Source organism: Pinus tabuliformis, chromosome 8 (genome assembly GCF_031772625.1).
Source record: "Pinus tabuliformis cultivar Carrire ecotype Pingquan chromosome 8, CPIR1, whole genome shotgun sequence".
Classification (NCBI taxonomy): Eukaryota; Viridiplantae; Streptophyta; class Pinopsida; order Pinales; family Pinaceae; genus Pinus; species Pinus tabuliformis.
The window spans coordinates 1,200,839,520-1,201,416,235 of NC_142294.1; the positions used below are offsets into that span (position 1 = coordinate 1,200,839,520).

At 38.6% G+C, this 576,716-nt stretch overlaps 1 protein-coding gene and 1 pseudogene across 2 annotated transcripts; one reads left to right on the forward strand and one right to left on the reverse strand.

Moving 5' to 3' along the window:
• Positions 1-128,656: 128,656 nt before the first annotated feature.
• Positions 128,657-448,332, forward strand: LOC149239681 (zinc finger (CCCH type) helicase family protein). 2 transcript variants are annotated; one of them, XM_089373483.1, is made up of 14 exons: positions 128,657-129,038; positions 145,325-145,502; positions 199,874-200,050; positions 202,871-203,021; positions 222,125-222,433; positions 223,739-223,885; positions 224,001-224,181; positions 243,738-244,021; positions 244,126-244,245; positions 310,111-310,267; positions 310,423-310,688; positions 310,855-311,043; positions 311,203-311,757; positions 447,651-448,332. In XM_089373483.1, the coding sequence occupies exons 1-14, from the start codon at positions 128,879-128,881 to the stop codon at positions 447,852-447,854; spliced, it is 3,078 nt and encodes a 1,025-aa protein (XP_089229609.1). In that variant the 5' UTR covers positions 128,657-128,878; the 3' UTR covers positions 447,855-448,332. The 2 variants fall into 2 exon arrangements, with proteins under 2 accessions (XP_089229609.1, XP_089229610.1); XM_089373484.1 differs by lacking the exon at positions 244,126-244,245.
• Positions 328,379-381,550, reverse strand: LOC149239682 (alanine--tRNA ligase, chloroplastic/mitochondrial pseudogene; annotated as a pseudogene).
• Positions 448,333-576,716: the final 128,384 nt, after the last annotated feature.

The following is a 576,716-nucleotide window of genomic DNA, read 5'->3' on the forward strand; positions in this document are numbered from 1 at the left end:
ATTTGACTTGTGCCTTAGTCAAATAGAGAAATTTGAATTTCCACATCAGTAGGATGACTTGAGTTGAAGTTAGCAAGAGTGACATGGCCAAATCACTCAATTAAATCAGTCAATTCAAGTTTGTAGGCTAGAAATAGAGTTGTGCATGAGTTGATTGCTAAAATCTAGCAATCTAGTGGAGTTATTGTTAGTTAAACTTAGTTATCTTAGCTCTAGTCTAGAATAGAGTCAATAGGAGTTCAGTTGAGTAGTAGTAACTGTTGTTAACTCACTAATCTCTCAGTTAACTAATAAATTTACTAAAAATAGCCCTAGTCATGCATGGAATTCAAATTTCCTAGTTGAGGTGGAGGAAAAGGTACATTGTAATTGTCAATTGTATACTAGTTGAGTGTACAGGTTTTGCATTGGAGTAGGTGATCAATTCCTTTAGGATTTGCACAAGGAAATAGGGAATTCTCCTATCTTTTAGGAGCTAATTTCCTCAAGGATTGTACAAGGAAATAGGAGGAAGGTTGAGGCCTATTTTGGCTAAGTGTTGGTCAAAGAAGGTCAAAGAGCAGGAGATCAGTATTTCATTACAAGTTGAGCTTCAAGGATTGAAGTTGTCATTGTAATATATCCATATTCTCATCTTATTTAATACAAAACATATAAGGGATCTTTCCCAATTGTGTTTCCTAGTAAAAATATTGTTTTCATTGTGATTCAATGGTTGCATGTGATTGCATGTGTTTCTATTTTATGTTTTCATTTCCACAGATTGAGTAGAAGAAATTTGTGTCTATTGTTTTCAGTCTGAATTCATCAGTAGCTACAAATTTTGAGTTATTTCTACATTGTATAAGAACTATTAAAGACTACATAGAAACCAAGTTACAAATCTTCTCTCAGAAAAATTTCAATTTGTAGATTTTTTTGGTGCAAGTCTTCTTCAATGTAGGAACAATGTCTTTGAATGGATTAAGGCTTAAGTATGAATTAGAGGGCACCTCAAATTTTTGTGCTTGGAAATACACGATGGAATTTTTTCTAGATACAATGGAGTATAGGAATACACACAAACTAATATTCCAAAACCAGCAGCATCATATGCACAAGCACTTGCTCAATGGAAGAAAGATACAGCAAAAGATGGGAGGATTATTCTATAGGGTGTCATAGATCATGTGGTTTTCAACTTTCATGGAAAGGAGACTTCTTTTTCTATGTGTAAAACTCTAACAGATCTATTCCAAAGCAACAGTGATGCTAGGAAATTGGTATTGAGAGATAAACTCAGGACCATTCGAATGCAAAAAATGAAACCAATCTTTAATACCTATCCAGATTCACTCAAGTTCGAGATGAACTTGGAGGAGTATGATAAAATGTGCCATCATATGAACTTGTGAGCTTAGTACTCCTTCACCTTCTAAAGTCCTAGCATAGCTATCAGGATTCAATTGATGCAAGAGATAAGCTACCAGATTGGGAGAGACGTTGGTCTGATTTGGTGAAGGAGGAGATGAAAAGAAACATTAGAGATGGTGTCACATCCAAATCTGAGGAGGAAGAAAAAATTTCTCCAGCAAGTAAAGGAAAGAAGGCCCAAGGTAAGGTAGAATGTAGCCAAAACCATGGAAAGAAGAAATATCTCAGTAAAATCAAATGTTTTCACTGCCATGAATATGGACACTATGCAACCAAGTGTTTGCACAAGAAATATGGGAAGATGCTTGCAGGTGCAACAAGAGGTGATGCTCTCACATCACAATTTGAGTTGGATTTTACCCTCATTGTATGCATGGAAAGTATTGTATGAAGTCGTGTATGGTACTCAGATTCTGGTGCTTCATTTTATATGACAAGAAATAAGGAGTTCTTCGGTAGGCTAGAGGAGAAGGACCTACAATTACACATAGAACTTGGAGATGATGGGAGGTATAGTACCAAATGGATCGAAACTATCACCTTTAAGAGGGATTATGGCTTTCATATTCACCTAAAGAATGTAATGTATGTGCCTGGTCTGAAGAAAATTTTAGTTTATGTAGTTGTACTTGAAGACCATAGATATGATGTGGTGTTTAGTAAGGGGAAATCTTATTTGAAGCATGTTGCTACTGGACAAAGTAAAACAAATTGGTGTTCGGCTTAAAAATATATATAAGATAGAGGTGGGTGTGTGCATTGTTTTGAGCAACAAGGCAGAACATGTTGAGCGCCAAGATGTTGGATAGCTCTGGCATATGCGCATGGGTCACCTTCACCAAGGAGATTTTAAAATAATGAAACAAATCACCACTGGACTTCCAAAATCCACCTTGGATCAACATGATGTTTGCAAGGGATACACTCTTAGAAATGCCAAATCCTCCTTCCAACGCCGATTTAGGAGAGATGGAGCCATCTTGGAGTGAGTTCACTCAAATGTGTGTGGACCATTTTCTATAGCCTTAGTTACAAAGCACAAGTATTATGTGATTTTTGTAGATGATTTTTCCCGAAAATGCTGAATCTATTTCATGAAGAAGAAAGATGAGGTTTATTCAAAGTTTGTTAAACTCAAAGCCTTAGTTGAAAATGAGACTAGTCAAAAAATTAAATGCTTGAGAAGTGATAATGGAGGAGAGTATGTGTCTAATGCCTTCAAAGAGTTATGTTCCAAGGAGGGTATTAGAAGGGAATTGACTGCACCTCACAACCCATAGCAAAATTGGGTGGTAGAGAGGAAAAATAGAAGTATTATAGGGGTTGCAAGCCATGTTGCATGATCAAGTATTTTCAATATATATGTGGGAAAAAACATTCAATATTGTTGTTTATTTGTAGAAAAGGAACCCTCACAAGATTCTTGGAATGATCACACCTGAATAGGATTTCTCTCGGAGGAAGCCATATGTATCCCACTTTCATATATTTGGATCCATGGTCTATTGTGATGTCTCCAAAGATAGTAAGAAAAAGTTGGAGCCTACTACAGAGAGGGGGATCTTTGTAGGATACACAGAGACACCTCAGATTTATCGAGTGTACATGCCTTCACTTAGGATGACTGTGATGAGGAGAGATGTCAGATTTGATGAGGAGAAGGCCATGAGAAGCTCTCTAGAGTGAGAGTTGAGAATTCCACCAGAGGAGGAGCTTCTAGCTCCAAAGGAGGAGCCCCAGTCAAATCCACAAGATGTTGTGGAGCAACCACATGTGGAGGAGCAAAGATCAAATCGAGTGGTGGCACCCACTCACATAGAGCCTTCCAAAGAAGGGAGGAAGAGGACCAAGGAGGCAGACAGATTGGTGTAGGATGCTCAAGAGCATGTTGGAGCTCCTATCTCCTTGCACAGACAAAGGAGATCACTAGACATATATACCGGATATATGGCACTCATGATAGAATTGATTGATTATGAGCCTTCTTCATTTGATGAGGCAGTTTCCCAGCAGGTGTGGGTAGATGCCATGGTGGAGGAGTATGAATCCATCATGAAGAATGATTCTTGGGAGGTTGTGCCTAGACTTAAGGGAAAATATGTTATTGACTCCAAGTGAGTGTATAAAACTCGCAGCTGATGGCAGTGTTGATAAGTACAAGGCCAAATTTGTGTCCAAAATCTTCTCACAGGTAGAGGGAATTGATTATGAGGAGACATTTTCCCTTGTGGCAAGATATTCTTCTATCAGGACCATACTAGCATTAACAACACAGTTTGGGTGGAATATCCACCAAATGGATGTTAAGACTTCCTTCCTCAATGGAGTGGTTGAGGAAGAGATCTACATTGAGCAGCTTAAGGGATTTGAGACATTTGACAGGGAGACACATGTGTGTAGACTCAGGAGAGCCCTTTATGGTCTCAAGCAGGCACCTCATGCTTGGTACACTTGCATAGATTCCTATCTCAGTGGATTGGGATTCACTAAGAGTGAAGCATATGCCAATCTCTACTACATTTTGGTAGATGGAAGTCTGCTCATCTTAGTCCTATATGTAGATGATTTTATACTGACAGGAGATGAGAGGTTGATCCAATCTTGCAAGGAGGACCTTGCAAGAGAGTTTGAGATGAAGGATATGGGCTTGATGCACTACTTCCTTGGTTTGGAGGTGTGGCAGGGAGATGGAGAGTTATTTTTTGGTCAGGGGAAGTACACCATTGAAATCCTTCGTAGATTCCATCTGCAGGATTGCAAGTCCATGTTCTAGCTACTAACTGGAGGAAAGAGGATGCTTCTATAGGAGGGGCAATAGATGGCACTATCTACAGACATTTGGTGGAGTTCTTGATGTACTTGGTGAACACAAGGCCTGATATTTGTTTTGCAATTAATAATCGTAGTCAGATTATGGTGGAGCCTACCAAGCTTCACTGGAAAGCAACAAAACATGTTCTCAAATACCTCAGAGGAATAATAGATTTTGGTTTATGGTACAAGAGAACTGATGGAGTGAAGCTCCAACACTTCACAGATGAAGATTGGGTAGGAAGTCCATCAAATAGGAAGAGCACATCGGGAGTAATCTTCAATGTTGGGTCAACAATAGTTTCTTAGTATAGCATGAAATAGAGATCTGTAGCACTTACCTCAATAAAGGCTGAGTATATGGCTACTAGTCAAGCAACATGTGAGGCTATTTGGATGAGGAAGGTCATGGTTTGTCTCTCTAGTTATAGGATGGACCCTACATTGATCCACTATTATAATCATAGTTATATCAAACTCTCTAAAAATCTAGTGTTTCATGATCGATCCAAGTAAATAAACATCAGGTACCATCACTTGAGATATTGTATGCAAAGGAGGATCATCATGTTGCAGTACATTCCCATAGAGGAGCAGGATGCAGACATTTTGACAAATGATTTGTCAAGAGGAAAGTTCGAGTTCCACAGGAGCAGGATTGGCGTGGTAAAGAACCATTTTCTTGCTAAGAGGGAGTGTTAAATTGTAGCAAGAAAAGGCTTCATTTGACTTGTGCCTTTGTCAAATGGAGAAATTTGAATTTCCACATCAGCAAGATTACTTGAGTTTCAGTTAGCATGAGTGACATGGCCAAATAAATGGGTTAAATCAGTCAATTCGAGTTTGTAGTCTAGAAAGTAGAGTTGTGCATGATTTGATTGCTAAAATCTAGCAATCTAGTGGAGTTATTGTTAGTTAAACTCAATTAGCTGAGCTCTAGTCTAGAATAGAGTCAATATGAGTTCAGTTGAGTAGTAATAATTGTTGTTAACTCATTGATCTCTCAATTACCTAATCAAATTACTAAAAATAGCCCCTAGTCATGCATGGAATTCGAATTGCCTAGTTGAGGTGGAGGAAAAGGCACAGTGTAATTATCAAATGTATATTAGTTGAGTGTACAAATTTTACATTGGAGCAGGTGATCAATTCCTCTAGCATTTGTGTAGGGAAATAGAGAATTCTCCTATCTTTTAGGAGTTAATTTCCTTGAGGATTACGCAAGGAAATAGGAGGAAGATTGAGGCCTATTTTGGCTAAGTGTTGGTCAGAGAAGGTCAGAGAGCAGGAGATCAGTATCATAGTGTAGGTTGAGCTTCAAGGATTGAAGATGTCATTGTAATAGATCCATATTCTCATCTTATTTAATACAAAACAGAGGAGGGGTTTTTCCCAGTTGAGTTCCCCCAGTAAAAATATAGTGTTCATTGTGATTGAATGATTTCATGTGTTTTTATTGTATGTTTTCCTTTCCATGGATTGAGTAGAAGAAATATGTGTCTATTGTTTTCAGTCTGAATTCATTAGAAGCTACAAATTTTGTGTTGAGAAATAAATACTTAGAGGAACTAGGTTTTGATTCCTCTTTCTTAATAATTACTTGTGAATTATGTTGGCTTATTTTACTTCTTAGTTAGTTTATCTTTCATCGAGAAATTACCAAATTATATGTATATGAAGACCACAAGAACAAGAGACACAAGATGTAGGTGCTCAACCTGGGAAAAACCCTATAAGGAGAAAACCCAGTTAAAAACTCTTCTTTCAGTAGATACAAATCAAGATGAGACACTTCCAGACTTCTTAGACCTAGACAAAAACCTTCTCTAATCATCAAGTTAACCCTTCCCTTCAATATATTATCCTTGACAAAATATCCAAGCGACAGCTTCCCTAGCAGCAACTTCAGTCCAGAACTTCGCCCCCCAGCAACAGAACTTCGACCCCCAGTGACAGAATTTTGGACCTACAATAGACACAGATTTTCGGCTCTAGAAACTTCGCATGTGTGAGAAATAGATAGCCCAAAAACTCGAATTAGGTATTTGTAGAAAATTTCATCCTTCTCCAGCTACTTCGCTCTATTTCTACTTCTCTTCCTTGAAGATCCAACTTGTTGAGTGAATGTGACAAATTGATCAAATTTCCTCTCCATATATTACCTTTCTGTTGGGTCGAATTTCCATATGGTCAGCCAACTTCATGGGGACAGAGCTGACTTGGTGTGGAGGTGACAAATAACCTTTTTGACTCAAAAATAAATCTTTTTACATGATATAAAAGCCCAATAAGGGTCTAATAAAAATGACATTGACCCTAATGAATCAAGACAAAACCTAAAAGCCTTCAATGGAGGCTTTGACCTAGAAAATTATGACCCAATCATGAAAATCATGCTTTAATAAGTCATTTTCTTTAATAATAAATTTTCTTTTGATAAGTACAATTATGAAGACCTATACTAGTTACATTCTTCAACATTTCGAGTTATTTCTACAAAGTCCAAGTCACTTGAACTATAAGGAGGAAGGGGATTTATGATTAAATTTGCATAATACAAGCTCTTGAATCACATCATTTTCTAAAATTTTATGACATATTTTTACTATGTTATATCGAAAATGATGATCTGGGTAATTTTTTTCAAGATATCCATGATGGGACAACTAGAGGTCACTTTTCTAGTGAAGTTGTAGCTCACAAAATCTTAAGAGACGATTATTACTAGCCCACTATCTTCAAATATGCACATGCTTACATTCAAATATGCAAGATATGTCAATTAAGCATGGGAAGAGAGAAAAAAACATTTCTACCATTGCAAAATATTTCCATTAGAATTCCTTTTGAGCAATGGGGAATCAACATAATAAGGGAAATCAACCCACATTCTTCCAAGAAACACAAGTACATCTTGATTGCTACTAACTACTTCACTAGGTGGGATGAAGTTATGCTTTTAATGCATGTGAATGAAAAGGTAATCATTTAGTTCCTTGAACATCTTATTACTATATTTATAATTCCTTTGGTTATCATGTTAGATAAACATTCATATTTTTCTTCCTCTCTATTGTCTAACTTTACTTTAGATAAAGGTATAATTATTTGTTATTCAACCAAATACTATCTGCAAGGAAATCGATTATCTAAATCAACCAATAAGAAATTGATTTGTATCATTATCAAGATTGTAACTTAGAAACACAATAATTGGCATAATGCTTCATCTGATGCTTTATAAGTAGAGAGAGTGACACCTAAAAAAGAATTGGTTACTTGTATTATTTAGTATATGGGAAAGAAGCAATTATTTTCCAAATGTTTTATTGCCTTCATTTCAACTCCTCCAAGATTCATGAGGTGAACCTTCTCTCACTTTGAAAATAGAATTGATACACTCCTAATGTTAGAGGAAGAGAGGGAGAAATCTAACCAAAAATTTTCTTTAACAAGCCTTATGTTGGTGAAAATAATTTTGAGATGGGTGATTTGGTCTTGTAGTGGGACGAAATCATGAGCCTAAAGATAAACATACTAAGTTCCAAAACTTATGGTTTGATCCTTAATTGGCATAATTCCTCATCTGATGCTCTATAAGTAGAGAGAGTGACACCTAAAAAAGCATCGGTTACTTGTATTTTTTAGTATATGGAAAAGAAGAAATTATTTTCCAAATGTTTTAATTCCTTCATTTCAAACCTCCAAGCTTCGCGAGGTGAAACTTCTCTCACTTTAAAAATAGAATTAATACACTCCTAATGTTAGAGGAAGAGAGGGAGAAATATAACCAGAAATTTGCTTTTACAAGCCTTATGTTGGTGACAAGAAATTTGAGATGGGTGATTTGGTCTTATAGTGGGACGAAGTCATGAACCTAAAGATAAACATACTAAGTTCCAAAACTTATGGCTTTGTCCTTACCAAATAGTAGGAAAAATAGGAATTGTAGTTTTCTTTACTGCATTTTTCTTAAAAGTATAAATTGGGTCATTCCCTGGACATAGTAAACCCCCAGTTGCATAGTCAAAAGGAGCAAGAAAAGAAAAGAATAAATAAGTATAGAGGAGAATATAACACGCATAAAATCCTTAAACACAACATTGTAAATCATTAATAATAGAAAAATGATGTTTCTAATAATTGTCATATTCTATTTTGGATATAGATTACTTCTACCTAAGATTTATGCCAAAATCAACTTTTGCTTTGATTGAGCCTCTTATCATCCCACTATAACTTTTAGCTCGACATTTTGGTTATGTTTCCCATAAAACCATAATGTTGTCTATTTGAGTGAGTGTTGTTAAAACCAAAAAGGATTTACAATGATTTGCTTTATTAAGATATTTCAAGGAACCCATGTCACTACTCGACACAATGATGAAGCTCTAAAATTATTTCAAGACATGTAGTTGGTTGGATGTTATTTGTAACATTTTTCTTAACCATGTATGCAATATGTACGTGTATGGAGGATGTACAAAATATGTTTGATGAAATACCTCAAAACAATTTGATACCATGAAATGCTCAGATTGTTGGGTATATTCATAATGGTTGTATTTTTTCAAACTATTATTTTAATAATCCCAAGATTACATTCTCTTTGGGTACATCGTCTAATGCAGGGTCACCTGTAATCTTTTAGTGCAAGCTCACAACCTGATCATATTTGCAAAAGAATTGGAAAATTCCCTAAATGAATAGAGAATCAAAGATGTGCTAAAGGGACACCTACATCTTCTATTTTACATAGGATCTACTCCAACTTAAAAATAAAATAAAGTAAAAGGAAATGAAAAATAGGCTCCTTGGAATGAATACCACACTAACAGTTTATCTATCCTTGAAAAGACGAATTTATTAAAACTTTGATAAATAATCAGATCAGTGTATAGATTTATGTTTAAATCGATGAGGCCGGCACTACATTTTAACAACATATGGGCAAGAAATTGTTGTTTTGGGAGCTCGATCCCTTGTTCTCAAGAGTCAAAGATGTCTAGTACTCTGTAGACAAAATGGACTTAGTCTATAAAGTGTGGATCCATGGCCATGGTAACCAAATTGGGGAACTTATTATAGTGTTTGAGACCACAAAATGACAATAAGGATTTTGAGAGGGAATTTACAAAGGAATGCCTTAAATATTATAGATCAATAGAAGATCTTTCAAGATACCATCCCTTTAATGGAGAATAAATTAAGAATTTTAGGAATTGAACAAGATTCTCAATGCTCCTTTATCAAATTTTCACATACCCTGTTCCGCAGAATGTAACTAAAACCCTGAGCAATATTAATGGAACTCTGAGAAACTTGTAGTACTTACCTCCATCTCTTGTCCTGGTCCTCTCCTGGTGCCCACGGAATCTGAATCTTCTTCCCCTCGAGAGCTAGCTTCCTACACTCATGTTTTTATGGCACGCGGAGGAGGTATTTGGTCAGGTTTGGCTTGGTGGGGAGAGATATTACATACGTAATGAGATAATATAGGAGCAGGTGCGGGACCTTTCAACTAATTCACTGGTAGGGTTGACTGGCCCTATATATCTATCTAGAATACGATATTAAAATGGGAGGCCTGGTAGATTGCCAACAAGAACATCTATGGCATGAGGAGAACACCTGTGACAAATGCGTGGTAGAATCAAATGAAGGTGAAAGAGGTAATATCCGTGAATTTATTGATCAGGGTTTTATGGCGCACGACTGGAGAACAACTATGGTTATTGGAGAACATCTGTGACAAATAGGTGGAATGAAATGAGATATTATGGAGAGGTGTTACATTGATTTATATATATAATATAATGTAATATAAATTTGTTTCATATATTAAACATTCAAATCATTATATATTATATAGTTTATTTATTTATTCATATATTATATATTATATAGTTTTTTCATTTTATTTATATAATGTATGACCTATGGGCAAAGGGTAGACACTAGTTAGTGAGTGGATGCGGCCCATAGAGGAGATATGTCCTCTAGGAGCATGAAACACTCACTCAACAATTCAATATAGACTATGGGAATGAGAGAAACCCCACAACATCTATGAAAAAAATTAGCAACTCCTAGTTTATTTTAATAGTATTAGCTTTGGAATGGGAACTATTGATTTCCCATCTTTCACATCACCTAATGATGGAGAATAAAGAAATATTGAGATATATGACAACTATTAAACATTGTAAATGAAACAAAGCCTCCACACTATAAAGATCATTGAGTTACCAACTCATTAACTACTCAACACTAATAACTATCTATATATAAACCATTAAATACCCACAATAGCTAAATAAACTACAAATGCATGTTAACATGGTAAAATACTCAACACAAAAGAAAACAATATACATTAAGACATGAAATATCCTAGAAACCCGAAGAGAACCAATATCCAATTAGCTTTGCCAGCAAGGATTTTATTATGAAACAACAGGCAAGTTTCTCTCCAAATCAACTCTATGCTTCTTAGTGAAATCTAGGCATCATTTGTCTTCCATCCTCATCCAAATAACACCTTCTCCCTATCAAAGTTTCAATATATAGCATGGAGTCTTGGTTGGGTGGATAGCTTGAAGGTCAATCATTTCCCAAAAAAGCTTTGTCTTAACATAACATATTGTGCTTGCCTTATGTTTTTTTTAATTGAATGTAGGAGTACTGATCATCAATCATGATTACCTCGGGCTCTTCATTCCAAACCTATGTTTTCCATAGCCTCAAATAGTGTTGGTCATCGTATAACATATTCCATAGCCAATTGTATAAATTACAAATTGAAATTTTTTGTTGAATATTAAAGGTTATATATTCCTTTTAATTTTTTGAAAAATACTTCTTCCAAATATAAAAAATATATATATTTATATCAAAAACTCAAAAAAGGGAAAGGAAGGGTACATATAAAGGATATTAAATATAGAGGTACATATAAATGATAGATAGTTTTGTTAATAGGGTTGAGATGTGTTTAACTTGATTTGAATTTTTAATGTAAACCAATTGTTATTAGAGGGATTCCATGAAGGAAGATTAGGATAAGAGGGCTAACTAAATTCTTGTTGTTAAATCTCGTCATAGACATTAATCTTTAATTCCACTTCAATATTGTGTTGGTGTTTTGTTATTATGAGAATGGAGAAATTTAGGATTTGAGGCAGCCATGTGATGATGATTGGTATGTTGTTTCTTCGAGTAGTTGCTAGGATTTTTGCTTCTAAGATCACATCTTGCTACCCACATAATTTCATCTCCTCAACATTTATGTTATAATTTTTCGAATTATTTGTGTGAGTCGTATCTAGGTCTCATAACCCTCCCATATTGTCAACACATGCATACATTATAACCATGTCAAATTTCAATGCATACAAGAACAAACAAACAAAAAAATCAATGTTTTCCCCATTCATAACCGTCGACTCTATGTGGGGTCAATTAATTAAAGTATAATTTCAATTGATTGTTAAATGTTAAGTGAATTGAACATTTACCTGGTCCCGAGAGCATCGAAAGAATTGAACCAATAACCTACGAATAGAAAATTAAGGTGCTTTAACGACGGGTACTTGGCCAATTGAGTGCCTAGCCCTCGATGGGGCTAGTAAATACATAGCATGATAAGGATAGTAAAAAATAATAAATAATTTCATCTCCTCGAAATTTATGTTATAATTTTGTCAAATTCTTTGTGTGAATCATATTTGAGTCTGGGAGCCCTCCCATACTGTCAACACATGCATCTACTATAACCATGTCAAATTCCAGTGCATACAATCACAAAAAACAAAAAAAAAAAAAAAACAAAACAAAAACAAAAAAACAAAAAACAAAAACAAACAAGCAAAAGCAAAAACAAAAACAAAAACAAAAAATAAATAATAATAATAATAATAAATTGGACTCATTCACAATAGCCTCTATGCAAGGTCAATTAATTAAAGCATAATTTCAAAGTATTGTTGAATTTTAAGTGAATTGAACATTTACCTGACCACAAGAGCCTTGAGAGAATTGAACCCGTGACCTCTCAATAACATATTAAGTTTCTTAATGATGGGTACTCGACTAATTGAGCACCTAACCCTCAATGAAGCTATTAAATACATACAATGATAAGGACACTAAAAAAAAAACATCTCCTTGACATTTATGTCTTAATTTTGTCGAATTATATGTGTGAGTCATATTTGAGTCTCAAAGCCTTCCCATACCATCAATGCATGCATCTACTATAACCATGTCAAATTTCAATGCATACAATCACAAACTGGAAAAAAAATTGCATCGTTGGCCCCATTCACAACCCCCTCTATGTGGGGTCAATTAATTAAAACATAATTTCCATTGATTTCTAAATGTTGAGTAAATTGAACATTTATCTGACCTTGAGAGCATCAAGAGAATTGAACCTGTGACCTCTCAATAACAAATTAAGGTGCTTTGACGATGGGTACTCGACCAATTGAGCGCCTAACCCTCGACGGGGCTAGTAAATGCATACCATGATAAGGACAGTGAAAAATAATAAATAATTTCATCTCCTCGACTTCTATGTTATAAGTTTTTTGAATTCTTTTTGTGAGTCATATTTGAGTATCAAAACCCTCCCATACCATTAATGCGTGCATCTACTATAACCATGTCAATTTTCAGTTCACACAAGAACAAACTAAAAAAATTCAACGTTGGCCCCATTCACAACCCCCTCAACGTGAGGTCCATTAATTAAAGCATAATTTCAAATGAGTGCTAAATGTCAAGTGAATCAAACATTTACGTGACCCCGAGAGCATCGATAAAATTGATCTTGTGACCTCTTTATAGTATCCATTTTCAGAGACTTGTGGATGTGTGTCACTTCTAGAGGAAACATTAGCGACTTGGAAGACTGCAATTATCCCACAATCATAAGTTTTCTTCTTTTCATCCAACTTTTTGATGTGTAATTTATGGCCATTGTACCACATAACGCTACGGTGTTTCAGCTGCAATATGACAAACACATAACAAAAGGCATTTTCAATATATAAATTGAAAAGTATCTTAACGAAAAAACAAAACAAAAACAAAACAAAAAACAAAAAACAACCTTCATTCACATTAAAAACTTAATAAAATATTACATGGTGAAAATGCATGCTTTGCTGTTTATCTTTCAAACCATTTACGAAATCAATTTTCCTCTGCGTAAGAATGGTATCTCCTTTATGAGTATCTGAACAAAAAAAACAAACAAACAAAACAAAACAAAAACAAAAACAAACAAACAAAAAACGAAAAAGCAAAACAAAACAAAGAACAACCTTCATTCACATTAATAACTTAATAAAATATTACATGGTGAAAATGCATGTTCTTATGTTTATCTTTCAAACCATTTACGAAATCAATTTCCCTTTGTGTAAGATTGGTATCTCCTTTATGATAAGCTTATATAACTAATGTCTACAGACACCCCTTCCATTATAACCTACCATCACATTGTATACATCTTTTAGTCCACATTAATAACTTAATAAAATATTACATGGTGAAAATGCATGCTCTTTTGTTTATCTTTCAAACCATTTACGAAATCAATTTCCCTTTGTGTAAGATTGGTATCTCCTTTATGATAAGCTTATATAACTAATGTAGACACCCCTTCCATGATAACCTACCATCACATTGTATACATCTTTTAATCCATACCTTCATCAAGTCAAAATTGTTTGCAATGTATATGCAGTGCATCCCACTGTCAACTAATTTTATCCTAAAATCACAATTCACTAATTAATACTTCTTACCATGGTGAATATTAATAATTGATGAAAGAATAAAAATTAAATAAGTATGATATAAACAAAATGGAAAGTTATATGTATTATAAATAATCTCCACATTAAATATTTAATTACCTCTCACTTTGTTTATTCTACCTTTCCCCAATAGGTGCCCCCATTCAAATTTTTTTGATGGATTTCACGTCCCAAGTGTGATCCACATGCATATTTGTTGTTGATTTGGGAATATATTGGTTAATATACACCATGGATTGATATACCATATATTCCTCCACCATAGAACCCTCTAGACATGCTCTTTTTCTAACTAAAGCCTTCAATGATTTCAAGTGTCTCTTCACCATCCACATTGACCTTATGTGTACAGCTCCACACAATTCAATCTCATCAACTTGGTGCATGAGATAGTGTTCATGTGCATTGAAAAATGCCAGAGGTAGATATTTTTGCATTTCACACAGTAGCCAAAGAATTTCTCTCTTCCAATACTTTATATATTCTTTATGTATTTCTTTCAATGACAACCATCTATATATGATACAAGCAAAATAGCATGTTTCAATAAAACATTATATATTACATTACAAGTAAAATACATGTCATTAAGTTGAACAATTACAAATTTAAAACACACTTTGCATATAAATCGCTACTTACCTCATGTATTTTCCAAGATCATATATAATTTGTTTGACGTTGTCATCGAAGTAGTCTAGGAGAGATAGAGGTAGAACATACTGTAACAATAAAAAAGAATCATTATTTACTTAATCCAAAGTAGACAAAAAAACCTATGAAGATGTATACCAATATAGAAATCTATATAATTAAATAATTACCTTAATGAAGGTATGTCGATCATATATTTTTACCCCCACCAAATTGACCTTTCTTTGTTAAGAAATTTTTTATGTTTGAAGAAAAACTTCTGGTAAATTTAATTCTTTGAATGACCTCTTTTGCATCATTAATTTGCTTCTTTGTTAATAACCATGGACGGCTTTTGATATCCATTGTTATTTGATTGGATCGCACTTTGCATTGCATGATTTGCTTCCTGAAGTCACTACAAATTTTAACAATTCTTTCTTTATCCCTCTTACCATCTATGATTCGCCATAATTTTTGTCACATTCTTCCTAATATGCATTGTATCAAACAAATGAACTATTCTTAGGTCCTCATAGTAGGGAAACCTCATGAATTGAGTGGGATAACTTTTCATTCCTCATGGAAGCCCATTATTAATACCTTCATGACCTTCATGATGAATAATAGAAGAAATCACAACAATAATTATCAAATACATTAAAATAAATTATATAAAAATAAAAATTCAAAACATTACATATATGATACATAAACAAATTACATACCTTGATGATTTATGTTATATTCAAACTTCCATAGGTGAGGTGTCATTCTTTGTGGTTTTAATCCAGTCTCTTCTTTCCCATTGAAAAGATGTTTTTCAGTAGTGTGATATATATGGTTCTTAGAGAGGAAGTTCTTATACTCATCAAACACCTCATTTCCTAAACTTTTTGAACGATGAGATTTCATATTAGGACCACAAATTGGACATGCAAATTTACCCTTTGTTTGAAGACTTGCATTAAGATATGGATTAATTCCAATTATATGAAGGGATTATTTAAAAAACATGCATGATATCTTCAAATAATTATACACTATTAAAGTGAAATATTGGAACATTACATACCACAAAAATGTGTTAGTCCTAGGGCATCATGAAATGTCCATACAAGTATTCCATGGAATTGAAATTGCCTCTGCCTTATTGGTTTATAGATGTCATACATAGTGATGTCGGCCCATATCTTTAGTAACCCGTCAATAAGAGGCTCAATATATACATTCATATCTTTAACTTGGTGCTTAGCTAGTAATTGTTTGAAATTACACATAATCTTTAGTAACTTGTCGATAAGAGGCTCAATATATACATTCATATCTTTAACTTGGTTCTTACCTAGTAATTGTTTGAAATTACACATAATTACTGCCATGATATGTATGACATAAGTAAATAAACAAATATAAGATACTATGCAACAAACAATACAAATGAAAAATATTACATTCGAAATATTAATGTAAAAAAATACCTAGAACAATCATTGTCAACATTATGTGCTCCCTCTTTATTGACATCCAAGTAGGAAGGTTATCTTTTATAACAAAAATTGGCCACACTGAGTAAATAGACTTGAGCTCTCCAAATGGATTAGCATCGTCAATTGCCAATGAAATCCTAACATTACGAGGTTCATCTTTAAAATGCAGCTATTTTTACTAAATTTCCCTAAATGCATAACCTTCTGCAAACATTCAAATAACACCATCTCCACTTCTCTTATGTGCATGTTAATCCATAAATTGTGCTATGCTTTTGCACTTGAACAATCATTGCAAACATGCAATTATGGGAATATGACGAAGAACCTTTTGAGGCACCTTTTTTGTTATTTGATCGGTTTGATATCTACTGCTCTAACATTGCAGGCAATTTGTTTTCGATGCATGTTGTCCATAAATATATAATATGATCATTAGGACATGCATCTATAGCTTGATACTCCATTCCAATTTATTTCATAATGGCATATAAATCTTGGTATGTGTGAGGTAAAATATTTGACAATGGTAACAAAATTTCACCTAACAATCTACAACATAAAAAATCACTAGTTAGTGTAAAGAATATTAATCGTAAATATTCCATTCTTATTTTACACATTAATTAACACAAAAAAGGAAAAAAATCAACCTTTATGTATAATATGTGATGAAACATATTACATACCTTAATATTTGTGCCATACAAGTGTTTGAAAAACAATTCAAAACCTTTAAGTTCACCAACAATAATGTAGTGGAGAGAATATTTGCTTTTGAGCCTTCATAAAGTGGTTTTGTTGCCTTTTCTAGAAAAGGTTCATCAAAAATATTATCATCATTGTCCTCATCCTCATCATTGACTAGTCGAGCGAACAAGTCTTGGATCAATTCATTTGTCCCATCATCTTGAACTATGTTATTATTGTCATATTCTTCCATAGGATCATTAACTTGATCTTCAATATTTTCTCCATGTTCCTCAACTTGTAAAACATTTCTACTACTACGTGGGACATTTGAACACTAGCTAGGGGGGCAGCTTGACATTATAATTATAAAAAATCAAGCAAATTAAAATTAGTCTGCATAACAAATATTATGACAATATAAAATTTTACAAATACAATTAATATAAACATAATAGATAGTGAATATATATCTTATCAATGGAGAATATCCCTGCAGTCCCCCTTCAATATGCTCATGTTACCTACAATGTCTTTTAGTTGTTTTTCTTAAAACTATTATGAGATGTAAGCCCACGCATTTAGTGCAAGGGAAATATCATCTCCTGTCATCCCCTTGATTTTTTCACCTACTAATGTTTGTTGATATTCTTCCCCACAAAAAAATCATGCAATGATTATGTTATCAAATTGAGTAGTGTACTAGATCTATTGTATTTGTAATGCAATTGATATATATATATATATATATATATATATATATATATATATATATATATATATATATTTATTTATTTATTTATTTTTCACTCGATAAGAAAACCTTATAACCTTCTATAGCTATTGCAGTTATAGCAAAAATTTTGCAACGTCTCTAAAAGAAACATATTTATCAATTTATTTATCGTCAAAATTCCAATAGTAATTGACCAAGTCAAAGTTGACTAGTCAAAAAGTGACCCATTATTCCATTAATGGCGCAATGAATAGATAAAAAGTCTTTTCATCGGTATTGTGATGGCCATCAACTATCACCGCCATTATGACAATATGGAAAATATCGTCAGAATTATGATGTGTTCAATACATGACGTCGGAAGTATGAAAAATTCTAGTTGATTAAAAAAATTGACATTAACTCTTACCATCATACTTTTCATCGAAATTTATTACTATGTATAGTAGTGTGGACTCTTCTAGAGCCTTATTCATCATAATCACGTGGCTAGCCCATTTTCAATGAATAATGGAGGGCGATGTGACATCTTCTCGAATTATGGTTGTGAAAATAGGAAGTTCAACTTCTAAGTGGCATAACTTTTGCATACAGACTCTGACTGAGGCGATTCTAGCGTTGTTGGAAATTTATTTGTGTAGAATATGGAAGAAAGGCACAACACTAGAGAAACAATTTTTTACAACCAAAAAACAATATTTTATGCCTCAAAATGCTTTGGGAAGGTTTCAGACCCTGATTTGCCAAACTGGGTGCTTCAAGTAAAAATGGTCCTGTGAGTTTATTCCTCCACTTTTGCCACTCTAAAAGAATCGAGATGGATGAAAAACAATATAATGATCCAATATAGATCAGTTTCATGTATAGAAAAAGAGTATGTGGAGAACTTTTGAATTTCACCCAAACACATTTCACCGCAATGAATTCACCTTAGAACATTTCATCAAGTTTCAGGCATGAACTCTATTACTATTATAGTGTTAAGATTGAAGTGAATGATAAATTCATTTGCTCAAATATAATTTAAAAACTTCATAGTCAATTGGTTGTACCTCAAGTGGTTGTGAAGAAAATTTGTTACCTTATGGACTTGATGCCACAAACTCTAGAAGGCCTAGTGCAAAGCCTCATTGGGTGGGGCTAAACTTTATGGAAAAAGGAAAAAGGGTTGCCACTGTCACCTCAAAAACCCTTCTCTTTCTCTTTAGTGGACTTCACCACAAGAGAGGCTTCCCTAAACCACATAGAAATATCCTCTAATACTAGGGTTCAAGGTGATGAGTGAAAGGTCTATTGTTGAATATAGTGCCAACAAGTCATGAAATGACCAAAGTTTTCTATGTTATGTTTCAAATACTCTACACTTAAACCAAGAAGTAGGCTACTACTTAGGGCTTGTAATATATGCAATTATAGTGTTCAATGTCATATAGCAGCCAAAGGAAACTATCCTAAAATGATATTCGTCAACCAAGAAGCAAGATATTCCAATAGAGGCTAGGTTTAAACTCGAGAATTATTTCTACAGTTGTTAGGTATCCATAAATAGAAATAGAGTGATGTTGGACATATTTAGGTGGTATAGACCATACAATATGCTATATTTTTCCTTTAGATAATTTATAGATGCATTCATAAATTTGGAGCCACAAACATCCACTTAAACCTCATTTATATGCATAAGTCTACCCTAGAAACTCTAGTGAATGCCCTAACTACCTAAGTGAGAGAAAAAGAGATATATTTTAGTTGATTTTATTGATGATCATGATCTTAATTTATGAAGGGAAAAAAAATGAAATACATATTTATAACAAAAACTCAAAGATACAAGAAAACTTGACTTTTATTAACAAATGAAATGTGTTGAAACTATAAAAATATGAAATGAAACAAACTCTCTTGAATGGTGGTAGCTTATCTCTAAGAATAGTTTTGATAACTACTTGCATTGTCCTAGAGCACCTTACAATGAGGTTGAAAGGCCCTTTTTATCATAAAGCAACAATGAGGAAACCTCTAGGAGATGAAACGCAAAAATGTGTGTGGGCACCAAAGGGGTTTTTTGGTGCATTATCTTCCCTCGATAATAACTATTGCATATGATCTTTGTTTTTCATGCTCTATATCCCATTAGAAAGGTCTAGATGAGAAGTACACATTATAAATGGGCCCAAGCTTAGGCCCCACCATATCAAAAATACATTATTTAGGGCCTAAAAATGGCCCCAAACGTTCAGGACTCGAAAAACTGTAGAAAAGTTGCCAAGATAGATAATTATGCTTTGATTTAGTGGAATAGGTGGGTGGCCATCGATATCCACCTAGATTAGATCAACACACTTGCCTTATCCTACTAGGGTTTAATGGAGTCATTGGGGAAAAATTCAAGGGAAGGAAATTGATGGAGTAAGGGGGGTGCCTCGGGAATCTACTTTTAAAACATTAGTTATTACACTTGTGGGGGAATAAATTAAATATAGGGTATGCACATTAAAACTTTCCCTATAACCCTTAGAGAGAACAATTTTGCATGCAATAATGAAGCAAAATTTAAGCAATAATGAAGCATTTAGTCATGGCATAATAGAAACCCTACTTTGACATTTAGCGTGTGAAATATCAATGATAAGACAATAAACTCACAAAATTATCCACAAAAGGTACTTTTTTCAATCCTAGAACAATGTATCCTTTCAAAATTCATATCCACAAGAAAGTTGTATCCATAAAGATGGCATTTTGCCTATCGTAGCATAAAAGACTAGCTTGCACTCTCTTTGAGAGGAAAAGAATGTAATGTGTGATGAACCAATGAAATGAGTGGAGGATTCTCTATTTATATGAGACTTAAAGCCCTCATTTTTCTAATGATTCAAGTAAGAAGCCTTATTGACAAGTTTAATTTATGTGTTCCACAAGAAAGAGGTTACAATCCAACCTCATAGCTCAAAAACATAACTAAAATGCCATGAATGCCCAAACATGTGGGAGAAAATCCTCCTCAAGCTTGATATCATCCTCCAAATGAGCTCTAAATACCACAAATAGGTGTATTCAGGCTAATGAGAGCTCCACTCTCTAATATGTTATGAAACCATCTCACAAAAAGATAGAAAATATAGATCAATGACTTCAAAGTCAGCCCCTTCGAGGGGGAAACCTCCTTTACATTACACAAATGAACAATTCTTGGATGATACAAATGAAAATACCTCCTTTATATATATAGAAGTCTAATTGGTCCCAATATAATCAGAGTCTATATAACGATAATATTGTAGGGGCGCAATAATAACAATAGTGGGCTTCTATGGGGCACAATAATAATAACATGGGGACTACATGGGCAGAGCAATACCATAAGGGGGTTGCACTGATAACAATAAGGGGCTACACTAGCAGTATAGGGACCTAACATGCCCCTCTCCTTCAAAAAGTGTTGTCCTCAACGCTGGAGTAGTTCTAGATGCTTCTGTATAAAATTCTTGTCCTCCCATGTGGAATATTCAGCAGGTAAGTTCGTCCACTTGATGAGATACTCTGAAATTGATCAATTTTGTAGTTGTCGATTTCTTGTTTCCATGGTTGCTTCAAGTTCAAATATGATTTTTCCTTCCTTATCAAGTTCTGGAAATATTGTTTGAACTGGGATCTTCTCACCTATAACCTTCTTTAAGCATGAAACATGGAAAACTTGGTGCACTCGGGAAAATGCAAGAAGCTCCAATTTGTATGCCATAGCACCAATGATTTGTAAAACCTTGTATGGACCATAATACTTTGGTGATAATTTATTATCCTTCTTAGCTTGCTTGAGGGACATTTGCTTGTATGGTTGTAGTCGTAGAAATACCCAGTCACCTACATCAAAACTTCGTTCACTGCAACGTTGATATGCCTGTTGTTTCCTTCTATTTTGCGCCAAAGTGAGGTTATCCTTTAAGATTTTGATAACTTGTTGATGATTCTCGATGTGATCTTCCATTGCTTGAACCTTAGAATTTTATTTTAAAGATGATGTGATGGACGGTGGATGATATCCATAAACTGCCGTAACTGGGGTCATTTTTGCTACAGTATGGAAGCAAGTGTTATACCACCATTCAGCCAGAGGCAACCACTTGACCCATCGTGTCTGTTTATCATATACAAAGGAACAAAGATATCCTTCCAAACATTTTTTCACTATCTCAGTTTGCCCATCCGATTGAGGATGATAATATGAGCTACGAGCTAACTAAGTACCCAAATATTCCACCTCTTATACTCCAAAGAAACATTTGGAGCTTTTTGCATATAATTGTTTCTCCTCCAATAGTTTGAGCACCCTGTCAACATGTTGAACATGATCCTTCCAAGACTTTTTGTAGATTATTATATCATCAAAAAATACTAACACAAATTTTCTAGGGAAGGGTTTGAAAATGGAATTCATCAAACCTTGAAATGTAGAAGGTGAATTATTAAGGCAAAAAGGCATGACCAAAAATTCATAATGACCCTCATGAGTTCTAAATGTTGTTTTTGGAATGTCTTCAGTCTTCATTCTTATTTGATGATATCTTGAATGAAGATCCGATTTGGTAAAGTAAATTTCTCCATGTAATTCATCCAATAATTCATCAGTGACAGGAATGGGAAATTTATCTTTAATAGTGAGCTTGTTGAGCTCCCTATAATCTGGACACATGCGCCATGATCCATCCTTCTTGTGTACCAATACCACTGGAGCAGAGAAATAACTTTGACTAGGTTGAATTATACCAACCTCTAGCATTTCTGCTACCATACGTTCAATTTCACTCTTTTGGACATATGGATATCTGTAAGGCCTGATGTTTGGGGCAACACTTCCTGGAATCAAATGAGTAGCATGATCATGATCATGAATAGGTGGGAGGCTTTTGGGAGTCTCAAATACCTTGGAATGATTGTCCAAAATGTTTTGGAGATCTGGAGAAATAGATGATTTCGATGTGGGAACCTCTAGTGAACATAATTGTGCAATTACGCCTTGTTGTTCTTTCTTTAGAAGATTTTTCATGTTGTTAGAGCTGATTATATTTCCCGGTTTCCTTGCGATACCCCTTAATTCAACTTCCTTTCCTTCCCAAAAAAAATTCAAGAAAAGTTCTTGAAAATTAAAAGCTACCATACCCAAAGATTGTAGCCATTAGACTCTCAGTACAACATCTGCACCACCCATTGGAATGGAAATCATTGGACTATTCAAGACATATTCTCCCATGGATAGCTTGATATTATGGCACTTTCCAAAGCAATTTATGGTTCCTCCATTTGCAACCATTACTTGACACTCTAGTGTTGGATATAGGAAGCAATTCAATTCCTTGGCTATCTTACAATGAATAAAATTATGGGTACTACCCGAATCAATCAACACTATTACCATTTTCTTCTTGATATGCCCTTCTATCTTGAGAGTTTGAGGAGTGGTAATTCTTGTCAATGCATTACAAGATATGGTCATATTCATTCCTTATTTCTCTGGGATTGGTTCCTGGTGTATATCCTCTTATTTTGACATTTCTTGTTCCTTTTCTTGCTCCTCTTCCCCATTTATGTAAATTAATTTCTTCTCAGCACACTTATGACCTTTAGTGTATTTTCTATCATAATTGTAACAAATCCATTTTGCTCTTTTTTCTTCCAATTTTTTTGCTGTCAACCTTGTAGGTGGTGAAAGGCTAGGAGCAACAATAGTTCCATCTTTATAGTTATGAGTGGTAGGCTTCCTTATTGCCATAATTTTTCTATCAATTTTTCTTGCCACCCTGTATGCCTTCTCCAATCAATCAGGTTCCCAAAGGTGAACCTCATGTTGGATGTTATCATTTAAAGTCCCTATGAAGACTTCAATTCTATGCTTCTCTAGAATATTATTTACCCTTATATTCAATTTTTGGAAGTCCTCAATGTTCTCTGCCATTGAACCCTTTTGTTTGAGATTTATCAATTGGCTAAAGAAGGTGTTTCTCTTTGTATCCTCATAACGTGCTATCATTTCCTCTCTGAAAATTGACCAGGTGACAAGTTGTTTACGAGAACAAATCCCTCTCTACCATACAAACTGATTCGTATAAAGATGCAATACGTACCTTTTGTGTGTTTTGCACATTATGTAGATCAAAATATTTCTCCATCTGTAGTATCCATGTTACATGATCCTTGCCATCAAACTTCCTCATATCTATCTTTGGAATATGTTGGGTCTTCAATCCAATGTTAGATTCTGTGAAATCATGATTAACATTACTTTTGTTCTCACCATCAGTTTCCTCTACTACTTTTTCGCCATTAGGAGGCCTTTCTTATAGCAACTTTGTCCCACCTTCCTTTAAACTTTCCATGTCTTTCTTCAAATTTTCCATGCCTTTCTTCCAATATGCTTCCATACCATCGATATCAGTTTCCATGGCATAGATAAAACTATTTATCTTAGCTTCAATCGCATTCTTGAAATCATCCATCCAATTTTGATTATTAGGTGTTTCTATTTTCTTGATTTGAGTCATTATTTTTCTTTCTTTTAGGCTCTCGATCTTGAATCTGTTGTATCTTTGAAATTTCGGATCTCCAAGGTCTGGAATTGTGAGCTGCAGTATCCCTCTACGTCCTCATTCCAATGCCACAAGTCTGATCGAAATTGGATTCTCCAAGAAAGAGTTATGTCCAATCTCTCAAGATGACCTGATTATATACTTTTTCTGTAGAGCCAACTTGTACGAAGTGCCATGTGTCATTATTTCAACATTCAGACCTAAAAATGATACACATAGAACTACATTCCATCCTATTTTTGTATATTCTTAGGAAATTTCAATTTGATTCTCAGAGAGAAAGTTATGGTGATTTTCACAAGGTCACCTGTTTGGGATGTAATTCGGGAGCATGAAAAACCCTAAATTTATTGGACCATATCTCCGAAAATATAGCAAAACAAGATCTACAATTCGGGCCCAAACTTCACCAACCTTTCTTCTCAAATGGGTTTTAATATCATAGTTTGAGCCTTCTTATAAAAAAAATTATAGCGAAAATTCCACGATGACCTGTTTGAGATGGAATTCTGGAGCTTGCAAAAACCCTAACTTCCTCAAATCATATCTCCGAAAATATAGCGATATAAGATCAGAAATTCAGACCAGAGGTTTATAACGATTTCGATTCAAATGGGTTTTTTGTTTATCTTCTGAAACTTTGTATAGAAAAAGTTATAGCGAAAATTCCACGATGACCTGTTTGGAGCAACGAAACCCTAGAATCCAAAGCTCTCATAACAAATGTTATGAAACCAGCTCACAAAAAGATAGAAAAGATAAATCAATGAATTCAAGTTCAACCTCTTCGAGGGGGAAAAATCCTTTACATTACACAAATGAACAATTCTTGTATGATACAAACGACAATACCTCATTTCTATATATAAAAGTCTAAGTGGCCCTAATATAATCAGACCCTACATAACAATAATATTGTAGGGGCACAATAATAACATTAGTGGGTTTCTATGGGGCACATTAATAACAACATGGGAACTACATGGGCAGAATAATACCATAAGAGGGTTGCACTAATAACAATAAGGGGCTACACTAGTAGTATAGGTACCTAACACAATATTAATCTCTTAGATTATGGGAAAGCCTCCAAATTGCCTATATGCCAACACATCATCTTCATGATGCCCAACGTCACCCATCAAAGGGAAAGAGGGGTGATGTGGCACTCTCTAACTCAAGCATTGGGGATCCAAAATGATATGTAAGCCTTTCCTTGTCATCACAAGGATGACCATCATCATCGAAGCTCTGGAACAAGTGATGTGAATTAAATAGTGTCATTTCTAGCTTGGGGGCATTTTGGGTCCATTGGGTACATCATGAATATCTCCAACACCAAGCTCCATAAGCTTAGAGTTTCAACATTTGAGGGTCCCTCAAAATGTCAAGCATCATATGAGGTCATCAAGTATCCCAATTATTTACTCTAGATAGCTACAACTACATCAATAAGTTCATACTCTCTCTCTATAATGGACACGACGACCTCTATTGTGTTGTTAATAAAGTGGGAAAATCATCTTAAGAGGCCTATGCTATTGTAATGAAAATCACTTGACAAAACCCTATCAATAAAAAAAAAATCAACAATCATTAGCTACAATAACCATGGATGCACCATAGTGGACCATATCGAATGTTGGGGGCACAATACTACTTTAAACAAAGATCACCTTCAAATAGCTAACTAGATTGAGTCTCATAAAAGTGTCACCTCCTTATGTTAGCTTTGATTAGATGGATGACCCTAATAAGTGTTTCCAAACCCCAAGGGGAAGTGACAAGTCCTAAGTTAGTCCATCAATCCATAGGTGTGTGTGAAAATGGTGGAAATGGGGTGGGAATGACTTCAAGGTATCGGATATCATAGCCAAGTGACCAACTAATGGTGGTCCAAAATCATGAGTGTACAAAAATAAGGAGAGAGAAATTGTGGAGGCATGAGTTATTCCTTTTATTGGCCTACTTTTTCCACCCCTCTCATGCACCTTTTACTTCTTTATGATATACTTTGATTTGGGTGCATAACTCAACACCCCAAGCTCGCTTTTTAAGATTTAGCATTTAAAACCCCTTAATGGTGAGTCATTTTATCACTCAATAAGATTGGTAAAATACAAGGGTTATTTTTTATAGATGGAGCATCATGTGTTGGAGGGACCAGATAATAGCTAATAAGGGGGTGAGAGCTCATGTTAGGCTTTTTCCCATGCGCTAATCAAATGTCCCAACCATCTTTTGCATTTTTAACTTTTCCTTTAATTATTGCTTTATTATGCTTTTAACTTTCTTTTAGTCGCATTAACATATAAGGAAAAATATTTCCAAGCCATACTCAAACATATGAGAGGGTGCAATACCCATGACCAATGGCCACTAGCCTAAATAATGGAGATGGGATAGTGGGCAATATGGAAAGCAGTATGTATGGAATATCATGGACATGTTAATTCAGTTAGAGCCCCTACAATAATGTTCTTCCTAAGACCTTGAGGCCTCAAACCAGAGTCAAAGACCAACCTCCCAGGTGAAGTGAGGGAGAAAGAATACAGTCAAGATTGGTTAATCATCTAGATCACACCTTGATTCATATTAGAATGCCCAAAACATTAAGTGAAATCACGTGATTGCAAAATTTTTAAATTAATTGTCAATGCATAACCCACCTTTCTTCAAGAAGGAATGTTGGATGGGAGAGAGAAATCTAACCAAAGTGAGAGTGTAGGATTCTAGCATCATGGCATGTATTGATCATATAGGATTGTTTTCTAGCTAGTTTTCTAAGGGGAAGAAAAAAAAATCTCCTAGGTGTTACCCACTTTTTAGTGGGTAACATATGGGTCCAACTTGAGGACATGTGCTCACTAAAGAGCACATAATCCATGTGCTTGAATGAGGAGAGGAATGGAATTCTAGAAATCCTTGGGGTTGTTGGAAATATTGAGAGGTGGGGTGAATCAATATTTCGTGACTTTTGACAAATTTTAACTTAGTTCATCTTGAAATTGAATTCACATTGCATAATCAATCATCCACAATGTATGAACATGAAGATTAAAGTGAAAACCAAATTTTGAAAAAGAAATACTTGAAAACAATCTTTAATTTATTACAATCTCTTATGAGGACACCAATCCAATGTAATCACCAACTTACAAAAATTATAGGCTCCAACCTATCAAGAATATAAGGACACCAATCCTTAATAAGCACTGACTTACAATAATTGTAGTTTCCAACCTGAACTTAGACTTTAATACACTAAAATATGGACTTCAAATCAGGCCTAAACTTGGCCTTCAAACCAAGTCTGAACTAGATCTTCAAATAGAACAACTCGACCCTAAAACATCTCCTTCAAACAACAGAGCTTGTCTCTTGAAACTCGGCCTTCGAACAATAGAAATCGTCCCATGAAACTCAACCATCAAATAGCAGAAATCAACCCTGAAAAATAGACCTCAAACAAAACATAAATAATGTAACAACCCTGGTAAAAATTCCATGTAAAAATATATAAATACCATGGATGATGGGACATGTATTCCAAGCTAAATAGTGGGCAGGACATCATAGTGGGTGTTCAATTGGTTTTGTATGGCTAAGGAAATTGGCAAAGGCAATGGCTAAGGCATTAAAAGGCATTTTGGCACATTTATTTATGAAAATAATGGAAATTAGGAGAAAAGGAAGGTGAAAGGTCATTGGTTGCATGTGAGGAGGAAATTGAAGGAAAATAATGGAAAATGAAGAAAATAGAGACCTCATTAATAAAAAGGATTATGAGGATCAGTTGGCAGGCCCTTGGATAAGACTTGATCAATTCAATTTTGGAGCTCTCTCATTATTCTATCTCTCTCATATTCTTGGATACTTAGAGTTTCTTGGAGAACTCTTGGAGGGTGTGGCATGCTTGGAATTTTGGAGCAAGAATGGAAAGGAAGAGTAGGAAATCGCAAGAGGGCATCGGGATCAACAGTTACAAAAGTTTTTCTTACGAGTACAAAGTTGCATGTATGATTTCTTCACTAGCTTTGGCATGCATGGCACGTGCATGTGGATTCTTGGTCATGATCTTTCACTAGCATAGAGGATTGTCTGGATCGACAGTGGGTTGCCTAGCCTTTCCATTTCCTGGATAGCGATGGTGATTTTGGGTATACTTTCATGATTTTTTTTGGTTAGTTCTCACGATTCCATAACTTGGGTTTAGTTATTAGTTCCTGGAAGCCCTGGTTGGGAAAACGCTCTGAAATGGCTGTAACAGCTTGGGTTGAGTTACTATTCCTTGAAGCCTTGGTTGGACAAATGCTCTGGAAGCCCTTGGTGGATTGAGTTACTAGTCCTAGAAGCCTTGGTTGGAAAAAACAATCTAGAAGGCTTGGATGGAGACCAATCTAGTGATGGTTTTGCGATGTCCGACCGTGACGTGGAATCATTGTTTGATAGGTTGAGTTGGATGGCCTCTGGAGACCCTAGATGATTTTCGATTGATGTTTTCTATGAGATCCCATATTCATGCTTGGAATATGGCACGGGGGTGAATGGCTGAAGAGATATTTGGCTCAGCCATTCTACGATCGGGTGGAACGTGGTAGTCCCATCTATGGTTGGTTCATTGCATTCATTAATGAGAAATCCAATCCCTTAATGATGTTCATGTGTAAAGGTACTGATGTATTTATGGATTTGATGGTTGATATGTTTATTGTATTTTTGTCCCTATTATGTCAGTTATATGCACATATTATGACAACAGTTATGTATGGCTCTCAGCATATTTTTACTTGTATGTGAATGGATAATGTGTTTATGACCTAATAAATGATAATGCAACAAATGGCATAAGGTAACCATGGTTCATAGTGATTCTCAGATAAGTATGAGATCCCTACACTTAACTCTGTTATTGACACCTGTAGATTACATGTCGATGGTATGTTTGACGAAATGCATGTCATGGCTAATAGGGATCCAGTCAAGGTCTTGAACAAGGATTTGCTTTAGTAATATCATTTCCATGTTACTTTATTGATTTGAAGAGATTGAACAGTTATGGGCAGTGACCTGGGCTCTGGGCCTGAAAAAGTGGCTCAAATCTGGGAATCATTGGCACAAAATTGACAATTTTGGTCCACAGTCACTCCCAGGCAAGCCTATGAGAGCGACTTTAGGTTGTTGGTCGCTCCCTTTCCCATAGCATGAAAGCAACTATGGCCCATGAGACCTGAAACAGTAGTGGGACCTAGGGATAGATTGTCTGAGTGGCTGACTTGTCTTCTAAGAGTTATGTTGATGATGTTGGATGTTTGTATGGTGTCTTTCCATTCGTTCCACTTCCTTAATGTGACTTAGGAGGTTGAATCATATCATAGTGGCCTCTCATCGCATGTTTACCCCAGCTGGCCGGTTTCATGGGTAGATGTGGGAGGAGGGTGTTACAGATTGGTATCAGAGTGTGGTTGCGCTCTACTTGGACTATGTGCTGATCATGCTTTCATGTTGGTTGCATATGTGTTCCTTATGCATGTACTCCATGTGCTTGTTGAATTCGCATGTTGTTGATCATGGTTGTAGTGATGTCACCATGTGAAGGTTGAAGGTTTTGTTGTGGAGTATGTCTTCATGTGTGTATGGTTGATATGCATTGATTGCATGTTAGTGTTCACATATTATCAACTACATGTGATGTAGTTGTTGTTTTCATGCATGAGGTCATGGTTTGTGTGGTTGATATGTACATGCATTGATGACTAGACTCTAGCTAGAATGATGTGTATATGGTTTTGTACTCATTTTTTATATGTCTATATACAGTTGCTATGCATGTATGGTCTTGGTTATAGTTATGCATGAATAGTAGGTCAAACATGCCTTGTGAAGTCATAATATGAAATTTATGTCATCATGGTTCTATTGGCTTGTTATGATGCTAATGTGTTGAATGAAGTAAAGCAGGAGATGCAGATCATCAAAGTGAAGTTGCAACAATGGACCTTGAGGCGAGAGCAAGTCTTCATACAGGTTTGTATGTTGGGCATGTAGGTATGTAGGGTAAGAATTGTTATATGCATTATGGTTATATACATTAGGTTTATGTACATGCCTTTTGATGATATGGTTACATACATGAGAGATGATAGTTGATTAGTATAGTCATATGCACATGAGTCAAATAGTCAAGAATAATAGTAACATGTGGTTGTAAGGATTGCTATTGTTGGTTAGGTTAGATAACTTGATGATTATGTTATATGATATGTTGTTGATGAGTATTTCATAGGTTAACTTCTTGTTGCTATATGACAATTAGCTTGACGATTAGGTTGTCTGTTGTTGATGAGCATGATATATAACTTATTGTTGTTATCTGCTATAACTTGATGATTAGGGTTATTTCATTGAGATCTTGGTGTTGTAATTTGGATTGGTTATATGCGTGATAGTTGTGCTCATTACATTGAAGATCTTCATGTTATATGTATTGTGTTAACCTGGTTTGACCTATTCAGATGGTTATGGTTGTGATATTCAGGTATAAGCTGACATATTTGTGATATGGTGTCATACTAATCTAAATTTATCGTACATATATGATTGTTATGCATGAATGACAAATTCTTATGAGCTTATGACATGAACAAGTTAGTTAGTTACTGTTATGGATATCATGATTTATGTTTGAGTTGATATGTTTTGAAGTTGTATCGTGCTAACCTAGATTTATCGTGATATGTTTTGAAGTTTTGGTGCTTGGTTGTTTGATTATGACATCTATTTGGTGTTTGAGTGTTTGGTGCCTAGTTGATTTATTTAACATGGTATGTTTGCAAGTTGGTTGAATGTTTTATGAATTTGATAATATGAGTATGTGTTCCAATGATCTTGCTTTAAAATAGTTTTACTAACACATATATGTTGAGACAGTTGATATGTACATGAGTATAATAGGTGAAAGTTGTAGAATTATGTCTAATGAATATGAGTTGACTATGAATTATGACATGATTGTTAGTCTTGGTATAGATTTATTTTAAATTCATGGATTTGTGCAACTTTATCAACATTAAATGAGGTTGCATAAGTGTGAATGAAAGAGGGAAACTGAATATTAATATTCCATAAACATATACTTGAGAGCAGCAAATAACATAACAGCAGAAAAAGAAGAATAAAACACAGTAAATTGTTGACAGAGTTCATCCCTCCTAGACTACGTCTCCGGGTCCGCTTCCAAGTGGGCATCCGTTTTATTAGGAAATGCTCCAAAGAGTTTATTTACGTGATATTTCACCAATTGATATGTGCATGCAGGAACAACTGGTTACTGTAGAAAGAAAGCCTTATGTCTCAGCTTTCCAATGCATGTCTCCGTTCTCGATTTGGCTCAAGGATGTCCAAGATACACTCAAAAGAGAATCTACAGGCATAGAATAAATCTTTGATCCTGAAGCTTGATTGCATCTCCTCATGCATTGGTGCAGTGGCTAACCCTTTTATAAGCCTTGGGCAGGTTCCAATGTCAAACCTCACGGGCTAAAGTTGGCATTCTTTTGATATTAGGTGAACAAACTATAAAGGTGAAATGTAAGTTTTCCACCTAGCACAAATATTGTTATATCAAGGTTTCAACATAGTGTATTTTAAACATGATCAACACTTGGCGCACTTGACTTTATTACAATTTTTTAACATATCCCCAAAATTCTGGCGGTGTAACAACTATATACGAACTTTGGAATTTTGTTTAACGAAAGTCTTAGACCATTAATTAACCTAGCAGACTATACCATATGCAATCACCGTGGATGAATGGGTGGCTTCCCCGTGGCATGTGATCAGTCCTGGATACCTACTCCCTGCCGATTAAGTGTTGGCATTCCGTTATCATATCCCATACTCTGGGCCGTTTGGATGTCATAACTCTGGGGTTTCCACTTGTATCAATTTTTTTTCGTAGGTTGACCCCATAGGTTAACATCACATAACCATTATACAATGAACCTGCATTAACCCAAATTCCATAGTCTACATATCATATGTTAAAATTTCCACCATTGGACTTTAGCATAGTTTAAACATAGTCATTGCGACTTGATAATAATTCTGCTTCAACTTTACACCATAGAACTTAGGGATATATAAATCATGAACTTTGACATATTTCATTTGCGCTAGGTTTTCAACCATAGTTTATAACCATATATGCACCCAGCATGGAAAGCACCATAGGTGTAATACATACTTTGCCACCAACCCTTAGGTTTATATTTTAATATATAGTTTTCAAAGCCAATGTCAATGTACTTGAAAACTACACCCAGTACATCTGCACCTGCAAATGAAATATGAGACAAATATCAAAAATATCACCATCACCTGGAGCTATGCACCGGAGATGAGATTTGACTTGATGCCACATGTCGAACTGCAGAAATGCCACATGGCCAGCAAGGCCCCTTCGACACCTAAACTTTGACGGACGATTTCTCCTTCATCCGAAGACCAAATGAGAAATTGAAAGTACTATCGGATTCAAAAAGATGAGCTCTATTGCTTGGAATTCTTTTCGAGAACAATGGAAACCTTTGGATGGAGAAACTGGAGAATCCTCCTAGATCATTCCTCTCCACTGGAAGCTTTTGGACCACCAAAAGTTTGGTTTTAAGCAGACATGAGGTGAGGGTATAGCTCCCTCACCCTTTCAATCTCCATCCACCTTACTTTGCCTGGATTCATGCCTTTGAGTCTCACTCAACGATACTTGACATCTCCATGCCTGAAAGTGTAGACCTTCCTTTGACCTTCACCTTTCATCCTTAATGTACTCATGTAAAGCCATAATTGATTAACAACCTGAAAGTGATGACCCTTCTGATGCTTATCAGGGCACATTTTGAACCTGTGAATTGTTTCATTCATCTGCGGCAAATAGAAAAACCTTTGTAGTTGTGCCATTGTCTTACCAAGATGGTAAAATAACCTGTTATAAACATGGTAATTTACCTCTTCCACTTGAACAGCATGAGTTAGCGATTCTCAAATATCTTTGAAAATAGTATCTGCAGTATATTGTTCTATATAATGTTCATGTGCTAAAGAACTATTTCTCAAAATCACTGAAACATTAAAAGAAAATCTTGACAACATATCAGCTACTTTGTTTGTTGTACCTTCCTTAAACCTGACTACTAAGTGGACCTGCTGCAAAAAACCCATCCATCTATAATGTTAAGACTGCTGCAACTTAGTTTGAGTTTGAAGGTATTGAAGTGGTTGATGATTTGTTTGAATCACTGTTTCTTTTCCCATTAAATAATGTTTCCATTGTTTAACACTTTCCATTAATGCACATAATTTCTTCTCATCAGTTGGATAGTTTGAAAATGCTTCGAAATGAAAACAAATAGGGTTCTCTTTCTGAAATAAAACTGCACTCATTGAATACCTAATAGCATCAGTTTCTATTTCAAATGGTTGTTGAAGGTCTGATGGAGTTGTTACAATTTTCTACTTTAAAGTTTCACATGTTTTTTGTTGTTTTCCTCCCCACTGAGATGAGACTTTAAAAATTATTAAAGCATGAAGTGGCGATGCAATAAAAGAGAAATGAAAAACCAACTTCTTCCAATACTAAACCGAACCCATGGAACTTCTAACTTCCCAACTTGAACTGAAAGTAATAATATCACCCAGATAGACTATGACAAACTTATCAAGAAAATAACGAAACACATCATTCATCATTCTCATTAAAGCTGCTGGAGCATCGCATAATTCAAACAACATCACCAACCATTCATCAAGCGCCTGTCTAGTCTCACATGCAGTTTTCCAAACATCATTCTCTGCAATACACATCTGATGATAACCATTTCTTAAATCTAGTTTAATGACTAATATATTATTCATGCCAATATTTAAGAGGTGGAACAGATAGTAATTCATTCCCATGTTGTATTTCTCGTTTTTGAAGGAGACTTTTTGGTTCTTTAAACAATTCTTTATATGAATCTATCATTTCAACCAATTTGTCCTTAAAGTGAGAATCACACCCTTGAAAAGCACCATACTTGTCTTTAGGTTTTTTTTTAACAATCATGAGAAGAAAAAAATTTACTTGAATTATTAACCTTTTCAAATGACTGGCATTGATTAAATCCAAGTTTGCCTTACTTTTGTATGCCTTGACAATGTATTCAATTCCTTCTTTAAAAAGATGATACTTGTTCTCCCTTCTATGAAAAATAGCATGTCTATCATAAAGATACGGACTACCCAACACAACTCCACATATATCCAGAGGAATCACATCTAGCTCAACTTCATCAACAAAATTAGCTGTAATTGTAAACCTTAAATGACATTGTTTTATGACATGCATCTGAGTGTTTTCTTTCAACCATCCTAAAGGGTATGGTTTTGGATGATTTTTAGTTTCCAATTCCAATTTCCTTACTAATTCCTTAGATATTAAGTTTTCTTGTGACCCGTTGTCAAATAATGTGTCTATCTTAGTGTGCTTGGAAATAATCCTTATGTGAAAAAGTTCAACCCTCTTCTTTTCATCAATCACATTATTAGTCTTTGAAGATGATGTAGAGTAAGTATAACTAGAACTAGATTCATAAAGTATACCTGTTAGAAACATTGCGGTAATCTTATGTTCATCATAGCAGTCGAATCCCAAATCTTGTTGGACTGCATCATTCACTTTCATTTCACCCTCCTCCTTAAGGAACTTATTTGGCTTAAGTTCTAGATGAATCTTCCAACACTTGGACTCATCATGTTCGACCCTCCGACAATGACTACATGTAGGTCTTTCCCATTTTTTCTTTGTTGTCACTGATTTATTTCCTTTCAAATTACCCTTTCCTTTGCCTTCTTTGGAGTCTTGGTGTTTTAACTGCTTGAATGGTTTCCACTGAAAAGGTTTTCCACCTAATTCAATGTCAATGGTTTGCACACATACTTCATCAAAGTCAGTTGGATTAAACATAAGCAATGTATGTTGAAAATAAGAATGCAAACTTCCAATATACTTTAACAAAGTTTCATGTGTGTTTAATGGAATGTTAAGTGTTAAAGCATTTTTCCTAAATTCCTATGTAAACTCTTGCATGCTCTGTCCTTTACCCTGCCTCAAATGCTACCAATCTATTACAGCCTGTTGCATATATCCTAAAGGATAGAACTGCTTTCTAAGAGCTTTAATAAACTTAGACCATGAAGAGATAATTTTACCTTTATGCTTTAAATCTAACTGAGTTTTACTTTCCCACCAAATCAAATTTGTTCCCCCCATTCTAAGTGTAGCTAACTGAATTTTCGCAAAATCATCAACAATATTTTGAATTCTACAATAAACTTCAAGTTGTTTAATCCAGTTATCTAACTTTTCAGGATTCAATTCACCATCATATTTTGGCAATTCAAACTTAACATCAAGCTTCAAAAAAGGAGATTTCTTATGTTTCTTCTTTGACTTGGATTTGAATTGGAATCATCAGAAGATTATGAAGAAGAAGATGAAGCTGGAGGAGAAGGAGGTTTGTTACCATTAGTTTTCTTCTTGTCCTTTTTTGTGTCTTTAGAAGACGAAGATGGAGAACGAGAAGATTCGTCACTATCAGCTTTATCCTTACCCTTTTTCTCCTTCTTATTTTTTGAAGACAACGTTGCATCTCTGGTCTTCTTGTCTTCATAAAGTTATGCAATCATTCGTTGCATATTAAGGAACACCTTTTGAAACTGCTCATCTTTCCAATGTCTAGATTGGCCTCTTGAAGTTTCCCTTCTCCACATCATGACCTGGATCTAGTCAACATTCACATCGGTAAATATCCTACTTAAACATGATCAACCTCGCTCTGATACCAAAATATGATCTGAAATCTTACAAGATTGATTATTTGTGCAACTTTATCAACATTAACTAAGGTTGCATAAGTGTGAATGAAAGAGGGAAATTTGATTATTAATATGTCATAAACATAAACTTGAGAGCAGCAAATAACATAATAGCAGAAAGAGAAGAAGCAAACACAATAAATTGTTAACGGAGTTCGTCCCTCCTGGACTATGTCTACGGGTCCACTTCCAAGTGGGCGTCTGTTTTATTAGGAAATTCTCCAAAGATTTCCTTTACATGAGATTTCACCAACTGATCTATGCATGCAGGCACTACTGGTTATTGTAGAAAGAAAGCATTTTGTCTCAGATTTCCAACACCTGTCTTCGTTCTCAATTTTGCTCAAGGATGGCCAAGATACACACAAAAGAGCATCTATAGGCATAGAATAAATCTTTGATCCTGAAGCTTCATTTCATCTCCTTTGGCATTGGTGGAGTGGCTAAACCTTTTATAATCCTTGGGTAGGTTCCAATGTCGAACCTCACAAGCTAAAGTTGGGATTTTGTTGGTATTAGGTGAACAAACTTTAAAGGGGTGCAATGTAAGTTTTCCACCTAGAGCAAATATTGTTATATCAAGGTTTCGGCATAGTGTATTTTAAACATGATCAACAGTTGGTGCATTTGACTTTATTACAATTTTTTAACATATCGCAAAATTTTGGCAGTGTAACAACTATATACGAACTTTGGAATTTTTTTTAACCAAAGCCTTCGACCATTAATTAACCTGGGAGACTATATCATATGCAATTACTATGGATGAACAGGTGGCTTCCTCGTGGCATGTGATCAGTCCCGGAAACCTGCTCCCCAAAAATTAAGTGTTGATGTGTTGTTGTCATATCCCACACTCCAGGCTGTTTGGATGTCGTAACTTCGGGGTTGCCGCTTGTATCAATTTTCCACCATAGGTTGACCCCATAGGTAAACATCACATAATCCCTATACGATGAACCTGCATTAACCCACATTCCATAGTCTACATTTCATATTTTAAAATTTCCGCCATAGTACTTTAGCATAGTTTAAACGTAGTCGTTGCGACTTGATAATAATTATGATCCAACTTTACACCATAGAAATTAGGGGTATATATATCATGAAACTTGACATATTTCATTTGCGCTAGGTTTTCCACCATAGTTTATAACCATATTTGCGCCCACCATGGAAAGCACCATAGGTCTAATACATATTTTGCCACCAACCCTTAGGTTTAGATTTTAATATATAGTTTTCAAAACCAATGTCAATGCACTTGAAGACCACACCCCGGACATCTACACTTGCAAATGAAATATGAACCAAATCTCAGAAATATCACCATCACCTTGAGATATGCACTGGAGATGAGATTTGACTTAATGCCATGTGTCGAACTGCAGAAACGCCACATGGCTAGCAAGGCCCCTTCGAAACCTAAACTTTAATGGACGATTTCTCCTTCATCTGAAGGCCAAATAAGAAACCGAAAGTATTGCCGGATTCAGAATGACGGGCTCTACTACTTAATATTCTTGATAAGAACAACTGAAACGTCTTGGATTTGGAGCAACTGGAGAATCCTCAATGATCAATGGATATGATTGTCTTGATATTTGGAACATGTGGGTAACATGTGCGAACAGTTGCAGGAAACATGCTTGGTATTAGCGTGGCAAGGTAATAAGTGATTTGCCTATATAACTAACAATTGAGTGATGTGATGTTACACAGTAAGACCCAATTGCAGCAAGATAAATTGTAAAAGAAAGGATTGGGGTAATAATTCCTTTGGTTGTGTTTGGAAACCCTAATTCCAAACGAATGAGCACTTTGCATACAGGAAGTGTTCTTAACCTTAATCTTGTCTAACATTATGTGGATACATGTTATATTCATGAACATGTACTTGACAGGTATATTAGCTAGTCTTTAGTTACAGGTGGATCTATCAAAAGATTGGAGTCCCTTGAGAGATGGTGTGGATGTGTTCAATTGAAAGCAACGTGCTTGGCACAACAAGCTAAGGTAATTGGTGTATTGTTATGTTTATTTCTGCACTGACAATTATGTGTTAATGACAACATGATGCAAGGAGTTGCATGGCAAGAGAGGTTGTCATGAAATCTCGAACAAGGCTCAGGTCAAGCTTTCTGTGGGAACCATGGGGATTGAGTCATGGTGTCTATTGTTATTCTTGTGCTTTTGGGCTTTTTCGATGGTTGTGCTTGATTTTTGATTTTGCGTGTGTTTGGTGCATAGATATGCCACTTTGTTCGCAGTGTCATATTGTTGTTGGTTTTCCATCGTTTTCTTCTTGTTGGTTTCTTGGGTTTCCTTTTATGTTTTGAGTCTTGGGAATTGGTTCGGAAAGAGGAAAGTTAATGGTGCTCATGGGAGAGTTGTGTGGTACCCAACAGGTAATGTAACACTCAAATGAATCTATGTGCATGAGTAAACGCAACGGAAGGTAAGGCTATGACAGTCAGTTGGACTGGTTGGGTCCATTATGATAAATGGACGATGGCAACACAGACATGAGGAAGGTAACTAGAAAAGGTAAAGTAAATGGATCTGAGGTGTCAGATGCCTTGGTTATGTTGGGAATCATTGTTCTCAATGTCATGCATGTTGTGCATGAATAAAGGAAGTTATCTTAACCTTGACCATATGATATCTACTAATTGTGTTGTGATCATGGTTATGTTGATGTTTATATATGTACACATGTAGATGTGTATGTATGTCATGTATCTAACAGGGTTATCATGGATCATAATTGTTTATGCTAATGTTTATGTATATGTATGTATGCGTCTATGTATCTATGTCATTGTCTGACAGGTCATTAGGAATCATTCTTGTGGAGGAATGACTGCTTATGCAGGAGAATGGTGTGAAGAGGTTCCTGGTCTATGAGGAATCAATTGGGAAGAGAAGTCATGAAAAATATATGAGGTCAGTATCATGTGGTTATGAGTTGATATTATGTGATTATATTATGTATATGTTATGGGTAGGCTATACCGAGTGATACATCATCAAAATGAAAGCGGTGTGTCTGCAGCATGCTAGGATAAGCATGAATAAGACACTAGAAGCAACTTTTCTTGGTAAGGACAGTGTGGTTTCAGATTTGTCGCATTCCTCTTGTGCATATGTTGTACATGTTGCATCTGTAATGATTGTGTGCATGCGGTATTGTGCATATGTAGTGTGTGCACATGTTATTTATGCAATGTTATGTACAATATGGTACATATAGTGTTGTATGAATGTTTCATGTTTAGTTTTGGGTATAGATAGTGTTATGTACATGTTGGATATACGGTGTTGTGTACATATTGTATTGTGTGCATGATGGATATGCAGTGTTGTGTGCATATGGTATTGTGCACATGTTGGATATGCAACGTTGTGTATAAATGATGCTATGTACATGTTGGAAATGCAGTGCTATGTACAAGTGGTGTTGCGTGCATGTTGTACATCTGGTGCTATGTACATATGGTGTGGTGTGCATGATTGTACAAGTGGTGTTGTGTGCATGTGGTGTTGTGTACATGTTTTACAAGTGGTGATGTGTGCAGGTGTTGCTATGTACATGTCTTGCATGTGGCACTGTGTACATGTGGTGTCACATACATGTCGTGTGTGTGGTACTGCGTACATGTGGCATTGTGTACATGTTGTACAGTGGTGCAGTGTACATATGGTGTTGTGTACACGTTTTGTAGGTGGTTTCGTGTACATGTGATGTGGTGCACACATTGTGTAGGTGGTGCTTGGTACATGTGGCACTGGTGTACGTGTGGGATTGAGTGCATGTCGTACATGCTATGTTACAGGCATGCGTTACTATATATGTGCATTGTCTAGTCATGGTATCATGACATATGCATTCATTGTGTTGCACTCTAGACACGTATTTGAGTTATGTTGTACATCAGGTGTAGGTGTATGTGTTATGTTATGCACTGGATGTAGGCGCATGTATTGTATTGTATACACTAGGTGTAGGTGTATGTGTCATATGTCAGGTGTAGGTGCATGTATTGCATGGAGTTGTATGTCATGTGCGATCATATGTGTGTGATGCGCACTATGTATATGTGCACCTGGTTAAGGAGAAGGCACTGGTTGTTTGCCTGGTGTGGAAACCGATCCAGTGTGCGTATGAAATAAGAACAAAGGCAAAAGTAAGGATTGATGAAGGATAAGTATTGGTATTTTATTTCAGCTTTATTATATATGTGGTTCATGATTCTGGTCTATGATGATTACATGTGATATATGATTCTGGTTTATGATGGTTACATGTGATTTTTTATTTTGATATATCATGGTTATGTTTTGAGCTAACCTGATGTGATATTTTTATACATGTTGATTTGGTAAAATATGCTACTTTGACTTGTTGTGATAGGAAGTGAACATGATTGCAAATGTACGTTATTGACGAGTTACCAATGAGGTATGATTTGAAGTTACTTCAGTTTATTTTGAATCTAATGGAAGTTATGTGCTTGGAACAGGAATGCATGAACATCCCTGGTTGAGTGGTTGAAATCGATTGCCATGAGCATGCTATGACCGGTATGATGGTTTTGAGGCAGGTATATGCCTTGCTTTTTGTATCTTCCAATGAGAGGAATCCTTGCCAAGGGATGGACTACCCGGGATGGGGGTGTTAGCAGAACTTGGAAGGTGAGTGACTGCACAGAATGGTTGACCAGATTGCCCAAGGGACTATGTAGCAGAGAAGGGAAGGTTGGGAATGGATTTGTTTTGGTCATGAGCATTTCCAAATGGAATCAGATGCACATTGGGAGTGCGCCCTGGAACAATGAGCCGGTAACTGTTCACTGAGAAGACAAGTGGCGCAGGATTATAGTGCTATACATTGGCTGCAGTTTGACTATGGAAGTGGATTTTGGACTTCCTGGGAAAGAGGTGAATCCTGGTATCACTCGATGGTGGAGGTGTGAGCCTCATGATTCCCTTGTTGCGGATGCAGGCATTGTATCTTTAATTTGTTGGTTGAGAAAATGTGTATATGTGTATATTATTGTAAATACAGTATCGAGCTGGATTTATAAAGCTCCATAGACAGTATGGTTGTTTTATGGTTGAAGCAAATGTGTATGTGTATATGTGATTATTGTAAATATCGTAATGAGTTGTGTTATAAAGCTCCACTATGCGATATGTTTTCATGTTGTCATGATGTTTTGTTTTAATAGATGGTCATTGTAAATACTGCAATGAGCTGTGTTATAAAGCTCCATAGGCAGTATGTTTTTTTTTTCAACAGTCTTATTGGTTATAGGTGTTGTTGAACACTGAGGACGGTGTTCCCCCAAGGTGAAGCGTTTTGTAAGAACCCTAGTAAAAATTCCATGTAAAAATATATAAATACCACAGATGATGGGACACATATTCCAAGCTGAATAGTGCGCGGGACATCCTAGTGGGTGTTCATTTGGTTGTTTATGGCTAAGGAAATTGGCAAAGGCAATGGCTAAGGCATTAAAAGGCATTTTGGCACATTTATTTATGAAAATAATGAAAATTAGGAGAAAAGGAAGGTGAAAGTTCACAGCTTGCATGTGAGGAGGAAATTGAAGGAAAATAATGGAAAATGAAGAAAATAGAGGCCGCATTAATAAAAAGCTTCTAAGAATCAGTTCGTGGGCTCTTGGCTAAGACTTGATCAGTTCAGTTTTAGAGCTCTCTCATTATTCTCTCTCTCATACTCTTGGATACTTAGAGTTTCTTGGAGCACTCTTGGAGGGTGTGGCATACTTGGAGTTTTGGAGCAAGAAGGCAAAGGAAGAGTAGGAAATCACAAGACGGCATTGGGATCAACAGTTACAACATTTTTGTTTGCAAGTACCTAGTTCCATGTATGATTTCTTCACTAGTTTTGGTGGCATGCATGTGGATTCTTCATGATCTATCACTGGCATAGAGGATTGCATGGATCGACAATGGGTTGCCTAGCCTTTCCATTTCCTGGATAGCCATGGTAATTGTGGGTTTACTTTCATGATTTTTTTTTGGTTGGTTCTCATGATTCCTTAGCTTGGGTTGAGTTATTAGTTCTTGGAAGCCCTGGTTGTGAAAATGATCTGGAATCCCTGTAACAGCTTGGGTTGAGTTACTAGTCGTGGAAGCCTTAGTTGGACAAATGCTCTGGAATCCCTTGGTGGGTTGAGTTACTAGTCCTAGAAGCCCTGGTTGGACAAATGATCTGGAAGCTCAATGACAGCTGTGGGTTGTGTTAGCGCTTGAGATTTCACCCTAGGCTGAGGAAGGTAAACCTTCAAGGCAACATCAAACCATTTCACCTCGTAGCTAGCCCTACGGGGTATGAGAAGGCTCTGTCCGGTCGAACTCGGTAGATCTTTCAATAGGATGAGCTGACCTAATTAGGAACACTGATATTAGGCTAGTAAACTGATAAGGGGGGTTGATTTAAAGCTTTTGTGTTTTTGGTGGCAATTGGAGGGAGTGCAATTCAGGGTGCGGGGATTGAGCTCAGTTTTTGCAGGTGGGTCTTTGGGGCAAGGTAGGAGTTTGTGCTGATGCCTTTAGCTGAGATGGATGATCAAAGAAGAAAAAGAGAAGCTAAAGAGGGCAAACAATGACTTTGAATCCTCTCTAGATAGTGGAAAACATAAACATTAAACAAATTTGAAAGCTGAGCATGGCAAGCATGAATTCAAACTTTATCACTTCATTTGTTTAATAAGATGCAGTAAAGAAAGAGATGGAACACGTAAACACACTTACAATTACAATAAGAGAACACACCATCAACACAAAAGTCCACAAGAATCCCAATGATGTCTGCAAAACCCTGGTCTTCCCTTTCCTCAAATTGCAGAGATACAAGTAAAATATACAATAGGAGCTTCTCCCTCAAGAGTCCAACCTCTCCAACCATGAAAATGATTGAGAAAATACATAATATAGGCAAGCCAACCTCTTCCCTTGCCTCTAGGGGTCGAGCTCATCCTTCTAGGAGCTGTTTCAACCAATTCTAAACTGAGCCCTAAAACCTAGGCAGTCAAAACAACTTGCCTCTAAAACTTAGGAAACCTATCCATGCATTAAATTTTTACCATTTACATTCAAGAAACTTCTAGAAGTGATCAAGGAGAGTAAAAGTATATTAGAGCCATGAAAGTTACATAAAAATCCATGATTTACATGCCCAAAACATTAAACCAAGTGAAAACAGTGTTTTTCTGGCCGAACTGGTCAAAATAGGCAAAATTCCTTGACATGCAGCGCACATGTGCCTGACACGTAGCGCACATTGAGAGGCCTGTTTGAGGGCCTTTCCGGTGTCCAAATCAGGTGCAAGCTAGCTCATTGGAAAGGTCTGCGAGTCCTCTTTCCAACCCCACCGGAATTTTTGAATTTGGAGTTCATTTGACCCCTCAAAACTCAATTCTCCCAAGACAGCTTTCTGCAACTCAAAATAAGGGCAGAAAGTCAAAATTTGCATGTGTTTTGAGCTTTTGGAAGCCCAAATCTCCATAAAAACTGAAGTCCATCCATAGGTAGGTGTAACTTTGCATGACAATTCCAAAAATGCTGAGTTTTTCCCGTTCTGAGTTGCCCCCATGTAGCGTAGCGCACGGGGCGCTGCATGTCAAAATGCCAAACCCTGTCAATTTCCCAAAAATGCCAAAAATGCCTCAAAACTTTCAAAATTTCTTGTGCTAGCTGCTAGGAAGAGGCTAATGAGTATCATGGTGAGTGAGAGAGGACTCAGCCAAGATACGGAGTGGGTTGGTCTTCTTTTTCCTCTTGAAGGCCTCGGACAACCTTCTTTGGACTTGGGGGAGGGATAGGGTTTACGTATTAGGCCATGAGGGAAATTTACATTTCTTTGCAAATAATAAGGGCAGAGACATAAGCATGACTTTGTGAAGAAAAGGGGGAACAAGGGAGGGAATCAAATGGGACCAAAAAAACCTTGAAACAAACATAAAACCTTAACATTCTGCCCACATTGACAAACAGTTACAAATATCTTTTTTCCTTGTATTCTTGGAGGCATAATCGCAAGCATGTAGACCCATAACCATCATCAACCCATCAAACAACATGTATAGAGCCTACCTCAACCCAATTTGCAAATTTGAAGAAGATTTGAGTGAGTTTGAGGTGATTCTGGCTTTTACAGCTCAATGGGTAGCGCACCTCCCAACATGTAGCGCCAGTTCAAAATTAACACTGCGGGCAGCCTCTCAACGGGTAGCGCACCTCTCAACATGTAGCGTACATTCACAGCCTTGTTTGAGGGCCTTCCCGGTGTCGGAATTGGGCGCAGGATAGCTCGTTGGAAAGGTATTTGGGTCTACTTTCCAGCTCAAGTAACATTTTTCAATTTGGAGTTGATTTGACCTGTTAAAAATCAAATCTCCCAAGACTGGTCAAAAAGTGCCAAATGAGGCTGCCTGAAAGAAGAGTGTTGTTGCAGTCAACTTTTGAATGCCTTGCTCAACCCCAAATTGAGCTCATGATAGCTCATTGGAAATCTCTTTATGTATAGTTATCATTTTACCCATCAAGAAAATCATTTGGACAACCCAGCTAGGAGAAAACTTGATTTTCCCAAGGTCACTACAGAGGTGTCTTTGATTCTCCTGAGGCAACGGAATTCTTGACATCTCTCTCAAACCATGACACCTGTGTAAAAAGTAAAGAAGGTTTTTCTTCTTTGGCATGTTTTGGACAATAACCTCTCTCATTTTCCCAAAATTCATCTTTGATTGCTCAGAAACATCATTTGAGTGTCACTTGTCCCGATGTGTGAAACAAGGAATTTTGTCGAAATGAAGCGGAATGAAGGGGATAGAGGGCTTCTAAATTCTTGGGGAAATTTTTGGGAGTGGGGAGGGATGTTAGGAAGCAGGGGAAAGTGGAATCTTAGAGATTGAGTGAGGGGAAGGGGTCCGAAAGGGCAAAACACAGGCCCAACCTAGAAAATTGCCAGGTTGTAGCTAGAAACTAGGGTTTGTGCAAAAATGAGAAATTTGGCGGATCTAAGGGATGGGAAGTGCTTTATAAGGTATTTTAAGGATAGGGGAAGGTGTATGAACATCAGGAAACAATTTTTGCCAGTGATTTGACCATCCAAGAGAAATTGCCTTCAAAACCCTAGGAGAGGGAAATGACCTTGCCAAGGCACAACTGAAGCATGAACAAGGCGTGAAATGACTCATTCGACACTGACATGATAATGAAAACCCTCTGAAAGATGATACACTCAGCTGAATGATGACATGGACTGACATTTGGGCAAACCCTAGGCCTAATGCCTAGTGACCAAATTTTGCTTGAAGACTCACTGAAATGACAAAATTTGACCTTGACACTCTGAGACCACTTTGTAAGAGCACATTTGATCACTGGAGGAAGGCTGGAAAGACTGACACTAACAGGTTGAGTTACTAGTCCTAGAAGCCTTGGTTGGAACAAACGCTCTAGAAGCCCTGGAAGGCTTGGATGGAGATCAATGTGATGATGGTTTTGTGATGTCTGGCAGTGAGGTGGAATCACTATTTGATGGGTTGAGGTGGATGGCCTCTCGAAGCCCCGGATGAGTTTTGATTGATGTGTACTATGAGATCCCACATTCATGTTTGGAATATGGCACAGGGGTGAATGGCTGAAGAGAGATTTGGCTCAGACATACTATGGTCGGGTGGAACGTGGCAGTCCCATCTCTAGTTGGTTCATTGCATTCATTAATGAGAAATCCTTTCCCTTGATGTTCATGTGTAAAGGTACTGATGTATTTATGGATTTGATGGGTGATATGTTTATTGTATTGTTGTCCCTATTATGTTGGTTATATGCATGTTTTATGATAGCAGTTATGTATGGCTCTCAGTATGTTTTTACTTGTATGTGAATTGATAATGTGTCCATGACCTAATAGATGATAATGTAGCAAATGGCATAATGGAACAATGGTTCATAGTGATTCGCAGGTAAGTTTATTGACACATGTAGATTACATGTCGATGATATGTTTGACGAAATGCCTATCATGGCTAGTAGGGATCCAGTCAAGGTCTTGAACAAGTTTCTTTAGTACTGTCATTTCCATGTTACTTTACTAATTTAAAGATATGGATCAGTTATGGGCAGTGACCTGGGCTCTTGGCCTGAAAAAAGGTCTCAAATCTCGGAGTCATTGACACAACATTAACAATTTTGGTCCACAATCGCTCAGAGGTAGACCTGTAAGAGAGACTTTAAGTTGTTGGTCGCTCTCTTTCCCATAGCATGAGAGTGACTATGGCCCAAGAGACCTAAAACAACTGTGGGACAAAGGGACAGGTTGTCTAAGTGGATGACTTGTCTTCTGAGGGTTCTATTGATGATGTTGGATGTTTGTATGGTGTGTTTCCGTCGATTCCACTTCCTTAATGTGACTTAGGAGGTCGAATCATCATAGTGGCCTCTTGGCGCATGTTTACCCCAACTGGTCAGTTGCTTTGGTAGATGTGGGAGGAGCGTGTTACAAATAGTTCCCAAAAACAATGCCAATAACCCTTCAAAAGATGTGCCAAAACCCTTCTAGAGAAAGATGCTTCAACTCAGCTTTACTCCACTTCTTCTTAATTCATGAGGTATGAACTTCAAACATACTCCTTCACTCTCCTAAACACATAACTAAATTCTTAATTCGAGTGGTTAAAAATGTTCCTTCTCACATCTATTTATAATGCGTTTAGACATTGGGCTAGGGCCAACTTGTCCATTGGCTGGGCCCTATTGCAACTAGGAGAATGTATAGTGAATATTTGAAAATTGGTTGCTCCTAAATCATGAGTTATATGGAATTACATATAATTTTGGAAAGGTCTTGGAATAAGTTTTCCAACCATATATCCAATGCTCCCATTTAAGCTAGGTAATTGGAGTAAAAAGCTTTCAAATATATGGTATCACAATGGGGATTACTTGTATTTTAGTTGGGTCATCTTGACAGAATATTTCATATCTCCTTATTCTAATGGAACTAGAGGGAGTTCCATATGCCATTGGATAGCCTTTGACATCAATAACAACCATTTTCAACAATCTTTCCCTTTGTTATTGATAGCAATACTTTGATATCTACTTCTCCGATGACTACTCCCCTTGTACGCATTCTCTTCATACTTCTTGTCAAATACTCCCCTTATCTGTATTCTCTCCCCCTTTGATGTCAATAGCAAAGGGTGATCCCCTTGAGTTTGTGCTTCCTTTACAAAGATAAAGGAGAGATGACTCCCAATATTTGCTTGAAATATTCAAAAGTTTATTTCGGTAGATATTTGGTAAAGATGTCAGCAATATGTCCCTTGGTGCTAATATATTCCATATTGACATTATACTCGGTGACTTGTTCTTTGAGAAATTATACTTGATTGGAATATGCTTTTTTTTGGTGCATGATAGGATTTTTCGAGATATTGACTACACTAGTGTTGTCAAACACAATAACAACGGGTTGATCATATTCCACTTTGTTGTCCTATAATGTTTGTTTCATCCAAAGAACTTGGGTACAATAGTACGTTGTTTCTATGTATTTGGATTCATATAGAGAAAGAGAAAATTTATGATTGTTTTCTAATTAACCAAGATATAAGGAAATATCCCAAGAAATATGTACTCCCACTCGTGTTTTTGTATCATCAATGTTACCTACCCAATCTATAGTGGTGTATGTTGTTAATGTGAAATCTGTAATTTTGGGATACCAAAGCCCAAAATCTAGCGTGCCCTTTATGTATCGAAATATCCATTGTAATGCCTACATATGTGATTCCTTTAGAGTTGATTGAAATTTTGTAATTCCAACTGCCTGCATAATCTATGGTCGCAAAGCTATCAAGTATAATAGACTCCCAATCATAGATATGTAAAGTGTTGAATTAAACTTAGGAGATTCATCATCCTTCCTTAACTTGCATTTGGTAATCATAGGGGTACTTATTGGTGCACATTCTTCCATTCTGAATCGCTTGAGCATCTCCTTGAGGTATTTGGTTTAGCCAATGAAGATTCCTTTGTCAGTTTGAGAAATTGGTAGTCCAAGGAAGAAGGACAATTATCCAACCATTGACATTTCAAATTTCTTTGACATTTCTTGAGAAAATCCATGACTCTTATCATCGTTATATCTTCAAAAAATGAAATCATCCACATATACAAGTGTAATTAGTAAGTTTTCATTTTCCAACTTAATGTAGATATTGTTGTCAGTTACCCCCCTTTTGAAGCCTTTTTGTTGAAGATAGTGGTTTATCCTAGCATACTGAGCTCTTGGAGTTTGTTTTAATCCATAAAGAGCTTTCTTCAATTTCCACACATAGTCTTTATTTTTTGACATGTCAAATCCTTCTAGTTGTCTAATGTATATTTCTTCTTTTAAATATCCATTTAGAAAGGTTAATTTAGCATTCATCTGATAAAATTTTAATCCTATGGAACGCACAAATACCAATATCATTATTATTGCTTCTAATATAGAAACTAGAGAAAAAGTTTCTTCAAAGTCAATTCCTTCAATTTGTGCATAGCCCATACAAAGAATTATTTCATTATTTCCAATCATTTTTCCTTCTTCATTCATCTTTTTCTTGAATACCCACTTACTCCGAATCATGTTTTTATTTTTTTGTCATGGCACAAGTTCACAGGTTCCATTTTTATAAATATGATTCAATAATTCTTCCATAGCATTCACCCAATGTTGGTGCTTACTAGCTTGTGCAAAATCCCTTAGCTCCATTTTGGATAGGAAAGCAAGATTTCCTTCTTCTAGTGTATTGGTCATTCTTCTTTGGGTTTGTATCCCTACATCAACATCTCCAATGATTTGGTTCTCTAGGTGATGTTTTTGCACAAATTTGAATGTTATTTTGGATGGAGATTATGCTTCTTCTTTGTGTTCTTCCTTTGTAGTAACCTCTTCCTAGTCCACGTAGATGGTATCTTCTGAATTCTCACTTCTTTGTTCAGATTCTTTCTTTGGACATACTTCATCTATTCTTGCATCAATGCTTTTCACAAATTTGTTTAGTCTTTTACTGTAGCATTTGTAACCTTTACTTCTTGTTGAGTATCCAAGAAAGATTCCCTTGTATACTCTAGAATCAAATTTGCCAAGTATATCATCATTTATCTTCAAGTAACATTTGCTTCCAAAAATTCTAATATTTAACTATAATTGGTTTGCATGTTTATAGCTTATATGGTGTCTTGTGTTGTCGTTGTTAACTCAGAGTTGCACTATATTTATGTTGTACACTATTGCAACAACTACTTCTCTCCAAAATTTATATGGAAATTTCGCCTCTAACAACATGGTTCTTGATGTTTCTTGCATGTATTTTTTCTTTCTTTCCACATTCCATTGTATTGTGGAGTTCTTGCAACTGGAATTTGTTTCTTGATTCCAAAATTCTCACATAATTCATTATAATTGTTCGACGTAAATTCACCTTGTCTATCTAATCTTATACATTTGATTCTTATATCAATGTAACACCCTTATCCCACATCTACCCAAGTAACCGGCCAACTGAGGTAAACATCTAATGAGAAGTTACTATGATATGATTTGACCTCCTAAGTCATGTTAAGGAAGTGGAACTGACAGAAACATACCATACAAACCTTCAACATTAGCTACAGGACCCCTAAGAACCATCACAACATTTCTGGTAACCAGTCCCTGCGTCCCATTAAGGTTTTAGACCACTTGATCCCTGGACGATCCCATGTTATGGGCCTGACAGCATCCAGGAGGCTCTGGACACTCTCATGAGAAGGCATGCTAGTGTCTGGGGACTATTTTTCTCAGTGTTGTGCTAGCTTCCTTAGTATTTAAGCCACTTTTTCAAGCCCAGAGCCTAGGTCACTGCCCAGAATTGAATATCACCTTCAGAACATAAAGATAACAAAAAATCAATGAATAAAATGCAAATACTTGAACAAGCCCTTGACTAGACCACAACTAGCCATGACAGGCATTTCGTCAAACATATCACAAATATCTAATCTACAAGTGTAAATAACATATCTAAGCATAGGGGTCTCATACTTATCTGAGAATCGCTAAGAAGCATTGATGCTTCAACATGTTGTCTTCCATTTCATTCATTAGGTCATAGATACATCGGTCATTCGTTTATGAGTAAAAACATGCTGAGAGCCACACATAGTTATTGTCATAAAACATAGACATAATGAGCATAATAGAAACAGAAATCACAGCCATATGATCCACACATAAACCAGTATAATACTCATAGAAATACAAGGAGAAATAACCTCATATTTATGATGCAAAATCCAAACCCGAGATGGGACTTCCATGTTCCACCCGACTATAGAATGGCTGAGCCAAATCTCTGATCAGCCATTCACCCTCATGCCATATTCCAAGCATGAATGTGGGATCTCATAGAACACATCAATCCAAAACCATCTAGGGCTTCCAAAGTTCATCCACTTCAACCCATCAAACAATGATTCCACCTCACAGTCGGACATCACAAAACCATCATTAGATTGGTCTCTATCCAAGCCTTCCAGGGCTCGAGAGCATTTGTTCCAACCAAGGCTTCTAGGACAAGTAAGTCAACCCAAAACTACCTCCAGACTTCCAGAGTGTTTATCCAACCAGGGCTTCTAAGACTAGTAACTCAACCCACCAAGGGCTTCCAGAGTGTTTGTCCAACCAAGGCTTCAAGGAATAGTAGCTCAGCCTAAGTTGTTATAGGGCTTCCAAAGCGTTTGTCCAACCAGGGCTTCCAGGAACTAATAACTCAATCCAAGCTAAAGGAAACATGAGAACCAACCAAAACAAAACAAGGAAATGAACCCATAATCTCCATAGCTATCCAGGAAATGAAGGCTAGGCAATCCACTGTCAATCTAGGAAATCCTCCATGCCAGTGACAGATCATGACCAATAATCCACATGCATATGGCATGCATGCCAAAACTAGTGAGGAAAACATACATGCAACTTGGTACCTACAAGCCAAATCCATTGTAGTTGCTAATCCCGATGTCGTCTTGCGCTTTCCTACTCTTCCTTTGCTTTCTTGCTTCAAAACTCCAAATATACCACACTATCCAAGAGTGCTCCAAGAAAACTCTAAGTATGCAAGAGTCTGAGATAGAGAATAATTAGAGAGCTCCAAAACTGAACTAACCAAAGTCTGTGTATTGATACTCGGAAGCATTTTTATTAATGAGGCTTCTATTTTCTTCATTTTCCATTATTTTCCTTCATTTTTCTCCTCACATGAAACCTACGACCTTTCACCTTCATTTTATCCTAATTTCCATTATTTTTATAAATAAATGTGCTGAAATGCCATTTTTCCTTTCCAAAGCCTTAGGGATTGCCTTTGTCGATTTCCTTAGCCATGTTTACCGAAATTAACACCCAGACTAGGATTTCCTTCCCAACATTCATCTTGGAATAAGTGTCCCATCAACTGTGGTTATTATTTTTCCTTTATTAACTTTTATTACATGGAATTTTTACCAGGGTTGTTACATAAATCTCCCCCTTAGGGGAACACTGTCCTCGGTGTTCAACAAAACATATAACCATAAGACTTCTATAATGATCCAGATCTTGGGAGGAGGCCCCCAAGATCTAAAAGATTGAAATGGATCTTGGGAGGAGAGACCCCCAAGATCTGAAAACTTGAATTTCCAGAAGAAAAATAGGAGAATGCCCAATAAACAAATTCACAAAGAAACTTTTTATTAAAACCCAGTGATTTGGATTTAAACAGGAACACAACAAATTACTGAGATAACCATAAAGACAGATATGCAGCGGAAATAATACTTCATTTTATTACTGTAAAATACTGAAATATGCTTACAAACAGAAGTGGAAATAAACCAGCTAGGGCGATGGTAGCTTATCTCTGAGAAGAGATGTGGCAGCGACATGCCTCTAAACTGTAAAGGCTACATTGTGGCGGACCACCTCTCCCTTTACAAAATGTGACTTGTTACTTATAGTATTTTTCAGTTACAATACCACGGGTCAATTCCATGGGTGAAAGAATACCATGGGTGGATTTTACAATACCACGGGGGGATGCCATTTACAATACCATGGGTAAATTCCATGGGTCGATGAATAATATGGGTGGATGAGTACCATGGGTTGATGCCATTTTCCATTCGAATCATTCCTCCCTCCTTAAGAAGCAATATTCCCCATTGCGTAAAGTTCCCTCCTACAAAGCCTTTGTTGAATATGAAGAGCCACTGAACATAAGGGTTTTATGTGGTTAACCCAAAACCCTGATAAATGAAGATCCGAGGATGGAGATACCCTGTAATGCTTGTGACCAACTGTGATTCTGACAGTGTGCGGCCTAGCAAATGGACTTCGATGACAAGGATTTTATGTGGTTGACCCATAATCATGATGTTGGTTGCTGATGAAGTAGCAGGTGCCTACATAGCCTGGGGTGGGAGGGCACATCTCCAAATAACCCAAGCTATATGCTGTTATGTTGAAACTGATGAATGTGAAGCAGGTTCCTACTAAAGTGGGGTGGGAGGGCACGTCTCCAATGGAAACCCACTCCGAATGCTGCTCCAGAATTAAAATGGACATAACTCGGCCAATATAACTTAGAATATTTATTATAGCCTATTTTTGGAAGTAGAAGAATCATTTTTCATCTTCCCATGAGTTGGAAATCCTTATCTGGACACTCTGAGATCTCAGATTCGCGCTGCAACAGTTCCGCCATCACAAAAATTTTGATACAATAGCTGATTTTAAATCAGCGATATCTCCCACATCCGGACTCCGATTTGACCCATTTTTTTTTTAAATTGGGTGACTTTTCGAGAGGAATCCAGATCTGTTATTTGTTTATGTAAATTTTGTACCAAATGTTTCAGATCTGATCTACAAAGTCGCCGCCCAAAAAAATTCCTGCAAAAAAATTGAGACTGAAATATGCATGAAACCCTCATTCCCATGGAATCGTAACCTGCTCTGATACCACTGATCCAGATCTTGGGAGGAGCCCCCAAGATCTAAAAGATTGAAATGGATCTTGGGAGGAGAGACCCCCAAGATCTGAAAATTTGAATTGCCAGAAGAAAAATAGGAGAATGCCGAATAAACAAAATCACAAAGAAAATTTTTATTAAAACCCAGTGATCTGGGTTTAAACAGGAACGCAACAAATTACTAAGATAACCATAAAGACAGATATGCAGCGGAAATAATACTTCATTTTATTACTGTAAAATACTGAAATATGCTTACAAACAGAAGTGGAAATAAACTAGCTAGGGCGATGGTAGCTTATCTCTGAGAAGAGATGTGGCAGCTACATGCCTCTGAACTGTAAAGGATACATTGTGGTGGACCACCTCTCCCTTTACAAAATGTGACTTGTTACTTATAGTATTTTTCAGTTACAATACCACGGGTCAATTCCATGGGTGAATGAATACCATGGGTGGATTTTACAATACCACGGGCAGATGCCATATACCATACCATGGGTAAATTCCATGGGTCGATGAATAATATGGGTGGATGAGTACCATGGGTTGATGCCATTTTCCATTCGGATCATATAAGAAAAACATACTGTCGATGGAGCTTTATAACTTAGCTCGTTGCAGTATTTACAATGATCAACCTGCTGAGAAGCAAACCAACAAGAAAAAAAAGCGTAGCATCATCATGACATGACACCCATACTGCTTATTAGAGATTTATAACATAGATCACGGTGGAATTTACATCCATATACATATGTGCATATACCAAACATCACCAAAACAGGTACCAAAACATATACCAAGACATATAACAAAACACCATATCAAAATTGTTTTGCCTCAACCAATAAAAAATGACGGATACATAACACGCATTTGATCTGCCATCTCCCATGTAGCTTCATTGGGCCCAAAGTGCTTCCATTTCACTTTAACCTGCTCAATTTCTTAGTTCCAGAGCATGAGCACCTTTTTCTATAATATACACTAAGTCTTCAACTAGAATTCTTCATCTGGTTCCACCAGCAATACAGACCAGTCAATCACATGGTTAGCATCTTTAACATACTTCTTAAGCAATGACACATGGAAAACATCATGGACTTTCACTATCGGAGGTAGGGAAAGTCGATAGGCTACTGGCCCAATCCTTTCAATAATGTTGAAGGGTCCAGAAAACCAGTGTGCCAGCTTGGCACATGATCCAATCCATAAGGAGCTCTTCTTTGGTTTGATGGACAAGTACACCTATTCCCCAACCTGGAACTCCTTGAACAACCTATTCCGGTCTGCATAGATATTATGCCTATCCGGTGCTGCCTTTAGATTCTTCTTTCTAACCTTCATTTCCTATTCCATGCCCGCCAACATGTCCAGTCCAATCAACACCCTATTGACAAGATCACTCCAACTGACAGGAGTATTGTAACTTCGCCCATATAATGCCTCAAATGGAATCATCTTCAAATGTTCTTGATACCCATTGTTGTAAGAAAAATTTACCAATGGAAGATACTCTTCCCACTTTGCTACTAATGCATCACATACATCCTCAACACGTCCTCCAATATCCTATTGACCCTCTCTATCTGTCCATCATTCTGTAGATGATAAGCTATATTGAAGGCCAACTCTGTGCCCAAACTTGCAAACAAATCCTTCCAAAACTTGGAAGTGAACTTTGCATCCTTGTCTGACACAATATTCTTCAAAACACCATGCAATCTGACCACATCTCTGATGAATACCTATGCTACATCGCTAGGTGAGAATGTAGACTTCACTAGAATGAAGTGTGCAACCTTTGTTAACCTATCCACAACAACCATGATGGAATCATAATGTCTCACTGTCCTCGGAAAACCTGTGATGAAGTCCATGCGAATGACCTCCCATTTCCATTATGGAATCGCAATCGCTTGTAGCAGTCCATCTAGATGCTTACACTCTGCCTTCACACACTAACAATCAAAACACCTAGCCACAAACTCTGCTACATCCTTCTTCAAATTCGGTCAATAGTAAAAAAAAAATTACTATAGTCAATGTCTTCTGATAACGTGAGTGACCTGAATATGGTTTCGCATGAAACTCCCTCAATATCACCTTCTTGAGATCACTATTATCTTGCACATATATCATGTCTTTGAATCTAACCAATCCATCTGTTCTAAGGAAATAATCCACATCTTATGCACATATATTTGTACATGTACTAGTACCTATACATGTACTACCACATGTACCTATACCTGTACTTATACATGTACTACTACATGTACCTGTACCTGTATCACCAAGTGTACATGTACCTATACTATGCTACAACCTGTGCATAATCTCCATATACCTAACATCCTGTTGACCTTCCTACAAGATCATATCCTGTAATTCTGTCTCGTAGGAGCTCATAGTTGCTAAGTGATTTACCTGTATCCACCTACTAAGAGCATATGTCACCCTGTTCTCTTTACCCTTGATATACCTAATCTCAAAATTGAACTCACTGATCGTGGCCAACTATCGAGCCTGCCTGGAATTCAGATTCGGTTGGTCAAATAGATACCACAAACCACTGTGATCACTCATCAATATAAACCTCCTACCAAGAAGATAGTGTCTCCACATATTCAATGCATCTATGATTGCCACCAACTCAAGATCATATGTTGGGTAGTTCTGCTCGTGCTCATTTATTTTTCATGGCTCATAGCATACCAACTGTCTATCTTGCATAAGGACTCCACCAAGTCCTCTCTTGCAAGAAATTGTGCATACTACAAACTCTTTTTCTGGATTTGCAATCTTTAGCACTAGTGCATGTGTCAACAACTACTTAAGCTGCTCAAAATTGGCCTCACACTCCTATGTCCATTCGAACTTCTTACCCTTTCTTTGCAATGATGTAACATGATAAGTGATCTGTGAGAAGTTCTTGATGAACCTACTACATAACTTGCCAACCCAATGAAATATCTCACTTCATCTACGTTCCTAGGATCTATCCACTCCATGATGGGCCTTATCTTTTTTGGATCTACCGCAATGCCCTCCTTGGAGACAACATGTCCCAAGTAATGTACCTTAGTCTGAAAGAAACTGCACTTGCTGAGCTTAGCATACAATTGATGCTCTCTCAATAATCTCAACATTGCTACTAAATGCTCGGCATGTTCTTCCTCATTTTTAGAATATACCAGTATGTCATCAATGAACACAATAAAAAACTTGTCCAAGTACGGATGCAACACACTATTCATCAAGCACATAAATGTAGTTGGATTAGTAGTTAAACTAAAAGGAACTACAACAAACTCATAATGTTCATACCTGGTCCGGAAGGTTGTCTTGTAAATGTCTTCCTCTTTGATGTGTACTTGGTGATATCCTGATGTCAAGTCGATCTTTGAGAACACTACTTCTCCCTTCAACTGATCAAACAATTAATCAATCCTCTTTAATGGATACCTGCTCTTAATGGTCACTTTGTTCAACTGCCTATAGTCAATGCATAATCTGCGAGTACCATCTTTCTTCTTCACAAACAATACCAGTGCACCCCATGGTGATACACTTGGCCTAATGTATCCCTTATCCAACATTTCCTTCAACTGCAACTTCAACTCTACGAACTCATGTGTACTCATCCTATAAGGTGCTTTTGACGTCGGAGTTGCCCTTGGCACCAACTCAATAGAAAATTCTACCTCCCTGTGAGGTGGAAACTCTAAAATATCCTCCGGAAATACATGCTGGAACTACTGTAGAACTCAGTACCTGCACAGAACATCTACACCCTCAACTTCCTTACCTTTGTCACTATAAATGTGTACTACAAATAACACACACCCTTTCATGCGGCTATGCTTTGCTTGCATAGTTGTTACCAACCTAACTGATGTGGCTTTCTTCTTACCCTGTAATACTCTTGGTTCTCCATTGTCATCCCAACACTCAATAGCCTTGTCATAACAATCCACCTTAGTTCTATGAAGGTATAACTAATCCATGCCCAACAACATATTTTATGATCCCCAACAATAATACATTCAAATGTAATGCGTAGGCATACCATTCAAATCAAATGCACAAGATCTTACCCAATGATGAAATCGCTTCTTTGTACCTGTAGCCAGCTACACTAACCAATATTCTGCATGTAATTCCTTACCCAAACCAAACTTATCCACCAATTTATGAATAACATAGCTATAATTAGATCTAGGGTCAATCAAAATAGAAATAACTTGATCACAAAGCTTACTTTCCATCTCAATGATAGATGCTTGATGGTATGCCTGCTTGTTATCCAATGTTGCATAAATATGAGGAACGCTCTTACTAACATCCCCAACAGTCTGTGTGTCCTATGCACTATATATCTCAGGCCTACCAACCTAATTCTGCAGACAATCTCTCCTATGATGATCCTTGTCACAAATCCAACACTCTATAGGCTTCCAGCCTGCATCCTTATTCTGTTCTTTCAATCGAAATCCCTATCCTTTGTCTAATGCATTGAAATTCTTAGATGACACTACATTCTATTTATTACATGTACCCTGAGGTATTGCTCACTTCCTGTCCCATTTTCCTTTGTTCTTTGCATTACCTTTTCAGTCTGGCTTAGTCTCATATTTGTACTTCGATTGTTCATAACAATGCCTTATCTTTTGAATTATCTCCTCCAAGGATCTAGGCTCATCGAAATCAATCCTGTCTTTGAATGCAACCGTAATCCATTAATGAACCTTTGAATCTTTGCCTTCTCCTCCATGAGGTAAGGCACATACTTGAGTAGCTCCAAGAATCTACTAGTGTACTATTCATCTGTCATCGATCCCATATTTAGCTCATAAAATTCCTTTTCCCTGTCATCAAAGTATCTCTCTACTAGGTATTTCTTCTTGAATAGTCACTCAAACCCAGTCCAAGTCAAGTCCTCCCCATGAATACATCTTACATTCTTCACATCTTCCCACCAACTGTCTTCTTTACCTTTGAGACTGAATGTAGCTATTATGGCTTTCATGTTCTTTGACTAGTCATGCAACATGAAGAACTTCCTCATACCAAGCAACAATTCCTCTGCATCTTGTGATTTATTCATCTCTCCATCAAAAGTAGGTGCCTTTGCTTCCTTAAACTCTCTCGCAAGTATCCCCTATCACTCCTCCTATAAGGATGATAACAATGATGGTCATAGTGCCTATCTGAACCAAAACTAGAATAGTACCTGTGTCCATCACCTCTCCTATCGGAGTATCCAACAATTTGCCATCTCTAACCATGTCATCTTTATCTGACCTATGACCACCATACGACCTACTACCATATGCCCCATTAGTTTTTTCCTCCTTCTCACGGTTGATCCGACGTGGTCCCTATCGCTACAAATCTGACAAACTATGAAGTATTATTCCATCTACCTATGCTTGCTTCTCCTGTGCCTGTATGTCATTATCTGCCTTACAACTCCTCATTTCTACCTTTAAGCTTCTTAGTGTGTCTACTAGATCATAAGAATGCCCAACACCATGTTGCTCATCTGATCCATAAGGAGAGTCTCGGGAATTGTAGTCTACCATCTTGCTAGTCATCTTTGATATTTCTTCCTGCAAGGTATATCATGTTAGCTAAACCAAACCACAATAAATCAACTTACCTTAGCATGGTTTGGGAAGGGTACATCATATGAAAGATAAAAAAATCAACATATTGCATGTATAACATAGTCACAACAACATAGAGAAATATAACTCATAAGCATCTAACCCTATAGCCATCATTCTAGATAGAGTACAGTCACCGATGCATGACCATGTCAACCACACTTACCATGACCTCATGCATGACAACATCAACCGTACCAATGTATGTGGACAATGCACAACCATAAATGTAGATGATACACCAAGATACATGTGGACAACACACAAGCATAAACATGGACCACACACACATAAACACATATAATCAAGCATAAATGAACAATACTTGTAACAATAGGTAGCAACATGTAACCAAGCATACAAGAATGATACATGTAAGCGACATATAACAACATGTAACCAGTCATACACTCATGACGATGCACTCCACAACAACAACATCAACTTCCACATGGCGACATCACTACAACCATGATCAACACCATGCAAATGCAACAAGCACATGGTCTCACAACACAAGAAACACATATGCAACTGACATAATGCATGACCGACACACAACCTATCCAATCTAAGGGGTGAACCATGCTTTGATACCACTCTGAAGCACCCTCCTCCTACATCCACCCAGTAACTGGCCAATTGGGGTAAACATGTGATGACAAGTTACTATGATATGATTTGACCTCCTAAGTCATGTTAAGGAAGTGGAACTGACAAAAACACACCATACAAACCTTCAACATTAGCTACAAGACCCCTAAGAACCATCCCAACTTTTCTAGTAACCAAGCCATGGGTCCCATTAAGGTTTTAGACCACTTAACCCCTGGACGCTCCCATGTTATGGGCCTGACAGCGTCCAAGAGGCTCTAAACGCTCTCATGACAAGGCATGCCAGTGTCCAGGGACTATTTTGCTTAGTGTTGTGCTAGTGTCCCTGGGATTTGAGCCACTTTTTCAGGCCCAAAGCTCAGGTCATTGCCCAAAATTGAATGGCACCCTCATAATAGAAAGATAACAAGGAAACAATGAGGCAAATGAAAATACTTGAACAATCCCTTGACTGGACCCCTACTAATCATGACAAACATTTTGTCAAACATATCACGAATATGTAATCTACAAGTGTAAATAACATATCTAAGCATAGGGGTCTCATACTTAGTTGAGAATCGCTAAGAAGCATTGATGCCTCAACACATTGGCTTCCATTTCATCCATTATGTCATAGATACATTGTTCATTCATTTACGAGTAAAAACATGATGAGAACCATACATAGCTATTGTCATAAAACATATACATAACTAGCATAATAGTAACAAAAATACCAAGGAAATCACAACCATATGGTCCACACATAAACCAGCATAATTCTCATAGAAATACAAGGAGAAATAACCTCATATTGATTATGCAAAATCCAAACCGGGATGGGACTCCCACATTCCACTCAACCGTAGAATGGCTGAGCCAAATCTCTCTTCAACCATTCACCCTTGTGCCATATTCCAAGCATGAATATGGGATCTCATACAACACATCAATCCAAAACCATCCAGGGCTTCCAGAGGCCATCTATCTCAACCCATCAAACAGTGATTCCACCTCACGGTCAAACATCACAAAACCATCATCATATTGGTCTCTACCCAAGCCTTCCAAGGCTCCAGAGCATTTGTTCCAACCAAGGCTTCCAGGACTAGTAACTCAACCCACAACTGTCGTTAGGATTCCAAAGTGTTTGTCCAACTAGGACTAGTAACTCAACCCACCAAGGGCTTCTAGAGCGTTTGTCCAACCAAGGCTTCCAGGACTAGTAACTCAGCCCAATTTATTCCAAAGTGTATGTCCAACCAGGGCTTCCAAGAACTGATAACTCAGCCCAAGCTAAAGGAAACATGAGAACCAACCAAAACAAAACAAAGAAATGAACCCACAATCTCCATGGCAATCCAGGAAATGGGAAGGCTAGGCAATCCACTGTCAATCCAAACAATCCTCCATACTAGTGACAGATCATGACCAATCATCCACATGCATATGTCATGCATGCCAAAACTAGTAAGGAAAACATACATGCAACTCAGTACTTGCAAGAAAAATCCATTGTAGTCATTGATCTCTATGTCCTCTTGCACTTTCCTTCTCTTCCTTTGCCTTCTTGCTCCAAAACTCCAAGTATTCCACACTCTCCAAGAGTTCTCCAAGAAAAATCTAAGTATCCAAGAGTATGAGAGAGAGAATAATGAGAGAGCTCCAAAAATGAACTGACCAAAGTCCGTGTATTGATCCTCATAAGCCTTTTTATTAATGAGGCCTCTATTTTCTTCACTTTCCATTATTTTCCTTCATTTTCCTCCTCACATGCAACCTGTGACCTTTCACCTCCCTTTTCTCCTAATTTCCATTATTTTCATAAATAAATGTGTCAAAATGCCATTTTACCTTTCCAAAGCCTTAGCCATTACCTTTGCTAATTTCCTTAGACATATTAACCGAAATGAACACCGATACTAGGATTTCTTGCCCAACATTTATCTTGGAATAAGTGTCCCATCAACTATGGTTATTATTTTGCCTTTATTAACTTTTATTACATGGAATTTTCACGAGGGTTGTTACAATCAATTTCATTTTCAACTAAGGTTTAAGTGATTTTGAAAGTATCCAGTGCTTCTCATTTTGCATTAAGAAATGAAACCCAAACCATTTTAGTATAATTATCAATAAAACAACATAAAGTACCTTTCACATTGCAGGGTTGGTGTTCTTGTTGGTCCGCATAGATCCGTATGAACAAGTTCTAGTGGTCTTGATGTCAAGCACTCCTTTAACTTGAAGCTCACTCTTGTATGTTTCCAATGTTGGCAAGATTCGCAAATGGCACTTGTTGATTTCGAGATTTTGGGGATATCTCTCATTGCCTATGTTATGCTTATTTATACCAAACATCAAAGCTCAAGTGTCCTTGCCTCTTATGCCATAACCAACCCTCATTTGTTTGTCCAACGTAGCATTTATATCCTTGTATTTCATCAAGAATATATACATTTTTTGCAGTCTTTATTGCTCTTCCCACTAATCTTCTCAAATTATTCTTCCTTATTTCACAATTTTTAGCATGAAAAGTGAGATCATAACCATGATTGCACATTTTCATGACTCTTCAAAGATTATGTTTGAGTCCTTCAATGTAAAAAACATTTTGTGTTTTATTCTTACCATTACCAAGACTTAAGGTACCTCTTCTAGTAATTCTTGCAAATCCCTTATCTCTAAAAGGCATATTTCCTCCAATTTATTTTCTAGAGTAATAAATTTCTTTTGATCTCTGATCATGTATTTAGAACACCCGCTCTCAACGTACCACTGACTTTGACTATTTCGAGCTTACATAACCAATGTGCATTTTTCTATTGGTGATGCTCCTTATTTTTTCTTCCAAAACCCTTCTCTTTACCTCGTAGGATAGTCTCGTGCCATATGTACAAAGTTGTTGTATCTATAACACTATATGTTATGCTTGGATAATCGAGCAACTGAATTATGATTTCTATTATTGAAGCCATAATTATATCTAACTATGTTTTTTACAATATTATTCTTAGAGGTTTGGTGAGAACTCTACCAAAATCATTATGTTTTACACTTTCTTTCTTGATGCCTTAAAATTTTTCATAAAAAGCATTAACCAATAAAATTAGTTTGATACATGGTTGTGTATAATTGTCATAATGGAGAAATTATTCCACATTTGAAATTATTTGGAGAAGTTTGTTGGTCCTTGTCCCTTATTGGATTGCTATCTACATTGTGAATGGACTTCTTAAGAGCATCAACATAGATTTTTGGTGTAACAGTGTTTCCAAACTCCTCTCGTCCCTTATCCTTGCTTTTGGTAAGATTGGAGCTTTCATTTTTTTCTTCAACTTTCTTACTTGGTGACTTGGTTTTTACATCTTCTTTTCATGTAAGTATCACCCATATAACCAAGAACAATATTTTCATAAGGTTATCTTTGACTATTGAGAATAACATCCAAGGTTCGAGAGCTTTTCATTTTTGTGTTGAGCTTATCTAGCTCTTTCCTTAATAAGACAATTTCTACTTCAAGTTTTTCACTATTTTATTCCTTTTCTTTTAGATGATTTTTCAACTCTTCTTCCACTCTTTTTTTTCCTCTCTTTTATTCTTGATGAAGATGATTTCCTTTGATAGTATTGTGTTCTTCTTCCTGAGGTTATCAATTTCTTCTAATGCATTGATAAGTTTTGCTTCAAGATCCACTATGCCTTCAACACTTTCTCCTTCTACTTTTTCTTTTTGATCCTTTGATTTATCTATGTTGGATTCCTCATTTGTGGCTAAAAATAGGATCTCTCTTCTATCATCATTGTAATCATATTTTTCTTCTTTAGAAAAATCATTATCCTCTTGGGAATAGAGATTTTTTTCGAAGATTTTCCTTTGAAAATAGTTTTTTGGGGTTCTTCTTCATCATCACTATCTTCCCTGTAAGGAAACTTAGCAGAAAAATGTCCTATCTTACCATAGTTAAAATATATAAGAGGTAACTTACCTTTGAATTTGGATTTTCTCTTTAGTTTTTTAACTAGTTGAGCCATTTATGTATTAGATTCATCACTAGAACAATCACCAGACTTGCATTTTCTTGACTTCTTAGATGTTTTAAATGTTTCTTCCTTATGTGATAGGTTTCTCGTCCTCATTTCGTATGTAGTGAGATTTCCATGAAGCCCATCCATTTTAAGATTCTAAAAATCCCTTAATTATTCTATGGCAGAGACTTTGGCATCAAAACACAAAGGAAGAGACCTCAAAAAAATTTGAACAATTGTTGTTTCTTTAACTTCTTCACCAAATTCTTTGAGAGAATTAACTACTTCATATATTCAAAGAAAATAAGTAGCAACATCTTCTTCATCATTCATTTTTAGGCTTTCAAATTTCCTTTGAAAATTCTAAAGCTTTGTCTTATTTACTTTGTCATCTCCTTCGTAGTTGCTTACAAGCTTGTCCCGCATCTCTTTAGTTATTTCACACTGCATAAATTTAATAAATTTTGAATCTAATAAGCCACTTAAAAGGGAGTTCATAGATTTTGCATTAGATACACAAGCCTTTATCCCATCTTGATTAGTTGGAGGAGAGGATGGGACCTTATATCCATCTGTAACAGACTGCCAAACTTTAGCACCAAAAGACATCAAGTGTGTTCTCATTCTTATCTTCCAAAAGATAAATTTGTTCCATCAAAGAAAGAAATTTTGATCGATGCTTCTCTATTAGCAATGCGCCATCGTAATATCTTATTGCGGTTGTTAGAATGTTCTTAGTGAAGCCTACTCTGAAACTAATTGTTGGAAATACAAAGGGGGGGGATGAATCAATATTTCATTACTTTTGACAAATTTTCACTTAGTTAATATTGAAACTAAAATCACATCACATAAGCAATCATCCACAATGTATGCACACAAAGAATAAAGTGAAAATAGAAATTTGAAGAATAAATAATTGAAAACAGCCTTTAATTTATTACAATCTCTTTTGAGGACACTAATCCTCTTTAAGCACCAACTTACAAAAATTCAAGGCTCTAACCTAGTAAGCACAAAATTATAATAATTACACACTCCAACCTGAACTCATCCTTCAGTACATCAAGACATGGACTTCAAATCAGGCATGAACTTGGCCTTCAAACCAGGCCTAAACTAGTTTTTTAAATAACAAAACTCAACCTTGAAACTCAACCTTCAAATAGCATAAAGCATCCCCTAAAAATCAGCCTTAAAAGAGTAAAACTCGTCCCCTGAAACCCATCCTTCAAACAAAAATACTCAACCCTGAAAAACATACCTCAAATAAGTTGTTTTTCCAAAACAAATCCACAGAAAGTTGCTTCAACTCAACTTCACTTCACTTCTTCTTTATTCATGAGGTATGAAATTCAAACATGTTTTGTCAATCTCCTAAACACATAATTGAATTCTTGAATTGAGTGGTTAGAAATGCTCCTTCTCATGCCTATTTATAGTTCATTTGGATGTTGGGTTAGGGCCCTCTTGTCCACTAGCTAGATCGACTGCTACAACTGTAAGAATGTATAGTGAGTATTCAAAAATTCATTTCTCCTCAATCATGAGGAGTCAAAAGGTGTTCCATATACCATTGTAAAGGTCCCAAAATAAAATTTTCAACCATATAATCTATGCTCCCATTTGAGCTAGGTAATTGAAGTAAAAATTCCTTCAAAGATATGGTATCCAAATGGGGCCTACTTGTACTTGGTTGGGTCATCTTGAAAAATATTTCATATCTCCTTATTCCTATGGAATTAGAGGGAGTTTCATATACCATTGGAAAGGTATCATAATATGTTATTTGACTATGTAATTTCCTATTTCATTTGGATAGCATTTGACATCAATAACAACCATTTTCAACAAGGGCTTCATAGACTTATTACCTATACACTCAAAACAACTTGTTGATAGCAACTGAGCAAAGTGTTGATTGTCAACCTTGCGATATGAGATAAAATAATAATTAAAATAAAATGTTAGATAAAATAATGCATCTAACTACTATTCATACACATCAATATGAACAATATCAAAACTAAGATACACACACAATAAAGTGAGACACACAAATGCAATGCAACTATCTAATCACAAATGCATCGGGTTCGACTAAAAGAGGTAAGGCATTTATCTTCTATAAGGGATGACAAGTTCTCACTATCATGTTGGCTATGTAAAATTAATCTACCTCTACTTTACCATGGACCTTACAAGGAAGAGGGTTATCATCAACAAGTACTAGATCTCTAATTTGGAAATCATTTCCTTTCCTTTGAACCCATTACTTCTTTTTATTGCTTTGGTGTGCATGTATTTTACTTTTGGATGAAGTATTTAACTTGACTTGATATATGTTTCCTCCTACTTCCCCAACCAGCTTATCTCTTTCAAGGATCTTTGGTTCAATTTTTTTCCAATCCACATGCAATTTTAAAGGAGTTGTGTTATGTTGGCTTGGCAAGATGCTTAGGGAAAGGATGAATGTCCTCCACATGCTCAACCATGTGTGGTTCTCTATATAGAATAAATATTTTCCCGTCAGTGGTGGGTATTGTAGCATGTAATGGATCCATTCATAATTTTCCACCAATAGATGTTAACCATTTTCTTGACAAGAGCATGCCCCATGCATTTGGAACATCAATCACCATTGTGTTCATTAATATAGAGATATATTTGTTAACAGCCAAATAGACCTTAACACCCTTGATTAATCCATGCACAGGTATAGACTTTGAATCAAAACTGCACATATTCATGTAAGGCCTAGAAATTTTCATTTCCAATAGATTTGGGACTCTTAAAGGCATAACATTTATAGAGGAATTTGAGTCAAGCATGAAACAACAACGGTACATTCCCTCCATTTACTTGATCATTATACATGTTTTGTAATATAATGGGAGGGTCCTTATACTTTCTGTCTAGGTTGAGGATCTTCTTAACTTGAACTCTCTGGGGTTCAAGCTTAGAAATTTCCAAGAATGGGATGGGCAAATTTACATTTGATAAGACAATCCCCAAGACCACATATAATGATAATCTATGGTTTACAATGAAGGAGTTGGGCTTAGGAATAATCTTAGGGGGTAAAGGTGGTTTAACACTCTTTTAAGGAATAAGGCTCTTAGTGCGTACTTTAGGTTGGTTTGGCTCACTATTCTTTCTAGTATAATGCAACCCTTTGAACTCACCCCTAGCTTCAAGAACATTAATAGGTTCATTGGATCCTTTATTAGGATCTCCAATGGACTCCACATGTTCTTGTTGGGAAAAGGATAAGGATTCACCAAGCAATGTAGTGAAAGGAGCAAGGTCATTAATCAAATTAAAATGCTCCAAACTATCCTCTTCTTCCAGTTTATTATAGGGACACTCCTCCTCATTATGGAACTCATTCCAAACTTGAAACCAAGGAAATCCTTCTTGATTAACCATGTTTATAGGGGCAAGGATGTTAGGCACATTCTGTTATGAATGGTTCTTTCCATTATTTGGATTTCTCTTAGGAGGCCTATCATTCCTTAATTGGGGTTTGGGAGAATAGTTTTGACTGAACCCTCTTCCCCTATCTAATATTGTCAATTTGTTTATCATAACCATTTGTCCTTACATCAACTCATTGGTAATGTTATCAAACTTTTGAGCAGAAGTTTGCAAGGTAGGATAGACTTAAGCACTTTCCTTAGACTTAACATCTATTTTGGGCCCAATATATGAGAGTATATGGATATTAGATGTACTAAGTTACGTTCAATGGTAACAAAAAAAACCTTGGCTTTGGAAATAGATTGAGGTTTATTATATCATAAGACATATGTATAGGGAAAGCTTCTATATATAGGTCAAAGATAGTTTGATCTGTAGGTCTATGTAGATCAACCATCTTGATTGGATCATTATATTGTTTTTCATTCATCTTGAAGTTTTCAAAGTGGAAAAAGTGGAGGAATGAGTTTACAGGACCATTTTTACCAACGATTAGCAAATAGGGGTTTGAAACCTTACTGGATCAATTTGAGGCATCAAATGGTGTTTTTTGTGGTAAAAAATTGTCGCATTAAAACCACACTTTTTTTATATTCTGCACACAAAACCTTTCCAACGACGAAGGAATTGCCTCGATCAGAGTCCATATGCAAAAGTTATCTCGCTCGGAAGTTGACCTTCATAGTTTCATCACCATAATTCGAGAGGATGCCATGTAATCCCCCATTACTCAAGGAAAAGGGGCTAGCCATGTGATCATGATGAATGAGACTCTAGAAGAGTCCATGTTGTAGCTTTGGTTAATAGTTGAGGGAGTCAAACATAACCACTAGTAGCATATCAAGTTGTGTTATAACTGGGCCACTAGGAGGAAAAGGGGTTCCATTCTTTTCGAATGCATTTGTTCCATATACCATAAGAGTATCCAAGAGGGATAGGGACAAAGCACACATAATTTTTTTTTACGCTATAGTAGCCCACGAACCACAAGCCTTGCTTCTTTGTACCCATAGCCATTTTCTATTCAGAGAAAGAGAATAGAGTGGCCTCACCTTCTAGTTGGGGTTTTTCCTGAAAGGGTTTCACAGGTTATATCTTATGTCTATCTTATTTTGTGAGTTTAATTTTTCTATTCTCTATTTATTTCATAGTTATAATTTGCACGCATACGTAATAAACAATCTTTTATAGATCCATAAATCTAACGAGAAATAAACCTCATAGTGTATATTTCTTATTTTTAAGTGTAATTTATCTGATTTTTTGTGATGAATTGTCCAGTGGAATATCCATAACATTTTATGGATCAATCAAGAACTTATTTCAGTAATTTTTCAAACTTTTTTGTGAAATTGCTAACACTTTCATTGTCATTTTTCTTATCTCCCTAGGATTTGGCTAGGAGTTGCATGCCTTCCTTTACGATGGCCCATCTCTTGTTTAATGCTTCATGGAGTTGGTCCTAACTCTTAAGGCTCCCTGCATGCAAATATAGATACTAGTCCCTAACACTTCCTTCCAACGATAAGGTAAGCAACATCATTATTTTATCCTCTTCTTCTATTAGTCTTCCACCAACAACCCAATAGAATTCATGCATATGTTTTTCAATCGTGATTGCATCACTCCCATTGAATTTGGGAAACCAATATTAATACTTTTTGGGCAACTTATGAGGAGCATCAAGGAACCCATTCACATCCAATGGCTTGAATGCAACATTAAACCATGGCCTTTCCATTGTATTTGAGGTGGAAGAACTACCGAAGAGGTTCCTAACCATGGGGGAAGGGGAAATTATGGGAGAAGATGAAGGAGCAACACTCTTACAATGATTTCTTCTCTTTCTATGAGAAATGGCTTTGTTCGAGCAATTACCAAGGGATAAGGAAGGGGATTCAACTATAGGAGTTTCTAGTTGAGATTTTCTATCATAGAATTTGGGATATTCTCATCAAAATTTATTGAAGCACAAACTTCAGATTTTGAGGAGGTAGACTCAAATCCTCCCTAACAATGATGCAAAAATTGTTGCCACAAAATCTAGAAAGCTCGATGTATGGCCTCAATGGGCAAGGCCAAACCTTATGGAAATTGAAGAAATGGTTTCCATTGTCACCTCAACAACTTTTCTCCTACTCTTTAGTGGACTTCATCACAAGGGAGGTTTCCCTGAATCACCTAGAAATATTATCTAATATTAGGGCTCAAGATGACGAGTTAAAGGTCTATTCTTGTATATAGTACTGGAAAGGACTTAGATGGCATAGGTTTTCCATGCTAAAATTCAAATACTAGACACTTAGACCAAGAAGTAGGTTGTTATAAGCTAGAGCTTGTAAGATATGCAATTATGGGGCATTCAATGCCATATAACAGCCCAAGGAAAAGATCTTAAAATGATACTCAAAAAACCAAGGAGCAAGATCTTCCAATAGAGGCTAGGTTTAAACTAGGGAATTATTTCTATGGTTGTTAGGTATACACAAAAAATAATAAAGAGAGTGAAATAAACCCTATAGACCATGAAATATGCTATATTTTTCCTTTATATAATTTATAGATGCAATTCCTGAATTTTGAGCCACAAATATCCACTCAAACCTCACTTATATGCATAAATTTGCCCTAGAAACCCTAGTGGTTTCCCTAGCCCTATAGGAGAGAGAAAAGAAGATGAATTTTAGTTGATTTTATGGATAACTAACACACTCTAAATAAATTCCTTACCATGTTATGGTTTAATGGAGTTTTTAGGGAAAAAATCCAAGGGATGGAAATCAATGGAGTAAGGTGGGATGGCTAGGGCATCTCATTTTAAAACCTTAGTGATTGCTCTTATAAGGAGAGGAATTAAATATAGGGTGTGCACATTAATATTTTCCTTACAAACCTTAGAGAGAACAATATTACATGCAATAATGGAGCAAACTTTCAGCAGTAATGAAGCATTTAGTCATGACACAATATAAACCATACTTTAACATTTAGCATGCAAAACTTCAATGATAAGACAATAAAATTACAAAATTCTAGACAAAACGCACTTATTTCAAACCTAGAACCATGTATCCATGCAAAATTCACATACAAAAGGAAGTCACATTCATAACGATGACATATTCCCACAGCAGCGAAAAAGACTAGCTCACACTCTCTTTGAAAGAAAAAGAGTGTAATTTGTGATGATCCAATGAAATAAGTGGAGTATCTATTTATATGAGACTTAATTCCCTCATTTTTATAGTACTGTAAGAAAAAATCCCTATTTACAAGTTTACTTTAAGTTTTCCACAAAAAAGAGATTACAAGCCAACCACGTAGCTCAGAAACATAACTATAATGCCATAAATAACTACACGTGTCGAAGAAAATCCTCCTAAAGCATGGAATAATCTTCCAAATGAGCTCTAAATGCCACAAATAGGTGTCATGTGGGTTAATGAGTGTTCCATACTCTAATATGAATCTCCTAGATCATGGAAAGTCTCCAAACTTCCTATAGGTCAACATGTCATCTCCATGATAATCAATATCACCCATTAAAGGGAAAGAGGAGTGATGTGGCACTCTCTAACTCAAGATTTGGGGATCCAAAGTGATATGAAATCCCTCCCCTATTAGCACAAGGATGACCATCATCATCCAAGCTTCAAAGCAAGTGATGCCCGTCAAACAGTGTTAATGTCAGCCTGGGGGCATCATGGGTCCACTAGGCACATCATTAATATCTACAACACCAAGCTTCATGGGCTTAGTATTTCAACATCTGAGTGTCCCTTGGAGTGCCAAGCATCATGTGGGCTCATCAAGTATCCCAACGCTTTGCTCTTGGTATGCAATGATGAATAGAAATAGCCATACTTTCTCTCTATAATGGGTAATCCGTCCTTTTTTGTGTTGTTGATAAAGTGAGGCAATCATCTCAAAAGGCCTCTATTGTTGGGATGAAAACCACTTGAAAAAACCCTCTAAAGATCAATAAGAAATCTACAATTAGTAGGTACAATAACCATGGATGCATCATAGTGGACCATACTCAATGTTGGGGGCACAATAATACTTTACACAAAGATCGCATTCAAATATCTAACCAAATCGAGTCTCGTATAAGTGTTACCTCCTTATGGGATGGTTAGACTAATATGTGTTTCCGTCCACCAAGGGGAAATAATAGGTCCCAAATTAGACCATCAATTCATAGGTGTGCAAGAAAATGGTAGCAATGGAGTGGGCATGACTTAAAGAGAGGGTGTCATAGCCAAGTGACCAGTTAATGGTGGTCAAACATCTTGAGTGTATAGAAGTAAGGAGGGAGTAATCATGGAGGCATGAGTTACCCATTTCCTCAATGTACTTTTTCCACCCCTTTGGTGCATAGCTCAGGACCCCAATCTTGCTTATGAGACTTAACATTTAAAACCCCTTAATGATGAGTCAATTTATCGCTCATAAGAGTTGGGGAAATACAAGGGTTACTTATATAAATGCAGAATCATGTGCTCAAGGAACTGAGTGATGGCTATGTAGAAATTTGATAGAGTTGTAATTGCTCAATAAATTTAATCTAAAATCAAGAGACACAATTCTATTATACTGATCTGCATAATGAAATTTACAACAACATGCATAGACATACAATAAGAAAAACCACAAATACACAACGATTTCATGGGGAACCCAACTGGGAAAACCCCTCAAGCCTATTTGCATTAATCAATGAATTGAGAAACTATTACAATTTCTAGCTCCAACTCTGAGCTCAACCTACAAAACAATAATTATTCTCTTGTTCAATGAACAAGCCATGGCCAACATTTAGCCATATATTTGCTCACCAAGGCCCTTATTGTTAGGGTCCCACCCTAACCCCTTATTTATGTAGCAGGATCGACTCATAGTTATAGTTAAGTAAAGAGTCAATAAAGCCCATATTAATAATTGTAAGTGGTTAACCCGCATTTAATGACGGGACCACAATTTGTTGCAAATGGGCCATGGTATTAAATAGATGGTATTAATAAGAACCATGGTATTGCTCCATGGTATTACATGTATGAGTCATATATAAAGTATAGAGACTCCCTGCGAGGAGCATCGTGTCTTATTTTGTAATCGAGCTCTTCTTTATTGGAGGTTGCCCCCTTGGAGAGGCAAGTGAACATTACTTTCTGAATAATAAAATGCCTGCTGTTATTTCTCATTGTTCTATGTTCTGGGTATATTTCTGCGCATATTTGGTATTCTTTTATCATCTTGCAGGTTAAGAGCATAACAAGTGGTATCAGAGCGCTTTCCAGGGTCGTGGGATCTCCATTTTTTGGCTAGAGACGTGTTCCGGCGTCTTTAAATCACGGGATCTGTCATTGAGCGCATAAACCTGCAGATTTGGGGAGGCATGCACGCAGGAAACACAAGAGGCAGTCACGCGTGTTGGAATCCCTTGTAACCCCTGTGGTTACCCCTTCGAGTAGTAGCGCATTAGACAGAACCGCGCACTGACTGTCTTCCAAGTACCCTCTGGTATATCGGAAGCCCCCTAGCTCCCTTAAAACCTCGCCATAGATAAAACGTCGGCGGTCTGGCTGCTACAGTACACCGAGAACAACACTCAGAGAGATTACTCGCCCGTATGATAGGGTAGTCGAGTTGTACGACTAAGGGTACAGTTGATCCTCCTTGGTTAGTGCCCTCAAAAATTGGGCCGAGTACTACTGTCAGACCCTTATGTATATTGCGATCTGTAGCACCTGACACTCCTCAAGACCATAGTTCCCTTTTCTAAAGTGGGGTTTGCAGCAGCAGCAAAAATCAGTCCCGCAGCTCAGATTTAACAGAACAGCCATTCAGATCTATTAGATCCATCAGATCCGTAGCAGCAATCTGTTCCGCCACTCAGATTTATCCGATCAGCCATTCAGATCTCTTAGATCCACCAGAGCCACCATCCAGATCTGAGTAGTTGTGTGGGTTCCTATAATGGGGCGTGATTTTCGCAGGACTTTTGGCCGCATTGACATTTTGGAGATTCGGCTACTGCAGTATTCCTAAGAAAGGAGTTTGTCTGAGACCCCCCGGGGTGCTTATTAGTGATCTAGCCCATAAGAATCAGGACGACGAGCTGAGAAAGGTGGTACGATTCAATTGTTAGTGCAAAAAAAAAATTTGGGCAGTCCCAAATTTCAAGTACATCGGATCGGTGCATGGTAGAAACTAGAGCTCAAGCTATGGCCAATGAGAAGATCGACAAACTTGAACAATCCTTGAAAGACCTCCAAGATCAGCTGACGACACTAACTAACGCACTCACAAAGGGCAAGGCAGAAGCCTGCGAGGAGGCGTATATTGGCAATGAACATAGTGAGGGTGAGTCTAGCCACTCTCTTCACCTCTGAAGCACCCACCAACAATCCCGTTTGCGACCACCCAAGTTGGATATGCATAAATTTGATGGTTCTCAACTGGAAGCATGGGTAGCACAAATGGAGCAGTATTTCAATCTGAATTACATCTTAGATAATGAGACTCAGCTTATGGTGGGGAGAATGTACTTGGACAATGAAAGATGGCAATGGTGGCAATGGCATCAACGTTGCAATGGAAGGTTCTTGACTTGGGACACCTTCAAAAAAGCTCTTATAGAGCGCTTTGATCATGACTATGTTTTTTTTGGTCGTCTCACTAAGCTCCGACAGACTGGCACAGTGGATGAATATATTACAGCCTTTGAAGCCTTAGCTTTCCGCACTAGGGGTCTCCAAGATGCATTCTACACGGAATGTTTTATCAGTGGTCTTAAAGAGGCCATACAAGCTCACGTTCGACTGCACCACCCTCCCACATGGTCGGAGGCTTGCAGGGTAGCTCGTAAAGTTGAACGTGCGTTAGCGGCCCAGTCCAATTGCCCAAATTTCACCGCCAAGGGTCGCCCCCCACAGGCTCACAGCACTACTCAAACACTTAAGGTTCAAAAGGTGTCACCTGCAAAAATGGCAGAAAGAAGAAAGCAGGGATTATGTTACTACTATGATGAAAAATACTCCCCAGGTCATAAATGCAAGGAGCCCAAATTTTTTCAAATTAATGCTACTAATTACAGCTCATCGGAGGAAGCCCCACCACTTGAGGAACCTGAGGAGGACGAAGAGGACAACCAAAAGGACAATGTCCCTGACAAAACAGTTATTTCGTTGCATGCTTTGGCAGGGATTTCTTCACCTCAAACTCTCAAAATCAGAGGTTTTATTAAGCACCGCCCAGTAGTAGTCTTGATTGATAGTGGAAGCACACATAATTTTATCCATCAAAGAGTCGCGGAAGCAGTGCATTGTTTTGTACGAGCCGTTTCTAACTTCCAAGTCCAAATTGCGGATGGGGGAACAATGAAATGTGAAGGTCACTGTGAAAATGTCAAACTTCAAATGGGGGATTATCAATTGAAGACCCACATGTTTGCCATACACATGGGAGGGTGCGACATTGTCCTCGGTGCCGAATGGCTTCGCACACTTGGGCCAATCACAATTGATTTCCAGGAGTTATGTATGAGCTTTAAGCAGAACAACTCCACACATACCCTCCGCGGACTCCAGGCGGGAGCTCCCTCTATCATCAGCTCACATAGGATGGAAAAATTGTCAAAAAAGGACCATCATAGAGTTATAGCTCAATTTAATGCCAGGCCGTCGAACCCAATTCGCTTCCGATTCATCTTGAGATGCAACATATTTTAAATAACCATCCCCGGGGTGCTTATTGGTGATCTAGCCCATAAGAATCAAGAGGACAAGCTAAGCAAGGTGGTACCATTCAATTGTTAGTGCAAAAAAAAATTTGGGCGGTCCCAAATTTCAAGTACATCGGATCGGCGCATCGTAGAAACTAGAGCTCAAGCTATGGCCAATGAGAAGATCAACAAACTTGAACAATCCTTGAAAGACCTCCAAGATCAGCTAGCGACACTAACTAACACACTCTCAAAGGGCAAGGTGGAAGCCCACGAGGAGGCATATATTGGCAATGAACACAGTGAGGGTGAGTCTAGCCACTCTATTCACCTCTGGGGCACCCACCAACAATACCGTCTGCGACCACCCAAGTTGGATATGCATAAATTTGATGGTTCTCACCCGGCAGCATGGGTAGCACAAATGGAGCATTATTTCAATTTGAATTACATCTTGGATAATGAGACTCAGCTTATGGCAGGGAGCATGTACTTGCACAATGAAAGATGGCAATGGTGGCAATGGCATCAACGTTGCAATGGAAGGTTCTTGACTTGGGACACCTTCAAAAAAGCTCTTATAGAGCGCTTTGATCATGACTCTGTTTTTTTGGGTCGTCTCACTAAGCTCTGACAGACTGGCACAGTGGATGAATATATTATAGCCTTTGAAGCCTTGGCTTTCTGCACTACGGGTCTCCAAGATGCGTTCTACACAGAATGTTTTATCAGTGGTCTTAAAGAGGCCACACAAGCTCATGTCCGACTGCACCACCCTCCCACATGATTGGAGGCTTGCAAGGTAGCTCGTAAAGTTGAACGTGCGTTAGCGGCCCAGTCCAATCACCCAAATTTCACCGCCAAGGGTCGCCCCCACAGGCTCATAGCACTACTCAAACTCTTAAGGTTCAAAAGGTGTCACCTGCAAAAATGGCAGAAAGAAGAAAGCATGGATTATGTTACTACTATGATGAAAAATACTCCCCAGGTCATAAATGCAAGGAGCCCAAATTTTTTCAAATTGATGCTACTGATTACAGCTCATCGAAGGAATCCACACCACTTGAGGAACCTGAGGAGGACGAAGAGGACAACCAGAAGGACAATGTCCTTGACGAACCAGTTATTTCACTGCATGCTTTGGCAGGGATTTCTTCACCTCAAACTCTCAAAATCAGAGGTTTTATTAAACACTGCCCAGTAGTAGTCTTGATTGATAGTGGAAGCACACATAATTTTATCCATCAAAGAGTCGCGGAAGCAGTGCATTGTTTTGTACGAGCCGTTTCTAACTTCCAAGTCTAAATTGCGGATGGGGGAACAATGAAATGTGAAGGTCGTTGTGAAAATGTCAAACTTCAAATGGGGGATTATCAGTTGAAGACCCACATGTTTGCCATACACATGCGAGGGTGCGACATTGTCCTTGGTGCTGAATGGCTTCGCACACTTGGGCCAATCACAATGGATTTCCAGGAGTTATATATGAGCTTTAAGCAGAACAACTCCACACATACCCTCCGCGGACTCCAGGCGGGAGCTCCCTCTATCATCAGCTCACATAGGATGGAAAAATTGTTAAAAAAGGGCCATCATGGAGTTATAGCTCAATTTAATTCCATCCAGGCCGTCGAACCCAATTCGCTTCCGATTCATCCTGAGATGCAACAGATTTTAAATAACCATCTGCGAGTCTTTAACAAGCCTCATGAGCTTCCACCCTCGAGAGGGGAACATGATCATAGCATCACTTTGGTCCCAGGGGCCCAACCACCAAATGTGCGCCCATATCGATATCCATTCACCCAAAAGAATGAAATAGAAAAAATAATCAAGGAACTTTTGGAAGGAGGAGTCATCCGTCCCAGCATTAGTCCTTATTCATCACCAGTGGTCATGGTGCTCAAGAAAGATGGGGAATTGTGTATGTGTCCAGACTTCAGGGCCCTCAATAAGTTGACCGTGAAAGATAAATTTCCCATCCTGGTTGTTGATGATTTGCTGGATGAACTAAATGGGGCTCAATTCTTCACTAAGCTGGATCTTCACTCAAGCTACCACCAAATTCGCATGAAAGAAGTTGACATTCCAAAGACTGCATTCAGAACTCATGAAGGCCATTATGAGTTCCTGGTCATGCCATTCGGTCTTTGTAACGCCCCATCTACTTTTCAGAGCCTTATGAACCACCTCCTCAGACCATATCTTAGAAAATTTCTCCTTGTTTTCTTCGATGACATCCTCATCTACAGTTGCACTTGGGCTGCACATCTTTGGCATGTAGATCTGCTCTTGCAACTGCTCCACAAGCATAAATTATTTGTTAAGATGTCCAAGTGTTCTTTTGGCATGGAAGAAGTTAAGTATTTGGGCCACATTGTGGGGCATGAAGGTGTCAGGGTGGACCCCAAAAAGATCCAGGCAATGCAGGATTGGCCTCAACCTAAGACCTTGAAGAGCCTGAGAGGATTTTTGGGTCTCACGGGCTACTATCGCAAATTTGTCTGCAATTATGGTCGCATTACAAAACCCCTCACTCAACTCCTCAATAAAAAATCATTCCTTTGGAATGATGAAGCACAACAGGCCTTTACAGCTCTCAAAAATGCCATGTGTTCCACTACAGTTTTAGCACTACCCGACTTCACCAAATCTTTTGTTATTGAATGTAATGCTTCGGATATGGGTATTGCGGTGGTCTTAATGCAGGAAGGTCGACCCTTGGCCTTCACAAGCCAAAAAATAAGTGGGAAGAATCTGGGACAATATACCTATGAGAAGGAAATGATGGCCATCTTACATGCAGTAGATACCTGGCAACCTTACTTATTGGGGTGACATTTCCAAATCCGCACAGATCATCATAGTCTTAAATATTTTCTAGAGCAACGCATATCCTCACCACAACAAAATAAATGGCTCGCCAAAATGTTGGGATATGATTATGAGATCATTTACAAGAAAGGGCGCGAAAATATTGTAGCAAATGCATTATCTCGCCAATTTGAGGAGGAAAGTACCCTGCTCGCAATTTCCCTTCCCATTCCAGACTAGATTGAAGAGGCTCGCAGGGTTTAGTTTTCACATCCCTGGCTCTCCCAACTCATTACTCAATTGCAGGCGGATCCAAATTCCACCAAGGGCTACTCGTGGTGTTTGGTCAATTTAGTGTCCTAAATTGCTATATTAATTGTCAATCCGGGAGTCGTAAATTGTTGAAGTGTGGCGCACTATATGTGCAAGATAATCTATACCTTACGTTTTGTCGTTTTTTATTTTTATTTTGTTTTATCTTCGTTGATTTCCTAATGTGAAATGGGAATTCTAAAAGTTAAGTATGGATATAAATGTTCAAGGCAATTATGTCCTTTGAAATGATTTCCAAAACTTCAGAAGATCTTAGAGCATGCAATGATGAAATTAACTTCTAAAAGAGAATGAAAATGTGCCACTGTTCTAATCAAATAAATAGTGAACTATTGATCATGAAACCATTATCCCTGCTACTGTCTAAATACAAAAGAAACTGTACTCAAAGAAATCCAAAAATTACAAGTAGAGTAGAGCTAAAATCAAATTACGTCAATTCATATTCTGACCCCTCACCATTAGTCTCGCTATGGCTTTCGGAGGTAATCTTAAACAACTTGAGCAATCCGATATCTAATTTGCAGAAAATAAAACTAATATCAAATTACACACTCATACTTCAATTCCTCACCATTAGTCTCGCTATGGCTTTCGGAGGTAACTGATAATGACATGAGCAATTTAATATCTAATTTACAGAAAAATAAACTAATATCAAATTACACACTCATACTTCAATCCCTCACCATTAGTCTCGCTATGGCTTTCGGAGGTAACTGATAATGACATGAGCAATTCAATAACTAACTTGTAGAAAATAAACTAATATCAAATTACACACTCATACTTCAATCCCTCACCATTAGTCTCGCTATGGCTTTCTGAGGTAACTGATAATGACATGAGCAATTCAATAACTAACATGCAGAAAAATAAACTAATATCAAATTACACACTCATACTTCAATCCCTCACCATTAGTCTCGCTATGGCTTTCGGAGGTAACTGATAATGATATTAGCAATTCAATATCTAATCTAACTAATAAAGCCAATGAACAGAACTGAAATAAACAAAACAGTGCTGGAATTAAAAACTATAAAAATAAATCCGCAGAAAGACAAGACTGATTCCATCTCATTAGTCATTGTGAAAAACTATATGCAAATGCCCGGGCTGCCTACTATAATCTGGAACAAATACACTGATCAGCGTTAGCAATGTAAAGCATGTAAAGTCATGGACAAAAATAAAACGTTAGCACCATAAGAAATGCAATATATACAAGTGAATAATTATGGCATAATGAACGTAAGAAACACAATGGGAAACTATACAGCAAATAAACAAAACCTTGGCGTGTGCAGGGGCCCTCTGCACAACCTCGGGCAACAGCTATCAACCACGAATTGTGCTTATAAACAGAGTCTTCTCATGTATTCAAAACACAGTCATAACAACGAAACAGTGTCACAGCACAGTGGGCTCTCTTAACAGCAAAATTACATTACCAAGACTAACTACTATGCATATGGAAACGCGTTATTTATAGCAAACGTTTACATAACTGATTTCCTAAAAACTGTGCTGACAGAGGACACGTGAACAACAACGTCCAGGGATCTAGCATCATGGCTGCCGTGATGATTAAATCTATTGAGGGTGGTTGTTGGATTAGCCTTATGGAGAAGTCCACAGGTGTTGATATGTCCCCAGAGATCTAGGAACGGCCACCCAAGTCTTCACGTGTTGAAAAATGGAGTCCTGTTGCTGTAGGACTCTTATATTTGACCACCGCTTGACCACCTTTGACCACGGCCTTCTTTGATGAATTCCACTGAGCCAATAGGACTCGGTCCATGTCCATGTCATTTCCAACTTGCCCATGTGGCTCGATTTGCCTAAAGACACCTGCAATATAGACTTTAACAAAAAGGCTGGAGAAAGTTGAATTGGCTGCGGAAAGTGACAAGATTCCGCAGCTCAATGAGCAAAAATCTAATTCAAACAGCAGACACAAAACATAGTTAGGAAACCACTTTATGTGCTCTTTTAAACTCAATATGCAATGATGTTGACAGCTTAGGAGGTCCAGGTAAATGGAAAAAGTCTAGAAAGGTGTATAGGAAAGATGCAAGTTTGGGGCTTACCCCCACTGTGAAGGTGTTGCATGTCCCCATGCAACCAAAATTTTGATCATCCTCCCTTTAGTCCATGTGCTCTGAAACTTCTGCCAGTACATCCAACCCTCTTCTCCTCTTCCTTGGTACTACTACCATCCTGGGCTTCCTCATTAAGCATCTGAATTTGAGGTTGACAATTGTTGTATTCAACCTCTTGCATTTCTTCTTCAATTTCCTGTTCTTTTTCTGCCACAGTCCTAGATGTAACATAGTGTTGTCATGAATGATCTTATCCAATCTGCTTTGCTCCTTTAATGCTTCATTTTCATTTTTAATATGTCTGTTTAAAACCTCCAATTCAAAGACTTGTTGTTTCAACGATTGGACTAGAGCTTCTTATGCTGTGTGAGGCTGAGTGGATGACGTGCTTGGACCTGCAACTGCCTTCTCTAAGGATTCTATATAATCATACATCTCCTGCTGATTTTGGTCTACCTCGGGTGTAGCCTTCCTTGGGCTGACCCCAAAATCCTAATGAGAAGGACTGATTTTAAACTCTGGCCGAGAAGGACTCATGTCAACATCTGGCTGTGAAATGGAAGTATGGTGTGGGCTACGGTCAGGAGAGGTTGCTGGAGGCTTTTCTGGGGTTTCCCCCCCCAAATCAATAAAGTGTGGCCCTTTGGTTTTCACTGTCTTTAATTTCCCTTTAAGCCTAGAGCTTCTTCTTACATGTTGTGGACTAGTATGTTCCTCCATAATCTGCTTTCCTTTTCGTTTATTCTTGGCTGCAGCCGCTTGTTCTCAAAGATAAACTAATCTTTCGGACAGTGTTTGGTGGTCTTCTTTTTTAGAAGGCTCTAAAGTTTGATATACAACTTATATGTTTCGTTTCCCTTTTGATTTTCCTTGGTTTCTATTCTTGGTTCTTTCCAGCCTCTCTTCTTGATCAACTTCTTTGGTTTTTCTAATAGGAGGGTCTTGAATTCTTGCACTTGTCTCCTTCCTCCTACTCCTTCTTGTTGTACTGCTCTCAGGTACCTCGGGTGGCTCTTGAAAGCAGTTTCTCACCAAAAATCGTTCCCAGGTGTCCCTATTTTTCTTCAATTGGTCTTCAATTAGAATTTTCACAAGCCCATGATGATACAAATGGGGCTCTATGTCTTCTATATTCTTTTGGACTGTTGTGCACATCTTTTTCAAGCTCAGCAATAAAAAGTAGGGCAGATTGAGGGTTTGGTTTTCTAAAAAGTTCATCAAAAACCGGGTATGATACATATACATTGCCCCAAAACAACCTTCACAAGTAATGAACTTTTGAATAATTAACAATAAGTTGGCCCACTCCTCTTTTAAAACATGGACAGGAATTCCTCGTTTGAATATAGTTACATCCATACCTGGATTGCGTAGTATGACTCTCCAAGCCTTCTCGTCAAAGCTCTTATTCTTGAACCAACGTTCACCTTCTTGGGGAAGTTCTGTAGCAGCTGCTATGGATGCCTCGGTGATTGTAAACTTAAGGTCCCCAATTTCCACCTCCTGGCCGTTAAAAGACCTCGCAAAAGCCTTTGTAATCTCCTTATTGTAGCCCTTAAATTTTTGAATGAAACATAGCCACCGGGCCTTCTTCAGTAGGTTTTTCAATTGCGGGTATCCTTCCATAAACTTGGGCCCTTCTGGTTCTGCCCTCAACAACAAACCCATCCCTCTTTATGTTCTTAAAATTTGTCTGCGTGAGGAGGGTTTAGCGGAAGTGAGACGGCTGGGTTATAGGAGTGAACAGGGTTTATGGAGATAACCAGTGACTGTGAGCAGAAAACAGAGGACAGGCAACGGAAGTGAATTCGTGAAATGGGGCAAATGCTTACGTGAGCAAGGTGGAAATACAGTCGTGATCCAATAGAACAGTAGGGAGAGTAAAGTACATCCGGCAGAATTTTAAATTGGGTGGCTGCAGAGTAGACGGAAACACGTTGATGAAACGGCTGCGGATTTTGTGCGGCTGAGAAGATTCGTAGTCAAATCGACCACGTCCTCGTGATTACAGGTGGAGTGTTAAAATGCAGCCAACACAAATTAAATCCGAAGGCTAATCATAAGACCATTTGGAAAATAAATGCATGGTTCGTGGAGGAATGTTGTGAAATGGTTATGGAGACTATCACGGCAATCATTGCATATAGTGGAGCTCATGGTTTAATAACTATGCAAAAATGTGTTTTGATTGCTATTTGAAATAAATTTCTACTCATACCTTGGAATTTTTTCCATTTTTTTGTCCATTAACCCTTGATCAACTGCTCCTTATTGATGCCTTTAGGTGCTCCATGTCTTCATAATATGTCCTCAGTCATACCTTCATTTGCTTTCATGATTATTGAACTAACATCTTGACTGTCAATTTGAAAAACAGAGTGGTGGCTGCGGAAACTGCTTCTGGCTGCAGAAACTGGTTTCAGCGGCGGAAACTGACACATCAACCACTTGACTGAATGGAGATGGAGAGATGATAACTAACTGAATGAAAATGGTCATGAAAGAAACTTTTATTGGTGAAATGAAATGAAATGGATGAAATAGAGTGGAGTGAAATGAAGTGGAATGAAATGGAGTGGAGTGTCACAAAACTTGTGAAATGAGAGAGAGAATTTTTTTTTTTGGGAAATATAGGGTGTCAGGTGTTCCTGATTTTCGCTCTATATTTTCTGTATAAGACTGCCAATCAGTGATTGGTTTTCAGGCTTATACAATTTTTTTTTTTTTTTTTTTTTAGAAACAGAAAGGAACAAAGGCTAGACTGGTGGAGAAGAAGGATTCTTCTTCACCAGCCTTATTGCAGAACTATCTAGAAACATTTTGACAAATTATTCTTTTGAGAGTGGCTTATGATAGACCTTTAATCTGTGGCCATTCACAATAAGAGGAGTTTGAAATTCATCAATTGTTTTGATTCTTACCGCTCCATTGCTAAAGACTTTGTCAATCTCATATGGCCCAAGCCAATGAGTCTGGAATTTACCTTTGAAGTCTTTAAACTTGGAATCAAATAACAATGCCCAATCTCCCTCTTGAAACTTTTTCTCTTTGATGTATTTATCATGCCACTTAGCTCTTTAATACTGAACTAGATCAGGTCTTAGGATTTCTTCTTGTCTGATCTCATCTAGCTCATTCAACTGCTCCATTCTATGCTTTTGGGCTTCTGATAGATCCATCCCCAACTGAACTGCCATCTTGAAAGTTTTGACTTGAAACTCAATGGGGAGCAGGACTTCTTTCCCATAAACAAGTTCATTGGGAGAATGTCTTGTTGTATTCCTCCATGTAGTTTTGTAGGCCCATAAGGCTTTAGGAAGCCTTTCTGCCCAATCTCTTCTGTGTAGATGAACAATTTTGGTGATGATGCCTTCAATAACTTTGTTTGTCGACTCCACTTGGCCATTTGCTTGCGGATGGTAAGGAGTAGATTTTCTGTGCTTGATTTTGTATTCATCCATCAGCTTCTCCACCAGGTTAGATGTGAATTGACTTCCTTGATATGTTACAATTTCTCTTGGAACACCAAAGCGAGTAAAAATATCCTCATAAAGAAAATTAACAACTGAATTTTCAGTAGCAGAAACTAATGCTTTGGCTTCTACCCATTTAGTGACATAATCAGTACATACCAATATATACTTCTTTTGTTTAGATGGTGGATTAATAAGTCCAGTGAAATCTAAAGCCCATTTTTCAAAGGGTTCGATGAGTACCTGTGGTTGCAATGGCATTTCATTTGAAAGGGTCGGTTTCCCTACTCTTTGGCAGCTGTCACACCTTTTGACATATTCTTTTGCATCTTTGAAGAGGGAAGGCCAATGATATCCTAAAGAAAGGATTTTATAGGCTGTCCTTTTGTCAGCAAAGTGTCCGCCGCATGGTTCATCATGACATGCCTTGAGGATGTCAGGCATTTCATCTTCCCTAACACATCTTCTGATCACAAGATCTGGCCCTGTTTTAAACAATTCGTTAGAAATCCATGAATATTTTGAACTTTCTTGAATAATCTTTCTTCTTTCACTAGGAAATAGATGTGGAGGTAGTTTCCCTGTAACCAAATAGTTAGCAATATATGCATACCAAGGGGTCTTAGTAGTTACTGCAAATAAATATTCATCAGGAAACTTATCCTCTACAGGAGAATCTTCTTTAGTATTCTGGATCCTAGACAAGAAATCAGCTACTGTATTTTGTTTCCCTGGTCTATCCAACACAGTAATATTGAATTCTTGTAAAAGTAAGAGACATCTTGTAACTCTTCCATTAGTAACAGGTTTGTTCATTAGATATCTAATCGTAGAATGATCAGTATGGATAAAAGTTTCATAGCCTGTTATATAATGTCTAAACTTATTGATTGCATGAACAACAGCTAAGAACTCTTTTTCAGTCACAGTATAGTTCAACTCAGTGGGAGTTAAGTTTTTACTGGTATAGTAAATGGCATAAGGAACTTAATCCTTTTGACCCAACACAGCCCCTAGAGCTGTATCTGAAGCATCTGTAGAAATATGGAAAGGAAGTTTCCAATTTGGCCCTCTCAAGATGGGTGCTTCAGATATTCTTGTTTTCAAAGTTTCAAATGCTGATTGGAAATCAAGATTCCATCTGAATTCACAATCTTTTGTAAGTAATTTGAAGAGTGGAGAAGCTATTTTAGTGAAGTTCTCTATAAATCTTCTATAGTACCCAGTAAATCCCAGAAAACTTCTAACATATTTTTGACAATTTTGAATAGGTAACTTGGAGATGACTTCAACTTTTGATCTATCAACTTTAATCCCATCCCCTGAAATGTGATGTCCCAAAACAATACCTTCAGTAAACATCATAAAGCATTTTTTCATGACTTAATGAAAGGTTTGTTTCTTTACATCTTATAAGGACTTTTTCCAAATTCTCTAATGCCTCTTCAAATGAATTACCATAAACTGTAAAATCATCCATATAAACCTCTACACAATCATGGATTAAATCATAAAAGATTCCTACTACTGCTCTTTGGAATGTTGCGGGTACATTACATAATCCAAAGGGAAGCACTCGGTAAGCAAAAGTTCCCCATGGACAGGTAAATGTGGTCTTATCTTGATCTTCAGGTGCTACCTGAATTTGATTATAGCCACTAAAACCATCCAAGAATGAAAAGTAGTTTTTTCCTGCTAGTGTATCTAATACCTGATCGATAAAAGGCAAAGGAAAGTGATCCTTCAAAGTTGCTTTATTCAATTCCCTGTAATCAATGCATACCTTCCATTTACCATTCTTTTTAGGTACTATAACCAAAGGAGAGACCCATTGGCTATCTGAAATTGGATAAATGAAGTTTACATTGAGTAGTTTTTGGAGCTCTTCTTTCACTATCTCCCTAAGGTTTGGATTCATCCTTCTCTGAGGTTCTCTGATTGGTCTACTATTTTCCTCAATGTAGATGTGATGAATGCAAGTCTTAGGGTCAATACCTTTCATATCAGTATACTCCCATGCAAATGCAGTAGAATGTTTTTGCAAGATTTTGGTTAGCTCTCCCTGTTGTGATTTTTCCAAGTTTTTGTTGATATTCAATGTTTTACCTAGAAAAATCTCAATGGTGGAACTACCAAACTCTTCCATAGAGTAAAGAGACATTTGTCTAGATGATAGATATTCAATGTCATAATTTAACTGAAATTGTGTGTGGTCATATTCTGAAGATGTTTCAAAGTTTTCTAATGTGTTCAGAATTTGACTATCTTCACTTATTTCAGAAATGGTAAAGACAGGTTGTATAGTATCCTCATCATCGACCCATTCATTATCTCCTACTTCTGTAATTGCTTTTGCTGGAGGATACAAATTGAACTTCTTTGTCGAATTACCATTAGAAATGTACATATCTTTAGATCTATAACTAATGAAAGCATCAGTTGTGGCTAGCCAAGGTCTTCCTAAGATGAGTGGGTGCCCTCCTAAATTAATCTTGGGAGTCAAAATCATGAAATCTACTGGATATTCCCAAGAATCTAAGGAGACTGAAATATCTTCTAATACACCATCTGGTTTGATTATTGATCTATCTGCAAGCTGCAGTAGGGTAGGGGTAAAAACAAGATTAGGAAGTTTTAGCTGTTCCATAGTCTGTCTACTCATAATGTTGATAGTAGCCCCTAAGTCAATCAAGGTATTTGGAATTTCTACCCCCATTTATATGTGTCTTGACAATTGGACTACCAGGATCTACATATTTCTGCATGGTAATTTTTCCCATCATGATATCTACAATTTTTCCTACCAGGTGGATTCTTCTTGTATCTCTTGGTTTCCTTCCTAGTCTTTTGAAACTCAACTCCTTTATTGTTTTTGTTAGAATAGGAATCTCTATAATGGCTTGTAGCAAGGGAATCTTGATACAGACATTCTTTAATTCATCTAGGAAATCATAGTCATGAAACAAGATTTGTTTTTCCACCCCTTTGTCAATTTGTAATCTTTCAGGGAAAGGTGGTGTGGATGAAGATGCAGGTTGCTCAACTATAGGAGTTGTGGAGGTTGACTCTTTTTCTTTTTCTTTTTGAGTGTTTGGGTTTTGAAGGGATGCTTCAGAACCTTTATTGGCTTTAAGAGAATCTTCCTCAGAAATACTTTGCTTTTGAGCATCTATAGAAGGTTTTTCTAAAACTCTACCAGACCTGAGTTGTACATCATTAAGAGGAACAATCATATAGGTAGGAAATTGTTGTCCTTCTACCATGTAAGCATTCTGAGGATTTTTATTATTGGGATTTGGCAATGGTTGGGATGGTAGTTGATTTGTCTTTTGTTGGAATGGAAGCAAGAGTTAAGAATTTGGATTTTGTTGAGAAGGTTGTTGTTGTTGTGGAAATAGCAATGAAAGTTGTGGATTTTGATTTGGTAGTTGTGGAGCTTGTTGATTTTGAAAAGATGGAGGATATTGATAAAATTGAGCAAATCTCCCATAAGGATTTTGCATACCTTGTACCCATGATTGATATGGATTTTGAGGTTGGGACTAGGGTTGTTGCCAAGGATTCCAATTTGGTGGGGGTTGAAAGTTCATAGGGTTATTAAACCCTTGATTTTGTTGCCCCTCCCAAGGTTTTCTTGAAACAAAACAGAGAGATTCTACTGAATTTGGATCTTCTTGAAAGATAGCTTTGAGCCCAGGAATTGAAGGACAATCCTTGGTCTCATGGCTTTCTGAGCAAATCATACATGTTTCTACAACTTTTGCATCCAAGGGGCATTCCCTTAGAGCATGTTTCTTCCTACATTTTGGACAAAAGATGGCCAAAGCTTCAGCTTCTGCTTTCTGCTTGTTTTGTATTTTAAGGGTGTCTAGTTGCTCACTAAGGCTCCCTAAAATATCAGTTTTGAACTCATCAAGCATATTGCCAATCTCTGCCCTACTTACTGATCCAGTTGCAGATTTGTTTGCTCTAATAAGAGAAGGATCTCTAGGCCCTTTTCCAGTTTTAGATTTTCCCCTTGAGAGATGGACACATAGTTCTGCTATGTCATGAAGTGGAAGTTGAGAAATATCTCCCTTTCCCATCATGTTTAAAATATCTATCCATTCATCTCTAATGGCTTTTAATAGAAGGGCTTTCAAGGTCTCCTCATCTAAGTTACTCATTTTTTCTCTTTTCAGGTTGTATTGAAATCTTTCAAGTAAATCCTCCAAGTTTTCATCTTCTTTTTGCACCATTTTGAATACCTCATCCTTATGGTTGGTGGGCATGCAATAGTCCAAGTATCTATCCAAAAATGTTTGTTTCATATCATTCCAAGTCCTAATAGATTGAGTGACTAATCCCATGAACCATTTCAAAACAGCTCCCTTCAATGTTGAAGGAAACAATTTGAGTTTTTGAGAGTCTTCCATATAGTCATAAGTTCGGCACACGACTTCAAACTCAAATAGAAATGTTTCAGGATCCTCACTTCGCAACCCATAAAAGTTTGGGAGGACAGATGGTGAGATGTTTTTCATTGTTGTACGAGATTCATCATCAACTATAGGAAATCCAAACGAGTTATCTCCATCCCTATTTCCTCCATTGTTACCTCTACCTCCTCCTCAACCTCCACCTCTACCTCCTCCTCCTAATCTGTTTACTATTTCCTCTGTCATGATAGTTTCCTCAGAGATTTCAAAGTCCTCTGGTTCTTCTATTAATGGCGAACGAGGAGGAATTTATCCCTCTTCTTCTTCAGGTGATTCTACTTCCTTGATTACAATATGTTCCCCTGTAAAAGTGAAGAAAGGCTCTTTTCCTAAGTCAGATTTGGTGGATAGTGTGAGAGAGTCTCCTAATTCAGCTGCTGCCCCTTGAATTCCAGGAATCCTAAGGCTGGGAGTGTGATTTGGAGATGATGAAGGTGTATCTTGTCTATGCCTTGAAGTAGATGGAGTTGTAAAAATCGAACTATTGGCCCTAGCTATAAACCTTCCCCTAGAATCTCTTGCTCTATGCATGTCATTTTTTATTTTTTATCTTCAAGTCGGGCTAATAATTCTCTTTCTGATCTTCCAGATCACTCTAGGTGCAAGAAGAGAGCATACTCAAGAGATTATTGAACCAATAACTCTCTTTTCTGATCCTCCAGATCGCACTAGGTGCAAGAGGAGAGCATACTTTGAGAAGTTATCAATTTTTACCTTCCTTGAAATTTATTTATTTTTTTTAAGAAATTGGCTACCTAGTTACACTTCCTCGGCAACGACGCCAAAATGTTTGGTCAATTTAGAGTGTCCTAAATTGCTATATTAATTGTCAATCCGGGAGTCGTAAACTGTTGAAGTGTGGCGCACTATATGTGCAAGATAACCTATTCCTTACGTTTTGTCGTTTTTTATTTTTATTTTGTTTTATCTTCGTTGATTTCCTAATGTGAAATGAGAATTCTAAAAGTTAAGTATGGATATAAATGTTCAAGGCAATTATTTCCTTTGAAATGATTTCCAAAACTTCAAACTTCAGAAGATCTTAGAGCATGCAATGATGAAATTAACTTCTAAAAGAGAATGAAAATGTGCCACTATTCTAATCAAACAAACAGTGAACTATTGATCATGAAACCATTATCCCTGCTCCTGTCTAAATACAAAAGAAACTGTACTCAAAGAAATCCAAAAATTACAAGTAAAGTAGAGCTAAAATCAAATTACATCAATTCATATTCTTACCCCTCACCATTAGTCTCGCTATGGCTTTCGGAGGTAATAATAAACAACTTGAGCAATCTGATATCTAATTTGCAGAAAATAAAACTAATATCAAATTACACACTCATACTTCAATTCCTCACCATTAGTCTCGCTATGGCTTTCGGAGGTAACTGATAATGACATGAGCAATTTAATATCTAATTTACAGAAAAATAAACTAATATCAAATTACACACTCATACTTCAATCCCTCACCACTAGTTTTGCTATGGATTTCGGAGGTAACTGATAATGACATGAGCAATTCAATAACTAACTTGTAGAAAAATAAACTAATATCAAATTACACACTCATACTTCAATCTCTCACCATTAGTCTCGCTATGGCTTTCTGAGGTAACTGATAATGACATGAGCAATTCAATAACTAACTTGCAGAAAAATAAACTAATATCAAATTACACACTCATAATTCAATCCCTCACCATTAGTCTCGCTATGGCTTTCGGAGGTAACTGATAATGACATGAGCAATTCAATATCTAATCTAACTAATAAAGCCAATGAACAGAACTAAAATAAACAAAACAGTGCTGGAATTAAAAACTAAGAAAAATAAATCAGCAGAAAGACAAGACTAATTCCATGTCATTAGTCATTGTGAAAAACTATATGCAAATGCCCAGGCTGCCTACTGTAATCTGGAACAAATACACTGATCAGCGTTAGCAATGTAAAGCATGTAAAATCATGGACAAAAATAAAATGTTAGCACCATAAGAAATGCAATATATACAAGTGAATAATTATGGCATAATGAACGTAAGAAACACAATGGGAAACTATACAGCAAATAAACAAAACCTCAGTGTGTATAGGGGCCCTTTGCACAACCTCAGGCAACAGCTATCAACCACGAATTGTGCTTATAAACAGAGTCTTCTCATGTATTCAAAACGCAGTCATAACAACGAAACAGTCTCACGGCACAGTGGGCTTTCTTAACAGCAAGATTACATTACCAAGACTAACTACTATGCATATGGAAACGCATTATTTATGACAAATGTTTACATAACTGATTTCCTAAAAACTGTGCTGACAGAGGACACATGAACAACAACGTCCAGGGATCTAGAATCATGGCTACCGTGATGATTAAATCTATTGAGGGTGGTTGTTGGATTCGCCTTATGGAGCAGTCCACAGGTGTTGATATGTCCCCAGAGATCTAGGAACGGCCACGCAAGTCTTCACGTGTTGAAAAACGGAGTCCTGTTGCTGTAGGACTCTTATATTTGACCACCGCTTGACCACCTTTGACCACGACCTTCTTTGATGAATTCGACTGAGCCAATAGGACTCGGTCCATGTCCACGTCATTTGCAACTTGCCCATGTGGCTCGATTTGCCTGAAGACACCTACAATATAGAATTTCACAAAAAGGATGAGGAAAGTTGAACTGGCTGCGGAAAGTGACAAGATTCCGCAGCTCAATGAGAAAAAATCTAATTCAAACAGCAGACACAAAACATAGTTAGGAAACCACTTTATGTGCTCTTTTAAACTCAATATGCAATGATGTTGACAGCTTAGGAGGTCCAGGTAAATGGAAAAATTCTAGAAAGGTGTATAGGAAAGATGCAAGTTTGGGGCTGAACACGTGGCAGGATGAGATTCTTCGCTACAAGGACTGAGTCGTAATATCACCAACATCGACCCTCAAAAGCCGCATTTTGGCGGAGTTGCACTCATCCCCCACTGCAGGACATTTAGGCTTTCAGAAGACGTATGCTCGCACTAGAAGATCATTTTTTTGGACAGGCATGAAAAAGGACACTCTTACTTTTGTACCAGAATGCGATGTCTGTCAGTGCCACAAAGGGGAGACAGTCAAAGCACTAGGCACATTACAACCATTGCCCATCCCCGCATCAATATGGACGGAGGTTTCTATGGATTTCATTACGGGTCTTCCAAAGTCAGGAAACAAGTCAGTCATCATGGTGGTTGTGGACCGACTTTATAAGTATGCTCATTTTTGCGCCCTACTGTTACAGGGAAAAGTGTCTATGCAGAGCTGCTAATCCCACTAAGGTGTGGTAGCTACCTTAGAAACAAACAAAGTAAAACTACTTTCGTTTTCCTTTATGAAAGATAGATGAGAGAAGAATAAAGGAGACCAACCTTTGTCTTGCGCTTGGTTCCTTGCTCGATTCCTCTTTCTTCCGATAGTCCTTTGCTACTTGCTTCTTTGTATACCCAGCTTTATAGAGTACCTGTAGAATCAAAGCAGCATAACACTATACGAGAACATAGATCTATTATCATAAACAATCTAGGATCAGATGTAAATTGACCATACAAATGCACAAAACATAGATTACACAAGAGTATGGAGGAAAACTTGAATAGCTTTATTGATAATCAAGAAAGAGCCAAGAGAGTTACAACCAGTTGTTCTGACCCAGCATCATCCTCTCAGCAAGTAAGCCCTTCTTCACCTCATGCAAAGCTTAGATCACCCAACACTATGATGTTGCCTCAAGAAACCAACAGCAATTCCTTACAAGATGCAAAATTCCAGCCTCTGGATCTCTGGGATGAGGGATCCATATATAGATATCTGTAAGGGAGATGAGTCAGCTTGTGATTTGATTAGTGTCTTCCCTCTGATAGTTCTTGCTTCCACTTGGAGATTGATGATCTCTTACTCATCCTTGGTCGAATTCAGAAAGGCAAGTGTCACAAGAGAAGTTTCTGGAAGATTCCATGCTTCTCCACCTCGCGAATTGACACTGCCATTTGTCTCTTCTCACCCATCGCACCCCATAGAAGGGCTTTTTGAAATGCAACGCACCCACTGAGTGTACTTAGGTGAGATGCAACGCACTTTGCCTGTGGAGCAGGTGAAATGATCCTGTTTTGACCAGTTCTGAGTAGTTTTTCATGGAGAACTTCTGGGAGAAGCTGTAATCAGTTGACCTTGTTCCTTTAGGGGTTGGAACAACACTTTTAGGGACTTAGGAGCCCTTGGTTTATGGACATTTTATGCTTGGGGGTTGCAGTGCCCAAAAATGTCTATAACAGTTGCCCCCTAAAGCATGAGGTCGTTAATCCTTTTTGATGGTGGGTGAAATGCTTTATCATGAGGATCCGAAGTTCTTTCAAGCTGGGAGGAGACCTGTAATAAGATACAATACAATACATTATCTTCATAATATTTTCATGATCTAGCTGAGGCGGGCATTCCCATGCTCAACTTTATAAATTCATTTTCATGTACATAGGACAGACAATCGTCTGAGTGTAGACTGATGATTCTGGTAGAGCCATCATCCCATAGATTGGATGATTATCTGTGCAGCAATGATGTACATTTGATGTCTTTATTTTCCTGAATATATATCGCAGCCCAGATGGATGAAACTAGATCCGAGGTCTTCAATCTCGTTCGATCTTCACTCAAAGTACAAGTCGATCCATGTGAGAGATGTTCTGGAGTCGAACATGGAAAGACATCGCCTGATTACCAGCCAATGATGTAAGTTGTTAACAGGCGCGAGAGGAATCACCGATAATGATAATGACCCTCAAGGTACTGCAGTACAATTCACGTGGTGTGAATAAAGGACTTGGCGTTGAACACCACGCAAAATCTTTCGGTCGAAGGCCATTGATGTAAACCTGTCGCCGGAAGTGAGAAACTTGCCATTGAGGCATGCAAGCTTCAAAGTACTGAAAGGGGTGTCCCTAGATCGACTTCTTGGATAATGAGCTGATGTCGACAAGAAGCGATCTGTCATAGGAGGGCCTTAATGAATCCCACATCAATGACACAGAACGGAGCAAATGATTTTAATGGAGGTGAAAACGGTCTGGTGATATAAGGTTCAGGGTGGCGGTCATGAAAGAATGGAGCGTAAATGTATTGCAGCGGGTGAGACATAGGTGAATTCTCTGAGTGACTTCTCTTGAACATATCGGCGACACTGACATGATGGATTGGTAGCATTAACCCCAAATGTGGATGGTGTGATGTGACCATGGTGATGTGACCGGTGGATGAAACAACCCAACCCGACTTGGATGCGGAGTGAAAGTGTCATGTTCAAGAGCGACTTGCTACCAACAAAGTTTCCTCAAGTTTTCTTCCCAATTTTTCCCCAGTCATTGCTGACCAATACCTCTTTATTTTTGTCAAGCTTGAAGAGGATAACATATGCTTGTTCTATAATTTGCCCTTCGGGCAAACCCATCGCTATGTTTTAACGAGCCTAGCGATAGTGAAACTCGTTCTTGTCTGATATGCAGAAGTTTGTCGCTATTAGGTTTTAACGAGTTTAACGACGAAGATAACTCGGTCCTTTTCAATTTTAGAGAGTCTGAAAAGGGATGTAAAGGAAACTCCAAAATCCTTTTTCGTCATCTAATCCCTTAAGTCCGAAAAAGTATAAAACAATACAGAAGGGATGAATTTTCGATACTTGTAACAAGCCGAACAAAACAAGCGCTCGATATTTTTGTGTAATAATCCCTTAGGTTCAAAAAGATTAAAATCTAAAGGAGGGATAGCACTTCCGGTCCCTTTAACGAGCTGAAGAGGCTAATGGCTCAGCAATCTTTTCATATTTTACGAGTCAGTTGAAAAGAGCTTAAAGGAGACTCGTCTTTGAGGAACGAGTGATAAAATTGGGTAGTAGCTGATTCCAGGTAAGGTTTGGAATTTTCCAATCACGGCAGTGTTACAAGGATGGCTAATAGGATCACTCTTCGCGGCTGTTCCTCAAAAGGGGTAAACAATCAAATGGAGGTGAATGATCGGCCAATATAGAGTGGAGGTGATAATGGGAACATGACCAAGGCTTTAAAGGCTGAAGTACTACATTCACGATGATTATTTACCGGGAATTGGTTCATTTTTTATTGAGCTTAAACGCTAGGGGAAACATTTGCTCATTGCTTATGTTTATTTTTTAACGAGCATGAAGTTCGCGTTAAAACTGCTCGATTAATCCAGTCGTATAATAAGAATGTCTCATATATGAAAACGGTAATTTTTAAAGTTTTGCCCCACATCCTTTCTTTATGCAAGTTAGGAAACGACCAATCCTACGAGTTTAAAGGGTTAGAGGACCTACAAATTTAAAAAATAAATGGTCGCTCTTCGCTTGCACGCCAAAAGGTTTGCATGCCCCCAGGTATAGAATAGAGTTTCAAGGTCACCTCTTATTCTACCGACAAAACATTTGTTTTATCGGGAAAGGTTTACCTCTTTCAGGTTACCAAAGATTGTTTTATCTGCAGCGCAAACAAAACACTTCTTCGGCGATGCCTACCAAAATAGACAAAGGCAGGTGGCGCAGACGCCTCCACCCACATAACTTTGACAAGGGAATCTTATTCCAGTCCAACCCCCTTTTCCAATCACCGACGGGAGTGTCAGACTAGTCATATATCTCTCACAGAAACCTATCCTATATCTGAAGTTTTCTTGCCGAAGCAGACCAGGGTGCATGCCCCCTGGGTTTCAGTCATGTCCCCTGAATCACTCGCGCTCATCAGGTGGATGGACTGGGGATTGATGAGACATTCCTTGTGCGAAAAGACCATTCAGGGATGGTATATGACTATTTGCTATGCATGAACCGGGGAATGAAAGCTGGTCTACGAGCTTGACCACTCTTCCTTCGTGCGGAAAACACATTACTCTAAAGAGTGATGAGACAATGGCTCCCATGCAATAAATATAGTCTCGTCCAAGGAGTAGATTATAATCCAGGGGTCCTTGGACTACCATTACGTTCATGTGAACAATTTTCCCTCTCAATGTTATGGGCACATTGGGAAGGATCCCTAACAGTCGACTGGTTCCTTTGTCAAAGCATGTTAGATTTCTCATCTCAGACAAAAGCGATGGCGAACCAAGTGCTTTCCAAGCAGTCGAGGAAAGGATACTCACAGAAGCCCCTTCATCTATGATGGTACCGGCCATAACCATTCTATATACTTGAGCAATGATTCTGAATGGTATACTAGCCGGTAAACGGGGTCTGCCTAGCTGATTCCAGTTGAAGGAAACAACTAGGTTGCTTGGACGTGGGACCGAATAGACGGTCGGGTACGACTTTGACGAACTTCCTTCCTGCGGTAAAGGAATGGGTAAATTGCCCCCATGTTCATCGGAAACTGTGCTTACGAAAAGAATTTGGACGGTGTCATCCTTGTTCTCTTTGGTGACTGTATCATCTGAATATGGAACCTCTGAAAGGCAAGACCGGGTCAACTGCCACCTCGACCTTTTGACTTTTGTCTGGTATGGGTTCAGATGGTTTATCTTCAATGATAGATGCTTCGGCCGACCACCTGGGCGGGTCAGTCGGATTTTCAACTAGCGACGGACTCGGCAAGAGTTTCTTATATCCAGGAGGAAGTCGTAACGGTGAAACCGGACGATCGTCCAAAACTCTTTTAGCCTTGTCTAAGAAGGGAAAACGGTGGACGGCGTGATCGCCTTCACATAGTTTATAAGGAAATTTGCACTTTCCTTTTTGTCCAGGGACTTCACTTTCACTAGTCGATGGTGTGTTTTCAACATGATCATCAGAGGTTGACGACACCGGGTTGTGCAAACGAGGAGACCAATCCCTTAAGATCCGAGGGATGCAGGGACAATCTCTATGATAGTGGTCTCCTTTGCAAATGACACATGGCGATTTAGGCCTGGTCGGTGTAGTGTGTGGATTTTCGCTAGACGACGCTTGGTTGCCCCCTTTCGCCTTTGGCTCCTTCTTCTTCTTCTCTTTCTTCTTCTTTTCCTTCTTCTTCTCAGATACTTGATTTTTGGCTTTACCAGCCCCATCAAGCGAAGAGGAAGGAGGAGAGGAAGAATTGGACGAAGTAGAGGGTTGGGGGGTAACTCTGGAATTGTCTAGTTGCTGACTCGATTGTTCAGGAATCGCGGTGTTCTGAACGACGGAGGTTGAGAAAAGCCATATGGGCAAGCCAATCGTCAATCCTGGAAGTGACAATGTGGCCATGTGGGGTGCACCAACATCTCCCCAAGAGGAGAAGGGACTAGGATTTCCTCCAAGGGGAACTCCTTGGTTGGTAGACTCCATTTTCTCAACCTAAGACCAACGTAGGAAAGGTGACGATTATTCCGTTTAAAATAAATTTTAGATGCTTTGACACAACTTGTTTTTTCAATTTTAAAGAGTCGAGAAAAAACAAAAGATGACTCTAGTCGCCTTCGATTTTAATGAGCCTGAAGTGACAAGTGCTCATATGGACCTTTTCCGTTAAGGAGTCTGAAAAGGAACGAAAGGGACTGCTCTGGAAATCTAGGCAGAGGGATTACTAAACCAATCGCAAAACTGCAGAATACTTTTTACGGTACGACAATCAATCTTTCCGAATGCCGTGTTCAGTGCATTGCGATCGATAGGGCGGCAGACACGGCTTCCTATGGATAAAGGATTAAGCCTATTGTGGTCTCCCAAAATATACTCGACGGTACGTGGGAGCACAAGTCCGTGCTGGCACTTATCACCTCAAAGTGGAGGAATCACCCAACCAACAGTGAGAACAACAGTTACCAGGCTTTACGACGCCGGAATACGTCTCTAGCCTAGCCTTCTAGATGTTGTGTGTTAGGTTCCAAAGCGTTGTTAGATTCATTAAATTTATTTTATAGTTGATCTTGCTTAAGAAATTTGCCTTTCAGGTTCACCGCATGATGTAGATGTAGAATTCCTAAAATGCAATCTAAGATGATAAACAGTCTTTTATCTTCTTTGTGCAATGAAAATCCTAGCTACTAAGGAAAGAAAGACATAATTCTTTCAACAAAGAGCAAAGAGCACACACTATATGCATTGTCCTAAATCAAACCAATCAAACAGTCTAAATGCAAATGCACATGCATGTATTTGTTTTCAGCCTTCTTAATATGTGAATGATAATAAGAAAGCTAATGCGCAAATCTGAATTACTTTTCAAGCGACAATTACTAACAAGTTTCTTTTTCAAAATCAAAAATGAAGACAATGACAACACTTTGCGATTTGGAAATGAAGACTTGCTTTTGACACTAGAAAAACTACTAATTCAGATCAAATACAATAGTAACAGGGTAATCGACTATCAAGAGCAATCAGACTCTCTTCTATGACTGAAAACGAAACTTGCGACACTTTCAAATCAAGAAATGACAGTACAATTACGTTACTTTTTTGCAAAGGAGAACTGAAAATGACTCAACAAATACACAAAAACATTTACAGTTCTTTGCACAATGGAGGCGGAATATCAGCAAGGAAAGGGGTTTCAAACAGAGGTGTACTAACTACAGGTAGCAAAATTCTTGAATAGATCTGAAAATAGTGAACAGAAACCAAAATTCAGGAACAATGCCTAGTCTGATCAGCGCACCTGTAACACAGTGAATTTGAAATGCAACGCACCTACTACACTCGGGAAGTGCGCTGAATTTCAGATTCACAGAACCGAGAGTACGCTCGGCCAGGGACGAGACTTTGCTTGGGTTTCGGGTCACAGTTTGCAGTTCAGTTCAGGGATTTTGGCCGAGCAAGTGGTAATCAGTAAATCAACAACAGAGGTAGATCTAAAGAGGTTACTAGAGCCACCACAAGGGCAATTAGAGAGTTTGTAAATCAGTTGTTTAATTCATAAACAAAACCCGGAGAGTGACTGAAGCGACATTTATCTACTTGGCATTTGCATAGAAAATGCAGTTCGAAAGCTACCTGGCTCAACTTCAGGCTCCGTCTGTAAGTTTATAAAGTAGACAAATGTAGATAAACAAACAACCTAGTCACTCCCCAGCGGAGTCGCCATTTTGTTATAGGGAAAAGTGTCTATGCAGAACTGCTAATCCCACAAAGGTGTGGTAGCTACCTTAGAAACAAACAAAGTAAAACTACTTTCGTTTTCCTTTATGAAAGATAGATGAGAGAAGAATAAAGGAGACCAACCTCTGTCTTGTGCTTGGTTCCTTGCTCGATTCCTCTTTCTTCCGATAGTCCTTTGCTACTTGCTTCTTTGTATACCCAGCTTTATAGAGTACCTGTAGAATCAAAGCAGCATAACACTATACGAGAACATAGATCTATTATCATAAACAATCTAGGATCAGATGTAAATTGACCATACAAATGCACAAAACATAGATTACACAAGAGTATGGAAGAAAACTTGAATAGCTTTATTGATAATCAAGAAAGAGCCAAGAGAGTTACAACCAGTTGTTCTGACCCAGCATCATCCTCTCAGCAAGTAAGCCCTTCTTCACCTCATGCAAAGCTTAGATCACCCAACACTATGACGTTGCCTCAAGAAACCAACAACAATTCCTTACAAGATGCAAAATTCCAGCCTCTGGATCTCTGGGATGAGGGATCCATATATAGATATCTGTAAGGGAGATGAGTCATCTTGTGATTTGATTAGTGTCTTCCCTCTGATAGTTATTGCTTCCACTTGGAGATTGATGATCTCTTACTCATCCTTGGTCGAATTCAGAAAGGCAAGTGTCATAGGAGAAGTTTCTGGAAGATTCCATGCTTCTCCACCTCGTGGATTGACACTGCCATTTGTCTCTTCTCGCCCATCGCACCCCATAGAAGGGCTTTTTGAAATGCAATGCACCCACTGACTGTACTTAGGTGAGATGCAACGCACTTTGCCTATGGAGCAGGTGAAATGATCCTGTTTTGACTAGTTCTGAGTAGTTTTTCATGGAGAACTTCTGGGAGAAGCCGTAATCAGTTGACCTTGTTGCTTTAGGGGTTGGAACAACACTTTTAGGGATTTAGGAGCCCTTGGTTTATGGACATTTTATGCTTGGGGTTGCAGTGCCCAAAAATATCTATAACACCTACCCCACCCTTTTACACCGACTTTGGTCGCTCAATCTTTCATGGATCAGATATTCAAATTGCATGGCATGCCAACTTCTATTGTGTCTGATCGTGACCCAATCTTCACCAGTAATTTCTGGTAGGAACTCTTCAGGCTACAAGGTACCCAACTAAAACTCAGTACTTCCTATCATCCACAAACGGATGATCAAACTGAAGCAGTTAACAAATGTCTGGAAACCTACCTTAGGTGTTTCACTTCAGAAAAGCAACATCTTTGGGTACAGTGGTTACCTCTATTTGAATGGAGGTATAACAATAACTATCATGCCACCACCAAAGTGACTCCCTATGAAGCAGTTTATGGTCAACTCCCTCCTTCCCCTACTTCTTATATCAAGGGGTGCTCAAAGGTATAAGCAGTGGATCAACTCCTACAGAACCGCACAACCATGCTCGCCCATCTTAGAGAAAATCTTCATCAAGCTCAAAACTGCATGAAGCAACAGGTAGATCATCATCGCTCAGAACGCCAATTTCAAGAAGGGGATCGGGTATTTTTTAGGCTGAAACCATATAAGCAAACATCACTCAAAGACAAGGGTTGTCAGAAACTATCTCCAAAATTCTACGAACCATATTGAGTACTTCAACGCATTGGAGAAGTGGCCTACAAGTTAGCTTTGCCACCCACTGCAAAAATCCATCCAATTTTCCATGTCTCATGCCTCAAGAAAGTGATTGGGAACAATTGCAGAATTCAAACCAGTCTACCTGAATTGGATGACAAAGGGTCAATTTGGCTCCAACCTGAACAGGTCCTAGACACACGAGAATGACACCTGCGTGGCCGCATGATCAAGAAAGTTCTCGTCAAGTGGAAAGATGCCTCTCCGGAAGATGCAACCTGGGAACCAACCACTATTCTTTAGCAGTTTGCACAGCTTCAGCCTTAAGGACAAGGCTATTATTAAGGGGGAGGGCATGTTAGGGTCCCACCCTAACCCCCTTATTTATGTAGTAGGATCGAGTCATAGTTATATTTAAGTAAAGAGTCAATAAAGCCAATATTAATAATTGTAAGTGGTTAACCTGCATTTAATGACGGGACCACAGTTAGTTGCAAATGGGCCATGGTATTAGATAGATGGTATTAATAAGAACCATGGTATTACATGTATGAGTCATATATAAAGGATAGAGACTCCCTGCGAGGAGCACCGTCTCTTATTTTGTAATCGAGCTCTGCTCTATTGGAGGTTGCCCCCTCGAAGAGGCAAGCGAACATTATTTTCTGAATAATAAAATACTTGCTGTTATTTCTCACTGTTCTATGTTTTGGGTATATTTCTGCGCATATTTGGTATTCTTGTATCATCTTGCATGTTAAGAGCATAACACTTATTTCCTTGCAAAAATCCTAAGGAAATTAGCTCCTATTCTTTAGGAATTTCCTCCAAAATGATTGTGTAATTCCCAAGGATTGATCATCGATTGCATGCAACACCTGTACACTCAACACTAATTTACAATTAATGTTACACTGCCTTGGTATCTCCACCACAACTGAGAAATTCAAATTCCTTGCATTCATGATTTATTTTTGGTTAATTAATCAGTTAATTGGATCATCTCTGAGTTAGATTGTTGCCCCACTGCAAAACTGACCTCCAACTAGTTCTATTAATTGTTAGAACTAGTTTAACTGAGTACAACTAGAAATAACTGAATTGGATTACTAAAAAATAGAAATCAACACATGCAAACTAAACTCTATGCCCACTAACTCACATTTACTGAGATAACTGAGTGACAAGAGCCATGTCACCTCAGTGAACTACCTCCAAGTTTTCTGTTGATGTTGAAATTTCGAATTTACTCAATTTGACCAAGGCTAAGACAAATTGAGCCTTTCTTGCTACACTTCTAAACACTCCCTCTTAGCAAGAAAGGGATTATCAACCACCCCTATCCTGCACCTGTGGAAATTGAAATTCCCTCTTAACAAAGCCTTTATCAAGATGTCAACATCTTGCTTCTCAGTTAGAATGTATTGTAGCAACATTATCCTCCTTTGCACACAATCCTATAAAAGATGATACTGAATATCTATATGCTTGGATCGATCGTGAAATACTGGATTCTGAGAGAGCTTAATGCAACTTTGATTATCACAATAGATTACAGTTGGATCCATCTCTTGACCAAACAATCCCACAAGTATATTTCTCATCCAAATCACCTCACATGTTGCTTGACTTGCAACCATGTATTCGGCTTCTGCTAATCTGAGCACCACAGACCTCTACTTCCTGCTATACCAAGACATTGTTGTAGACCCAACACTAAAAATTGCATCTGATGTACTATTTTGGACAGATGGAATCCATGCCCAATCTGCATCTATGAAGCCATGCATCTTCACTCCCTTTGTTCTTTTGTACCATAATCCATACTGGGTAGTGCCTCTGAGGTACCGTAAAACATGCTTTGTTGCCTTCCAATACAATTTGGTCGACCTAACCATAGCTTGGCTTAGTTGGTTGACTACATAGTACATATTTGGTTGTGTGTTCACAAGATACATCAGTGAACCCACTAACTGTCGATAAATGGTAGCATCAACCTCTTCAGTTGAAGTGGCATTCTCCTTCCTCTAGTTGGCTGCTAGAGGTGTCTCCATGGGATTACAACTCTCCATGTGAAATCTCTGCAATATCTCAATGACATACTTTCTTTGAGACACAAACAATTCCCCACCACCTTGCCATACTTCCAGCCCGATGAGAAACATGTCTTTCATCTCAAATTGCCTTGCAAGGTCCTCCTTGCAATAGTTGATTCGTTACTTAGCACCTGTCAATATTAAATCAACAACATATAAAACAATGATAAACAATTTACCTTCCACCAAAATATGATAGAGGTTCACATCTGCTTCACTTTTGGTGAAGCCCAATCCAGTGAGATAAATATCAATCCAAGTGTACCAAGCTCGGGGTGCTTGTTTGAGACCATATAATTCTCTCTTGAGTATGAACACATGAGACTCATGATCAAGTGTCTCAAAACCTTTTGGTTTCTCTATGTACACTTCCTCCTCAATAACACCATTGAGAAATGTTGTTTTTACATCCATCTAGTGGATCTTCCACCCCATCTGCATAGCTAGTGCAAGAATTGATCTAATGGATGAATACCTTGCTATGGGACCAAAAGTTTCCTCATAGTCAATTCCATCAACTTGAGAGAATCGTTTGGCCACAAATCTGGCCTTATACTTCTCAATGCTTTCGTCTGTTGCGTGCTTAACTTTGAAGATCCATTTCGAACCCACAATTGATTTATCTGCCAGTCTTGGGACCACTTCCCAAACACTGTTCTTCATGATGGATTTGTATTCTTCCACCATTGCATCAACCCAAATTGGTTTCTCAACTGCTACCTCAAAGGAGGATGGCTCAATCTATACAAGCTCATTCATTAGATCCATGTAGCCAGTGTACCTCTCAAGTGACCTCCTTTGCTTGCGTGAATTTGAAGGAGCTCCCACATTCTCCCTCTCATCTTGCACCAATCAATCAACTTCTTCCCTGGTTCTCTTTCTACCTTCTTCGAATGGTTCTACTTGAGTGGATGTATCTGACTGGACTCCAGTTATGCAAGTAGACAGTTGTGTTACATGCCTCTACCCACAAATGCAGTGGCATGCCTTGGTCACGTAGCATATCTCTTGTTGCTCCCACAATGCTATGGTTCTTTTTCTCAGCTACCTTATTCTGTTGTGGGTTGTGGGGAACTACCATTTCTCTTTGAATTCCTTCTTTGGCACAAAAGTCCTTGAAGTCATTTGAAACATACTCACCTCCATTGTCGCTCCTAAGAGCCTTCACCTTCTTGTTAGTCTCTTTCTCAACTAATGCCTTCAATTCTACAAATTTTGAGAATGTCTCATCCTTCTTCCACATGAATAATATCCAACACTTTCTTGAGAAACCATCAATAAAAATAACATAATATTTATGTCTGGAAGTGGAGGTTATCGAGAAGGCTCCACAAGCATCAGAGTGGACCCTCTCCAAGACTACATTTTCTATGTTGTCTCGATCATGGAATGTGGATTTTACATACTTCCCCAAGTTAAAACCCTTCTAGAATCCTGTTGCTCAAGTGATCCTTTAGCAAGGCTAGTGGTTATTTGTTGCATAAATTTAAGGGCGCCATGGTGCAAATGACCAAGTCTTTTGTGCCAGAGTCCACCAAAATCTCGACTTTGCAATTTCTCTGCCTTACTACTCAATGCAGTGCAATATTCCACATCAATTTTGTACAAGTTCTTCACACAAACCCCAATCTGCTTCACCTGCCCAGTAGTTATGTGTCTCAGAAAGTTTTTCCCTTTATTTAAAATAATATGATAGCCACAATCTTCCAAAACTGCTATAGAGATGAGATTCTTCCTTAGGCTAGGTACAAACATGACATATTTGAGGCGAAGAGGGGATCTCGACTCCCTCTTGAAGGTTATTGTAACAATATCAATAGCATTGTACCTTCCATCGTCCCCAAGCTTAATATACATCTGGAGATCTTTCTCCTCCAGGTCACTGAAAAAATCTCTACACCCTGTCATGTGGAACGAGGCAACTGAGTCTAAGTACCACACAATCCTCATCATAGTGTTGGTCATGCTTGTAATTAGGGTGAACTCTAACTCAGACTATGAAGCCAATGCTTCACCTACTACTCCTCCTGAGTTCTTCTTACTAGACTTTTTGTGTGGACACTTTGTAGCATAGTGCCTGAATTCATGACAATTGAAGCATTTTATTTTTTACAAGTCTTTCTTCTTGCCTCCATGGTTGGAATCTGGTTTGGTTTGAGATTTATTCCCCTTTCCCTTCTTTCCCTTCCCAACCAATGCAAAATTCTCTTGATCCTCTTCCTTGGATGAACCTCCATCTCTGGTATTTCACCTGATTTCTTCTTGTACCAAATTGGACCATAAGCGTTCCCAATTTAATAATTTTTCCCTTCCATTCACAGAGTCTTGGTAGTCATGCCAGGATTTTGGAAGGCTTAGAAGAGCCAGGCTCACTAGATCATCTTCTACAACATTCACACCAACCCCTCCAAGCTCATCCTAAACTTGTGTAAATCTGGTGAGATACTGCAGAATGGTATCATTTTTTTACATCTTAATGTTTCAAAGTTAATCTTTCAGAGCCAATTTTCTATGGTCATTGCTATTTTTGAATAACTCAGTCAGTGTCATCCACATGGAAAATTGTGTCTCTTTTCCATGGATATTTGAGACAATGTGGTCTCTCACTCCCTCCAGGATTATTCTCCTCGCCTTGGCTACATCTTTCTTCCATTGGGCCAAGTTCTAGGCATTATTTTATCTTGGTTTTGGAATGTTTGTCTTGACATAATCCAACAATCCATTGTCATCAAGCAATGCCTCCATGTGATCCTTCCAGACAATGAAATTTGAGTTGCCTTCCAAGACATACTCTAATCTCAATCCATTGAAGGCCATTCTCCCAACTTAGAGGAAATCCTACTACACTGAAGCTGTAAATTTGAACCTCCTAAGGAACAACTTCGAAATTCTTATTCTATTGTGAATCCTACTCCGCTATCATGTAGAAATATGGTGATGTTTTAACTTCTCAAGAAATTTAATCTAAAATCAAGAGACACAATTCTACTCAATTAATCTGCATAGTGTATGCGGAATGAAATTCACAATTTATAACAACATGCATATACATGCACTAAGCAAAGCCATAAATAAACAGTGATTTCTAGGGAACCCAACTAAGAAAAACCCCTCAAGTCTATTTGCATTAATCAATGAATTAAGACACTCTTACAATTGCTAGCTCCAGCACTAAATTCAACCTATAAAAGAATAACTATTATCTTGCTCAATGAACAAGCTCTGGCAAAAAATTAGCCAAAAATTTGCTCACCAAGGTCCCTATTTCCTTGCACAAATCTTGAGGAAATTAGCCCCTATTCTTTAGGAATTTTCTCCAAAATGATTTTGCAATTCCCAAGGATTCACCACTGATTGCATGTAACACTTGTAGACTCAACACTAGTTTACAACTAATGTTACTGCCTTGGAATCTCCACCACAACTGAAGAATGTGAATTCCTTGCATGCATGAGCTCTTTTTGGTTGGTTGATCAATTAACTAGATGATCTCTAAGTTAGACTATTGTCCCACTACATAACTAAACTCCAACTAGTTCTATTAATTGTTAGAACTAGTTTAACTGGGTATAACTAGAAATAACTAAACTAGATTACTAAAAATTAGCAATCAACACATGCAAACTAAACTCCAAGACCACTAACTCGAATTTACTGAGCTAACTGAGTGATAAGAGCCATGTCACCTCAGTTAATTGCCTCCAAGTTGTCTGTTGATGTGGAAATTTCAAATTTTCTCAATTTGACCAAGGCTAAGACAAATTGAGCCTTTCTTGCTACACTTCTCAATAGGCTAATGGGGGTGTAGAGCTCATGCTAGGATTTTTCCCATGCACTATTCAAATGTTCTAGCCATATTTTGCATTTTATATTTTTCTTTCATTATGGATTTCTTGTACTTCTTACTTTATTTTAGCTACATCAACCTTTAGGGCAAAGTTTTTCCTTCCCATACTCAAATATGAGGATGAGAGGGTGTTAATCCTCATGACCAATGACCACCAACCCAAAAGATAGAGCTAGGATTATGGGAGGGGTGCAAAGTGGTAAGTATGGAATATCATGGACACACTACTTCAATCAGATCCTCTCCATTAATGTTCTTCCTAAAACCCTTGGGCCTCAAAGGAGGTCCCACTAGGATAGATTCAAAGGCTAACCTCCATCGTGAAGTGAGGGAAAAAGAATACAGTCAAGATCATTCAATCATCTAGATCACCCTTTGATTCATATTAGTATTATTGAAACATTAAGTGAAAGCACATGATTACAAAATGGTTAAAGTACTTGTTGATATATCACCTACCTTTCTTCAAGAAGGGATGTTAGATGGGAGAAATAAATCTAATCAGAGCAAGAAGTGGAGGATCCTAGAATCATGTCATGTAATGATCATATAGGTCTACTAGTTGGTTGCTTGTCCAAGGAAGAGAAAAAAATTCTCCTAGTGGTTACTCACTTTTTGGTGGGTAATGGGACTTAGGTTCAAATCCCACTTTGTGACATGTTTTCTCTTAGTGAACCAACTATTAATGAGTTATATATGATGTATTCATGAGTTGGTTATTTGGCCTTGTTCCCCAAAGAATCTAGGATTTACCCTAGGTACCATCCTTGGAGTAAGTCAAAGTGTTGAGGTGGTTTCCCTTAATATATTTTACCTAGTTAAAAATAAATAAATAAACATTAAAAACTTCATCAACATAAATGCTTTTAATGAGTAATATGCTTTATTTTCATTGATTGTTAATTGTTCCTTGTGCAATTTGTGGGGGACATAAATGTTTGTATGAAATATCACATTGGCAAAGATCATGCTCTTTCTTCATTGTTTTCATTTTCCTTTTAAGATTTGTCACATGCTTTGTAAGGTTTTAATGTGTTTAATGGTTGAAATTTTAAAGATTTCATGGGTAGGAAATAGGAAAGAAGAAGACATGTATTTTGTGACAAACACGTGTTCATAAGCTAGCAGATTGTGAAAGCCACAATTCATGATATATATAATTTACCGACATCCAAAAGGCTAAGGTGCATAATGTTTCTAATTTCTCAATGATTGGATAGTGTGTGACCTTCATTATGGCCACAACAACACACTTACATCAAAGAAGTTAACCTTTATTTCAACACGAACTATCTTTCCTACGAGTATGCAAATGAGAAATGATGTTATTAGTAATAATGATTGGAGTTAGATGGGTGTACCTTGAGTGGTTGGGAAAATGGTTCATTTTTTCGTCCACCTGGGATTAATTCATGTACAGGGACATGTTGGCCCATTTTGATGAAGCTAAGCGAGTAGGCACCCCCTCCTTCATGTATGTTTCGACCCTTGCTAATTCATAAGTTGTTGGTATATTTGGGTTTTAGGTGGTTGGATATACTCTTGGAGTTATAGTGGTAATAGGAAGATTTGATCATGGGCCTTGAATAGATTACTCCAACATGTTACAAATTCACCGTGATTAAAAAAATAAAATGAATTTAAGGTGTCAATAGTCAAAGAGGAAGCTTTGACTCTTAGCTTCCCAAAAGTTCTTGTATAAAAAAGTAAGGAAAACACATTGTAAAGTGATCCTTTTAAAAAAAATAAGCCATCTTGTAACAAGCAGTGGGATCATTGTTAATAATTGAAATTCTTAAATCCTTGGTTGTCTTATATGAACATAAGCCTTATCCTCATTTCATGCATCAAAATTGTGGTTCTAGCATTATTTTAATGAATTATTTCTTTGTTCATATTCTTATAATCTTATGCTTTGCTATCCTAGTTTTAAAACAAGGTACGACTAGAAAATTTACAACAAACTTGCGGATCTATTCAATGCTTCAGATATTGTATGAATTAATAGTTACTAGTTATCCATGCTCTTAGTTTATGCAACATTTTTTTTTTCCAATTCTCATTTATTCTTCACTATTAGCATTAAGACTTAAGTTATTGTACTTTCCTTTCTACAACCTTAAAAAAAAAAAAAAAACAAAACAAAACAAAAACAAAAACAAAAAAAAAAAAACAAAACACACACACACACACACCGTAAAACTTTTAAAAAAGAATTTGACAGATAGTGCCATGACTTAAAGGGTTTTCCAATAAAGGGTGAAATCATAACTTGAGATTTTATATTAGCGAACTTGTTTGTGTTGACAAGATTCAAAATCTAAACATTACAAATATAACTCATCAATAATATGACAAATTGAATATGTTTTTCAAAGACATCTTAAAACTAATCAATAATAAGCATTCCAAATTCATCATTTTCAACAAGTACATCATATTCTTGGGAACTTGATTTTCTTCCTAGACATTATTATTCTCTTTCATTGGGTATTGTATGTTTGCAAGTTATCCAAAGTTATCATTTCTAAACAACCATTAAAAAGGTGGTTGAAGCTCTTTTCATGTTCATAAAAGTATAATTACATCACTTGTACACTTGGTTAGTTATTTAAGCCCACGTGACTCAACTTTTATCAATATTACAGAATTTTATTCAATACATTCCAAGGGTGAAGGTTGGAGTATTGTTTCATGTAGGGAATAGGTGCATGTGGAGAAATAGTGAATTTCACCCAACAAATTTCACAACAATGATATCACCATAGAACATTTCATCAAGTTTTATGCATGAATTTCATTAAGATAATAATGTTAATATTGAAGTGAATGATTAAGTCATTTATTACATGAATTTAAAATTTTCAAGTCAATTGGGTGTATCTCAAGTGGATGGGAGGAAAAGTTGTTACCCTTAGGATCAAATCCCATTTTGTGACATGTTTGTTCATATTGAGCTTTTTCTTGATGAGCTATATATGATCTATTCATGAGTTATTGACTTAGCCTTGTTCCTCAAAGAATCTAGAGTTTACACCAAGTACCATCCTTTGAATGAGTAGAAGCACCTGATTGGTTTCCCTTAAGATATAGTTAGAAAAAATAAGTTTAAAACTTCATGACAATAAATTTTATTCTCTTGCATATTGATTGATCATTAGGAAAATTGTGGGGAACATATATCTTTATATGAAAGCTTGCATTAGTGAGATCGTGCTCTTTATTCATTGTTTTCATTTTCCTTTAAAATTTATCACATGTTTTTTAAGGGTTTGTTGTGTTTAACAATTGATTCTTCTAATATTTCATGCGTGGGATATGGGGAAGAGTAAGACATGTATTATGAACAAACATAAGTTTTCATGAGGCAGAAGATTGTAAAGGCAATAATTCGGGATATGTGTAATTTTTTAGCATTCAAAACGTTAAGGTGCAAGCTTTCTAATTTATCAAGGATTGGATAGATTATGTCCTTCATTATGGTCACACATAACATCCTCACTTCAAAGAAGTTAACCTCTATTTGAATATGACCCAACATTTCCCCGACTCTACAATTTAGATAATATGTTAAGTATATTAGGAAATAATGTCATTAGTAAATAGGGATTGAATAGCTAAAGAGGAAGCTAGTGAGATTTATATGGTTCTCTGTTTTCCAAAATTCTTGTTTAAATAAGGAAGGAAAACATATTCCAAAGGATTCCCATTTTCTATAAATAGGTTATCTTGCAACAAGTGTTATAAGCTTTGTTAATAATTGAAATTAATAAATCCTTGGTTGTCATTGATGAATGCAAGCCTTCTCTTCATTTTCTTGCATGACAATCTATTATGGGATTATTTTAACAACCTATTTCTTTTTTCATATTCCCACTATCTTGTGCTTTGCTACCTTGGTAATGAAACAAAGCATGGTTAAAACAAAACAAACATGTGGATATAATCAATTCTTTGGATGTTGTCTGGATTAATAGTTATTACTTATACATTATCTTAGTTTATGCAACATTTTGTCTCAATTATCATTGATTTGACTCACTCTTAACATTAAGACAAAATTTCATGTGTTTTTCTTTCTACAATCTTAAATTTAATAAAGAAAAAAAAAAAAAAAAAAAACCATAATACTTGAAAAAAAAAATTGATAGATATTGTCACAAATTAGAGGGTCATAAAATAAAGGGTGGGAATCACAACTTGAAATTGTATACCAACAATCCTATGTTTGTTGACAATAGTCAAATGCCTATGTCAACAAGCCCACTATTTTTGTCTCTCTACTCATCTCTATTCCTAACAAGAATGGCCCATCACTCTCCTCCTATGCAGTAGGAACCTTTAAAATATAGGTTTAAGGAACAACCTACCTACTCTAATCAATAGGAATGAGTTAATCAATGGAAAAAATTGACCTATTTTCCAATAAAACTCTTCCATAAATTTGGCTAAATGTTATAGTTGACTTGATCAATGGGAAAGTTGACCAAACAACTTTTCCCTTTGGGGTTTTGACCCATTTTAAGACAACCTATATTGTCAAAATTTTGAAAAAATGGGCAGATCAAGGTGGATCTTTTCCTCATAGGAAAAAAATAAACTCAATAGAAAGGTTGAGTTAATCCCCTTATTAACTTATGTTGAGACATCTTATTTTTTCGTGCATGGTGCCCAAATCAAAATTTATCTTTTAACCCCTTGGATCAACTTCGATCTTGTGTGGGAGAATCCCACATCTCTATATTAAATCAAGATGTTGGATGGTGGTTAAATTTTTTTAAACAATGAGATCAACCCCTTTCTTACCCCAATGATATTTGCGCTCAATCATCAATTTATCAATCCAGGTGCTTACCTTGTTTCCCTGTGCTTATGATAAAGGTTGAAGATCGAGAATACAAATGAAAGGTACTAGTTGCATCAGGCACCTAATATTCAACATTTTCCTTTGTATTACAATATCCCATAAACAAACCTATTATGATACCTTTTACCCCAATGAACTTTACAACACTTAATGCCTTCCTTTCCTATATATGGCAATTGAAAAATCCTGACAACGGGAATTTCAATTATAATGGATTTATTAGGACTCCACTACATCGGAACCCATTGTAGGATTTTAGAACCTGATATACTTTGATATCAATTTTTTTTAGATTTATGATCACACCATTGCACAACCTAGAGGTTTGTATGCTAATAGATGGATGCTAATGGACAAGAAAACTTGTCTTGGTTCTTCGTTAGTTGACATGACTGCCCCAATGCTTGCTAATGCTCACAAATTTCAACACTTCTACACTAGTTTGGTGGGAGTAAACCAACTATAATTACTATGAACAATTATGTTTGTTGATTCCATTAATTGATGGGACCATCTTAGTGCTTGTTGGATTGGACTAGCAAAAGTTTCATCAATTCCAAGTGAAATTACATGCCATCTCTAGTAGTCGATGGCCAATATATTGAAAGATTGACATGAAGGAATTTGTATATTGGGCCCATTAATTGATGGGGCCACTTCAATAGTTGTTGGATCAATTGACCAAGATCTCATCTACAACAAGCCTTCACTAACTCTCGTGGCCAATAAAAAAAAATGTTTTGACTAAGAATTATTTCCTCGTTAATTTATCAAACTTAGACTTTGTATCATTGTCCACATTGCATATTTTTTGGATCTGTTAACAACCAAACTCCAATTTCCTATTGACCAAGACTTACACGATGAGCCCTAACCTCAAGGATTGATAATAAAGCTTATATTTCAAATTGATACTGAACCCTAACTATTCTTACAACAATTGATCTTGCAACCAATCTGACTCATTCCACTAATTACAATAATAGGTTTTAACTCAATTGTCCACATAACATAAACATATCAATTTCAAAACACAAAGATACAGACGCACACAATGGAGGATATTCAAACTATCCACATTAGCACAAAATCTATACAATTCTAGCTTGATTACACAAATAATTGGCCCTCTTCTCTCTATGCGACCTCTCTAGCTATCTCACTCTATTCCTCCTCTTCTATTTTATTTATGAAAAAAATTACATACAACAATGATGGTTTGCTAAGATCCACTAAAGATGGATCTAATCATCCATAAAGAGAAAAATACCAATTTTGAGCCTAAAAATTCTAACTTCTCAACAACTCTCCTTAAATGGTGTATAACATGTCGATGAGGAAATAATCCCTCATTTCTTGATAAATCTCTATTTCAACTAGAAAATCAAATCCCTATCTTTATTTACATGAAATTAACTTAATTTAAATTAAGGGAACCCACTCCCTTCAGTAAATGTTGTAAGACCTGAAATTAACTTAGTTTAAATTAAGGGAACCCACTCCCTTCAGTAAATGTTGTAAGACCTCTTAGATCTTATTGACTTCAAGAAATGCTCCTACATCACACTCTCGAGTTAAAATAATTCATGGACTCTTGTTCATGAGTCTTCCAACTACTTATGTTGTCCCCAATCCTACAGGTTTCCATACTTTATTTTGTAATGCTCGGTTGGCTTCACTGATGTGCTCCTTTACAGTCAACTGATTTTTATTACTGACTACTTTTTTTACTTCAATATGCCCCTTCCTAGGCAATGTCTCCATCAACATACATAACTCATCAATTTTGATGTTCAACTTACTCCTTTGTTTATCCATACTGCTAACTCTACTCAATTGTAGTTGTACTTCAAAATTTAATTTTTTTATGGCTTCAACTTCCATTTCATCATTTCCACAGCTCCTCAACTTCCATTCTTCATCATCAAACATCTCTTCAAAGATGTTTAAGGCACCTTGTTTCCTCCATCATGGCTGCTTTGGGAAAAAATGACTTTCATCTTAAAAAAATTCATTTTTACCTGCGTCTGCACCTAAAATAAATTTACTATAGCAAACATTAGATCTCTAAAAATCACCATCAATCATAAGAATCGCTGATGTCTTTCCTTCATTGTTGCCTATAAATATGTAGTCTACTATCCCTCTATGTGCATTAATTTCTCTTTGATCCTTTGATTCATCTTTCATAGCCTTCTAACTGTCTTTACACCTCTTTTGCGCATATTCCCCATTCTAGTTTTCCCCAAAATTTCTCTCATTTCCCAATGAGACATATGACCACCCCATCATCTAATTAATTGATTTCAAATGAATGTTTTGCTCTTGTTGTCCTGTATATTCAAAGTTTGTTTCAAAAAAATTATTTCATTAGATGCCTCATGCATCTCTTCCTCTTCATGCTTCATTTTTGCAATCCCTATGTCATCCACCTCAATCCTTGGATTGACTAGTTCTTCTGACATCCTTAAATCTTCATTAAAGTTTTTATTTCCTTATTCTGGTATATGGTTGTCATCTGTGATTTCACAAGTTAGAATTTTTTTGTACATGACATCATCCTTTATACTTGCGAAAGCATAATTAGTTCAAAAATTAAAAGACTCATGTATTTGTTTAGATGCTTTAGACACCTTTTCTCTATTGGGTACTTCTAAGTATTGCTCCATCTCAAGTTTCTTCAACAGCTTTCCCAATAACTTGATTTCCTTTTCAAAATTTGTTAGCATCACATCTAATGTTGTCCTTCATCCCCTTTGTCCTCCTTTTGGATGTCTTCATAAGCAAACATTTCCCTATTCACTGTAACAATAGGTTCTTGCAATTGTTCTCCCATAGTTGCATTTGTCCATTATATATGATTTTCATTTTGATTGCCTTTATAAAACAATTCTATCTCTCCTTTTTTTGTAACGAAATTCTAATTTTGCTTTCCTCTATTTCTTTGAAAAATAATTCCTTAATCTTCCTCCATCCTTATGATAGCTTCTAATGATTGTCCGTTATCTTCAGTATCTGCATAACCCATATTCATATAAAAATTATTAGTTTCGAAAATATGAGACTCTCATGATGTTTCTACTCATTATCATCCTCCCCGAGGAATGATATGTTATGCAAGCAACTCACAAATAGATAGATCAACGACTTAAAAATTATCATCTTCAAGGGGAAAACCTCCTTTACATTACATAAATGAACAATTCCTAGATGATTCAAATGACAAAACCTCCTTTCTATATATAGGAGTCTAAGGGGTCACAATATAATCAGAGCTGACATAACAATAATAATGTAAGGGCACACAATAACAATAAGGGGGCTACACTAACAATAACAATGAGGGGATACACTAGTATTATAGGTACCTAACATGCCCCTCTCCTTCAAAAAAGTGTTTTTCGCAACACTTGAGTAGTTCTGGATGCTTCTGTATAAAATTATCGTCCTCCCATGTGGAATCTTTAGCAGGTAAGTTCTTCCACTTTATGAGATAATCTGAAATTGATCGATTTTGTAGATATCGAGTTCTTGTTTCTGTGACTAATTCAGGTTCCAATATGATTTTCCCTTCTTCATCAAGTTTTAACAATATTGTTTGAACTGATAGCTTGTCACCTATAACCTTGTTTAAGCATGAAACATGGAAAACTGGGTGCAGTCGGGAAGGTGCAGGAAGCTCCAATTTGTATGCCATAGTACCAATATTTTGCAACACCTTGCAAGGACTATAATACTTTGGTGATAAATTATTATCCTTCTTATCTTGCTTGAGGGACATTTGTTTGTATGGTTGTAGCCGTAAAAATACCCAGTCGCTGCAATGTTGATCTGCTTGTTGTTTCATTCTATTTTGCACCAAAGTGAGGTTATCCTTTAGAAGTTGGAGAACTTGTTGTTGATGCTCGATGTGATCTTCCACTGCTTGAACTTTAGAATTTTCTATTAAAGATGACGTGATGGACGGTGGATGATATCCATTAAGTGCCATAATGGGGTGAATTTTGTTGTGGTATGGAAGGAAGTGTTATACCAACATTTAGCCAGAGGTAAGCACTTGACCCATTGTGTTTTTTTATTATATACAAAGCAACAAAGATATCCTTCCAAATAGTTGTTCACTATCTCAGTTTGCCCATCGGATTGAGAATGATAACATGAGCTATGTGCTAATTGAGTATTGAGACAAGAAAATAATTTCGTCCAAAACATTCTAGTGAAAATGGGACCTTTGTTTCTTACACAATCTTTGGGTTTCCATGTAGCTTTTGGATTGTTTCCATAAATGCAGTAGCAACTGTACTAGCTTTAAATGGATGAGATAATGCACAAAGGTATGCATACTTGGTAAGTCTATCAATTACCACCATGATGACACTCTTTCCTTCTGATTTGGGTAAACTTGTGATAAAATCGATAGAAACTTCCTCACAACGTTGACTTGGAATGGATAAAGGTTGTAACAAACCCAAGGTCTTAATTGTCTCAACTTATTTTGTTGGCAAATCAAACATTCCGCCACAAAATTTTGAATATCAGATTTAAGGCCATCCCAAAAAAATTCCTTCTTAACCCTGTGGTAACTTTTTAAAAATCCTGAGTGCCCTCCTAAGGGAGAGGTGCGCAATTCTAAAAGAATCTTTTGTTTGAGTTGGGAATTCTTACAAAGGTATAAGCAATATTTGTACCATAATGAATCATTTTTCCAGCTAAATGTATCAGATGTACTGGGATCGTGCTACATTTTTGAATGAGTGCCCACACTTCTTCGTCATTCTTCCATTTGTCCTTTCTTTGGTTATCCAATCTAGTTGGATAATAGAAATGGCCAAAAGAAATTATTTCACATCCTCATCCTTTCTTGAGAGTGCATTTGCAACAACATTTTGCTTCCCCTTTTTGTAGATTATTTTAAAGTCGCAACCCAACATCTTTGTGACCCATTTTTGTTGCTCTTCTGAAGATAATATTTGTTCTAAAAAGTATTTAAGACTATCATGATCTGTTTTTACCTTGAAGTGTCTTCCCATTAGGTAAGGTTGTCATTTCTTAAGTGCATGTAGTATTGCCAACTTTTCCTTTTCACAAATAGTATTTTGTAAATACTTTCCTTTGATTGGACAACTTTCAAAAGAAATGAGTCTTCCTTCGTGCATTAAAGCAACACCAATTCCATTTCCTGAGGCATCACATTCCACAATAAAGGTTTTTGTGAAGTTTGGCATAGCTAAGACTGGTGCTTGACACATTGCCTCTTTAAGGTGTTCAAAGGCCGTAATTGCTTCTGGAGTCCAAGAAAACGCATCTTTCTTCAGTAATGTTGTTAGAGGTGCTGCTATTCTCCCATAATCCTTAACAAACTTGCGTTAATACCCTATCAACCCGAGAAATCCTCGCAGATGCTTTATGGATGTGGGGATTTTCCATTTCTTAATGGCTTTAATTTTGTTAGGGTCTACCTTAACACCCTCATGAGATATAATATGACCCAAATATTCCACCTCCTGTACTCCAAAGAACATTTGGAGGTTTTTGCATATAATGGTTTCTCCTCCAATAGTTTGAGCACCTTGTCAACATGTTGAACATGATCCTTCCAAGGCTTGTTGTAGATTAGTATATCATCAAAATACTAACACAGATTTTCTAAGGAAGGGTTTGAAAATGGAATTCATCAAACCTTGAAATGTAGAAGGTGTATTGGTAAGGCCAAAAGGCATGACCAAAAATTCATAATGAACCTCATGAGTTCTAAATGTTGTTTTTGGAATGTCTTCAGTCTTCATTCTTATTCGATGATATCCTGAACGAAGATCCAACTTGGTGAAGTAAATTTCTCTATGTAATTCATCCAAGAATTCATCAATGACGGAAATGGGAAATTTATCTTTAATAGTGAGCTTGTTGAGCTCCCTATAATTTGGACACATGCACCATGATCCATCCTTCTTGTGCACTAATACTACTGGAGCAGAGAAAGAACTTTGACTAGGTTGAATTATACCAGCCTCTAGCATTTCTGCAACCATGCGCTCAATTTCACTCTTTTGGGCATAAGGATATCTGTAAGGCTTGATGTTTGCAAGAACACTTCCTGGAATCAAATGAATAGCATGATCATGATCATGAATAGGTGGGAGGTCTTTGGGAGTCTCAAATACCTTGGAATGATTCTCCAAGACTTTTTGGAGATCTAGAGAAATAAATGATTTTGATGTTTGAACCTTTAGTGAACATAATTGTGAAATTATGCCCAGTTGTTCTTTCTTTAGAAGCTTTTTCATGCCATTAGAGTCGATTATCTTTCCTGGTGTCCCTGTTATACCCCTTAATTCAACTTCCTTTCCTTCCCCAAAAAAATTCAAGAAAAGTTCTTGAAAATTAAAAGCTATCATACCCAAATATTGTAACCATTGGACTCCTAGTACAACATCAACACCACCCATTAGAATGGAAAGCATTGGAATATTCAACACATATTCTCCCATGGATAGCTTGATATTATGATACTTTCTAGAGAAATTTATGGTTCCTCCATTTGCAACCATCACTTGACACTCTGGTGCTGGATATAGGAAGCAATTCAATTCCTTGGCTATCTTATAATGAATAAAATTATGGGTACTACCTGGATCAATCAACACTATTACATTTTTCTTCTTGATATGCCCTTCTATATGGAGAGTTTGAGGAGTCGTAATTCCTACCAATGCATTATAAGACATGGTTGGATTCATTTCTTTTTTCTCTGGGGTTGGTTCCTGGTGTATATCCTCTTCTTTTGATGTTTCTTGGTCTTTTTCTTCCTTCTCTTCACAATCTATGTAAAATATTTTATTCTCGGCACACTTATGACCTTTAGTGCATTTTCTATCACAACTGTAACAAATCCCTTTTGCTCTTCTTTCTTCCAATTGTTTTGGTGTCAACCTTGTAGGTTGTGTAAGGTTAGGAGCAACAACACTTCCATCTTTATAGTTGTGAGTGGTAAGCTTCCTTGTTGCCATAATTTTGCCTTCAATTTTTATGGCCAATCTGAATGCCTTCTCCAATGAATTAGGTTCCCAAAGGCGAACCTCATGTTGGATGTTATCCTTTAAAGTCCCTATGAATACATCAATCCTATGCTCCTCTAGAATATCTTTTACCCTTATATTCAATTTTTGGAGTCCTCAATGTGCTCCACCATTGAACCCTTTTGTTTGAGATTTATCAATTGGCTAAAGAAGGTATTTATCTTTGTATCCTCATAATGTGCTACCATTTCCTCCGTGAAAATTGACCAAGTGACAATTTGTTTACAAGAGCAAGGCCATCGATACCATACAAACTGATTAGGTTCCAAATATAAAGTTGTAATGCATACCTTTTGTGTGTTTTGCACATTATGGAGATCGAAATATTGCTCCATTTGTAGTATCCATGTTACGGGATCCTTTCCATCAAACTTGCTCATATCTATCTTTGGAACGTGGTGGGTCTTCAATCCAACGTTAGAGTCTATGAAATCATGATTAACATTTTTTTTGTTCTCATCATGAGTTTCCTCTACTACCTTTTCGCCATTAGGAAGCATTTCTTGTAGCAAGTTTGTCAAATCTTTCTTCAAATCTTCCATGTTGCCTTTAAGTTTTGTTTTTATACCATTGATCTTAGATTCCATTACATCCATCTTAGCTTCCATTCCATTCTTTAAACCATCCATCTTAGCTTATGTTACTTTTTGTGAGAGCGAAATTTGTTGCACTTGGTCTCATAATTTTGATATGTCTTGTTGCATTTCTTCCTCTTCTTCATGTGTCATGGTAGAGATTTCAGGTTGCTTACTAGGTGTTTCCATTTTATTTTTTTTGGGTCATAAATTAATGATAATTATTCTTCATTATGCCCTTTGGATCACTTCAAACCAATTTCTCAAACAAAACTTATGAAAATTTTAAAAAACTACACACCTTTTTTTTCGCTTTATAGGAGCTCGATATTGAATATGTTGTATTTCTGTAATTTCGGATCTCCAAGGTCTAAAATGTCATCCAGTGGTAACCCTCTGAGTCCTCTTTCCAACCTCACAAGTCAGACCAATATTGGATTCTTCAGGAAAGATTTATGCCCGATCTCCCACAAAGACTTAATTATAGATTGTTTCAGTAGAGTGAACTTGTATGGAGTGACACGTGTCACTGTTTTGACCTTTGGACCTGAAATTGATACCTAAACAACTATTGTCCATCCTGTTTCTTTCAATTTTTACAAAATTCAATCTGATGCTCAGAGAGAAATTTATTATTATTTTCCCTAGGTCATTTGTTTGAGATGGAATTCTGGAGCCTGCAAAAACCCTAACTTCCTCAGCTAATATCTCTGAAAATATAACGAGACAATATCTAAAAATTGGACACAAAGTTCATCAAGGTTTTGCTCCATGTGGTTTTAATTTCAGCGTCTGAAACTTCATAGAAAAAATTATAGTGAAAATTCCACGATGGCCTGTTTGAAGCAACAAAACCCTAGAATCCAAAGCTCTGATACCAAATTTTATGCAACCAGCTCACAAATAGATAGATCAACGAATTAAAAATTATCCTCTTCGAGGGGGGAAGCTCCTTTACATTACATAAATGAACAATTTTTGGATGATTCAAATGACAAAACCTCCTTTCTATATATAGGAGTCTAAGGGGTCACAATATAATCAGAGCCGACATAACAATAATGATGTAAGGGCATAACAATAACAATAGTGGGCTTCTATGGGGCACAATAATAACAATATGGGGACTAAATGGGCACAAGAATAACAGTAAGGGGGATACACTAACAATAATAATGAGGGAATACACTAGTATTATAGGGACCTAAGATGATCCTTACTTTCGTTCACAATAGTGAACTTCTTCCTCATCATATTCAACTGCTCTAAGTTCCTTTTCCTTCACCAAACACTCATCATGTGCCTTAGCTTCTTTCTCAGCTTTCTTGCAAATAATTTCTTAATAGGCCATGTAACATGCTTCTTCGTTCTCCATCCACATCTCTGATCTTCATCCTCACTTTCTTGTAGGAACATCATCATTATATAGAGCCTTTCCCTTAACTCAATAATTTCTCTGTCAAATTCCCGTCGACTCATTTGCTTCTTTATTCTTCCAATTACTCTAGCATCTTCCTTCATCTTGTTGCGGATTACACTTAAACCCTTGTCATGACCATCAATAGTCATTTCTACTCTTCCTATGTGAACTTCTACTTGTCTATTGGTGAGCTACACTAAGCCTTTGCAATAGCAAGTTTGTTTCACCCTACTACAATATCTCACGAAGTTTCTCTCCCCAAAATTGGTCTTTTGGTATTCCTTATGGTTCTCTCCTCTAGAACCTTTTGAACTTTCTCTGCTCTTACAGGCTTCAACACTCTACTCACTTCTCCTAAGACCTTCACTTGTTCCTTTCTTTAGACAACTTTACCCACATTTGCAACTATGGAGTTGTCTCAAAAATTTCTACCCAACCTTACCTGGAAATTGTTACTATCTCTCTTTGTTACACAATCTCTACCACATTGTTCTTTTACTTGCTACTATATGTAATTGACAATTTCTTTGCTCAAATTAAATTGAAAATATAAAGATCATATTACCTATCAAATATAATAGACCTAGAATTCCAAGAACTTCCTGAGTCCCTTTGCTTCACACCCATGCAAAATTTGTTCTGCTAACAGTCTTCAAAACTATCATCAATAATTTTCCCCAACTCTGCTCCTTGGATGGAATTGTCTTCTCCCTTATACCCGATCGTTTTTTCTCTATCTCTTTCACAAATCCTTCATTCTTACAAAGGTAATTCATTGCTTATCATTTGTCAACATATACTCAAATTTATTATAAAACAAAATAAATCCATTACATCATGCTTGAAGTCTCTATGCTAGTATATTTCCCTTACTAGTACCTTTTGTTGAACTCTAATGACTTTTCCAACGATGATCTCCTACCTTGCATTTTTCTTCAAAAATTCACCACTAGCTTTGCATACTGTCATGATTTCAAATCTCTAAAATATTCAAATGAGCAATTTTAATCTATTTTGATAACAATTTGATGCCGAGGCATCTTACATTTTTCATGCATGGTGGCACAAATCAAAATTTCCCTTTTAACTCCTTAGATCAACTTCAATCTCATGTGGGAGAGTCCCACATCTCTATATTAAATCAAGACAATGGATCAATGGTTGAGATTTTTAAACAATGTAATCAACACTTTTCTTACCCCAATAAGATTCACACACAATCCTCAATTTATCAATCCAAGTGCTTACCTAGTTTCTTTGTGCGAGCATAGTTGAAATTCATTATTCGCATCAAGCACCTGATTTTTGGACTTTTTCTTTGTATTACAATTGCCCATAAACAAGCCTAGTCTGATACTTTTTACTCCGATGAAATTCACAAAACTTAATGCCTTCCTTTCTATCTCTAGCAACTAATAGATCTTGACAATAGGAATGTTGGATTAGGACTCCACTACATCAAAACTTGCTATAGGATATTGGAACCTAATATACTTCGGTATCGGGATTTCAGAGATTTGTGATCACATCATTGTGCAACCTAAAGGCTTATAGGTTGATGGACATATGGTGATATATGGGAAAACTTTTGTCTTGGTTTTCCGTTAGTTGGAAAGATTGCCCCAACACCTATTGGTGCTCACAACTTTCAACACTTCCACATTAGATTGGCGGTGGTAGATTAACTGTGATTAATATGAAGGGTTTTGTTTGCTAGGTCTCTTTATTGACATGTTAGCCTTAGTGCTTGTCACATGAGGCTGATAAAGGTTTCATCGGTACCAAATGAAGTCTATGCTATCTTTGGTAACTGATGGCCGATAGACTGAAACATTGATGGGAAAGAATTCGTCCGTCGCGCCAATTAATTAATAAGACCACTTCAATACTTGTTAGATCATCTAAGCAAGGTTTCATCTGTGCCAAGCCTTCGCTAACTCTGGTAGTTGCTAGACAAAAATGTTTTGACGAAGAATTATTTCCTCATTAATTGATGGATCCTCAATCAAACTTATATTTTGTATTGTTGTCCACGTTATATAGTTTTTTGCTTTGGTAAAAGTCTACCTCCAATATCGTGTTGACTAAGACTTACGACATGATCCCACTATAACCTTAACGACTATAAAAAATCCTATATTTCAAGTTGACATTGAACCCAAACTACTCCTACAACAATTGATCCTGCGACCAGTCTAACTCATTTTTTTAAATACAAGAATAGGTTTCATAACTCAATCATCCACAAAAAATAAACATATAAATTCCAAAACATATAGATTAGACACACACAATGGATGATATTCACACTATCTACGTTAACACAAATTTGTACAAGTCTAGCCTAATTATACAAATACATAGCCCTCTCCTCTCTCTCAAGCCTCTCTCGATCCTTTAGCCTCTCTTGGCTAGCTCACTCTATTCCTCCTCTTTTATTTTATTTACAAAAATAAAAATTTTACAACAAACATGGTTTGTTGAGATCCACTAAAGATGGATATAAACATCCATGCATAGAAAATATCAAATTTGAGCCTAAAACCTCTAACTTCTCAACAACTCTCCTTGAATGGTGTATTACATGTCGATGATTAAATAATCCTTCATTTCTTAAATAAATCTCTATTTCATCTAGAAAATCAAATTTCTATCTTTAATTACATATAATTAACTTAATTTAAATTAAGGGAACTCACTCCCTTGAGTAAATGTGGTAAGACCTCCTCGGTTTTATTGACTTGATGAGATGTTCTTGCATCATTAACTCACTATACCAATATGATCTATCAAATTTTGAAGCTATTCTTTCAAGCAATTCATCCAAATATATCTTAGAGGAGAGATTACATTATTGTCATTACCAACATTAGTGCCTAATCCAATATTTATTCATTCCATTTGCTATTGGATACTAAGGGAAAAGATAAATGGGGCATAAAAGGATAATTATTTAACATTAAACAAATAATATTCTAGGTTTACTTTAGAGAGAACCTAAATTGAGGAAAAGAAACAATGAAATACATTCATTCCTTATATAAAAAAATTACAAATCCTTAAACACATGAGCTGGACACTTAAATTAAAATGGTTTAATTTTTGTAGTTTCACTCTCGTGCCTCGATTGTTGAGCACATGGTGGTGGTGTTCTCTTTGATTACATTCTAGGATTTGCTTCCAAAAAAGCTCATTCTTTTATTTTGTTTCTTTGTTTTTTTTTTCCTATAGGGAAAACCGTGTGGGAAAACCTTTGGCACTTCCCCACATTTCATGGATGGTACCTAGTGTAAACATGTTGATATTGATTACAATGCTTGCATAGTAATACCATTGAGTGAGGCACACAATAAGAGTAGCTAGCTTAGGGGTTGTGTTTGTTCACCAATTAAATCTCTCCCACACATATAGGGCTCTACACCCTTTAGGGATCATAATAGGTTATTTACATAGTGAAACATATCCCTACCACTATGTGACATAATCGTTGCTTGTATAAAGGCTTTTCCAATTTAGATTTAATATAAATACATGATTAAGAGAAAAAAATTAGAACGAGCACTTCTAACAAAATTTTTATATTTCAAGTGTTTCCTTTAATTACGAGCACAACCTTATGCTATTAACACACGAGTTAGGAACTTTCTCCATCATTGCATTTGGTTCACTATATAGTCATGATGTTCCATGAAAACATTGATATATACTAAATGGGAGGGGGGGGAGAATTTATAGTCATACAAACTATTCCAAGGCATAAAATATGGGCCTATCTAGTTGTTTTTGGGATTAACTTTTATTATTCACATGCACGTGCACATCCCACATATAAATTAAGGGATTTCTTAGCAAACAAGTATATCTAGCTTGCTAGTCATCAAACCTACCAATCATCGAGCTTCCCCAATCTACTATGGTGTTAGTAGGAAGTCCTATTGGCACAAAAGTTATGTCATACAAATGAAATCCTCTTTTTCAAGTCATTTTCTTGGATTGCCTTCATATAGGAAAGATAAGGATTCTTTGCTAGAGGTGGCTTGGGGTTCTTAGGCCTTTATTTGGTTTTCTCTATCTTTTATTTGACTTTCTCATTACTCCTCCCTTAAGGAAGTTTTAATGTCCCTTTTCCATGAGTTTGGGGTGTTATTGGTGTGGCTATTGATGGAGCTTGTTCTCAAGATTCCTTCCTAGCTCCTAGACATTGATTCCCTCAATGGGTTTAAACTTTACCTTCTCTAATGGAGGGTCATTGAGCCCCTCTACTATTTGATTGCCTTCTTCATTTCTGGGAATCATATAGGGGGGCTTTGATCTCCTCTTTGATTTAGGGATTTTCCCTTACTTTACCCAAATATTCAATGTCATTGGGTACAGAATGATTATATCACATGATGCTCCACAAATTTGGCATTGAAAAGTAATGTTTTCATATAATAGTACTTGAATCCATTGGAATTCATCTCATTATTTGTTCATGAATGGTAGGCATATGGCCTATCCATCTCATCAACATAGATAATTTGTGTAATTTAATTGTAATGTCTCTAAAATTCACATACCTATTGACAGTATGTTTCTTGCATTCAATTATATTTGGTTCCATGATTTGTTTGTTTGAGGTGCCAAGGTAAATGCCCAATAGTGGCACAATTCACTCCATAACTCTATTGTGCCAAATAAATTACCTACCCTCTACATCCTTAGTACAACTAAGCCCAAACATAAACCATTTTAATTGTGCATAACTTCATGAGCACATCTGTGTGTTTGTGTGTGCATGCACATGCGTGTGAGTGTGGGGTAGTAAATTTAATTACTTCATAGGTTTCGGATTTATGGTAGTGCTATGACCTTGCTATATAATTAAGGGTTGTGGAGGGGGGGGGGGTGCTTAAATAGGAGACGTTGTCCCCATACTAAGTTTTCTCCAATTTCTTACCCCATCTCCATCCTCATTTCGATAGACACCAAATATGCTTAATCTCTATATTCTAGTTGAATAACATCTATGTATATCATAAATGGTTAACTTGAACACTTAATCCTCAATGCATACAACCCTCAAATCGAGCTTATGGTTGTAGGTGATTATTAAAGCACATTGTCTTGAGGGATTGTGATGGATGTGTTGCATGTGGAGCTAGATGGTAGTACATGTTCAAATGTTTGTATGGAGCATACAGGAAAATCTTAAGAAAGCTAACAATCCAGAAAATTAAAGCCAACTATGGTTGTAACCCATCGACTAAGTTAAATGAAAAATAAATGAGTTGTAGAGTGTGGATCCCATAATGGAATATGATATGTTGAACTTGCTATTCATTTGGAAGAGGAATTGAGTTGTAGGTAATTGATCAAAGGGAACAATTAGGAAACACTTTGATTATGAGCATTCTACTAAAAGTTAGTTGGAAAAATCAAAGTGGTGATTGTGGCTACCACCATGCCTTGAATAGTAAGAGTGTAAGATATGGATGAGCTATTACAATAAATGTTTATAGCTCCCCAATAATTACTTTAACTCGGTGATCAAGGTGTACTATAAACATGGTTGTTTATATTTTCACCACAAATCAAACAAATAAGAAATTAAATCATAGCATGGTCAAATTGGCAATTACTTAGATAAATTCTATTGAGATTTATTATATTGATGAAATGCAAGCACTGTAGCATGTGGTGAATACAAGAATTGTAGCATGTGGTGTATACAATAGACCACATAGGTTGAAAAACTATAAAGTAATACTCATTCACACAACAATTAAATGACCATAAAACAAATAAACACCTAATAGACAACATAATTTTGCCTTGGAAACCCAAATGGAGAAACCAACATCGAATGAGTTTGCTTAACGTTGTTTTCTCAACAATTGCAAAATTCTAATTAGATTTTGGCTTTATGGAGCTTCTAGATATTAAAATTTCATAATTTCTTACACAACCCTTCTCTTCTTCACTAAAGAAGCACTTCCCCAATGATATGTGAAGATTGATACATTTAATTAACTCACTCGAAGTAGCTAGAAGGCAAAGCATCCCAACTCTTTATCTTTCCAACTCTAGTGCTCTTCTTCCTTTGCCTTTTGTTGTCAATATTCCAATTCATAGTTCATTTGATCATTTATTCGTCTTTTTCTCTTATTTTTTTAATGATTTAATTAATGTTTTCCTTAGCTTTGCAACTCAATGGAGGTGAGTGATAATGGACCGGACATCTGTGGGGCCTTTCATACTGTCAATAAACCATACACAAAAGACACAGAAGATTAACGTGGTTCACCCAACCATTCTGGGCTACGTCCACCAAACATAGGCATCGGCAATCTTTATTATCAAACAGGAGATTACAAGATATTCAATTTCCTCACAAACTCTCACACAACACCAATCCGTATGGACACCTGTTTTATAGCTAAGAGAATCTAACTGCCTCATAAATCCTCTTACAACAAATATATGATGCATTAACTCTCTCCCAACAAAATAGAGCTAATATAGCAACACAATCTGATTGTTGTCACCTACTGAGATTTTTGCCTATTTTATTAAAATCGAACATCTCAACACATTCCTCCCAGTTCATCATCAACCTTGTATCCTTGAGCTTTGCTTCCATAGAAAACCTTATGATCTCATTGAGTTTTCTTTGTTGATTTGGGGTAGCATCAGACGTGCTCTAAGCCTCAAATTTTGCAGGGAGGCTTCGGCACATGTATTCCAAAGAACCGAGAAAGCGTTTTGGGAAATTCCACCCAGAAGTGATTTTATTAAAATAATTAATATTTTTAATGGGGTTCCTAAGTCTAAACTTAGGAAAATTAAAATATTAATGGGTATTAATCTAATCAGGGTTGAAACTTCTAGAAAAAGCCATGGATCAAGTCAAATCGATCTGAGCCTTTGATTATGTTTTAATCTAGGCCGTTGGTTGCCCAACAGGAAGATATAAGAAGGGACTTGAGGGAAATGACACAAAGAGATTGAGAAAATCGATTTTCTGAGGTGAGAAGTTCTTAGGAGGAAAATCGATTGAGGAGATCTCATAGCAGAGGGGTAGTGAGAATCCGGGAGGAGGAATTTCCGGAGAGTACAAGGTAGAGAGAGGACAGAAAGATGTCCAGAAGAAGGCTGATGCTGGCATATGCAGTGTTGACGCAGAGGCAACATAGTCAGAGAGGGGAAGTCGAGTTTTTGCTAAGGGAATTCGAAGTTCAGTTGTCGGAAGCTAGGGTGTGAGTCTGGGAGGCAAGAAAGATGATTTCTCAGCCAACAGAGGATCTAGAGCAAAGAAGCAGCGTAATACCTAGGAGGGGTGACGCAAAATATGCCCAGGGTGACGCAGTTCTGTGCAGAAGCCACGCAGAGGGTGACATAGAGCCTCCAAAGCTGAAGGATTAGTCATTGATTCTCCAGTGATAGGGTGAGATCATTTCACCAGTCTTTTGTCTAGTGTTTTCTCTGTAAATGATTGCTAGTTGAGCATCCTAGACTTGTACTCAGAATTTTCTCCTGCATAATAATAAACCCTCAAAGCTGCTACACTGATTTTCCCGCATTGGGTTTTTCCGGGGACTATTTGTCCAAAAATAACTGTGTCTTATGTGTTGCATTGTTCTTTCTTGCTTAGTATTTTATTTTCGAAAACATATTAATTAAGTGAAGGCTGTAGATGTATTTACTTTGAAATTTACCGTAGAAGACAATAAATAACTTGTATGATTTAATCAAGTAGGAGAAGTAACATCAGTTTGCTACAGTAGGGATTCCAGTGTAGGAATTTTCACACTATTCAATGTTGAGCCATTAAAACCATTTGATTTTTTTATATCTAGTTTTAGATCAATTCTAGAGAAATCCAATCAAGAAGCCCTTTATCTAGGTTTATCTTTATGTAGATTCTAGTGAAAGAAAACAATCCTTCGATGTCTTTGCTACTATCATAACAAATGAACTTGCTAGGGAGTTTCCCAACTTAGGCAAGTGCTTTATCCTCTCAAAAGTTCTTATGGAAGTTAGGAAGTCTTACTTGTACCAAGGTTGAAGATATTGAGGTTGCTCTCGGAAATCAAGCATCTTAAAGGTAAAGAAAAGGCCCACTCTTTCCTAGAGCTAGAGCCCTCTTTTAAAATCTTCTTCTTCTTATCTTTGTTGGAGAAAATAACCAAAAATCCCATTTTCAAGGAATGTGACCTTGGGTTCCTTGTCCGAACACTTTTTCATCCACTCCATGAGTGCATTTGTTGAGGGGCAAAGTTCATTAATCTTCATTTCGACCTGAATTGATCTTGATTATAGGTGTTACTGTGGCCTTCTTGACTTTAAATCCATGAGAATGCCCACACTTGAAGCCAACACTTGTTCCAGAGCTTGCATAGTGTCGTAGTATTTCTCTCTTTTAGAAAGCTTGGGAGATGGGAGGGTTAATGACATCCTTTAAGGTTGGTATCATGGAGGACAACAAAGGTGAGGGGTTCACTTAGAGGTGCCTACCTTGGGATCTCCTTTCAATTATGAACCTACAAAAGTGAAAGGGAAACCTCTACATACACTATTTTCCAAAATCCTTTGATGAGGTAGAAAATCAAGCTTCTCAACACTGGTAAATTCTACATAAGCAATTATTCTTGCATCCTCGCTAAATCTCTTCGGGGCATATATGGTAGTTGGTAATATTGAAAACCTTAACCACACTTGGTGTAAATTGGTACCATAACTCAACTCTCGCAAATCCACTATTATGTTTTTTTTTTTTAAATCCAAAAAACTTCGTAACTTGTTGAGATTACTTGAGCAAGACCTAGTTTCAAAATCAACTAACTACTACTATAACCCTTAAGTGAATGCCAATAACTCACAAACCAATGCCTACCATAACACTTGAGTGAGTGCCATCAACTCACAAACCAATGCCTACCAAAAACATTATAACACGACCAAATCTCAACTCACAAACCAATGCCTACCGAAAACATTATAACAGGACCAAATCTCATATGTCCTACTATTATGTTAGCGGGAAGGAGCTCACATATGAAGAAATCATATTTTTAAAGCAAGGGTAAAAAGGGAAGTATGTCCTTTTCTAATTTACGAAGCAATCGAAAAAGGTGGAAGGATATGTAATTGCGTAAACAATTAGGCAATGATGATGTGCCAAACATTAGTTAGGTCCCGCAGAGGTTTGCTTTCATCATACGAAATGCTATAGTAAAGTGGAGGGGAACCAATGAGGTGATATAAATTAGCTAGGTTTATAAAAGGGGCTCGGGAACTACTCGGGCCCGTCACCCTGGGTACATAATTATTCATTTTGCATTCGCTGAGCAAACAGCTGTAGCAGAGAAGCAGCAGACGCCGCTGCCGCAGCCACCATGTTCGACTCTAGTAGCGGTGGCGAGGGCAGCAGCAGGAGGAGAGGATCTTCAATGGATTCTTGCTTCAATTGTTTGCCGGTGAGAATACGGAAGGATACCATCGTAAGCAAAGTGAATATGAACAGAGTCACTCTCATTGTGGCTGATACTGGTTCAGGTAACCTTAACTTCATCTCTTTTCTTACTACCATTTCTAATACTTGTTGCTAAATTATATATGTAGTGCACCAACTGCATTCATCATATGCTTATTAAATAGAACAAAGTGTCTACTCGACTAGAGTAACTTCATTAGTCCAATTGCAACCTAGGCACCTGTTCAGTCGATAAAACATCTTAAATTTGCTATGGATTTGGAAGTTCCAGAGCTTATCTTAAATGGCGAATTTGATACTCTTTTATATTTTTTTGTCCACGAGTATGAGGTTATCATGTCTAGGGTTGTATTATTAAATAGAACGAAGTGTCTACTCGACTATAGTTAATTTCATTAGTCCAATTGCAACCTAGGCACCTGTTCAGTGGATAAACTATCTTAAATTTGTATAGAGTTGTAAGTTCCAGAGCTCATCTTAAATGGCGAATTTGATACTCTTGTATTTTTTTGTCTATGGGTATGAGGGTTTCATGTCTAGGGTTGTATAGTGGAACTTAATCATTTACCATATTATTGCAAGTCACCTCGGTTTTCAATGAATAAAGAGACACATTTAATTCCTAGTATACTTTATATACAGAAAAATGGAGCATGTTGATTGACATATAATAATGTTTTGGCCTCTCTCCAATCCTCCAAATTCTTGAAGCAGTCTGTGACGCATTTTTGGTATAAACCAATCTCAATGCGTTAAACGTAATTAAAGTCAATAAGATGTCGATGTTTGTTGGATATCCCCAGAATATTTCCCTAAAATATAATCCATTTTAAACTGCTACCTGCTCAAGCGAAGAACAGGCTAAAGAATTCTGTGTTCCACTGGTTCAACCAGTCAATCGGCATTGAGTAGACAAAAAATGTATCTAGTCAGGACCAAGGTCATGAGTAGCACTTCAAAGGAGCTAGTGCTCCTCGATCATGACACATTCTATTCCTGTGATGTCAACTTTGAGATTTGTTTGATGTTATTGGCCAGTCAGTGCTATTAGAATTGTCATGTGGTCGAATTGTATTTTAACTAACAGAGATGGAGGAAATAGGAAAAACGAGACATCATTTTTTTGCTAATGAAAAAACTAGTAGATTGTCACGAGTAAGATGGAGGGGCTAATGCAACTTGCATAAACATATATGTCATCCTAAGGAAGCAATGAGCTCTCTGCCACTGTTGGATTCAAATTATATCAGTTTGTGACCTTCACCGGTATTGTGTAGATTTAATACCACTGTTGATCAGGCCAGCAAAATATGCAAGATGTAACAAGGTGCACACTACATGGGTCTACTGCAGCAGATATGTAACAGCGTTGAAGTTGAAGTAACTTGCTAGAATTTTCTAGCTATCAAAGCTGTGAAAGTCTAAAGGGAACAAAGAGCCATGATGCAATTCCATAAGAAATAAAGACCTGCAACACAATTTTGCAAGAACAAAGTGCGACAAGGCTGCAATCCAACATTTCAGGTATTGAAAAAGTTGCAACACGACATTGTGAAAATGAAGATCCACATAGCTAGTGATAGAAAGAGCATAAAAGTTGACGAGAAAGAAAAGTCATATCATGTGAATGGATACCATTGTGTAACTAACACACCGACATATGAATATAAATTCTTGTTGTCATTTGCATCAGATAAAGTTGTAAGGGTGAGTTTTATAGAGTCAAATGCATTTCTTGTTAGTTCTAAATTATGTTTTAAAACTCCGACTTGGCCGAGGGTTGACTCCAACTTCGACTTTGACTCGGTATCGACTCGGCCGGTTCGATTTCAATGACTCGGTTGTTGTAAAAAATACATTAAATATCTATTTTTTGATTTAAAAAAACATAATTTTAAAGATTTTTCATTCATGTTTCCAAACACAAAGCTTTAGAACGTAGATAGAAGACAACATATGATCAAAGTAGGCTCATGAATATATCCATTGTATCGAAATGGCACCCAATGCACTGTCCAATACATACATGATGATGATATAGAGATCAAAACAAAAACACATAACCAAGGAGGCTAGAAATGGCCTCTACAACAAAAGTAAATTGTGACCAGGGTCCAGTACTACTGGCTACTGCTAGAGGAGCCAACATCATCTGGCTCAACCTCTGAATCAGAGTCAAACAGGGAAGCCCATGGCTCCTCCTCATCATCATCTCCAACTGCAACTGTAGAAGTGGTAGCACTAGCAGGTTGTGCAGCTGCTGGCTGCTGAGATAGACGAGATATGCGCTTCCGTCATGGTTGAGCAGAGGAAGCCCCTGCAATTGGAGGACTTGGCGCTGGCCCTGAGGTTGGTATGAGTGGATCTGCATTCAACTGAACATTATGTTCAAGTGATGCCACCGTCTGTAAATCATAATCAAGATCCTCATCAGAATCAAACTCTGTTAGATGACTCTCCACTACCCAATCTGATGTTGGATCAATATCTTCCAACAAAATGGGATCTGAATCAGGTCTTTTGTTTAGCAATTTGTTGTGTCTGAGCCGAAGGTTGTATTGGACATAGACTAGATCATTTAATTGTTTTTGATCCAAACGGTTTCTCTTCTTCGTGTGAATCCTCTCAAAGACAGACCAATTGCGCTCATACCCAGTAGCACTGCAAGTTTGACTCAAAATACGAATTGCAAACTTCTGCAATTCAGGACATTGGCTACCAAAAGCCTCCCAGCACTGTGCTGCAAAAAACATAGGGGTGTAATGAGTTAGCTCAACAAAATTACAAATTATATCCAACTTTCAAATTATAAACGATTTAACAAAATAAGTATTAAGAATTTGAAAATTGAAATTTTTGTTTACCTGACTCATTTGCCTCCCTTGCAATCTTTGCTAGGTTCTTCCCAACGGTACCTGTGGCTTTGTTGAAGGTTGTGACCTGTCGGTGTATCTCCAGCTGATTACACTCTAATGGGATCATGCGATCAATGTAGTCAATCAATCCATCTCTAACCTCCCCCCTCAAAGCTCTTGCCGCCAAAGCTTTGTAATGATACTGTGGGTTCAAAAAATACTGAGCTGCATGTATAGGGTGATGGAGTTGATTATTCCATCTTTCATCAATGATTGCCCAAATGGGCCCATAATTAGCCTCTTTATCCTTGTATGCCCTCTTTATTTGCTCCTTTGCTTGATCCATAGCCTCATAAATGAAGCCCATAGCCAATATTTCTCCATCCACCAACCGCAACACCTTAACCAGTGGCTCAACAACCTTCACAATCCCTGCTGCCTTTCTCCAAAATATTTCTTCATTAACTTTCTTTTTCAATTCTCTGCCATCCTGTTTGTGAGACCACTGGCTTTGATTCCATTCATCATTGGAAAATATCTTTTGCAAGTTTCTATGTTGTGAAAGCATAGATTGCAATGTCGAAAAATGAGTAGCAAATCTAGTGATGGCAGGCCTCATAATAGCCCTGCCCCCTGTGTGTCTTCTCATAAGGCTGAAAATCCACGAATGATTGTAGATAAATTTTGTTATGCTTTGGCATGATCTACAGTGTTTTTGACCCAATCTAATTTGCCAATATCCTCAAGCATGAGGTCTATGCAATGTGCAACACATGGGGTCCAAAATATGGTTTTGTGTTTTTCCTCTAATAGTTTACCAGCAAGAACATAGTTAGAGGCATTATCTGTGATGACTTGAACAACATTAGCCACCCCCACATCCTCAACAACCTTATCCAATAGCTGAAACAACAATTGTCCATCTTTTACCTTATCAGATGCATCAACTGATTTTAGAAACATGGTTCCCTGTGGGCAGAAGATAAGAAAGTTTATGATGGTACGGTTCCTTTGATCAATCCATCCATCTGACATGATGGTACATCTTGTTCTTGCCCATGAGTCCTTGAAATCTTTCAAATACTCATTAATGGAGGCAATTTCTTTCTGCAAACGATACCTCCTTATCTCATGCATAGTAGGGCCTTTGAAGCCTTTTCCAGCAGCATGTATGGCATCAAACATAGGCTCATAATATGGTGAACGGGAAGCATTGAAGGGGATATCAGCATCATACCACCATCTACATATGTAATTGCAAGCAGTCTCCCTCAATTCTTTCTTCCAGTGGTCATCTAAAGTGGGCTGCAAAGTTCTACTAGCTTGAGGACCATGTGCATGTGATGGAGAGGAGGGTGTGACAGTGAAATAACTTTTGATATTCATATCACCCTTCTTTTTCATTTGACCCTTACCCTTTTCTTGAATAGACTCCAAAGAGAGAGGAACGTATCGGAAGGGGTTGGATGCATCAGTACAAGGGATAGAAGAAGAACCCTCAAAATCAAAATGGGGGTTGGTAGCCATCATTTGTTGTATACTCCTCTTCCTCCCAATTTTAGCCTCTAATTTTCTGCCTAGCCTTTTGTTCTTTAAACTTCTCAAAGTTGGCGAACAAATCCTTCCTAATCTCCCCAATTTCTGGTGATTCACGTGGAGTAATTTGGCCTCTAATCCTTGCCAAGTGTAGTTTTAGCCTATTAATGTCCCCAACACCCTCCTTAATTTTTCTATGGCAAAATTTGCAATGCATTTGACTATCAACCATTTCAACATATGCCCAAGCAACATATTTCACTCTAGGTGCCATTTTTTCACTTGGAAATCGAAGGAAAAATTCTGAAAATGAAAACAAAAAAAATAGCATTGCTTCAATGTTCATTTCTTTCACAAAAAACACTCTTTTCAATTTCCAGATCTGCACAAAAAAATAAATAAGCAAAAACAATTTTTTACAAGTGAAAAAAAATACCTCTAGGTACAAACTGCCTCCTTAAGGTTGCTCCAGTAAACCAACTCAATGTTGCTCCAATGGCTGCCCAAAAAGCTCCTCACTCCTGCTACAATACTTGCCTAAGACTCCTCATTGTTGCTCCAAAAACAAACTCCACAACTCCTCACAAACTCTCACTCAAATTTTCACTCAAATGCAATGAGATGGCTATGAGGAAATGAGAGGGGTTGGGTGGGTTTTATAGGGTTTAGGAGAGGGGAATGGACCCCAAAGAACCCAAAGGCAGATTACATTGGGCTTTGGGGTCCCTAAAAAACAAATTTAAAAAAAAAGTTGCGCTGAAGTGACTTGACCGGCCGTTGTTATCGAGCCGACCGGGTTGTTACTCAGCCGGCTGGGTTGTTACTGAACTGGCCGAGTCATTAGCCAACTCGGTCGGCTCGGTAACAACCCGGCTGGCCGGTCCAGTTCAAAGGCCGAGTCGACCCGGTAGCCCAATAACTCGGACCAACTCGGCCGAGTCAGTTTCAAAACGACTGTTTTTAAAAATAGAGGTTCTAATGCTCTGTGTCTCATCAAATTTCACCTAGCAGATGGTAGGGGTTGTTTGGTAAGGTTCTTTCCTGACAAAGTATCATTGCTTCTTATTGATTGTAATTCCAGATAACAATACTAGTGTAGTTTCTTGTCACTTGGTTTTGGATGATTCTCACACCAAATCTATGTACATGGAAATGAAATGGTGCAAAAACCCACCTTGATTTTGCTGGCCTGTAGCTTCCATAAAATGAAACTCTGAAATAAATATACGATATGATATTATACTAGCATAACAACATAATTAAATGAGGTTATACCAGTAAACTCCATTAGTTTAGAAAGGTGGAAAATGAGGCTAATCGTTGTATATCAACCACCTTTAATTATGTGGTTGTGTTAATTCAGAATATTCAAAACCTTAATGAAATGCCCCTTGTTGAGGATAATTAGGATGCTCCACTTTATTGCACCGAGAGGTGCTCTACAACCTAATACATGAGGGAAATTTTGTCACCTAACGTTACATTGAAAAAATTTAAAAATATATATATGTGTTGGCTAATGTATGTATATGTGAGAGATGTTGTGCTTAACGTTACTTTAAAAACAAATTAATAATGTTACTTTAAAAATCAATGTTGGCCATAAATAAAATACTTCAATTTTCACCTTTATTTTACATCAAACTTTATTTAGCAGCCCTAAATGCTGTCCTAAAGGCATCCCTAAACGTTTTTCTAAGGCAGCCCTAACTCTGTCCTAAAGGCAACCCTAAATGTTGTTCTAAGGCAGCCCTAACGCTGTCCTAAAGGAAGCCCTAAACATTGTTTTAAGGCAACCCTAAACGTTGTTTCTAGATGGTGCTACAAAGATGCATGGACAGCAAGGCTAGATAGTGCTGCAAAGATGCATGGACAAGGCTACATAGTGCTGCAAAGATGCATGGACAATAATGACAATGTGACATGGCAGCAAAGGTACATGATGCTACGAACTCATTGGACAACACAATGATGGGACAGCAGCTTGTTGGGACAGCACAAAGATCAATGACATTGTGACATTATGCAGCAGAGATACATGGGACAACTAGTATTTAGTGCAGCAAGTTCATGGTGCTGCAATAGTATGGTACATGGGACAACAATAACAACAAGGTGCAGCAAGCATAGTGCTTCAAGCACATTGGGATAGCAGTATGGTACTTGGTGCAACAAGTACGGTAAGCAGCAATGGTGCAGCAAGCACATGGGTGACAACATGGTGCTGCAGTGGCACAAGGTACAACAGTGCTAAACACTGGGACAACAATGCAACATAAGGTGCAGCTGTATGATGTGTACAACATGGTCATAAGGTCCAGCGTTGTGATGATGGGTGCAGCATGGTACGGTGAGGTGCAGCATGACGACGAGATGCAGCGCAATGATAGGTGAAGGAGTCACCTTGGAGAATCAGTTGAAGCAACACGTCTTCAACTGATCTCATGTATCATCTTCTTAGAGATGATCTATTCTCTTACCTAGATAAGTCAAAGTGTTGACTTCTATTGTCAATGTACTATCTCTCTTTCTCTCTCTTTGCTGAACTATTGAAGAACATTTAAGAAGAATTGATCAAGGGTTTCCCCACATTGGGGTTTGTCCCTGGCTAGCGCCACATCCTGTGTCCTCTTGTCTTGGCTTGTCTTCTGCGATTTATGTTTATAAATTTTGTTCTATCTGCAGTTTACTTTAACGCTGACGTGATTGCTAATCTGGAAAAGATATTGAGCTAACTGTGAAAATTGAAATAAATTGCTCTTAGCATAGAACATACCTAAAATTAACAGAATGGCTTTAATTCAAAAACACATTTTTCCTTAACCAAATTTGGTGATCTTTAGGTTGATTTTGATCCTCTAGAGAAGAGGAATTTAATGCAATGATTATCCTCATTAGATGAGCTGTCCAAATTGGAATTTGGCCCTAGTTGCCAATTTTAGCACCAAGGGAACCAAGTCCCAAGCTCCCTAGAGAAAAATTGATCTTTTATTAATGAGGCTTACAAATATGGAAGAAGCCTTTTTGACAATAGAGAAAGGCTTTTCTTTCAAGGAGCTTCCAAGAAAAGTGAACTTTTACAATACAATGAATCTTCAAATGGAGCCAACCGATATGACTAAATTTTCCTTCAAAGATTTGATTTCAAGCGCCTTCAGCCTTCCAATAAATGATGACCAGTGATAGCAGTGAGAAAAACTTTCTGCCTAAGTGTATCTCCTTAGTCAAATAGTTGACAAGTGTGATGATTTTCTGCTACAAAGGAGAATCAGAACTTCAGTAGTGAATACCCCTTCAGAATACAAGATCAAGACCTCAAATAATATCTTTACAACAGTGAATAAGATGCTCTCGGTCAGAAAAAAAGGACTCCTATTCTTGCAATTAGCTTCAACAGAGTTTGATTCAAAGTTTAATTGAATTGTTAAATTTTATTCAAGGGTAATTTGATTAGGTCTCAAGGCTAGGAGCCTTTGCAATCTGATGTCAAAGTTTAAGTAGTTCAGGCCCTAGAAGCCCTCACACTAGATGAAAACAATAAGCTTCAGACTTGATGTTATAGGGTAATGTATCCTTTTTAAATAACCTCTCTCAGCCCTGCTAAATAAACAATGTTCAAAACAAATAAATAATGAATCGCTGGCAAAGAAGGAGACATGGGTTAAATATAAATGATGCAATACAAAAAATGCCTTAATCCCTGCAATTATAACCCAAAAAATCCACTGAAGTACCAAGGCGAAATATAACAGTGTTTTCACTGAGATCTTATGCTTAAATCTTCCTGGAAGATGCTCAGGTTTGCTTGTCAAACAGATGATTGTTAGCAAAAGATGGGTCCTTGGTTAATGAAACAGGTCCTCTTCAAAGCTACAGAAAATGAGTAAGGAGCAGCAGATGAGTGACACTAAAAGCTTGCTTTGCTCTTGGCCAGGGCAGCAAAAACCTCTGAAAAAACGACTTCAAACAAGAAATAACATGAGGAATTATTGCAAAGGTAAGCATGAAATTTTTATGGAAGAGTCCTACAAAACCACCACAATTAGCCTTAAAACAACTTACACCAGCTGAAAAAAAGGGTCTAGGCTTAGAAAGGATAAAAAATATGCCTTAATTTTTATTAAGATTTTGTGGTGCTTTATCAAAGTTTAAGGTTCAGAATTTCTTCAAAAAATTTAACAGAATTTCTTCAAAAAATTTAATTTTTTGAATCCTCTCCAAGAAGACTTTCGCAATAGGAGAAGGAAACTCCCCTGGAGCCCTCAGCCAAGAGAAAGAAATGCCTCAGACCAGAAAGTATGCGGTCCTCCTAAAAGCTCACAGCTAGCCCAGAATTTGGTGACAAGTCACTTACAAAACTTATCAATTTTTTTCACAAGTCAGAGATAAGGCTGTCTCTCAGGGTTCTTAGCTTCTGCAAAGAAAATTCAGTTAGATCAATGAGACCTATGCCAAACAAACTGATGAAAAACCTTTAAAAATCAATGTGAAATTTCTGCCAAACGTCAATGTTTAAATGCTATAAAATTTAACTTTCCAAATCTGCGGCCCTAACATGAAAAAGCTCAAAGTTTTTTTTTAGATAGGTCAAGGTAATTGATGGCGGCTTTTTGGCAAAGAAAATTGAAGTAAAAGATCTTCTCAAAAAGACAGAGTATTAAAATAGATGGAGAACCCTTGAGGCTGAAATGGATGTGACCTCTAGGGTTTATGGGACAGAAAACTTAAAACGTCACCTCCACACTCCAATGGTATGGCAAAAATCTCTTCAAACACAAAGGTTTGAAACTTGAAGAAACTCCTGCAAAACCCAAGAGATACAATTTGAAATCAATAACAGAAGAGACTTGCGGCCTTAGCAAAAATTACAATCTTTAAACACTAGAACTTTTGGCAAAATTTTTAAGAGAATCCCTGCGGCCAAGAGCCGAAGGTTAGAAAAATCAACAATGGCAAAAATAGAATTAATGGATCTTCCCTATTTTTTATTTTTTTAAATTTGATGCCAGTACTCATATTTAAAAAGTGTCAGATGTATGGGTCAAAGAGGAGCTTTATAAGGCTCTTAGCTTCAGGGAGAAAATGCCTTAATAGGCCTGCGGCTCACAAGATCCTTTCAGTGAATTAAATAACCTAGACCGAAAATGAAGAGAGAGGGTTTGACCTTCAAGAAATTTGTATCCCCTTCTGCAAAAAAGAAACGAGTTAGATCTCCCATAAAAAATCAAGATTAAAATCCCTGGAGCTATGCCAGAATATACAATTTTTTATTTTTATTTTTTGAAACCCTCCAAACTAAAAGTATGTCAATGAATTTTAATCTTGGAGGCTAGAAGGGCCTATGACCTTCCTAAGAATAATTTCCTAGTACAACACTGACCCTTGGCAAAAAGATGAGTTCTGGAAATTTAACAACCCACAAAAAGTATGGCATGAGGCCTCCAACTCTAGCCGTTTAGGCTGGGTGAGTGCTGAGCCCTCTTTTCTACTCGGCTCCCTCTAAACTTTTCAATAAATGACCTGCGAACAAAAGAAATTAAAAACCCTACGCTCTCTTGCTCTCTAAACCTGCAAGAAACAAAGAAAAGGGAACTACACAAATATATACAATAAAGCCATAGATGCAAAAGGTTAGAGAGAGATTTATTTACAAATATTTACCATATAAACTAGCTCTTCAAATAGCGAATTTATCTTATTAAGCTCACTAATTTAAAGAATTTGAGATTAATAAAAAATTCCTCTAGCTAAGGTCCAGAAACCTTACAAAAAATTTGTTAGATAAATCCTTCAAATGAAATAGAGTGGATTATCCTACTTCTTTACTCAAGAGTTGGTTAACTTAAGCAAAAACATTCCCTCACGCTTGAGATCTGATTCAATTAAGTGTTCTCTACATAACTCAGAAATATTTCGTTAGCTTTAGATAAGAAAACTATGTTGGAAAGAAATTTTAGCAACTTAAACAAAAGCACACTAGGCACATCCAATCCTAAAATATTTTCCAAATCTAATTAATAGTGTAAGATAGCTATACACTAATAATTCTATATAAGCAAATGAAGTAGCAAATATAATCACCAGTAGAAAATTAAACTCAAGAATTCATTACCATATCCAAAAGAGAAGAGCCACAATATTTCACCCCAAAGACTTTGCTTTTATTATTTCCAAAATAGAGAGCTTCAAGACCAAAAAGCCAGAGCACAATGAGCATATGCTTACTTTCATAGAAAAAATGAGAGTTCTCGAGACTTTTCCAAGTGAAAAATGGCTAGGTCCATGAAGGTGCACAAATTTGACTTGACCATGGCTTTGTTAGAGATTTCCGGAATAACACTCTGTAATATGTGTGATCCGTCCAACGTTTTGGATGGTGACTCCATCCATCCATCCATCATCTTGGCTGATTAAATGCTAGATCCATGTCAAAATAATCTCCACCCTTGATTTCTTGAGAAAAAATTCGAATTCCTTGATGAAGGCATTTTTCTTGGTCCCATTTTTTTTTCCGACTTTTTCTCCCCTAAAACTCCCATTCACTTAACCAACTAGGACCATAAATTCATTTTTTCTTAAAAAATTGATTTTTCTGGACCAAAAATATTTTCTTGAATTTTTGCTTGCTTGATTTGTGGATATTCCCTTCTTGGAAAGTGTACATTCCCTTTTTTAATATTTTTCACTTGGAGAGAATTTTATTTTCTCTCATTTTTATTTTTTGATCAATTTCTGGCTAATTATCTAGCCATTTTTTGTCGAAAAAAGAAAATAAAAATAATTTGAGGGGATTAGACATAATTTCAACCCTCAAAATTTGTCTAAATAGAAATTTGAGGTGTAGAGGTTCTAATTATGAGTACTCTACCCCCATCAACTTCTATAGACATTGTATTTTACAATTTACATCAAAATAATTATTAAAATCCCGACTAGTGGGAAATTTTAATAATTAAAATTAAATACTTAGACTTAATCAAATTTTGCAAGACTTTAGATATGATCTAGTATGACATTATACATTGATTCTATACACTAGGACTCACTTAAGACATCACTATCGAGCCCCACTCTAGCTTTGGAGTATACTTGGGAGAAAAACTATGCTAATTATTTGATGTTTAGAAAAAACATAAATAATTAGTTGAGGCTAAAAAAATCCCTAAAGTGAAATTCTTTGCTAAAAATTCTTAAGTTTACCTAGGTATGTTACATGGCTTTATAAACATACTAGAATCATTTTTGCAATGATGGCCCACAAGGCTATAGAATTTGGATTGACAACTTTGATAAAACTGCTGAAAGATGATAATGATCTCTAGATGACTGACTGCTCGAACATGATGGAATGCTTTGAAAAAATGTGTATTGCAATAAGATATTTGACACAGAATGGTCAACAGTCCGCATGGTTGGCACTTATCTTGGTATCGCTCTATGCTCAATTATGATTACATGCATGCTTCGTACTTATCTTCGTAGCACTGTGGATTGTCTCTTATGGTTAACATTACAAGATGACTCTTTCATGTACAATAGTCTGAATATGAAAATTCAACAGTTACATTACTGTGTCCATATATATATATATATATAAAAGACTGCGCTCTTGCTCTTAAGCTTCATGTGGCTGCATGTTGACTTCGTCTCTTAACAACAATGAATCATGACCATACTTAACCCTTGATGGTGTTGGAATTTCTAAGTCTGACACGTTAGAAACCCTTCATGCAATTTTCTGATTTATTCCTACCTACTTGTTTTGTTATTTAACAAGTTATTTACCATGTAAATACTCCAAATAAATACAAGTACATGCTCAACACATTACAGATCATCAACTGAAGGAAATAGAAACAAGCACACAAGTGACACCATTGTTTTTGGACTAATGTCCCTAGAAAAACCCAATGTGGGAAAACTGGTGCAACTATTTGAGGGTTTGATTTATTAAGCAGTTTCAGAATACAATCTGGGTGCCAAATACGGTTCACCCAATAGAGAAAAATCTCGGCAATAGTACCTCTCTACTCGGAAGCAGATATTCCGACTGAAACCCTGGATAAACACTCTGGCAGCTCCATAGCTCCAATTTGCCCCACAAAACCCCAGCGTCAGCCTCTAGGGACTGAGTTAGCCTCTTTTTGGCCCAACGTTAGCCCAACGTCACTTTGGCTTGGCCTACGTCAGCCTCTGGAGGCACTGCGTTAGTCCTTTGGCCCTTTGTGTCACTCACGCTGGCCCTCTGAGGCACTGCGCAGCTCCTGACTGCCTATGCGTGAGCCTTGGATGGCTCTGCGTGAACCCTTGGCTGCTTCTGCGTCCCTCTCTTTCGGCTACTGCGCAGATCCTCCCGGTGCTATCTCTGCCTCTCTGCTTCTGTATTCACTGCCTCTCAGCTACAACTTTGATCACTCTCTCAACTTTCTCAGCAAACCCAGCCCCAGAAAGTTGAAATCTTGATCAACTCTATGTGTTCTCCAAGTGACCGTCAAGCCTCCTCTTATACTTTTCTTGTTGACAAATCAACAACCGAGATTAAGCCTCTAATCAACGGTTAAGATTAGATCTGGCTTGATCCATGACTTTTGGACCATTCTAACACAATTTTATATTAATTCACTTTAATATTTTATTTTCCCTAAGTTTAGACTTAGGGACTCCATTAAAAATATTAATTATTTTAATACCTCCCAAATTGTTTAGAATCTGCCCAAACCCTTTCTGGGTATTGGAGATCTCATGTGCTTAAGCCTCTCCACCAATTTTCGTGGCTAGAGCACATCCGATGTTACCCCAAATCAACAGATGGTTGATGGTATCAATACATACTCTGACTCCGTTTATGTTATAAGAGACAAGATATCTTGATTCACATAGGACAAAGATATTTTATGATACAATGGACAATAATCTTCTACAATACATATTGCAATGATCTTCTATGAAACATGGGACATTAAATATGATATAATTCATATGGTAGTGACCTCATATGATGACAATGAATTTGGACAACAATCTTAATCTTATGATGATGTTGATGCATGCATATAGTTTCTTGTAGTGATATGGCATACCCCTTCTTGGACTCATTTTGTTATCGGAAGTCAGTTCACAATCGAAGTTGTGAAGTGACTTGGATTGGCCCTAGGAGGCTAGATATGTCTGACGTATCTTATTATGAATGTACTTTGTATCTCAACTGAACAATTGATGAATATCTTATAGAAGAAGAATTGAATTCTGAGCTTCCCCCCTGGGGTTTTTCCCCGGTCTCTGACGGAATCCCGATGTCTCTCTTTGTGCATGCTTTTCTTCTTTTGTTCCTTTATGCTCCGCTGCAATGTTGATGTTATTGTTCTTTCTACATAATTTCTAATGATGTTATGATGTAATGGGGTGAATGCATATGTAAATGATGAAAAGTTTAAAATTGCAACTATCAACAACAAAGAACAATATAGCCCTAAGAAAAATTAACATGGTATCAGCGCTGGGCTAAAGAAAAGTCATTGAGATCACCCCTGTAGACATTGATGATGAAGCAAGCTGGGTAAAAGGGATGAAGATGGCTGAGACCTAAAAGAATGCTAGGGTTTGAAGGAAACCCTAGGGAGACCCTTTGCAAGTACAAGCTCGGGTTTTGGAGAAACCCTAGGCTTGGCCTTCATATGCAAAAAACCTAGTGCAGTACCCATATAGTCGGGAAGAGATGGCATTGTGTATGAAGGGAGAATTCAAACAGGAAGGCGCTCTAGGAAGATAATAATTGTTTGAAGAAGCCAAGACACCTATGAGAACAAACCTCACGCCCGACCTAGGGAAGGATTTGAAGCGAGAGCTTGTGAGGAGCAAAGTGCAAGGTAGGGGTACCTTTCTTGCCCAATGGTAGAGTTGTTGAGAGTTTAGACTCTGAGGGAAAGAAACCAAGCAAAAAATGACGTCGAGGCAGAAAGGGTGATATAGAACTGTTTGCTCACATTGGATGATGCACCTGAGAAGGAAGGTCTGTACTATGATACATTCGTACATGCCACTTGTCACCTGCCAATATTCTCACCAAATGCTCTTGTGTTGGTCCTCCAATAGTCTTGGGCCTTGCTTGTAAAGCCATATATTGATGTGACAAACATCTTACTCATTGTGCCACCTCTCTAAGTCACCATCACCATTAGTATTTGCTTGGGCCTTTGTTTCACTTTTCACTTTCTCTTTCTATTCAGGTATTGAATCTTCACATAGCAAGGATCCTATGATTCCAATGCCCATAGCTCATAATGTCCTTTATGCTATTTGTCAATCCCACCAGCTTAACACTGGACTAATTCTGCAAGTACAACAATAACCCTTGAGTTGTTCATTTTTAAACTTTTACCTCCTCTTCTCTTGTGATAGTCTGCAGATTAACTTGCTGAGAAACAAAGTGTTGCCCATATTCTCCAACAATAGAACAACAATTTCCCATGTCCCGAGCAAATTATTCTATAAGATATTGATCTGCTTCTTCTTTCAGTTCCACACTAACTGAAACTGACTGCTTGACCCACTTATGCTGGTGTTCTAAATGCACAGTTATTGACACTCCTACCATCTTGGCATTATTATTCTGGTGACACAGACAATTCCTATTTGCAACTGTCTTTCTCTCACACACCTCTATAAGAGCCTCCCGTCCTTTCTTGATTTGAACTCATGTGCTGGACAGATCATTGGCCTATTTTTCTCACTTTTTCTCTTCCAATTATCCACATTTGTGTTGGGGTCTTTATTCTCAGCAATCACCACACAATTCTTTCAACCAGATACATAACTCTATTTTTTAATCTGATTGTTAAAATCCTCTCTGCAGAACCATTCCACAACTTTGATCTTTACGTTGCCATGACTATGACATTGAATCAGCCGTTTCCCACACAATGTCTAGTCTTTGATCTGACCTATCGAGTTCATCTAGAGACATACCCACTAGGCACTTAAGCTCTGATGTTACTTGTTGGTTTGGAATGTGGCTCTAGTACTAATCGTTGAATGAAGTACACATACATATGTAGCAGAAATTCAACAATTCAACATGATTGGCTAGCCTATGCTGTTAAGGATAGACAACAACAATCAATGGGACACAGGTGTCTCAGTATATCAGTAATACCCTTTTAACTTTCTTTATATTTTGCAGCACAAGAAATTACAATACATCAGACGATCAAATAATTTCTCTGATCAACCCAATACACTCTCTTATGAGCAATGAACATCATCAGGTACTCAACTGCATGCGCAACTACTGGGATTCTTCAACCATGGAAATATTTACACCCTTAGGTTGCTTGAGCAACAACTTGATTGAGCCAAACATTTCCTAGTTTTCACTGAAAAACCAACTAATGGCAGCGTATCACTAACTGCATGAGGGAATGGCAATGACATCCCATTCGGATCTTTGCTTGTCAACCATCTTGTCATTTTGTATTCATGTTGACTTTTTTGATCCATCTCTTGAGTCTTGACATGTTGGGACAAGAGCTTGGTAATTTGCTGCTGGTGCAAGCTTTCAGCTTCAGTATCTATGACCATCAAAACAAAAGTCAGTGATTTAAATTATTTTCTAAAAGATGCGGTGTAAATAAAATATATGCTAACACTAAAAGCCTAAAATGCATGAGAAAACCTTAAAGAGACATACACAAAGCAGTATATTACCTCTTTGAATTATCTTAATTTTCAATAATGAATATCAGGTCCATAATCTTGTCACAGTCTTAAACAGAAATGGTCGCCATTGTTAGGGTTTGTAAGGTGATTTAGTGTGTTTTTTGAGCACCTTTGCAATTGAAATTAATATGTTACTGTGGGTTCATTTCTGTTTTACTCATTGCAAGATTCCTTGTAGCATTATGTATAATAAATTTTGGGATGAAAATGCAATTGATCAGTGAGTTTTGTTGTGACCACAGGAAAAAGCTCTCAAGTTCCCCAGATCCTTTTAGAAGAAGGTTTGGAGCCAATATTATGTACACAGCCACGGCGATTTGCAGTAGTTTCCATTTCCAAGATGGTCGCTGAGTCACGTGGGTGTGAAGTTGGGGAGGAAGTTGGTTATCAAATTGGTCAGCTAAAGGTCACATCACCTCGGTATTTAGGTTATTTCCTTCCTGTATGCAGTGTAATTGCTATTTAGTGACCAACATGCTTTTATTACTATAAAGTTTTAGAAAATTATTCATTTCTGATGAGTTTTGTTGCCATCTATTACTATGTTCAGTAAAGAAGCAACTTGCAGCATACTGCAATACTGAACATATCTTGGTTTGAGGCTGCGAATAATACTATTTTGAGTTGGCTCGATAAGTCTTGTTTTTTGTTTAAGACATTTTGACATGAAGCAGTTCTGTATCATTCACATAACATAAAGACCAAAATTTTTGTACAAAACATGGTAAAGTGCCAAAAGATAGTCGGGGTTGCCCTACTGACTTGAAGGTTGATGTTATGGTTGATTTGTAGTAGTCCTGGCATGCAGTTTAGGAATATGAAACCTTTACTAGTGAACAATTGGTATATATTTTCGTTGCAATTTTCTTTATTATCTGCTACAAAGATGCCAACTGTGGTTCTAGGTGATGAACCCTTGGCAAGGGTATGTTTGATCCAGCCATTTTTGGAGGGATTCTAGTGGTATATCTTATTGTTTGGGCTTCTAATATTGTTAGAACTACGGAGTTGAGTAAATGTTTGTCAAGTCTACATGGTTGTGCGGAAGGGATATTGTTCTCGTCTGTTTATTGTCGACTTCTATTATTACTTTGTAAGTGTTTACTCCATGACTAGGGGTGTTTTATGTGATAGTGTGGATGGTGTGTTGGTAACCCTTGGTTGTATTGTGGTTGACATACACATTAGAGATAGCTTACTCATGGATTACTAGACCTTGACTTGATGCTCAGGTGGTGCACTTCCTTCAAAGGTTGGAGAACTATGTAGCTTAGTGACTTTATTGATGTAATGCACACATGGAGAACGTTGTTGTTTGCTTGGGAGGATGACCCACGTGGAGGAGGAGCATTGGGCATCTAGGAGGGCGGCATTGAGCCCAAGGTAGGATTGGTATCCTTGGTAGCTTGAGCGGAGGCTTTTGCTTGACTTGAGGATGCTTGGGTTAAGTAGTCTACAGGGGAGGCTTTTGCTTGACTTTAGGATGCTTGGGTTGAGTAGTCTACAGGGAGGTAGACGTGGCTTATGAGGGAGCATTAGAGCATTGGAGGTCTTTGGTGGTTGAGCGTTGGACACCTCTTGTGGAGCACTCACCTTGGAACCCTAGCTTGATTGACATGGATACCTTGGAGCTTGACATGCCTCACTTAGAGCTAGAGTGCTTCACATGTGGATCTCTCTACTATTTAGTAAGTTGCTTGGTGTGGACATGGTCCACTTTGTTATTGTTGGCCTCCCTCATATTTCACATAAATAAAAGATCTTTTCATTCATTCATATCAATTACACACTTGTAGTAGAGATGTGAGAGGTAGAGCAAACTTGTTTTTTCCATTATTCTTCTTTTTCATCTGATTTTCTCTTTTTGTCTTGAGTGCTATGGTTCTTGAGGTGATTTAACAATAAGACTTGGGTTAGGGTTTTTCCTAAGAAGACAAGGGAATCCAGGGTTTGGGAGGGACCCTAGAAGAGCAAAGGGATCACTAGTTCTTGTAGTTATTGTGAGAGAAGACGATTAGGGTTTTGTGGCATTTCAAAACCCTTGTACTTCTTGGAGTGCTTGATGTGAAGAAAATAGAGGGAGAATATCTTGTACACTAGCGTGATTCAAGTGAAGTTGTCGAGAACTTGTCAGTGTGTATGCTAGCTTGTTGTGGATCTGTGGTGGACTGACCAGCTTTAATCGGTAGTGGTTCCTAGTTAGGAACTGGTGGCCGATGTTTTCTTATGGTTTCCCTAGCTAGTGTTTGGAGAGCATGACTTGTACTCACTTGTATTAGCCATTGTTATTTACTTCATCTTTACCATATATATGAAGTGTTCCCGCTGTTCAAACTTTGTGTACTTTCAGATCTGATTTTCAGCTTAAGTTATCTTGATGGTTGAGCAGTTTCTTGTGCCTGATTGTCCATGTTGATTTGATAAAACATTAAACATATTTTGTTAAGTGATTTAACAAACATATAGAAGCTAAAGGGATAGATTTACGGTTGTACTAAATATGTTGTTACAAGTTATTTTCAGATTTGTATATGCTTGGAAATGTGCCCTAAGGGCTGTAAACATTGTTCCATTGAAGTATGCTTATTTGGTATTTATTTTCTTTGCCTGCCTTGTGTACTTGATTGAAAAAAAGTGAGGTATATGCTGCTGCAAATTATATTTCAGATTCATCCCCAAGAGTGAAAGTTCACAGGAAGTAGATCCAGGAAACCTCAAGGTTGAGGTGGAACTTTTGAATTTGCATCAATTATAGCAAAATGAAAATTCCATCATTTATTGTACTGCAGTTGGGTCAATTTGAAATCAATTGCTAGAAATCTTGAATTCTATGCAATAGTATGAGACATGGGAGACAAACTCTCACTTTGCAAGTATTAGAAATGATGAGTTGGATCATGAGGCACTACCCATTTGAGTTACATGATGGACAACTTTGTTTGGAAGTAGTTATGATGACATTCATTAGCTACACTGTTAGGAATGGGAGAATAAAGCACCGATTTTCAAAATTTCTTTAGAGCATTGTAGAATGTAGAATTAGTTGCAAAAAATATGAAAACATAGATTTTCTACTATATTAACAATGATCATTAAAGCATCAACTGTTTAGTACACATAACGCCAGTCATCTAGCAATGCTAACTTATGGCATTTTCAACAAATGATAAATCATAACATGAACATTCAAGTTTCAACATATAACATTTATCATCAATGAAACTGTAACAGCTAAAATCAAACACATAATGAAATAGAGCATCATATTCACGACCAAAGAGTTGTAATATGCAATCGCTAGTTCAAAGTTCACACTTGAATTGTCTTATAATGTTTACAAAATAGGCCACAATAAAGAATATTGACTTTAAATTCTAGAAACTAGGTTCTAAACAAAAAAAGACAAATAATTCTACTATTTATTAAGGTTTCCTGTAGCCATGAGAAATTTCCATTTTTTTTTTCTTGTGATCTAGGAAAAATAGGATTAGTAGGTGGAAGTGGTTGTGGAATATGACCATGAGCTACAAGGGCCCCATTCAACGTTGGTGGCTGTGAAGTTTAAGTTTCTACATATGGAAACCTGCTAGTGTTGACAATGATGGTGGATAGGGGTGGCAACTTTGCTGCATGATCACCATCATGAGTCCCATTGGAAAAAGGTTTAGCCTCCAAGTGCTCTAAATCTATGGCTCTGTCCTCTAGATTAACCTCCACTGGATTGTTGTCCCATGTCATATATGTTTTGTCATTCCTTATCACCTATCAGTAATGTGACAATAGCCTCAAATTGTACTGCACATTGTCATGGAAAAATCTAGTAGCTTAGTGCAAAACGTCACTAGGCACTCCAGGTCTAGGGCAACAATGAGATCAGCCATCACTGTCACCTTGGTGACTGTTCTCTTGCTGTTTTGTGGTTGGATATTATCCCCACAAGGGAGGCTTCCCCAACAGGTCTCAAAGATTAAGTAACTTAAGAAATCCTAGGCTAAATATGCTCCTTGGAACTTGTTAATTAGACACCTTAGAAATGTATTCAATAAGGTAGCGAGTGAAAATGAGGTAAGGAGTTCAAAGATCCCATGGCTAAGTCTAGAAGATGCTCAAATAGATTCCAAACACATGCTGCCATTAAATAAACACTTACTGTTATAAACTATGGTTTGAGATAAAGACACCTTACAACATTCAAAATTTATGACAGAAACAATAAAAATAGCCTACAAATGATGATAGACAATAAAATATCAAAGTGTATTTAAAAGGGTAAAGAGGAGGAATGACTAAAATGAATTTTTCAATGGCTGAAATGCACAAAATAGCTAGGAAACCCTAGTCATCAGCCCTAGAATATGGCTGAAAAATGCATAAAAGTGATTATTTTTCATTTTCAACTTAATGGATGCAAACCTTAACCCTAGATGTATGACAGTTAAGGTTTTCTATGCTATTCAATGCAGATTTTGCAAAAACTTAACCCTAGTTTACCATAAAAGAGTACAACAGATTAAATTTTAAAGAAGAATGACACACAATAACTAGTGCCTTCAATCAATTGGGTATATGGAGTCAAAATGATCAGGTCAAAGGTAGAAGACTTTGGATGGAAAGAGAGAGAGGATAACCTCTTAATCTAACCCTAGCGACTTTCACAAATAAGAGGTTTAAGATCAAGGCTATTCTAAGTTTCCTTGATGGATACTTGGTGACAAATCTTGCATATGGAGATTTTAGAGCCAATAAAGATACAACATATCATGAAGACTTCATAAAACCCTAATTCTACAACATTAGCAAAATGGAAGAAAATACTCACAAAAAATTTGCACCATTCACCAAAGCATCACTTCATCAATCCAAAGAAAGTCTATGCATACAATTTTATCTTCCCCAAGACAATTCGCTTCCTAGTGATCTATTGCATCCAAGTGAAATAGAAAGAACTAGTGCACACTCCTCAATAGGGAAAAAAGAGTGTGTGTGACAATGATCCAAGGCTAGAGCGAGTTCATTCTGTTTATATGAGGCCAGCCAGGTCGAATTAGCCTTAATTTGCACTAAAATACCAAAAAATATAACTTTCAAGTGTTTACAAGTACAATAGGTCACAAGCTGACCTAAAACATATGTATATCAATGTAACAACATAACAAAGAGTTTCCTTTTAACCCATGTGTGTGAGTAAAAGCTCCTCTAAGAATGACATCATACTCCATAGGTGAAGATCTCCCTCAAGCAATGTGCTAGAAATGGGTCAAAGAGTGCTTCTCACTCTAAGTCATCTCCTCAACATCAAAGGTGCTTCCTCAAGCTATATCTCTATTTGACCATGTGCATAGTAACCACATACGTTGAACATTAAGGATAGAATTCGAAATTTGACACATCTAATCACTAGTCACACAAATTTGATGAGGTTTGACCAATTTAGTTCGTCTTTCAAATAAGTTTCCATTTGTAAATTAAATTTTAATTTATTTTTAAAAATAATTTTTATATGAAACAATTACTTCGGAAATATTCTTACAACGTCTAGGTGCTTTGTGTTGCCAATGGTGTAGTACATTGTGGGAGTGATTTCCTTTGCGAAGATGCCCCTATACAATAATCCTTTCACACATATGGGTCACAAATAGGGTTGTTGAGTGAGCTTGGAGAGTTTGCGAGGGGGATGGGGGCAAGGGAAATTTAGTTCATTTTTCAACTAAGTTGCCATTTGGTAATTAAATTTTAGTTTGTTTTTAAAAATCATTTTTATATGAAAGAATTACTTTGGAAATATGCTTACAATGTCTAGGTTCTTTGAATTGCCAATGGTGCAGTACATTGTTCGAATGCCTCTACACACTAGCCCTTACACACATATGGGTCATAGATAGGGTTGTCTAGTGAGTTGGGGGAGTTTGCGAGGGGGCAGGGGCTAGGGAAATTTAGTTAATCTTTCAACTAAGTGTTGAAATTTGGGGGCAGCTATGGGATGAATTTCCCATGCAAAACCCAACTACCCCAAGGAAAACCCATCTTGCCCCAAAGAGAATTAATATTGGTTAAAGGAAAATATTATTATTAAGTTTCTTGGCTCTCCTCCTTGATATGACAACTTTATTTGGGCAAAGCATCATCAAAATATTTGGTAAATATATCTAAATATAATTTGAAAGGGTTTTTATTAAGTCGTCTTTTAAAATTATCAAAGGGTCATGATGGGTGAAATTTAGGTCGGCTCCTCAAAAGGAGACACCCATTCGGTTCACATAAATGATTATAAGTATAAGATAATTGCTCCCCAATGTGCAATTCGGATCTCTCACATATGATTCTGATTTTGGTGCATAGAAGATTGAGTTTACATACCTTGAAGGAGTGCCAAAGTCTGAGGTCATAATTTCTTTGTGGCCCAAATATTTTTTGTGGCTCACTTATATGATATATCTCTGAGGCTCACATAATCTCTTCTATGGCTCGCATATGCATTTCAATGGCTCACTATATTCTTTTTGTGCTTCGCATTACCATGGCTCACATATGCATTTCAGTGGCTTGCTATACTCTCTGTGTGCCTCTCATTACTTCTGTGGCTCGCATATGGCTCATATACCTCTCTATGGTTCAAGTGTTCTTCTTTGTAGCTCATATTCTTATCTATGGCTTGTATTTGAACCTTTGAGGCTTGTATACATTTCTCTATTGCTCGCTCTACATATCTCTGTGGTTCGCATCTCTGAGGCTTGCATATACCTATCTATATATCTCTGTGTGATTATGAACAATGACATAACGTACTAATAATTGCTATCCTGATATTGGTGAATGGACTTGATACTTGACAATGTTATTTATTTTCCTGTTAGTGTTATATGGCTATGATGATTGCAACCATAACAATGATAATGACAAAGGATAAGATCTATGGCAAAGTTTTCCATGATAGTGATTACCTATGCCTTTGGTTATGGCAGTTATATATGTTGACAATGATACTTGTGTTTATGGAAATCCTCATGACAGTAGAGCTGTGATAATGATATATGGTAGAGTGACCTTGAGTATTCTTGATGATAGTGATAACAGTAATCTTGATGACAGTGGTAAGAATATATCTACAGTACTCTTGATGACAACAATAATTGTTCTAATGGCAATGATGACTAAGATGTGTGGTTGTACTTTATGATAGTGATGTATGGCAGTATGCTCTATGGTAGGACTGTGTGACAGTGACCTTGATGTATATGATAGTGATCTTTGGTGTATAGCAGTGACCTTTGGTGTATGGCAGTGACACTCAGATGTATGGCTTGTATCTATGGGGATTATATGACAATGATGGTAGAACCTACATGACAGTGACAGGGATGTATACTGTGCTCTTATGACAGTGTGATCTAGAAGCTTGTGCTTGCATCTCTATTATACATGTCTGCTGCTGGATTGGCCCTCTGAGGCCTAATGTGATTAAGTTTTAATTTATAGACAAATCCTCCAAGTGGAAAATAACATCTAGTTGGCTTGATCTCCGTCAAAATAATCTCGACCGTTGATAGATGTTTGATCATCTTTTAATCTCCATTGTCGAAAATCTTTTATTTTGAGGAATTTTCGAATTTCTCATTTAACCCATTTTTTATTAGCTCAAAAATAATTATTTTGAGCTAATTTCTCCAAAAAATTGACTTTAACTTAACCACCAAGACCCAAGGGTGCAATTTTTATTGAAATTTTCAATATTCCCTTGGTGGGGGACCTCCAAAAATTAATTTATTTAAGACTCACGAATTTTTCCACTTGGAAAATTTAATTTCTCTAGGACTCTTAATTTTGACTTTAATTAATTAAATTTCTGGCTTAGAATTTTAATTTATTTTTGCTAGAAAATTTAATTAATCAACACTTAAGGGGATTAATAATTTTTTCCACCTTCTAATATTTTAGCCATGGTGTTTAAATATGAGGGACCATGCATTAAAATATTTTTACATAAGATAAATTCATTTCAACCCTCAAAGGGGGAACACTCGTTCATTATAGACCCTCAATTTATTACTTAATTATGCGATTCAATATGATCTAGTACACCAAGTGATTTGTAATAAAATAATTTAGTCAATTAGCTTAAATTATTCCCAAATCGCTTTTACAAAAGACTCGACTAAGACACTAGGACTCGCCTAAGACCTTGACGATAAATTCCACCCTAGCTTTGGGGTGAGGCTGGAGGGAGAAACTCTACCGATTATCCATGTTTAGAAACAATAATGAATCAGTGAGACGAAAAACCTCCTAGGATAAAATTCGTCGCCAAAATAATAGATTTACCTAGGTTGTTACATACATATATGGTCTTACTAGCATCATTTACATTAAAATTTTGTAGAATGGGTTTACAACTCTAATAAACTGATGACTGACGACTGATGATGATGAATCTAGGATATCTGACTACTCGAACATGATGGAATCCTTTGCAAAAAACTGTACTGCTATAGGGTAGTTGACATGGAGTGGTCAACATTTGGCTTTACTTGGGGATATGTTGCTTCATTGAAGAAATGAGAGAATCTAGAATCTGCACCCAAGCAACACACAAGTTCATATAAGTAGCGTCCATACGAATATAATCCAAAAATCATCATATAACATTAAGTACATGAAATAGGAGCTCTGTAACCAGTAACAAATAATCTATGAAACAAAATGTTGAAATGAAAACTACTTTAGCAACATAAATAAATAACAAGGAGTAGGGTTAGAAATACGATATAAAGATGCCCCATGGCATCAAATGTCTTCAACACAGTGCATATTGAGCATTTGTCGACTCTCCGGCAAGTTTGTGGGTTGTTTCTCGGATGTGCCATGCTGAATTCTAAAAGTGCTAGGACTTTGACTCATCCGAATATCGAGCTGCTCTCGGCCATAAGACGCATCAAATTTCTTCCTTCTTCTTTTATTCTTTTTGCTTTTTTTCTCGGTGGGCTGTGATGTCAATAATGAGACCACTGTAGTTTTCCTGTCTTGATCTTTAAGATGCTCGGACAAAAGATCTGAAGAACCTAAAGTATGCCCAACCTTATTCTGAATATTCTTAGTCAAAGGTGATACATAAGCTTGGTCTTTCTTAACTTCTTTTTTAATCATGATACTTCTAGTCAACCTGTCTTCAATGGGAAAAGTGACCTCCTTTCGGTGAGATGGGAATTGCTTTGGCGGACTGGGAGAGCTATGAGTCGTGAAAAAGCCTCTGTGCTTGCCCCCTAGATCCTTCGGTCTGAGCTGAAGTCCCAGAACATGTGTCTTTTCCATCATTTGCAGCTTATCTGAAGAGTGGTCTTTTCAATTCTAATGGCATTCATCTGGTTAGAGTGTTCAACCTTCATAGCACTGATTTCTTTGGCATGGCTTTCTTCCATGGTCAACAACTTATTTTGAAGAAATATTTGATCAACTTCTATATCTTTTATTACTTTGTCATTATCTGCGTTTATGGCAATCTAATGATTCTACATATTGGACATCATAGCTTCCATCTCTTGAGCACACTTATCCTCGATGGTGGCTATCTGATTAGAGATTAATTTTCATGATTTTTAGCTCCTCATCATGTTTTTTTTCTATAGCTGGCAACCTTCTTTGAAAACTGATTTCCATGGTTTTCAGATCCTCAACATGCTACTCTTCTATGGCTAATAATCTGTTCTAAAGACTGACCTCCTTGTCTTGAATAGAGCTTACTTCTTTCTTATGATTTTCCATTATGGAGCTTAGCTCTTCAACATGCTTTTTCTCAATAGCCATCCACTTGATGTGCGGGATTTCATTTCCTTGGAGTGATCTGCTACCAATTTCTCTTGATTAAGTTCCATAATTTTCATCAATTGAGCTTGATTGAATTGCATGTCTCTAATCCTTTGAGTTAATTTCCTGATAAGATCCTCTAGATCACTCATTCTTTCCTTTCCACTATCTCAGATTTTGATTGCAAAGGCACATGTATACTCATTATGAAAGTGGTCACAAGGTCTACAATATGGCACATTATGATGTGATGCATTTTCTTGAAATCTTTCTTTGATAATTGGCTCCACTACAGGTTCACTTTCATGTTTCTTTATTGTACTAGGGGCACAAGGCGGACCACTTTGATCTCCATATCTATCTTTAAAAGCATCGATGATGTCTTTCAAAGAATAAAAAGAATCATCAGGGAAATCGCAAAACCAATCTCTAGCATCACCTTCCAAAGAAAGGACAAAAAGTCGCATCTTGACATCTTCATGATTATAATGTGAAGATCCACAACACATTAGCATACAACGAGTAAACTTTAAGATATGCTTTGCAACAATGATTGCATTATTACCCGTGAACAAAGGCAATTTATTAATGGAATTTTTTGGAATATCATGAAGAATGTTAGTAAAACGACATGGGGTGAACAAGTTATCCATGATGACCTATTTTAGGGGAAAAGGGGCTAATGGATGTTAGAGGGAAATCCTTGTTCAAGAAAAACAAGAAATCAACAAAAGGCGAGCTTCTATTAGAATTTTTTGTAAGAAATGAAAGAAATGGAGTCGCCACTTGAACATGAATGTAACTCTAAAATCCAAAAGGCAAGAACCGAAAAGCCAGTGAGGGGGAAACACATGGATATCAGGGAGGGCTTCCTGTCTGAGAAAAATGAATGCTTTTTCACAAATGAATAAGTGGAGTCGCCACCCAAACAGGAAACCAATTGGGATGTCTAGGTGCGAAAGGTGCAGATCGGAAAGGTGAACAAGGTGATGAGAAGATTAGTGATATATCAAAGTGCTAGAAAATGTGGTGCTTGATAGATTAAGGAGATGAAAAAGATTAGAAGATTTAAGAAAAATGATGTTAATTGTTGTAGCGCCGAAGTTCAATAAATTGGTCCCCGACAATGGTGCTAGAAAAATGAATGCTTTTTCGCAAATGAATAAGTGGAGTCGCCACCCAAACAGGAAACCAATTGGGATGTCCAGGTGCGAAAGGTGCAGATAGAATTGGTGAACAAGGTGATGAGAAGATTAGTGATATATCAAAGCGCTAGAAAATGTGGTGCTTGATAGATTAAGGGGATGAAAAAGATTAGAAGATTTAAGAAAAATGATGTTAATTGTCGTAGCGCCGAAGTTCAATAAATTGGTCCCCGACATTGGTGCCAGAAAATGTTGTCGCTCAAATTGTACAAGCACCACGACAACGACTCAAATCAAGGGCTGTCACCCTGATCCCCAACCTCTCCATTCTTGCTGTCTCCCAACAACAGACTATGGGGGGTAGACCTTATGGAAATGAGATGATGAAGGACAAGTTGGGAACCAACGAGTCTGAAAGACATAGTTGGGTGGCCTGGCTACTTGGTTAAATTTAGCAAGATTTTAAGGATTAGATTGAATTTATATTTGAGACCAGTGCCTTATGGAGTCAACACTCTTGCTTCTTATAAAATTGAGACCAAGTACCGGATGGACAACTGCTGTTTCGATGCTTTACTAACCTATGTGAAATGCAAATCCTAAGATCTAGGTGTGATGCAAAGATCTTTGTTATTTTTAATCAAATGCTTAATCTAAGTATGACCTTCCCTTAACTGTTTTGAAGCTAGGCTCCAAGGTGGGTTGTGGGAAGGAGGTCAACAAGAAGCAAGCAAGAGATTGATTAACGATACCTTCTGTTAAGATCCTATCACATGATGCATCCAACGCTGCAGCCACTGTAGTTCTTACCACTGCAAGTTCACCGTGTTGACCACCGAAGAATTGCTAAGGCTCTCAAGCTAGATGGGAAGGGTGGCCCTAGAGGTCTATCAACCAAGCTGATGCTTGGAGGTAAGTTATTAATGCAACTAAACTTAGGATGCAATGCAAGGATGTTGAGAGAGTCTTAGGTTAAGATTTGCTTAATAATTAAGTTCTTAAGCTACGATTAAATCTTGAGTTAAGGAAACAAGTACTTTCCAGTGATATCAAAAGACAATCTTAACCATAGGTGAATGTGTCAAAGTTAACAAGATGTGCCCTAAGCTACCAGGATACAGATACAGATACGGATACGGATCCGTTGGATTTTTGAAAAGCCAGAATCCGGATACAATGAGGATACGACAAGTACAAAAATATATAATATTTTTTTTTAAATTTTTTAGAAAATACATTTGATGTTCAAAATCAAAACCATTCATGAATCACAACATTAGAACTAAAATTATTAGATAATTTATGAACTTGAGCACCAAAATGATGCATCTTGCCTCATACAAAAATGATAGTAGTAAATACAAAATGAGTGTTTCATCAATGATCACTTTATTAATATGGTAATATAGAGTAGGTCCGTGTACAAATCATGAAATGGGTCTACATCATCATCATCTGTATGTTGCAACTCTACATCATGAATAGATGATCATGTGCCAGGAATGTCAAAAGTTGTTGCAAAAGTAGTATGTGGTTGTGTAGCATCCTCAAGTAGATTAAGGTGATTCATGGCATTCAATGTCATGTTCAAATCACATATCTCAGTTTCCACATCCTACATCCTACTTGGACCTTTTTTATACTCTGAAGTAGAATGTGATAGAAGGCGCAGGTTGGAATTGACATATACAAGATCCTCAGCCTTTGCTGCTCACAGTCTGTTTCTCTTACTGAATGGATCAAGTCGTATGTACTCCAGTTCCTCTCAGTGGATGAGGAACTGACAACCTGCGATAACAACCTCGTGGCTAGAGTTGAGAGATAAGTGCTATCTCCACCATGGAAGCCCTACCAAGTAATAGGATCCATATTCCCTTGATCATCCATGGCTAGTGGATCTGAAAAGATCCCAGTGGATTGTACAAATGCTCCAAATTCCTATCGTACTTCCTTTGCAATTCCAACTTCCCTATAGATTTTCCTCAAAGCTGTATTATATCCCTGTACCACTCCAGAATCTCTGTTTGGCATTGCTCTACCAGGTAAAGGCAATATTTTGGAATGATAATATTTGGGGTGTAGTGCATACGCCAAAAGGTGTAATGGCATGGTCATTTTGTTCCAGCTTTTTGTAACTTTGTCTTTCACTTCATTGTAAAATACTTCAAAGGGGTCATGCTCATTTGCCTTGATAATTTCCCGTATCCTCTTCAACATACTATCTATGTTTTCATAGACTTCCCCCAAGCAAGGCATATCTGTGTCAAATGCCTTGATCATGGTTAGAATTGGTTTTGTGAACTGCAAAAGGTATTGGACCTTGTCCCAGCATGCATCATCAAGAATGATAGACTTTATTCTTTATCCTCTATCAGAAGTCGAAGTCCTCCACAATTTCCAAAGAGGGTCAATGACCATTGCCTGTAATGCTTGTCTGACTTCCAAAAGCCTCTTTATGACTAAAGTGTGGGAAGCAAAATGAGTTTTGTTAACTTACATAAACATATTGAGAAGTCAAATCTTAAATCAGACATAAAATAAATTGAACATTAAAACTGAGAACTCATAATGCATAACATTGATTAAAATGGAGTACCTTTAGTAGCTTCAACTTTGCAAAACTCCGATATATGGCTTGGGACATTGAGTGATTGGTGATAAACATTTGGATCTTCTTTGATGCTACATATATTTCATTGATCCACTCAATCTCACCAATTTTGGCTAGCATAAGGTTCAACGAATGCACTGCACATGGAGTCCAAAAGATGTGATTGTATTGATCCTCCACAATTAGGCCCGCTACTCTACAAACCTTTGCATTGTTTGTGATAACTTGGACAACGTTTTGTGGCCCCACACTTTCTATTGCATCAATAAGAATTGTGGAGATGAACGTTGCATTTTTTTTCCACTCCACTGCAATCAATGGCCTTCAAAAACATTGCTCCTTGGGGACAAATTGCGATCACATTAATTAAAGGGCGATTTCTTTGGTCTCTCCATCCATTAGAAACGATGGACACCCTTGTTTTTGCCCATGTATCACAGATTGATTGTAATTGTCTATCCACAAATTGTCTTTCTGATGTTAACAAAGTGGTGCGTACCCTTTCATACTCGGGGCTCTTTGGTGCGTACCCTTTCATACTCGGGGCTCTTGTATCCTTTTGGTGCTTCATTATCTGCTTTAATCATTTGTTGCCAATAAGGAGAGTGCACCGAACTGAATGCTAGCCCATTTGCATAGATGCAACGAGCAACATGCTCATTTGCAACTTCTCTAAACTGGATATTAAACACTGCTTCAATAGGTCCTAGAGTAGGTCTTTTATTAGTTGGTGTAGATGGCAATGGAGACTTGGTTATAGAGGCTTGCATAGGGAGTTTTCCCTTGCTGAATTTCCTATAAGCAACATCTTGCAAAGATACATAGAACTTAAGTTTTGCACGACTCAAACCTATCCCAGGGTGGCCATTTGGACCATTGCATACTAACACACCTATTTTAGTTTGCCCAGTGAGATGGGCCTTCACCCTAGTGTATGAGCCATTTCGAATGCTATTGCATTCACTACATCTCCATTTGTACGTACCACCACCAGAGTTTTTGCCAAAAATTTCCACATACTTCCATAAAGGAGACCTTGGATCTTTATTTGCATTTATTCCTTCACTGGGTTCATGCTATGATGGTTCCATGTTTATCACACCTACATTTATAATCAAATATAAATTAACATAATTATCATTCTCAAAGCAAAATTCTAAATTGTATATATATATATATATATATATATATATGGAAAAATAAAATTACAAAAAAATATAAAATTTGAAATTATTATTTTATAATAAATAATTTAAATAAATAAATAATTTTATATACATAATTTAAAAACTAACAAACAAATAAACATACAAATATTAATACAAAAAACAAACATATTGATATAATTATTAAAATAAACATATATAATATATATGTTTATTATAAATAAATAAATATTTTAATTTCTAACAAACAAATAAACACAGATATAAAGCTATAAACATATAAAAATTAAAATAAAACACAAACATATAATTGTTAAAATCAACATAAATATATTTATTATATATATTTTTATTAATGACAAAAGTAAAGTTAAATTTTTAATATGGAAAACTTGAAGTTTTAATAAATTAAAAAATTACCTACACAACTCTACTCCCACGACCCTGCCCGACCACGACTCCTCTCGACCATCGTGACTAAGCTTGCTGCACTATGACCACATTCGAATTGGGCGCTATACCACTTTGACTGTGCGCACAATCAACTGATCGTACGACACTAATCAATTTCACTCTGTTTTACCGGTAGCGCCCATGCTAAAACAATGCCACTGTCGCCCGCTAAGACCTACAAGTCACACGTCTATTTCTTGAATCTTTGCCCTTTTGTAGAATACCTTGAAGTTATAACGATTTCCAAACTGAAGGCACACTAAGAGTTCGAATAACGGTTAACTAAGAGTTCAATTAACACTACCTAGGAGTAGAACAGTTAACTAAGTTAGATCGACTGTTAATAGAGGATCTATGTGCGTGTTATGGTGTTTGTTGGCTAGATCCGCCTCGAAAACCCACCAGAACTGCAGTTAAACAGAATCAAATGCCTACGACTGTTTTGTTAACTAATCGTACACAAATCCTAGCATATCTGTATCAGTTTCGGATCTGGGGATCCGTGGTTCCACCTCTTGCCCCCTATGGATCCGGTAATGTAGGATGTGCCCAACAAGATAAATGATTTATCAATATGCTCAAAATAGCAACAACTAATAAACTCAAAGTAATGATTAGAGTACTTTTCTATATAGAACACTTAGCCATTGATTACTAGACAACTTTATTTGAATTAGGAAAGACCATTCAACTTAACATATTTTCAAATTTGAAGCAAGAAGTCTTGAAGAGCTTAAGATCTTAGAATGCCAACGTAAAGCTATCATTCAACAAAAGATGTTAGCCATGAAAATAAAAAATGACAATATGATAGCACTTTTAGATCGTTCAAATACAATATCAATATCCAATGAGCAACTCAGATTATTCTCTTAAGAAATCAAGCTTATTAGATTATGAGATGAATGTACCTTTAAAGAGTGAACTTGTTAGTGCAAAACTTGAAACCTTTAGAGATCACACAAGGCAAGAATGAGTTAATATCCTTGAGACCATAGAAGCAATGTGGCAATAACCCAACAATAAGCTCACTTTAATGCTAGTTGTCCCTTCCACAATATGCAATTATTATGAACCAACAATAGCCTTTAAGTCACTTGTTCTCTAATGTTATAACAACAGTGGATAAGTTTTTTATGACAACAAAGAGTTAGATTTAGTTAGAGCATCTTTAATATTTAAAGAGAATGCACAATGAAGTGGTCTACTATCAAACTAGTTTGTCAAAACCAAAATCTCCAATAAGTTAGGCTTTCCTATTATGCCAATACCACTGTCATATATTAGATTTAAGCATGCATTCCCAAACAGAGATGATAGTTATGAAAATATAGGAAATTTCACCCAACAAAGAATGTTTATTTTATCCAAGAGATTTATCAACGCATTTAACAAGTTATGAGTTGAATTTAGGCTACTTAGCTGTGTTTAATATCATTGCTATCAAAAGATTAAAAAAATGCAAGTAAACAGTGAGGGTTGGAGAGTTTAGGAGACAAACCAATGGCCCTAGGCCAAGTAGAGATCTTGCTCAAAATTCCTTTAGTGGTTAAGCAATCTAAAAACCTAAAATTTTACCCAAATACTCTGTAAGGACACCAATTGTTAGCTTTAGAAGATTCACTGATACCCACAAGAGATGAATGAGGCAAGGTGAGGATAAAGATGAAGGGGCAGCAAAGAAATCAAGGCCAACAAGTCTGTTGTTTTGGGAATGAGGTAGCGATAGAGGGTTAGAGGGCTTGTAAGCCCACGATAATGGAATGGGGAGGCCCTTAGTTCTACGATAGATCTGGAGGATATGGCTAAGAGGAAGGAAAGGAGGAGGGAGGCCAGCGGAGGTGGGAGAGAAGCTGCGACAGAGGAAAAAGGGCTGAGCGGGGAAGAAGAAAGGGTCTAAGGCCAATGCTCAAGAAGGCTCATGAAGGGCTGTAGAAAGGAGAAGAAGGCTTGGAGGAGGGAGATTGAGGCAGAGGAGCCCATGACAGGTAAGGAGGAAGGGCAGTGTGGAGGAAGGAGGGGAGCTGAGGGAAGAAGGGGCTGGACGGAGAGAAGAAGGCTCATGGCAGAGCTGGAAAAGGCTGCTGCAGGGAAGAAAAGGGCCATCGACAGGCTTGGAGGAGCCTACGTGGGTTGACGATAGGGTTTGAAGGGCCAATGAAGCCCAAAAAAAAGTAGACCTGCAAAATATTTTCAATTTTGCCTCAGATTTCCACAATTTGCCCAAAAAATACCACTAGAAATCCTCTTGAAGGCTGATGACTTCTCCTTGGGCTTGAGCGTTGAGCTTGGAGGAGCAATAGATGGTGGATCTTGCATTCCTAGGCCTAGATCCACCTCTAAAAACCCTTTAAAAATTTTCTGAGGCCTGAAACCCTTGAAACCCTCGGAAAATCTTCAGATCTAGCTTGAAGTTCACCTGCACAAATAAAATTACAAGAGCCCAAAACCCGAATACATACAAAAAAGTAAAATCAATTCCAAAACCCTAAAACCCTAGTTGCCCACAAGGATTAGAAAATAAAATTATTTACAAAATTTGATTTTACAATATTCACGACGATTTTGGTTCTTATAAGCAGATCTATTTGTTAAATGTACAATAGATAAAAATAGATGAGTGAAATAATTTAAATGGTTGAGCAATGGTCGAGATCTCTGTAAACCAGTCGTTAGATAAGCCTTGAAAATTAACAAATTGGGCTCTTAAGCTTTCTTGTCTTGGGAGTTGGTTGGTCCAACTGAAGACTTCCCCTCACGCCAAAGATCTAAATCCCTGATGTCTCTACACACTTAAGATCAAGTTATTAGACCAATAGGGGCTAGATAGACACCATAACCCTCAATATTTAGAGATCCCTGCTAGATTGATCAAGTTTAAATGCTTCTCTAGACCCAGTAACTAAAGCAAGATACTTGTGCAAATAATTAATCCAATCATTGGCTAATGAAATAATAACTTGTAAAATATTATTCAATAGAGCATTAAGAACATGATCCAAAAGTTTAGCAGAAGAAGTAGAAGAGGAACACCACCATGAATAAACCCCAAAGTCTTTTGCTTTATTGATAAAAATAGAAGGTATTACAATTGACAGAGTTTGACTCAAAGTTTTTTTACAAATTTTTTTGTATCTTGAGAAGCAAATGGCTTCTAGTTTATAGACAAATCCTCCAAGTGGAAAATAACGGCTAGTTGGCTTGATCCCTGTCAAAATAATCTCGACCATTGATTGATGTTTGATCATCTTTTAATCTCCATCGTCAAAAATCTTTATTTCTGAGGAATTTTCGAATTTCTCATTTAACCCATTTTTTATTAGATCAAAAATAATTATTTTGAGCTAATTCCATAAAAAAATTGACTTTGACTTAACAACTAAGGCCCAAGGGTCCATTTTTCTTGAAATTTCCAATATTCGCTTGGTGGGGGACCTCCAAAAATCCATTTCTTTAAGACCCATGAATTTTTCCACTTGGAGAATTTAATTTCTCTAGGACTCTTAATTTTGACTCTAATTAATTAAATTTCTGGCTTAGGATTTTAATTTATTTTTACTAGAAAATTTATTTAATCGACCCTTGAGGGGATTAATAATTTATTCCACCCTCTAATATTTTAGCCATGGTGTCCAAGTATGAGGGACTATGCACTAAAATATTTTTTTACATAAGATAATTTCGTTTCAGCCCTCAAAGGGGGAACACCCGTTTATTATAAACCCTCAATTTATTACCCAATTATGCGACTCAATATGATCTAGTAGACCAAGTGATTTGTAATAAAATAATTTAACCAATTAGCTTAATTTGTTCCCAATTCACTTTTAGAAAAGGCTCGACTAAAACAGTAGGACTCACCTTAGACCTTGGCGATAAATTCCACCCTAGCTTTGGGGTGAGGATGGAGGGAAAAACTCTGCTGATCATCCGTGTTTAGAAACACAAATGAATCAGTGAGACGAAAAACCTTCTAGGATGAAATTCGTCGCCAAAATAATAGACTTACCTAGGTTGTTACATACATATATGGTCTTACTCGCGTCATTTACATTAAAATTTTGCAGAATGGGTTTACAACTCTAATAAATTGATGACTGATGATGATGAATCCAGGATATTTGACTGCTCGAAGATGGTGGAATCCTTTGCAAAAATGTGTACTGCTATAGGGTAGTTGACATGGAGTGGTCAACAACGGGCTGAAGGAGGCTCTGCGTGCATGGTATGCCATAATCGATGGATATCTTCTTGGTTTGGGCTTCACCAAGAGTGAGGCGAATCCTAACTTGTACTTTGTACTCATTGAGGGTGAACCACTCATCTTGGTAATGTATGTGGACGATCTCTTCTTGATAGGATCGAAGAAGCTCATAGGGATGTGCAAGGAGGATCTTGCTTTGAAATTTGACATGAAGGACATCGGATTGATGCATTACTTTTTGCGATTAGAGTTATGGCAGCGACCAAGAGATACTTTCCTTGGACAGGGCAAGTATGCATTGGAGATCTTGAGGAGATATAGTATGGAGGATTGCAGGCCTATGTCTACATGATCACTAACTTGAAGAAGCTAAGTGCTTCTGAAGGTGAATTAGTGGATCCCACACTGTAAAGGCATCTGATAGGTTCCTTGATGTATCTAGTCAACACTATGCAAGATATATATTTTGCTATGAATACACTCACCCAGTTCATGGTGGAGCCAAGACAGGTTCATTGGGTGGCAATGAAGCATGTGTTGACATACTTGCGTAGGACAGTGGATTTTAGACTAAGATATGTCAAAGCTAGAGGAGTGGAATTGCAGGGGTAAATAGATTCTGATTGGGTAGGGAGTGTAGTGGACAAAAAGTCCACATTTGGATGTTGTTTCAGCTTGGGATTAGCCATGATCTCATGGTTCAACAGGAATCAATAGCTAGTGGCACTCAGTTCAACAGAGGCAGAGTACATGGCAATGAGTATGGCGAGTTTTGAGGGAGTGTGCCTTCGCAAGATGTTTGCAGGATTATTTGATTTGTTGATGGGTCCAACGATTATACACTGTGATAATAAGAGTTGCATTAAGCTCTTTGAGAATCTTGTGTTTCATGATCGGTCCAAGCACATCTAGGTAAGATATCGCTTCATCAAAGATAGGGGCCAGAGGGGTGTTGTGAGATTGCAGTTCTTTTCTATAGAGGAGCAAGTTGCAAATGTTCTCATGAAGCCTCTAGTGAAGGGAAGTTTGTGAAGTACTGGGATAAGTTGGGGGTGGTGGAGAATCCCTTCCTTGCTACGAGGGAGTGGTGATGTGAGTAACATCAGAAGGTCTTTTACAATTGCTTGGTGTCTTAGCATGCGAAAGACATTATTTGCCTCTTCTAGAGATTATGTCTTCTTTCCTAAGTTTATCTTAGGAAAAGTATGATAATTAAAGTCAATTAATCATTGTGGACTATTGGGTTATTTTCTAAGGATAAATAATTTAATTATTTAAGTGACTTAGAAATAATTTCAAACGTTGATCTTTAAGATGTTTCTAGAAGGAATCTTCAAGATGTTTCCAAAAAGAAGATTCAAGATGTTTCTAGAGAGGAGATTGGGGTTAGAGATTTGGACTCAATGAAAGTTATAAATGAAGGCCAGTGATGGAGGTGAATACACAATGAAGAGCTCAAGTGTGTGAGCGAGTCATCATGAGAGAAAGTGATTTTCTCTGTAGTGCGAGTGGCTCAGTGACCAGTGCGCAGAGAAAGATGAAGTGTGAGTGGGTTTGAGTGAATCCAAGAGGACTGAGTAGAAGGAGATTGTAGGGCCGAGTTTCCAGAAGTCGGTTGTGTTTGCCTAGAGGAGGCTGAAGTGCTGGAGTGCTGAGGTTTTTCTAGTGCACTTTAGTGGTAGGGTGCATATCGAGTTGTTGGAGGGTGCATATTTGATTGTTAGAGGCTGATTTCTTTAGAGTGATTTCATCTGGAGGCAAATTTCCTTGACGCTGATTTACTTGGGCCGAATTCATTCTGAGGGAGCTGAGTTGCAAGTTCTCGATTGTATTTTTCTTTGGATCTTCGTGGGTCGAAAAGACAAGATTTTCCAGATAATGAAATGACGAAGAATTGTTTATGGGTTAATTTTGCAATGTGTGATTGATCTCCTTGGTTTATTTCTGCTACACATTTTTAATTCTAGAAGTTAAAGATACCAATGATTTTATTTTTTGGTGATTCAGTTATTATTTGGGTAAATAATAATAAACTGAGGAATTAAATTGCTATGAGAAAAGAAATCTTGTTGGTATTAGAAATTTAACAAAATCTAGATTCTATCAATTATAAACAAACATACAAATTTTTAAGTCATATAATAGAAAGTAGAACATTACCTTATGGAATGAAATAGGCTATCTAACAATTATCAACAATAACATGACCAAATAGTTATGTTTACAAAATAGGCCATCTACACACTGAAATATGAATACCCAAAAGTCTAGAACAATACACTGAGCTAGTTGCTAAACACCTCTCTACAGAAGAAGTGTTCACCAATTGTGAAAGCACCCATGTTACCAAATGTTGTCTTTGTGGGGTAGCATCGCCATGCATTTTCCACCTCTCCTTTGTAAACAATTTCTACCATCACTTATATTGAGATCTTCATCACTATTATCATTCTTCATTCTTCTCTTCTTGTCTAGCCTTTGCGTCTACGCCAATTCCCTAAGGACATTAGTCAACATTGCCCAATTTTGATCAAACTACCAAATACAAGCCTTAAAATATGGTAGAAAAGGCTTAATATGCTTGATCGATGATTCTGGTTTGAGAAAAGGGTACAATTTTGCAAAGGCCATGAAAAAGGAGTTCAACAGTCAACGCCACCAACATTGTAGTACATATAGGGCTTGGTATTCTTGATTAAATTCCAATCACATACCATCACATGTGATAGAATCTAATGAACTGCTGCAATCCCATTGATCCTAAAATCTTGAAAAATGTTTAGTTTGAATTTTGAGTGGGATATGAAATTTTATTTTCTCCATATGAAGTTTGATGAGGTTGGAATCACTCTCAAACGTCTTTAGTCAATTAATGGTAATGTTAAAAATTTAAGACATTCTTCTTTATCTTTAATTTTCATCCTTTTCCTTTAAGAATTGAACATTAACATTAGGGAGCATCTTGGAAGCATCTAGGGAGCATCAAGGGAGCACCTAGGGAGCATCTAGGAAGCATAATTTGTCACATAGTGGTTCCAAAATTTTAGGAATCGTTCAAATCCAACCCGAAGCATGGTCTTGTTTTTTGGAAGCGTGTTTCCAAGGACACTTCTGTACGGTATCGCGTGGTGCGCGGTTTAGGGGTTTGGTGCATGGAGGGGGGGGGACGGTTCCTACAACACTGGCCTTGATGCAGGGTGGAAGACTTGTATACCACCATTATGAAGTGTTTTGTGGGGCAATTTTCAACTACCCTACCTATGACTAGGAGATCTATGCCTTGGTACAAGTTGTCAAAAGGTGGAAACACTATCTAATGGGAAATGAGACAATTATCCACACATATTACTAGCTACCACCATACCTCCCGGCCCAAAGTAAGTTACAACAGACCATATTTTACAAGTGGATAGGGTTTTTACAACAATTTCATTTAGTGATCATTTCCAAGAACGACAACACAAACAAGTTGGTCAACATGTTTTCGAAGCCAACGACAAAAAATTATAGCTTTGGAAACTCTGATGCACATGGAGCCTTTCACCCATGATGCATATAGAGAGGCATATACAGAGGATGAGGACTTCAAGGAGGTTTTTCAGCACTTGCAGAGCAAGGACAATTGGCTATCATCTCTAGAATGGGCTACTCAACAGGTTGGACAAGCTATGTGTTCCTAATGTTGAGCGATTATAGCTAATTAGAGGGGTGCACATCTCCAAGGTTGCAATTTCTTTTGTGTGTAGGGAAGACATTTGCCAATTTGTAGAGATATGTGTACTAGCATAGAATTCAAGCAAATGTTACTAGGTTCACAATAAGATGTATGTTTTGTAGTACTAGCAAGCCTAGTAATAAGAAACAAGGTCTATACCATCCCTTAGCTATGCCCATTCGTCCTTGGGAAAGCATTTCCACATTGTGGGAGCTTTACAAACAACCGGGAAGAAACATGAATACATGTTCGTGGTAGTTGATAGGTTCAACAAGATGTGCATTCTTGTGCCTTGTAAAAGGACCATCGATGAGCAAGAAGCAACAAGCTTGTTCTTTAGATAGGTTTGAGTGCACTTTGGAATACCAAAGAGTGTCGTTTCAAACAGGGACACTAGATTTCTTGGTGCATTTTCATCTCCGTTGTGGGAGAAGATGGATACAAATTTGAAGAGGTCTACAACATTCCATGTATAGACAGATGGACAAACATAAGTAGTCAACAAGACTTTGGAGTAGCTTTTGTGGGGCTACAATTAAAAGCATCCAAAGACTTAGGATGAAAATCTGGTATATATACAACACTCTTATATCGAGTAGTCTAAACTTCTATTGGTAAGTACCCATTTGAAACTTGTTTTGGATATTTGAACCTTTCCCCTTTGGATATTGCATATGGACAAGGAGGAGTGAGGGAGGATCTCAGAGGGTATGCTTTAAGGAAAGAGAAATTTGTTGAGAAGATCAGAGAAATCCAACTGCAAGTATAGGAGACACTGAATAAGTCAGAAAAGTATACGGCTAGGCATGATGTCCTTTTGAGATATTTGAAAGAGTGGGAGATAATGCCTACCAACTCAATCTACCCCCATGCATGCGCATTTACTTAGTGGTGAATGTGAAAATGCTAAAACTGTTGAATTATGGTATGTTCTATGCTTAGAGCAGTTTACTTCTTTTCTTCTTATTAGCCACATATTAGCAATCACATATACATTAAGTAAAGTGCAGATAGAACATTAAATGATCAACAAAAAACGAGCGAAGACAAGAGACACAAGATGTGGCGGCTAGCCAGGGACAAACCCCGATGTGGGGAAACCCTTTGATCAAATCTTCTTTTATCTTCAATAGTTTAGCAGAGAGAAATAGTACAAAATAAGAATTCTGTATTTTTATATCAGCAGCAGTAAACCCTAGATCAGCAAAGTCAAACTTGGTCAAATGAGTTGAAATTGACCTCCAATGTGCTTGGTCAATTTCTGGTCAACTAGCCCTCGAACAGTCTGAAGAAAGAACCCTTGAACAACCCCAAAAACATAGTCAAATGGCTGCCCAAAACTAGGGCAGTCAACGCTGGTCAAACCTGTGGACGGATTGCCTCGATTTTTGTGCCAAAATCTATGGCCTACCTAGGAGAGGCAGCGACACCAAAACCACACCCTTGATGAGTCAACGCTTGGTCAATGCAAGTTAAAGAGATCTTTAGTAGCTTCTGCTTCCTCCTTTCAGCGTCCTCCATGCCCTAATGCGTCCTCCTTCCCACGTGTGAGCTGCTCCTTGTATAACCCAAAGCTAAGGAGAGAGAGAAGAATAAGTGAGATGAGATGATGAGAAAATGAATCAACCTCTCTTGTATTTATTTGATAAACTGGGCATGTGTGCCACACATTTAACTGCTGGCTGACCTTGACAATTTGTCAAGTAAATACAAATAAATTCATATCTCCATAAATACTTGTTGGAATCAAATGATCTTTAGATCAATCCTACACCTCTCGATAAGAGGAATCTAGGAAAAATATCAGCTACCATAAATGAGGTGACCCACATGGAGTTTGGCCCTAGTTGCCAATTTTAACACTCCCTCTCAACTAGGGAGAACTCTATCTGCAATCCGCCTAACCGTCGCTACTATACCAGCCATCAAATGCACAACCCTGCACTACTTGGCCCTGCTTTGCTTTGCTTTGCTCTGCTCGAACTATGAAGAAGAAGAAATGATCAAGGATGTATCATACCGTTCTCCACTGACCCGAAGTCAGTCTCAGAGTGTGTCATACCACTCTCATTGATCCCAGATCAATGGAGGTCATCCTAGCATAGGGAGTATGGTAGATACAACGATGCGTCCATCAATAGTACTACTAATGGTCCCTAACCCCATTTCCCTACTCATTGATTAGATGAGAGGTACTTCCCATGAGTCCCAGATTGCATGGGTAGGATGCCTTGACAAGAGATCTAATCATCTTGTCCACAGGAGAATGAATCATCCTGTCCAACAGTCACCACAGGAGAACTAATCATTTTGGCCCACAAGAGAACTAATCATCCTGTTTCACAGTCGCCACGGAGAACTAATCATCCTAGCTCACAAGAGAACAAATCATCCTGTCCTACAGTCGCCACGGGGTGTGACAGGGGACGGTTGAACCTTTCACCCTGTACATAGTGCACCACCAGGGGATGGTGAGTCGCCCCATGGTCACATGTCGCTCCAAGAAGTACGCCGCGCCCCCTTGGAGTTCCCAGAGCTCAATACATCATACTCAACCCTCATAAGAGGGTCTCTGAACGACACCAAGTCGTTCTCGGAAAGTCAAGAATTTGACCTTTCCCAGGGGCTTCGTTAAAATGTCAGTGACCTATTCATCTGTACTGATATGTTGGAGCCTTATTGCTCCCCGCTGCATCATATCCCGAATATAGTGATACCGGATATAGATATGCTTGGAGCGATCATGAAATACGGGATTCTCTGATAAACGAATTCTGCTCTGGTTGTCACTCAGGATTAGGGTGGTATCCAATGTAAATCCAAACAACTTATTGAAGAGCTTTCAAAACCAGACCGCCTCACAAGAGGCCATACTAGCAGCAATGTACTCTGCTTCGGCGGTGCTCAAAGCCACCGACTTCTACTTCTTGCTCATCCAGGATATTGAGGTAGATCCCAAAGAGAAATAGCACCCGGAAGTACTCTTTCGGTCCACCACATTGCCTGCCCAATCAACATCGGTATATCCAAGTAGTCTCACATCTCCGACAGTGTATCTCAACCCATGAGTGATTGTGCCACAAAGATATCTCAACAGAGTCTTGGCACCAATCCAATGTGTGTGGTAAGGCTGAACCATATGTTGACTCAACGTGTTGACTGCAAAGCATATATTCGGACGAGAGTTCACTAAGAACATCAATGCTCCAACGAGTTGACGATACTCGGTAGCATTTCGTAAAACAGGTTCGGCAGCACTACCGCTTAGCTTCTTAAAGTCAAGCTCCATCGAGGTAGTTATGGGCTTGCAGTCCACCATATCGAATCTCTCCAATATATTCACCACGTATTTTGCTTGAGATAGGAAAATCTCCCTTGGTTTTTGCAGACTTCCAGTCCGAGGAAATAGTGCATTAGGCCTAGGTCTTTCATCTTGAACTCGGAAGCCAACTCCCTCTTACATTTGAGAATGGAGGGTCTGCACCTCTTAGAAAGAGGTTGTCAACGTACAACACCAGTATGAGAGGTTTGTCATCTTCAACCTTAAAGTAAAGGTTAGGGTCGACTTCACTCTTAGTGAATCCCATCTTCATCAGGTAGTTATCGATCCTCTCATACCACGCTCAGGGTACCTGATTTAGCCCATAGAGGGCTTTCTTCAACTTGCACATGTGAGATTCTCAATCATGAATCTCAAATCCTTCGGGTTGCTCCACATAGACCTCCTCTTTGATCGAACCATGCAAGAACGCGGCCTTGACATTCATCTGATGTAGGTTCCATCCTTGCAAAGCAACAAGGGCTATGATTGAGCGGATGGTGGTATATCGAGCAACAGGTGCAAATATCTCGTCATAGTCTATACCTTCCTTCTGAGAGAAGCCACAAGCGACAAAACGAGCCTTATACTTTTCCGCACTTGCATCAACTACATGCTTTATCTTGTAAATCCATTTCGAAGTGACAACTGCTTTGTCCTTGGCTCTGGGGATCACATCCCACACATCGTTTTTCATCATGGACTCATATTCCTCAGATATAGCATCCTTCCATACTTGATGCTTAACAACTTCTGCGAATGACGAAGGTCAATTTTGGATGATTGTGCTCATGATGGTCAAGTATCCCTGATACCTGGTCGGCGTCTTACTTTCCCTGAAGGTTCCCCTGGGTGCAACGTGCCCTTCAGCGTCATCAAGTGTCCCCCTTAGCCATGAAGGTCTCTTCCTAGAACAGGAAGGCTCTTGCGGAGGGGGATCAATAAGATCCATAGGTTCTTCCACATCGGGCATCGCTTCATCTTCCTTTTCCTTTGGTTCCCTGGTGTCAGCTTCTTTAGATCCCCTTTGAGTAGGAAGATTGTCAACTTTGCTAAGAGCCTTATCTTCGTCAAAGGTGACATCATGGCTAATCTCGATTTCCCTTTGACCAACCACAGATTCTATAGCCCTTAGTGTTTTTGCTATATCCCACGAAGATTCCTTTCTTTCCAGATGCACCCAATTTATTCCTCTTCTCCTTCGGCACATGAAAATATACCGGACTTCCAAAAATTCTAAAATGAGATACGTCAGGTTTCTTACTAGTGAACATCTCTTCAGAAGTCTTGGAACCCAATGCTTGATGAGGGCATCGGTTTTGCACATATACGGCAATATTCGCATCTTCGGCCCATAGAAACTTCAGAAGTCTTTGATCGTGAAGCATAACGCGGACAACTTTCACAATCGTACGATTCTTCCTTTTCGCCACACCATTCTTCTCAGGAGTATATGGTGTTGTAGTCTCCCTCTTAATGCCAACTTCTTTGCAAAAGTCATGGAACTCATTGGATTCATACTCAGTCCCATTATCAGTCCTTAAGATCTTGATTTTCTTTTCGGTTTGATTCTCGATCAAGGATTTAAAGTGACGAAACCAAGTGAACAATTCATCATTCTTGTAAAATTGACGAGAATAGTCATTTGAAAAGTGAGGTAATATAAATATCCTCTCAAAGTGTTCACAAGCATCATACCAGGTATGTCTGAGTGAACCAACTGCAATATATCGGAGGTCTTGCTTTGGCTTGAGGGGAATGGTCCCCTCTTGAGCTTCCCTTCGGCACATCCCAGACATACACCTTCTTGCTCTACTCGGAACTCGGGCATCCCTGTCACCGTTTGTCTTGCATTGGGTAGAGCTTTATCATGAAGGTGAGCAAACCTCCGATGCCATAGTTCGGACTGAAGTGATGTGTCACAAGACATGACACCTAGCGGACTTCCTCCGACCTGATATAATGAATCGACTCGAAACCCAAGAGTGAAAGCTTCTTTAAAATTCTTTTTCCATACACATACCTTGCCATCGATGAAGGTTACCTTGTAGCCTTTGTCTTCCATTGCCGAAACGGACACCAAGTTCTTTTTGAGATCAGGTACATATAGGACTTCTTGCAAATGAATTGTATTACCCTGATTCAATTGAAGAGTGACATTCCCTACGCCTTTCACGAGATATTTTGCGTTGTCCCCAAGAACAATTTCCAGGTTGGTCTCCTTCTCTATCAGATTAGAGAGAGCTTCTTTGAAACCGGTGAAGTGCCTTGAGGCACCACTATAGATAAGCCAATTTCCTAGCGTGTTCGGGGGAGCAGTAGTAGAGAGGACCGCTGGTAGACAATAGTCATCTTGCTTATTGTTAACAACGTTAGATTCATACGTGGAGTTTCTTGCCTTCTTGAAGGGTTGTCCTCTTCCTTGATTTCCAGCATTTCTTTTACCTCTGCCATTGGACCTGCCATTCCTTTGATTTCCTTGAGAGTGATTTTGGTCATCGTCATGGTGTGAGTCCCTTTTATCAGGGCACTCCCTCGCATAGTGGCCCATTTTATTGCAATTGTAACATCGTCCTTTTCTTCCACCCTTCGGTCCAGCCTTTCCTTTGGATTTCGCCCCATCATTGTTTCTTCTTTTAGCATGAGAAGAAAAGGCAGAGGGATGGCCTTTAAGTGTGGGCATTTCTTGCTCTTCCATCCTTGTCTCTTCTTGAATACATCTAGCCATCAATTCCTCAAATCCTGGGATGACATTATTGTTGAGAAGAGTAGTCCTGAATATATACCATTCAGGTGGTAGTCCTCCAAGAGTTGTGATAGTCATTTCCCTGTCAGGAACTACTTCCCCAAAAGATAGGAGATCATTCTTGATCTCGGTGATCTTAAGAAATATGCTTGCATACTCTCATATTTTCCCTTCTTAATCTCCTTCATCTTATTTCTAAGGAACAAAACTTGATTTGCATCATTAACTTTAAATAAAATCACCAGTCTATCGTAGATTTCCTTGGAGGTTGTTAGCTCGGAAACATAAGCCACTAGGCGCTTGTCGATAGAGTCCAGGATGATCTTCCTTGCTTTGACTTCTCCCTTGGACCACTTGCTTTTGGTAGTAGCGGATGCATTTGATGGAGGCGCAACAATATTGCCTCTCACATGGTCCAACACTTCCTGATCTTCTAAAGTGAGATTGAGAAACATCTTACATCCGTGATAGTCAGACTTCTCACAAAGTGTCATGGGCGGGGAAGAGTGTTGAGGACCCCATGAAGTTTTTAGGATAGCCTTGCCAACCTTCTCTTTAGTGATTGCTCTTGCTCTTGCTCTTGCTTGGGCTTTGTCTTCACCTCGGCTATGATACCATGCTGAATTATGGTATGTTCTATGCTTAGAGCAGTTTACTTCTTTTCTTCTTATTAGCCATAGATTAGCAATCACATATACATTAAGTAAAGTGCAGATAGAACATTAAACGATCAATAGAAAACAAGCCAAGACAAGAGACAAGTTGTGGCGGCCAGCCAGGGACAAACTCCAATGTGGGGAAACCCTTTGATCAAATCTTCTTTTATCTTCAATAGTTTAGTAGAGAGAAATAGTACAAAATCAGAATTCTGTAATTTTATATCAGCAGCAGCGAACCCTAGATCAACAAAGTCAAACTTGGTCAAATGAATTGAAATTGACCTCCAATGTGCTTGGTCAATTTCCGGTCAACTAGCCCCTGAACAACGTGAAGAAACAACCCTTGAACAACCCCAAAAACACAGTCAAACTGCTGTTGACTGAAGTCAACTTGTTGCCCAAAACTAGGGCAGTCAACGCTGGTCAAACCTGTGGACGGATTGCCTCGATTTTTGTGCCAAAATCTACGGCTTATCTAGGAGAGGTAGCCACACCAAAACCACACCCTTGATGAGTCAACGCTTGGTCAACACAGGTTAACGAGACCTTCAGCAGCTTCTGCGTCCTCCTTGCCCTAATGCGTCCTCCTTCCCACGTGTGAGCTGCGCCTTGTATAACCCAAAGCTAAGGAGAGAGAGAGAAGAATGAGTGAGATGAGATGATGAGAAAATGAATCAACCTCTCCTGTATTTATATGATAAACTGGGCATGTGTGCCACACATTTAATCGCTGGCCAAACTTGACAATTTGTCAAGTAAACACAATTAAATTCATATCTCCATAAATACTTGTTGGAATCGGATGGTCTTTAGATCAATCCCACACCTCTTGACAAGACGAATATAGGAAAAATATTAGCTGCCATAATTGAGGTGACCCACATGGAGTTTGGCCCTAGTTGCCAATTTTAGCAAAAACTCTATGAGCCATGCATGTTGGATTAGGAAGATTAGCAAGTCCTAACTTGCATAGAGGACTTAGCTCCAAATGCTCAAGCATAGTTCACCAAGGATACATTTTTGTAGAAGAGGTCCAAAACTACGAGACAAGGGCGGCAATAACTTTGGAAGACTGGCTTGAAAGGACAATTTCTTGCAAGGCTAAGTGGTACTCTAGGGAGAAGGTTGAAGAAAAATTTCCTCACCTTATTCAGTAAAATATTTTGGGGACAAAAAGCCTCCCAAAATGGTAAGATATGATTCGGATTGGATCACCAGATAATTTGTCATCTATCTTGATACTTTCATAGTGGAAAAATTGAAGGAATCAACTTATAGGAGTAGTTTTAGTAGCGGGACCTAGATTGGAGAATTGGGGTTTGAAACCTTTTAGTGTCAGTTTGAGGCCTTAGATGACTCTTTTTGGGGGTAAAATTTTGCCGCTTAAGCATTGCACCCAGTGCCACTATTCTACACACAAAGTGTTGAAGAATGTAACTAGTGTTAGTCTTCATAATTGTACTTGTCAAAATCAAATTTATTATTAATGAAAGTGACTTATTAAAGCATGGGTTTCATGCTTGGGTCAATGTTTTCTAGGTCAAAGCCTCTGTTGAAGGCTTCTAGGTTTTGTCTTGAGTCATTAGAGTTATTGTCATTTTTATTAGACCCTTGTTGGGCTTTTATATGATGTAAAAATAATTATTTTCGAGTCAAAAAGGTTATTTATCACCTCCACACCAAGTCAGCCTATATTAGGGCAATTCGACCCAACATAAAGGCTATATAAGAAGAGGCAATTCGACCTATTTGTCACATTCACCCAAGAAGTTCGATCTTTAAGGAAGAGAAGTAAAAAAAGAACAAAGTAGCTGAAGAAGGACGAAATTTGCTAGGAGGACCTAAGTCGAGTTTTTGGGCTATCTATCTCTCATGCGTGCGAAGTTTTCTGGGGCCGAAATTCTGTGTCTATTGCATGTCCGTAATTTTGTTGCTGGGGGTTGAAGTTTTGCTTCTACGGGGCGGAAACTCTGGACTAAAGCTGTTGCTGGGGAGCTGTCACTTGGAGATTTTGTCAAGGATCATCTATTGAAGGGAAGGGTTGACTTGGTGGTTGGAGGAGGTCTCTGTCTAGGTCTAAGAAGTTTGGAAGCGTCTCATATTGATTTGAATCTAGAGAAGGATGAGTTTTTGACTAGGTTTTCCCCTTGTAGGGGTTTTGCCCTTGTTGAGTGCCTACATCTTGTGTCTCTTGTTCTTGTGGTCTTTGTATATATATATATAATTTGGGAATTGCTTGATGAAAGATAAACTAATTTAGAAGTAAGAGAAGCCAACATAATTCACAAGTAAGTATCAAGAAAGAGGAATCAAACCCTAATTCCTATAAACATTGATTTCTTTATATGGTATCAAAGCTAAGGTCGAAGAAGGTTGAAGATCACTTTATTGGCTTGGAAGAAAAGGTTACTCCCTGTAATGTTCCTTTTTTGTGTTCTTTATGACATGGTTAGGATGGACTTTCAGAGTTGGGGGCAGACAGGTCATAGCTACAAGATGGTGTCATCGGCGGGCCCGAGGACTTTTGGAGGGGTTTTGAGTAGTTTCTGTGAGGTCCGATGGCATTCGTTTGGTATATTCCATCATCCACACAGTTTGCCTTTCATTTCGGTGCATTCCAACAACTTTCAAAAAACATAGTTATTATTGGGCCTGACTCAATTAATTACGCTTAAGATGGCATTCATACTTGACAGAACACCTTAGTGTAATAGCTCGTTGGAACCGAGATGAGAAAATCTACATTTTGGGATGGTTGGATATGAGTTTCAGTGACCTGAGGAAACATGGTGGCCGATTTACCTTTTTCTTGCATTAAAAAGAATATTTTAATTAAAATAAAAGAGGGAAAACTGCTCCATGATTAAAATAATAATAAAATAGGAGGTTCTAGAGGGGTCCATTAGATATATAAAAGAGGAGGCGGCCATTGGAGGACATCTTGGATTTATATTTTTTTCTTGTGGATTGGTTTGAGAACTCGGTTCTCTACTTCTACAATAGCCCCAGGACGGAAACCCTCGGGTGATTTAGAGAGATTGAGCGAGTATCCATCTCCCCTTGGTGAATTCATCCAGAATTCAAGAGAGCTTAGCAATGGCAGTTCAGTTCAGTTTTGGTGGAGGTCCAGGACAACATTGGAGCAGATTCGTGAGGCCAGTTCTATCTTTAGCTATATTAGTTGTTTTGACATGCAAAACCCCAGTTTATATATTATAAATAAAGCAGAGATTTCCTTTTTCTTATTATTGTTATTTGCATGTTCTATGTTGTTAAATTTTACATGGCAATCTTCTGTTTATGAATGGAAATTTTATCTAAAGTATTTATGTGTTAGAATTTCAAGAAAACCCCAAATTGTTCCATTTGGCACATTACAGTGGTATCAGAGCTGGTGTTCTTGCCATCCTGAGGGTTTTACTAAAATACAACTTCAACAGAAGATCAAGGGTTTATTGCAGAAACCATATCTTTATCAGATATCAAGTTTGTTGTTGTTTGCAAATCTCTCACACACATAACAAATTAGGCCATAGTCGTAATTGTCTTAGGAGGGGCCGAAAGGCATAAAATTCGCTAAAGGTGTGGCAAGTTGTGGGTCGAGCGAATTATTCAAGCAGGAAATTAATTTTCAGGGCCACAAATTCAAGTAGAAGCCATATGCATTATTGAAGTATTCTCAAAGACGTGTAGTCAGTAAAGGGCGAACTCCAAGCCAAGTGATTGAACATCATGTGCCTGACCAAGATGTCGATGTACTAATCAAGTGAGGTTAAACTCGATTGTGTATGCAAACGAGTGAAGGGCCAAGTTAGAGCAAGTTGCGGGCAGCGCTATAATTCACCAAGTTGCCGTTTCAAGCGAAAGATCGTGACGGTGCCAAAGAAATCCATTGGCACGACAATTGATGGTTTTTCTTTGTCCCCTTTTCTTCACGTTGATCCAATTGAGATTTTCGGACGGGACCACATTCTGAAAACAACATCCAGGGAAAGCATTTGTTGCTCGATGGAGGTTGTTTTGGTCAAAAATTGAACCGCTGGTGCATCGTTAGAAGCTTGGTGGAGGAACGCCGCAACTAGGGCACGTATGATTCGCATACTAAAGAGCCACCATTCTAGGTGATCGACGCGGGACCTCTATTGTCACTGTACATTGAAGATTGACAGAGCAAGTAGCATAATAAATAGGTGACGTGTATTCTTGGCTGCAGGGTCGGATTAATAAAATCTGGTCTTATTTATTTGTTGGAGGCTGACTCTGACATTTGTAAGTTTGTGGACAAAGTTATAGATCATCCCATGTGTAGACGGTAGAACGACGTACTCCCATGCATCATCAACGAGTTCGAAGGCACCCTCGGTACTCTGCGTGGAAGCGATGAATAAGGGAATCAATTTGCGTGCCGTGTTGAGTGCGCACCTGTAACCGACTAAGGAAAATCGGCAAGGTTGAATCGTTGTATTACACGATGCTCAGATCGATTGCAGTATCAAAGTTTGTGCAAAGATCGTGGGCCTAAGATCACATTGTCATCACTCGGTGCTAGGGTGCCAAGTTGCCAAATTAAACTCGAGTCATGCGGAGCCAAGTCTCTTGTTTATGAACTACCAGACATGATTTATTGCTAGAATCAAAGTTAATCGAATTGCTTTCTTGGAAGTGTGGCCGTTTTTGGAAGTAAAACACAAAACCATCATTGATCGTAGCAAAGGTGGGGGATAGTCTGGCGGGAACTTCGAGCCAACAACCAATCGTGGCACCTCACACGATTGAGGAAGCCGCAAACAAATTCGATGATTTTCATTGCTCATTCATCACTGGGCTGCTCTGTGTGGGGATTGATTCCACTGAGGCAGAGTCACTTCAAATCGTGGGTGCAATGTATACCTGTGCGTGTAACTCAGATTTCTATGGGTCGTGACTGGAGCGTAATTCTATGTTACCTGAATATGCGTAGTCTCTGCTGGTGGGTATTTTGATTGCAGGTGCTCCATTTTGAAGACCTGTTCAAACTACTGGTGGAAATTAGGTTCATCTAATCCATTTAAAATTTATCATATGTTGTGAATAAAAGGGATTGTTTTGGCTGCTATATTTGTGAACCAATTATCAGGGCCATCTAAATTTTTGGGTCAGTAAATATGTTAGCTAGACTCTTTGAAAGCTTGTTTTTGAATATGTATTAACACCTCCCAGTCACAAAATCTGCAAGATTGAAGCCTTGGTCCTGAAGTTGTTATGCTGTAGCAAATTCTGAGCATTGTCATAAATGTCTGGGTGTCAGAGTGCCATTCTATAGAGTCAAATGATGGTTGAGCTAAGTAAAATCTGTAGCACTGTTGATGATGTATCATGATTAAGACCAATGTGGAAAAAGTCGAAGTCGGGATTAATTCGGCAAGGGTCCAAAAGTTGAAAAACTCGTCAAAGTCGGGAGTTTTTTGAAAAAGTCGGCAAAAAGTCATCAAAATTAAAAAACACAAAATTATTCATTTTCTTTAATTTTTTTTAACATCTAGAGTATCCACAACATCAAATAAATGCATTTCCACATAAACATGTAAAGAAAGCTAATATATAATATGTATATGAAGTCTAATGCTACATCACATATCAAAATAGTGAATCAACTCCTGAATTTTGAGTCCTGTCTGAGTCTCAACTCTCAAGTGTCAAAATATCAACAAAAAATATAATAAATGAATACCATGAGTCATCTAAAAGTCATCAAGTAATCAGTCACTCAGATCCTCTTCCCCTTTTAATTTTTGTTTCCGCTAATTGTATTAAGAAATAAGTCATGCATTTATTCAGTAGATTGTGATCTGCTTGGGTAATAAGGTGTCAGGTGGTAGGTCCAATGAAAATTAACAGTGAGTATCATAGTAGATGTGAAAATTAACGCTTGGTGAATCCAAGCTGCTTATTTTCTGAGAAAACAATAGATGTCAGATTATTAACCTAGCCTTGGCATCTATTATTCAAAAACTCTTGGAGGTAAAATCCACTTCTGATACATAAACTTTCCCCACATTTACAGGGAATTCACCACTAAAGAAGATTCCCTTTCAAAACGTGCTCTCATTGCAGGAAGGATCTTTGCTGTCACAAGATTTCACAGGTACTTTGTTCCTGTCTGAAAAATGGGTTCTTTTTTGAGGCACTGGTTTTGTTTTTTTTGGACAGGTTGTTGCTATTTGATCTTCATGACCTCCTCTTTGTTGTTTCTCCTGGAAGCATTCAACAACTGTAACAATGTTTTTGATGGTGTGGGGTTCTTTCTACGGAAGACTATTGTATGCCTGTCCTTTTGGTACTTTTGTAATCTTTTGAAGGGGCAGTGGCTGTTAGAGTGTGGATGATTGAAAGCCTGGAGGCTTAGCCAGTGTATACTTTACTTTCTAACTAGAAATATGAAGTATAAAGATTTGTTTTTCCTTGGAAAACAAAAACATATCTTAACCTCAAAACTAACATATTACAAATGAGACTGCTATGCTCGCAAGAAGTATGACAAACAATACAATGCAATAACTTGAAAATGCATGGATGGAAGCTTCAATTTATAGTTTTTTCACCTTTGCGGCCTCTTTATCCGCGGCCTGGGAAGGGAGGAAGACTTTTTGGGTCGACTCCCGATTAAATCGAGAGTCGACCCAAAAAGTCTTTTCCAAAAAAGTCGGGGGATTAAATCGTTTAGTTCAAAAAATCGCGTTTTTAGGATTAAATCGAGATTTTTTGCAGACTTTTTCCACACTGATAAAGACTTACCTAAGCTTGGTAATATACTAATAACCATGTATTGGATATAGACCTTCCTGTCAAGGGATGTCGAGGGAGTAATTATTGCCAAGGTGCTTGAAAGCTGTCATTCTGCTAACATTATTATTACTTCCATAGATTGTTGGACAATGTATTGCTGATTTATGTAGGGTTATTGGTTGTGCCTTGCATTGCTTATCATAGCCTTGTATTATTACAATAAAAATGGAGTATCTAGAATATCTCATAAACCAACACAACAACACCTCAATGGACGATGATATATACTAGAAAACCAAGCATAACAATAAGCCTTTCTCAAAAGGCATTTATGCCATTCTTCAAAAGAAAGAGCCAAGGGATGTACAAAAAGAACTAGAGATTGGACACAAAATCCTTGCACTCGGGGCTGATTTAAAACGCATGAATGTCACACGGAAAGTCCTTTTCAAATTAGATGAACTGGATGCACTCCTTTCCGAAGTGAACCAGTTAGAGGGGAAGAAACTAATTTGGGCCCTAAAACCAACTATGCTTGCTCTCATACAACTCAAGTTTTTGGAGGAACCTTGTGAAGGGGTCAGACATCCAGTTGCATCTTGTCTTAGTAACATCATGAGACTAACCACCCCTGTAGCTCCTTACAATGATGATGTTATGAGGAAAGTTTTCAGACTGATAGTAGAGACTTTCCAAGACTTGGACAACAATGCAGGCTCTACCTTTGGGAATAAGCTTGAGATTTTAGAAGTCACTGCCATGGTCAGAACATATGAAGTCATGTTTGATATTGAGTGTGATGATCTTATTCTGTAGACGTTCCGATGCTTCCTCAACATCATGAAACATCATCCTGACATAGTCATAGCACACATGCAGTCCATCTTGTCATCATGTATGAGAGGCCGTGATGCCATTTGTCGAGAGTTGCAGTGCCAATTGCCGCCCGTTTGGAGGAGAGAACAATTGGTCTCAACAGCTGCTTATGAACTAGTTGAGAGGTTGGTTGAGCAGAACATTGGGCTGTTTAGGAGACAGTTGACCAGGGAGGAGCTATTCAGGTTTGGGGGATCATGCAGCAAGAATGAGCTGAGGAAGGGACTTTGCTTCATCTGTAGGGGACCTGACTACTCTTGCTTGAGTGACATTGAGGAGATGATAGAGGTAGAGTAGGGGGAGATTCCTTCTGACCTTCATGGCAAGGATTCTTCCTTGGACGAGTCCATGGGTTCATACGAGGATGCCTCCCGAGTAGCATGAGTCATGTAGAGTCGTTGACAGTAGGCCAGATTCATATGATGGGCAGTCAGTGAACCTTATGGGAGACATTCAAGATGATGAGTCACCAACGGTGATTCAACATGAGCAGCATATGTTGGAGCATGAGTCAGCTGAGGAGGATGATGTGCACAATATGCATGATGAGCCTTCTAGGGAGAGCCAGTTGGAAATTCATATTGCGCCTGTGATGGTGGAGGATGAGCAACAACCCTTGGGGTCAACCATTAATGAGGATCAAATAGTTATACAAACATCTTGTAGGGTGGTAGTATTTGCAGACATTTATCCTCAAGCGGTGTTGAAGGTTGACAGGGTAGTTTTGTGGGAGGCTAGTAGATGACAGGAGCGCAAAGTTCTCAATCAGAGGAGGGACAAGCTGTTGGAGATGTTGGTGCATCCATCTTTGGGCCTACCCATTGCTGTGGTGCAGATAGGTGTAGTGGCAATCGGAAGCGCTATAGTATTTCCAGGACACAACCCTTTCTAGGAGTACATAGATAGGGCTTGTAGCACATCTTGCCCGCTTTTTCCTATTATAGTGAGAGGGGCAGGTTTCCTTAGACAGATTTGGTTGATTGACTAGATAGAGCATCATCAGTTGAGCAGTGACCCATATCAACCTAGTAGACTTGTTCCTTACATCCATGCATTGGATTGGCAAGAGATCATGAGCTGGTACCATATTGATGGAGTATCATTTTTAGTCAGAAGCATTATATTGAAGGAGCCCTTAGAGGTGAGGGATATTGCATGCTTCAGTTGGCAACAAGATGTAGGCTGGCCACTCATCAGTATTTCTGCACAACATCAACATAATGAGATTGACCTTGGCCTATGCCATGGGTTGGATTGGAGAGAGGTGATGAGTTGGTACGCGGTGGATGGTCCAACATTCATGGTTGGAGTTATAGCACAACAAGAGCCATGGAGCCTTGATACTTGTTCTTGGTGGTAGGATTTGTTGATGACAGGTTCAGTCAGAGATCGGTTTGGGATTCGGGTATTAAGGGGTCCGTTCATGGTGGGTTGATACAGAGGCAATGCATCACCCAGTGGTTCGTATGGGATCTAGGCATTGGGTTTCCGTTGCGTTGGGCCACCAGATTGGTCCACAGATTTGGTTTGCTTGAGGGCAAGCAGTCTTGGGGCAGAGGGATTTGTAATGTTCTTTTTTTTGGTGTTCCTTATGACATGGTTAGGATGGACTTTCAGAGTTGGGGGCGGACAGGTCATAGGTACAGGATGGTGTCATCATCAGGCCCAGGGGCTTTTGGAGGGGTTTTGAGGAGTTTCTGTGAGGTCCGATGGCATTCACTTGGTATATTCCATCATCGGCACAATTTGCCTTTCATTCGGTGCATTTCGACAACTTACAAAAAACAGTGTTGTTATTGGGCTTGACTCAATGAATTACGCTTAAGGTGGCATTCTGGGAGGAATACTTTGATAGAACACCTTAGTGTAATAGCTCGTTGGAATTAGAACGAGAAGATCAATAGGATGAGATGGTTAGATATGAGTTTTAGTGACTTGAGGAGACATGGTGGTCTATTTATCCTTTTCCCACATTAAAAAGAATATTTTAATTAAAATAAAAGAGGGAAAAGTGCTCCATGATTAAAATAATAATAAAATAGGAGGTTCTAGAGGGGTTCATCAAATCTATAAAAGAGGAGGAGGAGGCCATTGGAGGAGATCTTGGATTTGTACTTTCTTCTTGTGGAAAGGTTTGAGAACTTGGTTCTCTACTTTAGCAGTAGCCCCAGGACGGAAACTCTCGGGTGATTTAGAGAGACTGGGCGAGCACCCATCTCCCCTTGGTGAATTCATCCGGAATTCGCAGGAGATCTTAGCAGTGGTAGTTCAGTTCAGTTTTGGTGGAGGGCCAGGGCAGCATTGGAGCAAATTCTTGAGGCCAGTTCTATCTTCAGCTATATCAGTTGTTTTCACAAGCAGTTATCAAGTAAAGAGAAATCACTATAATCATTGCCACATATATTTCTCAAGATGGTATCAGAGCTAAGGTTGGCTAAGGGAATTATGAAGATCTCTATTGCATTGAGGAAGCTCTTCAAGAAGTGTTCAAAGGTAGCAAGCCATCTCAAGAAAGGTATCAAGGAAGCATGGAATCTTCTATTCACTGCGAAGAAGGAAGTAACCAAGATAAAGGATTAAGGACTCTTCTCAGCACTCATTGGCACATTCCAAGACCAAAACATTTGGTCAATTGATAGTAGTGCATCTAGACACATGGTTGGCCATTACAATCAGCTGAAAACTTTATCAAAGGGAAAATCTTCTTACTCAGTGGAACTTGGAGATACTAAGAGCTATCCTGTAAGAGGAATTGGATCAACCTCTATAGAGCTGGAAAACGGAAACATTCATCTCAACAATGTCCTATTTGCTTTAGGTTTGCATAAGAACTTACTTTCTATATCAAGTTTAGAAGATATGGTTGATAGAGTAGCTTTCATTGATGGAAGAGTTGTAGTATGTAGTAAGAACTCAAGCATAGAAAATGCTAGAGTAATTGGTATTTGTGAGGGAAGACTTACAGGTTGATATCTCCTCTTGCACAAGCTTTGGTTCACATCGAAATCATCCCATGTGAACTCTGGCATAGAAGATTTGGCTATCTTCATTTTGAAATCCTTCCAACTCTAAGTTCTATAGTAGAAGGAGTTGCCGAGTTGAAAGAAGATCACGAAGGAGTATGCAAAGGATGTGCATTGGGTAAGAATACCAAGAGACCATTTGGAAGCAGTGCTTCACGGTCAAAAGAAATCTTGGATCTTATTCATTTCGATGTCTGTGGTCCTATGACTCCTAAATCACTTGGAGGTCATCTATATTATGTCACATTTATAGATGATCATTCAAGGAAAACTTGGGTTTACTTGATGAAATCCAAGGATGAAGTATTTACAAAATTTCAAGAATTCAAAGTTGAAGTTGAGAACCTTACAGAAAGGAAAATCAAGATACTAAGATCTGATAATGGAGGAGAGTATACATCCAAGGAAATTATAGCTTTTTATAAGGATTTTGGGATTAAGAGGGAGCTGATAGTCCCATATGAATCGGAACAAAATGGATTTGCAGAGCGAAAGAACTGATCCATTGAAGAAACTGTAAAAGCAATGTTACATGATCAAGATCTATTGAAATTTTTGTGGGGAGAAGCCACGAAGACAACTATATATATTCAAAATTGAAGTCCCCACAGGTCACAGGATAACAAAACTCCCGAAGAAGTATTCACTAGGAAGAAACCAACTGTGGATCATCTCCGAATCTTTGGTTATCCTGTATATATTCATATATCGAAGGACACAAGAAAGAAGTTGGATCCATCAGGTATGAGAGGAACATTTGTTGGCTACAACAACTCCTCTAAGTCCTATAGAATCTACATAAAAGAACGACATCGTATAGAAGTCAGTCGAGATGTCATATTTTATGAGAATATTGCAAGAAACCAAAGGAACTTTCCATGGACTCTAATGGTGAAGAACTTCTAGTATTTGAATAAGAAGTTGATAGGGAAGAAGAAGAATCTCACCATGAAGATGAAGGTCCCAGTGAACCTATTCAACTTGTGGTCATCCTCGCATCAAGAAAGAGACCTAATTGGTTGAAGTCAACACTGCTTGATGCAGAAGGTCATGGAGCAACTTAGGGCACATTCAAGGAAAGCAAGAAGCCCAAATGTTGTTCTGGGTATGTAGCCTACATGACAAAACTAATAGAAGCAAAGCCATCCAGTTTTGAAGAAGCCGTCAATCTTCAAGAATGGAAGGATGCCATGAATGAAGAATATCAATCTATAATGAAGAATGGAGTTTGGGAGATCGTGCCTAGGCCCGATGACAAATCTGTGGTAACTTCCAAATGGATCTATAAGATCAAACATGCAACAAATGGAAGTATTGACAAATATAAGGCAAGATTTGTGGCTAGGGGTTTCTCTCAACTTGAAGGCATCGACTATGAAGAGACATTTGTTTCGACAACAAGGTATACAACTATACGTTTGTTGGTCTCTTTGGCAGCATCGATGGGATGGAACATCCACCAAATGGATGTCAAGACTGCATTTCTGAATGGCACAATTGATGAGGAAGTCTATATAGAACAACCCTTGGGATTTGAAGTTAAAGACAAAAAGGCATATGTTTGTAGATTGAAGAAGGCATTATATGCCTCAAACAAGCACCAAGGGCATGATATGCTAGGATGGATGCATACCTTCAAATATTAGGCTTCACAAAGAGTTTTGTTGATCTGAAACTTTATATTAAGGTTGTGAAGGGTGTATTGGTAATCATTCTTCTTTATGTAGATGATCCACTCTTGACAGGTGTAGAAGGTCGAATTGAAGAATGTAAGAAGCAATTAGCCGCAGAATTTGACATGAAGGACCTAGGGCTGATGCATTACTATTTGGGACTAGAAGTCTGGAAAGGACCCGATGAGATTTATCTGGGGCAAGGGAACTATGTGATCAAGATGTTGAAGAGGTTTGACATGAGGATATGCAAACGAATGACAACTGCGATGATCACAAATTTGAAAATGCTGAGGAGTTTTGAATCGACCCAGGTCTATCCTTCCAAGTACAGACAACTGATTGGCTCACTGATGTACTTGGTGAATACTCGGCCAGACATATGCTTTGCAATAAATGTTCTTAGTCAATTCCAAGTGGAGTCCAAGCATGATCATTGGATAGTAGCAAAACATATTCAGAGATATCTGCGACGGACCATTCGCTACTGCCTAAAGTACGATAGAAGGAATGATGTCCACCTGATTGGATATACAGGTTCCGATTGGGGAGGCAGTGAGCAAGATGGAAGGAGCACTACATGAGGATGTTTCAGTTTGGGATCCTCCATGGTCTCAAGGATGAATAGAAATCAAGATACAATTGCTTTGAGTAGTGCTGAGGGGCTGAGTATATTGCAGCTTGTGAAGTAAGGAGAGAAGCGGTTTGGTTAAGGACGCTGCTATCTGACCTATTTGCAGAACTTATGGACCCTACAGTGATACATTGTGATGACACCAATTGTATACGATTGTTTGAAGACCCAGTATTTCATGGAAAGACAAAGCATATCAACAAGTATCACTATGTTTGGAAGCTAGTACAAGATGGTGTATTGCACCTACAATATATCTCCACTGATGAGCAGTTCACTGACATATTGGCAAAATCTCTTCCTAATAAGATGCTTGTGTATTTGAGAGACAAGCTTGGTTTGGTTGATGTATACTCCCTAGTTGAGAGGGAGAGATAGGCACATCATTCTTGTCTTCACTTGGGAAGACAAAATGGAGGATTAGGTAAGCATCTGGCATCTGATACTCTCTGAAGAGGTGGTAGGGAATCCAAGATGAGAGTAGTCGTGGATTGATATTCTTTGAGACTGACTATCCAAGATAAGAATAGTCCAAAGAAGGTCATACTCTATGAACACCCGAGTGGAATATGCACCTTGAGAGACAATGATGATGGTGTCTATAAATCATTGGTCTCGCTAGCATTGTGCTCTGATCTTATGGAGAGATAGATTTGTTAGTCAAGGCCTTGCTATATGACAATGCTGGTTGGTATGATGCTAAAACAAATTGGTTACCAATCTGACTTTTCTGATGAGATCTCTGCAGATTGAGAATGTCCATGTACGATATATGAATACCTCCCTAGTTAAGAGGGAGTGTTGAAAAATGTGTAACTAGGTTCGGTCTTCATAAAGATGAAATGTACTTTTGATTCTTGTAAAGTATAAAATGAAAGAAAATTATTATTATTATTTTTGGAGCATGGGTTTCATGCTCAAGTTCTTTTATTTTATAGGTCAAGCACCCATTGAGTGCTTCTAGGGTTTGTCCTAGGTCAAGAAGTCAAAAGAGTCATTTTCATAAGTTGAAGACTCCATCGGGCACATTGTAACTTGTAAAGAAAATTATTTTTGTCCTAAAAGGTGTCCATATACCCTCGAAGACCAAGTCTGCCTGGTAGCTAGCAAGTCGGCCTAAAAGGAAGAGCCACGTCCACCTTGAAGAACCTATATATAGGAGGGAACTTGTCCTCCCTGAGAAACATTCACTCATCACTCATTCTAGCGAAGAAGAAGGAAGAAGAAGGCAACGAAGAAGGAAGAGGCGAAGAAGATCTTTGTTTGGGCTATTTCTCTCTGACACATGCCAAGGAGAACTAGGGTTTCTGCATCAGATCTAGGGTTTCTATCTACAAGTTCGATCTTGGAGAAAAGAAGGCAAGTAGGTCAAGCGAAGGTCGCTAAGGGTCATCCTCAAGCTCCAGAAGTGAGGGAAAGGCAACCAAAGATCAAAGGAAGGCTCAAAAGACAGATCGAAGCTTACACGTGTGGCAACAACCACTGCCGGGGGTGCCAAAATTTCAGATTTGCAGTGGATGCCAAAATTCTACAGTTGGAGGTCGAAGGAGTGTTATAGGAAGAGATTTGACTGGGTTTTACTGGATCAAGGTTACAACATCATCCAGAGAGGTTGGTCTCGGTCTTGGAGGGTTCTGAAGTCAGTCCTAAGGTCTTGGAATTCATCAATTGAAAAATCTATAAGGAAGAGAAGAGATTTGTGGGGTTTCGTCTCAAGTGTAGAGGTTTTGGCCTTGGTTTGAAACCTATATTCTGTGTTCTTGTTCTTCTTGTTTTTGGTAGCTGTTTGATGATACACACATATAATAAGTAACAAAGCTAATAAGTAAAAAGACTTCACAAGCAATTATCAAGTAAAGAGAAATCACTATAATCATTGCCCTATAGATTTTTGAACACATGGATCATTGATAGTGGAGCATCAAGACATTTGATGGGAGAAAGTGGACAACTTCATACTCTATCAAAGGAACCATTATCTCATGCAGTGGAGTTAGGAGACAACAACAATTATGCAGTCAAGTGCCTTGGATCTACTTGATTGAAGCTGGAAAGTGGAGCAAAGCTACACCTCAACAATATACTCTATGTCCCAGGCTCGAAAAAGAATTTACTTTCAATTTCTTGTTTAGAAGATAAAGGAGATAAGTTTCCTTTGTAGATGGTAAAGTATTGGTTTAGGGAAAGTGTTCAAGTATTGAAAAGGCAAAATTTATTGGAGTCCATCATTTAGTCAAATGGTAAAGGGCATCCCCAACATCAAGGAAGATCGTGAAGGAGTATGTAAGGGATGTGCTTTGGGAAAGAATACAAGGAAACCTTTTACAAGTAGTGATACAAGGTCTAAGGAAATATTAGACCTCATTCATTCCGATGTGTGTGGGCCAATGTCTAACAAATCTCTTGGAGGCCATCTTTATTATGTGACCTTCATTGATGATCATTCTAGAAAGACATGGCTCTATCTTCTCAAGACAAAGGACAAAGTATTTGAAAAGTTCAAGGAATTTAGATTTGAAGTGGAGACCTTAACCGAAAGAAAGATAAAGACTTTGAGATCCGACAATGGTGGGGAATACACTTCAAAAGAACTAATTGCATATTGTAAAGAAGCAGGTATTAAGAGGGAGCTCATTGTTCCCTACAACCCTGATTAAAAAAGAGTTGCAAAAAGGAAAAATAGAACAATTGAAGAATGTATATGAACCATGATATTTGATCAATATCTACCAAAGTTTCTATAAGGGAGAAGCAACAATGACAACAATATATATACAAAATAGATGTCCTCGTAGAATCCTTGATAATGTGACACCAGAAGAAGCATTCACAAGAAAGATGCATTGTGTGGATCATCTCTGAATCTATGGGTGTCCCACATACATCCATGTTTCAAAAGACAAGTGAAAGAAATTGGACTCTACAAGCATAAAAGGGATCTTCGTTGGTTACAATCTCTCTTAAAAAACATACAGAATCTACATTAAGTAAGGAAGACAAATCGAAGTTAGCAGGGATATTATATTTGATGAAAATCATGCCTACAAAAGATCCAAGGATATTCTAATCGAATCTGATGACGAAGATATGCCACTATTTGAAGAAGAAGAGCATCATGACAAGATAACTACAAACCAAGAAGAAGAAGAAGGACCAAGTGAGCCTATTAAATCTGTAATAATTCCCGAAACAAAGAAAAGACCAAATTAGTTATAAGCTACACTTGAAGATGCCGAAGGACATGGAGCTACTAAAGGAACTTTTAGAGAAAGTAAAAGACCAAAGAGATATTGAGGTTATGCAGCATACATAACACAATTGATAGAAGCTGAACCATCTACATTTGAAGAAGCTACTCATCAAGAGGAATGGAAGAAGGCGATGTAAGAAGAATATAAATCCATCATGAAGAATGGAGTTTGGGAAATCGTTCCTAGACCAAGTGACAAATCGGTTGTCACCTCAAAATTGATCTACAAAAGAAAACATGTTGTCGATGGAAGCATAGACAAATACAAAGCTAGATTCATTGCAAGGGGTTTCTCACAAAAGGAAGGCATAGACTATGAAGAAACCTTTGCTCCTACTGCTAGGTATACTACTATAAGATCTTTGGTTTCACTAACTGCTACTATGGGATGGAATATCCATCAAATGGATGTCAAAACAACATTTCTAAATGGAACCATTGATGAAGAAGTATACATTGAACAACCAGAAGGTTTCAAAATAAATAGCAGAGATACACATGTTTGTAGACTCAAGAAAGCCCCATATGGCTTAAAGCAAGCTTCTAGGGCATGGCGTGCAAGAATGGATGCATATCTCTTAAGAATTGGGTTCGTCAAAAGTTTTGCAGTTGCAAATATCTACATCAAGTTGGTGAAGACTGAATTAGTCATTATACTTCTATATGTGGATGATTTGTTTATTACAGGTGTGGAGCGCAAAATGCTAAAATGCAAGAAAATGTTGGCTGCTGAATTCGAGATGAAAAATCTGGGACTCATGCACTATTACTTGGGCTTGGAAGTCTGGCAGAAACCTGGTGAGATATATCCGGGTCAACGTAAATACATAATCGAGATATTGCGAAAATTTGGTATGATGGATTCCAAGCCTATGACTACTCCCATGAACACTAATCTCTAGAAGTTGAGAAGCTCCAACTCTAGTCTTGTTGATCCTACTAGCTATCGTAAGTTTGTGGGTTCTTTGATGTACTTGGTAAATACGAGACCTAATATATGTTTTGTTGTAAATGTTCTTAGTCAATTTCAGTTGGAGCCTCGCCATGACCGTTGGATAGCTGCCAAGCATATCTTGAGATACCTACGTGGTACCATACATCACTGCCTGAAGTGTGATGGAAAGGAAGTTAAGTTAACAGGTTTTATTGATTCCAATTGGGGTGGCAGTGAGACTGATTGAAGAAGCACTACCGGTGGATGTTTTAGTTTGGGACCTGCAATGATTTCATGGATGAGTAGAAAACAAGATCTTGTTGCGTTGAGTAGTGTTGCGGCAAAATATGTTGCTGCATGTGAAGCAGGAAAGGAAGCTATTTGGTTAAGAAAACTTTTGTCTGATTTGTTTGGAAAGCCTTTGGATCCTACAGTGATAACTTGTGATAATCAAAGCAACATCAAGATGTATGAAGACCCCGTATTCCATGCAAGGACGAAGCATATCAACAACAAGTACCACTACATTAGGAGTTTGGTACAAGATGGGGTCGTGAAGCTACAATATATTTCGACAAATGAACTGGTAGCTAATGTGTTGACAAAATCTCTTCCGAATAAGAAGTTTGAATATTTTAGAAACATGCTTGGGTTGGCTGATATTACAGATTTAGTTGATAGGGAGAGATGAAGCATCTAATGGCAAGATGCTTGGGAGGACATCTAGTCAGCCTATGTGTTGATGTCTAGTCCTCGAAGAGGGAGGTAAGCGTTGGTCATGGAGCTCCGACCTTTAGATACGCACCTAGATCCCTGGGTTGGTGGTAGAGCTTAAAAGCTTGATGGTACGTAGATTGGCTAAAGCTTGAGTCCTCTTAGTCCCACCCGGATAGTATACCCTGGTTAAGTATCTAGTCTGCAACATTGAGTGTGCTAGAAATCGTTGTAATTCATTTCATTTTGAAATCTTCCATGTACTCTTATTTGTATGTAATTATGAATACCTCCCTAGTTAAGAGGGAGTGTTGAAGAATGTAACTAGTGTTGGTCTTCATAATTTTACTTGTCAAAAGAAAAATTATTATTAATGAAAATGACTTATTAAAGCATGGGTTTCATGCTTGGGTCAATGTTTTCTAGGTCAAAGCCTCCATTGAAGGCTTCTAGTTTTTGTCTTGAGTCGTTAGAGTCATTGTCATTTTTATAGACCCTTTTTGGGCTTTTGTATCATGCAAAGAGAATTATTTTGAGTCAAAAAGGTTATTTGTCACCTCCACACCAAGTCGGCCTTGTCCCCATGAACTCGTCCTATATTAGGGCAATTTGACCCAACATAAAGGCTATATAAGAAGAGACAATTTGACCTATTTGTCACATTCACTCAACAAGTTTGATCTGTTGGAATTTCTAAGTCTAACTGTTAGAAACCCTTCATGTACTTTCTTATTTATTTATGCCTACTTGTTCTGATTAATTAACAAGTTATTTACCATGTAAATACTGAAAATAAATACAGGTACATGCTCAACACATTACAGATCATCAACTAAAGGAAACAAAAGAAGCATAGAAGTGACACCGTTGTTTTTGAACCAATGTCCCCAGAAAAACCCAATGCGGGAAAACTGGTGCAGCGATCTGAGGGTTTTATTTTTATGCAGTTTTTGAATACAATCTGGGTGCCAAAACCGGCTTACCCAACAGAGAATAATCTCGGCATTAGTACCTCTCTACTCGGAAGCAGATATTCTCGCTGAAACCCCAGATAAACACTCTGATAGCTCCGAACTCCAATCTGCCCCATGAAAACCCCAGCGTCTGCCTCTAGGGACTGCGCCAACCCTTCCTGGCCCTGCGTCAGTCCAATAACCCCTGCGTCAGCCTCTGGAGGCACTTCGTTAGCTTCTAGAGCCTCTGCCTCACCCATACTGTCTCTCTGAGGCATTGCGCAGCTCCTGGCTGCTCTGCGTGGGCCCTAGATGGCTCTGCGTGGCCTCTAGCTGGCTCTACGTCCCTCTCTCCCGGCTTCTGCGTTGATCTTACTGGTACTATCTTTGCCTCTCAGCGTCTGTATTCACTGCCCCTCAACTACAACTCTGATCACTCTTTCGACTTCCTCATCAAACCTTGCCCCAGAAAATCGAAATCTTGATCAACTCAGTGTGTTCTCCAAGTGACCCTCAAGCCTCCTTATATACTTTTTTCGTTGACAAGTCAACGACTGAGATTAAGTCCCTAATCAACGGCTAAGATTAACTCTGGCTTGATCCATGACTTTTGGACCCTTCTAACACAATTTTATATTAATACACATTAATATTTATTTTCCCTAAGTTTAGACTTAGGGACTCCATTAAAAATATTAATTATTTTAATATCTTTCAAACTGTTTAGAATTCGCCCAAACCATTTCTGGGTATTGGAGATCTCATGTGCTTTAGCCTCTCCACCATTTTTCGTGACTAGAGCACATCCGATGCTACCCCAAATCAACACTCCCTCTTAGCGAGGACTGTGCTCTAGTAATACTCCTCACTGAGCATCACCCTGATCATCTGGCATCGGTCCCTGTGTTGATGCTAGGCCTGTTGCTCAATTTCTTCTCCACTTCTGCATCATGTACTGCTACCCATGGCCCTGCCACTGCCACTGCTGCATCTGTACGACAGCTCCCTTTGCATTTGTGCTGTTGTCCATGGCCCTGCCACTGCCACTGCTACATCTACACTGCAACTCCTCTCATCAAGCTGCATTGTGCTACCCATAGCACTGTTACTGCTAACTGTTGCACTGCAACTCAGTTACTGAGAAGCAAGTAATTGATCTCCCAACTCTGACATCTCTGTTAGGCTAGAAACACTCTCAATGCTGAAGCTCTCTCTGTCACTGACAAGTACTCCCTCTCTGACCTCTACGTTACTGCAACAACTCTGTGCATCTCGCACCGTTGCACACCTTTCTGTGCCCTGCACTGGTGCAACACTCCCGTGCCTCTCGCACTGTTGCAGCTTGCTAGCCTCGCGCTGTCCTGGGAATCCTGCATTGTAGCTCCCTCTGTCACTCCATCCGCATCCATCTCTATCGACATCTGCTAGTCTTGTTACTCCTCTTCGGGGCTCCCATATAATCCAAGAGGTTGGGTACCTCGAAGATCCTGCCCCTTATCGCCTGTAGTTCGTCTGACTATAGCGCAATGTCTCCCCACTTCCGCTCAAGTGGAATGTGAGCACTCATGGCAGAGTCATCATCTGTCTCCAATTCCTTCTCCGCCCGTGCTGGCGTAGCCTTGGTCTTGGAAGCCTCTCCCTTGCTCTTCTTCCTCAAACACTGGCTCGCATAGTGACCCAATTCCCCACAGTTGAAGCATTTGACCTTGGAGAGGTCCTTCTTCTGTTTCTCCTGCTTTCCCTCAGATGCTAGAGAAGCATCCTCCTCTTCCTCCTTCTTGATTCTGATCTCCTTGCCGCTGCTTCTCGCCTTGCTTAGCCTTTTGATCTCTTCTTGGCGAAGAGCCGCCCACATTTCCTCCCAATCTCGAAGGATCGCCCTGCCTAGTGTGCTATAGACAAACACCTACTAGTCTTCAGAGACTGCGTTCAAGGCTGTTCTCACTATCAATTCTTGATCTGGCGTGGCTCCTATGGAAGTTAGCTGATCTCGGATCTCCTTCAATCGACCGAGGAAGGGGTCGATCTGTTCTCCCTTCTGCCTCTGGTATGACTGCAACTGATTTTCTAGTTAGCATCTTCCTTAGCACGAAAGTATGCTGATACAACTTCTTTAGGGCCTCCCACATTTCATTTGCCGTATTCTTCTTGGCAATGTGTGGTACTACATGGTCCTTGACCCCGTCAAGGATGATGCTCTTGGCCCTCGCCATTGCATCCTCGTACTTATCGTTATCTGCTGGGTCAATTGGGACCGCTATTATCCTCAAGGCAAATTGCTTGATACGGTTCCTGTCTAGATCAGATAAGATTCTGGCCATCCAGACTACGAAGTTTGAGGCTCCGTCCAGTCTGTCCAGGTCTCTTACCCTGTTCATTGCCATCTTGCTGCTCCTATACTTCCCTTTTGGAAGTTCTCGATGTGACTCCTTCTGAGCCTCGATTTCCCTCCTGGAAACCCCTCTGCCATTGTCGAGGTGCCCCCACTCCGATCCTTAGTGTAGCTGCACCAATGATCCGGATTTCTTGGCTAGAAATCCTTGGCAACAACTCCCTCCTCCTTGGTCTTGCCCTGTTAGGTACTGTTCTGACTACATTACCCCACCAGCTTTACTCTGCAACTTACCCATAGCCTCCTAAGCCCCAGCAAACTAAAGGTTAGAGATTCTAGGCTCTGTGCAATCCCGACACCAACAAAATTCGCACCTCCTGGCCACGGGCGTCAATTCGTCCTAATTGAGAAAGATGATAGGGCACTGCGAGGTTGAGTCTGCTTCCCTCTGCCACTGCGCTGATCCTCTTCCCGGCTCAAACTTGATGATGCAGGCACTGCGTCACCCCTTCCTTGTTGCTTCTCTGCTAGGAACAACTTCTGTCACTCGGGACAACTGTTTTCTGCTGCTGTTGCTTTGCTCGGCTGATGTCCTCAGTTCTCCTGTGATCTGCAACCACGCTTTGATACCATGTTGGAATTTCTAAGTCTAATTGTTAGAAACCCTTCATGTACTTTCTGATTTATTTCTGCCTACTTGTTTCGATTAATCAACAAGTTATTTACCATGTAAATACTGAAAATAAATACAAGTACATGCTCAACACATTACAGACCATCAACTGAAGGAAACAAAACAGGCACACAAGTGACACCGTTGTTTTGGGTCCAGTGTCCCCGGAAAAACCCAATGCGGGAAAACTGGTGCAACTATTTGAGGGTTTTATTATTATGCAGTTTTTGAATACAATCTGGGTGCCAAAACCGGCTCACCCAACAGAGAATAATCTCGACAGTAATACCTCTCTACTCAGAAGCAGATATTCCCGCTGAAACCCCGAATAAACACTCCGACAACTCCAAACTCCAATCTGCCCCACGAAAACCCCAACGTCTGCCCCAGGGACTGCGTCAGCCTTTCCCGGCCCTGCGTCAACCCAATAACCCTTGCGTTAGCCTCTGGAGGCATTGCGTCAGTCTCTAGAGCCTCTGCGTCACCCACGCTGGCTCTCTAAGGCACTGTGTAGCTCCTGGTTACCTCTGCGTGGGCCCTAGCTAGATCTGTGTGGCCTCTAGTTGGCTTTGTGTCCCTCCCTCCCGGCTTCTGTGCTGATCCTCCTGGTACTATCTCTGCCTCTCTGCTTCTGTATTCACTGCCCCTCAGCTACAACTCTGATCACTCTTTCGACTTCCTCAACAAACTCTGCCATAGAAAGTCGACATCTTGATCAACTCGTTGTGTTCTCCAAGTGACCCTCAAGCCTCCTTATATACTTTTCTTATTGACAAATCAACGGTCGAGATTAAGTCCCTAATCAACGACTAAGATTAACTCTGGCTTGATCCATGACTTTTGGACCCTTCTAACACAATTTTATATTAATACACATTAATATTTTATTTTCCCTAAATTTAGACTTAGGGACTCCATTAAAAATATTAATTATTTTAATATCTCCCAGACTGTTTAGAATCTGCCCAAACCATTTCTGGGTATTGGAGATCTCATGTGCTTTAGCCTCTCCACCAATTTTCGTGGCTAGAGCACATTTGATGCTACCCCAAATCAACACGATCTTCAAGGCAGAGAAGCAAAAAAAGAGCGAAGTAGCTGGAGAAGGACGAAATTTGTTCGGAAGAGTTAAGTCGAGTTTATGGGCTGTCTATCTCTCACGCGTGCGAAGTTTTTAGGTAGTTGCTGGTGCCGAAATTTTGTGTCTACTGCAGGACCAAAATTCTGTTGCTGGGGGCGAAAATTCTGGACTGAAACTGTCGCTGGGGAGCTGTCACTTGGAGATTTTGTCAAGGATCATCTATTGAAAGGAAGGGTTGAATTCGTGGTTGGAGGAGGTCTCTGTCTAGGTCTAAGAAGTTTGGAAGTGTCTCATCTTGATTTGAATCTACTGAAGGAAGAGTTTTTGACTAAGTTTTTGCCTTGTAGGGTATTTGCCCTGACTGAGCGCCTACATCTTGTGTCTCTTGTTCTTGTGGTCTTCATATATATATATATATAATTTGGTAATTGCTTGATGAAAGATAAACTAATTAAGAAGTAAGAGAAGGCAACATAATTCACAAGTAATTATCAAGAAAGAGGAATCAAACCCCAATTCCTCTGAGCATTGATTTCTCAACACAAAGACCTTACTAATGGTCGAACAAAGATGTCAATTGGAGTTCAGATGCAAAAGTTATGCCTCCCGGAAGTTTACTTAACGTCATTGACCACCATTATTTGAGAGGATGCCACGTCAACCCCCTTTACTCGTGGAAATGGGGCTAGCCATGTGGGGGCCATAGACACTCTAGAAGGGTTGATTTGTAAGTTATGTTTAAGGTTGAATGAGTCAAATTTAGCCCGTAGTTGGTTATTGAGATGTGTTATAACTGGGCCACTAGGAGGAAAAGTGTTCCATTCTATTCAAGTGCATTTTCTTCCGTATTAGAGCACAATAGCTAAGACTTGCTTGGAGGGAGGACCATAACATTCCAGTATCCCAACTAGCAACCTTAAATTGACAAGCAAAATTCTCTGGGGTGGTTTGGTGTCATGTACAGTGAGGTTGTGGCCTCCCCATTTGGCCATGGGATAGTCATGTATCCATGCATGGCCCTTATATACCCTTAGATGTAGCTGCATGAGACTAAGATCGCTGTCTGGAGAGACTTTGAAGAGGTGTCCATGCCACCTAAACCCCTTACACTACCCAGAGCTTTGATTTCAGGAATGCAAACTGAAAACCACCAACATCCTGAAATAGTAGGTAGACAACGTAGGACTCTCTCTGGACTTGTGTCTCTTTGAGGAAAACCAATTCTCTATCTGTAATGACATCTCAGACTGTGCTTGGAGGGAGGACCATACCATTCCAGTATCCAAACCAGCAACCTTAAATTGACAAACATATTTCCCGGGGGTGGTTTGGTGTCATGTACAATGAGTTTGTGGCTTCCCTTTTTGGCCCTTGTATACCCTGTTTATTCCCTTCCAATCTGACCTCATGTAAATATGCCATTGCCTTTTTGCATTTACCAACGTGCATATCTTTGAGGCCTTCATTTAAGAAGACATTAGATCCTTTGCAAACTGTTCCCTCTTTGCTAACTCCAGAGAATTCATCTTCTGCAAAGCAGAAATATAATATCAAAACACCTTGGATAGGCCAAACTTTGTTTCTATGGCTATCTTTGCTTGCCCTATCTGATAGAAATTCTATTGTGTGATAATAACTAAGGAATTTTAATGGATTAGATCACAGAAAACTTTCTAGAAATGCATTAGTATTCTTTTTAGAATTTTTTGTGTATTATATATTGTGCTCACTCTCCCCCTCCCCAGCTCTTACAACCCCGCCCACCCCCTAACACACAGACACACACACTCACATACACTTCCTAGAAATGCATTGGTATTGTTCTTTTTAGGGTTTTTCATGTATTATGTATTGTGCCCACTCACCCCCTCCCCGACTCTTACCCTCTTTCTCTCTCTCTCACACACACACTCACACTGTCACAGACACATTCTCACATCATACCTTGACCAAGAAAACCATATTTTCAAAATTTCCTATTTTTATTTTGTGCAGATTTACTTAATGTCAAGATGATGCCTTTGTGGTTAGATATGATATGTTCCTGTTTTTTTTTTTTTTTTTCAGATCAAAAATTATCTTTAAAACTTCTGGTGTCTTACTGGAGGAGCTAAGAGGTGAAGGGCTAGCTGCAATTTTGCGTTACAAGGTGCTCATTCTGGATGAAGTGCATGAAAGATCAGTTGAATCCGACCTGGTTCTAACATGTGTAAGACAGTTTATGTTGAGAAACAATAAGATCAGGTAGAAGCTCTTTTTCTTGTTGGTCCTGAATTTCTTTGACATTTTGTTCGTTATATTTGGTGTTGCTTAAAAAGAGTTACCATGGTACTACTGTCCCCCAAGGTAACACAGCCTTAGTCACATGGGTCCGGGATATGTCTTGACATGGTGGAATGACCTGTGTAGTGGATTGCAAATGAGTCATATATTTACATAGATTAAACCAATTATAACTGGCGGTACGCATGTCTCGGTACCAGCACATTTAAGCTGCATGAAAGATCAGTTGAATCCAACTTGGTTCTAACATATGTAAGACAGTTTATGTTGAGAAATGTTAATTTTAGGTATGTTCTATGCTTAGAGCAATTTATTTCAATTTTCACAGTTAGCTCAATATCTTTCCAGATTAGCAATCACACCAGCGTTAAAGTAAATTGCAAATAGAACATAAACATAGATCGCAGAAGACAAGCCAAGACAAGAGGACACAAAATGTGGCGCTAGTTAGGGACAAATCCCAATGTGGGGAAACCCTTGACAAATTCTTCGTATATGTTCTTCAATAGTTCAGCAGAGAGAGAGAGAGAGATAATACATTTACAACAGAAGTAAACACTTTGACTTGTCTAGATAAGAGCATAGATCATCTCTAAGAAGATGATACATGAGACCAGTGGAAGACATGCTGCTTCAACTGATTCTCCAAGGTGACCCCTTCACCTATCATCGTGCTGCATCTTGTCATCATGCTGTACCTTACTGTGCTACACCATGCTTCTCCCATCATCACAATGCTGGATCTTATCATGCTTCATCAATCATGACAATACCCATCACTGTACTGCATCATGTACCATCATGTGCCATTGCTGCACCTTGTTTTGCCACCATGTGCTTGCTGAACCTTGCTTACCATACTGCTGTCCCAATTGCTATGGCAGCACCATGTCTTGCTGCTGTCCCAATTGCTATTGCAGCGCCATGTCTTGCTGGTGTCCCTTACATGCTGCACCTTTATTACAATGCTGTCACACCTTATTATATCATGCTGCTGCACTTACATCAGTTCACTGTTAGGGGATTCTCTGATTGCCACATTGCTGGACTGGTAAGGGTATTCTAACAGCTGTTTGGACAGCCTTCACAACTTTTGTCCCAAGGCTATGATCACCCTTCCCCAGCATTCCTAAACCACACGTTGGCTTGTTATACCCCAGCAGTCACAACTAGCCCTTACGCCCTCCTTATTAGCCTTAACGTAGACCTGTAGGTGTATAAGGGACTGTGGCTTGCTACAGCAAGCCTATCCCTTGCTGCGGTTAGAGCTTTCATTCTTCCATAGACTGCGTTAAGGTTCTAGGGCATCCATCTAGGGTAGAGACCCTTTTCTAATCTGCGTTGAGGGCTTACATTGCTGCCCTTCTTGACTGCGTATACCTTTTCATAGGTTATGTTAGGGCTACTCCATAGGGTAGCGTTAGGGCTTCTCCATAGGGAGCGTTAGGGCTTCTTCCTCCTAGATTTCTCTCACACTAAAATCCAAGACAAGTGGAGAGAAATCAAGAGAGAAGTTGTGTGTAAAATGACTCACAAGTCATCTCTTTCTATACTAAAACGTTGAGCACACGAGGGGATTATTTGGTCGCTGGCCGACCTTGATGAATTGTCTTGTAACACAAATAAATTCACAACTCAATGAATACTTATTGGAATCGGATGATCTTTAGATCAATCCTACACCTCTTGATGAGAGGGATCCAAGAAAAATATCAGCTGCCATAAATAAGATGACCCACATGGAGTTTGGCCCTAGTTGCCAATTTTAACAAGAAACAATAAGATCAGGTAGTAATTATGTTCTTATTGGAAGCTCGTTTTCTTTTTGGTCGTGAATTTCTTTAACATTCTGTTCATTACATTTGGTGGTGCCTAAAAAGAGGAGCCATGGTAAGACTTCCCCCAAGGTAATGCAGCCTTAGTCACATGGATCAGGGATGTATCTGGACATGATGGAATGACCTGAGCAGTGGTTTGTAAGTGGGTCATATTTACATAGATTGAACCAATTATTACTGATGGTAAGCATGTCTTTTTACCATCACATTTAAACTGTTTAAAAAATTCTCTTTTCTAGTCATTAATGACTGGGATTTCTGGCAACAGAGCCTGCTAAAGTTTCTTGTATTTATTGTCTCAAGGGAGGTCAACGGTCAACCCCATCCAAAACTGCAATAGAAATAAACACTGTTTTCTTAATAACTATCGCCAGGAAAACAGATTCTATCCACTATAAAGAACAAATTCTTTTTGTTCACATTCTACTTGATCTGGAGTTCTGAAGTTAAGTTTTCTCCCATTCTAAAAGAATTTTAATGGATTTTGTCAAGTTTGTCTTAATTTGACATACATTTACTTAACCTTTTAAATTTTTATCTGTGTGAATTTTTCAAGGATCCTGTCAAGATGAATAATGGCATAGTTTGAATGCTTGTCAGGAGTGGGTATGGACTTCTGGATTTTATATATGTTGTCCTTGCAATGTGGAAAATATACAAATGTAAAGCATTAAAATAAAGCTTCTTCTGCCCCATACAGTTTACAAATTATCTTCCTTCACTTCCCAGTTCATTAAAATGTCTTTGTCATACCTACAAGTGTCAAATGAGTGTTTGTTTTGTCTGAGAAATTCATAGTACGAGGTTATTTGTCTGGTTTTTGGTGTTAAATATTAGATTTTATGTACCAACTTGGTTTGTGATTAGATGAAGCTCACCATCATGACATTTGATTTAAACATGTTATTGACTCTTGGAATAATATAGTTCTAATGTTATGCAGGTTGGTGCTAATGTCTGCGACTGCAGATATAACAAGATACAGGGACTACTTTAAGGATCTTGGTAAGGATGAAAGGGTTGAAGTGATTGCACTGCCGAGTTCCTTAGTGCAGCGTTCTGTTTTTCAATGCAGAGTGATGTACCTTGAACAGGCAGGGCATTTTTTTCCCTTACATCATCTGATATAACTTTTCCTTTAGGTTTTCTCAGTTCTGTATTTAGGCATGCCATGTATGCAAAGGAACACCTAATAAACATGCTTGTTACTTTATGCTGAACAAACACATTTGCTACTTTTGTGAAGTTAGGTAGTGGAGTACTGATGGGTATAGTTCTTGATATTGTATTTCTGTTCGCATGAGATGAAGATTTCATATTGGAAAGGAAATATTTACGTAATATTAATCTTGTCCAATGCTCTGAATGGGTGATTATTATAATAGTAAAAAGATAACTCCTGGGTTAGGTAATTACCTGAGTTGCACAATCCAGAGTAACATTGAGAGAACACATGTAAAGAATGAGAGGCAGAAATGCAGATAATTTGGAACAAATACCAATACAATCAATTGCAGCAGGAAAAATATAGGTATGCTTTATTAAAAGGCATAATCTCCATCGGATCATCACTAGAGAATAGGAGGGGAATGATATTTATTATTTTCAATAAAACTCACTGAGAATTACCAATTCACCTGCTTTTAGCTTGTCTGTTATATATCCTACATGATAGTTGGGCAGTTGGTAAATACAACATCTGTGAATTTGCTGTATCTCCCAATTACTCATTTATCAAGAGATTTGTTAATTTTGGCAACTAGGGCCAAACTTCACCTTGGACAGCTCATATGAGGCAGGTCATATTTTTATTGGATTCCTCTCTCTGAGAGGTGTAGGATTGACCTAAAGATCATCCCATTATGACATGTACAAATGGAATTATGAATTTATTTTGATTATGGATAAATTGTCAAGGTCGGCCAGCAAACTAATGTAAGCTCAGAAGCCCAACAGTCACGTCTATTCATCATCAATGTTTTCATATAAATACAAGGTGCCTCCTCATTTGGACACTTCACTCACTCACATTCTTCTCTCTCCTTCATTGATTGGGTACGAATTTCAGAGGCAGCTCTCCACATGTGCAAAGAAGAGAAGTGTTTTCTATTCCAGCCGTTGACCAGCGTTGACCTGTTTTGAGTGTGGTTTTGGGTGGAGGATTTCTGTTTGGGCAGGCTGCAGTTATGGGCACGAAATCCGAGGCTGTTTGACCTTTATTTGACCCGTGTTGACTGTGCTAGGGTTTTACAGCAGCATTGACTTTTGTTGACCAGATTTGGCTGGACTTTTTCGAACTGTTTTTGGGCTGATTTGACATGCTGTTGGAGGCCTAGTTGACCGAGTTTGACTGAGCTGTTGTGGAGGTCAAAATTTTCCCTATTGACCAGCGTTGACTTTCTGGTTAGGGCTTTTTGTTTCTACTGTTTGACTGATCACATTTCACTGTGATTGGGCAAGTGAATATAGTATATTGTACTCTCTCTGCTGAACTTTTGAAGAATTATAAGAAGAATTGATCTAGGGTTTTCCCACATTGGTGTTTGTCCCTCGCTGGTGCCATATCTTGTGTCCTCTTGTCTTGGCTTGTCTTCTACTGTTATTGTTTATGTTCTATCTGCATTTTACTATCAAGTTGATGTGATTGCTAAACTGGATAGTGATAGTGAAGTTGAAGTAAAATTGCTCTAAGCATAGAGCATACCATTGTTATCTAAAATTAACAAACACCATGAGTCTCATCTGATCAATGAGTAGGGAAATGGGGTTAGGGACCATTAGTAGTACTATCGATGGATGCATCGTTGTATCTATCGTACTCCCTATGCTAGGATGACCTCCATTGATTTGGGATCAATGATACTGATCTGGGATCAGTGAGAGTGGTATGACACACTCTGAGACTGACTTCGGGTCAGTGGAGGATGGTATGATACATACTCGATCATTTCTTCTTCTTCATAGTTCAGCAGAGCAGAGCCAAGCAGTGCATTTGATGGAAGGGATAGGACCGACGGTCAGACGGACTAGCAGATGGAGTTCTCCCTAGTTGAGAGGGAGTGTTAAAATTGGCAGCTAGGGCCAAACTCCATGTGGGTCACCTTATTTATGGCAGTTGCTATTTTTCCTAGATTCCTCTTGTCAAGAGGTGTAGGATTGATCTAAAGATCATCCGATTCCGACAAGTATTTATGGAGATATGAATTTATTTGTATTTACTTGACAAATTGTCAAGGTCGGCCAGCAGTGAAATGTGTGGCACTAATGCCCAACAAATCATATAAGTACAAGTGAGGTTGATTCATTATCAACTCATCTCATCTCAACTCATCATCTCTCTCCTCATCTTATTGGGCCAGTAAAGGAGCAGCTTCTCTCACATGTGCAAGAAGAAGGACGAATTAGGGCAGCATTGACAGAATTAGGGCAATGTTGACTGATTTGGGGCAGTGTTGACTTTCTGGGTAGCGTTGACTTTTCTAGGGCTGCGTTGACCAAGTGCTGGGCCATTTTATGGAGCGTTGACCAAGGGCTGACTTGCGCTGACTTTTTGGGGGGTTGTGTTGACTAGCGTTGAGCTGAAAGTTGACCAACATTGACTGGTTAGGGCTGACCGCAGATTGCTGAACTTTCACTGCTGTTTGACTGAGTATTGTGGACTGTTTTGGGTTGCTAAAGGTAACTGTTGAAGACCGAGTTCTTCAAGTTGACTAGAAGTCAATCTGGCGCTGTTTTGACCAAGTTTGACTTTGCTGATTTAGGGTTCACTGCTATTGTTATAAAATTACAGAATTTTGAATTGTACTATTTCTCTCTGCTGAACTATTGAAGATTAAAGAAGAATTGATCAAAGGGTTTCCCTGCATTGGGGTTTGTCCCTGGCTAGCCGCCACATCTTGTGTCTCTTGTCTTGGCTTGTTTTCTGTCGATCGTTTAATGTTCTATCTGCACTTTACTTTATGTTTATGTGATTGCTAAACAGTGGCTAATAAAAAGATTTGAAGTAAATTGCTCTAAGCATAGAACATAGCATAATTTAACACATACCCTAGTACCCTAGGTGCTCTTGATTATTGGGAATCTCCCTCGCATAGAGGGCTTGGTGCTTTTGATTAAATGCAAGTTCCATACCCTAGTACATGACAAAATCCAATGGAAACATTGCAATCCCCCTAATCCTGAAATCTTGAAAAAATGATAAGTCTGCTGGATTTTGAGTGAGATCTAAAATTATACTTTCTGCATATGAAATCCAGTGAGGTCGGAAACACTCTCAAACATCCTGAGTCATTTCATGGTAAAGTTAAAAAATTAAGTAAAAGGATGAAATTGAAAGATAAAAGATAATGGAACTTTTACTTTAACAATTTAACATTACCATGAATTGCATATCAATAATAGGACCAAATTCTTGTTTCCAATCCTTAATAGCTCCCACTATCACTCCTAAATTGGCAGGGAGCAGATTTTTTTTAGGGAGCGTGCTCCCGGGGTTGCTTCCGATGTGCTCCTGCTCAGAGCACACTTTAGGAGCGCGCTCTTGAGGTCGCTCTCGATGCGCTCCCGCTCGGAGCACACTTCGAAGTCGGGTTGGGGGGGGTGTGGGTGTGCATAGGGAGCGAATTTCGGGAGCGCCCTCCCGGGGTCGCTTGCGATGCACTCCTGGTCGAAGCACACTTCGGGAGCAGGTTTAGGGTGGCGGCGGGGGGTGGGGGGCACTCCCCCACAACCCTGGTTGTGACAAGATGGTTTGGTCTTCTTTAGGGTGTGATTCGTGGCCAAAACCGGGTATATAATATATATGGCAGTGACAAACAAGATCTCCAAAAGGACCGTTCCACTCATATCTAGATACTTCTAGATCTCAGTTCTTAGACATTACACACGATGGTGTGGTGGAGTCTGTGCATTTGGTGGGGTGGCCTGCCTTATTTGTGATTTTTTTGACCCATAGTCTCTATGGTCATGTGATGATCACTCTAGGTTGATGTTGCTCCAGATCAAGGGAGGCTTGCCCTATTAAGATATACATGTTTTTATGCGCTACTGTCCTTTGGCTTCATCAGGCTTTGCCGGCCACATGGATGGAAACTAATTTCAAGATCCAGTCCCCATTGTTGGAAAGTGGCCTTAACTAGAATGGGTTCAAGTGGTAGGTTTGGTGGCTTCTGTTTGCAAAAGAAACCTTGGACAAGGCTCACGTGCTCGAACAAACCTTCAAATGCCAGCAAACAAAGTAGGCCAAGAATTCTGAACTCTAATAATTTTATTTGTTGTAGCTCCATAGAGGTAGCTATAGTGTCCTCTCATTTCATTATATAGGGGGCACTAAAAAATGAGGTGCATCTTTGACTTTGGCTCCTAAAGGTAGTACACTTGGTAGATTCAATTTGATTGTGGTATATGGTGGTCTATCTCTATCCAAATTTGATGGGAGCCGACTAGGAGCTATCCCAAAGGGGTCTTGAGCGAGTGCATCCATTGTTTAAGTGTATATGGGAGGCAGATGATCTTGCCATCATGTAGCTTGAAAAAGAGCAACAAACTTGGTGCAAGGAGTCGAAAGTGTATCTTCTTGGGGTACTCGGATACCTCCAAATCACATTGTCTCTATGATGAAGTAAATAAGAAGTTTATATTGTCTAAAGATGTGGTTTTTCTTGAATCTTCCAATATTGACAATGTTGTTAAATAATAGCTTGATTGCTTGGACAAATTTAGGCATGCAAAACTTTTTCAGGAATTTAATAATGAGATTCCACATTTTGAAGGGGGGATCCCTATCCTCGATGAATCTGTGGAATCTCCTTTTGAAGCACTCTCTCCCCCTCATGAAGTTCCAACAACTTCTTCAGATCAAGAAGACACTTTGAGTGATGTGATTGAGAGCATTGGAAGACTAAATCATGATTTTTTAGGCCCAACTTAGTCAACATAACAAGCTAGTCAACATAACAACCTAGACCATCTCAGAAAGGTCCACAAAAATGGCTCGCATCCTGGATGAATTTGTGGAATCTCCTTTTGAAGCAATCTCTCCCCCTCATGAAGTTCCAACCACTTCTTCAGATCAAGAAGACACTTTGAGTGATGTGATTGAGAGCATTGGAAGACTAAATCATGATTTAGCCCCAACTTAGTCAACACAACAACCTAGACCATCTCAGAAAGGTCCACAAAAATGGCTCGCAAAGACACTTGAAAGTATTCATCTTGATGAGGGAACGAGTGTTGATAATTGGCAACTCATGGATGAATTCCCTTATCTAAAATCTCATTTGTGACAATTTTGGAGTGACTTTCTAAAATAGAAAGTCATGTCTAACATCTCAAGTATGACTTCCCAAAAGTAGTAAATCACCTTGCATCAATTGGTAATCAAGTATAGTTGATGGAAAATCACTTAACTTATCATTAATCAATCCTAATACGTCAATCTTGACTTAATCTACAATTTTATTATTATTACAATTATCCTTTATGATACTATTATATTATTATTAAAAGGAAATTCATGTCTCTCAATCATGGCACTCAATCATGGCATATGTAACTCCCCTTAATTAATGCATATGTTACTCTCTCTCTCTCTTAATGGATACGTTACATTCTCTGTTACGCACTGATTAAAAGCGTGACATATTCCTCTTAACACTCATTAAAGCATGTCATAAAAGATTCCTCTTACACACTCTTTAATGCATATGTTGCATTCTCTCCTTTATGGCATAAGTTACTAAGGCGTGCGTTGATCTCCTTTATGGCATAAGTTACTAGAGCATGCGTACCTCCTTAATGGCATAAGTTACAAAGGCATGCATACCTCCTTAATGACATGAGTTACAAAGGCATGCAAACCTCCTTAATTGCATGAGTTACAGAGGCATGTGTAACTCTTCCTCAAGGCATTCATATTGCTCCTTTATGACCAAAATTTGTTGCTCCCCCTATATATGTGTTATATCATCTCATTCTCACTACTTGTGCATTGTGAAAGAAGAATTCAAACTTGAGAGAGAGAGTTGGAGAGACTTGAAGAAGATTGTGAGAGAGAGAGACTTGGAGAGTAAGAGCAGAACTTGAAGGTTGATTCAGTGTTTGCATCAACTGCTACTACTAATGATCTTCATGCTACAACTTGTTCAAATTTGGGTGAACTTACTCATTCTCTTGATCTCTCATTGTACTTTGTATCTCTGTTGAACAATTGATATCTAATAGAAGAAGAATTTGGTTGGGTTTTCCCCTTGTGGGTTTTTCCCTGGTCATTGGACCTAAATTCTCTGTGTCTTATCTTGTTCTTGGCTGTCTTCAATTGTGCATTTGGTTTATGTTCTATCTACAATTGCTTAACTAATATTGCAGCAAAAAGAAGTTTTGGAATAAGTAATTGTTACAACATAGAACTTCAAAATTTCAACAATGAGAAGTTCCACTAGACAAAATAGAGGTGATGTAGATGATTCTGATTCAGTTGTTGATATGGATGTTTCTTATGATTGTGAATTAAATTTGTCTACCAATTTTCAACCAACATCCTTTGAAGAAGCTGCTTCTCATGATGAATGAAAAGAAGCAATGCAGAAAGAGTATGATGGTTTTATAAAGACTGGAACCTGGAAGTTGGCGGACCCTCCATTTGGAACCAAACCGATTGGCTGCAAATGGGTCTTCAAGAACAAGTATAAATCAAATGGCTCACTTGACAAGCACAAAGCAAGGCTCATGGGAAGAGGATTTGTTTAGAACGAAAGGGGTTGATTATGAGGAGACCTTTTTCTCCACAGCAAAATGGGCTACCATTTGGACTCTCTTTGCCTTGACAACTCATAATGGATTGAAAGTCCATCAAATGGATGTAAAAACTGCTTTCTTGAATGGTGATTTGAAAGAAAATGTTTTTATGTCTCAACTAGAAGGTTTTGTTGTGAAGGGACGGGCATAAAATATGTAAGCTTATCAAATCCTTGTATGGCCTCAAACAAGCACCACGAGCCTAGTATGAGAAATTGGCTGAGCATCTTCTGAAACTAAATTTCAAACACTTTGATTTTGATGATGCAACTTTATTTGTCAAGAAAGTTGGCAAAACTGTTTTCTATCTTGTGGTGTATGTAGATGATTTATTGATGATAGGGAATAATGAAAATTATATTGCATCCATAAAGAAAGAATTGAAGAAAGGATTTGAGATGATAGATTTGGGATATGTTCACTACTATTTAGGTATTGAAGTAACCCAACATCAGAAATACATTGGAGATTTGTTGAACAAATTTGGCATGACTGTATGTAATCCTTTGTCCACTCCAATGAAACAAAATATAAAGCTCACATCTAATGAACGAAATGAATTTGAGGATGCAATTAAGTACAAATGGCCCGTAGGAAGTCTTAACTACGTCACTACTGTAGAAAATTTATGATCTGCACCCCAATCTCAGTTTGTAATTTTGCAATTGTTTATTTTACCCAACCCACATGTTTTTTCATGCTGATATAATTTTTAGTATGCATTCATTGTAAACATTTAATGAGTGCTTCTACTATTTTTCACATTTCCTAACAGGTGTAATTAAATTAAAATTTATGCAAGCATTCAAGCATGAGAGACACTTATTTTTGGTCAAGGTGACCCCAGAAAAACCCCACAGCCTTTTGGGGAAAACAGATCTTCAAAGGATGATTTTATTGTTTGAGAAAATTAGTCTAAGTACATAAAATTAACCAAAGTACCTATCTCTATCAGCTGAAGCATTTAATTCAATTTCTGAAAGTTTGTGCCCACTGAAAATAATTTCCAGATTTACAAATTTCATGCCCAGAAATGCTGCCTTGATATCAGTGCCAAATTTGTGTCGAACACAGTGCAAACTCACTGTTGAAATCTGTGTTGTAGATGCCTTGAAATTCATGCCTGAAGGTGCCTCGATTTCTATGTTGGAGGTGGCTGTTGTCCCTCCATTTTCATGCCAGGAAACTGCCTCAAAATCAGTGCTGCCTGTAGCAGCAAACCTGAGATTTTTACCTTGAAATTTGGGCCTAAACAACGGAGGAATAGTCCTCGAATTTTGTGCACAATAGCCTCAAAACTCATGCCTCTTCCCTTGATTTTTGTGCTTCCCCTCGATTTATGTGCTTCTCCTTGAAAATCATGCTTCTCAATGGCTGCCTCCTAGAAATTCATGCCTCATTTCTCTTGCAGTAAACCCTCCTTGAAGATCTCCTTTTCTCCTCTCTTGCTCTCTCAGTAATCTCATGAGTGAATAAATGAAGAATAAAATCTCCCTTTTCCTTTTATTTCTTAGAAAAAATTGAATCCCTAAATCTAGGATTCAATGGTTGAGATTTAATTTCCAAATCTCAAGATGTGTGGTTGAGATCACTCTTTCCAAATGACCCCCCTCATACATTGGCCCCATTACTTAAAAGCCTCCTATTGCCCTTTTCAAGTTGTATACATTTTTCTAATTTTCTCATAAAGTGATTTTCTCTACTCACTTTATAAAGTGCAAGTGACTTTAATATTAGAAAAATACACTTAGTACTTTACATATAAAGTCACTTTATAAAGTGAAAGTGACTTTAATATTAGAAAAGTACATGGTACACCACTTTTAAGTATCTTTTCCATCCATGACATTAATATAACTCATAAATGTCACCAAGATAAAAGTCATTAATGTGTTTACTAGGCTAAAAGAGATAAATGCCTAGTAACACCTCTCCTTGGTATTATTTTCAACACTCCCTCTTACCGAGGAAGGTGTTTCTCACCACTCCCATCTTGTCTATGAAAAAGACATGCTTGCCTCTTGGCAAAGACTTTGTGAAAATGTCTGCTACCTGCTCATCAGTAGATATATACTTAAGCTCCACGACCTGTCGCTAAACCCAGTTTCTAATGAAGTGGTATCTGATCTCTATATGCTTTGACTGATGGTGAAACACTGGATTCTCAGAGAGTTTAATAGAACTCTAATTGTCACAGTATATCATTGTTGGCCTTAGCATCTCTGACCACGTAGTCCATGAATCATCTTGCGAAGCCATAATGCCTCACACCTTGCCTGACTAGTTGCCATGTACTCTGCCTATGTGCTGCTCAATGCCACTGACTTCTGTTTCCTACTAAACCATGACACAACTGCCGAGCCCAATGAGAAACAACATCCAGAAGTGCTCTTCTGGTCACTGACACTGCCAACCCAATTTGAGTCTGTGCAACCAATCAATTTGACCCCATCACATCTGACATAGTCCAACCCATAATCCACTGTACCTTGCAAGTATCTCAACACATGTTTTGCAACCACCCAGTGTACTCTCCTGGGCTCCATCATATACTGACTCAATGTATTGACTGCAAAACAAATATCCGGTCTAGTGTTGACCAGATACATCAATGAACCGATCAGCTGACGATACAAGGTGGGATCCACCAACTCAGAATCAACATCATGTAGCTTCTTCCAGTTGTTGATCATAGGAGTAGCCATAGTCCTGCAACCATCCATATGGAACCTCCTCAAGAGATCTCCTGCACACCTGCCCTGACCCACAAAGATGTGCCCATCCTCCTGCTAAACCTCCATCCCCAAGTGGTAATGCATCAACCCCATATCAGTCATATCAAACTCTGAAGCAAGATATCTCTTGCAATGTTGGATGAGACTGTCCTCCCCTGTAATAAACAAGTCATCCACATACAGTACCAGAATGAGTGGATTGTCACCTACCAAAATAAAGTATAGGTTCGGATCTGCATCACTCTTCTGGAAACCCAGCTGCTGCAAGTAGGCATCTATCCTCTCGTACCATGCCCTCAGTGCCTACTTCAATCCATACAAGGCTTTCTTCAGCCTACATACACGAGAATAACTCCCATGCAACTCAAAGCCCTCAGGCTGCTCAATGTACACCTCCTCCTGTATAACTCCGTTGAGAAAGGTGGTCTTCACATCCATCTGGTGAATCTGCCATCCCATCTCAGTTGCTATAGATATAACGACTTTAATGGAAGTATAACGAACAACCAATGCAAAGGTCTCATAGTCAACTCCCTCTACCTGGGAGAACCTCCACACCACAAACCGAGCTTTCAACTTCTCAACACTGCCATTTGCAACATGCTTGATCTTGTAGAGCCACCTGGAAATCACAACTGACTTCCCATCAGGACATGGCACTACCTCCCAGGCATCATTCTTCATGATAGAAGAATATTCCTCCATCATGGCATCCTTCCATATCTGCTATCTAGCGGCCTCCTCAAAACAAGCCGGCTCTGTATCTACAACGCCGACCACGAAGCCACCCAACCTTTCTAGCGTTATGCTCTCCCTCATTGCCCACTTGGGTCTCCCCACTGCCTCGTGAGCCTCCTTCAGGGTCTCCTGAAGCCATCTTGGCGTCCTCTTCCCTGCAGTAGTCTCATGTCGAGGTATGGGAAAATCCTCATCCGGTGCCTCTCCTCCTAGTGAGGAAGGCTCTATACTATCCAAAGGAGATCCTGAAATCTGAGATACTATGCCCAGAGAACCTGCATCAGGTGATCCGGTACCAAGCAACGCTATGCTCTGTGAACCTGTCACCCTTGAAGAAGGTGAAGCTCCTGATCCTAGTGTACCACTTGATGCTCTTGAAACCTATGGTGTGGCTCCTTGTTGCTCTACCTCATCAATCTCTCGAGACCTCCTCAAAGCCCTCACCTCTTCAAATCTCACATCCCGCCTCAAGACAATCTTCCTCTGTGCAGGGAGGTATATGCAGTAGGCTCTGCTGGTCTCGCTTTAACCCATCAGTGTACCTCTCTTTGCTATGGGTTCCGACTTTGTCCTCTTCTCCTCAGGGACATGTGAATATGTAAGGCACCCAAAAATCCTGATGTGCCCAACTTCCGACTTCTTGCCGGTATATATCTCTTGAGGAGTCTTGTTCCCCAAGACTCTGTGTGGGCTCCAATTTTACAAATAAACAATAGCGTTAACCGCCTTGGCCCACAAGAAGAAAGGTAAACTCTGATCATGTAGCATCGCTCTAGCTGCACCCACAATGGTCCTGTTCTTCCTCTCTGCCACCCCATTCTGTTGAGGGTTATAAGGCACAATGAGCTCCCTCTTTATGCCGACACTCCCACAAAAGTCTCTCATCTCTATTGAAGTGTACTCTCCCCCATTGTCTGATCTCAACACCCTGATCTTCCTCCCTATCTGGTTCTCCACAAGAGCCTTAAACTCTTGGAATCGCCGGAAGACCTCATCCTTAGTCTTCAGAAAGTAAATCCAGGTCCTCCAGGAGTGGTCATTAATGAACATCACATAGTACTCGTATCCGCTCAATGAGACATGGGACATGGGATCACATACATCATAATGAATCAAATCATGGACACCTGCAACTCTACTATCACTACTCTGAAAAGGTGTCTTTGTATACTTTCCCTAAGCACACCCCTTGCACACATCATGATGATCATTTCTGAAGTCTGGAAACTCGTTAACCATCTCCCTCAACATCCTGAAAGCTCTATGGTGCAAGTGGGCCATCCTCCTGTGCCACAACTCACATAAACCACTAATACTGGTCTGAGCCACCATAGCTCGAAGAGGCTAAAACACGAGTCTGTATAGTCTCTTGCTGCGAGCTTCAATCAAACGACCAGACTTGGTACTGGATCCTCTAGGATACAATAGCACTTGTCCCTTTCGGAACAGTACCTCATACCCCCTGTCCTCCAAGATGGAAACTGATACCAAACTCTTCTTCAACCTTGGAACATAAAGAACATTTGTCACCTTTAGAGGGGGTAATGACTCCCTCTGAAATGATACTGTCCCCATACCTGTCGCCTTGACTTTGGAGTTGTCACCAAGCACAACCTCCAAGTCAATGTCATCCTCCAAAAGGCTTGTGAAGTGCTCTCTAACTCCGATCATATGGCAAGATGCTCCATTGTCTGTGAACCATGCACGTGAAGATGTGACATGAGTGGCTACTTACCACCAAAGCACACTCTGAGTTAAACATAGCTGCAAACTCATCCACATTTGTTGTAGCTGCAAATCCTCGTTTCTTTTTACCCTTCTTGTTGGGTCGCTGTATGGCATAGCACACTCTGAGTTAAACATAGCTGCAAACTCATCCACATTTGTTGTAGCTGCAAATCCTCGTTTCTTTTTACCCTTCTTGTTGGGTCGCTGTATGGCATAGTGACCCATCTTCCCACAAGCAAATCATTTCACTTTTCTCATGCCCTTCTCCTTAGCCTTTTCCTTCCCCTTATCCTGCTTTGCTCCACTAGAAGACCCCTTCTTGATCTTTTTTGTTCTCTTTCCCTTTGCCGCAAGAGCAACATTCTCTTCTTCATCTCCCCCACCACTCTTGTTGCCACTGTGCATGCTTCTCCCGATCTCCTCTTGAAGGAAATCATCCCACATCCCCTTCCATCTAGGAAAATGCTCTCTAGCCACCAAGCTGTGGATAAAACTATCCCACTTCTCAGTGAACCCCTCTAAAGCAATGCGAACCAACTGTTCCTCTGGAATAGTCTGTCCGATAACAATCAACTCATCTTTCACCTATGAGACTCTGGTGAGGAAAGATGTAACACTGTCAGTCTTGGTCATCTTGGTGTTGCGTAATTTTTGTCTCAACACTATCTTCCTGTTCTCATTAGAACTCTGGTGCAAGGAAACTAAGGACTCTCACATCTGATATGCATATGTCATCCCTGAAACATGAGGGAACAAATGATCCTTGATGGCATCTAGAAGGATCCTCTTTGCCTTCACATTTTTCTTAGTAAATTCTACCAAAAGAGCTGGATCAGTGGGTGGTTATACAACTGCTTGTACAATATCCCACACTTCCACCTCCTCCAGCAAAAGCATGATCCTCTCCTTCCATGGGCCAAAATTTTTAGCACCCACCAATCTGTTCTCTACTCTCAACCTAGTAGCCATGACCCCACAACCAACCAAATGAAGCAAAACTGGAAGATAGAACCACTCTCCCTTTGAACTGCTGAAATCTTTGGGTTTCTGGCAAAGTTTCAAAGGTATGGTTCACTGTTTGAAGACTTTGGTAGCTTGCTGTCCTCTTTATCAGCTGACTGAAAGTGTAGATCTGAGCCTCAACTTGGCTCAACTAAAGCTCTGATACCATGTAAAAAATTTATGATCTGCACCCCAACCTCAGTTTACAATTTGGCAAGTGTTTATTTGACCCAACCCACATGTTTTGTTATGCTGATATAATTTTCAGTATGCATTCATTGTAAACATTTAATGAGTGCTTCTACTGTTTTTCACATTTCCTAACAGCTGTAATTAAATTAAAATTTATGCAACCATTCAAGCATGAGAGACACTTACTTTTGGTCAAGGTGACCCCAGAAAAATCCCACAGCCTTTTTGGGGAAAATTGGTCTTCAAAGGATGATTTTATTGTTTGAGAAAATTAGTCTACTTACATAAAATTAACCACAATACTTATCTCCTTCAGCTGAAGCATTTAATTCAATTTCTGGAAATTTGTGCCCACTGAAAATAATTTCTAGATTTACAAATTTCATGCCCAAAAATGCTGCCTTGATATCAGTGCCAAATCTGCCTCGAAAACAGTGCAAACTCAGCCTTGAAATCTGTGCTGTAGATGCCTCGAAATTTGTGCCTGAAGGTGCCTTGATTTCTGCATTGGAGGTGACTGCTGTCCCTTGATTTTCGTGCCAAGAAACTGCCTCGAAATCAGCGCTGCCTGTAGCAGCAAACCCGAGATTTCTGCCTTAAAATTTGGGCCCAAACAATGGAGGAACAGTCCTCGAATTCTGTGCACAACAGCCTCGAAACTTGTCCTTGATTTCTGTGCTGCTGCTTCCTCAAACTGCGTGCTGACTGTCCCCTCGATTTCTGTGCTTGCCTCCTTGAAAATCGTGCTTCTCAATGGCTGCCTCCTAGAAATTCGTGCCTCCTTTCTTTTGCAGCAAACCCTCCTTGAAGATCTCCTTTTCTCCTCTCTTGCTCTCTCAATAATCTCATGAGTGAATAAATGAAGAATGAACTCTGCCTTTTCTTTTTATCTCTTAGAAAAAGATTGAATCCCTAAACCTGAGATTCAATGGTTGAGATTTAATCTCCAAATCTCAAGATGTGGGGTTGAGATCGATTTTCCCAAATGACCCCCCTCATACATTGGCCCCATTACTTAAAAGCCTCCTAATACCTTTTTCAAGTTGTATATTTTTTTTTTTAATTTTCTCATAAAGTGATTTTCTCTACTCACTTTAATATTAGAAAAAGTGAACTTAGTACTTTACACATAAAGTCATTTTATAAAGTGCAAATGACTTTAATATTAGAAAAGTACATTTAGTACTTTACACATAAAGTCACTTTATAAAGTGCAAGTGATTTTAAAATTAGAAAAGTACATGGTACACCACTTTTATGTATCTCTTCCATCCATGACATCAATATAACTCATAAATGTCACCAAGATAAAAGTCATTAATGTGTTTACTAGGCTAAAAGGGATAAATGTCTAGTAACACCTCTCCTTTGTATTATTTTCAACAACTACTACCAGACCAGACATTTCATTTGCTGTTGGAATCTTTTCCAGGTTAATGCAAAAGCCTTGTGAGGGCCATTGGTCTGCTACAAAAAGAGTTCTAAAGTACTTGAACCGAACTCAAAAATTTGGACTAAGGTGGATGACCAGGGATGCGGGGGAGTGCCTAGCCCCCCCAAATTCGCTCCCGAAGCACGATCCAAGCAAGAGCGCATCAGGAGTGACCCGGGAGCACGTTCCCGATATTACCTCCCCGCGGGAGCGAATTTCGGGAGCGTGCTCCTGCAAAAAAAACTTCGCTTCCTAGCTTTCTTTACAATTTTGTTTTTTTTTTTGTTTTGCTAAGATGTTCCAAACACAAATTTTTTTTGAAGGAACACGATTTTTTGAGTGGGGCAACTTAATATTCAAGCCTATGGCCTTAGTATTGATATGCAATTCATGACAATGTTAAATTCTTTAAGTAAAAGTGACATTCTCCTTTATCTTTCATTTTCATCCTTTTATTTAAATTTTTAACATTACCATGAAATGACTCGGGATGTTTGAGAGTGGTTCTGACCTCATTGGATTTCATATGGAGAAAGTAGAATTTTAGATCTCACTCAAAATCCAATAGATTTATCAGTGATTTAGGATTTCAAGATTGGGGGGATTGCAATGTTTCCATTGGATTTTGTCATGTACTAGGCTATGGAACTTGTATTTAATCAAGATCACCAAGCCCTCTATGTACATTGATGTTAGTGACATTGGTTGTCAAACTCCTCTATCATGAGCCTACTAAAAATGTACCCATCACTCAAACAAAATCTTGGCTTGACATGTTACGTTTTTTCTATCTTATGTTAATGCTTAGAGGGTGATATTAATGATGAACATCCCAAGATAGGCAATGATTTTGATGATATGTAGGTATTTGTTGCAACATGATTTTTTTGGATGCTAGAGGCCATCTAGAGCCTATTTGTTGATGTACTTTCGGTTTCAGAGATGGATTGCATTCGATGCTATTTTGGTTATGTGCATCCTTACATGCTATATAAATGAGAACATGTAATTTGTGGACCTATTGTTGATGAAGATTATAACTACTAGATCAATGATGTGATATGGTTTAATCTATGTCTTTATGATTTTTATAACGAATTCATCTTTTTACATGCTTTTGTTGACATATATGCATCAAAATATAAAAAAAAATATTATATAAAATTCGCTTCTGACCCGGGAGCATTTCAAAATGTCACTCCCCACTCCCACTCGCTCCTGCTTCTACTCTCGCTCGTACTCCCAAGCAGCCATGTGGGTGACTTCAACTTGATTGGATATTCTGATTCAGAGTTTGATGGAGATAAGGAAATTAGAGTATCTACTTTAGGTTATGTTATGAGTCTTGGATTAGGAACTGTCTCCTGGAGGTCACACAAACAATCAATTCCAGCAGATTCTACAACAGAAGCAGAATATGTGGCAGCTGCAGAAGCAACCAAGGAGACTATGTGGCTTAGGAAAATTCTTGAAGACTTGTAGGTGAAACAAGTGCACTCTACTCCTCTTTTAATTGACAATACTTCTGCAATAAAATTGGCCAAGAATCCAAAATTCCATGATTGGACCAATATATCAATACAAATATCATTTTATTCAACATCATGTTGAAGCCAAGAATATTCACCTATGCCATTGTTCCACAAATGAGTAGATTGCAGACATCTTCACTGTAATATCCCTGATTTTTGTGAGTGGAAAAATTACAAATGAGTTTGCTCAATTTTGGGGATATTAATAAAAAGTGGGCAAATATTACCTTATTAGAAAATGGCAGCAAAATATTATTTTATTAGAAAATGGGCAAATATTATTTCATTAAAAAAAGGCGGTGAAAGTCCCTTAGTGGAAAGTGCCCCCCACTAATAAAATAACCTTTTGAGAAGAGAATCTGGAAGCTTGAGGAGACTCAATGAAGTGTTATAAAGGAGGGTGGACGCATTTACTATTCATTCTATTGTTTCCTATGATTTCTCATTGCCACTTAAGATAAGCCCAAATGAGTTTCAGATCGATGATTTCAAGTGAAATTCCTCACCCTAGTTTCGTTGGATCTCATTGCTACCCAAGCTAGTCTTTTCCAATTTCAGTGGACTCTCTTGCTACCCTAGTTGGAAATTTCATTTCCTGGTTTATTACTAATCTTTGTAGGAGAAGTTTGGAAGAATTTGATTTTTGCAGGAGAATGAAGTTCAAGTGATCAAGCCACATAGAGAAGGTTGACTTTTCCTCCAGCAGTAAGGCCGATTTTCCCAGAAGGTTCAGCAAGATAGGGGCTGAGTTATTCATCTTGCTCCCATCTGCCCAAATTGAAGGATATGTGGTACATGCATTTCCAGAATTTACTGTGTCAATAGAAGGGCCAAATTCTCCAGTGAGAGAGAGAGCTGAGTTGTCCCCACAAGGGAGGGTTGAAATCCTTCATATTATTGGCAGAACCCTTGTCCAGAGTGCATTTCTCCAAGCAAAGAATAGTTCAATCTTGCATTCCAGGAGGCTCCACATCAGTGTTTAAGCAGAGGCCACATTTCCCTTTTTTGTGAATAATTCATCTTCGTTAGCAACCCAAGGAAGATGCCAAATTCTCACAAAAGCACACGCTGTCACAAGGATAATACCAGGGCCGAGTTGGTTATTCATTCATTCACATTATTCAGAAATTGGTTCCAGTGTTAGTGTGTTGAAGGGAGGTCAATTTCTTGCATATCAATCACCTTTCAAATTGGATATCAGTCAGCGAAAAAGGAAGGCCGAGTACTACTGGCAGTGGGCCGAATTTAGTGCAAAATTTCCAAAAGTTTACCCTAACTGTAAGCAGAGCTGTGCTCATAATATCCAGGGGTTGAGCTCTTGACACAGACCCTTATCTTCAGCAAATACAGATTCTGGGTTGGAGTATCTTCAGCAAATTGGTGGCTGTAGCAGGCCTGGAAAAGGATGAGATTTCAGTTACTTATCTCTGTGCGTAGGGCTGAACTTGAGCACTGAAAAATACCTCTGCTTGTGGGTTTTTAAGAGGATGTGTTACATGTATTTTGGAATCAGATTTCTCACTGGAAGGGACTTCATTTGCTGCTGATGTAATTTTTATACATTTCTAAGTTTAAAATAAAGAGATGTGATGAGTAGAAGTCTTCCATATGGATATTTTATTTAATGTTGCTGGTTCATTCAAGTTAAACCCTTAAAATCACCTAGAGCAGTATGCATATGATGTGTTTGACTAAACTCTTCATTGAAAGGAATTATTAAAACTCAGAAATCTCAGTAGTCATTTTTGGGATATTCCTAGAGGGGACATTACATTCGCCAAAGCACTTGGAAGAGAAGAGTTTGAAAGATTCAGAATGATGCTTGGACTTACAAACACCCTTTCAGATTTGGGGGGGGGAGTGGGGGGAATGTTGACACCTAATCGTCCGGGATTGGGTGAAAATTTGTAAATATGTATTTAGAAAATACGAATATGGAAAGACCTTGGAAGGTGAATCCCAAGGGCGACTATTCAAGTTTGTATTTAATTACTTTCCACATTAATGAAACCAATTTCATTCGAGGAGTTATCTTTCCTGTCCTGACAATTTCCATAATTTTTGAGCAGTTTCCTTTGCTCTATTTGTCGTAACAAGCATTCCATCCATTTATTTTAATATACCTAACTTATTCCATAATGTTATTACGAATCTTGAGTGCCATCCCTGTTCTCCATTTCCACAAATTTTATGAATTGCAGGTACTTGACTGCTAGAGGTGATGGAAGTTTATTTAGTACAGTATAAAAAAGGGGGAGTTGATGGCATTTATACATTTTGTTGTGGTTTTACTTTTTGGTTTTCCGTTTTTTTGTTCACATTCATGTTTTTTCCATTTGGGAGTTCTTTTTGATTTTTTCTCGTAGATGGTCATTGCATTTCATTAAATTGCCAATTTTCAATGAATTGATTTGTTCCTCAGAAAAAATGATGAATCTGACCTGTAGGTGTTCGTAACTACTTGCAAGTGTTTGGTTAGCGGTTCTTGTGGTGGTTTTAACTTTTAAGTTGGTATCAAGTAGAGTAAAGATCATTTTAACAGAGATGTGAATTTTACCTCGAGTGCATTTCTAACTTTGGCTCAGTTTGTTATTCAAAAGAGAAACACTTTTTCAAAACCATTGGATTGTAGTTAAATATTTTCACAACCAGTGCACTGAAGTCTGAAACTTCTAAGCCCTTACTATTGACAAGATTATTGCCTGTCATTTCCTTCACCTGTATGATGTGTACTACCATTTTCATGTTTTTTCCTTTTTGTTTTAGACTATGGAGAAAATACTTTAGGTTGATATTTATAGCTATTATAAATGTTATAAATTGGCTGTGACTTGCAAAGCTCATGGGATGAAATTGTTGAGTCAGAGTAGAAGGGTATTACAATTCCTGATGGAATGGAAATGTATTTAGTTTAAAGTTGCAATCTTGTTTCGTAGTATTTGTTGACAAATTTGAAAATCTGCTTTAATTGATTTATAAGATAAAGCAATCTCTTTTGAGATTATAATACAAGCAATTTTCTTATCATAAGTTTCAAAATTCAGGTACTTGAACTTCTTAAAAAGAATCCTGAATGTCTATCAGATTTGGAATCATCTAAAGAAGGCCGTGATGAAGCTGATATAAATGATGAAGTGCACTACCTGATTCGAGATCTGGTGATGCATATTCATGAACAGGAGCAAGACCTAAAGAATAGCATTTTGGTTTTCCTACCAACATATCGGTCCCTGGAGCAGCAGTGGCTGCTTTTAAGACATTCTAGGATGTGTTTCAAGGTCCACGTTCTTCACAGTAGCATTGATATTGAACAAGCAACAAGAGCTATGCAAATTTGCCATTCTTATAGAAAGGTATAAAAGCCATATTTCCACTGCCTTCTCCTTCATACTGATTATGGTCATATTTTGCTGTTTAACACATTTCTGATTGTATGCTAAGTCCAGAGGAGGTTGATTACGTAATTACTAGTGAAATCATAAGTGCATTTTGTATGTTATAACTTATATCCCTTTTGTGTCGAGTTTCTTCTTGTTTGTTTGTTTGCTTGCGGGTTAGGAGAGTCTCAGCAGATCACTCCTGACTTCCTCCCAGGTTTTCACAGTCAATCTCTCTCAGACCTGGATCCCACCTTGTAACATTGTCAAACAGCATACTGGTTCCTTCTCTGTGGTCAATGTTTCACGAGGGATATCCTCATCTGTGTCCTTTTTTTCAAAGAAAAATATCATATATATTCAAAAAGGGAATATATACATGTCTCGGTCATTCATCAGATCAACTAATGAGAATCAAAATCTATCATATCAGCATCAGGGTTCATTATCTCTTTTACTGACCCATGCTTCCACTACCATCTTTCATACAATACCTCAGAAAAAAGATTCTTTTGTCATTCTAGCACATCAGCAAAATGAAAAAAAGGAGATACCAAAATGGTTTCCATGGATTCCACCTCTGCTCCATGATTGAATTTATAGAGGCTGACCAAACTTGTATGCAGAGAGAGTGCTTCCTTCGACAAGGCATCTGCTTCTTCATTTAGCTCACAAAGGATATGGCGATAAGAGATCCATTCAAGTGCCAGCAACCTGTTGAATGTCACTTAAGAGTGGCTCTAATGCAGTGTTGCTCACAGAGGCTCTCAATTTTTCCAATCAATAACTGACTTTGAATCGCCCAGCTCTTGAATCCTTTTAAGATCTTTTTTGCGAGCAATTTCTGTTCTCATTTCCCTTTCATTTTTTATTTTCCTATTTCTGTAACATTGTATTTAATGTATCATGCACCATTTAATTAGTTTGTAGTAATATTCTCATTATTGATCAATATTATTTCCAATTAAACAGCAATAAATTCTATTCCTGTTTTTACTTTGAATTCTAATGCAGGACTGTAGCAGGCCAGAAGAAGATATCAGCTTCATTATCTTTCATGTTATTAAAAATTGACTCTGTTGAGATGGAATGTTCTGAGAAAGGAATGAGTGTATATTGTATTGTGATGTTTTCCTGTGTATTGAAAAGAATATTAATGTAGCAGTTCTTATGTATAATGCAATGAATGGTAAAGGGTATGAAGAGGGAGATATATTAGTAATTTGCAGAAAAAGGATTTTTTAGTATGGTAGACGCTGGAGTTTGATACTTTTCATACAGGTAATACTTGCAACAAACATCGCAGAATCTTCTGTGACCATACCTGGGCTATCTTACGTTATTGATTCATGCCGCTCATTAGACATATTTTGGAATGACGACAACAAAAAACATGTGCCACATCTGGTTTGGGTGTCAAAATCTCAGGTATATACAGCATTTTTTTTCTTAACTGATATTTTTGTATGAATGCCTTGTGAATGCAGCATCTATTTGTGAAATGTTGACAGTATCTTGTCCAATTCCATATTCCAACTGACAGGCAGATCAACGCAAAGGAAGGACAGGCCGTACATGTGATGGTCAGGTCTTCCGATTGGTTTCACGGCATTTGTTTGATAGTTTTGATAAATATGAAAAGCCAGCGATGCAAAAGCTGTCATTGAGAAAGCAGGTTCTCACGATTAGCTGTGCTGCATCAAAAGCCATGAATGACCCCAAAGGTAAGGACATCTCTTGAAATGTTCTCAAAGATCCAAAATTTTGAAGGATTGTGACATTTATGCAGAATATATTTCATGTTTGTGCATTTTATAAACTAGACTTTTTTGACACATGAAGTCTTTACTTCATTATCACCTAGCAGGCTATTTTTCATGCAATTGTTATGATCTGAACTTGAAAACAAGATTGAAATTAACTAGTAGTGAAATTATTTTATCAAAGAGATAATGAATTTCCTACATGTCTCATGCGTAAGGTACATGCAGTATGTGGGTAATGGTCAATGGGTCATGTATATTTTTACAGAAGGTTTATTTCTTACATATTATATATTGTCCATAGGAAAGACAAAAATCTATAGCAATCATAGATGTGCGAAAGCATTCATTGAACAGTTTTCTCAACTAAAGATTTTTAAAGATTGGTCAACCACCACCCTATACCCGCAGTTTTATATAAATTCACATTTATATAGAAATAGATTGATTAGCATGCAATTTCACTTAGTTACACTCTAGGATCTTTCGTTACAAGGGGAGCCTCGAGAGAAGATGAATTGTGTTTTGATAGCCTATTTTGTCCTATTCTGTGGATGTGCAGTCATAGAACATGGCACATGTTACCTCTCAAACTCTCACTTATGAACCAGCCAGATTCATGACTAGTGCCTATCCTATGCTGGGCAAATTGGAGTAAAAATGCATCAATCTAAGAGAGGTGTTTTACGAATGATTGAGGTAAAGAGAGATGGTATACATGCCACAAATCAGCCTTAACTTGTTGTAAAATAATGCAGAAATAAACCTGGAAGGTCCCTACAGGTGCCACATCAAACTATGCTATGATTTTGTGTTCTGCAAGGAAGCATGAGACTAGAAACCAATGTTACCAGAATCGGAATCAGCAATAAATCAGCGAGGAAAAAGAGCAAAGTGTTTTAATTGGACCAGGAAAAAATTGGTGAATTAAAAAAAATGCATAATATCGATAGATGTCCAAAATATCATGAATGAATAAGTATCTCATATATTGTATGAGTCTGAGTCCAAACATGATCCAAAGTACCGAGTCATGACTCCTAACCAATGATTACATAGAACTAGAAGCATCTGCTTCTAAAAGTTTTCAAAATATTGCATACTAATCAGTGAAAAAAGAACTAAGACTCTAAGAGTGAGAATTAGAAGCGATTCCTCCCACTCCTTCCCCTGCTTGACTCTCAAAATTCTCCAAGTCATTTACGCTTAAAAGAGGGTCCTCCTCCAATTGGACCCAATCTGCTGCATTTGTAGTATGCAGATCTATCTCTTCAAGGACGATTGTTGAATGATCCAAACCTGTCATTTTCATGAAACATGGAAATGTGAATTGAAGTTTGAACTTTAAAGTGCAAATCAAATTATGAAACCTTCAAATCAAATGCAATTATGCATGACTAAGCCAAGCCTTTTGTTCCTTAAGGCTTAGTGTCTCAACTCTCACCTAGTATTTGCTTGCTGCGAAGTCGTAGATTATAATGGACAAATACAAGGTCATTTAAGTGCTTTTGTGTCAATCGGTTGTGCTTCTTAGAATGTATATTCTCAAACATGCTCCAGTTGCGCTAAAAACCTAGAGCACTACATGATTGGTTTAAGATTCAAATGGCGAAATTCTTTAAATCCGGCATATCAATACCAAAGTTTTGCACCAAACACCTAGCAAGTGGCAAGGGTTTGTGAGTAGTAAATACAGATCAAAGATGATAAATACTAGAAAGACAACAAAATTTAATAAAACTTTTAAGTTTTTAACGCTCAAAAATAAGAAAATTTAATGATTTGATGATGCCTTCAAGCCTCAAAGAGTACTTGGCAACATATTAGTCCTTTCTCGTATAGTACTAGAATAGGAAAATAATTTGGTTGACACCATATAATCCTGTAGCTGGGCAAAGATGCGGCTTTGAACTTCTTGATCACGGAAGTGCCTTTTAATGCATGTCATTATTCCTTTGCCAACCTCCCCATCTTCATTAAATTTGTTCTTATCATAAAAATACTATGGGTTTAAGAAGTACCCAACAACATGTAAGGGGAAATGCAATTGCCTATGCCAACATGCATCAATAATGTCCCAAATAGGCATATACTTGGCCTCCTCATTCCCATATTTTCTTTTGATGGCCTTGTTGACCACTATGTGTCAACTACCCATAGCAGTACACCCCCTTTTTTCAAAAAAGGGATTGCACCTAATCAATGTGTCCGTGCCATTCGACTATCGTCATCAGCCCGATCATGTTATGTTGTAAACCCAGTCTACATGTGTAAATTGCATATAATCTTAGCAGATCTGTATCATGTATGTAATTGCCTAGGTAAACCTAATTTTCTAGTGATGATCTACATTCCGGAAGGTTTTTTGTCTCATTGATCCATGATTGGCAGAGTTTTCCTTCAGCCTAACCCCAAAGTCGGAATGGATTTTGTCATTAGAATCTTAGGGGAATCCTAGTGTGCTTCAAGTCTATGTAAAAGTAATTTGGAAATAATCCTAACTATTTGGTTAGGTTATTGCAAATTGCTTGATCTGCTAGATTATATTTGTGTCGCAGAACTGGGTGGTCTATGAGGGTCTATGTCAAATGGGTTTTCCCCCTTGAAATGTAAAAATTTAAAAATCATGATGTAAAGTGCCTTGAGGGTTGGAAAATAATTAATCCCCTCATAAGTCCTAGGTCCTAGGTATTTTTTTTCCAAAGGCTAAGTTCGAGGGTACCAAAAAAAAAAAAATTTAAAAAATAAATAAAATAATAAGTCAAAGTTTTGAGGAAATAAATGCAAAATTTTAATTTTTTTAATGCATTTAAAATTTCGACGGATGAGATTAAAAGAGATTTTGATCCTCATCGACGGTCGAGATCACTTTGACATGGATCACTCGAACTAGCCGTTGGGAAATTTTTCTTTAAATAGGGTGTCAGGGGTCATTTGAGATCATTCGATCTGGGAGTCTTGTGCTAAAGAAAGCTCTCTTGTAGTCATTTTTCATGTGCAATAAAGAAAGACTTTGGGGTTGAAATCTTGCTGGTGTTACTCTTCTGGAAATGCTGTAAGATGTTTTATTTCTGTGCATGATTTTAATTTCAGCCATTGATGATAGCTTTATGAAGAGTGATTTTAAACACAGGTATCTTGTTTAGTCGCTAGGGTTTGAATGGTAGTTAAATTTCTGAATATGATGGCAGGTATCTCCATTAGATCTGGATTTTAGTATCGTTTTCTCTCTCTTTGTTAATGGTTAAATTAAGCTGTGCAGGAAATCCTTGATTTTGAGTTTACTGGGCGTTTGGGGTTTCTTGTGGAATTTCTACAGGTTGATTGGCTGCCTGGTTTTTCTGGAGCAGAAAAAATTTCGAATTTGTTTTTCATTGTCGTCTTCTAGAGGATTTCAGAATTATTCTTTATTGTCTGATTTTGGGTTTTAAATTCTTCAGACCTGGAAAGAAAATTTTCAAACAGAGTTTTGGGAAATTTCTGGGTCTTTTACTGTTGCCTGGGGTTTTAGTTTCGTTGTTGCAGATAAACCCCCGCTTCATTTTTCCATCCCCTCCATCCCACTCGAAATTCATCTTCACTTGCACACATACAACAACGAACAAATCTGCGTCTCTCCACTTGCATTTTCCTCCAACCACGCTTCCTGCTCAACCCTTTCACTTTCTGCTCCACCCTCTACCCTCAGCCATCTCCACACTGCTCCATTTCATTTCATCGCTGCTTAACTCCAGCACCTCGACTGCCATTTCGTGCACCACCCTGCTGCCAACGCTTTTCCAAATCCGCATTTGTCCCATCTCTCTGCATCCTTATCCACGCTGCTCACTTACCCTGCGTTCTGCTAGTGTATTCAACCTTCACGTCCAGTCCTTCACCTGTCAAGCAAGCTCATCTCCCTCACTGGCCAAACTTCTCCATCCACCAGCGCTGCTAACCCTCAGACGCGTTTTTTTTCTTTTTCCTTTCCTCGCTCCTTCACGCAGCTACTGCCTTCTCTTCTACGCATTCCCTCTCGTTTCCCCGTAGCGCCTCATTCCATTTCTCCTTTGTGCGTTGCCATCATCGTTCTCTTTCCCTTGCTGTTTGAAGAGCTCCATTCCTGCCCCACGTCTTCTTCTCCCATCCACGCAGGCTTCTTCCTATCGCTCCATCGTCGAGCTGCCAGTCCGCGCCATCCCTCCTCCGTCCCTCCTCATCAAAGCGGCTCCTCTATGTTTTCATTTGGATGCCCTCATCTCCACGCAGCCTTCGAAACCCATCTCCGCTGCCTGTCTGCGTCTGCATCGAACCCCATACTCCTCGCTCGAGCTCCTCATGCCTTCTATTTGCCGTCCAACTTACACATACGCATAAACAGTAAAGCATTTCGATATATATATATATATATATATTTTTTTTTTTTTTAATTTTTTTAATTTTTTAATTTTTAATTTTTAATTTTATTTATGTATGTGTTTAGTTAGGGTTGGCATTTTTTCGATCTTAGGACTTAGAGTTAGCTTCAATGATTTTTATTCAAGTTTGATAGTTCACTCTCTCATAGCGTATATTTTTTTATTTTCATTAGGTGTTAGTTTTAACTAGACTTTTTTATTATTTACCTTTTGATTTTATTTAGCTTAGGTTTTAGTCTTAGAATTAGATTTTTTTTAGTTTAGTTTAGTTTTATTTCTTTTGATTTTAAAATAAATAAAATAAATAAAAAAAAATAAAAACAAATAATAAAAATTTAAATAATATCAAAAGATATAAAAAATATAAAAATATAAAAAAGGCATAAAAAGTTAATTGTAGGGTTTGATTTATTTTTGGTTTAGATTTTCATTTAGGCTAAAAAAAATATAAATAAATAAATAAATTTTAAAAATTGAAAATTCCTTTTGGCGTCTTTTTTTCTTTTGTGGTATCAATGTTTCACTTCTCTATAGTTAAATGCACTTAAATGTTTATTTAAAGAGTAGCTATCTGAAAGTGGTGATTCATTTTACGCACTGGTTAGCATTTTGTGGTCATTCAAAGTATTATATCTTTTGAAAATTTAATTGCTGAAGCATTGTTAAAGTATTGTGCATGTGATGAATATCGTGCATCTATCTTTCGTTATTGTTTGATTAAATGCTCTTATCGTATGCCAGACACTTCAGTAAGTATTTTCAAGCTATTGTTAAAGGGTTTGTTTCCATTTCTATTTTCTAAGCAACAAACTAATTACTCGGTTTTCACTTCATCTAGCGAAGGCATTGGTCTTAAACATTTAAAGATTCAACCAAAATTTTAAATACCGATCAAGTGCTTGTTTTCCCCGCTGTGTCTCCCAGGCCAGCTGATTACCAGTTGGTCTTCTTTTATCCCATAGTGTCTACCCCCCTTAGCCTAGGGAGACGGATTAAACGGAGAGATTGGGGATCAGGGTGACAACCCTTTGTTTGAGCATTGTCGTGGTGCTTAGACACTACGCGACAACATTTTTTGGCGCCGCTGCTGGGGATAGAGTTTTTTCTGCCCTTGGTTTATTCGACATTCATCATTCATCTTTCATCTTTCTCATCTCTCATTCGAGCTGGCAAAGTCAACATTTTTTGGCACATCTCATCTTTTCCTCCATTCATTAGCCTGTCAAGTGTCCAACATTTCCTGGCGTCATTTGATCTTTTCATCGCCCTATATTTTGTCATCTCGTTAATCGTTTCATCTGTACCTTTAGCACCTGGACTTATCGGATCATTTCTTGTTTGGGTGACGACTCCACTTCTTTCATCTCTTGATTTTCTTGAGCAAGAGATCTCTCTCTATCATCCATTTGGTCCCTCATTATTCATCATGGATTATTCGTTTACCCCGTGTCATTTTACTGATGTTCTCCATGATATTCCGGAAGTGGCCATTTCTAAATTGCCTTTGTTCTCGGGTGGTGATTCTGTCGCTGTTAGAAAGCATCTACGCAGTTTTTCTTGTATAATGTTCATATATTGTAGACCTCCTGAGTATAATCATAAAGATGTCAAAATGTGTCTTTTTGTCTTTTCTTTAGAGGGTGATGCTTTGAATTGGTTTAATAATTGTCCTGAAGACTCTTTCACTTCTTAACAAGACATTGTCAATGCTTTTAAAGACGGATATGGTTATCAAGATAGCTCGCCTTGTGCCCCTAAAATTGTGCAACAGAATGAAAGTAATCTTATGAAGGGTCCAACTGTCGATGAAAGATTTCAAAACAATTCTTCATATCAGAATGTGCCATCCACATGTACTATTGCAGATCAAATCCATGATAGTGGAAAAATAGGGACAAATTGTAAAATCAGTGTCGACAATGAAAGGGAAAATCAGAAGCAAATTATAGAAGCAAAACATAATATTTGAGATTATGGTTTAAAAAAAAAACCATGCATTAGAATAAGTATTATTACGTATTACAATAGAATACCCTGCATTAGGACAAGGAGGTCGCGAGACTATCCTCCTTGACCTTGATACTAGTAAGACCTGCCTAGCAGGTAAAAATAGAAAAAAAAACTAGTTTGTAAATTTGAAATTTGAAATTATATGTTAAATTTGAAAGTATATCTCAAATTTTCACAATTTTATTATGTATATAGGAAACACTATGATGGTAAGGACATATCAGCGATGATGACGTGATCGGGCAGCATCACTGTCATTAACACCACCACCGTCATCATCACCATCTTCATCACCACCACCATGATCGCCTCCATCGAGACCATCATCAACACCAATCGCTCCAGCACCGAAGTTGACCATGATAATGCACTCATTGGAAGCCATATTGAAAACATTAAAAGGGTTGACAATGGCTAAGACCAAGGACGAGCAACCTCAACCCATAGAAACCATTTCAACGGAACCAAAAAATTCTGAGTATAAAAGATCAAAGGAAGATATTTTTAGGGAGCTACAGAAAATTAAACTCCCAGAATTTTCTGGAGGACGAGCTGGAGAACGTGCTGAGGCATGGTTAGAAGGAATGAACAGATGTTTTAAACTAAGAGGGTACTCTTCTTTTTCAAAAACAAAAATTGCCATATTTCAATTAAAGGAAAGTGCCTTGATTTGGTGGGGAAATTTGGAAAAACAACGGATAATGTCCCTTAGGAATTGTTCGAGGAAAGATTCTGCGCTGAGTATTTACCTCCATATTTTCAAGAACAACACGCCGGGGCCTTTCATACATTAATTCAAGGTAATAAAACAGTGGAAGAATATGAAATAAGGTTTATGGAGCTTGTGAAATACATTCACTACTTAGATTCTGATGAACGTCAAGATGAACGCTTCATGTTTGGGTTAAACCCTTGCATCAGGGCATTGGTTAAGATGTGGAAGCCATCATCAGTGGTCGAGGCGGTAGAATGTGGCTGCTATGCAGAAGAGCATCTAGGAATCAAAAAGGATGTCGGGCCAACAAAACCTCTACAATCAGGGTTTCCAGGAAAGACTCCCCGAAATTTCTTCAGGGGAAGTAGCTCAAGACCACCACCTTATGGTAATAAATTTACCCCAAGAAGTGTAGGAGCAAGAGCTCCCATGACAGTTAATACTATAGCCGTTGAATCATCAAACACAAGTCCATGGAAATCTCGTGGAACTGCTAATAGAGGAAGAAATACGAGAGGAAGCGGCATGAGAGGGCGAAGCTCTTTATCTAGAAACTCACAATATGATTCAAGAGGACCGACCCAGGTTAATTGTTGGGGATGTGGAGGACCGCATTTTCAACGTGATTGTCCAGAAGCTTCATCAAGTATATTGCATAGGACAGGAAAAGAACCAATACCAAATACCCAAGGCAATCATAGAATCCATGCAGTAGTCAACAACAATCAAGCAGCACATCAATCCACTGTAGTGGAATCCTCAGGTATTATTAATGGTATAAAATTCAAAATCTTATTTGATACTGGTGCCATAGATAGTTTCATTTCGTCATATGCATTAAATAAATGTGGGTTGGTAGCTCACAAACAAAATGATTTAAGATAGGTAGAAATGGCGTCAGGAGAACTCCAATCTGTAGACTTAAGTGTGGAACAATGCAAAATTGGTCTAGGGGTCTGTTCGACTAAATTGAAAGTTTATGTCACAACCCTATGAACTTATGATCTTGTCATAGGTATGGATTGGTTAGAAGCTCATCAAGCTTGGGTAGACTGTTATGGGAAAAGAATTCTCGGTATAAATGATGAAGGAGAGACGATCCAAATTCAAGGTATCAAGAGAAAAGTATCTTTACGCTACATATTAGCAATGCAAATGAAGCGTTTCTTAAGGAAAGGTCGTCAAACATACGCAATTCAAGAAGTAAGAAAAGAAAAATAACCATCCTTAGTACAATATTCGGTGTTAGCCAAATTTCCAGATGTATTTCCAAAGGAACTACTAGGATTACCCCCCTGAAAGAGAGCTAGATCTCACAATAGAATTGAAACCTGGTACTCAACCAATCTCTAAAACACCTTATAGTATGACAACTCCAGAACTTGAAGAATTGCAAATTCAATTGAAGGAGCTATTGGATATAGGACGCCTTTGACCCAGTATATCACCTTGGGGCGCTTCTGTAATTTTTGTCAAGAAGAAAGATGGTTCCTTAAGATTTTGCATAGATTACCGAGACTTGAATCGAGCTACAGTAGAAAATCGGCATCCAATGCCTTGAGTTGATGATCTCTTCGACCAAATGAAAGGAGCCACTGTCTTTTCAAAAATTGATCTACGATCAGGCTATCATCAGCGAAGGATTTCGGAAAACGATATTTCTAAGACTGGATTCCGAACACGCTTTGGGCATTATGAATTTACTGTGGTACCATTTGGGTTGACTAATGCACCAGTGGTATTCATGAACCTTATGAATAGTGTTTTTCCGCAAATATCTTGATCAATTTGTACAGGTTTTCTTAGATGATATTCTCATCTACTCCAAGAATAAGAAAGAATATGAAGATCATTTACGGATAGTATTATCCTCCCTCAGAAAACACCAGTTATATGGAAAGTTATCCAAATGTTTTTTCTTTTAGGAAAAGATTCATTACTTAGGTCATATCATATCTGGTGAAGCAATCTCAGTAGATTCTGAGAAGGTAAAAGCAATAATGGAATGGCCAATACTGAAAAATGCACATGAAGTGCGAAGCTTTATGGGTTTAGCCAGTTACCACCGAAGATTTATGGAAGGGTTCTCCAAAATTGTAAAGCCAATTACAACTCTTCAATGTAAAGGTGTTAAGTATGAATGGACTTGGGAATGTAATAAAACATTCTCTGAATTCAAAATACTGCTGACCGGTGCACCAATCTTAAGAGTCTTTGATATGCACAAAGATTTTACTGTATGTATTGATGCATCCAAACGAGGGTTAGGTGCTGTATTAATGTAAGATAGAGGAGTAATAGCATATGCCTCAAGAAAGTTAAAGCCTCATGAAGAACACTACGCCGCTCATGATTTAGAGTTAGCCGCTGTAGTACTAGCTTTAAAGATAGGGAGACACTATCTAGTAGGGCGAAACTTTATGCTTAAAAGAACCATCAAAGTCTACAGTATTTGTTCACCCAAAGAGACTTGAATGCTAGACAAAGACGATGGAGTGAATTTCGAAGTGAATATGATTTTGGAATATCATACATTAAAGGAAAAGAGAACGTACTGGCAGATGCTTTAAGCAGAAGACCCCAAATATTTTCCCTCATACCTATCAAAGTAGACTTAAGGAAACGAGTACTAGAACATCTCATAAGAGATGGCTGGTATTTAAAGGTAAGATCTAGTCTTGATAGTAAAAAGCCAAAAGAACCTAAGTTTGAGGGATATGAACCAGAAGATGATGGAATCTTGCGATTTTATGGAAGGATGTATATTCCTGATAATGGGGATCTTCGAGACACATTCTTAAGGAAGCCCACAGAGCAGTACATTGTGCGCATCTCGGAGTAAATAAAATGTATACTGATACCAAGAAACTCTTCTTCTGGTCGGGCATGAAGCGCGATATCATTCAATTCGTTGCAAAATGTTTTGAATGTCAACAAGTAAAAGCTGATCATTGTCATCCAGCAGGTCTCCTGCAACCTCATGACATTCCTATGACCAAATGGGAGATCATTTCTATGGATTTTATCACTGGGCTACCTCTTCACAAAGACATAATGCTATTCTGGTGGTAGTGGATAAATTAAGGAAAAGCGCCCATTTCATATCCGATTCGGAAAAGGGACAAAGTTGTCACCCCAATCTATCGGACCATTTAAAGTCATGGAAAGAGTTGGACCTTTCGTCTATTGTCTTGCACTGCTACCTCACTTGCATAAAGTTTATAATGTATTTCATGTATCTGTGTCAAGGAATTACATAATTAACAAATCTCATAACCTTCAATGGAAGGAACTGCAGGTATCGGACGAGGGAATCATTTCGGTCAAACCATTACGTATACTGGAACGTAGGGTTTGACAGCTCAAGAATCGTCTGATAGACCAAGTTAAGGTCCGATGGGATAAGTATGGCCCTGGATCGACTACTTGGGAAGGTATGGAAATCATATGTCAAAAATACCCCAACTTGTGTCAATTTTGAAGAACTTTAAGCCATATTTTATATATATTTACTTTACTTTAAATCAGATACTCAAAACCATTTTGGAAGGATCACATATAAACATGAATTTTTATGTTATTGAAATATGATATATGTTATCTGCTTAATTCTACTGGTACGTGGATACCAAGATGGAATATGTTATTATGGTAGGAATTAAAATATTATAAATTTGATTCATTTATGCATATCGATATAATTAATGAGATAGAAATAAAAGAATGATTACAATTTCAATATGAAAGTCAATAACATGAGCAGGACATGACCAAATATGTTATACTAGAGATAACATGTATGAGCTATACATAAATTGTTTATTTTATATATATACTGATGCATGTGTTATAATATATGGACAAGTGTTTACATTGCGGCTAGCATTGTTACCAAAAAGGCCATGCGATGACAAAAACTTCAGTACAATTAAGATTCAACGAGGTTCCATGAAAGAGTATTGAATCAGGTCCCACTAGGAGGGGTGGAGGTATTGCCCATTGTTTATTCTCCAAAACTTGGAGTCATGGGAGGACTGTGTGAATCATGCTCCCTAGACGTGTGATGATGACTGCCAGATGCCTACTGGCCAATCAGGTTGATATAATTGACGCTGATACCCTTGAGAGCCTATGAATGGTTAATTAGTATAGCTGACGCCATGACACACTCTAGTAGAGGACGAATAGGATGAAAGCGGAAAATATTAGGAAGGATAGGATGATTCTATAATAGCTTGCGGAACCAACCAGGGTAGAACATGAATATTATAGTTGTAAAATCTTAAAATATTTAAGAACACAAAATTTTAAATACCCATATAAAATGAATTTAATCTTGAAATATAAAGACTTACATACTCACATTAATCTCTAATATATTTTAGAAACCCTAACTTCGGGACGAAGTTTTTGGAAGGAGGGATGCATGTAATGACCCACTTATAAATAAAATACGAGTATTAGCATACATACGAGACCTCCATACGATAACTACGTATGCATGGACGATACATACCCATATGTATCGCACTATATATAAACTAGCTACTACAAGAGGAGATATAAATTAAGGTAATAAATTATTACCTCATCAGAGTATCGTATATATGATAAATCATTAAAACCAACAGAAAATGTTAATTTTACAAATTAAAAATTTACAATTAAAAATTAATAAAATAATAATATAAATTAATTAAAATTATAAATTAAATAAATTAAATTAATTCATTAAAATAATAAATAAACTTTATTAAATCAAAACTGTGTATCCAAATAAAAGCAACGAAATCAAATGAGATTTGATTTCATAAAAGTTACACGTATCCAAAATATTGACATGGAGATGTGAAGAAGGCGGTGGATGAGGAAATAAAAGAAGGAAGGAAATCTTGAAAGCGGGGGGAGAAAAACCATTTTTATGGAGGGAGCAGAGATGAGAACAATTTTGGAACACAGTGGTACAATCATCGCTGTCTTGATTATACTAGAGTTTTTGGGCACGGGGGAATTAGATAGCTTCAATTGGAAAGCTTTCTGAGACTAAGTACCTAGGTTGTACCCAGTTCGGCAAGGAGGTTTCGCTGTTTTAGTAACATAGTCGGACAAGAATTACAGCAGAGCAGACAGGTTGGTATTCATTAGATTAATCTTTCAAATTCAATATTCAAATTTCATGTTCTTGTATTTAAAATTAATTTGAAATCAAGGTTCTTACAACTCATCTGCACTATATATCATTGCCTCATGGGAAAAATATGGTTTCTAGAATGCCGAAGATTAGAGTGGATCGTGATGGAGTTTGCCAAGGGTGCGCAAGTGGAAAGCATGTAAAGCGACCATTCCCTTCAAGCAAAAGCAAAACCAGTACGGTACTTCATCTTATACATTCTGATTTATGTGGACCTATGTCTGTAACTTCTCTTGGTGGCTATTTGTATTACATAATCTTTGTGGATGATTTTTCTCACAAGACATGAATTTTCTTTTTGAAAAGAAAAAGTCAAGCATTTAACATGTTCAAAGACTTCAAAGCTTTGGTATAAAAACAAATTAGAATGTAGATCAAAATCTTCAGATTTGACAATGGAGGAGAGTTCACTTCAAATGATTTCATTGAGTTCTGCAAAGAAGCTGGAATCAGGGAGAGACTAGCATACCTTGTAACCCAGAACAAAATGGTGTGGTCGAAAGAAAGAACAAAACTATCATGGAAGTAGTCAAATCTATGTTGCATGATAGAAGCTACCAACGTTTCTATGGGGAGAAGTTGTTAACACTGCTATCTATGTCTAAAATAGATCTCCACACCAAGTCTTAAACAACAAGACTCCTAAAGAAGCCTTCATTGTCGAAAAACGTGAGGTTTGGCACTTGAGGATCTTTGGCTGCCCAACACTTCTGAAATATCTCTACCTTTGCAGTAGACCTATACCTTCACACGTGTGAGAATTCTTCCTCCTTTGACCCTCACTCTCTCTTTTGACTTTAGCTCTTTTCGTTGTCTTCTTCATTGGTTTTCTCTCTCCTTTTGGCACATAAATTGAGTTTTCTTGTTGGTCTTCAAATTAGGTCAAACTGCACTGTATATATACACAACCAGAGGTTGAATGGGTCCCTTCCAAGGCCGACTTGGTCTTGTGGGGAAAAAATTCACTATTTTGACTCAAATATTTTTTTTTTCTTGCTTCTTTCAATAGTCAAAATGGGACTTGACTTTAGTACAATAAATTGATTTATGACAAATAAACTTTTGGCTCATTAGCCATAGAAGCATGAAGAACATGCTTGACCTAAATAACAATTTGACTTGAGCATGAAACCCATGCTTGAAAGATAAAATTTCTTTTTCTTCTTTTTCTTTCTACATGAAATATACAATGACATAAGTACAATGATAATTATGGAGAGTGAACGTAGTTACATTTTCCAACATGATTGAGGCAATTTTCCAGTGGGTGTCCGAGCTCCAAACACTGTATTGGCACCTTATTAAGAGTATAGATCGCAAACTTTGTGGTGATGGTCGACAGGTGCAAGACAGATCTGCATACACTGAGTAGATTGAGAGTATCAGATATTCATCTATTGGTGGCATTCAGGGATTAGCTATATGGCACGTGGGGTTCCCAACGAACATTAGTAGTAAGTACTACGCAGTGGCAGGGAGTAGGGATTGGAAGCGATGGGCTTCCAATCTGGCTTTGGGATCTAGGAATCCATTGGGCTAGTGGACAACCTTAGTGCAAGAGGATTATGGGGATGACAGAGACATGACTCCATATTCCTTGGGATGACAAGTTAGGATCGATAGGATTATCACTATGGGCCAAAGAAGGCTTTCCCTGTTATTGTTTCAGTTGGAGACTAGACGTGCATTGATAGATTATGGCCTTGTCAGGCTGCCTTGGCAAGATATACTTCCACGCAGTAGAGTCGTCCCTTATTGGTGATGTGATGGAGGGATACTGAGGTGGATGACTTTGCAGAAGCACATGAGGGTCGCAATTATGACCAGACAGGTACAGAGTCCACAGGGTGGTCTCGCCTCGAGATTAGTATGGGACCTTGGAGGTACAGGGCAGAGTAGTTGGGTCACAGATTGGGGAGAGTGGGTTCCCGCAAGGGAAGGACATCTAGATATTCCATTGGGTCTTCGTTTGGCAACAAACATTACACTTCCCAGGGACATTTCGGGATGGGAATGCGCTTCACATGGGTGGCCTTATGACCAGTAGGAGATAACTATGATTAACTTGTAGGGATGGGGGATCTACTTTGTGAGACTTGAGCCACACCTTCAGGAGTCCACTCTTGAGGTACCCAAGATCGATTCCTCGGCAGGACAACCTTTTGAGGAGTTGACAGGGGCTTGGCAGAATCAAGGAACTCTAATTGTTGACAATATGTTGGGGGTCTTTTGCACCCATAGATTTTTGGATTGTGCATGGGGTGCTTCACATTAGACAGGGTGGCACACGGGCCTAGAGTTACTCGGTGGCAGATTTGGGACCTCGGTATTGCTTGCAGTGACAGTTTGGGCCAACAGATAGAGCGGGCGCTCGTTTGAGCATTGCTTGAGGACAAGCAATTTTAGGGAGGGAGGATTGTAATGTCCTCGATTTTTGGTTTACTATCCAAGGAGACCACAAGGAGGCTATGCGCACCTCTAGGGAGAGAAGTGTGATTTTGGGAGGCATGCGGGGGCCCACTAGAGAGGCAGTATGTCCCAAGAGAGGGAAATTGAACTCTTAGTGGAATGTGGGGGCCACCAAAGGAGGCAATTCAAACCTTAAGGAAGGGGAATGAGTTAGTGGATTGTGGGGGCCACCAAGGGGAGACAAGGGGTCCATGACTATATAAGGCGGCAAGGAGGCATTTCTCCTCATCTTTGATAATTGCATTTAAGAAATTAACATCTCTTGGAGTTGTTTAGCACAAGAGCTAGAGTACTGTTGAGTGACATGAGTCTCAGGTGAGATTCCAACCCAGTTTCGAAGAACTTCAAGTGTCTCCCTAACTGGTAGTTCGAGGAGTCCATCATCGGATATTTACAAGGCTATTCTTTCAGTGTCGGGCCAGATTGAGCAGTGCGTATTCCAGGGTGCAGAAGGGGGAGTGAAATACCCAGTGTGAGATTGTAGAGGGAGTTCGTGGGTCAAATGCGCATGGAGATTCAATTGCCAGAGTAGGGAGGATTTAGGGTGTGCTTTTGCTGTAGATTTGGGAGTTGATTCAGAGGGCTGAATCCATCATTCACATGTTGTGCATATGCACTCTGCGAAATAGACTGCACATGCATTGTGTGGTGCATGTTGGGTAGCTAAGGAGTTGGAGATAGGGTGGTGTTTCAGAGGCAATTGCTTGGGTGTCTTGGAGGATGCATTAGTGGCGGATTTCGGGGTGTTCTAGCAGTAGTGTTTCTAGTTGTGCATATAGCTAGTCAAAGAGCCACTTGCACCATTTTGGAGGGCTTCGTCTTCACCTGGGTTTAACCCAAACCATTGTCGTGTTTTTGTGGGTTTTAGGAGGGGAGTCTGGGGCTAAATTTTCAGAGCATTCTGAGGATTATTTGACCTTGAGATCATTGTTCCAGCCAACAACCAGTAGCAAATTACTCACTAGGCAGTGCACACTTTTTGTTCTGGGCCATTCCTCATCTAGGTCAGAGATATTTCTTCTGGGTTTTGCCCAACTTACCTAGCAAGACCATGTTCCATTATTTCATACTATTCTATGTACTCATGTCCATATTTTTAATATAATGGCTCAGATTAACTGGCTGGTGTTACTTGTGTATTAATTTGTGGCTGCATCGTTTATTTTTCTTGTTGTTTCGAGTTGTTGTTTGGTATGCTTTATTAATTTTTCCGTTAGGAATATTACACTATCTCAATCCTGACCGACATTCCTTGCGACAAACCTCTACATGTGCCCTTTGCCCTCGTTGAATCCTATGATTGTCGACGTCGCTTCGTTCACATTACCTCGACTACCTGCATCCCTTGGTTTCCGGTTGGATGTCCGCATGTTTCTTTGGGCTTCTCTGTGTCAGCCACCATTGTCCCTCCATCGTCTTCTTGTGATTTCAAGCCACGGGTTCTCAACTGATTTGTGTACTGGCTTGTTGGCCCTGATGGCAAGTTTGATAGCTGCAGGTTGGCGGCCCAACCATCTCCCCTTTTTAATTCTTTGTAGGCCACACACAAAAAGATTCAATTCGACCCTTGCATTTTTTTTAATAAATAGTTTTTGCCTCGTATGATCGTTGCCAAACCTAGCCCTCTCGATCCTATACAAACTTCGCTTCTGCAATTCTGAGATCGGTTCTTAGAGATCTAACTCTGATACCATGTTATATTTCCTGTGAACCTGGCATGCAGTACTTAATTCCTAGCAAAAAACTGATCTACTAAATAAATATAGAGCTAGGTTCCTAACACAAATTCAACGGGAACAAATTTAAATAACTGATCACATGAAACAATGACAAAATTTTTTTCCCAATCAAATTAGTTCATCATTAAAAAATGACTCAAAATGTACTTCGGCTCCCATCCTGGGATAATGGCCCAAATGAGAAAATACAAAGGTCTCGGATATGATCCAACAGATCTGCCCTAGATCATTGCGTGATCTTTCCTGCAGATCTAGATATCCAACATCTCTACACTCCCTTGGGCCCAACACACCGCTCACTAAGATGCCTCTCTCAATCTTGTGCTGCTGTAGTGCGTCATTCTCCTTTCCTCAACCTTGCTTTTATAACTTTACATCGAACTAAATCCTTATCCCTAACCCTAATCTCAAAGTGATTGACGGCCGAGAGTAGATCTCACCTCATTTGAGATCAACGACTAGGAGTAAAACTTATTCGCTAAATTAAATTTCTTTACTTTTCCTAAGTTTCTTTTAGCTCAATAAACCAAGATACTAATATATGCTTTTTCCTAAGTTAGACTTAGGCTAAGTTGCATCAACAGCTTGTTAATGCTAGAGCAAGTGTTCTAAGGAGAAAATGGGGACTTTTGCATGCCTAGACACAAGGCCCGTGCAAAAGTACCTGCCTGAGCTACAAAAGTCAACAGTCCCAACGATTAAATGAAGGCAAAATTGGACAAATTTCATTTGGAAACACATTGTACAAATGTTGAAATGCATTTCAGTTTGTATGAAATGCGTTTCCCACATGTGAAACACATTTCATAGGAACTGAAATTTGTTTCAAGCGCATTTCAGTTGTGTTACAGCATTTCAAGTAAAAAATGTGGCTGGTACACAGGGATGGGGGCATGTTTCCTGCAACATAGCTCTGACATATTTACACATTCTAGTCCCACTTTATCTTCATATATTTCTAATAGCAACCATATTTTTACTTTTTATTTTCTTTTTCCATGGTGTAATTTCATTATGTATAATAAATGAAATTACATACAACGGATGCTTATCAGCATTACATATACTCCTTTGTAGCAGATCCATAAGTCTCAACAGGAGATATTTTCTCAAAATATATGCATCATATTCTGGACCATATTCACTCAGAGCTTATATGCATCATATTTTTCTCAACCTTAAAAGTCTTTTTTATAACCTTCAATCACCCACCAGATCCCATGAAAAAACGAAAACAAACTGTGCAAGTTTCAAATATGCTGAAATGAAACCCAAGGAAATTTCTAATTTCAATGTAAACAAAAGAGTATATTCAAATTTTTTATTGAAAATGATTAAGTTCAGATTCAGAAGAAACACCATTCTCATCTAGTAAGACCTTTAAATGCTTACTTCCTGAACTTATGGTTTACCTACTCTACCAACCTACCTGCTCAACCAACCTCTATATACTCCCTCACCTAACTCCCAGATCTTCCAGCATCCAGGAGACAAAAGACACCCTTTCTTTTGATAAATCATTTGCCTGGGAGTTCCTTTCTCTTAGATGTGCTGATATGGAATACTGGTAAAAGCATATTGAATGGTAAGAATGTCATTGAGAATTGGCCTTAAGAGAGATTTTACTCAGATATGCCCCCTTCATCCAGTTATTTACTAACTGAGAATCCCCAAATACCTGAACCTTTTGTGCCTCTTTTTCTGCTGCCAGTCTAAGAGACAATTTTATCCAAGCCAGCCTTCAATTTTATCTAATGGGAACCCTACAGATGAATAGTACCCCTTCCCCACAGACCTGAGGCTCCCATTGAGCTGCACCATCAAAATAAATCCAGATTCCTGATTTATCTATCTAGTCTTCTACTATCATCCTTGGGGGCTTTTCAATTTATTGCTGTGGAAATCTCTCAGGAATACTCATACTTTGCATTGCGCATTGTATGAGAAGTATGAATTTAACTTCAATGGGACAAAAGTTCCTTGACAGCCAAATCCTCCACGCTATGGTCACTTGTAATGTGTTTAAGTTTACCATTGCTCCAATCCAATTCCATATTTTGAGTCTTTCTTCGATAAACATACCCTTCCACTCGAGATTTAGACCTCCCTGGTTTGACATTCTTTCCCAACTTGAACTGTACAAGGATGAGAGAAAATCAAATATAAAATAGTTTCTTCATTTTCCTTATATAGGGAACATCTTCCCAGCCCCAACTTTGTTGTTTAATGCCAACCACACGAAGACAGGACTTTAAAGGACACTTTTATTTCCAGACCACCTTCTACCATCACTTTGGTGCATGAACATCTAAATCTTCAATAAAATCTTATATCTCAGTTCTCGAGAGTATAAACCTCCATTCTTATTTTTATATGACATCAGTTCATCATCCTCCTCTCTGATTCTTGAATGACTGGTTCTAAGCTTTGAAATGTAACTCTTTGAAACCTCAGCTTCTTCATCTCTGAGACAACGAAACTTCGCAGATTTCCATTCCTGACTCCTGATACTGGAAAAATTTGGATTTGTTGCATGAGCCCACCCATGGATCCAATCCAATTCTGATCCTATGTCCATCACCATCTTTCCATATCACCTGACTTGCAGTTAGAGGAAAAGCTGCCTGCTGCACTAGGGCACAAATGTGGTCCAGTCCACCACACTGACTCGAAGTCTCCCTTGTGACCACCTGCCAGACTTGCCACTGAAACCTTTTGTGGCTTCCAAACCCCTATCAAAACGTGGTGAAGAGCCACCCAAAACTGTTTTGAAATTAACTTCTTCCAGAATCTGTGCTATGACACCACCTTTCCTGCAGAATGTGTCAGTTGCTTGTTTATATGTTTAAGGGAAATTAATATTTTGCTGTTGAATTTGTAGTTAATTGTTTGCGTACTTTCCTGCAGAATGTGTCAGTTGCTTGTTTAAATGTTTGAGGGAAATTAGTCTTTTGCTGTTGAATTTGTAATTAATTGTTTGTTTAATGTTCATGCAGTTCTATTTCAGAGGGCCCTTGACCCACCGAATTTGAAAACTATTCAAGATGCACTAGATTTGTTGGTTTCTTTAGATGCTCTGAAGGCACCATCTCATCATAGGGGAAAGTATGAACCAACATTATATGGCAATTTGCTTGGGAGTCTCCCCCTTTCTTTGGAGGCATCAATGCTTGTCATTAAGTTTGGTCAGTGTGGGTTTCTTAGAGAGGGTGCAATAATTGGTTCATTGATGGATGCACGACCAATGCCTATCATACAGCCATTTGGGCAGCAATCTTTGGTATGTCCTGATTAATTAAGTGGTATTTTTGTTTTGGCACAGATTTTTCCCTTCGGAGCGTCCTTAAAAAAAATTCTCATTCCAATTTCTCTGTCATTTCTCAGTTCAATAAATATGTGGACAGCTATTACAATGATGCTAATGGATCTGTTGGTTCTTCATATCATACAAAGACACTTATGGCAAATTTTTGTGCAATTCTGTTTTGGCAACGGATTTTGAAGGTAACTGTGGTTGTATTATGTTCTTGGTCTATGAAAGTAACTTTAGTTGTATTTTATTTTTGGTCTATGAAAGTAACTGTGGTTGTATTGTACTTCTGTTGTACTTCGATGGCCTTCCCAGTCAGAAATTATAAACAGCCATAGGTATAACATTGCACAAAACTTTATTTTGATACTCCATATTAAATGCAACCTTACATTGCAGTATCCCTATAACTTCATACCCTTTTTGAAACCAACATAATCTATACAGAACTGGATGCTTCTAACATGCCAAATTGAACTGCTGAACCATCTTCACAACTGCCAAAGTCAAAGATACTCTGGTCTGAAGGCCAAACATTGTACCAGTGTTCCATAGGTATGTGTCCCACAGGGTGGGGGTGCACTCCCCATGTTTTCGATAGAGTTGGGGTGGGGGGATGCCTAGGGTAACGTTTCCCCACGTCTCCCTTTTTGGGTAAACTAGGGAGACGTTTCCCCAATGTGGGGGACACATTGCCCCAAAAGGGATGCCCACAAAGGGCTGGGCGCCCCTCCTTGCGTTTTGCTTGAAAACAATAATTTATTGGTGGGAAGCCTAATATTCAGCGATTTATTTGTTGAAACGCTGATGTTCTATGCTGTAACAATCACTTATTACAAAACTTTTTTATGCTGCAATATTAGAGAAGCAATTGTAAATAGAACATAAATCAAATGCACGATAGAAGACAACCAAAACAAAATGAGACACAGAGAATTTAGGTCCCGTTGACGACTGGAGTGGCACTTGATGATTGTATGAAGACTCACTCGATGCCCAAGGATGTACCAATGGACACTTGTACCATTAGATATCATCAGTCAACAGAGTTTTTAAATTCTACTTCTATTTTCTCATCATCTTTCTTGTACCCAGATTCCACACCCTATGGGGAATTGTAATAAGTGATACTAGTTCTGATGCGTTTTGAGTCTGTAACAAGTTTAGGATGTTGGGACTCGATCAACAAATGAGTACACTTTGGAGTGTTTTTTTTATCTGGTTAATTATCCCTTTTTTCAGAGACGGATAATTTTCTAGGTTTGAAGGTTGAGCCCCTAACACATCTTAGTGTCTAAAGTCGATATATATTACCATACTGGATTACAATTTTTTTTTCGTGGAATTTGGTTAGGTCTAGGTAGTCATTTTTTAATTTTTTAGATTTTCTGCAGTGCGGAAATTGCAATAAAAATTGTATTTGTAATGTAATAACTGATGTCTAAAGGAAGTTGTATGGAATATGAGTAATGAAATTTGCACCTCCTATCCCCAACTTTCTACTAAGACACTATTTGAGAGGTTAAAAATGCATTTTGAACCCTCAAAACCCACATTTCCAAAGTTAAGTGGGAAATCTGGCAATTAATTAAGCCAAAAATTAAATAAATGGAGAAAATAAACATCCACACATGCTAAATGTTGTGGAAGTGAGGTGGAAAATTATGGGGGAGTAATTGAAGTCCCAAGGTGATGTGGACTCATAAAATAAAGGAAATGACATGTGCTCAAATAAAATCAAATTTCTGGCATTAAATGAGAAAACTGTTTACTTGGAAATTCGAATTTGTGAAGTTAATGCATATTTAGGAGGATTTGGGAAAATATTTGGTGGATATTTTTGTGGGAAATTGTCTCCACATGGGTTACCATCCATATGCATTTATCATTCTATCATAAAATTCAAATTTGACACAAAAGGGAAGAAGAAAATGATGTTCGCTTGCCGGAGTTCGATTTTTACACTTGGCATTGGAGCACCATTTAACAAATTCGAATTTCTCTTTGGGATTGTCACCTCACGCCACTTGTTTAATCACTTCTATCTGGGATTGACTCCCATAGTTCTATATAATAGAGCCTTGAGCCCTCATTTGTATCATATTGTTATTAGCTATTGTGCCTGCAGAAGCGCTGGTGCCCTGTACACTTTCAAAAATATCAATAAAGACTTTGGAGTTTCATTCATGAGGTGTTCCTCTTTTTCGAGTGTGATGAATTGTTAATCATTGGTATAATTCCTTTTACTCATGCTTTGATCTAATTTGTTTTCATATGCTCTTGTAGATTTGTTAATGTATAGCTATCTTGCATTGACATTTGATTTAGAAGTATGCTCTAGGTATAGAATGCTCTAGTTGGTTTTAAATAAATTTCTAGAGTCTCTTATCATTGTTTATTGTTGAATCTATATGGAACTAATTCTTGATTTAAGTTTTGTAGAGGGAACATCTTATTGGGATCATAGAATCAAACGTGAGGGGAAGTCTTTGGAGAGACCAACCCACTCTTAATACATCCTTAAAGGAGATCTCATTTGTTCTTTGAGCCTTCATAGTCTTATCTTACAAAGTGGTTTAGCAGAGGTTTTTGGAACATAACTTGTACACAAGCCGAGTACTTCTAAATTTAAATCTCTTTTAAAAAACATTGTACTTCATTTCTTTCATTTACTATCTAAGTGCTTGAAGATGGCTAAGCAAAGACGAGAGTTTATTCTTACTCTTTAGCTTAGCCTTTTGTGAATTATAATTGTACATATACATTTTATCTCGCTGATTTTTCCATTAATACTTAACTTATTTTGCAGCCATTGTTTGGATTGTTTTCTAACTCTTGTGTGACAGATTTTGAAGAGCAACTTCCTGCAACATCTAACAAGTGTTTGCAAGACCTTTGGCAAGTGTTGGGGGTTCGATTTCCAAGGATGCCATGAGCCATTTTGAGGCTTATTTTGGTCAAAGTCGAGTTCACTAGAGGGCCGCCCATTTTCCTCTCTAAGCCATGGGCATTTGGAAGAAACTTTCACCTTGTTTCCCTTGCATAAGTTTTGTGAAATCTTGTCATTACTTTCTCAAGAAATGAGGTTTAGTGTCCAAGTTTCAAACAATTATTGTGAAGACTCTCCTTGAAGTTTAGTTGAGGACTTTGAAGGGCCCTCTTCTCATTTTAATATTAATAAAAGATCTAATTTGCTTGTGGGAGCTTGAGATTTCTCCCAAGGTATCCTATCTCCCCATTTAGAGGGAGGCTTCTCTTGGGTGGATTGACATTTGCATGGTTTAAACTTTCACAATTTACTCACTTACATGCATGCTTTAATTGGGAATTAACACAACCTCACTATCACATTTCATTTTTAGGTTAAAGTTTGTTACAATTTCATTTGAGATTTGCATTTTCTATCTCATTGTTGCTTAGAGCTACAAGCTTACACTTTACTTTGGGCAATTCATCATTTACATGCAAGCATTTTATATTCTTAACAAACTTTGATTCGTTACCATTTATCTTGGTAAATTGTTTCATGAGCACTTGAATACATGCTTCATTTTCATGTTACATCGTTATCTTGAATATTGGAGCAATTTACTGTCATTGTCTATTTGAAACAAATCTTACTTTCAAGCAAATTACTTGTATCATTTAATTCATTGATGAGACACATGCAACACTTATAAGCTAATTTTATTCCTCCAATCGAGGTTATAGTTGCAACTTATGTTGAAAACTAATTCATTTTCAAGCATTGCAAATCAATCTCTCTTTTGGGGAAAAAGCTTACATGCATTTTATCTAGGCATTTTAGTATAGGAAGGCCCAAAATCTCATTAAAATTTTACCTCCAACATAAGTTGGTTGAAGTAGACATCTTAGGGACCCTCTAATTCTCTATTGACTCCTCATTTTGAGATCTATATCTTTGGGCGAGGGTAAAGTCTGAGGATTGAAGAGTTAAATTGTAATATTGTTGTAAAGATAATTAATAAAGTTAACCAATAGCACTTTCCATTACATTTACTTTACTTGTCTCATGATGGTTTGAGTTTTCATATGCAAAGTCTATTCCAAAAGCAAGTATTGTAATCCTTTCAAACAAGTGCTTTCTTTTCATGCTTCAAGTCTAATTGCATATCGATGTCTTGGTTTAATACTTCTTTTCTTTCACATTTCCAAGTTAATTACTAATTTTTGGGTTTTGGCATGATATGTTTCACATGTTTTGATTTATAAAGAGTATTATCTCAAAAACATTTTGTATTTTACATATCTTGTGCTAACAATTTTTGTTTACATTTTAGGGTTACTTTGCTTTCTCTTTTGAGAGCATTGCATTTTACTTTGAGCAAATATATCTTTAAATTGTTGAGCAAATTCCTTATAAGGCACTGGTTTTATGGTTTTTGTCATATTAATGATTGGCATTGTTATTTCAAGTTGCTCACTTCATATTTGCTCATAAATCTTTAAAAGTAATCCATAAAAACTCACATTTTTTAACTTAACTTTTCATTAGGGACCACTCCCCTTGGCTAACCTAGGAGATGACTCAAACAGAGAGAGTCGGGATTAGTGTGACAGACCCTTCTCTGAGTTCCCTTGCTACCAACCACACCTTTTGGGGTTGAAGGCTTTTCTCACTGATTTGTAGGTAGGTGTAGGCATCATGGTCAACATTTTTGGCGCCGTTGCCGGGGACAAGTCTTCTTGTACCTGGGAAATCGACTAACTTTTGGTTTTTGCATGTTGGATTTTAGAGTTAGATTCCTGTTCAAGTGGCGACTCCACTTATTTCATTTTCCGCAAGGATTTCTGCCTGACCCTTGCTTCTTGTAGATTTCATTCTAATCATGAATAGAAGCCTCTCTCTGGTATACATTTTCTCTTTCAGGATCAAGTGAGCATAACATCATGAATGATTTATTCGCCCTTTGTGATTTTACCAACATTTCAGGCTATCTGAATTTCATTCTGGATGAAGCCATTTGAGGCTATTGAAGAGTTCGTTAATGTAAACTTGATGATAATCTTGCAAAGATGTTAGAGCCGCAAAAGATTCAACACATTTGGTGCAAATTTTAGTGAAATCCTAATTCTACAAAAAATACAAGATGGAGGAAGATACAATAAATTTGCACAAAATCACTGTAGAATCACCATTTGTCATCCAAGGGAAAATCCATCCAATCAGAATATCCTCCACAAGACAATTTTCCCATTCAATTCTCCATGGTGACCAAAAGAAAAGCAACAACTAGTGTGCACTCTCTCAAGCAAGTGTATGAGTGTGTGTGACAATGATCCAAGGCTAGAGCGACTACCGTCAACTTATATTAGAGCAACCAAGTTGATTTAGGCTTAAAATTGATTAAAAGCCCTAAAAATAATAAAATATTTGCTTACAAGTTAAGTAGGTCATAGGCCGACCTCAAAAGATAACTATCACAATGTGCAAATTTTAGTGAAATCCTAATTCTACAACAAATACAAGATGGAGGAAGATACAATAAATTTGCACAAAATCGCTGTAGAATCACCATTTATCATCCAAGAGAAAATCCATCCAATCAGAATATCCTCCACAAGACAATTTTCCCATTCAATTCTCCATGGTGACCAAAAGAAAAGCGACAACTAGTGTGCACTCTTTCAAGCAAGTGTATGAGTGTGTGTGACAATGATCCAAGACTAGAGCGACTACTGTCTACTTATATTAGAGGAACCTAGTTGATTTAGGCTTAAAAGTGATGACTAAAAGCCCTAAAAAGAATAAAATATTTGCTTACAAGTTAAGTAGGTCATAGGCCGACCTCAAAAGATAATTATCACAATGAATAAACATAAAACCAAGCCTCTTTTAATCCACATGTGTAAGCTAAAAGGCTTGCAAAGGTGACTTCTGTTAATTTTCGTAACCCCAACACCCTGGATAATTATTTCCTAGCAGATTATCACAGATCTAGTAAATAAAAAGAATAGTTGGGATATTAACACATAAAAAATAGATAACAATGGAAGAAAATTAAAATACCAATCTCATACATATGCACACAAGATTTCTACTCTTTGAAATCTGATGTTTCATTAACAATAATCACCAACATACAAGGGATCCCTTCCTAAGATATGGCTCTTTGAGGAGAAAACAAATAAAACAAGGACCTAGAGTTATACCAATTGATCAAACCCTCTCAATATCTATGCTATGATCTTGCTTGTCTGATCTGGATCTTTCTCCTTTGCTTCCCCTTGCACTCTTCCTCAAACTATGCACACTTGGACAAATGTTTTCCCCCCAATCATTGAGATCTCACTATGTCACTATGTCTTGTGTTGACTAGATGTGTCTTCTCCCTTGGCCTAGCTTGCCTTATATAAGTTTGAGTTATTCGCCGAATCCACCACCCTAATCTCCAAACTGGTTGACGATTGAGGTTAGATATCAACATCACTTGAGATCAATGGTTGAGTTTCATATAATTCACTAATGCAAATAACCTTCGCATTTCTCACTTTATTGTATAAAAGTCAATTACTTTAATAATTAAAGTAATTGCTAAGTGTCAATTAGGAAACTTCCATAGATCTAGACACTTGGACCTGTGCAGAAGTACTTGCCTAAGTTACTATTATTATCATTCCCTTTTAGGAAGGAAGGCGCTTCTTGAAGAGCCACCTAGAACCAACTTTCCCTCTAGTCCTTGCACAATTTTCCATGCATCATCCTTAATGATGGCTTTCCACCAAACCTCTTGGTCTACTACCTCCTCAATGATGTAAGTCGTTAGTGCCTTGTAGTTTGGAAACTTCTTTGGATGCTTGCTCTCTTTGAAGGTGCTCCTACGAGCCTCTACATTCTCTTGAGCATCCCTCAACGTTTGCTCAAACCACCTAGGTCTCCTGATAGAACTAGAAGGATCCTTGGACTGGAAGTCTCTACATGTTGCTTTACCTTTGGAGCCTCCTACTCCTTACCCTCTTTCATTGTTGGTGGCAAGTCATGAAACTTCTTGGATGCTAATTTCTCTTTGAACTTAACATCTCTTCTCACAGTTATAGTCCTCTGTGTTGGTATGAAGATCTCGTAAGATTTTGAGGTGTCTCTATACCCAACAAATCTCTCCTTTTGTCCCAAAGGATGCATCTTCATTCTCTTTTTAGTAGGAACATGGATGTATATTGGACAACCAAAGATCCTTAAATGCTCTATTTCTAGCTTCACCCCAAAGAATGTCTCCTCTTTAGCTTTATCCCCCATTTTCCTGTGAGGACCCCTGTTCTGCACATAAAATGTAGTGTTGCAAGCCTTTTCCAAAAGAAATATAGGTAGCTCTTGGTCATTTATCATTGCCTTGGCAAAAGTGATGATGGATCTATTCTTTCTCTTCACAACTACATTCTGCTTAGGGTTGTATGAACTCCCATCTACCTCTTAATCCCTACCTTTTAGAAATGGTTGGAGTTGTTAGAGGTGTACTCTTCCACATTGTTTGACCTCAAGACTTTGATCTTCTTGCCTGTTTGGTTCTCCACCTGGGTCTTGAACTCCTGAAATCAACTAAAGACCTCATCCTTGGTCTTCATGAAGAAGATCCATGTTTTACTGTAACAATCATCAAGGAACATGACATAGTATTGATCTCCCTGCATAAGTGCCATTGGAATAAGGTCACATACATTTGAATGAATGAGATGCAAGATCCCTTAGGACCTACTCTTGCTGCTTGGAAAAGTAGCTTGGCAGTCTTGCCAAGTGCACACCTTCTACACACGCCTTGCTAATCAATGCTGAACTCTGGAAGGCCAGTGAGAATCTCCCTCAAAATCAGTAATGCCCTATAGTGCAAGTGTTCCATCCTCCTCTGCCATAACTCGCAAAGATTGTCATTGTCATGTATCAATGCCTAAACATGTTTTCTCATCAACCTATATAAGTTGTTTTCTCTAACTTTGATGGCTATCGTTTTGTCTAGGCTAGACTCCTTGGACAAATGAACACGTTCCCATTCTTGAACATGACCTCATATCCTTCGTCCACTAAGATTGAGAGCAAGTTCTCCTTCAGTTTTGGTACAAATAACACATCCTTGGCTTCCAACGTTCCTTTTGACTTTAGCTGGAACTTAATGGTTCCAACACCCTTCACTACATACTTGGAATCATTACCAAGCTGCACTTGTAAATTTGAGTCTTTCTTCTTTAGACTACCAAACAACTCACATGTGTTGATTTTCTAGTTGCAGACATGACTAGAACAATTTTCATACTAATAACTACTTCAACAATTTTCATACTGAAACTACTTCAAATGATACAATTTTCACTTATTTAGAGCATTCCAATCATTAAGCATTTACACTTGAAATTTTCAACCATTAATTTTAGTGGAGCAATAGAGATCACAGTCAAACAATGACACCAAAATTTCTTGGGAAAAAAGCCCACAAGGGGGAAATCATGCTAATCTTTCCTTATGTGAGAGAGAGAGTTGAATTCATCAAATTGTACATCAAAATATTCGAGGCAAAATGTGAACCTTTGACTTGAATAAATGCCAAGTCAAAACTAGTCAAAAGAGAGAATAAGTCAACTTTTGGCTCATTGGTCAAAGTATGTACAAGGGGCCAAATTTTGACCTGAGGCTATTGGTCAAAGAGTCGAAATTCGGCCTTGCAATTTAGCAGAAGAGTTCGGTCAAACCTGAGTTTGACTTGTGGTTAAACTTCAGTGAACGCCCAGAATAGAGACATAAACTTCAGCCAACGAATAGTCAATGTTCCTGGGAATATTCGCCCTCCAATCACAGTCAAAGATTCTGCCAAAAAATAGAGAAAGAACCAAGTCAACACTGGTCAGCATAGAGGTAAGAAAAATCAAACTTTGCTGGAAACTTTGTCTTCTTCCTCGTTTGCATGTGTGAAGAGAACTCCTTTATATAGGTCGAATTGCTGAGTGAATGTGATGTCAAATGGAGTTGTTGAATATCCAATATATAGTAGGTCAAGGAGGTGGGTTTTCACATTGGGGTCTATTGTCGCACAAAGTGTCCAGGCATCGCGACAATGCTTAGAGCAAGGGCTATCACTCTAATCCTTACTCACTCCGTTTAGACACTCTCCTATAGAAGTCAAGGGGGGTTGTCCCTAAGGTAAATGAATGAGGGTAGTCTGTGGAACACAGGCTCTAAGAGACTTAAGGATGAACAACTTGACGAATATAAAACAAGTCCAGGTTAACCGAGATGGATAGATCTAGCAATTAGGACAACCACAAGATTGAAATGATTTTGGACCAGTGCCTTAATATTCAATTAACCATAAATTAAATGAAAACAAGTTATCCAGAGAAATTTATAAATGTGATGAAAGTGACGATCATGAACGATTAAATGTAAATGCTCAAAACTTTATCATGCAAGATATTCTAGCAATTAAATACCATGAAGAATTATGAAATTTAAATGCTAAGCAATATACGATCCTAGAGTTAAAATGATTTTCTTCAATAACCCAGATCTAGAATTTATCTTTTTCCTATAGTCAATCTTTAGATATGATTCTAAAACATTAATCGCGCTTGACAATAGAGAAATCAATACCACAAAATTTTACACTTAACACAAAAAGACACCAAGGAACTTTAGATTAGAATTTAATTATCTCTTAGGTAAATTTTTAATGTGCTAAGCTTGTGAAGCAAATTTAATGTGGCAAATGTTTAATTAAATTTTTTAATGTGACCAAAGATAAAAATCAAAAGACCTTAATTAAATTAAAATCACATAAAAATTTAATTTTTTAAATGTGAAAGCTTAGATTTTCTTTTGATTTATTTCATTCGCAATTTCATAGTCACAATTTTTTTTTTTGAACTTTTTTATGTTTTTAGTTTTTTAATTAAAAAAAATCAAAACATAAAATCGAAGTCATGAATTATAATTGAAAAATTAAAACAAAAAACAAAATCAAAACAAAAATAAAAAAAAGAAATGAGAAAAACCAAAACAAAATAAAATTGAAACCAAAGTTAAAAATCAAAGTAAAAAGATATATAAAAAAATAAAAAAGCAAACAAAACAAAACGAAAGACGAATAATATGAAATTGAATTTTAAATAAAAACAACCTAACCCTAATACATATAAAACAAAAAACGAAATTGAATGTTGGTGTTGTGTATGCAGGTAGGACGGATTGGCGGTAGTGACAACGGAGGAGAGGAATGGAGTTGCGGGAGGAGAAGGTGGAACGAGGGAGGTGACATGGGTCGAGACGAGAGGTGGCAGGAGGAACTCGAGCGAGGGGAGCCGCGATGATGGAGGTTGGAGTGAGCAGATCGAAGAATGAGAGGGCCACAGGTTGAGAGGGAGCTTCAAGGTTTTTTGCAGGAAGGCGCTCTGGAGTGTAGTTTTTTGAGAAAGGATGAGGAGAATGTGGGTCGAGGGAGCCGCGGAGAGGAGTTTCGAGGGGTTTTGAGCAGGGGAGCTATGGATAGAAGAGGATAGGGCGCTGCGAACTGGTAAAATGTAGAGGAGGGAGGAACCCCAAAATGTAGGCAAAAAGAATCGAAAATTTGCAGAAAGGAGAAAACGCAACAGCATAAATGGTAGCCCAGAAAACTAAAAAAATTTCCCAGAAATTTTTGATTAAAATAATATTCTTTTGCTTCAGATTTGTCTTTAAAACACTTATAAAATCTCCAGATTTAAATCTTAAAACCATTGGACTGTAAATTTTTTTGAATAATATCCCCGCAAAGTGATATTGAGGCTAGATCTTACCCTCTAGGGCTTACATCTAGCTTCAAAAAAAATTCTCCTTTAGATCTGCAACTGCAAATGACAATAACACCCAAAAACGATATATACCATGATGAAATTAAAAACCTCAAAACCCAGTTAAATTACAATAATTACAAGCTGAAGGCTCTAAGTAGCCAGATCTATCATTATGCCTGCATAGAAATTAAAAGATTTTTTAAATTTTAAGAGGAGGTGCTAACTTGAAACTCTTCGTGCATCAAAAAACAAAAATCTTATGATAAGCCCAGAGCTAATTAAGCTAGGCTATTCAGAAAATACGAATCGGGAGTTGGTTGGTCCAACTAAAATTTCTCCTAATGCTCGATGATATAAACCAAGATTTCCTTGAAAAATTCTATTCAGCCATTAAAAATAGAACGAGAAAATAATAATAAAACTTAGACAAATAGAGATACCTGCTGTTATGTTCAAAATTCAAATTATTATTCAAACCCCAACGACTGAGCAAGATACCTGTACTCAAATCATTCTTTAGAAGCTATCATCGTTGGCTTTAGAAAAAATTATGCATGAAAATAAAACATCTTACATTATTATCCAGAAAGAAGATTACATTAGAGCTTCTTTCTAAGCACATGACTCAAAGATCGGATGGATCCGCTGACAAATGACTTCTTATTTAAAGATAAATCTTTCAATGGCTAGTTCGAGTGATTCTCATCAAAACAATCTTGACTGTTGATAAAGTTTGAAATTTCTTTTAATCTTATCTGTCGAAATATTTAAATATTGAGGAAATTCGAGAATTTTATTTAAATGCATTTTAATTAACTCAAAAATAGAATTTTTGAGTTAATTTTCCAAAAAAATTGACTTTGACTTAACCCCCAGGGATTAAAGGTTTAAAATTGATCAAAATATTTAATTTACCTTAGTCTCGAGACCTTTTAAAATTTAATTTTTTAGGACCGACGAATTTTGCTTTTGGAGAATTTAAATTTACCTAGGATTTATAATTAATTAAATTTTTGGCTTAGGGTTTTAATTAAATTTTTGCTTAGGATTTTAATTAATTTCTGGCCAGAAAATTTAATTAATTAACCTATGAGGGGATAAATTATTTTTCCAACTCTCAAATGTTTAGCCATGGTTTTTTAATTATGAGGGACCATGCACTAGACATTTTTAAAACAGTTAGAAACACTCGTGTAAAAGAATATTGAATGAATTAATTCACCAAGAGCAAACAGCTCAATGATAATACAAAGATATTTACAATAATAGAAACCAGTTTCATCTAAGAAACTGCTAAAAGAATAAAATTAGCAACAGCTAGAAGACTGAGCATTAAATACTAAATAGACATATTCTAATACCCTCCCTTAATGCTCAATCTATTTACAACACCAATAGACCCGCGGAATTTTACAAATTTATCAGGACCAAGCGGCTTGGTGAAAATGTCGGCGGGCTGCTCTGTTGTGGGAACATATTGCAACTGAACTGAGCCGTCTTCAACCAGCTGGCGAATGTAGTGGCAATGAGTTTCCACATGCTTTGTTCGTTCATGAAAGACTGGATTCTTGGCAAGTTTGAGCACTCCATGATTATCACAAAACAAAGAAGTAGGCCCTATATGGAAAACATGCATATCTGCAAGCATACGGCGAAGCCAAACTGCCTCACAGGATGCCTTAACTGCTCCCCGATACTCTGCTTCTGTTGAGGAGAGAGCCACTGCCTGTTGCTTCTTACTAGTCCACGTAACAGCACCAGATCCTAGACTAAACACATACCCAGCTGTAGATTTACGGTCATCAACCGAACCGGCCCAGTCAGAATCAGTGTAGCCACTGAGAATAGGATTGGAGCTGCGAGTATATAAGAGGCCATAATCAGAAGTACCACGCACATATCGTAGCACCCGCTTTGCTGCTATCCAATGATCAGCTTTAGGAGCTGAAATAAAGCGAGAAATGTAGCTTACTGCAAAACTGATATCAGGTCTGGTAGCAGTAAGATAGATGAGACTGCCCACTAATTGCCTGAATAAAGTTTCATCCACAAGGGGAGAGGATGACTGTGCTGAAAGTTTGAGCCCTGGTTCCATAGGAGTCGTGGCCGGTTTGCAATCCTGCATTCTGAACCTTTCCACAAGATTTTTGGCATACTTGGATTGAGAGAGAAAAATCCGATTTTCAGTCTGCCAAACTTCAACCCCCAGACAGTAATGAAGAAGTCCCAAGTCGGTCATCTCAAAAGTTCTGCATAGATCTTGTTTGATCCCATGGATCAAATGTGCAGAGCTGCCAGTAATGATAAGATCGTCCACATAGACAACGACAAACAAGATATCAGCACCAGTATGCTTGATGTACAGGTTTGCATCAGATGGCTCCACTGAAAACCCTGATTTGTCAGGTACTGATCAATTTTCATGTACCAAGCCCGAGGAGCTTGTTTCAATCCATAGATTGCTTTAGCTAACCGACACACTTTCTGTTCTTGACCAGCAACCTTGAATCCTGGAGGCTGCGTCATGTAGACTTCTTCCTGAAGATCACCATTTAGGAAAGCACTCTTTACATCCATCTGATGAACTTTCCAATTGAACTGAGCTGCTAGGGCAAGAACAAGCCTTATGGTACTCATCTTGGCTGTAGGAGCAAAAGTCTCCTCATAATCGATGCCTTCCTTCTGTGAGAACCCTCGAGCCACAAGACGAGCTTTATACTTGTCTATGGTTCCATCAGCTTTGTATTTTACTTTATACACCCATTTGCAGCCTATGGGCTTTTTTTCGGCAGGAAGATCAGAAAGTGTCCAGGTGTGATTCTTCTGAAGACTCTGGAATTCGGCTTCCATAGCCTGTTCCCACTCAGATGTACCCTTAGCCTCTGAATAGGTTTGAGGCTCAAAAATACTGTGAAGGTTAGCCATAAGAGCAAAATTGACTGTAGACTGTTGTCTGTTCTTATGTCTAGAAGTTCTACCTTCAAGGAGCTCATCATCCCGGAGATCACCTATGGTTTTAGCCCACCATTTAGGCCGAAGAGAAGAAGAACCAATATCAGGATTAGAGGAACCAATATCAGGAGGAAGGGAAGAAGGCTCAAGAGCAATAGGGACAGCAAGAGGAGGATTAGCTTCTGGAGGAAGCTCAGATAGAGTAGTATCAAATCCTGATGCTACTTCATCACTCCCATCAGGTGGACTGACTGGGAGAAGAACACTGTGAGGCGGATCCTCAGACCGCTGCTCAGAAGAAGAAGACTGAAAGAATCCTCTGTCTTCATCAAATACTACATCTCGACTGAAGCTAAGACGACCAGTGGCTATATCTATCAGCCTATAGGCCTTGTGATGATCACTGTAACCTGTCATCATGAGTTTCTGACTTTTGGAATCCAACTTAGAGCGCTTAGCAGATGGAATCCAAACATATGCAACTGAGCCAAAAACTTTGAGATGACTGATCTTAGGCTTACGACCAGACCACACTTCTTCAGGAGTCTTCCCTTTAACAGCCTGAGTAGGTGATCGGTTAAGAAGGTAAACAGCAGTAAATACTGCTTCAGCCCAGAATTTGTTTGGAACACTCCTGTGTTGTAACATGGAACGAGCCATTTCAACAACCGTGCGGTTGCGACGCTCGACAACACTGTTCTGCTGGGGAGTGTAAGGTGTGGTTAATTGACGTTTGATGCCATGAATATCACAGAAGTTGGCAAAAGCTGAGGAACAAAATTCCCCCCCATTGTCGGTCCTAAGGGTCATGATATTACAACCAGATTCTTTTTCAACTAATGTTTTAAACTTCTGAAAGGTACTAAGAGCATCAGATTTATTTTTAAAAAAATACACCCACATCTTTCTACTGAAGTCATCTACAATAAGTAAAAAATATTTGCAAGCAGTGATAGAAGCTGTATTCATAGGACCACAAATATCAGCATGAAGTAACTGAAGTACCTTGGATGCGCGCCAAGATTCTCCATTTTTGAATGAAGATCGATGTTGCTTTCCTGCTTGACAGGCGCTGCATACCCCCAACTGCTGAGTCTGAATATCAGGTAATCCTGACACAAGTCCCTCCCGAGAGAGCTGAGAGAGATACTGCATATTGAGATGCCCATATCACTGATGCCATAGAGTGCTGATGGGAGAAACACGTGCTGCTAGAGCCACTTCTGGAAAGTCACCGGTGTCAAGTAGCCTGTATAGACCATGGTCCTCTAGGCCAACAGCAACTGTTAGACTGGTCTCCCTGTCAATGATGGAGCACTTGTGTGCACTGAACATAACATCAAGCTGAGGAGAATTCCTCATAATCTGGCTGACAGATAGTAGATTAATCTCCATACCAGGAACGTAGTATACATTTAGAAATATGAGCGTGCGTCCACCAGACTGAATTTGAACTGTACCCCTGCCAGCTACATTGTACTTTTCACCTCCACCAAATACCACTGAATCACTGAAAGGTGAGAAGTCAATAAACCAATCACGCCTGTGAGAGAAGTGGCGTGATGCACCAGAATCAAGGTACCATGCAGAGGACGGAACATGTTCTGAAGACCTTTGAGCCATAAAGGCGTAAAAGGCAGAATCTGTCTGCTCGGAATGTTCTGCAACATTCACTGTCTGATTTGGCCCTCCCTGTTTCTTCTGTTCAGAAGCAATCCTCTGCCGGCAATCTTTCTTCATGTGACCAATCCTGTGACAGTAATTACACTGCACACTTTTCTTCCTAGCAGGATCAAAAGACTGAGGAGGACCTTTCTGCTGGAAAGACTGATAGGACTGGTATTTTGCAGCAAATGCATTTTCCGAGGGCACTGATGAAGTACCACTACCAAACTGCTGTTTCCACCGATTCTGCTGCAGAAGTTTGGTACATAAATCTGAAAAATTTAGATCAACATTCGTGGTTGTAATGTTGAGTGTTTCGATGAAGTGTTCATAAGATTTTGGTAGACTCTTCAGAGTAATGACTACCATATCTTCTTCCTCCATGGTCCGACCAATGGCTTCGAGCTGATCTCGAATGTCTTTAATTTTGTTGAGATGTTCCTGTAAAGACATATGTTCATCCATCATGATGGAGAACAACTGATTTTTGAGAAAAAATGCTCTGCTTTTGTCAGATGTCTCGTGCAGTTCTTTCAACTGTTGCCAAATTTCGGCAGCGGTCTTGCCAGAGGGAATCTGTGGTAACTGATCATCAGCGACAGAGAGCTTGAGAAGCATAACAGCCTCCCGATTTCGATCATCAAATTTATCTTGATCGGTACCAGTTGTACCGGGACGAGGCTCTTTGCCCAAAATGAGCTGATCAAGACGCCTGTATTCAAAAATGGTCAACATTCTTTGTTTCCAAATGTTATAGTTGCTGCCATTAAAGCGTTGATTTCCTTCTAACATCAGATTGCTGAGCGTAGCCATTTTTCCAAAGATAATACAGAAGTTTGACACACAACCAAGTGTAGCTGCCTGCTTAAAAAATCTTCTTTCAAGATGACTGTACCAAATTGTTAATAAATGCTGTTGTAAAGGAAATAGACTTGCCCACAAACAAAAAATTTACTCAGATCTGATCATGCCACTTTAAAAAAATGACTGTGATGCTGGTTTGATCACGCTTAAAAAAAAAAATAACTATAATACTTTATTCTGGTCCCACCGCTTCAAATCAGATCATAATAATCTTTAATCCACTTTCTAAGCAAAAAAACGTGAATCTGGAGAATACCTTTACTTGACACTGCCGTCACGTGACCTGAAGAATCTCGCTGCCGTCACGTGATCTGAATGATCTCACTCTGTTAACAAAAACACTTTGATTCTTTAGCAAGTAACAACGGCTAGGATCCTGTCCTGCACGTCTTGGCTAGAATGTATATACTAATTGCGGGCACAGTCGGGTCTCGCTCTGTTTTTTAAAAAAAACTTTGATTTCTCAGCAAATACCGGTAGCTATAGCAGAAAAGGTTTCGTGGATATATTTTTACATTTGTTGACGGGCTTGCTGATACGGATCGGCTGCAACGTTTTCTGCTCCCGAATTTCTCGATTCCCAAGTGGCCGTCTCTCGAGGGGAATCAGCGGCTCCTTCTGGAGAACACCGTGAGCCAAACGCTTCGGACGCAATCAATGAAATACCACGAGACGTTAATACAATACCACGGGAGCTATATTGCCGTAACTTTGATTACTGATATATTGCCGTAACTTTGAATTGATTTGATTTGATTCGGGTGATGGCGAGAACAAGCGGCAAGCAAGGGTTTTCACGGGCTTCCGGGCCACGCAGTTCCGAGTTCACAAGTTCAAAAAACTCGAACCCGCTGGCAGAATCAGATCTTCCGGCATGTATAAATTGCGGATCTCGGCCTGCGTCCTCCGAAATCGAGTATCTGGAAAAATATGCGGCAAGAAGGCTGTAAAGTCTGAAGAATAAATACAGCAGCAGTACTGATATATTCCCGTGAGCGAAGGCTGAGCGTCGAACTGTGTGAGCGAAGAGTGTGTTGCCACGTTCCCGTATGGCAAAGCAATTCAAATTTTGGTGCCGCTGGAAAGTGCCAGAATTTTGATATGTTTCTAGCGTGCCTTGATTCGAATGGATCCGGAACCGTCCTCAGAACAGACCCCACAACTCTGTTTCGAATCTTGATTCTTCAAAACAAATAAACTGTTCACGATAATGCAGGAGATAAATCCCTTTCTGTATCGAGATTGACGACTGTAAGCTTTTATCACAATGAGCAAAGCCGAGGCTAAGACTCAGTTAAGGCTACCTAGCTTACAGAGGGCTCGACCTTAGAAAGGAATGAAGATCAAGAAATCTGCAGACCCTGAGAGCAGTTTCGAAATGAACTACTGAATTTTTCAATCTATGAAAAATTATTTCGAAACAAAATCCCTGTGCTCTGATACCATAAAACAGTTAGAAACACTCGTGTAAAAGAATATTGAATGAATTAATTCACCAAGAGCAAACAGCTCAATGATAATACAAAGATATTTACAATAATAGAAACATCAGGTTTCTATGTACAAACAGTTTCATCTAAGAAACTGCTAAAAGAATAAAATTAGCAACAGCTAGAAGACTGAGCATTAAATACTAAATAGACATATTCTAATAATTTTACATCATGATTTACATATTTTTTACATCGTAAGGGGGAAAACCCATTCGTTACAGACCTTCACAGACTACCCATTTCTGCGACACAGGTATAATCCAATAGACCAAACAATTTGTAATAAAATAATCTAACCAAATAGTTAGGATTATTCCCAAATTACTTTTACATAGACTTGATCTAGAACACTAGGACTCGCTTAATATCCTAGCGACAAAATCCTTTCCAGCTTTGGGGTAAGGATGAAGGGAAAAACTCTGCCGATCATCTGAAAATGAATCGGTGAGACGAAAAACTTCCTAGAATGGAGATTATCACTAAAAAAAGTAGGTTTACCTAGGTTGTTACATACATGACACAGGTCTGCTGAGATTATTTATATTATACACATGCAGAATGGGTTTACATAACAACTTGGAGGTCAGGTTGATGACGATAGTTGGACGGAACAGACACATCGATCATGCGCTATCCCTTTTGCGAAAAAAAGGGGGTGTACTTCTATGGGTCGTTGACACATAGTGGTCAACAGGGTCAAACCCATTCAAGTGGTGGAGCCAACTTGTTCAGTTGAGGCTGAATTGGACAACTAGAAAACAAATCATTTCTCCTTTGATTTTGACAATGAAAATACTGACCGCAGCTACAATTTCTCAATATTCCCTCTTAGCCAGGGAGGTACTTTTCATTCTCTCTTTTAGATGTACAAGTCTCCTCATAAGGAAAGATAAATAGCGCCAAGCTTATCCCACAAGCCAAAACCAATGGCATCAAGGTCAGAACCCAACTGACCATGGGATCAATAAATGGGGCCAAAATCTCCAACAATATGAAATGGAGTCAAGTGCAATGACCCAAGAGAGTACTCAAAAATCAATCTTCCTGACCAAGCCCACTTGGTCCCTTAGTCAAACACAATGAATCAATGAAGAAATCTCAAAATCAGTGCCCCTAACTAAACCCACTAGTCTCTCAGTCAAATGCAACTTAAAGGGATCACTCCATGCCTCATAACCAAACTCCCCAACTATATTGGTTGCTCAGTGAATCTCAATGACCCAAGGGAGTAATCGGGAGAATCTTCCTGACCATAAACCATGGTCTCTCAACTAAGCCCAAGGAATATTGTCAGTCTCATGATGCTATACGATCAATGCTCCCTCTCTCCAAGAGAGGGATTATCAACCACTTCAAGAATTTCTCTGAAATAAGCAAACTTCATATGGGACAATGGCTTTGTCAAAACATCAACAACCTACTCATCAGTAGGGTGTATTTGAGCCTCATAGTTCCTCTTTGGACAATATTCCAGATGTAATGATACTTGATCTCAATGTGCTTCAACCTGTATGAAAAACTCGATTGTCAGATAGCTTTACACAACTTTCATTGTCACAATATATCACGACCGATTCCAACAATTAACCAAACAAATCAACAAACAACTATCGAAGCCAAATTGCTTCACAATAGGTTGAACAATCAACTATACACTCAGCTTCAGCTATGCAAAGTGCACCCAAGGTCTGTACCATACTTATCCATGATATCCAGGCTAAAACAACATCCAAAAGTGCTCTTCCTATCTTAAGAACATCCAACACAATTAGAATCTACAAATCCATGCAACAGCTAGTTCAACAAGGCAATCAATAGGATCAGTCAAGTCAACAACAGAGTCTCACAACTTCTTTAAATTTATCACCCTGGGAGTATCCATGGACTTACAATCCATCATGCCAAATTTCTGAAGGATCTTAAGGATGTACTTACCTTGACCAACAAAGGTTTCAACAGGCTTTTGCCATATTTCCAGTCCCAAGAAGTAATGCATAAGACCATGATCCTTTATCTCAAATTTAGAAATCAACTCCCTCTTACACTGGACATTGAGATTCTTAGCCCCTGTCAGAAATAGATCATCGACATACAATAGAAAAATCAAGGGATCACCTTCAAAAAATTTGAAGTACAAATTTAGATCAACATCACTCTTTATGAAACCAAGACTCAACGAATAGCCATCAATTCAAGAGTACCATGCACAAGGAGCCTGGTTAAGCCCGTACACGACTTTCCTCATTTTACGAACATCTATCTCTCTATTATGAATCTCAAAGCCTTGAGGCTGTTCAATATATACTTCCTCTTCAGTGACTCCTTTAAGAAAAGCAGTTTTGACATCTATTTGATGTAGTTTCCAACTTGTAATAGAAGCAAGAGCAATAATGGATCTAATAGAAGAGTCCCTGACAACAGGAGCAAATGTGTCTTTATAATCTTCTCCCACTTTTTTGGGGAATCTACAGGTCACAAATTTTACTTTGTACTTCTCAATGCTTCCATCAACTGCATGCTTGATTTTGTATATCCATTTAGAAGACACAATAGATTTCCTTTCAAGTCTTGGCACAATTTCCCATACAACATTCTTTAACATGGATTGGTACTCTTCAATCATAGCATCTCTCCAAACTTGATGTTCAACTGCCTCTTCATAGGTGGATGGCTTAGATTCAATGTTGCATAACCTGAATGCTTCTGTGGCCTCTTGCTTTCTTTGAAGGTGCCACAAGGAGCTGCATGTCCTTTTGCTTCTTTTAAAGTTCTTTCAAGCTAGGATGGTCTTTTTCTAGTCTCAGGTACAATGACTCTTGGTGAATCAACAGATTCATGTGGTTCATCTGACTCTTCTGGAGGATCTTGTTCCATAGGTTCAAGCTCTTTGGGTTTTGATCCCTCATTCTTAGGAGCCACTTGCATCTCATCATCAGAGTCCAAGTGTGATCCTTTGGACTTCTAGAAAGCATCATCCTCATAAAAAATGACATCCCTGCTAGTTTCAATTGATCGTTGTCCTGGTATATAGATTTTGAAATCTTTTGAATTTTCACTGTAGCTAACAAAAGTTCCTTTCCTCCCAGAAGGTTCCAACTTTGTTCTTTTCTCCTTGGGAACATGAATATAAATAGGACAACCAAAAATTCTTAAATGTTCAACATTGGGCTTCTCACCTGTGAAGACTTCTTTAGGAGTCTTATATTCCAAGATTCGGTGTGGACATCTATTTTGAACAAAACAACTTTCATTGAAGCTTCTCCCCAAAGAAATATAGACAACTTTTGATCACGAAACATGGCTTTGGCAGCTACCATAATAGTTTTGTTTTTCATTTCAGAAATACCATTTTGTGGAGGATTGTAGGGAACTATCATCTCCCTCTTAATTCCAGCATCCTTGCAAAAAACAATGAGCTCTTTGGATACATATTCTCCTCCATTGTCAGATCTTAAAGTCTTGATCCTCCTTCCCATAGCATTTTCAACTTGTGCCTTGAATTCCCAAAACTTTTCAAACATTGCATCCTTAGACTTTGAGAAATAAATTTTACGAGAGTAATCATCATTGAAAGTGATAGTACAAATAACCACCCAAGGATTTATTAGGCATAAGTGCACAAACATTAGAATGTATAAGGTCCAAGATTCCTTTGCACTTACTATCACTGCTAGTAAATCATCCTTTGACATTTTTCCCAAGAGCACATCCTTTGCAAACTCCATCATGCTCAATGTTGATTTCAGGAACGCCTTTAACAAAATCCTTCATTCTAGTCAAAGCTTTGTAATGAGCATGAGCGTACCTTCAATGCCATAGTTCACGAAGATCAGAGGTGTTATGTATCAACGCTTGAATTGAGTGTCCAAGGAGACGATATAAGCCTCCTATTGTACACCAATGACCAATGACATTCTTCCATACTAGAATTTGACCATGAAAGAAGGCAATTCTATATCTTTTGTGTTCAAGAGATGAAATGGATAACAAATTCTTTTTCAAACCAGGAAGATATAAAATATTGTTAATAGGGACATTACCTCCTAATTCCAACTTTAAGGATGATGAACCAATGCCTTCGACTTCATACTTGCCATTATCTCCAAGCTTCACCCTTTGAGATATCTCAACTAATTCAGAGAGATTATCACGACTTATATTCATGTGCCCAGAGGCACCACTGTCCACCAACCAAATTTCTTCATGACCTGCAATAGAACCTGTGAAAGCAGAATAAAATGAATAATTATCATAATCAATATCTTCATTCCTAGGCCTCCTCTTATTTGAAGGTTCATTAAGATCAGCTCCGATAGCATGCTACTCCCCTTTCCTTTTTCGATCATTATTCTTCTGAGGACACCTGTTTTGATAGTGACCATATGCTTGGAAACAAAAACATTAAACAATTGACATGTGCCTTCTTTCTTGAGAGGGAGGAGGAGGTCTTTGTGGAGCAGGGCCTTTTTCTGGAGCAGGTCTTCTTCTTGTACTTATTTAAAATCTTCCAAAATTTCTTCTTCCCTTGCTATTCTTTGAGTGGATTGCAAAAGCTTGAGAATCTTCACCTGGATTTGGAATCTTGCCTTTAGACATGAGCCTATATTCTTCTTGAGTGCAAACAACCCATAGTTTATCAAAGGTAGGAGTAGTTTCTCTGCCACTAATTCTTGATGCAAAAGAATCCCAAGTGTCAGTGAGAGCATTGAGTGCTAGAGCTACTAGTTCTTTATCGGGTACAACTTCATCAATAGCTTTGAGTTGATCACTTAATTGATATATTCTTATGAAGTATGACACCACTGTATCATTCTTTGTCATATAAACACCACGAAGGTGATTCGTTAGACTTATAGATTGTCCAATATTGTTGATGGTGTATAATCTAATGAGAGCATCATACCCTTGCTCGGAAGATTCATGGTCAACGATACAAGGAATCAGATGATCTCTAATAGATTCCACAATGATGCTCATAGCCAAGATGTCATCTTCTTTGAACTTGTGTGTTCCTGCTTGATTAGTTGGTTCAATAACTTTTCCTTTCACAATATCCATGACCTTATTCCTTACAGGGACAACGTCAATTCTGGTCTTCCATGCTTTGAAGTTTATAGCTCCTTCAAGTTTGTTTTTGGTCTTCATGAAGGAATAAATGATGAAGATGATCAAACAAGACAAAAGATGTAGGATATGGTCGCTTCAAAGTGATCTCAATGCTCCTCTTCTTCACCAAAGCTCTGATACCATGTTGATTTTCTAGTTGCAGAGAAGACTAGAATAATTTCTAACTACTTCCAATGATACACTTTTGACTTATTTAAAGCATTCCAATAATTAAGCAGTTACACTTGAAAATTTCAACCATTAACTTTAGTAGAGCAATAAATATCACAGTGAAAACAATGACACCAAAATTTCTTGAGACAAAACCCCACAAGGGGGAAAACATGGTAATATTTCCTTATGTGAGAGAGAGAGAGAGTTCAATTCATCGAATTAAAAATCATAATATTCTAGTCAAAATGTCAACCTTTGAATTCAATAAATGCCAAGTCAAAACTAGTCAAAAGAGAGAGAATAAGTCAATGATCTCCTCACTAGTCAAATTTTGCACAAGGGGTCGAATTTTGGCTTGAGGTTGCTGGTTAAAGTGCTGAAATTCGCTCTTGCAATTTCACAAAAGAGTTCGGTCAAACCTCATAATTTGACCTACAGTCAAACTTTAGCCAACTGTAGAACAAAGACAGAAACTTTGGTCAACGAACAATCAAAGCTTTTGTAAAACAATAGAGAAAATAACCAAGTCAACCTTGGTCAATGCAAAGATAAGAGTGGTCAAACATCCCTGGAAACTTTGTCTTCTTCCTTCTTCACACTTGTCAACATAACTCCTTTGAATAGGTCAAATTGATGAGTGAATGTGATGTTAAATGGAGGAGTCAAATTGCCAATATATATAGGTCAAGGAGGTTGGTTTTGACCTTCAGGTCAAACCCCTTCAAGTGGTGGGGCCAACTTGTCCAGTTGAGGCCGACTTGGATAGCTAGAAAACAAATCATTCCTCCTTTGATTCTGACAATGAAAATACTGACCACAGTTACAATTTCTCAACACCATGCCTTTGTCACATGGCATTATGTACCACTATCCAAGTACCAAGCACTCCCGGTGATGACGTTGGTAGATATATAGGAGACAAATGAGAGGTCCTTCTCAAAATTCGTTACAAACTCAGCAAGTTGAACCTTTGTTGATTCTACTATTTGTCGCGACTTTCCCCTTCCCTTATTTTCTGAACACTGTGATGCATAATGCTCATTCTTGTGGCAAATAAAATACTTGAACTTGCTGAAGTCTTTCTTCTTTCCTGGTTGAGAGGTTGTCCCCTCATTGTTACTATTGGAACCCTTCCCTTTTCCCTTCTTGGCCATAGGGATTAGGGTTGGGTTCTCCTCTCCACTTTCTTCCTAGATGCAATCATTCCCCAATTGGGATCTTTCTCCTGAGTGTAGTTTCTCTTGACAAATGGTTCCCATGACTTGGGAAAACCATTCAGTGCCACATTTGTAATTTCCGCATCAACCATTTTCTCCCCAATGGCTTCATGTTAATCTCGTATCTAGGTGATCCCCATGAAACAATTGGTAACATTATTAGACCTTGACATTTGAATGGATCCGAGTTTGTTTCTCATGATCATCTTCTTATTCATGTTGTCACTCTGGAACAAGTCAACTAGAGCCTTGATCATATCCCTAGCTATCTTCTTCTTTGCCATGTGAGGGATTAGGGGATCCTTCACACCATCTATGATGTCTTGTTGTGTTTTAATCTCTTTTTCATGGGTTGTCAACTGCATTGGATCTGTTGTCGATTGAATTGCCTAGTCAACAATCTTCTAAAGGTCATTTTATTTTAGCAGTAAGATAACACTTTCCTTCTAGGGTGGGGAGTTAGGTGCTCCATCCAATTTGTACTCAGACTTGAGACTGGCTACTACCATTTATAGATTTGACAATCTACCTTGTGCTCAGTCCTTCTAACACCCAGAAGAAAATAAATGCTATTGGTTTATAGATATTCAAAGATATGTCCCTGGATCTATGTTTCGTTCCATTAGAACACCCAAAAAAAAAAAAATTCTGCTAAACCCTTGACTGGCACGATCGCCCTCTCTTCCTGTAAAGGGAAGTTTCCTTCAATCACTCCTAGCATTCTGCTAACTTTGCTAGCATTGTCTTTTGTACCCCAACTCTGCCAATTGTATGTTCCCATCACTTTGCGTTGTTTCTACTTTGTGCATCACCTTTGGCTTCTCTAGAACATCGTATGACTATGCGCGACACTTAACAGGTGTTCCCTACGTTTTGACACACTCTTGTATGATTCATACATCTATATGATGACTTTCTTCTTGGTCACGAGCTCTTTTGCATTGGCTTGGCCCATTGATGATTGATGGCCCCTCTTCACGCTGTTATGACATCTGATAGTTGCAACTGTACTCGACTCTTGTGTGTGAAAACTCTACGATCATTGTTGCCTGTGTTTGCGACTTAGCTTTCGACAATTATTTGGCAGCTCTGGTTGCTCCTTGTTGGCCCTCAAATTTGTATGAAAAATCTTATACGTATGACGACTGTGCTTTTTCTTTAACACCCTCCTTGCCAAAAAAAATGTGGCAGCTATAGCTTGTCAACTATGGACCTTTTACTCTTTTTCTTATTTAACTTTTTTTTTTTCTTTCCTAGATTTTGGCGTTGTCACACGTGATTTCCTTGTGCCAGTGCTAGTGGCTCGTATAGTTGTGTATGACCAATCTTTTCCTACTTTGCATTTGCTTACTGTCTTATGGATCTTCACCCAACCACATGTCATGTCCCTTCCCAAAAGAATTTGTGACATGCCTTGTTTCTACACAATTTTGTACAATTTTGCTAAGGAAAAGGACCCAAGTAGTTTCGACTTAGGGACTTTCTGAGAAATACAGCCAGATTATTTTGCTAGTGGAAGGTGGGGGCCAACCACGTGGGATAGCGTACTAGGCAATTCGAATTGCTTGGAGGGAATTCGTATAGCTGTTGGAGGGGCCCACATGAGGCAAAGGGAGGCCCCCGAAGTCATAAGGAGGAAGAGCTCCTCACTTGGCCATTCATTCACTCTTGCATATCGAAGTTCACTTGTCTGTTTGCTCGAGCTGCTTAGCTGAGTCAACTCGCTGTTCAGCCATGAATCTCTCAAGCGGGAGATTCAACCTTACCTTCGGGGGACTACGAGTGCCACCCTAGGAAGGTAGTTCCATGGAATCTTGAGGAGCACTAGGGAGTATTCACAACCCATCCATTCAACTATCACCTAGAAGTGTGTATTTTTGGGCTAGCAAGTGGAGAACACGCAGTGGAGGGAAGAGCTTCATTGGACCAGCCATTAGCCGGAGAAAGAAGGGAATTTGAAGGACATCATTGGGTCAACACTCTGGAGGAGTTTTGGAGCAAGGGAGTGCAACAAACAGGTAGTTCGAATTCCAGTCTTGGAGGACAATGTATAGGGCTAGTCTAGGCAACACGTGGGCCTTGAGGGAAAGAGCTACAGCCTAGAGTCATAGTTGGAAAGGACGGAAATTCATAGGAGGGCTCATCCCAGTGATTTGGTGGAGTTTTTGGGAGGTTTTCCAGCTTCATTCTAGTAGGCAGAGTTTTGCAGTTTGTAGCAGAGGTTGGGCTCCGTGGGGATCGAATTTCTGAAGTCTGAACTAGGCCAAACCCTTCCTAGGTTTTTGTGGGTTTTGGCTATGGATCCGGGAGCTGAAATCTTATAATTTTTTGTGCACGGGAAGCAATGATTCCAGGCCTTTGATTCCAACAGACAACGCAGTTTCTGGGCAACACAAATCGGTTTTGGTGCAGCAGTTGGGAAGCCTTCAGATCAACATTTGCTCACTTGGGCTTTGTTACGCTTGTCCTTAGAGAGAAGCCCAAGTCCACCATTCTATCTTATCATTGTACTTGCCCTTGAAGATTTAATAAAATGGCTCAACAGTTCTCTATTTCCAGCGTTTTATGGGTGCCTGATGTGTATTTCGTTTTTCTGATTGCTGGACTGTTTGCTTTCTTGTTTATCACTTAATTTCATGTGTAGGAATATTACAGTGGTATCAGAGCCTAGGTCTTGGCTCAATTATGGGGATTTTCTCCTATGAGCTATGTCATAGGGTTCGGCGAACCTGAAAAAATTTGAAATTCATTCAGGTTCGCCGAACCTGTAATTCGAACCTAAAGCCGAACCTGAACGAACTCGAACTTCAACAAACTTCAACGAACCTGAACGAACTTCATCGACCCTGAACGCGAGTTTAAACGAATTTTTTAAGGTTCGATTTAGGGTTTGCCTGTTTTTTCGACGATTTTATTTGGCTGTTTAGAAGAAAAACCAGGGGCCGCATACCGCTTTTCTGCAACGCTTCCCGCCAAATAATTCTTTATAAACGATGGCTCTCTAACGTTTTGGCACACGCTGTCGGGACTAGGGAGTATTGAGTGAGCGTTTGTTTGTATTGAGTTGATTGCGCTGTGCAGTTTGCAGACGTGCAGGCATGCAGTGTGAGCCTGAGGGCCGAGGCTTGCCGCTTGAGCAGTGAGCATTGACGCAGTGTTGTGAATCGTGATTCAGCACCCTCACGCAGTCGCAGACCACTGACGCACCAGTGTGCACGCAGCAATGCAGATCACATTAACTATATAGTCTTCGAGTTTTCATTAACCTGTAACCTTAGGGTCTGTCTTCCCTGGAATCGGAATCGAACTCGACACCTACAAGAGTACGGAGTTTTAACTACTTACATATTCAACTTCATGTCATGTCAGTAGCGGGAAATTTTTGGGCATTCTCCTTTGACTTTGGATACGAGACACATGGGTTTCGTTTGTTCGGGGACGAGGACAACGAAATATTGGATTTCGTTTGTTCGGGGACAAGGACAACGGAATATTTACTTTGAGGGCTCAAAATATTTTTATGATGTATGTGGTTAAAAAATTAGTTTAAACCATACAGATTAGGATTGGATTATAAATTTTGTCGCCCGATTTTAACTAGACAAATTCTAAAAACATTTATAAATTTTATCACCAGATTTTAAAAATTAGAAATTTATGGATAAACTCAAAAAAAATATCACACTTAAAAACTATTCCCAGAAAAATTATATTATTTTTTTTAGCCAAAAGTAGTAATATCTACAAGCCCCAGCTAGCTGACCTAGTAGCAAAAACAATTTAATAAAAACTATTAAAACAAATAAAGTTAAGCTTTCCTGAGTAAAGCGAGAAAAGATAATTTAATAAATATAAAATAAAAGAAATAGAGTTAAGCTTTCCTGAGTAAAGCGAGCAAAAATAATTTAATCATTTTTTTTTAAAAGTAATAGAGTTAAGCCTTCCTTAGAAAAGCGAGTAGCTTTAAGTAATTCCTGAGTAAATGGTGCAAATTGAAAGCTGACAAAGCAGCAAAAATAATTCAAAGTTTACCATTAGATAATATAATAAAATAAAAGAAATAGAGTTAAGCATTCCTCAGTAAAGATATTAGCTTTAAGTAATTCCTGAGTAAATCGTGCAAAGCCAATTAATATGACTGCTTTAAGTAATTCCTGAGTAAATCGTGCAAAGCCAATTAATATGACTTTTCAGGAACAAAGTTCGTATTTATATCTTAAAATCAATGAAAATATAAATATTCAAGTTCAATGAAATAATAAAAGTGAAAATGTCAAATATCGCATGCTGATTGGGTGGTCAGGCCTTGTGACACCAGGTTTGCCACATATTGTCAGTTATAACCTGGACCACTTAGCCTTGTGTTGATGACTTTGATGATATTTAAAATTTTGAAATTTGAAGATGTCCTACAATGAGTTCTTAATATAGTTGTATTGGAATGTGTATGTTTAAATTTTGATCATGTTTTGATTATGTGATTTTTTAAAAGATTACTAGTATTTGACATTCATTTAAATTTTGAAGAGTGAAAATTATGTCATTTCTTTTTGCAAACTACTATTGTGTATGTTTACATTTAACTAGATGTTAGAATGATTACATTATTCATGTATGTTTACTAATAAGAATTTGTATTCATGTGTTTATGGATCGATTTTGAATTTTCTATTATTTTGTCATATATATATATATATATATATATTGAAAAATATGTATAGTTGAACCTAATGCTGAACCTCATTCGAACTTGATCGGAAAATTCGAATTCGAATCGAACTTAATCATAGTCGAACTCGAATTCGAACTCGAACTGTTTGACATAGCCTATGAGAGAAGGGGACCAGCAAAATATTACATACAAGAGGCAGAGGTACCGGAGCAGAGAAAGAGAGTTGGAAATCACTCCAGACACGAAGTACATGGGGAAGGCAGTGGTAGTAGAGGAAGATATGGTAGAGCCCAAGAGCAGGAAGGAGATGGCTTTTGACAACCTCTTGAAGGATTTGAATGATTTAGCAAAGGGGCAGAAGAGATTCTTGAGAAGATTAAAATGCAGAACTGATAGAGAACCACCCCTAGGGGATTCTTATTTGGGGAAACTTCTGGAGCCTCTCAGCAATTCGATCACCCTTCATCGGTAGCACAAACCCCATCAGCCAGTGGGCCAACTCGACCCACACTACCCTCTTTCGTGCTTGTGGCACAGATTGAACCAGGAGGGACTGGAGACCCTTCCCAGATGGGGGAACACTTTAAAGAATGGTAGTCTATGGGTGCAGACTTCAGAGAAGCACTCTCTTTCAGAGATTTCTGCAAACTCAAGCAGAATGAGAAGAACGAGGGCTATGGAGGACAAGGCACCCAGAGATATGAGTTGCAGAGGACCATAGGGAGGATGTACTTCCCTGCATTCGATGGCACTTCCAAGTACGCTACTCGGGCTTGGGATGAGAAAATGGACACGTATTTCCAGCTCAGCCAGATGAAAGAGCTGGAAGCCATCAAGATGGCCACGCTGCACATGGAGGGGGAAGCCCATGACTGGTGGTTTCATGGTTTGGCCACCCCGGGGCATGCCAATGTGGCTTCATATGAGGATTTCACCAGGAGGGTGGTGGAACGCTTTGACTAGAGGGATCTGGAGGCTCATTTTCGGGAGCAAACCCAACTTCGCCAGACAGGCAACCTAGAGTAGTACATCTCAAAGTTTCTGCGAATTTTAGTGATGGTGTTACACCTATTAGATGCTCGGAGGGTATACACGTTCATAGAGGGCTTACTCGAGCCCCTGCGTGGACTGGTGAAGTCACGCAGACCCTCCACGATGTAGGAAGCAGTTACGTGCACCAAAGGTTTGTAGGGGGATATCCCCAAGACACGAGCACCCTTCTTTGCATGGACCCCTTTTCCCCAGAAGGGGCATGACACTAGACCCCCATCTTAGAGAACCACCCAGGGACGGGTGCAGCTGGATGATGAGACACGGAAGGACCTCAAGAGGAGGAAGTTGTGCTTCACTAGCCGGGAGTCTTGTGCACCAGGCCATCGGTGCATTGCTGGCAAAGCACATTACATTGGTCTTTTCAGATAGTGACCAGGAGGACGAGGTGGAGCAAGAGTATGGTATGGGAGACGGTGAGAGTTCGGCAGATAGGGGACCACCACCACCACCTCCACAAGGAGGGGCATCCTTTACCCCATACGGGGGAGTCGTTGCTTCTTTATGCGGGGTCCCCAAATTCCTGACATTGAGGATCAAAGGTACTATATAGGGACAACGAGTGTTATTCTTAGTTGACAGTGAGGCTACCCACAACTTCATAGATGCCCAGTTGGTTCAAGGGAGGGGCCTCACCACAGCCAAGTTTGAGGGCTTTTCAGTCCTGGTACTAGGTGATCGTACCATGCAGTGCACTTGGTATGTGCCCTCTTTGACAGTAGTTATGGGGAACTACTCTATGAGAAACCATTTCTTTGTGGTCGATGTGCCAGACACCAATGTGTTGATGGGTGTCCAGTGGCTTTTCTCCCTTGGGCGAGTCACTACTGATTGGAAGACACTGGAGATGCAGTTCACCAGATGGATGGCAAGTCGGTGGTCCTTAGAGGCATGCATTCATATCCACCACAGATAGTCTTAGCGCATAGGATGGAGGCAGATCTGCCACATGCAGACATCGCATGGGCAGTGGAGTTGAGGGTTTTAAAGGTTTGAGGGACGACCTAGCCACCAGCTCTAGACATAAAGGCCTTGTTGGACATGTACTCAGTGGTGTTTGGGGATATTCCACAAGGGTAGCCACCAGACAGGAGATTCAAGCACACCATCGAGCTGGACCCCGGTGTGCAGGCAGTGATCACTACCCTTTATAGGCATCCTAAGGCCTATATGAACGAGATTGAGGGGCCATCAAAGAGCTGTTGGCATTGGGCCATATCAGACCAAGTTCCAATCCTTTTGCTACTTCAGTAGTGTTGGTGAAGAAGAAGGATGGAACCTTGCACATGTGCATTGACTACCAGGCCCTCAACAGGAAGACACTGAAGAATCATTACCCCATCGCCCGCATCGATGAGCTGATGGATGAGCTTAGAGGAGCCACGTAATTCTGTAAGAGAGATCTACGTTCGAGGTACCACCAAATCAGGGTGAGGGATCAGGACATCCCCAAGACAAATTTTCAGTGCCATTATGGGCACTTCGAGTTCTTGGTCATGCCATTTGGGCTGATCAACGCGCTGACTACTTTTCAGTCATGTATGAACCATGAGTTCCGGAGGTAGTTGAGGAGATTTGTGTTTGTTTTCTTCGACGATATCTTGATTTAGAACAGGACTTGGGAGGAGCATCTACAACACTTGGAGGAGGTGCTGTGTATTTTGGAGGAGCAACAGTTCTATGCCAAGTTGTCCAAGTGTGAGTTTGGCCTGACAAAGATGCTCTACTTGGGGCATATCATTGGTGCAGATGGGGTGAAGGTCCATCAGGAGAAGATACGAGCTATCCGTGATTGGCCAGCACCCAGAGATGTGACAGCGTTGAGGGGCTTCTTGGGCATCTGTACTTATTACCGGAAGTTCACCAAGGAATTTTCGTAGTTGGCATCTCCCCTTACACATCTGACCAAGAGAGGGGCTTTCGCATGGACAGATGGGGCATAGGCAGCTTTTGACCGCCTCGACGAGGTGATGAGTAGTTTTCTAGTTTTAGCACTTCCGAATTTCTCCTAGCACTTCACCGTGGAGTGTGATGCATCCGGGGAGGGGGTCAGAGCAGTACTATCTCAGGATGGGCACCCCATTGCTTTCGAGAGTCGGAAGCTCTTACCCCATGAGAGGTCATATTCTATATATGACAAGGAGATGCTGGCCATCATGAATGCATTGGCCAAGTTCCGATAGTACTTGGTGGGTAACAGGTTTTGGGTGATGACTGATCCCAATAGTCTTCGTCACTTCATGGGGCAGCAGGGCCTCAACGATAGAGATGGGTCAGCAAGGTGCAGGCCTATGACTTCGACATTGAGTATGTGCGAGGGAAACACAACGTGGTGGCTGATGCCCCATCCCGGAGACCCGTAGGCCTATCACTCATGAGCATCTGCCATGATTGGAAAGCCCAGTTACTGGTGGAGTATTCCAAGGACAAGAGGGCATGCGAGATTCTAGAGGGTACCCACAGACAATCTTAGCACATAGGATGGAGGTAGATATGCGACATGGGGACATCGCATGGGAAGTGGAGTTGAGGGTTTTAGAAGTTCGAGGGTAGGCCCTGCCACCATCTCTAGACATACATACCTTGTTGGACAGGTACTCAGTGGTGTTTAGGGATATTCCACTAGGGTAGCCACCAGACAGGGGATTCGGGCACACCATCAAGCTGGAGCAGGGTGTGCACGCGGTGATCACTACTCCTTATAGGCATCGTAAGGCCTATAAGGACGAGATTGAGAGGGCCATCAAAGAGCTGTTGGCATTGGGCCATATCAGACCAAGTTCCAATCCTTTTGCTTCTTCAGTGTTGTTGGTGAAGAAGAAGGATGGAATCTCGCGCATCTGCATTGACTACCATATGGCCTTGTAATCTACCACGTGTAATCCTATGTGCAATTCTCGATAGATTTGGTCTTTTAGAGGTTTAACTATGATACCATGTTAATTTTCTTAATCCTAACCACCTGGCTAATTTTTTCCTAGCATATTATTACAAATTTGACTGAATAAAGAAATGACAAATTTGACTGAATAAAGAAATGACTATGATTTCAACACTTGAAATAGATAACAACATAAGCAGATAGAAACACCAATCTCATACACATGCAGACAAATTTTTGCCCTTCAAAATATATTGTTTCATTAACAATAATCTACAATACAAGGGCTCCCTTCTAGGGATGATGGTCCTCTTTAGAAAGAAACAAATACAACAAAAGCTAGGAGTTATACAAGTTGATCAAACCCTTTGCAGATCTGTGCTTTGATCTTGCTTGGATGATTTAGATCCTTCTTCCTTGCATTCCCTTGCTCTCTTTCTTGAACACTGCACACTTATATGAATATCTTGTTACCCACCACCAGTTGGGGATCCCTATAGAAGAAATTTTCTCATGGATTTGTCTTCAGCTGATAGCCAATAACCCTTTGCAGCCACCTGATAGCTCGATATGCTACTATTCTCCGTCGCCTGAGCCATTCAATGTGCCCTCGCTCATTTGTCATGATCGTATGTTTGAAGGTGGGCCTTCCAACCCTGAAGGTACGATTTTTCATTATGTAATTGGTTGTTTATGCTTGCTTTTCTTGGGCACATTTGGGCATGGATTAGTGGGGAGATTTGGCGGAAAGAACATGCTTTGACTTGTACTCTTGTTCCCTTACCTCATCTTGGGAGTTAATCTTGGATTGTAGTCTTGTGGGATCTCCTCTATGAGCTATTAGCTTTAGGAGTGGCACTACATTGGAATCCCTGATTTTGGTTGTGTGGTCCTGCTTACCGACACCATATATCTTACTCCCCTCTCCTCATCACAAGCCCTTTTTCACATTTTCCCATCTGGGTCCACATTTGTCCATTGGGTCCCCAAGGTGTTAGCTACACCCTATTGAAGTTTCTAAGTCTACTTAGTTAGAAACCCTCCATGGACTTTATCTGATTTATTCCTACCTACTTGTTCCGTTACTTAACAAGTTATTTACAATGTAAATACTGAAAATAAACACTAGTGCGTGCTCAACATACTACATATCAACAACTGAAAGATACATAAACAATCACACCATATGACACCATTATTTTTGGACCAATGTCCCCGGAAAAACCCAATGTGGGAAAACCGGTGCAACTATTTGAGGGTTTTCTTATTAAGCAATATCAGAGTACAATCTGGTTGCCGGAATTGCCCTACCCAACAGAGAATTTCCTTGGCAGTAATACCTCTCAGTTTGAGACAAATCTCTTGGCTGAAATCCCAGATAATCCTTCCGGGAGCTCCTCAGCTCCAATCTGCCCTAGAAACCCCAGCGTTTGCCCTTTCTGGACTGCGTCAGCCCCTCTCTGCCCAGTGCTGGCCCTGCGTCACCCTGAATCGTTCTGCATCAGCCATAGGAGGCCCTGTGTCAGTCTTCTGGCCCTCTACGTCAGCGATGCTGGCCTCTCTGAGGCTCTGCGCATCTCCTGACTGCCTCTGCGTGGCCCTGTGTGAGCCCTGGTGGCTACTGTGTCACTCTCTCTAGCTACTTGCTGCTCTTACGACACTATCTCTGCCTCTCTGTCTCTCTGTACTCAATGCCCCTCAGCTGCAACTCCTGATCACTAATTCTATCTCTCTTAGCAGACCCCGCTCTAGAGAATAGAATGACTGATCACTCTATTGTTTTCTCCAAGTGACCCTCAAGCCTCCTCTTATACTTTTTTTGTTGACATATCAACGACCGAGATTAAGTCACTAATCAACGGCTAAGATTAGATTTGGCTTGATCCATGTCTTTTGGACCATTCTAACACAGTTTCATAATAATACACATTAATATTTTATTTTTCGCTAAGTTTAGACTTAGGGACTCCATTAAAAATATTAATTATTTTAATATCTCCAGAACTGTTGAGAATCTGGCCAAACCCTTTCCGGGTATTGGAGATCTCATGTGCCCCAACCTCTCAATCAAATTTCGTGGCTAGAGCACATCCTATGCTACCCCAAATCAACACTCCCTCTTAGCAAGGACTGTGCTCTAACAGTACTCACTGAGTATTACTCTGATCATCCGACATCAATCCCTGTGCTGATGCTAGGCTTGTTGCCCACCATCCTCTGCACTGTTGTATCTTGTACTGCTGCCCATGGTTCTGCCACTGCCACTGCTGCATCTGTATGGCAGCTCCCTCTACATCCGTGCTGCTGCTGGTCCTTTCTTCCAGCAATGCATCTGCACTGCACCTCCTCGCATCTTGTTGCATCGTGTTGCCCACTGCTCCACTGCAACTTAGTTACTGAGAAGTAAGTAACTGATCTCCCTATTGACCTCTTTGTTGGGCTAGAGACCCTCTTGATGCTGAAGCTCTCTCTACCACTGACAAGTGCGCCCTGTCTGACCTCTGCGTTGCTGCAACAACTCCTTGCGTCTCGCACGGTTGCACACCTTTCTGTGCCATCCTGCACTAGTGCAACACTCCTGTGCCTCTCGTACTGCTACAGCCTGCTAGGCTCACGCTATCTTGGGACTGCTGCACTATAGCTCTCTCTGCTGCTCCATCCGCATCCATCTCTACCGACATCAGTTAGTCCTGCTACTCCTCTTCGGGGCTCCCGTAGCAAGGTCTAATCCAAGAGGTTGGCTACCTCGAGGATCCTGCCCCTCATCTCCTATAGTCCGCCTGACTATCGCTCGATGTCTCCCCACTTCTGCTCAAGTGGTGCGTGTGCACTCATGGCACAGTCATCGTTTGTCAAAACTTCCTTCTCTACTCGTGCTGGCACTGCCTTAGGCTCAGAAGACTCTCCCTTACTCTTCTTCCTTGGACACTGGGTTGCATAATGACCCAACTCCCCACAGTGGAAGCACTTACTCTTGGAGAGATCCTTCTTTCGCTTTTCCTGCTTTCCCTCAGATGCTAGGGCAATATCTTCCTCCTCCTGCTTGACTTTGATCCCCTTGCTGCTGTTACTTGTCTTCGACTGCTGTCTGATCTCTTCCTGGCGAAGAGCTGGCCACATCTTGTCCCAAGGTGGGAGAGTCCCTCTGCCCAATATACTCTGAACAAATACCTCCCAGTCTTCTGAGGCAGCATTCAGGGCTGTCCTCACCATCAACTCCTGATTCGGGATGGCTTCTATAGCAGTCAACTGATCTCGGATCTTATTCAGTCCTCCGAGGAAGGTGTCAATCGGTTCGCCCTTCTTCATCTGATACGACCTCAGCTGATTCTCAAGTAGCATTCTTCTCTGCACAGAAGTATGCTGGTACAATTTCTTGAGGGCCTCCCACATCTCATATGTTGCTTCCTTCTCGACAATGTGTGGTACTACATGGTCCTTGACCCCGTCAAGGATGATGCTGTTGGCCCTTGCCATTGCCTCCTCGTACTTGTTGTTATCATTGGGGTCGACTGGGATAGCTATAACCTTCAAGGCGAAGCTCCTGACACGATTTTTGTCAAGTATGGATAAGATTTTGGCCTTCAAGACTGTGAAGTTTGACGCTCCATCCAGTCTATCCTATTCTCTTACTTCGTGTAGTGCCATGATGCTCTTCAACTTCCCTCCTGGAAGTTCTTTGTTCGATTCCTCCGAGTCTCTATTTCCCGTCTGGAAGTTCTCTTTTGGACTCCCTTTGAGTCCCGATTTCCTTCCTGGAAATCCTTCTGCCACTGTCAAGATGCCCCCTACTCTGATCGTCTTGTGCAACCGCACCACTAATCTGGGTTCCTCAGCTAGAAACCCTCGGTAGCAACTCCCTCCTCTTGGCCTTGCTCTGTGAGGTACTGTTCTGACTAAAGTACCTCACCAACTCCACTCTGCAATATTCCCACAGCCTTCTAAACCCAAAGAACTTGAAGGTGAGAGCTCCTAGGCTCTACGCAATCCCGACACCAGCAACCCGACCTTCTCAGCCAAGTGCGTCAGCCCTCCCAGCTTTTGCGTGGATTTGCGTGAGGCTCCCTTTGCCTTCCTTAGCCTTTGTGCTGCCTCTTCCTGGCTCACCCTTGATGACGCAGGCACTGCGTCACCCTTCCCTTGTTGCTGCTTTGCTAGAAACAACTTCTGTCATCTCGGGACAACTGTTTTCTGCGCTTATTGCTCCGCTCGGCTGATGTCCTCAATTCTCCTGTGATCTGCAATCTTGCTCTGATACCATGTTGAAGTTTCTAAGTCTACTTAGTTAGAAACCCTCCATGCACTTTATCTGATTTAATCCTACCTACTTGTTCCGTTACTTAACAAGTTATTTACAATGTAAATGCTGAAAATAAACACTAGTGCATGCTCAACATATTACAGATCAACAATTGAAAGAAACAGAAACAATCACACAATAACTAATACCACTAATTTCCTCTGCCCCTCTTGCGTGAAAATGCAACAACTTTCCTTCTAGATGTAGATGGTGGTGGCACTTGCAGTGGACTCTGCTATGCTTTAGACGCTGAAGAACTAGGTGCTATAGGAGGTAGACGACGTCCTCTGCTGGTGACAGAGGTAGGTGGTGTCACCTCCTCCTCCTCCTCTACCCCCTCCGCTACCTCCTGCTCTAACCAATAAGGCAATGATTCCATGATAGGCCTCTCAGCCTCAACCCTCCATGCAACAGTGGTGTTAATCCCTTCCAATGAGATGGCCTCCACATCAGGTGCCCTTTCAAGTTGCTTCACCCACAATCGAAGAACGTAGTAGATGTAGACCATGTCATTAAATCGTTGGGACTCCAACCTGTACAAGGGTCATAAATTAATAAATTATAAATAATAAAATAATAATTATAAAAAATTATTATTTAATGAATTCAAAAAATTAATTGGAAATTTGGAATATTTTACCTTGTTGTACTTCTTGGTGTGCATTTTTTTCAAATACACTCCATTTGCGCTCGCATCCCGAGTAGCTATATGTTTGGCTGAGCACTTGAATGGCGAGCCTTTAGAGATTGGGTACTTTGCCACCATAGCTCCTCCACCATGCATCTACAACATATAAGATAAACATAAGAAAAAAAATTGAAATTTGAAAGTTGAAGCAAAGTATGAACTTAAAGAGACAATGAAATTTGAAAGAAACTAAAGCTTACCTGGCATTTTAGTCTTCCTATCCACAACAACCATGTCAAAGCTAAATGTGCCATTTGCCATCTTGTATATGTCCATTTCTTTGGATATTTCTGCACGTTTTGCTGGAGATGGCACCATTCTCTGAACACAGGTGAAGGATCCATCCATGACCTCAACATCAAATAAAAAACCATAGGAGTAAGAAAATGCGTTGTGCAGGTAGATCCCTGTAGCATGAATGGGATAATGGATTGTATTGTTCCATCACTCATCAATCAAATGGACTGTATTGTTCCATCACTCATCAATCAATTCTCATAGGAGTTGTTGTTTATCAAACCCCTCATTCCCCTTATCATCATCGTAGGGCCAAATGGATTCTTTCGCCCTATCCATGGCCTCATACATGTAGCCCATTGCGGGCTTGTCTCCATCAACTAATCGAAGAACTTTTACCAAAGGTTCAGTAATGCTACACACCTCCTGCACTCCCGCCCATAAGCTTTCCTGATATGAAACTAACCTGCATATGGCCTCTCCATCTGGTTTACGACTAAATGCTAAAGCACACCACTCCTCTGAAAGAAACATTCTCTTCACATCCCACATAGAATTCAAGAGGGATTGAAGAGATATGAAACTGGTGGCAAACCGTGTAATGGTAGGGTGCATCAACTCCTTGTTATTGGTAAATGTTCTCATCAAATGAAACACAAATGCATGATTATATATAAATTTTGTAATGCTTTTTGATGACTCAACAATATCTTTGATAAGAGGATTTTTTTCTATGTATTCCAAGATCAAATCAATGTAGTGTGTAGCACAAGGTGTCCAAAATAAGGTAGTATTCCTCTCCATAAACATTTTGCCAGCAACAACATAATTTGCAACATTGTCCGTTATGACTTGGACAACATGTTGTGGACCCACCTCCTAAATGAACACATCCAACAAATCACATAATAACCGTGCATCTTTGATAGTGCAGATGCATCAACAGATTTCATAAACATTGTTCCCTTAGGACAATTAACCAAGAATTTAATAAGGCTTCTACGGTTTTGATCGGTCCAACCATCTGACATCACAGTGCATCCTGTGTGTGCCCATGATGTCCTAAGCTCCTCCAATCTCTTAGTGTAGTCAACTTTTTCATTTTGAAGAATGCGCCTTCTAAAGTCATCATATGAAGGGACTTTGTACCTTGGGCCGACATAGCAATAGCATCAACTGCTGGTTGGAAAAATGGATTGTTCCTTGCAATGCTGAAAGGAATATCACTCCAAAGAAGAAACTTTCCCAACAACTTGTTAGCTTCTTCCTTCTCCCGTTTTTTAATAACTGAAGAGTTAGATGGTTGTGCACAAGGTGAGGTTCTAGGAACAAAAAATGATGAGGTAGCTACAGGGTTGGCTGTAGATGCTAATGGTGAAGTAGAACCAATACCACTCTCATGTTTATCTCCCTGTCTTGACACTCTACTCCTTGCTAGTTGACTCTTCAGAGCTGACTTGGACAATTTGGTTTGCTCTATTTCTTCCAATGATCTGAGGGCTGTTCGAATGATTTCTGGATTTGTATTTGTGCAAGGCCCTACCTCATGTCCAAGAACTTGTGCAAGGTGATACTTCAATCTGTATAACTCCCGCCTTGTCATATGATGCCCACATAACTTGCAAGTCAAATTTGATTTATTAAACCGTCCATCAGGTTCACCAAATTCCCACAGAGGGTCCAATTTCATTGGAATGTTTGTAACTTTGTCGAACTCTTGAGATTTAATATAAGATCAAGTTTGAAGTTGAACCTAGGGCACAAGAAGAATTGCAAGTTAAAAAAATGAAAATAAAATTTACATATAACATATTGAATTTTTGACAAAAGAAAAAAACCCTCAACTGAATGCAACAATAATGGCAAAAAATACACATTCAAACTCAAGCAAAAAAGATGGAAAAAAACTAGGATCGCCAGAAGAAATTAAACAAATAAATCTAACAATCAAGTTTTTGCATTTTTGACCAAAATAAACCCTCCCCACTATATATGCAAAAATAAAATAAGAAAAAAAGAAAAAAAAAAGAAAAAAAATCCAAACAAATATCATGGAAAATAAATAGGTGATAGAAACCCAAAGACAAACAAGAAAAGAACCAAAAAAATGGCCAAATTTGATGCACATACCTGAAAACCATGCTTTGCTGAAGAAACTTGGTCCACACTTGATTTTTTTTTGCTTGGGATGCTAAATTCCTTCACTTTTCTCCTCTCTTGCCATTGTCGATGAGTTCTCTCGCGCCCCCACAATTTTTATGGGCTGGATTGTGATTTTTTTGTAAAAATTGCGATTTTTTGGCGATTCTTTGAAATTAAAAAATAATTGTTGAGAAAATCGGCGATTAATTTGTTACATCGAAAAAATTGCGATTAATCGCAATGTTCGCATCACTGATCCATAATTAATGCCTAACCAATTGCACTTGTGACACAATATTAGATGGTTGTGGCCATAGGTGAAGCTTATATTATTCTTAAGTTTCAACAAGGATCTTGCATAGCCATTTGATAGTTGGTTCTGGTTGGTTGACATTGACCAACACATTTGATGGGTGGTAGGATGTATTAGTTGTGTAACCTACATGAGACTGAAGCAACATAGCATTTCATATTTATATCTAAGGGATATATCATTGTTTATATGAAGATTTAAGACGATACCTTACTACCTTATTTTGGTTGATAGATAAGAGGTGTTTGGCTCTCTAAATTTGAGAGGCAATCCCTCATACATTGGGACCTTATAGGATAGATCCAAACCCATTTTCACTAGGTTTTGTACTTCTTTCTTTTAAGCTATCTCAATAGGTAGATGGTTTGAAGATTGTGTAGATACCTTGACCAGGGATATAGACTATCTTAGGTGAGCGAGATGGTGCGCTTCCTCCTCTTCTTCTTTTGGGGGAATTGTTAGTTTTTGTAGCATCGGATGGTGTTATAGTCTCAAACTTTATGGAGAGGTTAAAACACATAAGTTCTCCATAACCCAGAAATTGTTTCTGGAAATTCCACCTAAAGATAGCTCAATTAAATTAATTGATTGATAATTAAAAATTCCTAAGTCTAACTTAGATAAATCGATTAATTAATAGGAATTAATTGAGAAAGGTGACAATTCTCTAGAAACTCACATGGATCCAACTCAGAGATGATCTAAACTGTTGATAATGATTTAATCATGGTCGTTGGTTCCCCAACAAGAGATTATAAGAGGAGGTTGATGGGGTTGATGCAGAACACACTAGTGTAGATACTCAGTGATCTAGGCAGAGTGATTTTCTAGTAGCAGAGCGATTTAGCAGGATGATACAAGCTAGAGATCGAGTAGCAGGTGGCAGAGGGGCAGAGTAGCTTATTTCTAGAGGAGTTTCCATTTCTGGAGGAGTCAGTAGAGGAGGTCAAGTTTCATATCCAAGAGGCTGCGTAAGGGCAGCATAGGAGCCTCAAAGAGGTAGTTTGATTTGGCTGAGCAGGAGAAGGTTTCGGGTGGTAGAGGCCGGGAAGATTTTCAGAGGGTTTGTGCAGTGACTTCCTGCAACAGCTACATGCAGAGCAACTAACTCGGAAGTAGTTTCAGAGGAGTGTGATTTTGGCCTTCGTAGAAGGCTGACGCAGGGATTTGCCGTAGCAGTTTTCTGTGGCCAGTTGGGGCCAGGATTGCTTGTGGAGGAGGGTAAAATTCCCTTAGTAATTTTGCTAGTATTTCTCTCAGAGAGGAGCGCCAGTTTGGCATATATTTTATTGTACTCAGAATTTCTGCTGTTGCATAATAATAAACTGTCATTTCCTACATCGATTTTCCCACATTGGGTTTTTCTGGGGACAATTGTCCAAAAATAACGGTGTCGATTTGTGTGTGTGATTGTACTAAATTTCCTAGTTCCACATTTTATTTCCGCAACATAGTTTTTATTTGTGAAGAATTATAGTGTGAATTATTCGTTCTTTGTCGTAGCAAATAAATTGCTTAATAATTAACCAGTTAGAAGAATGATTACCAATTGCTGCATTTCAAGGAATTTTCACATGTTAGTGATTTTTATTAGGACTAGTAGCTTAGAGATGAAGATGGAGAAATTCGATGTTTAGAGAGAGCAGAGACACAATTTCTCCAGGGTCTGCGCAGGGCCTAGCTAGGCAATGCGAGTAGCAGAACAAAAGTTCGATTTCCAGTTGCAGAGTGGCACGAAAATTTCGAATTGCTTAGAACAGAGCTCCAATAGGGAGAGGTAGGGATAGAAGGTAATTCCAGAGAGCAGCGCAGCAGAATTGTTGAGCAGAAGAGGAAGAAAAATTGCGCACATAGAGAGAGTTTCTCTCAAAGGGTTTCTAGTTTCGTAAATCCAAAATTTTCAGTTGCAGAAGGCAGTATCAACATGCAGATTTACTGACTCCAGGAAGGAGTGCGAGTACTAGTGCTAGCAGCCGAGCAAGTGAAAGGGGGAGATTTCCGTCCCAGGTCGAGTCTTTGTAGTGATGGCTTCAATAGGACTCCAAGATCTTGACATATTAGAGGGTGCATTGAACTATTGTATCTAGAAGTCCATGATGCGATTCCTACTAGATGAGTATGGTCTGAAGCAGTATGCAAAAAATGTTGTTTCCATACCTACAAATCCAAATCAGGTAACGAATTACAATAAGGATATGGCTAAGGCGAAGCGGTTGATTCTCAATGGAATTTGAGATCATATAGTCTCACATGTTGCGGTCAATAATACAGCCAAAGAAATGTGGGATGCTATTACCGCACTATATCAAAATCCTTCTGAGGAGCGGAAGATGTTCCTGAAGGAAAAGTTGAGGAATGTTCGAATGCTGAAGGGTGAAGGCATCAACCCCTATCTCACCAGAATTCAGGATATCCAAGATGAGCTTGCTGTCGCAGGAGTTGCCGCCACCTACAAAACTTGTGCATTTGGCCTTCAATAATGTCATGAGGAGTGGGAGACCTTCGTATAGAGAATTCTAGGACGAGATTAGTTGCCTGGATGGGAGTAGATATGGGAAAATCTCACAAAAGAGGAGATGAGGTGAGCTCTAGTAAAGAGCTCCATCAACGACAGTAGCAACAAAGGATCGAAGGGTGTGAAGGAGGAAGAAAATGTGGCCCTTGCATTGAAAGGGAAATCAAAAGGTCCCTGTCTTGGACAAGGTTGATAGGGAGAGAAGAAGAAGAAGAAGGAGGATCTGTGCAAGATCAAGTGCTTCAGGTATAACGAGTTTGGCGACTACAGTACCCGGTGTCCTCAAAGGAAGGAGGATAAGAAGGAAAAGTAGGATCAGGGAACAACATTCGCAAAAATCGATAATCTTTCCTGTAGGCTAGAGGAAGATTTTTCCATTAGTGTAGCTATAGCTCTAGGAGAGAGGTTCGGCGATGTAGAGCTTTATTCCTAGAGTTGCAGAGATTCGGGCAGGGTCTAGTCCAGATGCGACAAGGAGGTCAATTCCAGATTGTTGCAGTAGGACCATACCTTACCTACAGAGGCCCACAATATTCAGTAGCAAGAGGATCAGTGTCAGTTGGTGCATTTAGTTCCAAAGTGACAGTTGCAGAGTAGTTGCAGTAAGATGTTGAAGGGGCGCAAAGAAATGTTGATAGCAGTGCAGGAGGCATAGTCTAGACTCAACAACAATGCAAATTTCCCAGTGGACGGTGTAGAGGATAGTAGCAGTCAGAAAATCAAGAGACAATTGCAACACAGAGATACAATTGATTCAGATACTTCTCAGTTGCAACAACAACAACAACAGTGAGATGGACTGTTAGTTGGTTGTAGTGCAGTGGGAGGGTTGACAGCAGTACAGTTGTACAGTGCAGTGTCAACAGCAATAGAGATGCAACATGGTTTAGCTATAGTGAGTAGCAAGTGAATCAAAGTTAACGTAGTGATTGATGGATAGTGGCAGGTAGCTACAATTACCAGACATCAACGTGTATGGGAGGATGATGCAGAAACATGGTGTCGTAGTAGTGCAATACTAGAATGCCTTCCTTGCTAACAGTGAGTGTTAGTTTTTGTAGCATTACATGGTTTTCTAGTCTCAAACTTTGTGGAGAGGCTAAACCATATGAGTTCTCCAGAACCCATAAATCGTTTATGGAAATTCCACTTAAGACAACTAAATTAAATTGTCTGATCGATAATTAAAAATGCCTAAGTATTAGGGAAATTGATTAATTAATAGGAATTAGTTGAGAAAGGGGAGAATTCTCAAGAAACTTACATGGATCAACTCAGAGATGATCTAAGCCATTGATAAGGATTTAATCATGGCCGTTGGTTCCACGATGAGAGATTATAAGAGGAGATCGATGGGGTAGATGGAGAACACATTAGTGCAGATACTCAGTGATCTAGATAGATCGATTTTCTTGTAGAAAAGCGATTCAAAAGGAGGATTCGAGGCAAAGATTGAGTAGCAAGTGGTAGTGGGGCAGAGTAGCAGATTTCCTGAGGAGTTGCTAGTTTCGGAGGAGTCAGGAGAGGAGGCCGAGTTTCATCTCCAAGAGGCTGCGTAGGGGCAGTGCAGGAGCCTCAAAGACGCAGTTTGATTTGGCTGAGCAGGAACCTCAAAGAGGCAGTTTGATTTGGCTGAGCATGAGGAGGTTTTCAGGTGTCGGGTGTCGGGAAGATTTTTAAAGGGCCTGGCCAGTGACTTCCAGTAGAAACTATAGGTAGAACGACTAATTCAGAAGTAGTTCCAGAGGAGTGCGAGTTTGGCCTACGTAGGGTTTGTGTAGAAGGCTAACGCAAGAATTTGCCAGAGAAGTTTTCTGTGGCTGGTTAGGGCCAGGATTGCTTGTGGAGGAGGGTAAAATTACGTCAATGATTTTTCTAGTATTTCTCTCATAGAGGATTGTCAGTTTGGTGTCCATTTTATTGTACTCATAATTTCTGCTGGTGCATAATAATAAAATCCTCATCTATTCCACCATTTTTCCCACATTGGGTTTGTCCAGGGACAATTGTCTAAAAAAAGTGTCCATTTGTGTGTGATTACTCTAAATTTCTCAATTCACATATTTTCGCAATGTAATTTTTACTTGTGAAGAATTGCATTATGAATTATTCACTGTTTGCTGTAGCAAATAAACTGCTTAATAATTAACCAATTAGAAGAATGATTTCCAATTGCTGCATTTTAACGAATTTTCACAGGAATGACCTACTCACATGGGACCACAAGATCTTTCTCTTCCCGTTTTGTTTTATCACAAAAACATTTCCCTTTCTAGATCAAGTGGCAAAATGCCTATTGTTAGATTCTTTTCTTTGGCCTTAGGAAAGACTGAGAAGTCCAGGGTGCTTTCCAAAGGATATTAGCTCCTTGTTAGACTCCTCTGCAACTTTAGCAGTATTAGCAAAAAACTAGGCCTAGCATAACTAGAAGTATGAGTTGGCCAAGCTGCATGGCTAGTGCTTCCATCACTATGTGCAATCCATGGTGGTTCACTTCCTTCAACTCCATTTTTGACTAGCAAATTTGCATTGGGACCAACCCCGCCCAACTCTGTGGCATCAATAATCAAAATTATGATCAAACTCATTTTGTTGAGTCCTAAGTTGCACGAAATGCCAAAACATCTAGAAGTTTCTGAAATGGGTGCAACTAGAAATGTCATCCACGAAAAATGGAAATGTCGCCCCAAGTGTTGGGCGAAATGCCATATATATGTATATAAGTTAATAATGGATGATGCTGTAAGAAAAGAAAGAATGATACAATAAATGACATTTTAATGATTTTTACATGATGCGAAAGTCCAAAATTAGCCTTTGTAGATGAGGTTGTACATTGAAGGTTCCAAAATCATCCTTTATGCATGAGGCTAACTGAAATAAAACATCAACTAAAGACAAATATCGACTATATATAGTAATCATAACAATCCTCATCCTCCTCAACAAAAATATAGCGAGATGCTTATTCAGAGAAGAGGCAATTCTACTTGTACTTCCATTTTTGCTTGAATCACGACTAATATCTAGAGAAGCAAGAGAGAGCTCTAAGTGTGATTTTTTTTAATGAAATTAGCTTAGGAGTGAAATCAACTTTAGGAAAAATGTTTAACTAAGCGTTTTTGGGCCATAGAAGGGACCCATGCCCTTCTTGGCCTTAAGAGAGACTTAGTTGATAATTCTTGGGATCCTCTTAGAATTATCCAAACAGGGTGTTTGAGTCCAGGTTGCTTTCCAAAGGATATTAGCTCCTTGTTAGACTCCTCTGGAACCTTAACAATATTAGCAGCAAAACTAGGCCTAGCAGAACTAGAAGTATGAGTTGGCCAAGCTGCAGGGCTAGTGCTTCCATCACTATGTGCAATCCATGGTGGTTCACTTCCTTCAACTCCATTTTCGACTAGCAAATTTGCATTGGGATCAACCCCGCCCAACACTATGGCATCAATAATCAAAATTATGATCAAACTGAGTTGGTTGAGTCCTAAGTTGCACGAAATGCCAAAACATCTAGAAGTTTCTGAAATGGGCACAACTAGAAATGTCATCCACAAAAAATGGAAATGTCGTCCCAAGCATTGGGCGAAATTCCATATATATGTATATAAGTTAATAATGGATGATCCTGTAAGAAAAGAAAGAATGATACACATAAATGACATTTTAATGATTTTTACATGATGTGAAAGTCCAAAATTAGCCTTTGTAGATGAGGTTGTACATTGAAGGTTCCAAAATCATCCTTTATGCATGAGGCTAACTGAAATAAAACATCAACTAAAGACAAATATTGACTATATATTAGTAATCATAACAATCCTCATCCTCCTTAACAAAAATATAACGAGATGCTTATTCAGAGAAGATGCAATTCTACTTGTACTTTCATTTTTGCTTGAATCACCACTAATATCAAGAGATGCAAGAGAGAGCTCCAAGTGTGATTTTTTTTAATGAAATTAGCTTAGGAGTGAAATCAACTATAGGAAAAATGTTTAATTAAGCGTTTTTGGGCCATAGAAGGGACCCATGCCCTTGTTGGCCTTAGGAGAGACTTAGTTGATAATTCCTAGGATCCTCTTAGAATTATCCAAGCGACTCCTCTGCAACTTTAGCAACTAAGTCACCTGACACGGGGATTCGGGATTCGTAGGATACGGGGATTCAAGTGTCGGATTCGGACATGTTGACTCCTCTGCAACTTTAGCAACTAAGTCACCTGACACGGGGATTCGGGATTCGGGATTCGTAGGATACGGGGATTCAAGTTTCGGATTCGGACATGTTGACCCCTCGGAACAGGACACGTAGGATTCGTTATATATATATATATATATTAAAAATTAGATATTTCTTACACAAATTCTAATTAGTGATACAAATTCATTGATTTCAAACATAGATCTTCATCTATAGCATGCATAGTACATACAAAATTCAAATACATGTCAGTGGTCACATAAATCATGATTCATAAATGAAAGACAACTTACAACTACAAGATAGTAAGATAAAGACACTAAAAGCTGTAGTTTTCTCATTAGGTCATCATTAAGGCTGATCTCATCATTTAATTGACTGTTATATACTTGGCAATAAATTGCAGCAGTCTGATCTCTTGTTGACAGTGGACTAACATTAGCATATCTTAAAGTCTGGTGCATTCATTAGTCCTTCATTGGTTTTCTCATGCATTATTGTGACATGTTGAAAATATATTGGACAGCAGATTGCATTGATTCTTGAAGATAGCCTTGTTGGATTACTATTTGTCCCTCTCTCATTTCTTCACTAGTTGAATTGCACATTTCTTATCTCTTGCATTTCATTACATGATTAGCTTATCCTATTGATTGTGCTTAAGCAGTCCTGAAGACTTCTCTTGTTCTACTTGATAATCTGGTAAGTAAAAGAGAAATCCTAATAAAGCAGACATAGGCAAGAGGGAAGTATTGCTATCACCGTTTTATTATTTGAATCCTGATTGACAAATGATATTTGGTTAAATTAGATACAAGCACTTTTCACATTTGCAGTTTCATTAAAGCAGATCCTAATTGTGTTCTCCTCTTGCATTTCTCTCTTGATAGCTTGTTGTATCTCATCCATCCTTGTCATCTCTCATTGATTTGTGAGCTTTTCTAATTCACTTGCTGGTTGCATTTGTCTTATAGTTATCACTTATTCTTGTCTTATAATATCTGTTTAAAGTGATGAGATCAGCCTTAATGTCCTGCAGAATTGGGACACGTTGTGTCCTAACGGGATTCGTATGAATCCCGTTAGGACACGACATGTCCCCTTTTGGGATTCAAATCCCCAGCGAATCGTGTCCGATTCGCAGGATTCGGACATGTGGCCCCTATATAATGAATCCGGTTACTTAGTTTAGCAATATTAGCAACAAAACTAGGCCTAGCAAAACTAGAAGTATGAGTTGGCCAAGCTGCGTGGCTAGTTCTTCCATCACTATGTGCGATCCATGGTGGTTCATTTCCTTCAACTCCATTTTCGACTAGCAAATTTGCATTGGGACCAACCCCGCCCAACTCTTTGGCATCAATAATCAAAATTATGGTCAAACTCAGTTGGTTGAGTCCTAAGTTGCACGAAATGCCAAAACATCTAGAAGTTTTGGAAATGGGTACAACTAGAAATGTCATCCACGAAAAATGGAAATGTTGCCCCAACCGTTGGGTGAAATGCCATATATATATATATGTATATAAGTTAATAATAGATGATCCTGTAAGAAAAGAAAGAATGATACACATAAATGACATTTTAATGATTTTTACATGATGCGAAAGTCCAAAATTAGCCTTTGTAGATGAGGTTGTACATTGAAGGTTCAAAAATCATCCTTTATGCATGAGGCTAATTGAAATAAAACATCAACTAACGACAGATATCGACTATATATTAGTAATCATAACAATCCTCATCCTCATCAACAAAAATATAGTGAGATGCTTATTTAGAGAAGAGGCAATTCTACTTGTACTTCCGTTTTTTCTTGAATCACCACTAATATCAAGAGAAGCAAGAGAGAGCTCTAAGTGTGATTTTTTTAATGAAATTAGCTTAGGAGTGAAATCAACTTTAGGAAAAATATTTAATTAAGCATTTTTGGGCCATAGAAGCGACCCACACCGTTCTTGGCCACTTCAGTGTGCCCGAAACATCTTAACTCACTAAAATGCCATAGTTTTCGGCCAAAACGCCACCAACCATACCATATGACATTTCATAATTGTGAAATACTGTATGGTATGGCCAACAACGTTTTGGTGAAGTTTCAACCGAATTTCGGCATTTTGGTACTTTGTCGGTACTAGTACGTCACCCAAGAAAGCGTTTTGTGCAACATAGGTTGAGTCTCCTCCACCCATTTTGAAGATGGATCATTATTGGAATCTTTATCGTGTCTTTTGTTCAGTGACTAGTTGCACCTTAGTGGAAGCTTGTATTGCATGAAGAGAGAACATTTGACCGTTTTGTTCCAAATGATTTTTCTTCTTCATGTGAATTTGACATCCACTCAAAAACAACCCAATTGCACTTACACCTAGAAGCATTGCAAGTTTGACTGAGAACTCTAGCTGCAAATTTTTGCAATTGAGGACATCTGTTGGAAGATGACTCCCACCAATTGTTGTGAAGACAAAGACTAAAGTTAGTTCAATGTCCAACAATTTAGAGCGCAAGTTTGGCTAAAAATGTAAGTATTTATAGTTTGAAATTTAAACAATTGAATTTAAAAAAATGGAATTTCTTACCTAATTAATCCACATCTCTTGCAATCTGTGGCAAGTTTTTGCCAAAGGTACTTGTAGCTCTAGGGAAAGCAATGGTCTGTGGATGTATTTTCAACTGCTTGGATTCATCAGGCATCATACTCTCCAAGCACTTGTACAACCCATCTTTGACATCCTTGGTCTATTCTTCTCCTAATCGAACTCCGTAATGATACCTTGGGTTCATGAAATACTTGACTGCATGTTTAGGACGATGGAGTTGATTGTTCCATTTGTTGTCAATGATTTACTAAACAAGGCCATATTTACCTAGTCTATCCTTTTAGGTTGCTAGTATTCTCCTTTGCTTAATTCGTAGCCTCATAGATGTAGCCCATGGCCAATCTTTCCACATCCACCAATTGAAACACGTTAACAATTGGCTTGTCAATTTTCACAGGCTCTGCTACTTTTTTCCAAAAAGTGTTATCATTTTTCTTTTGTTTTTTTTTCAATCTTGTTTGTGAGTCCACCAAGATGAATTCCAATCATCATTGGAAAATATTTTTTGCAAGTTTTGTTGTTGGGAATTGAGAGATTGCAACGTGAGGGAGTGAGTTCCAAATCTTGTGTTGGCAAGTCTAACAAACTCCTTGCCCCAATGCTTTTGCTCATTAAGCTCAATACCTGTGAGTTGTTGTTGATGTATTTTGTGACACACTTGGCGTGCTTTACAATTTTCTTTGCCAACTCCAGTTTTCCTATGTCCTCAAGCATGATGTCTATGCAATTTGTAGCACATGGGGTCCAAAATATGGTCCTACATTTGGACTCTAGCATATTTCTAGCAAGAACATAGTTTGAGCCATTATCTGTGATGACCTACATAACATTCTTCTTCCCCACTATCCTAACAATCTCATCCAAAAACTCAAATAACAAGTTTGCATCTTTCACCCTATCAAATGCATCAATTGATTTCAAAAACATGGTTCCTTGAGGGAAAGAGACAATTTATAATAGTGCGGTTCTTTCCATCAGTCCATCCATTTGATATGATGGAACAAACTATTTTGGTCCATGACTCTTTAAACTAATTCAGATATTCTTCAATGGAGAAAACCTCTGTTTTCAAAAGAGATTGTTAGTTTTTGTTAGTGTAGATAATATCGGTGAAATATCGTCGAATAGCGTAAATATCGCGATATTTTTGGCTCCCGAAAATATTGTGATATTTTCGAAATATCGGTGATATTTCGGCAAAATATCGCGCGACGATATAAAATATTGCCAGGCGTGTTTTTCCGCGGCTACAAAAAGGAAAAATTGGTTTTTTTTCTTCATTTCTGTTTCTGAGTGTTGGAGAAGGAAGGGAAAGAGTTTTGTGGTGCTTGTCAAGGAGGGTTTGAAGATCAAACAACGATTATCACCACCAATTAAGATTTTTTGGTGGATCAAAGATTGAAGAATAGTGAAACAAACTTCATTTCTTCCATTAACAAGTATGTTCTTAAAAACCCCTATGTTAATGATCTTTTCATAGATTTAGGGTTATGCTTGCTTGCCTCTTTGCCTACCAACATTTTGTTTCTTTGTTTTTTTTTCCATTTTCTATGATTTTCATGCCCATGAACAAATGCAAGGTTTTCTCCATATTTGGACAGCAAGCTTCATTTTTTTCTTTTCAACTTTCTTATGCACCCTCTTATTGCCATTTTTCATTCACATTGCAAAATGCAAATAATGTAGTAATTTTTTTTGAATGAGGTGGTTATTACTTATTATTTTTTCATTTTGTGTTGGGGGGTTTAATGCCAATTTTTTGTTTTTTTTTGTGCCCTAGTTTTGAATTAGTTCACTACAAATGTCAAATATGCCAAAAGTCTTGGACCCATATTTTGGGACTATGGGGAGGCTGTTGGTGGGACAAATCAGGCATATATATCATGCAACTTGTGTGGGACCAAGATGTCAAGAGGGGTTACACGATTGAAATACCATCTTGCCAGACTCTCTGCATATGATGCAGATGTAATGCCTTGTATGGTTTCTAGTGAAGAGGTTATACAAAAAGCTTGTGAAGCAATTGCTGAACAAGACAGAAAGAAAGCTGCTAGGGAGAGGCCAATGGTTTCAGATAGATAGCTGCTAGTTTTATTTGTTTTGCAACTTTTGCTACATATAAGTTTATAACTCATGATGATGAAATACTTTTAAAGTTTTATATATGTGATGTTATTTTGTTTGAGTCCTTGATTGGACAATTATCACTATCAGGGATCCGCAGGGTATGTGATGTTATTTTTTTTGAGTCCTTGATTGGACAATTATCAGGGATCAGCAGGATTTGGTATCGCCTTTGAAGTTTGATCATGACATATATATCAATGCCTTCTTCATATTTATGTGCCAATGTGTTTAGTTCATGTTGTTATTGCTTTATATGTTTAGAAATCTGAAAAAAATGAATATATTATGCATTTTTTATGCTTGCCGATATTTTGCCGATATTTTCAACGATATTGCCAATATTTTGCCGATATTTTCAACGATATTGCCGATGAGATATTTTCTAGACCCTCGCCGATATTTTCCCGATACCGATATTATCAACACTGGTTTTTGTAACATCGGATGTTGTTATAGTCTCGAAAATTTGTGGAGAGGCTAAAGCATAGGAGTTCTCCAAAGCCCATAAATCGTTTATGAAAATTCCACCTAGAGATAGCTCAATTAAATTAATTGACCATCATTAAAGTTTTTCCTAAGTCTAACATAGGAGAACTGGTTAATTAATGTTAATTAATTGAGAAATGTGAGAATTCTCTAGAAACTCACACAGATCGACTTGGAGATGATCTCAACCATCGATTAAGTTTTAATCTTGGCCGTTGGAGTCTCAACTGGAGATTATAAGAAGAGGCCAATGGGTAGATGGAGAAACATAAAACAGAGAGCCTGCAGTGTGAGTTCCTTGGGCAGTTCGAGCTAGCCAACAATAGAGTTCGAGCCGGAGAGGGGACACAGGGCTACAGAGGGCCAAAGACAATGATCCAGAGGAAGATTTTCCAGTTCCAAAGAGGTAAGAGAGGAGGCCGAATTATTTCCCCTAGAAGCAGCACAGGGCCTCTATAGTTTCTTCAGTGAGCAATTTGTTTTTGCTAGAGTGGGGGTTTAGTTTCCAAAGGCCGGGAGGATTTTTGTTGGGTCCCTATAATACTAGTGATTACCCCATTACTATTGTAGTTATGCCCCTTAGTTATATTGTTGTGCCCCTATTACCCCCATGTTGTTATTTCTGTGCCCCATAGAATCCCTCTATTGTTATTTTTGTGGCTTTATATTATTATTGTTAGGTCGGCTGGATTATATTGTGACTCCTTAGACTCCTATATATAGAAAGGAGGTTTTGTCATTTGTATCATCAAAGAATTGTTCATTTATGTAATGTAAAGGAGGTTGCCCCCTCGAAGAGGCTGAATTCTAAGGCGTTGATCTATTTTTTCTTGAGCTGGTTTCATAACATTTGGTATCAGAGCTTTGGATTCTAGGGTTTCGCTGCTCCAAACAGGTCGTCGTGGCATTTTCGCTATAACTTTTTTTCTGTGACGTTTCAGAAGTCGCAAAAAAAACCCATTTGAGAAGAAATCGCGCTGAACCTTGGGTCCGAATTTCAGAGCTTTTCGCGCGATATTTGTGGAGATATGATCTGAGGAAGTTGGTCTTTTTGCAGACTCCTGAATTACATTCAAAACAGGTGACCTGGGGAAAATCGTCATAACTGTCTCTCTGGGGATCGGATTGAAATTTCGTAAGAAGGTACAGAAAGAGGACGGACTGTAGTTTTTTGTATGTGTGTTTCAGATTCAAAGGTTGAAACAGTGACTCGTGGCACGTCGTACAAGTTCGCTCTACTGAACTAGTCTAAAAGCAAGTCACTGTGGGAGATTTCACATAACTCTTTCTTGGAGAATCCAATTTGGGTTAGACTTGTGGCATTGGAAAGAGGACGTAGAAGGCTACTACAGGTCGCAATTTCAGAAATAAATGATCCGAAATTACAGAGATACATCAAATTCAATATCAGGCTTCTATAAAGTGAAAAAAGGTGTGTAGTTTTTTTTTAAATTTTTGTGTAAGCTTGGTTTAACGAAATTCAAAGGGCATAGTAAAGCATTATTATCGGTAACTGAGCCCCGAGGAAAGAAAATGCAAACACCTAGTAAGGAACCTGAAAGCTCTAGCATGACTCATGAAGAAGAGGAAGAAATGCTACATGATATATCAAAATTACAAGAACAAGTGCAACAAATGTCATGCTCACAAAAGCTAACAGAAGCTAAGATAAGTGGCGTGGAATCTAAGATAAATGGCGTGGAATCGAAGATAAAGGGCATGGAAGCTAAGATGGATGATTCGAAGACAGATTTGAAGAGAGACATGGCAGATTTGAAGACAGACATGGCAAATTTGAAGACAAATTTGACAAATTTTCTACAAGAAATACTTACTAATGGTGAAAAGGTTGTAAAGGAAACTCATGATGTGAACAAAAGTAATGTTAATCATGATTCCATAGACGCTAATGTTGGATCGAAGACCCACTATATTCCAAAAATCGATATGAGGAAGTTTGATGGCAAGGATCCCGCCACATGGATATTACAGATGGAGCAGTTCTTCGATCTCAATAATGTGCAAAACACACAAAAGGTACGTATGGCAACTGTATATTTGGAACCAAATCAGTTTGTATGGTATCAATGGCTTTGCTCTCGTAAAAAATTTATCACTTGGGCAATTTTTACGGAAGAATTGATAGCACATTATGAAGATACAAAAAGAAACACTTTTTTTAGCCAATTGATAAGTCTCAAACAAAAGGGTTCAGTAATGGAGCACATTGAGGAGTTCCAAAAATTGAACATAAGGGTAAAAGATATTCCAGAGGAGCATAGGATTGATGTGTTCATAGGGTCTTTAAAGGATAATATCCAACATGATGTTCGCCTTTGAGAACCTGATTCATTAGAGAAGGCATTCAGGTTAGCAAGAAAAATGGAAAGCAAAATTATGGCAACCAGGAAGCATACCACTCACAACTATAAAGACGGAAGTGTTGTTGCCCCTAGTCTTCCACAACCTATAAGGTTGACACCACAACAATTGGAAGAAAAAAGAGCAAAAGGGCTTTGTTACAGTTGTGATAGCAAATACACTAAAGGTCATAAGTGTGCTGAGAAGAAATTATTTCAGATTGTGAAGAGGAAGAAGAAAAGGAGCAAGAAAGGTCAAAAGAAGAAGATATACTCCAGGAACAAAGCCTAGATGAAGAACAAATAAATCCGACCATATCTTGTAATGCATTGGCGGGAATTACCACTCCTCAAACCATCAAGATAGAAGGACAAATCAAGAAGAAAAAGGTAATAGTGTTGATTGATTCAGGAAGCACCCACAATTTTATTCATTGTAGAGTAGCAAAAGAATTGAATTGCTTCCTATATCCAACACCAGAGTGTCAAGTGATGATTGCAAATGGAGGAACAATAAATTGCTCTGGAAGGTGCCATAATATCAAGCTATCCATGGGAGAATATGTATTGACTAGCCCAATTCTTTCCATTCCAATGGGAGGTGTTGATGTTGTACTAGGAGTCTAATGGCTACAATCCTTGGGTACAATAGCTTTTAATTTTCAAGAACTTTTCATCAAATTTTCTACAGAAGGAAAGGAAGTTGAATTAAGGGGTATTGCAGGGAAACCAGGAAAGATAATCAGCTCTAATGGTATGACAAAGCTTCTAAAAAAGGAGCAAAGAGGTGTAATTGCACAATTATGTTCGCTAGATGTTTCCACATCGGAATCATCTATTTCTCCAGATCTCCAAAAAGTCCTGGACAATCATTCCAAGGTATTTGAGACTCCCAAAGGTCTCCCGCCTATGCGTGATCATGATCATGCTATTCATCTGATTCCAGGAAGTGTTCCTCCAAACATCAGGCCGTACAGATATCCCTATGTCCAAAAAAGTGAAATTGAACGTATGGTTGCAGAAATGCTAGAGGCTGGTATAATTCAACCAAGTCAAAGTTCTTTCTCTGCTCCAGTAGTATTGGTGCACAAGAAGGATGGATCATGGCGCATGTGTCCGGATTATAGGGAGCTCAACAAGCTCACTATTAAAGATAAGTTCCCCATTCCTGTCATTGATGAATTACTGGATGAATTGCATGGATCAATTTACTTCACCAAGTTGGATCTTCGTTCGGGATATCATCAAATCAGAATGAAGATTGAAGACATTCCGAAAACGGCATTTAGAACTCATGAGGGTCATTATGAATTTTTGGTCATGCCTTTTGGCCTTACTAATGCACCTTCAACATTTCAAGGTTTGATGAATTCAATTTTCAAACCATTCCTTAGAAAATTTGTGTTAGTATTTTTTGATGATATACTAATCTACAACAAGTCTTGGAAGGATCATGTTGAACATGTTGACAGGGTGCTACAACTATTGGAGGAGAAACAATTATATGCAAAAAGATCCAAATGTTTCTTTGGAGTCCAGGAGGTGGAATATTTGGGTCATATTGTATCTCATGAAGGAGTTAAGGTAGACCCTAGCAAAATTAAAGCCATTAAGGAATGGAAAATCCCCACATCCATAAAGCATCTGCGAGGATTTCTTGGGTTGATAGGGTATTATCGCAAGTTTGTTAAGAATTATGGGAGAATAGCAGCACCTCTAACGACATTATTGAAGAAAGATGCATTTTCATGGACTCCGGAAGCAACAAAGGCCTTTGAACATCTTAAAGAGGCAATGTGCCAAGCACCGGTCTTAGCTACACCGGACTTCACAAAAACCTTTATTGTGGAATGTGATGCTTCAGGAAATGGAATTGGTGCTATTCTAATGCAAGATGAAAGACCCATTGCTTTTGAAAGTCGTACAATCAAGGGAAAGTTTTTAAGCAAAGCTATTTATGAGAAGGAAATGTTGGCAATACTCCATGCACTTAAGAAATGGCGACCCTACCTAATGGGAAGACACTTCAAGGTAAAAACGGATCATGATAGCCTTAAATACTTTTTAGAACAAAGATTATCCTCTGAAGAGCAACAAAAGTGGGTCACAAAGATGTTGGGTTATGACTTTGAAATCATCTACAAAAAAGGGAAGCAAAATGTGGTGGCAGATGCACTCTCAAGAAAGGATGAGGATGTGGAAGCATTGTTGTGCGCCATTTCTATTATCCAACCAGATTGGATAAACGAAGCAAGGGAGGAATGGAAGAATGATGAAGAAGTGTGGGCACTTATTCGAAAGCTACAACAAGATTCCAGTACGTTTGATACATTTAGCTGGCAAAATGATTCATTATGGTACAAAGATCGCTTATACCTCTGTAAGAATTCCCAACTAAAACAAAAGATTCTTATGGAATTGCACACTTCTCCCTTAGGAGGGCACTCGGGATTTTTAAAAACTTACCACAGGGTTAAGAAGGAATTTTTTTGGGATGGCCTTAAATCAAATATTCAAAAGTTTGTGGCGGAATGTTTGGTTTGCCAACAAAATAAAGTTGAAACAATTAAGATGCCAGGTCTATTACAACCTTTATCCATTCCAAGCCAACGTTGGGAGGAGGTTTCAATGGATTTTATCACAGGTTTACCCAAGTCTGAGGGAAAGAGTGTCATCATGGTGGTAGTTGACAGACTTACCAAGTATGCACATTTTTGTGCATTATCACATCCATTTAAAGCCAGTACAGTTTCTACTGCATTTATGGAAACAATTCAAAAGCTACATGGAAACCCAAAGATTATTGTAAGTGACAGAGATCCCATTTTCACTGGAAATTTTTGGACAGAATTATTTTCTTGTCTTGGTACTCAGTTAGCTCATAGCTCATCTTATCATCCTCAATCTGATGGGCAAACTGAGATAGTAAACAAATGTTTGGAAGGATATCTTCGTTGCTTTGTATCTGATAAACAAACACAATTGGTCAAATGGTTGCCTCTGGCTGAATGGTGGTATAACACTTCCTTCCATACAAAAACAAAAATGACCCCATTTATGGCACTTTATGGGTATCAACCACCATCCATCACATCATATTTAAGAGAAAATTCTAAGGTTCAGGCAGTGGAACATCACATCGAACATCAACGACAAGTCCTCCAACTCTTAAAGGATAACCTCGTGTTGGCACAAAATAGAATGAAACAACAGGCAAATCAACCTCGCAGTGAAAGAAGTTTTGATGTAGGTGATTGGGTATTCCTACGGCTACAACCATATAAGCAAATGTCCCTGAAGCAAGCTAAGAAGGATAATAAATTATCACCAAAGTATTATGGTCCGCACAAGGTGTTGCAAAAGGTTGGTACTATGGCATACAAATTGGAGCTTCCTGCAGCTTCTCGATTGCACCCTGTTTTCCATGTTTCATGTTTAAAGAAGGTTATAGGTGACAAGCTCCTAGTGCAAACAATATTGCCAGAACTTGATGAGGAAGGAAAAATTATATTGGAACCGGAAGCAGTCACAGAAACAAGAACTCGACAGCTACGAAATCGAGCAATTTCAGAGTATCTTATCAAGTGGAAGAACTTATCCGTTGAAGATTCCACATGGGAGGATGAGAATTTTATGCAGAAGTATCCAGAACTACTCAAGCGTTGAGGACAACACTTTTTTGAAGGAGAGGGGCATGTTGGGTCCCTATAATACTAGTGATTACCCCATTACTATTGTAGTTATACCCCTTATTTATATTGTTGTGCCCCTATTACCCCCATGTTGTTATTTCTGTGCCCCATAGAATCCCTCTATAGTTATTTTTGTGGCTTTATATTATTATTGTTAGGTCGGCTAGATTATATTGTGACTCCTTAGACTCCTATATATAGAAAGGAGGTTTTGTCATTTGTATCATCAAAGAATTGTTCATTTATGTAATGTAAAGGAGGTTGCCCCCTTGAAGAGGCTGAATTCTAAGGCGTTGATCTATCTTTTCTATCTATTCTTGAGCTGGTTTCATAACAATTTTCTAGGAGGCAGGAGAGACACTTTCCCAGTCAGCAATAGGTAGGACGACTTGATTAGCATCAATTCCAGGTTGAGCGCGTGGAATGTTGCGCAGAGGTGATGCAGGGCCTTTGTAGAGGGTTTGGACGACTTGCTTTTCAGTTGTGAATTTGAGCCGAGATTTCTTGGAGACGAGGGTAAATTCCCTTAGATTATTTTGCCAGTATTTCTCTTAGATTGGATAGCCACTTGGGCATCCAAATTTATTGCACTCAGAACTCACTGCCACACAAAAATAAAACCCTCACCTGTTGCATCGATTTTCCCACATTGGGTTTTTCCAGGGACATTTGTCATTTTTATGTTTGTGTGCTAGCATATTCCTCAGTTCCAACATTTTATTTTCACAACGTTTATTTTTTTATGGTAAAGAAATTACAGTGTGAGAATTTCTTATTTTGCCGTAAACAAAATAAACTGCATAATTAATTTATTAATTAGAAGAATTATTTTCAGTCACTGCATTTCAAGGAATTTTCACAGAGATCCCCTCAAGTCATCCATGCTAGGGCCTTTGAAGCCCTTTCTTGTAGATATAACAAAGTCCCACATGGCTTGGAAATAAGGTGGGTGGGCAACGTTAAAGGGGATGTTTGCATCATATTGCCATCTAGCAATGTATTGAAAAGCAATTTCTTTGCGTTTCCTTTTCCAATGGGTATCCAAAGTCGGTTGATTTAGACTTGGTTGGGAGATAGCAACACTGGTAGAGAAAGAGGTGGGTGAAGGTGCAGAATAACTCTTAATGTTCAACCTTCTTTTACCTTTAGCTTGACTTTGAGACTGAAGAGGGAGAGGAAGATAATAGAAGGGGTCATGGGCATTGGTGGAAGGGATAAAGGAGCAGTGTTGAAGGTCAAAATCATGACATGCCATTGCAACTCCCACAGCTCATGCAAGTTCCCTCTTCCTTGCAATTTCTACTTTTATAGCCTTTTCCCTGACCTTCTCCTCCTCAAATTATCAGACTTTTCAAGTTATTCAATCCTAATTTGCTCTATCACTGCATTTGGTGCCTCATATGGGAATACTTAGCCACTTATACCAAAGAAATGTTGTTTCAACCTATAAATAACAACCACCCTCCCTCCCTTCCTAAACCGCTTTCGCTTTTGGGCAATGGTGGATGATGAAATTTCATATTTGAAGGGAAAGTAATTTGCAAATAGAAAAAAACTACAACCTAAGTCACTTGACATGGGGACACGAGACATGGAGGACACGAGGATTTGAGTGTCCGACACGGGCATGTTAACCCCCCCGAACAGGACACATATATATATATATATATATATTAAAAATTATATATTTCTTACACAAATTCTCATTCATGATACAAATTCATTTATCCAAACATAGATCTTCATCTAGATGTAAGTTTTACAAAGTAACATTTTGCATACAAACACAATTGCGACAGATTCATTAATGATCCAATTGGAGAAAGATAAGATACTACAGTTTTCTCATTAAGTCATCAAAATCAAAATGTGTTACATAGTTAGTAGTAATGCCAATGGCAAATAGAAATAGAAAATACAAAAAAACTACAAGGCTCAAGGTAGTAGGTAGCTCATGAGTCATCAATCATCATTATCAAAATCAACATCACTGTCATCATCATGGTCACCACTGCTCTTCTCTACTGCATCCTCCTCCTTTGTATCTAATGTCATCTCTGCATTTGCTGGTGTGGAGGATGACCCCTCTACAATATCACTATCATCAAAAGTGACAGGTTCTAGCATTTGGCTCATTAAGATCTAAGTTGGCCAATGCCAACTCAACATTGTTGTCCAAACCCATGTCATCAGGAAAGACATCCCACATCTTTGTTTTTCGCTTCAACCACTCATCCCTCTGTGAGACTGCTCAAGCCTGCTTTTCTTGACACTATACAAATTCCCATATGTGCTCCAATTCCTCTCGCAACAAGAGGATGAAGTCACCTAAGAGATGAGTGTCATGGCTAACTGTTGTAGAGGAGGGCTTGTTGCCCCATAAGCTACCCACCAAGAATAGGGCTTCTTAGCCCCCTTGTCTCTAATCACATCATATCCTGCAAATCGACCGGTGCCAGTGGAAAACTCTGCAAAGGCATCCTCCACCTCATCAAGGGATGCTCTATCCTAAAATATCCGCCTCAATGCATCCTTCCTCCCTTGTGAAATTTCACCATCCATGTGAGGAGGGAATTTGCGGGAAGGTCCAATGAGTGAGCTAAACAATGCAAAGGTGTGCAGTTCTTGTCCCATTTGTTGACAAGAATACCCTATATGGTGGTGAAGAAGGCCTCTGATGATGTCTCGTACTCAGGGCACTCACTTTGTAAAATAATGCTCCTTACAGACTCAATCATGGAATCCCATCCCTCATAAACTTCTTCTAGGATGGGTTGGTCTGTATCTACAAATCATCGCAAAGAAATGATAGGGTCCATGATATTAATAATTAGATCTATCCTCTCCCACCAAGCATCATCTAACACTGTGTCCTTCACTCTTTTTGAGGCTGCTTGATTCGTGTTTCTCCAAAAAGACCAAAACTTTGAAATAACCATGGCCCTAAGAGCGGTCTTGACCTCCCTCAACCTCTTCAACATGATGAATGAAGAGGCAAACTATGTATTTGAAATCTTCAATAATGATAGATTGGTGTTCTCCTTGTAGATTGTGAGGGCATTTGTATGATTTTGTACAAAGTTGCGGATATGTCGTGCATCCTCAATAATACTTCTAATCCAAAGCACATCAGAAGCAATAGATTTAAGTGCTAAATTCAAGGAATGGACAATGCAAGGTTTCCAAACTAGCTGTGGATATTTAGCTTCCACAATCATGCCAGTGACCTTGCAAACATGTGCATTATCTGTAATGATTTGCACATAGGAATCAACATCGACATCTTCAATAACTTTAATGAACAACTCAACCATATATTGTACATCCTTGTATTGTCCAAGCGCATCCACTGATTTCAAGAAAATTGGATCATTCAAGGAAAGGACCATGAAGTTGATGAGTGGGTAGTGTGCTAGATCTATCCATCCATCAGAAACAATACTAACCCCAAATGTTGGCCATGCTGATTTAATAGGCTCAAGCATTTTGTCCACCTCTTTCTTTGCCTTAGTCAACAATGTGATTCTAAGCTTCTTCGACCCAAGAGGCACATACCTTGATGGAGACCCTCGAGTTAGAGCTCGGCACATCTCAATAAATAAAGTTGAACATGCAAAATTAAAGGATATGAAGTTCTGATAGAGAAATAATGCAATGGTGAGATCAAGCTCTTCCCGTTTCTCTTTCTGAAAAATCTTGTCCATTGGACCAAGTGCCACTACCTTTCTTTTCGCTGCTTGTCCCCCACCAAAACTCTCAAATGGAAATTTGTTGCCACTTTTCCTCAAGAATGGAAGGGGATCATCATTCTTGGTTTCTTTAGATGTTGCTTTCACCTTTTCCATACCAACATTGGCCTCTTTTTCCATTTGTTTTCTCTTAGCTAAAGATACCTGTGTACATGCTGCAATTCCACAACCTGGTAAAGCCAACAAATGAGATTTCACACGGTAATATGTGCTCATGAAATGATTGTTGCAATAGTTGCATTTCCAAGCAACATTGCCTCCTCCCTCTAACTTGATGCCTAGCCCTTGCTCTCTTGTGACATACTTCCACAAGGGATATTTGTTATCTTGAGCCTACTGTCTTCCCTCAACATTTGAAGTCGCTGTTGCAGCCCCACTTCCAATAGAGGGAACACATGCAGACCCTGATGAAATTGGAACAGGAGGGGCATATCCAATGGGAACATTCTTCCCCTTCCTTTGCCCCTTCCCTGCTGCCCTTGATTGAGCCATGAATGCTGTAAAAAAATAAAGAAAATATGCACAAACTTATTAAAAAAATGCACATGCAAATTGCTGTGATAAAAATGCCAAAAAAAATAAAAACAAAATGCACTTACCTGTTGCTTATATCGCCTCCAAAATGCTACCAAACCCTTTGCTAATCGTTCCCACACACTCACAACAAGATAGACACTCAAAAGTGAGTGTAAAATGGCCCAAAAATGCCCCTTATGGGCTGCGCGACATGCCATTCACGGGGACACGTGTCTCGGAATCAGGACATGACGGACCTGATCGGGACATGGTCAGAGGACACGTGTCGCACCAAATTGTGTCTGATTCACCGGATTCGAGACACGCAGGAGGTTAGGGTCGAATCTGGTTTCTTAGAATGTAACTAAGCAAAATTCAAAACCTATGATAAATTTGAAAACCAAAAGGAGACAAATTTAGCTTACAAGGAGTGGTTGTTTCCTACTTGAAAGAGGGGCAACAATCAAATCTAGAATTTTTTAGGAGAGAAAGAATACCTAGGGATGAAAACAAGCTGCTAAGGTCTCCTCCCAAAGATGCCATATTCACTAGACAACTGAAAACCAACTCGAGGATTTAATAACCCTTGTTTAATTTACAAGAGTTTTCTTGTGTTTTATTAAAAATTTTGTTCTCAAAGATTCATAAATCAACACATAAATTCATAAACGAAATAAGAACTAGCGTAATATGTAAACTTAGAATTAATTATGTCAATTCCAATTTACTCACCATAGATCTCAGAAGGATTTACAAAATTTTCTTTTAGGATGAAGAAAGTGATTTAGTTACCCTATATCCCAACCACTTCTCTGCAACTCGAGTTCGGACTTGGCCAATGATTTACTACATTTTTCAAAACACGACCTCAATAGCTTGGCTCTCTCGACAAGAAAAAAACTTTGGCTTTTGACCCTTGGACAATATAAGATTTGACTGCTTGTTTAATTTGTCAATTTCAAACTTAGTTTTTGCAGAGCTTGGATTGGGTCGAGTTAGGGTTTAGAAATCTCAACCCTGATTCTGGAAAGTATAAAAAATTTCCACTGAAATACGAAACTCGGCTCTCGGTCAGATAATACCAACTCAACCTCGACGTGGTGAAATTCAACAATGAGGAATTTGGTTCTGGATTTGGCATTTCAACTTTATCCAAGCTTAGTAGTGAGACTTCCCTCCTAATTAGCCCTGACAGGGCAATAAGAATCAATTGGCTCGATTTAGCAATGAGTACTTGGCCCGATCCTAGTGATTACAAACCCCGCCGAATTTATCAATGCGAACTTGGCTCCCGATCTGGCAAGGTCAAACTTGGCTTAATGAGAACTCGAGGAATGAGGAATTGGCTGTGGCCGTGGAGATGGTAATACAACTTAGAAAATCAGTGGTACTAGAAAATCAGTGGTACTTGGTCCTCGACTTCTTGATAATATCTCTGCGTTCTAAGATATGCATTCAATTCGGTTATTTGGTGCTTCCCCACTTGGTCCGGATAAATTGACCTTATAAACTAATTACCTAGCTATTAGCGTTACTGACCCCCCCCAGGTAAACTTTCTTCAGTTGAATTCAAGCTGGCTCTAAGAGATACCCTTGCTTGGTGACTCGGCTCCCTAGAGGGCTGATCTTACTGAATGCTGGTTGTGACGAGTTCCAACACTATCAATTTTTCTCTTGTAGACTTCACATACCAATTGAAGAACTGGCTAGGGTAGCTTTGTGGCCACTGAAACCAATGTCAATGAAATAGTTGGCTAGAGAGTGTCTTCCAACCCTAAAGCCAATGATTTACAACTAGGGTATGTCTCTCAACATTGAAGCTAGTAGATAGCAGGGTTTACCCCTTTTTACTTGGAAGCTCTTGGAGCTCCTTGACAATCTCTCAATAATTCTTCCATGATCCCTTCAATCCTCCTTTTCCCTTTTATACTAATTCCCTCCTTTGAATACCACGGGCAATACATGGGTGACTTTTTACCCCTTTTAGTAATTATTATTCTATTTTATGAAGACCCATTATTCTTCTTGTCGTTAGCCTATGGGATCTAGATAGGCCAAGGCTCAATCCCCCTTTGCTTCTAGAAAGGGACATTACACAATATGATTACAAGCATCAAACTTGCTGCTGTTAGACTGCTGCTGCAAATCTCAGGGCTGTTGCAGCACTCTCCAAGCTCACATATGCTCACAAAAACTCAAAATGAGAGGTGGGAGGCAAATAGGAGGGGTGGGCTGCTTTTATAGTGTAAGTGAGGTTGTTTCTGGAGGGCAATAGCCCACTCCAAAATGTTGCCTGCAGGTCCCATAGTTTGTCACATGCATCAAAGTACGGACCAACCCAGTTTGGAGTGGCACTGGCCAGTTCAGGTTGGGTCAGTTGCGAAACCAGATTTTCCTGCTGGTTCATTGGCTGAAGGTTGCTGACCAGCTGGTTTGACCCATTACTGGCTCAAACTGGCCAGTTGTTAAAACTATGGTTTCTATCAAAAACTAACATCCTGTAAATTTTAATACCATTAACATATGCTTGTCATTGGTCTCTTGGTAACTTTGTGTTTGATTTCATGCCTTATCTGCAGAAAAAAGAAAATAATCTTGGCAGTTGATTGATAGATTGGATTTTTGAAGAACTAGCAACTGGAGGAGCTTTTATTGAGATCATACCCTTGCTTGGAATAAACCACTGGAGAAAATGCCTGCTTTTAGGTTGTATGCTTGCACATGTTGCCACTAGTGCTGAATGATATTGTAAGTTTTTTGAATTTGTTCCAGAACATGGAGCAATTCAATGTCAGTGACATTTATTGCATTGACGTTGTAAGTTTCTAAACTTGTTTGTGTTGAAAGATTCTAGAAAATTTACCAGAACTTGATGTAAATAAAGTCAGCAACATATACAACTAAAGGCTGTTTCTGGTCTGTTGCACTTGCATATTGCACATCAGGATTTCTGTTCTTCAAATCATTCAATTTTCGTTCTTGTTTACACTAAAGTTTTTAGGAGTGTTCTAGACACTGCCACAATCTATTGACTATTGATTGTACTCTCCTGTCTCTACTCTCATTGACCTTTTCTTGCTCATTTGTGGACATTATTAAAATTATCTTATCTTTAGCTTTCTCCTCTTGCCTTAGCTTTCTTGACTTATTTGGCTTGATCTGTAAATTATAGCGCCTTTTCTGAAAAGAAACTCTGCATATATTACTTCATAGAATAATTACGTCATGGGACAAAGAGTTACATGTGGTATCTTAAAAGAAATGCCTTTTTGAACTTTTTGAAGGACAAGCATCGATTGCAACGACTCATTCAAGTGGCTGGCAATGAGATCTTCACAACTCAGACACATGATTTTGCTTCAATTGCTCCTAGGCTTGAGCAGGAGTGGTCTTCTTTCCACCATTTGGTGCCGTCATCACTTCATGCTATTGCTGAGACATGTACATAGTGATTTCCCTAACTTTCAGTTGAAGTAAAACTTCAATTTTCTTCTGGACACAACTGAAACATGTACATAGAGATTTCCCAATGTTTCATTTGGTGTGAAAATTTATTTCTTTGTGGATATAATACAACTGTCTTTCTTTTTTCTCAGATGAGGTTGTGATGGCAATAATGCATCGCTTCAGGCCCAAGTTTCTCTGCATTTTGGAAGGTCCACCATTGTATTACAATGATTATGATTTCAAGCACACATGCTTTCTCTCTCCAAGACAACTTGAAGCAAACTTGAGTTTTGCCGTTGGCACTGAACTAGCAGATGATATTGTTACAGATGTTTGTATTCAGGCTTCATATGTTGACTCAGGGTCCTTGAATACTTCAAGTATAGGAAATGAGCTTACAGAAATTATCAAAGAGGTCAGTAATGTAGTTTTGTGATGCAATATAGTGACAGCTGGTTAATCCAAGTACTCAGTCATAGGTTAAATCTAAATGAATTAATTTTCGGTGCTGTTTATTTAGTCATTTGCATGAATATCGTTTCAAGACCTGATCCTGTTTCCTATTTTATAAATCTTCATAGATAAGAACCCAATGTACACAACAGAATCTTTCATATTCTGAAGGACAATATTTCCATGACCAACCAACAACTGCCACACCTGTCTGCAAGTTCTTTGCCAAGGGAATATGTAAAAGGGGGAATAGCTGTTTTTTCTCACATACTGATCATGCTAAACAAGAGCTGTGCAAATTTTTTTGGACATTGCAGGTAAACATCTAAACTGGTGAAAATCTGTTCGACATTGTAGCATGCAATTTGGTTATATTCACTGTATTTCTCTATACATGTTTCTGGATACACAAGGCTTCATGCCTATTACTACAATATTGCATCTTGAGAAGGTGTCTTTCAAATGTGTGTGAATAGGGCTGCCGCTATGGAGAGGAATGCCTGTTCTCTCATAATATTCAAGCTTCAGAAGTTTCAGAATATAGGAAATGCGTTGAATTTGAGGATAAAATAACTCCTGCAGTACCACTAATGAATCTTTTGCCCGAAGTCGGAGAACATAATAAAAATTGCATTCTTGTCTTTAGAGAGTCTGACTTTCACTTCTCTCTAAATCTTGCCCTACATTATGATCCAAGTAAACTTATCATAACTACAATGAACTCAAAATCATATTGCACAAAGGAAGGATCTACTGCGGGCATGCACATAGACAAGTTATATAACTTGGATGCTGAAATCTTATGGGATATTGATCCTACTCAGTTTATAAGACGTACCAGTGTGCCTTGGACCAAAGTCCAATGCATTATATGGACAATAACATCTTTTAGCAGGGATGAAGAATTGGAGATGCAAAAAGATCTTATAAAGAGATTCTTTGAGTTTTTGGCTGTTGCACTAATTGCATGTGATCTCAATGATGTTCAAGTAATTTTGACAATAAACAACAGCAAGTATGCACAATTACAGGTACTGTTCTGCGTATACTTTTTTCCAGTGAGCTTCGTAATTCATTATATGTATCTAGCATGGTGACAGAAAATAACATTTCTTCATATTTATGTGGGATTCTTCCATGGGAAAGGTCTTATCATGTATGCTGGAAAGAAACAACCAGGTTTAAATATTCTGGTATGAATTATGCTTTGGGTCAGGCTTCTGCTATAAATCACCCTGAACTAGTGTTCCATGGGGGATGTGTCCCCGAGGGTGGGGGGCACAGCCCCCACGTTTTCCATGTTCCTGCAATGGTGGCATGGGGGGCAGGTGGGGAAATGCTTCCCCATGTCCCCCTTTTGGGGAAACACTGGGAAAATTGTTTCCCTAGTGTGGGGGACATGTTTCCCCAAAAGGTGGACTTATAGGGTACTTTTGGTCCATCCCCCAATGAGTGGGGGATTTCTGAGCATCCTGCCAAAATTTTTACCTATAAAGCCTTTAAAAATATAAAAACAAAAAGCAAGAAAAAAAAGAAGCAAAAACAATATATAAAAAAACCCTACCTCACTTTTCACTTTTATTCACCTCTTGTTCACTTTTACTCTATGCTAATTTTATTTTCAATGTTCCATTGTCGATTGTTTGTCTTGACTCTGGATACTGATGACCTCAGACTGAGTCTTTGACTTGTCTCTCTATACTATTTTTGAGTTAGAGTAGTTTCAATTTACTATTTCAGACTTCAGTATCTACTATTTTTCTTAGTACTAATTAGATTCTAGAATGATGAATTTAAATCAATGTATCAATATTTTACTATTTCTGTTTCATTTATGGTTTATGAATCAAAGTATTTCATTATTGAATCTAAATTCAGATCATAATTATATCATTTACAAATTTTATTGTTTATTGTTTAGTATTTCGTATGAATTGTTATTGTTGGGATTTTATCATCCTCATTATTAGTTTTACATTTTTAGAGAAGGGGACCCCTGTGATAGGAGCCCTGCCCTCTTGCATCCACCCTGAGTTGCCCTAAAAAATTGGGGGTGCCTCCACCTGTACTCCCACGTGCATTTCCCCACTTCCATGCTCCCTCATCTTGGAAAATTGGTGGAAATTTGCGCTAAACATGGGCATCCCTAAACCTATCAATAATCTATAAGGTTAAAAAGCTTTACAAACTATGTTGATGCTTGCCCACTAATGTTGATGTGAAAACCACTTTAATAAGAGTACTTGTATAGCAAGTTTGAACGAGAAATAAATCACTCCGAACAAGAACATCCATATGACATAAATCCTTCAGCGATTTATAAAGTTAAAAAGATAACCTGTTACCTACCTATGTTGATGCCTTTCCACTAATTTTGATTTGATGCCATTTTGATGTGAGAACTAGTTTACAAGAGTACTTGTATATTGAGTATGAACAATAAATAGAAACTTGAATAAATTTATAGAATTCCATTCTCCATGAGTGTTATGCCATGATATGCATTTTGTTATAAACAAAAATAAAAAAAATATATAAATAATTTGTAATTCATAATTAATGAAAGGATATGTTTCAATCAAAATGCATGACTTATGAAATGGGACTTCTTCCTAGTGCATATTTGGAATCTCAGTTATAATTTATATCATTTATCTTTTTTACTCATACACTTATATATTGTTTATTTATCTTATTACCCCTCATGTTAGCGGGGGTACATAAGGTCAAGGTCACAAGTCAAAAGCAATGTAAAAACCATTTGAGGCCTTGTATTAAGTATCTTGGGACTGCGTATTATCATTCAGTTTGTATCTTGTTGTTTTGGTTAGACCATGGATGGTCCCTTGAGGTTTATTTCAGGTTTGTTTTGTTTTGTATAAGATTGGAGGGCCATAGGTGAGCCTTCTTGAGGACTCATGGTTTTATGGGATCCTGCATTTGTAGGGGTAATCACTGTTATATGGGCTAGTTTAGTTCGCGTCAAGGTGCACCTATGTCTTACCACATGGTTATTGTCTATAAAGTCTATAGGTGGCCTTGGCTTTGGTGTAGTATCCTCAGACAACACTCATGCATTGTAGTCTCATATTGACCACTGCCACCTTTCTCGAGGTAGTTCATGGTTCCTAATGCAAAGTGGTCCTAGTGGTCAAAAAGTCAATTTGGTCTAAGATTGTGTAGTTTGATGAGAGTAATCCATAACATGAAAAATTTTTCCAATTGGAGAAAAAAGTGGCTAGTTACAACTTGGTCAATAGGTTAAAGCAAGATTCTGGGTGGGAAAAGAGGTGGAGTGTTGGGAAAATCACACATGTATTATGTCCAAAATAATTAATAAAACAAGGAGAACAAAACCCAGGTGCCAGATTTCAGAGATCCATCGCGGCATTAAAAAACCAACATAGGGGGTAGATGATGTGGCAGCGCAGGTAATGATGTGGCAATTCCTTGCAAGATATGGAAATTCTGAGAGAGAACCAGTATAGGTCTAGGCTGGTAGAGCAATATTGATGTTCTAGAATTTCCAGAAGGGAAAGTGCATTGGAGATCTAGCTTCTAGGTGGCTAATTTGATTTATTAAAGGGAAAAGTCAAGTCAAGTATAACCATAGGCAAAGTCAACCAGCCATAAGAGGGTCTACCTAGCCGTTGGAGACCTAATGGACCAATTTGTTGAGTGACGCATCAATAATGTAGCCATTAAAAGATAGATATATACCAAGGGTTCAAGCATTCTCTTGACAATGATGTATGACAAGGACTTATGGCAGTGATGTATATCACAATGATGTCTATGGCATCGATGTGACATTGATATATGACAATATTTATGATAGTGATGATGAAACAGAGATGCATGGCATTGTTTTAATCACCGTGTGATATATATGTGTGTGTGTGTGTGTGTGTTGTATGGTATGACAATAATATTGGGCCATGATATGTCATAGATGTTCTTATGACAATGATATTCGGTAGTGGCATGACATTGATGTATGTCAGTGAAACATGTTCCTATGAAAAATGACAATAACCATTGATGTGATAAAATTGGCAACTAGGGCCAAACTCCATGTGGGTCATCTTATTTATGGCCACTGATATTTTTCTTGGATTCCTCTCTTCGAGAGGTGTAGGATTGATCTAAAGATCATCCAATTTCGACATGTATTTATGGAGATATGAACTTATTTATATTATTTGACAATTTGTCAAGGTCAGCGAACAACCAAATAACCCCCAACTCAACCTCAATGTTGCATTTAAATAGAGGAGGCCTCAAGTCATTTGTTACACACATCTCTCATGATCTCTCTCCACTCGTTTGGGTTTGGTGGTAAGAGAGATCAAGTGAGAGACCTAGCCGCAGTCCTAAAGAAGGAGATCTAGCCCTAGCCGAAGATCTAAAAGGAGCCATAGCCATAGTGACAAGCAAGCCCTAGCCACAGTCAAAGGGAAGGATCCAATATGCATTCAAGAGGAAGGCTTAATCCGTAGTTAAGAGGAAACCTATTCGCTATCAAGAAGAGCTCCAATATGCAACCAAAGGGAGCCCTAATCTGCTGTCGAATGAAGCTGCTGCCTAAAGGAGGCCCTAAATTGCAATTAAGAGAGGCATAATTCATAGCAAGGAGGCCTAATATGCAATTTAAAGAGAGGCCTAAGACGTAGTCAAGAGGCCAGATCCACAGCAATTGAGGAGCCCTAATACACAGCCAAGAAGAGACCTTAAGCCGCAGCAAGAGGAGCCCTAACGCAGCTAGAATAAACTTGTTGACGGTGTGAAGCATGAGTTGTTGTAGGTTATAGTGTAGTAATAGAGGCTATGTCTAGGCATGGGTTAAGGACTTGTTTGGGTCTGTTGGAGGAGACCACAACTATAACTAGCTGCTTTGCTAGGCTGCAAGCCATAGCAAGTAGCTAAGGCTGTTCCAAGGCAACATTGAGGTGTACATTGCTTGCAGGAGGCAGCGTGGATAAAGGGGAGACTCTCTTAGGTGGATTGCAGCCCTAGAAGGGCTTAGTTCGTTGACAGTGTGGAAGGTTTAGGGTTGCATATTGTGCCCTAACCAGAATTGCAGGAGCAGCAAGCAATCAGAGGAATGTTGTAGCAGTGTTATGTGGAGGGCTACTAGATTGATGATCTACTAAAAGGATATGCTATAAGACTCTTAATGAATGTTTGAAGACTGTCATAAGGATTCAAGGTTGTATCTTAGAATAGTCATCGTTAGCAGAATGATGGACTTACTGCTGCTGTCATAAAATATCTGATTTGTATATTTGTACTATCTTTCTCTCTCTGCTGAACTATTGAAGAATATAAGAAGATTTTATTAAGGATTTCCCCACATTGGGGTTTGTCCCTGGTTGGTGCCACATCTTGTGTTCTCTTGTCTTGGCTTGTCTTTTACTGTTTATGTTTATGTTCTATCTGCATTTTACTATCATGCTGATGTGATTGTTAATCTGGAAATTGATATTGGGCCTATAAGAGAAATTGAAGTAAATTTCTCTTAAGCATAGAACATACCTAAAATTACCATGGTATCAGAGGTGAAGTGAAGACAAAGCCCAAGCAAAAGTGAAAGAGCAATCACCGAAGACAATTGGACAAGGTCAAAGGCTTAATGGGTTCCTCATCCCACTTCCCGGTTGAAGACAAGCTCCGTGAAAACTCTGACTATCACGGATGGAAGATCTCTCTTGATCTGACATTGGAAGAATAAGAAGTGATGGATTATGTAATGCACTGAACAAGTACACCAAGGGCAAAGATGAGGATATTCAATCCTACTTCTTGATCATTGAGATCAAGAATGATCTTCTATCGATTGGAGAAATCATATTTGACATGGAACTTACTATCACTACTCTTGGAGGGCTCCCACCCGAGTGGTATATATTTAGAACCACTATTATCAATAATGATCGAATTCCGGGATTTGAAGAATTGATGTCAAGATGCATTCAGGAAGAAACAAGAATGGTGGAGCAAGAAATGCCTTTTAATAGAGGCAACCCCACTGCTTTCTCCACTCATGCCAAAAGGAGAAATAATGCAGGGTCTAAAGGTCACTTCAATGGAAATCTCAGATCTAAGGGTGGAAGGAAGCGCAGGTGCTTTGCTTGCAATAAGTTTGGCCTCTATGCAAGGGAGTGTCCAAATAAAAGGGACACATCACATGATGATGATCACAATCATTATTCCAGGGGAAACTTTAACAACAATGATTGAAGGAATGACTGGTACAATGGCAAAGGAAAAAGGAATGCGGGATATCAAGGAAATGGTCGACCCTCCAAGAAAGCAAGGAACTCCAGGTATGAAGAATCAGATGTGGTTAACAATAAGCAAAAGGAGTATTTGGCTCATTGATAGTGGTGCTTCAAAGCACTTCACCGGATATAAGGAAGCTCTCTCTAATCTGTTAGAGAAGGAAACAAACTTGGAGATTATTCTTGGAGACGATGCCACCTATCCCGTAAAGGTTGTAGGGAATGTTACCTTTCAATTGAATCAGGGTAACCCTATTCATTTACAAGAAGTTCTATATGTACCTGATCTCAAAAGGAACCTGGTGTCCATTTCGGCAATGGATGACAAAGGTTACAAGGTGGCATTCATCGATGGAAAGGTACATGTTTGGAAAGGGAATTTTAAAGATGCTTTTGCTCTTGGGTTCAGGGTTGGCACTTTTTATCAAGTTGCACGAAGTCCATTGGGGACCATGTCTTGCGACACATCTCTACAATCTGAACCATGGAACTAGAGGTTTTCCCATCTTGATTACAAGGCCCTACCCGATATGAGACAGATGGTGACTGGGATGCCAAGTTCAAAGAAGAGCATGAAAGTATATATCCGGGACATGCCGATGGAAGGCTTACAAGGGGACCATTCCCCTCAATTAATAGCAAGACCACAGATGTGGAACAACCAGAGGGGTTTGAGGTTGATGACCAGGAATCTCATATATGTAGGTTGAAGAAAGCTCTCTTTGGTTTGAAGCAAGCACCCCAGACTTGGTATGAGAGAATCGATAGCTATCTGATGAAGCTGGGATTCACTAGGAGTGAAGCCGATCCAAACCTTTACTTTAAAGTTGAAGATGATAGACCTCTCATACTGGTGCTTTATACAAATGACCTCTTTTTGATAGGTGCAGACCCTCACTCACAAACGTAAGAGGGAGTTGGTTTCTGAATTTGAGATGAAGGACCTAGGACTGATGCACTAATTCCTAGGGTTGGAGGTCTGGCAAAAGCTAAGAGAAATTTTCCTATCTTAAGGAAAATATGTTGTGAAGATATTGGAAAGATTTGAGATGGTGGACTGCAAGCTTGTGACTACCCCGATGGAGCTTAACTTTAAGAAGTTATGCGGTAGTGCTGCCGGACCTGAATTGGGAAATGCTTCTGAGTATCATCAACTCATAGGAGCACTGATGTTCTTGGTGAACTCCCGTCTGAATATATGTTTTGCAGTGAACACGTTGAGCCAATATATGGTTGAACCTCATCACACACATTGGATTGGTGCCAAGAATATTTTGAGATATCTTCAGGGCACAATCACTCATGGATTGAGATACACTGCCGGAGATGTGAGGCTGCATGGTTATTCTGATGTTGATTGGGCAGACAATATGGTGGATCGCCAAAGCACTTCTAAGTGTTGTTTCTCTTTGGGTTCCGCTTCGATATCCTTGATGAGCAGGAAGCAAAATTCAGTTTCTTTGAGCACCGCTAAGACCGAATACATAGCTGCGAGTATGGCCTCGTGTGACGTTGTTTGGTTGGGGAAGCTCTTCAGTGAGATATTTGGACACGTGCTGGATACCACCGTGATCCTCTGTGACAACTAGAGTGGGATTTGATTATTAGAGAATCCCGTATTTCATGATCACTCCTAGCTCATAGTCATCAGGTACCACTTTATCCAGGATATGGTATAACAAGGACCAATAAGGCTCCATCACATCGGGACTGATGAGTAGGTTGCTGAGATTTTGACGAAGCCCTTGGGAAAGGTCAAATTCTTGATTTTCCGAGAATGACTAGGATTCATGGGGAGACCCTCTCTTGAGGGTCCTGTATGATATGGATATTGAGCTTTAGGAGCTCTAGGGGCCATGGGGCACTTCTTGGAGCTATGAGCAACCATAGGGTGAGTGGTTCAACCTTCCCTTAATGGTTTGCTATGTAGGCAGGATGAGTGGTTCATCCTTCTCCTGCTGAGACACAATCATAGGGTGAGTGGTCTAGCCTTCCCCTAGTGATTTATTGTGTACAGGGTGAGTGGTTCTGCCTTCCCCTGGGATACCCCATGGTGACATGTAGGCAAGATGAGTGGTTCATCCTTCTCCTGCTGAGACATCCTACCCATGTAGTCTTGGACTCATGGGAAGCACCTCTCATCTGGCCAATTAGTAGGGAAATGAAGATAGGGACCATAGTACTACCAATGGACGCATTGTGTACTACCGTACTCCCTATGCTAGGATGACCTATATTGATCTGGGATCAATGGAACTTACTTCAGGTCAGTAAGAGTGGTATGAGACACTCTCTTTATTTGGAACTGATTTCGGATCAGTAAGAGTGGTATGAGACACTCTCTTTATATGGGATTGACTTTGGGTCAGTAGAGAATGGTATGATATAATCTCGATCACTTCTTCTTCATAGTTTAGCAAAGCAGAGCAGAGAATAATAGTGAAGGGCACTGCATTGATGGCAGAGATAGTACACACTGGCATATGGATTAGCAGATGGAGTTCTCCCTAGTTGAGAGGGTGTGTTAAAATTGGCAACTAGGGCCAAACTCCATGTGGGTCATCTTATCTATGGAAGTTGATATTTTTCTTGGATTCCTCTCTTCGAGAGGTGTAGGATTGATTTAAAGATCATCCAGTTCAGACATGTATTTATGGAGATATGAGTTTATTTAGATTATTTGACAATTTGTCAAGGTCGGCCAACAACCAAATAACCCCCAGCTCAACCTCAACGTTGCATTTAAATAGAGGAGGCCTCAAGCCATTTGTTACAAACATCTCTCATGATCTCTCTCCACTCGTTTGGGTTTGGTGGTAAGAGAGGTCAAGTGAGAGACCTAGCCGCAGTCTTAAAGAAGGAGATCTAGCCCTAGCCAAAGATCTAAAGGGGCCATAGCCATAGTGACAAGAAAGCCCTAGCCACAGTCAAAGGGAAGGCTCAAATACGTAGTCAAGAGGAAGGCTTAATCCACAGTTAAGAGGAAACCTATTCGCTGTCGAGAGGAGGTCCAATACGCAGCCAAAGGGAGCCCTAATCTGTTGTCTAAAGAAGCCCTAATCCGTTGTCTAAAGGAGGCCCTAAACTGCAGTTAAGAGAGGCCTAATTCGTAGCAAGAAGGAGGCCTCATACGCAGTCTAGAGAGAGGCCTAAGACGTAGTCAAGAGAGGCCAGATCCACAACAATTGAGGAGCCCTAATACGCAGCCAAGAAGAGACCTTAAGTCGCAACAAGAGGAGCCCTAACGCAGCTAGAATAAACTTGTTGATAGCATGAAAGAAGTATGAGTTGCTGTAGGTGACAGCGGTGTAATAGAGGCTATGTCTAGGGCCTAGGCATGGGTTAAGGACTTGTTTGGCCCTGTTGGAGGAGACCGTAGCTACAACTAGCTGCTTTGCTAGGATGCAAGCCATAGCAAGCAGCTAAGGCTGTTCCAAGGCAACATTGAGGTGTACATTGCTTGCAGGAGGCAACATGGATAAAGGGGAGACTCTCCTAGGTGGACCGCAGCCCTAAAAGGGCTTAGTTTGCTAACAACGTGGAAGGTTAAGGGCTGCATAATGTGCCCTAACTAGAATTGCAGGAGTAGCAAGCAATCAAAGGAATGTTGCAACAATGTTATGTGGAGGGCTACTAGATTGATGATCTACTAAAAGGATATGCTACAACACTTTTAATGAATGTTTGAAGACTGTCATAAGGATTCAGAGCTGCATCTTAGAACAATCATCATTAGTAGAATGATGGACTTACTGCTGCTGTCATAAAATATTTGATTTGTATATTTGTACTATCTTTCTCTTTGCTGAACTAGTGAAGAATATAAGAAGATTTGATCAAGGGTTTCCCCACATTGGGGTTTGTCCCTGGTTGGTGCCACATCTTGTGTCCTCTTGTCTTGGCTTGTCTTCTACTGTTTATGTTTATGTTCTATCTGCATTTTACTATTATGTTGATGTGATTGCTAATTTGGAAATTGATATTGGGCCTATAAGAGATATTGAGGTAAATTGCTCTTAAGCATAGAACATACCTAAAATTAACAATATGACAATGACCTTTGATATGGCAGTGACTTTGTTGTATGGTAGTGACACTCTGATGTATGGCAATGTATCTTTGATGTATGACTATGTCTTTATATGACAATGATCTATGATAGTTGTGATAGTGTCTCTATCACAAATGTCACAGTGTATGACAATGATGTCTATGACCATGACATATATGATAGTGATGCTAGTGAATACCTACTTGAGGGTTACGTTTGTTGCTATCTTATGAGGATCTAGTATGATCCAGGTTTGGCCTTGTTACCTCTCAAACTAGTAGGGGTCCTAAAAGGGGATCCTTGAAGGGCTACCACTAGGTCAAGGGAAACAATGGAGCAATAAACCACTATCACCTCGACTAAGGCTCCCTACTCTTTACAAACTTTCACCGATGGGAGGAGACCTGCTATAATAAGGATGACAAAATTGAATGGATCAATGATAGGATGAGAGGTGATCCTAAAATCCTATTCACAAGAGAGGATCAAATATATGGCTTACTTGGTTTGAAAGCAAGATTAAAGGCTCTCTAAGAAGGGTTGAAGGGAATTCTGGGAGCTAGGGTCTGAGTATATGACTTGGAAAGAAGATTCTTAGCTCCTAAAATCCTTGTGGAAACTTGACTTCCAAGTGGTCTTTGTGAAATTGGCTTCAATAAGTTGTGGGACCACACAGGACCAAGTGGACTCAAGGTTAGGTCAAGGAAATGGGGTTGGGAAACCAATGATGTGTTTGACCTAATCAGGGAGGAGAAGGGGATCAAGGAGGAATTTTCAATGAAAGGTAATGCCATGAGCCCAATGAGGTTTCTAGTGAAGGGACACCTAGGGAAAGGAATGGTCCTCGAGCTAGGGATTGCAATACCTTGAGATCCCACCGTAGGATTTGCTTAAAATTTGGAGGGCCTCTAGAACAAATTACAACGCAGTTGTGGACCAAAAATCGAAGTATTTGGATGGCTGGATTGTGAGATATGTGATGCCTTAGGTGACGTATGTAGGTCAGGCCTAGAAAGAGAGAGAGAAGATGAGAAAAATATAATTTAAGGTGATCACCTATGGAGGACCAGTGCCTAATCCTTTGGGGAGATTTGGAGTCATGAGTAATTATGACTATGGATATTGGATTTTCAAGGTCAAGGAGGCCTCAAAGACAACCTTGCATACCATTAGGGCAGCAACAAAAGCAACTTCAAGAACTTTATACTTCGTTTTGCAAAAATAGAATGCTTATCAAGATGGATTTCAATGAAGAAGCATCTCTAGGAACATTCATTCTTAATACATGGCCCATACATGAAGCATCACTATCAAGAAACTGAATTTCCACAACTTCGCATAAATGGATGCAGTAAATTAGCCCTAGCATAGCAAAATCCGAACAACAATGTATGTGACAAAATAGAAAGAAAGAATAGCTTTAAATTTCACTTACATTTATTAGGAGTATATGCAACCATCAAAACTTTGCCAATCAAGAAGGTCTAGGACAAGAGAAAATAATCCAAACATCAAAATTCATTCCATGCTCCAAAAATTCATCCTTCAAGAAGGATAGTGAAGTTCTCTAAAGAGATAGAAGTCCAATCCAAGTGATGATGCTAAAATGAACTCACATCGCTTGTATTTATACACTCCTAATGAGTTCGACTTAGCTAATTAGGTCTATGTTAACCCCTAGAATAAAATAATGTGCAAAATAGCTATCTTCTGGTGACAAGCCCACCAAACAAGCTCATAAACAATATAATAAGCCTCTCAAGAGGTTGAATGATCAATAGTAAATGTCATTGGGCCTTCTAAGAGGCCTGATGAAGTCCATAAGTGCCAGAATGATAAATAGGACTCCCAAAAATAGTGAACAAGGGGTTGGCCCCTTGTTCCCCAAATAATAAACCTGTGGTGCTCCCAACGGGAGTGGGGCCACACAAGTAACCTCATGGGTCTCCAAGTAGATCGAAGATGCCTGTAGAGCATCTGTAAGGGCTCAAATGATGGTGTAAGTGATGCCACATCAACATATAAGTCTTGTGTTATCTGCCAAGTGCATGGTACAACTATGGGGCCGGCTGGGCATGGTGAACTAGGTGCATTTTCCTCATACATCGGGTGAATCTCGAGCAATCTTTGAACATCTCTGGGGATCCATGGAGTGTTGTCTACTGCTGTGGAGGCCCATGGCTCTCTGCACACACCCTACATGTGCCAATGTAGCCCTCTGCGGAAGCATCTGCTATATATATATATTTTTATATTTTTTGCATTTATACTCAAAACAAACATCCCAAATACCAAATTAATTGTAGAAGACATGAAAACATGCATATTTTTGCATAAATCAAGATAGATATAACATCCATTGTACATTAATGATTAATTATTCGAGCATCAACCATTTAGATGCATCAACCATCTAGAATCTAGATTCTTCTCCTCTTGTCTAGCCTTTGCCTCTACCTCGATTGTCTAGGGATATTAGTCAACATTGCCCAATTTTGATCAAACTACCTAATTCAAGACTTAAAATATGGTAGAAAAAGCTTAACATGCTTGATTGATGATTTTGACTTGATTGAAAGGTAATTTTTTGCTAAGGGCGTGCCGCGTGACAAAGGAGTTCAACAATTAACACCACCAACACTAGGGTACATATAGGGCTTGGTGCTCTTGATTAAATGCTAATCACATACCTTCATAATTGATATAATCTAATGAAATGCCACAATCCCATTGATCCTGAATTCCTGAAAACTGTTAAGTCTGCTGAATTTTGAATAGAATATGAAATTCTATTTCTCCATATGAAGTCCAATGAGGCTGGAACCACTCTCAAACATCCTAAGTCATTTCATGGTAATGTTAAAAATTTAAATAAAAGGATGAAAATGAAAAATAAAGGAGAATGTCACTTTTACTTTAAGAATTTAACATTACCATGAGGGAGCATCTACTATATTTATATATTTTTTTTGCCTTCATTCGTCACCCTAACCCAAGGTGGACCCACCCCCAACAAGCAAACTCGCCTAAAATAAAATAAAAAAATTGAAAAAAAAAACGATTTTGTAAACGCTTTTCCGGAAGCCTTTCTGGAAGCATGCGCTTCCTCCTCCGAAGCGCCACGCTTCTGATGTCCGAAGCGCTGTACGAAGTGCGCTTCGGCGCTTCCGTACAACGCTTCCAAATTTCCAGGAAGCGTCTAAAAATGCCGAAGCGGCGCTTCCGAATTCGGAAGCGCTGCTTCCGGCCAAGCTTCCTAGGCGCTTTCGTACGGGACGCGCTTCAGGGCTTGGAACCGGGGGGGGGGGGGGGCGCTTCGTGCAACTATGCTCTGGAGGGTTAGGACCTCGTGTAGGGAGACCAAACCCAAAATGAAGACCATGTGTAATCCTGCATAAGATCCAATGCGTCCCCTAGCCTTCCAGTACAACAAGTCATTTAAAGAAATCGAGTTAAAGAGCTTACAAACCATGGACAACATGTGGGCACTTCATAATGGCATGCCCTTCCATAGTGGGATTTGGCATGTGCTAATGTCTCCAAGCTCCAAAGGGGGTTAACCAAGTACCCTATTAGGTGGTTTCTACCTTTAGAGGGGATAGTATGTCCAAGGTACATCCTTCAAATGGTGGTGACATGTGATAAAGAGATGAATGGAATAGGGAATGAAAGGGGCAATCCTGGGCCACATGTCGGGGTACAAGGGTAGCTAATAAAGGGAAGCCCACACTTGGGTATAAAATGTATAGGAGGGAGTAATCGTGTTGCATGAGATACCTCGACCTTGATGTTTCCACCCTTGTTTAAACTTTATATACATTTTGCCTTTTATGATATTTCTTTGTTTAACTGCTTGGGGCTCAAGGATAAGAGCATGATGTGTAAGGTATAACAGTGGATACCCCTTTTAAGGTAGGGCGGTTAATTGCCCACCATGGGTTGGGACAATCTTGGGTTCCAGAATGATAAAAGGAGGCTCATATAGGGCCTATAGGAACCAGGTTGACGACCATGGGTATGGGGTAGAGCTCATGCATTTGGCCTTTGCCCACGTGCTAAATGTGTTTGTCCCAACCATCTTTTGCATTTTGTGGTACATTTTACTGTTGAATGTGGCCAATTATGCTTTTACTTTTCTTTTTAGATGCATCAACCTCTGGGGCATCGTTTCAAGCTCCACACAGGGTGGAGGCAAAGGGAAGGGGAGGCCAACCCTATGTGGACCCAAGTGGGAAGAATAATGAATGGGGCTATAATGAATGGAAGAGGAGTAATGTGTATGGATGAGAGAGCGAGACCATGCAATCAAAATCAGGGTTTCCCATGTATTACCACCCTAAAACCCAAAGGTCAGTAAAGGAGATCCCACGAGACTAAGATCCAAGGGTAACATCCAAAAGAGGTCTAGGAGGCAAAAGCATAGACCTAGCCCACTCTTTCTGCCAAATCCCCCCATTAATCCATGCCCAGAAATGTCCATGATAAGCAAACTACAATACTCAATTACCAAATGACAAGGCATGCCTTTAGGTTTGGGAGGTCGACCTTCAAACATACGATCATGACAAATGGGTCAGGGACCACATGGCTAGCTCAAGTGATGGATAAATGGCACAATGAGCTAGTTGGTGGCTGCAAGGGGCTATTGGCTGCCGACTGAGGACCATCTTAGAGAACATTCTCTCCTAGGATATCACCCACAAAATGGTGGGTAACAGGTCCTAGGTGGTCTAATGTGATTGATGATGAAAGACTTATGTCTCATGATAGTTGTACATTGTATCTCAGTTGAACATTTGATGAATATCTAAGAAGAATAATCTGGTTGGGTTTGCCCTTGGTCTTTAACCTAAATCATAGTGTTTATATTGTATACTAGGCTAGGGCAATTTTTTCCTTTAGGATTGCTATTCCGATGAGGGTTTCTTCAACAAATCTTTAGCAGAAAACTTGATTAGGGTTTCCACTTAATTAGAAAATATTAGATGACAATAATCTGCCTTCCATCATCTAACAATAGACAACCATTAAATAACACAAAATTTCCACAACAAAAGATATCCACAATTACAATTTTTAAGTCACAACAATGACTGCAAAATAACAATAAGGGCATCCACAACTAATTTACTAATATTGACTTGTAATACCAGCAATTTGTAAATTAGTATAAAATCAAATTGTGCTACTCTAACTACCCACGTGCATTGTATGAATTTAATTATGCTCTCTTAATCTTACTATAGGGGGGTCCAGATTTCCTTCTATAGGTAACAGTGGAGACAAATTTTTGTTTCTTTGCAAGATTCGTGCTTCAAGAAATAAGCCTCTTATTTGGAGTATCTGCAGAGACAAAACCTTTGATTTTTGTGACCAAAACTTTCTCTTGTGATGGTCACAAAGCTTTTATTCCAACTGCGGATTTTTGATTTTAGGGACCGAGCTTCAGATAATGCATGCATTGCCTTGACAAATAACCATAGAGCTTATATTCTCAATGCGGATCACGTGTCTTCATGTTCGAGCTTCTGATCATACCTGCATTCCCTTAATAGGCAGTCGCACAACCTTTATTGACTTCCGGCGCTGAGCTTCATATAATGCTTGCACTGTCTTGACAGGTAACCACAAAGCTTATTTCCTCAATGCGGATCACGTGTCTTCAGGGATAAGCTTCAGATCATGCCCACATTGCCTTAACGGATAATTGCAGAGCCTTTATTGACTTCAAAGGCCAAGCTTCAGATAATGCTCACACTTCGACAGATAGTTGTAGAGCTTATATTCCCAATTGATTATGAAAAATGAAACTCAGTCCAGTATTCTTGTGCCCAAAATAGAGTTTAATCCTATGTTGCACGAGTTTCTGGTATGCGGGTACTTCGGGTACGGGGGAACAAGTATTTGGAACGACTAGAAGCTTTGCCCAAATTTATAGGAAATGTCAAGTTGGGAGCGATAAGAATATATATATTAAAATTTAATATATATTAAAAGTAAAAATAAAATAATTTATTTATTTCCATCCAAAACTTGCTAATTAAATTCCATCCTGCACATTCAATCTTGCAATGAAATATGTAAAAGATTGAACGTTGAAACACGGTTAGAAAAAAAATCAAAATATTAATCCATCAACAATTTGCCAATGAAATTCCTTGCCAACAAAGAAACACGCGGAACTCCCAAACCGAAAAAAAGCTATTATTACTTGATTATTGTGTGATTTCATGCAACACTATATTATATTCAACTTCAAAATTAAAGTTTGTAAATTTATAAAATGAAACTAACTAACACTCTACTCTTTCTCTTTCTGACCATCACTGTAATTTGTTGAAACTTATCATTAAAGCTTCAAGAAAGTAGACCTATTTGTAATTGTTGAACTTCAAGATTTGCAACATAAGCTCGCAAGGAATCATTGGCAACTGTCGATAGTTTGTTGAAACCTTTGCTACATCTCCACGTCTCTATCGCTTTACATAGCCCATGCAGTCCAACCCCATGACCTATCATGTATCACTTAGACAATAAACAAATGGTACCTTCTCTGCCCAAAATAGGTATCCAAAAGATGGAAATCTGCTCAAAATAAGTACCCGAAACGTCAAAATCATATGTAGTGAAGCTCCCGAAAAGCTCCAAATTACCCTTTGAAGCTCCCGACAATTTTGGAAAGTTTCCTAACAGGTCCCAAGCTCCCAGGAGCGCGGGAGCGTGGGGTACGTGCTCTCCAATTCCTGGGAGCAGTACTCGTGTTACTATGGTTTAATCTCAAATTTTTTCTTCTTTTGATCAATCCTTTGCCCATAACTATGTTTGATCTCCAGATCAATTCACATAGCCCAAAATTATACTCGGTTAACTTGCCAACAGATGGTCTTGGTCTTAGAAAGAATTTTCCTGCCTTCTTGAACCTTTTTAATCTAGAAATTCCATCAACAATCTTGTACCAGAACAAGTAAAAATAAAGAGAAAATAGTTTTTGTCAACTAGGGTGGGATCTTTCACCAACGAAATTGACAGAGGTAAAGGGTTCTTAAAACCCTCAGAGCCTCAGGCTCAAGGGAAAAACAGATAAATTGGTCCACAATGATGATCTAAATGAACTCAAACCTTCTGTATCTATAGTTTTCCTTGAGGGGATTCTCCTCCTTAATTAATTAAGTAAAATTCACTCCAAACCCAAACTTTGGTTTTCATTGCCCAGCTGCCCCAAAAGTCACCCACACATTAGGTATTTTGAGGTTTTCCCCTTTATCAAGGACTATAGCCTACGGGGATCGATAGGCTACTTCCTATTTGGATCTTGAGAGATTAATTCCTTGGGAACATTAGAGTCCCCTGTTCCCGACATTGCTTGTCCTCAAGCATTGATAAATCTTGCTGCTGACCCCTTTGTTTCCCAAGTAGATGACCAATATGAATGATTCTTCTAATCAACCTCTGAAGTACATAGCCTCTACCTATTTTTGATGGGGTGATTCCATCTGAAATGAGATAAACTATGGCATGCATGTGGTCTCCAATAACCTTTAAATGGATTTATGTGCGATGATCAACCCCACATATTTCACACCTGTCAATTCTATAGCACAGTCCATGATGGGTTAAAGAAAGTCTGTTTCATAATTATTTGAAACCTTCTGAAGGATCTGAACCATGTGCTCAAGACCCATTCTTGTATCAATATTTATGTTTTGTAAAATCTCTAGAGTTCCATCATCTTTTCGGTTATATTGCATGAAAACCAAATTATAGAATTCTATGAATCTAGTATCATCTCCCAGATTTGTGCCTGCATAGCCTGTTTTAGGATGGATATCATAATATGGTTCAGAGCAGGGACTGGTTGGACCACTAGACCAGAAGTTGTCCTCCTCTCCCATATGTTTTATTCTTTCCTCTGGAACACCCACCTGTTCATACCAAATATTGAAGGCCTCATCATCATCCCTGAAGACACTCACCCACAACCTCTCAGGAGGCAGCTTGAAATCCTTAGTTGCAAGCTCCCATGCCCATCTAATACCCTCTTGCTTGTAGTCTCCAAAACTGAAGTTACCAAGCATTTCAAAAACTGTGTGATGTTTGTCAGTCTGACCCACATTCTCCACATCATTAGTTCTAATGCATTTTTGAGCAGTTGTAGCACTTGGCACTTGCCTTGGTGCTTGAGCAAACAAAATGGGCTTGAACTGAAGCATTCTAGCAATTGTAAGTAGAATTGTTGGATCACCAGGCATAAGAGAAGAGCCAGGCATAATCTTATGATTACGAGACTGATAAAACCCAAGAAATCTACAACAACTCACATCCCAGTCACAGAAGGATTTGATTGCCTTTTCACTTGGTTCATCCTTCATTGTTTTTGTCAGTGCTGAACTATTTCTGACTGATAGATTCACTTTCTGTGGCACTTTTAATAGAATGCTTCTATACTTATATGTTGTTGGGAAATTGAAAAAAAAGAGCTTCCCTGCTGTGAATCCACACTGAATTTGCTACCTCTGTCACAAATTGATGGAGAAGCGTACCTCTTATGAGTACCTTCTTCCTCCTCCCTTATAAGCCTCTGTATCACAACGTCAAAGCTTGGAAATTGGCATCATGAATATTCTGGTCAGATTTTTGCAAGCATGCGCTAACATGCTTTTGCGATTAGAATGAACCCCTCTCATAGCATTTTTCATAGAAAAAACAATGAAGAGACCATTCAAGCATACTTCATGAGGATATAAAAAATCAAGGATCAACTGTTAACTGTTGGTGAAATTGTATCTCATAAAGAGTTGATGCTGATTACACTTGGAGTTCTTTCTCCTACTTGGGAGACTCTTATTATTACCATAAGAAACAATGATAAGTTTCCCACATTTGATGAGCTCCTGGGAATGTGCAGTCAAGAAGAGGCCAGAATGATTTCTAGAGGAAGAATTCCCAAGCATGAAGTGGGAGAACCTACTTCCTTTGTTGTCCAAGGCAAGAAGCAGAAAGGAAGCAGAGGCCATCATTTTTCAAGAAAGCTTGCTCCTAGATCCAATAGTTCCTATAAATGGAAAATGGACTTATCAGAAGTTCAATGCTACAACAACCATAGGCTTGACCAATATGCCCTGGACTGTCCTGAAAACAAAAGAGCACAAAGATCCAACTTCAACGATTGTAGAAACAACTTCAGATTTGATTACAGAAGAAGAAGAGAAGCTCCTGCTGTTCATAAAGAAAGTCATCGTTCTTCCAAGACTTCAAGGAACCCAAGGTATGATAATAATGGAATTGAGACGCAGTCAGAGTACTTTCTTGTTTCTGCTCTTTCTAGTTTCTCTCTTGTAGATTCTTGTGATATCTGGTTGGTTGATAGTGGTGCTTCAAGACACTTTACGGGTTATAAAGATGTTCTCTCAAATCTAGTTGACAGGGAGACAAATATGCAAATCATACTTGGAGATAACTCTACATATCCTATAAAGGGATTTGGTTCTGTTTCTTTTCATCTGGATGAACTTAAAACTATATCTCTTCAAGAAGTTTTGTATGTACCTAGCCTGAAAAAGAATCTTGTATCTATATTTGCTTTAAATGATAAAGGAATGAAAGTTGCTTTCATAAATGGAAAAGTTCTCACTTGGCCAATGAGATCTAGCATGAGAGATGCCTTCACTCCGGGATCGAGATTTGAAGGGTCTCTATAAAGTCAATGGAAGACAAATGCATGCGCTAATTCATGACAACAATCATCAATGTGAACTTTGGAACTGAAGGTTTGCTCATCTGCACTAAAACATTGCTGCATGTGAGAGAGATGGTTTTTGTGTTGAATTTTGTTAAAATTGGCAACGAGGGCCAAATTCCACCTTAGGACAACTCATATGATGGAGACGATTATTGCATTGGATTCCTCTTTCGGAGAGGTACAGTTTTGATATAATAATCATCTCATTCTGACAAGCAGAAATGGAATTATGAATTTATTCTTCTTATGGACAAATGGTCAAGGTCGGCCTCAGTCAAATGTAGGCTCATGTAACCCAATAGATGGGTCTCCTCACCCTCAACGAATTGTATAAATAGGAGTGGCCCTTCCCTCATTTGGACACTCACTCATCACCTATGAAACCGGATTCGTCCAAACCCCTGGACGAATCCCGAATCGGACGAATCGGACACGATTCTGTCCTGACACGTGTCATGTTTCAATGACTCGTCGTGTCATATCCGGGTACGTCGTGTCATGAGCGTGTCAAAAAAATGAAGAACGTGTCACGATTTTGGAATCGAATCCTGGTTTCGGATTCGTTTTTCGGGCTGCTGGTAGGTTTAAGTTCGCTGTTGTCATTCCCATTTGACCGCATTTGCAACCTTAACATCGATTTGGAGCGAGTAGCAGCGATTTGGAGCGGCGGACCGCATTGCAATTTGCAGGTTTAAGGTTAGTTCGCTGAGTTGTTAAAACTTAATATGTATCACACCTTATCAGTGATCAGTTTGCATAAATTGCGTGACACAAAACCCTTGAACCACTGTAATGTTGGGTATATAGAACCAGTCACCACAACGTATGGAGCAACGCCATATAATCTGAGCCACTGAAATCTAACAATGCTCCAGTCGTTAAGAACGAGCCTTTGAAATCATGAACGAGTCGCCAGTGTTATATTATCACTGTGCGATCCATTTCTGTGTGAGCTATAGATAGATGCGGGCCACCATGATACATATATGAACCATAGTTAAATTAATAAATAGACAGAACAAAGGTATACGCCACGGCCCACTGTGTTTTATAATAAAGGTTACATATGTAATATTTCAGAGCTGCAATGACAAGAACTGAGTCTGTGCATCTTGTTTATTACCTTGATGATGGAATGAGTGAGCAGAAGCGTGTGTAATAAGAGTGTTGGGTTTGGATATTTTTATAAACGGAGTATGGTATTCACTATTCAGTTGGCAGAATGGACACACTTGGCTTTGTCTGAAATATGTATCTCATGGCCACAGCTTTAAAGTAGAAAATGCTTGCGTAATGTTCAACTTACGGCTATCGATATATACAAAAACATCATAATTTAGTTCTGCAGTGAAGATCCATGTTAGAACAGGCCATTAACCTATAAATCAGAGTCAAGAATGAGTTCGTTGTACATTTCTGGGCATAGTTTAGCCTCCATAATGTGATTGAAATGCTAAACGGAGTAAGTGTGGGGTCATCCTCTGCGTATTATTGAATTCTGGGCCGGGTTTCTCCACATTGGCATGAGTTGGAAAGAGCTGAAGTCTTCCTCTTAGTGGCTGTGCGTATAGCTGATAAAGATAGCCCATTGTGCATAGGCCTAGAGTACTCAGAAGTGCCACAAATTCAACATATTTAGGGCTGCTGAGAACACTGTCTTTTATAACACTCAGACCTTGGCCTGTCCTGGCAGTGTAGAAGTTTAGAACACTGTCTTTAATTTTTTATACAGCAACATAGAATACATTATACAGCCAGTTGGCAGTGAGCCACTGCTAGCCTATAAAATGAACTTGATTCTTGTTCATTTCTTTTGCTGTTTGCATTTTAAAAATTTTACAGCAGTTTGACTGTTTGTTCATTTTTTTTACAGGTTGAGGTAACATGGCTCAATCAACGGCAGGGGCAGCAAGGAAGGGCAAGAATGTCATGGGTAGAGATGCTCTTCCTCCCCCAATATCATCAGAGTCTGCTGCAAGTAATCTTGAGGGAAGAGGAGTTAAAGACAATGAAAAATATCCATTGTGGAAATATGTCGCAAGAGAGGATGGGTCAAACAGCAAGGGAAAGGGAGGAGGCAATGTGCAATGGAAATGCAGCTTTTGTAACCTTTCTTTCACAAGCACATATCACCGTGTGAGAGCACATTTGTTGGCTATACCAGGTAAGGGGATTGGAGCTTGTAAAGATATTCCTTCACAAAAGAGAAAAGAATTGGAAAAGGAGGCCCATGTTGGTATGGAACATGTGGCACTGGCTTCAAAATCAAAAGCACCCAAGGGCAAGAATGAAGACCCCCTTCCATTTTTGAGGAAAGCCACCACCAAATTTCCATTTGAGAGTTCTACTTCTACTGGGGGACAAGCATTAAAAAGAAGATCACTTGGTCCAATGGATAGGATTTTCCAAAAAGAGAGACGGGACGAGCTTGATCTCACCATTGCCTTCTTCTTCTATCAAAACTTCATATCATTTAATGTTGCACGTTCACCTTTATTTGTTGAGATGTGCCGAGCTCTAACTCAAGGGGCTCCAGCAGGGAATGTGCCTCCTGGGTCAGAGAAGCTGAGAACCACATTGTTGACGAAGGCAAAAAAAGAGGTGCAAAAAATGCTCGAGCCTATTAAGGCATCATGGCCAACATCTGGGGTTAGCATTGTTTCTGATGGATGGACAGATCCAGCACGACACCCAATCATCAACTTCATGGTGTCTTCCTTGAATGGTCCAGTTTTCCTGAAAGCAGTGGATACACTTGGCGAATACAAGGATGCACAATTTATGGGTGAGTTATTTATTAGAGTTGTTGAAGAGGTAGGTGTTGATTCTTGTGTGCAAATCATTACAGATAATGCACCTGTTTGCAAGGCGGCTGGCATGATTGTGGAAGCTAAATATCCACAAGTGTTTTGGACACCTTGCATTGTCCATTCATTGAACTTAGCACTGAAATCCATTGCTTCTGATGTGCTTTGGATTGGAAGCATTATTGAGGATGCAAGACATATCCGTAACTTTGTGCAAAATCATACAAATGCCCTCACTATCTACAAGGAGTACAGTAATCTATCATTGTTGAAGATTGCTGATACACGGTTTGCATCTTCATTCATGATGTTGAAGAGGTTGAGGGAGGTCAAGACTGCTCTTGGGTCCATGGTTATTTCTCAGTTTTGGTCTTTTTGGAGAAAGACAGATCAGGCAGCCTCTAAAAGAGTGAAGGACACGGTACTAGATGATGCTTGGTGGGAGAGGGTAGATCTAATTATTCGGATCATGGACCCTATCATCTCTTTGCTTCGAGTTGCAGATACAGACAAACCCATCCTAGGAGAGGTTTATGAGGGATGGGATTCCATGCTTGAGTCTGTGAGGAGCATTATTCTACAGAGTGAGTGCCCCCCGTATGAGACATCACCAGAGGCCTTCTGCGATACCATACATGATATTCTTGTCCGCAGATGGGACAAGAATTGTACACCTTTACATTGTTTGGCTCACTCATTGAACCCCAAATACTACAGCCATGAGTGGTTGAATGGTGGACCTTCCCGCAGATTCCCTCCTCACATGGATGGTGAAATCTCACAGGGGAGGAAAGAGGCATTGAAGCGGATTTATCATGATAGTGCATTGCTTGCTGAGGTGGAGGATGCCTTTGCAGAGTTTTCCACTGGCAGTGGTCGGTTTGGAGGCTATGATGTGATTAAAGACAGGGGGCTTAAGAAGCCCTACTCTTGGTGGGCAAATCATGGGGCAACAAGCCCTCCTCTTCAGCAGTTAGCCATGAGGCTCCTCTCTCAGGTGACTTCATCCTCTTGTTGCGAGAGGAATTGGGGCACATATGGGAATTTGCATACTGTGAAGAAGAACAGGCTTGAGCAGTCCAGGGCAGAGACAATGGTGTATGTGCACACCAACCTTCGTCTTATTTACAGGCAGAGGGAAGAGTGGTTGAGGGGAAAGACAAAGATGTGGGATGTCTTTCCTGAAGATATGGGTTTGGACACCATTGTTGAGTTGGCATTGGCCAACATGGATCTCGGTGATCCAGTGCTAGACCCTATTAGTTTTGATGACTCAACCTCCATACCAGCAGATGCAGAGGCGACTATGGATACAGGGGAGGAGGAGGATGCAGAGGAGAGCAGTGGGGACCATGATGATGGGGACAGTGATGCTGATTCTGATGCTGATTGATGCCTTGAGGCTTGTATACCTATAGTTGTTTTATATTTTCTATTTCTATTTGCCATTGGCATTGCACCAACACTACCTATGTAACAGATTTTGATTTGATGACTTAATGATAAAACTACAGTTGTCAGTGTGTTTATCTTACTATCTTGTAGTTGTAAGTTGTCTTTCAGTTATGAATTATGAATCATGATTTAAATTTTTAATAGATTTATGATTTTATCATTTATCATTTATGTGACCAGTACCACTGACATTTATTTGAATTTTGTATGTACTATGCATGCTAATAGCTATAGGTGAAGATCTATGTTTGAAATCAATAAATTTGTATCATTAATTAAAATTTGTGTAAGAAATATGCTAATAACTAATTTTTAAGATATATATATATATATATTATATATATATATATATATATATATATATATATATATATATATATATATATTTTTTTAATAAAATAATATATAACGTGTCCTAACGTGTCTTGTTCCGGGGGTCAGCGTGTCCCGAATCCGACACCACAAATCCCGAATCCTACGTGTCCCGAATCCCCGTGTCAGGTGACTTAGCTCATCACACATCACATCATCTCTCTTTTCTCTTGTTTGGTTCGTACCATTTGGAGGCAACTTCTCTTCTTTGCACGTGTGGCAGGAAGCCAAGTTTTTCTAGGTCAAAAGAAGCCGAAGTATCAGAGCATTGACCAGCATTGACCAAGAGGGATTTGACTAGTGTTGACCTTGGATTTTGGGCCAAAATTCCTATTTCTCTAGGCTACATTTATTGGCACAGAAATCGAGGAGTTTGGGATAGTTTGACCAACGTTGACTTCAGGTTGATTTCAGATTTGACTGTAGAAAATTACAATAGTGTTTCTCTCTCCTTTGACTGGGTTTGACCGAATTGTTTTGGGCTGACTTTGACTCTCTTAGAAGGCTGAATTGGAATGCTGTTGACCGAGCTGCTTGGAGGACTTTTTGGGGCAGCGTGGACCATCGTTGACTTTTCGGTTAGGGCTGCATTGACTGCTGATTTGGCATAACTTTTTTGGGCTTGCATTTATGATATTTGTACTGGCTCTATCTGCTGAACTATTGAAGAATAATAAGAAGATTGGATCAAAGCGTTTCCCCACTTTGGGGTTTGTCCCTGGCACCTGCCACATCTTGTGACCTCTTGTCTTTGCTTGTTTTATGCATATGAGTTTATGTTCTATCTGCATTTACTGTCAATGTTTATAAGTTAATGTGATTGCTATTGGATATAATTGGAAATTGTCATTGGGCTGCTAAAGGAACATTGAAGTAAGTTGTGCTTAAGCATAGAACATACCATTGTTATCTAATATTAACATGGTATCGGAGCTCAGGTGAAGGCAAAGCCCAAGCAAGAGTGAAGCAAAGCATTCACTAAGGGAAGCTATTGGACAAGGACTTGGAACTAGTCCCAATGATGACTACATCTTTCTTCAAATCCAAGGAAAAGCTTAAGGACAAATCTGACTATCATGCATGAAGATGACTTTGGATTTGACTTTAAAGAAAATGATGCTATGGACTATGTCAAAGGAAGAGTAACAGAGCCTCCTTCAAATGCATCCACTGCTGCACAAACCAAATACAAGAAAGGTGAGGTTAAAGCTAAGAATATTATTGTTGATTCCATTCATAAGCCTTTGGTTGCCTATATTTCTGATTTGGAAACATCTAAGGAGATGTATGAAAAGCTGGTTGGGATGTTCAAAATAAACAATGCGAATCAAATTTTCTTTCTCAAGAACAAGTTGAAAGATATTAAGATGGATAGAGGAGAATCCATCCAATCCTACTTCATGAGGATCACCAAGATCAAGAATGATCTCCTATCTATTGGTGAAGTCACTAGTGACAAAGAGCTTTCTCTTATTGCACTTGGGGGCCTTACAAGAGATTGGGATGTGTTCAACACCCATCCTCAACAATGACAGGATTCCGGGATTTGATGAACTATTGGCCAGATGTACTTAAGAATAAATAAGGATGATGGAAAGAGAGAAGCCCTCAAATGGAAACAATCCTATCGCCTTCTCCGCTCATTCTAAGAGAAGGAACATTGTTGGCCCAAGGAATCAAGGACAAGGGTTGAAGCTGTGAATCAAAGAAGGAAGGAAAGGAAAGTGCTTCAATTGCAACAGGTTTGGCCACTTCGCCAGAGAGTGTCCTCATAAGAAGGATACTCCAAGAGATGATGACAACAATAACAACTTAAAGGGCAATGGCAATCAAACACCAAGTTCAACAACAAAGGAAAGAGGAATGCTCCCGCTGCTCGAAATGGAAATGGTTGTCTTCCCATGAAGTCAAGAAACTCGAGGTATGAAGAAGTTATTGTTGTAAAGAAGAAATAATTTTATCTTATTTTTGCCCTTTCCATTGCCTCCCCTCTTGATACATTAGACCATTGGTTGATTGATAGTGGTGCCTCAAGGCACTTCACTGGGTACAAAGAAGCTCTCTCAAACTTGGTTGAAAATAAAAGAAATATGGAGATTATACTTGGGGATAATGCCACTTATCTTGTGAAAGGTATTGGGACTGTTACTCTTTACCTAAATCATGGTCAAACTCACCACTTACAAGAATTACTATATGTACCTGATTTGAAAAAGAACTTAGTTTCTATTTTTGCGATGGAAGACATAGGTTTTAAGGTGACATTCGTTGATGGGAAGGTTCGTGTTTGGCAAAGGAACCCAAGAGATGCATTCAGTCTTGGATTCAGGGTTGAAGGTCTCTATTAGGTTGGAGGAAGTTTGTTGGGAGTAATGACTTGTGATACTTCTTTTCAATCCAAATTATGGCACTAGAGATTTGCTCACCTTCATTTCAAAGCCTTACCCAATGTAAGGAAGATGGTCACAGGGATGCCTGAATTCAACTTAAATCATGAAGGTGTTTGTCAAGGATGTGAAGTTGGAAAACATACAAGGGGACCATTCCCTTCAATTGAGACTCAAATCACTGATATTCTTCAATTGGTCCATTTTGATCTATTAGGTTTGTTTCCCGTGACATCTTTGGGTGGATATTTGTATTATGCTATTTTTGTGGATGACTTCTCTCGCAAGACATGGATCTATTTCTTAAAGAAGAAGAATGAAGTATTCAAATGGTTCCTCTCCTTCAAAGCCTTGGTCGAGAATCAAACAGGGAAGAATATCAAAGTTCTAAGGACCGATAATGGGACCGAATATGAGTCTAATGAATTCAAAGACTATTGTAGAGACATTGGCATTAAGAGGGAGACTACAACCGCTTATACTCCTGAAAAAAATGGTGTTGCCGAAAGGAAGAATCGTACTATCATAGAAGCCACCCGGGCTATGCTTCATGATCAAGGTCTTCCAAAGTTCTTATGGGGATAACCTGCCAACACCACTGTGTATGTCCAAAACTGATGCCCACATCAAGCTTTGGACTTCATGACTCTCGAAGAAGTATTCACCGGTAAGAAAATTGATGTTTCTCATTTTAGAATTTTTGGTTGTCCTGTATATTTTCATGTACCGAAAGAGAAAAGAAACAAACTAGATGTATCTGGGAAGAAAGCAACATTTGTGGGCTCAAGTGAAACTTCGAAGGCATATAAAATCTATGTGCCTGGTAAAAGGGAAGTGGTATTAAGTCATGATGTCACTTTCGATGAAAATTCTACTCTTAGAAAGATTCGAGATCTTCCTATTCCTAGGAAGGCCAATGATGACGTTGATCCAAAAAAGCAGGATGAACCTCCGTTCGTTGAACTGATGCCCGATGTTGAAGGTCCGATGGATCCCATTGATCCACCTCCTTGTGAGCCCTCTACTTCAAAGAAAAGGCCTTTATGGCTCAAACATACTCTTGAAGATGCCGAGAAACACGTTGCACTGAGGAAGACATTTCGTGAAAGCAAGAAGCCGAATAGGTACCAAGGGTACTTAGCTGCCATGAGTACCATTGTACAACCTGAGCCTTGTACATTCGAAGAAGCCGAGAAGCAACAGGTTTGGAAGGATGCAATGAACGAGGAGTATGAGTCGATCATGAAGAATGATGTGGGATGTGTTTCCTAGACCCAAGGATAAGCTAAGTAACCGGATTCGTCCAAATAGCCTAGCGAACCAGAGTCCGGCGTGTCCGGTACAATTCGGTCAAAAAACGAATCCTAAACTCAGATTCTTCGAATCCTATTAGGATTCGTCGAATCCTAAACGAATCTCGATTTTTGCCAGCGTGTCACGATTTCCAGGATCCGTGTCCCAAAAAAGGGACTGCCATGGGTTAAAAAAGGCCGCATTTCCTCATTTCAGTCACGCTGTTTATCATTTGGGTTGCATTGTTTGAGCTGTTTGCAAGGAGAGAAGGGTTTGGAGCAAGGAGCTAAGGGAGTAGAGCGTTCGACAAGGAGATTCAAGCACCAGGTAAGTGCATTTCAACTCCATTTTTTTGCATTTCTTATTCTATTACGGCAGTTTGTATTTGATTTTTTGTTTACAAATTTGTGCATGTTTTGTTCATTTCCTTTACAGTATTCATGGCTCAATCAAAGGCAATAGTTAGGGGGCAAAGGAAGGGCAAGAATGTCTCCATTGGAGATGCCCCTCCTCCCCCAATATCATCAGAGTTTGCTGCAAGTAATGTTGATGGAAGAGGAGGACCTAGAGACAACATTGATAAATATCCATTGTGGAAATATGTCACAAGAGAGGATGGGACAAGCACCAAGGGGAAGGGAGGAGGCAGTGTGCAATGGAGGTGCAAGTTTTGTCACATTGCTTTCAAAAGAACATATTTCCGTGTGAAAGCACATTTGTTGGCTTTACTGGGTTGTGGGATTGTAGCTTGTAAAGCTGTTTCTTTACAAAAGAGAAAAGAATTGGAAAAGGAGTCCACTGTTGGTATGGAAAATGTGGCTTCAAAATCAAGAAAACCCAATAATGAAGACCCCCTTCCATTTTTGAGGAAAGCCACCACCAAATTTCCATTTGAGAGTTCTACTTCTACTGGGGGACAAGCAGTAAAAAGAAGAGCAATTGCACTTGGTCCAATGGACAAGATTTTCCAAAAAGAGAGATGGGAAGAGCTTGATTTCACCATTGCCTTCTTCTTCTATCAAAACTTCATATCATTTAATGTTGCACACTCACCTCTATTTATTGAGATGTGCCGAGCTTTAACTCAAGGGGCTTCAACAGGGTATGTGCCTCCTGGGTCAGAGAAGCTGAGAACCACATTGTTGACGAAGGCAAAAAAAGAGGTGTAAAAAATGCTTGAGCCTATTGTAGCATCATGGCCAACATCTGGGGTTACATTGTTTTTGATGGATGGACAGATCCAGCACGACACCCAATCATCAACTTCATGGTGTCTTCCTTGTGTGGTCCAGTTTTCATGAAAGCAGTGGATACACTTGGAGAATACAAGGATGCACAATTTATTGGTGAGTTATTTATTAAAGTTATTGAAGATGTAGGTGTTGATTCTTGTGTGCAAATCATTACAGATAATGCACCTGTTTGCAAGGTTGCTGGCATGATTGTGGAAGCTAAATATCCACAAGTGTTTTGGACACCTTGCATTGTCCATTCATTGAACTTAGCACTGAAATCCATTGCTTCTGATGTGCTTTGGATTGGAAGCATTATTGAGGATGCAAGACATATTCGTAACTTTGTGCAAAGTCATACAAATGCCCTCACTATCTACAAGGAGTACACCAATCTATCATTGTTGAAGATTGCTGATACACGGTTTGCCTCTTCATTCATGATGTTGAAGAGGTTGAGGGAGGTCAAGACCACTCTTGGGTCCATGGTTATTTCTGAGTTTTGGTCTTTTTGGAGAAAGACAGATCAGGTAGCCTCCAAAAGAGTGAAGGACACAGTGCTAGATGATGCTTGGTGGGAGAGGGTAGGTCTAATTATTCGGATCATGGACTCTATCATTTCTTTGCTTCGATTTGCAGATACAGACAAACCCATCCTAGGAGAGGTTTATGAGGGATGTGATTCCATGATTGAGTTTGTGAGGAGCATTATTCTACAGAGTGAGTGCCCCGAGTATGAGACATCACCAGAGGCCTTCTGTGATACTATACAAAATATTATTGTCAACAAATGGGACAAGAATTGTACACCTTTACATTGTTTGGCTCACTCATTGAACCCCAAATACTATAGCCATGAGTGGCTGAATGGTGGATCTTTCCGCAGATTCCCTCCTCACATGGATGGTGAAATCTCACAGGGGAGGAAAGAGGCGTTCAGGCAGATTTTTCAGGATAGTGCATTGCTTGATGAGGTTGAGGATGCCTTTGCAGAGTTTTCCACTGGCAGTGGTCGATTTGGAGGTTATGATGTGATTAGAGATAGGGGGCCTAAGAAACCCTATTCTTGGTGGGCAAATGATGGGGCAAGAAGCCCTCCTCTTCAGCAGTTAGCCATGAGGCTCCTCTTTCAGGTGACTTCATCCTCTTGTTGCGAGAGGAATTGGAGCACATATGGGAATTTGTATAGTGTGAAGAAGAGCAGGCTTGAGCAGTCCAGGGCAGAAACAATGGTGTATGTGCACACTCGTCTTATTTACAAGCAGAGGGAAGAGTGGTTGAGGGGAAAGACAAAGATGTGGGATGTCTTTCCTGATGATATGGGTCTGGACACCAGTGTTGAGTTGGCATTGGCCAATATGGATCTCAATGATCCAGTGCTAGAGCCTGTTATATTTGATGACTTAGAGGGTTCATCCTCCACACCAACAGATGCAGAGGCGACTATCGATACAGGGGAGGAGGAGAATGCAGAGGAGAGCAGTGGGGACCATGATGATGAGGACATTGATGCTAATTCTGATGCTGATGATGAGGATTGATGCCTTGAGGCTTGTATACCTGTAGTTGTTTTATATTTTCTATTTCTATTTGCCATTGGCATTGCACCGGCACTACCTATGTAACACATTTTGATTTGATGACTTAATGAGAAAACTACAATTGTCAGTGTGTTTATCTTACTATCTTGTAGTTGTAAGTTGTCTTTCATTTTAATTTATGAATTATGAATCATGATTTATGTGACCATTGACATGTATTTGAATTTTGTATGTACTATGCATGCTATAGATGAAGATCTATGTTTGAAATCAATAAATTTGTATCATTAATTAAAATTTGTGTAAGAAATATCTAATTTTTATATATATATATATATATATATATATATATATATATTTAAATATATATAAATATAAATATATATATATATGTATTTTTTTTTTTAATAAAATAATATATAATGAATCCTATGTGTCCTGTTCCGGGGGGTCAACGTGTCCGAATCCGATACTACGAATCCCAAATCCTACGAATCCCGAATCCCCGTGTCAGGTGACTTAAAGGATAAGTCTGTGGTCACTTCTAAATGGCTCTACAAGATCAAACATGGAGCTTGTTGACACCTAATCCGAAACGGATGGGTGAACTGGACAGTCATCAGGAAGATGAACTGATCCGTTTTATTTATGTATATAAATATGAGTTAGCTAATGAATAATAGTACTCAGTTTTCTCTCCCGCTCATTCTGGAGTTACCCTGGCCTGACATGGTATCAGAGCACAGGTCCCAGAAATAGTTGTAACTCCTGCTGTCCTGAGAGCTGCTCATACCTGAGCGCTGCTCTCTCCTGAGCGCTGCTCTGCTCTGACATCCTGAGCGCTGCTTTGCTCTGACATGGTATCCTCTGTCGCTGGACTGACATACCAGAGATGCGTTGGTGCCTCATTTTGCTCTCACCCAACGCTCATGGTTGTTAACGCTCTCACCGCCCTCCCACCATCGATGCACCAAGCTGAATCTATCCTTGAACAATACAGCTCACTGCCGTGTTGCTTGAACTTGTTTTATGAAGAAGTGTCCCTTGCTTAACTCGTTTATAATGCCTCTGCCCTCGTTGCCCACAAGCAACGCTGCATCAGACCTGAACAACCCTTTGTTTTCCTTCAACAGATTATAGTAGTTATTGTCGAAAGCTAGCGGGGTATCTGGATCCATGCGCACTTTTGTCTTTCTGTCAGATGGACTGCAGATTGTTTTGAGATGAGCGGCATAACCAGGGTCCAGCGAAGGATCGGTGTCTCCTACGCCACTGTTGTTGTATAGACGAATTGAGAATGAACCACAGTGAGCCCTTCTAATCGTATGAGGTCCATTCCTACGGCATCTCGTGTAGCCAGAGCCAGAATATCTGCACACGACACCACCCCTGGACACGCAACCTCCAGGGCGGTCTTCACGGACAGTGCAGTAATGGAAGGCTGATCTTCACGCCTATTCACTAAAGAGGGCACGCTTTTCATTAAAGAGAGGGTACTGCACCATGCAATGCAAGGGAGGTAACGTGTTGCGCAGTTGATTTTAAATGGCGGTTTTGGTAATGTGATGTGTTGCGCAGTGGTATTATTTTTTATCGAATGCACAGTGGTATTAACGTTTGAATGCCTTTGCATTATTAACGTTTGAACGTGTCTGCAATATTTGAATGCGTTTGCATTATTAACACCCTTTTAAAGCTGAATCCGCTCACTATATTCGAGTGTATTAAAGCTGAGCGCATCCGGGGAAAACACTGTGAGTATTAACGCTGAGCACTGTGGATGTATATATATATTGTCCAAGTTTGTGGTCCAGAATATATATATATATATTGAATGGTTTTCTTGCTTAAAAGAAAATAAAAGGGGAGGTGATATGGAAAGGGGAGGATATTTTATAAATTTTGGAGACATTTGAAGAAAACTCAGTGCACAAAGAATTTGAAATCTGTTACCCTTTTTGAGTACAATTTCACTGCATATCAGCAGAAATTTTTTTATCAGCAGAAGTATTTTTCTATCAGCAGAAAGTTTTTTTTTTACAGAATGCATTCAATCATTTCTATGGTCGGAATAGTTCTCACTGGCAAGGAGAACTATTCTGAATGGTCTCGGATGGTAAAACACACCCTCATCTACAATGAGTTGTGGAAAGGAGTGTGTGTCGGAGAAGAAGGCAAAGACCCTGTGCAGCCTACATCAGATAAAGAACTTGTCATTTGGGAAAACAAGAACAGCAAAGCCTATGCATTGATCGCAACATCTGTAAATGAAGAAGTAAGTCGTCATATTTCATCCTATTCCACTGCCTTTGAAGCTTTACAAAAGCTGAAAGAACTCTATGATTCACATTCTGCACTTGAAGTTGTTCAGCTCATGATTAAACTCTTCACTCTTGAACTGAAAAATAATGATCCCCTTGCTCTTGCATCTGAAATAAAGTCTATAATGCATGATATTAAATCCACTAAGGTTGAGCTGGATATCTCTCTTATTGCCTTTCTCAAAGCACTCTATCCTACCTACTCTAATTATCTTGAGTCTTTACAAGCAAATGGAAATCTTAAAGACATAACCTTTGAGTCTCTTGTGAAAAAGTTTGCTGAAAGAGAGAAAGCATTTGGAAAGAAAACAGTCCCTGAATCTTCTGAAGAGACTGTTTGCCTTGCTCATAAAGAAAAGCATCCTGCTCAAGATTCTACAAGAGGAAGAGGTGGACGAAGAGGAAGAGGAAGATACTTCAGAGGCAGGGGGCAGACATTCTCAAGCAGAAAAGGCAGATCTGCATTGCATTCGTTGCAAACGAAATGGATCACATGATGCTTCTACATGCAAGCTACCATGGGACAAGATTGAGCAGAGAAGAAATCAGCAAAAAGGTAAAACTGATGACACAGACAAAGGTAAAGCACCTGAATCCGCTCACTATATTGAGGCACAATGTAACATTGGAGTAAATGAAGATTTGTTTAATGCTTCACTTGCTTCTTCGAAAAATGACTGGTTGCTTGATTCAGGAGCAACCTGTCATATGACTCATAGGAAAGATTTTTTTGAAGATTTCACTGACAATGTTGATGGAGCAGTATACTTTGCAGATCAGTCAAAAATCAAGCCATCAGGGCTTGGCACAATCAGGCTTAAACTGCCTGGTCTTCCAGACTTTCTTCTGGATCATGTTCTATATCTCCCACAGCTCAAGAGAAACTTGCTGTCCCTGGTCCACATCCGCCAGCAAGGTCACTCCATTCATATGTTTGATGGAAAGCTTGAGGTAAGAAAGGCATCTGACCACTCACTTGTCATGAGGGGTATAGAAGAAGAAAGACTTCTTAAACTGCAAGGAACTTCTGCTTATGCACAACATTTTTCATATATTTCTCATCATGAAGAAGGTACACTTCCATCAAGTTTATTATGGCATGCTAGATTTGGACATTTAAACTATGATAGTCTCCGCTTGTTGAAGAAAAATGGTGTTGCTGGTCTGCCTACAATTCCTAGAAAACATAAGCAATGTGATGCTTGCATTTTAGGAAAGCATAGCAAACAGTCTTTTCATGATTCACATTCAAGAGCACATAGGAAGCTTGAACTCATTCATTCAGATTTATGTGGTCCAATGCCTGTCCCTTCTGCAAATGGAAATAAATATATCATGACATTTATTGATGATTACACCAGAATGTGTTGGGTTTATTTATTCAAGAACAAATCTGATGCTTTTCAAACATTCAAGAATTTTCATAAATGGATTGAAAATGATGCACAATCTCATATTGGGTCTATTCGCACTGATAATGGAAAAGAATATACATCAAATGAATTTGAACACTATCTTCGCCAACATGGGATTAAACATCAAACAACTGTGCCTTATAATCCGCAACAGAATGGTGTAGCAGAAAGAATGAATAGAACAATCTTGAATATGGTACGATCCATGCTTTTCTTCAAAAATGTAAAGACAATGTTTTGGGCTGATGCTGTTCTATGTGCTGCATATATAAAGAATAGATGTCCATCTAGTGCTATAAGAAACAAGACTCCTTATGAATTGTGGTATGGACATGTTCCTTCGGTAAAACATCTCAGGATCTTTGGTTCCACCTGTTATGCTTTAATACCAAAGGTACATAGAAACAAACTTGGTGCTAGAAGTCGTAAGTGTATCTTCCTGGGGTATTCAAACACATCTAAAGCATACCGCCTCTATGATGAAGTAAATAAAAAGTTTGTTTTATCTAGAGATGTCATTTTTCTTGAATCATCCAAATCTGACAGTGTTGTTGAGTGACAACTTGATCGCTTGGATAGATTCACAAAACCGAAATCATTTCAAGAGTTTGATAATCAGATTCCACATCTTGAAGGGGGGATTCCTATACTAGATCAACATGTGGAATCTTCTTCTGAAGAACAATCTCCCCTGCATGACACTCCAACAACGGATGATGCTTTAAGTGATGTAATTGATAGAATTGGGAGACTTAATCTTGATTCAGTCCCAACTCAATCAACAGAACAGCCTGGACCATCTCAGAAAGGTCCCCCAAAGTGGCTGACAAAGACACTTGAAAGTGTTCATCCTGATGAAATTGGAAAAACAGGAACCAGAAATACAAACCGACAAGATGGAGGTGATGTAGATAACTCTAATTCACCTGTTGATATGGATGTTACTTATGATTGTGAATTGAACTTGTCTACAGATTTTGAACCAACTTCCTTCAAAGAAGCTGCTTCTCATGATGAATGGAAAGAAGCAATGCAGAAGGAGTATGATGCCCTCATAAAGAATGGCACTTGGAAGCTGGTTTATCCTCCATTTGGAACCAAACCAATTGGCTGCAAGTGGGTCTACAAGAACAAGTACAAAGCTGATGGCTCACTTGACAAGCACAAAGCTAGGCTTGTGGCAAAAGGTTTTGCACAGAAGGAAGGGGTCGATTATGAGGAAACTTTTGCCCCCACAGCAAAATGGGCAACCATCCGGACACTCTTTGCACTAGCTGCTCAGAACGGTTGGAAAGTCCATCAAATGGATGTAAAAACTGCATTCTTGAATGGAGATCTAAAAGAGAATGTTTTTATGTCCCAGCCTGAAGGATTTGCTATGAAAGGACATGAACACAAAGTATGCAAACTTGTGAAGTCCTTGTATGGCCTCAAACAAGCACCACGAGCCTGGTATGAAAAACTAACTGAGCGTCTTCTGAAACTCAACTTCAATCATTTTGATCTTGATGATGCAACTTTATTTGTCAAGAAAGTTGGCAAAACAGTTGTATATCTTGTGGTATATGTAGATGATCTTTTAATGGCAGGGAACAATGAAAGCTATATTACATCCATAAAGAAAGAATTAGGAAAATTTTTTGAAATGACTGATTTGGGCTATGTTCATTACTATCTTGGCATTGAAGTAACCCAACATCCAAAGTCCATATTTCTTTCTCAAAAGAAATACATTGGAGATTTGTTAAACAGATTTGGCATGATAGAGTGCAATCCTCTTTCTACTCCAATGGAACAAAACTTGAAGCTCACATCTATTGAAGGAAAGGAATTTGAGGATGCAACAAAGTATAGACAGCTTGTAGGAAGTCTCATCTACCTCACTACTACCAGACCAGACATTTCATTTGCTGTTGGAATCCTCTCCAGGTTTATGCAAAAGCCTTGTGAGGGACATTGGTCTGCTGCAAAAAGAGTTCTAAGGTACTTGAAGGGAACTCAAGACCTTGGAATCAAGTATACACAGGTGGACGACTTCAACTTGATTGGATACTCTGATTCAGACTTCGATGGAGACAAAGAAACTGGGGTATCTACTTCAGGATATGCTATGAGTCTTGGATCAGGAGCTGTCTCCTGGAGATCACGCAAACAATCAGTACCAGCAGATTCCACAACAGAAGCAGAATATGTGGCAGCAGCTGAAGCAACGAAAGAAATTGTGTGGCTCAGGAAAATTCTTGAAGATTTGCAGGTAAAACAAATACAATCAACTCCACTCATGATTGATAACACATCTGCAATAAAGTTGGCCAAGAACCCAAAGTTCCATGATCGTACTAAGCACATCAATACTAAATATCATCTGATCCGACATCATGTTGAGGCCAAAACAATCCATCTCCGTCATTGTTCCACAAACGAGCAAATTGGAAACATCTTCACCAAAGCGCTTGGAAGAGAAAAGCTTGAAAGATTCAGAACGATGCTTGGACTCACCAACATCCCTTCAGATTAAGGGGGGGAATGTTGACACCTAATCCGAAACGGATGGGTGAACTGGACAGTCATCAGGAAGATGAACTGATCCGTTTTATTTATGTATATAAATATGAGTTAGCTAATGAATAATAGTACTCAGTTTTCTCTCCCGCTCATTCTGGAGTTACCCTGGCCTGACAGAGCTGATGGGAGTGCTGAGAAATTCAAGGCCAGATTTGTAGCTCGAGGCTTCTCTCAGAAGGAAGGAGTAGACTACGATGAGATACTTGCACCAGTTGTCCAATATACCACCATTTGTTTGATCATAGACCTTGCTGCCTCGTAAGGATGGAACCTTCACTAGATCGATGTCAAAACTGCCTTCTTGCATGGTTTTCTTAAGGAGGAAGTGTATGTGGAACAACCCAAGGGGTTCGAGGTTCAAGATTGTGAGACACATGTATGCAGGTTGAAGAAAGCTCTCTATGGGTTGAAGCAAGCCCCTAGGGCTTGGTCTGAGAGGATCGATAGCTATCTTATGAAGCTGGGATTTACTAGAAGTGATGTTGACTCGAACCTATACTTAAAGGTAGAAAAGGACATACCTCTCATTCTAGTTCTCCATGTGGATGATCTCTTTCTTACAGGTGATGACCCTCTCATTCATGAATTGAAGAGGGAGTTTGCTTCTGAGTTCGAGATGAAGGACCTCAGATTGATGCATTATTTCCTAGGGTTGGAGGTCTGGCAAGAGCCAAATGAGATTTTCCTTTCTCAAGGAAAATATATTGTGAAGCTACTTGAGAGATGTGGGATGGTGGACTGCAAGTCTGTGACTACTCGGATGGGACTCAACTTCAAGAAGCTATGTGGAAGTGCTGCTGGGCGTGGATTAGACCCTTCCAAGTATCGTCAACTTGTGGGGGGACTGATGTTCTTAGTCAACTCTCGTCTTGACATATGCTTCACTATGAACACATTGAGTCAATATATGGTTGAGCCTCATCACATTAATTGGATTGCTGCCAGGAATCTCTTGAGATATCTTCGGGGCACAATCCACTATGGACTGAGATACACTGCTAGGGATTTGAGACTACATGGATATTCAGATGTTGATTGGGCTAGCAGTGTGGTGGATCATAAAAGCATGTCTGGGTGCTGCTTCTCCTTGGGATCTGCCTCTATATCTTGGATGAGTAGAAAGCTGAAATAGGTTGCACTAAGCACCGCCAAATACATTGCTGCGAGTATGGCTTGTTGTGAAGCAGTTTGGTTGAGGAAGCTCTTCAGTGAACTATTTGAGCACGTGTTAGATACCACTGTGATTTTCTGCGACAACTAGAGTGGGATTCGTCTATTAGAGAATCCCATGTTCCATGACCGCTCCAAGCACATTGATATCAGGTACCACTTTATCTTGGATATGGTACAATGGGGAGAAGTTAGGCTCCAACACATCAGGACAGATGAGAAGGTTGCAGACGTTCTAACGAAGCCTCTCGGGAAGGTCAAATTCTCAACCTTCCGAGAGAAACTTGGAGTCGTGGAACGACCCTCTTATGAGGGTCCCGTATGAGTTGGAAATAGAGCTCTAGGAGCTCCTAGGGGTGTGGGGTACTCCTTGGAGCTAACTATGAGTGACCATAGGGTGAGTGGTTCACCTTCCCCTAGTGGTGCACTGGATACAGGGTGAGTGGTTCACCTTCGCTTGTGATACCCCATAATGGTTGATATATGTGTAGGGTGAGTGGTTCACCTTCCCCTACACGAACACATGTATGTAGGGTAAGTGGTTCATCTTCCCCTATGATTGGCATATGCATAGGATGAGTTGTTCACCTTCTTCTATGACATGAGCAGGATGAGTGGTTCACCTTCCCTTGCTGATGCCCCAACACACATCCTACCCATAGAGTCCGAGACTCGAGGGAAGTACCTCTCATCTGGCCAATGAGTTGGGAAAAGTTAGTTAGGGACCATAGCACTACCGATGGACGCATTGTGTACTGTCGTACTCCTTATGACTAGGATGCATGGTGTTCAACAACTTGATCTGGGATCAGGGACTAACTTTAGTCAGTGGAGAGTGGTATGATACACTGTCGATCACTTCCTCTTCATTATTACTTCATGGTTCAACAAAGCAGAGCCAAGCAGGGCAGTGATGGCATGGATGGTACACGATGACAGGTTGGCATCATGATGTCAATTGGTTTTGCAGGTAGAATTCTCCCTAGTTGAGAGGGAGTGTTAAAATTGGCAACTAGGGCCAAATTCCACATTAGGACAACTCATATGACCCTTGCTCCCCACTGACCACATGCTCTTCTTGGACTGCAGAGTCTCCCTCTAAATCTTCAAGCTCCCCCTCGAACTCGACTCCCTCTGAGTCTCTAGAACCCGGACCTTCTTCTCGGGAACTTGTACCTTCTCCTTTGAAGGCTGCACTTGCACCCGCTTCTCTGGAATCTGCACCTACTCCACCTCCTTATTTCCATGATCCGCAGGCTTGCCCATCAACCTATAGAGACCATGTTCTTTAACTCTGAGTACAATCCCATCAGTGTTAGAACCTCTGTGTCTGAATCTTGCCTTCCTATCTTGAAACAAGACCTCAAACACCTTCCTCTCGATCATTGAGATGGAAATCACACTATATCTGAGTGCTGGTACAAACAATACATCCTGGAGCCGCATCACACGTCCTGTCTCCATCCTGAATGGCACAACACCCGATCCTTGGATCTCCAACTGACTCTTGTCACCCAACACCATGTGCAACTTCGAGTCCCATTTAGGTAGAGTCTCAAAAACCTCTTGTGATCCTGTCATATGCTTTGTCACACCATTGTCCATGTACCATCCATCCTCATTGACAATACCCTGTGAGAAATGAGAAATCATAACAAAGTCCTCCTCTTCCAACCTCTTGGAATGATCATCTATCTCAGCTGAAGTGGCAACATCGACGGCCTGCTTTCCTTTCCTCTTCTCATCATCTCCCTTCTTCTTCATCGGGCATCTCGACGAATAATGACCCATCTCGCCATAGTTGAAATACTTGACTTTACTCAATTCCTTCTTTTGCTTACCCTTCATTCACGCCATGTCATCATTGAAAGACTTCTTCTTTGGATGAAGATCCTTTTCTCGCAACTCTTTTTGAATGAAGTCATCCCAAAATCTATCCTAATCTGGCAGCTTCTCCTTGGCAACGATCCCTTTGATGAAGGGCTTACATTCCTTGGTGAACCCTTTCATGGAAATCCTTACCACATCTCCATTTGAGGTAATCACACTTGTGAAAATTCCTTAACTTGGAATCCTTATTGCAACAACTAATGATATTTCTCCTGCTTGTTAGATTTACATGAACAAGTTATTTGTAGTCTCCTATGAAAAACATTGAAATACATACATTGCAACCTACACCATTAAAATAATATGCCGAAACAAGAAATTGAACAAGAGAAAAGATACAACACAAATGACAGTTGTTTTTGGACAAACGTCCCAAAAAGAACCCAATGCGGGAATTCAATGCAACAGATCTTAGGGTTTTTATTATTAAATAGAAGTTATTTATGAATACAACCTCTGGATGCCTTGGTGGCAATCTAGTACAGATAATATCACTTGGCAGGAGAAATTAGTGAGATTACCTCACTCTACATTGCAAGTCCCAGCTGATTCGACAACTGAACCAACGATTTCCTCGACTACTTCTGTGCTGCCCCTACGTGGGCCTGTGTCAACCTCTAAGGCATTGCGTCACCTCTGTTGGGAATCGATTTTCTCTTGGGAGTTGAATCCATCCCTTCCTCCTCATAACGTCAACCTCCTCAGCAAATTCAGACCTCTACATGGAAGGATTCTGTGCTGCTCTGCGTGGGCCCTTCCTGGCTCTGCGTCACCCTCTCTAGCCATTGCACTGCCTCTTTTGTGTGTCTCTCTGCATCTCTGCTGAGTATTCTGGGCTCTGGAGAAGATCCTCCAACCAAAACTCTCGCTGCCCCTCTTTGTGTGATCACTAGGAAATCACTACACTGCCTATAGCTTCAGTAATTCGATCTGATTGATCAACTCTGTGTGTCTTCCAAATGACCCTCAAGCCTCCTTAAATAATCTTCTTGTTGACATTCAATGGCCCAGATTAGAAGCTAATCAATGGCTAAGATCATTTCTTCTTGATCCTCATCTTCTTCTAGAAGTTACACCCACAGTTAGATTAATACCCATTAATTATTTTATTTTTCTAAGTTTAGACTTACGAACCCATTAAAAATAATTAATTATTTCAATAAAACAGTCTCCTGGTGGAATTTCCCAAAACGCTTTTTGGGTTCTTTGGAATACATGTGCCCAAGCCTCCTTGCAAAATTTGAGACTTAGAGCACATCTGATGCTACCAGAAATCAACACTCCCTCTTAGTGAGGAATGTACTCCAACAATGCCTCCCATTGAAGCATCACCCTGACTTCATCACATCGTTCTCTGCGCTGCTGATGTCTGACATGCTGCCCACCAACTACTGCGCTGTTGATGTCTGACATGCTGTCCACTAACTACTGCGCTGCTGCTGCAACTTGTCTGACATGTTGTCCACCAACTACTGCGCTGCTGCTGCAACTTGTCTGACATGTTGTCAACCAACTACTGCGCTGCTACTGCAACTTGTCTGACATGTTATCCACCAACTACTGCGCTACTGCTACTACTGTACTACTACTGACCTTAGCACTGTTAACACTGCATCTGGACTACAACTCCCTCTCAAGTGTTGCATCTGTGCTGCTGCTAGTACTGTCACTGCTAACACTTCATTTGCACTGCAACTGAAAAACATCCCAAAATCTGAGCAAGTGTTTAGCATAGATGCATCTCGATGCCTAATATCTGACTGCTGCTAGTCCCACGCTATCCCTTTGAAACCAGTGCGCTGCGACTGCTACAGCACTGTGCCTCCCTGCACTACTGCAACTTTGAACTACTCTGCTCAGATTTGGCGTTCTAGCCACTGCATCTGTCGCTCCAACACTCCTGTACACCAACTGATACTGATCCATCTTGCTACTACTGATCTGGGCTCGCATAGCAAGGAATTGATCCGAGAGGTGGGTTCCTCTAGGATCCTGCCCATCTGTAGCTCTTTCGAACTACAGCTCCAAATCAACCCACCTCCCTCTTGGAGGTATCTCGTTTGTCATGGCGGACTCCTCCTCGATCTTCGAGGGTGCAACCTTTAGATTGTGCTTCTCATCTTTGTCCTTCTTCATGAGAGGACACTGTGTTGCGTAGTGACCCATTTGACCACGTTTGAAGCATTTGATCTTCGAGACGTCCTCCATCTGCCGTTGCTGCTCCTGCTACCCCTTAGATGCAAGGGCTGCATTCTCTTCCTCTTCCTTGGGCTTTGACCCACTGCTGTTGCTTTTGTCAGGTTTACACTTGACTAGGTCTCTCCTCAGCTCCTCTTGCTTAAGAGCTGCCCACATCTGATCCCAATTTGGCAAAGTCGCCTTGCCCAGGATACTTTGGACAAGGACTTGCCAATCTTTAGAAACAAAATTTAGGGCCACTCTTACCATCTCGGACCCTTGAGGTGTAGACCCCATAACTGCTAACTCGTCTCAGGTCTCCTAAAGTTTTGTGAGGAAAGGATCTATGCGCTCCCCCTTTTGCATCTGTGCAGATCTTAGTTTCTGCTATAAGTACATCTTCCACTGCTCGGAAGATCCTTGATACATTGTTGCCAAGGCATCCCACATCTCTTTAGAAGTCCTTCTACTAGCGATGTGACAAACCACATGATCCTTTACTCCATCAAGGATCATCCTCTTGGCCTTTGCCATTTCTGCCTGATACTTCTTCAGCGGGTCTGGATCTGCAGGCACAACCACCACGCGGTCGACATAGGTCTTGAGAGATGCTCATCTAGAAGGAATGACATTCTCACCTTCCAGGTGATGTAGTTGGATGCCCCATCAAACCTGTCCTGATCTCTCACCCATTGGTTGCCATCTCTGCCACAAAAATGTCGAGCTGCTCTTCTTTTTTCCTTACTGCTATTGCAATAAGAAAGCGAACTTCTTGGCATGAAGTCTAATGAGGAAAAATTCCCTCACTGTGCTTCTCATCTCTGTTCTGACGCCTTTCAGGCCAACAATTTGCCTACTGAAAAACTGCGTCCCACCAGCTCTTCCTCACGCTGAGGATCAACGACGCTCCCTCTGCGACGACAAGATTTCAATCTGGAAGGCCTTCGTCTTTGTCGACTCATTCAAAGAGAGACTTTCCTCGAAAATTCAGTCCTTCTGGCTTGGATTGCGCAATCCCTCTAGGGATTTGAACTGCTGCGTCCTGCTGCAATAAGAAAGTGGACTTCTTGGCGGGAAGTGTACTGAGGAAAAATTCCCTCGCTGTGCTTCTCCTCTCTCTTTTGACGTCTTTCAGCCCAACAATCTGCTTGCCGAAAAACTGCATCCCACCAGCTCTTCCTCACGTTGAGGATCAACAGTGCTCCCTCTACCACGACAAGATTTCGATTTAGAAGGCCTTCCTCTTTGTCGACTCACTCAGAGCGAGACCTTCCTCGAAAATTCAACCCTCCTGGCTAGGATTGCACAATCCCTTTGGGGATTCGAACTGCTGCATCTTGCTGCTGTTTCGATCTCCTTTTCTGCTCAGTGCTAGACTCTTTAACACTTTTCTTCTTGTCTCACCTACACTACTCCAATACCATGTGAAAATTCCTTAACCTAGAATCCCTACTGCAGCAACTGATGATATTTCTCCTACATGTTAGATTTACATGAACAAGTTATTTGCAGTTTCCTATGACAAACATAGAAATACATACAGTGTAGCCTACACCATTAAAATAATATGCCGGAACAAGAAACTGAACAAGAGAAATGATACAACACATATGACAACTGTTTTTGGACAAACGTCCCTGGAAAAACCCAATGCGGGAAAACTGGTGCAACAGATCTGAGGGTTTTTATTATTAAGCAAAAGTTATTTCTGAATACAACCTCTAGATGCCTTGCTGGCAATCTAGTACAAAGAATATCACTCTACAGAAGAAATTAGTGAGATTACCTCACTCTACAGTGTACACCGCAAGTCTCGACTGATCTGACAGTTGAACCAAAGAGTTCACCGACTACTTTTGTGCTGCCCCTGTGTGGGCATGTGTCAGCCTCTAAGGCATTGTGTCACCTCTGCTGGGAATTGATTTGCTCTCAGGAGCTGACTCCAGCTCTCCTGGCTCAGAACGTCAGTGTCCTTGGCAAATTCAAACCTCTGCGTGGAAGGCTTCTACACTGCTATGCGTGGGCCTTGCGTGATCCCTTCCTGGCTCTGCGTCACCCTCTTTGACCATTGCACTGCCTCCTTTGTGTGTCTCTCTGCCTCTTTGGTGAGTATTCTTGGCTCCGGAGAAGATCCTCCAGCCAAAACTCTCTCTGCACCTCTGTGTGATCACTATGAAATTACTATTCTGCCTCTAGCTTCAGCAATTCAATTTGGCTGATCAACTGTATGTGTGTCTTCCAAATGACCCTCGAACTATTAGAATTTTTGACACGAAATTCTACTTCAGTAACTGATTTATTTCTCCTACTTATTTCTCACAATAAGTTGTTTACAAAACCCTACAACAAACATTAAAATAAATTCTACTGTCATTATGACATAATAGCATAGAGAAAAATAATAGTGATATACAAGCAAAGGAATCAATCACATCAACATAGTTATTTTTGGATAATTGTCCCTGGAAATACCCAATGTGGGAAAATCAGTGCAGGAAATGAGGTTTTATTTATTATTCTTCAGTGACAATCTCTTTACAAGGAATAATTTTGTAGTACATAGAGAAACCTTCAAGAAAACACTTGAGATAATTTTCCTCCTTAGCTAGGAGAAATTTTGACACCACAGAGACCCTTTATCCTTCACTGCATCACCCCTGCATCATCTGTGTGAGGACTACATCATCCCTGCATCATTTGTGTGAGGACTGTGTGAGATCTCATCCTTGCCTGCATTGTCCCTCAGAGCTCTCCCACTGCGCTGTCTCTCTAGGGCACTACGTCACCTCCCCCTTAATCTCTGACTGAAGATGAAACCCTCCTCTTCCTTCACCTTGCTACTCTCCCTCTGAAATCGAACTCCTTCTCCTTGAGAATCGATTTCCCTCGAGTTACTGAGTATTTGCCTGGTGCGTCTCCAAATGACTCTCAAGTCCTCTTATACTCTTCCTGTTGATGAATCAACAGTTGAGATTAAGTCTCTAATCAATGACAAAGATTAAAACAGATTTGATCCTCGTCTCTTAGAAGCTTCTCACTGATATCTTTATTAATACCCATTAATATTTTTATTTTCCTAAGTTTAGACTTAGGAAGCCTTTAAAAATATTAAGTATTTTAATAACTCCTCATCCAGGTGGAATTTCTCCAAACGATTTCTGGGTCTTGGAGATCTCATGTGTTCTAGCCCCTCCAAAATTTTTGGAGCTAAAGCACATCTGATGCTACCCAAAATCAACACTCCCTCTTAGCGAGGAATGTGCTCTAGCAATACTTCCCAATAGAAGCATCACACAGATCCACGACATCGGTCCTATGCGTTGTTGATGCTCGACCTACTGCCCCTCACATGTTGTGTTGCTGTAACATGTACTGCTGCCCATGACATTGCAACTGTCACTGCTGCATCTGCACTGCAGCGCCCTCTGAATGTGCTGCATCATGCTGCCCAAAACACTACCACTGCTAACAGTTGCATTGCAACTCCTTATACTATTCGCTTTTGCTACTGAAACGAATTTTTCACAATCCCCATCTTCTCCCTGAAATGAACAAACTTTGTTCTTCCTAGAGCCTTGGTGAGGATGTCTACCACTTGTTCTCCTGTTGGGGTGTACCTCAACTGTACCACCCCTTGTTGGACACAATCTCTGACGAAGTGAAACTTGATATCATTGTGCTTTGACCGATCATGAAGGACTGGATTCTCATAGAGCTTGATGCAACTCTGATTATCACACAAAATAATGGTCGCTTCCATCTTTCTCCTGAATAAATTCACAAGCAATTTCCTAAGCCACATGGCTTCGCACGAAGCTGTGTTAGCTGCCATATATTCAGCTTCAGCTGAGCTCAGAGCCATGGATGTCCGTTTCCTACTACACTATGAGGTCATTCCTGATCCAATGTTGAAACAATACCTAGTGGTACTTTTCCGATCTACTGGACTTCTAGCCCAATCTGCATAAGTGAACCCACTCAATCTGATGTCATTGCCTTGGGTGTACATTAGTCCATGCTCCACTGTTCCTCGTATATATTTGAGAACATACTTGGCTGCTGCCCAGTGCGCCCTTTTTGGTTCCACCATGAACTGGCTAAGGGTGTTGACAGTGTAACAAATGTCTGGGTTGGTATTGACCAGATACATTAGGAACCCTATGAGTTACCTATACAAGGTGGGATTGACTTCTTTATCTTCAGATGCATCAATCTTCTTCCAGTTGGTGATCATTGGAGTAACCATAGGTCTATAGTCCTGCATTATGGACCTTTTCAAACTCTTTGTAGCGTATCTCCCTTTTCCAAGGAAAATTTCACCCTTCTGCTGCCAAACTTCCAACCCTAGGAAATAATGCGTTTGTCCCAAATCCTTCATGTCGAATTCTGTGGCTAGGTTCTCTTTGCAATCTTTGATGAGCTTGGATGAGCCTGTCAGGAAAAGATCATCCACATATAACACCAGGATTAGAGGCTCATTCTCTACAACAAGATAGTAGAGATTAGGATCTGCGTCACTCTTGATGAATCCCATCTTCTGCAAGTAGCCATCAATTCGACTGTACCATGCTCAAGGTGCTTGTTTAAGCCCATACAACCTGCATACATGAGATTTCTTCTCATGTGTCTCAAAACCCTCTGGTTGTTCAATATATACTTCTTCTATCACTCCGTTCAAGAACGCCGTCTTGACATCCATCTGGTGAATCTCCCACCCCATCTGTGTTGCAAGGGATATCACGAATCTAATAGAAGTATACTTGGCTACTGGGGCGAAGGTTTCTTCGTAGTCTATCCCTTCCTTCTGAGCATACCCCTTAACCACAAACCTGACGTTGTATTTTTCCACACTGCCATCTGCAGCGTATTTGACTTTGTAGAGCCATCTGGAACCTACAAGTGACCTGTCCTGAGGCCTAGGTACCACTTCCTAGACATCATTGACCATTATGGAACTGTATTCCTCCACCATAACATCTACCCATACTTGATGCTGAACGACCTCTTGAAAACTAGAGGGTTCTCCATCCTGAGCCACCAAGGCTTGGTATCTGTCTAGCTGTCTCTGCTCCCTTTTCTCGTTCTTGGGTGCAGTGACAAAATTCTTTGCATCTCGTAGTATCTGTCGAAGTTCCTGGCTCGGTCTACCACCTGTAGTGGGTATATCTATCTGCCCCTCCTCTTCCTGAGACTCCACTTGTTGTGATACCTCTGGAGTTTTTCCTTTAGGAGAAATACTGGTGCTAGTTTCTGCTAGATGAAGTCGCTGGACTGACAAATCATCATTTCACTGCTTTTCGAAGGGCATTTCTTGAGATTTCCTGAAAGCTCTATCCTCCATGAACTTTACATCCCGTCGAATAACGATCTTCCTATTCCTTGGAAGATATACTCTATATGTCTTAGCATTCTTGCTATATCCCACAAGATATCCTTTCTCTGCAGTCTGATCCAATTTCTTCCTCTTTTCTTCGGGTACATGGCAGTATGCCAAACTCCCAAATATCCTGAAATGACTCACTTTTGGCATCTTACCGGTGAAGACACTCTCCGGAGTAATCTTACCTAATGCCCTGTGAGGAGTCCTATTCTGGACATATACTACCGTGTTGCATGCTTTTGCCCATAGAAACTTGGGCATGTTCTGATCATACAACATTTCCCTAGCTGCTTCAACAATAGTCTTGTTCTTCCTTTCTGCTACTCCATTCCGCTCCGGATTACAGGGGGCTGTCCACTCTCCTCTGATGCCTTCCCTTGTGCAAAAATCAGTGAAGTCTTTGTCGATGTATTCTCCACCATTGTCTGAGCACAATATCATTATCTTTTTTCCTGTCAGATTCTCAACTAGAGCCTTGAAATCTTTGAATCGACCAAAAACCTCATCCTTGATTTTTAGAAAGTAGATCCAAGTCTTTCTGGAATGGCCATCAATGAAGGTGACGAAGTACTCGACACCACTAAGAGCTCTTGTGGACATGGGTCCGCAGATATCTGAGTGTATCAATAGTAGAACACTCTTAGCCCTATTGTTGCTTCTGGAAAATGCAGCTTTGGCGTACTTGCCTAGTGCGCATCGTCTGCATACATCATCTCATTCGGTGCTCAACTCTGGAACTCCTGATACTGTTCTCCCAAGAATTCTTAGAGCCCCATGGTGTAAGTGTCCCATCCTCCTGTGCCATAGTTCATTCAAATCTTTTTTCCCACTATTGCCCATCAATGCCATTGGAGATTCTAGTTGTAATCTATACAGCGTGTTACTTCTGACTTCAATCTGGGCCGTCTTTTTCCAACTTGGGTGTTTGACATATACTTTCTCCTTTATGAAGAAAACATCATAGCCCTTGTTTTGAAGCTAAGATATAGACAGTAAGTTCATCCCCAATCCCGACACATGCAGTATATTGGTTGCTCGAAGCCGATCACCTGCTTCTGTTTGAAATACCATGGTACGTCTTCCTACGAGGGTACATTTTGACTTATTTCCCATGGTGATCTGGAAGTTCATCCTTTCTTCCTGATAATTCGAAAAACATTCTCGTATTCCTGTCATGTGCCAGGAAGCTCCACTATCTACATACCAAACGTCAGAGGAGGTAGAACTTACTAAGAAAGCGACTTCTTCTTCTAGTTTGGAAGCTAACATAGAATAATCATGATCCATGTTCCTTGTGCTCTCTTCTCCCTCTGGAGATCTGCGTGGGTCCTTCTGAGTTGATGCCCCGACATCATGCTCCTGACTCATAGCAGATTCTTTACTCCTATTACCTGATCTTTGCTTTGAAAACATGTTAGAATTTCTGACACGAAATTCTACTGCAGTAACTGATTTATTTCTCCTACTTATTTCTCACAATAAGTTGTTTACAAAACCCTTCAGCAAACATTAAAATAAATTCTATTGCAGTTATCACATAATAACATAGAGAAAAATAATAGTGATATACAAGCACAAGAATCAATCACATCAACATAGTTATTTTTGGGCAATTGTCCCTGGAAAAACCCAATGCGGGAAAACCGGTGCAACAGATGAGGGTTTATTTATTATTGTTCAACAACAATCTCCTTACAAGGAATAATTTTGCAGTGCATAGAGAAACCTTCTAGAAAACACTTGAGATAATTTTCCTCCTCAACTATGAGAAATTCTGACACCACAGAGACCCTTTATCCTTCATTGTGTCACCCCTGCATCATCTGCATGAGGATTGTGTCATCCCTGTGTTATCTGTGTGAGGACTGGGTGAGATCTCATCTCTGCCTGCATTGCCTCTCAGAGCTCTCCCATTGTGCTGTCTCTCTGAGGCACTGCGTCACCTCCTCCTTAGTCTCTCACTAAAGCTGAAACCCTTCTCTTCCTTCACCCTGCAACTCTCCCTCTGAAATCGAACTACTCCTCCTTGAGAATCGATTTCCCTAGTATTTGCCCAGTGTGTCTCCAAATGACTCTCAAGTCTTTTCTTATACTTTTCCTGTTGATGAATCAACGACCGAGATTAAGTCTCTAATCAACGGCTAAGATTAAAACAGACTTGTTCCTCATCTCTTAGAAGCTTCTCGCCCATATCTTTATTATTACCCATTAATATTTTTATTTTCCTAAGTTTAGACTTAGGAACCCATAAAAATATTAATTATTTTAATAGCTCCTCATCCAGGTGGAATTTATCCAAATGATTTCTGGGTCTTGGAGTTTTCATGTGTTCTAACCTCTAGCCCCTCCACAAAATTTCGGAGCTAGAGCACATCCAATGCTACCCAAAATCAACACAAACCTCCTTAAATAATCTTCTCGTTGACATTCAACGACCTAGTTTAGAAGCTAATCAATGGCTAAGATCATTTTTGCTTTATCTTCATTTTCTTCTAGAAGTTAAACCCACAGTTAGATTAATACCCATTAATTATTTTAATTTCCAAAGTTTAGACTTAGGGACCGATTAAAAATAATTAATTATTTTAATAAAACTGTCTCCGGGTAGAATTTCCTAAAACACTTTCTGGGTTATTTGGAATACATGTGCTCAAGCCTCCCTGCAAAATTTGAGACTTAGAGCACATCTGATGCTACCAGAAATCAACAACATCGATGGAAGCAAGGTCATCTTTGACTTGAGACAATCTCGTTAGATACGAGGTCACACTTTCACCCTTTATCATCTCGGTGGACTTCAACTTATCCTACAATACCAGTACCTGGTTCTCTTTCTTATTTTGGAACAAATTCTAAAGATCCATCCACATCTCATGTGCATTGTTCTTCCCAAACAAATGAGGTATTATGGCATCCTTCACACCATCTAGGATGATTAATCTCAACCTCGCATCCAAATCATCCAATATTTCCAGCTCCTTAGGTTCGGTTGGCTTGTTGATCTCTTTCTCGGAAAAATCCCAGATCCTGTTGACTTGCAAGAGCAACTTGATCCTTTCCTTCCAAGGAGTATAGTTGGACAACCCTTCCAATCTGTCCTCATATCGAAGACCTGCATACAACTTAGACATTGTAATGAGCCCTTCGCTTACAATGTGACCAACTCCCTCCCACGTTGTACTTCACTGTGCACAACTCTGATTCACTGACTTCCAAAGTAGCTCAAACACGCTCTGATACCATGTTTAATTTCCATGACCTTGGGTCTAGGTTAGCGTCTTAAAATCACTGACGCTACCAAACCAAGAATCTCAACCATAAACTACTTTGCACAACAGAAATATAAAACAGTAAATCACATATGCACAAATATACACACTTTTTAACAAAATTGTACAATCCCACTCTTCGTTATATTAAACCAAATGTGAATAATACAACAATCTATGGTATACAAGATACAATGACAAACTTCCCTGCAACTTCTATGTCATATCTTGTTTTGGCGGTCCTTCGCTTCCGTACTACTCACTAGCTGCCCCTTAGTCCTTCAAAGGACAACACATCGAGACTCCCAGAGGGCTGCCTCCTAACACTGCTGCATGTACACGGGCTCATAAATTTACTCTCTGGGTAGGCCTAATTCCTGAGCTCCAATCTGCCAAGATACAATGACAAACTTCGCTGCAACTTCTATGTCGTATCTTGTTCTGGTGGTCTTTCGCTTCCGTACTACTCACTAGCTGCCGCTTAATCCTTCAATGGACAACACATCGAGACTCCCGGAGGGCTGCCTCCTGACACTGCTGCATGTACACAGGCTCATAAATCTGCTCTCTGGGTAGGTCTAATTCCCGAGCTCCAATTTGCCTTGTAGTAGTTTCTTTCGTCCATCAAAGAGCTACTCATAAGGCTGCAAACTTCACCCAATCACGCACCAAACAACGTCCTTCTTGTATGCTAGTCTAGGGCTACTTTGGGTAGCCAATGCACTGCCCTCCAATCAAATCAATGGCACCCAATCCAATCATTGAAAAATCTGCATTGATGAAGACACATGATCACCCAATCTCGCCTCCAAATTGGCTCCCACAGGCTGCACAAACAATCTGATCCAATCTGGTCACTGCTTGACCCAACACACATCAATCTTTTTCTCCAAGTCTGCTGTCCCATGCTACCCTTGACTGTCACTAGTTAGGGTTTATTTTAGCACGCTGCTACAACCCTTAACCAGCCCCTGAACAACCCTTAACAACCTCCAAAAATCTGCGGCATACCCTTAGGAGACACCTCCTCTACCACACTCCTGTCATAGGCATACGCTAGCCCCTTAAACCTCCCTTTGCACACCTAGTTGTGGTACTATGTCTTGCGGCCTAGCACACAAAAGACCTGTAACAAACGACCAACATATTTGGTTGCTTTGTGTCCATAAATGGTGCCCTGAAACAGACTTGTGGGGAGGCTCTTTAGCTCGGCCTAGCCTCCAGCACCCTCGGCCTCCACCACAGAAATTTCGGACCCAAAGACAGTGCTCCCACTTCGCTGTTCTGCCTCCTCCTTTGCTGCCGCTAGGGCTCAGAAGTATCCTCCTCAACGAGTTCCTCTTTTATGTATATGTGTTGCACAAGATGGATGCTGTAAATGAATCAACTCACCCTTTATTTATACCCAAATAAAGGGGCTCCATGAATTGTTGAAGAGACACATCTATTGGAGAAATTTTACTTAAAGCCTACATGACTTGAAAACCAATAATTACTTGTCAACTTTAAAAATTCATTTCTCCACTTCTACAACTCAGAATTCGACGATCCTCGAAGCGTTAGATTCGTCTTTCTGCCCTTTATCATCTCATGCCATCACATGTAGAAATGTGCTCTCAGAAATGCCCAAAACTCATTTTGGTGCAAAACCCCATACTTGGGTTCCAAGCCCACAAGTGACCCTTGTGGCGCTTTGCCCTCCAAACCCTAAACCCTAGGGCTTGGAGTACCTTCTAAGCTACACAAATCAACATTTTGGAATGCCGAAGATTAGATTGGATCGCGATGGAGTTTTCAAAGGGTGTGCAAGTGGATAGCATGTAAAGGGACAATTCCCTTCAAGTAAAAGCAAAACCGGTTAGGTACTTCATCTTGTACATTCTAATTTATGTGGATCTATGCCTATAACTTCTCTTATTGGTTACTTGTATTATATAATCTTTGTGGATGATTTTTCTTGCAAAACTTGGATTTTCTTTTTGAAAAACAAAAGTCAAGCATTTAACATGTTCAAAGACTTTAAGGCTCTGGTAGAAAAACACACTGGAAAGTAGATCAAAATCTTTAGATTTGAAAATGGAGGAGATTTCACTCTAAATGATTTCATTGACTTCTGCAAAGAAGATGGAATTAAGAAAGAGATTACTATACCATATAACCTAGAACAAAATGGTGTGGCCCAAAGAAAGAATAGAACCATCATGGAAGTAGCCAAAGCTATGTTGCGTGATCGGAAGCTACCAAAGTTTCTTTGGGGAGAAGCTGCTAACACTGCTGTTTATGTCCAAAATAGATCTCCACACTGAGCGTTAAACAACAATACTTATGAAGAAGTCTTCACTGGTGAAAAGCTTGAAGTTGGGCACTTGAGGATCTTTGGCTACCCAGTCTGCTTTCATGTGCCAAAGGAAAAGAGGACCAAGCTGGAAGCTTCAAGTAAGAAACATACGTTTGTTGGTTATTGTGAAAACTCTAAAGCTTACAGAATACACGTGCCTTGTTAAAGAACTATAGAGTATAGCAGGGATGTAACATCTGATGAAGATGCAACTCTTGGAAAGGCAAGGGACACTCCTCCTACTAATGTTGAAATTCAGGATGATGCCTTAGATGCTCAAGAAGATCTTGGGCCTAAGCTTGATCTTGCCGAGGAACCCACAGAGCGCTTGGACCCTCCTCCAAGTGATCCTCTTGCTAGAAAGAGGCCATTATGGCTTCGTGACACTCTACAAGATGCTAATAGATACATTGCCCCTAGAGGAACCTTTAGAGAATGTAGGAAACCTTGTCAGTTCCAGGGATATGTTGTAGCCATGAGCAACATTATTCAAATCGAACCATGCACTTTTGAAGACACAATCAAAGAGTATGGAAAGATGTAATGACAGAAGAATATGAGTCCATCATACATAATGATGTATGGGAAGTAGTTCCAAGATCCAAAGGTAAGTTTTTTGTGACTTCCAAATGATTGTGTAAAATCAAACTTGGTGTGGATGGCAATATTGAAAAATATGAAGCTAGATTTGTGGCTAGAGGCTTCTCTCAGAAAGAGGGAGAAGACTATGATGAGATTTTTGCCCCTGTTGCTCGATATACTACCTTCCGATCCATTGTAGCTCTAGCTGCTAGCCAGGGGTGGACTCTTCATCAAATGGATGTGAAAGTTGCTTTTCTGCATGGCTTCCTCAAGGAAGAAGAATTTGTGGACCAACTACAGGGCTTTGAAGTGCATGACAAGAAAACTCATGTATTTGACAGAAGAAAGCTCTCTATGGATTGAAACAAGCCCCAAGAGCTTGGTATGCCTGCATTGATAGCTTCTTGATGAAGCTTGGTTTTACTAGAAGCAATGTTGATCCAAATATTCGCTTCAATTCGGTCCAATGTATGCCTTTGATTTTGGTATTATATGTTGATGACTTATTCTTGACTGGTGGAGAACCCCTTATCCTCTAGTGTAAGAGGGAGGTAGCTTTTGAATTTGAAATCAAAGATCTTCATTTGATGCACTACTTTCTGGGCCTAGAGGTATGGTAGAGACCTTGTAAGATTTTCCTTTCTCAAGGAAAATATGTTGTCAAGCTTCTGGAAAGATTTGGTATGACAAAATGTAAGTCCATGAACACACCAATAGAAATGAATTTCTAAAAGTTATGTGGTGAAGCTATAGGCCCTGATTTGGCTAATCCTTCCGAGTATCGACAACTGATTGGGGCATCGATGATTTTAGTGAAGACTAGAATGAACATATTTTTTGCGGTCAATACTTTGAGCCAATAAATGATTAAGCCATCACATGCACACTGGATTGCTATAAAGCATGCGCTGAGATACTTGCATGGGACCATCAATCTTGGATTGAGTCATATTGTTGGAGATGTGAGACTACATGGGTATTCTGATGCTGAATGTTGATTGGGTTGGTAACTCTACTGACAGAAAGAGAACATTTGGATGTTGCTTTAGCTTAGGATCTGCAATGATATGTTGGATGAGCAAAAAACAGAAGTCTGTAGCCCTTAGCATGAACGAAGCTGAGTACATTGCTCCTAGCATGGCTAGCTGTGAGGCAGTATGGCCGAGGAAGCTCTTTGGAGAGTTGTTTGAGCATGTGCTAGATACGACAATAATATATTGTAACAATAAGAGTGGGATTTGACTTGCAGAAAATCTTGTGTTCCATGACAAGTCCAAGCACATTGAGATCAAATATCACTATTTCTAGGATATGGTGCAGACTGTAGAGAGGAATAGTTCATATTGCAACTGATGATCAAATAGTTGACATAATTACCAAGCCTTTACCGAAAGGGAAGTTCTTGGTATTCAGAGAGAAGCTTGGATTGGCGAATGTGACACTTTCTATTGGGGGCAGTCATGGATGATCGAGAACATTGAGTTATGCTCTTCCCTCTTGTTTGAGCTCCCAAGTTAGGAATGGAGCCAATAAAGCTCCTGGGGTTGAGGGAACTCTTGATTGTAGGTTGTCTGCGATCCTTGTCTTCTGTTGACAAGAGGGTATACCCCCTACCATCAAGTCTTGGACTTTCCAAGAGTATGCCCTGTTACCGCTCAAACTAGTAGGGATCTTAGAGGGACACTTGCTAGGTCAAGAGAAACAATGAAGCTAAAGCCCACTGTCACCACAGTTAAATCTTCCTACTCTTTACGAACTTTCACTGATGGGAGGAGACTTAGTATATAGAGAATCACTTATGAAGGATAGATCAACTAAGATGGATGTGAGGTGACCTCGATGACCCTTTCCCAGGAGAGACTTAAGAGTGGGACTTGCTTGCTTCTTAAGCAAGGTGCAAGGTTATTTGGGATAGGGGAATAGGGATTTGAGGGCTTGGCTTAGGGAATGTGACTTTTTAAAGGAGCTTCCTAAACCCTAAAATCCTTGGGGAATTTGGTTTCCCAAGTGGTTTTTGAAGAGTTGACTTTGATAAGATATGGGACCACATGGGACCAAGTGGACCCAGGTTGGGTCAAGAGGAGGGATTTCAGCGACCAATGATGAGCTTGACCTAAACAAGGAAGAGAAAGGGATCAAAGAAGGGTGTTCACTTAAAGGTGCTAAAATGAACCATATGAGGTACTAGCCTAGGGAAACCTAGTGAAAAAATCGGTCTTAAGGCTAGGGGTTGGGATATCTCACAATCGCACCGTCGAAATTCCATCAAATTAGGGGGAGACCTAGGAGACATACCAACGAAGAAATGGCCAAGAGATTGAAGTTTTTCTATGGGTAGTTTTTCGGGAAAATGATGTCCTAGGATCGATAATCTGGCTAGATCTAGAATAAAGAAGAAAAGGTGAAGAAAAATGGTTCTTAAAGTGATCACCTTATGGTAGACTAGTGCCTAATCCTTTGGGGAGATCGGAGTCAAGAAGAATAATGAGAATGAACTTCGTTTCTAGGTCAAGGAGTCTTCAAGGACTGCTGCAATTAGCATTAGGACAAAAGAGAGCGACCTTAAGGCTTTATACTTCGTTTTGCAAGATGAGATGGCTTATCAAGATGAATTCACCCATAGAATTATCCCTAGGAAAATTCGTTCAACATACATGGCCCATACATAGGGGATGCTATCTAGAAACAATAATTCCACAATTTCCCAATAATGCATGCAAGAATTCGCCCTAGCATAGAGAAAATTCCATTATCAATGTATGTGACAAGGTAAAAGAAAGAATAGCATTAAATTTATACTTACATGTAAGACAATATATCCAACCATCAACAAATTGCCAAGCAAGAAGCTCCAAGACAAGAATAGATAATCCAAACATCAAAATTCATTCCATGCTCCAAAATTTCGTCCACCAAGAAGGAATAGCGAAAATCTCTAAAGAGATACAAGTCCAAACCAAGTGATGATGCTAAAATGAATCCTCATCACTTCTATTTATACACTTCTAATGAGTTTGATTTAGCTACTTGGGCCTACATTAGCCCCTAAAATACAATAATGTGCAAAATAACTAACTTTTGGTGACAAGCCTACCAAACAAGCTCATAAACAACATAATAAGCCTCTCAGGAGGTCGAATGATCAATAATACATGTCGTTGGGCCGTCTAAGAAGCTTGATGAAGTCCATAAGTGTCATAATGATGGATAAGACTTCCAAAAATAGTGAACAAGGGGTTGGCCCGTTGATATCCAAACAATAAAACTGTGGTGCTCCCAATGGGTGTAAGGGCACACAAGTGACCTCATGGGTCTCCTAGTGAGTCGAAGACACCTGCAGACCATCTGTAAGGGCTCAGATGATGGTGCAAGTGATGCCACATTAGCATACAAGTCCTTTGTCATCTACCAAGTGCATGGTACAACTGTGGGGCTGACTGGGCAATGTTGAACCAGGTGCATCTTCCTCGTCCAATATGTGAATCTCGAGCAATCTTTGAACATACCTGGGGATCCATGGAGTGCTGTCTACTGCTGTGGAGGCCCATGGCTCTCAACACACACCCTACATGTGCCAATGTAGCCCTTTGGAGGGTTAGGACCTCGTATAGGGAGACCAAACCCAAAATGGAGACCATCTGTAGTCCTGCATAAGATCCAATGCGTCCCCTAGCCTTTTAGTATAACAAGTCATCATAGGAAATCAGGTAAAAGAGCTTACAAACCATGGACAACAGGTGGGCACTTCATAATGGCATGCCCTTCCATAGTGGGCTTTGGCATGTGCTAATGTCTCTAAGCTCCAAATGGGGTTAACCAAGTATCCTATTAGGTGGTTTTTACTTCTAAAGCGGATAGTATGTCCGAGGTACATCCCTTAAAAGGTGGTGGCATGTGATAAAGAGATGAATGAATTAGGGAATGAAAGGGGTAGCCCTAGGCCACATGCTGGGGTACAAGGGTAGATAATAAAAGGGAAGCCCGCACTTGGGTATGTAATGTATAGTAGGGAGCAATCGTGGTACATGAGGTGCCTCAACCTTGATTTTCCACCTTTTTTATGTGCACTTTTTCCTTTTAATTCACTGCTCTAGGCTCAAGGGATAAGACCATGATGTGTAAGATATAGCAATGGATACCCCCTTTAAGGTAGGGCGGTTCATTGCCTACCAGGGTTGGGACACTCATGGGTTCCTGAATGATAAAGGAGGCTCATATAGGGCCTGTAGGAACAAGGGTGATGGCCATGATGATGGGGTAGAGCTCATGTATTTGCTTTTTCCCATGTGCTAAATGTGTTTGTCTTGGCCATCTTTTGCATTTTGTGGTACATTTCCCTGTTGAATGTGGCCAATTATGCCTTTACCGTTCTTTTCAACTACATCAACCTTGGGTGTGTCATTCCTAGGCCGACCCAAGGTGTGGGCAAGGGGAAGGGGAAGGCTAACCCTATGTGGACCTATTGGAGGAATGTGGACCTAGGTGGGAGAAATGATGAATGGGGTTATAATGAGAGGAAGGGGAGTAATATATGTGGATGAGGGAGTGGGACCACGCAACCAAAATCAGGCTTTCCCATGTAGTATCATCCCTAAAGCCCAAAGGTCAGTAAAAGAGATCCCACAGACTTGGGTCCATGGTTAACATCCAAGAGGTCTAGGGGACAAGAACACAAACTTAGCCCACTCTTTCCACCGAATCCCCCCATTAATCCATGCCCATAAGTGTCCATGATAAGCAAACTACAATACTCAATTACCAAATGACAAGGCATACCTTTAGGTTCGGGAAGCCCACCATCAAACAAACGATCATAACAAATGGGCGAGGGACCACATGGCTGGCTCAGGTGGTCGAGAAATGGCACAATGAGCTAGTTGGTGGCTACAAGGGGCTTCTAGTTGTTGGTTGAGGACCATCTTGGAGAAAAAATTTCTTGTAGAGATATCAGCGACAAAATGGTGGGTAACATCTGGCTCCAAATGGGATGTGATCTCTTGAAGAAGTGGACGAAGCTTGCTCGAATGAGAGGTCACAAGAACTCCAACAATCTCTTGGTTACCGTAGACCTGTTACTTGCACATATAATATATGGAACCACAGGACAACATGCTTTCACATCATCTCATGATCGCACATGCCTGGATTAGGCCCATAAAAGTGACTCATAGAAGTAAATTTCAAATGCAGTGTTTAAACCTAAATGCAGTTAATATATCATGAGAAATATCATATGACATTAGTTCTAATGCAAGATCGACATGCAATGCATCCTACTCTACAATGCATATGGTACAATGTCAAGTCTCAAGGAAAGGGGTGATACGACTTAACTTGGTCGGCTTGTGCCAAAGTTCGTTGAGTCTAGCAATGCAATAATAATCCTCCCCAACTTTTCCCTGAATCTTGACAAGCATCGGGTCTCTATCAACCAAGACCAAGTTCCTGACCTTATATTCCTTTTTAGGCTTCCACTTTTTACTCGTCTTGTGATTTGGTAGATTGAGAATGCAGATTTGTTGCGATGGGAGAATAGGAGAAGGCTTCTCGATTTCATGTGTTTCATAGTATGGGATTGGTCCAGGCTTGATCACATGAGAAAGGTAGGTAGGCTCTCTATAGATGACAAAGGGGTAGCATCGGTTTGTGGGATGGTAGCATATGACAAGTCCATTTGGAGATGACCTCCAACTGTGGCTCCCCACATCCTAGATAAGAGGATCCCCCATACATTAGGGACATCTATGACCACAACATCTATGAGAAGAGATATATTAGGGTTCATAGCCAAAGAGACCTTTAGGTCTTTTATTAGACCTTCCACCTCTACGGGCTTAGAGTTAAAACCACATACCTTTTTGTACGGGCGAGTGATGTTGAGATCCCATTGCTTCATAACCTTTAAAGGCATAATGTTTGCGGAAGCCCCAGAGTCTAACATACAATTGAGTAAGAGGTCATTGATAGCCGAAGTGAGCATAAATAGTTCGTACCCGGGGTTTCAATGAGGAATAAGAATGTTTTGTAAGTCTTTGGGTAATTCTTCTTCTTGAATACCTAGGGACTTCTTGATTTGTTGTTACTAGTCGAGAAGTTTTGCAATCTCTTTCAAAGGAATGGGTATGGTTATCTTCCCTCTGGCAGGCCTTATGTCAATGTCAAGCCTAACCTTTTTCCCCTTCTCTTTCTTCTTGATGTTTTCTCTCCTTGGAGGATCCTTTTTTGAATTGGCTTTGGATGGGGGATCCTTTTTGGGAGGAATTACAGAGAGAGACTCCTTGGGAGGGGCTTGCTTGGGCAATGAGTCTTCTTTAGGAGGTTCCTTACAGGTTGTAGGGGCTTTATTATTGTCCTTTTGTGAATATTGGACCCCTTTGAACCTTCCCTTGCTGTCGGTATTAAGAATGGATTCTTCCTTTTCTTCCTTAAGGGTGACCTCACTAATGGGAGGGTGCGTGTATGAGCCTCTGAGCAAAATGTTGAAAATGTCAGATTCCACAAGGTTAGCTTTGGTCATCTATTTCTTCATCATCAATTTACCTTTCTTCACTTTTGTCATCCTTAGAAGACGAGTCTTGCTCAACTGTGTTAGTTGGAGCCAAAGTGTTTGGTATTTGAGATGAGCTTGGCCTTTCTTCTTCATTTTTCTTTTTGGGAAAGGGTTTTTCCTTTTGGAATATAACTAGATGTTTGGGCCCTTTCCAAGGAAGTGATTTTATTCATGATGACCTTGTCATGTGAGTTGACTTCACTAAACTTCTCCATTTTGTTAAGGATGGCCAGGAGGGTTTCTTCGTGTTGATCTTTAGATTTCTCCTTCTTGACCTCGGTTTTAGTTCTAGGGTGGTCTGTGACATCTGCTTTCGAGATTCGTAAGTTTTCCTCAACTTCCATTGCTATCTCCTTTGCTTTAGCCAATGTGGAAGTTTTCTTGTCCCTTAATGCATAGGTCAAGTGGCCACCCACAACTTTTATGAATTTGTCAAGGATGTTAGCTTCAAAGAGTTTCAAATGATTGGGGATATCCTTGACTACCCTATCAAATTTTTGAATGAATTCTCGAATGTCTTCCCATCCCTTGGTTATTTGATAGAATTTTTCGATGTTAAAGGTTCCTTGGGCATTGCACGACCAACTCTTCATGAATAGGTCTTCTAAGTCATCATAGTCTTCTATGCATGCTGGGGGAAGACTAAGGTACCATTTTCTTGCTTGTCGTTCAAGTGATAGAGAAAAAGGCACCATGAGCCTATCTTCATCGAAAATCATCCTGTTGGACATTGGATAAACCAATGCTCCCCGTGTGTTTTGTGATATGGACTAACTGCCTCTCTTGGATACTTATCTTTGGTGATGCGATCATTGATTAATACCTGCAGGTTTTGGTCTAACGACAATCGTGATTCCCAACAAGTGGTATTAGAGCATGTCACGAGTTCGATACACACCCGACTCGCGTTGGGGGGGGGGAGATTTTTGGACATTGGATAAACCAATGCTTTCTATGTGTTTCGTGACATGGACTAACTGCTTCTCATGGATCCTTATCTCTGGCAATGCAATCATTGACTAATACCTGTGGGTTTTGGTCTAACGACAATCGTGATTCCCAACACATCCTAGGGGACATCTGCCAATAGAATTCATCGACAAAGTGATGGGGACTCCAAGTAGCATCCCTTTGAACTTGGGTAACCATTGATTATACTTTTCAAGTGATGGTTTGGGATCATCACTCAATTTCAAAGGGGCAAAGACACTAACCAAGTGTCTTTTAGTTTTGGTCATCTGAGGTTGGTCTTGTTTTGGGTCAGTGTTAGAACTGGATGCGATCTTTGGGGAAGGGTCACTAACCTTTTGAAATTCAGGGAGAAGAGCGGTCCCAACGGGTGATGGGGCTCTTTTCTTCTTTTTTGTAGTAGCCCTATTTTCGGGAGGAATGTTGTCACTTTTAGGTAAACTAGGGGTTTTGAGAATGAGTGGAATCACTAGAGGAATACTTGAATTTTCGTCAATGAATCAATTTCTCAATGATTCATTAGGGAGGTAGACCTGCTTCCTCCCCGACAACGGTGCTAAAATGTTACCGCTCAAACTAGCAGCGATCCTAGAGGGGCATTTGCTAGGTCAAGCTCTGTTGTTTTTCCACGACCTTGGGTCTAGGATAGAGACTTAAAATCTCTGACGCTACTAAACAAAGAATCACAACGATACTACTTTTTACAGTGGAGTATAAATAACAGCAAATCTACCAGTGCACAAATATAGACAACTTTTTACAATTTTTAACCCAACTTCGTTATATTAATCAACATATAATACAATAGTCTAGGGATCCTGTACTAGGGATAATGGCCCTCATACATCCACTGATACAAGATACAAAATTGGGGCTTGGTGTCAGTACATCGACGACCAATCTGCCCTCAACAAGATACTTAGACCATTTGGATGATGTAGTGCGCTCTCTCAGCTCCTCTCAGTCGTACCCTGTACCTGCTGGGTCCTTTGGCTCCTGATTTGCATCTCCTGCCTCTATCCATGCTCCAATTCTATCTGGCCATTGAATCTTGGCTATTCAATCTTCTCACTAGTTGATCTTTCGTCCATCAATGCATCAACACATTGAGACTCCTGTCGAGTTCTTCAGAACTCCACTTGTGAACAACTATCTACCCACTGCTGCTCCTCAACTACTCAGGGACTTTAGCCCACTATGGTCATCCTGCGTTGCGCTAATGAAGACCAACATAGGGCACAAAGCACTGCCACCTATCACTATAAGATGTCCATTTCCCACAATAAACACGACCTAGTAGGACAACCCATCATCTGCTATAGAAGTCCTTCACACACAAGTCTCGGGTTCCATAACTGCTCCTCTGGTTCCTCAACCCTTGAGCTCAACACCTGCCTCTCTCACAACTACCTTTGTGCATTAAGGTGTCACTCACCGGGTTCCAACTTGGACACTATCCCGTTGTCCTCCAGCAGACCATAAGTGCCCAATCCATGTTCACACTTGGTCCACTCTCATGCTGCCCTCCAACAGTCCATGAGTGACCATGCCCACGTTGTAGCATCTGCACCTAGTTAGGGCATCCTCATGCCTACGAGACCCCTATAGACGGTAGCCAATAGACTTCAACAATTCGCCTTTTGCTTCTGCAATAGATGAGCTATTGCACAAATCTGGGCACATCAATATGTCCTTCACCTAGGATACCATCAACTCTTCATCCGAGGGAACATCTGCAACACTCCTTGCTACTGTCCTCTTGCCTTCCAATCTGATGTGCTTGCTGTCACCTTGGCTGCTTTGTTGGCCTCCCAACAATCCACGTGGGCTCCTCCAAACAACTCCTAAGGCCTCCTACATGCATCCCATCAACTATCCACACTCTGGTTCACAAATCAAGGACCCAACACCCCTCCAAAACACTGTTGTAGTGGTGTTTGCTTATGCGTTTGTGACAACTTTGGTTAGGGCACATGTTACAGCCCTAAACCCTTATGGCAGTTCACTAACAAGCCCTCAGGGGGTTGCGGCATACCCTTGGAAGCCTCTTCCTCACCCACGCTGCCTTCTTAAGGGACTAGTCCACCCTTGACACCCCTTTACGCAACTCCAACTGTGCGCTAAGGCCTATAACCTAGTACAATAGCCCTAAATCGTGAGACATTCCCCCATTTTGGTGCCCATACACACTCCAACACAACGTTTTGACACTAAGCAGCTCGGCCCATGAGCGAGGCTACTCGGCCTCTAGAACAACAGTCTTGGCCCTCTTTCCAAGGACAGTCCATTGCTCCTGCAACTCACTCAACCTCCATCACAGAAATTTAGACCTCCTCCACGCTATTTAGGGCCTATCCTCCTTGCTGCAGCTAGGGCAATCTTAGAGCTCTTTCTTGAGAGGACGTTGCGCCAAAATAGATGATCAAAACATGTGATCACCCTCTTTTTATAGCCTAAAGAGGGGCTCGAACAAATAGATGAAGAGACACATCTATTGGACTAATTTACATCAAGCCTACATGACTTGAAAACATATAATTACTTGTCAACTTCAAAAATTCATTTCTACACTTCTACAACTCGGAATTCGACGATTCTCGAAGCGTTGGATTCTCCTTTCCGCCCTCTATTGTCTCATGTCATCACATGTAGAAACGTGCTTCCGAAATTGCCCCAAACATGATCGGGTGCAATACCCTAGGCTTGGGTTCAAAGCCAACAAACCTACTTGTGGCGCTTTGACCTCCAACCCTTGACCACTAGGGCTTGGAGTACCTCCCAAGCTAGACAAATCAACACTCCCTCTTAGCGAGGGAGGTACTTCCAAGACTAGGAAGTAACCATTATCCGGTGACGACACTAACCCATTTGGCACCCATCACTACAGCATACCCTATAGAAGAATCCGGAAATCTCGGTAGTGCCTCTGCCTCATCACATCTGAACCTGAAGATCCCAAAACTCCATAGGGTTGCCCCCTCTGAGCCTACACGATATCCATTGGCTTAGTCCTGCAAGCACTCATCGTCCCGGATCAAATACCACTCGTGCGAATCCCTCCAATCTCGGATATGCAACATCATGATCCAATGAAGACTCTAGCCTGCCAACCTGTAATCCATCACATGAAGCCATCTTGATCAACCTGATCGCGTCCATGCCAAAGAACCCCTTGAGTTGTCCCAACCATCCATGGTAAGGCATAAGAAGTCCATGATCTACAAACCGCCGCACAACATATTGAAGTGCACCAGGTTCACCACCGATCCACTAGAACTCCTAGCCCATCTCATCATGTTGTCTATCGAGACCACATCTCCATGTCTTCAGTTGAACCCTTTGCTCCATGATCCAACCACCCACAACTCCCTCTGAGTTGCTTCGCCGTGCACACTTTGATTCACTGTCCCCCAAAGTAGATAAGATATTCTCTAATACCATGTCATTTTTCCACGACCTTGGGTCTAGGATAAAGTCTTAAAATCTTTGATGCTACCAAACCAAGAATCACAACAATACTACTTTGCACAACAGAACATAAACAACAGTAAATCTACTAGTGCACCCAACTTCGTTATATTAATCAACATATAATACAATAGTCTAGGGTTCCCGTACCAGCGATAGTGGCCCTCATACATCCACTGATACAAGATGCAAAACTGGGGCTTGGTGTTAGTACGTTGATGACCAATCTGCCCTTAACAAGATACTCTGACCATCTGGTTGATGTAGCACGCTTTCTTAGCTCCTCTCAGTCGTACCCTGTACCTGCTGGGTCCTTCGACTCTTGATCTGCAGCTTCTCTGTCTATCAATGCTCCAAGTCCATCTGGCCACTAAATCTTGGCTATCCAATTTGCTCACTAGTTGATCATTCTTCCATCAACGCATCAACACATCGAGACTCTTGTCGAGTTGTTCATAGCTCCACTTGTGAACAACTCTTGATCTACCCAATGCTTCTCCTCAGCTACTTAGGGATTTCAACCCACTATGGTCTTCCTGTGCTGCATCGATGAAGACCAAAATAGGCACGGAGGGTTGCCACCTATCACTGTAAGATGTCCATCTCCAATAAACGCGCTAGGAGGACTGACAATCATCTGCTGTAGAAGTTCTTCTCCACACACAAGTCTCGGGCTCCACAACTGCTCCTCTAGTTCCTCAACCCTTGAGCTCAACAACTGCCTCTATTGCAACTACCTTTGTCCATCAAGTTATTTCTCACCGGGCTCCAACTTGGACACTATCACGCTGTCCTCCAATAGACCATAAGTGCCCAATCCACGTTCACACTTGGTCCACTCTCACGTTGCCCTCCCATAATCCACAAGTGACCAAGTCCACGCTGTAGCATCTGCACCTAGTTAGGGCATCCGCTCGCCCAGGAGATCCCTACACACTGCTACCAACATACTTCACCCATTCGCCCTTTGATTCTGCAATAGAGGAGCTATTGAATAGATCTGGGCACATCAATATGTCCTTCACCTAGGACACCATCAACTCATCATCCAAGGGGACATTTGCAGCACTCCTTGTTGTTGTTCTCTTGCCTTCAAATCTGATGTGCTTGCTGTCACCTTGGCTGCTTGGTAGGGCTCCCAACAATCCACGTTGGCTCCTCCAAACAATTCCTATGGCCTTCTACAAGTAGCCCATCAACTGATCCACGCTTTGGTCCACAAATCAAGGACCCAACATACCTCCATAACGTTGTTGTGGTGGTGTTTACTTCTGCGTTTTTGATAACCCTGGTTAGGTCACGTGTTGCAACCCTAAACCCTTATGATAGTTCCCAAAAAAACCCTCAAGGGGCTACGACATACCTTGGGAAGCCTCTTCCTCACCCACGCTGCCTTCTTAAGTGACTAGTCCACCCTTGACACCCCTTTATGCAGCTCCAGCTGTGTGCTAAGGCTTGCGACCTAGCACAACAACCCTAAACCGTGAGATAGTCCCCCTTTTCGGTGCCCAAACACACTCCAACACACAACGTTTTGACCCTAAGCAGCTTGGCCCACCAGCAAGGCTACTCGGCCTCTAGAACAACAATCTCGACCCTCTTTTCAACTTAAAGATAGTTTGCTGCTTCTGCTGCTCACTTGGCCTCCATCACAAAAATTCGGATCTCCTCCACGCTGTCTAGGGCCTCTCCTCCTTTCTGCGGCTAGGGAAATCTCAGAGCTCTTTCTTGAGAGGACATTGCACCAAAATGGATGATCAAAACAACATGCCATCACCCTCTTTTTATAGCCTAAAGAGGGGCTCCAACGAATAGATGAAGAAACACATCTATTGGACTAATTTACATCAAGCCTACATGACTTGAAAACCAATAATTACTTGTCAACTTCAAAAGTTCATTTCTCCACTTCTAGAACTCGGAATTCGACGATTCTCGAAGCATTGGATTCTCCTTTCCGCCTCTATCGTCTCATGTCATCACATTTAGAAATGTGCTTACAAAATTTCCCCAAATACGATTGGGTGCAAAACCCCAGGCTTGGGTTCTAAGTCCACAAGCCTACTTGTGGCTCTTTGACCTCCAACCCTCGAACACTAGGGCTTGGAGTACTTCCCAAGCTACACAAATCAACAAGAGAAACAATGAAGCTAAAGCCCACTGTCACCATAACTAAAGCTTCTTACTCTTTGCGGACTTTCACCGATGGGAGGAGAATTGGTATATAGAGAATCACTTATGAAGCATAGATCAACTAAGATGGATGTGAGGTGATCTCGATGACCCTTTCCTAGGAGAGACTCAAGAGTGGGACTTGCAAGGTTCTCTAGGATAGGGAAATAGGGATTTGAGGGCTTGGCTTAGGGAATGTGACTTTGTCAAGGAGCTTCCTAAACCCTAAAATCCTTGGGGAACTTGGTTTCCTAAGTGGTTTGAGAAGAGTTGACTTTGATAAGATATGGGACCACATAGGACCAAGTGGACCCAAGTTAGGTCAAGAGGAGGAAGTTCAACAACCAATGATGAGCTTGACCTAAACAAGGAAGAGAAAGGGATCAAAGAAGGGTCTTCACTCAAAGGTGCTAAAATGATCCTTATGAGGTACTAGCCTAGGGAAACCTAGAGCAAAAATCTGTCTCAAGGCTAGGGCTTGTGATATCTCACAATCCCATCTCCGGAATTCCTTGAAATTCAGAGGAGACCTAGGAGACACACCAGCGCAGAAATGCCCAAGAGATCGAATTTTTTCTATGGGTAGTTTGTCGGGAAAATGATCCCTTAGGATCCCTAATGTGGCTAGACCTAGAATAAAGAAGAAAAGGTGAAGAAAAATGGTTCTTAAAGTGATCACCTTATGGTGTACCATTGCCTTATCCTTTGGGGAGATTGGAGTCAAGAAGAATAATGAGAATGAACTTTGTTTCTAGGTCAAAGAGGTTTGAAGGACTACTTCGCTTAGAATTAGGGCAGAAGAGAGTGACCTTAAAGATTTATACTTTGTTTTGCAAGATGAGATGGTTTATCAAGATGAATTCAACCATAGAATTATCCCTAGGAAAATTCGTTCAACATACATTGGCCATACATAGAGAGATGCTATCTAGAAACAATAATTCCACAATTTTGCAATAATGCATGCAGCAATTAGCCCTAGTAAGCGGAAATCCCATTATCAATGTATGTGACAAAGTAAAAGAAAGAATAACATTAAATTTGTACATACATGTAAGAGAATATATCCAACCATCAACAAATTGCCAATCAAGAAACTCCAAGACAAGACTAGATAATCCAAACATCAAAATTCATTCCATGCTCCAAAATTTTGTCCACCAAGAAGGAATAACGAAAGTATCTAAAGAGATACAAGTCCAATCAAGTGATGATGGTAAAATGAATCCTTATCACTTCTATTTATACACTTCTAATGAGTTCGATTTAGCTACTTGGGCCTACATTAGGCCCTAAAATACAATAATGTGCAAAATAACTAAATTTTGGTGACAAGCCCACCAAACAAGCTCATAAACAACATAATAAGCCTCTCAAGAGGTCAAATGATCAATAAAACATATCGTTGGGCCTTCTAAGAAGCCCGATGAAGTCCATAAGTGTCATAATGATGAATAGGACTTCCAAAAGTAGTGGACAAGGGGTTGACCCCTTATTCTCTAAACAATAAACCTATGGTCCTCCTAATCGGTGTGAGGGCACAGAAGCGACCTCATGGGTCTCCAATGTTGAATTTCCATGACCTTGGGTCTAGGTTGGAGTCTTAAAATCACTGACGCTACCAAAGCAAGAATCTCAACCATCAACAAATTGCCAATCAAGAAAGTCCAAGACAAGACTAGATAATCCAAACATCAAAATTCATTTCATGCTCCAAAATTTTGTCGGCGAAGAAGGAATAGCGTAAGTATCTAAAGAGATACAAGTCCAACCAAGTGATGATGCTAAAATGAATCCTCATGACTTCTATTTATACACTTCTAATGAGTTCGATTTATCTACTTGGGCCTACATTAGTCCCTAAAATACAATAATGTGCAAAATAACTAACCTTTGGTGACAAGCCCACTAAACAAGCTCATAAACAACATAATAAGCCTCTCAAGAGGTTGAATGATCAATAATACATATCGTTGGGCCTTCTAAGAAGCCTGATGAAGTCCGTAAGTGTCATAATGATGAATAGGACTTCCAAAAGTAGTGGACAAGGGGTTGACCCCTTGTTCTCTAAACAATATACCTATGGTCCTCCCAATGAGTGTGAGGGCACACAAGCGACGTCATGGGTCTCCAATGTTGAATTTCCATGACCTTGGGTCTAGGTTAGAGTCTTAAAGTCACTAACGCTACCAAAGCAAGAATCTCAACCATAAACTACTTTGTACAGTGGAAATATAAAGTAGTATATCAATATGCACAATGATACACTGTTTTAAACAAAATTGTACAATCACCAATATTTGTTATATTAATCTAAATCTGATAAATACAACAGTCTATGGTTACAAGATACATTGATAAACTTGGTTACAACACTTCTATGTTGTATCTTGTTCTACTCATCCATCGCACCAGTACAGCTCACTAATAGTGCCTTAGTCCATCAAGGCCCTACACATCGAGACTCCAGGAGGGCTGCCACCTAACACTGCTGCATGTCCATCTATAGAGTGTACATGGGCTGATCCAATCTTCTCCTCTAGGCTGGCCAACATCCGAGCTCCAATCTGCCAGGCTAGCAACAACTATTGTTCGTCAGAGTGTTGCACTTCGGCACCATCCTTCACCCAACCTTCAGCTGCTCTTCGTCTTTCAAGATAGCTCGTCTAGGGCTACTTTGGATAGCCAATATGCTGCCCTCCAACAATCCTATGGCACCCAAGCAAACCTCTCACTCTCTTTTGTATAATCATTCTTACTCACACATTTAATATATAATATTTTTATCCTCATGGATATCTTTATATTCCAAGTCTTCTAGAGTATTTAACGGGAAGTATGAACTTTGTTCGCTTCATTTGGTATTAGAGCAGTTCGGTCCTTTAGGCTGCTTAACCACTGCACAAGAGCCACCTTCTCTGATCAAGGTCCTTGACCATCAAATTCGTCAATATCGTTGCCATTAAAACGTTTCGCTACCAGTTTCTGGAGATTCTACATACTGCTGATAGGCCTGTGGCCATTTGAAGAGTTAAAAAAAAAATAGTATAAAACAAGAAAATTATTAAAAAAAGGAAAAAAAAATTATTGAATTTTTTTCTATATAATAATAAAAAAAAATAATTAAAAAAAACTAGTACCTGGGCCATTGTTGTTAATCGTCTGTCATCGTTGTTGCCCGAAGCCACCCGACCCTCTCCAACAATTGCCGCCTTCTACCCAAACTAGCCGCCATACACCACCACAACCATCGCTGCAGCCAACCAGCAGTGCCTTGACTTCCCACGCCACTGCAACACTATGGCCAGGCAGGCACGAGCCACCCAGCGTACCTCCGCCTCCACTGTTGCAACCATCTACAAACCGCTTCCCCTTGTATTCTGTTCGCCTCATCGACATTACTCGACGTTTCCATTATCACTGACTTGCATTGCTACCACCGCCTAGTTGATTTTTTTTCCTTTGTTGACCGACATTGCATGGCCGTTCCAACCCTCGTTGCCTTTCATTCTGCCCGCCATGTTGCCTGCAACTGTTGTTCGAGTCCTGCTACTACAGCTGGCGAATTCCTTACCATGCATCGAACCACCATTATCAATGAGAGTCGCAACCTTCGTGTTAGTTCGTGCCCCTTCACACCAGTGTTTTTAAAAACCGGAACCGGTCACCGGACCGGTCCACCTAATGAACCGGTTTACCGACTGGAACCGGTCTAATCGGGACTAGTTTGGTCTAAACGAATTGGTTTTAGAAAAATACATTAAATAATTAATTTTTAATGAAACAAAACTATTTTTAAGATGTAAAACCATGATTCCAAGCCAATAGAGACAAAATATGCAAAGTTTGCTCATTTATATACCATGTAAAGGTGAATATATCAAAATGGCACCGAGTGCAATACATATCATTGACAAAATAGCAAAATACATAAGCAATGAGGATCTAAATGGCCTATAAAGTCCAAAAACAACTTAAAGGGTAAGTTCATTTGGTCAATTTATTTTCTTATTTCGATGTTTTAAAAGGGCATTCCTTTTGTTTAAGTCATGTATTGGAGGGTAAAATGGGGAAGGAGAGCAGAAATTCCTTGTCACTTGAACATGTGCCAAGGCTCCTTGGATGTATGGGAGATTTTTTGTTCCACAAATTCTGCGTTTGAAGGTGTCAACCACTTCCTAACTTTTCAAGTTGCACCATGAACAAATAGTTGTGAAGACATATTTCCTTTCTTTGTTGGAGACTAGAGTAGCATCCTGTGTAAATTTGTTAGTGGGATGTATCATCATAGCTCTCCATTAAACATTGTATTTTAATTTTAGTGTAGTGCTATATATCATATTGTGCATTGTTTATGTGGATTAAAATCAACAGGTGCCTATGATATTGATGATTAGGTGGCATTTTGTTTCTTCAAAAGGTGTCAGATTGTATATATTTCAACTAAGAATTCTGCTAGGGAAGTGTTTAGCAAAGTCTGTGAGGAAAGATTGAGAGCCCTTGAAGACCAATGATTGTAGTTTGCTTGTTTTTGTGCACTCAAACAATTACTCCATGTACAAAAGAATATCAAGTATCTTAAAATACAAAGCAACCAACGTATGTTGGAATTGATTGCTCCTGTTGTTTCATTATCAGAGGAAGATTCTGTTATCACTTCTAACGCATCAGAATTAGCTCATCTTAATCCACTCTCTAATAGAGAATTCAGTCATCAACTTCCTTGGAAATTGAGACATAAAGCTTTATATCAGTCAGTTAAAAATAAAATTTTAATTGACGGTGGGCGTGCATCCAACTGGCTCATTTAGGACGAAACTGGCTAGTTTGCTAAAAACCGGCTGGTTAGGACTGGTTTATTGCAAAAAAAGGCGAAATGGGTGACCTGACCGGGTTTTTTGGTCGGTTTCGACCAGTGGGCTTGCTAACTGGCTGGTTAGACCGGTAACCGGTTAGCAAGACCGGTAACCAGTTAGCAAGACCGGTTTTGAATACTATGCTTTACACAAATCCGTACACTTGTGTTGTTTGGCAGAAGTTGCAACCAATCAACACAACGGTTTATGTTTATACATATAAAAGAAACTAACGGTTGAATAAGAAAAATCATTGGCCTTCGTGATTTTTTTTTATATTTGAAAGGTATTAAAAAACAAAAAGGCAGAAGGTAAAGTTAAAAGTTTATCAAAACTTTGATTAATGACTTAGAAACAACTTTACCATATACAAAAAGGGAAATAAAAGTAATATTTATATCATAAAATACCAAGTTATATAAGTGGATGCAGGAGAAATAACTGAAAAGGAAATTAATAAATAAGATAAGATTATTTTATAGAAGGTTTGGGAAGAATTATTCAAGTGTTTTATAGGGGTTTGTTAAAAAAATTAAAAGAAGTGGAGAAAAAGTTTTAAAAAGGGGGCTTATATATACAAAACAATTAGAAGGAAAAATAAAAATATTATTAAAGTTAAATTTAAAATATATATATATATATATATATATATATATATATATATATAGAAGTAATTATTAAAAAGAGTATACTTTGGAAAAAGGGTGAAAGTATATAATATATATATATATATATATATAGAAGTAATTATTAAAAAGAGTATACTTTGGAAAAAGGGTGAAAGTATAAAAGAGTCAAAAATCTTAAATTCAACTCAAAATTCCTAGTCGAAGTATCATTGACGAAGTTCATCTTGACAAGCAAAATGGCATCTAGTTTGAAAATAAAGGAAGGAAGATTAATTAGAAGGAAAAATAAAAATATTATTAAAGTTAAATTTTAAAAAAATATAGAAGTAATTATTAAAAAGAGTATACTTTGGAAAAAGGGTGAAAGTATAAAAGAGTCAAAAATCTTAAATTCAACTCAAAAGTCCCAATCGAAGTATCATTGACGAAGTTCATCTTGACAAGCAAAATGGCATCTAGTTTGAAAATAAAGGAAGGAAGATTTTTTGGAACCTCACGCTGCGTTGCTCCAGTGCTATTCAAAATTAAAGGGACCCTTGCAGGAAAAGATGTTATTATATCTATCTCTGCCATTGAAGGGAAAAATTATATAAACTCTAACCTTGCTAACCAGTTGGTGATTCCAGAGTCAAATATAATTGAGAGTTTAAACTGCTTGGGTAGAAAACAATATGATGTAACTGAATTACAATTAAACATTGGCGAGTATACTTTTATATCACAATTCTTTGTTTAATATCTATGGAGTGATCTAGGTGACATTGTTTTAGGCTCACCCTGGATGGAAACTCTAGGGTCCTTTATTCTAAATACAAAAAATAATTTTTTGACATTTTCCCACAAAAAGAGAAAAATAATGCTACACACTGTTACTTTGAAGCCAAAGTCGGTGACACTAGAAGACATACAAGAAATCTCAAAAGTAATTCTTAAAAAAAGTAAAAAAAAGATACAAAATATGCAAAAGGAAGTTGACAAAATCATTGTTGACAAGAAAGAGGAAGTTTCTCGACTTAGAGACCATAGTGAAAAATTACTAACGCAAATTGAGAAGCTTAAGAAGGATAAGAAGTTGTTGGAAAACAAGGGGCAACAACTTATTGAAAAAGAAGTGTTGAAATTTTCAAATGTAGAAATTCAAGTTGAAGAAAAAACGAACATCAATCCAGTGAATATGACAACTCAAGAAGACAAGTAAGTTGAAGAAATGACACACTTAGATGTTGCAGTTCAGATAATAAACATCCCAAGTGAAGGTTCTGTAACCAACTCAACAACCATAGTACCAGAAGGAAATCAAAAAATTTCCACACACCTAATAAGGGAAAGTCAAACCAAAAAAGTTCCCTATCGACATCCGAATCATGAAAGTAGACAACTCGACCAAGTTACGTATCAAGACGAGTTAGAATAGAAACAACAAACTGATGTAACCTCAATCTAGCCCTATGATGACAATTCGTTACAAAATTCCAGTGATTAGAATATTCCACAAAAGATTAATCTAGGGTCGTCTGATCCCTTCTCAGTGCGACAGTTTTGTTTTTCACTTAGAAGATCATATCAACTTGTATCGACGAAGATGACTGTTCCGAAACCAGAAGACATTTGAAACTGAAAAAGCTTTGAGGACAAAGCTTTTTGAGGAGGAAGGCAATGTTATAAATAAATATATAGGAAATAATGTCATCCTTTTACTTAAATTTATAACATTACTGTGAAATGACTCAGGATGTTTGAGAGTGGTTTCAACCTCATTGGACTTCATATGGAGAAAGTAGAATTTTCGATCTCACTAAAAATCCAATTGACTTATTAGTTTTTCAAGATTGGGGGGATTGTAATGTTTCCATTGGATTTTTTCATGTACTAGGGTATGGGACTCGTATTTAATCAAGAGCACCAATCTCTCTAAGTACCTTGATGTTAGTGACTTTGGTTGTCGAACTCCTCTATCATGACCCTACTAAAAATGTACCCATCACTCAAACAAAATCTTGACTTGACATGCTACATTTTTTCTATCTTATGTTAATTACTTAGAGGGTGATATTAATGACAAATATCCCAAGATAGGCAATGATTTTGATGATATGTAGCTATTTGTTGTATCATGGTTTTTTTGGATGCTAGAGGCCATCTAGAGCCTATTTGTTGATGTATTTTCGGTTTAGAGATGGATTGCACTTGATGCTATTTTGGTTATGTGCACCCTTACATGCCATATAAATGAGAACTTGTAACTTGTGGACATGTTTGATGAAGATTGTAACTTCTAGATGATTGATGTTATATGGTTTAATCCATGTTTTTATGTTTTTTCTATCTAATTCATCACTCTCCATGCTTTTGTTGAAATATATGCATCAAAATATATAAACATATATATTATATCAAAAATTCGCTCTCGAAATGGGAGCTTTTGAAAATGTCACTCCTTGCTCCCGCTCCCCGCTTCCACTCCTGCTCCCATGTAACCCTGGGATAGACACTGGGTGGTCCCATAAATCATGAGTCCTAAAAGATTCTCCTCCAAGATGCTCGCATACCATCTTAGGACATATGGGTGCCATAGTTTTAAAACCGACCGGTTCACTAGCTAAACGAGCTAGACCGGACAAGAAACCAGGTTGAGGGCCAATTTTGCCTTTCTTTTCACAAAAATTGGGCCTAACTGGCTAGTTTATGATGAAATCGGCTGATTTAAGGGTAGATTGGCTGATTCCGTCATAAATCGGCTGATTCATTGCCACGTCGACTGTGGACCCACCGAGAGGCGTTTTTGCGGCTTCTAAGGTGGTTTGGAGGGAAGCTAAGGGTTGGTTTCCCTCCAAAAACACCCCCTCCAAGCCAATAAAAGGAGGTCTCCCCTCTCATTTGTCTCACACATCTCATTTGGAGTTTTTGTGAGTTTCATTGGGAGCTTGGAGAGTGTTGAGTTTTTGGTGGAGTAGTCATCTTGGAGGCTTTTAGTTGGACTAGGAGCTATTTTGGAGATAGTTTGGAGCTGTTAGTAGACTTGTCTGTTGATTTGGGGTAGCATCGGATGTGCTCTAGCCATGAAAATTGGTGGAGAGGCTAAGGCACATGAAATCTCCAATACCCAGAAAGGGTTTGGGCAGATTCTAAACAGTTTGGGATATATTAAAATAATTAATATTTTTAATGGAGTTCCTAAGTTTAAACTTGGGGAAAATAAAATATTAATGTGAATTAATATAAAACTGTGTTAGAATGGTCCAAAAGGCATGGAACAAGCCAGATCTAATCTTAGCCATTGATTACGGACTTAATCTCGGCCATTAATTTGTCAACGAGAAAAGTATAAGAGGAGGCTTGAGGGTCACTTGGAGAATACACCAAGAGATCAAGATTTCGACTTTTGGGGTTGGGTTTGCTGAGAAAGTTGAGAGAGTGATCAGAGTTGTAGCTGAGGGGCAGTGAATATAGAGGCAGAGAGGCAGAGATAGCATCGGGAGGATCAGCGCAGTAGCCGGAGAGAGGGACACAGAAACAGCCAAGGGTTCACGCAGAGCCAGCCAGGGCTCACATAGAGGCAGCGAGGAGCTGCACAGTGCCTCAGAGGGCCAGCGTGACTGACGGAGAGGGCCAGAGGACTAACGCAGTGCCTCTAGAGGCTGACGCAGGCCAAGCTAGAGTGATGCTGGGCCAGAGAGAGGCTAACGCTGGGGTTTCGTGGGGCAGATTGGAGTTGTGGATCTGCCGGAGTGTTTATCCAGGGTTTCAGCCGAAATATATGCGTCCGAGTAGAGAGGTACTACTGCCGATATTTTTCTCTGTTGGTGAGCTGGATTTGGCACCCAGATTGTATTCTAAAACTGCTTAATAATACAAACCCTCAGATCGCTGCAGCAGTTTTCCCGCATTGGGTTTTTCCGGGGACATTAGTCCAAAAACAACGGTGTCACTTGTGTGCTTGTTTTTCCTTTAGTTGATGATCTATAATGTGTTGAGCATGTACTTGTATTTATTTCCAGTATTTACATGGTAAATAACTTGTTAATTAACAGAACAAGTAGGCAGGAATAAATCAGTAAGGTACATGGAGGGTTTCTAACAGTTAGGCTTAGAAATTCCAACATTGGCATCTTCAAGAGGAGGCTAAGGAAGCTAGTTTGCATTTCCAGGTAGGGATTTTCACTTGAAAAAGTCCATATTTCATTGCTATCCATGTATTTACTTTTTTTATGTGTTCTATGCTACATTGTTATCAAGTCTCTAGTTCTTTGCTATCAAATTTTGTAGGCTAAATATGACTCATTTTTTTCCCAAATTTATCTTAGGTTTTCCATTTTTCTTAGTTGCAATTTTTTTTTTTTTTTTTTTTTTTTTTTTAATTTGTAGATTTCTTTGCAAATTTCAAATATTTATAGCCACCATGCCTCCAAAATCCAAGGACACTGCATGGTCTCATTGTGATGTGATTGATGGAAAATGATATGCAAATTTTGCAATAAATCTATTGGAGGTGGGGTATTCTCAGTTTCAAACAACACTTGGCTGGGATAAGAGGCCAAGTAAAGTCATGTGATGCACCAAAGGAAGTGATAGGTCTTCTTAGGGCAGAATACCTTGTCAAGTTTGAGAAGTTTGGGGAGAATAAGGCTTTCCAAGAAGAAATTGCAAGGAAGAAGGAAATTTTACAAGCCATGAAAGAGAGTGGGCATGATGATTTTGAGATTCAAGATGCCTCTTCTATCCCTTCCACCAATGACCCCTTTCACTATGTTCCTCCTGCTCTTGGGTATTTTCATCAAGGCCAACAAGCTAAAGGAACAAAGAGGTTGAACATCTAGAGTTATTTCTCATCCTCTGCCACCACTGCCTCTGCTAATCCCACTTCCTCCTAGCCAAGTTGTCAACTCACTTTAGATGAACATTGGAAAAAACAATGCAAAGAATATTCTTTTCAATACATTGCTAGATGGTGCTATGATGCATGTTGTCGCTCAGATTGTACAGGCACTGGGACAACGACACAGGTTGGGGGCTGTCACCCTGATCCCCAATGTCTTTGTTCTAGCTGTTTCCCAACAACAGACTATGGGGGCTAGTCCCTGTTACCCACCATTTTGTGGGTGATATCCCTAGGAGATTTTTGTTTTTCTCCAAGATAGTCCTCAACCGGTAGCCGACATCCCCTTGCAGCCACCAACTAGCTCATTGTGCCATATCTTCGCCACTTGAGCCTGTCATGTGGTCCCTCATCCATCTGCCATGATTGTATGTTTGAAGGTGGGCCTCCTGAACCTAATGGTATGTCTTGTCATTTGGTAATTGAGTATTGTAGTTTGCTTATCATGGACACTTCTAGGCATGGGGGGATTCAGTCGAAAGAATGGGCTAGGTCTGTGCTCTTGTCCCCTAGACCCCTTTAGGATATTAACCTTGGATTCTAGTCCTATGGGATCTATTTTAATGACCATTTGGCTTTGGGGATGATATTTCATGGGAAACCCTGATTTTGGTTGCGTGGTCCTGCTCCCTTATCCGCATATATTACCTGCTTTCCACTCATTATTACCCCATTCATCATTTCTCCCACCTGGGTCCACATTCCTCGACTGGGTCCACATAGGGTTAGTTTTACCCTTCCCCTTGTTCACACCTTAGGTTAGGCTTGGAATGATGCCCTGGAGGTTGATGCAGCTAAAAAGAAAGATAATAGCATAATTGGCCACATTCAATAGGAAAAATGTACCACAAAATGAAAAAGATTGTTGGGACACACATTTAGCACGTGGGCAAAAGCCAATACACGAGCTCTACCCCATCATCATGACCATCACCCTAGTTCGTAAAGGTTCTATAAGTTTCCTTCATCATATAGGAACCCATGATTGTCCCAACCCCTGGTGGGCACTGAACTACCCTACCTTAAAAGGGGGTATTCACTGTTATATCTCACACATCATGTTCTTATCCCTTAATCTTCGAGCAATTAATCAAATAAATATCATGATAAGACAAAAGGCATATAAAGAAGGGTGGAAAAATCAAGGTCGGGGCACCTCATGTGCCACAATTGGTCCCTCCTGTACATTATAGACCCCAAGTGTGGGCTTCCCTTTTATTATCTACCCTTGTACCCTAGCATGTGGCCCAGGGTTGCCCCTTCTCATCCCCTACTTCATTCACCTCTCTATCACATACCACCACCTTTTAAAGGATGTACCTTGAACATATTATTCCCTTTAGAAGTAGAAACCACCTAATAGGATACTTGGTTAACCCCATTTGGGGTTTGGGAGACATTGGCACATTCCGAAGCCCATTATGGAAGGGCATGCCATTATGAAGTCCCACCTATGGTCCATGGTTGGTAAGCTCATTTACTTGATTTCTCTTATGAAATAATGTGTTGGAAGGCTAGGGGAAGCATTGGATCTTATGCGGGATTGCAGATGGTCTCCCTCTTGGGTTTGGTCTCCCTATATGGGGTCCTAACCTTTCAGAGCGATACATTGGCACATGTAGGGTGTGTGTTGAGAGCTATGGGCCTCCACAACAGTGGACAACACTCCATGGATTTCTGAGGATGTTCAAAGATTTCTCGAGGTTCACCTATTGGACGAGGAAGATACTTTTGGTTCACCTTTGCCCAACTGGCCTCACAGATGTACCATGCACTTGGCAACTGACCTAGGACTTGTAGGATGATGTGGCATTACCTACACTATCATCAGAGCTCTTATAGATGATCTATAGGCATCTTCAATTCATTTGGAGACCGATGAGGTTATTATTGTGCCCCCACACCCACTGGGAGCACCACAGGTTTAGTGTTTGAGAACAAGGGGCCAACCCCTTGTCCATCACTTTTGAGGGTCCTATTCTTCATTATGGCACCTATGGACCTCATCAAGCCTCTTGGAGGGCCATATGACATGTATTATTTATCATCTGATCTCTTGAGAGGCTTATTATTTCGTTTATGAGCTAGTTTGGTGGGCTTGTCACCAAAAGTTAGGTTATTAGCACATTATTTGATTTTTGGGGCTTATGTAGGCCTTAGAGACTAATTCGAACTCTTCATTAGTGTATAAATACAAGTGATATGAGTTCATTTTCTCATCATCACTTTGGATTTGATCTCTTCTTTCTCTTGAGATTTCACACTTTTTCTTGGAGGATGAATTGGAGCTTTATGGATGACTTTTGATGTTTGGATTTGGTTTATCTTATCTTGGAGCTTCTCTATTTTCAAATGTGGATGGTTGGATATTTTCCATTATGTGTAAGTACATGCTTTTTATGTTATTCTTGTTTTACTTTGTCATATGCATTGGATTGGGAATTTCACTATTTTTAGGGTTAATTGTTGCATGCATTTACTGCCTAAATTGTGGAATTTTGTCTCTATATAACATCTCTCAATGTATGGGCCATGTAATTTTGAATGAAATTTCCTAGGGATAATTCTATCAACGAATTCATCTTGATAAGCCATCACCTTTTGCAAGTCGAAGTATAAAGCTATAAGGTTGCTTCCCTTTGTCCTATAAGGAAAGTGAGGTAGTCTTAAGGCCTCCTTGAGTAAGAAACAAGTTCCTCATTCATATTTATCCTAGACTCCATTCTCCCAAAACTAAGGCACTGATCTACCAAGAGGTGGTCACTCAAAAATCAACTCTTTTTCACCTTGTAGGTCTAGCCAAGTTGGGTCACCAAGGGAATCATTTTCTCGACAAAATAACCCTCCAAAAAGTTTGATCTCCTAGCCTCTCCTGCGTTGATATGTCCTCAAGGCCTCTTTCAATTTTGAAGCCATTCTGATGGTGGAGTTGTGAGATAACCCAAGCCCTAGCTTCGAGCTCAAACTTTGCCCTAGTATCCCGAAGGCTAGTGCCTCATAGAATCAATTCGACACCGTTAAGTAAAAATCCTTTCTTTGATCCTTTCCCCCTCGTTTGGGTTAAGAACATCATTGGTTGCTAAATTCTTGTCTCTTAACCTAGGCTGGGTCCACTTGGTCCCGTGTGGTCCCACTCCTTTGAAAAGACAATTCTTCGAGAGCCTCTGGGATACCAATTTCAGTAAGGATCTTAGGGATTGGGAAACTCTTTCACAAGTCATATTTCCTAAACCTAACACTCAAATCCCCACATCTTTCTCTTAGAAGACATTGTACCTTGCTTAAAAAGCAAGCAAGCTCCATTCTTGACCATATTTTAAAAAGGGATTGTTGGGTCACTTTATATCCATTTGTTATTTTATCTTTCAGTTGTGACTCCATATATACCGTGTCTCCTCCCATCGGTGAAAGTTCGTAAATAGTAAGGAGCCTTAGCTGAGGTGATAGTGGGCTAAGTCTCCATTTGTTGCCCTTGGTCTAGCATTTGACCCTTTAGGAATTCCCTCTAGGTCCCCTGCTAGTTTGAGCGGTAACAGTGCCTATGGAGTTGTGAAGGTGGAAGGTAATTTGGCAACCAACCAGCCCGGGAGACACTGTTGAGTGGCCTAGCTACTTGGTTAATTTTAGCAAGACTCAAAGATTATAGTAGATTCAGATATGACACCAGTGCCTTATGGAGTCAAAGTTCTTGCTTATTATGATTTAAGACCAAGTAACTGGATGGACGACCACTACTTAGATGCTTCACTAACCTATATGAGATGCAAGTCTTAAGATCTAGATTAAATGTAAGGATCTTGGTCACTTTTAAGTTAAATGCTTAATCTAAGTATGACCTTCCCTTAATTGTTTTGAAGCTAGGCTCCAAGGTATGTTGTGGGAAGGAGGCCAACAAGAAGTAAGCAAAGGCTTGATTAACGATACCTTCTGTTAGGCTCCTATCACCCAATGCCTGCGGCACTGCAGATACTGTGTCTCTGATGACTGCAAGGTCACCATGTTAACCACTGAAGAGTTGCTAAGCCCCTCAAGCTAGATGAGAAGGGTGGCCCTAGAAGTCTATCAACGAAGCTTGTGCTTGAAGGTAAATTATTAGTGTAATACTAGCCTTAGGATGAAATGCAAAATGATTTGAGTGATTCCTAGGTTAAGATTGCTCAATGTTTTAAGGTACTTAGTTATGATAATGACAAGTACTTGTTAACGGAAATTAAGACACAATCCTTAACCACAAGAGAATGTGCCAAGTTAACAAGTGCTAAGTTACTAACAAGATATCAAGATAACCACAAGATAAAATTGCTTAATAAGATATATGCTTTTGAAGAAAATATTACTAATATGTTAAAGGTCCAAATGTTGGCATTATGATACAGGTGTTGTCCTTGATGGCAACTCACTCAAATGTCAAATCATAGTGCAGCAGGTCAATAGCAAAGAATTAATGATTAGAGAGAGGTATACGCAGGTTCATCTTGACAAAGGAGCGTATACACACGGGTTAATAGACCAAAAAGAGCGTATAACGTACACACACTTTCATAGAAGTAAAGGAGCGTATATCTTGGAAAACTAAGTTTTGGTCTGAGGTATTTGGTCCATGGTATTGGTCCAAGGTATCTAGTTCGAGGCATTGATACCAGGTATTTGGTCCAAGGTATTGGTCCTAAGTGGTTTTGGTCCATGGTATTGAGAAAGGCCTAAAACTATAAAAGGAGGAGAAGATCATTAGGCCAGGGGTGCAAGTATTGAATAGCTGATGAAGTGTGAGATCTAGCATGCAGGTTATGGGTTTGTGATGCTTTGCTAAGGATGCACCTATGTGGCAAATGAAGGTTGATGGATCGGGATCATGAAGACTAAACTGCATTATCATTATATGGTATGAATAGTTCAGATCTGAATACTGACGTATGTTTTATCCTTTATATATGATGCTCTAGGTATTTCCGAAGTAGAAAATTGCAGCGAAGGTATAAGTGATTATTTTTAGATCTGTACTTTGGTTCCCTTTGGTAAAAAGGGTGTATACATGCTGGTTCGACACAGCCAAGTAGCGTATACCTTATGAACTTGACGGTTGAAGTATCAGTTGCTTCTGATTGCTGTTACAGAGATCTGGGTTCTGCTCTGTGTTCTGGTGACTTGTTTTGTTGACTGTGTTCTGAAAGTTCAGATAGATTGAGTGATTCAGTTGTGGGTGATTCAGAGAATGATGATTGGTTAATGCAACGGTTATATTGCAGTGGTGATTGATTTTGAGCTTCAACGTAGCCTTCTGTAGGGCGGCGTCTACGTACTAGTAAATATATCGGCTAGTACAAGAGCCAGGGGGTTGTAGCTCCCTTCCAGTAGAAGCTGGAGAATGAGAGAAGGTTGTAGCCTTCTGCAGGTGGGTGCCTGCGCCAGTACAAGATTGTAAACGTGTTTTTCTTATATTAAAGGAAGACAACGGCAGATGGTTTTTGTCCTGCATTGGGTTTCCACCATATATCTTGGCGTTCATGTGTGATATGATCTGTTCTGTTTTTACTATGCCTGGTTACTATTTATATGGTTAATGAAGTTCTGATGCACTAATTAAAGATCAACATGTGATGAATTAACTGAATCATAAGTTTGCTGGATATACGCTGGTTGCATTAAACACAGTTGCGTGTACACGTGAGTTCCCTTAACTAAAGTAGCGTATATGAATCTGATTATGGAAATGAAAAAGTTATTGATTTGCTAACACTGATTCACCCCCCTGTCAGTATTATTTCTAACAATTGGTATCAGAGCAGGTCCTTCAGAAGAAGCTTGATCGCTTGAAGAGAGATCCATCAAAATGAATAATCAAGAGAGCATGGGATCCATAGACCGCCAACATTCAATGGGAGCAATTTTTTTTACTGGAAAATAAGAACCACAATGTATCTACAATCGCTTGGAACGGATGTTTGGGGAATTGTGGAAAAATGATATACATTTCCAACAACAATTCCTACAAATACGGTAGGTAAAAAGGATTATGAAATCAATGCCAAAGCTATCACTATTTTATTGGGAAGTTTGTCAAAATTAGAGTTTGTCAAAGTCACGCAGCTCAAATCAGCGAAAGAAATATGGGACAAAATCGTTCTAAGCTACAAAGGAGGCGCTCAGGGAAAACGTGCTAAGCTTCAAACTCAGAATTCAGTATGAAACTCTTAAGATGCATATTGATGAAAGCATAGCCAATTACTTCCTACGTATAGATGACGTTGTCAACTGTATGAAGAATTTGGGTGATGAAGTTAAGGAAGTTGTCTTATTGAGAAAGTTTTGAGATCCTTGTCTGCTAAATTTGAACCCAAAGTGTCTGCGATAGAAGAAAAATAGCATCTGCAAAATATCAATATGACGCAACTTCACGGAATCTTAACTGCCTTTGGATGAGAAAAGGAGGAACATCAGATATGAGAGAAGCAACGTTTAAAGCATATGTAAAGGGAAAATAAAAGAAGAAGAAGATGAGGTAAATTTCGTCAAGAAGCTTCAACGAGGTTTTGGAAGGTTTAAAGGTAAGCTACCATTCAAATGCTTTTCTTGTGGAAGAGTTGGTCTTTACACTGCCAGATGCCCTCATAACAAAGGAAAGATGTCTGAAGAAGGTAATAGAAGTTATTATACTCATGGTGATAGTGATGGCTTGTCCAATAGTGATGAAGACGATCAAGAAATTAAACTACTTATGGCATATGAAAAGAATGGTTCAGAAAAGGAAGATTTCCTTAAAGAAATCAGTGAACTTAAAATTGGTTTGGCAGAAAAGGATACAGTCATAAACACATTGACACATCAACTCACTGAAAAGGACAGACACAATGAAGTGTTAGAATGTGAAGCAGTGAGTCTAAGAAAAGAACTTGAAAGGACAAAGACTCTGAATCTTAGATTTGCTAAAGGATCAGAAACGTTAGATGAAATCCTCAAAGTTCAGCGTTCACCCATTATAAAGACTGGGCTTGGTTTTCATGAAGGTGAATCTAGCTCACAAGGTAAGGAAAGAAACTCCAATGAAAAATCTGAGATGCTCCACAACGAAATAAAAAGTCAACCCCATCAACAACCAAGGAAAGAAATTCGTCAAAGAAAATCTTTTACTCCTAATTGTGGAAGTGATAGTCAGTTATTTCCTTCAAGGAATGATGTTGAATGTTTTATACGTCATAATTTTGGACATGTTGCAGCCAAATGCAAAAGTGGAATGGTTCAAAACCATCACACAGAAAGATCATCACATTCCAGGTACTTCAAGGGATATTGTTTTGCTTGCAATATGTTTGGTCACAAAACTATTGATTGCAATAAAAGGAATATGAAACATGTAAGACGTTATGCATGTAACAAGTTTGGACATAAAGTAAAGGAATGCAGGAGCAAAATTCGGACATCAAATCAAAAGGAGCATACATCATCACAATCCAAGGTATTGAAGAAGACGGAATTATTGTCAGAAAGATGTGGCATAGCTCCATTTGCAGACATAACAAACCCAAGGGAAGTTGAAAGTGTAAACCTTCAGTATTCCAATTTTCATATGCAACTATTATGAAGAGAAGTCGTGTATATACTCGAGTTAGATGCTACACAGTGGTGTATATGGTGCTCTAAAGAAAGAGCAGCAGAACAGACTCAGGAAAAGAAGTCTGATATGGTTCAATCATGGTATGTGTTGGTTGGCACAGGTTCAGGGGGAGCATATGCTTCTAATAATGCATTGTTGGCATTATCTTAGAAGATCTTGATACAAATCCACATAGTTGTTTTGATTTAGGTGACTCCTTTGATGATGGAAATATACAGGTTGTTGATCCTGATGCTGCTGATGGTGAAGATCATATGGTGTATGATAGTTGCTGATGACTATCGTGATCTTGTTTAGGTCGGTTGTCCTTGTTATAAATGTCATGTATATCATTTGATGTAAAGGTCATGAAAAGACCTAATTTGTAACCCCACTATGCATGGGATGGCTGATGTAATATTTCTTGTTTTGACATGTATAAACAAATGGTATATCCCCACTTGTTTGGGTGGATGAGTCAAATTTGGTATATCCCCACTTGGTTGGGAGATGGATGTATGTATGAGTCATTGGTGATAGGAAGGTCATACTCACTTAGTTGAGTTGTAGAGTCATGTTATTCTTTTGAAAAATATTTTTGCAGACTATGCATGTGCTCAGGGGGAGCATGGATGGATTGGTACATTTTAGCATGTACAAAAGGGGAGCTCAATCAAAGATTTCCTCATGTACTCGGGGGGAGTATGGACAACATAATGTATATCAAAGGGAGAGAATATGTTGGTCCGCCCTTTGCCCTTGATGTCAAAGGGGGAGAGTGAATTGGTGTTGTTGTTGCTATCAAGTCCAAAGGGGGAGATTGTTGGCATTATGATACAGGTGTTGTCCTTGATGGCAACTCACTCAGATGTCAGATCATAGTGTAGTAGGTCAATAGCAAAGAATTAATGATCAGAGAGAGGTATACACAGGTTCATTTTGACAAAGGAGCATATACACGCGAGTTAATAGACCAAAGAAGCGTATAACGTACGCACACACTTTCACAGAAGGAAAGGCGCGTATATCTTGGAAAACTAAGTTTTGGTCCGAGGTATTTGGTCCATGATACTTTGATCCATGGTATTGGTCCAAGGTATCTAGTCCGAGGCATTGACCCCAGGTATTTGGTCCAAGGTATTGGTCCTAAGTGGTTTTGGTCCATGGTATTGAGAAAGGCCTAAAACTATAAAAGGAGAAGAAGATCATTAGGCCAAGGGTGCAAGTATTGAATAGCTGATGAAGTGTGAGATCCATCATGTAGGTTATGGGTTTGTGATGCTTTGCTAAGGATGCACCTATGTGGCAAATGAAGGTTGATGGACCCGGGATCATGAAAACTAAACTGCATTATCATTATATGGTATGAATAGTTCAGATCTGAATACTGACGTATGTTTTATCCTTTATATATGATGATCTGGGTATGTCTGAAGTAGAAAATTGCAGCGAAGGTATAAGTAATTATTTTCAGATCTGTACGCTGGTTCCCTTTGGTAAAAGGGCGTATACATGCTGGTTCGACACAACCAAGTAGCATATACCTTATGAACTTGATGGTTGAAGTATCAGTTGCTTCTGATTGCTATTACAAAGATCTGGGTTCTGCTCTGTGTTCTGGTGACTGTGTTTTGTTGACTGTGTTCTGAAAGTTCAGATAGATTGAGTGATTCAGTTGTGGGTGATTCAGAGAATGATGATTGGTTAATGCAATGGTTATATTGCAGTGGTGATTGATTTTGAGCTTCAATGTTGTTGATGGGTCCAGTATGAAAATTGGATGAAATGTGGCCTTCAGATTATGGTGTTGTGTTCTAGGAGTATCCAGTATGAAAATTTATGAAACGTGGTCCCTGGAGGAAGAGAGAAGGTCGTAGCCTTCTGTAGGCCGACGCCTATGTACTAGTAAATATATCGACTAGTATAAGAGCGAGGGGGTTGTAGCTCCCTTCCAGTAGAAGCTGGAGAACGAGAGAAGGTTGTAGCCTTCTACAGGTGGGTGCTTGCGTACTGGTATGAGTCTGCACCAGTACAACATTGTAAACAGGTTTTTCTTATATTAAAGGAAGACAGCAACAGGTGGTTTTTGTCTCGCATTGGTTTCCACCTTATATCTTGGTGTTCGTGTGTGTGTTGATCTGTTCTGTTTTTACTGCACCTGGTTACTGTTTATATGGTTAATGAAGCTCTGATGCACTAATTAAAGATCAACATATGATGAATTAACTGAATCATAAGTTTGCTGGATATACACTAGTTGCATTAAACACAGTTGCGTGTACACGCGAGTTCCCTTAACTGAAGTAGCGCATATGAATCTGATTATGGAAATGAAAAAGTTATTGATTTTATAACACTGATTCACCCCCCCCTCCCCCCCCCCAACCCCCCGCTCTCAGTATTATTTCCGACACCAAATAGATGTCAACCTTAGTATATGAACAATTAATCCAATAACAACTAAAGTGTTTACAATTAGCCAATGATTCTTGATAGACAACAAGATTACTAACGCTCTTAATTAGAAAGCCCTTAAAATATGTCAATACTACTCATATGTCAATCATTTAAAAGATGTTCAACTGGATTGTTAAGGACTTGGGATCTTGATGCCAATGCAGAATTATTATTCACAACAGAGGTTAATGATGACATAAATGAGAGCACAATTTACCAAGGTTCCTATGATAAAAACTATTAGTTTCCAAAAGACAAGTGATGGAAATTAGATGCCAATATCCAATGAGCTCTTAGACTTATTCTCTTAGGAAATCAATCTTATTAGATTATGAGATGAATGTGCTTTTAAAGAGTGAACCTGTTAATGCAAAACTTGAAACCTTTTGAGATCACACAAGGCAAGAATGTGTTAATATCTTTGAGACAATAGAAGCAATGTGACAATAACCCAACAATAAGCTCAGTTTAATGCTAGCTGCCCCTTCCACGATATGCAATTATTGTCAACTTAACATGACCCAATGATAGCCTTTATGTCACTTATTCTCCAATGTTATAACGATAGTGGATAAGTTTTTTATGACAACAAAAAGTTAGACTTAGTTAGAGCACCTTTAATATGTAAAGAGGACGTGCATGTTTATTTAGAAGGCAAAATGAAGCAACCCACTATCAAACTACTTTGCAAAAACCAAAATCTCCAATGAGTTAGGCTTTCCTATATTACCACTGTCATATATTAGATTCAAGCATGCATTCCCAAAAAGAGATGACAGTCATCAAAATATACGAAATTTCCGGCAACAAAAAATGTACAATTTATCCAACCGATGTATCAACGCTTTTAACAAGTTATGAGTTGAATTGAGGCTATTTAGCTTTGTTTAACATCACGATTATCAAAAGATCAGAAAAATGCAAACAATCAATGTTGGAGAGTTTAGGAGACAAACCAATGGCCCTAAGCGAAGCAGAGATCTTTCCCAACATTCCTTCAGTGGTTAGGCACACTGAAAACGCAAGATTTCACCCAAATACTCTGGAACGACACCAATTGTTAGCTTCAGGGAATTCACTGATACCCACAAAGATGAATGAGGAAAGGGAAGGGTAAGGATGAGGGGTTGTAAGGCAAAATAGGCTTGAGTTATGGAAGAAAAGCTACAACAGAGGAAGATAACTCCACGAAGGAGGTTTGGACTCTGGAGGATGGCTGAGGAGGGCTTGAGGCTTCAAGAGCCACAACATGAGGAAGAATGGCCAGGAGAGCTCATGACATAGCTTGAAGAGGCTAGATGGAGGGTAGGAAAGCCAGGAGAAGGCCCAACGAGAGGGAGATTAGGGATACTGTGAGGGGATTAGGCCAGTTCAAGTTTGTTGCAGGGGTAATGGGGCAACAGAGAGGAGTAAGGCTACAGTAGGCATGAGGGGAGGAATAAGGGTTGCCATGAGGGGATAAAGGAAGGAGGAGGGGAGTTGAGGTTAGAAGAGGTAGGAAGGAAGGGAAGCGAGGAAGAAGGAGATTGCGACAGGCTTGGAGGAGGGGAAGAAGGGATGCTACAAGGAAGGAAGGGACAACGGATGGGCTGAAAGGGTGAAGACAGGCTTGCGGCCTAGGGTTGCAAGGGTGAGGACTAAGCCACAAGGGGCCACGGCTAGGAAAACTCAACCTAGGAAGCTCCAAAAATTTTCGAACCCTTGCACGAATTTTAATTTTGCTTCAGACTTCCAAAATTTGCCAAAAGTGCCACAAAAAATTCTCTTGCAGGTTGACGCCTTCTCCTTGGGCTTAAACATTGATCTTGGAAGAGAAATAGATGGTGGATCTTGCCTTCCTAGCCCTAGATCCAATTCTAGAAAGCCTCACGAAAATATTCCAAGGACTGAAACCCTTGAAACCCTTGAAATTCTTCAGATCTAGCTAGAAGCTTACCTGCACAAATAAAATTACAAGGGCCCAACAACCCCAGTATATACAAAAATTTAAAATTAATCCCAAAACCCCAGCTACAAAACAAGGGTTAGAAAATAAAAGTAATTTGCAAGTATATTATACAAATTATATTTATTAAATATACAATTGTACAATTTTAGAGAAATTTTGAGTAATTGATTTTTTGTAAATCCTTGATAATGGCTAGATGTATTTTCAAATGATAGATGCAAAACCCACATCCTTAGCAAAGTTAGAAGACCATAAAAAATTTAAAATCCAAACATAGTCAGCGTTTGTCCAAAGTTTGTGAACTTGGAGTTCAAGGGTTGGGGAACTTGCAAACACTATATATTTTCTGAAGAACAAATCGTTAGAACACCGTGTGAATTAGATCACTTAAGATAAGGCCACAACTTACCAATAGAATCCTCCTATCACCTACAATGAAATGACGATCAAAATATTTATAAAGCACAATATAGGAATACCCATACCCAACACACCACAAATCATCAAATTAGAGACACCATGAACTGCACCACAAAGTCTATTATGATTATTGCAATGTTCGCAGTGGGATAATAATTTACATCAGTTTTTTAGAGTTACATAAGCCAAAACCAAATGGCTTGAGACACAAATGACTCAATTTATAGACAAATCCTCCAAGTGGAAAAATAACGGCTAGTTCGCTTGATCCCCGTCAAAATAATCTCAACCATCGAAAAATATTTGATCATCTTTTAATCTCCATTGTTGAAAATATTTATTTTCGAGGAATTTTCGAATTACTCAGTTAACCTATTTTTTATTAGCTCAAAATTAACTATTTGGAGCTAATTTCCTCAAAAATTGACTTTGACTTAACCACCATGGTCCAAGGGTCTTGAAATCTCCAATATTCCTTTGGTGGGGGACCTCCAAAATTTAATTTCTTCACGACCCACGAATTTTTCCCCTTGGAGAATTTAATTTTTCTAATAACTTAATTTTGACTCTAAATATTTAAATTTATGGCTTAGGATTTTAATTTATTTTTGCCAGAAAATTTAATTAATTGAGACTTGAGGAGATTAATCATTTTTCCACCTTCTAATATTTTAGACATGGTGTTTAAGTATGAAGCAATGTGGAAAAAGTCGAAGTCGGGATTAAATCGGCAAGGGTCCAAAAGTTGAAAAAGTCGTTAAAGTCGGGAGTTTTTCGAAAAAGTCGGCAAAATTAAAAAAAATACAAAAATATTCATTTTTTAAAAAATCCGGACTTTTTCAATAAAATCCCGATTTTTTCAAACAAAAAAAAAAAATCATTAAAAAAATACCACGATTTTTTGGAAAAAGTCCCGATTTAATCCCGACTTTTTCGATTTAATCCCGATTTTTTCGACTGGGAAAAAATCGGCAAAAAATCGGCCGATTTAATCGGCCAGCCAAAAAAATCGAAAAATCGGGATTTAATCCCGATTTTTTCCCGACTTTTTCCACACTGATATGAAGAACCATGCACTAAAATATTTTTTACATGAGATTTTACATATTTCAACCCTCAAAGTGGGAATGCTTGTTCATTATAGACCCTCAAAATACACATCCAATTTTGTGACACAATATGATCTAGTAGACCAAGTGACTTGTAATAAAATTGTTATTTTTAGTTAACAATGATATGTTCTATGCTTAGCACAATTACTTCAATGTTCCTTAAGCAACCCAATAGCAATTTCCAATTTAGATTTTCAGTGAAAATCACATTAACCATTAATCACATTGACAATAAAAGTAGATAGAACATGAAAGAAAATGCAGAAGACAAGCCAAGACAAGAGGACACCAGATTTGGCGGATGCGAAGGGAAAACCTCAATTGGGGAAAACCCTCTAATCAATTCTTCTTATTATTATATCAAAATGTTCAGCAGAGAGAGAGAGTACAATAGTCAAATTGACTTGCCCAATTCAAAGTCAAAACAACCTTGTCAATTTTCTGTAGTCAACTGCAGTCAAACTTCAACGCTAACCAAAAATTCAACATTGGTCAAAACAACAATAAATTATCCTCAAAACAACTCAGCCTTCCCCAGTCAAAGAGGTCAAAGTTAGCCCAAAACAACTCAATCAAAGTTAGTCAAAGGAGAGAAAACTGCTGTAATTTTCTATAGTCAAACTGCCCAGATTCCCTTGATTTATGTGCCTAGAAATATGGCCTAAATGGACAAAAAAGATCCTCCAAAAATTGCAGTCAAAGCTGGTCAACAAACCCTTGATCAACGTTGGTCAAACATGGTCTGCTTCCTGAAATTTTCGGTCCTACAACTCAGCCCAGAAAACTTGTCCTTTTTGCCACACGTGTTTGAGAGAAGTGCTGCCCAATACCTGTACGAAGCAATGAGAGAAGGAGAGAGAAGAATGTGTGAGTGATGATGATGCCAAATGAGGTGTGAGGTCACTTGTATTTATATAATTTGTTGAAGGCAAGGAGTCACGTCCACTGGGATTCTTGAGCGTACATGTTGATGTGGCCGACCTGAACAATTTACACATATGTGGGCATAAATTCAAAATCACACTTTCTGCTTGTCCAAATTGGATGATCTTTATGTCAATTTTGCTCATATCAAAAAGAGGAATTTAATGCGATCATCATCTCCATCAAATGAGTTGCCCCAAGATGGAATTTGGCCCTAGTTGCCAATTTTAACAAAAACAATTTAGCCAATTAGCTTAAATTATTTCCAAATCACTTTTATAGAAGACTCGGGTGAGGCTGGAAGGAAAAACTTTGCCGATCCTCCGTGATTAGAAACACAAATGAATCAGTGAGATGAAAAACCTTGTAGTATGAAATCTGTCACCGAAATAATAGGCTTCCCTAGGTTGTTACATACATACATGGTCTTACTAGCATCACTTACATTATAAATTTTGCAGAATGGGTTTACAATGATTCAAAGAGTGGATGGTTGATGATCCCGATCCTTTGAAAATATGGTACAATTGATTCCTTGGAACTTTGACAAAATGTGTGCAACAATATAGATATCCTATTTAATGTTGCTTGCTCACCTTATTACCATGCTATGTGGGATTGTGTTATAGCTATAGGAAATGGCTGCAAAGGCCCTACTATGCATGACTCGAGCTCTTTTGCAAAAGGAGATTTCTTCCATTGATGAGTATATGGCCGAGTATAAAGAGTCATGGCTCAAAACAGGTTGTTCAATCATGTTAGATGGATGGACCAATGGAAAGAACCACACTATGATTAATTTCCTTATTTCTTGCCCTCAAGGAACCATGTTTTTGAGATCAGTGGATGCATCTGATAAGGTGAAAGATGCAACCCTTTTATTTGAGCTTTTGGATGACATTATTAAGGAAGTGGGGGAGCAGAATGTTGTGTAGGTCATCACAGATAATGCCTCAAACTATGTTTTCGCTGGAAAGATGCTCGAGTCCAAATATAAGATCATATTTTGGACTCCATATGCTGATCTCATGCTTGAGGACATAGGCAAAGTGGAGTGGGTAAAAAGCACTGTAGAGCATGCCAAGTGCATTACAAAATACATTTGCAACCACTCATAGGTATTGAGCCTAATGAGAAAACACACTGGGGCAAAGAGCTTGTTAGGCCTGCAATTACGAGATTTGCAACTCACTTCCTCACGTCGCAATGTCTCAATTCTCATTAAAAAAACTTGCAGAAAATGTTTTCTTCTGATGATTGGACTTCATCTCGGTGGTGTCATAGTCAAGATGGAAAAGACACCAAAATGAAATTTTTTGATAATTACTTTTGGAAAAGGTCTACAGAGCTTGTGAAAAATACCAACCCCCCTTGTTAAGGTGCTACGAATGGTTTATGGGGAAAAATTGGCCATGGGCTACATTTATGAGGCTATGGATCAGGCAAAGGAGCATATACGGGCAACCTACAAGGATAAGTAGCTAAATATGGGCGTATATGGGAGATCATTGATAACAGATGGAACAATCAACTCCATCGTCGTAGACATGCAACTCGGTATTTTTTGAACCCAAAGTATCATTATAAAGCTCGACTAAGAGACATGCAGGTTGGGGAGGTCAAAGATGGATTGTATGATTGCTTGGAGCGCATGGTCCCTAACCATGCAAACTAGTTGGAAATACATAGAAAACTTAGTCTTTTCAGTATGGCAGCAGGTACCTTTGGCAAAAACTTGGCAAAGATGGCAAGAGATGTGGATCAACCAGGTAAGCAATTCCAATTTGTTTTCTTTTTAAAGTTCAATTGTTTACAAATGTACAATTCAAATTGTCTATAAATACTTGTAAATAAGTAATGAAATGAACTAAGTTACTAATTAATGTCTTTTTCTTTGCAGCGCATTGGTGGGAGTCATTTGGAAGCCAATGTTCTCAAGTGCAAAAATTTGCAGTTAGAGTCCTCAACTAAATGTTGAAATTTCTAAGTTTGACACGTTAGAAATCCCTACTGCATTATCTGGTTTAATTTCTCCTACTTGTTTATTCCATTAACAAGTTATTATAAATATAAATACTGAAATAAACACAAAGGCAACCTTAACTCATATATAGATCAGCAACTGAATTAACTGAGACAAACACACAAGGGACACCGTTATTTCTGGACAATCGTCCCCGGAAAAGCGCAATGCGGGAAAACCGGTGCAACGGGTATGAGGGTTTTATTGTTATGCAGTTTCTGAACATGATCAGGGTGCCAGAAATGGCTCACCCAACAGAGCATGCCCTCGGCAGTGGTACCTCTCCTTGGAGACAGATATTCTGGTTGATCAATCACCAGATGAACAATCCCACAACAACTACGGTAGCTCCTTAGTTGGACAACGAAAGCTGCTCCAAGCTTCTCTATTGCTCCGCGTCACTCTGCAAGGATTGCGTCACCCTTCCCAGCTCACCAACACTCATTCTGTGCCACAAAAACTTTCTCGATGCTGCCTCTTGGCCCTACGTCAGCTCTGCTAGCCTCGCGCAGCTACTGATGCCTTTGTGTCAGCCTCTTGGCTCTCTCCGTAAGCCCTCTGGCCCTCTGCATCACCCATGCTAGCCTCCTCAGCCTCTGCGTAAGCTCCAGCTTCCTCTGCGTCAACCTTCCCAAGCTCTGTGCTGACTCCCTGGCACTGTCTCTGCCTCTTTGCTATGTATGCTCGACCTCGTGCCGAACTGCCCCTCGTTGCAACAGATCACTGGTTTGATTCTCTCAGCAAACCCCGCTCCAAAAAATTGGACTAACTGATCAATTTGGTGTATCTCCAGCTGACCCTCAAGCCTCCTCTTATACTTTTTTTGTTGAGTCTTCAATGGCCGAAATTAAGTCCCTAATCAATGGCTAAGATTAGATTTGGCTTGATCTATGTCATTTAGGACATTCTCACCCAATTTTATATTAATACCCATTAATATTTTAATTTTCCTAAGTTTAGACTTAGGAACGTCATTAAAAATATTAATTATTTTAATATCTCTCTAATCGGGTGGAATTTCCCCAAATGATTTCTGGGCCTTAGAGATTTTATGTGGGTTAGCCTCTCCACCAACTTTCATGGCTAGACCACATCTGATGCTACCACAAATCAACACTCCCTCTTAGTGAGGAATGTGCTCTAGTAATGCTTCACCATGGAAACATCACACTAATCCTCTACACCGGTACCTGTGCTAATGCTTGGCCTGTTGCCTCACACCATTTGCACTATTGCTTCCTGTACTGCTGCCCATGACACTGCCACTACCATTGCTACATCTGTATTGCAACTCCCTCTCAATATGTTGCCCATGCTGCCCCTAGCACTACCACTGCTAACTGTTGCACTGCAACTCAGTTACCGAGAAGTGGGTAACTAACTTCTCCCAAAATCACTGACATCCCAGTCAGTTTGGAAGTTTCGTGAAACTAAAGCTGCCTCTGTTGCTATTCTGTGCTCCCTCTGCTGCTACTGCATACAACTCTATGCCTCTCGCACTGCTGCAACCTCCACTACACTGCCTCAGATTTCTGCATCCAAGCATTGCCTCGCTGCTCCACTACACTTTTCTCCACTCGACCCCTGTCATTTTGCTACTGTCGTTAAGGGCTCCCATAGCCGGATGTGATCCAAGAGGATGGGCACCTCAAGCATCCTGCCCCAATCTGTAGTCCTTTCAAACTACAGCTCTAGATCACCACACTTCCCTCCTAGAGATTTGGTTTCCATCTCTGAAAAATGAATGTCGAACTGGTTCTCTTCTCCCTCATTTGCTGCTGCCCCAACAAAACTCGAACCTGGATTTCTTTGGCACTAGAAATCCTCTAAGGAACAAGCTCCTCTAGACTCCCTTTGAGTCTTGATTTTCTTCATGGAAATCCTCCGACCAAATGTCGAATCACACCTCTCCAATCCTCCTTTGCCACTGCAACCCGGACCTAGATTTCATGGCTAGAAATCCGTCGAGGTAATGATTCCCTCTACCTTGGTTCTGTTTCCATAGATACTGTTATGTATTGACAGAAACAGCATCCCACCAGCTCCTCAAATCACAATTTGCCCACAACTCCCCAAGCCCCGGCAACTGAAGAAACTAAGCCCTTCAGGATCTGCACAATCCCGACAAACGCTGAATCTCCTCCTGCTAGCCACAATGTCGATCCTTCCTCGCTGAGAAAGATGATCAGGCACTGCCTAGGTCTGATTTGCCCCTCTCTGCCTCTATGCTGGCCCTCCTTCTGGCTCGAAATGATGACCCAAGCTTTGTGTCACTTCTTCTCTTGTTGCTTCTGCTCTGGAACAACATTGTCTCTTGGGATAGTTGCTACTACTGCAAATTTCAGATTTCTGTTGGTGCCTTTAGTCCTCCTATGATCTGTAATGCTCTGATACCATGTTGAAATTTCTAAGTCTAACACATTAGAAATCCCTACTGCATCATCTGGTTTAATTTCTCCTACTTGTTTATTCCATTAAGAAGTTATTTATAAATATAAATATTGAAATAGACACAAATGAAACCTTAACTCATATACAGAGCAACAACTGAAATAACTGTGACAAACACACAAGGGACATCGTTATTTTTGGACAATCATCCCCAGAAAAACCCAATGCGAGAAAACTGTTGCAGCAGATATGAGGGTTTTATTATTATGCAGTTTCTGAATACAACTAGGGTGCCAAAAATGACTCACCCAACAGAGAATGCCCTCAGCAGTAGTGCCTCTCCTCGGAGACAGATATTCCTGCTGATTGATCACCGGATGAACAATCCCACAACAACTACGGCAGCTCCTTAGCTGGACAACAAAAGTTGCTCCAAGCTTCTCTACTGGTTTGCGTCACTCTACAGGGATTGCGTCACCCTTCCCAGCTCACCAACACTCATTCTGCCCCACGAAAAATCTCCTGGAGCTACCTCTTGGCCCTTCGTCAGCCCTGCTAGCCTCTGCGCAACTATTGATGCCTCTGTGTCAACCTCTTGGCTCTCTGCGTCACCCACGCTGGCCTCCTCAGCCTCTGCGTCAGCCTTCCCAGGCTCTTCGCTGACTCTCTGGCACTGTCTCTACCTCTCTGCTATGTATTCTCGACCTCGTGTCGAACTGTCCCTCATTGCAACAAATCATTGGTTCGATTCTCTCAACAAACCCGCTCTAGAAAATCAAGCTCACTGATCAATTTGGTGTATCTCCAACTGACCCTCAAGCCTCCTCTTATACTTTTTCTTGTTGAGTCTTCAACGGCCGAGATTAAGTCCCTAATCAATGGCTAAGATTAGATTTGGCTTGATCCTTGTCATTTAGAACATTCTCACCCATTTTTATATTAATACCTATTATTATTTTAATTTTCCTAAGTTTAGACTTAGGAAACTCATTAAAAATATTAATTATTTTAATATCTCTCCAATCGGGTGGAATTTCCCTAAACGATTTATGGGTCTTGGAGATCTTATGTGCCTTAGCCTCTCCACCAACTTTCATGGCTATAGCACATCTGATGCTTCCACAAATCAACACCAAACTTGTAGTGCTTCAGGTTGCGAGCGCAATTGGTTTGTTTTTGAGCACATACACATGAAGAAGAGAAATCGTTTGGAACAAAATTTCTAAATGATCTTCTGTTCGTGCAATACAACATTCGACTAAGGCACAACCAAATGATGAACAAAAGACTTGATTTAGATCCCATTATGTTGGATGATATTGATTCAACATTAGAATGGGTGGAGGAGACTGAAGATCCTGAGTTTGATGTTGATTTTGATATTGACATGTCATTAGCGGGGGGGATGAAACATATTTGGTAGCGGTAGCGCCATTGGAACTATAATTAGTAGCCACATCAAGCAGAGGCAAACAACCAATGGAAGGCACTAGTCAACCCGAGCAACTCGTGCTTCCATTAGGTCCACTTCTATTGTTATTGGTGGGAGTGCTATTGTTGAGGTTGTAGATGAGGATGAGGCATCCTCAGACTTTGATCCAGATGGTGTTTATGTAGCTTTTGTTGATGATCCTGTGTCTAGTAGTGGTGGTGAATTTGATTATGATGAGGAGTGATCATGTTGATCATTGATATGTACTAGTAGACTTGTAGTCTTGTAGTAAGCCAATGGCCCCATAGTTCGTAGCATTGTTTTGGACTTTATAGGCCATTTAGAGCCTCACTGCTTACGTATTTTGTCAATGAAATGTATTGCACTTAGTGCCATTTTGATATATTCACCTTTATATGGTATATAGATGAGCAAACTTAGAATGTTTTGTCTCTATTGGTTTGGAATCATGGTTTTAAATCTTAAAATATTTTTTTCATAAAAATTAATTATTCCATGTATTTTTTTTTTTAAATTTGTTCATTGAGATTTGACCATTCCCGACTTGACCGGTTCCGGTTTGAAACCTAGTTTATTAGGTGGATCGGTCTGGTCATCAGTTCCGATTTTTAAAACTATGATGGGTGCCCATCAAGGCAGTGAGTTACCACCCACCAGGGGAATGATGGTAGTGCCCTAAAGGCTAAAACCAAGCAACATGGAAATGAAGATAAAAGATTGGTCATTGTTGAGAAAATCCATTTAGGGCAGCTATTAGGGTTTTATTATCTAGTTTCTCTATTACTTGAAAGTTATTTGTGATGATATTATTTTTCTTCTTATGTTCTTATCATCACATAAATTCCAATACAATGAAGATCACAAACACACAGAAAGAACACCAGAGATAGGTTTTAAGCCAGGGAAAAATCCCTCTTCTAGGGGAAAACCTAGAAAATTCTCTTCTTCTAGAATCAACTTCAAAGGAGACTTACAAGACCAAGACGATATCCCTGCTTCCACCAAGATCCTAGCCAACCAACTTTTCTTCAATCTACAATTCAAGATAAAATTTCCAAAGAGCAACGAGGTAATGTTTTCCCAAGACAAAGGACCCTCAAACTTCAAGAACAAACTACTTCTCTATATGAGATTTTCGATCCTGAGGTAACTCTAGCAGCCTCAGATTTTTCACATGAGTGAGCTGTAAGAGGCAAAATTTAGACCTCTGACTTCTATAAGAGACTCTCCCTTTCTTCGCTAGACTAATACTTGATTTCTAGAGCCTCTGCACTACCTTTCTAACCGCAGATCAGATCATGATGTGTATGCTTGAGTGAGTGCTTCAAATGAAGTTCGATGTCCTTTATTTATATCCTTTCTCATGGCTCTTCAAGCCTACATTAGGTCGACTTGTGGAAGGTTGGCCGACATGGCCTTAGGAGCAAATAGACATTTCTAGAATTCATGATAAATATTTTCGTGTTGATAGAAATGCCCAAAAGGGTCTTTTACATAATGACATGGACCATGACACATGACAAAAACCTAGAAGCACTCAATGGGCGCTTTGACCTAGCAATCAATAACGTGAGCATGAAACCCATGCTATAAAATATTTTTCTTTTTGATCTTTACAATATTTTCTTTCCTTCTTTTGACAATTACATAATGTCATGAGCCAAATAACAAATATGAAGACCGATACTAGTTACATTTTCAACACTCCCTCTTAACTAGGGAGGTATTCACAATTGTTCAATTTGTACAACGACAATACTAACTTTGAAAAGTTTTTATAAGAAGAGTATCATAAACACCATTTGCAATGCAAGAGATCTAGATGCCATCTAGGCTAACTGCTAAGGTATCAACCCATTTAGATACCATCTAGGCTACATGCCAAGGTACCAACCCAACAGGGATCCAAGTGTCATCTAGGCTACCTGCCAAGACACCAAACCTAGAAGGTTCTAGATATCATCTAGGTTACTTGCCAAGATACCAACTCAACAAGAATCCAGGTGTCATCTAGGCTACTTGCCAAGACAACTCAACAAGGATCCAGGTGTCATCTAGGTTACCTGCCAAGACACCAAATTAAGGATCCAGGTGTCATCTAAGCTACCTGACAGCATACCAATAGGGATGTAGGTAGCATCTAGGCCATTTGTCAATGTACCAACCCTAAGTACCATCATATGGGCTAATTAGCCTAAGGTACAACATCTCTTCATCATGATTTGGTCGGAGCCTTATCCTTATGGTATTAGATTAGTACAAATTCGTCATCATCAAGGTCAAACTTTTAGGAACATCTATATGCTTACTCGTTCCCCCTTCCCTCCTCATGGTCTTTGCTAGACATATGATTGTTAGTCCTAGACTAGTGCATGACACATGAAGTAGATAATCATGTCCATCATCACTCTCCCTCAACTAGGGAGGATATACACATTCCTTCACACACAAAGGGAATATATCCAATCTCCCTTTCAACTAAGGAGTTGTGTCCAACGTCAACTGCTTTGTTCTTTCAGTGGAGATCATAATAGTAGTAGCTACATAGGCTCTTGCTTTAGCATCGTCATGTAATCAAAGAACTTCAACCTTCCGGAATATCATGGAGCCATCCTCTAAGACTTGTGACAGGGTTCAGGTTATCAATCTTGTACATCACTTTTGTCTTGTCATTATAATGATATTTTTCAAATTTCACGCTGATCATAACTTCTTTATGAAACTGATCTTCTTCAGGTTATCTTCATCTTCTTGTATTGGTTCTTTTTAATCCCAAGACAAACACATCTTATCTTCAAATAAGTTGAGCTTGCCTCAACATTCCTTATATATATTCCTTATCATGATGACCTTTTCATCAAAACATCAACGTCCTTATGATCCACACGAATCTTACTTCATGCATCAAAGTACCCAAGGATCGAGCTTGATTACCAAGCTGTAATATCTTTCTCAGAGTGGTCAAAGTTAACTTCTTTTCTTGTGGAGACTATACTTGATGTTGATCAATATTGTTATATTCATGCAATTAAGCATAATCATAATCAATTCTTGCTTCATGATTCAACGCATTATTTTCAAGCAATCAACAAGCATGAGTGTGCTTTGATTTGATCTTTCATTCTTCTCATCTTGATTTCTTTACTGTGTCCCTGCAATGTTTACTGACAAGTACAACCATACAAAATATAAAAGGACAATAACATGAAGTTGAATTTATCAATCTACAGTTACAATTGAAAAAAGTGTGCATATAGGGTCTTTGGTTGCAAACCTTATATATCTTATGACCTAACCCTTATTAGGGTTTTTATCATTGAATGGAAACTTCTACACCTAGGGTTTTGAAATTCAAGCCCTAGGTTTCACTTTTACATCAACCCTTGTTAGAGTTTTACTACATATCCTTGATTCTATCTACAATCACCAGAGATCAAGAGCTAGGGCTTCATAACAAATAAATTGGATTTAGGGTTTAGTACATACCATAGAACCCTTACTTAAAAAATTTATTAGGGTTTCAAGATACTTTAGCAAACAAACATTAGAAAACCCTAGATATTATACCCAAGAACTAGGAATTCATTGAGTTAATTAGGGTTAGTGTTTTTGTCTTTTAAAGTTTACTTCTATTTAGGGTTCAAAAACCCTAAATATCAACAAACCTTAAACTCTCTATAAAATAATCTCAAAACCTCATAAATGTTAAGTTTGGTAGCCAAGAGAATTTCCCTAATAAAGAAATATTAAATTGGGATCAAAAGAAATTGCTCTTAGCTATGTCGATTTAAAATTGATTAGAGGGAAATCATTTTTAATTTGAAAAATTCAAATCTAAAGTCGGCCTGCCTTATTCGATTTGTCAATCTACTATAAAAAGGGTAATCCCCCAAGTATTTCGTGTGGTGGATAACACATATCTTGTTTTGAGTTTTTTCAAATGCTTCTCATCTGTGCACTTCGAAAGGGTCAAGGTTTGGGTATTCGACAAGGGTTGTAATTTGAAATACAACAGGGCTATGCTTTTGTCAGCAGACTATATTTTCGCATATGCTACAAGACCATACTTTGTACAACACTGTACTCTCACCATTGTGAATCTCACTAGTTGATTGGTCATCAGTTATGAAGTTTTTCATTTCTGGCATGGACTGCTTGTCTCTGTAAACTGAACTATGATACAATGAAATGGCTCGTTGATTATCATTCACAGTAACTCAATTCTTTGTATAAATTCTGATGCCTTGAAACTGTTGGAAATACTGAGAGGGGGGGGGTGACGAGGGGGGGGGGGTGAATCAATATTTCTTTTCAATTGTTATTTTTACCAGTTAAATCATTTGTACTTAGAACACAAAATGAATAATAGGAATAAATTCTTTTATTAATATAATCTTTACAATAAATCAGCTACGATATATATATATATATATATATATATAGGGTTCCAACCCTTGATGAAGAAACTGATCTTCAATCTCACAGGCTCCAACCTGTTGCCAAGCACCAACTTGGACTTTTTGTGAAGCTCCAACCTCTAGGGCACCAACCTTGTCTTGTCAAGGCACCAACCTTGGGTTTAGGAACACCAACTCCAAGGACACCAATCCTTCCAATTTTGAGGCACCAACCCCAAGGGCTCCAACCCTATCTTGTCAAGGCACCAAGTTCCAACCTTGTTTGTTCGAGGCTCCAACCTTTAGGGCACCAACCCTCTGGGCTCCAACCCACTGCTAATTTTGTTTATATGAAGGAGTCTTCACAACTCTTCATATTGCCCACACAGAGTCTGCAAAGTTACCTCATGATGATTTCAAATAGCCATCACGATCTCCAATAATGTCTCCAAGATCTACTGATGCTTTTCAACAAGATATCTTTGATAAGTTGCGCTAAGCCTCAATGTCTGCACAAAAAAAAAAAAAAATTCTCTGTTTTTCAACCCTCTATTCTTACTGTTGCGGTAACTGTTTCGGGAGTGACTGCTTCTTATTGTCACGATATCTTACTTCCAAGAAACAAACTCACAAACACTTCAATGCTGGTGCTGTCTACTACTCCCTTCAAACGATGACAGATGAAACTTTATTTCCTTTCACAGAACTGTTCTTCAAATTGCGTTTTGTACTTCTTCCATAAATTAATTTATCATAGGTCTGAGCCTTTCAAAGATTAACCCAATCAACAGAATGTTTTTAACTTCGTCTTCCGCTGGACCTTCGGCTTCCCCTGTGCTCACTCGACCTTCGGCTTTCTTTCTACTGTTCCTTCGGCTTCCTCTCTACTGTTCCTTCAGCTTCCTCTGTCTCTTCAAGTTCACAAGCTGTGAACTTCTTTAGGCTCTATTTTTATGCTCGAGATAGATACTCAGAACTGAAGCGTTTCAACTTGTATATATGTGAGTTTTGCCAATAACCAAAAGACACGTTCGTTGGGAGGAGAGGCCGACTTATGAGTTTGCACATTAAAAGATTATATCGGAGAGGCCCTTTTTAATATTCATCCAAGGCTATACCCACATGGAGGTCATACATGGCACGTTATCACATTAATCGCAATTGTAACATTCATGAAAATCAGAGTTATTCCTTCAATCCCGCAATCACAACTTTCGGAGGTTTGCACATAACATAGTAGATTCCCCTACTGCTGACGGACTGGATGCGATATGATATTAAATAGTTGTTAATAAATCCGTCGGGTCCACGGCCTTATCGCAATCAACGGTTTGACATCCCTTAGAAACTAGCGATACCACATATGTGATATAGTATAAAGTCATGTTATAGTGTTGTAGTCGGGTCCGCAATAATATATCGCAATCAGAGGTTTTATTATGACTACCTTATAAGACTTGCGATATGGCAGATGCAATGTTATATTAGGGTTGTTACTATAACTTGTTCAGGTCGGCATGTATTATCATAATTGCAGTTTTAGTGTGACATTCCTTTAAGACTGGTGATACGACTTTTGACGAGGCGGACGCGATATTACATTAGGGCATGTTCTATTGGAGCAGTCGGGTCCGCAGCTCAAATCGCAATCGGGGAATTTGAGTGCTAATAGATAATAAAGCCGCTGATATAATTCCTCCGATAACACTGTTAACTTCTCCGTTATGGCTCCTCTTCTGATAGCTCTACTCCTCCGATGTTTTCTTCTTTACTCCTCTGATATCATTGTTGCTCTTTGTTCTTCCGAAACACTTACTCTTGAGCATATGCAATAACCTGCTTCCCTGATGGCTTCTGATGAACTCTTCCTCTTACTCTTGGGCTTCATGGCTTCTCCTCTTTACTTTTTCTCCTCTTCTGATGGCATCCGATATATTTCCTCCTCGGTTCCACTGTTTCTATTATGTCTGTGTTCAGTCCTTGGATCCTCCATGAGCAATATTATGAACAATGGGCATCAATGGGCAACCACACATGTCACAAGAATTTTCCATCACAAACACTGCCATATTGACATCAATGACAACCTAGATTAACAATCTCCCCCTTTGTCATTGATGGCAATATTCTTTTCCTTTCAACATTCTCTCCCCCTTTGACATCAATGGCAAACAAGGTGCTCAAGGACTCCCCCTATCAAACTGCTTCTGTTCTTTATGAATAGTAGATCTTCATGGGTATGTTACTCCCCCTGTCGTGGTGCTCTTCTTTTTACTCAAGATAGAAGGATTGCTGCCTCATCATCAACTAGCACATTATCCCTTCTTTATGTCTCAAAAACTACTTTATCATGGCTTCAACAATGCTTAAAGATGCTCCATTTCAATGCTTCCAAATAGACTCCAAATAGCCATACACCAAATGTTCAAGTCCAAGTTTTTATGCTTCTGCAATCCGAATTTTGTTGTCTTCACAGTCAGAATTAAGGAGTCTTTATAGTCTGAATCAGGAGAAGATGCCACTGAAATTGCTATCTTTCTTCATATCCAAGTTCCTTTGTATCTCTGTGCTTCTCCTTAAGTTACTGAGCTATATTCGACTACACAACATTCTCCTTTCTATAGTCCTTTTGATGAGCCATCTTTTCTTGTGTTCTAGTAAAAGTTTCTGGAAGTTATCTCTACTGATTGACAACTTTTTGCAAAGCTTCAATTATGTTTGATGCTGCCAACTGCTCTTGCTTCAAGCTTCATTCCCAGATGTATCTGTTTGTTTGAAGGTTGCCTCTATTTGTGTCCATAATTTACTTGTTCTCACATTAAATCCCTAAGTCGAGACATAAACTTCTGTAATAACAACAACATAGTTATTTGCCCCATTTTTCTAGTATTAGATGACCTTCTCTGCTGCTCCAATTTCTGCTTAGTGATCAAGTGGAAAACATCTTCAACAACAGTCCAAAGAATAGTTAAGAGATCATGTTCTTCAATGGAGTGCTCCTGAGAAATGATCTTTATCAAAGAATGATTGTTAATATAGCTCATCAAGGATTTCATAAGGACCCTTCCACGGATAGCTTCTGCAATAATGATCAAGAATAACAAGCTCCCCCTAACTATATGCATGGTCTCCTTTTAGCAGAATCCCATCATCAAATACTCGGAATATCAAGGATATCTTCATCAAGTCAACAACATGTGTTGTTGGCTGGAGAGTTTAGGAGATTTTCAGATTGTATTTGCTTCCTTCTCCATATTTGTGTAACTTTCTTCTTTTGCATGGTTCTAGCTTGTGTAGGAGCCAAAGTCAAGTTACACTCACGTGCCATATGACCAATGTTATGACATTTGAAGCATTCTATGTTGTTCATGAATAAGAATTCATGATTTCTTCTTGCAAAATTGCTTCTCAGAGATTGACGGGAATAATTATAATACCTACAATCTTTTGCCATGTGTCCAAAGTTTGTACAAGAATAACAATAACCAAGAAATAAACTTTGGTACCTGGGAGATTTCCTTGATGTACTTCTAAAGCCTTTCTGCCTTGGGATTTGTTGATAATATTCACCACCTTTTGTATTCTTGACATCATCTGCAAGTCTTCTTGGAGCAGGATTTCTTCCATTGTTTCCTTGACTCTTCTCCTTGCCTTTGCTGGAACTGGGAGCATCAACATTTCTTTCTGGCTTCCTCACATTCTTTTTGTTTGAAGTATGGTCACCCTTGCTTGAGGATTCACCTTCATAGCCAAGACCTGATTTATCAAATGGAGATCTTTGATGACTGAGCATGTCATCCAAGGCTTGAGAGCTTTTCAAGATTTTGTCCATCCCTTCAACCTTTTTCCTAAGGGAGACAATCTCTTCTTCCAATCTTTCGCAATCATTATTCTTCTTAGCAAGTTGTTTCTCAATCTCTTCCTTAATGCCTATTGCTTCATTTGATTCTATTTTAAGGGAGATGATTTCTGATTTCATTATGAAGATTTCTTCATTTTCCTTAGCTATACTGCTCTCCATTTCTTCCATGAACCTTGTAGCTTTACATGTTTCGGCCTTGAGAAGGTTGAGGTCGGATTTTAGTTTGAATATTTCTTCATCCTTTGCTTTTAGTTGGCATATCATGGTGTTTTTCTCATTTTCTGCTTCATCAACTTGTCCTTCTATGGTTACCAATGTTTCCATTGTCTTCTCAGTTCCTTGTGCTTGTTTCCTTGCTTCTTCTAGTTGTGATCTAAGGGAGGAGACCTCTTCCTTGTATTGACCATTCTCTGCTTCAAGTTTGTTCAAGCTCTGGTGCCTTTGTTCAAGGTGGCTTGACAAGTTATCTTCTCGTTTCTTTGCTTTATCCAATTGATTTGTCATGGATATGACTTCTTCATGATGCTTTCTTTTGAAATTCCTTCTTAAGCTTGGCAAGCTCTTCATCCCTTTCTTGTACTTGAAGCTTGACGAGGTCAATTTTATTCCTTGTTTGGTCTTGGTCACCAGCTAGTGCTTTCTTATTAAGTTCCTCACTTTCCTTTTTCAAATTGATAATCTCTTCCATGGCAACCATAAGTTTAGTGAGGAGATCTTCTTCAAAATCTTTTTCATTCTTTTCATCTTCTAGGTTTTCTTTAGCCTTGATGTCATCATTCTCATTTTCAGCTTCTATGATGGGTTTTGGATTTCCTTCTTGGTTTCCATCATTTTCTTGACTAGTGGTCATGGTCAATGCTCCTTTTGAGTGAAGGTCATGAAGTTTGTCCCATATACCCTTTGCTGACAAACATTTTCCTAAATTGTTCTTTATTGAATCTGGTAGCCCATTCAAGATTGCCTTCATTGCTTTTGCATTGTACTCCTAGGATTCTCCATCTATCATGCTATCAACAATCACTGATTTCCAGATTTCAATGCCTTGAGTCTTTAAGAAATTCCTCATTCTTGCCTCCCATATATCAAAGTTTCCATTGAACAATGGAGCCTTCACAAATTGATTGACTTTGATTTTGGTGGTTGAGGGAGACACATCTTTAGGAGGATTGGAGACGTTCTTCCTTGGCTTCACCATTTGTGTTCTAATGATCAACCTTCAAGTTGTTATGCTTTGAGTGAAGGTACTGGCTCTGATACCAATTGTTGGAAATATTGAGAGGGGGGGGGTGAATCAATATTTCTTTTCAATTGTTATTTTTACCAGTTAAATCATTTATCTTTAGAACACAAAATGAACAATAGGAATAAATGTTTTTATTAATATAATCTTTACAATAAATTAGGTACTATATATATATATATATATGGCTCCAACCCTTGATGAAGACACCGATCTTCAATCTCACAGGCTCCAATCTATTGCCAAGCACCAACTTGGACTTTTTGTGAGGCTCCAACCTCTAGGGCACCAACCATGTCTTGTCAAGGCACTAACCTTGGGTTTAGGAGCACCAACTCCAAGGACACCAATCCTTCCAATTTTGAGGCACCAACTCCAAGGGCTCCAACCCTATCTTGTCAAGCCACCAACCTTGGATTTAGGAGCACCAACTCCAAGGACACCAATCCTTCCAATTTTGAGGCACCAGCCCCAAGGGCTCCAACCCTATCTTGTCAAGGCACCAACCTTCAAGGCACCAACCCTCTGGGCTCCAACCCACTGCTATATTTTGTCTAGATATGTTTGATAGTAATTCTCTGTTCCCAAAATCTTCTTCACTGAATTCTGTTAATCTACAGCTTCACTGTAGTCTCCATGCTACATCATCAATGACAACCTGTCTTCATATGAAGGAGTCTTCACAACTCTTCATATTGCCCACACAGAGTCTACAAAGTTACCTCATGATGATTTCAAATAGCCATCATGATCTCCAATAATGTCTCCAAGATTTGCTGATGCTTTTCAACAAGATATAAGTTGCGCTAAGCCTCAATGTCTGCACACAAAAAAAACAATTCTCTGTTTTTCAACCCTCTGTTCTTACTGTTTCGGAAGTGACTGCTTCTTATTGTTGCAATATCTTACTTCCAAGAAACAAACTCACAAACACTTCAATGCTGGTGTTGTCTACTGCTCCCTTCAAACGATGACAGATGAAACTTTATTTCCTTTCACAGAACTGTTCTTCAAATTGCGTTTTGTACTTCTTCCATAGTTAATTTATCACAGGTCTGAGCCTTTCAAAGATTAACCCAATCAACATAATGTTTTTACCTTCGGCTTTCTTTCTACTGTTCCTTCGACTTCCTCGCTACTGTTCCTTTGGCTTCCTCTGTCTCTTCAAGTTCACAAGTTGTGAACTTCTTTATGCTCTATTTTTATGCCTGAGATAGATACTCAGAACTGAAGCGTTTCAACTTGTATATATGTGAGTTTTGCCAATAACCAAAAGACACATTCATTGGGAGGACAGGCCGACTTATGAGTTTGCACATTAAAAGATTATATTGGAGAGGCCCTTTTTAATATTCATCCAAGGCTATACCCACATGGAGGTCCCACATGGCACATTATCACATTAATCACAATTGCAACATTCATGAAAATCGGTTTTATTTCTTTAATCCCGCAATCGCAACTTTCAGAGTTTTGCACATAACATAGCCGATTCACCTACTGCCGACGGAGCAGATGCAGTATGATATTAAACAGTTGTTAATAAAGCCGTCGGTTCCACAGCCTTATCGCAATCGACGGTTTGACATCCCTTAGAAACTAGCGATAATGTGGATGCGATATTGTATAAAGTCATGTTATAGTGTTGTAGTTGGGTCCGCAATAATATATCGCAATCGGAGGTTTTACCATGACTACCCTATAAGACTTGCGATATGGCGGATGCGATGTTATATTAGGGTTGTTACTATAACCTGTTCAAGTCCGCATGTATTATCACAATCGCAGTTTTAGTGTGACATTCCTTTAAGATTGGTGATATGACTTCCGACGAGGCGAACACGATATTACATTAGGGCGTGTTCTATTGGAGCAGTGGGTTTCGCAGCTCAAATCACAATCGGGGAATTCGAGTGGTAATAGATAATAAAGACGTTGATATAATTCCTCTGATAACACTGTTAACTCCCCCGTTATGGCTCCTCTTCCAATAGCTCTACTCCTCCGATGTTTTCTTCTTTACTCCTCTGATATTGCTGTTGCTCTTTGTTCTTCCAATAACACTTACCCTTGGGCATATGCGATAACCTGCTTCCTTGGTGGCTTCTGATGAACTCTTCCTCTTACTCTTTGTCTTCATGGCTTCTCCTCTTTACTCTTGCTCCTCTTCTAATGGCATCCGATATCTTTCATCCTCGGTTCCACTGTTTCTATTATGTTTGTATTCAATCCTTGGATCCTCCATAAGCAGTATTATGATCAATGGGCAACCACACATGTCACAAGAATTTGCCATCACAAACACTGCCATATTGACATCAATGACAACCTAGATTAACAGAAACATATGTATCACTGAGACCTCATTTTAGTAGATCCGCTACAGTGGCAAAGATCATATTCTGTGTCAAGTTCATTTCAGCATGGCTTCTCTGCTCACTGTATGGCACATCGCATCACTATTTGGCACTGTGTATGGTTTGGCACTTTTTGGCATCACAAATGTATGTATGGTATCAATCCTCTGCATAGTACAGTATTATGTACGAGCAACATTGAATCTTGGCATCAACGCACGTATGGTATGTTATTCTGCTTTATAGTATGGTATCCCAATATGTGTGGCATGCTCCTCCATGACATGATGTTAGTATGTGAGTATGATTTCAACAGTATCTCTGCAATAATCGTATGGCATCTCTGTGATGTAATTAATACACAATATGTATGTTATCTCTGCAATTATGTGAATGGTGTCCTCTGTGTTATATATGGCATCCCCTGCATCATTTGGCATCATATTAGTCTACAGATTTTGGCATCATATCAGTCCGCAATCTCCGCAATCTTGGCATCGTATTAGTCCCCAGTCTCGGCATTAGTTTGTTGTCTTGGCACCACATGTGTTTAGTTCGCTCTATTAGCATCACATCTGTTCACAGTGTTATGTATGGTATCTCTGCAATTATGTGAATGGTGTCCTCTATGTTATATATGGCATCCCCTGCATTATTTGGCATCATATTAGTCTACAGATTTTGGCATCATATCAGTCCACAATCTTGGCATCATACTAGTCCCCAGTCTTGGCATTAGTTTGTTGTCTTGGCACTGCATCTGTTTAGTTCGCTCTCTTGGCATCACATCTGTTCACAGTGTTTGGCATCGTACTATTATTTATATTTAATTCCTATATCCGTATAGACATGAGTCTACAGAGCAGAGCAGTTGGTATATATGGCCGCAACACATTGGTATGGCAGCATTGTACGTTTGGCATCCCTTGTTAGCCATGCATGAATGATATCATTGACATCTCAGTTTTATTGTAGATCAATATTGGCATTGGCGTATGGAAGGCAGAGCAATATTGGTATTGGCACTTTGATTTGGCTCCATCTTATGCAGAATCCTTGTAACCCTAATTCTGAGCATGGGCAGTGACATTGTTGTTGATGTATCTCTCTATCATTGTACTTTGTATCTCAGTTGAACTATTGATGAATTCTAATAGAAGTAGAATTCAATTCCGGGTTTTCCCCCTTGTGGGGTTTTGCCTTGGTCTCCGACCAATCCTGGTGTCTCTATGTGTGTGTGTGCTTTTCTTCTGATGTTCGTTGTATTTCCACTGCACTGTTGATGATGTTGTTCTTTCTACATAATTGCATATGTTGCTAATGATGTTATGGGGTGAATGAATATGTAAATGATGAAAAGTATATAAATGCAATTATCAAAGCAAAGAACAGTTCAGCCCTAAGAAAAATTAACAATGGATACTCTACATATGTATTTTCAAAATAATCACAAGGACATAATATAGGAAACATACCTCGAAAAGGTCTTTCACTGCCCTTCTGTGCTTCTTCATGCTGTAATTTCATTCAAGTAGAGGATTCTTGTGATCCTTGTGATGTCATCATATTGCTGTTTCAAGCTAGCTTTAACTGCCTCCTCTGAATCTAGACATAATCTTTTGACTTCATTTTTACTTGCAATATTATTTGAGGGAGATCATAGAAAGAAATGATATAGTTAAATAAAGTTAGACATGGAATCAACAACAATATAAGAAAGGAAATAGAATACTTATCTTTTGTGCAATAGAAGCTCCATCTTGATCTTGCTTAGATCTAAACATCATCTTCTTTTGAAATTCTAGGTTGGCTTTATCATAAACTTTCATCCAATTGTTGATGTCAATGACAATGTTTTCAAGATCCTTTATAGGCTAGCTTCAAACCGGTCTAAGATGCTTGATGTTTCCTTTAAGAACTTCTTCCAAAGTCTTCAAGAGTGGTACTTCCTACAATGTGATTGTTGTGAGTTCTTTTAAAACTGCCTTCAATAGGAATGCCAAGTATGGTTTTTCAAACCAGACTTTCATTACAGGTTCAATACCTGAAAAGATCCTTCCACTGGAACATGTGACTTTACTCACACTAAGCTCTTTATAATAAGGTCTTGAAGCTAGATTTACAATGCTTTTCTAGTTCGTGGTCTTATTTTGTCTTGCTGCTTTCAACAATAGGTCTGGTACTTGTTCTTGGTTTCTTGAATTCAGAGACACCTGTAGCCTCTTCCTGTAGATTTGTGCCTTGAGCTAGGACTTAAAATAGGTCTAATACTTCTAAAAAAAATGTGGACTTGAGATCTCTTTGAAATGTCACACTCAGTTAGACTGTGGGGGCTATATCTAGCCTTGAATTCTTGTAAAGAGTATTATAGGTTTCTGCATAAGGTGATTTCGCTGGCTAGGATGACGACATCAAGGCTAGAGAAACTTCACTTTGGTCTCTCTAAATTGTGATTTCAGGTCTCGATTTTTATTACAGGACCCTTGGCCTAGAATAGGTCTCTTACTGTGCTTCTTGGTCCTCCCAAAAAGATGAGATGGATGCTTGAACACTTCTTTTCGGTTTCAATAATTACCTTAGAATCCTTCGATTTATTTTGCACAAATATTCAGACTAGACTCAGAGATTTATCTCACTGTAATATGCACAAAAGATAACCCAGAAAATGCTCGGATATTATTCTAGGAGGCTCAGATCTTAATATAATTTTAAACTTTCCTCCTTTCTTCACTAAGACAAAGAGAAACCCTCTTTTTGATCTTCTGGCTGCCTATAAAGTTGACCTTAGCTCTGATAACATGTTGAGAAAATCCATTTAGGGATGCTATTAGGGTTTTATTGTCTGATTTCTCTATTACTTGACAGTTATTTGCGATGTTATTATTTTTCTTCTTATGTTCTTATCATTAAATAAATGCCAATACAATGAAGATCACAAACACATTGAAAGAACACCAGAGATAGGCTCCAAGCTAGGGAAAAACCCCTCTCCTAGGGGAAAACCCAGAAAATTCTCTTCTTCTAGAATCAAGTTCAAAGGAGACTTCCAAGACCAAGAAGATATCCCTGCTTCCACCAAGATCCAAGCCAACCAACCTTTCTTCAATCTACAATGCAAGATAAGATTTCCAAAGAGCAACGAGGTAATGTTATTCCAAGACAAAGGACCTTCAAACTTCAAGAACAAACTGCTTCTCTATCTGAGATTTTCTGTCCTGAGGTAACCCTAGCAGCCTCAGATTTTTCGCATGGGTGAGCTGTAAGAGACAGCTTTTAGACCTCTGAGTTCTTCAAGAAACTCTCCCTTTCTTCGCTATACTTATACTTGCTTTCTAGAGCCTTCACATTGTTCCTGCTCAATTTAGCAGGGGTCCTAGGAGGGGTTCCTATGGGACTACTACTAGATCAAGTGGCAACAGTGGGACAAGGTCCCATGGTCACTTCTGTCAATGTCTCCTGCTCTTTACAGACTTTCATCGATTGGAGAAGTCTTGGTATAAGGGAAATCATGACAAATGGTATATCATGGAGGTATAGTGATTTCAAGAGCCCATTCATAGGAGAGACTCGGATGATAAGACTTGCTCAAGAAGCAAGGTAGAGGGCTCTCCAAGAAAGCCTTAAGAGGAAGCCTAGACCTAGGGATTGAGGATATTCCTTGATAAGGGATGCCCTAGACCTAAGATCCTTAAGGGCGGAGGGTTTCTGAAGTGGTCTTTGTAAAATAGAAATGATGAAGGTGCGAGACAATAAAGAAGCCCAAGTGGACCCAAGCAAGGCCTAGGGTTTCGGGTGAAACTTCAAACAAAGATCTAGACCAAGCATTGGGAAAGAAAGGGTCAATGAAATTGAAATTAACTTGAATTTTTTAGTGCAGTGACCTTTAAGGAAGCCACTAACCAAGGAAACCTAGGGACAAAACCGAAGTTGGAGCTAGGGCTTGGGGAAATTCCAAATCTAGCCTCCAAAAATTATTCAAAATTTGTGAGGGCCTAGAGAATACCACAATGCAGTTGTAGCCCAACTCTCTCACAGACTGGATGTCTCAATTGAATTTCGCTTGATGCCCTAGGAGGCCTCTAAGGCTAGGGCTTGAGAAGAAGAAAAAGAGGTGAAAAAGATGTTGTTTTAGGGTGATCACCAATGATAAGATTAGTGTGAAGACTATTGGGAGAATGGAGTCTATGTGCTTTCTATCTTTGGAGTGTCTTTACCCAATCAAGGAGTCCTATGGCAACTTCGCATGACCCTAGATGTAACTACTAGGTTACCACATGAATTTACACTTCTTATTGCAGAAATTTGATGACTTTCCAAGGTAATTATGGAGATAATGTACCCCTAGGAACATTCATTCACTATACCCAAACATGTAACATATGCAATATCCTCACAAGATCTAAATTTGACAAATTCACATTAAATTAGGGCAGAATTTCAGATTTCATGAGCAAAAATTCCATACATTAATCATGTATACAAGAGATAAAGATAAGCATGAAATAACACTTACAAGTATAGCGAGTGTATCCAACCATCAAATACAAACAAAATCGAAGCTCCAAGACCAAGAAAAGATATCTAAACGTCAAAATGGATCAATGATTCTCCAATTCGTCCTCTAATAGGTATAAATAAATTCTCAAGAGAGAGAGAGAGATACAAATCCAAGTGATGATGAGGAATAGAATGATTCTCTCATCAATATATATCATCCTCTAAGGGTTCGATTTGCCTAATTAGGCCTAATGATACCCCCAATAATAAAATAATGTAAAAATAACAACCCTTGGGTGACAAGCCCACCAAGATAGCTCCATAATATGAAGAATAAGCCTCTCAAGAGGGCTAAAATGATAGATAAAGAGCTAGGAGGGCCATTGGAAGACCTAGTGGAGTCTAATATGTGCCAAAATGAGTGGAAGCACTCCAAATATAGTGATAAAGGGGGTGGCCACTTAATCTCCAAGCAAATGATCCGTGGTGCTCCCAAGTGGCTGTGGGGCCACAAGAACATTCTCATGGGTCTCCATGTAGATCGATCAAGCTTGTATCCCATTTTTAAGGGCTAGAACAATGATGCAAGCCCTCCCTTTGTCTCCCATGGTGAGACACAACTCCATATGGGCCCTAGATCAACTGCCCAGTGTGTGCTGCAAGTGTATAGCTGACTAGGCAAGGTGGTCCAAGTGCATTATCATCATCAAATAGGTGGAACACGATCGAGCAGTGGATGGTACTGAAGGATCCCATGGCATGGTTATATGTTCTCTGCCATAATGGAGGCCATGGCTCTCAATACACACCCTAAAAATGCCAATATGGTCCTCTGGAGGGCTTGGACCCTGTATAGGGAGACCAAACCCCAAGATCAAGACCCACTTGCAATCTTGTATAAATCCAATGCATCTCCCCACCTTCTAGTAAAACTAATCATCAGTGTAATTGAGTAAATGAGTTTACAAACTGTGGAACCAAGTGGACACTTCATAGTGACATGCCCTTCCATAATGAGCTTTAGAGTATAAAGGTGTCTCCAAGTTCAAGGAGGAGGTTAATCAAGGACCCTATTAGGTGGTTTCAACCTCTAAGGGAGTGATAGGTCCATGGTACATCCATCAAGTGGCAGATGTCATGTGATATGATGATGGAAGAAAGTGGGGAAATAGGGGAAGGCTTCAAGCCACATGCCATAGTACAAGGGTAGCTAAGATAAGGGAAGTTGACACTTGGGTGTATGAATGTAAGAGGGAGAAATTGTGGTACATGAGTAACCCCGACCTTTGTTTTTCCACTATTCTTCATATGCTTTTTGTCTTTTATTTTTTTTCTTTTAGAACTTCTCAGGGCACGAGGGGATGAGAGCATGATCTGAATGATATAATAGTGAATACCCCCTTAAGGTTGGGCATTTCATCGCCCACCAGGGGTTGGGACAATCATGGGTTCCTTAATGATGCAGGGGGGCCATTATGAGTGGCCCTAGGAACCAGGGTTATGGCCATGATGATAGGGGTATAGCTCATGATTGCTTTTTCCAACGTGCTAAATTTGTATGTCCTGATCATCTTTTGAATTTTATGGTACATTTCCTGTTGAGAGTGGCCCAAATTATGCTTTTTACTTTCCTTTTAGCTGCATCAACCTCTGGGGCATCGTTATAGGCCCGACCCAAAGTGTAGACAAGGGGAGGGGGATGCTAACTCCTTGTGGACCTAATGGACAAATGTGGACCTAATGGACAAATGTGGACCTAGATGGGAAACATGTGAAAAGGGGTCATAATGAGCGAAGGGGAGTGATGTATGCGATGTTGGGAAGTGGGACCATGCAACCAAAAACGAGATTTCCCATGTAGTGGCACTTCTAAACCTAGTAGCCAATAAAGGAGATCCCACGGGATTAAGATACGAGGTTAACTGCCAAATTGGATAAGGGGACAAGAGTACAAATTAAGCCCATTCTTTTCGCCGAATCCCCTCACTAATCTATGCCTAGGAGTGTCAAAGATAAGTAAGCAAAAATACCCAACTACATAATGAAATCCATACCTTCAGGGTTGAAGGCCCACCTTCAAACATACGATCATAACAAATGGGTGAGGAATCATAATGGTTGGCTCAGGTGGCGAAGATGGTGGAACATCAAGCTATTTGGTGGCTGCAAGGGGCTATTGGCTGCTGGTTGAGGACCATCTAGGAGAAGTATTTCTCCTATGGGTGTCACCTACATTGGGTAACATCTGGCTCCAACTGGGACATGATCTCTCAGTAGCGTGCACAAACGTACTTGAACAGGGAGGTCATGAGAACACCAATAATCTCTTAGAACCGTAGACATGTTACCTGCACATCAAAGACTGAGCACATAGGGAAGCATGTTTCTGTGGTGTCTTATGATCACCCATGCTTATATTAGGCCATAAAAATCAACAAGAAATAAAATTTTAATCTAGATACAATTCTAGCCGAAGTGCACCTAATCTAGCATGATAATCGGATATGATTTAGTTCCGATGTGAAAATCAGCATGCAATTCATCCTACTCTAACATGCATGATTACATTGTGCGAATGCCAAGTGTAATCATAAAGCCAATCCAACCAACATATGATCCATTCAATGTGAGAACAACTGCCCCTACAATCATCCATGTGCCAATATGGATAAGAACAATCATAATATAGAGAGCCATGAGGTTGGGAGGTGGCCAAATGAAATGGCCATGCATTAGGGATTTTAAATGAGGAGGGAAAAGAAGAATGGAATTTGCACCTTTCCTCCAACCAGAAGATGGATATATCAACAATCAAGCTCATAAATCTTTGATGAATGGAAATTTCAGGCATATCATCCTTGTCTTTATCCTTCTTAGTGGTGTCATGCTTCATGGTTGCTTTAAGATCATGGTTGGAAGGAAGAAGGTGGCACGAGGGGTTAGAGTCTATGGAGCACTCTCCCAAATGATCAAGCTTGGAAGTGGAAAAGGGATCATCGATGGTTGCTTGACAAAGATTGATTGATGACTCAAATATTCCTCTAGGATCATAGGGAAAAATAGGGGCCTTAGTGGTATCATTGAAATCATAGACAAGGTTCCTATTATAAGAATCATCCCTCATCTCCCACATTCCCTTTTCAACAAAGTAGTGAGCAGAGATGTCCAAAGGGGAAATGGGAGGATCCTCCTTAAGGGTTTTGTCATATATAAGGGGAGGAGAGCTATCCTTAAGAAGCAAAGAACATTAGTAGCTTCACCTTTCAAGGTATATTCTTCATTGACATTTCATCAAGGTTTCCTTTAATGTTACTTGTTTCATCGCTTGATTCATATTGAAAGGGTTCTTCTTGACTTTCAAGAAGGGGAGTTACCTCCTCTTGATCACAAGGGCCACTTTCTTCAAATGGGATGTTTCTCCATCTCCTTAAGAAGATATCTTCAAATTTATCATAATCAGTGATACTTTCAAGAGGGAGACTAGCATACCAGTCCTTAGCTTGACATTCAAGTGAAAAAGCAAACAACATCATAATTGTGTCATCCTCCTCAACCCCTAATGGTGTAAGCACCCAAAATAGGTAATCTATCTGGACAGTAGCATCTTGATTGGGAATTCCTTTGAACTTAGGACACAAATTCCCAACCCATTGTTTTATTCTTTGTGCCCTTTCTTCGAGATTGAGGTTATCAAAGGAAAATGTAGGGAAAGAGTCCTTTTGATTATAAGCCATATTTCATGTTTTGTATACAAAACAAATGTGGAGTCATCAGGGTGAATTTTTAACGCCTTGATAGATGCTTGTTTCACCGTACAAACATTAACTTTGAATTTTGAATGAAGAACTAGGGCTTCGTTCTTCTAGTGGAGTCGCCAATAGTTATGCCAATATTGTCGTAAGGGAAATAAGACACGTCTCATGTCCCTGACAAGGACACCAAAAATGTTACCGCTCAATTTAGTAGGGTTCCTAGGAGGGGTTCCTATGGGAATACTACTAGATTAAGCGACAACAATGGGACAAGGACCCATTGTCACCTCAATCAATGGCTCTTGCTCTTTATGGAGTGTCGCCGATGGGAGGAGTCCTGGTATAAGGGAAATCACTATGAATGGTATATTAGTGGTGGAGGGATAGTGATTTCAACAGCCCATTCATAAGAGAGACTCAGATGATAGGACTTGCTCAAGAAACAAGGTATAGGGCTCTCCAAGAAAGGCTTAAGAGGAAACCTAGACCTAGGGATTGGGGATATGCCTTGATAAGGGATGCCCTAGACCTAAGATCCTTGAGGGCAGAGGGTTTCTAAAGTGTTCTTTGTGAAATAGAAGTGATGAAGGTGCGAGACCAAAAAGAAGCCCAAGTGGACCCAAGGAAGGCCTAGGGTGTCGGGGTGAAACTAACAAAGATCTAGACTAAGCAAGGGGGGAGAAAGGGTCAATGAAATTGAAATTAACTTGAATTCTTTAGTGCAATGACCCTTAAGGAAGCCACTAACCAAGGAAACCTAGGGACTAAAACAAAGTTGGAGCTAGGGCTTGGGATAATTCCAAATCTAGTTGCGAAAATTTCTTCAAAATTTGTGAGGGCCTAAAGAATACCCCAGTGCAGTTTTAACCTAGCTCGCTCTCATAATGGATGACTCAATTGAATTTCGCTTGATGCCCTAGGATACCTCTAGGGTTAGGGCTTGAGAAGAAGAAAAAGAGGTGAAAAACCGTTCTTTTAGGGTGATCACTCATCAGAAAATGATCCTTGATGACTTTTAATGATCAAAAATGAAAGTCAAAGGATACTCTTGGAAATAGTCTCATTGCGTAGATTTCTTCATTCTGAATCTACTGCAATTTGAATGGTCCAAAATGGACTTCGGATGAAGGAGTTATTGTAAAATGAAAATTGTCTAATGTCCTTAGAAAAGGAGGCAATTTCATTAATCTTCAAACTATATTGAAAATGTGATTTTTGGTATAGGCTCACGGGCCAATCTACCGCTGACACATGGCAGACCAGGATTGGGCCACGTGGCCCTGTTTGATTGGTCAAAAAGGCAATCGGGCAATATTATATCACATTGCAAATGTGCCAAAAGGAAGGACTTAACCATAGGCCTTAAGGCATTGTGATATGTGATCACTGCTTTATCGCATCGCAAAAAGCCAAAGGGAGGACTTAACCAAAGGTGTGAAGATATGCAATAGGCTGATTGCGATGAGCACTTTGAGCCGTCAGATCGGAAAAAGGAATCAACGATTGAGATGCGATCAGTGATTGGAAATTGGAGAGGCAAGACTGCGGACCATGGAAGCAGCAACTGTTGATAAACGATATAGCGATAATGCCGATAGCCGATGAGGCGCCGATCGGAGTGATCGGAGATCGGTAAATCGGATCGTGATAATGTAAAGGGGCCAATGCACATTGCAACATGCGACTATGCGATGTGCAATAGCGCCGATCGACGATCGGTGAATCACATCGCGGCAATACAAAAGGGCCAATGCACATGCGACTTGCCGATTAAAGCAATGGGCTGATATGCGATAAGAAATAGATCGGAGATCGGCGATCGGAGGAGTAGCGCAGTAGGATATGCGACTTGGCGATATGTGCAGACCCAAAAGGATTATAGATGCGGCTGAATTTCATTTGAGTTATGGATTTAGGCTCACGGTTGGGTTTTCGTGAAGTTTTCCCGTGTATTCCATTATTGGGTTCTATTTCGGGATTTATGCCAGAGGAACGCCGAACAGTTGGGTTACCCGCGCCTGCCGTTCCTTTCATTTGTAAATTGATTCTTTTAATGAACATTTGGTTCACGCTTTAAGCGTTTTTGGTAACAGAATGTGTTATAAAACACAATGAACCTAGAGATGCTCTTAACGGGGGATAGCCAACAGAGGTTGGGAGGCAGAGCCAGAGCACTTAATAGAGCGAAGCCACCAGAGGTTGGAGGTAGCGCCTAAATGCTTTAGTGAAGTATCAGACAGTAAAGAGATTGAAGGATCAAGCTGTTGCTGGTGTTTGTTGTGCAGAAGATAGAAGAAGGAATTCCAGAGACAGTGCAAAATTCTAAGGGAGTCAGAGAAGCCAGAATCTCGAGAAGCTCCGAGCACTGACTGAAAGAATTAGTCCAGAGAAGCCTAGATCTGTCTACAGTTAAAGGACAGCTAGGGGTAAGATGGCATTCTAAGCCCATTGGTTCAATTGTAAACCTATGGAGTTGAGTCAAAGACTTGTAAAAGAATTCAAGCCATAATCCCAAAGAGCCTAGTCGAGTTGACAAGAGCTCATGGAGACGTAGCCCATGAGAGTTGGGTGAACTCCTAATTATATTGTTGTTATGCGTGTTGGTTATTATTTGCATTATTTGTTGTTATGCGTGTTGGTTATTATTTGCATTATTTGTTGTTATACGTTTTTATATCAGTTTAAGCAAGTCAACTTAAATCACTTAACAGTTAAAGGAAAACATAAGCATACACCTATTTCCAATTCTTTTAATTCCGCAAATTATCAATCATAATCATAGATCTTGGAAATTGTTTAAGCTTTGGAGTGGGAGAGGTTCTTGTAAGCTGACAGGAAGCCTTTAGGTCCCCATTTCAGATCAGGTGGTATCAGAGCAGGATGCTTGATTGACAGAGCAATCTATATGCTTGTTTGACTTGAAAGGTGTTCAAATAGTAGAAAGAATTTAGCTGTTTGATTGTTTGTAAACTGACTATTGTGTGAATTTGCAGAGGTAAAAGATATTGATAGCTAATTCCAGAAGAGGACAAGAAGGAAAAAGAGCTGAAGGCATTCTTCTTATCCCAAAGGACCTCAAGACAATCCTTGAAGCACAAGAGGTTTGTTGCAAAAGGCTGCTTGAATAAAATCTTGACTCTGAAGTCATTTAGTTCAGAAATTTGTTTGAATTTTGTTGAAGTTCTTTTGTTCATTTTCATAATGACAACTTCTACAAGTAAGTTTTCAAAATCTTCCTCATTTACAAGAGTCTTTGATAATTACATGATGCAAGACTTGTTCATCATGATGGATATGGTGAGAGAAATGAGTACTGAACTTCGAGAGCAGTTGAATTCCATAAAGGATGAGAAGCAGTTGCTTTCTGACAAACTGCAAGAAATGGAGAGGCAACTTCATATTGCAAATATGGATCTGGAAAGGATGCATGAGTTGAAGACACAACTCCTTGTTGCCAAAGAGGCTTTAGTCAAGTATCAAATTGAAGAAGAGGTAAACAATTCTAGTTTTTCTTCAAATTCCTCTAAGAATGTTTATGCTGGTTCTTTTGAAAAACATACCAAAGGCATAGGTTCCAAGTTAATGTCCAAGATGGGCTATGAAGGAAAGGGCTTGGGCAAACATGCACAGGGTATTGTTGAGCCAATAATGGTTGAGGAAAGGCCTAAGTATTTGGGTCTTGGCTATGGACAATTTTATGGAGAATGTTCCAAAACTTCCATGAAGACAATTGAAACAGTTCCAAGAAGGAGTTTCATGTTAGGTCTTCTATCTCAGAAGTGTAAAGATTGTATTCTTGTGGAATGCAGTAGTTCGAAACATACTTTGCAGGACGAAGATGTTCATAAGCATGCACTTGAACCAGAGAGTTGTGGAAACTCAGAAACTATTGAAGAGGTTGATGGTGTTCCAAAGGGAGCAATTTCTTCATTTGATTCACCTCCTCATGAAGGTAATAAAGGTGAAAAAGAAAGGTATAACTCTGATTCTATTCATATTCCTTTCGATTATGTAAAGCATGGTAAATTTCCATATAAGCATGGGAAAAAAATTGCATGTTCCTTTTGTAGTTTGGATAACCATATTGTTTCTAGATGTTTTAAGAGAATGGCCACATACATGAAACTTTTGAAGGAAAGAAAGCAAGAAGCCAAAGGTCCACTGGACAAGGCAAATCATGCTGTCAAGAAGATACACATGCATTGCACTTATTGCCATAAGCAAGGACATATTGCTGCAAAGTGTTGGACTCTGAATCCAACAATGCTTCCACAAAATTTGAAGGTGGAAAGAGAGAATGGCAAGAATGGAAAGGAAGTTTCCATAAATGATGTGTTTCAAGATGATTCACATGCAGTCAAAGGGGGTTCCTTTGAAATGGATTGGTAAGAAATGGTTAGAATTCTTATCCAATTGAAAGAGAAATGCATCATATCTATATTTCTTTGCTAATGGAATGCAAGTTGCAGGGTTTTACCATGAAGGTGAATGGAAAAGTTGAGTATGCAGACTCACTTTATTGTAGCTAAATCATTTTCATTTCAGCTTCGAAAGTACAGTGTACTTAAGCAAAAGTTGAAGGATGTAATGCATGCATAAGCATGATATGCATGAACATAGGGATGTTGATGATTTCTTGGTATTTGAACATGTATGTGTGACTAACTTGAAGGGTTGATTACTTTGTTTTTTTAAACATGCATGTAATGTTGACTTGGAAAATTTTGATTTGGTCTCCAAGATTGTAAAAGGGAGATAAGGATGAAGTGTTTCTTCTTTGTAAAGGAATTCTTAAGCCCTTTTTCTATATGTTGGACTTGAAGGGTCAATTTTTTGTAGAGACATGTTTTGTTGGCTTATTACCAAATGAAAGACATGGAGGTAATTCACAAGATGTGAAATCTATTTCTTTGTTGAAGCAAGAGTTTAGACCATCCAGTTGTTGTCTGTAATTCTGTTGTTCTTGACAAGATGTCAATAGAACATATTTGTAACAGGTACAAATGAAAATCCTTGTGAAAAATGCAATTTCACATTTGTTGAGCCACATTGGATCAATGATAAAGGCAGAAAGGTTCAAGCTACCTACTGTAACCTTCTTAGCAGGAGTTTTGCATAAAGTCAAGAAGGAAGATAGTTCTTAACTGAAGAACAAGCACATCCAAGATGGAAAATGTTGACTATCTTCCGAGTTTTTGTTCAGAAACACTAGCTATGCAAGGCAAGTGTATGGAGGCTAAAAGAAGAGGGTGTTGTTACTCTCATCTACTATTCAAATCAGTATATCAGTCTTTTGGGGTCCAAAAGATTTTCAATGGGGAGGCGTGATCAGAAAATGATCCTTGATGATTTTTAATGATCAAAAATGAAAGTCAAAGGATACTCTTGGAAATAGTCTCATTGTGTAGATTTCTACATTCTGAATCTACTGCAATTTGAATGGACCAAAACAGACTTCGGATGAAGGAGCTATTGTAAAATGCAAATTGTCCAATGTCCGTAGAAAAGGAGGCAATTTCATTAATCTTCAAACTATATTGAAAATGTTGATTTTTGGTATAGGCTCACGAGCCAATCCGCAACTGACACATGGCAGGCCGGGATTGGGCCACGTGGCTCTATTTGATTGGTCAAAAAGGAAATCAGGCAATATTATATTGCATCGCAAATGTGCCAAAGGGAAGGACTTAACCATAGGCCTTAAGGCATTGCGATATGCGATTACTGCTTTATTGCATCGCAAAAAGCCAAAGGGAGGACTTAACCAAAGGCGTGAAGATATGCGATAGGCTGATTGCGATGAGCACTTTGAGCCGTCAGATCAGAAAAAGGAATCAACGGTCGAGATGCGATCGGTGATCGCAAATCGGAGAGGCAAGACTGTGGACCATGGAAGCAGCAATCGCTGATAAGGGATATAGCGATAATGCCGATAACCAATGAGGCGCTAATCAGAGTGATTGAAGATCGGTAAATCAGATCGTGATAATGCAAAGGGGCCAATGCACATTGCGACATGCGACTATGCGATGTGCGATAGCACCGATCGACGATCGGTGAATCGCATCACGGCAATACAAAAGGGCCAATGCACATGCGACTTGCCAATTAAAGCGATGGGCCGATATGCGATAAGTGATAGATCGGAGATCGGCGATCGGAGGAGTAGCGCAGTAGGACATGCAACTTGCGATATGTGCGAACCCGAAAGGATTATAGATGCGGCTGAATTTCATTTGAGTTCCGGCTTTAGGCTCACGGTTGGGTTTCCGTGAAGTTTTCCTGTGTATTCCATTATTGGGTTCTGTTTTGGGATTTATGCCAGAGGAAGGCCGAACGGTTGGGTTACCCGCACCCGCCGTTCCTTTCATTTGTAAACTGATTCTTTTAATGAACAGTCGGTTCACACTTTAAGCGTTTGTGGTAACAGAACGTGTTATAAAACACAATGAACCTAGAGATGCTTTTAACGAGGGATAGCCACTAGAGGTTGAGAGGCAGAGCCAAAGCGCTTAACAGAGCGAAGCCACCAGAGGTTGGAGGCAACACCTAAATGCTTCAGTGAAGTATCAGACAACAAAGAGATCGAAGGATCAAGTTGTCGCTGGTGTCTGTTATGTAGAAGATAGAAGAAAGAATTCCAGAGACAGTGCAGAATTCTGAGGGAGTCAGAGAAGCCAGAAGCTCGAGAAGCTCAAAGCATTGACTGAAAGAATTAGTCTAGAGAAGCCTAGATCTGTCTACAGCTAAAGGACAGCCAGGGGTAAGATGGCATTCTAAGCCCATTGGTTCAGTTGTAAACCTATGGAGTTGAGTCAAAGACTTGTAAAAGAATTCAAACCATAATCCCAAAGAGCCTAGTCGAGTTGACAAGAGCTCACGGAGACGTAGCCCACGAGAGTTGGGTGAACTCCTAATTATATTGTTGTTGTGTGTGTTGGTTATTATTTGCATTATTTGTTGTTATACGTTTTTATATCAGTTTAAGCAAATCAACTTAAAGCACTTAACAGCTAAAGGAAAACACAAGCATAGACCTATTTCCAGTTCTTTTAATTCCGCAAATTATCAATCATAAGCATAGATCTTGGAAATTGTTTAAGCTTTGGAGTGGGAGAGGTTCTTGTAAGCTGATAGGAAGCCTTTAGGTCCCCATTTCAGATCAATCACAAAGGATAAGATCAGTGCCAAGCCTACTGGGAGAATGGAGTCTGTGATTTCACTCTTTGGAGTGTCTGGAGTCATAAGCTACCTACTGCCTTGAGGCTTGTATACTTATAGTTGTTATGTATTTGTTATTAGCATTGCACTACCTATGTAACACATTTTGATTTTGATGACTTAATGAGAAAACTACAGTATCTTTATCTTACTATCTTGTCTTTCTCCTATTGGATCATTGATGAATTGAATGCATTATGATTTATCATTTATGTCACAATTGTATTTGTATGCATAATGTTATTTGTATCATGAATGAGAGTTTGTGTAAGAAATGCCTAATTTTTTATATATATATATATATATATATATATATATATATATATATATATATATATATATATATAAAATAATAAATAACGTATCTGAACGTGTGTTGTTCCGGGGGGTCAACGTGTCCGTATCCGACACTCAAATCCCTGTGTCCATCGTGTCCCATGTCCCCGTGTCAGGTGACTTAGGTCATGAGCGAAACAACAAATATGAAGACCGATACTAATTACATTTTCAACAATCATGACTTGCATTCCTTGGGCTTACAATGGTGATGCTAAAAATGAATTTGTGCATATATGTACCCCTTCTAAAAGAGGTGTAATAGGACCAGAGAGTACAATTGGATGTAAACCACTTATAAGTTCAAAAGTGAGGAGGTGGCCAAGAGCCAAATAACAAACAATGAAAATCTCATTGAAGAGGATAGAAAATAAGACTCAATCAAGGTAGAAGAGTTGGAAACAATGAACTTGTTGACAGTATTGGACCTGCCAACATTCAAAAGGGTCTCTCTGATATGTGGTCCCAATTAGACCTCACACCATTTGGGATAGGAGTCCCATCCGAAATACAACCTGGTTACCATTTTTTTAAAAGTTTTCTTTGGTTCTAACTGTCACCAAGAGAGAGGAATGCATATGTGCCTTCAAAAAGAAAGTGAGCGTGCCTGATGAGTGTTCAGTTGTAGGTGTGTCGAGATTCTTCTACTGCGGAGGGGAAAAGAAAGTGGCCTCGAAGAGAGAGGTAATAGTACCACTCTAGTAGAGACACACATAAACAGGAGAAGTCCATCTAACATCCAACAGAATAGTCTTACAAATATTCATAATCCATGCATGAAGAACATGTTGGCAATTAGGCTTCATATATTAAGTAAAAGTCCCAAGACACATGTATACAATGAACATCACTATCTCCAATAGTGGAGCATTGGAGCCACTATTTGCTCCCCAAAAGAACCACAGGGGCTTAACTCAATGAATCTCTAACATAGCACGTGTGTTCATGGCATATTAAACAATACCCTTAATTTGACTACGTATTGGAAACAGTCTTACAAATATTCATAATCCATGCATGAAGAACATGTTGGCAATCAGGCTTCATATATTAAGTAAAAGTCCCAGGACACATGTATACAATGAACACTACTAGCTCCAATAGTGGAGCATTGGAGCCACTACTTGCTCCCCAAAAGAACCACAGGGGCTTCACCCAATGAACCTCTAACATAGCACGTTGGCATATTAAACAATACCCTTAATTTGACTACGTATTGGAAAATACCTCTAAAAATCACATTATTTAACCCCCTACCAATAACCCAAGACACCTTGCCAATTTAAAAAACCCTTACTTTCACTAGATATTGTATGTATCCATTTTTTCATTAGCATTTTTGTATACCCCTTTATATTTTTTCATTAACCTTGAACTTCATTTTTTAAACTTGCCAATATAAAAACCCTTTACCCCTTATTATATGCTCAATATATTATGTCATTTTTTCCTCAATATATATCCCCCAATATGAATGCACGTGGTATGGTATTGCTCCCCCAGTGAAGCCCCCATGAAAAGAACTAGCCTGTCTCTCTGATACCTTGTGGGAGGAGCCAAGGTGAAAAGTCCTTTCCTTGTACAATGAGGGTGTATATATAACCAATGGGGTGATCCTTCACCTCCCTTGTGACTCTTTGACTACCCTCACTCTGATGCCTTGTGGGAGGAGCCAAGGTGAAAAGTCCTATGCTTGTACAATGAGGGTGTATATATAACCAATGGGGTGATCCTTCACCTCCCTTGAGACTCTTTGACTACCCTCATGGCTTTTCGACTTTTACATGACTTTTCATATTTTGTACATGTCTTTTGGTCTTCCACTTTACAATACATTTTCGAATAAGAATTTACATAATCCACAAAATCATGTGGCATATGATGACTCATGACATGACACTGATGACATAGACTTCATGATGACATGGCAATTTCAAGCCATTATTTCTACTTCTTATTGTATGTATTCTTGAGAATGATCTTTTTTCCACCTCCATATGGCTTAGATATGAGGATTCTTATGTGTTATCAGGTCTTGAGCTGCATCACAAACTGATGTCCCTTTTCTTTCTCCCGATTGATCAACTTGCATCTTCAGTTACATAGGTGTCTTCTAGCATGTTCTCCTTCTTCATCTCCTTCTTCATCATCCTATCATAGTATGATAGAGTACCTGCATCTACAATTCACTCATGACAAGATGACATCAGTCTGATAAACCCCTAGTCTAAGATGTTGCATGATGATCCACTGACTGAGTCGGAACCAAGTGGCACGCTGAGGGAGAGGCTCAATGACTGCACAATTGCGTAGCTCACGTAGTCAAGGGTTCAGTGCTGCATGATGATCCACTGACTGAGCCGGAACTAGGTGGTAGGCTTAGGGAGAGGCTCAATCACTGCACAATTGCGTAGATCAGGTAGTCAAGGGTCCAGTCTGAGCCTTGAGACCGCGCAATGTGAAGTTCAGGTTGGATTGGGCTTGAATATTGCACAGTTGGGGAGCTCAAGGAGCCAGGCTGAGAGCTTAATGACTGAAGTTGCCCACTGCACGGTGTTAGAAGGACAGGGAGGCTAGGTGATTGCGCAATTTAGGAGCTCAAGGGTTGGGCTTGAGGATCGAGACTGCGCAATGTGCAGTTCGGGCTTGGATGGAAGGAAGGATTGCGTAGTTTTGGAGTTGAGGGGTCGGGCTTGAGCACTGAGATTGTGCAGTGCACATTTATGGGAGACAGGGACTGCACAATTGTGTAGTTCCAAGAGGCAGGGTTGTAGCTTGAGTGCTGAGACCACGCAATGCACAGTTCAGGAAGGCTGGGTGAGGCTAGGTTGTGTCAGGCCAGGGTAACTCCACATTGAACGAGAGAAAACACTGATTGATTTTTATTCATTTGCTAGCACATTATTTATACATATACAAAACGGATCAGTTAATCTTCTAGATGACTGTCCAGCTTCACCTCATCCGTTTCGGATTAGGTGTCAACATTCCCCCCCTTAATCTGAAGGGATGTTGGTGAGTCCAAGCATCATTCTGAATCTTTCAAGCTTTTCTCTTCCAAGCGCTTTGGTGAAGATGTCTGCAATTTGCTCGTTTGTGGAACAATGACGGAGATGGATTGTTTTGGCCTCAACATGATGTCGGATCAGATGATATTTAGTATTGATGTGCTTAGTACGATCATGGAACTTTGGGTTCTTGGCCAACTTTATTGCAGATGTGTTATCAATCATGAGTGGAGTTGATTGTATTTGTTTTACCTGCAAATCTTCAAGAATTTTCCTGAGCCACACAATTTCTTTCGTTGCTTCAGCTGCTGCCACGTATTCTGCTTCTGTTGTGGAATCTGCTGGTACTGATTGTTTGCGTGATCTCCAGGAGACAGCTCCCTATCCAAGACTCATAGCATATCCTGAAGTAGATACCCCAGTTTCTTTGTCTCCATCGAAGTCTGAATCAGAGTATCCAATCAAGTTGAAGTCGTCCACCTGTGTATACTTGATTCCAAGGTCTTGAGTTCCCTTCAAGTACCTTAGAACTCTTTTTGCAGCAGACCAATGTCCCTCACAAGGCTTTTGCATAAACCTGGAGAGGATTCCAACAGCAAATGAAATGTCTGGTCTGGTAGTAGTGAGGTAGATGAGACTTCCTACAAGCTGTCTATACTTTGTTGCATCCTCAAATTCCTTTCCTTCAATAGATGTGAGCTTCAAGTTTTGTTCCATTGGAGTAGAAAGGGGATTGCATTCTGTCATGCCAAATCTGTTTAACAAATCTCCAATGTATTTCTTTTGAGAAAGAAATATGGACTTTGGATGTTGGGTTACTTCAATGCCAAGATAGTAATGAACATAGCCCAAATCAGTCATTTCAAAAAATTTTCCTAATTCTTTCTTTATGGATGCAATATAGCTTTCATTGTTCCCTGTCATTAAAAGATCATCTACATATACCACAAGATATACAACTGTTTTGCCAACTTTCTTGACAAACAAAGTTGCATCATCAAGATCAAAATGTTTGAAGTTGAGTTTCAGAAGATGCTCAGTTAGTTTTTCATACCAGGCTCGTGGTGCTTGTTTGAGGCCATACAAGGACTTCACAAGTTTGCATACTTTGTGTTCATGTCCTTTCACAGCAAATCCTTCAGGCTGGGACATAAAAACATTCTCTTTTAGATCTCCATTCAAGAATGCAGTTTTTACATCCATTTGATGGACTTTCCAACCGTTCTGAGCAGCTAGTGCAAAGAGTGTCCGGATGGTGGCCCATTTTGCTGTGGGAGCAAAAGTTTCCTCATAATCGACCCCTTCCTTCTGTGCAAAACCTTTTGCCACAAGTCTAGCTTTGTGCTTGTCAAGTGAGCCATCAGCTTTGTACTTGTTCTTGTAGACCCACTTGCAGCCAATTGGTTTGGTTCCAAATGGAGGATCAACCAGCTTCCAAGTGCCATTCTTTATGAGGGCATCATACTCCTTCTGCATCGCTTCTTTCCATTCATCATGAGAAGCAGCTTCTTTGAAGGAAGTTGGTTCAAAATCTGTAGACAAGTCCAATTCACAATCATAAGTAACATCCATATCAACAGGTGAATTAGAGTTATCTACATCACCTCCATCTTGTCGGTTTGAATTTCTGGTTCCTGTTTTTCCAATTTCATCAGGATGAACACTTTCAAGTGTCTTTGTCAGGCACTTTGGGGGACCTTTCTGAGATGGTCCAGGCTGTTCTGTTGATTGAGTTGGGTCTGAATCAAGATTGAGTCTCCCAATTCTATCAATTACATCACTTAAAGCATCATCCGTTGTTGGAGTGTCATGCAGGGGAGATTGTTCTTCAGAAGAAGATTCCACATGTTGATCTAGTATAGGAATCCCCCCTTCAAGATGTGGAATCTGATTATCAAACTCTTGAAATGATTTCGGTTTTGTGAATCTATCCAAGCGATCAAGTTGCCGCTCAACAACACTGTCAGATTTGGATGATTCAAGAAAAATGACATCTCTAGATAAAACAAACTTCTTATTTACTTCATCATAAAGGCGGTATGCTTTAGATGTGTTTGAATACCCCAGGAAGATACACTTACGACTTCTAGCAACAAGTTTGTTTCTATGTACCTTTGGTATTAAAGCATAACAGGTGGAACCAAATATCCTGAGATGTTTTACCGAAGGAACATGTCCATACCACAATTCATAAGGAGTCTTGTTTCTTATAGCACTAGATGGACATCTATTCTTTATATATGCAACACATAGAACAGCATCAGCCCAAAACATTGTCTTTACATTTTTGAAGAAAAGCATGGATCGTACCATATTCAAAATTGTTCTGTTCATTCTTTCAGCTACACCATTCTGTTGAGGATTATAAGGCACAGTTGTTTGATGTTTAATCCCATGTTGGCGAAGATAGTGTTCAAATTCATTTGATGTATATTCTTTTCCATTATCAGTGCGAATAGACCCAATATGAGATTGTGCATCATTTTCAATCCATTTATGAAAATTCTTGAATGTTTGAAAAGCATCAGATTTGTTCTTCAATAAGTAAACCCAACACATTCTGGTGTAATCATCAATAAATGTCATGATATATTTATTTCCATTTGCAGAAGGAACAGGCATTGGACCACATAAATCTGAATGAATAAGTTCAAGCTTCCTATGTGCTCTTGAATGTGAATCATGAAAAGACTGTTTGCTATGCTTTCCTAGAATGCAAGCATCACATTGTTTATGTTTTCTAGGAATTGTAGGCAAACCAGCAACACCATTTTTCTTCAACAAGCGGAGACTATCATAGTTTAAATGTCCAAATCTAGCATGCCATAATAAACTTGATGGAAGTGTACTTTCATCATGATGAGAAACATATGAAAAATGTTGTGCATGAGCAGAGGTTCCTTGCAGTTTAAGGAGTCTTTCTTCTTCTATACCCCTCATGACAAGTGAGTGGTCAGATGCCTTTCTTACCTCAAGCTTGCCATCAAACATGTGAATGGAGTGACCTTGCTGGCGGATGTGGACCAGGGACAGCAAGTTTCTCTTCAGCTGTGGGAGATATAGAACATGATCCAGAAGAAAGTCTGGAAGACCAGGCAGTTTAAGCCTGACTGTGCCAAGCCCTGATGGCTTGATTTTTGACTGATCTGTGAAGTATACTGCTCCATCAACATTATCAGTGAAATCTTCAAAAAAATCTTTCCTATGAGTCATATGACAGGTTGCTCCTGAATCAAGCAACCAGTCATTTTTCGAAGAAGTAAGTGAAGCATTAAACAGATCTTCATTTACTCCAGTGTTACATTGTGCCTCAATATAGTGAGCAGTTTCAGGTGTTTTACCTTTGTTTGTGTTATCAGTTTTACCTTTCTGCTGATTTCTTCTCTGCTCAACCTTGTCTTATGGTAGCTTGCATGTAGAAGCATCATGAGATCCATTTTGTTTGCAGCGAATGCAATGTATGTCTGCCTTTTCTTCTTGAGGGTGTCTGCCCCCCCTGCCTCTGAAATATCTTCTTCTTTCTCTTGAATGCATACTGTAACAAAATATCTCTGCTGATAAAAAAAACTGTGCAATATTACAACTGCTTTGAATGAACAAGACTGTGCATAGGCATTCAAATCAAAAGGCTGATGATTTTAAATCCTTTCATCAGCATCTCCAAGTCTTTAAAAACTATAATCATGTGAAACAAATGATTTATAAACAGGCTCAACCCCCTTAAACAATGTACATATATAAATGCTGCAACATTATATGAGTTATAAATGTCAGTTGCTGCCCATTACAATAATTTATGCACACATGTGCACATACTGTCCAGCACCACATTCACTAAAAAATCACAATCAGAACAAGAAGAAGGCCAGAAAGCTTTAAAAAGCTAAGCATACAAAACTCATGAACTGGGTCCTTATAAATCCACAAACTCTGCCCTTATAAATCCAAAAAATACAGCGGCGGCCAATGGATATACAGTATTGCAATACCATATCCTTTATCGGTTCTTACGCATAATATATATGCTGCTACATATGATGCAATACCATATCCTTTATCGGTTCTTACGCATAATATATATGCTGCTACATATGATGCAATACCATATCCTTTATCGGTTCTTACGCATAATATATATGCTGCTACATATGTACCCACAGCATGCAATTTATAGAAATTGACCTTCAACGTCCTTGCCTTATCAAACTTACTCCGCGCAATGACGTTCTTGCACTTCTTATATCACCCCGACGAGAACCGACATGTCACAACTCACATCAAGGCCGACAAAGCAGTCTTTACAAACAAACGCAGCCAATACCATTCTCTTTACTAACAAAACGCAGCCAATACCATGGAGCAGCTTACAAACAAACGCAACTTTGATACCACAGTTTACAGTCTTCAAACGCAGTCACAAAAAACGCAGTTCTTTATAACAAAAAACGATACCACTGGATTGCTGGAATGAACGCTGGATTGCTGGAATGAACGCAGTTCTTTATAATAAAAAACGATACCATTGGATTGCTGGAATGAACGCAGTTCTTTATAATAATTTCACAGTTTACAGTCTTCAATAAAAACACAGTCACCATCTCAAGTCTTCAAAAACGCAGTCCACAGTCATTTAAAAAATACAATGCAGTCTATAAAAATGCGCATATAATAGCTAGCACAAAGGTATCGAATACCATGAGAGGTCATAAGATGTCTTGTCTTCAAAAAACGCAGTCCACAGTCATTTAAAAATGCGCATATAATACAATGCAGTCTATATAAAAAAACGCAGTCTCAATCTTCAATACCACCGTTCAGAACTGTATGCAACATTCAATACACCTTCCGCACCATTAAAAAACGATAACCTTCCGCACCATTAAAAAACGATACCACAGTTCCATGAAAAACGCAGCGCAGACTTCAGAAGAGCAATGACGCAGCGTAATTTCAACACAGTCATAACAAACGCAGACACCAGCGATAGGTTTTACCTAACAGTGGAAACGCAGAAACGCATACCATTTTGTTTGAATGGAATGAGGTAGGTTTGAGCAGAAACGCATCAACGTACAGTTCCACGGACAGAGGGCGCAGTCTCCATGTCAGGACAGAGGGCGCAGTCTCATGAGAGGGCAGTGTCAGGCCAGAGGCGTTTAGGACAGAACAGACCAGGAGTTACAACCAATTTGGGACCTGTGCTCTGATACCATGTCAGGCCAGGGTAACTCCACATTGAACGAGAGAAAACACTGATTGATTTTTATTCATTTGCTAGCACATTATTTATACATATACAAAACGGATCAGTTCATCTTCTAGATGACTGTCCAGCTTCACCTCACCCGTTTCGGATTAGGTGTCAACAGGTTGCACGGTCGGGAAGTTTGTCATATTTGACTTAGTGTGGGATTTATGCAGTTGATGTGAACAATAACAAGACTTGTATATTATCACACACTTAGAACACTTTACGACACAACATAAATCATCGAGAACACATGAACAACATACTTCCCTCAGTATGACAACTTTGCGACGACTTACATCAAATGCAACACCAAAGATGCACTTTGCGACGACCTTGACGACACTTGTGCGACAGTGCTTGAAACTTTGGAAATGAGTGTGACACGTTTACATTGTAAGACCAACTCATTTACGCAAAGATTACCCTTCGAAACTACCAAAATTAGCTTTTGTACAATGTGCTACACTTGACATGCAAAAAGATGACTCTTTGATTTTCTTACAAACGGGACCAAAACACTTAGAGAAAACACATGCAATAAATCTTAATGCTTGCAACGACAGTATGCAAGGTCAAAGTAGGCTCTGAAATTTGGGTGTAGGCCAAAATACTGGAGGGTGTTGTAGCAATGACAACAAAACCTAAGGGAGGAAAACAACTGAATAAATTGAAAAGGGAAAACTTAGAGCAACAGAGACCATGCCCAATCTTTCCTGTTCTTAACAAAGGAAGGAGGTTATGGGGAAGGAATTGAGAAACCAAATCTCGAGCCAAGAGGGCAATGAGAACATGGAGAAAGTGGACACTGTACTACTCTTCACAATATGGGAAATCCTACCTTACTATCCCCTCTATTGAATAGCTAGTCAACCTATATTAGAGAATGATTAATGGAAAGGTAATGTTGCACTGTACAAAAGTATCCTTATCCTCCTTGAAAGTCTGAGGAATTTGGACTAACTACCCAAAACTGACAAAGCAAGGTAGGGAAAGAAAGCAGAAAAATAGGCAAAAGACACACTTAAACGAGGAAGGGAAACACCTTGCCAAACTAAGTCAAGAAATCTCACTCATGGAGACTCTTCCAATCTACTAGATCTTTAAGATGGGAATTCTCTCTTTGGATCATGAGGGTTGCTAATGAGTCAAGAAAGAAAAGGCTTCTAAAAGAAAATTAAGGATGGAAAAACCAGATTTTGTCTTCACCCAACAAGGGAAATGTAGTTAAGAAAATATGATGAAGATTGACCAAAAGATGTGGACAGTTTGCGAGGTAGTGGGAATGAGGTCAAGCAGTGTCTCTGGGGGCCTAGTGATTTTGAGGTATCCAAGAATATTAGGTGACTTCATGTTAGTCTCAGGGAGAGAGGCTTGTAAACAAATGCATATGGGCCAACATCCCTCCAACAAATCTTGACCTTCTTGGAGTGTCTAAGTAAGATTAAAACACCTATCTTGGCCATTGGATCATAGGGGGTGATGAAAGCATAATTATATCTCTGTTGGAGAAGAATATCATCAATATTCAAGATGATGATGTTTAGAATATGAATATATTAATTATATCTTTGTTGGATTCAAGATGATGTCATAATCTCATATTTACCAGTAGGATTCAAGATGATGATGTCATTTCCAAGAGAGAATATTTTGGAGGGAAAAACTACTTGTTTTAATTGTATTTTCAGCTTATGTCCTTGTAGGTTTATTCAAATTTCAAGTGTAGATACCCGTTGAATGCGCAACTAATGAACACACTTTTTCATGTATTTTCATTTTTTTTCGACAGGGATCTACTAAAAAGTATGTAGAGTGCGCACTGATTGGATGTGGAATTTAATTTTGTATCAAATAGATATTTTCACTTTACATTTGAGTAAATCTACAAGGAGATAAGCTGAAAATACAATAAACATAGCTATTCTTTTTCTTTAAAAATTCGAAACTCTTATTTTATTATTTTCTTTAGGAGACCCATTTTAGACCTCAAAATTTCCCTTATGTCTTCTAGTTCATATAGTAGCATAATAACTTCAAGTTGTGAATGTTTTTCTTGAAGAAAGACATCTTCACTTGATGAACAATGACATGGTGGGAAAAGTCAAACAGAAGAAAGGCTTGACCACTTGATCATGAATTTAGTTTTCGGAAATACTTTTGAAACCAAGTCTTCCATTCTTCTTGTTGTTGGATTTGACCATTGGAACGTCTAAGGAAAACTAAAAAATACTACTTTCCAAAAAAGTGGTTTTCACCTCCTTATTTTAATGAGAAGATTAGGGAATGGTGGGAGAACATAGAAACCCGAAGTGGCTCTAGAATTTCCTCACTGCAGCAGAAGCTAATTAGTTTCTGCGTAGTCATTATAAGTTGCCCAATTCTTGGTTGCACATATGTTGTGTCATGCCTAATCTTCACGTTCTTGTTTCAGTTTGGCATGATCTTATAGTGGTTTTGGCTTATATGGTTTGTAGGAGACATTAAAGAAAATCTCAGTATTTGAAATTGATGTTTAAAGTGACCTGTTAGTAATAGTTGTATAAGTCATTGCTATTTCCATATTTATCTTATATACTCTTTTAATTTCATTTTAGAGAATAGTTTATAATTAATGCTTGACTAGTGCAGCAATTTGTCTAGCTTGACCTTGTTTCATTTAGTCAGTTGAAGAATGGAAGATATCTATGTTTCATAGTTATGGATTTTATTTTTAAACGTAGTAAATGAATAATTCCTGAGCAATTCAACATTTTGATCGACTTGACTTTGTTTTGTCTACCAGGTGGAAAGAATGGCAACTGATTTATGTCTTTGAATTTTACTTTAGAGCATAGGTTATAATTATTAATGCTCGAGTCATGCATTATTTTGACTGACTGGGTATTGCTTTTTTACTAGGTTGAAAGATTGGCAAGGGACTGCTTCTTTTTCTTGACAACATCTATGCCGTTTGACGATTCGATTTTTGCATGTTATCCTACGAAATCGGAGGAGGGCATACCACCATCAAAACCAATTTCATACATTTTTGAGCTACAACCACCTACTGACATGCTATTTGGAGATTACTTCACCTCTATTACAAAGAACATCAAAATCTAATTTTTGTCGTTATGAACTTAGTTCAGGGCCGCACTAGTTTCAAATTTTGTTGTAAAATTCTTGGATGTGACGATCACATGTAGTGATCCAATTCTCTAGCAAAATAAATCAGTCACGAGAATTGGCCAATTCATTTTTCAATTGAAATATGTAAGCTTTAGCAAGTCGTCCAAAAAAGATGTCTTTGAAATATTAATTGATATGTTTTATTCCAAGATTTCGCTGAACTACAGAATATATCACATTTTTCTCTTCAAATGCGGGAGACAATCCCAAACTCTTACATTCTATATTACTAATTTTATTTATCTACAGCGTTTTTTGGTTAAAAAAAAGTGACCAATGCTGTAGCTGTAAGTTATCTCGCATGGGGACAGATCCCCAGCATAGAAAGGGAAGGAGACTAGAATGTCTCGGCAACGTGGGTACTGGTTTGGAGACTTTTTGGCTCATGAATAACGATTTAATTTCATAATTTTGTAATGTTCAAGAATCAAACTTCAGAAATTCTCAGACTGACAGTGATGATTTCTCTAAAGTCGATTTATGTAAGGCGTAGTCGTGGACGTTTTTTTTAATAACAAATTTATTTATTTATTTATGCATGTACACTGTGTGTATGTATCATATTGCATCTGGTTGGCTGATTACACGATTAGTAGTACAATGGAATACCAATCATTTGGTAGATCTGCACCAATCATTTGGTAGATCTGGTAAGAGTGGAAGCTTACCAGGGGTTTCACCGTTATCAGGCACTGGTCATGTTTTGCTGTAACTTTTCTTTTGTCGGTTTATCTCTGGAGAAGGTAGAAAGAAAGAAAGAAATTATTTTTAACGTCTACGAGGCTAAAGATAGCCTATAGGACAGACTGCCTTGCCATTTGATTTTTGTATTTAGGCATTTTCCTGTGTAGCCTCACAATGAGCGTTCCCGGCTTATCAACAATGCACTCGCTCAATAAATTATCCCAAGAGCTAGATGTCAGAATATTTACATAACTGTCCCTACTGTCTTTGAAGGCATCACATTCTAAAAATGAAATGCTTTTCTGTTCCCACTTTTCCAGAAATGCAAAAAATGCATTATTTCTTCCTAAACTTCTTTTGATCTTTTACAGTGCCTTGTTTCACAATGGATGGAGTTGACGAGAATTAGTCTTTAATTGAGCAATAAGAATTTTGACTCTTCAAGAAATATTGGCCCCTATGTATGTTTTTTTGATAATGATTACAAGTAGGATATGAGTGATATACATACTTGCACCAGGTGCAAGGCAAGGTGGCCGTGTTGCACCGATGCATGCAGAATTTGTGTACTTTGGATATATATACAGTGTAATTCGTACATTGACATTCCTTATTTTACATAAGTTTGTATTGGGTAATCCATGTTTGTGAAGAGTATTAGCAATTTTTTTTTTGTGGGGATAATAATCCAAATTTACATAATTAATATTCAATATATTATAATTAAAATAGACAATTTTAAAAAATGAAGATAGTAATCCATGTCTGTGAAGAGTATTAGCAATTTTTTTTTGTGGGGATAATAATCCAAATTTACATAATTAATATTCAATATATTATAATTAAAATAGACAATTTTAAAAAATGAAGATAGTAATATTAAAGTTAATTATTTATAGTGCTTTATGTAAGATATTTTTTATTAGTATTTTTTTTTGGAAAAAATTGTTAAAGAGATAATATATAAAACTATACGAGTTTATTTTTATCTTTTCTCAACTCTATTTATAATTTTGTATTATACAATTTAAATATTATTGTCTCCATGTTTCATAGGTAAGTTTTTTTTCTTTGGTTTTCAGAATTGTTAGTGCTATTTTTTTTTTAATATGTTATGTTGTGTCTAGTCATATATCTACTTATTTATTATCTAGTTATCTATGTCAGGTTATTTACCAATTTTTTTTGGTGTATATATAATTTAAGATTGTATTATCGTCCTCTCTTATAGCATCATCTCTTTTATTAAATTTTATTTGTTTCTATATCATGTTGGTTCTAATAATATATCTTGCGATCTACACCTTGCTATTTTTGCCAGGTTGATTTTAATCTTTCCTTGTCTTGTTGACCTACCTTCTTGCCATTGCAAGTTCCAAACCTACTTTTCTTGCTATGCAAGAATGCACCTTGTTTTTCTTACCACATCATCATTTGTACATTCAACACATTGATCTACGAGAGTTTTGTTTTGTAGATTAACCATAAAAGAGATCAATTGTTATGCCAATAAGGCACTATCTAATTTCTTGTGCAATAATTGATATAAAGATACGATCTTATAGAATTTATTTTCCTTGCAATAGTGACATCATTGCCTCAAGGCAGTTTCATTATGTTTAGGTTAAGATTCTAAGAGTAGATTACATTAGCCACATTTTCATGTTCTCTAAAATGGATGGTATTGATAGTCAAAATTAACATCATATACCCATGTTATGGGTCTCTAATTGGGCGGGTGTGCTTATCCGTGAGTTGTTTTCATTTCTTGGTAAGAAAATCCAACATTTCTCTTAGCAAGATGCTCTTTAGTGAATGAGAGATATTGTACTCTTGTTAAACATCAAATAATTAAGGTTCAAGAAATCTAGCTCCATCTTGAAGCATGCATCTCTACCTTGCTGAAGTAAAATTTATTTTATGTTGTTCTTAGGTATTTGTCTCATGGGTTGGCATGTTGAAAGGATCTTAGAATCTAAGGAATGCTAAACCTCGTTTAACATCTTACAAGAAAATGGGTGAACAACATCAAACACACGAGTCTCAAACAAAAACTTGTATTGATATTAATAGGTCTATTGAAGTCTCGAAAATCAATGCGACAACATGGGGGAAAACCCACTGGTTTGGACCTTGCTTAGCAACTCCTTTTCCGTTTGGTGTAGTGGCTCCGAATGGGGATAATGGAACCAGTTTCCCAAAAAAGATTTTGATAGTGTTGGTGGGGTGATATATGATGTGACGGGAAAATGACTAAGCTAAGTGTAATCTAATCTAACTAATAAACACATGCATATATCCTAGTTTAACACTATTTAGCTATAAATATATCGGAGAATTAAATATAATATGCGATCTACAATGTTGTCCTACAACAATTGGTAATAAAGATCATTCAACTACAATAAGAAGTGAAATCGTTTAACATTAATCGTTTTGGATAAATAGTTAGACAAAACGATCGAAAAAGATATATTGCATATAAAATTGTTCATGTATTTAGAATAGAGTCAAAGCTAGCATCATACAAAAATGCAATAATGGTAAACTGTAATTCAGACTTTCACACAACAATTTAAAGAAAAAGTATTGCCCGATACATAAATAAAACAAGATCATAAGATAAAAGTACCATATATGACGAGTCCTACTCATGTGTTTCAACAATATTAACCCAATATCAATCAATCCAACACATTCTAAGAGTACAAAAGTGCATTTCAGTAAAGCATGCTAGATATTTGAAAGAAAATAAATCATGTTCCATTCATTCCATTAGAACCTCCTCAAAAATACAATAGTGCAATGTTTCGAAGAATGTTTCTGATAAAATTTCTGAAACCCTCTCTAAATGCATGAGAGGGGTTTAAATACTAAACTTTGGGTCCTAAAATATATTATTACAAAAAATAGCTAAGGAGGTTTAAATGACTTTCCTCATAATATACAAAACATAAAACTAAAAGAAAAATAAGTTAAATGACTAACTCCTTTGGACTTGATCTCTAAGATCACAAATATCAGTGATTGACTTGAGCTGGGTTGGTTGGCCGATCACAGATTTTAATTGCCCTGCAAATATAACGTCTGTTAGTGCTAGTACTATCTTTTGTGTTGAGGTTGTTAAGCACCTAAAGGTCATCCAATGGCTGTGTGGTTTCACTAAAAAACTACCAGTATGCTTCCTAATTTACCCTACTTTCCTGTTTGATTGCCTCCCCCTTTTCCTGCGCCGCCTGTCTCCACTGCGGCTCTAACTGTTTGACATTTGGAAAAAATACTGGTATACATTCCTTAACCAGATTGGCACCATGAAGATTTTCATTGATGGCTTTTATTATGATGTTTGTTTTTGTCGCTACTATTGTTGTTGCCCTTTCCGCTTGTTTCAACCTAGAATCCCAATCTGTGAACAAAATGTCTTTATGAGATCTTCCAGCTTCAGTAGGTCAGCGTTTCTCCCATCGTCTGATTTTTGCCATGTGATAAAGTCAGAAATGCTTTTATGGATTTCGTCATACTCGAGTCTCATGTCAACAACTTGGTTTGTTAACTTATCACTAGTTTCGCAATAAAGACTTATTTGTGAGATCTTCTGGCAAAGTACTTCCTTCTGTTGCATTAGTTGAGAATTAAGACTGAGTGCTTCCTTTATTGAACTCATCGATTTGCGGATTATCCTTAAACTTATTTGTCATAGATTGTATCCGCACATCTATTTCTGCTAGGATGGCCTGTTGTTGTATTCTCATTAGTTGAAATTCATGCTGGAGCTGGGCTACTTGTAATTCTACTTGTTGATTGGATTTTTCCTGGGCTAATTGATGTTCTAACAACATAATTCTTTGTTCATTTTCCTTAAGCAGCATTTGGACCTCTGTAGCTTTGTCAATAGTTGATGTGGCATAGGCCCCTGTGTATTGTGACAATGTTGTGAGATTTTCAGATGAGTCCATGGGTGAGTCCTTCCAAAGGATGTCCATTGGTTCATTTTCCGAAGTTGTAACAGTTACAACGTCCATCTTTCTTTTCTTCCTCTGTCTCTTGACTACAGCTTTGTGGGTAGGACTATAAAATACATCTAATGAAGGTATTTCTTCAAATCTCAAAACAATTTCCGAAGTAGGAGTAACATGAATGATTTCAACGTCTTGAGTGCCTGTAGCTCCTTGCTCTGTCGTTTCTGGATTTGACTTGTGTTGGGTTTGCTTAGGAGTTTGTATCTCAGATGTTTGCTCATGGTTTGAATCTGTGTGAATCTTTTCATTGCACTATTCCCATTCTTGTTCCAAGTCAATAATTGGGCACTTTCTTAACTGAATTGATGTAGAGACAATTTCTGCTTGTTTCTTTGCTGAAGTTTGCTCGGTTGTTTCCTCTGTAGTTTTAGTTGTGTCCTTTTCGGACCCATTATTTGTATGTCCTCCATTTTGAGATTGCAGCTCGGAGTGCTCTGACTCATGCGTAGATCTCTCTTGGGTTTCTTCTTCAAAGTTTTCTTTGGCACTGTCCTTCAAGCTTACACTGGGAGTTGGCTCCCTTGTTGATTCTATCTGCAATAGGTCTAATGGGACCTTCAATAGTATTTTTTCCTATATACATGGAAAGCCCTAAGATCATCTAGTGTTAAAAGTGTCGATGCCAAATGCAACACTTGTGAATATGTTTCTGCCTGTAGGAAGAGGTCATCAAAGTTGTCCCCTTTGTGGGTGAACGACTTTACTTTTACCATAGTAGTAAAATTCTTAACAGTGTCGTTTGAGCCATATTACCTTCTCGGAAGTGTAGCTAATTTCAAAGATTTAATAATCTCTGCTTCTTTGCATGCATGTCCAAAATCACGTAGCGCAAATGCACCACGTTGTAATGGGAATGTAGGCCAAATTGCCTTATTCTTCTCTTTTAGTCCTCTGCTTAATCCACCTTCCCCTGCTGTTTGGTAGGCTATTTCTCTAGCCATTAATTTGTCAGGGACATAATATGGGAGAACATGTGGTGAAGCGATGCTCTCGAATACTCTGATGTAGGTAAAGGTTTCTTCCCCAAACCATCTGGCTACTGGCAAAATATCTATCTCGACCTCTTTAGAAAACCTAGGGGCAGTTCTATTGTACACTTGTTTATGGAGGGGTAGCATAACTCCTTGATAGATTTTATAAAAATGGGGGTGAAATTGAGATTCCCACAAAATCTTATGATACATATGGATGGGAAGCGGGTCCTGTACAGTCCACTTCCACCCCATTTTGGGAAATTTAGAACTAAAACAGATTGCATCCATTACAATAGCACTCATGAAAAAGGGGGGAAACACTCTTAGAGAAGAATTTATCTTCCTTTTATATTCTATAGTAGCCTTAACCAAATTGTCTGATAGAATTTGAGCCCAGTTCATTATTGTTGCATTCACTGCTGCATCTATTAATGGGAGCTATTCCGGATAAAACTTGGTGCTATTGGGTTTACCGAACAATCTACATAACATTGCTGCTACAAAATTCAGAGGGGGAGAAATGGATGTCGTAGAGTACATACTCGTTTTATCCCGTTTGAGTTTGCCTTTGTTTGTTGTCCAGGTTTGCATGACGTCTGCTGGGTCTTCATTTTCCTTGGCAAATTGATCAAGGAACTGTTTGTTGTAGAGCTTTTGCAACTCTGGTAACTGGTACATGAGTTGTAGGCTTCCTTCTGAAAAAGACCCCATGACTTCTTGCCTGTGATTCCTAAATGTTCGGTTTGCAATGTTTGTCTCGTCAATTACCCATTTGACCATGTTCGTATATGGGATTATCTTTGGTCGTGCAACTATGTGGTGCAGGAAAGAGCATGTCGTCTCGAAATAGGAGGCATCAGATGACTCCTGGGAATCTGTCGTGGCCTTTGTTTCCAGTGGCCTTGGGTGCTCCTCTTCTAACAAGTTGTACATGGCCTCCAAGGTTTTAGTTCCTCTGTCTTTGCTACACGTAGTATTGGAGAAAAGAGGAATCATTTTTGATTTCTTAGATGCAACTGCCTTTCCCTTCTTTCCCATTGTTTCTAACAATGCTCCCTGCAATTTTTTCCTAAAATGGAGCAAAGCGAAAGTTATCGGATAAACACAAGTAAGAATGAAAATGAGAATGAATGATACATATAACCTGAAAAGGTGACAAGAAAGGAGTTTTAATCAAAATGCAGATGAATTTTTTTTTTTTTTTCTAAGTAATATTGATCTATTGATATGGTACAAAAAAGGTTACAGAGGGGCCTGGCCTCAGAGTTGTTGATCATCTGTCATCATAAAAAATTGAAATTGTTTGTTTTGGACTGCCCCAACATAGGGGAAACCAGTCCAAGAAGCCTTAAAGACTGCCCCCATTATGGGGGAAACCAACCCATTGAACCAGAAAAAACTATAGTTGAGTAGACCTTGGTTTTCCTGAAAAACAAAGAGAGAATGCATTTCTAGAACCAAAAGACAGAGACATATCCAAGAGACAGTGAGACATGTCCACCTGGCAGAGACTCAACCAGAAGACTGAGACACATCCAGAACCACAAAACCACAAAACAGTGAGACATATCCACCTGGAAGCAGGACACATTTGCAAGAGGCCATGTGTTAAGCCAGTGGCTCCTCTGGAGCTGGCTCCTCCTCAATCCGGCAGGAAAATTGATACCAGTCATCATCCTCTTCAGACACGCCTCGACCCTGAGCTGGTGGAGCCTCCTCAGTGCCTCCTGCGTCCATCTACCTCTCACAAGTGTCGTTCTGCCTGCTGCCTGATGCTTTCGTGTCGTTATGCTTGTCATCCTCAGCTGAAGAGTTGCCAGCTTTAGCCTTGCCATGCAGAGCCTTTCTGCTTTCACTTTGTTTCTTGTTGTCCAGGATGTTAATCCCTCGACTACCAGGCACCTCCCTGCTCTGCTTGTCCTCGTGACTAAAAATAGGATCTTGCATCTCAGACTCTTTGTTATGAAACAAGCTCACAAAAAGATAGAAAAGGAGAGATCAACGCCTTAGAATTCAGCGTCTTCGAGGGGGCAACCTCCTTGACATTACACAAATGAACAATTCTTGGATGATTCAAATGAAAAAACCTCCTTTCTATATATAGGAGTCTAAGGAGTCACAATATAACCCAGCCGACCTAACAATAATAATATAAAGCCACAAAAATAACAGTAAAAGGATTCTATGGGGCACAGTAATAACAATATGGGGATAATAGGGGCACAACAATATTAATAAGGGATGCAACTACAATAGTAATGGGGTAATCACTAGTATTATAGGGACCCAACATGCCCCCCTCCAAAAAAGTGTGGTCCTCAACGCTTGAGTAGTTCTGGATGCTTCTGTATAAAATTCTCATCCTCCCATGTGGAAACTTCAGTGGATAAGTTCTTCCACTTGATAAGATACTCCGAAATTGATCGATTTCGTAGCTGTCGAGTTCTTGTTTCTATGACTGCTTCTGGTTCCAATATAATTTTTACTTCCTCGACAAGTTCTGGCAATATTGTTTGAACTAGGAGCTTGTCGCCTATAACCTTCTTTAAACATGAAACATGAAAAACTAGGTGCAATCGAGAAGCTGCAGGAAGCTCCAATTTGTATGCCATAGTACCAATCTTTTGCAACACCTTGTACGGACCATAATACTTTGGTGATAATTTATTATCCTTCTTAGCTTGCTTGAGGGACATTTGCTTATATGGTTGTAGCCGTAAGAATACCCAATCACCTACATCAAAACTTCTTTCGCTGCGATGTTGATCTGCCTATTGTTTCATTCTATTCTGTGCCAACACGAGGTTATCCTTTAAGAGTTGGAGGACTTGTTGTTGATGTTCGATGTCATGTTCCATTGCTTGAACCTTAGAATTTTCTCTTAAATATGATGTGATGGATGGTGGGTGATATCCATAAAGTGCCATAAATGGGGTCATTTTTGTTGCTGTATGGAAGGAAGTGTTATACCACCATTTAGCCAGAGGCAACCATTTGACCCATTGTGTCTGTTTATCAGATACAAAGCAACGAAGATATCCTTCCAAACATTTGTTTACTATCTCACTTTGCCCATCAGATTGAGGATGATAAGATGAGCTATGAGATAACTAAGTACCAAGACAAGAAAATAATTCTGTTGAAAAAATTCCAGTGAAAATGGGATCTCTGTCACTTACAATAATCTTTGGGTTTCCCTGTAGCTTTTGAATTGTTTCCATAAATGCAGTAGAAACTGTACTGGCTTTAAATGGATGTGATAATGCACAAAAGTGTGCATACTTGGTAAGTCTGTCAACTAGCACCATGATGACACTCTTTCCCTCAGACTTGGTAAACCTGTGATAAGATCCATTAAAACCTCCTCCTAACGTTGGCTTGGAATGGATAAAGGTTGTAATAGACCCGATGTCTTAATTGTTTCAACTTTATATTTTTGGCAAACCAAACATTCCACCACAAATTTTTGAATATCCGATTTAAGGCCATCCCAAAAAAATTCCTTCTTAACCCTGTGGTAAGTTTTTAAAAATCCTGAGTGCCCTCCTAAGGGAGAAGTGTGCAATTCCATAAGAATCTTTTGTTTTAGTTGGGAATTCTTACAGAGGTATAAGTGATCTTTGTACCATAAAGAATCATTTTGCCAGCTAAATGTATCAGACGTACTGGAATCTTGTTGTAACTTTCGAATAAGTGCCCACACTTCTTTGTCATTCTTCCATTCCTCCCTTGCTTCGTTTATCCAATTTGGTTGTATAATAGAAATGACGCACAACAATGCTTCCACATCCTCATCCTTTCTTGAGAGTGCATCTACCACCACATTTTGCTTCCATTTTTTGTAGATGATTTCAAAGTCATAACCTAACATCTTTGTGACCCACTTTTGTTGCTCTTCAAAGGATAATCTTTGTTCTAAAAAGTATTTAAGGCTATCATGATCTATTTTTACCTTGAAGTGTCCTCCCATTAGGTAGGGTCGTCATTTCTTAAGTGCATGGAGTATTGCCAACATTTCCTTCTCATAAATAGCTTTGTGTAAAAACTTTTCCTTGATTGGACGACTTTCAAAAGCAATGGGTCTTTCATCTTGCATTAAAATAGCACCAATTCCATTTCCTGAAGCATCACATTCCACAATAAAGGTTTTTGTGAAGTCCGGTGTAGCTAAGACCGGTGCTTGGCACATTGCCTCTTTAAGATGTTCGAAGGCCTTTGTTGCTTCTGGAGTCCATGAAAATGCATCTTTCTTCAATAATGTTGTTAGAGGTGCTGCCATTCTCCCATAATTCTTAACAAACTTGTGACAATACCCTGTCAACCCGAGAAATCCTCGCAGATGCTTTATGGATGTGAGTATTTTCCATTCCTTAATGGCTTTAATTTTGCTAGGGTCTACCTTAACTCCTTCATGAGATACCATATGACCTAGATATTCCACCTCTTGTACTCCAAAGAAACATTTGGATCTTTTTGCATATAATTGTTTCTCCTCCAATAGTTGTAGCACCCTGTTCAACATGATCATTCCAGGACTTGTTGTAGATTAGTATATCATCAAAAAATACTAACACAAATTTTCTAAGGAATGGTTTGAAAATGGAATTCATCAAACCTTGAAATGTTGAAGGTGCATCGGTAAGGCCAAAAGGCATGACCAAAAATTCATAATGACCCTCATGAGTTCTAAATGTTGTTTTCGGAATGTCTTTAGTCTTCATTCTGATTTGATGATAACCTGAACGAAGGTCCAACTTGGTGAAGTAAATTGATCCATGCAATTCATCTAGTAATTCATCTATGACGGGAATGGGAAACTTATCTTTAATAGTGAGCTTATTGAGCTCCCTATAATCCGGACACATGCGCCATGATCCATCCTTCTTGTGCACTAATACTACTGGAGTAGAGAAGGAACTTTGACTCGGTTGAATTATACCAGCCTCTAGCATTTCCGTAACCATACGTTCAATTTCACTTTTTTGGGCATAGGGATATCTGTACGGCCTGATGTTTGGAGGAACACTTCCTGGAATCAGATGAATAGCATGATCATGATCATGATCACGAATAGGTGGGAGACCTTTGGGAGGCTCAAATAACTTGGAATGATTGTCCAAGACATTTTGAATATATGGAGAAATAGATGATTGCAATGTGGAAACATCTAGCGAACATAATTGTGCAATTACATCCCTTTGTTCCTTTTTTAAAAGCTTTGTCATACTGTTAGAGCTGATTATCTTTCCCGGTTTCCCTACAATGCCCCTTAATTCAACTTCCTTTCCTTCCACAGAAAATTTCATGAAAAGTTCTTGAAAATTAAAAGCTATTGTACCCAAGGATTGTAGCCATTGGGCTCCTAGTACAACATCAACACCTCCCATTGGAATGGAAAGCATTGTGCTAGTCAATACATATTCTCCCATCGATAGCTTGATATTATGGCACTTTCTATAGCAATTTATTGTTCCTCTATTTGCAACCATCACTTGACACTCTGGTGCTGGATATAAGAAGCAATTCAATTCTTTTGCTACCTTACAATGAATAAAATTGTGGGTACTTCCTGAATCAATCTACACTATTACCTTTTTCTTCTTAATTTGTCCTTCTATCTTGATGGTTTGAGGAGTGGTAATTCCCACCAATGCATTACAAGATATGGTCGGATTCATTTCTTCTTTATCTAGGCTTTGTTCCTGGAATATATCCTCTTCTTTTGACCTTTCTTGCTCCTTTTCTTATTCCTCTTCGCAATCTATGTAGAATAATTTCTTCTCAGCACACTTATGACCTTTAGTGTATTTGCTATCACAACTGTAACAAAGCCCTTTTGCTCTTTTTTCTTCCAATTTTTGTGGTGTCAACCTTATAGGTTGTGGAAGACTAGGGGAAACAACACTTCCATCTTTATATTTGTGAGTGGTATGCTTCCTTGTTGCCATAATTTTGCTTTCCATTTTTCTTGCTAACCTGAATGCCTTCTCTAATAAATCAAGTTCCCAAAGGTGAACATCATGTTGGGTATTATCCTTTAAAGTCCCTATGAACACATCAATCCTATGCTCCTCTGGAATATTTTTACCCTTATGTTCAATTTTTGGAACTCCTCAATGTGCTCCATTATTGAACCCTTTTGTTTGAGACTTATCAATTGGCTAAAAGAAGTGTTGCTTTCTGTATCCTCATAATGTGCTGTCAATTCTTCCGTAAAAATTGCCCAAGTGATAATTTGTTTACGAGAGCAAAGCCATTGATACCATACAAACTAATTTGGTTCCAAATATAAAGTTGCAATACGTACCTTTTGTGTGTTTTGCACATTATTGAGATCGAAAAATTGCTCCATCTGTAATATCCATGTTGCGGGATCCTTGCCATCAAAATTCCTCATATTGATTTTTGGAATATGGTGGGTCTTCGATTCCACATTAGAGTCTAAGAAATCATGATTAACATTTTTTTTGTTCGCATCATGAGTTTCCTTTACTACCTTTTCACCATTAGTAAGTATTTCTTGTATAAAATTTGTGAAATCTGTCTTCAAATCTGCCTTCAAATCTACCGTGTCTCTCTTCAAATCTGTCTCCAAATGTTAAAATCATCCATCTTAGCTTCCACACCCTTTATCTTATATTCCATGCCATTTATCTTAGCTTCTGTTAGCTTTTCTGAGAGTGACATTTGTTGCACTTGTTCTTGTAATTTTGATATATCATGTAGCATTTCTTCTTCTTCTTCATTAGTCATGCTAGAGATTTCAGGTTGCTTACTAGGTGTTTTCATTTTCTTTCCTCAGGGCATCAGTTACCGAAAATAATGCTCTACTATGCCTTTTGAATTCTTTCAAAATAAATTTTCAAACCAAGCTTAAGCAAAAATTTAAAAAAATCTACACACCTTTTTTCACTTTGTAGGAGCTTGATATTGCCTCTGATGTATCTCTGTACTTTCTGATCATCCAATTTTTGAAATTGTGACATGCAGTAGCCCTCTGTGTCCTCTTTTCAATGCCACCAGTCTGACCCAAATTGGATTCTCCAAGGAAGATTTATGTGAAATCTCCCACAATGACTTGATTATAGACTAGTTTAGGAGAACGAACTTGTACGACGTGCCACGAGTCACTATTTCGACCAATGGCTCTGAAAAATATCTATAATAAATTACAGTTCGTCCTCTTTCTATAACTTCTTACGAAATTTCATTCCGATGCTCAAAGAGAAAGTTATGACGATTTTCCCCTGGTCACCTGTTTGGAATGTAATTCAAGAGTCTGCAAAAAGACCAACTTCCTCAGATCATATATCCGCAAATATAGCGCGAAGAGCTCTAAAATTTGGACCCGAGGTTCAGCGCGGTGTCTTCTCAAATGGTTTTTTTTTAGCTTCTGAAATGTCGCAGGAAAAAAGTTATAGCGAAAATGCCACGATGACCTATTTGGAGCAGCAAAACCCTAGAATCCAAAGCTCTGATACCAAATGTTATGAAACCAGCTCACAAAAAGATAGAAAAGAGAGATCAACGCCTTAGAATTCAGCCTCTTCGAGGGGGAAATCTCCTTTACATTACAAAAATGAACAATTCTTGGATGATTCAAATGACAAAACCTCCTTTCTATATATAGGAGTCTAAGGAGTCACATTATAACCCAGCCGACCTAACAATAATAATATAAAGCCACAAAAATAACAATAGAAGGATTCTATGGGGCACAGTAATAACAATATGGGGATAAATAGGGGCACAACAATATTAATAAGGGATGCAACTACAATAGTAATGGGGTAATCACTAGTATTATAGGGACCCAACACTCTTCCTCGAAGGAAATTGTGACAGTCGCAGTGATTGTAGGCCTATTTAAGGAACTACGGAAGCGAAATTGAGTGCTGTGAGGGGCGGGATAAGGAGGAAGTGGGAAATCCACATAGCAAACAACATTGTCCCTCCTACCTCTGCCACTTCGGGTATACAGGTAGCGATGAGTGGGGTAAATGAGTGGATTGGGCATCTCAGTGGTTGAGTCCAGGGAATCAGAGGCTGAGTTGGTCGAAGCCTGCGAGTGGATAAATCCTCCACTAGTTCCTCCACGTCTACTGTGCATGTGATGCTTGAGGTGAGCCATAGCAGGATTGTAAGTTATATTGACAATAGAGGAGTTGGAGGTATGGCGACGCTGAGGGTGAGCAAGGGAGGTCGAACCTCGGTCTACAATACAGTGACTGAATGAGAAAAATGGAAACCATTACCAAGATCCAGGCAAGGAAGAATCAGGCAGCGACTGCCTGTTGCAGTGCGAATACATGGTTCAGCAGCTTGCGGAGAGCAGACGCCATGGAGAAGAGGAGGATTAGCAAAACGATTTGTAGGGGCCATGGCTATGAGGGAGGTGAATTTGTCACAGCTTTCAGGGTCATTAATTATCGCCTGCAATGTGTTGTGAATTCGTCTAAGGTAAGCTCTCAGGACGATGTAGGTAGCCAGATGGCTCTCCATTCCGTCGGCGGTCCATCTTGTCACCTTAATTACCACTGTTGACACTCGCATCCGGGTGCATTTTCTCTCCCTTAGCACTTTCCTTTTGCACTAGATCATTGAAATCCTGTAATTGATGTGTGTTGGCTATAGTGCTAAGAGTTCCCACATGAAGAGTCCTACCACTATCAATGCCGATGTTTGCTAAGAAGTCTGCTACTTTGTTACCATTTCGACAAATTTGCCTCATGGTTACTTCTCGATGAATGAATAGCCACTGTTCAATCTGTTCCAACCTTTCCGCCAATCCCCAACTGCTTCCCACTTTGTGTGTTGGAGTTCCCTGTAGGATTTGGTTGACCATGTTAATTAAAATCTGAGAGTCCCCTTCAAGTATGAGTGGGAAGAACCCATTGCTCTGAGCAAGGAGAAGTCCTTTCCATATTCCTTCTAATTCAGACGAGTTGTTTGTATCCCAACCAATTGACCCCATAAATGTTTGGAGAACATTTCCCTTGTGATTTTTGAATATTCCTCCAAATCCTGCTTTACTTGGATTTCCTTTTGACGCTCCGTCAAAGTTGAGCTGTACCATGGGTGGTGGGGGTGGAGTCCATTTGTTAGGTGTTGCTCCAGATGGAGAGATTTTTCCTTGGTGTGCCTGCTTGTGGTTCCACTAAAGGTTCCAATTCACCCATATATTTTGTTCTTGTGGAGTGGAGGGGAAATCATCATCAAGCCAAGTTTGGAGCATCAAGGTTTCTCGTATGTTTTGACATATGTTGTTCCATAGAACTTCTATAGGAGAGGAGTGGTCCTTGAAGATGCGACTATTTCTCTCTTTCCAGAGTGTCCACATGAGGAAACCTGGTATTAGCTTGCATAAGGCATTTAATATTTTTCTTTTGTAAGGATGAGATGCCAAAGAGCGAATAGTGTTGGTGGAATTCTCCTTATTTCGTCCATCTCTTTGACATCTAAAGCTGACTTTCTCCCAAAGTCAGGTTGCTAACAGACATGAGTTTAGGAGATGTTCCATAGTTTCTTCTTCCTGTTTACAATTTGGGCAGATGGAAGGTCCGTGAAAACTCCGTTTCCTCATATTATCCCAAGTAAGGATTCTGTTTTGGCACAACAACCAGAGGAAGGCGAAGATTTTTGCCCAAATTGGGGGATCCCATACTTTGTTCCAGAGGCTATTTTTGACTGTATGGTCCTTTAGTATTATATGATATGCTTCTTGGGATGTGAAGGTTCCTCTCATTTCATAAACCCATCTAATGATATCTTTCTTATTAGAGTGGCATATTTTCTTGTTTGAGAGTTCTGTTTCCAGGCTATCTTTGATGGACTGTGTGCCTTGCCCAAGAATGAGGTTTGAGCTTAGCCATTGTCTATAACCTTGGGTGTGAGTGGCCTTCCAAAGTTGATTTAATTTAATCATCGGTTGCTCTACCCAATCCTGAAGCTCATGGGGTGTGATTAGGTCCTTGAATTTGGGTCTTTGCTGCCAGGAGTCCTCCCAAAACCTCGCATTATCTCTATTCCTGATTTCCAAAAGTTGTGTTGTTGAATTAGATCTTTATGTTGTTTGGTAGCATTCCAAATTACAGAGCCCGAGCCAACTTCTTTGAGTCGAATTAAATCATCTACTAGTCTATTATTAGCATATTTTGTTGTCCAGAGGATTGCCCATGGAGTATGTGGGTTCGAGATCCATTTCCACTAGATGCGTGCTCCCATGACCGCGTTGCTATGCTGAGGATCATGTAATCCAGTGCCTCCAAAAGTTTTTGGGTGGAAAACTGTTTCCCACTTTACCAGAGCCCATTTTCTCTTTTGTTTTGTATTTCCCCATAAAAAATCTCGTTGAATATTTTTGATTGCTTTGAGAACCCATTTGGGTGCTGCCAGTACTGAGAAAAGGTAGAGCGACATAGATTGTAGCACTGCTTTGATTAGTACTAGGTGGCTCGCCATGTTGAGAGCTCTGAAGGTCCATGAAGAAATGCGGGTTTCCATTGTTTCTAAGATTACTTTCCAGAATGAGTGCTTTAAGGAAGAGGCTGTCATTGGAGCACCCAGGTATTTGGAGGGGAGAGACGCAATCGAGAAGCCCAAAATTCTGGCTATGGAGGATTGAGTGATGGAAGGTGTGTGAAAGAAAAAAAACTTGGGATTTTGCTTTGTTAATGCAGGCGCCAGAGGTGTCCGAAAAATTAGATAAAATGGACTTCAGTTTGAGGGATTCTTGGACTAAAGGATGACCAAATAACATATTGTCATCCACGAATTGCTGGTGGGTGAAAGCAGGGGTATATGGAAAAGAAAGGCCATGTAATTTCTAGGTATGAAGGGCTTCTTTGATGTATCGTCCAAGACCTTCCGCCATTATAATGAACAGAAAGGGTGAGAGAGGGTCACCTTGTCGGATACCTCGGAAGGGTGGAAGGGGGTGGATGGGATACCATTGACTAGAATTGAGAAGAAGGTTGAGGTGATGAGACTCATAATCCACCTAACCCATGGGGGGGTGAAGCAAAAGGCGAGCAACATTTTTTGAATATATTTCCAGCTTAAAGTATCGAAAGCTTTTGAGAGGTCAATTTTTAGGAGCATACCTACCTTTTTGGACTGCTTTAAGGAGTGAATGATCTCATGAGTGAGGATAATGCCATCCATGATCTGCCTTCCTTCCACATATCCTGATTGCTTTGTGAAATAAGTAAAGGAAGCAAGGGCTTGAGGCGTGTGGCAATAACTTTGGAAACAATTTATATATGACATTGCATAATGCAATAGGTCGGACTTTGTTCTGGGTCTTGCTGTGCTCCTCCTTAGGGATGATGGCGATGAAGGTGGTGTTCAAGGATGGAAGCATCCATCTGCTTACTCTGGATTCCTCGACTACTTGCCAGACCTCCTCCTTGATTAAATCCCAGAAGTTGTGAAAGAAGTCTGAAGTGAAGTCGTCTGGTCCATGCGCTTTCCCTACTTTGAGCTGTCGCATAGCTGTCTCCACTTCTTATAAAGATATAGGCCTGAGAAGGATTTGATTGTGTTCCTCAGTTATGATGTTAGGAATATTCTTAGTGATTTTCTCTATAGCTGGCAACCGATCAATCTGCAGTTCCTGATGCACCATCCAAAAGTGGGTGAGTTCTTGTTCTATATCCTCATGCTTTTCTAGTTGTTCCCCTTGTCGATTTTTGAGGTGAGTAATGTTGTTGTGCATTCTCCTTTGGATAATGGTGCAGTGGAAGAACTTTGTATTGCGTTCGCCCTCTTTAAGCCATTTGATTCTCGAATTTTGTTTCCAAAGTATCTCTGCCTGCTTTGCTCTTTCTGAGATTTGCATTTGTAGGTGGCGTTCCTGTTCTGCTAGGGCTTAAGATCTGCCTTCAACTATGATTCTCTGCTGTAATTTTTACATTTCTTGTTCAAGAACGTTTTGCACTTGGAAGATATTGCCGAAGGTAAAGTGATTCCACTATTTTATGTTTTTCTTGAATTTTTTTAGTTTTTGTTGGAGCTGATACATTTTTGTCCCTTTTGGTGGATTGAAGCTTTTCCATACCTCTGTAATCAGGTTGTGAAAGTTTGGGTCATTCAGCCAGAAAGATTCAAAGCGAAAGGGCCTGCGAACATTGTCTCATGGTCTTTGCCATTGAAGTCTAATAGGCCAGTGGTCTGAGCTAGAGAGTGGCAAGATAGGGGCTGAGAGGTCCCCTCCAATATGTATTGCGCTGTCAGAGAGCAGGAATCTGTCTAACCGACAAGCTATTTGGTGGGCATCTGCACGTTTGTTGTTCCATGTTTATAAGCCATTATTTAATTCCATATCTATGAGCCTGTTGTCATGGATGTAGTTTTTGAAGTGAGTGCATTCACAATCCAGCTTGACCCATCCTCATCTTTTTTCCTCCAATTTTGTTATCATGTTGAAGTCCCCTCCTGTGATCCAAAGTGGGTGGGATCTTTCTGAGTTGATCTGAGTTAAAGTGTTCAGTATGTCTACCTTGTTTATTTCCTCCTGGGGAAAGTAGACATTGGTTAAGTGTCCATGAACGTTTGTCCCTGTTATATGGAACATGGCTTGAATAAGTGTTTACTAGCATGTATGTTAGTGTTATAGCTCTTTCATCCCAAACTACGGCTAGCCCTCCTGAGACTCCTATGGCTTCCACAACAACTTCTTTGCTTCCTGGCCATGTTTTGGCGAGGATTTGGTCTAGCGTTGTGGAGTTACACTTGGTCTCCTGTAGGAAGAGAACTTGGGGCTTTTCCTATTGTAACATGTTTCTTATCAGTTGACACTTTCACGGGCTGTTGAGCCCTCTAATGTTACATGAGATAAGCTTCATGATACACGATTGGGAAGGGGATTATAATATTTGGTAAGCTTGGAGTATCTTCCAGATTCCACCAGCATCTCCCATATGCAGATGGTTCTCTGAAGATCTATTTTCCGTCCTCGTTTCTTATTGTCTTTGAAGACATTTCTTCCATCCCACTGACTACTAGTTTGGATACCTAATGATCTTTGCTTCTATGCTCTTGAGAGAATTACTTCTAAGTTTTCTAGCTGTCGCTTGGGGTTCTTGTCATATTCCTTTTTCTTACATTCTTGTTCAAGTCCCAGTATATCTAGGTCTTCGATGTCGAAGCTCTCCTGTTCCTCTTCCATGTGCTGAACTGCTTCCTACTCTACCTCTGTATCATCTACAATCGTGAGCTGCATCTGTGTGCTATCTACTTCCATTCCCTGAACATTCCTTTTTGGCGGGTTACTGGGAGAGGGTGATTTGAGATCTGAGGTTTGCTTAGAAATGAGGGCTTTCTTTGAGCTTGAGGGAGCAAAATGGGGGCTGGTCTTAGGAATGGCTTCGAGTTGTTCTGGGTTATCTAGGATATGAACCTCCAACTGGAGCAGAGTTTCAAAGCTGTTACTTGTTGATGGGATGGAGGTATTGATGACATGTTTTTTTACTAATGAAGAGGGCTTTTTGTGGGTCTTTTTGCGATTGGAAACTTTTGTGAACCCATCCGAGTCAGGTTTTTCCATTATGGGGGTGGTCGTGGATTTGATATTGGAGGGACAATCTCGGAATAAATGGCCCAGGGCATGGAATTTTCTACAGCAGAATGGTACATGCTCGTAATTTATTGTTTGTAACCATTCGTAATCATCGTGGTAAAGGATTACCGCATCCGGGAGAGCTTTGCCGAGGTGCATGTATACACAAATCTGCATATAGGAGGTGTATCGCTTCAGTTTTGTCTCCTTTGCCACTTTGATGAATTCGCCTAAACCATTCCCAATGTCTTGCAGTGAGTCTTCGTTCCAATACTCCAGAGGGAGAGAATAAAGGCATAGCCACATCGGGGCCTAGCTCAGATCTTCTTTGTCTAGGTTAAAATGCTCAATCCATTCTCACAGGTATAGTCCTGCTGCATTAAAGAAATATGGTCCGCCATCCAGTACCCTGTTTTGGTCCTCCAAATAGTTGAAAATGGCAGTAAAGAATCCTTTATGCCCTAACTGTAGAGTTATGTGCCCTTTTGGTTTCCATTTGGCTGCTATTCAGCCATGCAAAGCTTTCTCCATTGGCCAAAAGCCTATGAACTTTCCAATCAAAGCATGAACCTTTATAAACTGGATCTGAGTATTGATCCGCTGACTTGGGAGCTCGATTTTAGGTCTATCAACTGCTACAGGCTTGCTGGTAGTTGACGTCACTCTTGGTTCTTCAATTTTGTTGTTATTCATTGGCGCATTTTCATGTTCTATTTCTATATCTTCTTGATGGTCCTTCCTAACATTTTCTGTTTGTCGCAGGGCATTTTCCGTATCAGCGGGGGGAAGCTCCATGTCCTCCCCGAGAGGGGGTTCCATCGCTTGGTAGATGTTCCTTATCGTGTTGTAGTTGTCTTATGGTTGAAGGTTAATGGCAGAACGACGCAGTCTATAGAGGCCTGCTGGTTGCAGAGAAGTATCAAACCCTAATCGCTCCCGCCTCATTTGCTTTCCCTCGACCAATACATATCAATGCATATGAAAAGATATCATATCACGTCGTGCCGTTTTTTAACATAAATTCCATTAACCTATATTAAATAGCCACTAACGGTCCCTTATCACTTCCTTTATTGCTCATTAATGTACCGCATCGCAAAACATGAAGAAAAACTTTTAAGGTGACAGACTTAAGTTACGAGAATGTCGATTTTGCGATTGCGATGCAATATCACAAATTGCATTATCACATATTTGATTGTGCTCTTTCTGAAAGTTCTTTTGGATTCTACGAGGTGCGATATGCAAGATAAGTAGTATATTCTTTTTACTGAGAGCGTAGCTTGTTTGAAAGAGTAATTACCTTATAAAGCACTTTTCACTACATGGCAGATTTAAGCACCATTTATGACATTAGCTTCTATCGCATTTCACAAGATCGTGCGGTTCGTAAGATTTAGTCATTTTTAAGTATCTTGACGTGATGCGGTAAGGTTGACTTGTCCTATCGCAATATCACATTTCACACATTTCAACATGCTTTGTGGGTTTGTGCCCTTTGTGAGTGCCGATTTGCGATTGTGATACGGGCTTTATTAAATAGGAAATGCCATAGGTCTTATCTTTTAAAAGAAAATCCCAATGATATTTAAGTTATATGTGGTGATCCTTTTGATCGTAACAAGGCTTTTGACACACTTGGTCAAGCAGTATGAAAAAAGGCAAGAATTGCTAGCTTTCAAAGGGTTTTGACTTGATATCTTGCTTTATTCCTAAAAAGCTTAAAAGAAAGTGTCTAAGTGCTAAATTTCTTTCTAAAGGATTTTATCAAGGGTCTCCATTTATTAATGGAATATTAGCTATTACACCAATAAATGAGGGGTTTTTGAATAGCACAACAATTGGTGATTCGCTGGAAGTACTAGTTATCTCTGACAGTTTTTTGAAATTTCTAAACACTTCCAAAATAAAAGTAGTTCAAAAAATAAAAATACATGAAATACAAGATAAGTAATATTTCTTTGAATAATAAAAACAAAATCTACCTAATTATCATCCTTTTGATTATCATACTTGGTTTGAAATATAAAAACAAGGGGGCTCTCACAAATTAGCTTTTAGATGTACTCAGTCGTGATAGGCAGAGCCTCTGCTACCAATAGGCACCCATAGCCTCGACAGGGTTACCTTTTAACAGTATCCCACCAACCTAGAGATGGCCACAATTATATACACATTGAATATTTGGAGACATTACACGTGAAGAAAGTTTGAGCTTAAAACTGATCCTTGTGGGAACAACACATATTCACACAAAACAACTTAATTTATAGCCAAATAAGGTGGTCAAAGTTAATTAGTGAGTATTATTTTAAGATTACATATATAAAGGGAGAAATAAACATGGTGGGAAATGCCCCAAGCCAAAGATCATGGATATTTTTAGTAATTCTTATGGGGATGAATTTAAGGGAACGATTAATTAGATTGCATGTTAAGGATGGCTAGTACAAGGAAGTCAAATTGGATTTCAAAGGAAAGAAAATAAGATTAGGATTCCAAAGTAAAAAGGGTATTCTTTGGAAAATGATAGTTTGTTATGATTTCATGGAAGGATATATATGTTGTTGAATGAATAAGTACACCATTTAATTCTAAACAAAGGTCATCAAGCTATTTACATGGTACATCTTAGTGTCAAGATCTTAAGTGCAGACTTGAAACTACTATTCTTCTAGAAGGGGATGAATAGAGACATCATAAACTTTGTGGTAAGGTGTTTAGAGTGTTATAAAGTAAATGCTAAACAAAGATATCCAGTAAGGACTATTACAACCTTAGACAATACTAGAGCCTAAATGGGGAATATCTCAATGGATTTAATTATGGGGCTTCCAATGACAACAGCGAGGCATAATTCAATTTTTGCATTCATGGACACTTTGGAAAAAAGTGTTCACTTCATACCAGTCAAGAATACATATAAATCTTCGGATATAGCTTGAATACTTATTGATGAGATATTGATATTGCATGGTGTACCAAGAAACATAATTTTGAATAGGGAAGTGGTGTTTATTAGAAGACTTTGGACTAGTTTCCAAGACGCCATGGGGACCCAATTAAACTTTAGCACTACTTACCATCCTGAATGGATGGATAGACTAAGAGGACCAACCAAATCCTTGAGAAAATATTGCATATGTATGTAATGGATCAACAAGTAAGATGGGAAGAGATTTTACCATTGGTATAATTTTCCTATGATAACTATAGCTAGAGTTCCATCAAGATGGCACTTTTTCAGTTCATATATGGTAGGAATCGTAGAACACCCTTAAGTTGAGATAGGATTGAGGACAAAATTTTGATAGGACCTAGGATTATATAAGAAATGGAAGATTAGATGACCATGATTAAGGAAACATTGAAGGAAGCTCAAGATAGGAAAAAGATTTATTGAGAAACTCGTCACGCTAAAAGGAGTTATAATATTGGAGATATGTTATTTTTAAGAGTAAGATCTCAAAACAACTCCATAATGTTTTTAAATGGGTGAAGTTGTATCCAAAATTAGTGGGACCATTTGATGTCATAGATAAGAAAGGGCCAGTAGCATATGGCATTGCATTACCTGCATCATTAATGCATTTGCATGATGTGTTCCATGTATCTATCTTACATAACTATATTTTCGATCCTTCACATGTTATAGACATGAGTTGTTTGTAGGTCACGGATGAGGGGATGATGATAACTGAGCCAGTTCATAGATTGACCAATGAACTCTATAGCTTAGGTGATGATTAGTCAACCAAGCTAAGTTCTAGTGGGATAGTTACAATCTTAACTTTTCCACCTGGTAGGACACAAAGGAGATGCATCGAAATTTTCCTTTCTTCTTTTTAGACTTTTGGACAAAGTCTAGATTTAAGTTAGATTTTAATTTTTCTGCTTTCCAGTTCTCTTTTGATGACTACATGCAATTATAAACTTATTTTAGCAAAGTTTGTTGAAGTAGATGGGGTTTATAGAGCGAGAAAATAAGGTGACTTGAGATTTACATTATCTTGACTTTAAAACAACATTATGACATATATTATTGTTTTAGGACATCAAAGTTGATGATTCGACTCTTGTTATTTCTTGGGATGAGGACCTATGATGTACTTATTTTGATTTCCATAGAATATGTTAATGATTGTGCTATGTATGGTTTTTAATGATTTTGATGATGTTTCTATCATATTTATATATATTCATGACCATCTTTTTAATCAAATGCCACTGAAAGTTTATTGAGTGTAGCAGGGTACCACCCTTGCACATGTGTGCATGATGAGCCAAGATCAATGCTTTGAGTCGTATGAGTATTGTTCATATTGGAGTTTAATTTGAGAAAAAATTATATTTTATTTTTCTTGGTGACACGTTAGCATTTGTAGGCACAAGTCATGTGTTTGGCCTAATCATTCACACATGGGTGATGGGATTGTACAAAGCAAACTAGACTTTCATGGGATGGTTGGACACGTAAAAGTCAATCAAAATCAACACAAAATCCAACATATCCCTTGGGAACATGACAATGCAACATAACACTTGATAAATGTCACATTGTGAGATAATTTAATTAAACTCAATGGCATAATACAACATAACCCTTGAGGAGAATCACAATGCAACATAACACTTGATGAATGTCACATTGCAATATAATGATTGAGTAACATAGTAACTCAACGTAAGTCAACCATAGTCAATTACGATTAACTATACTCAACCATAGTCAATAACAATAAAACATACTCAATCATAGTCAAAGTTGAAAACCAAGGAAACCATAATCAACCATAATAAACAAATGTCAACCATGCTCATGCGAAATTCACTATAATCAAGCATCATTAACAATAGTTAATGTCTAGCACAATTAACCTATAGTAAACTAGTAAAAATATATCATATCAAAAAATGAATATTGTCGACCATGGTAAATAAGCATCAACCAACAATGTGACATAAGCCTTAATGAATGTCACAATGCATCATTACCATTAAGGAATGTAGCAATCCAACATAAGCTAGCCAAGATGAATGCCACATTGAAACATAATAATTATAGAACATCATAATCCAATATTACCCTTGAGGAATGTCATAATGTGAGATAAACCATAATAAATGTTGCAATGAAATATAAGAATTAACAAATTTTATAACACGTCACAACTCTTGAGGAACATCACAATGAAACATAACCCTCGATCAACATAGAAATATGACATACCAATTAAGGGACATGGTAATTCAACATGATCCAACTATGGTCAACTAGAGTTAACCATAGGCAATCGTGGTCAAACATGATTAACCACACTTGACCTATAGTAAGTAATGGACTCATCAAAACATATCATTTTTAGTCATTTAAGTGAACATTTCAAGTGTCAAAATATGTCATTATGTACTTTTACCACATATCAATTTTAAGAATTGTATATAACCTTTGAGGATCATCACAATTTAGAATAAACCTTGAGTGATGTTATAAACGGAAATAACAATTGATGAACATTACATTGCAACATAAAAATTGAGGAATATTGCAATTCAACATGACTCAACTAAGATAAACATCACAATGAGAAATAACCATTGTGGAATGTTGCAAACTAACATTACCCTTAAGGAATGTTTTATTGGATCATAATATTTACTAAACCTAATGTTGAAAAGTGTAACTAGTATCAGTCTTCATAATTGATATTTGGATCATGACATGATGTAATTATTATGTACTTACCGAAATAAGAAAAAGAAAAATAATTTTTTAAAAGAAAATTATTTAAAGCATGGATTTCATGCTCAAGTTATTAGGTCAAGCATTCATCAAATTCTCTGAAGGCTACCATGAGTCTAAAGATTCATTGTCAAAATTGAAAGAGTCCCATTCAAGCATTTGTGTCAAACGAAGAAAATTATTTTGTAATTAAAAGAGTCTAATGAACTCCCAAGGCCAAGTCAACCAGTCTAGCATGAGTCATCCTAACGAAGTATATTCAAGACATTAGAAAATCTATTAATAAGAGCAACTTAGACCTCCATTTGAGTACACACATTTTTAGGATTCGATCTGCAATTAGAGAAATATGAAAGAAGCCTAGAAGAGAAGGAACATACTAGTGAAGAAAGGAAGAAGATTTAGAAAAGTTTGAAGATCTAAATTTTTTCTTTACAACTCATATGTGCAAGTACCCTAGGGTTTCTAGGATTACCATCAATGTTTTAGAAATTGACCAGTCTGAACCGGTAACTGGTCAAATTGGCCGATCGGCTGGTTAGCTAGCCCACCGGGTCAAACTAGCAGAAAAACCTAGTTTGACCCTCCGTTTTGCCAAAAAATTGGAAAAACTTGTCCTAACCGGCTGGTTCCATCCTAAACCGGCTGGTTAGTTGCCATGGTTGCGGAAGACCTACGCAACACTGTTTTCTAGGTGTTTTGGGTATTTTGGAGGGAAAGTAAGGGTTCTTTCTCTCGAAAACCACCCTCTCCAAGTCTTTAAAGGCCCTTCTGCCTCTCATTTCTCTCACACATCTCATTTGGAGTATTTGTGAGTTTGATTGGGAGCTTGGAGACTGTTGAGTTTTCGCTGGAGTAGTGGAACAGTAGAGAGTTTAAGTTAAGTAGTAGTCATCATGCTTGCAAAAGCCAATGATACTACATGGGCTAATTATGATATGATTGATGGAAAAATGATATGCAAATATGCCAAAAATCTATTGGAGGGGGTATTAACAAGTTCAAGGAACACTTGGCTGGGATAGGAGGCCACGTAAATCCATGTGAAGCACTCAATGACTCAATAGGGCATATTAGGGCAGAATACCTTCAGAGGTTTGAGACTCAAGTCACTGAACCAATAGAGAAGTTTGTGACCCAAGCAGTTGCAAAGTTTGGGAGTCGAGACTCCACCAACTGAGTTTGATCATGATGACTCATGAGAAGTTTCAAGTGATAATGCTGATCACTATTATCATATATGTAGACTTGTAGTAGGTCAGTGGCCCCATGGTTTGTAGGCTTTGTTTTTGCACTCTAGAGGCCATTTAGAGCCTCATTTCTTATGTATTTTGTTGATGATATGTATTGCACTTGGTGCCATTTTGATATATTCACCTTTACATGGTATATAAATGAGTAATCTTTGCATATTTTGTCTCTATTGGCTTGGAATCATGGTTTTAAATCTTAAAAATAGAAATTTTCATTACAAATTAATTATTTAATGTATTTTTTTAAAACCAGTTTGTTTAGACATGACCAGTCCTTGTTTGACCGGTTCCGGTTCGAAACGTGGTTCATTAGGTGGATTGGTCTGGTCATCGGTTCCGGTTTTTAAAACATTTATTACCATAGGTATGAAATTGCAGAGGAAGAAGCATTATGTTCTAGCAGGGTCGAAAGACTAGAAGGGTCTTATTTTGAAGACAATGATATCTCGTTATCCTTGAAGATCGTATCTTGCATTATAGAACGAACTTTTGGGTGGTTGGCTTAATGCTTGGTGGAAGCTCTGATTTCTGTCTAAGGGTCTTGGTTGTCTCATTTGATTTGGTTCCTAAAGAATAAAAGACATTTTTTGTGGTTTTACCCTAAGAGGAGTTTTTCCCTAGATTGGAGCATATCTCTAGGGTTCTTATTATTGTATTTGTGATATTCATTGTTTTTTAAATTGCCTTGATGATAAGAACTTAATAATAGAAGAAGAAGTAATAAGAAATCACAAGAAATTGTCAGGTTAAAGAGAAATCAAATTAAAGAAATCCTTATATATTTCCCTAAAGATTTCTTAACTTGGTATCAGAGCAAGGTTCATTTTTGTAGGCAGCCGGAAGATCACAATAAAAAAGGTTATCTTTATCACAATGCATAAGGACGGATCTTAAAATTTATATTGTTCTGGGCTATTTAACAACATAACTAAAGTTTTGTCATCCGAGCAACATTGAGCTCAAGATCAAGCTCCGTGAAGAGGTCGCAATATACTTCTTAAAGGACTGAAGGTTCTATTTAATATTTAAATTACCAAATTCCTTTGTGTAGTAGACCAAATTCTCGTAGCTGAAGTATATAAAGAAGAGCCGAAATATATCCATGTGGAAGAGCAATGACCTGAACGAGACATATGGTTTTCAACCAAGCTTTACAGTAGAAACTCTGAGATCCCTACCTAAGAAAATCAGAGTGATTAAACATTTTATCAGAAATCATAAAGACAATTTTGTAAAAGATCCGAGCCACTTTAGGTTGGAATAATGGGGCTATATTGTCTCCACTATATCAACATATGAGAAACATGATAGGATTAGGCCTAATTTTGAAATTCTAGAAATAGGTATAAAAAGATTATAGTAAGGCATCTCAGAGACCTGAAGATTGTAGGAAAAAGGTATAATGATCCAAAAATTGCAGTGAAGAAATTCATAGGTTCAAAAAATTACAGAGGTGGCACTATGGGAGTTTCAAAATTGAAGGAATGGTACACTAGTATCCTCAGCAAGGTTTTTGTAGTATCTATGGTGGGCTCCATCTAAAATACCGACGTTGTAGAATAAGCCTCCTTTTTATCATTAACAATAATGAAGGATTGTCATATATAACTCAAAGTTCGTTTAAATAAACAGACTATACTTGAAGTGTGGTTTAAGGACTTTTCAAATCATCTTCAACATACAAGAATTGAACAAGAACAATAGTTAGCCAACTTGTAAAACATCTTGTCTTGACACCTCTAAAATCTTCTCTTAAAGGTTGGAAACCATGAAAACATGATCTTATCATTGGAAAGAAAATAATGTCATTTAAAGACAAATTATTTGCAAGGAAGGATAAGGTGAGGTTTTTTATTGAATTTCTAAAGAAGTTGAGCTTGAATTCAAGAGAAGTCACCTTATGAAGAGCATCTTAGTTTGGCTTTACTCTTAGAAATATCATTAATGGAAGTTGTAATTCCTTTGAATGAAGTCCTTGGCCTTGGAACCTTTGGAGTTTTCACTCTTGAAAGCAGCATGAAGGTCATGGCATCTTGAAGAAACCTTTGTAGCAAAGTTCCTATGATCATGGAGAACTAAGGTATGTATTCCTTGAGGTGCGTATAATTGTTTTTTATTTATATAAGGTCTAACTCAAATAGGATTACGATTTTGAGATATCATTTTTGGTTCTACGGATTGCAGCCTTCATATTGTTGGAAATTATTGGCATCTAAGTTCTTGTAATCCCTATTTAGTATTTGGAAACCCTAGTCAAAAGAAAAACCATAATCTCGTTCTATTTTGTTCCCTCATAAAAACCATAACTTTTTGTCTCTAGGGTTTGTAGGAAGTATAGGAAGAAATGGAAAACTCTAGTAAGGGCAGAATTAGATTTGAAATTCAAACCCTAGGGTTGGTGTTTTGAAAGGTAACATCAAGAAACCTAGGGATTGGATCTGGAAACCCTAGGAATTATCCCTCTCTAAAGATTCCATGAAATCCCTAGATTGTCAAAATCATAATCATGCTCTTGTACTTGTATACTTTTGGTGGTACTTGTCATTGAATGTTGCAAGTACATAAAGAAATGTTGATCTTTTTCCATGAAGATGATAGTAACCTAATTGTCATGATGAGACGAAGCCCTTCAAGAGGGAGTCATTCAAGGTTTTTAGAAGGAGGAACTCAAGGTATGTTTAAGATTATAAGAGTTGTAGTAGGTCTTCATCATGAAAGAAGGTACGATCATTTTTGTCTATATTAATGTCTCTCTCATGTCTAGGGTTTTTCTATAGAATCATGAAGATTCTTATATTGTTAGGATGTTTGATCTCTAGATTAAATCAACCCTTGTAATAACTATTTTTTTCTATTTCTTCACTTTGGTAAAAACCTTAGTTTTTTAGGGTTTAATTATAATATCTATGGTTTGTGAGAAACCCTTAACAAAGGTTGATGTAAAAGCTTAGGGCATGAAAGTGTAACCCTAGGTGTAAATGTTTCCGCTAGGGTTGAAATCCTAACATGGTTTAATCATTGGATATCTAAAGTTTAATTTCTTATTTGAATTTTTTACAATCCTAGATGAGCTCTTTGTGATGACATGATAACCGTGGATGGATAAAACTCTTGTACATATATATTTCTACCTGTTGATGAGATTTATAGGAATATAGTTTTCAAAATGTTGTAAATACATGTGCCTGCCTCATATTTGATGATAACCTTATAATGATATTGAGCATGATGGAAAGAGGGAGTTGCAAGAACCTTGATGAAATTGAACTTTGCAATGTAGATTGAAAGATGACCTTATTTCCATATGAAGATAAATAATGATTATTTTGAAGGTCAAAGTTCTTCGATGATATGATGATGCAAAAATAAAAGAGCCCATGTAGATGGAAGAATAAAATTGTTGATGTTGGACTTATCCCCATAGTTGCGAAGGAGCTTGGATAAATGAAAGTGTGTCCTCCACAGATGAGAGGAAGGACATGATGTACTGTAAAGACCATGAAGAAAATATGAGATTATAGAAGAGATAAATCATTACTAATGGTTATTTTTTTTAACGAGTGGTGAACAAAGAATCAGTTATTTTGAGATGTGTTGAGGTTGAGTTTGGTGTTGCTTGAGAAGTGGGAAAAGGAATACACTGACAAGATTTGTTTGGATATCATGATGACCCAAGAAACATTAGAATGGTCAAGGACCCCATATTGTATGCTAGCATATGAATAGAAAGAACCAATATATTTGAAGTTTGATATTGGTTGGGGTTGTGAAGCTACATTATGTTTTGATGGATGAATAAGTAGTTGACGTGTTGATCTCTCCCTAAGAAGTTTGACCATTTGATAAGCATGCTTGGTTTGATTTGGTTGAAAGGGGGAGATGAGTACCTTAGGATGTGTGCTCGTATAATGGTACTTGGGAGGACATCTTGGCTTGGTTAGTACTGAGATCTAAGTTATTGTTTGGAATTGATGATGTCTAGATCCCTGTGTGGAACAATATCTTGGTCTTGATGATATGGAGCTTCGTTTTAGTGTTGATATATTGACCTTGATGATACCTATATCCCTATTAGGTTTGGTGTCTTGGCATGGAGGCCTAGATGGTATCTATATCTAGTTGTATTGATACCAAGGTTGTAGCCTGATGGTACCTATAGTGGAAAATTTTCCTTGATGACACTTTAGTCCCTGTTGTATTGATACCTTAGGATTTTTTGGCCTTGATGATATCTAGCATTGTTTATGTTGTTGAACTCTTCTTGGAACATTTCAAATTGAGGTCATCCTTGTACCAATCAAACAATTCTGAATACCTTCCTATTTAAGAGAGAGTGTTGAAAAGCATAACTAGTATCGGTCTTCATAATTACTATTTGGCTCATGACATGATGAAATTATTATGCACTTTCGAAATAAGAAAAAGAAAAATATTTTTGTAAGGGAAATTTATTTAAAGCATTGGTTTCATGCTTAATTTATTAGGTCAAGAATCCATTGAATTCTCCTAAGGCTTCCATGAGTCAAAAGAGTCATTATCAAAATTTCAAGAGTCCGATTTGGGCATTTGTGCCAAAAGAAGAAAATTATTTTGTATTTGAAAGAGTTTAATCGACTCCCGAGACCAAGTGAGACATCCTAGCATGAGTCGGCCTAAGGAAGCCTATTCGAGGCATTGAAAAAGTTATTAATAAGAGGCACTTTGAACTCCATTTTAGTACACACAGTCTTGGGATTCAATTTGAAGTTAGAGAAGTATGAAAGAAGCCTAGAAGAGAAGGAAAACACTAGTGAAGAAGGGAGGAAATCCCATAAAAGTTTAAAGATCTGAAACTTTTATTTACTGCTCACATGTGCAAGTACCCTAGGGTTTCTAGGGTTATCACACGTCCAAAATTGCAGAGGAAGAAACATTCTGTTCTAGTAGGGTCAAAATGCTAAAAGAGTCATCTTTTGAAGATGATGATGTCTCACTATCCTTGAAGATCTTATCTTGTATTGTAGAAGGAATGTTTGGGTGGATGGCTTGGTGCGTAGTGGAAGTTCTTATTTTTATCTAAGGGTCTTGGTTGTCTCATTTTTTTTGGTTCCTGAAGAATAAAATAGAATTTTGTTGGGTTTCCCCTTAAGAGAGGGTTATTCCCTGGCTTCGAGTCTATCTCTAGTGTTCTTCTTGTTGTCTTTGTGATCTTCATTGTTTTGGAAATTGTCATGATGATAAGAACTTAATAATAGAAGAAGTAATAAGAAATCACAAGAAATTGTCATGTTAAAGAGGAATCAAATTAAAGAAACCCTTATACGCTTCCCTAATGATTTATCAACACCTAATGTGACATAACCACTAAAAAAATAGCAATTTGACAAAAATCAAGCACCATCAACATCAAAATGTGACATAACAACTAACAATGTCACAATCCAACAAAAGCCTCGAGGAACATCATAACACAACATAACCCTTGATAAACATTATGATATGACATGACCATGGTTGACGTTGATTGGTCATGGATGACTATGGTTCTAATAGTTGATTTTGGTTGAGTCCCATGTTTGATGATGGTTTGACTATTTTTTATGATGCATGACTATGGAGGAAAATGTTAACCATGGTTGAATATTGTTAACTATGGTTGAGTTATTTCAAATTGTTGCAATCCTCAATGGTTATGTTGCATTGTGATGTTTTTAGTTACCCGCTCTAGTTCATTAGATTTTACAATATCTTAACCTTGATTTATCCTTATGGAACACACATTATTCTTTCATGACCTTAGGTCAGGGATCCATTTAATTTTTTTAATATTGTTAGTGGATGAGATGATGATTGCAATGTACCAAATCGATATTATTATTGATGGCGATGATATACCTACTTGATGATTATGTGTACTCATGATCATGATTTCATTATATGTTTCCACATGTATATATTATAATGACTATATGCTTGATTTCAATTAGTTTTATTTTGAATATTATGTTATGTGTTGTCATGATGTCTTCGATATTGATATTCTAGCATGTGTACATATATCAATGACTATTCCTATGAGAATATGTTATCGGTGCTTATTCAAGTGTGGCAAGAGGCCACCAAGTGCATGTGATGAGTTTGCGACCTTTGGTTTGGTCGATTACATACTATTGATACTATAATTCCAATTTAAATAATATGTTTCTATTGTTACTAATATCATGTTAGTGGCTATAGGAATAGGTCAATTTCTTTGCCAAATGACTCACACATGGGTGATGGGGTTGTTCTTATGGAATTCCATGGGAGGGGTGGGATGTCAGCCCTGATTCCACCCGCTAGCACTATTTTCATGTATTAGGATGGAATTTATTGGGACACCTTCACCTTCAGGCTCTTGATGCCATGAGGGTGAACCTTGAATTGGGTTTCTCATGAGTATTCACTCACGAGTGTGCATAAATTCAGATTTCTTGATCTCGAGGACCATTAATCTCACAATAGAGGGTAACACAAGAGATGACAATGATCTCCAATATTTTTCCCATGTCCCCTCTTTAGTCATGGATATCTAAAAGGCAAGCAATGTGTCATCCTTGGAACTAATAGAAAATTCTTGAAGGGAATGACTAGCTTGGCACCCTTGGCATCAAGAAATGACACAAGGTAAATGATGGCTCATGCTCATGAATTTACAAGAACTGAAACACACAATATTTTTTTTATTGCCTTGACCAAGGGGGGATTGAACCTTTAATTTTCTTCTTTACATAATAGTTCTTAACATGGTGTCTCCAATTGAGCTCCCCCCTATGGGCCACTAAAACACACAATATAAATAAGAAGATATTTCTCGGAATATTTAAATTAGGAGTTAAAATATTTGTGAAGGGGAGAATAGATGTAGATATAAAAGCCAAATCAAATAAAGAATCCTACCAACCATCCCCATAGTTGGAAAATAACTCCTAAGAATCTAAACTTTCTTTATAGAAAGGGGAAAAGGGGACAGAAAGTCAAAATAAAAACATTAATTAAATGATAATAAGATAAGGGGTTTGTGCATGAAATTAGCTAATAGTAATTTAAAAATTAGAGAAAATGAATTTCTTGAGAAAACCTCCATGTGGCAAAAGTATAACAAAAAAATATTCAACCAAGTTTTTAACTTCAGAAAAAATAGGGGGTAGTTCGGGAACAATAATTTGAAACCTACTTGTTGACTTAAGTTAATAGATACAAAATTGGGAGTTTAAATTGTGATGAAGGAACAACTAGAAGAAAAAATAGGGAAACACGTGTGGGTGAGGGATAACACCCTTTTAATATGAAATTTAAGATAATAATTTCATGAGAGATTTGGTGAGGAGCTAACACATGGATAGAAGAACAATCAAAATACAAGAAAGGAAATAATTGTTTTGCACAAGGTGTAAAAGTGTCACTTTGGAAACCATGTATAAAAGAAAGAGTAAGTTATGAGAAATAGAATTTTTGAGCACCCTACTATTAGATGAATGTCCTAATGATAATTTTCATTTTTAGTGACTATTGATACCTTTGGTGAGTTTGGTTAGAGGTTTGGTGAGTGGGAACCTTTGGAGCTTAAAGACCCTTATCCACTTGCTAATGCACTTGTGTTCTGTACAACCTCTATAAAAGGAGGAGAAAGTTATGAGAAATGTTTTTTTTTAGCACTGTACTATTCGATGAATGCCCTAATGATAATTTGCATTTTTAGTGACCATTGAGATCTTTGGTGAGTTTGGTCAGGGTAGAGGTTTGGTGAGTGGGAACGCGAGGAGCTTAAAGACCCTCATCCACTTCCTAGTGCACTTGTGTTCTGTACAACTCCATTGCGCCTAACACATGGATAGATGAACAATCAAAATATGAGAATAAGGAAAATAATTGTTTTTCATGAGGTGTAAAGTGTCACTTTTGAAACCATTCTATAAAAGGAGGAGCAAGTTATGAGAAATAGAATTTTTGAGCACCCTACTATTGGATGAATGTCCTAATGATAATTTGAATTTTCATTGACTATTAAGATATTTGGTGAGTTTGGACAAGGTAGTGTTTTTGTGAGTGGGAACCCCTTGAGCTTAAAGACCCTCCTCCATTTTCTAGTGCACTTGTGTTCTGTACAACCCCATTGCAGCTAACACATGGATAAATGAAAAGTCAAAATATAAGAATAAGGAAAATAATTGTTTAGCATGAGGTGTAAAGTGTCACTTTTGAAACCTTCTATAAAAGAAGGAGAAAGTTATGAGAAATAGTATTTTTTAGCACCCTACTATTGGATGAATGTCCTAATGATAATTTGCATTTTCAGTCACTATTGAGATCTTTGGTGAGTGGGAACCTCTTAAACTTAAATACCCTCCTCCACTTGTTAGTGCACTTGTGTTATGTACAACCCCATTGCATCTCATGAATTCAATGGGAGAAGAGTACTCAAGGAGCACATATGGAGGCTAGTGATTCAAGCAACATTTAACCAAGGGACTAGCCTTTGTGGTAGTATAGATATCAAAGTCAAATCTATAACTTCATTTGTCACCTTGGAATTAGTTCTAGTACTTCCATGATGGGTCAAAGGTACATTGATTTTTTTTATTGTATGAAATTTAATTTATGCATGCAATTATTATGTATCAATCATTGAGGATAATATGTTAGAATTCTAGAAGCACTTCCTTCCATTCAAATAATTTAATGATATACTACAAATACTATTACACCTCTCTCACAAAGTTCATAGATGAGTATTTCTATTGTATTGGATAAATGTTTCTACAGTAATACTATGTATTCTTCCTCAAAAATCTACTCTAAAAGCATTGATCCAATATGATGATTGACTAACTATAGAAACCTACACTTAAAAATTCTAGATTGTTGTCTCAATGTACCTAATTCTATGATTTAGTTTTTCAAATTATAATGGTAATTTTATCTATGAAACAATTATGTACCATTAAATGAATAGATAAGATAGCATTTTATTGTCATATGTTGGAAGACATCCAACTATTATCCTAAAATAAAACAATAACATTGAGACATTGTTGTGTAACCATGATTTACACACAATTTCCATAGTGTTACTATTAGAGCATGACCCTTTATTTAATGAAGCAATAGAGATAGAAATTGGGAATACTATGACTAATTGGTTATAATACTTTTAGATAATTATATCTAGTTAGATTTCAAATTATCTAGGTATATGCATTGTGGTTCAAGTATATTGTTGTTTTAATTTCACCTTATACAACATCTTAATGTTTTTAACATCATAATTTCATTGTAGTTACAATGAATAGAATGAAAAACATTTATGTAGTTAAAAGTTAGAAATATGCCTAACACATTTCCAATCAAATTTTCATTGCAAATACTATGAACAAAATGAAAAGCATTTGTGTACTAAAAAGTTAGAATTATGCATAATACATTTCCATACTTTGTTTCTTCTAAAGTGATCATTATAGCTATTCAAACCAAATATATATATATATATATATATATATATATATATAACTTTCAATCAACATTGGAAAGCAATATCTCATTCCCTACCCTATTGAAATTATTGACAACTTAAATAAAAATTTGGCTGAGAAGTATGTTTACTATAATTCAAGTTTAATCCAAATATAAGAATCATGTATGCATCCCAATTAGCATCTATTAAATGTTATATTGACTAAAATTTTGTACTAAATTTATTAAATAATCAAAATTCATTTTGTGTATAATAAACAGTCTATTTAGACAAAGTGGTTTATCTAATTCATCACTTGGAAAACTGTTATTTTATATTTATTACTTAAAAGATTATTATTTTGTGTTATTTATATTTATCATTTTGTATTATTTTATATTTATCACTTGGAAAATTATTATTTTATTTTATTGCTAGTTACTTTGTTAGATTTGTGTGATATCAAATATTCAAGTATTCACACCAAATGTTGAGAAGGAAACAAGATTTTTATTATTATAGGTCATTGAAACTTTGTACATTATGATAATTAACTCAACAAAGAACTGAATCCAACTTATATTTTGAGCAATCGAAGCTATCTCTATAGTTATATAGTTTATAATTCATACCTATATTAATCATAAATTGCAGATATGAAAAATATTAACTATTTAATTGATGGATTGATTTAAAGCAATATGTTCGAACTGTTGTCAACTAACTTGATATCAAATCCAATTATTGAGGGTTTTTTTTGTTAATTTTTTTTTGTAGTGGTGCAGTCTTTATTTCAGATATTATATTAATTGTATCTCACTAAAATTGAGTTTGTTAATGTTCAATTATTTATTTGAATTGATTTAATTTTTTTGACATTTTTGATAATTAAGAAGTGTTGGAGAATGTAATTAGTTTTGGTCTTTATAATCTATAGTATTATATATTTTATGTAAAAAGAAAAAGAAAAGAAAAAGAAAATTTATTATTATTTTTCTAGACAAGCATGTGCTTCATGCTTCTAGGTTTTTGAGTCAAAAGAGTTAAAGTCCTATTTCCACCCATTGTAAAGAAAAAGAACAAAGCATTTTTAAATATGTAATTTGAAACTTCTCTAGGTGCCAAGTGAGCCTTGCCCCAGTGGACATGTCTTTTTGCACCCCTTTGAACTATATAAATAGAGGGAATAGAGAGCTCATTTACACACACTTTATGTATTGACCTCTAAAATATCCCAGAAAGGGAAGAGAAGAAGTGGAGGAAGAAGTTTGAAGGAGAATATGTCTTCTTGAGCTAGAGTTTTGGAAAATCTGTCTTGGCACATCTCTTGTTGTTTATCTCTTGCTGATGAATATTCCTGAAAGAAGGAAGGCTTGACTTGGAATCTAGAGGTGGAAGTTTCTAAGGTTACAAGTCTTGGATATTTCATTTGATCTGTTTCTATAAAAAGAAAATTTGAATTTTCCCCTTGGAAAAGTTTCTCCCTGAATTGGAACCTATATCTTTTGTTCTTTTGTTTTTGTGATCTTGATGTTTTTATGTTATGATAATTGTTTGATAAAAAAAATAAAAATAATAAGCAGAAAGATTAAATTCATTACTATGGAAAAAAATATCTAATCTAATAATGAAGCCTCCTGATTTTCTAACATGGTTTCTGAGCTTAGGTGGTGGCTTGAAGTTGGAGGTTTGGAGATCACATTCATCTGTTCTAGTTTCTGAAGAATACAAGCTCCACATGACAAAATATAATTCGTCAACAAGCTTGCATTAGTCAACAAAAACTCGAAAAATATGTTTCATAGGAATCATGCAGGCTCATACAAAACACGAATCTGATGTTCAGTGGGTCACTATATATCATATTTTATGAAAAGATCATAGTGGACACTTGACTATAATCTATAGCGCATAAGTCTATGATGATCTGACGTTTAATCATAATTTATGATACTCGACGGTGTGATTGTATTCTATGATTCGCTTACCTAGTCCTATGGTGGTACTTGTATATGGAGGCATCCCAGCTTTGAAAGGTAGACTATTCTGAGTTCAATGTATAATTTACAATGGCACCATATCTAAGTGGCCATGACAACGCACAATGATATTACAGCTTTTACTCTATATTAATATATAAATCATTGTCTCAAAATGTGACATCACATAGTGTTGTAGTTCATTAAAACAGTTCGCAATTTGTTTTGGTGGATCGCTACCTATACTATAATTATACAAACATGTAATTATACTAAAGCCCGATTTTGTGGTTCGATTCAGAAAGGGTTTGCACCTGTGTTTTATTTTCTCACGCCTGTAATGGATTGCATACATTAATATCACGGGGAATAACATATAACAATGATCTCTGTAAATTGAGATATGACTAGGAGGAGTTCACAATACAGTGATCAATTTAATAGGACATAAGTTCGGACCCTATGACCCGGTTCATTTATGTGGGTCATTTTCGCATTCTTTGCAATATATCAGTGTCTCTATGCATCGATATATGTCTATTTTAAATTGTCTCGATTTATGACATATGCATTGTATTACGAATAAGGCACACACTACAGTATTGAGGTTTGTTAAGTCTCTCGCTCGTTGACTATGGTTTAGGACTTTGGTTTTAATTCTGGCACCGTTCATGAATTTGTTGATACGGTGGCTCAGAATAGGGTAATCATCGTACTGTAGTAACATTGTGGCATTGTAATTATATGGTTGTGGCTCAATGCATTATATGTGGTATCTGAACTACAGTAATTCGATTTTTTCTGAGGAGCGTGCTTCAAAGTTCTTGCTATGGATAATTTTTATGGCTTGCACAGTATATATGTATTTTTGAAGAACTCGTCTACAGTTCGTCGGCTTCAAAAACTCTTTAAGGCCCGAATTATACTTATGTGACATCACTTATGTCTCATTGTTGTTTTTTTGTTTTTTTTTTGCGGGTCTCTAATGGCTTGTGACTCTATGAAGAAGAACGACTCTATGGATTCGCTCTATATACCTGGGTCAGCACCACGACAACATTGATGGTTGATGAACAATATTTTGGATCATGATGACCTAAAATCTACAGGACGATATCTCTTTTGATTAAATACGATCAAAAGAGATTTGAAAGAAGTAGAGCCATCTTCTTGTGATCATGATCTTGTGAACAATGGAGTATAATTGTTGAAGAATGATTGGACCGTATAATTGTTGAAGAATGATTGGACCTTGTTAATTGAAGAAGGATCAAATCTGTGTAAATCATTTTCAGGATTCATATGGCATTAAGTTTGTTGTTGTGATCCAAGTTTCGAACCAGCAACTATGGTTCATCATTAGGATCAAATCCTTGCAAACAAGAAGTCATGGTAAGAGGTTTGTAAAATTCGCTTTAAGTTGTGAGTCAAGATTATGGTGAAGATAAAGGGTTGGAAAAGTCCTTAGGGTTTTTCCATTAACCTTGCATATTTTGAGAATATAGGGCTTATTGGTATATAAGGTCTTAAAGACTCTTTATATTTAGGTTTACTAACTAGAGAATGAACTAAATCTAGGAGCGAAAATCCTAACCCTAATTCATTTTTCCCTCTAAGGAAAATGTAGTTCTTGGCATGTAGGGTTTGTAGATCTAATTTTGAAAGGTTAATCTAGGGCATGTGGTAAAACCCTAGCAAGGGTTGAATTGAGTAAACTCTAGGGATTGAAAGTTGAAACCCTAGAGTTGATGTTCCTTGCTAAAACCCTAATAAGAGTTAGATCAAGAAATACAGGGCTTGTAACTAAAAACCTAGAAGTACATGTGCTTAGAAACCATGGAAACCCTAGATTGACAATTTGATATCATGCTCTTGTATTTGTATGTTTTTTTGTTGTTGTACTTGTTGGTGAAAATTATAGGTACATAATAAAGGAAGAAAAATGAGAAGGATAGAAGAATAAAGCAAATAACACTCATGCTTGTTGATTACTACTTAATGTTGGGCATGATGAAAAGAGGGCACGTCATGAACATGATTTTGAAGCCTCCAACTAATGACTTCATTCTAGAACACATTGATGAAGCAAAACCCTATAGCAATATGAAAATAAATCGTGCAAAGGAATGTTGACTTCAGAAGGAGCATGGAGAAAAATTTGACATGGCACTCTCACTATAGAACATGATAATTTAGTAACTTTGATATTGATGATTTGCTTGGGATATAAGTTTGCTCTCTCATAGGATATACTGCTAAAATAGGTGAAAAGGCTCGAAGGAAATGATGATACTAATCAACATTCGATATGATCTCTTAAAGATAGTAAGAAATGAAAAATTCAAGTAAGGGATATGAAGGACATGATGATGAACTTGACTGATTGGGTGATTCCATAAACATAAGTTAATTAATGATTGATATCATGGAGAAAAAATTTGGTACAATATGAAAGTATGTTGATTTCAAAAGAAAAAAATAAGAAGAAGGAAATAATGTTGAAGTAATTACAATATTAATGCTTTGGTATTTATTATCTAGTTGATGATTTTGCTTCCTAGAAGAATGTTGTAGAAATGCACAATGGCAGTTGAGACAAATGCATCTACAATTGTTTTTTTTTAAACTCAACCCATTGAATACATGGATTGAGTGGATGATTTGAGGATTCCTCTTGAGATTTAAAGGTAGTAGTACAAGAAGATAATTTGATGTTTATAAAGATCAATTTCATGATTAGAAGGATATATGTCTAGCTCTACTTTAATTGGCTCAATATAATTCCTTGTTTATGATGACTAGAGGAAAGTGATATGAAAGGTTGATGGCATGAACCCTATCAAGGAATGGATGAGAGGAAAAGGAAAAGAGGAGGAGGATCCAAGCAACTACTACTTGAATATTTCCATGAAGAAATAATAGTTGATGTATTGATAAAGACAAGCTAATGAGCTTGTGGTTATAACTTCCCAATTGAATGGAAGTAAAGAGTATCCTCTATTCTTGAGCGGGGGGTAAGAAGTCTCCTTACATGTTTAAAAGGAGAAAGGATGTATTCCTTGATCAAGAGGGAATGCGGGTTATCTCCCTGTTTAAGAGGGAGTGATGATGGACATTATATTCTCTTCTTCATGTGTCATGCACTAGGTCGGGACTAAAATTGTACGTCTAGTGAAGGACATGGAGGGAGAATGGGGTTTGGAGGATTGGATAAGGATCTAAGATTTCCTTGAGGATATAAAATCCAAGATAGGAAGTATACCAACACTCTTTGAGGATTGGAAAAATATCCAAGAAAAGGGTAGTCGAAGAGGATTGATATCCTTTAAGGATTGGGAATTGAAGATAAAAATAGTCCTAAAAGGAAATACCTAGTGAACATCTAGATGGGATGTGTGCCTTCATAGGTAGTGTTGTCTCACGTAAAGCCTCCCAAGATTATTCTCTAATATGAATAGAGCTTGTTAGTTAAAGACCTCATTATGTTGACAATGATGGTTATGATCTTGATGCTTAAGGATAACTTATCAATCTGACTCTTCTTATGAGAATACTTCACTTTGAGAGTACTCTTGTTACAAGTGTACAATTATGAATATCTCCCTAAGTAAGAGGGAGTGTTGGATAATGTAACTAATTTCAGTCTTCATAATTTGTACTATTATGTATTTTATGTAAAAGGAAAAAGAAAAGAAAAAGAAAAAATATTATTATTTTTCTAGACAGGCATGTTCTTAATGCTTCTAGGTTTTTGAGTTCAAAGACTTAAAGTCCTATTTGGACCCATTGTAAAGAAAAAGAAAAAAGGATTTTTAAATATGTAATTTTTAGTTAGAAACCCCTCTAGGTTCCAATTAGTACTTGCCCAAATGGACATCTCTATTCGCGCCCCTTTGAACTATATAAATAGAGGGAAGATAGAGTTCATTTTCACACACACACACACACACATACTTCATGGATTGGGGATGAAACAACACACAAAGGGTAGAGAAGAAGTGGAGGATGGAGTCCAAAAGAGAAAATGTCTTCTTGAGCTAGAATTTGTGGAAGATTTGTCTTGGCACATCTCTTGTTGTTGATCTCTTGCTAATGAATTTGCTGGAAAGAAGGAAGGTTTGACTTGCCATATGGAGGTGGAAGTTTCTGAGGTTATGGGTCTTGGATATCTCATTTGATATGATTCTATAAGAAGAGATTTACGGATTTTTCCCATTTGAGGGGTTTTTCCCTCACTTAGAGCCTATATCTTGTGTTCTTATGTTTTTGCGATCTTCATGTTTATGTTATGGTATTTGTTTGTTAAAAAAAATCAGAATAAAGATTAATAAGAAGAAAATTAAAATCTCAAGAAATTCCAATGGACAAGGAAAATCTAATCTAATAATGAAGCCTCCCAATTTTCCAACAACACAATATAGTAATTATAATTTACAAGTATTGACAAGGAAGTTGTTGGCATGAGGAAAAAAAAGAAGAGATAGTGTAATAATTATAAATTACAACCATCAGATAAGATGTTTCTCATAATAAATCGAGCATGAGGAAATTCATAATTTGCATTAATGATAAAATAGGAGTGTTTCGACTTAAAATTTTAAGTGAAACATTTACAATAATGATAGTGGATTGTAACTTATTTTCCAAATAAAATTAAGGTAAAAAATGTGATCAAATTGACTTAGTGTGATGAAAAATGTGATGAAATTGGATTAACATTATAAACCCAAGGGATCAATATTGAGAAGCCTAGAGATTAATATTATAAATCCTTGGGATTAATATTATAAATGTAAGTGATTATTAATATTATAAACCCAAGGAATTTATAGTATAAACCCAATGGATTATAAACGAAATGGATTTATATTAAACTCTAGAATTAATATTATAAACCCTATCAATAATATTATACCCTAGGAATATGAGCCCTTATATTAATAAACCCAAGGGATTGATATTATAAACCCTATGGAATAATAAACCCAAGGGATTAATTTTATAAACCTGAGGTATATGAACTCTAACATAAATATTATGAACCCTAAAATAAACATGGTTGACCATGGTTGATTTTCATATTGAGACAATCGTTGTCACAATATGACATTGGACCATGGTTGACCATGGTTGACCATGATTGATTTTCATATAGAGACAATATTTGTTACATTGTGACATTGGACCATGGTTGACCAAGGTTGATATTCATATTGAGAAAATATTTGTCACAATGCGATGTTGGACCATGGTTGACCATGATTAACCATGCTTGATCATGCTTGATCATGGTTGACCTTGATTGACCATGGTTGATCATGGTTGGCATTGATTGTATTATAAACTGAAGGGATTATAAACCCAAGGGAATATTAAATCCGAGGGAATAAGATAAGCCCAAGGTATATAAACCTTAGGATATATGTTATAAACCCTTAAATAACTATGGTTGACCATGGTTGATTTTCATATTGAGAGAATATTTGTCACAATGTGATGTTGGTGTTGGGAAAAATATTGGGGGGGGGGGGGTGTGAATCACTATTTTAAAAATCACTTAAACCTTTCAATTTATTATTCATATTTATGTACGCTACTATCATTAAGTAAACTAGTGTATGTACGCAACTATGATGAAGGAAAAAAAGTATATCTAGTTAACTATCTTTTCATACATTTCAACATCTTTTTTACTTTAACAAGTGTATCATTACTTTATTAGCCATTATTTAAATAGTAACCATGTGCAGTAAGAAAAAAATAAACCATCACACACAAGAAACATATCAACACATGAGGACACTAGTATTTTTTGGTGGAAACCTAATGTGGGAGAAAACAACTGTTGTCATAGTCTTTATCTTCATCTTATTATAAAGGAAAACATCTTACAATCTTGTACTAGTGCAAACTTATACCAGTGCGCAGACACCCACCTACAAAAGGCTACAACCTTCTCTCAGTCTCCAGCACTCACTAGAAGGGAGCTCCAACCCCTTGATCTCTTTTACCAACACCCATTGGAAGGGAGCACCAACCCCCTAATTAGATTTACCAGCTACCACTGGAAGGAAGCTACGATTTATTCACTGAAGGCTCCAACCTTTAGCACCTATGTGGACCATGTTTCATAATATTTCATACTGGATCCACCTGACTCACGACATCAAACCCATAGGCCACTTTTCATCATATTTTTAGACTGGACCCACTACCATCATTTAATCCCAATACCAAATAACAATTCTGAAACCAATCACTGTATCAAATCACTCAATCACTAAACCAACTAAATCATCAAAGAAATCACTAAATCTTAATCAATCAATACAACTAGATCAAACTAAACCAGGATAGATCATATCAATGCACATCTACTCATCAATAAGCCAAACATTGTTACCCATCATAGAAACCAACTATTGCTACTGCAAACCCTGATCAATCATATGTCAGAATATATACGCTATTGTTATGAGTCATACCTGCATATGTACGTGCTTCTCCTTAAGAGGACCTGCATACATATCTTAAAATACTGAACAACTGAGTCTAAATCATTGTCACACTGAATCAATCACTGAATCACATACTGAACCCATCAAAAATCACTGAACTAGATACAAATCATCACACAATAGCATCATGTCTAGTCAACATATCATTCCATAAATAATTCAACCCAACCAAAACTATCAAACATAAAATATCATAAGAGAAACTTCATCGACCGACAACAACAAACATAACTAAACTTATTAGACATCATTAACAACTCATAGTGCAAAATCCTAGCAGATGTACACAACTCTTATAAGGCATATCCACGGATGTACATGATTATCATTCACCACACATACATATAGATATGTCCATACTACAGAATATCTATATGACTATCCAAAAGTAGATCTGTGTATGTATGCAGCTTCTCAATGGAAAGCCATCATAAAAATCTATAATCGTTGAGTTATACCCTCACTGAACAATAAAACATCTGTCATACCCAAATCTTGACATACAAATTATTACAGACACACATCATAATATCATCATCACAGATTATCAAACCATAAACATATTATTCAATATGTGATAATTTGAGATCTATTAGATCTTATCCATCTCCATGCTCCATAGTGCACTCCTATTTCAGATCAAGTTATTCATAAATAATCCATCACATGCACATCCTAACACTTTGTGTTATGCAACCATCTCACAAAATAGAAGAAAAGATAGATCAACGAATTCAAACTCAGCCTCTTCAAGGGGGGAACCTCCTTTACATTACACAAATTAACAGTTCTTGGATGATACAAATGATAAGACCTCCTTTCTATATAAAGGAGTCTAATGGGTCATGATATAGTCAAATCCGACATAACAAAAATAATGTAAGGGCACAACAATAACAATAGTGGGCTTCTATGGGGAACAATAATAACAATATGGGTACAACATGGGCACAACAATAACAATAAGTGGATACAATGAAAATAATAATAAGGGAATACACTAGTATTATATCGACCTAACATGCCCCTCTCCTTCAGAAAAGTGTTGTCCTCAACGCTTGAGTAGTTCTGGATGCTTATGTATAAAATTATCATCCTCCCATGTGGAAGCTTTAGTAGGTAAGTTCTTCCACTTGATGAGATACTCTAAAATTGATCGATTTCGTAGTTGTTGAGTTCTTGTTTCTATGACTTCTTCAAGTTCCAATATGATTTTTCCTTCCTGGTCGAGTTCTGGCAATATTGTTTGAACTGGGAGCTTGTCACCTATAACCTTCTTAAGCATGAACATGGAAAACAGGGTGCACTTGGGAAGCTGTAGGAAGCTCCAATTTGTATGCCATAGTACCAATCTCTTGCAAAACCTTGTACAAACCATAAAATTTTGGTGATAATTTATTATCCTTATTAGCTTTCTTGAGGGACATTTGTTTGTATGGTTGTAGCCGTAGAAATAGCTAGTCACCTACATCAAAACTTCTTTCGCTGCGATGTTGATTTGTTTGTTGTTCCATTATATTCTGCGCAAAGTGAGGTTATCCTTTAAGAGTTTGAGAACTTATTGTTGATGCTCGATGTGATCTTCCACTACTTGAACCTTATAATTTTCTCTTAAATATGATGTGATGGATGGTGGATGATATCGAGAAAGTGCCATAATTGGGGTAATATTTTGTTGCAATGTGGAAGGAAGTGTTATATCACCATTCAATGAGAGGAAACCAATTGACCCATTATGTCTATTTATTAGATACAAAGAAATGAAGATATCCTTCCAAACATTTTTTCATGTAGGTTTTAACTCTGTACAAAAATTACCTGCATACAAATTCTAAAACACATAAAATAAACAATGCGAGAGCATAACACATAAAACACATATACACAGAGATTTTCCCCTGGATCCCAAAAATGGGACTACCAACTTGATTTTTAATTATGTTCCTTTCAATGTTACAATACATATTTACACATGTCGAAGCATCCAATACCATGGACCGAAAACCATCGTGTCCAAAACCATGGACCAAAAAACCATCGCGTCGAAAAAACATGTGTGAAAATCATGCACAAAACCATATGTGGGTCCGCCCAACCTAACATAGGGTCCAAAACCAAAATTTTCCGGGGTGTTGCCCTGAACCCCTTAAAGTTGGGTTACGAGTACCCCTCAAACCCCTTGTGACCTCCCCCCCTCTAACCCCCGATTAAGTACATGAGCTAGTCATGGAAAGAATATAACACAACCTGACATTCTCCCACTTGTTATTTTCTTTCCACAGGGGGCCACAAGAGAGCTTAATCATTTATACAGCCCTGCAACACCCATTGTTTCTCTACACCAACAGAACTTCTTAGAGCTCACAGATTTTGTCAATGCATCTGTAGTATTCTTCAAAGTGTCCACCTTTACCAACAACACCTTTTTGTCTTCTATCATATCCCTCACAAAGTGATATTGAACATCAATGTGCTTTGTCTTTGAATGATATGCAACATTCTTTGCCAAGAAAATTTCACTTTGGCTATCATAGTCTATCCTTATAGCTTCCTGTACTAACCCCATACTTGAACACAATCTCTGCAAACAAACTGCTTCCTTGCTTGCATGAGTGGCTGCCATGTATTCTGCCTCTGTAGTTGATAGTGCCACTATAGATTGTTTCTTACTCATCCAACTGACTGCACCTCCAAATAGGTTAAACACATACCCACTTGTAGATCTTCTCTGATCCAGATCTCCAGCCCATTCTGCATCAACAAATCCACACATATCTAACACTCTATCTAATCCTGGTCTTCCTTGGTAGCACAAACCATAATCACTAGTGCCATGCAAATACTTGGAAACCCAATTCACTGCTATCCAATGCTCCTTCCATGGTTTTGACATAAACCTGCTCAATACTCCCACTGCATGTGCAATGTTGGGTCTAGTACATACCATTACATACATCAGGTTACTGACTGCGCTTGCATATGGAACACGGAACATGTCCTCTTCCTATTCTTGTGTCTTGGGACACTGTTCAGCAGATAACCTCACACTTACAGGAATAGGAACCTTCACCAGTTTACTATTCTGCATATTAAACCTCTACAGTATTGTCTCGACATACTTCCTTTGGTTTAACCAGAGCTTCCTCTTTGCATGATCTCTTTTAATTTCCATGCCCAAAATATACTTTGCAGCACCAAGATCTTTCATGTCGAATTTGGAGGACAATTGGGTCTTCAAATCCTCGATAATTTCTTTGTCATTTCCAACCAGCAACATATCATCCACATACAAGACCAGATAAATAACACGATCACCAATTAATTTAAAATACACATAGTGATCTGCTTTGCTTCTGGTGAAGCCAAGTCCTTGTATGAATGTATCAAATTTCTGATACCACATCCTTGGTTACTGTTTTAACCCATACAGAGACTTCTTTAACTTGCATGCCAGTTCTTTCTTACCCTTCACTGCAAAGCCTTCAGGTTGCTTCATGTAGATTTCCTCTTCCAGATCCCCATGAAGAAATGTTTTCTTCACATCCATCTGTTCTACCTCAAAATCAAAAGCAGCAGCAACAGATAAAAGTAATCTAATAGAAGTTACATTGGCAACAGTAGAAAAAATATCACCAAAATCAATTCCTGGCACCTGGGAATAACCTTTTGCTACCAACCGAGCTTTTTATTTGTCTAATTTTCCTTTTGCATTTGTCTTCTTTTTGAACACCCATTTGCTACCAATGGGTTTCCTTCCAGCCGGCAACTCCACCAAATCCCAAGCCTCATTTTTGTGCAAAGATGCCATTTGATCAACCATGGCCTCTTTCCAAAGTTTTCCATCCTCTGAATCCACTACTTCCTTCATAGTTCTGGGATCATCATTAGTAATAGAGAAAGCAAAATTTGAACAGAAAGCAGATGGACTATACCTTTCTGGCTGCCTTCTTTCTCGAAATGATCTTCTCACACCCGGAGTTTGTGGCTCTTCATCTTTTGATTCCTCCTCTGCTGTAGAGTCTGATTCTTCCTCCTTTAGCTCAAACTCTATCTTCTCAGGTTCCTTTGGTTGGACTTCATGTTTAATAACATCTTTCACCTCTCTGAACACCACATATCGGCTGTACACAACCTTCCTTGTTACTGAGTTCCAAAGCTTATAACCCTTTAAACCATCCTTATACCCAACAAAGATGCACTTTTCAGATTTACTATCCAACTTGGTTCTTTTCTGCTTTGGAACATGTACATATGCATCACATCTAAATACCCTCAGATGTGAAAGAGAGGGTTTCTTACCAGTCCATACCTCTTGTGGAGTCTTATCCTCCAACACTGATGAAGGTGATCTATTGACCAGGTAACATGTTGTCTCCAACGCTTCTGCCTATAATTCCTGTCCTAACCCGGCACCACTGAACATGCTTCTTGCCCTTTCCATCGATGTCTTGTTCATTCTTTCTGCAAATCCATTTTTCTTAGGTGTATATGGAGTAGTCTTCTATCGTGATATACCACACTTATTATAGAATTCTTCAAATTCCTTGCTACAAAACTCTCCACCATTATCTGTCCTCAACACCTTTATCTTCTTCTCTGTCTGGTTTTCCACCAGAGCCTTAAATTCTTTAAACCTGTCAAAGACTTCAGATTTCTTCTTAAGGAAATATATCCATGTATTCCTTGAGAAGTCATCTATAAATGATACATAGTACACATACTTACCCAGTGATGGAACCTTCACAGGTCCAAACACATCACTGTGCATAAGCTCTAATATTTGTTTTGCCCTCTTACCACCAGAGGGGAAACTCACCCGATTCTACTTCCCATATACACAATTTTCACAGAAATCAAAATCGAGATATCTATTACTCATAACTTATACCATACCTTTACCATGAAGTATTCGAAGGCCCTTCTCTCCACTATGTCTAAGCCTTTGATGCCACAACATGGTCTTCTCTCCAGAGACCACTAGATTTTCTGCTCCACTTTCAGGATGTTATGCTCTTAACCTACAAAATGATACCCAATACAGAATATGTGAAGAAAAGATACCCAGAACACAGAATAGCAATGATTTTATTATTCAAAGAGTAATGTTCACTTGCCTCTTCGAGGGGGCAACCTCCAATAGAGCAGAGCTTGATTACAAAATAAGACACGATACTCCTCGCAGGGAGCCTCTATCCTTTATATATGACTCATACATGCAATACCACGGGCCAATACCGTGGGTTTTATTAATACCATCTATATAATACTACGGCCCATTTGCAACTAACTATGGTCTCGTCATTAATTGCAGGTTAACCACTTACAAATATTAATATGGGCTTTATTGACTCTTGACTATGACGTGATCCTATGACATAGATAAGGGGGTTAGGGTGGGACCCTAACATGCCCTCCCCCTTAAGACTAGCCTTGTTCTCAAGGCTGAAGCTGCGGAAACTACTGAAGAATAGTGGCTGGTTCCCAAGTTGCATCTTCCGGAGAGGTGTTTTTCCATTTGACGAGGACTTCCTTAATCATGCGGCCACGCATGTGTTTGTCTCTTGTGTCTAGAACCTGTTCGGGTTGAAGCCAGATTGACCCTTCTTCGTCCAATTCAGGTAGACTGGTTTGAACTCAGCAATTGTTCCCGATCACTTTCTTGAGGCACGATACATGGAAAATTGGATGGATTTTTGCAGTAGGTGGCAAATCCAACTTGTAAGCCACTTCTCCAATGCGCTGAAGTACTTGGTATGGTCTGTAGAATTTTGTAGATAGCTTCTGACAACCCTTGTCTTTGAGTGATGTTTGCTTATATGGTTGCAGCCTCAAAAATACCTGATCCCCTTTTTGAAATTGGCGCTCTGAGCGATGCTGGTCTACCTGTTGCTTCATGTGGTTCTGAGCTTGATGAAGATTCTCTCTAAGATGGGCGAGCATGGTTGCGCGGTGTTGTAGGAGTTGATCCACTGCTTGTACTTTGGAGCACCCCTTGAGATAAGAGGTAGGGGAAGGCGGAAGTTGACCATATACTGCTTCATAGGGAGTCATTTTGGTGGTGGCATGATAGTTGGTGTTATACCACCATTCAGCCAGAGGTAACCACTGTACCCAAAGGTGTTGCTTTTCTGAAGTGAAACACCTAAGGTAGGCTTCTAGAAATTTGTTGACGGCTTCAGTTTGACCATCCATTTGTGGATGATAGGAAGTACTGAGTTTTAGTTGAGTGCCTTGTATCCTGAAGCGTTCCATCCAAAAATTACTGGTGAAGATCGGGTTGCGATCGGACACAATAGAAGTGGGCATGCCATGCAATTTGAAAATCTGATCCATGAAATATTGAGCGACCAAAGTTGGTGTAAATGGGTGGGGTAGGGCGCAGAAATTAGCATACTTCGATAGTCGGTCCACAACTACCATGATGACTGACTTGTTCCCGGACTTTGGAAGACCTGTAATGAAATCCATAGAAACTTCCGTCCAAATGGATGTCGGAATGGGCAATGGTTGTAATGTGCCTGGAGTGTTGACAGTTTCCCCTTTGTGGCGTTGACAGACATCGCATTCTGCTACAAAAGTAAGGATGTCCTTTTTCATGCCTGTCCAAAAAAATGATCTTCTGGTGCGAGCATACGTCTTCTAAAAGCCCGAATGTCCTGCAATGGGCGATGAGTGCAATTCTGCCAAAATGCGACCTTTGAGGGTAGATGTTGGGGATATTACGACTCTGTCCTTGTAGCGAAGAATATCATCCTGCCACGAGTAGCCCTTGGTGGAATTTGGATCTACCTGAAATTGAGAAATGAGTTGGGATAGCCGGGGGTGTGAAAACCATTCCTTGCGAGCCTCTTCAATCCATTCTGGAATGGGGAGGGAAATTGTTAGCAGAGTACTTTCTTCCTCAAATTGGCGAGATAATGCATCTGCTACACTATTGTCTTTCCCTTTCTTGTAAATGATCTCATAATCATATCCCAGCATTTTGGCGAGCCATTTATTTTGTTGTGGGGAGGATAGGCATTGCTCCAAAAAATATTTAAGACTGTGATGATCTGTGCGGATTTTGAAACGTCGCCCCAATAAGTAAGGTCGCCAGGTCTCGACTGCATGTAAGATGGCCATCATTTCTTTTTCGTAAGTTGATTGGCCCAGATTCCTCCCACTTAGTTGTTGGCTTGTGAAGGCCAAAGGTCGCCCTTCCTGCATTGAGACCACCCCAATACCGGTCCCCGAAGCATCACATTCAATGACAAAGGATTTGGTGAAGTCAGGTAGTGCTAAGACTCGAGTGGAACACATGGCGTTTTTTAGAGCGGTAAATGCCTGTTGTGCTTCCTCATTCCAGAAGAAGGAATTTTTCTTTAGGAGTTGAGTGAGGGGCTTCGCTATGCGGCCATAGTTGCAGACAAATTTACCATAGTTGCAGACAAATTTACGATAATAGCCTGTGAGACCCAAAAATCCTCTCAAGCTCTTCAAGGTCTTAGGTTGAGGCCATTCTTGCATTGCCTGGATCTTTTTGGGGTCCACCTTGACACCTTCACGCCCCACAATGTGGCCCAAATACTCAACTTCTTCCATGCCAAACGAACACTTGGACATCTTGACAAATAATTTATGCTTGTGGAGCAGGTGTAAAAGTAGATCTACATGCTGAAGATGTGCAGCCCAAGTGCCACTATAGATGAGGATGTCATCGAAGAAGACAAGGACAAATTTACTGAGATATGGCTTGAGAATGTGATTCATAAGACTCTGAAAAGTAGAGGGGGCATTACAAAGACCAAATGGCATGACCAGGAACTCATAATGGCCTTCATGAGTTCGGAAAGCAGTCTTGGGAATGTCGACTTCCTTCATGCGAATTTGGTGGTAGCCTGAGCGAAGATCCAACTTAGTAAAGAATTGAGCCCCATTGAGTTCGTCCAACAAATCGTCAACCACCGGAATGGGAAATTTATCTTTGACTGTCAACTTATTGAGGGCCCTGAAGTCGGGACACATCCGCCACTCCCCATCTTTCTTGAGCACCATGACCACTGGGGATGAATAAGGACTAATGCTGGGACAAATGACACCTGCTTCCAAAAGTTCCTTGATGATTTTTTCTATTTCATTCTTTTGGGTGAACGGATATCTGTATGGCCGCACATTTGGGGGTTGGGCCCCTGGAACCAAGGTGATGCTATGATCATGTTCCCCTCGCGAGGGTGGAAGCTCATGAGGCTTGTCAAAGACCGGCAGGTGGTTATTTAAAATCTGTTGCATCTCAGGATGAATTGGTAGACACTTGGTTTCGATGACCTGGATGGCATTAAATTGAGCTACCACTCCATGATTGCCCTTTTTTAACAACTTTTCCATCCGATGCGAGCTGATGATAGAGGGGGCTCTCGCCTGGAGTCCATGGAGGGTATGTGTGTAGTTGTTCTGCTTAAAACTCATATATAACTCCTGAAAATCCATTGTGATTGGCCCAAGAGTGAGGAGCCATTCAGCGTCGAGGACAATGTCGCAACCCCCCATGTGTATGGAAAACATGTGGGTTTTCAACTGATAATCCCCCATTGGAAGTTTGACATTTTCACAGCGGCCTTCACATTTCATTGTGCCCCCATCCGCAATTTGGACTTGGAAGTTAGAAACTGCTCGTACAAAACAATGCACTGCTTCTGCGATTTTTTGATGGATGAAATTATGGGTACTTCCACTATCAATCAAGACTACTACTGGGCGATGTTTAAGAAAACCCCTGATTTTGAGAGTTTGAGGGGAAGAAATCCCTGCCAACGCATGCAGCGAAATAACTGGTTCGTCAGAGACATTCTCCTTTGGGTTGTCTTCTTCTAGTGCCTCATGTTCCTCAAGTGGTGGATCTTCCTCTGTTGAGCTGTAGTCAGTGGCATCTATTTGAAAAAAATTGGGTTCCTTGCATTTATGACCTGGGGAGTATTTTTCATCACAGTAGTAACATAGTCCTTGCTTCCTTCTTTCGGCCATTTCCGCAGGTGACACCTTTTGGACCTTAAGTGTTTGAGTCGTGTTGTGAGCCTGTGGGGGACGACCTTTAGCGGGGAAATTTGGGCGACTGTATTGGGCTGCTAATGCACGTTCCACGTTACGGGCTACCTTGCAAGCCTCTGTCCAAGTGGGAGGGTGGTGCAGTAAGAATTGAGCTTTGATGGCTTCTTTAAGACCACTGATAAAACATTCCATGTAGAACACATTTGAGAGACCCCAAGTGCGGAAGGCTAAGGCTTCAAAAGCTGTAATATATTCATCCACTGTACCTGTCTGTCGGAGCTTAGTAAGACGACCCAAAAAAGAGTCCTCCTGTTCAAATCAGTCTCGAATAGCTTTGGTAAATTGGGTCCAAGTCTTAAAAGGTCCATTGCAACGTTGATGCCATTCCCACCATTGCCACCGTTCATTGTCCAAGTACATGCTCCCCAACATAAGCTTAGTCGCATCATCTAAGATATGATTCAGTTTGAAATACTGCTCCATTTGTGCTATCCATGCGGACGGGTGAGAACTGTCAAATTTATGCATATCCAACTTGGGAGGTCGCTGACTGGGTGGTGGGTGGGTGTGCCAGACGTGAGGAGAGTGGCTAGACTCACCCTCATTGTATTCATTGTCATTATACTCCTCCTCTTGGGCTTGCTCCTTGCCCTTCGGGATTAATTGCTGGACCTAGAGACATAGTCCGGTAAGCTGCTTATTGATGGATTGGACGGATTTTTCAAGTTCATCCATTCTTTCATTGGCCATTGCTTGAGCTCGAGTTTCTACCATACACCAACTTGATGAAAAATTGGTACCGCCTAAAAATTTTCACTAATAATTGAATGGTACCACCGTGCTCAGCTCGTCGTCCTGATTCTGATGGGCTAGATCACCAATAAGCGCCCTGGAAGATCTCAGACTCTTTTTTTTTTTTTGAAAACTCCTAACAGAGTTTTACTCCTTCCTGATCAATACTGCAGTCGCCAAATCCTCAAAATGTCAATGCGGCCAAAAGTCCTGTGAAAATTATACCTTGGTATAGGAACCCTTCACAACAACTCCGATCTGGTGTATCTGAGAGATCTGAATGGCGGATCGGATAGCTCTGGGCGGCGAAACAGAATGCTGCTACGGATCGGCTAGCTCTAATAGATCGGAATGACTGATCTGTGAACTCGAGACTGCGGGACTGATGTCGGCTGCTGCTGCACCCTGTTGCACCAGCGGATCTGGAATAGATGATGTGCGATCCCCCGATAGAAAAGGGAACTATGGTCTTGAGGAGTGTCAGGTGCTACAGATCGCAATATACATAAGGGTCTGGCAGTAGTACTCGGCCCAATGTTTCAGGGCTCTAACTAAGGAGGATCGACCGTACCCTTAGCCGTACAACCCGACTACCCTATCGTACGGGCGAGTAATCTCTCCGAGTGCTGTTCTCGGTGTACTGTAGCCACAAGACGGCCGACGGTTTATCTATGGCGAGGTTTCAAGGGAGCCTAGGGGCTTCCAATATACCCAGAGGGTACGTGGAAGACAGTCCGTGCGCGGTTCTGTCTAATGCGCTACTACTCGAAGGGGTACCCACAGGGGTTACAAGGGAGTCCAACAGACGTGACCACCTCTTGTATTTCCTGCGTGCATGCCTCCCCAAATCCGCAGGTTTATGCGCTCAACGACAGATCCCGTGGTTTAAAGACGCCAGAACACATCTCTAGCCAAAAAAAAAAAATTGCTAAGAATTGGAGATCCCACCGGCCCTGGAAAGTGCTCTGATACCACTTGTTATGCTCTTAACCTGCAAAATGATACCCAATACAGAATATGCGAAGAAAAGATACCCAGAACACAGAATAGCAATGATTTTATTATTCAAAGAGTAATGTTCACTTGCCTCTTCGAGGGGGCAACCTCCAATAGAGCAGAGCTCAATTACAAAATAAGACACGATACTCCTCGCAGGGAGTCTTTATCCTTTATATATGACTCATACATGCAATACCACGGGCCAATACCGTGGGTTTTATTAATACCATCTATCTAATACTACGGCCCATTTGCAACTAACTGTGGTCCCGTCATTAATTGCGGTTTAACCACTTACAAATATTAATATGGGCTTTATTGACTCTTGACTATGACGTGATCCCATAACATAAATAAGGGGGTTAGGGTGGGACCCTAACACAGGAACCACAGAACTATTGCACCCATCAATAACAATGCTACCTTGCAGCTTGTACAGAGTTCCAATCCGAACTCCTCACATCAATACCAGTGCTCCCCGAACCATTTTGCAGGTATCCTTCTCAAACACTGTTTTTACACTTGCATCATCCAGCTTGCTTACAGAAATCAGATTTTTGGCTAATGTAGGAATATGTAGAACACGTGGAAGCGTTCTAATCCTTCCACCTTGCAACTTCAACTTTACTTTTCTGCGACCAACAATTCTAGCCTTCCTGTCATCCCCCAAGAAGACATCACCACCATCATATTTCTCATATTCGCAGAACCACTCTCTATGGGGAGTGAAGTGAAAGGATGCACTTGAGTCAATCAACCATGCCTCATGATCTACATGTGTACTTGAAGAAGCCAAGTACACATCCCCACCTTCATCTGAGGTGGTTTTTGCCTCTGCAAAAGGAGTGTCATCAGATCCCTTTCCTTTGTTAGGAGCTTTAGATTTAAAGTCCCTTTTGAAGTGGCCTTCCTTTTCGCATTTCCAACACACCACCTTTACAAGTTTTCCTGGAGATTTAGATCTCCCTCTAGATTTAGATCTCCCACTCGATGAATTATTTTTGTTTCTGTTCTGGGACCATCCTCGTATAGACAAGGCATCACCATTCGGGCTCTCCATATTTTTCCGTCTCATCTCCTTCGTCAGCAAGGCTGAGACTATTTCATCAAACTGCAAGGCAGTTGCATTGTTACTTATTGCAATAACTAGACTATCCCATGAATCTAATAGAGAACACAACAAACTAATTCACTTATCTTCATCTAAAATTTTAATATCAATAGGTGCTAACTGACTTACCACAGTATTAAATGCATTTAGATTCTTTGTCACTGAGTCTCCATCTTTCATCCTTAGGTTATACAGCTTTTTTTGCAGGAACAGTTTATTCACTAGAGACTTAGATTGGTACAAATCCCCTAACTTGTGACACAAAGCCTTCACCGTAGCTTCCCCTGATACATTTAGCAATACTGAATCTAAGACACACAATCGTATTGTGCTCTTTGCTTCCGATCCAACTTCTTCCATTCTTCATCGGACACTCCCATTAGTTTAGTACCTAGATCTACTGCAATCCACTAATCTTTATCCACCAATAGACCCTCCATCTTGAGTTTCCACAACTCAAAACTCTGACCATTAAATTTCTCGATCTCTATCTTTCCACTGCTCACCATCTTCTTTCACCACCAGAATCGATCTCACAGATCTCCCACTAAACAAGGTCTACCACAGGCCCGAGTGAAACCCCTCCGCAACAAAGGCATCCCTTTGAAGCCAAAATAGCTCCGATACCAAATTTAGGTTTTAACCCCGTACATAAATTACCTGCATACGAATTCTAAAACACATAAAATAAACAATGCGAAACCATAACACATAAAACACATATACACAGATATTTTCCCTTGGACCCTAGAAATAGGACTACCAGCTTGATTTTTCATTATGTTCCTTTCAATGTTACAATACATATTTATACATGCTGAAGCATCCGATACCATGGACCAAAAACCATTGCGTCCAAAACCATGGACCACAAAACCATCGCGTCCAAAAAACATGTGCGAAAAGCATGCATAAAACCATAGGTGGGTCCGCCCAACCTAACATAGGGTCCAAAACCAAAATTTTCCGGGGCGTTGCCTCGGACCCCATAAAGTGGGGTTATGGGTACCCCTCAAACCCCCTGTGACCTCCCCCCCTCTAACCCCTGGTTAAGTACATGGGCTAGCTGTGGAAAGAATATAACACAATCCAATAGTTCACTATCTCAATTTTCCCATTAGATTGAGGATGATAAGATGAGCTATGAGCTAACTGAGTACCTAGACAAGAAAATAATTATCTCCAAAATTTCCAGTGAAAATGGGATCTCTGTTGCTTACAATAATCTTTGGGTTTCCATGTAGCTTTTGAATTGTTTCCATAAATGCAGTAGGAACTGTACTTTCTTTAAAGGGATGAGATAATTCACAAAAGTGTTCATACTTGGTAAGTCTATCAATTACCACCATGATTACACTCTTTCCTTCAGACTTGGTAAACCTGTGATAAAATCCATTGAAACCTCCTCCCAACATTGACTTGGAATGGATAAAGGTTGTAATAGACCTGGGGTCTTAATTGTTTCAACTTTATTTTGTTGGCAAACCAAACATTCCACCACAAACTTTTGAATATTAGATTTAAGGCCATCCCAAAAAAATTCCTTCTTAACCCTACGGTAAGTTTTTAAAAATCTTGAGTTCCCTCCTAAGGGAGAGGTGTGAAATTCCATAAGAATATTTTGTTTGAGTTGGGAATTCTTACAGAGGTATAAGCGATCTTTGTATGATAACGAATAATTTTTCCAGCTAAATGTATCAGATGTACTAGGGTCTTGTTGTATCTTTGGAATGAGTGCCCACACTTCTTCATCATTCTTCTATTCATCTCTTGCTTCATTTATCCTATTTGGTTTGATAATAGAAATGGTGCAAATAAATTCTTCCACATCCCCATCCTTTCTTGAGAGTGCATTGCAACAACATTTTTCTCCCCTTCTTTGTAGATGATTTCAAAGTCATAACGCAACATCGTTATGATCCATTTTTGCTGCTCTTCTGAAGATAATATTTGTTCTAAAACGTATTTAAGACTATCATGATCTGTTTTTACCTTGAAGTGTCTTCCCATTAGGCAAGGTTGCTATTTCTTAAGTGCATGTTGTATTGCCAACATTTCCTTCTCATAAATAGCTTTGTGTAAATAATTTCCTTTGATTTGACGAATTTTGAAAGAAATGGGTCTTTCTTCTTGCATTAAAACAACACCAATTTCATTTCCTGAGGCATCACATTCCACAATAAAGGTTTTTGTGAAGCCTAGCGTAGATAAGATTGATGCTTTGCAAATTGCCTCTTTAAGATGTTCAAAGGCTTTTATTGCTTCTGGAGTTCAAGAAAATGCATCTTTCTTCAATAATGTTGTTAGAGGTGCTTCTATTCTCCCATAATTCTTAACAAACTTGAGATAATACCCTATCAACCCGAGAAATCCTCGTAGATGCTTTATGGATGTGGGGATTTTCCATTCCTTAATGGCTTTAATTTTGCTAGGGTCTACCTTGACACCTTCATGAGATACAATATGACCCAAACATTCCACCTCTTTTATTCCAAAGAAAAATTTGGAGGATTTTTCATATGATTATTTCTCCTCCAATAGTTTGAGCACTCTATCAACATGTTGAACAAGATTGTTCCCAGAAGCCTTGCTGCAGATTAGTATATCATTAAAAAATACTAACACAAATTTTCTAAGGAACGGTTTGAAAATGGAATTCATCAAACCTTGAAATGTAGAAGGTGCATTGGTAAGGCCAAAAGGCATGACCAAAAATTCATAATGACTCTCATGAGTTCTAAATGTTGTTTTCGAAATGTCTTCAGTTTTCATTCTGATTTGATGATATCCTGAATGAAGGTCCAACTTGGTGAAGTAAATTGCTCCATGCAATTCATCCAATAATTCACCAATGACAGGAATGGGAAATTTATTTTTAATAGTGAGCTTGTTGAGCACTCTATAATCCGGAAACATGTGCTATGATCCATCCTTCCTATGCACCAATACTACTAGAGAAAAGAAAGAACTTTAACTAGGTTGAATTATAACAGCCTCTAGCATTTTTGCAACCATACATTCAATTTCACTCTTTTGGGCATAGGGATATCTGTAAGCCCTAATGTTTGGAGGAACACTTCCTAGAATCAAATGAAAAGCATGATCATGATCACGAATAGGTGGGAAGCCTTTGGGAGTCTCAAATAACTTGGAATGATTGTCCAAGTCTTTTTGGAGATATAGAGAAATAGATGATTTCAACATGGGAACCTCTAGCAAACATAATTTTGCAATTACGCCATGTTGTTCCTTATTTAGAATCATTTTCATGCCGTTACAACTGATTATCTTTCCTGGTTTCCTTGCGATGCCCTGTAATTCAACTTCATTTCCTTCTGGAAAAAAAAAATTCAAGAAAATTTCTTGAAAATTAAAGCTATCGTACCCAAAGTTTGTAGCCATTAGACTCCTAGTACAACATCAGCACAACCCATTGGAATGGAAACATTGGACTATTCAAAACATATTCTCCCATGGATAGCTTGATATTATGGCACTTTCCAGAGAAATTTATGGTTCTTCCATTTGCAACCATCACTTGACAATTTGATGTTCGATATAGGAAGCAATTTAATTCCTTCGCTATCTTACAATGAGTAAAATTATGGGTACTTCCCGAATCAATCAACACTATTACCTTTTTCTTCTTGATATGTCCTTCTATCTTGATAGTTTGATGAGTGGTTATTTCGGCCAATGCATTACAAGATATGGTCAGATTCATTTCTTCTTTCTCTATGTTTTGTTCCTAGTTTGTATCCTCTTCTTTTGATGTTTCTTGTTCCTTTTCTTGTCCCTCTTCACAATCTGTGTAAAATAATATATTCTCAGCATAGTTATAACCGTTAGTGTATTTTCTATCACAACTATAACAAAGCCCTTTTGCTCTTTTTTCTTCCAATTGTTGTGGTTTCAACCTTGAGGGTTGTGGAAGTCTAGCAGAAACAACACGTCCATCTTTATAGTTGTGATTGGTAGGCTTCCTTGTTTCCATAATTTTTCTTTCAATTTTTCTTTCCAACCTGAATGCCTTCTCGAATGAATCAGGTTCCCAAAGTTTAAACTCATGTTGGATGTTATATTTTAATGTCCTTATGAAAACATCAATCCTATGCTCTTCTGGAATATCGTTTACCCTTATATTCAAGTTTTGGAAGTCCTCAATGTGCTCCACCATTGAACCATTTTGTTTGAGATTTATCAATTTGAAAACAAAGGTGTTTATTTTTTATCCTCATAATGTACTATCATTTCTTCCATAAAAATTTCCCAAGTGAATTTTTTTTTACAAGAGAAAAGCCATTGATACCATACAAACTGATTGGGTTCCAAATATAAAGTCACAATGTGTAGATTTTGTGCGTTTTTCACATTATGGAGATCGAAATATTGCTCCATCTGTAGTATCCATGTTACGGGATCCTTGCCATCAAACTTCCTCATATCGATCTTGGGAACATGGTGGGTATTCAATCCAACGTTAGAGTCTATGAAATCATGACTAACCTTTATTTTGTTCTCATCATGAGTTTCCTCTACTATGTTTTCACCATTAGGAAGCATTTCTTGTAGCAACTTTTCCAAACTTCCTTTCAAACCTTCCATGTATTTCTTCAAATATTCAATGTTTACTTCTAAACCATCCATCTTACATTCCATGTCACTCTTTAAACCATCTGTCTTAACTTCCACGCCATTCGTTGAACCATTCATCTTAGCTTCCATACCTTTCTTTAAACCATCCATATTAGCTTCTGTTACTTTTTCTAAGATTGAAATTTATTGCACTTGGTCTCGTAATTTTGATATATCATGTTGCATTTCTTCCTCTTCTTCATGAATCATGTAAGAGCTTTCAGGTTTCTTACTAGGTGTTTCCATTTTCTTTCTTCGGGGCACCAATTAATGCTAATTATGCTTCACTATGTCCTTCGAATTCCTTCAAACTAATTTTTCAAACCAAACTTATGCAAACTTTTGAAAAGACTACACACCTTTTTTGGCTTTGTAGGATTTTGATATTGAATCTGTTGTATCTTTGTAATTTCAGATCCCCAACGTCTGAAATTTTGGCATGTGGTAGCTACCTATGTCCTCGTTCCAACCTCGCAACTCTGGTGAAGATTGGATTCTTGAAGAAAGAGTTATTCCAAATCTCCCATGATGACTTGATTATAGACTGATTCAGTAGAGTTAACTTGTACAAAGTGCCACATATCATTGTTTTGATCTTTAGACCTGAAACTGATACATAGAAAACTAAAGTCTGTCCTATTTCTTTACCTTTCTACAAAATTGCAATATGATGCTCAGAGAGAAATTTATGACGATTTTCCCCAAGTCACCTATTTGAGATATAATTCGGGAGCCTGCAAAAACCCTAATGTTCATGGATCATATATCATAAAATATAGTGAGACAAGATCTGAAATTCGTACCTGAGGTTCATCAAGATTTCATCTCAAATGATTTTTAATTTTAGCATCTACAACGTGGTAGAAAAAAAAGTTATAGCGAAAATGCCATGACAACACGTTTGAAGCAGCGAAACCCTAGAATCCAAAGTTCTAATACCAATTGTTATGCAACTAGCTCACAAAATAGAAAAAAAGATAGATCAACGACTTCAAAATCATCCTCTTCGAGGGGGAAACCTCTTTTACATTACACAAATGAACAATTATTGGATGATACAAATGGAAATACCTCCTTTCTATATATAGGAGTCTAAGGGGTCACAATATAGTCAAAGCCGACATAATAATAATAATGTAAGGGAACAACAATAACAATAGTGGGCTTCTATGGGGCACAATAATAACAATGTGGGTACAACATGGGCATAGCAATAATAATAAGGGGATATAATGACAATAATAATAAGGGAATACACTAGTATTATAGGGACCTAAAACATTGATCTCCATCTCCTTATATAGCTTATGCCTTAGCCAATACCTTAGGTCGATCCCGTAGTAATGCCTATGGTATTCTTTGACAGGATAAAATATATGTTTTTGTGTTCATTACTATGGGTGAATACCATGGGAAATACCCTTATTATTCATAATACCATAGTTCAGAAACTATACGCGACTTGTCTTCATCATCCTTGCGTATGTACATGGCTTATCTTCACAGGACTTGCTTATAGTTTCCTAAACTTCACCTTTATCATCTTTCTATCTCTAAACTGATATTTCTCTAACCATCATGTTAACATCTTTATTAAGTAGGTTTCCATCAAGGAAAACACATTAGTCATAATTCCAACGATATCCCCCTTTGGACTTGATGGCAACCACTTCAGTGTTTAGTCACTATCACCTGTAAATACCTGAAAAAATATTTGTAAGCATACCAAGCTTCTCTCCAAGAATTCTTCTCGAAAAACTAAGCTACTCTCCATTAGGGGATTTTTGAGGTCTGAAATGGGCCTCCTAAGGAAATTATAAAATAATAGTGGAAATAATAAGATAAGATTACATTACATCATCAAATTTTAGAGGGAAAAAGGAAAAAAAACTAGCTTTTCAACTTGTATTTTCAACTTATCTCCTTATGGGTTTACTCAAATTTTGAACGAAAACAATCATTGGATGAAAAATTTGATTCCTCATCCAAGGAATACCCATATTACATACTTCCGATGGACCTTTCCACACGGAAAATGAGAAATACATGAAAAACATGATTGCAATCACGTTTTTAATGTATTTCTCATTTTTCGTGTAGCAAGGCCCATCGAAAGTATGCAACATGGGTACTCCTTGGATGAGTAATTAAATTTTGTATCCAACGAGTACTCCGACTCAAAATTTGAGTAAAACATTCGGGAGATAAATCGAAAATAAGAGTTGAAAAAATAGTTTTATTAATTTATTATTTTTTAATCTTTTTACTTTTTTACTCCAAAATTGGTGAATCGTCCCCCATGGTTGACATCATCATCTTGAATCCTATTGGTTCTTATAAAGTTCATTTTGGTTGTACATTTTTCTTAGGAGGCCCATTTTAGACCTCAAAATTCCCCTAATGCCCCCTTTTACATCAAGGGAAAAGGGTTGACCAATGTTGAATGAAGACTTCTTTCTCCCTTTATAGAGAGGATCATTATAGGTTTGATCTATTGAATTTGATCACTGACAATGCTCCCCTTGAGCATATGCTGAACCTTCTGGAAGATTTTCAATGAAGTACATGATTCTATGACTTAACCAAGTATGAACTTTCCTATCACCAAGGACTCATGCTTACATTAATCACCCATCATAGTGGGGTTACATGTTTCATTCAACATTACATCACATTCCCAAAATGGGCTTACATACATAATTGACTTGACCCCAATAATCCAAACATGATTGATTATTACAATTATTACATCATGGGTCTTTACATCACCTTTACATCAAGAGACATATATTACATTTATGATCAAAACCAATGACATGGACCTCAACCATGTGGTATCAAGACCATAATATTCATCATAGGATCTTGCAACATGAATATCAACATGCACATCCTCATCATCAATATGTAAGACAAGACAATGTAGCTTCAATATCATTAACCTGTGACCAAGTATGCAACATTACCAAATTGTAGCAACAACATAAGTATGTTCCATAGAGATCTATTATCAACTCATCCCCTTGACCTCATCAAGGTAAACTTTCTCTTTCCCTTTTTAGAAGGAGCCTCAATTCATGTACATCAAATACATATAGATCTTTTGCAGCACAACAACATATGTGAGAAACAATAATATCATCATAAAGTAAGATAGGGAAATGTAGCATCAACCTTCAACATCATCAATATGTGACTAAATATGAAATTTCCCCAGTAATTACCTAGAAGTTATAGTAGTAGTATATTAATAACCATCCTCTTGTCTTGATATACCCTAATTTTTCTTCATGTATGAAGAGTTATAATTCATAATCAGCAATATCATTCTCTTGGCCTATTATCTTCATGCAAGAAGAACTACCACACCATAGACAACTTCACCAATATGAAAATTAAGTAACCTTCCATCATTGATAACATGTGACATAGAGATAGAAATATGAACTCATCATCATCAACTAGGCATAAGATTGTGCAATCAAGCTTTGTTAATAACCCATATCCTTGATCTCATATCATCAATATCAACATGCTCTGCATATGAAGAGCCATAATCCTCAAGCAACATACCATATGTAGCATAACATATACATCTATCATCACCGTGTAACATATGTGAGAACCAAGAACAACACTATAGGCATCATCCATAACTGCACCATATGCAACTTATGCATCATTGAAGACATAATAACAACAACATATAAGTAGTGAGTGAAACTCATCATCATTAATTAATGTAAATAAGGACCATAGCATGCATATCCTCTTCATGTAGAATTAAGTCCACTAAGTTTCTTTAGCAACAAAAACTAAACATCATCAATGATATATATATATACTTATCATGAACATCATCATGCAACAAGGAATTCTCAAGAAATCATAATGCCAACAATGCACTATTAGAAGCATAGAAAATGCTCCCCTTGAACCTGTGCCAACTATTCACTATCAGGTCTAATCATATCCATCTTCATCAATCAGTAAATCCATCAAAAGAACCAAAGTAATAATGTCATATTGCAGCAACTCATAAACCATCATAAGACAATACTACTTCTAAGTAGTATCTGAGCATCAACAGACTGTAACCAACCAATGTTAGAACCAGAAAGCCAAATAATAACTAACTGAAGCATATCATAACTTCTCCCTGAGTCTGTCCCACAGTTTCTTCATCTCAGATAAACATACATGACTATCTAGACAAAAACATCTGTATATACACAACTTTCCTTCATGATATCCATGTATAGAATGTAAAGTACTGAACTTTCATATCCACATATCCCCCTGAGCCTCTACTGTATGTTCCTGTTTCATTGTTACTACATCAGATGCATTGTCAGTAACGTAAGCAACATGAATATCAAATCAACCTGGGAATCATCATCAGGATAACATATTTATTTCTCCCCCTGAGATCATAGATCATTGATCCTGAGGACCTGATAATCATCTTCTGCTCTCATAAGGTCATGTACCTCACATCACTTCTACAATCACTGTGAGTGAACAATGTACTACAATAGAGACCATATTATTTTACTCTAAGTCTGAAGAAGAGGAACTATCCTCCTCATTTCTGTGAGAATTTATCTCTTTAAACGTGTATACTTTGTCTCGATTTATATATCCTCTTTCTATGACCTCTCCAATTTCTTCATCTATAACCTTGAATTAGGTTGATGTAAACACAATTACATTTCCTTTATCCGCCATTTGACCTACACTTAGAATATTCTGCTTTAGCCCTTGAACTAATAAATTATTAGCTTCTCTTCCATGTTTATTAATTATGTCTCTACCTTTTCCCAGAACTTTTGATGGAGCAATATTTCCAAGAATAACCTTACCATCTTGGTTTTCCCTGAAAGACTCCATATTACTCTTATATCCATTCATGTGATGAGAGCATTTGGTGTCTATGTACCATTCATGTTCATCTTCAAACTGGCAAAGCACAAGACCACACCTTATATGTTCTTCTTCTTTCTTCTTATTATGATAAATGTTGGAGGATTCGTCATTTTCAGGTTTAACAATATTCTTATTTGATTGATTTTCATGTTGTCTATGGAGATTCATTGATTTGTTCCTTGTTGAGAAATGGAAACAAGAAATTCCATTTTAATTTGTTCTTGAATTAAATTGAGAATTAAAATCTTACTCTATTCTAATAACAACTTTTAAATAGTTAATTAAGTTTAATTAACTTAATTATCTTAGGATTTTCGAGTTGGAAGTCTTTCTGTAGTCATATATATGTTCTCCCTAAGTTTTAGGGGTCCAATATGAGTTTAAATTGAGTTGGAAATTAGATCACTTAGATTACTGAGTTAAATTCAGTTAAATTAGTTCTAAATTATTTTTGGAACTAATATAGGGCTAACAGTCATTTGGTGCACTAGTGCATCCACTAGTGCTACTCCAGTTAATTGAAGATTCTCTCATGAGAAACTCATGCATGTTAGTTCAGTGAAAGACCTAGTTGATACTAGAGTGCAGGGATAGTGTACTATCAGTGGTATTATTTACTAGTGTAAATATCATGCATGCATCCGAGATTGATCCTATGTTTGGATTGCACAGTTTTGGAAGCATGAATTCCCTTTAAATAAGGGTTATTCATCCTAGGAATTAAGCAAGATATTAGGGGCTTGCAGAGCAGCATAATTGGCTAAGCATTGGATAGGAGCTTGCTTATGAGATGAGAGAGTTGAGTCATACTTATGCAGAATTGTTATAGTGAGAACAAGCTTTGTATATTCACTGATATTTATGATATATGCAATACAGATAGTGGGGTTTTGAGCAGTGGCTTTCCCCAGATACATATTTTGTTATGTGCCATTGATTTTTCTTCTTGTTGTTCAGATTGTTTTCATTGATATATTGGCTTCCGCTGGTTGAAAGTAGTAGATTCTTGTCCTGTGCTTTAGTACATTGCATGATCTTGTGAATCTACAGGATTTTCTACATGGTATCAGAGATGAGAATAGTATACTAGAGGAGATTTTGAAGTTTTGAGTTTTAGGTTACAGGTGAAATTCGAATCTCTAATACATACATCAGTATCGAAAGATGGCGTTCTAGGATTTTCATCTTGAGTATGCCTTAGAAGGCATCTCAATTTTTATAGCCTGGAGGGACAGAATGGAGGTTTTTCTAGAGGATAATGACTTGAAGGAATTCCTTGATCAAGAAATTCCTAAGCCAACAACATTAGATGCACAAAATTTTTCCGAATGGAAGAAGTATGTGGCGAATTTGAGGTGGATAATACTTAAGGGAGTTCAAGACCACATTGTCTCGAATATCCATGGTAAGGAAACTATGTATGTTATGTGGAAAGCATTGATAGACTTGTATTAGAACAGTAGTGACCAAATGAAATTGGCACTATAGGACAAACTTTGAAAAATCAAAATGGAGAAAGGCGAGATGATTCCAAAATACTTGACCAAGTTCACTCAGTGTCATGATGAACTTGGAAGTGTTGGAATCATGGTTTCCAAGGATGATATGGTGATTCTTGCTCTTCTAGGACTCCCAAAGACTTGTCAAAGTTAACAGTACTCTGCAAATGGTTAGGAGAAGCTGTCATATTTGGAACGATTGTGGTCGGATTTGATGCAGGAGGAGATCAGGAGGAACACTAGGGATGACTCTTCAATAAAAACTGATGATGAAGAGAATTGTGCCTTAGCGATTAAGGTGAAGAATGGGAAAGGGAAAGATTCCCATTCCAAATTAGATTCTTTTCATGGAGGTAAGAAGAAAGACATGATGAAATTTAAGTGCTTTCATTTTCATGAGCTGAGCCATTTTGCTACAATTTTTCATTGAATAACTCAAAGAAGACGTCCTTAGGAGGAGCAGTGAGTGAGGCTTTGGCCTCTCAATTCAAATTGGAATTTTCCCTCATTACATGCATGGTGTCATTAATGATGGGAAGTGTATGGTACTTAGACAGTGGAGCTTCATTCCACATGACTGGTGACAAAGAGTTATTCAGTAACCTAGAGGAGAAAGATCTCCAGATGCATATCGAGATGGGTGACGATGGGAAGTATAGTGTTACTCGATTGGGCACGATTACTTTTTAAAGGGAGAATGGTGCTCCACTCACCTCGAAGAATGTTATATATGTGCCCAGGCTAAAGAAGAACTTGGTATCTGGTGTCATACTTAAGGATAGAGGCTATGATGTGATCTTCTCGAAAGGAAAGGCATTCCTTCAACACATAGCCATGGGTCAAATAACGAAGAGAGGGATTCGGGTGAAGAATCTCTATAACATGGAGGTAGAGGAGTGTGTTGCTTTGAGCACAAAATCAGAAAGGGTACAGAGCCAAGACATTGGCAAGTTTTGGCATGGACGATTGGGCCACTTGCATCATGGGGCTTTGAAGATATTGCATCAAATCTCTACCCGTCTTCCCAAAGGTATGCTTAAGAAAGTTGATACATGCAAGGGGTGTACTTTGGGAAAATACACCAAGTCTTCCTTTCATGACAAAGACATTTGAGCAGAGACTATTCTAGAGTGAGTCCATTTAGATGTGCGTGGACCATTCTTGATAGCCTCCACAGCCAAACACAGGTATTATGTTATATTTGTTGATGACTATTCTTGTAAATGCTAGATATTTTTAATGCAAAAAAAGGATCAAACCTTCACAAAGTTTTGTGATTTTAAATCATTGGTGGAGAAAGAGTCGGGAAAGAAGGTTAAATCTCTACAGAGTGATAACAGTGGTGAGTATGTCTCAAACGAGTTTAAGAAATTATGTGCAGCTGAAGGGATTAAACAGGATTTGACGGCACCACATAACCCTTAGCAGAACGGGGTGGCCGAGAGGAAGAACATAATCACAGTATGGGAAGAAAGGGTGATGTTGCATGATTATGGCATACCACTAAACTTGTGGGTTGAGGCATGCAACAAAATGGTTTATGTTCAGAACTGTAGCCCACATTAGATACTTGAGATGAAGACACCAGAGAAGGCTTATTCGGTAAGAGGCTAGATGTTGGTCACTTTAGGATTTTTGGGTCATTGGTATATTGCCATGTGACCAAAGATGCATGGAAGAAGCTTGAGGCGACAAAGGAGTTGGGGATATTTGTGGGTTACACTGATACACCTCACAATTATCGAGTGTACTTTCCAACCAGCAGGATGACAATGGTTTGCAGGGATGTCAAATTCGATGAGGAGAAGCCCATGCGAGTTTCCCTTGAGAGGGAGCTTAAGCTACATGTGGATGAGGAGATTTTAGCTCCTAACGTCGAGGAGCCTTAGATTGATGTGGATAATCCACATGCAGAGGATCCGGGAGTGGAGACATCCACTTAGGCAGAGTCTTCCAGAGAGGCTGACAGATTGTTGTATTATGCACAGGAGAATGTGGGAGCACCCACTTCGCAGCCCATGCAAAGGAGATCATTTGAGAGGTATAATGGATACATGGCTCTTATGGGTTAATTTGTTATGACAAAGCCATATTCCTTTAAGGAAGTAGTGTAGCAGCCCGTTTGGGTTGATTCCATGGTGGAGGAGTATGACTCGATAGTTTGTAATAGTGTCTGGGATGTGGTCCCGAGAGCAGAGGACAAGTCATTGGTGCACTCATGTTGGCTTTACAAGTAAAGAATGTTGTAGATGGTAGTGTGGAGAAGCATAAGGCTAGATTTGTAGCCTGTGGCTTTTCACATGTAGAGGGGATTGACTATGATGAGACATTTTCTCCTGTTGCAAGGTACTTGTCAATCAGATCTATATTGGCACTATCAATGCAGATGGGTTGGAAGATACATCATATGGACATAAAGAAAACTTCATGAATGGAATGATTGAGTAAGAGGTGTACATAGAGCAACCTGAAGGTTTTGAAACCTTTGACCGTGAGTCGCATGTGTGCCGACTGAAGAGAGCATCGTATGGGCTGAAGCAAGCACCCCATATTTGGTACACTAGGATAGATAGCTACTTCACTAGGTTGGTCTTCATGAAGAGTGAAGAAGATGCGAACCTATACCACATAGTGGTGGAAGGAAGTTGTTGATCATTGTAATTTATGTTGATGATAGCATACTGACAAGTGATGATCAGCTGATCAAGTCTTGCAAGGAGGACCTTGTAAGAGATTTTGAGATGAAGGACATGGGGCTCATGCATTAATTTCTTGGCATGGAGGTATGGTAGGGAGATGGGGAGTTGTTTGTGTCTCAAGGAAAGTATGCCAACGAGATACTCACGATATTTCGCATGGAGAGAAGCAAAGCCATGGAGACTCCTATAGCAAGTAACTGGAGGAAGGAGGATGTTACCTTAGGGGAAGTAGTGGAAGTTATTGTTTATAGGAATCTTGTGGGTTCACTCATGTACTTGGTGAACACACGACCCGATATGTGCTATGGATTTAACCAACTTAGTCAAGCGATGGATAGGCCTACCAAGATATGTTGGAGGGTGACAAAGCACGTGTTGACATACCTCAAGGGAACTTCTCATTATGGATTATGGTACAGACGGATAGAGGGAGTGAAGCTTCAAGGCTTCATTGATGGAGACTGGGTAGGGAGTCCATCTGATAGGAAGAGCACATTAGGAGGGATCTTCAATATTGGTTCAACAACAGTTTCTTGGTACAACAAGAAACACAGATAAGTTGCACTCAATTCGATAGAGGCAGAGTACATGGCTATGAGTCAGGCAGCATGTGAGTCCATATGGATGAGGAATATCCTGGTTGGTTCATTTGGTCAGCAGATGGATCCAACAGTGATTTACTGTGATACTCAGAGTTGTATCAAACTCTTTGAAAATCTAGTTTTTCATGATCGGTCCAAGCATATTGATATCTGATATCATCATCTCAAAGATTGTGTATTGAGGCGGATTATGTTGTTAGAGTATATTCCCATGGAGGAGAAAGATGCTGACATTTTGACAAAGGCATTGTTAAGATGTAAATTTGATTTTCACAGAGATAGGATCGGCGTAGCTGATAATCCCTTTCTTATTGAGAGGGAGTGTTGAGAAATGGCAACAAGAAATCCCATTTTAATTTCTCCTTGAATTAAATTGAGAATTAAAATCTAATTCTATTCTCATAGCAACTTGTAAATAGCTAATTAAGTTTAATTAATTTAATTAGCTTAGGAATTTTGAGTTGGAAGTCTTTCTGTATTCATGTATATGTTCTCCCTAAGTTTTAGGGGTCCAATATGAGTTTAAGTTGAGTTGGAAATTATATCACTCAGATTATTGAGTTAATTTAAGTTAAATTAATTCTAATTTTTTTTGGAACTAATAGAGGACCAACAGTCAGTTGGTGCACTAGTGCATCCACTAGTGCTACTCCAGTTAACTGAATATTCCCTCACGAGAAACTCAACATGTCAATTCAGAGAAAGAACCAGTTGACACTAGAGTGCAGGGACAATGTACTATCAGTGGTATTATTTACTGGAGTGTAAATATCATGCATGCATCAAAGATTGATCCTATGTCTGGATTGCTCAGTTTTGGAATCACGAATTCCCTTTAAATGCAGGCTATTATTCCTAGGAATTATGAAATATATTAGGGGATTGGAGAGTAGCATAATTGGCTAAGCATTGGCCAAGAGCTTGCTTGTGAGCTGAGAGAGTTGAGAATACTTGTGTGGAATGGTTCTAGTGAGAACAAGATTTGTATCTTCACTCATATTTATGACATATGCAATACAAATAGCAGGGTTTTGAGCAATGGATTTCCCCAGATACATCCTGTGTTATGTGCCAATTATTTTTCTTCTTCTTGTTCATATTGTTTTCAACTATCTATTGGCTTCTTCTGGTTGAAAGTAGAAGTATATTCTTGTCTTGTGATTTAGTACATTGCATGAGCTTGTGAATCTACATGATTTTATACATTCTTGCATTATTTTGCTACATGTCCAAACTTGTTACAAGAATAACATCTTACATGACCAGAAAATAGAGAATAGGAATCATAATATTTCTATTTCATATTACTTCTATTGCAATCAATAGCTTTGTGACAAAATATGTTGCAAGTAAAACAATATCCCTTAAAGAAACCTAAGTACCTACGAGTTGATGTACTCCTTATGAAATGACTCCTTGCTTGAAACAATATGCTTCTGCAATTGACTGCAACATGTCCATAATTACGAGATATAAATCATTCAACATTATTGATCAGAGGAGAGAATTGATTAACACTTCTATAGTTAGTAGCATATGATTTCCTTTGAAGATTCACTTTCCTTGTTTCTTGATCAGGTTGACTTCTTATCTCTTTATTGAGCACTTCAGGTTTTTCATTGTTACCCTTTAGATTCCTTGAATAATCCAAAATTATACAGGAACATAACAGAATATAGATACAAACATAAACACCAAGATGCAACAAAAATAAAACTTCATTTCATTAATATGAAAGAATTGAAATATTCTTACATACAAAATGGAAATAAAATAGCTCGGGCGATGGTAGCTTATCTTTGAGAAGAGATGTGGAAGCTACATGCATCTGAACTTTGTTATAATGAGTCTCAGTGGCCTTTTTATTATCAAGAAGCAATGAGAAACCCTAAACATCCAAAAACCTAACCCTAGGAGATGAAGTGTCAAAAGCTTGTGGGACCCATTGGGGTAAGTTGGAATGTCAACTTCTCGAGGTCATAACTTTGGCATACGATCTATGTTTGGATATCATAATACCTTGTTTTGAAGATGTCAAAGAGGAAGCCAAAAAAAGAAATGGAATATTAGTTTGGAACTTTTCAAATCTCTTTGTTTTCCCTAAAAACGCCTTTTGTTCCCTCAAAATGGCTTTGGAAGTTTAGGAACCAAAAAAATGCCAAAAATAGTAGGTTGTGCTACAATTAAGGAAACTAAAAAGAAACAATGGTAGGGGTCCAATTGAAATAGGTGGGTGGACACCAATATCCACCTGGATTAGTCCTACCCCCTTAGGAAGCAATGGTCCCCATTACTTTGAGTGTGCCTTCGTGAGATGGAGAAAATTCTACTGAACTTGGTCCCTCGTGAGCCACTTGCCTTGGTGCAGGAGTTGGCCAACTTTGACAACCTGACACAATTGGATCTTCTACTGGAAATTGTTCTCGATATGTATGTCCATGATTCAATTAGTTGTGGCATGTTCCACGCACTCTGGGTTTATCTATGTTGGTGTGAGTTGTTCTGCAATGTCTGATGTGTCCAATAATGGTGGAAAGTATGGTTGAAGGTAGTCCACATTGAAAACTGGGTGTAGGCCAAGGAATGGAGGAATTTTGAGCTCAAAATAATTGCATACCATAGCCTTATTGATGGTGTAAGGCCCATATCAAAGTGGGTGAAGCTTGTGGTGGGTCCCAACAAGACACTCCTTCTGTAAATGTAACCAAACTTTGTCGCCCACCTAGAACTATGTGGCACCTAATGTTGATCATGACGTTGCTTCTAATTAGAATTAGCTCTATATAATATGTCATGGACCTATTGGAAGATGTGTTGAATGTGCTCAATGAAGTTGTTAGCCTTGTCTGCTTCGGCTTGGACATGAGTCGAATCTACCTGAGTAGTTGCAAATGGTATGGCTACATCAATGGGACATAGTGGATGGAATCCTAATCCCACCTCAAAGAGGTTGTGGCCTATTGAGCTATGGCGAGCTCTATTGTAACTATGCTAGACATAGGGGATGCTTTCATCCCATGTGCATGGATTCTTCAAGTTGTACATGCACAGAAAGTTCAAAATCATTCTCTTAACGACCTTTGTTTGACCATTTGTTTGGGAGTGGAAAGTCGTGGACTCAGTGAGCTTGGTATCCAGCATCGACCAGAGGCTTGATGAAAATTTACTCAGGAACTTGGTGTCCTAATGTCAGATAATGGACTGTGGGTTCCCAAAGTGTACCCACGGGCATTCAAAGAAGAGCTTAGTAGTGTCTTCTGTTGTGATACTTTTCTTGCAGGCCGCCAAAATAGCCATCTTAGAGAATCTGTCAATGACCACAAAAACACAGTGTTTTCCATGCTTAGTAGAAGGAAGGCCCAACATGTAATCCATGGAGATGGATTCCCAAGGACAAATAGGAGTAGGAAGAGGCTTATATAGGCCTTTCTTCTTGATGGTTGGTTTGGAAATGGCACAAGTAGTGCAGGATCTGATGTAATTCCCAACATCCCGTCGAAGTTCGAATAATAAAATTACTTATGAAACACTGCCACTGTTTTCTCTACTCCGAAATTTCCACCGATCCGACTACAGTGTGCCTCCAAAATCATCTTGGCATGCTCACTTGAAGGAACACATAGGTGTCCCAGGTGGAATAACAGTTCACCCCAGAGGTGAAAATCATGAACTTTCCTTCCTTCCAGGAGCATCCGACATGTGTTTCTGAATTCAGGATCACTCTTGTAAATATGCAGCCACCTTGAAGTCTCGTGTCCACAAGAGTCGAGCACAATGGTCAATGCTACGACTGGCGGTTGGCTAAGGCAATCTACAAAATTATCGGTACTTCCCTTCTTGTACTTAATGTTCAAATGGAATTTTTATGTGGACTATTTTTGATAGCCATCATTCTATAACTTTCCTTTTGTTTGTATGAAATATAAGGGTCAGTGGTCTGTGTGGATGATTGTTTCCTTCCCCATAATTTAATGCTTCCATTTTTGGTAGTCCTGCACAATGTAATACATCTCTTTGTCATAGGTGGGATACTTTCAGATTGTTTTTGTAAGTGTTTCACTGTGATATGCCATTGGATTCTCCTGCTAAGTAATAACTCCACCAATAACATATTCGGAGGCATCTATCTCAATCTCAAACAATTGTTTCAAGTTTGGTAATGTGAGAACTGGTGCAGAGTAAAGAATATGCTTCAACTCGACAAACTCTTTCTATTGGGATTCACACCAAAATATTTTTTCTTTTTCTCCACCCTTGGTGACTTGACTCAAAGGCCAAGTGATATGAGATAACCCCAACACAAGCATGTGGTAGAAATTAACAAGTTTCATAAATCTGTGGAGCTCTATTAGAGTGGTTGGGGCTGTCCAATCCAAAATAACTTGTATCTTGTCTTGGTCCACATGCAAAACCCACTCATCAATGATGTAATCGAGATATTGAACCTAGCTCATACCCAAAGTGCATTTCTTCAGATTCGCACATAGTTTGTGTTGTCGTGGCGTTTGGAGGACCATCCGAATATGGTGGAGGTGCTCTTGCCAAATATAGTTGAAGATCATGTTTTCATCCAAATATACTACCATCAATGAGTTAGTGAAGGGCCGGAAGATGTCATCCATCAGCCTCATGAAGGTTGTGGGGGCATTCGTTAACCCGAAAGGCATGACCATCGATTCAAAAAGGCCCTCTGTGGATCTGAAGCCAGCCTTCGATAAATCGAAGGGTTCAATTTGTAGGTTTTAACCTCGTAAGGAAACTACCTACATATGAATTCTAAAAACATAAAATAAAAAAAGGTGAGAGAATAAAACATAAAACACATTTACATAGAGATTTTCCCCTATATCCCAAAACTGGGACTACTAGATTAATTTTTCATTATATTCCTTTCAATGTTACAATACAAATATATACATGCCGAAGCATCCATAAATCCTGATCCATTAACCCTAGATTAGAACATAACTGTAGTTCCCTTGACTAGATCTACAAAATACGATGGGCAAAAAACCATGATGCCCAAAACCATGTGTGAAAACCACGCAAAAAACCATACGTAGGTCTGCCTACCTTGTTATAGACATATTTGGGCACTGCAACCCCAATCACATATGTCGATAAACCAAGGGCTCTTAAACCCCTAAAAGTGTTGTTTCACACCCTAAAAGATCAGGGTCAACTGATTACATCATTTCCCAGAAGTTCTCCCTGAAAAACCACTCAGAACTGGTCAAAACTGGATCATACAGACTACTCCATGCTGAGGGTGTGATGCATCTCACCTATTACACATAGGGGGTGCAATGCATACTGAAATGCCCTTCTGTAGGGTGCAATGATCGAGAACAGGCAAATGGCAGAGGTAGTATGCTAGGTGGAAACTCAAAGAATCTTCTAGAAACTCATATGACACTTGCCTCTCTGAATTCGCCCAGGGATGAGTAAGAGATCGTTAAATCTCCAAGTGGAACCAAGAACTATCAGTGAAATGACACTAATCAAAAACCCAGAAGCTGACTCACCCCTCTGCAAATATCTATATATGGATCCCTCAGCTGAGAGATCTAAGGGCTGGAATTTTGTAATTTGTAAGGAAGTGCTGTTGGTTTCTCTCTGAAGACATTGCATTGTTGGGTGATCTCGCTTTTCATGAGGTGAAGAGGGCTTTCATGCTGGGAGGATGATGCTGGATCAGGCAGCTGGGTTGTAATCCTCTCTTCTACTTCTACTATCAATAAAGCTATTTTAGTTTTCCTGAATATGTTTGTGTATTTGTGAATCTTGTATTTGTGTATGCATTTGTATGGTTAATGTACATTTGATTCTGCATTTTCTATGGTATCATAGATCTCTATGCTTTGATGGTATTTTGCTACTTTGACTCTACAGGTGTTCTTTGAAGCGGGACAAGTGAGAAAGGAGTGGCGAAGCTATATCAAAGGAGAGAGGAAACAAGCAAGGAGCCAAGCGAAAGACTAAGGTTGGTGCCCTCTGCTTCTCTCTCATCTATCTCCCATAAAGGAAAACACAAGTTACTTTGAATTGTTTGTTTCTAAGATAACTACCGGTCTTAGTGGGACTAGCAGATCTGAATAGACACTAGTTTTCCCAGAAACAAAATGATGACCATACTGGGGAGCGAATGGTTTGTTTGTCTGTTACTGTTGTTTGCTTTATAAACTACAGATGGAGCTTGAAGTTAAGCCAGCTAACCTTCGAACTACTTTTGCTATGCAACTGCAAAGTAGATCAACGCTGCTTCAGTCAATCTCCGGGTTGGTTTATGAACTGAACATCTGACTTGCAAACATCCTAAGTGCCCTTGTGGTAGCTCATTGACCTCATAAGATCATACGCCTATGCTTTGTTTTTACTATCCATCATTACTTAGCCTAAATCACTGAACTTAGCTGCAAATTTTGAGCAAAAACCAAGCTCAGTTTCGCTCCTTGGTCCATCGCACTATCTGTAACTATGCAACCTGGATGCATCGCAACTCTCGTGTGTTGTAGGTGAGATGCATCCCTGTTTCCCTGTGTTGCAGGGGCGATGATTGAGTGACACTGTTTCTATCTCTATAATTTGGTTTTTTACTCCTTGTTTTCAACTCTATTCAGTACTTTTGTTGCTTATGATCAGTATATCATTATTCAAACCTTTTTCCTTTACATTATTCAACCTCCATCGATAAGGAATTGTGAATGTTTTTTTATGTATTTTTCATCATTTACAGTCCTCCTTTGCAAAAAGTAGCTTAATCGAACTATCATCTTTTGATTCGAAAGTGTCGTAACTGTCGTTTTGAGTCAAGAAGAAGAGTGTCATAAAGTATCCCTCTTCTAGATAGTTGATTGTACCTTTTTCATTGTATTTGATTTGAATTGTCAATATTTGAAGTGTCGAAAACAGTTCTTCATTCGAAATCGAAAGTGTTGTTTTAGTCTTCCTTTCATTTTGAAGAAATTGTTGAAGTGTCGCTTTGAAGAAAATAGTTTAGATCTGTACTTAGCTTTCCTTTTTGGCATTCACACATTAAGGAAATGAAAAAACAAATACATGCATGTGCATTTGCATTTAGACTGCTTGCGGAATTTGATTTAGGAAAAGTGAATTTAGTGTGTGCTCTTTGTTCTATGTTGAAAGAATCTTACTCTTCTTTCCTTAGTAGCTAGGATTTTCATTGCTAAAAGAAAATAAACGACTGTTTATCATTTTAGATTGCATATTTAGGAATTGTACATCTACATCTCGCGGTGAACCTTGAAAAGAAAACTTCTTAAGAAAGGTCAACTATAAAATAAACCTCAATGAACATAAAAACGGTTTGGAACCTAACACACAACATCTAGAAGTCTAGGCTAGAGACGTATTCCGGCATCGTAAAGCCTGGTAACTATCGTTTTCATCGTAGGTTGGGTGATTCCTCCTCTTTGATATGGCAAGTGCCAGTACGGACTTATGCTCCCATGTACCATCGAGTATATATTGGGGGACCACAATACGCTGATATCCTTTATCCTTAGGAAGTTGTGTCTACCGCCCTATCGATTGCAATGCACTAAACACAGTATTCGGGAAGATTGACTGCCATACGTAAAGTCCTTGGTAATTTCTCTTTAATTTGCCACCAAGGTGTATATTGCAGTTTTGCGATTGGTTTGGTAATCCCTCTGTCTAGATTTCCAGAGTAATCACTTTCGTTCCTTTTCGACTCCTTAAAAGAAAAGGTCCATCTGAGCACTTGTCACTTCAGGCTCATTAAAAATCGAAGGTGACTAGAGTCACTTTTAGCTTTTTCTCGACTCTTAAAAATTGAAAAAGAAAGTTGTGTCAAAGCGTCATAAAATTTATTTAATTTGAAATAAAATTTTCCCTTTTAAATTTTGAGTTGATCAAGTAATCCGCAATCGTGGAAGAAATTCAATCAAAACCTCGTCGTTCGCGGAGTCTATTGAGTCAACCGTATTTGAATCCAGAAACAAAACCATTCCGGGCAAAATGATCTCGTTTAACTAGGTCGAATTCTCCTGATCTATTTGAAACTTGTGTTTCAACATCATTAGAGACTCCAGTTACTCCAATTATTTCTGGTACCCCTGCCTTTACAGAAGTAGTTGCATAGTTACAAGAGGACATTAGAATTGATCCTAGTGTAATGGTAAACACTTCTATCCCTGAACCAGCTCCTGATTCAGAAGGTGTCACCCCTCCTGTGTCTAATACTGCAGAAGCTATACCTTCTTCAGCTCCAGAAATATTTTACAGACCTAATGGTCTACCTCTTCCACCTAGACTAATTTTTATAGAAGAGATTGTAGAGGATCTTCCATCCAATACCCCATTTCATTTTGGAACTGGGATACACCTATATCCTTCTACTATAGAAGTTAGTTCTTTCAATCCTCTTTCATCGCAAGTTCCTATCGAATCGCTAGGAAATCCTTTGGATAGACTAAATATATCTGAACAACCATCAACATCTAGGACCGTGTCATCTGATACAGCAGCAAAAGAGCCTCCTACTTCTACTCCGACAATGTTCGCTAGTATACCATCTATCCCAACTAGTTCTCAACCGCTAGATGGAGTCCACCCAGGGACTATTTTGACAGCATGGTCTGTTCCTATTTGTTCATCCGGAATCTTATCTGGAATTTCTTATGTTGAAACTCAACAAATTGATCCTTCACAATAGTATCAATTTGGGCAATCTAGTCTCCAAAGACCAATTTATCCTTTGAACACTGGATTGCCACCATATGGGGGGCAGTATGCCTTTTCATTGTTCCCTCCTGGAGAACAACCGTATGAGAGTTCACAACAAAATTCAGGTCAAACTGGAATTACATCCAGTGGTTGATACCAATACTGCCTCAACAACCAAGGGTTGTATATTCAATGCAACCAACACACCCTGTGTCAAATATTACCACTACACCTGCTATTGTGACTGTGTCGCAATTACAAGCATAGCCTATTGTATGTCAACCTCAAATTACTCAGGTTGCAGTACAATAGCCTCTTGTCTCTACGACTCCGCCACAATCTCAGATTAGTGCTTCCTTAACCGGAACAACTCAGGCTCAAACAGGTACTATCACTCCGCATCTTGGTCAATCATCTAGTATTGGTCAACACCAAATGGTCCAACAACCATGGCTGGTACAATATCAAAAACTGCAATTCTAGCAAGATTACCGAGGACCCGAGCAACAAGGCTTTGTAGGTAACGGGCAACCGCATTTTCAAAACGGTTATCAACAACCATATTATAATGGTTATGCCCATCAACCTTATCAAAGTTATCAGCATCAGATATATTATGTTGGTATGCAAAGACCTACTAATCAGGCGATCCCATCTTATCTGGGTATGCTTCGCCGAACCTAAATCAACAATTGCCCTTTGTGGCAACTCTAGAATTACCGTATCTGAACCAGCTAACAAATGATCCAATTGCTTATGCTCCTTGGTGGCCAGCGACTCCTCATAAACGTCCCTCTGATATTCCTAAATTCAATGGAAATCCAGGTGAAGATCCATCGAATCACGTAATTACTTTTCATTTGTGGTTCATCTAACACCCTAAATGACAATTCGATTAGGCTTCGCCTTTTTCAGCGAATGCTAACTGGTCCGACAGTGAAATGGTATATTGAATTGCCTAGAGCTTCGTTTGATAACTTCAGTGCCCTTGCCATTACTTTTCTAACCCACTTTCAATTACCCATAAGGTACGAAACGGGGACATAACTCCTTACCAACTTTAAGCAGACAACGACCACTCACATATCTGATCATATTCATGATTGGCGACATCAACGTCGAATGGTAAAGACGTATGTTCCTGATCAGCTTTTAGCTGTGTGGTTTATTAAGTCATTATTACCGTCTATTACTGAAGATGTGGCGAAAGGAAGAGTTGTCATTGAAGAGCAGGTCATTTCTCGTGCACAGTATTTAGACTTGATCTATACTCAGTCTAGCACACTCTACAACAAAATTCCTAACGCTCCTAGACCAAAATTTTCCGTTCCTCCCCCTACTAAATCAAACAGGGAATCTCATGTCGATGATGGCGTGATTGGTACCTCGAGTAGCAAATTGCAAAGGCTTCATCAGGTAAGGCCCTTGCAGTTTCTAGTCAAAAAGCAAATGATAAACTTCTTGCCTCGGAGGTTAATGTCGTGTCATCCGAAAAGGGCAAAGAACTAAAGAAACCAGGGGATAAGAAGAAAGGGAAAAATAATAAGAAGAAACAAGAAAATTCACCTCCTGAAAAGTCTTCTGAAAACCCTGTTGGGCAAAAGAAACCTCGTTATCCATGTTTAATATGTAGCAATGAGCATTTCACGAAATATTGTCCACATCGAGCTAAGGTTTTGAAATTTTTAAAGACTTCAACTACCTCAGTGGTGTTGACTGATCCGTTTCCAAACCCAGAAACTAACCTAGTTGTTATCGATCATGCTTCCAAATCCAAAGTGCTTATGTTGTCCATCTCAAAACAGAAAAATGATGCTTTGATATCGATAAGGAATAGAGATTATGGGAATCCATAGATGTCGAACAACAAGGCTACAGATCAACCCAGTAGTTCGACAACAACTTCGTCAGAAGTTGTGCCGCCCATCATTCCTGAATTAACTATAAAGCCGCCAAAGGGAGTAGTACATAAATTGACATTCAATCCTCATGCTCGAGTAGCACATAATTATAATATAGTGGAAGATTTGGCTCAATCGCCATCCGCTATGTCGACACTTGAAGTACTGCAGAATTGTCCCTCCCAAAAGAAAGCTTTGTTATCAGCAATAGGTGGGATTGACCCAGCGAATTCTAATCTTGTGGCCTTTAACCATAAAGGATATGAACCTCAGTTACCAGCCCAACTCGATTTCCTTATACAGGTAAAAAACCTCAACAAAACTGTTCATCGAACAATCATTGATGAGGGGGCATCTACCTGTATTATTTCAATGAGTTGTTGGAAAGCTTTAGGCTCACCACCCTTGTCACGATCATCAATGACATTAAAAGCATTCGATGGAAGAACATACACGCCGTATGGGATATTAAGTAACATGCAAGTTGAACTGGGGGGAAAGACAGTATAACTTGAAGTCAAGGTAATCGATGGAAACCTTGAATACAATATCTTACTGGGAAGGCCCTAGATTTATGCTATGGCTACTGTTGTGTCAACATATTTTAGAAAGATTGAATTTCCCTTCCAAGGCAAAATTACAATCGTTGACCAACTAACCTTTTTCCCCAACAGTTCAAAAGCTACTAGAAGCATTCCGATGATTCATGGAAGCTCTCAAACACTTCAAAATTTCGGAGTAAGTCTCATAAAAGACCCCGCCTTAATGGGTACTTTTGCCCTTCTACCTCCGAGTAATTTTGCGAAAGTGGCCGCAGTGGAAACCTGTCATATGATATCTTCTACATCATCATAGTTTAAGAACTCTGACCATTTTGATAGTGTGGAACATCGCGATGTGTTTCCCCCAAGCCTCATAGAAATTTTGTAGCAATCAATTTTCTAAGCCTGGGCGACGAACCCAAATCAACACTCAGCAAGTGTTTGGGTATATAGGTCTCTAGAGTATGGTACCTCTTCTGATCCTTAGTCTCGTATACATTCTACAGACGAAGGAATCATTCAGTTGATGATGATAGGAGAGGCACCATGGGAAGATTTCCACCATCGTTCCCATCTTCAAGATAACAATGAAGATTATTCCAGCGACCGTAATCATCCTTCAATTTTTTATTTTCTATCAAATACTGTAAATACAATGGATTCGTAGCCAAAATTCTTGGTCTTTCCATTCCTTACTTTGAGCAGAGTTCCTTTTCTTTTGTCAAGCTCGGTAAAAAATGAAGCAAGGACCCCTGGAGCAAAGTTCCAAGTCGAGTCTTTGATTAGATCTCGTAGAATTCCAGTCTAGTTTTTCTCGTAGAACCTTCATTCGATCCACCTGATAGCCATGAGTAGCCTGGTGAATGTAATAAAGATTGGGGGGCATGCACCTAGTTGTAAAGATAAGTTTCCCTGTAGGTTATGTGATTGGTCTAATACACCATTCACCTTTGTCTATTCTGGACGAAGTCGTCCTGCTTCACTACAATGACTTCCATTTGGTTATAGGAGACTCTCCTTTTCATCATGCTGGGGGCATGCAAACCATTTCTCAAGCATAGTTTTTCATTTCAAGTTTGTGTAAAAATGAAACTAATTCCAAGCATAGTTTTCGTTTCAAGCTTGTGTAAAAATGAAACTAAAAATGAGCAATGTTTCTGCAGGGTTCAAGCTCGTTAAAAAATAAACCCGCCAACAAGCAATGTTTCTGCAAGGGTTCAAGCTTGTTACAAAATAAACCTGCCACTGAGCATAGTTTCTCCTGATTCAAGCTCATTAAAAAATGAATCTGCCCTTGGTAAATAACCTTTGTGATCACCCTTCTATCTGCCTTTCGAACCTTGGTTGTGTTCCTTCCATCACCTCCATTCGTTTGGCCGATCATACACTTCCACTTGAGTGTTTACCATTTTGAGGAATAGCTGTAATGAGTGGTCCTATTAGCCAACCTCTTCACACCACCATGTTTTGAGAAGTTACAAGATTACCCGAAACTAGTTCCAAGATTACCCGGAACCCGTTTTCTACCCTAAACGCCAACCATTACTCAAAATACTGAGTCTCCTTTAAACCCTTTTCAGACTCGTTAAATATGAAAAGATTGTCAGTATTCCAGCTCATTAAAGTGTTTGGAAATAACGAGTCTACTTTAAACTCTTTTCGAACTCTCTAAATATGAAAATATTGTCGAGCAATTGGCCTCTCCAGCTTGCTAAAGTGATTGGAAGTGCCATCCCTCCTATATTTTAATATTTTTGGACCTGAGGGATTATCCCACAAAAAGCTCGAGTGCTTGTCTTTTTCGGCTCGCTAAAGTGATCAGAAAAGTCATCCCTTTTGTATTATTTTCATATTTTTAGGACTCAAGGGATTATGATATGAAAAAGAATTGTTGGAGTTTCCTTTTCATCCCTTTTCAAACTATCTAAACATGAAAAGGACTGAGTTATCTTTGTCATTAAACTCGTTAAAAAAATAGCAACAAACTTGTCCATTCGAACAAGAGCGAGTTTCACTGTCACTGGGCTTGCTAAAATATAGCGACGGGTTTGCCCAAAGGGAAAATTATAGAACAAGCATATGTTATCCTCCTCAAGATTGACAAAAATAAAGAGGTACTGGTCAGCAATGACTGGGGAAAAAGGGAAGAAAACTTGAAGAACTTCATTGGTAGTAGGTCACTCTTGAACATGACACTTTCACTCAGTCACCATGATTGAGTCGGGTTGGGTTATTCCATTCACCATCACCATTGGTCCTCCGTACCATCCATGGGGTTAATGCTACCGCTCCATCTCAGTGTCGCTGATATGTTCAAGAGAAGTCATTCAAAGAATTCTCCAATCCATCTAACGCCTCATCCACTGCAATTCCTTCACTCTCCATTTTTCATGACCACCATTCTTGAACCTTGTATCATTAGATTGTTTTCACCTCCAGAAAAATCATTTGCTTCATTTTGTGTCGTAGATGTGGGATTCATTAAGGCCCTCCTACAATGGGTCACTTCTTGTTGACATTAGCTCATTATCCAAGAAGTTGACTTAGGAACAACCCTTTCAGTACTTTGAAGCTTGCATGCCTCAATGGCAAGTTTCTCACTTCTGGAGACAGGTTTACATCAATGGCCTTCAACCGAAAGATTTTACATGGTGTTCAAAATTGACTCATATATTCACACCACGTGAATTGTATTGTAGTACCTTGAGGGTCATTATCATTATCGGTGATTCCTCTCACACTTGTTAACAGCTTACATCGTCAGTTGGTAATTAGGCGATGTCTTTCCATGTTCGACTTCAGAACATCTTTTCACATGGATCGACTTATACATCGGGCGAAGATTGAACGAGTTTGAAGACCCCAGATCTAGTTTCATCTATCCGGGCTGCGATATATTCAGGAAAATAAAGACATCAAATGTACTCCATAGCTACACAGATGATCATCCAAGCTAAGGATGATGACTCTACCATAATCACCAGTCTGCAACAGCAAACGATTGTCTGTCCTATGTACATGAAAATGAATTTGTAAAGTTGAGCATGGGAATGCCCGCCTTAGCTAGATCATGAAAATAATATCAAGATAATGTATTGTATTGTATCTCATTACAGGTCACCTTCCAGTTCGAAAAACCTCGGATCCTCATGATAAATCATTTCACCTGACATCAGAAGATTTACGACCTCATGCTTTAGGGGGCAACTGTTATAGACATATTTGGGCACTGCAACCCCAATCACATATGTCGATAAACCAAGGGCTCTTAAACCCCTAAAAGTGTTGTTTCACACCCTAAAAGATCAAGGTCAACTGATTACATCATTTCCCAGAAGTTATCCCTGAAAAACCACTCAGAACTAGTCAAAACTGGACCATATAGACTACTCCATGTTGAGGGTGCGATGCATCTCACCTCTTAAACACGGGGGGTGCAATGCATACTGAAAATCCCTTCTGTAGGGTGTGATGAGAGAGAGTATACAAATGACAGAGGCAGTATACGAGGTGGAAACTCAGAGAATCTTCTAGAAATTTCTCATATGACACTTGCCTCTCTGAATTCTCCCAGGGATGAGTAAGATATCATGAAATCTCCAAGTGGAACCAAGAACTATCAGTGAAATGACACTAATCAAAAACCCAGAAGATGACTCACCCCTCTGCAAATATCTATATATTGGATCCCTCAGCTGAGAGATCTAAGGGCTGGAATTTTGTAATTTGTAAGGAAGTGTTGTTGGTTTCTCTCTGAAGACATTGCATTGTTGGGTGATCTTGCTTTTCATGAGGTGAAGAGGGCTTTCATGCTAGGAGGATGATGCTGGATCAGACAGCTGGGTTGTAATCCTCTCTTCTACTTCTACTATCAATAAAGCTATTTGAGTTTTCCTCCATATGTTTGTGTACTTGTGAATCTTGTATTTGTGTATGCATTTGTATGGTTAATGTACATCTGATTCTACATTGTTTATGGTATCATAGATCTCTATGCTTTGATGGTATTTTGCTGCTTTGACTCTACAGGTGTTCTTTGAAGCGGGACAAGTGAGAAAGGAGTGGCGAAGCTCTATCAAAGGAGAGAGGAAACAAGCAAGGAGCCAAGTGAAAGACTAAGGTTGGTGCTCTCTGCTTCTCTCTCATCTATCTCCCATAAAGGAAAACACAAGTTACTTTGAATTGTTTGTTTCTAAGATAGCTACCCATCTTAGTGGGACTAGCAGATCTGAATAGACACTAGTTTTCCTGGAAACATACCTAATATAGGGTCCAAAACAATTTTCCATGGAGCACTACCCAGAACCCCATAGAGGGGGGCTATCTCCCCTTATTGCGCCCCACACAATGAAAAAGGGGAACTATCAAACCCCCCGCACATGGGGCTAGTTGTGGAAAGAATATAACGCACACACAACATTCTCCCACTTGTTGTTTTATTTCTACATGGGGCCACATAAGAGATTAGTCATTGGTCCAGCCTTTCAATGCCCATTTTTTCTCTACACCAAGAAAAATGCTCAGTGCTCACAGACTTCATCAATGCATCTGCAACATTCTTCAAAGTGTCCACCTTTACCAGCAACACCTTTTTGTCCTCAACCATATCCCTTACAAAGTGATACTAAACATAAATGTTCTTTCTCTTTGAATGATAAGTAGGGTTCTTTGCCAAGAAAATTTCACTTTGGCTGTCACATTCTATCCTTATAGCTCACTATACTAACCCCATACTTCAACACAATCTCTGCAACCAAACTACTTCCTTACTTGCATGAGTGGCTATCATGTATTTTTCCTTTGTAGTTGAAAGTGCCACTACATACTATCTCTTAGTCATCCAAATGACTTCACCTCCAAATAGGTTAGACACATACCCACTTGTAGATCTTCTCTGATCCAAATCTCTAGCCCAGTCTGTGTCAACAAAGCCACGAATGTCCAAAAATCTGTCCAATCGTGGTCTTCCTTGGTAGCATAGACCATAATCACTAGTGCCATGAAAATACCTGAAAACTTGCTTCATTGTTGTCCAATGCTCCTTCCTTGGTTTTAACATAAACCTGCTCAATACTCACACTGCATGTGTAATGTCTAGTCTAGTACAAACCATTGAATACATCAAGCTACTGACTGCACTTGCATATGGAACATGGGACATGTCCTTTTCCTCTTCTTGTGTCTTGGGACACTGTTCAGTAGATAAATTTACACCTACAAGAATAGGAACCTTCACTGGTTTAATATCTTGCATATTAAGCCTTTGCAATATTGTCTCAACATACTTCCTCTAGTTTAACTAGAGCTTCCTTTTTGCCCAATCTCGTTTAATTTCCATGCCCAAAATATAAGTTGCAACAGCAAGCTCTTTCATGTGGAATTTGGACAATTGGGTCTTTAGTTCCTCGATAATTTCTTTGTTATTTCCAATCAGCAACATATCATCCACATACAAGACCAAATAAATAACATGGTCACCAATTAATTTAAAATACACACAATGATTTGCTTTGCTTCTCGCCACACCAAGTCCCCATATATATGTATCAAATTTTTGATAGCACATCCTCGGTAACTGTTTTAACCCATACAAAGAATTGTTTAACTTGCATACCAATTCTTTCTTACCCTTCAATGCAAAACCTTCATGTTGTTTCATGTAGATCTCTTCTTCCAAATCCCTGTGAAGAAATTTTGTCTTCACATCCATCTTTTCTACCTCAAAATCAAAAGTAGCAACAACAAATAAAAGTAATCTAATAGAAGTTACCTTGGCAATAGGAGAAAAAATTGTTGGAGAAATACTAATTGGAGGGGGGGGGGTGTGAATCAGTATTTTAAAAAACTAATACTAATTTTTCTTTTTTGAAATGTATACGTGACTTTACTGAACCTAACTAGCATATATACGTGACTGTTGTAACAGAAACTAGTGTATTCCAAGTAAACTTTGTAAAACAACTAATTCTTTATCTGTTAAACTTTGAACTAGAATTTAAGAGATTAATTAGGCATTTGATGAGTAGTGAACAGGTGCAGTAAGAAAAAAAATAAAGTATCACACATGAACACCAATATTTAAGGTGGAAACCCAATGTGGGAGAAAACCACCGCTATTGTCGTCTCAGTCTTCAAAACTTATTAATATCAAAAACTGCTTACATTCTTTTACTGGTGCAGACTCATACTAGTACGAAGGCACCCACCTGCTGAAGGATACAACCTTCACTCGTTTTCTAGATCCTACTGGAAGGGAGCTCCAACCCCCTGATCTAATCACCAACTACTATTGGTAAGAAGCTTCAACTTCCTCACTGAAGGCTCCAACCCTCAGCAACATCTATGGACCATGTTTCATCAAATTTTCAGACTGGATCCAATATCATCACTTATGCTCAATCATCACTGTAAAACAATCATCAATCTCTAACTCAACCAATCACTGAAACCCAAGCAATGTAATAAAAACTTAACCAATCAATTGGAATAGTCATATCACTATAACTAGTGCACAAAACATAACTCAGAATGCTTCATCAACACACAGAATCAACTACAACCCTGATCATTCACTTGCCAAAATGTATACGCTACTTCGCTTAAGGAAACCCATGTGCATACACACTTTTCAGGAGAGAAACCTGTGTACAGATATTAAGATACTGAAAACTTGACTACTGCAATTCTGAAAGGAATACTGATTCATACTCAGATCTACTGCAACACTTTGAACCAATCACAAAATTGAACCTGATCTTCAATCATAATCAGCAAGTAATCTTGACACTATTCATAACCACATTCAACTTCATCATTCTATCAGATTTACTTCAAACATTATCATTTAACCTAGATAAAACATGAGGAAATCATTGACAAACAACAGAGAAATAGCAGCAGTGATCAAGTTGATTAGTCATTTATGAACAGGAAACTCCTTACTTTATATACGCAACTTTGGAGTAGTGAACCCGCATGTATATGCGCTTTTCCCGAAAACAACCCGTGTATAGATCTGCAAATTTTGACTTAGAATTGCGCAGCTCTTCAGAACTTTAGAAAGACACAGATCATAATAATCAAAGATAAAAACATGCATCAATACTTAGATCTAGTAAATCCTTGAACAAATCATATAATGAACAATCATTTCAGGTCTCATGATCTTGATCCATCATTGTATCCATCGGTGCATAATTATTTCAGATCAACATGATAGTTATGGCCCTTACAGTGAAAATATACTTCAGATTGAAGTATTCATCAAAAACTTCTTTCTCTTGCACGCTTAGCCCTTTGATCTTCACTTCTTTATATAAGTTAGCCTTCATCTAATACCATAGGTCAAAACAACATTAGTGTCAGTGGTAATCTTTGACTGGATCAATATTCGTTGCTGTGCTCATTACTATGGGCCAATACCATGGTAAGGACCCCTGGTATTTAGAACACCATGGTACAAAAATCATACACTACTTTTCTTCACTGAACTCGTGTGCATATGTGACTTGGTTTAACAAAAACTGCGTATAGTTCTTGAACTTCCAAATTTATCATTCTTCTGAACTGATTCCTCTGAATTTTCATGCATTCTGTCATTCATTTTGTCACTTCTGAACTGACCTGTGAATTCTGTTATAAGTGAGTTTCCATCAAGGATAACACATGTATCATAATTCGAACAATCTCCCCCTTTAGACTTGATGGAAACCATTTGGTGTTTGGTCACCACAACCTGTAAATAACATCAAGTCAAGCATCAATCTACTCTCCAAACACACTCTCCAAACACCAAGTTACTCTCTCCCTATGATATCAAGGGAAAAGGGCTGACCAATTTTGAATGAAGACTTCCATATCTGAACTACTAAATATGCTAAACTACTGAACTGCTCCCACTGAGCACATCTTGAACTCTCTAACAGATGGAAAATGAAGTATATGACTCTATGACTATGACCTTCCTATCACCAAGGACCCATTCTTACATCAATCACCCAACCAAGTGGGATTACATATTGGACATGATATCAATAGTCTATACATGACTAAATATGACAATTATTACATCATAGTTCTTTACATGACGTTTACATTAAATAATATACATGATATTTAAAAACCAAAATCCTTAATGCCAACATAATTCAGTGACCAAAAAGCCAACAAGGCATTATATTTTTCAAGACTACTACTCCCCCTGAACTTGTGCTAACTGATCATATTCAACAACTCATTCATTAAAGAATCTTCATCATTCAAAGAAATATTAACGAGAAAAACATAACTCAATACCATATTAGCAGATTGTGATGATGATAGTAGTTAACGTCCACTAAGACCAAATTGGTCTATATCCATCATCATTAGACGAAGATAAATCAAATCATAGTTGTCATAGGTTGATCTTGAGTCTGTCCCATTGTTTTTCTATCTGAGAAAAACATACGTGATTTTCTATAAAGAGACATGCGAATATACTTCATGAAACTCATGTATAGCTAGAAACCTTCTGAATTTTCACCTGTAGACTGAGAAAAATTGTTTTAACAACAAAGTGAGACAGAGACAACTCCCAATTTCTGTTTGAGATATTCAAATGCTTCTCTAGGAAGGAGTTTAGTAAATATATCAGCAACTTGTTCTTTGGAGGGAACATACTCCAATTTAACCTTTTTCTCAAGCACTTGTTCTCGTAGAAAGTGATACTTAATAGGAATATGCTTGGTCTTGGAGTGCATAACATGATTTTTTGAAATACTAATAGCACTTGTATTATCACATAGGATGGAGATGGGTGGAGAACATTTGATTTGTATATCTTGTAATGTTTGCATCATCCAGAGAAGTTGTGTGCAACAAGATGCAACAACTACATATTCTGCTTCTGCTATAGATAAGGAAATGGAACTTTGTTTCTTGCTGAACCAAGATACCAATTGGGGCCCCATGTAAAATGCACCTCCACTAGTGCTTTTCTAGTCATCAACATTTCCAGCCCAATCTACATTTGTGTATGCATGAAGGGTAAGATCTGCATCTTTAGGATACCATAGACTAAAATCTTAGGTTCCTTGGATATATTTGAATATTATCTTTACTGCCTAAAGATGTGATTCCTTTGGATTGGCTTGGAAACATCTAATAATCCCAACTGCGTGCATGATGTATGGTCTGGTACCTGTTAGATAAAGTAGACTTCTAATCATAGATTTGTACTCTGGTTGGTTTAATGCAGGAGAATCATCATTAGAACTGAGGCTACATCCTGTCATCATGGGAGTACATACAAGTTTGCATTCTTCCATCCCATACGTCTTTAGGATTTGCTTGAGATATTTTGTTTGTGAGAGAAAGATGCCATCTTTTGCTTGTTGTAATTGTAGACCAAGAAAATAGGTTAGTTCCCCAAGTAAAGACATTTCAAATTCTTGTTGCATAACAGAAGCAATTTTTTGACTCATAGATTCTTCATTACTGCCAAAAATGATATCGGCAACATAAACCATAAAAATTAGCAGTTTATCACCCTCAATTTTTATGTACAAGTTGTTGTCTGTGGATCCTTTGGTGAAACCTTGTTGTTGAATATATTTGTCAATATGATAATACCATGCCCATGGAGCTTGTTTTAGCCCATATAAAGCCTTTTCGAGTTTGCATGCAAGGTTTTCATCATTCCTAAAAATGAATCCTTTTGGTTGTTCAATATATACTTCTTCTTCTAGATCTCCATTAAGGAAGGAAAATTTTATGGACATTTGATAAGCTTTCAAATTAAGAAAACTTGAAAATGCAAGAAACATTATTATGGCTTCAAGTTTGGCTACTGGTGCAAATTTTTCTTCAAAGTATATACCTTCTTGTTGAGCATATCCTTTGCAAACAAGTCTAGCTTTGTTCCTAATGACTTCTCCATTTTCATTCAACTTAATTTTTAATATCCATTTTGTCCCTGTAACATTTTTATCTCAAGGCCTTGGAACCAATTCCCAAGTATCATTCTTTTCAATTTGATCAAGTTCTTCATTCATGGCCTTAACCCAACATTTTTATTTACTAGCTTGATTCACATTTTGTGGTTCAGTGGTGGATAATAAACCTAGATAACTAGAAGATCCTACAATAGTTCCTCTTGTTTGTACCCCAGAATCCCTTTCTCCTAGAATTTGAGTTTCTGGATGATTATTTTGAACATAGCTGGATGGAGCCTTTTCTTTATCTGATGTATCTTCTTTTGTTTCTTCATTAGTTCCTTCTTCTATATCATTGCAACTTGATGGGGGAAAGAACTCATCATCATCATCATCTTTTGTTGATGTTACCTGTTTGGGCCCTATGCGTGTTTCATCAATCACAATATCAATGCATTTAATAATTTTTCGAAGTCTCTTATTGTAACATTTGTATCCTTTAATATAGATTAATAACAAAGAACTATTCCTTAATCTTCTCTAGCTTCAAACTTACCAATTTTTTCATCATTATTTTTGATAAAACATTTGCTTCCAAAGACTCTAAAATGTTTTACAGTGGGAGGTTTACCATACCATAGTTCATATGGAGTTTTATCACTATTCACACGAACATTAGCCTTGGTGGGAATATTTACTGCATGATGTGCATATTCAGCACAGAAGGTGTCAGGCTTTCTAGACTCATCAAGCATAGCATGAGCCATTTGTTGAACAATTCTATTCATTCTTTCTACCACACCATTTTGTTGTGGAGTTTTAGCTACATAAATGCCTTTTTATGACACGTTGTTCATAGAAGTCAAAGAATTCATCTGATATGTACTCTCCTCCTCTATCAGATCTGAGAAATTTGATTTTTAGATCTACTGCATTTTCAACTAATGCCTTGAAGAATTTAAATTTATCAAATTCTTCATCTTTGTGTTTCAAAAGACTAATCCAACACATTCTAGAAAAGTCATTAATGAATAATATATAGTATTGTTCTCCACGAGGTGACTTTTTCTTTATTGGTCCACACAAATCAGTATGTATAAGTTCAAGAGGCTTAGTTTCTGATCCTTCTTTGGCATTGAATTAAACTCTGGTTTTCTTACCGAATTGGCATGACTTTCATATGGTACTTTCTGGTATGGTAACGTAGGGTAGATCACAAACAACTTTGAGTTTTATTGATTTTTTTATTTGATAAAAGCTCGGATGTCCCAACCTTGTGTGCCATAACCATTTTTCTTCTACCTTGCCTAGGTAACATTATTCTTGGCCACCTTTCAATATATACAGATTGCCCGGGGTTCTTGTTCCTTTTATTATGGTCCTTCCTATATCAAGTTCACGAACCACACATTCTTGTGATTGGAATACCACCTCATTTCCTTGATCACACATTTGGATAACACTCAACAAGTTATGATTTAATCCATCAACATACATAACATTACCAGCTTTAACTTTTTCTTTTAGAAAAACAGAACCTTTACCCTTAATGACAACAGGTGAGTCATTTCCAAAAGTGACATTCTTTTCTTTCTCTAAAGCATTTTATGAAATAAATTTATCTTTATCACTTGTCATGTGTTTTGAGAATCCACTATCAATGTACCATTGATTTTCTTGTCCTTCTACAAACAATGCTATGCCACAACTTTCAGACTGTACCTCCTTCCTTTTCCATACCTTGGAATTTGTTGATAGTTGCTCCTTTTGAGATGTTGGCTGTAATTTTCTCCTACATTCAGATTCTTCATGACCAAAGTTATTGCAAACTGAGCATTCGATTTCATCTATAAGAGGTGAGAATATATTATAAGAGTTCTTCTTGACTCCTATCTCATTCCTTTGTTTTCTTGCTTCTCTAGTCATGATAGTTTTGTATGCAACACATTGAGCAGCCTTATGACCAAAATTATGACATGAGAAACATTGTCCATTAAAGAAGAAATTTATGTGATCATATAATATTCTGGTGTTTTTTACCTTTTTACTAGAGCTTCTATTGTTGTTCATCCTTGGATTGGAGTGAACATGATTTACCTATGGAATGCTTTTATTCTTTTGTTGAGGACTGTAGTTTTGTTGGATGGGTTTTGCTACATTACTGAAGCTTTGCTGATTGATTTTTTTTGTATTGCCAAAGCTTTTTTGACTTGGTTTTTTTGCATTTAGATAGCTTCCCATGGTGGCTGAAGACTTTTCTGGTTGAGATGTTTCTCTAGTGTATCCAAGACCTGTCTTCATAAGAGGAGAACATTGTACCTTGATAATTTCACCTAAGGTTTCAGATCTTTTAGCAAATCTAAGATTCAAGATTTTTATTTTCTCAAGTTCCTTTCTTAGACTTACTACTTCACATTCTAACTTTTCATTATGCTTTTCCTTTTCTATAAGTTGATGCTTCAAAGTATCTATGGCTACTTTGTTTTCTTCCAAGAAAATTTTGAGTTGAGTAATTTCTTCAATGAAATCATTTTCTTCAAAGAAATAATTTTATTCTAATGCATCCACAAATTTATCATTAGACTCAGAAGCCATGAGTAATTTAAGATCTTGACCAGATTCACATTCTTCACTATTTGACAATCCATCACTATCTCCATGAGTATAATAACTTTTTCTACTATCAAACTATGCCCTATTAATTTTTGTAGAATCCTTCCCTTTGTCATGCTTGTCTTTATGAGGAAATTTAGCAGCATAATGACAAACTCTACCACAAGAAAAACATTTGAAGAGAAGCTTACCTCTGACCCTTACGGTACCTAGTTGAAGTTTCCTTACAAAGTTGACCTCATCTTCTTCTGACATGTATCCTGATTCCTTGGGTTCCTCCTTTTCTTTTCCCTTTGCAAATTATTTAAATGCAACTTCTCTGACCTTTGAGAGACCTCCTTTCCTCATTTCAAAAGTAGTCAAGATCCCATGAAGTTGAACAAGAGTAAGAATTTGCATGTCCTGCTTCTCTTCAATGGCAGACACTTTTGACTCGAATTTAGGAGTTAGGGATCTTAAGATTTTATCTACTAAAGTAGTATCCTTTATTTCTTCACCTAGATTTTTCATGCGATTTACAATCTCATCAATACAAAGAAATAAATTGGAAATACTTTCATCATTATGCATTCTGAGAGTTTCATATTGAATTTTGAGAGTTTGGAGTTTAACACTTTTTACTTTGGTATCACCTTCATAGCTTGGAATGATTCTGTCCCATATTTCTTGCGTTTTGTTTCGCTTCATAACTTTGACAAATTTTGATTCTGTCAAACTTCCTAATAGAGCATTGACGACTTTGGCATTGGTTTCATATGTCTTATTTTCTGTTGCACCTAAGGGAACTGCCACTGGATATTGGTAACCTCCTTCCATAATTTCCCAAACATCTTCTCCAAGAGACTGAAGATAGGCTCTGGTACTTGATTTCCAATATATAAGATTATTTTCGCTAAAAAGTGGTGGTGTGATAGATGTCGATCCTTCTTGATTTCTCATTTTGCGGGATATTCCTTCAAGAGATCAAGCTTATTTTGAAGGACCTACTCTAATACCAATTGTTGGGAAAAACATTGAGAGCGGGGGGTGAATCATTATTTTAAAAAACTAATACTAATTTTTCTTTTCTGAAATGTATACGCGACTTTACTGAACCCAATTAGTGTATATACGTGATTGTTGTAATGGAAACTAGTGTATGCTAAGTAAAATTTGTAAAACAACTAATTCTTTATCTGTTAAACTTTGAACCATAATGTAAGAGATTAATCAGGAATTTGATGAGCACTGAACAGGTGCAATAAGAACAAAATAAGGTATCACACATAAAACACACATGAACACTAGGATTTAAGGAGGAAAACCAATGTGGGATAAAACCATTGTTGTTGTCGTCTCAGTGTTCAAAACTTATTAATATCAAAAACTGCTACATTCTTGTACTGGTGAAAACTTGTACAAGTATGCAAGCACCCACCTGCTAAAGGCTACAACCTTCACTCATTTTCCAGCGCCTACTGGAAGGGAGCTCCAACCCCCTGATCTGATCACCAGCTACTAGTGGTAGGAAGCCTCAATTTCCTCACCGGAGGCTCCAACCCTCAGCAACATATATGGACCATGTTTCATCAAATTTTCAGACCGAATCCAATAACATCACTTATGCTCAATCATCAGTGTAAAACAATCATCAATCTCTAACACAACCAATCATTGAAACCCAAACAACATAATAAAAACTTAGCCAGTCAACTAGAACAATCAGATCACTGTAACTAGTGCGCATAAAAAACTCAAAATGCTCCATCAACGCATAGAATCAACTGCAACCCTGATCATTCACTTTCTAAAATGTATATGCTACTTTGCTTAAGGTAACCTGCATGCATACACGCTTTTTAGGAGAGAAAACCACGTAAAGATCTTAAGATACTGAAAACTGAAAACTTGAATACTGCAATTCTAAAAGGAATACTGATTCATACTCAGATCTATTGCAACACTCTAAACCAATCACAAAACTGAACCTGATCTTCAATCATAATCAACAAGTGATTTTGACACTATTTATAATCACATTTAGCTTCATCATTCTATCAGAGATACTTCAGACATTATCGTTTAACGCAGATCAAAGATGTGGACATCATTGACAGACAACAAAGAAACAACATAAGTGATCAGGTTGATCAATCATTTATGGGCATGAAACTCCTTACTTTATATACATGAATTTGCAATAGTGAACCCACGTGTACACGTGCTTATCCCAAAACCAACCCGTGTATAGATTTGTAAATTTTGACCTAGAATTGCGCAGCTCTTCAGAACTTCAGGAAGACCCAGGACATAATAATCAAAGATAAAATCATGTGTCAATACTTAGATCCAGTCAATCCTTGAACATATCATACAATAAACAGTCATTTCAGGTCTCATGATCCTGATCCATCATTGTATCCATTGATGCATAATTATTTTAGATCAACGTGATAATTATGGCCCTTACAATGAAAATATAGTTCAGATTGAAGTATTCATCAAAAAATTCTTTCCCTTGCACGCTTAGCCCTTTGATCTTCACTTCTTTATATAGTTTAGGCTTCATCCAATACCATAGGTCAAAACAACATTAGTGTCGATGGTAATCTTTGACAGGATCAATATTCATTGTCGCACTCATTACTATGGGCCAATACCATGGTAAGGACCCTTGGTATTTAGAATACCATGGTACAAAAATCATAGACTAATTTTCTTCATAGAACTCACGTGCATACACGACTTGGCTTAACAAAACCCGCGTATAGTTCTTGAACTTCCACCTTTATCATTCTTCTTAACTGATTCTTATGAATTTCCATGCATTTTGTCATTCATTTTGTCACTTTTGAAGTGACCTATGAATTATGTTATAAATGAGTTTCCATCAAGGACAACACATGTATCATAATGCCAAAAATTATCACCAAAATCAATTCCCGGCACCTAGGAATAACCTTTTACTACCAACCAAGCTTTGTATTTCTCCACCTTGCCTTTTGCATTCATCTTGTTCTTCAACACCCATTTGCTGCCAATGGGTTTCCTTCTAGCCAGTGACTCCACCAGATCCCAAGCCTCATTTTTGTGAAAATATGTCATTTCATCAACCATGGTCACTTTCTAGAGTTTTCCATCCTCTGAATCTATTGCTTCCATGACAGTTCTGGGATCATCATCAATATAGATAAAGAAAAAATTGAACAAAAATAAGTTGGACTATACCTTTCTAGCTGCCTTCTTTCTCGAACTAATCTTCTCACATCTGGAGTTTGTGGCTCTTCATCTTCTGATTCCTCTTCTGATGTAGATTATGATTCTTCCTCCTTTAGCTCAAAATCTATCTTCTCATGTTCTACTGGCTTAGGGGGTCTTCACCTAGGTTCAGAGTTAGCTGTAGCACAAGATTCATTCTCACCTAAAGTAGTATGAGGGGATGCAAGAACCAAGTTTCTGCATCTAGAGACTAGTGTGATGTCTTTCAGATCTTTAGATCTTCCTTTGAGTAGATCAATACACTCTTAGGGCTCATCGCTACAACTCTATTAAAAACCCTTCAGACCTTCACAAAGGTCTATGATTAGTCCTTGTGGACCTTCTAGAGTCAATTTGTCTACTTACGTGCATCAGAGAGAAATCCTAATTTAGGGTTCACATAGATTTACTTAAGTTATTAGTAAACATCAGAGAATGCATCAGAGTCTTCGTGAAAATATGTAAACATGCATTGCATACATCATTAACATTTATTCAAGAGAATCGTGCAACATTCAATCAATATTTCATAAAACACAACATTCATCGACAATATATAAGATTAACAGAAATACACAAGAATTCTTTGGCAACTGTATTTATTGATCTTCAATTCAAGGTTACAGACTCAAAACTACCCTGCGCACACAGCTGCAGGGGTCCACGAACTCAGTTGTGGACTCTACCTAGGCCTCTGCACACTCAACTATAGAGCCTTTCTTCTACCTTACCCACTTCTCTTCACTATAACTTCCCCCTCCTTCTCATCAATTATCCATTACTATCAGCCTCAGACTCCCTAAGATACACCTATTTATAGCCTTTTCATACAATTCCATGGTTTTTGGACCATGGGAATCTCAAAACCAACTCAAACTTTACATAAAAAAAGGGGATAATCCCCTTTGACTCCTATTCATCTACGCACTTTGCATCCACAAATCGTAGAGACTTTACATTATTTACAAAAACTGTACCAAAACTTTGGTTATCTTAACCCCAAAACTGACCCAGGGGACCCCATCCCAACAGGTTCCTTTGGTAGAACTTCATGTTTAATAACATATTTCACCTTTCTAAACACCACATTGTGGTTGTACACAACCTTCCTTGTTTTTGGGTTCCAAAGCTTATAACCTTTTAAACCATCCTTATACCCAATAAAGATGCACCTTTCAAATTTACTATCCAACTTGGTTCTTTCCTCCTTTGGAACATGTACATATGCATCACATCCAAATACCCTCAGATGTGAAAGAGAGGGTTTCTTACCATTCCATACCTCTTGTGGAGTCTTATCCTCCAATGCTAATGAAGGTGATCTGTTGACCAGGTAACATGTAGTCTCCACTGCCTCTGCACAGAATTTCTATCCTAACCTGACACCATTGAGCATGCTTCTTTCCTTTTCCATCAATGTCTTGTTCATTCCTTTTGCGACTCCATTTTTCTGAGGTGTGTATGGAGTATTCTTATGTCATACTATACCACACTTATTACAGAACTCTTCAAATTCCTTTTTGCAAAACTCTCCACCGATATCTGTCCTCAACACCTTTATCTTCTTCTCTGTTTTGTTTTCCACCAGAGCCTTAAATTCTTTAAACCTGTTAAAGACTTTAGATTTCTTCCTGAGGAAATATATCAATGTATTCCTTGAGAAGTCATCTATAAATGATACATAGTACACAGACTTACCAAGTGATGGAACCGACACAGGTCCAAACACATCACTGTGCACAAGCTCTAATATCCATTTCGCCGTCTTAACACCAAAGGGGAAACTCACCCAATTCTGCTTCCCATATACACAATTTTCATAGAAATCAAAATCCAGAGAGAAATTAGACATACCTTCTACCATATCATTACCATGAAGTATTTGAAGGCCCTTCTCTCCAATATGTCCAAGCCTTTGATGCCATAGCATGGCCTCTTCTCTAGAGACCGCTAGATTTTCTGCTCCACTTTCAGGAGCCACATAATTGTTGCACCCATCAATAACAATGCTACTCTAAAGCTTGTATAGAGTTCCAATTCAAAGTCCCCGCATCAATACCAGTGCTCCCTGAACCATCTTGTAGGTATCTTTCTCGAACACTATTTTTACACTTGAATCATCCAACTTGCTTACAGAAATTAGATTTCTAGCCAATGTAGGAATAATATGTAGAACACCTGGAAGTGTTCTAATCCTTCCACCTTACAACTCCAACTTGATGTTTCCACGACCGAAGATTCTTGCTTTCCTGTCATCCCCTAAGAATACGTCACCACCATCATATTTATCATACTCACATAACCACTCCCTATGGGGAGTGAAGTGAAAGGATGCACCTGAGTCAATCAACCGTGCCTTGTGATCTACATGTGTACTTGAAGAAGAAGCCAAGTACACATCCCACCTTCATCTGAGGTGGTTTTCACCTCTACGAAAGGAGCATCATCATATCCCTTTCCTTTCTTAGGAGCTTTGGATATATAGTCCTTCTTGAAGTGCCCTTCCTTTCTACATTTTCATCACACCTTTACAGGTTTTCCTGGAGATTTAGATGTCCCACTCGATTTTTATTTTTATTTTTTTTCCTGTTATGGGACCATCCTCGTACAGATAAGGCATCACCATTCTGGCCCTCCATATTTTTCTGTCACATCTCCTCCGACAGCAAGGATGAGACTATTTCATGAAACTGCAAGGCAAACACATTGCTACCTATTGAAACAACCAGTCTATCCCATAAATCTGGTAGAGAACACAAAAAACTGATGCGCTTATCTTCATCTGAAATTTTTATATCAATAGATAAAAATTGGCTTACCATAGTATTAAAGGTGTTTAGATGCTCTGTCATTGAGTCTCCATCCTTCATCTTCAAGTTATACATCTTTTTTCCGTAGGAACAATTTATTCACCAGAGAGTTAGATTGGTAAAAAGTACCTAACTTGTCCCACAAAGTCCTCATCGAAGCTTCCCCTCATACATTCAACAATATTGAATTTCAGATACACAACTGTATTTTTATCTTTGCCTTCCGATCCAATTTCGCCCAATCTTTAGCTGACATTGTCGTTGGTTTAGTTCCCGGGTCTACCACGATCCACTGATCTCTATCCACTATCAGATCCTCCATCTTGAGTTTCCACAACTCAAAACTCTTACCATTAAATTTATCGATCTCTATCTTTCCATTGCTTGCCATCTTCTTTCACCACAAGAATTGATCCTACAAAACTCCCACTAAAGAAAGTCTACCACAAGCCCGAGAAAAACCCCTTAGCAGCAAAGGCATCCGCTTGAAGCCAAAACAACTTTGATACCAAATGTAGGTTTTAACCCCGTACAAAAATTACCTGCATACAAATTCTAAAAATAGAAAATAAACAATGGTGAGAGCATAAAACATAAAACAGATATACACAGAGATTTTCCCCTGGATCCCAAAATTGGGACTACCAGATTGATTTTTCATTATATTCCTTTCAATGTTACAATACATATATATACATTTTGAAGCATCCATAAACCCCAATCCATTAACCCTAGATTAGAATATAATTGTAGTTCCCTTGACCGAATCTACATAATACCATGGGCAGAAAACCATCATGCCCAAAACCATGTGCAAAAGCAACACAAAAAAGCATAGGTAGGTCCACCCACCTAATATAGGGTCCAAAAAAAATTGCCCCAAGGCGCTACCTCGGACCCCATAGAGGGGAGCTACCACCCCCCTCAACCCCCCCTATGACCCCCCTGCTACGCCTGGTGCAACAAACAAGAGGGACTATCACCCCCCCTGTGACCCCCCCACACATGGGGCTAGTCGTGGAAAGAATATAACACACAACCAACACGATTGGTACCTTGTGATAACCAGACTTCAAGTCAATCTTGCTAAAATATTTTCCCCCCTTGAGCTAGTCCAGAAGGTCATGAATCCATGGGATTGGATACGCATTCCAGATATTGATCTTATTCAGTGCTCGATAGTCAATACAAAGACTCCAGGTCCCATCCTTCTTATTTACCAACACAATTGGGATCCCACAGGGTGACGAACTTCGCATAATGTTCCCTTTCTACAACAAATCCTGAATCAACCACTTTATTTCATCATTCTTTGGAACAGAGCATCAATAAATCGATCTATTGTGTAGCGACACATCTGGGGTCAAATCGATGGAGAGCTTAGCCTGACAGTGTAGGGGTACCCCTTTGGGTGAGGTGAAGATATCCCTGTACTCCTCCACGACCTTCTCCATCTGCTGATACCATGCGGAGGAGCCCTGTCTTGAGGTCGGTGGCCACAACCTTCTCCTTGTTGAAATATTTCCCCCCCATGAGCTGGTCTAGGAGGTCATCAATCCATGGGATTGGATTTGTATTTCGGAAACTGATCTTATTCTGCATCTGATACTCAATACAAAGTATCCAATTCCCATCCTTCTTTTGTACCAACATGATTGGGCTCCCACAAGGTGATGAACTTCGCCTAATGTGCACTTTCTACAACAAATCCTGAACCTTCCTCTTTATTTCATCATTCTCCATAAAAGAGCATTGATAAATTGACCCGTTGTGTAGTGATGTGTCTCGGGTCAGATTGATGGAGTGCTTAAGCCTTAACCTGACAGTGTAGGGGTAGCTCTATGGGTGAGATGAAGATATCCCTGTACTCCTCCATGACCTTGTCCATCTGCTACTACTGTGTGGAGGATCCCTGTATGGAGGTCATGGATGTGTCCACAACCTTCTTATTTCCCTAAGGGTGAACCATAATGAAGACAAATTTCCCGGCCTAGGAAATGATCTTACTACATTTCTCTGCAGAGATAAAAGAGATGGAGGTAGGTGGTGCTACCTCCGGTATTCTATATAACTTATTGCCCAAATAAATAATAATGGTGTGAGGCCTAAAATCATACACAACATGATGCTTCCACAAGTATGTTTTCCCTAATAATACATCACAAAAATCAAGAGGAGAAACATCACACAATACCTCATTTATGAAGGGCTTGATGTTCTAGGGAAGGCGACACTATTGGATCATGCAAAGATCTCGTCCTTGGTGAAACCACCTGATGTCATATGGATACCGGTGTGGTGTGGTTGGTAGGCCCAACCACTTCATGACCTCTATTGAAATGAGGTTCTTTTGGATTTTGTTGTCCAACAATGAACTACAGCAAGAACCCTTCACCCACATCTCTGAGTGTAAGATCCACTCTCCCTCCTCTAGATCTTCGAGCTCAATCTTCTACATCCTTGTGGTGGAAGCGGTGGCACTAGGCTCTGCATCAATAATGTGCTTCACTTTGATGTTCCACTTATCAGAATCTGAATAAGAGTCAGAACATGCATCTGATTCTGAAGCTTTAAGCTTGGTCACCAGTGACTCCTTGGTCGACGCTCACTTGTGTTGTGAGTGGGGCTCTTATGGAACTCACACCATTTCCCGTTGTCCTTCTTTGTCTTCGTGGTGTTGTTATTTTCTTGTAGATTTTGCGGGTTTTCCTAGGTTTCCCTGCCTTAGATTTGTCCTTTGTTTGTGGTTTGGGGGTGCCTTTCCCTTGCTTCAGATTAACAGATCCAAAGTCTTGCTTCTTCTATTTAAATTTCTACTCGATCTTGACAATGTATCGATAGTTGGTACCAAGCGAGGAGATGTCCAGGAACTCCATCTCATCCTGGATGTACTTGTGTAGAAATTCGTGGTACTTGAGTACTAAATTCCACTCAAAATCCTTGATACCCAAATTTATGCGAAGGGTATGAAAATTATTTATGAACTTCGGCACGTATTCATCCCTTACCTACCACAACATGGTCCACTTTATGTATTTAACTTCATAGCTCCCATCAGGATAATATTGTTCCTTGATGGCATCTCATAAAGAATTCCTAGTGGGTGTGGCTGAAAACAGTGAGGATTTCCTCTCATCCTTCTATTCACAGTAAAGTCATGAACCAAAAAATATCCCTCTAATAGATTTAACCATCTATCTACGACATCTGCATCTATCTGGCCTTCAAATATGGTAATGTAAAAGTTGACTTGTACCTTAAATGGAGTGGCGCCTCTAGAGTGGTTGTTGGATGAAGATATGTTGCCTGTGGGTAGCTCCCGAAGGTGTTGGGACAGGGTCCCCTGTGGTTAAATTTTGTAACAATTTTGTTAATATTGTAAAGTCTTCACATTTTGAGGAGCGGAGCACGTAGGTCAATAGGAGTCAAAAGGGGCTTTAGGAAGATCAAATCCCCTTAGTTTGTTAAGAGTTAAGTTTTTTTGTGACCCACCCATGGTTCGTGGACCATGGTATTGTAATAGAGAAAGATATAAAGGAGTCATAGAGAGTCATAAGAGTAATAAATCTATCAAGAAGTGAATGATCTAAGAAGTAGAAGTCTATTTCCTATACTTAGGCAAAGGGGAAGGCTCCTACAGCTGTGTGAGCGGAGACCTTGGTAAGTCTGCAACTAAGTGTGTGGGCCCCTATAGCTGTGTGTGCAGGGTTGGAAGAGTTTATAATTGAAGATCTAAGCATAATAAAGGTTGTTTTGGAGCATTATCTATGTATCTGTGTGTTATTATTTACTTCTGAAATTACTGTATAGTTGCTCTGTTTATTGTAAATTATCATGACAAATACTTAATAGATGCATAAAAGGGGTAGATCTGTTTAATTACATGAGGTTATGAATGTTTAGAACAATCGGTGAAGATTTTGGATATATTATCTATTAGTTCCTGTAATTTCTGTGTTTTAAGGGTTAGGGTTCGTGAAGGTTGGAATAAAGCCTAAAGTGTAACATAAACACATCACATATTCCTTTGGATGCAAAAACATGGTTCTAGCATCCCCTAATACTACCTCAAGTGAGACTGCAACCTGCACTACGCGGGTTGTTTCCGAAAGGGCCGGTAGTGTAGTGTTTTATTGGTTAGTGCAACTAACTCTGAACTTGGGTCAAAGCCCCCTCAAGCCAACAAATGGTTCCATTGCCAGGACTAGGATCTATCTGAGGAATGTGTGATGTGGCATAAGTGGATACCGACTAAGAAGGAGATCGAAAAGTGGATAGATTGGAAGTTGCACGAGTTTGCAACCCAGGAAAATAGGAATCCATGCCTATCGAAAGAAGAATGGTTGAATAGATACCTGTATACAGAAGAACACAAAATTTTCTTCTGCTCTTTTCCGTGCGAGTTATACGAATGGTTGGATAAATTAGTAGATGGTCAAGGTACATGGAAGTTGGATAACCCTATTGTGTGGACTCTAGAGTTAGTAAGGCGCATGGAAAGTTCAAAAAACAAGATCGCGAGGGTTTTCAATTATTGGATTGATAGTATATTGGGTGGATTCATTACTGAGTTCACAATTGACACATATGTCAGTTATAGTGAAGCTAAACACCATTTTTTTTAAAGAACCAAGAGGTAAGTATCTTAAGTCCCTGAAAACTTGGATTAAAATGTTATTGTGTGAGAAACGGGTTATTCCATTGAATTTATGTTTAGACGAGACTTGATGGGAACTACGAGCAGTGGGAAGCCATTCAAAAGAGATTTAGATTCCATTGTTGAATATAGTCCTTTGTTGGGAATTCTTGATAGTGACGAAGAAAGTAGTAGTCTGAAGACACCTCAAGGTGTGCCGTAGATAGTAAATTAGGGTATTGCAGGAATACCACATCCATAAACCCCACCTCTGCCATCATCTCCACCTCACACACCTACACCTCCACCTCCACCTCTGCCATCATCTCCACCTCACACACCTACACCTACACCTCCACCTCTACCTCCACCTCCACCTCCACCTCTGCCATTTTTCCTTGACCACATCCATCCACTCCACCTTTTCCATCACCTCCACCTCACACACCTACACCTCCACCTCCACCTCCGATATTCAATATGTCGAATGCGATGAAGATGCCTATATTCAAGGGTCTGGGGATAGAAGACCCTAAAAAATTCTTGTTCTTTGCAGATGTTGTGTGGAAGTCACAACAGATAGTGGATGATGACCTAAAGAAAGTGCAACTGGTCAGAGCATTACAAGATAGGGAAATGAGCTGGTATACTAAGTATAGTACGACTCATCCAACTGCAACGCTGAAGGATAAAAAGGATATGCTGAATAATGAATTCAAGAAGACTAAGTCTCAAGCTCAGTCTGTAACTGAGGTTAAATAAATTAAGCAGAAGGTAAATGAGTCTGCATGGGATTTTGATCAAAGGTTAAAATGTCTGCTACAATAGGCTAATCTGCAGATCTCAGATGAGAAACATAAATATTGGTATATTTCTTTTCTGTTACCTCATTTGATATTTAAATTGTCACAATAGAAGATTGGAACATAGGCTAAGGCACTGGAGATTGCTATGAAGTTGGAGGCCTCACCTATCCAGGATACAAATCTAAGAGTGCAACAAATTTAGTCGCAGTTGGCTAGCCTGCATATGGAGTTGCGGAGCCTCAAAAGGGGAAAAGAAGTCCAGAATGAGACCCATGCGGAAGTATGGTGTTTAAAATGAAAAGGCCATGGTCATGACAAGGATCAGTTCCCATCGTATTAGAATTATCTAGTTGGGAAAGGTCTTGTCCCCCTAAAGGCAGAAAATACCATTGGGACGAGCATTGGTGTAGTACCATGGTGTGTTATCTTCTATATCATAGGAATACATATGACATACAATTTTCATTTGCTTCAGAAGTTTGTACAGACTCCCCAACAACTGTTTTGCAATTTTTGTAAGTTTGTAGGTCATGATGAGCGCAATTGCCGAAGCTATGAATTAATGATGGAAAAAACACCAAGATATAGAGTACAAATGGAGGTACGTCCTCAACATGATCAAGGTACAGATGCAGTGCATGGAGGATTCTAGGGACGAGGAATAGGACGAGGAGGAGGAGCTAGAAGAGGTCGAGGATAGATCATTTGTTACAATTATGGAGAACTAGGTCGCCTTGTGCAAGATTGTCAGAATCTAATGCACCTTGTCAATATTGTCGACACTTTGATCATATCATAGAAGATTGTCTCTTTCTCATCGCAAAAATGCAACAAAATAAGACCCATACACAACATCCTACTCAGAATATCCAGATGATGAGATCAGAACTGTGCGAAGATGGGCCTAGTGTTAATATCGTTGCCTGAACTGGTATAGCTACCGGGAAGGATAAATGGAAAACAACCAGAGGAAAATGTATGGGTACACAAGGCTACTGACAAGGAGGCTAGGTTCGATTTGAATAGATCAAAGGATTCTTTTATGGAGGAGAAAAAAAACTTTGTAGACATAGGCGCTTCTACATCAAAGTCTCATAGTACATGCACAAAGAAGCCTCCAGAAGTCAGTATTGCACAAGAAATAGATCCTTCATTGTTAACATCTTTCTTACAGGCCTGCATGAAGCTCCTAAGGGACCAAAAAGTAGTAAAGGGATTGCAAGAGTTGATATAAAACTGAACTAGCAAGCGTAAGCCATTGCTTGAACAACGTGACATGCATAAGGTGGACAAAGGTAAGAAAAGGATTGGTCCGGAGATGAGATTGACTACCCAAATAAGAGAATTTGAAATGGACTAGGTAATCCTTGATTTAGGATCTAATGCAATTGTTTTGTCGAAGCAAACTTGGGAAAGAATGGGAAAACCAGAGCTATAATGGTCTCCAATCTAGCCTCAAATGGAAAACCCCCAAAATATTATTCCTATGGGGCGTCTACGTGGAGTAACTATGGATATTGAAGGGGCACGTGCCATAGCCAATTTTGAAGTGATCGAAAAAGTGGATGACAATAATCCCTACCTAGTGTTGCTTGGAATTGATTGGCCATTTTATATGAACATGGTCATTAACCTAAAGAAGCCTAGCATGAAATTTTAGAAGAAGGAACGGAGGGTTATTTTTCCATTGGATCCAACCAAGGGTGTGCAATATAATGAACCATTATGAGATTATTATGAGGAGGATAATATTGAGAAAATATATAAGCTTACTACATGGGATGAGGATTGGATCAACCCTACAGCAGATGGGTGATTATTTGAGAGAAGGATAGCTCCTGCAACTCAGATTTAGATGAGGAGATCGAACACTGTCAGAAAATATTGCATGAGGTATCGACGCTACGATGCAACAGGCTTACTAATTCACTCCAATGTATACCCACTGAGGTATGAAACTTACCATATTATGATGGTTTAGAAGATGTAAATTTATTTTTGGATAAATTTGAAAGGGATGTACGGAGGAACATTAGTTCCAGGCATTAGACATTGCACTGAGAGCTACGCTTGCCAAATGGTGGGGTACACATAAGAACAAATTTGCAAACTAGAAGGAATATCGAAGGATGATGAAGTTGCGGTTTGGGTATGCCAATACTCACATCTAGAATGGGTTCACATATTCTGCTACACTTTGGATACTATTTCGATGAATAGGTATCTAGAAACATAGCTGCGACGTGAAACTATAAAGTGGGAGTTTTTAAAGGAAATTTTTATGTTAACTTTCAGTTTCGAGGATGGATTTTAGTGTCTTGATGAAGCGCTACATGAGATTAAAGATGTAATATTCAAAATGCCTGAAGAACCTATCATGTGGGTACAAGTAGACTGGAGTACACAGTTGTGCCATGCTTTGGAATGCTACAATGTGACCACAAAAGAAGGTGAGGAAGATCCAAGGAACATCAGTATTCCTGAGTCATAATGATAGCACGAAGTCAGGAGGCCTAAGGCAGAAGTTCCTGACATATCAAAACCCTTGAAAACTAAGAAAGTGAATATTGGGTCAGAACCACAACCAAAGTTTGCAAATATAGGTGATCACTGGGATGAGGACACAGTAGACAAAGTTGTGGAGTTACTATGGGAATATCAGGACTTGTTTCCCACAAAGTTATCCAATATAAAGGGGATAGTAGGTGATCTGGGTGTCATGAAGATCACTCTAAAGCCAAATGCGAAAGTAATGAAGCAGTGCCCATACTAGTTGAATCCTAAGTACAAGGAAAAAGTGTGCGAAGAATTAGATAATATGCTTGCAACAAGAATTATTGAGCCTGTAGAAGAATCGGACTGGGTTAGTCCTATGGTGGTTCAAGAAAAGAAGATGAAGGGTGAAATTTGAATCTACATAGATTTAAGAAAGTTGAATGATGCTTGTGTCCATGATCCATTCCCTACGTCATTCAAAGATGAAGTATTGGAGAATGTTGGAGGTTAGGAAGCCTATTCATTTAGAGATGGATTCTCAGGATATCATTAGATCAAAATCATGCCGGAAGATCAGATTAAGACTACCTTAACTAAAGAATGGGGTTTTTTTAGTACACAGGTATGCCCTTTGGACTTAAGAATGCCCTTGCAATCTTTTGTAGGGTGGTATTCGTAGATTTCAAAGAATTTATTCATAAGTTTTTGTAGGTTTACTTTGATGATTGGACAATGTTTGGGTTAGTAAAGAAGCATGTTTCCAGTATTTGGCTCATGTTGGATACTTGTCGAAAGTATCAGATATACATTAATATGAAGAAATGCATCTTCTGCATAACATATGGGATACTCTTGGGCCATGTTGTCTCTAAGCAAGGGTTGATGGTGGACCCTGCCAAAATTGTGGTGATTATCAATTTGGAGCCTCCGCAGAATGTCAAATAGTTACGTGTGACATTGGACCATACAAGATATTATAGGAAGTTCATCAAGACATATGCACAGATCACTGTTCCCATGGAGATATTACTGAAGAAGGATGCGATGTTTTCCTGGGATGATGATTGTTAGAAGAGTTTGGATGTATTGAAGGAAAAAACGGTTACAATTCTTATTCTAGTGTTTCGAGAAAAATAGGCACAGTTCAATGAGATCAAAGCTACAGTGTGGACCTAAGCACCAGTGAAAAGTTTCACCAGATTACAGGACGGAAAGTTCATCCAAACCTAGATTGATGAGTTGCGTCGGAAGGAATCCATAATATCCTCAAGGAAATAGCCCTGGTATGATGAGGAAAGCCAGTTGACACAGATGATGCAGGCCAAGCTTAATGCTATGCAGCAGACACAAAGAACCATGGGCCTTGTAGTTTAAGCTCCAACTATTGAGAAACTGGTTGAGGAAGTTCGTCAGGCCATTGTGTAGGGAATAACAGATCTTCAAGAATTGAAGAAAAAGTTCATCGGTTTGTAGGAAAATATCAAGGAAACACTAGCAAAGTGACTCGGGATGAGTCACGACACTGTGTTGGGGGCCTGTTGGGACAAGGTACCCTAGGGTTAAATCTTGTAACAATTTTGTTAATATTGTAAAGTCTCCACATTTTGAGAAGCAGAGCGCGCAGGTTGATAGGAGCATAAAGGGGATTTAGGAAGGTCAAAACCCCTTAGTTTGTTAAGAGTTAAGTTTTTTTGTGACCCGCCAATGGTTCGCAGACCATGGTATTGTAATGGAGAATGATATAAAAGGAGTCATAGAGAGTCATAAGACTAATAAATCTATCAAGAAGTGAATGATCTAAGTAAGAGGTAGAATTTTGTTTTCTAGACTTAGGTGGAGGGGAAGGCTCCTGCAGCTGTGTGTACGGAGACCTTGGTAATTCGCAGTTGAGCGCGTGGGCCCCTGCAGCTATGTGCACATGGTTGGAAGGGTCTGTAATCGAAGATCTTAGCATAATAATGGTTTTTTTGGAGCATTATCTTGTATCTGTGTGTTATTATTTACTTCTTAAATCACTGTATATTCGCTCTGTTTACTATAATTTATCATGAAAAATACTTAATAGATGCGCAAAAGGGGTAGATATGTTTAATTACATGATGTTATGAATGTTTAGAATAATCAGCGAAGATTTTGGATCTGTTATTTATTAGTTATTGTAATTTCTAGGTTTTAAGGGTTAGGGTTCGCAAAGGTCGGAATAAAGCCCTAAGTGTAACATAAACACATCACATAATCCTTTGGATGCAGAAACCTGGTTATAGCATCCCCTAATACTGCCTCTAGTGAGACTGCAGCCTGCGCTACATGGGTTGTTGCCAAAATGGCCGATAGTGTAGGGTTTTGTTGGTTAGCACAGCTAACTCTGAACTTGGGTCCAAGCCCCCTCAAGCCAACAGAAGGATCTGGGCAAAGTTATCCATCATCGCATTCCTTTTTCACTTGCGGGCTTCCTCAAGCAATATTTTGAAAGGATCTCCTTCTCACTCATCTTGATTTATTCTGCCATGAGGGGTCATCCGGGTTTGCGAGGTTAGTATTGCAAGGGTTCAAAAAATTAAAGCCCTAACTCGTTATACCTTGACCTCGTTGGGGACATGCAAATAAAAATAGAGAAAGAGGAGACTGCTTTGAAACCACTGATCCAAACTTAGACAGGAATGAAACACAATATAGATACAAACATAAACACCAAGGTGTAGCAAAAATAAAACTTGATTTCATTAATGTCAAAGAATTGGAATATGCTTACGTACAAATTGGAAATACATTATCTCGGGTGAAGGTAGCTTATCTCTGAGAAGATATGAGGTAGCTACATGCCTATGCAATTCATTATAATGAGGCTTGACGACCTTTTTATTATTGAGAAACAATGAGAAACCCTAAACATCCAAAAAGCTAACCCTGGGAGATGAAGCATAAAAAGTTTGTGGGCCCTGGTGGGGTAAGTTAAAACCTCAAATTTTGGGGTCGTAACTTTGGCATACGATCTCCAATTAGCTATCATAATACCTCATTTCAAATATCTCAAGAAAAGGCTGAAAAAAACCTAGAAATTTGGTTTGGAACTTTTCTGGTCTCTCTGTTTTCACTAAAAAAATATTTTAGTCCCTCAAAATGGCTCCACAAGTTTAGGACCCAAAAAACTGCCAAAAATAGTAAGTTGTGCTAAATGGAAAACCCATTATAAAGGAAAACAAGTTACAATCCTGTAATAGTGTAGACTTACACCAATACTCAAGAACCCATTTGAATAAGGCTACAACCTTCTCTCGTTCTCCAACACCCACTAGAAAGGAGCTCCAACCCCTTGATCTTGTTTACCGACACCCATCAGAAGGGAGCTCCAACCCCCTATTCAGATTTACCCAGCCACCACTGGCAAGGAACTATGACTTCCTCACTGAAGGCTCCAACCCTCAGTACATATGTGGATTACGTTTCACAATATTTCCATACTGGACCCACTACCATCATTTAACCTGAATTCCAAATAACAATTCTGAAACCAATCACTATACCAAATCACTCAATCATTGAACGAACTAAAGCATCAAAGGAATCACTGAATCTTAATCAATTAATAAAACTAGATCAAACTAAACCAAGATAGATCATATCAAGTCACAACTACTCATCAATAAGTCAGAAACTGTTACCCATCACAAAAATAAACTAATGTTACTGCAAACCCTGATCAACCACATGTTAGAATATACACACTACTATTATGAGTCATACCCATCTATGTATGTGCTTATGCTTAAAAGGATCTGCGTACAGATCTTAAAATACTTAACAACTAAGTCTAAATCATTGTGACATTGAGTCAATCAATGAATCACATACTGAACCCATCACAGATCACTAAACCAAATACATATTATCACACAATAGCATCAACTCTAGTCAGCATATCATTCCATAAACAATTAAACCCAACCAAAACTGTCAAACACAGAATATCATAAGAGAGACTTCATTGGCAGATAACAACAAGCATAATAGAACTAATCATACATCATTAAAAACTCATATTTCAAAACCCTAGCAAATGTACGTGACTCTTATAAAACATATCTGCGTATGTATGCACTTATTATTCACCACACTTGCATACAGATATGTTCATACTGCAGAATATATACACGACTACCAAGAAGTAGATCTGCATATGTATGTGAGTTCTCAATGGAAAACCAATGCACATATCTATAATCACTGAGTTATACCTTTGTTGCACAATACAACATATGTCAAACCCAAATCTTGACATACAAACTATTAAAGACACACATCATAATATCATCATCACAGATCTATCAAACCATAAACAAATTATTCAATACGTGGTAATTTCATATCTATTAGATCTGATCCATCTCCATGCTTCTTGGTGTATTCTTATTTCAGATCAAGTTATTCATAAATAATCCATCACATGCACATCCTAACACTTTGATCTCCATCTCCTTATATAGCTTAGGCCTTAACCAATACCTTAGGCCAATCCCTTAGTAATGCTAATGGTATTCTTTGACGAGATCAAATATCCATTGTTGCGCTCATTACTATGGGCCAATACAATGGTAAATACCCTTGGTATTCATAATACCATAGTGCGGAAACCATATGCGACTTCTCTTCATCATACTTGCGTATGTACACGACTTATCTTCACAAGACCCACATATACTTTCCTAAACTTCACCTTTATCATCTTTCTATCTCTGAACTAATATTCCTCTAACCTTCATGTTGACATATTTATTAAGTAGGTTTCCATCAAGGAAAACCTTTTTCCATTCTCTCTATCATATTGCAGAACCATCATGTTTACATCTTTATCAAGTAGGTTTTCATCAAGGATGACACATTAGTCATAATACCAACAGTTAGATCATGCTCGACCATGGTGAACACTTAGATTATTAAACCTAAGGGATTTAGATTATAAACCAAAGGGATTATGAACCCAAGGGAATAATATTAAACCCAAGGCATGGAAAATTTTAGGGGCTGATATTCACATATGGGCTAATTTTCCAAAAAAATATTTGCCAATTTTCTTTTGTTTCTAAAATTATTCATAGAAATTTTATAGTACACCATTATTTTACCCAAAAAATCACCAAAATATTATATAAACTAATATAAAATAATTTGAAATCAAAATACCTCTACAAAAATATCACCAAAAACTTTACAATTTGCATATTAGGGACTAGTAAGATTCACCAAGGTTTCTAAACATTAAGATAAATTTCCATCCTTAAAATGTTCCGTGACCAAAGGGATTAATATTATAAACCTAAGGTATATAAACCCTAAGATAAATAGTATAAACCTTAAAATAAACATCATTGACCATGGTTGATTTTCATATTAAGAAAATCCTTGTAACAATGTGACATTGGACCATGGTTGACCATGATTCATTTTTATATCGATACAATATTTGAACAATAAAATGGTGGACCATGGTTGACCATGGTTGATATTCATATTGAGACAATATTTGTCACATGCAACGTTGGACCATGATTAATTTTATAAAATATGTTTGACCATGGTTTGCCATGATTGACAATGATTGACCATGGTTGATCATTATTGACCATGCTTTACCATGGTTGAACATGGTTGATATTATAAACCCAAGGGATTAATACTAAAAGAAAAAGGGAAAATATAAAACCAAGGTATATAAACCCTAAAGTAAATATTATAAACCATTAAATAAACATGGTTGACCATGGTTGATTTTCCTATTGAGAGAATCTTTGTCACAATGTGACATTGGACCATGTGCGACCATGTTTGAACCCTTATATTAATAAACCCAAGGTATTAGTACTAAAACCCCAAGGGATTATGAACCCAAGGGAATAATATTAAACCAAGGGATTAATATTATAAACCCAAGGTATATGAACCCTAAGGAAAATATTTTTAACCCTAAAACAAACATGGTTGACCATCCTTGGCCATGGTTTATTTCCATATTGGGAATAATAAACTCTGGGGATTAATACGAAAAAACTAAGGGATTATAAACCCAAAGGAATAATATTGAACCGAAGGAAATAATATTAAATCTTGGGGGAATGAACCCATAGATTAATAAAACCAAGGAATTGATATTATAAACCCAATGAAACAATATTAAAACCTAGGTATATAAACCCTAAAATAAATAATATAAACCCTAAAATAAACATGGTTTACCATGGTTGACTTTCATATTGAGACAATCATTGTCACAATGCAACGTTGGAGCATAGTTGACCATGATTGATTTTCATATTGAGACAATATTTGTCACAATGCGACGTAGGACCATGGTTGACCAAGGTTGATATTCATATTGAGACAATCTTTGTAACAATGATACCTTGGACCATAGTTGACCATGATTGATATTATAAACCCAAGGGAATAATAAACCCAATGGAATAATACTAAAAACCCAAGGGATTATAAATGCAAGGGAATAATATTAAACCCAAGGGAATAACAGAAACCCAAGGTCTATAAACCCTAATATAGATGTTATAAACCCTTAAATAAACATGATTGATCGCAATTTATTTTCATATTGAGACAATATTTGGCACAATGCAACGTTGGACCATGCTCAACCATGGTTGAAAACTTAGGTTGATAAACCCAAGGGACTAATTTTATAAACCAAAGGGATTGATATTATAAACTCAAGGGATTAATATTATAAACCCAAGGTTTATAAACCCTAATATAAATACTATAAACCCTAAAATAAATATCATTGACCATGGTTGGCCATGGTTTATTTTCAATGAGACAATACTTGTCACAATGCGACATTGGACCATGCTTGACCATGATTCATTTTCATATCAAGACAATGTTTGACAAGAAGCGATGATGGAGCATGGTTGATCATGGTTGACCATGGTTAATATTATAAACACAAGGGAATAATAAACCCAAGGTATTAATATCAAAAACCTAAGGGATTATAAATTCAAGGGATTAATATAAACCCATGGTATATAAACCGTAAGATAAATATTATAAACCCTTAGATAAACATGGTTGATTTTCCTATTGAGACAATATTTGTCACAATGTGGCGTTGAACCATGTTTGACCATGGTTGAACCCTTTTATTAATAAACCCAAGGGAATAATAAACCCAAGGGATTAATACTAAAATCCCAAAGGATTTTGAACCCAAGGGAATAATATTAAACCCAAGGGATTAATATTATAAACCTAAGCTATATGAACCATAAAAAAAATATTTTTAACACTAAAACAAGCATGGTTGACCATCCTTGGCCATGGTTGATTTCCATATTGGGAATAATAAACTCAATATAGTAATACCAAAAACCTAAGGGATTATAACCCCAAAGGACTAATATTGAACCTAAGGGAACAATATTAAAACCTGGAGGCATGAACCCTTAGATTAATAAAACCAAGGAATTGATATTATAAACCAAAGGGAACAATATTAAACCCTAGGTATATAAACCTCGAGATAAATATTATAAAACCTTAACTAAACATGGTTGGTCATGGTTGACAATGGTTGATTTTCATATTGACAAAATATTTTTCACAATGCAACATTGGACTATGCTTGACCATGGTTGAACTCTTACATTAATATTGTGAAAATAGTGGCATTTTGCACCTAGTGAATAGTTGGACAAGAACAAAATTATATTCTATAAACAAAATGAAAACAAAGAAACAATATGTTTAACTCATTGTAAGGAAATCAATATTTTCCTTTTAAAAACATGGCACCACTAGAGATATCTACAAACTAAGTAATTCCATTGGTTTACCTAACATTAATTATTTTCTATGATTTCAATAACATTACTGTCTAAGACATTCCATGATTAGCTCTATCCACAACAATCATAAAAATTGTTGTAAAAATTAATCTCACCATATTAAATAAAAATACATGTATAATATAACAGTAAAGCAACAACAAAAGATATATATGAAATTATAGCAATGCAAACTATTGTTCTTGTTCCAAAAAAAGTCATGTTCTGACAAGATTGTAATGATTTATACATTTATTAAAAATTAGAACGTATACAACACACATAAAACTTTATAAGTATTACAATAAACATGTTCTACCATGGCACAACCACAAACATGGAGCTCTACGCATATCCCTTGATGTTTTTTTTTTTGTAAATCAAGATTCTATTCATTCTTCCAAAAAGAGGTAAAACAGCAGAAAAATACATGTAGTCTCACCCTGACTAGGTTAGTTGACTACTGCGATCAACATATGACAAAGAAACAAAAAAAAAATCTAAAGATATAGTCCAAAAATTAGGAGGTCAAAAGCACAAGTAAACACATAAAACAAGTAAAACACCTGTAACAATGCTAGTCATCAGAAGTGATGGAGGCTAGGCTGTCTGGAGCTGTTCCTAGAGGAGGAGGAGGAAGGAAAGGAGCATTGAACGTGCTCTTTGAAGTGGGCCATCCAAGACTCCAACTTCTCTACTTTCTCAAATAACATATCTTGGCCTCGCCAGACCACCACTATGCACTCCCAGACATGGCACTAGTAGTAGTGCATTTTTTCCAAAGTGGCAATGAGCTCTGCATGGTCTTCTTACCTCACCCCCTCCAAGGTTTCCAAGTGTTCAAGTACTGACTGAATCAAATCCTGATAGTGCTCTAAACAATAATCTTGTCTCTAACCACGTCCCCAATTACTATCCTTCCCTTATCACCCCAAACTGCCACGATGAATCATCCCACCCAGTTTTTGGGTCTGTGGAGCTCAAATTCTATGACCATCCACTGAGCCACCATGATCATGACCACCACATGCCTCAGAAGCCACCCATCTAGAATGACCCACCTTGCTGCTATCTCAACCACCAGAAACCAGCCGTCCCAAGCAACCTTCATTAATACCACCCTGCCCAAATCTAGTGTTCCCCATTTCCATCTGTGACGGAGATGCATACCCCCGTGGTCTACCCAAATTGGGCTTAAGATGTGAAGAGGAATAAGCCAAATGAGGAGTCAGATGCATTATGACTTACCATACATCGCTGGGATGAGTTGAAGCTAACCAACGAGTAACTTCATAAACCTCAACTGTCACCAAGGAGAAATGCCCACCTTCATCGGCAGGACCACAACCAACCAACCTAGGATGAACGCAAAGAACCACAATTCCAAACCAACAACGAGGACCTGGGTCTACAATTCATAGTTCCTCTCCCTAAATAGGACCCCCACTAATGAAACCACCTAAAATCCAACACACATGCTCCACAAACATTGCCTAACCTTGCAAGACCCCGAGAGGGGACCAATGAAGGAAGTGAGACAGATTTAGCTCTAACATATGGGTGATGCCACCAGACCCTAGCAAGACAAGCAAAACAAAACCAGAGCTAGAAGGTCAGATTCTTCCCTACACGTGATAACCATAACCGAATACCAAACTATAAATTAACAAGAATACACACCCATAAGTGGAGGAGGAAACTTCGGCGGCAAAGACGCCACCTCTCCCAGGAAGGGTGCCCTTGGAAACAACCACTCCCTTGCTCAAATCTCAAAATGCATTTATCATAACAAGATGAAATCCATAATGTTTGATAGAAAACATAGCCACCCTCCATTAATCATTGAAAAATGTCACCTCCCATGAGTTTCAAGACTGATTGAGGTATCACACAAGTTACATTACCATCTCCCATACACAAGGTGCATTGAGAGGATGAGGAGGTCGATCCTCGTGCCTTCAACAATGTGGTATTCATGAATTCTCACGCGTTACCCCGGTATCATTGTCAGTTTGGTTAATCACTCCCATCAGGGAGGCCTCTTCCGAAGCCACAATCCTGCTAAATTCCTTAAGGTTAGCATCTAGTGGGAGTCGAGGCCAGTCTTGGATGAGTTCTTGACCTTGATGGTCACTGCCCTAGTTCATGAGTTTGTATGCTACTTCGTTACCTTCCTCGTCAGCATGCTTGGTGATTACATATTCAAAGGAGGGGAACTTGGAGTGAATGTGTTGTCCGATAATCTCTAGCCACCAACTCTTAATCACTCTGTCTGGGGGGACTCGTTAATTAATTTCAGGAACATGGCGATTTCGATTTTTGAATCACCCATGACTTGCAGTTTCATCACCCCCAATTCTACAACAACTTGTAATCCTCTCTCCAATGCCAGGAATTTAGCCACATTATTGGTGGAATTGCCACATGAGGCTGCATAAAGCCTCACCACTTTCCCCCTATCAGTTCAGTTTACTCCCCCAAAGCTCGTTGGTCCCTGGTTTCCTTTAGAGGCGCCATCAAATTTAAGTTCATATAATCCTCGTGGAGGTTGTAGCAAGGTTTTGGGTGATCAATCGCTCATTTGTTGGAGGCCTGCAAGTCCTGTGTTATAGATCTGATATGAAAATATAAGAAAATGAAAATAAACCCAAGAAATAACAAGATCTGAATATAGATAGAAATGATTCACTTTATTGATCAAACCCTTAAGGTAGGGCAACACCATATATTCACTCCTTAAGGAAGGAGAACACTCCACAAGCCATATGCCTGTTCATACAATAAATCTTCACATCCCTCAATGTGGAGTCTCTAGCCTCTTTATAGGCCTCATACATACAATACCATGGGTCACTACCATGGTTCCCTCAATACCATCTATCTAATACCATAGGCCCATTACAATATTACTAACTACTTGTGGTCCCTTACATGATATGGGTTAACCACATTATTTATTACCATGGCGAAAATATAAGACAATGCAAATAAACCCAAGAAATAACAAGATCTGAATATAGATAGAAATGATTCACTTTATTGATCAAACCCTTAAGGTAGGGCAACACCATATATTCACTCCTTAAGGAAGGAGAACACTCCACAAGCCATATGCATGTTCATACAATAAATCTTTACATCCCTCAATGTGGAGTCTTTAGCCTCTTTATAGGCCTCATACATACAATACCATGGGTCATTACCATGGTTCCCTCAATACCATCTATCTAATACCATAGGCCCATTACATTATTACTAACTACTTGTGGTCCCTTACATGATATGGGTTAACCACATTATTTATTACTATGGCCCATCCCATTATTACATTATTCCCTTGGGTACCTCCCTTTGTACCCCATGTTATCCCCCCTAGGTATATAACATTCCACCCCCCTTAACATGTTTCGTCCCCGAAACATGAGAAGAACACAAATAATAAGATCTACTCAAAAGAGTAGTCCACTGGTACCATGCACATGCATCTAGCCATCCAAGAGAAAGGTGAACCCTTGATCTCGCTGGTGCCTCGCTCGCTTGAGATGGAAGTTGACCATGGTAGCTCTTCTGTTTTGATGTGTAGTAGGTGGATCTTCGATCCTCTCTATCTGTCATGTGGGGGTTGTTGTCCTTGTGGCTAATTGGTTGCCATTTTGTTGGTTGTTTTCTTGCGGGGTGATGTGGGTGATGATATGTTGAAGTTTTAACCCACGGTGTCTTTTTATTTAATTCACCTTGCTGTGGTGCCTGCTGTGGTGTCTTATCTTCCAATATTAGTTCAACCACTGAGCCCTCATCTGATGTATCAGCACCTGTATCCTTTTCTGCTTCATCCTCTGTTTGTGTTTGATTGTCGATCATCAATGGCTCATCATCTGATATGTCAGTCCCTGGAACATCTTTTGCATCAACCTTCATGGACTCTACTTGTTTATTGATGGAAATATCCTGTAATGTAATTTTCTTCTTTTTATACCAGAGCTTCAGGAATTTCTTCTGCACATTAAAATTGATAGTACCCACGGATTCTATCCAAGGATATCCTAAAACAACATCCATTTTATCCATCTCTGAAGTATAAAAATCACCATGCAACACATACTTATCCATAGAAATCTTCAAATCCTTATACACTTGAACATCCTCATCATCCACTTGTGTGTTTTCAATGTGTTTTGCTGGAACTTGCAATTTTTTTACCAAATTAACATTCATAAAACTGTGCTTGCAACTAGGATTTATAGATACAATGATTTTCTCCTTCTGAATCAATCCATGAACCTACAATAAGGAGACACCCGTAGAAAATAACCCTTTATGTGTCTCATTCTCCTTTTGTCTGAGACCATTTGTTTAAAAGGACTCTTTCAAATTCTGCATCTGAAAGTTTGGACAACTGCTTGTCGTCAAGTGAGAAATACCATTTGTAAGCCTCATCTCTGAAATTAAGCCACACTGAATCCTTCCAATTTTTTTCCCATACTGACTTAGTTTGCTTTATGTATTCTTCAATAGTAGGGCTATCATCTTTTCCAGTAGAATTTTCCATGAAGAGGGTTTGAGAAAAATTCACTTACTTGGCAAAAACTTGAAATGGACACAATTTCGTCAATATTGCTCAGAATCTCTATTATGACCTGTTTTTGAAAATGGAACAACCATTCTGCATCTACCCATGTGATAGAAATCCTGATCCCGAAACTGGAATTTCAGATCTGCACTACAACTTTCCTGTCGTCACCAAAATTTCTGCAAAAAAGAGCTGATTTTAAATCAGCGATATTTGCCTCATCCGAACTCCGATTCAACTGATTTTTTTTTTTGAAATTGGGTAATTTTTCCCAAAAAAATCAGATCTACAATTAGATTTTGTAGATCTTGCACCAGGACGTCCAGATCTGCGCCGCAAACTCGCTGCCCCGAAAAATTGTTTGCAACACCACTGATTTTTAGATCAGCGATATCTCCTTCATCCGGACTCCGATTCGACCATTTTTTTTTTTTTAAATCGGGTATTTTTTCACAAAGAATTCAGATCTGCAATTAGATTTTGTAGATCTTGCACTAGGATGTCTAGATCTGTGCCGCAAACTCGCTGCCCCGAAAAATTGTCTACAACCCCACTGATTTTTAAATCAGCGATATCTCCTTCATCCGGACTCCGATTCGACCGATTTTTTTTATTTTTGAAATCGGGTATTTTTTCACATAGAATCTAGATCTGCAATTAGATTTTGTAGATCTTTCACCAAAACATACAGATCTAATCTGCAAACTCGCCGCCCCAAAAATTTCCTGCAAAACATAAGAAAAATTCTCCACTTTTTTGCCCAAGAAAGTGCTCTGATACCACTTGTTATAGATCTGATATGAAAATATAAGACAATGCAAATAAACCCAAGAAATAACAAGATCTAAATATAGATAGAAATGATTCACTTTATTGATCAAACCCTTAAGGTAGGGCAACACCATATATTCACTCCTTAAGGAAGGAGAACACTCCACAAGCCATATGCCTGTTCATACAATAAATCTTCACATCCCTCAATGTGGAGTCTCTAGCCTCTTTATAGGCCTCATACATACAATACCATGGGTCATTACCATGGTTCCCTCAATACCATCTATCTAATACCATAGGTCCATTAAATTATTACTAACTACTTGTGGTCCCTTACATGATATGGGTTAACCACATTATTTATTACTATGGCCCATCACATTATTACATTATTCCCTTGGGTACCTTCCTTTGTACCCCATGTTATCCCCCCTAGGTATATAACATCCTGGAACAATGGAGTATGGTCTTAAAGCTAGATGTAGAAAAATATCTTGTTCCCTTCCCTCTACTTTACAATCCTCCTTCGTCGAGTGGGAAATAGAGATGGTTCCTTTCCATACCTGGTCGGACTGAATATTTTTCGAGTGGAAAATTGCCCAGTTTCTTGCTTTCCAAAGGTTCCAAAGGACAAATCCCTGAGAGATACACCACGCCTTATTGATAATGGGGTTTGTAAAGAGCATCCATTACTTCATATCTAGCGATTCTTTTAGGCTATTATCTGACCAATCAATTTCCCCAAAAAATGAGGCAATCTGGTCCCAGATCTCTCGTGTGTTTGAGAAAAAGTTCAATAAATGGTCGCTATCTCTTCCTCACTAATGCATAAAGGGCACTGAGAAGGATAAAAAAAAACCCTTTTTCCTGATTTTATGCCATGTGAGAAGCTTGCCTTGCCTGATTAACCAGAGAAAGAACGAAACATTTAGCCACAACTTTGAGTACGAAATCTGTGTCCATAAAGGATCCGAAGTCAGATCCCCTGAGACAAATAAAATCAAATAATCTTCTTTTAGAGAAAACATAACTTTCAGAAGATGGCCCCAACGTAATTTATCGGGTTCCCCATTGTTGAAAATAGGGCATTGTCGAAGGATCATAGTGAGGGCCTCCTAGTCCAGGGGCAGGTCATGGGTTGGCTAGTTCTATGAGGATTTCCACTCTACCACTTTGTCATATGGTTAGTTTTATGCTAGAAATACTTTACTTTCTATGCTCCTGGGTGAGTGGTGAAAGCTTGAATATCCCAAAGACTTTCCTCCAGGTTTAATGTTGGTTGCTTCATCCATACCTGTTCCCAAAATCTAGCCTTCCGCCCATTTTTTATTTCCCAGAAGTTGTGTTCCTGTATCAGAGCCCTATATTCTTTCGCCCAATTCCATATGGAGGAGAAATTTGGTAGGATGTGGTGAGAATTTAGAGGAGCATGTCTGCCATCAGTTCAATATTTAAATGACCAAAAATTCTTCCAGATCTCTTGACCTCCCTCTAGCCACTGCTACCAGAACTTAGCACTAAGAGCATGCGACAATATTTCGAGATCCTTTAGCCCAAGGCCACCATGGACCTTTGTTTTACATAATTTGTCCCAGACCATAAGAGCCCATTTACGCCCAATCTACAATCTCGACCACAAAAATTTCCAGAATTTGACTGTTAGATCCTTGTAGATGCTTTGGGGGGTTGTAGGGGCTGAGAGGTAGTATATCGGGATAGCGTGAAGAACGACTTTCAAAATGACAAATCGACCAGGAGAGTCCGAACGCTAAAGTTACAACTCAAGAGCTTCTGATCTATGTGATTTAGCATGTCTTTCGAATGCGTTATATTTAGGGAATTAGATACGAGAGGGACCCTGAGGTACATGATTGGGAGTGAGACAATTATGAAGCCAAGGGTTCACACTAGATGGCTTTGCACCCTTGGGTGAGTGTTAAAAAAGAAGATATTTGATTTTTCACCATTGATCAATGTGCCCGATGCCTGTTGGAAATCCTCAAGGATGGAACCAAATTGTATGGCTTCTTTTAGGGTTGGTTTACCATATAACATATTATCATCAACAAATTGCTGGTGGGTGATAGGAGGGGCTTCCCGGGATAGTTTTAATCCCTGGAGAGAGTGATACTCCACTGCACCATTATGAGCTTGCTCAGACCTTCAACTACTATGATGAAAAGGAAGGGGGATGTAGGATCCCCTTGTCGAAAACCTCTCAGCACTCAGAATGTGTGTGAAGGTTCCCCATTCACAAGGACCAAATAAAAGGGAGTTACAATCATAGATTTAACCTAACTAATCCATGAGGGGGAGAAATCGAAAGTATCAAGGATGGAAAAAAGATAGTTCCAATTTAGGCGATTATAAGCTTTTAACAGATCAAGTTTAATAAGCATACATGGAGGTTTGCATGAGGATAGAGAGTGAACTACTTCATGGTCCACCAATATACAATCCATGATCTGCCGACCTTCCACAAAATCAGGCTTCTCTGGTCCGATTATCTCTTTCAATATGGGTTTTAACCTCCAAACTATAATTCCTGAAATAATTTTATATATAACATTACATAGGGAAATTGGTCAGAAACCACTAGGATCCAATGATGCAGCTTTATTTGGGATAAGCGGGGAAAATATTACATTCAACCCCAACCAGAGTCTTTGAGAGTGGCGGGATTCTTCTACTAATTCATGGATTTCAGTTCCAAGGAAGTGTCATCCTACTTTGAAGAATTCATAAGTGAATCCAGAGCTTTGTTCACATGGAGTGCCCAAACCACTTCTTCCACCTCTGCATAGGAGATATCTTGCATGAGAGCCTCACTTTGATCCTCTACGATTAATTTTGGGATGCACTACTTGATTCTGGAGATGGAATTGCTCCTATCCTCGCCAGGTTTCGTGAACAGAGTTTACAAATGGATAATCAGATGTTTCGAGATCTCTTCATGTTGCACAAGTTGTCGGCCATCAAATCCATTAAGAGAAAAGACCTGATTAAATTTTTGTGTCATGGTACTGTGAAATAATTTCATGTTGTGCTCCCCCTCTTTAATCCATTTAACTCTTGATTTTTTCCTCCACAAGGTTTCCTCATTTTTTTTCGTTGCTTGAGGTCCCTGAGAACCTCTCCCTCCTCAGAAACTAGGGCTTCAGTTCGCCCTTGTAGGATGATTTTATGTTGGATTGACTACATGGTGTCCTCCAACCTTTTTTTTTTCCTAATGTATATTGCCAAAATCAAATCTATTCCATTCTTTTATTTTCCCCTTTAATTCCTTTAGCTTGAGTTGGAAAGTTTCCATTGAGTTTCGTCTGACTACTCTGATATATTTCCACCACGCTTCTAGCTTAGCAAGAAAACATGGATTTTTGACATAGAAGGATTCAAAGCACAAGGGGCGGTTCAGAGGATCCATCCTCAAATCAATTTCTAGACATATGGGCCAATGGTACGAGCCATGGAAAGGGAGGATCAAGGCTTTGAAAAATATATCCTATTGAAGGATATCATAAAAAATGAGAAAATGATCCAATCCTGATGCGATCTAGTTCTTATCTCTCCGTTGGTTATTCCATGTGAATGTGCCATTTGCAAAATATGTATCTTCAAATCCCAGGTCTTGGATAGGGAAATCAAATCCAGCTTTATGACTCCCCCTTCTTTTCTCCCAAGTCCTTAATCAAATTAATGTCCCCAGCCAGAATCCAACTAGTGTCACCCAATAGATCCTTCAAATGCCGCAGGCTCCTTATAATTCCAATCTTTGCCCTTGGCAGCATGGGGCCATAAAACCCTATTAGCTGGACTTTTCCTATGGATCCAATGCATTCAAACTGACCCGAAAGGTTGTTGGGAGAGATGATCCAATTCCCTAAGGAAATAGATCTAGAATCCTAAAGGATTCCAAACCCTCTAGCACTACCCCTTGTGTCCAACTCCATACACTCCGCCATGGGCCAACTTTTACCTATGATTTCACTAAGATTTTCCAACGTTACTTTGGTTTCCTATAGTATTATGATATCTAGTTTATCCTTGTGAATCCATTCCTTCAAGTACCTCAACTTACCCTTGGATTTTAGGCCTCTTATGTTCCATGATACCAACTTCATTGGGGAGGGGTGGGGTGAGAACAATGGTAGTACTCTGTCAACACATTGGTTTGGCCTCAGTTAATTAGGATCATCCCTTCTTCTCAGATCACCTCGTTGGTGGTTTGCCTACCTTTTTTCCTGGAACTTGAGTTGGATTCCACTCACCTGTTGGGTGTTTCCCCATCTCGTATAGCTAGAGCCATTTGAGGAGGGGATTCCATTGATGCTTGGCATTGCTCCCAATCTTTGTAAATTTGATGGAATTGATCTAGCTATTCCTATGGGATTTCGACCAATCCATCTTTGGCCCAGCTGTGAAAATATGCTAACATGACTCGTTCATTAGAGTTGAGTTGGTCCAGTTTGACATCATGTTCCAAAGCGTGTCAGACATGGGCAAGGACTTTCTAGATTTCTTTGCATGTTGGCTACTCTTTTGGTGACTTGTGTTTTCTTGGTTGTTTATTATTAAGGTTTTTAGGACATACCTCCACCTCCATTGTTGCTTGTGAAGGATGTGCAACTACGGGTGTATCTGGTTTTTGTTTCTCATTTGGCTCCGCTAGGAGAGAAAAAACGATTGCTAGAAGGGCGACTAGGCACTACTTGAGGAGGAACCGATGAATCCTGGGGAGGAGGGGCTTTACTAGGTGGAGGACATCACCTTGGGACTTCCTAGAAGTCATCTGGAGAGGGTTTTAGAGAAGGAGCAGTTTCTTACTATGGGCAGTCCCGAAACAAGTGCCCATACTCATGACAAACCCTGCATTTAAAACGTACATGCTCATAGTCCAACGGTTGGGACCAGATTTCATGATGTTATTCTATTTCCATAGCCTTTAAGAGAGGTTGAGATATGTTCATGTATACACATATGCAGGCGTAGGAGGAGAACCGTTGTTGCTTGGTGATCTCTAAGACTTGGACAAAGTCATCGATGGAGTTACCTATTGATTCTAGAATATCCATTTCCCAAAAGTCCTTTGGCAGAGAGTATAGTCGAACCTAGATGGGGGCTGCAAGGAACTGTTCCTTCTCTACATTAGCAGGGTTTCCCAATGCCTCATGAGTAAGCCAATGCTGTTCATGAAATAGGGCCCATTGTCCAGGATATGCTTACACTCCTCCAAATCTTCAAAGATCATTGTGAAGAAACCCTTGGGTCGAAGGCAGAGATCAAATGGAGCTTTCGACTTCCATTTGAGTTGGATCCATCATAGTATATCTTATTCTCTAGGCCAAATGCCCATAATTTGAAAATTATGGCATGATCCTGCATAAATTGTCAAGATTGCTCTTTGCAGATTTAGGAAGGCACCAACCCCTCATTTGGTCTTTCCATTGAGCTCCTAGAGTAGGTCATGCAGGTTGCTTCCCCTTGTGTTGCCCTGAATTGGAGGATGGGTTGACAGACGAGCGATGAGCACCAGATAAGACGACTTTGAAGGAGGGGGTTGATCCTCTCAGTCAAAAGATGGCATTAGAGCACGGTGGAAAATGTGTGAGCGAGCAAGGAGAAGAATTACAACGCATAGTTAGGAGGCCTAAAATCCTCATGCTAATGAAACCCTAACAGAGAACAAGCTCATGCTCAGGTATATAAAATGTTTTTGCTTAAAATAAGAATATATATACATATCTGATGGTTGCATATAATGTCAGGTTTTTAAAAACTGCACTTATGACATTTCTTTAAAAGTACATATTATTTGTGTATTTGAAACCATGATCCCAACTATTTTAACTCTTGAATATAATTTTTTTTAAATCTAAACTTTAAATATGGAACTATAATTATAATTACACTAATAATTTTATATATATTTTTTAAATTACAAATATAATTATAACTTTTTTTAATAAAATGGTAATTACATATATAAAATTATAATTTTTTTGTTACTATAATAATTTTATAACTATATCTATAAAATTACAAAAATAATTTGAAATATATAATTACAAATACCAAAATATTTTTCTATATATATATATATTATAATTTTGTTTTAAATACTCTAAATTTATATGTATAATAACAATATTAATTTTATTATTATATATATATATATATATATATATATATATATATATATATAAATTCATTTAAAATTCAATTTAAATATAATTCTCAGATTTTTATTCTTAAATTAATTTTCGATTTATTATTACAAAATTATTGTTACAATGTTAATAATTTGTAACCATGATTCCAACAAATTTAACTTACTTTTCATTATAATTTATCGAAATCGAAATTATGAATATTTAATTACATTCAGCATCACAATAATTTTTTTATATTTTAAATTTTAAAAAGAAATATTATTATAAAACTCTATTATAGAATCATAAATACATTTATAGATTTACAATTGTATTTATAATTATAAATTACAATTATAAAAGTATAAATTTAATATCATTAATAATTATATAGTTGTCGAAGGATTTGAATTTAAATAATAAAGGTACATATTAGGTTTGTATTTATAATTATAAATTACAATTATAAAAGTATAAATTTAATATCATTAATAATTATATAGTTGTCGAAGGATTTGAATTTAAATAATAATTAGGTTTATGGCGTAGTGAGTTCAAATCTCCAAAAACATATTTTACTCAATAAAAATTATATAAAAAACATATAAACAATTTATACTAAATAATCCCATAACCATTTCATTTATATAATTATTATTCTACTTATGTAATTACTATTTTTATATTATCATTTTACAATCGTTTTTGAAACCACAACACAAATTTATTTTTATAATTTTTATAAACCTTATAATAAAATAACAATAAAATCACGAGGTAAAAATTATAATAAAATTACAATAAAATTACTTTAACAAAGAAAATAAATTACAATTTTAATAGCAAATACAATTCTATTATTATTTCACTAAATTTCAAGCTTAAAATATATAACCACAATAATAAAAATAAAATTTCAAATGTAATTGAAAACTTTGAATTTTAATTATAACTTTATAAATATGTTTATAAAATTCTAAATATAATTTTAAATAGTCATAGTTTTAAATCAAATTTTAAATATAATTGGAATTTTATAATGTAAATGTGATTTTTATTCTTTAATTATAAAACATTTTATAATTCTAAATATGATTTATATTTTATACTTTCTATTTTATAATTTAAAGTCATTTTAAATTTTGAAATTTTAATTTTTTTAAACACTAATTATATATTATAATTAAAATATAATTTGTTTATATTGTTTGATTGTATCTCATATTTATAGCATATTAAATCAACTAAAATAATATTAATATCTATTGGACTAGAACAACGTTTCTGGAAACCTGCAAGTTTATAGTCGATGTTTGT

Excerpts from the sequence above, each read along its gene's own strand:
- LOC149239681 (XM_089373483.1), top strand. The coding sequence starts at position 128,879 with ATGTTCGACTCTAGTAGCGGTGGCGAGGGCAGCAGCAGGAGGAGAGGA. Across the intron at positions 200,051-202,870 it reads TTGAGAAACAATAAGATCAG|GTTGGTGCTAATGTCTGCGA; the intron begins GTAGAAGCTCTT and ends AATGTTATGCAG. Across the intron at positions 244,022-244,125 it reads CATTTGGGCAGCAATCTTTG|TTCAATAAATATGTGGACAG; the intron begins GTATGTCCTGAT and ends GTCATTTCTCAG.